The sequence below is a fragment of the Engystomops pustulosus genome, chromosome 9, assembly GCF_040894005.1.
Source record: "Engystomops pustulosus chromosome 9, aEngPut4.maternal, whole genome shotgun sequence".
Classification (NCBI taxonomy): Eukaryota; Metazoa; Chordata; class Amphibia; order Anura; family Leptodactylidae; genus Engystomops; species Engystomops pustulosus.
The window spans coordinates 67,892,539-68,337,570 of record NC_092419.1 but is presented as its reverse complement, the minus strand read 5'-3'; the positions used below and the strand labels follow the sequence as shown (position 1 = coordinate 68,337,570).

The window sequence follows — 445,032 nt, the reverse complement described above, 5'->3', positions numbered from 1 at the left end:
CAAAAAGGTCAACGGAACTTGGGATTCCCAGCCAGTCTCCCATGCTGGTACTTGCCAAGCCTTAAGCTGCATTGCTGCTGCGATCTGACGAGAGCAGGCACATTCAGCTTAGAATGGCCGTTGACAGCAACTGTTCAATTTGAACCTTCTTTTACTATCTCATAGAGAAACTAACACAATTTTCAGGTTCAAAAAGGTCAACGGAACTTGGGATTCCCAGCCAGTCTCCCATGCTGGTACTTGCCAAGCCTTAAGCTGCATTGCTGCTGCGATCTGACGAGAGCAGGCACATTCAGCTTAGAATGGCTGTTGACAGCAGCTGTTCAATTTGAACCTTCTTTTACCATCTTTGACAGAGAAACTAACAATTTTCAGGTTCAAAAAGGTCAACAGAACTTGGGATTCCCAGCCAGTCTCCCATGCTGGTACTTGCCAAGCCTTAAGCTGCATTGCTGCTGCGATCTGACGAGAGCAGGCACATTCAGCTTAGAATGGCCGTTGACAGCAGCTGTTCAGTTTGAACCTTCTTTTACTATCTCATAGAGAAACTAACACAATTTTCAGGTTCAAAAAGGTCAACGGAACTTGGGATTCGCAGCCAGTCTCCCATGCTGGTACTTGCCAAGCCTTAAGCCGCATCGCTGCTGTGATCCGACAAGAGCACGCACATTCAGCTTAGAATGGCCGTTGACAGCAGCTGTTCAATTTGAACCTTCTTTTACTATCTCATAGAGAAACTAACACAATTTTCAGGTTCAAAAAGGTCAACGGAACTTGGGATTCCCAGCCAGTCTCCCATGCTGGTACTTGCCAAGCCTTAAGCTGCATTGCTGCTGCGATCTGACGAGAGCAGGCACATTCAGCTTAGAATGGCCGTTGACAGCAGCTGTTCAATTTGAACCTTCTTTTACCATCTTTGACAGAGAAACTAACAATTTTCAGGTTCAAAAAGGTCAACAGAACTTGGGATTCGCAGCCAGTCTCCCATGCTGGTACTTGCCAAGCCTTACGCCGCATCGCTGCTGTGATCCGACAAGAGCACGCACATTCAGCTTAGAATGGCCGTTGACAGCAGCTGTTCAATTTGAACCTTCTTTTACTATCTCATAGAGAAACTAACACAATTTTCAGGTTCAAAAAGGTCAACGGAACTTGGGATTCCCAGCCAGTCTCCCATGCTGGTACTTGCCAAGCCTTAAGCTGCATTGCTGCTGCGATTTGACGAGAGCAGGCACATTCAGCTTAGAATGGCCGTTGACAGCAGCTGTTCAATTTGAACCTTCTTTTACCATCTTTGACAGAGAAACTAACAATTTTAAGGTCCAAAAAGTTCAACAGAACTTGGGATTCCCAGCCAGTCTCCCATGCTGGTACTTGCCAAGCCTTAAGCTGCATTGATGCTGCGATCTGACGAGAGCAGGCACATTCAGCTTAGAATGGCCGTTGACAGCAGCTGTTCAGTTTGAACCTTCTTTTACTATCTCATAGAGAAACTAACACAATTTTCAGGTTCAAAAAGGTCAACAGAACTTGGAATTCGCAGCCAGTCTCCCATGCTGGTACTTGCCAAGCCTTAAGCCGCATCGCTGCTGTGATCCGACAAGAGCACGCACATTCAGCTTAGAATGGCCGTTGACAGCAGCTGTTCAATTTGAACCTTCTTTTACTATCTCATAGAGAAACTAACACAATTTTCAGGTTCAAAAAGGTTAAAGGAACTTGGGATTCCCAGCCAGTCTCCCATGCTGGTACTTGCCAAGCCTTAAGCTGCATTGCTGCTGCGATCTGACGAGAGCAGGCACATTCAGCTTAGAATGGCTGTTGACAGCAGCTGTTCAATTTGAACCTTCTTTTACCATCTTTGACAGAGAAACTAACAATTTTCAGGTTCAAAAAGGTCAACAGAACTTGGGATTCCCAGCCAGTCTCCCATGCTGGTACTTGCCAAGCCTTAAGCTGCATTGCTGCTGCGATCTGACGAGAGCAGGCACATTCAGCTTAGAATGGCCGTTGACAGCAGCTGTTCAGTTTGAACCTTCTTTTACTATCTCATAGAGAAACTAACACAATTTTCAGGTTCAAAAAGGTCAACGGAACTTGGGATTCGCAGCCAGTCTCCCATGCTGGTACTTGCCAAGCCTTAAGCCGCATCGCTGCTGTGATCCGACAAGAGCACGCACATTCAGCTTAGAATGGCCGTTGACAGCAGCTGTTCAATTTGAACCTTCTTTTACTATCTCATAGAGAAACTAACACAATTTTCAGGTTCAAAAAGGTCAACGGAACTTGGGATTCCCAGCCAGTCTCCCATGCTGGTACTTGCCAAGCCTTAAGCTGCATTGCTGCTGCGATCTGACGAGAGCAGGCACATTCAGCTTAGAATGGCCGTTGACAGCAGCTGTTCAATTTGAACCTTCTTTTACCATCTTTGACAGAGAAACTAACAATTTTCAGGTTCAAAAAGGTCAACAGAACTTGGGATTCGCAGCCAGTCTCCCATGCTGGTACTTGCCAAGCCTTACGCCGCATCGCTGCTGTGATCCGACAAGAGCACGCACATTCAGCTTAGAAAGGCCGTTGACAGCAGCTGTTCAATTTGAACCTTCTTTTACTATCTCATAGAGAAACTAACACAATTTTCAGGTTCAAAAAGGTCAACGGAACTTGGGATTCCCAGCCAGTCTCCCATGCTGGTACTTGCCAAGCCTTAAGCTGCATTGCTGCTGCGATTTGACGAGAGCAGGCACATTCAGCTTAGAATGGCCGTTGACAGCAGCTGTTCAATTTGAACCTTCTTTTACCATCTTTGACAGAGAAACTAACAATTTTAAGGTCCAAAAAGTTCAACAGAACTTGGAATTCCCAGCCAGTCTCCCATGCTGGTACTTGCCAAGCCTTAAGCTGCATTGATGCTGCGATCTGACGAGAGCAGGCACATTCAGCTTAGAATGGCCGTTGACAGCAGCTGTTCAGTTTGAACCTTCTTTTACTATCTCATAGAGAAACTAACACAATTTTCAGGTTCAAAAAGGTCAACAGAACTTGGAATTCGCAGCCAGTCTCCCATGCTGGTACTTGCCAAGCCTTAAGCCGCATCGCTGCTGTGATCCGACAAGAGCACGCACATTCAGCTTAGAATGGCCGTTGACAGCAGCTGTTCAATTTGAACCTTCTTTTACTATCTCATAGAGAAACTAACACAATTTTCAGGTTCAAAAAGGTTAAAGGAACTTGGGATTCCCAGCCAGTCTCCCATGCTGGTACTTGCCAAGCCTTAAGCTGCATTGCTGCTGCGATCTGACGAGAGCAGGCACATTCAGCTTAGAATGGCCGTTGACAGCAGCTGTTCAATTTGAACCTTCTTTTACCATCTTTGACAGAGAAACTAACAATTTTCAGGTTCAAAAAGGTCAACAGAACTTGGGATTCGCAGCCAGTCTCCCATGCTGGTACTTGCCAAGCCTTACGCTGCATCGCTGCTGTGATCCGACAAGAGCATGCACATTCAGCTTAGAATGGCCGTTGACAGCAGCTGTTCAATTTGAACCTTCTTTTACTATCTCATAGAGAAACTAACACAATTTTCAGGTTCAAAAAGGTCAACGGAACTTGGGATTCGCAGCCAGTCTCCCATGCTGGTACTTGCCAAGCCTTAAGCTGCATTGCTGCTGCGATTTGACGAGAGCAGGCACATTCAGCTTAGAATGGCCGTTGACAGCAGCTGTTCAATTTGAACCTTCTTTTACCATCTTTGACAGAGAAACTAACAATTTTCAGGTTCAAAAAGGTCAACAGAACTTGGGATTCCCAGCCAGTCTCCCATGCTGGTACTTGCCAAGCCTTAAGCTGCATTGATGCTGCGATCTGACGAGAGCAGGCACATTCAGCTTAGAATGGCCGTTGACAGCAGCTGTTCAGTTTGAACCTTCTTTTACTATCTCATAGAGAAACTAACACAATTTTCAGGTTCAAAAATGTCAACGGAACTTGGAATTCGCAGCCAGTCTCCCATGCTGGTACTTGCCAAGCCTTAAGCCGCATCGCTGCTGTGATCCGACAAGAGCACGCACATTCAGCTTAGAATGGCCGTTGACAGCAGCTTTTCAATTTGAACCTTCTTTTACTATCTCATAGAGAAACTAACACAATTTTCAGGTTCAAAAAGGTCAACGGAACTTGGGATTCCCAGGCAGTCTCCCATGCTGGTACTTGCCAAGCCTTAAGCTGCATTGCTGCTGCGATCTGACGAGAGCAGGCACATTCAGCTTAGAATGGCCGTTGACAGCAGCTGTTCAATTTGAACCTTCTTTTACCATCTTTGACAGAGAAACTAACAATTTTCAGGTTCAAAAAGGTCAACAGAACTTGGGATTCGCAGCCAGTCTCCCATGCTGGTACTTGCCAAGCCTTACGCCGCATCGCTGCTGTGATCCGACAAGAGCACGCACATTCAGCTTAGAATGGCCGTTGACAGCAGCTGTTCAATTTGAACCTTCTTTTACTATCTCATAGAGAAACTAACACAATTTTCAGGTTCAAAAAGGTCAACGGAACTTGGGATTCCCAGCCAGTCTCCCATGCTGGTACTTGCCAAGCCTTAAGCTGCATTGCTGCTGCGATTTGACGAGAGCAGGCACATTCAGCTTAAAATGGCCGTTGACAGCAGCTGTTCAATTTGAACCTTCTTTTACCATCTTTGACAGAGAAACTAACAATTTTCAGATTCAAAAAGGTCAACAGAACTTGGGATTCCCAGCCAGTCTCCCATGCTGGTACTTGCCAACCCTTCGCAGCCAGTCTCCCATGCTGGTACTTGCCAAGCCTTAAGCCGCATCGCTGCTGTGATCTGACAAGAGCACGCACATTCAGCTTAGAATGGCCGTTGACAGCAGCTGTTCAATTTGAACCTTCTTTTACTATCTCATAGAGAAACTAACACAATTTTCAGGTTCAAAAAGGTCAACGGAACTTGGGATTCCCAGCCAGTCTCCCATGCTGGTACTTGCCAAGCCTTAAGCTGCATTGCTGCTGCGATCTGACGAGAGCAGGCACATTCAGCTTAGAATGGCCGTTGACAGCAGCTGTTCAATTTGAACCTTCTTTTACCATCTTTGACAGAGAAACTAACAATTTTCAGGTTCAAAAAGGTCAACAGAACTTGGGATTCGCAGCCAGTCTCCCATGCTGGTACTTGCCAAGCCTTACGCCGCATCGCTGCTGTGATCCGACAAGAGCACGCACATTCAGCTTAGAATGGCCGTTGACAGCAGCTGTTCAATTTGAACCTTCTTTTACTATCTCATTGAGAAACTAACACAATTTTCAGGTTCAAAAAGGTCAACGGAACTTGGGATTCCCAGCCAGTCTCCCATGCTGGTACTTGCCAAGCCTTAAGCTGCATTGCTGCTGCGATTTGACGAGAGCAGGCACATTCAGCTTAGAATGGCCGTTGACAGCAGCTGTTCAATTTGAACCTTCTTTTACCATCTTTGACAGAGAAACTAACAATTTTCAGGTCCAAAAAGTTCAACAGAACTTGGGATTCCCAGCCAGTCTCCCATGCTGGTACTTGCCAAGCCTTAAGCTGCATTGATGCTGCGATCTGACGAGAGCAGGCACATTCAGCTTAGAATGGCCGTTGACAGCAGCTGTTCAGTTTGAACCTTCTTTTACTATCTCATAGAGAAACTAACACAATTTTCAGGTTCAAAAAGGTCAACAGAACTTGGAATTCGCAGCCAGTCTCCCATGCTGGTACTTGCCAAGCCTTAAGCCGCATCGCTGCTGTGATCCGACAAGAGCACGCACATTAAGCTTAGAATGGCCGTTGACAGCAGCTGTTCAATTTGAACCTTCTTTTACTATCTCATAGAGAAACTAACACAATTTTCAGGTTCAAAAAGGTCAAAGGAACTTGGGATTCCCAGCCAGTCTCCCATGCTGGTACTTGCCAAGCCTTAAGCTGCATTGCTGCTGCGATCTGACGAGAGCAGGCACATTCAGCTTAGAATGGCCGTTGACAGCAGCTGTTCAATTTGAACCTTCTTTTACCATCTTTGACAGAGAAACTAACAATTTTCAGGTTCAAAAAGGTCAACAGAACTTGGGATTCGCAGCCAGTCTCCCATGCTGGTACTTGCCAAGCCTTACGCCGCATCGCTGCTGTGATCCGACAAGAGCACGCACATTCAGCTTAGAATGGCCGTTGACAGCAGCTGTTCAATTTGAACCTTCTTTTACTATCTCATAGAGAAACTAACACAATTTTCAGGTTCAAAAAGGTCAACGGAACTTGGGATTCGCAGCCAGTCTCCCATGCTGGTACTTGCCAAGCCTTAAGCTGCATTGCTGCTGCGATTTGACGAAAGCAGGCACATTCAGCTTAGAATGGCCGTTGACAGCAGCTGTTCAATTTGAACCTTCTTTTACCATCTTTGACAGAGAAACTAACAATTTTCAGGTTCAAAAAGGTCAACAGAACTTGGGATTCCCAGCCAGTCTCCCATGCTGGTACTTGCCAAGCCTTAAGCTGCATTGATGCTGCGATCTGACGAGAGCAGGCACATTCAGCTTAGAATGGCCGTTGACAGCAGCTGTTCAGTTTGAACCTTCTTTTACTATCTCATAGAGAAACTAACACAATTTTCAGGTTCAAAAATGTCAACGGAACTTGGAATTCGCAGCCAGTCTCCCATGCTGGTACTTGCCAAGCCTTAAGCCGCATCGCTGCTGTGATCAGACAAGAGCACGCACATTCAGCTTAGAATGGCCGTTGACAGCAGCTTTTCAATTTGAACCTTCTTTTACTATCTCATAGAGAAACTAACACAATTTTCAGGTTCAAAAAGGTCAACGGAACTTGGGATTCCCAGGCAGTCTCCCATGCTGGTACTTGCCAAGCCTTAAGCTGCATTGCTGCTGCGATCTGACGAGAGCAGGCACATTCAGCTTAGAATGGCCGTTGACAGCAGCTGTTCAATTTGAACCTTCTTTTACCATCTTTGACAGAGAAACTAACAATTTTCAGGTTCAAAAAGGTCAACAGAACTTGGGATTCGCAGCCAGTCTCCCATGCTGGTACTTGCCAAGCCTTACGCCGCATCGCTGCTGTGATCCGACAAGAGCAGGCACATTCAGCTTAGAATGGCCGTTGTCAGCAGCTGTTCAATTTGAACCTTCTTTTACCATCTTTGACAGAGAAACTAACAATTTTCAGGTTCAAAAAGGTCAACAGAACTTGGGATTCGCAGCCAGTCTCCCATGCTGGTACTTGCCAAGCCTTACGCCGCATCGCTGCTGTGATCCGACAAGAGCACGCACATTCAGCTTAGAATGGCCGTTGACAGCAGCTGTTCAATTTGAACCTTCTTTTACTATCTCATAGAGAAACTAACACAATTTTCAGGTTCAAAAAGGTCAACGGAACTTGGGATTCCCAGCCAGTCTCCCATGCTGGTACTTGCCAAGCCTTAAGCTGCATTGCTGCTGCGATTTGACGAGAGCAGGCACATTCAGCTTAAAATGGCCGTTGACAGCAGCTGTTCAATTTGAACCTTCTTTTACCATCTTTGACAGAGAAACTAACAATTTTCAGATTCAAAAAGGTCAACAGAACTTGGGATTCCCAGCCAGTCTCCCATGCTGGTACTTGCCAACCCTTCGCAGCCAGTCTCCCATGCTGGTACTTGCCAAGCCTTAAGCCGCATCGCTGCTGTGATCCGACAAGAGCACGCACATTCAGCTTAGAATGGCCGTTGACAGCAGCTGTTCAATTTGAACCTTCTTTTACTATCTCATAGAGAAACTAACACAATTTTCAGGTTCAAAAAGGTCAACGGAACTTGGGATTCCCAGCCAGTCTCCCATGCTGGTACTTGCCAAGCCTTAAGCTGCATTGCTGCTGCGATCTGACGAGAGCAGGCACATTCAGCTTAGAATGGCCGTTGACAGCAGCTGTTCAATTTGAACCTTCTTTTACCATCTTTGACAGAGAAACTAACAATTTTCAGGTTCAAAAAGGTCAACAGAACTTGGGATTCGCAGCCAGTCTCCCATGCTGGTACTTGCCAAGCCTTACGCCGCATCGCTGCTGTGATCCGACAAGAGCACGCACATTCAGCTTAGAAAGGCCGTTGACAGCAGCTGTTCAATTTGAACCTTCTTTTACTATCTCATAGAGAAACTAACACAATTTTCAGGTTCAAAAAGGTCAACGGAACTTGGGATTCCCAGCCAGTCTCCCATGCTGGTACTTGCCAAGCCTTAAGCTGCATTGCTGCTGCGATTTGACGAGAGCAGGCACATTCAGCTTAGAATGGCCGTTGACAGCAGCTGTTCAATTTGAACCTTCTTTTACCATCTTTGACAGAGAAACTAACAATTTTAAGGTCCAAAAAGTTCAACAGAACTTGGAATTCCCAGCCAGTCTCCCATGCTGGTACTTGCCAAGCCTTAAGCTGCATTGATGCTGCGATCTGACGAGAGCAGGCACATTCAGCTTAGAATGGCCGTTGACAGCAGCTGTTCAGTTTGAACCTTCTTTTACTATCTCATAGAGAAACTAACACAATTTTCAGGTTCAAAAAGGTCAACAGAACTTGGAATTCGCAGCCAGTCTCCCATGCTGGTACTTGCCAAGCCTTAAGCCGCATCGCTGCTGTGATCCGACAAGAGCACGCACATTCAGCTTAGAATGGCCGTTGACAGCAGCTGTTCAATTTGAACCTTCTTTTACTATCTCATAGAGAAACTAACACAATTTTCAGGTTCAAAAAGGTTAAAGGAACTTGGGATTCCCAGCCAGTCTCCCATGCTGGTACTTGCCAAGCCTTAAGCTGCATTGCTGCTGCGATCTGACGAGAGCAGGCACATTCAGCTTAGAATGGCCGTTGACAGCAGCTGTTCAATTTGAACCTTCTTTTACCATCTTTGACAGAGAAACTAACAATTTTCAGGTTCAAAAAGGTCAACAGAACTTGGGATTCGCAGCCAGTCTCCCATGCTGGTACTTGCCAAGCCTTACGCTGCATCGCTGCTGTGATCCGACAAGAGCACGCACATTCAGCTTAGAATGGCCGTTGACAGCAGCTGTTCAATTTGAACCTTCTTTTACTATCTCATAGAGAAACTAACACAATTTTCAGGTTCAAAAAGGTCAACGGAACTTGGGATTCGCAGCCAGTCTCCCATGCTGGTACTTGCCAAGCCTTAAGCTGCATTGCTGCTGCGATTTGACGAGAGCAGGCACATTCAGCTTAGAATGGCCGTTGACAGCAGCTGTTCAATTTGAACCTTCTTTTACCATCTTTGACAGAGAAACTAACAATTTTCAGGTTCAAAAAGGTCAACAGAACTTGGGATTCCCAGCCAGTCTCCCATGCTGGTACTTGCCAAGCCTTAAGCTGCATTGATGCTGCGATCTGACGAGAGCAGGCACATTCAGCTTAGAATGGCCGTTGACAGCAGCTGTTCAGTTTGAACCTTCTTTTACTATCTCATAGAGAAACTAACACAATTTTCAGGTTCAAAAATGTCAACGGAACTTGGAATTCGCAGCCAGTCTCCCATGCTGGTACTTGCCAAGCCTTAAGCCGCATCGCTGCTGTGATTCGACAAGAGCACGCACATTCAGCTTAGAATGGCCGTTGACAGCAGCTTTTCAATTTGAACCTTCTTTTACTATCTCATAGAGAAACTAACACAATTTTCAGGTTCAAAAAGGTCAACGGAACTTGGGATTCCCAGGCAGTCTCCCATGCTGGTACTTGCCAAGCCTTAAGCTGCATTGCTGCTGCGATCTGACGAGAGCAGGCACATTCAGCTTAGAATGGCCGTTGACAGCAGCTGTTCAATTTGAACCTTCTTTTACCATCTTTGACAGAGAAACTAACAATTTTCAGGTTCAAAAAGGTCAACAGAACTTGGGATTCGCAGCCAGTCTCCCATGCTGGTACTTGCCAAGCCTTACGCCGCATCGCTGCTGTGATCCGACAAGAGCACGCACATTCAGCTTAGAATGGCCGTTGACAGCAGCTGTTCAATTTGAACCTTCTTTTACTATCTCATAGAGAAACTAACACAATTTTCAGGTTCAAAAAGGTCAACGGAACTTGGGATTCCCAGCCAGTCTCCCATGCTGGTACTTGCCAAGCCTTAAGCTGCATTGCTGCTGCGATTTGACGAGAGCAGGCACATTCAGCTTAAAATGGCCGTTGACAGCAGCTGTTCAATTTGAACCTTCTTTTACCATCTTTGACAGAGAAACTAACAATTTTCAGATTCAAAAAGGTCAACAGAACTTGGGATTCCCAGCCAGTCTCCCATGCTGGTACTTGCCAACCCTTCGCAGCCAGTCTCCCATGCTGGTACTTGCCAAGCCTTAAGCCGCATCGCTGCTGTGATCTGACAAGAGCACGCACATTCAGCTTAGAATGGCCGTTGACAGCAGCTGTTCAATTTGAACCTTCTTTTACTATCTCATAGAGAAACTAACACAATTTTCAGGTTCAAAAAGGTCAACGGAACTTGGGATTCCCAGCCAGTCTCCCATGCTGGTACTTGCCAAGCCTTAAGCTGCATTGCTGCTGCGATCTGACGAGAGCAGGCACATTCAGCTTAGAATGGCCGTTGACAGCAGCTGTTCAATTTGAACCTTCTTTTACCATCTTTGACAGAGAAACTAACAATTTTCAGGTTCAAAAAGGTCAACAGAACTTGGGATTCGCAGCCAGTCTCCCATGCTGGTACTTGCCAAGCCTTACGCCGCATCGCTGCTGTGATCCGACAAGAGCACGCACATTCAGCTTAGAATGGCCGTTGACAGCAGCTGTTCAATTTGAACCTTCTTTTACTATCTCATTGAGAAACTAACACAATTTTCAGGTTCAAAAAGGTCAACGGAACTTGGGATTCCCAGCCAGTCTCCCATGCTGGTACTTGCCAAGCCTTAAGCTGCATTGCTGCTGCGATTTGACGAGAGCAGGCACATTCAGCTTAGAATGGCCGTTGACAGCAGCTGTTCAATTTGAACCTTCTTTTACCATCTTTGACAGAGAAACTAACAATTTTCAGGTCCAAAAAGTTCAACAGAACTTGGGATTCCCAGCCAGTCTCCCATGCTGGTACTTGCCAAGCCTTAAGCTGCATTGATGCTGCGATCTGACGAGAGCAGGCACATTCAGCTTAGAATGGCCGTTGACAGCAGCTGTTCAGTTTGAACCTTCTTTTACTATCTCATAGAGAAACTAACACAATTTTCAGGTTCAAAAAGGTCAACAGAACTTGGAATTCGCAGCCAGTCTCCCATGCTGGTACTTGCCAAGCCTTAAGCCGCATCGCTGCTGTGATCCGACAAGAGCACGCACATTAAGCTTAGAATGGCCGTTGACAGCAGCTGTTCAATTTGAACCTTCTTTTACTATCTCATAGAGAAACTAACACAATTTTCAGGTTCAAAAAGGTCAAAGGAACTTGGGATTCCCAGCCAGTCTCCCATGCTGGTACTTGCCAAGCCTTAAGCTGCATTGCTGCTGCGATCTGACGAGAGCAGGCACATTCAGCTTAGAATGGCCGTTGACAGCAGCTGTTCAATTTGAACCTTCTTTTACCATCTTTGACAGAGAAACTAACAATTTTCAGGTTCAAAAAGGTCAACAGAACTTGGGATTCGCAGCCAGTCTCCCATGCTGGTACTTGCCAAGCCTTACGCCGCATCGCTGCTGTGATCCGACAAGAGCACGCACATTCAGCTTAGAATGGCCGTTGACAGCAGCTGTTCAATTTGAACCTTCTTTTACTATCTCATAGAGAAACTAACACAATTTTCAGGTTCAAAAAGGTCAACGGAACTTGGGATTCGCAGCCAGTCTCCCATGCTGGTACTTGCCAAGCCTTAAGCTGCATTGCTGCTGCGATTTGACGAAAGCAGGCACATTCAGCTTAGAATGGCCGTTGACAGCAGCTGTTCAATTTGAACCTTCTTTTACCATCTTTGACAGAGAAACTAACAATTTTCAGGTTCAAAAAGGTCAACAGAACTTGGGATTCCCAGCCAGTCTCCCATGCTGGTACTTGCCAAGCCTTAAGCTGCATTGATGCTGCGATCTGACGAGAGCAGGCACATTCAGCTTAGAATGGCCGTTGACAGCAGCTGTTCAGTTTGAACCTTCTTTTACTATCTCATAGAGAAACTAACACAATTTTCAGGTTCAAAAATGTCAACGGAACTTGGAATTCGCAGCCAGTCTCCCATGCTGGTACTTGCCAAGCCTTAAGCCGCATCGCTGCTGTGATCAGACAAGAGCACGCACATTCAGCTTAGAATGGCCGTTGACAGCAGCTTTTCAATTTGAACCTTCTTTTACTATCTCATAGAGAAACTAACACAATTTTCAGGTTCAAAAAGGTCAACGGAACTTGGGATTCCCAGGCAGTCTCCCATGCTGGTACTTGCCAAGCCTTAAGCTGCATTGCTGCTGCGATCTGACGAGAGCAGGCACATTCAGCTTAGAATGGCCGTTGACAGCAGCTGTTCAATTTGAACCTTCTTTTACCATCTTTGACAGAGAAACTAACAATTTTCAGGTTCAAAAAGGTCAACAGAACTTGGGATTCGCAGCCAGTCTCCCATGCTGGTACTTGCCAAGCCTTACGCCGCATCGCTGCTGTGATCCGACAAGAGCAGGCACATTCAGCTTAGAATGGCCGTTGTCAGCAGCTGTTCAATTTGAACCTTCTTTTACCATCTTTGACAGAGAAACTAACAATTTTCAGGTTCAAAAAGGTCAACAGAACTTGGGATTCGCAGCCAGTCTCCCATGCTGGTACTTGCCAAGCCTTACGCCGCATCGCTGCTGTGATCCGACAAGAGCACGCACATTCAGCTTAGAATGGCCGTTGACAGCAGCTGTTCAATTTGAACCTTCTTTTACTATCTCATAGAGAAACTAACACAATTTTCAGGTTCAAAAAGGTCAACGGAACTTGGGATTCCCAGCCAGTCTCCCATGCTGGTACTTGCCAAGCCTTAAGCTGCATTGCTGCTGCGATTTGACGAGAGCAGGCACATTCAGCTTAAAATGGCCGTTGACAGCAGCTGTTCAATTTGAACCTTCTTTTACCATCTTTGACAGAGAAACTAACAATTTTCAGATTCAAAAAGGTCAACAGAACTTGGGATTCCCAGCCAGTCTCCCATGCTGGTACTTGCCAACCCTTCGCAGCCAGTCTCCCATGCTGGTACTTGCCAAGCCTTAAGCCGCATCGCTGCTGTGATCCGACAAGAGCACGCACATTCAGCTTAGAATGGCCGTTGACAGCAGCTGTTCAATTTGAACCTTCTTTTACTATCTCATAGAGAAACTAACACAATTTTCAGGTTCAAAAAGGTCAACGGAACTTGGGATTCCCAGCCAGTCTCCCATGCTGGTACTTGCCAAGCCTTAAGCTGCATTGCTGCTGCGATCTGACGAGAGCAGGCACATTCAGCTTAGAATGGCCGTTGACAGCAGCTGTTCAATTTGAACCTTCTTTTACCATCTTTGACAGAGAAACTAACAATTTTCAGGTTCAAAAAGGTCAACAGAACTTGGGATTCGCAGCCAGTCTCCCATGCTGGTACTTGCCAAGCCTTACGCCGCATCGCTGCTGTGATCCGACAAGAGCACGCACATTCAGCTTAGAATGGCCGTTGACAGCAGCTGTTCAATTTGAACCTTCTTTTACTATCTCATTGAGAAACTAACACAATTTTCAGGTTCAAAAAGGTCAACGGAACTTGGGATTCCCAGCCAGTCTCCCATGCTGGTACTTGCCAAGCCTTAAGCTGCATTGCTGCTGCGATTTGACGAGAGCAGGCACATTCAGCTTAGAATGGCCGTTGACAGCAGCTGTTCAATTTGAACCTTCTTTTACCATCTTTGACAGAGAAACTAACAATTTTCAGGTCCAAAAAGTTCAACAGAACTTGGGATTCCCAGCCAGTCTCCCATGCTGGTACTTGCCAAGCCTTAAGCTGCATTGATGCTGCGATCTGACGAGAGCAGGCACATTCAGCTTAGAATGGCCGTTGACAGCAGCTGTTCAGTTTGAACCTTCTTTTACTATCTCATAGAGAAACTAACACAATTTTCAGGTTCAAAAAGGTCAACAGAACTTGGAATTCGCAGCCAGTCTCCCATGCTGGTACTTGCCAAGCCTTAAGCCGCATCGCTGCTGTGATCCGACAAGAGCACGCACATTAAGCTTAGAATGGCCGTTGACAGCAGCTGTTCAATTTGAACCTTCTTTTACTATCTCATAGAGAAACTAACACAATTTTCAGGTTCAAAAAGGTCAAAGGAACTTGGGATTCCCAGCCAGTCTCCCATGCTGGTACTTGCCAAGCCTTAAGCTGCATTGCTGCTGCGATCTGACGAGAGCAGGCACATTCAGCTTAGAATGGCCGTTGACAGCAGCTGTTCAATTTGAACCTTCTTTTACCATCTTTGACAGAGAAACTAACAATTTTCAGGTTCAAAAAGGTCAACAGAACTTGGGATTCGCAGCCAGTCTCCCATGCTGGTACTTGCCAAGCCTTACGCCGCATCGCTGCTGTGATCCGACAAGAGCACGCACATTCAGCTTAGAATGGCCGTTGACAGCAGCTGTTCAATTTGAACCTTCTTTTACTATCTCATAGAGAAACTAACACAATTTTCAGGTTCAAAAAGGTCAACGGAACTTGGGATTCGCAGCCAGTCTCCCATGCTGGTACTTGCCAAGCCTTAAGCTGCATTGCTGCTGCGATTTGACGAGAGCAGGCACATTCAGCTTAGAATGGCCGTTGACAGCAGCTGTTCAATTTGAACCTTCTTTTACCATCTTTGACAGAGAAACTAACAATTTTCAGGTTCAAAAAGGTCAACAGAACTTGGGATTCCCAGCCAGTCTCCCATGCTGGTACTTGCCAAGCCTTAAGCTGCATTGATGCTGCGATCTGACGAGAGCAGGCACATTCAGCTTAGAATGGCCGTTGACAGCAGCTGTTCAGTTTGAACCTTCTTTTACTATCTCATAGAGAAACTAACACAATTTTCAGGTTCAAAAATGTCAACGGAACTTGGAATTCGCAGCCAGTCTCCCATGCTGGTACTTGCCAAGCCTTAAGCCGCATCGCTGCTGTGATCCGACAAGAGCACGCACATTCAGCTTAGAATGGCCGTTGACAGCAGCTTTTCAATTTGAACCTTCTTTTACTATCTCATAGAGAAACTAACACAATTTTCAGGTTCAAAAAGGTCAACGGAACTTGGGATTCCCAGGCAGTCTCCCATGCTGGTACTTGCCAAGCCTTAAGCTGCATTGCTGCTGCGATCTGACGAGAGCAGGCACATTCAGCTTAGAATGGCCGTTGACAGCAGCTGTTCAATTTGAACCTTCTTTTACCATCTTTGACAGAGAAACTAACAATTTTCAGGTTCAAAAAGGTCAACAGAACTTGGGATTCGCAGCCAGTCTCCCATGCTGGTACTTGCCAAGCCTTACGCCGCATCGCTGCTGTGATCCGACAAGAGCACGCACATTCAGCTTAGAATGGCCGTTGACAGCAGCTGTTCAATTTGAACCTTCTTTTACTATCTCATAGAGAAACTAACACAATTTTCAGGTTCAAAAAGGTCAACGGAACTTGGGATTCCCAGCCAGTCTCCCATGCTGGTACTTGCCAAGCCTTAAGCTGCATTGCTGCTGCGATTTGACGAGAGCAGGCACATTCAGCTTAAAATGGCCGTTGACAGCAGCTGTTCAATTTGAACCTTCTTTTACCATCTTTGACAGAGAAACTAACAATTTTCAGGTTCAAAAAGGTCAACAGAACTTGGGATTCCCAGCCAGTCTCCCATGCTGGTACTTGCCAAGCCTTAAGCTGCATTGATGCTGCGATCTGACGAGAGCAGGCACATTCAGCTTAGAATGGCCGTTGACAGCAGCTGTTCAGTTTGAACCTTCTTTTACTATCTCATAGAGAAACTAACACAATTTTCAGGTTCTAAAAGGTCAACGGAACTTGGAATTTGCAGCCAGTCTCCCATTCTGGTACTTGCCAAGCCTTAAGCCGCATCGCTGCTGTGATCCGACAAGAGCACGCACATTCAGCTTAGAATGGCCGTTGACAGCAGCTGTTCAATTTGAACCTTCTTTTACTATCTCATAGAGAAACTAACACAATTTTCAGGTTCAAAAAGGTCAACAGAACTTGGGATTCCCAGCCAGTCTCCCATGCTGGTACTTGCCAAGCCTTAAGCTGCATTGCTGCTGCGATCTGACGAGAGCAGGCACATTCAGCTTAGAATGGCCGTTGACAGCAGCTGTTCAATTTGAACCTTCTTTTACTATCTCATAGAGAAACTAACACAATTTTCAGGTTCAAAAAGGTCAACAGAACTTGGGATTCCCAGCCAGTCTCCCATGCTGGTACTTGCCAAGCCTTACGCCGCATCGCTGCTGTGATCCGACAAGAGCACGCACATTCAGCTTAGAATGGCCGTTGACAACAGCTGTTCAATTTGAACCTTCTTTTACTATCTCATAGAGAAACTAACACAATTATCAGGTTCAAAAAGGTCAACGGAACTTGGGATTCCCAGCCAGTCTCCCATGCTGGTACTTGCCAAGCCTTAAGCTGCATTGCTGCTGCGATTTGACGAGAGCAGGCACATTCAGCTTAAAATGGCCGTTGACAGCAGCTGTTCAATTTGAACCTTCTTTTACCATCTTTGACAGAGAAACTAACAATTTTCAGGTTCAAAAAGGTCAACAGAACTTGGGATTCCCAGCCAGTCTCCCATGCTGGTACTTGCCAACCCTTCGCAGCCAGTCTCCCATGCTGGTACTTGCCAAGCCTTAAGCCGCATCGCTGCTGTGATCCGACAAGAGCACGCACATTCAGCTTAGAATGGCCGTTGACAGCAGCTGTTCAATTTGAACCTTCTTTTACTATCTCATAGAGAAACTAACACAATTTTCAGGTTCAAAAAGGTCAACGGAACTTGGGATTCCCAGCCAGTCTCCCATGCTGGTACTTGCCAAGCCTTAAGCTGCATTGCTGCTGCGATCTGACGAGAGCAGGCACATTCAGCTTAGAATGGCCGTTGACAGCAGCTGTTCAATTTGAACATTCTTTTACCATCTTTGACAGAGAAACTAACAATTTTAAGGTTCAAAAAGGTCAACAGAACTTGGGATTCGCAGCCAGTCTCCCATGCTGGTACTTGCCAAGCCTTACGCCGCATCGCTGCTGTGATCCGACAAGAGCACGCACATTCAGCTTAGAATGGCCGTTGACAGCAGCTGTTCAATTTGAACCTTCTTTTACTATCTCATAGAGAAACTAACACAATTTTCAGGTTCAAAAAGGTCAACGGAACTTGGGATTCCCAGCCAGTCTCCCATGCTGGTACTTGCCAAGCCTTAAGCTGCATTGCTGCTGCGATTTGACGAGAGCAGGCACATTCAGCTTAGAATGGCCGTTGACAGCAGCTGTTCAATTTGAACCTTCTTTTACCATCTTTGACAGAGAAACTAACAATTTTCAGGTCCAAAAAGTTCAACAGAACTTGGGATTCCCAGCCAGTCTCCCATGCTGGTATTTGCCAAGCCTTAAGCTGCATTGATGCTGCGATCTGACGAGAGCAGGCACATTCAGCTTAGAATGGCCGTTGACAGCAGCTGTTCAGTTTGAACCTTCTTTTACTATCTCATAGAGAAACTAACACAATTTTCAGGTTCAAAAAGGTCAACAGAACTTGGAATTCGCAGCCAGTCTCCCATGCTGGTACTTGCCAAGCCTTAAGCCGCATCGCTGCTGTGATCCGACAAGAGCACGCACATTCAGCTTAGAATGGCCGTTGACAGCAGCTGTTCAATTTGAACCTTCTTTTACTATCTCATAGAGAAACTAACACAATTTTCAGGTTCAAAAAGGTCAAAGGAACTTGGGATTCCCAGCCAGTCTCCCATGCTGGTACTTGCCAAGCCTTAAGCTGCATTGCTGCTGCGATCTGACGAGAGCAGGAACATTCAGCTTAGAATGGCCGTTGACAGCAGCTGTTCAATTTGAACCTTCTTTTACCATCTTTGACAGAGAAACTAACAATTTTCAGGTTCAAAAAGGTCAACAGAACTTGGGATTCGCAGCCAGTCTCCCATGCTGGTACTTGCCAAGCCTTACGCCGCATCGCTGCTGTGATCCGACAAGAGCACGCACATTCAGCTTAGAATGGCCGTTGACAGCAGCTGTTCAATTTGAACCTTCTTTTACTATCTCATAGAGAAACTAACACAATTTTCAGGTTCAAAAAGGTCAACGGAACTTGGGATTCGCAGCCAGTCTCCCATGCTGGTACTTGCCAAGCCTTAAGCTGCATTGCTGCTGCGATTTGACGAGAGCAGGCACATTCAGCTTAGAATGGCCGTTGACAGCAGCTGTTCAATTTGAACCTTCTTTTACCATCTTTGACAGAGAAACTAACAATTTTCAGGTTCAAAAAGGTCAACAGAACTTGGGATTCCCAGCCAGTCTCCCATGCTGGTACTTGCCAAGCCTTAAGCTGCATTGATGCTGCGATCTGACGAGAGCAGGCACATTCAGCTTAGAATGGCCGTTGACAGCAGCTGTTCAGTTTGAACCTTCTTTTACTATCTCATAGAGAAACTAACACAATTTTCAGGTTCAAAAATGTCAACGGAACTTGGAATTCGCAGCCAGTCTCCCATGCTGGTACTTGCCAAGCCTTAAGCCGCATCGCTGCTGTGATCCGACAAGAGCACGCACATTCAGCTTAGAATGGCCGTTGACAGCAGCTTTTCAATTTGAACCTTCTTTTACTATCTCATAGAGAAACTAACACAATTTTCAGGTTCAAAAAGGTCAACGGAACTTGGTATTCCCAGGCAGTCTCCCATGCTGGTACTTGCCAAGCCTTAAGCTGCATTGCTGCTGCGATCTGACGAGAGCAGGCACATTCAGCTTAGAATGGCCGTTGACAGCAGCTGTTCAATTTGAACCTTCTTTTACCATCTTTGACAGAGAAACTAACAATTTTCAGGTTCAAAAAGGTCAACAGAACTTGGGATTCGCAGCCAGTCTCCCATGCTGGTACTTGCCAAGCCTTACGCCGCATCGCTGCTGTGATCCGACAAGAGCACGCACATTCAGCTTAGAATGGCCGTTGACAGCAGCTGTTCAATTTGAACCTTCTTTTACTATCTCATAGAGAAACTAACACAATTTTCAGGTTCAAAAAGGTCAACGGAACTTGGGATTCCCAGCCAGTCTCCCATGCTGGTACTTGCCAAGCCTTAAGCTGCATTGCTGCTGCGATTTGACGAGAGCAGGCACATTCAGCTTAAAATGGCCGTTGACAGCAGCTGTTCAATTTGAACCTTCTTTTACCATCTTTGACAGAGAAACTAACAATTTTCAGGTTCAAAAAGGTCAACAGAACTTGGGATTCCCAGCCAGTCTCCCATGCTGGTACTTGCCAAGCCTTAAGCTGCATTGATGCTGCGATCTGACGAGAGCAGGCACATTCAGCTTAGAATGGCCGTTGACAGCAGCTGTTCAGTTTGAACCTTCTTTTACTATCTCATAGAGAAACTAACACAATTTTCAGGTTCTAAAAGGTCAACGGAACTTGGAATTTGCAGCCAGTCTCCCATTCTGGTACTTGCCAAGCCTTAAGCCGCATCGCTGCTGTGATCCGACAAGAGCACGCACATTCAGCTTAGAATGGCCGTTGACAGCAGCTGTTCAATTTGAACCTTCTTTTACTATCTCATAGAGAAACTAACACAATTTTCAGGTTCAAAAAGGTCAACAGAACTTGGGATTCCCAGCCAGTCTCCCATGCTGGTACTTGCCAAGCCTTAAGCTGCATTGCTGCTGCGATCTGACGAGAGCAGGCACATTCAGCTTAGAATGGCCGTTGACAGCAGCTGTTCAATTTGAACCTTCTTTTACTATCTCATAGAGAAACTAACACAATTTTCAGGTTCAAAAAGGTCAACAGAACTTGGGATTCCCAGCCAGTCTCCCATGCTGGTAAATGCCAAGCCTTACGCCGCATCGCTGCTGTGATCCGACAAGAGCACGCACATTCAGCTTAGAATGGCCGTTGACAGCAGCTGTTCAATTTGAACCTTCTTTTACTATCTCATAGAGAAACTAACACAATTATCAGGTTCAAAAAGGTCAACGGAACTTGGGATTCCCAGCCAGTCTCCCATGCTGGTACTTGCCAAGCCTTAAGCTGCATTGCTGCTGCGATTTGACGAGAGCAGGCACATTCAGCTTAAAATGGCCGTTGACAGCAGCTGTTCAATTTGAACCTTCTTTTACCATCTTTGACAGAGAAACTAACAATTTTCAGGTTCAAAAAGGTCAACAGAACTTGGGATTCCCAGCCAGTCTCCCATGCTGGTACTTGCCAACCCTTCGCAGCCAGTCTCCCATGCTGGTACTTGCCAAGCCTTAAGCCGCATCGCTGCTGTGATCCGACAAGAGCACGCACATTCAGCTTAGAATGGCCGTTGACAGCAGCTGTTCAATTTGAACCTTCTTTTACTATCTCATAGAGAAACTAACACAATTTTCAGGTTCAAAAAGGTCAACGGAACTTGGGATTCCCAGCCAGTCTCCCATGCTGGTACTTGCCAAGCCTTAAGCTGCATTGATGCTGCGATCTGACGAGAGCAGGCACATTCAGCTTAGAATGGCCGTTGACAGCAGCTGTTCAATTTGAACCTTCTTTTACCATCTTTGACAGAGAAACTAACAATTTTAAGGTTCAAAAAGGTCAACAGAACTTGGGATTCGCAGCCAGTCTCCCATGCTGGTACTTGCCAAGCCTTACGCCGCATCGCTGCTGTGATCCGACAAGAGCACGCTCATTCAGCTTAGAATGGCCGTTGACAGCAGCTGTTCAATTTGAACCTTCTTTTACTATCTCATAGAGAAACTAACACAATTTTCAGGTTCAAAAAGGTCAACGGAACTTGGGATTCCCAGCCAGTCTCCCATGCTGGTACTTGCCAAGCCTTAAGCTGCATTGCTGCTGCGATTTGACGAGAGCAGGCACATTCAGCTTAGAATGGCCGTTGACAGCAGCTGTTCAATTTGAACCTTCTTTTACCATCTTTGACAGAGAAACTAACAATTTTCAGGTCCAAAAAGTTCAACAGAACTTGGGATTCCCAGCCAGTCTCCCATGCTGGTATTTGCCAAGCCTTAAGCTGCATTGATGCTGCGATCTGACGAGAGCAGGCACATTCAGCTTAGAATGGCCGTTGACAGCAGCTGTTCAGTTTGAACCTTCTTTTACTATCTCATAGAGAAACTAACACAATTTTCAGGTTCAAAAAGGTCAACAGAACTTGGAATTCGCAGCCAGTCTCCCATGCTGGTACTTGCCAAGCCTTAAGCCGCATCGCTGCTGTGATCCGACAAGAGCACGCACATTCAGCTTAGAATGGCCGTTGACAGCAGCTGTTCAATTTGAACCTTCTTTTACTATCTCATAGAGAAACTAACACAATTTTCAGGTTCAAAAAGGTCAAAGGAACTTGGGATTCCCAGCCAGTCTCCCATGCTGGTACTTGCCAAGCCTTAAGCTGCATTGCTGCTGCGATCTGACGAGAGCAGGAACATTCAGCTTAGAATGGCCGTTGACAGCAGCTGTTCAATTTGAACCTTCTTTTACCATCTTTGACAGAGAAACTAACAATTTTCAGGTTCAAAAAGGTCAACAGAACTTGGGATTCGCAGCCAGTCTCCCATGCTGGTACTTGCCAAGCCTTACGCCGCATCGCTGCTGTGATCCGACAAGAGCACGCACATTCAGCTTAGAATGGCCGTTGACAGCAGCTGTTCAATTTGAACCTTCTTTTACTATCTCATAGAGAAACTAACACAATTTTCAGGTTCAAAAAGGTCAACGGAACTTGGGATTCGCAGCCAGTCTCCCATGCTGGTACTTGCCAAGCCTTAAGCTGCATTGCTGCTGCGATTTGACGAGAGCAGGCACATTCAGCTTAGAATGGCCGTTGACAGCAGCTGTTCAATTTGAACCTTCTTTTACCATCTTTGACAGAGAAACTAACAATTTTCAGGTTCAAAAAGGTCAACAGAACTTGGGATTCCCAGCCAGTCTCCCATGCTGGTACTTGCCAAGCCTTAAGCTGCATTGATGCTGCGATCTGACGAGAGCAGGCACATTCAGCTTAGAATGGCCGTTGACAGCAGCTGTTCAGTTTGAACCTTCTTTTACTATCTCATAGAGAAACTAACACAATTTTCAGGTTCAAAAATGTCAACGGAACTTGGAATTCGCAGCCAGTCTCCCATGCTGGTACTTGCCAAGCCTTAAGCCGCATCGCTGCTGTGATCCGACAAGAGCACGCATATTCAGCTTAGAATGGCCGTTGACAGCAGCTTTTCAATTTGAACCTTCTTTTACTATCTCATAGAGAAACTAACACAATTTTCAGGTTCAAAAAGGTCAACGGAACTTGGGATTCCCAGGCAGTCTCCCATGCTGGTACTTGCCAAGCCTTAAGCTGCATTGCTGCTGCGATCTGACGAGAGCAGGCACATTCAGCTTAGAATGGCCGTTGACAGCAGCTGTTCAATTTGAACCTTCTTTTACCATCTTTGACAGAGAAACTAACAATTTTCAGGTTCAAAAAGGTCAACAGAACTTGGGATTCGCAGCCAGTCTCCCATGCTGGTACTTGCCAAGCCTTACGCCGCATCGCTGCTGTGATCCGACAAGAGCACGCACATTCAGCTTAGAATGGCCGTTGACAGCAGCTGTTCAATTTGAACCTTCTTTTACTATCTCATAGAGAAACTAACACAATTTTCAGGTTCAAAAAGGTCAACGGAACTTGGGATTCCCAGCCAGTCTCCCATGCTGGTACTTGCCAAGCCTTAAGCTGCATTGCTGCTGCGATTTGACGAGAGCAGGCACATTCAGCTTAAAATGGCCGTTGACAGCAGCTGTTCAATTTGAACCTTCTTTTACCATCTTTGACAGAGAAACTAACAATTTTCAGGTTCAAAAAGGTCAACAGAACTTGGGATTCCCAGCCAGTCTCCCATGCTGGTACTTGCCAAGCCTTAAGCTGCATTGATGCTGCGATCTGACGAGAGCAGGCACATTCAGCTTAGAATGGCCGTTGACAGCAGCTGTTCAGTTTGAACCTTCTTTTACTATCTCATAGAGAAACTAACACAATTTTCAGGTTCTAAAAGGTCAACGGAACTTGGAATTCGCAGCCAGTCTCCCATTCTGGTACTTGCCAAGCCTTAAGCCGCATCGCTGCTGTGATCCGACAAGAGCACGCACATTCAGCTTAGAATGGCCGTTGACAGCAGCTGTTCAATTTGAACCTTCTTTTACTATCTCATAGAGAAACTAACACAATTTTCAGGTTCAAAAAGGTCAACAGAACTTGGGATTCCCAGCCAGTCTCCCATGCTGGTACTTGCCAAGCCTTAAGCTGCATTGCTGCTGCGATCTGACGAGAGCAGGCACATTCAGCTTAGAATGGCCGTTGACAGCAGCTGTTCAATTTGAACCTTCTTTTACTATCTCATAGAGAAACTAACACAATTTTCAGGTTCAAAAAGGTCAACAGAACTTGGGATTCCCAGCCAGTCTCCCATGCTGGTACTTGCCAAGCCTTAAGCTGCATTGCTGCTGCGATCTGACGAGAGCAGGCACATTCAGCTTAGAATGGCTGTTGACAGCAGCTGTTCAATTTGAACCTTCTTTTACTATCTCATAGAGAAACTAACACAATTTTCAGGTTCAAAAAGGTCAACGGAACTTGGGATTCCCAGCCAGTCTCCCATGCTGGTACTTGCCAAGCCTTAAGCTGCATTGCTGCTGCGATCTGACGAGAGCAGGCACATTCAGCTTAGAATGGCCGTTGACAGCAGCTGTTCAGTTTGAACCTTCTTTTACTATCTCATAGAGAAACTAACACAATTTTCAGGTTCAAAAAGGTCAACGGAACTTGGGATTCCCAGCCAGTCTCCCATGCTGGTACTTGCCAAGCCTTAAGCTGCATTGCTGCTGCGATCTGACGAGAGCAGGCACATTCAGCTTAGAATGGCCGTTGACTGCAGCTGTTCAATTTGAACCTTCTTTTACCATCTTTAACAGAGAAACTAACAATTTTCAGGTTCAAAAAGGTCAACGGAACTTGGGATTCCCAGCCAGTCTCCCATGCTGGTACTTGCCAAGCCTTAAGCTGCATTGCTGCTGCGATCTGACGAGAGCAGGCACATTCAGCTTAGAATGGCCGTTGACAGCAGCTGTTCAATTTGAACCTTCTTTTACTATCTCATAGAGAAACTAACACAATTTTCAGGTTCAAAAAGGTCAACGGAACTTGGGATTCCCAGCTAGTCTCCCATGCTGGTACTTGCCAAGCCTTAAGCTGCATTGCTGCTGCCATCTGACGAGAGCAGGCACATTCAGCTTAGAATGGCCGTTGACAGCAGCTGTTCAATTTGAACCTTCTTTTACCATCTTTGACAGAGAAACTAACAATTTTCAGGTTCAAAAAGGTCAGCAGACCTTGGGATTCCCAGCCAGTCTCCCATGCTGGTACTTGCCAAGCCTTAAGCTGCATTACTGCTGCGATCTAACGAGAGCAGGCACATTCAGCTTAGAATGGCCGTTGACAGCAGCTGCCTAATTTCTACTTTCTTTTACTATCTCATAGAGAAACTAACACAATTTTCAGGTTCAAAAAGGTCAACGAAACTTGGGATTCCCAGCCAGTCTCCCATGCTGGTACTTGCCAAGCCTTAAGCTGCATTGCTGCTGCGATCTGACGAGAGCAGGCACATTCAGCTTAGAATGGCCGTTGACAGCAGCTGTTCAGTTTGAACCTTCTTTTACTATCTCATAGAGAAACTAACACAATTTTCAGGTTCAAAAAGGTCAACGGAACTTGGGATTCCCAGCCAGTCTCCCATGCTGGTACTTGCCAAGCCTTAAGCTGCATTGCTGCTGCGATCTGACGAGAGCAGGCACATTCAGCTTAGAATGGCCGTTGACAGCAGCTGTTCAGTTTGAACCTTCTTTTACTATCTCATAGAGAAACTAACACAATTTTCAGGTTCAAAAAGGTCAACGGAACTTGGGATTCCCAGCCAGTCTCCCATGCTGGTACTTGCCAAGCCTTAAGCTGCTGCGATCTGACGAGAGCAGGCACATTCAGCTTAGAATGGCCGTTGACAGCAGCTGTTCAATTTGAACCTTCTTTTACTATCTCATAGAGAAACTAACACAATTTTCAGGTTCAAAAAGGTCAACAGAACTTGGGATTCCCAGCCAGTCTCCCATGCTGGTACTTGCCAAGCCTTAAGCTGCATTGCTGCTGCGATCTGACGAGAGCAGGCACATTCAGCTTAGATTGGCTGTTGACAGCAGCTGTTCAATTTGAACCTTCTTTTACTATCTCATAGATAAACTAACACAATTTTCAGGTTCAAAAAGGTCAACGGAACTTGGGATTCCCAGCCAGTCTCCCATGCTGGTACTTGCCAAGCCTTAAGCTGCATTGCTGCTGCAATCTGACGAGAGCAGGCACATTCAGCTTAGATAGGCCGTTGACAGCAGCTGTTCAATTTGAACCTTCTTTTACTATCTCATAGAGAAACTAACACAATTTTCAGGTTCAAAAAGGTCAACGGAACTTGGGATTCCCAGCCAGTCTCCCATGCTGGTACTTGCCAAGCCTTAAGCTGCATTGCTGCTGCGATCTGACGAGAGCAGGCACATTCAGCTTAGAATGGCCGTTGACAGCAGCTGTTCAGTTTGAACCTTCTTTTACTATCTCATAGAGAAACTAACACAATTTTCAGGTTCAAAAAGGTCAACGGAACTTGGAATTCGCAGCCAGTCTCCCATGCTGGTACTTGCCAAGCCTTAAGCCGCATCGCTGCTGTGATCCGACAAGAGCACGCACATTCAGCTTAGAATGGCCGTTGACAGCAGCTGTTCAATTTGAACCTTCTTTTACTATCTCATAGAGAAACTAACACAATTTTCAGGTTCAAAAAGGTCAACAGAACTTGGGATTCCCAGCCAGTCTCCCATGCTGGTACTTGCCAAGCCTTAAGCTGCATTGCTGCTGCGATCTGACGAGAGCAGGCACATTCAGCTTAGAATGGCCGTTGACAGCAGCTGTTCAATTTGAACCTTCTTTTACTATCTCATAGAGAAACTAACACAATTTTCAGGTTCAAAAAGGTCAACAGAACTTGGGATTCCCAGCCAGTCTCCCATGCTGGTACTTGCCAAGCCTTAAGCTGCATTGCTGCTGCGATCTGACGAGAGCAGGCACATTCAGCTTAGAATGGCCGTTGACAGCAGCTGTTCAATTTGAACCTTCTTTTACTATCTCAAAGAGAAACTAACACAATTTTCAGGTTCAAAAAGGTCAACGGAACTTGGGATTCCCAGCCAGTCTCCCATGCTGGTACTTGCCAAGCCTTAAGCTGCATTGCTGCTGCCATCTGACGAGAGCAGGCACATTCAGCTTAGAATGGCCGTTGACAGCAGCTGTTCAATTTGAACCTTCTTTTACCATCTTTGACAGAGAAACTAACAATTTTCAGGTTCAAAAAGGTCAGCAGAACTTGGGATTCCCAGCCAGTCTCCCATGCTGGTACTTGCCAAGCCTTAAGCTGCATTGCTGCTGCGATCTGACGAGAGCAGGCACATTCAGCTTAGAATAGCCGTTGACAGCAGCTGCCTAATTTCTACTTTCTTTTACTATCTCATAGAGAAACTAACACAATTTACAGGTTCAAAAAGGTCAACGAAATTTGGGATTCCCAGCCAGTCTCCCATGCTGGTACTTGCCAAGCCTTAAGCTGCATTGCTGCTGCGATCTGACGAGAGCAGGCACATTCAGCTTAGAATGGCCGTTGACAGCAGCTGTTCAGTTTGAACCTTCTTTTACTATCTCATAGAGAAACTAACACAATTTTCAGGTTCAAAAAGGTCAACGGAACTTGGGATTCCCAGCCAGTCTCCCAAGCTGGTACTTGCCAAGCCTTAAGCTGCATTGCTGCTGCGATCTGACGAGAGCAGGCACATTCAGCTTAGAATGGCCGTTGACAGCAGCTGTGCAGTTTGAACCTTCTTTTACTATCTCATAGAGAAACTAACACAATTTTCAGGTTCAAAAAGGTCAACGGAACTTGGGATTCCCAGCCAGTCTCCCATGCTGGTACTTGCCAAGCCTTAAGCTGCTGCGATCTGACGAGAGCAGGCACATTCAGCTTAGAATGGCCGTTGACAGCAGCTGTTCAATTTGAACCTTCTTTTACTATCTCATAGAGAAACTAACACAATTTTCAGGTTCAAAAAGGTCAACAGAACTTGGGATTCCCAGCCAGTCTCCCATGCTGGTACTTGCCAAGCCTTAAGCTGCATTGCTGCTGCGATCTGACGAGAGCAGGCACATTCAGCTTAGATTGGCTGTTGACAGCAGCTGTTCAATTTGAACCTTCTTTTACTATCTCATAGAGAAACTAACACAATTTTCAGGTTTAAAAAGGTCAACGGAACTTGGGATTCCCAGCCAGTCTCCCATGCTGGTACTTGCCAAGCCTTAAGCTGCATTGCTGCTGCAATCTGACGAGAGCAGGCACATTCAGCTTAGAATGGCCGTTGACAGCAGCTGTTCAATTTGAACCTTCTTTTACTATCTCATAGAGAAACTAACACAATTTTCAGGTTCAAAAAGGTCAACGGAACTTGGGATTCCCAGCCAGTCTCCCATGCTGGTACTTGCCAAGCCTTAAGCTGCATTGCTGCTGCCATCTGACGAGAGCAGGCACATTCAGCTTAGAATGGCCGTTGACAGCAGCTGTTCAATTTGAACCTTCTTTTACTATCTTTGACAGAGAAACTAACAATTTTCAGGTTCAAAAAGGTCAGCAGAACTTGGGATTCCCAGCCAGTCTCCCATGCTGGTACTTGCCAAGCCTTAAGCTGCATTGCTACTGCGATCTAACGAGAGCAGGCACATTCAGCTTAGAATGGCCGTTGACAGCAGCTGCCTAATTTCTACTTTCTTTTACTATCTCATAGAGAAACTAACACAATTTTCAGGTTCAAAAAGGTCAACGAAACTTGGGATTCCCAGCCAGTCTCCCATGCTGGTACTTGCCAAGCCTTAAGCTGCATTGCTGCTGCAATCTGACGAGAGCAGGCACATTCAGCTTAGAATGGCCGTTGACAGCAGCTGTTCAGTTTGAACCTTCTTTTACTATCTCATAGAGAAACTAACACAATTTTCAGGTTCAAAAAGGTGAACGGAACTTGGGATTCCCAGCCAGTCTCCCATGCTGGTACTTGCCAAGCCTTAAGCTGCATTGATGCTGCGATCTGACGAGAGCAGGCACAATTAGCTTAGAATGGCCGTTGACAGCAGCTGTTCAGTTTGAACCTTCTTTTTCTATCTCATAGAGAAACTAACACAATTTTCAGGTTCAAAAATGTCAACGGAACTTGGGATTCCCAGCCAGTCTCCCATGCTGGTACTTGCCAAGCCTTAAGCTGCATTGCTGCTGCGATCTGACGAGAGCAGGCACATTCAGCTTAGAATGGCCGTTGACAGCAGCTGTTCAGTTTGAACCTTCTTTTACTATCTCATAGAGAAACTAACACAATTTTCAGGTTCAAAAAGGTCAACGGAACTTGGGATTCCCAGCCAGTCTCCCATGCGGGTACTTGCCAAGCCTTAAGCTGCATTGCTGCTGCGATCTGACGAGAGCAGGCACATTCAGCTTAGAATGGCCGTTGACAGCAGCTGTTCAATTTGAACCTTCTTTTACTATCTCATAGAGAAACTAACACAATTTTCAGGTTCAAAAAGGTGAACGGAACTTGGGATTCCCAGCCAGTCTCCCATGCTGGTACTTGCCAAGCCTTAAGCTGCTGCGATCTGACGAGAGCAGGCACATTCAGCTTAGAATGGCCGTTGACAGCAGCTGTTCAGTTTGAACCTTCTTTTACTATCTCATAGAGAAACTAACACAATTTTCAGGTTCAAAAAGGTCAACGGAACTTGGGATTCCCAGCCAGTCTCCCAAGCTGGTACTTGCCAAGCCTTAAGCTGCATTGCTGCTGCGATCTGACGAGAGCAGGCACATTCAGCTTAGAATGGCCGTTGACAGCAGCTGTGCAGTTTGAACCTTCTTTTACTATCTCATAGAGAAACTAACACAATTTTCAGGTTCAAAAAGGTCAACGGAACTTGGGATTCCCAGCCAGTCTCCCATGCTGGTACTTGCCAAGCCTTAAGCTGCTGCGATCTGACGAGAGCAGGCACATTCAGCTTAGAATGGCCGTTGACAGCAGCTGTTCAATTTGAACCTTCTTTTACTATCTCATAGAGAAACTAACACAATTTTCAGGTTCAAAAAGGTCAACAGAACTTGGGATTCCCAGCCAGTCTCCCATGCTGGTACTTGCCAAGCCTTAAGCTGCATTGCTGCTGCGATCTGACGAGAGCAGGCACATTCAGCTTAGATTGGCTGTTGACAGCAGCTGTTCAATTTGAACCTTCTTTTACTATCTCATAGAGAAACTAACACAATTTTCAGGTTTAAAAAGGTCAACGGAACTTGGGATTCCCAGCCAGTCTCCCATGCTGGTACTTGCCAAGCCTTAAGCTGCATTGCTGCTGCAATCTGACGAGAGCAGGCACATTCAGCTTAGAATGGCCGTTGACAGCAGATGTTCAATTTGAACCTTCTTTTACTATCTCATAGAGAAACTAACACAATTTTCAGGTTCAAAAAGGTCAACGGAACTTGGGATTCCCAGCCAGTCTCCCATGCTGGTACTTGCCAAGCCTTAAGCTGCATTGCTGCTGCCATCTGACGAGAGCAGGCACATTCAGCTTAGAATGGCCGTTGACAGCAGCTGTTCAATTTGAACCTTCTTTTACTATCTTTGACAGAGAAACTAACAATTTTCAGGTTCAAAAAGGTCAGCAGAACTTGGGATTCCCAGCCAGTCTCCCATGCTGGTACTTGCCAAGCCTTAAGCTGCATTGCTACTGCGATCTAACGAGAGCAGGCACATTCAGCTTAGAATGGCCGTTGACAGCAGCTGCCTAATTTCTACTTTCTTTTACTATCTCATAGAGAAACTAACACAATTTTCAGGTTCAAAAAGGTCAACGAAACTTGGGATTCCCAGCCAGTCTCCCATGCTGGTACTTGCCAAGCCTTAAGCTGCATTGCTGCTGCAATCTGACGAGAGCAGGCACATTCAGCTTAGAATGGCCGTTGACAGCAGCTGTTCAGTTTGAACCTTCTTTTACTATCTCATAGAGAAACTAACACAATTTTCAGGTTCAAAAAGGTGAACGGAACTTGGGATTCCCAGCCAGTCTCCCATGCTGGTACTTGCCAAGCCTTAAGCTGCATTGATGCTGCGATCTGACGAGAGCAGGCACAATTAGCTTAGAATGGCCGTTGACAGCAGCTGTTCAGTTTGAACCTTCTTTTTCTATCTCATAGAGAAACTAACACAATTTTCAGGTTCAAAAATGTCAACGGAACTTGGGATTCCCAGCCAGTCTCCCATGCTGGTACTTGCCAAGCCTTAAGCTGCATTGCTGCTGCGATCTGACGAGAGCAGGCACATTCAGCTTAGAATGGCCGTTGACAGCAGCTGTTCAGTTTGAACCTTCTTTTACTATCTCATAGAGAAACTAACACAATTTTCAGGTTCAAAAAGGTCAACGGAACTTGGGATTCCCAGCCAGTCTCCCATGCGGGTACTTGCCAAGCCTTAAGCTGCATTGCTGCTGCGATCTGACGAGAGCAGGCACATTCAGCTTAGAATGGCCGTTGACAGCAGCTGTTCAATTTGAACCTTCTTTTACTATCTCATAGAGAAACTAACACAATTTTCAGGTTCAAAAAGGTGAACGGAACTTGGGATTCCCAGCCAGTCTCCCATGCTGGTACTTGCCAAGCCTTAAGCTGCTGCGATCTGACGAGAGCAGGCACATTCAGCTTAGAATGGCCGTTGACAGCAGCTGTTCAATTTGAACCTTCTTTTACTATCTCATAGAGAAACTAACACAATTTTCAGGTTCAAAAAGGTCAACAAAACTTGGGATTCCCAGCCAGTCTCCCATGCTGGTACTTGCCAAGCCTTAAGCTGCATTGATGCTGCGATCTGACGAGAGCAGGCACATTCAGCTTAGAATGGCCGTTGACAGCAGCTGTTCAGTTTGAACCTTCTTTTACTATCTCATAGAGAAACTAACACAATTTTCAGGTTCAAAAAGGTCAACGGAACTTGGGATTCCCAGCCAGTCTCCCATGCTGGTACTTGCCAAGCCTTAAGCTGCATTGCTGCTGCGATCTGACGAGAGCAGGCACATTCAGCTTAGAATGGCCGTTGACAGCAGCTGTTCAGTTTGAACCTTCTTTTACTATCTCATAGAGAAACTAACACAATTTTCAGGTTCAAAAAGGTCAACGGAACTTGGGATTCCCAGCCAGTCTCCCATGCTGGTACTTGCCAAGCCTTAAGCTGCATTGCTGCTGCGATCTGACGAGAGCAGGCACATTCAGCTTAGAATGGCCGTTGACAGCAGCTGTTCAATTTGAACCTTCTTTTACCATCTTTGACAGAGAAACTAACAATTTTCAGGTTCAAAAAGGTCAACGGAACTTGGGATTCCCAGCTAGTCTCCCATGCTTGTACTTGCCAAGCCTTAAGCTGCATTGCTGCTGCGATCTGACGAGAGCAGGCACATTCAGCTTAGAATGGCCGTTGACAGCAGCTGTTCAATTTGAACCTTCTTTTACTATCTCATAGAGAAACTAACACAATTTTCAGGTTCAAAAAGGTCAACGGAACTTGGGATTCCCAGCCAGTCTCCCATGCTGGTACTTGCCAAGCCTTAAGCTGCATTGCTGCTGCGATCTGACGAGAGCAGGCACATTCAGCTTAGAATGGCCGTTGACAGCAGCTGTTCAATTTGAACCTTCTTTTACTATCTCATAGGGAAACTAACACAATTTTCAGGTTCAAAAAGGTCAACAGAAGTTGGGATTCCCAGCCAGTCTCCCATGCTGGTACTTGCCAAGCCTTAAGCTGCATTGCTGCTGCGATCTGACGAGAGCAGGCACATTCAGCTTAGAATGGCCGTTGACAGCAGCTGTTCAATTTGAACCTTCTTTCACTATCTCATAGAAAAACTAACACAATTTTCAGGTTCAAAAAGGTCAACAGAACTTGGGATTTCCAGCCAGTCTCCCATGCTGGTACTTGCCAAGCCTTAAGCTGCATTGCTGCTGCGATCTGACGAGAGCAGGCACATTCAGCTTAGAATGGCCGTTGACAGCAGCTGTTCAATTTGAACCTTCTTTTACTATCTCATAGAGAAACTAACACAATTTTCAGGTTCAAAAAGGTCAACGGAACTTGGGATTCCCAGCCAGTCTCCCATGCTGGTATTTGCCAAGCCTTAAGCTGCATTGCTGCTGCGATCTGACGAGAGCAGGCACATTCAGCTTAGAATGGCCGTTGACAGCAGCTGTTCAGTTTGAACCTTCTTTTACTATCTCATAGAGAAACTAACACAATTTTCAGGTTCAAAAAGGTGAACGGAACTTGGGATTCCCAGCCAGTCTCCCATGCTGGTACTTGCCAAGCCTTAAGCTGCATTGATGCTGCGATCTGACGAGAGCAGGCACATTCAGCTTAGAATGGCCGTTGACAGCAGCTGTTCAGTTTGAACCTTCTTTTTCTATCTCATAGAGAAACTAACACAATTTTCAGGTTCAAAAATGTCAACAGAACTTGGGATTCCCAGCCAGTCTCCCATGCTGGTACTTGCCAAGCCTTAAGCTGCATTGCTGCTGCGATCTGACGAGAGCAGGCACATTCAGCTTAGAATGGCCGTTGACAGCAGCTGTTCAGTTTGAACCTTCTTTTACTATCTCATAGAGAAACTAACACAATTTTCAGGTTCAAAAAGGTCAACGGAACTTGGGATTCCCAGCCAGTCTCCCATGCTGGTACTTGCCAAGACTTAAGCTGCTGCGATCTGACGAGAGCAGGCACATTCAGCTTAGAATGGCCGTTGACAGCAGCTGTTCAATTTGAACCTTCTTTTACTATCTCATAGAGAAACTAACACAATTTTCAGGTTCAAAAAGGTCAACGGAACTTGGGATTCCCAGCCAGTCTCCCATGCTGGTACTTGCCAAGCCTTAAGCTGCATTGCTGCTGCCATCTGACGAGAGCAGGCACATTCAGCTTAGAATGGCCGTTGACAGCAGCTGTTCAATTTGAACCTTCTTTTACTATCTTTGACAGAGAAACTAACAATTTTCAGGTTCAAAAAGGTCAGCAGAACTTGGGATTCCCAGCCAGTCTCCCATGCTGGTACTTGCCAAGCCTTAAGCTGCATTGCTGCTGCGATCTAACGAGAGCAGGCACATTCAGCTTAGAATGCCCGTTGACAGCAGCTGCCTAATTTCTACTTTCTTTTACTATCTCATAGAGAAACTAACACAATTTTCAGGTTCAAAAAGGTCAACGAAACTTGGGATTCCCAGCCAGTCTCCCATGCTGGTACTTGCCAAGCCTTAAGCTGCATTGCTGCTGCAATCTGACGAGAGCAGGCACATTCAGCTTAGAATGGCCGTTGACAGCAGCTGTTCAGTTTGAACCTTCTTTTACTATCTCATAGAGAAACTAACACAATTTTCAGGTTCAAAAAGGTGAACGGAACTTGGGATTCCCAGCCAGTCTCCCATGCTGGTACTTGCCAAGCCTTAAGCTGCATTGATGCTGCGATCTGACGAGAGCAGGCACAATTAGCTTAGAATGGCCGTTGACAGCAGCTGTTCAGTTTGAACCTTCTTTTTCTATCTCATAGAGAAACTAACACAATTTTCAGGTTCAAAAATGTCAACGGAACTTGGGATTCCCAGCCAGTCTCCCATGCTGGTACTTGCCAAGCCTTAAGCTGCATTGCTGCTGCGATCTGACGAGAGCAGGCACATTCAGCTTAGAATGGCCGTTGACAGCAGCTGTTCAGTTTGAACCTTCTTTTACTATCTCATAGAGAAACTAACACAATTTTCAGGTTCAAAAAGGTCAACGGAACTTGGGATTCCCAGCCAGTCTCCCATGCTGGTACTTGCCAAGCCTTAAGCTGCATTGCTGCTGCGATCTGACGAGAGCAGGCACATTCAGCTTAGAATGGCCGTTGACAGCAGCTGTTCAATTTGAACCTTCTTTTACTATCTCATAGAGAAACTAACACAATTTTCAGGTTCAAAAAGGTGAACGGAACTTGGGATTCCCAGCCAGTCTCCCATGCTGGTACTTGCCAAGCCTTAAGCTGCTGCGATCTGACGAGAGCAGGCACATTCAGCTTAGAATGGCCGTTGACAGCAGCTGTTCAATTTGAACCTTCTTTTACTATCTCATAGAGAAACTAACACAATTTTCAGGTTCAAAAAGGTCAACAGAACTTGGGATTCCCAGCCAGTCTCCCATGCTGGTACTTGCCAAGCCTTAAGCTGCATTGCTGCTGCGATCTGACGAGAGCAGGCACATTCAGCTTAGATTGGCTGTTGACAGCAGCTGTTCAATTTGAACCTTCTTTTACTATCTCATAGAGAAACTAACACAATTTTCAGGTTCAAAAAGGTCAACGGAACTTGGGATTCCCAGCCAGTCTCCCATGCTGGTACTTGCCAAGTCTTAAGCTGCATTGCTGCTGCAATCTGACGAGAGCAGGCACATTCAGCTTAGAATGGCCGTTGACAGCAGCTGTTCAATTTGAACCTTCTTTTACTATCTCATAGAGAAACTAACACAATTTTCAGGTTCAAAAAGGTCAACGGAACTTGGGATTCCCAGCCAGTCTCCCATGCTGGTACTTGCCAAGCCTTAAGCTGCATTGCTGCTGCGATCTGACGAGAGCAGGCACATTCAGCTTAGAATGGTCGTTGACAGCAGCTGTTCAATTTGAACCTTCTTTTACTATCTCATAGAGAAACTAACACAATTTTCAGGTTCAAAAAGGTCAACGGAACTTGGGATTCCCAGCCAGTCTCCCATGCTGGTACTTGCCAAGCCTTAAGCTGCATTGATGCTGCGATCTGACGAGAGCAGGCACATTCAGCTTAGAATGGCCGTTGACAGCAGCTGTTCAGTTTGAACCTTCTTTTACTATCTCATAGAGAAACTAACACAATTTTCAGGTTCAAAAAGGTCAACAGAACTTGGGATTCCCAGCCAGTCTCCCATGCTGGTACTTGCCAAGCCTTAAGCTGCATTGCTGCTGCGATCTGACGAGAGCAGGCACATTCAGCTTAGAATGGCCGTTGACAGCAGCTGTTCAATTTGAACCTTCTTTTACTATCTCATAGAGAAACTAACACAATTTTCAGGTTCAAAAAGGTCAACGGAACTTGGGATTCCCAGCCAGTCTCCCATGCTGGTACTTGCCAAGCCTTAAGCTGCATTGCTGCTGCGATCTGACGAGAGCAGGCACATTCAGCTTAGAATGGCCGTTGACAGCAGCTGTTCAATTTGACCTTCTTTTACCATCTTTGACAGAGAAACTAACAATTTTCAGGTTCAAAAAGGTCAACGGAACTTGGGATTCCCAGCCAGTCTCCCATGCTGGTACTTGCCAAGCCTTAAGCTGCATTGCTGCTGCGATCTGACAAGAGCAGGCACATTCAGCTTAGAATGGCCGTTGACAGCAGATGTTCAATTTGAACCTTCTTTTACTATCTCATAGAGAAACTAACACAATTTTCAGGTTCAAAAAGGTCAACGGAACTTGGGATTCCCAGCCAGTCTCCCATGCTGGTACTTGCCAAGCCTTAAGCTGCATTGCTGCTGCGATCTGACGAGAGCAGGCACATTCAGCTTAGAATGGCCATTGACAGCAGCTGTTCAATTTGAACCTTCTTTTACTATCTCATAGAGAAACTAACACAATTTTCAGGTTCAAAAAGGTCAACGGAACTTGGGATTCCCAGCCAGTCTCCCATGCTGGTACTTGCCAAGCCTTAAGCTGCATTGCTGCTGCGATCTGACGAGAGCAGGCACATTCAGCTTAGAATGGCCGTTGACAGCAGCTGTTCAATTTGAACCTTCTTTTACTATCTCATAGAGAAACTAACACAATTTTCAGGTTCAAAAAGGTCAACGGAACTTGGGATTCCCAGCCAGTCTCCCATGCTGGTACTTGCCAAGCCTTAAGCTGCATTGCTGCTGCGATCTGACGAGAGCAGGCACATTCAGCTTAGAATGGCCGTTGACAGCAGCTGTTCAATTTGAACCTTCTTTTACTATCTCATAGAGAAACTAACACAATTTTCAGGTTCAAAAAGGTCAACGGAACTTGGGATTCCCAGCCAGTCTCCCATGCTGGTACTTGCCAAGCCTTAAGCTGCATTGCTGCTGCGATCTGACGAGAGCAGGCACATTCAGCTTAGAATGGCCGTTGACAGCAGCTGTTCACTTTGAACCTTCTTTTACTATCTCATAGAGAAACTAACACAATTTTCAGGTTCAAAAAGGTCAACGGAACTTGGGATTCCCAGCCAGTCTCCCATGCTGGTACTTGCCAAGCCTTAAGCTGCATTGCTGCTGCGATCTGACGAGAGTAGGCACATTCAGCTTAGATTGGCTGTTGACAGCAGCTGTTCAATTTGAACCTTCTTTTACTATCTCATAGAGAAACTAACACAATTTTCAGGTTCAAAAAGGTCAACGGAACTTGGGATTCCCAGCCAGTCTCCCATGCTGGTACTTGCCAAGCCTTAAGCTGCATTGCTGCTGCGATCTGACGAGAGCAGGCACATTCAGCTTAGAATGGCCGTTGACAGCAGCTGTTCAATTTGAACCTTCTTTTACCATCTTTGACAGAGAAACTAACAATTTTCAGGTTCAAAAAGGTCAACGGAACTTGGGATTCCCAGCCAGTCTCCCATGCTGGTACTTGCCAAGCCTTAAGCTGCATTGCTGCTGCGATCTGACAAGAGCAGGCACATTCAGCTTAGAATGGCCGTTGACAGCAGCTGTTCAATTTGAACCTTCTTTTACTATCTCATAGAGAAACTAACACAATTTTCAGGTTCAAAAAGGTCAACGGAACTTGGGATTCCCAGCCAGTCTCCCATGCTGGTACTTGCCAAGCCTTAAGCTGCATTGCTGCTGCGATCTGACGAGAGCAGGCACATTCAGCTTAGAATGGCCGTTGACAGCAGCTGTTCAATTTGAACCTTCTTTTACTATCTCATAGAGAAACTAACACAATTTTCAGGTTCAAAAAGGTCAACGGAACTTGGGATTCCCAGCCAGTCTCCCATGCTGGTACTTGCCAAGCCTTAAGCTGCATTGCTGCTGCGATCTGACGAGAGCAGGCACATTCAGCTTAGAATGGCCGTTGACAGCAGCTGTTCAATTTGAACCTTCTTTTACTATCTCATAGAGAAACTAACACAATTTTCAGGTTCAAAAAGGTCAACGGAACTTGGGATTCCCAGCCAGTCTCCCATGCTGGTACTTGCCAAGCCTTAAGCTGCATTGCTGCTGCGATCTGACGAGAGCAGGCACATTCAGCTTAGAATGGCCGTTGACAGCAGCTGTTCACTTTGAACCTTCTTTTACTATCTCATAGAGAAACTAACACAATTTTCAGGTTCAAAAAGGTCAACGGAACTTGGGATTCCCAGCCAGTCTCCCATGCTGGTACTTGCCAAGCCTTAAGCTGCATTGCTGCTGCAATCTGACGAGAGTAGGCACATTCAGCTTAGATTGGCTGTTGACAGCAGCTGTTCAATTTGAACCTTCTTTTACTATCTCATAGAGAAACTAACACAATTTTCAGGTTCAAAAAGGTCAACGGAACTTGGGATTCCCAGCCAGTCTCCCATGCTGGTACTTGCCAAGCCTTAAGCTGCATTGCTGCTGCGATCTGACGAGAGCAGGCACATTCAGCTTAGAATGGCCGTTGACAGCAGCTGTTCAATTTGAACCTTCTTTTACCATCTTTGACAGAGAAACTAACAATTTTCAGGTTCAAAAAGGTCAACGGAACTTGGGATTCCCAGCCAGTCTCCCATGCTGGTACTTGCCAAGCCTTAAGCTGCATTGCTGCTGCGATCTGACAAGAGCAGGCACATTCAGCTTAGAATGGCCGTTGACAGCAGCTGTTCAATTTGAACCTTCTTTTACTATCTCATAGAGAAACTAACACAATTTTCAGGTTCAAAAAGGTCAACGGAACTTGGGATTCCCAGCCAGTCTCCCATGCTGGTACTTGCCAAGCCTTAAGCTGCATTGCTGCTGCGATCTGACGAGAGCAGGCACATTCAGCTTAGAATGGCCGTTGACAGCAGCTGTTCAATTTGAACCTTCTTTTACTATCTCATAGAGAAACTAACACAATTTTCAGGTTCAAAAAGGTCAACGGAACTTGGGATTCCCAGCCAGTCTCCCATGCTGGTACTTGCCAAGCCTTAAGCTGCATTGCTGCTGCGATCTGACGAGAGCAGGCACATTCAGCTTAGAATGGCCGTTGACAGCAGCTGTTCAATTTGAACCTTCTTTTACTATCTCATAGAGAAACTAACACAATTTTCAGGTTCAAAAAAGTCAACGGAACTTGGGATTCCCAGCCAGTCTCCCATGCTGGTACTTGCCAAGCCTTAAGCTGCATTGCTGCTGCGATCTGACGAGAGCAGGCACATTCAGCTTAGAATGGCCGTTGACAGCAACTGTTCACTTTGAACCTTCTTTTACTATCTCATAGAGAAACTAACACAATTTTCAGGTTCAAAAAGGTCAACGGAACTTGGGATTCCCAGCCAGTCTCCCATGCTGGTACTTGCCAAGCCTTAAGCTGCATTGCTGCTGCGATCTGACGAGAGTAGGCACATTCAGCTTAGATTGGCTGTTGACAGCAGCTGTTCAATTTGAACCTTCTTTTACTATCTCATAGAGAAACTAACACAATTTTCAGGTTCAAAAAGGTCAACGGAACTTGGGATTCCCAGCCAGTCTCCCATGCTGGTACTTGCCAAGCATTAAGCTGCATTGATGCTGCGATCTGACGAGAGCAGGCACATTCAGCTTAGAATGGCCGTTGACAGCAGCTGTTCAGTTTGAACCTTCTTTTACTATCTCATAGAGAAACTAACACAATTTTCAGGTTCAAAAATGTCAACGGAACTTGGGATTCCCAGCCAGTCTCCCATGCTGGTACTTGCCAAGCCTTAAGCTGCATTGCTGCTGCGATCTGACGAGAGCAGGCACATTCAGCTTAGAATGGCCGTTGACAGCAGCTGTTCAGTTTGAACCTTCTTTTACTATCTCATAGAGAAACTAACACAATTTTCAGGTTCAAAAAGGTCAACGGAACTTGGGATTCCCAGCCAGTCTCCCATGCTGGTACTTGCCAAGCCTTAAGCTGCTGCGATCTGACGAGAGCAGGCACATTCAGCTTAGAATGGCCGTTGACAGCAGCTGTTCAATTTGAACCTTCTTTTACTATCTCATAGAGAAACTAACACAATTTTCAGGTTCAAAAAGGTCAACGGAACTTGGGATTCCCAGCCAGTCTCCCATGCTGGTACTTGCCAAGTCTTACGCTGCATTGCTGCTGCAATCTGACGAGAGCAGGCACATTCAGCTTAGAATGGCCGTTGACAGCAGCTGGTCAATTTGAACCTTCTTTTACTATCTCATAGAGAAACTAACACAATTTTCAGGTTCAAAAAGGTCAACGGAACTTGGGATTCCCAGCCAGTCTCCCATGCTGGTACTTGCCAAGCCTTAAGCTGCATTGCTGCTGCGATCTCACGAGAGCAGGCACATTCAGCTTAGATTGGCTGTTGACAGCAGCTGTTCAATTTGAACCTTCTTTTACTATCTCATAGAGAAACTAACACAATTTTCAGGTTCAAAAAGGTCAACGGAACTTGGGATTCCCAGCCAGTCTCCCATGCTGGTACTTGCCAAGCCTTAAGCTGCATTGCTGCTGCGATCTGACGAGAGCAGGCACATTCAGCTTAGAATGGCCGTTGACAGCAGCTGTTCAGTTTGAACCTTCTTTTACTATCTCATAGAGAAACTAACACAATTTTCAGGTTCAAAAAGGTCAACGGAACTTGGGATTCCCAGCCAGTCTCCCATGCTGGTACTTGCCAAGCCTTAAGCTGCTGCGATCTGACGAGAGCAGGCACATTCAGCTTAGAATGGCCGTTGACAGCAGCTGTTCAATTTGTACCTTCTTTTACTATCTCATAGAGAAACTAACACAATTTTCAGGTTCAAAAAGGTCAACAAAACTTGGGATTCCCAGCCAGTCTCCCATGCTGGTACTTGCCAAGCCTTAAGCTGCATTGCTGCTGCGATCTGACGAGAGCAGGCACATTCAGCTTAGATCGGCTGTTCACAGCTGCTCTTCAATTTGAACCTTCTTTTACTATCTCATAGAGAAACTAACACAATTTTCAGGTTCAAAAAGGTCAACGGAACTTGGGATTCCCAGCCAGTCTCCCATGCTGGTACTTGCCAAGCCTTAAGCTGCATTGCTGCTGCGATCTGACGAGAGCAGGCACATTCAGCTTAGAATGGCCGTTGACAGCAGCTGTTCAATTTGAACCTTCTTTTACTATCTCATAGAGAAACTAACACAATTTTCAGGTTCAAAAAGGTCAACGGAACTTGGGATTCCCAGCCAGTCTCCCATGCTGGTACTTGCCAAGCCTTAAGCTGCATTGATGCTGCGATCTGACGAGAGCAGGCACATTCAGCTTAGAATGGCCGTTGACAGCAGTTGTTCAGTTTGAACCTTCTTTTACTATCTCATAGAGAAACTAACACAATTTTCAGGTTCAAAAAGGTCAACGGAACTTGGGATTCGCAGCCAGTCTCCCATGCTGGTACTTGCCAAGCCTTAAGCCGCATCGCTGCTGTGATCCGACAAGAGCACGCACATTCAGCTTAGAATGGCCGTTGACAGCAGCTGTTCAATTTGAACCTTCTTTTACTATCTCATAGAGAAACTAACACAATTTTCAGGTTCAAAAAGGTCAACGGAACTTGGGATTCCCAGCCAGTCTCCCATGCTGGTACTTGCCAAGCCTTAAGCTGCATTGCTGCTGCGATCTGACGAGAGCAGGCACATTCAGCTTAGAATGGCCGTTGACAGCAGCTGTTCAATTTGAACCTTCTTTTACTATCTCATAGAGAAACTAACACAATTTTCAGGTTCAAAAAGGTCAACGGAACTTGGGATTCCCAGCCAGTCTCCCATGCTGGTACTTGCCAAGCCTTAAGCTGCATTGCTGCTGCGATCTGACGAGAGCAGGCACATTCAGCTTAGAATGGCCGTTGACAGCAGCTGTTCAATTTGAACCTTCTTTTACTATCTCATAGAGAAACTAACACAATTTTCAGGTTCAAAAAGGTCAACGGAACTTGGGATTCCCAGCCAGTCTCCCATGCTGGTACTTGCCAAGCCTTAAGCTGCATTGCTGCTGCGATCTGACGAGAGCAGGCACATTCAGCTTAGAATGGCCGTTGACAGCAGCTGTTCAATTTGAACCTTCTTTTACCATCTTTGACAGAGAAACTAACAATTTTCAGGTTCAAAAAGGTCAACAGAACTTGGGATTCCCAGCCAGTCTCCCATGCTGGTACTTGCCAAGCCTTAAGCTGCATTGCTGCTGCGATCTGACGAGAGCAGGCACATTCAGCTTAGAATGGCCGTTGACAGCAGCTGCCTAATTTCTACTTTCTTTTACTATCTCATAGAGAAACTAACACAATTTTCAGGTTCAAAAAGGTCAATGAAACTTGGGATTCCCAGCCAGTCTCCCATGCTGGTACTTGCCAAGCCTTAAGCTGCATTGCTGCTGCGATCTGACGAGAGCAGGCACATTCAGCTTAGAATGGCCGTTGACAGCAGCTGTTCAGTTTGAACCTTCTTTTACTATCTCATAGAGAAACTAACACAATTTTCAGGTTCAAAAAGGTCATCGGAACTTGGGATTCCCAGCCAGTCTCCCATGCTGGTACTTGCCAAGCCTTAAGCTGCTGCGATCTGACGAGAGCAGGCACATTCAGCTTAGAATGGCCGTTGACAGCAGCTGTTCAATTTGAACCTTCTTTTACTATCTCATAGAGAAACTAACACAATTTTCAGGTTCAAAAAGGTCAACAGAACTTGGAATTCCCAGCCAGTCTCCCATGCTGGTACTTGCCAAGCCTTAAGCTGCATTGCTGCTGCGATCTGACGAGAGCAGGCACATTCAGCTTAGATTGGCTGTTGACAGCAGCTGTTCAATTTGAACCTTCTTTTACTATCTCATAGAGAAACTAACACAATTTTCAGGTTCAAAAAGGTCAACGGAACTTGGGATTCCCGGCCAGTCTCCCATGCTGGTACTTGCCAAGCCTTAAGCTGCATTGCTGCTGCAATCTGACGAGAGCAGGCACATTCAGCTTAGAATGGCCGTTGACAGCAGCTGTTCAATTTGAACCTTCTTTTACTATCTCATAGAGAAACTAACACAATTTTCAGGTTCAAAAAGGTCAACGGAACTTGGGATTCCCAGCCAGTCTCCCATGCTGGTACTTGCCAAGCCTTAAGCTGCATTGCTGCTGCGATCTGACGAGAGCAGGCACATTCAGCTTAGAATGGCCGTTGACAGCAGCTGTTCAATTTGAACCTTCTTTTACTATCTCATAGAGAAACTAACACAATTTTCAGGTTCAAAAAGGTCAACGGAACTTGGGATTCCCAGCCAGTCTCCCATGCTGGTACTTGCCAAGCCTTAAGCTGCATTGATGCTGCGATCTGACGAGAGCAGGCACATTCAGCTTAGAATGGCCGTTGACAGCAGCTGTTCAGTTTGAACCTTCTTTTACTATCTCATAGAGAAACTAACACAATTTTCAGGTTCAAAAAGGTCAACGGAACTTGGGATTCGCAGCCAGTCTCCCATGCTGGTACTTGCCAAGCCTTAAGCCGCATCGCTGCTGTGATCCGACAAGAGCACACACATTCAGCTTAGAATGGCCGTTGACAGCAGCTGTTCAATTTGAACCTTCTTTTACTATCTCATAGAGAAACTAACACAATTTTCAGGTTCAAAAAGGTCAACGGAACTTGGGATTCCCAGCCAGTCTCCCATGCTGGTACTTGCCAAGCCTTAAGCTGCATTGCTGCTGCGATCTGACGAGAGCAGGCACATTCAGCTTAGAATGGCCGTTGACAGCAGCTGTTCAATTTGAACCTTCTTTTACTATCTCATAGAGAAACTAACACAATTTTCAGGTTCAAAAAGGTCAACGGAACTTGGGATTCCCAGCCAGTCTCCCATGCTGGTACTTGCCAAGCCTTAAGCTGCATTGCTGCTGCGATCTGACGAGAGCAGGCACATTCAGCTTAGAATGGCCATTGACAGCAGCTGTTCAATTTGAACCTTCTTTTACTATCTCATAGAGAAACTAACACAATTATCAGGTTCAAAAAGGTCAACGGAACTTGGGATTCCCAGCCAGTCTCCCATGCTGGTACTTGCCAAGCCTTAAGCTGCATTGCTGCTGCCATCTGACGAGAGCAGGCACATTCAGCTTAGAATGGCCGTTGACAGCAGCTGTTCAATTTGAACCTTCTTTTATCATCTTTGACAGAGAAACTAACAATTTTCAGGTTCAAAAAGGTCAACAGAACTTGGGATTCCCAGCCAGTCTCCCATGCTGGTACTTGCCAAGCCTTAAGCTGCATTGCTGCTGCGATCTGACGAGAGCAGGCACATTCAGCTTAGAATGGCCGTTGACAGCAGCTGTTCAGTTTGAACCTTCTTTTACTATCTCATAGAGAAACTAACACAATTTTCAGGTTCAAAAAGGTCAACGGAACTTGGGATTCCCAGCCAGTCTCCCATGCTGGTACTTGCCAAGCCTTAAGCTGCTGCGATCTGACGAGAGCAGGCACATTCAGCTTAGAATGGCCGTTGACAGCAGCTGTTCAATTTGAACCTTCTTTTACTATCTCATAGAGAAACTAACACAATTTTCAGGTTCAAAAAGTTCAACAGAACTTGGGATTCCCAGCCAGTCTCCCATGCTGGTACTTGCCAAGCCTTAAGCTGCATTGCTGCTGCGATCTGACGAGAGCAGGCACATTCAGCTTAGATTGGCTGTTGACAGCAGCTGTTCAATTTGAACCTTCTTTTACTATCTCATAGAGAAACTAACACAATTTTCAGGTTCAAAAAGTTCAACAGAACTTGGGATTCCCAGCCAGTCTCCCATGCTGGTACTTGCCAAGCCTTAAGCTGCATTGCTGCTGCGATCTGACGAGAGCAGGCACATTCAGCTTAGATTGGCTGTTGACAGCAGCTGTTCAATTTGAACCTTCTTTTACTATCTCATAGAGAAACTAACACAATTTTCAGGTTCAAAAAGGTCAACGGAACTTGGGATTCCCAGCCAGTCTCCCATGCTGGTACTTGCCAAGCCTTAAGCTGCATTGCTGCTGCAATCTGACGAGAGCAGGCACATTCAGCTTAGAATGGCCGTTGACAGCAGCTGTTCAATTTGAACCTTCTTTTACTATCTCATAGAGAAACTAACACAATTTTCAGGTTCAAAAAGGTCAACGGAACTTGGGATTCCCAGCCAGTCTCCCATGCTGGTACTTGCCAAGCCTTAAGCTGCATTGCTGCTGCGATCTGACGAGAGCAGGCACATTTAGCTTAGAATGGCCGTTGACAGCAGCTGTTCAATTTGAACCTTCTTTTACTATCTCATAGAGAAACTAACACAATTTTCAGGTTCAAAAAGGTCAACGGAACTTGGGATTCCCAGCCAGTCTCCCATGCTGGTACTTGCCAAGCCTTAAGCTGCATTGATGCTGCGATCTGACGAGAGCAGGCACATTCAGCTTAGAATGGCCGTTAACAGCAGCTGTTCAGTTTGAACCTTCTTTTACTATCTCATAGAGAAACTAACACAATTTTCAGGTTCAAAAAGGTCAACGGAACTTGGGATTCGCAGCCAGTCTCCCATGCTGGTACTTTCCAAGCCTTAAGCCGCATCGCTGCTGTGATCCGACAAGAGCACGCACATTCAGCTTAGAATGGCCGTTGACAGCAGCTGTTCAATTTGAACCTTCTTTTACTATCTCATAGAGAAACTAACACAATTTTCAGGTTCAAAAAGGTCAACGGAACTTGGGATTCCCAGCCAATCTCCCATGCTGGTACTTGCCAAGCCTTAAGCTGCATTGCTGCTGCGATCTGACGAGAGCAGGCACATTCAGCTTAGAATGGCCGTTGACAGCAGCTGTTCAATTTGAACCTTCTTTTACTATCTCATAGAGAAACTAACACAATTTTCAGGTTCAAAAAGGTCAACGGAACTTGGGATTCCCAGCCAGTCTCCCATGCTGGTACTTGCCAAGCCTTAAGCTGCATTGCTGCTGCGATCTGACGAGAGCAGGCACATTCAGCTTAGAATGGCCATTGACAGCAGCTGTTCAATTTGAACCTTCTTTTACTATCTCATAGAGAAACTAACACAATTTTCAGGTTCAAAAAGGTCAACGGAACTTGGGATTCCCAGCCAGTCTCCCATGCTGGTACTTGCCAAGCCTTAAGCTGCATTGCTGCTGCCATCTGACGAGAGCAGGCACATTCAGCTTAGAATGGCCGTTGACAGCAGCTGTTCAATTTGAACCTTCTTTTACCATCTTTGACAGAGAAACTAACAATTTTCAGGTTCAAAAAGGTCAACAGAACTTGGGATTCCCAGCCAGTCTCCCATGCTGGTACTTGCCAAGCCTTAAGCTGCATTGCTGCTGCGATCTGACGAGAGCAGGCACATTCAGCTTAGAATGGCCGTTGACAGCAGCTGTTCAGTTTGAACCTTCTTTTACTATCTCATAGAGAAACTAACACAATTTTCAGGTTCAAAAAGGTCAACGGAACTTGGGATTCCCAGCCAGTCTCCCATGCTGGTACTTGCCAAGCCTTAAGCTGCTGCGATCTGACGAGAGCAGGCACATTCAGCTTAGAATGGCCGTTGACAGCAGCTGTTCAATTTGAACCTTCTTTTACTATCTCATAGAGAAACTAACACAATTTTCAGGTTCAAAAAGGTCAACAGAACTTGGAATTCCCAGCCAGTCTCCCATGCTGGTACTTGCCAAGCCTTAAGCTGCATTGCTGCTGCGATCTGACGAGAGCAGGCACATTCAGCTTAGATTGGCTGTTGACAGCAGCTGTTCAATTTGAACCTTCTTTTACTATCTCATAGAGAAACTAACACAATTTTCAGGTTCAAAAAGGTCAACGGAACTTGGGATTCCCAGCCAGTCTCCCATGCTGGTACTTGCCAAGCCTTAAGCTGCATTGCTGCTGCAATCTGACGAGAGCAGGCACATTCAGCTTAGAATGGCCGTTGACAGCAGCTGTTCAATTTGAACCTTCTTTTACTATCTCATAGAGAAACTAACACAATTTTCAGGTTCAAAAAGGTCAACGGAACTTGGGATTCCCAGCCAGTCTCCCATGCTGGTACTTGCCAAGCCTTAAGCTGCATTGCTGCTGCGATCTGACGAGAGCAGGCACATTCAGCTTAGAATGGCCGTTGACAGCAGCTGTTCAATTTGAACCTTCTTTTACTATCTCATAGAGAAACTAACACAATTTTCAGGTTCAAAAAGGTCAACGGAACTTGGGATTCCCAGCCAGTCTCCCATGCTGGTACTTGCCAAGCCTTAAGCTGCATTGATGCTGCGATCTGACGAGAGCAGGCACATTCAGCTTAGAATGGCCGTTGACAGCAGCTGTTCAGTTTGAACCTTCTTTTACTATCTCATAGAGAAACTAACACAATTTTCAGGTTCAAAAAGGTCAACGGAACTTGGGATTCGCAGCCAGTCTCCCATGCTGGTACTTGCCAAGCCTTAAGCCGCATCGCTGCTGTGATCCGACAAGAGCACGCACATTCAGCTTAGAATGGCCGTTGACAGCAGCTGTTCAATTTGAACCTTCTTTTACTATCTCATAGAGAAACTAACACAATTTTCAGGTTCAAAAAGGTCAACGGAACTTGGGATTCCCAGCCAGTCTCCCATGCTGGTACTTGCCAAGCCTTAAGCTGCATTGCTGCTGCGATCTGACGAGAGCAGGCACATTCAGCTTAGAATGGCCGTTGACAGCAGCTGTTCAATTTGAACCTTCTTTTACTATCTCATAGAGAAACTAACACAATTTTCAGGTTCAAAAAGGTCAACGGAACTTGGGATTCCCAGCCAGTCTCCCATGCTGGTACTTGCCAAGCCTTAAGCTGCATTGCTGCTGCGATCTGACGAGAGCAGGCACATTCAGCTTAGAATGGCCATTGACAGCAGCTGTTCAATTTGAACCTTCTTTTACTATCTCATAGAGAAACTAACACAATTATCAGGTTCAAAAAGGTCAACGGAACTTGGGATTCCCAGCCAGTCTCCCATGCTGGTACTTGCCAAGCCTTAAGCTGCATTGCTGCTGCCATCTGACGAGAGCAGGCACATTCAGCTTAGAATGGCCGTTGACAGCAGCTGTTCAATTTGAACCTTCTTTTATCATCTTTGACAGAGAAACTAACAATTTTCAGGTTCAAAAAGGTCAACAGAACTTGGGATTCCCAGCCAGTCTCCCATGCTGGTACTTGCCAAGCCTTAAGCTGCATTGCTGCTGCGATCTGACGAGAGCAGGCACATTCAGCTTAGAATGGCCGTTGACAGCAGCTGTTCAGTTTGAACCTTCTTTTACTATCTCATAGAGAAACTAACACAATTTTCAGGTTCAAAAAGGTCAACGGAACTTGGGATTCCCAGCCAGTCTCCCATGCTGGTACTTGCCAAGCCTTAAGCTGCTGCGATCTGACGAGAGCAGGCACATTCAGCTTAGAATGGCCGTTGACAGCAGCTGTTCAATTTGAACCTTCTTTTACTATCTCATAGAGAAACTAACACAATTTTCAGGTTCAAAAAGTTCAACAGAACTTGGGATTCCCAGCCAGTCTCCCATGCTGGTACTTGCCAAGCCTTAAGCTGCATTGCTGCTGCGATCTGACGAGAGCAGGCACATTCAGCTTAGATTGGCTGTTGACAGCAGCTGTTCAATTTGAACCTTCTTTTACTATCTCATAGAGAAACTAACACAATTTTCAGGTTCAAAAAGTTCAACAGAACTTGGGATTCCCAGCCAGTCTCCCATGCTGGTACTTGCCAAGCCTTAAGCTGCATTGCTGCTGCGATCTGACGAGAGCAGGCACATTCAGCTTAGATTGGCTGTTGACAGCAGCTGTTCAATTTGAACCTTCTTTTACTATCTCATAGAGAAACTAACACAATTTTCAGGTTCAAAAAGGTCAACGGAACTTGGGATTCCCAGCCAGTCTCCCATGCTGGTACTTGCCAAGCCTTAAGCTGCATTGCTGCTGCAATCTGACGAGAGCAGGCACATTCAGCTTAGAATGGCCGTTGACAGCAGCTGTTCAATTTGAACCTTCTTTTACTATCTCATAGAGAAACTAACACAATTTTCAGGTTCAAAAAGGTCAACGGAACTTGGGATTCCCAGCCAGTCTCCCATGCTGGTACTTGCCAAGCCTTAAGCTGCATTGCTGCTGCGATCTGACGAGAGCAGGCACATTCAGCTTAGAATGGCCGTTGACAGCAGCTGTTCAATTTGAACCTTCTTTTACTATCTCATAGAGAAACTAACACAATTTTCAGGTTCAAAAAGGTCAACGGAACTTGGGATTCCCAGCCAGTCTCCCATGCTGGTACTTGCCAAGCCTTAAGCTGCATTGATGCTGCGATCTGACGAGAGCAGGCACATTCAGCTTAGAATGGCCGTTAACAGCAGCTGTTCAGTTTGAACCTTCTTTTACTATCTCATAGAGAAACTAACACAATTTTCAGGTTCAAAAAGGTCAACGGAACTTGGGATTCGCAGCCAGTCTCCCATGCTGGTACTTTCCAAGCCTTAAGCCGCATCGCTGCTGTGATCCGACAAGAGCACGCACATTCAGCTTAGAATGGCCGTTGACAGCAGCTGTTCAATTTGAACCTTCTTTTACTATCTCATAGAGAAACTAACACAATTTTCAGGTTCAAAAAGGTCAACGGAACTTGGGATTCCCAGCCAATCTCCCATGCTGGTACTTGCCAAGCCTTAAGCTGCATTGCTGCTGCGATCTGACGAGAGCAGGCACATTCAGCTTAGAATGGCCGTTGACAGCAGCTGTTCAATTTGAACCTTCTTTTACTATCTCATAGAGAAACTAACACAATTTTCAGGTTCAAAAAGGTCAACGGAACTTGGGATTCCCAGCCAGTCTCCCATGCTGGTACTTGCCAAGCCTTAAGCTGCATTGCTGCTGCGATCTGACGAGAGCAGGCACATTCAGCTTAGAATGGCCATTGACAGCAGCTGTTCAATTTGAACCTTCTTTTACTATCTCATAGAGAAACTAACACAATTTTCAGGTTCAAAAAGGTCAACGGAACTTGGGATTCCCAGCCAGTCTCCCATGCTGGTACTTGCCAAGCCTTAAGCTGCATTGCTGCTGCCATCTGACGAGAGCAGGCACATTCAGCTTAGAATGGCCGTTGACAGCAGCTGTTCAATTTGAACCTTCTTTTACCATCTTTGACAGAGAAACTAACAATTTTCAGGTTCAAAAAGGTCAACAGAACTTGGGATTCCCAGCCAGTCTCCCATGCTGGTACTTGCCAAGCCTTAAGCTGCATTGCTGCTGCGATCTGACGAGAGCAGGCACATTCAGCTTAGAATGGCCGTTGACAGCAGCTGTTCAGTTTGAACCTTCTTTTACTATCTCATAGAGAAACTAACACAATTTTCAGGTTCAAAAAGGTCAACGGAACTTGGGATTCCCAGCCAGTCTCCCATGCTGGTACTTGCCAAGCCTTAAGCTGCTGCGATCTGACGAGAGCAGGCACATTCAGCTTAGAATGGCCGTTGACAGCAGCTGTTCAATTTGAACCTTCTTTTACTATCTCATAGAGAAACTAACACAATTTTCAGGTTCAAAAAGTTCAACAGAACTTGGGATTCCCAGCCAGTCTCCCATGCTGGTACTTGCCAAGCCTTAAGCTGCATTGCTGCTGCGATCTGACGAGAGCAGGCACATTCAGCTTAGATTGGCTGTTGACAGCAGCTGTTCAATTTGAACCTTCTTTTACTATCTCATAGAGAAACTAACACAATTTTCAGGTTCAAAAAGGTCAACGGAACTTGGGATTCCCAGCCAGTCTCCTATGCTGGTACTTGCCAAGCCTTAAGCTGCATTGCTGCTGCGATCTGACGAGAGCAGGCACATTCAGCTTAGAATGGCCGTTGACAGCAGCTGTTCAATTTGAACCTTCTTTTACTATCTCATAGAGAAACTAACACAATTTTCAGGTTCAAAAAGGTCAACGGAACTTGGGATTCCCAGCCAGTCTCCCATGCTGGTACTTGCCAAGCCTTAAGCTGCATTGCTGCTGCCATCTGACGAGAGCAGGCACATTCAGCTTAGAATGGCCGTTGACAGCAGCTGTTCAATTTGAACCTTCTTTTACCATCTTTGACAGAGAAACTAACAATTTTCAGGTTCAAAAAGGTCAACAGAACTTGGGATTCCCAGCCAGTCTCCCATGCTGGTACTTGCCAAGCCTTAAGCTGCATTGCTGCTGCGATCTGACGAGAGCAGGCACATTCAGCTTAGAATGGCCGTTGACAGCAGCTGCCTAATTTCTACTTTCTTTTACTATCTCATAGAGAAACTAACACAATCTTCAGGTTCAAAAAGGTCAACGAAACTTGGGATTCCCAGCCAGTCTCCCATGCTGGTACTTGCCAAGCCTTAAGCTGCATTGCTGCTGCGATCTGACGAGAGCAGGCACATTCAGCTTAGAATGGCCGTTGACAGCAGCTGTTCAGTTTGAACCTTCTTTTACTATCTCATAGAGAAACTAACACAATTTTCAGGTTCAAAAAGGTCAACGGAACTTGGGATTCCCAGCCAGTCTCCCATGCTGGTACTTGCCAAGCCTTAAGCTGCTGCGATCTGACGAGAGCAGGCACATTCAGCTTAGAATGGCCGTTGACAGCAGCTGTTCAATTTGAACCTTCTTTTACTATCTCATAGAGAAACTAACACAATTTTCAGGTTCAAAAAGGTCAACGGAACTTGGGATTCCCAGCTAGTCTCCCATGCTGGTACTTGCCAAGCCTTAAGCTGCATTGCTGCTGCGATCTGACGAGAGCAGGCACATTCAGCTTAGAATGGCCGTTGACAGCAGCTGTTTAGTTTGAACCTTCTTTTACTATCTCATAGAGAAACTAACACAATTTTCAGGTTCAAAAAGGTCAACGGAACTTGGAATTCGCAGCCAGTCTCCCATGCTGGTACTTGCCAAGCCTTAAGCCGCATCGATGCTGTGATCCGACAAGAGCACGCACATTCAGCTTAGAATGGCCGTTGACAGCAGCTGTTCAATTTGAACCTTCTTTTACTATCTCATAGAGAAACTAACACAATTTTCAGGTTCAAAAAGGTCAACAGAACTTGGGATTCCCAGCCAGTCTCCCATGCTGGTACTTGCCAAGCCTTAAGCTGCTGCGATCTGACGAGAGCAGGCACATTCAGCTTAGAATGGCCGTTGACAGCAGCTGTTCAATTTGAACCTTCTTTTACTATCTCATAGAGAAAATAACACAATTTTCAGGTTCAAAAAGGTCAACAGAACTTGGGATTCCCAGCCAGTCTCCCATGCTGGTACTTGCCAAGCCTTAAGCTGCATTGCTGCTGCGATCTGACGAGAGCAGGCACATTCAGCTAAGAATGGCTGTTGACAGCAGCAGTTCAATTTGAACCTTCTTTTACTATCTCATAGAGAAACTAACACAATTTTCAGGTTCAAAAAGGTCAACGGAACTTGGGATTCCCAGCCAGTCTCCCATGCTGGTACTTGCCAAGCCTTAAGCTGCATTGATGCTGCGATCTGACGAGAGCAGGCACATTCAGCTTAGAATGGCCGTTGACAGCAACTGTTCAGTTTGAACCTTCTTTTACTATCTCATAGAGAAACTAACACAATTTTCAGGTTCAAAAAGGTCAACGGAACTTGGGATTCCCAGCCAGTCTCCCATTCTGGTACTTGCCAAGCCTTAAGCTGCATTGCTGCTGCGATCTGACGAGAGCAGGCACATTCAGCTTAGAATGGCCGTTGACAGCAGCTGTTCAATTTGAACCTTCTTTTACTATCTCATAGAGAAACTAACACAATTTTCAGGTTCAAAAAGGTCAACAGAACTTGGGATTCCCAGCTAGTCTCCCATGCTGGTACTTGCCAAGCCTTAAGCTGCATTGCTGCTGCGATCTGACGAGAGCAGGCACATTCAGCTTAGAATGGCCGTTGACAGCAGCTGTTCAATTTGAACCTTCTTTTACTATCTCATTGAGAAACTAACACAATTTTCAGGTTCAAAAAGGTCAACGGAACTTGGGATTCCCAGCCAGTCTCCCATGCTGGTACTTGCCAAGCCTTAAGCTGCATTGCTGCTGCGATCTGACGAGAGCAGGCACATTCAGCTTAGAATGGCCGTTGACAGCAGCTGTTCAGTTTGAACCTTCTTTTACTATCTCATAGAGAAACTAACACAATTTTCAGGTTCAAAAAGGTCAACAGAACTTGGGATTCCCAGCCAGTCTCCCATGCTGGTACTTGCCAAGCCTTAAGCTGCATTGCTGCTGCGATCTGACGAGAGCAGGCACATTCAGCTTAGAATGGCCATTGACAGCAGCTGTTCAATTTGAACCTTCTTTTACCATCTTTGACAGAGAAACTAACAATTTTCAGGTTCAAAAAGGTCAACAGAACTTGGGATTCCCAGCCAGTCTCCCATGCTGGTACTTGCCAAGCCTTAAGCTGCATTGCTGCTGCGATCTGACGAGAGCAGGCACATTCAGCTTAGAATGGCTGTTGACAGCAGCTGTTCAATTTGAACCTTCTTTTACTATCTCATAGAGAAACTAACACAATTTTCAGGTTCAAAAAGGACAACGGAACTTGGGATTCCCAGCCAGTCTCCCATGCTGGTACTTGCCAAGCCTTAAGCTGCATTGATGCTGCGATCTGACGAGAGCAGGCACATTCAGCTTAGAATGGCCGTTGACAGCAGCTGTTCAATTTGAACCTTCTTTTACTATCTCATAGAGAAACTAACACAATTTTCAGGTTCAAAAAGGTCAACGGAACTTGGGATTCCCAGCCAGTCTCCCATGCTGGTACTTGCCAAGTCTTACGCTGCATTGCTGCTGCAATCTGACGAGAGCAGGCACATTCAGCTTAGAATGGCCGTTGACAGCAGCTGGTCAATTTGAACCTTCTTTTACTATCTCATAGAGAAACTAACACAATTTTCAGGTTCAAAAAGGTCATCGGAACTTGGGATTCCCAGCCAGTCTCCCATGCTGGTACTTGCCAAGCCTTAAGCTGCATTGCTGCTGCGATCTCACGAGAGCAGGCACATTCAGCTTAGATTGGCTGTTGACAGCAGCTGTTCAATTTGAACCTTCTTTTACTATCTCATAGAGAAACTAACACAATTTTCAGGTTCAAAAAGGTCAACGGAACTTGGGATTCCCAGCCAGTCTCCCATGCTGGTACTTGCCAAGCCTTAAGCTGCATTGCTGCTGCATTCTGACGAGAGCAGGCACATTCAGCTTAGAATGGCCGTTGACAGCAGCTGTTCAATTTGAACCTTCTTTTACTATCTCATAGAGAAACTAACACAATTTTCAGGTTCAAAAAGGTCAACGGAACTTGGGATTCCCAGCCAGTCTCCCATGCTGGTACTTGCCAAGCCTTAAGCTGCATTGCTGCTGCCATCTGACGAGAGCAGGCACATTCAGCTTAGAATGGCCGTTGACAGCAGCTGTTCAGTTTGAACCTTCTTTTACTATCTCATAGAGAAACTAACACAATTTTCAGGTTCAAAAAGGTCAACGGAACTTGGGATTCCCAGCCAGTCTCCCATGCTGGTACTTGCCAAGCCTTAAGCTGCTGCGATCTGACGAGAGCAGGCACATTCAGCTTAGAATGGCCGTTGACAGCAGCTGTTCAATTTGTACCTTCTTTTACTATCTCATAGAGAAACTAACACAATTTTCAGGTTCAAAAAGGTCAACAAAACTTGGGATTCCCAGCCAGTCTCCCATGCTGGTACTTGCCAAGCCTTAAGCTGCATTGCTGCTGCGATCTGACGAGAGCAGGCACATTCAGCTTAGATCGGCTGTTCACAGCTGCTCTTCAATTTGAACCTTCTTTTACTATCTCATAGAGAAACTAACACAATTTTCAGGTTCAAAAAGGTCAACGGAACTTGGGATTCCCAGCCAGTCTCCCATGCTGGTACTTGCCAAGCCTTAAGCTGCATTGCTGCTGCAATCTGACGAGAGCAGGCACATTCAGCTTAGAATGGCCGTTGACAGCAGCTGTTCAATTTGAACCTTCTTTTACTATCTCATAGAGAAACTAACACAATTTTCAGGTTCAAAAAGGTCAACGGAACTTGGGATTCCCAGCCAGTCTCCCATGCTGGTACTTGCCAAGCCTTAAGCTGCATTGCTGCTGCGATCTGACGAGAGCAGGCACATTCAGCTTAGAATGGCCGTTGACAGCAGCTGTTCAATTTGAACCTTCTTTTACTATCTCATAGAGAAACTAACACAATTTTCAGGTTCAAAAAGGTCAACGGAACTTGGGATTCCCAGCCAGTCTCCCATGCTGGTACTTGCCAAGCCTTAAGCTGCATTGATGCTGCGATCTGACGAGAGCAGGCACATTCAGCTTAGAATGGCCGTTGACAGCAGTTGTTCAGTTTGAACCTTCTTTTACTATCTCATAGAGAAACTAACACAATTTTCAGGTTCAAAAAGGTCAACGGAACTTGGGATTCGCAGCCAGTCTCCCATGCTGGTACTTGCCAAGCCTTAAGCCGCATCGCTGCTGTGATCCGACAAGAGCACGCACATTCAGCTTAGAATGGCCGTTGACAGCAGCTGTTCAATTTGAACCTTCTTTTACTATCTCATAGAGAAACTAACACAATTTTCAGGTTCAAAAAGGTCAACGGAACTTGGGATTCCCAGCCAGTCTCCCATGCTGGTACTTGCCAAGCCTTAAGCTGCATTGCTGCTGCGATCTGACGAGAGCAGGCACATTCAGCTTAGAATGGCCGTTGACAGCAGCTGTTCAATTTGAACCTTCTTTTACTATCTCATAGAGAAACTAACACAATTTTCAGGTTCAAAAAGGTCAACGGAACTTGGGATTCCCAGCCAGTCTCCCATGCTGGTACTTGCCAAGCCTTAAGCTGCATTGCTGCTGCGATCTGACGAGAGCAGGCACATTCAGCTTAGAATGGCCGTTGACAGCAGCTGTTCAATTTGAACCTTCTTTTACTATCTCATAGAGAAACTAACACAATTTTCAGGTTCAAAAAGGTCAACGGAACTTGGGATTCCCAGCCAGTCTCCCATGCTGGTACTTGCCAAGCCTTAAGCTGCATTGCTGCTGCGATCTGACGAGAGCAGGCACATTCAGCTTAGAATGGCCGTTGACAGCAGCTCTTCAATTTGAACCTTCTTTTACCATCTTTGACAGAGAAACTAACAATTTTCAGGTTCAAAAAGGTCAACAGAACTTGGGATTCCCAGCCAGTCTCCCATGCTGGTACTTGCCAAGCCTTAAGCTGCATTGCTGCTGCGATCTGACGAGAGCAGGCACATTCAGCTTAGAATGGCCGTTGATAGCAGCTGCCTAATTTCTACTTTCTTTTACTATCTCATAGAGAAACTAACACAATTTTCAGGTTCAAAAAGGTCAATGAAACTTGGGATTCCCAGCCAGTCTCCCATGCTGGTACTTGCCAAGCCTTAAGCTGCATTGCTGCTGCGATCTGACGAGAGCAGGCACATTCAGCTTAGAATGGCCGTTGACAGCAGCTGTTCAGTTTGAACCTTCTTTTACTATCTCATAGAGAAACTAACACAATTTTCAGGTTCAAAAAGGTCATCGGAACTTGGGATTCCCAGCCAGTCTCCCATGCTGGTACTTGCCAAGCCTTAAGCTGCTGCGATCTGACGAGAGCAGGCACATTCAGCTTAGAATGGCCGTTGACAGCAGCTGTTCAATTTGAACCTTCTTTTACTATCTCATAGAGAAACTAACACAATTTTCAGGTTCAAAAAGGTCAACAGAACTTGGGATTCCCAGCCAGTCTCCCATGCTGGTACTTGCCAAGCCTTAAGCTGCATTGCTGCTGCGATCTGACGAGAGCAGGCACATTCAGCTTAGATTGGCTGTTGACAGCAGCTGTTCAATTTGAACCTTCTTTTACTATCTCATAGAGAAACTAACACAATTTTCAGGTTCAAAAAGGTCAACGGAACTTGGGATTCCCAGCCAGTCTCCCATGCTGGTACTTGCCAAGCCTTAAGCTGCATTGCTGCTGCAATCTGACGAGAGCAGGCACATTCAGCTTAGAATGGCCGTTGACAGCAGCTGTTCAATTTGAACCTTCTTTTACAATCTCATAGAGAAACTAACACAATTTTCAGGTTCAAAAAGGTCAACGGAACTTGGGATTCCCAGCCAGTCTCCCATGCTGGTACTTGCCAAGCCTTAAGCTGCATTGCTGCTGCGATCTGACGAGAGCAGGCACATTCAGCTTAGAATGGCCGTTGACAGCAGCTGTTCAATTTGAACCTTCTTTTACTATCTCATAGAGAAACTAACACAATTTTCAGGTTCAAAAAGGTCAACGGAACTTGGGATTCCCAGCCAGTCTCCCATGCTGGTACTTGCCAAGCCTTAAGCTGCATTGATGCTGCGATCTGACGAGAGCAGGCACATTCAGCTTAGAATGGCCGTTGACAGCAGCTGTTCAGTTTGAACCTTCTTTTACTATCTCATAGAGAAACTAACACAATTTTCAGGTTCAAAAAGGTCAACGGAACTTGGGATTCACAGCCAGTCTCCCATGCTGGTACTTGCCAAGCCTTAAGCCGCATCGCTGCTGTGATCCGACAAGAGCACGCACATTCAGCTTAGAATGGCCGTTGACAGCAGCTGTTCAATTTGAACCTTCTTTTACTATCTCATAGAGAAACTAACACAATTTTCAGGTTCAAAAAGGTCAACGGAACTTGGGATTCCCAGCCAGTCTCCCATGCTGGTACTTGCCAAGCCTTAAGCTGCATTGCTGCTGCGATCTGACGAGAGCAGGCACATTCAGCTTAGAATGGCCGTTGACAGCAGCTGTTCAATTTGAACCTTCTTTTACTATCTCATAGAGAAACTAACACAATTTTCAGGTTCAAAAAGGTCAACGGAACTTGGGATTCCCAGCCAGTCTCCCATGCTGGTACTTGCCAAGCCTTAAGCTGCATTGCTGCTGCGATCTGACGAGAGCAGGCACATTCAGCTTAGAATGGCCGTTGACAGCAGCTGTTCAATTTGAACCTTCTTTTATCATCTTTGACAGAGAAACTAACAATTTTCAGGTTCAAAAAGGTCAACAGAACTTGGGATTCCCAGCCAGTCTCCCATGCTGGTACTTGCCAAGCCTTAAGCTGCATTGCTGCTGCGATCTGACGAGAGCAGGCACATTCAGCTTAGAATGGACGTTGACAGCAGCTGTTCAGTTTGAACCTTCTTTTACTATCTCATAGAGAAACTAACACAATTTTCAGGTTCAAAAAGGTCAACGGAACTTGGGATTCCCAGCCAGTCTCCCATGCTGGTACTTGCCAAGCCTTACGCCGCATCGCTGCTGTGATCCGACAAGAGCACGCACATTCAGCTTAGAATGGCCGTTGACAGCAGCTGTTCAATTTGAACCTTCTTTTACTATCTCATAGAGAAACTAACACAATTTTCAGGTTCAAAAAGGTCAACGGAACTTGGGATTCCCAGCCAGTCTCCCATGCTGGTACTTGCCAAGCCTTAAGCTGCATTGCTGCTGCGATTTGACGAGAGCAGGCACATTCAGCTTAAAATGGCCGTTGACAGCAGCTGTTCAATTTGAACCTTCTTTTACCATCTTTGACAGAGAAACTAACAATTTTCAGATTCAAAAAGGTCAACAGAACTTGGGATTCCCAGCCAGTCTCCCATGCTGGTACTTGCCAACCCTTCGCAGCCAGTCTCCCATGCTGGTACTTGCCAAGCCTTAAGCCGCATCGCTGCTGTGATCCGACAAGAGCACGCACATTCAGCTTAGAATGGCCGTTGACAGCAGCTGTTCAATTTGAACCTTCTTTTACTATCTCATAGAGAAACTAACACAATTTTCAGGTTCAAAAAGGTCAACGGAACTTGGGATTCCCAGCCAGTCTCCCATGCTGGTACTTGCCAAGCCTTAAGCTGCATTGCTGCTGCGATCTGACGAGAGCAGGCACATTCAGCTTAGAATGGCCGTTGACAGCAGCTGTTCAATTTGAACCTTCTTTTACCATCTTTGACAGAGAAACTAACAATTTTCAGGTTCAAAAAGGTCAACAGAACTTGGGATTCGCAGCCAGTCTCCCATGCTGGTACTTGCCAAGCCTTACGCCGCATCGCTGCTGTGATCCGACAAGAGCACGCACATTCAGCTTAGAATGGCCGTTGACAGCAGCTGTTCAATTTGAACCTTCTTTTACTATCTCATTGAGAAACTAACACAATTTTCAGGTTCAAAAAGGTCAACGGAACTTGGGATTCCCAGCCAGTCTCCCATGCTGGTACTTGCCAAGCCTTAAGCTGCATTGCTGCTGCGATTTGACGAGAGCAGGCACATTCAGCTTAGAATGGCCGTTGACAGCAGCTGTTCAATTTGAACCTTCTTTTACCATCTTTGACAGAGAAACTAACAATTTTCAGGTCCAAAAAGTTCAACAGAACTTGGGATTCCCAGCCAGTCTCCCATGCTGGTACTTGCCAAGCCTTAAGCTGCATTGATGCTGCGATCTGACGAGAGCAGGCACATTCAGCTTAGAATGGCCGTTGACAGCAGCTGTTCAGTTTGAACCTTCTTTTACTATCTCATAGAGAAACTAACACAATTTTCAGGTTCAAAAAGGTCAACAGAACTTGGAATTCGCAGCCAGTCTCCCATGCTGGTACTTGCCAAGCCTTAAGCCGCATCGCTGCTGTGATCCGACAAGAGCACGCACATTAAGCTTAGAATGGCCGTTGACAGCAGCTGTTCAATTTGAACCTTCTTTTACTATCTCATAGAGAAACTAACACAATTTTCAGGTTCAAAAAGGTCAAAGGAACTTGGGATTCCCAGCCAGTCTCCCATGCTGGTACTTGCCAAGCCTTAAGCTGCATTGCTGCTGCGATCTGACGAGAGCAGGCACATTCAGCTTAGAATGGCCGTTGACAGCAGCTGTTCAATTTGAACCTTCTTTTACCATCTTTGACAGAGAAACTAACAATTTTCAGGTTCAAAAAGGTCAACAGAACTTGGGATTCGCAGCCAGTCTCCCATGCTGGTACTTGCCAAGCCTTACGCCGCATCGCTGCTGTGATCCGACAAGAGCACGCACATTCAGCTTAGAATGGCCGTTGACAGCAGCTGTTCAATTTGAACCTTCTTTTACTATCTCATAGAGAAACTAACACAATTTTCAGGTTCACAAAGGTCAACGGAACTTGGGATTCGCAGCCAGTCTCCCATGCTGGTACTTGCCAAGCCTTAAGCTGCATTGCTGCTGCGATTTGACGAGAGCAGGCACATTCAGCTTAGAATGGCCGTTGACAGCAGCTGTTCAATTTGAACCTTCTTTTACCATCTTTGACAGAGAAACTAACAATTTTCAGGTTCAAAAAGGTCAACAGAACTTGGGATTCCCAGCCAGTCTCCCATGCTGGTACTTGCCAAGCCTTAAGCTGCATTGATGCTGCGATCTGACGAGAGCAGGCACATTCAGCTTAGAATGGCCGTTGACAGCAGCTGTTCAGTTTGAACCTTCTTTTACTATCTCATAGAGAAACTAACACAATTTTCAGGTTCAAAAATGTCAACGGAACTTGGAATTCGCAGCCAGTCTCCCATGCTGGTACTTGCCAAGCCTTAAGCCGCATCGCTGCTGTGATCCGACAAGAGCACGCACATTCAGCTTAGAATGGCCGTTGACAGCAGCTTTTCAATTTGAACCTTCTTTTACTATCTCATAGAGAAACTAACACAATTTTCAGGTTCAAAAAGGTCAACGGAACTTGGGATTCCCAGGCAGTCTCCCATGCTGGTACTTGCCAAGCCTTAAGCTGCATTGCTGCTGCGATCTGACGAGAGCAGGCACATTCAGCTTAGAATGGCCGTTGACAGCAGCTGTTCAATTTGAACCTTCTTTTACCATCTTTGACAGAGAAACTAACAATTTTCAGGTTCAAAAAGGTCAACAGAACTTGGGATTCGCAGCCAGTCTCCCATGCTGGTACTTGCCAAGCCTTACGCCGCATCGCTGCTGTGATCCGACAAGAGCACGCACATTCAGCTTAGAATGGCCGTTGACAGCAGCTGTTCAATTTGAACCTTCTTTTACTATCTCATAGAGAAACTAACACAATTTTCAGGTTCAAAAAGGTCAACGGAACTTGGGATTCCCAGCCAGTCTCCCATGCTGGTACTTGCCAAGCCTTAAGCTGCATTGCTGCTGCGATTTGACGAGAGCAGGCACATTCAGCTTAAAATGGCCGTTGACAGCAGCTGTTCAATTTGAACCTTCTTTTACCATCTTTGACAGAGAAACTAACAATTTTCAGGTTCAAAAAGGTCAACAGAACTTGGGATTCCCAGCCAGTCTCCCATGCTGGTACTTGCCAAGCCTTAAGCTGCATTGATGCTGCGATCTGACGAGAGCAGGCACATTCAGCTTAGAATGGCCGTTGACAGCAGCTGTTCAGTTTGAACCTTCTTTTACTATCTCATAGAGAAACTAACACAATTTTCAGGTTCTAAAAGGTCAACGGAACTTGGAATTTGCAGCCAGTCTCCCATTCTGGTACTTGCCAAGCCTTAAGCCGCATCGCTGCTGTGATCCGACAAGAGCACGCACATTCAGCTTAGAATGGCCGTTGACAGCAGCTGTTCAATTTGAACCTTCTTTTACTATCTCATAGAGAAACTAACACAATTTTCAGGTTCAAAAAGGTCAACAGAACTTGGGATTCCCAGCCAGTCTCCCATGCTGGTACTTGCCAAGCCTTAAGCTGCATTGCTGCTGCGATCTGACGAGAGCAGGCACATTCAGCTTAGAATGGCCGTTGACAGCAGCTGTTCAATTTGAACCTTCTTTTACTATCTCATAGAGAAACTAACACAATTTTCAGGTTCAAAAAGGTCAACAGAACTTGGGATTCCCAGCCAGTCTCCCATGCTGGTACTTGCCAAGCCTTACGCCGCATCGCTGCTGTGATCCGACAAGAGCACGCACATTCAGCTTAGAATGGCCGTTGACAACAGCTGTTCAATTTGAACCTTCTTTTACTATCTCATAGAGAAACTAACACAATTATCAGGTTCAAAAAGGTCAACGGAACTTGGGATTCCCAGCCAGTCTCCCATGCTGGTACTTGCCAAGCCTTAAGCTGCATTGCTGCTGCGATTTGACGAGAGCAGGCACATTCAGCTTAAAATGGCCGTTGACAGCAGCTGTTCAATTTGAACCTTCTTTTACCATCTTTGACAGAGAAACTAACAATTTTCAGGTTCAAAAAGGTCAACAGAACTTGGGATTCCCAGCCAGTCTCCCATGCTGGTACTTGCCAACCCTTCGCAGCCAGTCTCCCATGCTGGTACTTGCCAAGCCTTAAGCCGCATCGCTGCTGTGATCCGACAAGAGCACGCACATTCAGCTTAGAATGGCCGTTGACAGCAGCTGTTCAATTTGAACCTTCTTTTACTATCTCATAGAGAAACTAACACAATTTTCAGGTTCAAAAAGGTCAACGGAACTTGGGATTCCCAGCCAGTCTCCCATGCTGGTACTTGCCAAGCCTTAAGCTGCATTGCTGCTGCGATCTGACGAGAGCAGGCACATTCAGCTTAGAATGGCCGTTGACAGCAGCTGTTCAATTTGAACCTTCTTTTACTATCTCATAGAGAAACTAACACAATTTTCAGGTTCAAAAAGGTCAACGGAACTTGGGATTCCCAGCCAGTCTCCCATGCTGGTACTTGCCAAGCCTTAAGCTGCATTGCTGCTGCGATTTGACGAGAGCAGGCACATTCAGCTTAGAATGGCCGTTGACAGCAGCTGTTCAATTTGAACCTTCTTTTACCATCTTTGACAGAGAAACTAACAATTTTCAGGTCCAAAAAGTTCAACAGAACTTGGGATTCCCAGCCAGTCTCCCATGCTGGTATTTGCCAAGCCTTAAGCTGCATTGATGCTGCGATCTGACGAGAGCAGGCACATTCAGCTTAGAATGGCCGTTGACAGCAGCTGTTCAGTTTGAACCTTCTTTTACTATCTCATAGAGAAACTAACACAATTTTCAGGTTCAAAAAGGTCAACAGAACTTGGAATTCGCAGCCAGTCTCCCATGCTGGTACTTGCCAAGCCTTAAGCCGCATCGCTGCTGTGATCCAACAAGAGCACGCACATTCAGCTTAGAATGGCCGTTGACAGCAGCTGTTCAATTTGAACCTTCTTTTACTATCTCATAGAGAAACTAACACAATTTTCAGGTTCAAAAAGGTCAAAGGAACTTGGGATTCCCAGCCAGTCTCCCATGCTGGTACTTGCCAAGCCTTAAGCTGCATTGCTGCTGCGATCTGACGAGAGCAGGAACATTCAGCTTAGAATGGCCGTTGACAGCAGCTGTTCAATTTGAACCTTCTTTTACCATCTTTGACAGAGAAACTAACAATTTTCAGGTTCAAAAAGGTCAACAGAACTTGGGATTCGCAGCCAGTCTCCCATGCTGGTACTTGCCAAGCCTTACGCCGCATCGCTGCTGTGATCCGACAAGAGCACGCACATTCAGCTTAGAATGGCCGTTGACAGCAGCTGTTCAATTTGAACCTTCTTTTACTATCTCATAGAGAAACTAACACAATTTTCAGGTTCAAAAAGGTCAACGGAACTTGGGATTCGCAGCCATTCTCCCATGCTGGTACTTGCCAAGCCTTAAGCTGCATTGCTGCTGCGATTTGACGAGAGCAGGCACATTCAGCTTAGAATGGCCGTTGACAGCAGCTGTTCAATTTGAACCTTCTTTTACCATCTTTGACAGAGAAACTAACAATTTTCAGGTTCAAAAAGGTCAACAGAACTTGGGATTCCCAGCCAGTCTCCCATGCTGGTACTTGCCAAGCCTTAAGCTGCATTGATGCTGCGATCTGACGAGAGCAGGCACATTCAGCTTAGAATGGCCGTTGACAGCAGCTGTTCAGTTTGAACCTTCTTTTACTATCTCATAGAGAAACTAACACAATTTTCAGGTTCAAAAATGTCAACGGAACTTGGAATTCGCAGCCAGTCTCCCATGCTGGTACTTGCCAAGCCTTAAGCCGCATCGCTGCTGTGATCCGACAAGAGCACGCACATTCAGCTTAGAATGGCCGTTGACAGCAGCTTTTCAATTTGAACCTTCTTTTACTATCTCATAGAGAAACTAACACAATTTTCAGGTTCAAAAAGGTCAACGGAACTTGGTATTCCCAGGCAGTCTCCCATGCTGGTACTTGCCAAGCCTTAAGCTGCATTGCTGCTGCGATCTGACGAGAGCAGGCACATTCAGCTTAGAATGGCCGTTGACAGCAGCTGTTCAATTTGAACCTTCTTTTACCATCTTTGACAGAGAAACTAACAATTTTCAGGTTCAAAAAGGTCAACAGAACTTGGGATTCGCAGCCAGTCTCCCATGCTGGTACTTGCCAAGCCTTACGCCGCATCGCTGCTGTGATCCGACAAGAGCACGCACATTCAGCTTAGAATGGCCGTTGACAGCAGCTGTTCAATTTGAACCTTCTTTTACTATCTCATAGAGAAACTAACACAATTTTCAGGTTCAAAAAGGTCAACGGAACTTGGGATTCCCAGCCAGTCTCCCATGCTGGTACTTGCCAAGCCTTAAGCTGCATTGCTGCTGCGATTTGACGAGAGCAGGCACATTCAGCTTAAAATGGCCGTTGACAGCAGCTGTTCAATTTGAACCTTCTTTTACCATCTTTGACAGAGAAACTAACAATTTTCAGGTTCAAAAAGGTCAACAGAACTTGGGATTCCCAGCCAGTCTCCCATGCTGGTACTTGCCAAGCCTTAAGCTGCATTGATGCTGCGATCTGACGAGAGCAGGCACATTCAGCTTAGAATGGCCGTTGACAGCAGCTGTTCAGTTTGAACCTTCTTTTACTATCTCATAGAGAAACTAACACAATTTTCAGGTTCTAAAAGGTCAACGGAACTTGGAATTTGCAGCCAGTCTCCCATTCTGGTACTTGCCAAGCCTTAAGCCGCATCGCTGCTGTGATCCGACAAGAGCACGCACATTCAGCTTAGAATGGCCGTTGACAGCAGCTGTTCAATTTGAACCTTCTTTTACTATCTCATAGAGAAACTAACACAATTTTCAGGTTCAAAAAGGTCAACAGAACTTGGGATTCCCAGCCAGTCTCCCATGCTGGTACTTGCCAAGCCTTAAGCTGCATTGCTGCTGCGATCTGACGAGAGCAGGCACATTCAGCTTAGAATGGCCGTTGACAGCAGCTGTTCAATTTGAACCTTCTTTTACTATCTCATAGAGAAACTAACACAATTTTCAGGTTCAAAAAGGTCAACAGAACTTGGGATTCCCAGCCAGTCTCCCATGCTGGTAAATGCCAAGCCTTACGCCGCATCGCTGCTGTGATCCGACAAGAGCACGCACATTCAGCTTAGAATGGCCGTTGACAGCAGCTGTTCAATTTGAACCTTCTTTTACTATCTCATAGAGAAACTAACACAATTATCAGGTTCAAAAAGGTCAACGGAACTTGGGATTCCCAGCCAGTCTCCCATGCTGGTACTTGCCAAGCCTTTAGCTGCATTGCTGCTGCGATTTGACGAGAGCAGGCACATTCAGCTTAAAATGGCCGTTGACAGCAGCTGTTCAATTTGAACCTTCTTTTACCATCTTTGACAGAGAAACTAACAATTTTCAGGTTCAAAAAGGTCAACAGAACTTGGGATTCCCAGCCAGTCTCCCATGCTGGTACTTGCCAACCCTTCGCAGCCAGTCTCCCATGCTGGTACTTGCCAAGCCTTAAGCCGCATCGCTGCTGTGATCCGACAAGAGCACGCACATTCAGCTTAGAATGGCCGTTGACAGCAGCTGTTCAATTTGAACCTTCTTTTACTATCTCATAGAGAAACTAACACAATTTTCAGGTTCAAAAAGGTCAACGGAACTTGGGATTCCCAGCCAGTCTCCCATGCTGGTACTTGCCAAGCCTTAAGCTGCATTGCTGCTGCGATCTGACGAGAGCAGGCACATTCAGCTTAGAATGGCCGTTGACAGCAGCTGTTCAATTTGAACCTTCTTTTACCATCTTTGACAGAGAAACTAACAATTTTAAGGTTCAAAAAGGTCAACAGAACTTGGGATTCGCAGCCAGTCTCCCATGCTGGTACTTGCCAAGCCTTACGCCGCATCGCTGCTGTGATCCGACAAGAGCACGCACATTCAGCTTAGAATGGCCGTTGACAGCAGCTGTTCAATTTGAACCTTCTTTTACTATCTCATAGAGAAACTAACACAATTTTCAGGTTCAAAAAGGTCAACGGAACTTGGGATTCCCAGCCAGTCTCCCATGCTGGTACTTGCCAAGCCTTAAGCTGCATTGCTGCTGCGATTTGACGAGAGCAGGCACATTCAGCTTAGAATGGCCGTTGACAGCAGCTGTTCAATTTGAACCTTCTTTTACCATCTTTGACAGAGAAACTAACAATTTTCAGGTCCAAAAAGTTCAACAGAACTTGGGATTCCCAGCCAGTCTCCCATGCTGGTATTTGCCAAGCCTTAAGCTGCATTGATGCTGCGATCTGACGAGAGCAGGCACATTCAGCTTAGAATGGCCGTTGACAGCAGCTGTTCAGTTTGAACCTTCTTTTACTATCTCATAGAGAAACTAACACAATTTTCAGGTTCAAAAAGGTCAACAGAACTTGGAATTCGCAGCCAGTCTCCCATGCTGGTACTTGCCAAGCCTTAAGCCGCATCGCTGCTGTGATCCGACAAGAGCACGCACATTCAGCTTAGAATGGCCGTTGACAGCAGCTGTTCAATTTGAACCTTCTTTTACTATCTCATAGAGAAACTAACACAATTTTCAGGTTCAAAAAGGTCAAAGGAACTTGGGATTCCCAGCCAGTCTCCCATGCTGGTACTTGCCAAGCCTTAAGCTGCATTGCTGCTGCGATCTGACGAGAGCAGGAACATTCAGCTTAGAATGGCCGTTGACAGCAGCTGTTCAATTTGAACCTTCTTTTACCATCTTTGACAGAGAAACTAACAATTTTCAGGTTCAAAAAGGTCAACAGAACTTGGGATTCGCAGCCAGTCTCCCATGCTGGTACTTGCCAAGCCTTACGCCGCATCGCTGCTGTGATCCGACAAGAGCACGCACATTCAGCTTAGAATGGCCGTTGACAGCAGCTGTTCAATTTGAACCTTCTTTTACTATCTCATAGAGAAACTAACACAATTTTCAGGTTCAAAAAGGTCAACGGAACTTGGGATTCGCAGCCAGTCTCCCATGCTGGTACTTGCCAAGCCTTAAGCTGCATTGCTGCTGCGATTTGACGAGAGCAGGCACATTCAGCTTAGAATGGCCGTTGACAGCAGCTGTTCAATTTGAACCTTCTTTTACCATCTTTGACAGAGAAACTAACAATTTTCAGGTTCAAAAAGGTCAACAGAACTTGGGATTCCCAGCCAGTCTCCCATGCTGGTACTTGCCAAGCCTTAAGCTGCATTGATGCTGCGATCTGACGAGAGCAGGCACATTCAGCTTAGAATGGCCGTTGACAGCAGCTGTTCAGTTTGAACCTTCTTTTACTATCTCATAGAGAAACTAACACAATTTTCAGGTTCAAAAATGTCAACGGAACTTGGAATTCGCAGCCAGTCTCCCATGCTGGTACTTGCCAAGCCTTAAGCCGCATCGCTGCTGTGATCCGACAAGAGCACGCATATTCAGCTTAGAATGGCCGTTGACAGCAGCTTTTCAATTTGAACCTTCTTTTACTATCTCATAGAGAAACTAACACAATTTTCAGGTTCAAAAAGGTCAACGGAACTTGGGATTCCCAGGCAGTCTCCCATGCTGGTACTTGCCAAGCCTTAAGCTGCATTGCTGCTGCGATCTGACGAGAGCAGGCACATTCAGCTTAGAATGGCCGTTGACAGCAGCTGTTCAATTTGAACCTTCTTTTACCATCTTTGACAGAGAAACTAACAATTTTCAGGTTCAAAAAGGTCAACAGAACTTGGGATTCGCAGCCAGTCTCCCATGCTGGTACTTGCCAAGCCTTACGCCGCATCGCTGCTGTGATCCGACAAGAGCACGCACATTCAGCTTAGAATGGCCGTTGACAGCAGCTGTTCAATTTGAACCTTCTTTTACTATCTCATAGAGAAACTAACACAATTTTCAGGTTCAAAAAGGTCAACGGAACTTGGGATTCCCAGCCAGTCTCCCATGCTGGTACTTGCCAAGCCTTAAGCTGCATTGCTGCTGCGATTTGACGAGAGCAGGCACATTCAGCTTAAAATGGCCGTTGACAGCAGCTGTTCAATTTGAACCTTCTTTTACCATCTTTGACAGAGAAACTAACAATTTTCAGGTTCAAAAAGGTCAACAGAACTTGGGATTCCCAGCCAGTCTCCCATGCTGGTACTTGCCAAGCCTTAAGCTGCATTGATGCTGCGATCTGACGAGAGCAGGCACATTCAGCTTAGAATGGCCGTTGACAGCAGCTGTTCAGTTTGAACCTTCTTTTACTATCTCATAGAGAAACTAACACAATTTTCAGGTTCTAAAAGGTCAACGGAACTTGGAATTCGCAGCCAGTCTCCCATTCTGGTACTTGCCAAGCCTTAAGCCGCATCGCTGCTGTGATCCGACAAGAGCACGCACATTCAGCTTAGAATGGCCGTTGACAGCAGCTGTTCAATTTGAACCTTCTTTTACTATCTCATAGAGAAACTAACACAATTTTCAGGTTCAAAAAGGTCAACAGAACTTGGGATTCCCAGCCAGTCTCCCATGCTGGTACTTGCCAAGCCTTAAGCTGCATTGCTGCTGCGATCTGACGAGAGCAGGCACATTCAGCTTAGAATGGCCGTTGACAGCAGCTGTTCAATTTGAACCTTCTTTTACTATCTCATAGAGAAACTAACACAATTTTCAGGTTCAAAAAGGTCAACAGAACTTGGGATTCCCAGCCAGTCTCCCATGCTGGTACTTGCCAAGCCTTAAGCTGCATTGCTGCTGCGATCTGACGAGAGCAGGCACATTCAGCTTAGAATGGCTGTTGACAGCAGCTGTTCAATTTGAACCTTCTTTTACTATCTCATAGAGAAACTAACACAATTTTCAGGTTCAAAAAGGTCAACGGAACTTGGGATTCCCAGCCAGTCTCCCATGCTGGTACTTGCCAAGCCTTAAGCTGCATTGCTGCTGCGATCTGACGAGAGCAGGCACATTCAGCTTAGAATGGCCGTTGACAGCAGCTGTTCAGTTTGAACCTTCTTTTACTATCTCATAGAGAAACTAACACAATTTTCAGGTTCAAAAAGGTCAACGGAACTTGGGATTCCCAGCCAGTCTCCCATGCTGGTACTTGCCAAGCCTTAAGCTGCATTGCTGCTGCGATCTGACGAGAGCAGGCACATTCAGCTTAGAATGGCCGTTGACAGCAGCTGTTCAATTTGAACCTTCTTTTACCATCTTTAACAGAGAAACTAACAATTTTCAGGTTCAAAAAGGTCAACGGAACTTGGGATTCCCAGCCAGTCTCCCATGCTGGTACTTGCCAAGCCTTAAGCTGCATTGCTGCTGCGATCTGACGAGAGCAGGCACATTCAGCTTAGAATGGCCGTTGACAGCAGCTGTTCAATTTGAACCTTCTTTTACTATCTCATAGAGAAACTAACACAATTTTCAGGTTCAAAAAGGTCAACGGAACTTGGGATTCCCAGCTAGTCTCCCATGCTGGTACTTGCCAAGCCTTAAGCTGCATTGCTGCTGCCATCTGACGAGAGCAGGCACATTCAGCTTAGAATGGCCGTTGACAGCAGCTGTTCAATTTGAACCTTCTTTTACCATCTTTGACAGAGAAACTAACAATTTTCAGGTTCAAAAAGGTCAGCAGACCTTGGGATTCCCAGCCAGTCTCCCATGCTGGTACTTGCCAAGCCTTAAGCTGCATTACTGCTGCGATCTAACGAGAGCAGGCACATTCAGCTTAGAATGGCCGTTGACAGCAGCTGCCTAATTTCTACTTTCTTTTACTATCTCATAGAGAAACTAACACAATTTTCAGGTTCAAAAAGGTCAACGAAACTTGGGATTCCCAGCCAGTCTCCCATGCTGGTACTTGCCAAGCCTTAAGCTGCATTGCTGCTGCGATCTGACGAGAGCAGGCACATTCAGCTTAGAATGGCCGTTGACAGCAGCTGTTCAGTTTGAACCTTCTTTTACTATCTCATAGAGAAACTAACACAATTTTCAGGTTCAAAAAGGTCAACGGAACTTGGGATTCCCAGCCAGTCTCCCATGCTGGTACTTGCCAAGCCTTAAGCTGCATTGCTGCTGCGATCTGACGAGAGCAGGCACATTCAGCTTAGAATGGCCGTTGACAGCAGCTGTTCAGTTTGAACCTTCTTTTACTATCTCATAGAGAAACTAACACAATTTTCAGGTTCAAAAAGGTCAACGGAACTTGGGATTCCCAGCCAGTCTCCCATGCTGGTACTTGCCAAGCCTTAAGCTGCTGCGATCTGACGAGAGCAGGCACATTCAGCTTAGAATGGCCGTTGACAGCAGCTGTTCAATTTGAACCTTCTTTTACTATCTCATAGAGAAACTAACACAATTTTCAGGTTCAAAAAGGTCAACAGAACTTGGGATTCCCAGCCAGTCTCCCATGCTGGTACTTGCCAAGCCTTAAGCTGCATTGCTGCTGCGATCTGACGAGAGCAGGCACATTCAGCTTAGATTGGCTGTTGACAGCAGCTGTTCAATTTGAACCTTCTTTTACTATCTCATAGATAAACTAACACAATTTTCAGGTTCAAAAAGGTCAACGGAACTTGGGATTCCCAGCCAGTCTCCCATGCTGGTACTTGCCAAGCCTTAAGCTGCATTGCTGCTGCGATCTGACGAGAGCAGGCACATTCAGCTTAGAATGGCCGTTGACAGCAGCTGTTCAGTTTGAACCTTCTTTTACTATCTCATAGAGAAACTAACACAATTTTCAGGTTCAAAAAGGTCAACGGAACTTGGGATTCCCAGCCAGTCTCCCATGCTGGTACTTGCCAAGCCTTAAGCTGCATTGCTGCTGCGATCTGACGAGAGCAGGCACATTCAGCTTAGAATGGCCGTTGACAGCAGCTGTTCAATTTGAACCTTCTTTTACCATCTTTAACAGAGAAACTAACAATTTTCAGGTTCAAAAAAGTCAACGGAACTTGGGATTCCCAGCCAGTCTCCCATGCTGGTACTTGCCAAGCCTTAAGCTGCATTGCTGCTGCGATCTGACGAGAGCAGGCACATTCAGCTTAGAATGGCCGTTGACAGCAGCTGTTCAATTTGAACCTTCTTTTACTATCTCATAGAGAAACTAACACAATTTTCAGGTTCAAAAAGGTCAACGGAACTTGGGATTCCCAGCTAGTCTCCCATGCTGGTACTTGCCAAGCCTTAAGCTGCATTGCTGCTGCCATCTGACGAGAGCAGGCACATTCAGCTTAGAATGGCCGTTGACAGCAGCTGTTCAATTTGAACCTTCTTTTACCATCTTTGACAGAGAAACTAACAATTTTCAGGTTCAAAAAGGTCAGCAGACCTTGGGATTCCCAGCCAGTCTCCCATGCTGGTACTTGCCAAGCCTTAAGCTGCATTACTGCTGCGATCTAACGAGAGCAGGCACATTCAGCTTAGAATGGCCGTTGACAGCAGCTGCCTAATTTCTACTTTCTTTTACTATCTCATAGAGAAACTAACACAATTTTCAGGTTCAAAAAGGTCAACGAAACTTGGGATTCCCAGCCAGTCTCCCATGCTGGTACTTGCCAAGCCTTAAGCTGCATTGCTGCTGCGATCTGACGAGAGCAGGCACATTCAGCTTAGAATGGCCGTTGACAGCAGCTGTTCAGTTTGAACCTTCTTTTACTATCTCATAGAGAAACTAACACAATTTTCAGGTTCAAAAAGGTCAACGGAACTTGGGATTCCCAGCCAGTCTCCCATGCTGGTACTTGCCAAGCCTTAAGCTGCATTGCTGCTGCGATCTGACGAGAGCAGGCACATTCAGCTTAGAATGGCCGTTGACAGCAGCTGTTCAGTTTGAACCTTCTTTTACTATCTCATAGAGAAACTAACACAATTTTCAGGTTCAAAAAGGTCAACGGAACTTGGGATTCCCAGCCAGTCTCCCATGCTGGTACTTGCCAAGCCTTAAGCTGCTGCGATCTGACGAGAGCAGGCACATTCAGCTTAGAATGGCCGTTGACAGCAGCTGTTCAATTTGAACCTTCTTTTACTATCTCATAGAGAAACTAACACAATTTTCAGGTTCAAAAAGGTCAACAGAACTTGGGATTCCCAGCCAGTCTCCCATGCTGGTACTTGCCAAGCCTTAAGCTGCATTGCTGCTGCGATCTGACGAGAGCAGGCACATTCAGCTTAGATTGGCTGTTGACAGCAGCTGTTCAATTTGAACCTTCTTTTACTATCTCATAGATAAACTAACACAATTTTCAGGTTCAAAAAGGTCAACGGAACTTGGGATTCCCAGCCAGTCTCCCATGCTGGTACTTGCCAAGCCTTAAGCTGCATTGCTGCTGCAATCTGACGAGAGCAGGCACATTCAGCTTAGAATGGCCGTTGACAGCAGCTGTTCAATTTGAACCTTCTTTTACTATCTCATAGAGAAACTAACACAATTTTCAGGTTCAAAAAGGTCAACGGAACTTGGGATTCCCAGCCAGTCTCCCATGCTGGTACTTGCCAAGCCTTAAGCTGCATTGCTGCTGCGATCTGACGAGAGCAGGCACATTCAGCTTAGAATGGCCGTTGACAGCAGCTGTTCAGTTTGAACCTTCTTTTACTATCTCATAGAGAAACTAACACAATTTTCAGGTTCAAAAAGGTCAACGGAACTTGGAATTCGCAGCCAGTCTCCCATGCTGGTACTTGCCAAGCCTTAAGCCGCATCGCTGCTGTGATCCGACAAGAGCACGCACATTCAGCTTAGAATGGCCGTTGACAGCAGCTGTTCAATTTGAACCTTCTTTTACTATCTCATAGAGAAACTAACACAATTTTCAGGTTCACAAAGGTCAACAGAACTTGGGATTCCCAGCCAGTCTCCCATGCTGGTACTTGCCAAGCCTTAAGCTGCATTGCTGCTGCGATCTGACGAGAGCAGGCACATTCAGCTTAGAATGGCCGTTGACAGCAGCTGTTCAATTTGAACCTTCTTTTACTATCTCATAGAGAAACTAACACAATTTTCAGGTTCAAAAAGGTCAACAGAACTTGGGATTCCCAGCCAGTCTCCCATGCTGGTACTTGCCAAGCCTTAAGCTGCATTGCTGCTGCGATCTGACGAGAGCAGGCACATTCAGCTTAGAATGGCCGTTGACAGCAGCTGTTCAATTTGAACCTTCTTTTACTATCTCAAAGAGAAACTAACACAATTTTCAGGTTCAAAAAGGTCAACGGAACTTGGGATTCCCAGCCAGTCTCCCATGCTGGTACTTGCCAAGCCTTAAGCTGCATTGCTGCTGCCATCTGACGAGAGCAGGCACATTCAGCTTAGAATGGCCGTTGACAGCAGCTGTTCAATTTGAACCTTCTTTTACCATCTTTGACAGAGAAACTAACAATTTTCAGGTTCAAAAAGGTCAGCAGAACTTGGGATTCCCAGCCAGTCTCCCATGCTGGTACTTGCCAAGCCTTAAGCTGCATTGCTGCTGCGATCTGACGAGAGCAGGCACATTCAGCTTAGAATAGCCGTTGACAGCAGCTGCCTAATTTCTACTTTCTTTTACTATCTCATAGAGAAACTAACACAATTTACAGGTTCAAAAAGGTCAACGAAACTTGGGATTCCCAGCCAGTCTCCCATGCTGGTACTTGCCAAGCCTTAAGCTGCATTGCTGCTGCGATCTGACGAGAGCAGGCACATTCAGCTTAGAATGGCCGTTGACAGCAGCTGTTCAGTTTGAACCTTCTTTTACTATCTCATAGAGAAACTAACACAATTTTCAGGTTCAAAAAGGTCAACGGAACTTGGGATTCCCAGCCAGTCTCCCAAGCTGGTACTTGCCAAGCCTTAAGCTGCATTGCTGCTGCGATCTGACGAGAGCAGGCACATTCAGCTTAGAATGGCCGTTGACAGCAGCTGTGCAGTTTGAACCTTCTTTTACTATCTCATAGAGAAACTAACACAATTTTCAGGTTCAAAAAGGTCAACGGAACTTGGGATTCCCAGCCAGTCTCCCATGCTGGTACTTGCCAAGCCTTAAGCTGCTGCGATCTGACGAGAGCAGGCACATTCAGCTTAGAATGGCCGTTGACAGCAGCTGTTCAATTTGAACCTTCTTTTACTATCTCATAGAGAAACTAACACAATTTTCAGGTTCAAAAAGGTCAACAGAACTTGGGATTCCCAGCCAGTCTCCCATGCTGGTACTTGCCAAGCCTTAAGCTGCATTGCTGCTGCGATCTGACGAGAGCAGGCACATTCAGCTTAGATTGGCTGTTGACAGCAGCTGTTCAATTTGAACCTTCTTTTACTATCTCATAGAGAAACTAACACAATTTTCAGGTTTAAAAAGGTCAACGGAACTTGGGATTCCCAGCCAGTCTCCCATGCTGGTACTTGCCAAGCCTTAAGCTGCATTGCTGCTGCAATCTGACGAGAGCAGGCACATTCAGCTTAGAATGGCCGTTGACAGCAGCTGTTCAATTTGAACCTTCTTTTACTATCTCATAGAGAAACTAACACAATTTTCAGGTTCAAAAAGGTCAACGGAACTTGGGATTCCCAGCCAGTCTCCCATGCTGGTACTTGCCAAGCCTTAAGCTGCATTGCTGCTGCCATCTGACGAGAGCAGGCACATTCAGCTTAGAATGGCCGTTGACAGCAGCTGTTCAATTTGAACCTTCTTTTACTATCTTTGACAGAGAAACTAACAATTTTCAGGTTCAAAAAGGTCAGCAGAACTTGGGATTCCCAGCCAGTCTCCCATGCTGGTACTTGCCAAGCCTTAAGCTGCATTGCTGCTGCGATCTAACGAGAGCAGGCACATTCAGCTTAGAATGGCCGTTGACAGCAGCTGCCTAATTTCTACTTTCTTTTACTATCTCATAGAGAAACTAACACAATTTTCAGGTTCAAAAAGGTCAACGAAACTTGGGATTCCCAGCCAGTCTCCCATGCTGGTACTTGCCAAGCCTTAAGCTGCATTGCTGCTGCAATCTGACGAGAGCAGGCACATTCAGCTTAGAATGGCCGTTGACAGCAGCTGTTCAGTTTGAACCTTCTTTTACTATCTCATAGAGAAACTAACACAATTTTCAGGTTCAAAAAGGTGAACGGAACTTGGGATTCCCAGCCAGTCTCCCATGCTGGTACTTGCCAAGCCTTAAGCTGCATTGATGCTGCGATCTGACGAGAGCAGGCACAATTAGCTTAGAATGGCCGTTGACAGCAGCTGTTCAGTTTGAACCTTCTTTTTCTATCTCATAGAGAAACTAACACAATTTTCAGGTTCAAAAATGTCAACGGAACTTGGGATTCCCAGCCAGTCTCCCATGCTGGTACTTGCCAAGCCTTAAGCTGCATTGCTGCTGCGATCTGACGAGAGCAGGCACATTCAGCTTAGAATGGCCGTTGACAGCAGCTGTTCAGTTTGAACCTTCTTTTACTATCTCATAGAGAAACTAACACAATTTTCAGGTTCAAAAAGGTCAACGGAACTTGGGATTCCCAGCCAGTCTCCCATGCTGGTACTTGCCAAGCCTTAAGCTGCATTGCTGCTGCGATCTGACGAGAGCAGGCACATTCAGCTTAGAATGGCCGTTGACAGCAGCTGTTCAATTTGAACCTTCTTTTACTATCTCATAGAGAAACTAACACAATTTTCAGGTTCAAAAAGGTGAACGGAACTTGGGATTCCCAGCCAGTCTCCCATGCTGGTACTTGCCAAGCCTTAAGCTGCTGCGATCTGACGAGAGCAGGCACATTCAGCTTAGAATGGCTGTTGACCGCAGCTGTTCAATTTGAACCTTCTTTTACTATCTCATAGAGAAACTAACACAATTTTCAGGTTCAAAAAGGTCAACGGTACTTGGGATTCCCAGCCAGTCTCCCATGCTGGTACTTGCCAAGCCTTAAGCTGCATTGATGCTGCGATCTGACGAGAGCAGGCACATTCAGCTTAGAATGGCCGTTGACAGCAGCTGTTCAGTTTGAACCTTCTTTTACTATCTCATAGAGAAACTAACACAATTTTCAGGTTCAAAAAGGTCAACGGAACTTGGGATTCCCAGCCAGTCTCCCATGCTGGTACTTGCCAAGCCTTAAGCTGCATTGCTGCTGCGATCTGACGAGAGCAGGCACATTCAGCTTAGAATGGCCGTTGACAGCAGCTGTTCAGTTTGAACCTTCTTTTACTATCTCATAGAGAAACTAACACAATTTTCAGGTTCAAAAAGGTCAACGGAACTTGGGATTCCCAGCCAGTCTCCCATGCTGGTACTTGCCAAGCCTTAAGCTGCATTGCTGCTGCGATCTGACGAGAGCAGGCACATTCAGCTTAGAATGGCCGTTGACAGCAGCTGTTCAATTTGAACCTTCTTTTACCATCTTTGACAGAGAAACTAACAATTTTCAGGTTCAAAAAGGTCAACGGAACTTGGGATTCCCAGCTAGTCTCCCATGCTTGTACTTGCCAAGCCTTAAGCTGCATTGCTGCTGCGATCTGACGAGAGCAGGCACATTCAGCTTAGAATGGCCGTTGACAGCAGCTGTTCAATTTGAACCTTCTTTTACTATCTCATAGAGAAACTAACACAATTTTCAGGTTCAAAAAGGTCAACGGAACTTGGGATTCCCAGCCAGTCTCCCATGCTGGTACTTGCCAAGCCTTAAGCTGCATTGCTGCTGCGATCTGACGAGAGCAGGCACATTCAGCTTAGAATGGCCGTTGACAGCAGCTGTTCAATTTGAACCTTCTTTTACTATCTCATAGGGAAACTAACACAATTTTCAGGTTCAAAAAGGTCAACAGAAGTTGGGATTCCCAGCCAGTCTCCCATGCTGGTACTTGCCAAGCCTTAAGCTGCATTGCTGCTGCGATCTGACGAGAGCAGGCACATTCAGCTTAGAATGGCCGTTGACAGCAGCTGTTCAATTTGAACCTTCTTTCACTATCTCATAGAAAAACTAACACAATTTTCAGGTTCAAAAAGGTCAACAGAACTTGGGATTTCCAGCCAGTCTCCCATGCTGGTACTTGCCAAGCCTTAAGCTGCATTGCTGCTGCGATCTGACGAGAGCAGGCACATTCAGCTTAGAATGGCCGTTGACAGCAGCTGTTCAATTTGAACCTTCTTTTACTATCTCATAGAGAAACTAACACAATTTTCAGGTTCAAAAAGGTCAACGGAACTTGGGATTCCCAGCCAGTCTCCCATGCTGGTATTTGCCAAGCCTTAAGCTGCATTGCTGCTGCGATCTGACGAGAGCAGGCACATTCAGCTTAGAATGGCCGTTGACAGCAGCTGTTCAGTTTGAACCTTCTTTTACTATCTCATAGAGAAACTAACACAATTTTCAGGTTCAAAAAGGTGAACGGAACTTGGGATTCCCAGCCAGTCTCCCATGCTGGTACTTGCCAAGCCTTAAGCTGCATTGCTGCTGCGATCTGACGAGAGCAGGCACATTCAGCTTAGAATGGCCGTTGACAGCAGCTGTTCAGTTTGAACCTTCTTTTACTATCTCATAGAGAAACTAACACAATTTTCAGGTTCAAAAAGGTCAACGGAACTTGGGATTCCCAGCCAGTCTCCCATGCTGGTACTTGCCAAGACTTAAGCTGCTGCGATCTGACGAGAGCAGGCACATTCAGCTTAGAATGGCCGTTGACAGCAGCTGTTCAATTTGAACCTTCTTTTACTATCTCATAGAGAAACTAACACAATTTTCAGGTTCAAAAAGGTCAACGGAACTTGGGATTCCCAGCCAGTCTCCCATGCTGGTACTTGCCAAGCCTTAAGCTGCATTGCTGCTGCCATCTGACGAGAGCAGGCACATTCAGCTTAGAATGGCCGTTGACAGCAGCTGTTCAATTTGAACCTTCTTTTACTATCTTTGACAGAGAAACTAACAATTTTCAGGTTCAAAAAGGTCAGCAGAACTTGGGATTCCCAGCCAGTCTCCCATGCTGGTACTTGCCAAGCCTTAAGCTGCATTGCTGCTGCGATCTAACGAGAGCAGGCACATTCAGCTTAGAATGGCCGTTGACAGCAGCTGCCTAATTTCTACTTTCTTTTACTATCTCATAGAGAAACTAACACAATTTTCAGGTTCAAAAAGGTCAACGAAACTTGGGATTCCCAGCCAGTCTCCCATGCTGGTACTTGCCAAGCCTTAAGCTGCATTGCTGCTGCAATCTGACGAGAGCAGGCACATTCAGCTTAGAATGGCCGTTGACAGCAGCTGTTCAGTTTGAACCTTCTTTTACTATCTCATAGAGAAACTAACACAATTTTCAGGTTCAAAAAGGTGAACGGAACTTGGGATTCCCAGCCAGTCTCCCATGCTGGTACTTGCCAAGCCTTAAGCTGCATTGATGCTGCGATCTGACGAGAGCAGGCACAATTAGCTTAGAATGGCCGTTGACAGCAGCTGTTCAGTTTGAACCTTCTTTTTCTATCTCATAGAGAAACTAACACAATTTTCAGGTTCAAAAATGTCAACGGAACTTGGGATTCCCAGCCAGTCTCCCATGCTGGTACTTGCCAAGCCTTAAGCTGCATTGCTGCTGCGATCTGACGAGAGCAGGCACATTCAGCTTAGAATGGCCGTTGACAGCAGCTGTTCAGTTTGAACCTTCTTTTACTATCTCATAGAGAAACTAACACAATTTTCAGGTTCAAAAAGGTCAACGGAACTTGGGATTCCCAGCCAGTCTCCCATGCTGGTACTTGCCAAGCCTTAAGCTGCATTGCTGCTGCGATCTGACGAGAGCAGGCACATTCAGCTTAGAATGGCCGTTGACAGCAGCTGTTCAATTTGAACCTTCTTTTACTATCTCATAGAGAAACTAACACAATTTTCAGGTTCAAAAAGGTGAACGGAACTTGGGATTCCCAGCCAGTCTCCCATGCTGGTACTTGCCAAGCCTTAAGCTGCTGCGATCTGACGAGAGCAGGCACATTCAGCTTAGAATGGCCGTTGACAGCAGCTGTTCAATTTGAACCTTCTTTTACTATCTCATAGAGAAACTAACACAATTTTCAGGTTCAAAAAGGTCAACAAAACTTGGGATTCCCAGCCAGTCTCCCATGCTGGTACTTGCCAAGCCTTAAGCTGCATTGCTGCTGCGATCTGACGAGAGCAGGCACATTCAGCTTAGAATGGCTGTTGACCGCAGCTGTTCAATTTGAACCTTCTTTTACTATCTCATAGAGAAACTAACACAATTTTCAGGTTCAAAAAGGTCAACGGTACTTGGGATTCCCAGCCAGTCTCCCATGCTGGTACTTGCCAAGCCTTAAGCTGCATTGATGCTTCGATCTGACGAGAGCAGGCACATTCAGCTTAGAATGGCCGTTGACAGCAGCTGTTCAGTTTGAACCTTCTTTTACTATCTCATAGAGAAACTAACACAATTTTCAGGTTCAAAAAGGTCAACGGAACTTGGGATTCCCAGCCAGTCTCCCATGCTGGTACTTGCCAAGCCTTAAGCTGCATTGCTGCTGCGATCTGACGAGAGCAGGCACATTCAGCTTAGAATGGCCGTTGACAGCAGCTGTTCAGTTTGAACCTTCTTTTACTATCTCATAGAGAAACTAACACAATTTTCAGGTTCAAAAAGGTCAACGGAACTTGGGATTCCCAGCCAGTCTCCCATGCTGGTACTTGCCAAGCCTTAAGCTGCATTGCTGCTGCGATCTGACGAGAGCAGGCACATTCAGCTTAGAATGGCCGTTGACAGCAGCTGTTCAATTTGAACCTTCTTTTACCATCTTTGACAGAGAAACTAACAATTTTCAGGTTCAAAAAGGTCAACGGAACTTGGGATTCCCAGCTAGTCTCCCATGCTTGTACTTGCCAAGCCTTAAGCTGCATTGCTGCTGCGATCTGACGAGAGCAGGCACATTCAGCTTAGAATGGCCGTTGACAGCAGCTGTTCAATTTGAACCTTCTTTTACTATCTCATAGAGAAACTAACACAATTTTCAGGTTCAAAAAGGTCAACGGAACTTGGGATTCCCAGCCAGTCTCCCATGCTGGTACTTGCCAAGCCTTAAGCTGCATTGCTGCTGCGATCTGACGAGAGCAGGCACATTCAGCTTAGAATGGCCGTTGACAGCAGCTGTTCAATTTGAACCTTCTTTTACTATCTCATAGGGAAACTAACACAATTTTCAGGTTCAAAAAGGTCAACAGAACTTGGGATTCCCAGCCAGTCTCCCATGCTGGTACTTGCCAAGCCTTAAGCTGCATTGCTGCTGCGATCTGACGAGAGCAGGCACATTCAGCTTAGAATGGCCGTTGACAGCAGCTGTTCAATTTGAACCTTCTTTCACTATCTCATAGAAAAACTAACACAATTTTCAGGTTCAAAAAGGTCAACAGAACTTGGGATTTCCAGCCAGTCTCCCATGCTGGTACTTGCCAAGCCTTAAGCTGCATTGCTGCTGCGATCTGACGAGAGCAGGCACATTCAGCTTAGAATGGCCGTTGACAGCAGCTGTTCAATTTGAACCTTCTTTTACTATCTCATAGAGAAACTAACACAATTTTCAGGTTCAAAAAGGTCAACGGAACTTGGGATTCCCAGCCAGTCTCCCATGCTGGTACTTGCCAAGCCTTAAGCTGCATTGCTGCTGCGATCTGACGAGAGCAGGCACATTCAGCTTAGAATGGCCGTTGACAGCTGCTGTTCAGTTTGAACCTTCTTTTACTATCTCATAGAGAAACTAACACAATTTTCAGGTTCAAAAAGGTGAACGGAACTTGGGATTCCCAGCCAGTCTCCCATGCTGGTACTTGCCAAGCCTTAAGCTGCATTGATGCTGCGATCTGACGAGAGCAGGCACATTCAGCTTAGAATGGCCGTTGACAGCAGCTGTTCAGTTTGAACCTTCTTTTTCTATCTCATAGAGAAACTAACACAATTTTCAGGTTCAAAAATGTCAACGGAACTTGGGATTCCCAGCCAGTCTCCCATGCTGGTACTTGCCAAGCCTTAAGCTGCATTGCTGCTGCGATCTGACGAGAGCAGGCACATTCAGCTTAGAATGGCCGTTGACAGCAGCTGTTCAGTTTGAACCTTCTTTTACTATCTCATAGAGAAACTAACACAATTTTCAGGTTCAAAAAGGTCAACGGAACTTGGGATTCCCAGCCAGTCTCCCATGCTGGTACTTGCCAAGACTTAAGCTGCTGCGATCTGACGAGAGCAGGCACATTCAGCTTAGAATGGCCGTTGACAGCAGCTGTTCAATTTGAACCTTCTTTTACTATCTCATAGAGAAACTAACACAATTTTCAGGTTCAAAAAGGTCAACAGAACTTGGGATTCCCAGCCAGTCTCCCATGCTGGTACTTGCCAAGCCTTAAGCTGCATTGCTGCTGTGATCTGACGAGAGCAGGCACATTCAGCTTAGATTGGCTGTTGACAGCAGCTGTTCAATTTGAACCTTCTTTTACTATCTCATAGAGAAACTAACACAATTTTCAGGTTCAAAAAGGTCAACGGAACTTGGGATTCCCAGCCAGTCTCCCATGCTGGTACTTGCCAAGCCTTAAGCTGCATTGATGCTGCGATCTGACGAGAGCAGGCACATTCAGCTTAGAATGGCCGTTGACAGCAGCTGTTCAGTTTGAACCTTCTTTTACTATCTCATAGAGAAACTAACACAATTTTCAGGTTAAAAATATCAACGGAACTTGGGATTCCCAGCCAGTCTTCCATGCTGGTACTTGCCAAGCCTTAAGCTGCTGCGATCTGACGAGAGCAGGCACATTCAGCTTAGAATGGCCGTTGACAGCAGCTGTTCAATTTGAACCTTCTTTTACTATCTCATAGAGAAACTAACACAATTTTCAGGTTCAAAAAGGTCAACAGAACTTGGGATTCCCAGCCAGTCTCCCATGCTGGTACTTGCCAAGCCTTAAGCTGCATTGCTGCTGTGATCTGACGAGAGCAGGCACATTCAGCTTAGATTGGCTGTTGACAGCAGCTGTTCAATTTGAACCTTCTTTTACTATCTCATAGAGAAACTAACACAATTTTCAGGTTCAAAAAGGTCAACGGAACTTGGGATTCCCAGCCAGTCTCCCATGCTGGTACTTGCCAAGCCTTAAGATGCATTGATGCTGCGATCTGACGAGAGCAGGCACATTCAGCTTAGAATGGCCGTTGACAGCAGCTGTTCAGTTTGAACCTTCTTTTACTATCTCATAGAGAAACTAACACAATTTTCAGGTTAAAAATATCAACGGAACTTGGGATTCCCAGCCAGTCTCCCATGCTGGTACTTGCCAAGCCTTAAGCTGCATTGATGCTGCGATCTGACGAGAGCAGGCACATTCAGCTTAGAATGGCCGTTGACAGCAGCTGTTCAATTTGAACCTTCTTTTACTATCTCATAGAGAAACTAACACAATTTTCAGGTTCAAAAAGGTCAACGGAACTTGGGATTCCCAGCCAGTCTCCCATGCTGGTACTTGCCAAGCCTTAAGCTGCATTGCTGCTGCGATCTGACGAGAGCAGGCACATTCAGCTTAGAATGGCTGTTGAAAGCAGCTGTTCAATTTGAACCTTCTTTTACTATCTCATAGAGAAACTAACACAATTTTCAGGTTCAAAAAGGTCAACGGAACTTGGGATTCCCAGCCAGTCTCCCATGCTGGTACTTGCCAAGCCTTAAGCTGCATTGCTGCTGCGATCTGACGAGAGCAGGCACATTCAGCTTAGAATGGCCGTTGACAGCAGCTGTTCAGTTTGAACCTTCTTTTACTATCTCATAGAGAAACTAACACAATTTTCAGGTTCAAAAAGGTCAACGGAACTTGGGATTCCCAGCCAGTCTCCCATGCTGGTACTTGCCAAGCCTTAAGCTGCATTGCTGCTGCGATCTGACAAGAGCACGCACATTCAGCTTAGAATGGCCGTTGACAGCAGCTGTTCAATTTGAACCTTCTTTTACTATCTCATAGAGAAACTAACACAATTTTCAGGTTCAAAAAGGTCAACGGAACTTGGGATTCCCAGCCAGTCTCCCATGCTGGTACTTGCCAAGCCTTAAGCTGCATTGCTGCTGCGATCTGACGAGAGCAGGCACATTCAGCTTAGAATGGCTGTTGACAGCAGCTGTTCAATTTGAACCTTCTTTTACTATCTCATAGAGAAACTAACACAATTTTCAGGTTCAAAAAGGTCAACGGAACTTGGGATTCCCAGCCAGTCTCCCATGCTGGTACTTGCCAAGCCTTAAGCTGCATTGCTGCTGCAATCTGACGAGAGCAGGCACATTCAGCTTAGAATGGCCGTTGACAGCAGCTGTTCAATTTGAACCTTCTTTTACTATCTCATAGAGAAACTAACACAATTTTCAGGTTTAAAAAGGTCAACAGAACTTGGGATTCCCAGCCAGTCTCCCATGCTGGTACTTGCCAAGCCTTAAGCTGCATTGCTGCTGCGATCTGACGAGAGCAGGCACATTCAGCTTAGAATGGCCGTTGACGGCAGCTGTTCAGTTTGAACCTTCTTTTACTATCTCATAGAGAAACTAACACAATTTTCAGGTTCAAAAAGGTCAACGGAACTTGGGATTCCCAGCCAGTCTCCCATGCTGGTACTTGCCAAGCCTTAAGCTGCATTGCTGCTGCGATCTGACGAGAGCAGGCACATTCAGCTTAGAATGGCCGTTGACGGCAGCTGTTCAATTTGAACCTTCTTTTACTATCTCATAGAGAAACTAACAGAATTTTCAGGTTCAAAAAGGTCAACGGAACTTGGGATTCCCAGCCAGTCTCCCATGCTGGTACTTGCCAAGCCTTAAGCTGCATTGCTGCTGCGATCTGACGAGAGCAGGCACATTCAGCTTAGAATGGCCGTTGAAAGCAGCTGTTCAATTTGAACCTTCTTTTACTATCTCATAGAGAAACTAACACAATTTTCAGGTTCAAAAAGGTCAACAGAACTTGGGATTCCCAGCCAGTCTCCCATGCTGGTACTTGCCAAGCCTTAAGCTGCATTGCTGCTGCGATCTGACGAGAGCAGGCACATTCAGCTTAGAATGGCTGTTGACAGCAGCTGTTCAATTTGAACCTTCTTTTACTATCTCATAGAGAAACTAACACAATTTTCAGGTTCAAAAAGGTCAACGGTACTTGGGATTCCAAGCCAGTCTCCCATGCTGGTACTTGCCAAGCCTTAAGCTGCATTGCTGCTGCGATCTGACGAGAGCACGCACATTCAGCTTAGAATGGCCGTTGACAGCAGCTGTTCAATTTGAACCTTCTTTTACTATCTCATAGAGAAACTAACACAATTTTCAGGTTCAAAAAGGTCAACCGAACTTGGGATTCCCAGCCAGTCTCCCATACTGGTACTTGCCAAGCCTTAAGCTGCATTGCTGCTGCCATCTGACGAGAGCACGCACATTCAGCTTAGAATGGCCGTTGACAGCAGCTGTTCAATTTGAACCTTCTTTTACTATCTCATAGAGAAACTAACACAATTTTCAGGTTCAAAAAGGTCAACAGAACTTGGGATTCCCAGCCAGTCTCCCATACTGGTACTTGCCAAGCCTTAAGCTGCATTGCTGCTGCGATCTGACGAGAGCAGGCACATTCTGCTTAGAATGGCCGTTGACAGCAGCTGTTCAATTTGAACCTTCTTTTACTATCTCATAGAAAAACTAACACAAGTTTCAGGTTCAAAAAGGTCAACAGAACTTGGGATTCCCAGACAGTCTCCCATGCTGGTACTTGCCAAGCCTTAAGCTGCATTGCTGCTGCGATCTGACGAGAGCAGGCACATTCAGCTTAGAATGGCCGTTGACAGCAGCTGTTCAATTTGAACCTTCTTTTACTATCTCATAGAGAAACTAACACAATTTTCAGGTTCAAATAGGTCAACGGAACTTGGGATTCCCAGCCAGTCTCCCATGCTGGTACTTGCCAAGCCTTAAGCTGCATTGCTGCTGCGATCTGACGAGAGCAGGCACATTCAGCTTAGAATGGCCGTTGACAGCAGCTGTTCAGTTTGAACCTTCTTTTACTATCTCATAGAGAAACTAACACAATTTTCAGGTTCAAAAAGGTCAACGGAACTTGGGATTCCCAGCCAGTCTCCCATGCTGGTACTTGCCAAGCCTTAAGCTGCTGCGATCTGACGAGAGCAGGCACATTCAGCTTAGAATGGCCGTTGACAGCAGCTGTTCAATTTGAACCTTCTTTTACTATCTCATAGAGAAACTAACACAATTTTCAGGTTCAAAAAGGTCAACAGAACTTGGGATTCCCAGCCAGTCTCCCATGCTGGTACTTGCCAAGCCTTAAGCTGCATTGCTGCTGCGATCTGATGAGAGCAGGCACATTCAGCTTAGAATGGCCGTTGACAGCAGCTGTTCAATTTGAACCTTCTTTTACTATCTCATAGAAAAACTAACACAATTTTCAGGTTCAAAAAGGTCAACAGAACTTGGGATTTCCAGCCAGTCTCCCATGCTGGTACTTGCCAAGCCTTAAGCTGCATTGCTGCTGCAATCTGACGAGAGCAGGCACATTCAGCTTAGAATGGCCGTTGACAGCAGCTGTTCAATTTGAACCTTCTTTTACCATCTTTGACAGAGAAACTAACAATTTTCAGGTTCAAAAAGGTCAACGGAACTTGAGATTCCCAGCCAGTCTCCCATGCTGGTACTTGCCAAGCCTTAAGCTGCATTGCTGCTGCGATCTGACGAGAGCAGGCACATTCAGCTTAGAATGGCCGTTGACAGCAGCTGTTCAATTTGAACCTCCTTTTACTATCTCATAGAGAAACTAACACAATTTTCAGGTTCAAAAAGGTCAACGGAACTTGGGATTCCCAGCTAGTCTCCCATGCTGGTACTTGCCAAGCCTTAAGCTGCATTGCTGCTGCGATCTGACGAGAGCAGGCACATTCAGCTTAGAATGGCCGTTGACAGCAGCTGTTCAATTTGAACCTTCTTTTACTATCTCATAGAGAAACTAACACAATTTTCAGGTTCAAAAAGGTCAACAGAACTTGGGATTCCCAGCCAGTCTCCCATGCTGGTACTTGCCAAGCCTTAAGCTGCATTGCTGCTGCGATCTGACGAGAGCAGGCACATTCAGCTTAGAATGGCCGTTGACAGCAGCTGTTCAATTTGAACCTTCTTTTACTATCTCATAGAGAAACTAACACAATTTTCAGGTTCAAAAAGGTCAACGGAACTTGGGATTCCCAGCCAGTCTCCCATGCTGGTACTTGCCAAGCCTTAAGCTGCATTGCTGCTGCCATCTGACGAGAGCAGGCACATTCAGCTTAGAATGGCCGTTGACAGCAGCTGTTCAATTTGAACCTTCTTTTACCATCTTTGACAGAGAAACTAACAATTTTCAGGTTCAAAAAGGTCAGCAGAACTTGGGATTCCCAGCCAGTCTCCCATGCTGGTACTTGCCAAGCCTTAAGCTGCATTGCTGCTGCGATCTGACGAGAGCAGGCACATTCAGCTTAGAATGGCCGTTGACAGCAGCTGCCTAATTTCTACTTTCTTTTACTATCTCATAGAGAAACTAACACAATTTTCAGGTTCAAAAAGGTCAACGAAACTTGGGATTCCCAGCCAGTCTCCCATGCTGGTACTTGCCAAGCCTTAAGCTGCATTGCTGCTGCGATCTGACGAGAGCAGGCACATTCAGCTTAGAATGGCCGTTGACAGCAGCTGTTCAGTTTGAACCTTCTTTTACTATCTCATAGAGAAACTAACACAATTTTCAGGTTCAAAAAGGTCAACGGTACTTGGGATTCCAAGCCAGTCTCCCATGCTGGTACTTGCCAAGCCTTAAGCTGCATTGCTGCTGCGATCTGACGAGAGCACGCACATTCAGCTTAGAATGGCCGTTGACAGCAGCTGTTCAATTTGAACCTTCTTTTACTATCTCATAGAGAAACTAACACAATTTTCAGGTTCAAAAAGGTCAACCGAACTTGGGATTCCCAGCCAGTCTCCCATACTGGTACTTGCCAAGCCTTAAGCTGCATTGCTGCTGCCATCTGACGAGAGCACGCACATTCAGCTTAGAATGGCCGTTGACAGCAGCTGTTCAATTTGAACCTTCTTTTACTATCTCATAGAGAAACTAACACAATTTTCAGGTTCAAAAAGGTCAACAGAACTTGGGATTCCCAGCCAGTCTCCCATACTGGTACTTGCCAAGCCTTAAGCTGCATTGCTGCTGCGATCTGACGAGAGCAGGCACATTCTGCTTAGAATGGCCGTTGACAGCAGCTGTTCAATTTGAACCTTCTTTTACTATCTCATAGAAAAACTAACACAAGTTTCAGGTTAAAAAAGGTCAACAGAACTTGGGATTCCCAGACAGTCTCCCATGCTGGTACTTGCCAAGCCTTAAGCTGCATTGCTGCTGCGATCTGACGAGAGCAGGCACATTCAGCTTAGAATGGCCGTTGACAGCAGCTGTTCAATTTGAACCTTCTTTTACTATCTCATAGAGAAACTAACACAATTTTCAGGTTCAAATAGGTCAACGGAACTTGGGATTCCCAGCCAGTCTCCCATGCTGGTACTTGCCAAGCCTTAAGCTGCATTGCTGCTGCGATCTGACGAGAGCAGGCACATTCAGCTTAGAATGGCCGTTGACAGCAGCTGTTCAGTTTGAACCTTCTTTTACTATCTCATAGAGAAACTAACACAATTTTCAGGTTCAAAAAGGTCAACGGAACTTGGGATTCCCAGCCAGTCTCCCATGCTGGTACTTGCCAAGCCTTAAGCTGCTGCGATCTGACGAGAGCAGGCACATTCAGCTTAGAATGGCCGTTGACAGCAGCTGTTCAATTTGAACCTTCTTTTACTATCTCATAGAGAAACTAACACAATTTTCAGGTTCAAAAAGGTCAACAGAACTTGGGATTCCCAGCCAGTCTCCCATGCTGGTACTTGCCAAGCCTTAAGCTGCATTGCTGCTGCGATCTGACGAGAGCAGGCACATTCAGCTTAGAATGGCCGTTGACAGCAGCTGTTCAATTTGAACCTTCTTTTACTATCTCATAGAAAAACTAACACAATTTTCAGGTTCAAAAAGGTCAACAGAACTTGGGATTTCCAGCCAGTCTCCCATGCTGGTACTTGCCAAGCCTTAAGCTGCATTGCTGCTGCAATCTGACGAGAGCAGGCACATTCAGCTTAGAATGGCCGTTGACAGCAGCTGTTCAATTTGAACCTTCTTTTACCATCTTTGACAGAGAAACTAACAATTTTCAGGTTCAAAAAGGTCAACGGAACTTGAGATTCCCAGCCAGTCTCCCATGCTGGTACTTGCCAAGCCTTAAGCTGCATTGCTGCTGCGATCTGACGAGAGCAGGCACATTCAGCTTAGAATGGCCGTTGACAGCAGCTGTTCAATTTGAACCTCCTTTTACTATCTCATAGAGAAACTAACACAATTTTCAGGTTCAAAAAGGTCAACGGAACTTGGGATTCCCAGCCAGTCTCCCATGCTGGTACTTGCCAAGCCTTAAGCTGCATTGCTGCTGCGATCTGACGAGAGCAGGCACATTCAGCTTAGAATGGCCGTTGACAGCAGCTGTTCAATTTGAACCTTCTTTTACTATCTCATAGAGAAACTAACACAATTTTCAGGTTCAAAAAGGTCAACAGAACTTGGGATTCCCAGCCAGTCTCCCATGCTGGTACTTGCCAAGCCTTAAGCTGCATTGCTGCTGCGATCTGACGAGAGCAGGCACATTCAGCTTAGAATGGCCGTTGACAGCAGCTGTTCAATTTGAACCTTCTTTTACTATCTCATAGAGAAACTAACACAATTTTCAGGTTCAAAAAGGTCAACGGAACTTGGGATTCCCAGCCAGTCTCCCATGCTGGTACTTGCCAAGCCTTAAGCTGCATTGCTGCTGCCATCTGACGAGAGCAGGCACATTCAGCTTAGAATGGCCGTTGACAGCAGCTGTTCAATTTGAACCTTCTTTTACCATCTTTGACAGAGAAACTAACAATTTTCAGGTTCAAAAAGGTCAGCAGAACTTGGGATTCCCAGCCAGTCTCCCATGCTGGTACTTGCCAAGCCTTAAGCTGCATTGCTGCTGCGATCTGACGAGAGCAGGCACATTCAGCTTAGAATGGCCGTTGACAGCAGCTGCCTAATTTCTACTTTCTTTTACTATCTCATAGAGAAACTAACACAATTTTCAGGTTCAAAAAGGTCAACGAAACTTGGGATTCCCAGCCAGTCTCCCATGCTGGTACTTGCCAAGCCTTAAGCTGCATTGCTGCTGCGATCTGACGAGAGCAGGCACATTCAGCTTAGAATGGCCGTTGACAGCAGCTGTTCAGTTTGAACCTTCTTTTACTATCTCATAGAGAAACTAACACAATTTTCAGGTTCAAAAAGGTCAACGGAACTTGGGATTCCCAGCCAGTCTCCCATGCTGGTACTTGCCAAGCCTTAAGCTGCATTGCTGCTGCGATCTGACGAGAGCAGGCACATTCAGCTTAGAATGGCCGTTGACAGCAGCTGTTCAGTTTGAACCTTCTTTTACTATCTCATAGAGAAACTAACACAATTTTCAGGTTCAAAAAGGTCAACGGAACTTGGGATTCCCAGCCAGTCTCCCATGCTGGTACTTGCCAAGCCTTAAGCTGCTGCGATCTGACGAGAGCAGGCACATTCAGCTTAGAATGGCCGTTGACAGCAGCTGTTCAATTTGAACCTTCTTTTACTATCTCATAGAGAAACTAACACAATTTTCAGGTTTAAAAAGGTCAACAGAACTTGGGATTCCCAGCCAGACTCCCATGCTGGTACTTGCCAAGCCTTAAGCTGCATTGCTGCTGCGATCTGACGAGAGCAGGCACATTCAGCTTAGATTGGCTGTTGACAGCAGCTGTTCAATTTGAACCTTCTTTTACTATCTCATAGAGAAACTAACACAATTTTCAGGTTCAAAAAGGTCAACGGAACTTGGGATTCCCAGCCAGTCTCCCATGCTGGTACTTGCCAAGCCTTAAGCTGCATTGCTGCTGCAATCTGACGAGAGCAGGCACATTCAGCTTAGAATGGCCGTTGACAGCAGCTGTTCAATTTGAACCTTCTTTTACTATCTCATAGAGAAACTAACACAATTTTCAGGTTCAAAAAGGTCAACGGAACTTGGGATTCCCAGCCAGTCTCCCATGCTGGTACTTGCCAAGCCTTAAGCTGCATTGCTGCTGCCATCTGACGAGAGCAGGCACATTCAGCTTAGAATGGCTGTTGACAGCAGCTGTTCAATTTGAACCTTCTTTTACCATCTTTGACAGAGAAACTAACAATTTTCAGGTTCAAAAAGGTCAGCAGAACTTGGGATTCCCAGCCAGTCTCCCATGCTGGTACTTGCCAAGCCTTAAGCTGCATTGCTGCTGCGATCTAACGAGAGCAGGCACATTCAGCTTAGAATGGCCGTTGACAGCAGCTGCCTAATTTCTACTTTCTTTTACTATCTAATAGAGAAACTAACACAATTTTCAGGTTCAAAAAGGTCAACGAAACTTGGGATTCCCAGCCAGTCTCCCATGCTGGTACTTGCCAAGCCTTAAGCTGCATTGCTGCTGCGATCTGACGAGAGCAGGCACATTCAGCTTAGAATGGCCGTTGACAGCAGCTGTTCAGTTTGAACCTTCTTTTACTATCTCATAGAGAAACTAACACAATTTTCAGGTTCAAAAAGGTCAACGGAACTTGGGATTCCCAGCCAGTCTCCCATGCTGGTACTTGCCAAGCCTTAAGCTGCTGCGATCTGACGAGAGCAGGCACATTCAGCTTAGAATGGCCGTTGACAGCAGCTGTTCAATTTGAACCTTCTTTTACTATCTCATAGAGAAACTAACACAATTTTCAGGTTCAAAAAGGTCAACAGAACTTGGGATTCCCAGCCAGTCTCCCATGCTGGTACTTGCCAAGCCTTAAGCTGCATTGCTGCTGCGATCTGACAAGAGCAGGCACATTCAGCTTAGAATGGCCGTTGACAGCAGCTGTTCAATTTGAACCTTCTTTTACTATCTCATAGAGAAACTAACACAATTTTCAGGTTTAAAAAGGTCAACAGAACTTGGGATTCCCAGCCAGTCTCCCATGCTGGTACTTGCCAAGCCTTAAGCTGCATTGCTGCTGCGATCTGACGAGAGCAGGCACATTCAGCTTAGATTGGCTGTTGACAGCAGCTGTTCAATTTGAACCTTCTTTTACTATCTCATAGAGAAACTAACACAATTTTCAGGTTCAAAAAGGTCAACGGAACTTGGGATTCCCAGCCAGTCTCCCATGCTGGTACTTGCCAAGCCTTAAGCTGCATTGCTGCTGCAATCTGACGAGAGCAGGCACATTCAGCTTAGAATGGCCGTTGACAGCAGCTGTTCAATTTGAACCTTCTTTTACTATCTCATAGAGAAACTAACACAATTTTCAGGTTCAAAAAGGTCAACGGAACTTGGGATTCCCAGCCAGTCTCCCATGCTGGTACTTGCCAAGCCTTAAGCTGCATTGCTGCTGCCATCTGACGAGAGCAGGCACATTCAGCTTAGAATGGCTGTTGACAGCAGCTGTTCAATTTGAACCTTCTTTTACCATCTTTGACAGAGAAACTAACAATTTTCAGGTTCAAAAAGGTCAGCAGAACTTGGGATTCCCAGCCAGTCTCCCATGCTGGTACTTGCCAAGCCTTAAGCTGCATTGCTGCTGCGATCTAACGAGAGCAGGCACATTCAGCTTAGAATGGCCGTTGACAGCAGCTGCCTAATTTCTACTTTCTTTTACTATCTAATAGAGAAACTAACACAATTTTCAGGTTCAAAAAGGTCAACAAAACTTGGGATTCCCAGCCAGTCTCCCATGCTGGTACTTGCCAAGCCTTAAGCTGCATTGCTGCTGCGATCTGACGAGAGCAGGCACATTCAGCTTAGAATGGCCGTTGACAGCAGCTGTTCAGTTTGAACCTTCTTTTACTATCTCATAGAGAAACTAACACAATTTTCAGGTTCAAAAAGGTCAACGGAACTTGGGATTCCCAGCCAGTCTCCCATGCTGGTACTTGCCAAGCCTTAAGCTGCTGCGATCTGACGAGAGCAGGCACATTCAGCTTAGAATGGCCGTTGACAGCAGCTGTTCAATTTGAACCTTCTTTTACTATCTCATAGAGAAACTAACACAATTTTCAGGTTCAAAAAGGTCAACAGAACTTGGGATTCCCAGCCAGTCTCCCATGCTGGTACTTGCCAAGCCTTAAGCTGCATTGCTGCTGCGATCTGACAAGAGCAGGCACATTCAGCTTAGAATGGCCGTTGACAGCAGCTGTTCAATTTGAACCTTCTTTTACTATCTCATAGAGAAACTAACACAATTTTCAGGTTCAAAAAGGTCAACGGAACTTGGGATTCCCAGCCAGTCTCCCATGCTGGTACTTGCCAAGCCTTAAGCTGCATTGCTGCTGCGATCTGACGAGAGCAGGCACATTCAGCTTAGAATGGCCGTTGACAGCAGCTGTTCAATTTGAACCTTCTTTTACTATCTCATAGAGAAACTAACACAATTTTCAGGTTCAAAAAGGTCAACGGAACTTGGGATTCCCAGCCAGTCTCCCATGCTGGTACTTGCCAAGCCTTAAGCTGCATTGCTGCTGCCATCTGACGAGAGCAGGCACATTCAGCTTAGAATGGCCGTTGACAGCAGCTGTTCAATTTGAACCTTCTTTTACCATCTTTGACAGAGAAACTAACAATTTTCAGGTTCAAAAAGGTCAACAGAACTTGGGATTCCCAGCCAGTCTCCCATGCTGGTACTTGCCAAGCCTTAAGCTGCATTGCTGCTGCGATCTGACGAGAGCAGGCACATTCAGCTTAGAATGGCCGTTGACAGCAGCTGTTCAGTTTGAACCTTCTTTTACTATCTCATAGAGAAACTAACACAATTTTCAGGTTCAAAAAGGTCAACGGAACTTGGAATTCGCAGCCAGTCTCCCATGCTGGTACTTGCCAAGCCTTAAGCCGCATCGCTGCTGTGATCCGACAAGAGCACGCACATTCAGCTTAGAATGGCCATTGACAGCAGCTGTTCAATTTGAACCTTCTTTTACTATCTCATAGAGAAACTAACACAATTTTCAGGTTCAAAAAGGTCAACAGAACTTGGGATTCCCAGCCAGTCTCCCATGCTGGTACTTGCCAAGCCTTAAGCTGCATTGCTGCTGCAATCTGACGAGAGCAGGCACATTCAGCTTAGAATGGCCGTTGACAGCAGCTGTTCAATTTGAACCTTCTTTTACTATCTCATAGAGAAACTAACACAATTTTCAGGTTCAAAAAGGTCAACAGAACTTGGGATTCCCAGCCAGTCTCCCATGCTGGTACTTGCCAAGCCTTAAGCTGCATTGCTGCTGCGATCTGACGAGAGCAGGCACATTCAGCTTAGAATGGCTGTTGACAGCAGCTGTTCAATTTGAACCTTCTTTTACTATCTCATAGAGAAACTAACACAATTTTCAGGTTCAAAAAGGTCAACGGAACTTGGGATTCCCAGCCAGTCTCCCATGCTGGTACTTGCCAAGCCTTAAGTTGCATTGCTGCTGCGATCTGACGAGAGCAGGCACATTCAGCTTAGAATGGCCGTTGACAGCAGCTGTTCAATTTGAACCTTCTTTTACCATCTTTGACAGAGAAACTAACAATTTTCAGGTTCAAAAAGGTCTACGGAACTTGGGATTCCCAGCCAGTCTCCCATGCTGGTACTTGCCAAGCCTTAAGCTGCATTGCTGCTGCGATCTGACGAGAGCAGGCACATTCAGCTTAGAATGGCCGTTGACAGCAGCTGTTCAATTTGAACCTTCTTTTACTATCTCATAGAGAAACTAACACAATTTTCAGGTTCAAAAAGGTCAACGGAACTTGGGATTCCCAGCCAGTCTCCCATGCTGGTACTTGCCAAGCCTTAAGCTGCATTGCTGCTGCGATCTGACGAGAGCATGCACATTCAGCTTAGAATGGCTGTTGACAGCAGCTGTTCAATTTGAACCTTCTTTTACTATCTCATAGAGAAACTAACACAATTTTCAGGTTCAAAAAGGTCAACGGAACTTGGGATTCCCAGCCAGTCTCCCATGCTGGTACTTACCAAGCCTTAAGCTGCATTGATGCTGCGATCTGACGAGAGCAGGCACATTCAGCTTAGAATGGCCGTTGACAGCAGCTGTTCAGTTTGAACCTTCTTTTACTATCTCATAGAGAAACTAACACAATTTTCAGGTTCAAAAAGGTCAACGGAACTTGGGATTCCCAGGCAGTCTCCCATGCTGGTACTTGCCAAGCCTTAAGCTGCATTGCTGCTGCGATCTGACGAGAGCAGGCACATTCAGCTTAGAATGGCCGTTGACAGCAGCTGTTCAGTTTGAACCTTCTTTTACTATCTCATAGAGAAACTAACACAATTTTCAGGTTCAAAAAGGTCAACGGAACTTGGGATTCCCAGCCAGTCTCCCATGCTGGTACTTGCCAAGCCTTAAGCTGCTGCGATCTGACGAGAGCAGGCACATTCAGCTTAGAATGGCCGTTGACAGCAGCTGTTCAATTTGAACCTTCTTTTACTATCTCATAGAGAAACTAACACAATTTTTAGGTTCAAAAAGGTCAACAGAACTTGGGATTCCCAGCCAGTCTCCCATGCTGGTACTTGCCAAGCCTTAAGCTGCATTGCTGCTGCGATCTGACGAGAGCAGGCACATTCAGCTTAGATTGGCTGTTGACAGCAGCTGTTCAATTTGAACCTTCTTTTACTATCTCATAGAGAAACTAACACAATTTTCAGGTTCAAAAAGGTCAACGGAACTTGGGATTCCCAGCCAGTCTCCCATGCTGGTACTTGCCAAGCCTTAAGCTGCATTGCTGCCGCAATCTGACGAGAGCAGGCACATTCAGCTTAGAATGGCCGTTGACAGCAGCTGTTCAATTTGAACCTTCTTTTACTATCTCATAGAGAAACTAACACAATTTTCAGGTTCAAAAAGGTCAACGGAACTTGGGATTCCCAGCCAGTCTCCCATGCTGGTACTTGCCAAGCCTTAAGCTGCATTGCTGCTGCGATCTGACGAGAGCAGGCACATTCAGCTTAGAATGGCCGTTGACAGCAGCTGTTCAGTTTGAACCTTCTTTTACTATCTCATAGAGAAACTAACACAATTTTCAGGTTCAAAAAGGTCAACGGAACTTGGAATTCGCAGCCAGTCTCCCATGCTGGTACTTGCCAAGGCTTAAGCCGCATCGCTGCTGTGATCCGACAAGAGCACGCACATTCAGCTTAGAATGGCCGTTGACAGCAGCTGTTCAATTTGAACCTTCTTTTACTATCTCATAGAGAAACTAACACAATTTTCAGGTTCAAAAAGGTCAACAGAACTTGGGATTCCCAGCCAGTCTCCCATGCTGGTACTTGCCAAGCCTTAAGCTGCATTGCTGCTGCGATCTGACGAGAGCAGGCACATTCAGCTTAGAATGGCCGTTGACAGCAGCTGTTCAATTTGAACCTTCTTTTACTATCTCATAGAGAAACTGACACAATTTTCAGGTTCAAAAAGGTCAACAGAACTTGGGATTCCCAGCCAGTCTCCCATGCTGGTACTTGCCAAGCCTTAAGCTGCATTGCTGCTGCGATCTGACGAGAGCAGGCACATTCAGCTTAGAATGGCTGTTGACAGCAGCTGTTCAGTTTGAACCTTCTTTTACTATCTCATAGAGAAACTAACACAATTTTCAGGTTCAAAAAGGTCAACAGAACTTGGGATTCCCAGCCAGTCTCCCATGCTGGTACTTGCCAAGCCTTAAGCTGCATTGCTGCTGCGATCTGACGAGAGCAGGCACATTCAGCTTAGAATGGCCGTTGACGGCAGCTGTTCAGTTTGAACCTTCTTTTACTATCTCATAGAGAAACTAACACAATTTTCAGGTTCAAAAAGGTCAACGGAACTTGGGATTCCCAGCCAGTCTCCCATGCTGGTACTTGCCAAGCCTTAAGCTGCATTGCTGCTGCGATCTGACGAGAGCAGGCACATTCAGCTTAGAATGGCCGTTGACAGCAGCTGTTCAATTTGAACCTTCTTTTACTATCTCATAGAGAAACTAACAGAATTTTCAGGTTCAAAAAGGTCAACGGAACTTGGGATTCCCAGCCAGTCTCCCATGCTGGTACTTGCCAAGCCTTAAGCTGCATTGCTGCTGCGATCTGACGAGAGCAGGCACATTCAGCTTAGAATGGCCGTTGAAAGCAGCTGTTCAATTTGAACCTTCTTTTACTATCTCATAGAGAAACTAACACAATTTTCAGGTTCAAAAAGGTCAACAGAACTTGGGATTCCCAGCCAGTCTCCCATGCTGGTACTTGCCAAGCCTTAAGCTGCATTGCTGCTGCGATCTGACGAGAGCAGGCACATTCAGCTTAGAATGGCTGTTGACAGCAGCTGTTCAATTTGAACCTTCTTTTACTATCTCATAGAGAAACTAACACAATTTTCAGGTTCAAAAAGGTCAACGGAACTTGGGATTCCCAGCCAGTCTCCCATGCTGGTACTTGCCAAGCCTTAAGCTGCATTGCTGCTGCCATCTGACGAGAGCAGGCACATTCAGCTTAGAATGGCCGTTGACAGCAGCTGTTCAATTTGAACCTTCTTTTACCATCTTTGACAGAGAAACTAACAATTTTCAGGTTCAAAAAGGTCAACAGAACTTGGGATTCCCAGCCAGTCTCCCATGCTGGTACTTGCCAAGCCTTAAGCTGCATTGCTGCTGCGATCTGACGAGAGCAGGCACATTCAGCTTAGAATGGCCGTTGACAGCAGCTGTTCAATTTGAACCTTCTTTTACTATCTCATAGAGAAACTAACACAATTTTCAGGTTCAAAAAGGTCAACAGAACTTGGGATTCCCAGCCAGTATCCCATGCTGGTACTTGCCAAGCCTTAAGCTGCATTGCTGCTGCGATCTGACGAGAGCATGCACATTCAGCTTAGAATGGCTGTTGACAGCAGCTGTTCAATTTGAACCTTCTTTTACTATCTCATAGAGAAACTAACACAATTTTCAGGTTCAAAAAGGTCAACGGAACTTGGGATTCCCAGCCAGTCTCCCATGCTGGTACTTGCCAAGCCTTAAGCTGCATTGATGCTGCGATCTGACGAGAGCAGGCACATTCAGCTTAGAATGGCCGTTGACAGCAGCTGTTCAGTTTGAACCTTCTTTTACTATCTCATAGAGAAACTAACACAATTTTCAGGTTCAAAAAGGTCAACGGAACTTGGGATTCCCAGGCAGTCTCCCATGCTGGTACTTGCCAAGCCTTAAGCTGCATTGCTGCTGCGATCTGACGAGAGCAGGCACATTCAGCTTAGAATGGCCGTTGACAGCAGCTGTTCAGTTTGAACCTTCTTTTACTATCTCATAGAGAAACTAACACAATTTTCAGGTTCAAAAAGGTCAACGGAACTTGGGATTCCCAGCCAGTCTCCCATGCTGGTACTTGCCAAGCCTTAAGCTGCTGCGATCTGACGAGAGCAGGCACATTCAGCTTAGAATGGCCGTTGACAGCAGCTGTTCAATTTGAACCTTCTTTTACTATCTCATAGAGAAACTAACACAATTTTCAGGTTCAAAAAGGTCAACAGAACTTGGGATTCCCAGCCAGTCTCCCATGCTGGTACTTGCCAAGCCTTAAGCTGCATTGCTGCTGCGATCTGACGAGAGCAGGCACATTCAGCTTAGATTGGCTGTTGACAGCAGCTGTTCAATTTGAACCTTCTTTTACTATCTCATAGAGAAACTAACACAATTTTCAGGTTCAAAAAGGTCAACGGAACTTGGGATTCCCAGCCAGTCTCCCATGCTGGTACTTGCCAAGCCTTAAGCTGCATTGCTGCTGCGATCTGACGAGAGCAGGCACATTCAGCTTAGAATGGCCGTTGACAGCAGCTGTTCAGTTTGAACCTTCTTTTACTATCTCATAGAGAAACTAACACAATTTTCAGGTTCAAAAAGGTCAACGGAACTTGGAATTCGCAGCCAGTCTCCCATGCTGGTACTTGCCAAGGCTTAAGCCGCATCGCTGCTGTGATCCGACAAGAGCACGCACATTCAGCTTAGAATGGCCGTTGACAGCAGCTGTTCAATTTGAACCTTCTTTTACTATCTCATAGAGAAACTAACACAATTTTCAGGTTCAAAAAGGTCAACAGAACTTGGGATTCCCAGCCAGTCTCCCATGCTGGTACTTGCCAAGCCTTAAGCTGCATTGCTGCTGCGATCTGACGAGAGCAGGCACATTCAGCTTAGAATGGCCGTTGACAGCAGCTGTTCAATTTGAACCTTCTTTTACTATCTCATAGAGAAACTAACACAATTTTCAGGTTCAAAAAGGTCAACAGAACTTGGGATTCCCAGCCAGTCTCCCATGCTGGTACTTGCCAAGCCTTAAGCTGCATTGCTGCTGCGATCTGACGAGAGCAGGCACATTCAGCTTAGAATGGCCGTTGACGGCAGCTGTTCAGTTTGAACCTTCTTTTACTATCTCATAGAGAAACTAACACAATTTTCAGGTTCAAAAAGGTCAACGGAACTTGGGATTCCCAGCCAGTCTCCCATGCTGGTACTTGCCAAGCCTTAAGCTGCATTGCTGCTGCGATCTGACGAGAGCAGGCACATTCAGCTTAGAATGGCCGTTGACAGCAGCTGTTCAATTTGAACCTTCTTTTACTATCTCATAGAGAAACTAACAGAATTTTCAGGTTCAAAAAGGTCAACGGAACTTGGGATTCCCAGCCAGTCTCCCATGCTGGTACTTGCCAAGCCTTAAGCTGCATTGCTGCTGCGATCTGACGAGAGCAGGCACATTCAGCTTAGAATGGCCGTTGACAGCAGCTGTTCAATTTGAACCTTCTTTTACTATCTCATAGAGAAACTAACACAATTTTCAGGTTCAAAAAGGTCAACGGAACTTGGGATTCCCAGCCAGTCTCCCATGCTGGTACTTGCCAAGCCTTAAGCTGCATTGCTGCTGCAATCTGACGAGAGCAGGCACATTCAGCTTAGAATGGCCGTTGACAGCAGCTGTTCAATTTGAACCTTCTTTTACTATCTCATAGAGAAACTAACACAATTTTCAGGTTCAAAAAGGTCAACGGAACTTGGGATTTGCAGCCAGTCTCCCATGCTGGTACTTGCCAAGCCTTAAGCCGCATCGCTGCTGTGATCCGACAAGAGCACGCACATTCAGCTTAGAATGGCCGTTGACAGCAGCTGTTCAATTTGAACCTTCTTTTACTATCTCATAGAGAAACTAACACAATTTTCAGGTTCAAAAAGGTCAACGGAACTTGGGATTCCCAGCCAGTCTCCCATGCTGGTACTTGCCAAGCCTTAAGCTGCATTGCTGCTGCGATCTGACGAGAGCAGGCACATTCAGCTTAGAATGGCCGTTGACAGCAGCTGTTCAGTTTGAACCTTCTTTTACTATCTCATAGAGAAACTAACACAATTTTCAGGTTCAAAAAGGTCAACGGAACTTGGAATTCGCAGCCAGTCTCCCATGCTGGTACTTGCCAAGCCTTAAGCCGCATCGCTGCTGTGATCCGACAAGAGCACGCACATTCAGCTTAGAATGGCCGTTGACAGCAGCTGTTCAATTTGAACCTTCTTTTACTATCTCATAGAGAAACTAACACAATTTTCAGGTTCAAAAAGGTCAACGGAACTTGGGATTCCCAGCCAGTCTCCCATGCTGGTACTTGCCAAGCCTTAAGCTGCATTGCTGCTGCGATCTGACGAGAGCAGGCACATTCAGCTTAGAATGGCTGTTGACAGCAGCTGTTCAATTTGAACCTTCTTTTACTATCTCATAGAGAAACTAACACAATTTTCAGGTTCAAAAAGGTCAACGGAACTTGGGATTCCCAGCCAGTCTCCCATGCTGGTACTTGCCAAGCCTTAAGCTGCATTGCTGCTGCGATCTGACAAGAGCAGGCACATTCAGCTTAGAATGGCCGTTGACATCAGCTGTTCAATTTGAACCTTCTTTTACCATCTTTGACAGAGAAACTAACAATTTTCAGGTTCAAAAAGGTCTACGGAACTTGGGATTCCCAGCCAGTCTCCCATGCTGGTACTTGCCAAGCCTTAAACTGCATTGCTGCTGCGATCTGACGAGAGCAGGCACATTCAGCTTAGAATGGCCGTTGACAGCAGCTGTTCAATTTGAACCTTCTTTTACTATCTCATAGAGAAACTAACACAATTTTCAGGTTCAAAAAGGTCAACAGAACTTGGGATTCCCAGCTAGTCTCCCATGCTGGTACTTGCCAAGCCTTAAGCTGCATTGCTGCTGCGATCTGACGAGAGCAGGCACATTCAGCTTAGAATGGCCGTTGACAGCAGCTGTTCAATTTGAACCTTCTTTTACTATCTCATAGAGAAACTAACACAATTTTCAGGTTCAAAAAGGTCAACGGAACTTGGGATTCCCAGCCAGTCTCCCATGCTGGTACTTGCCAAGCCTTAAGCTGCATTGCTGCTGCGATCTGACGAGAGCAGGCACATTCAGCTTAGAATGGCCGTTGACAGCAGCTGTTCAATTTGAACCTTCTTTTACTATCTCATAGAGAAACTAACACAATTTTCAGGTTCAAAAAGGTCAACGGAACTTGGGATTACCAGCCAGTCTCCCATGCTGGTACTTGCCAAGCCTTAAGCTGCATTGCTGCTGCCATCTGACGAGAGCAGGCACATTCAGCTTAGAATGGCCGTTGACAGCAGCTGTTCAATTTGAACCTTCTTTTACCATCTTTGACAGAGAAACTAACAATTTTCAGGTTCAAAAAGGTCAACAGAACTTGGGATTCCCAGCCAGTCTCCCATGCTGGTACTTGCCAAGCCTTAAGCTGCATTGCTGCTGCGATCTGACGAGAGCAGGCACATTCAGCTTAGAATGGCCGTTGACAGCAGCTGTTCAATTTGAACCTTCTTTTACTATCTCATAGAGAAACTAACACAATTTTCAGGTTCAAAAAGGTCAACAGAACTTGGGATTCCCAGCCAGTATCCCATGCTGGTACTTGCCAAGCCTTAAGCTGCATTGCTGCTGCGATCTGACGAGAGCATGCACATTCAGCTTAGAATGGCTGTTGACAGCAGCTGTTCAATTTGAACCTTCTTTTACTATCTCATAGAGAAACTAACACAATTTTCAGGTTCAAAAAGGTCAACGGAACTTGGGATTCCCAGCCAGTCTCCCATGCTGGTACTTGCCAAGCCTTAAGCTGCATTGCTGCTGCGATCTGACGAGAGCAGGCACATTCAGCTTAGAATGGCCGTTGACAGCAGCTGTTCAGTTTGAACCTTCTTTTACTATCTCATAGAGAAACTAACACAATTTTCAGGTTCAAAAAGGTCAACGGAACTTGGGATTCCCAGGCAGTCTCCCATGCTGGTACTTGCCAAGCCTTAAGCTGCATTGCTGCTGCGATCTGACGAGAGCAGGCACATTCAGCTTAGAATGGCCGTTGACAGCAGCTGTTCAATTTGAACCTTCTTTTACTATCTCATAGAGAAACTAACACAATTTTCAGGTTCAAAAAGGTCAACGGAACTTGGGATTCCCAGCCAGTCTCCCATGCTGGTACTTGCCAAGCCTTAAGCTGTATTGCTGCTGCAATCTGACGAGAGCAGGCACATTGAGCTTAGAATGGCCGTTGACAGCAGCTGTTCAATTTGAACCTTCTTTTACTATCTCATAGAGAAACTAACACAATTTTCAGGTTCAAAAAGGTCAACGGAACTTGGGATTCCCAGCCAGTCTCCCATGCTGGTACTTGCCAAGCCTTAAGCTGCTGCGATCTGACAAGAGCACGCACATTCAGCTTAGAATGGCCGTTGACAGCAGCTGTTCAATTTGAACCTTCTTTTACTATCTCATAGAGAAACTAACACAATTTTCAGGTTCAAAAAGGTCAACGGAACTTGGGATTCCCAGCCAGTCTCCCATGCTGGTACTTGCCAAGCCTTAAGCTGCTGCGATCTGACAAGAGCAGGCACATTCAGCTTAGAATGGCCGTTGACAGCAGCTGTTCAATTTGAACCTTCTTTTACTATCTCATAGAGAAACTAACACAATTTTCAGGTTCAAAAAGGTCAACAGAACTTGGGATTCCCAGCCAGTCTCCCATGCTGGTACTTGCCAAGCCTTAAGCTGCTGCGATCTGACAAGAGCACGCACATTCAGCTTAGAATGGCCGTTGACAGCAGCTGTTCAATTTGAACCTTCTTTTACTATCTCATAGAGAAACTAACACAATTTTCAGGTTCAAAAAGGTCAACAGAACTTGGGATTCCCAGCCAGTCTCCCATGCTGGTACTTGCCAAGCCTTAAGCTGCTGCGATCTGACAAGAGCAGGCACATTCAGCTTAGAATGGCCGTTGACAGCAGCTGTTCAATTTGAACCTTCTTTTACCATCTTTGACAGAGAAACTAACAATTTTCAGGTTCAAAAAGGTCAACAGAACTTGGGATTCCCAGCCAGTCTCCCATGCTGGTACTTGCCAAGCCTTAAGCTGCTGCGATCTGACAAGAGCACGCACATTCAGCTTAGAATGGCCGTTGACAGCAGCTGTTCAATTGGAACCTTCTTTTACTAAATTATAGAGAAACTAACACAATTTTCAGGTTCAAAAAGGTCAACAGAACTTGGGATTCCCAGCCAGTCTCCCATGCTGGTACTTGCCAAGCCTTAAGCTGCATTGCTGCTGCGATCTGACGAGAGCAGGCACATTCAGCTTAGAATGGCCGTTGACAGCAGCTGTTCAATTTGAACCTTCTTTTACTATCTTATAGAGAAACTAACACAATTTTCAGGTTCAAAAAGGTCAACAGAACTTGGGATTCCCAGCCAGTCTCCCATGCTGGTACTTGCCAAGCCTTAAGCTGCATTGCTGCTGCGATCTGACGAGAGCAGGCACATTCAGCTTAGAATGGCCGTTGACGGCAGCTGTTCAGTTTGAACCTTCTTTTACTATCTCATAGAGAAACTAACAGAATTTTCAGGTTCAAAAAGGTCAACGGAACTTGGGATTCCCAGCCAGTCTCCCATGCTGGTACTTGCCAAGCCTTAAGCTGCATTGCTGCTGCGATCTGACGAGAGCAGGCACATTCAGCTTAGAATGGCCGTTGACAGCAGCTGTTCAATTTGAACCTTCTTTTACTATCTCATAGAGAAACTAACAGAATTTTCAGGTTCAAAAAGGTCAACGGAACTTGGGATTCCCAGCCAGTCTCCCATGCTGGTACTTGCCAAGCCTTAAGCTGCATTGCTGCTGCGATCTGACGAGAGCAGGCACATTCAGCTTAGAATGGCCGTTGACAGCAGCTGTTCAATTTGAACCTTCTTTTACTATCTCATAGAGAAACTAACACAATTTTCAGGTTCAAAAAGGTCAACGGAACTTGGGATTCCCAGCCAGTCTCCCATGCTGGTACTTGCCAAGCCTTAAGCTGCATTGCTGCTGCAATCTGACGAGAGCAGGCACATTCAGCTTAGAATGGCCGTTGACAGCAGCTGTTCAATTTGAACCTTCTTTTACTATCTCATAGAGAAACTAACACAATTTTCAGGTTCAAAAAGGTCAACGGAACTTGGGATTTGCAGCCAGTCTCCCATGCTGGTACTTGCCAAGCCTTAAGCCGCATCGCTGCTGTGATCCGACAAGAGCACGCACATTCAGCTTAGAATAGCCGTTGACAGCAGCTGTTCAATTTGAACCTTCTTTTACTATCTCATAGAGAAACTAACACAATTTTCAGGTTCAAAAAGGTCAACGGAACTTGGGATTCCCAGCCAGTCTCCCATGCTGGTACTTGCCAAGCCTTAAGCTGCTGCGATCTGACAAGAGCAGGCACATTCAGCTTAGAATGGCCGTTGACAGCAGCTGTTCAATTTGAACCTTCTTTTACTATCTCATAGAGAAACTAACACAATTTTCAGGTTCAAAAAGGTCAACAGAACTTGGGATTCCCAGCCAGTCTCCCATGCTGGTACTTGCCAAGCCTTAAGCTGCTGCGATCTGACAAGAGCACGCACATTCAGCTTAGAATGGCCGTTGACAGCAGCTGTTCAATTTGAACCTTCTTTTACTATCTCATAGAGAAACTAACACAATTTTCAGGTTCAAAAAGGTCAACAGAACTTGGGATTCCCAGCCAGTCTCCCATGCTGGTACTTGCCAAGCCTTAAGCTGCTGCGATCTGACAAGAGCAGGCACATTCAGCTTAGAATGGCCGTTGACAGCAGCTGTTCAATTTGAACCTTCTTTTACCATCTTTGACAGAGAAACTAACAATTTTCAGGTTCAAAAAGGTCAACAGAACTTGGGATTCCCAGCCAGTCTCCCATGCTGGTACTTGCCAAGCCTTAAGCTGCTGCGATCTGACAAGAGCACGCACATTCAGCTTAGAATGGCCGTTGACAGCAGCTGTTCAGTTTGAACCTTCTTTTACTATCTCATAGAGAAACTAACACAATTTTCAGGTTCAAAAAGGTCAACAGAACTTGGGATTCCCAGCCAGTCTCCCATGCTGGTACTTGCCAAGCCTTAAGCTGCTGCGATCTGACAAGAGCACGCACATTCAGCTTAGAATGGCCGTTGACAGCAGCTGTTCAGTTTGAACCTTCTTTTACTATCTCATAGAGAAACTAACACAATTTTCAGGTTCAAAAAGGTCAACGGAACTTGGTATTCCCAGCCAGTCTCCCATGCTGGTACTTGCCAAGCCTTAAGCTGCATTGCTGCTGCGATCTGACGAGAGCAGGCACATTCAGCTTAGAATGGCCGTTGACAGCAGCTGTTCAGTTTGAACCTTCTTTTACTATCTCATAGAGAAACTAACACAATTTTCAGGTTCAAAAAGGTCAACGGAACTTGGGATTCCCAGCCAGTCTCCCATGCTGGTACTTGCCAAGCCTTAAGCTGCATTGCTGCTGCGATCTGACGAGAGCAGGCACATTCAGCTTAGAATGGCCGTTGACAGCAGCTGTTCAATTTGAACCTTCTTTTACCATCTTTGACAGAGAAACTAACAATTTTCAGGTTCAAAAAGGTCAACGGAACTTGGGATTCCCAGCCAGTCTCCCATGCTGGTACTTGCCAAGCCTTAAGCTGCATTGCTGCTGCGATCTGACGAGAGCAGGCACATTCAGCTTAGAATGGCCGTTGACAGCAGCTGTTCAATTTGAACCTTCTTTTACTATCTCATAGAGAAACTAACACAATTTTCAGGTTCAAAAAGGTCAACGGAACTTGGGATTCCCAGCCAGTCTCCCATGCTGGTACTTGCCAAGCCTTAAGCTGCATTGCTGCTACGATCTGACGAGAGCAGGCACATTCAGCTTAGAATGGCCGTTGACAGCAGCTGTTCAATTTGAACCTTCTTTTACTATCTCATAGAGAAACTAACACAATTTTCAGGTTCAAAAAGGTCAACGGAACTTGGGATTCCCAGCCAGTCTCCCATGCTGGTACTTGCCAAGCCTTAAGCTGCTGCGATCTGACAAGAGCAGGCACATTCAGCTTAGAATGGCCGTTGACAGCAGCTGTTCAATTTGAACCTTCTTTTACTATCTCATAGAGAAACTAACACAATTTTCAGGTTCAAAAAGGTCAACAGAACTTGGGATTCCCAGCCAGTCTCCCATGCTGGTACTTGCCAAGCCTTAAGCTGCTGCGATCTGACAAGAGCACGCACATTCAGCTTAGAATGGCCGTTGACAGCAGCTGTTCAATTTGAACCTTCTTTTACTATCTCATAGAGAAACTAACACAATTTTCAGGTTCAAAAAGGTCAACAGAACTTGGGATTCCCAGCCAGTCTCCCATGCTGGTACTTGCCAAGCCTTAAGCTGCTGCGATCTGACAAGAGCAGGCACATTCAGCTTAGAATGGCCGTTGACAGCAGCTGTTCAATTTGAACCTTCTTTTACCATCTTTGACAGAGAAACTAACAATTTTCAGGTTCAAAAAGGTCAACAGAACTTGGGATTCCCAGCCAGTCTCCCATGCTGGTACTTGCCAAGCCTTAAGCTGCATTGCTGCTGCAATCTGACGAGAGCAGGCACATTCAGCTTAGAATGGCCGTTGACAGCAGCTGTTCAATTTGAACCTTCTTTTACTATCTCATAGAGAAACTAACACAATTTTCAGGTTCAAAAAGGTCAACGGAACTTAGGATTCCCAGCCAGTCTCCCATGCTGGTACTTGCCAAGCCTTAAGCTGCATTGCTGCTGCGATCTGACGAGAGCAGGCACATTCAGCTTAGAATGGCCGTTGACAGCAGCTGTTCAGTTTGAACCTTCTTTTACTATCTCATAGAGAAACTAACACAATTTTCAGGTTCAAAAAGGTCAACGGAACTTGGGATTTCCAGCCAGTCTCCCATGCTGGTACTTGCCAAGCCTTAAGCTGCATTGCTGCTGCGATCTGACGAGAGCAGGCACATTCAGCTTAGAATGGCCGTTGACAGCAGCTGTTCAGTTTGAACCTTCTTTTACTATCTCATAGAGAAACTAACACAATTTTCAGGTTCAAAAAGGTCAACGGAACTTGGGATTCCCAGCCAGTCTCCCATGCTGGTACTTGCCAAGCCTTAAGCTGCATTGCTGCTGCGATCTGACGAGAGCAGGCACATTCAGCTTAGAATGGCCGTTGACAGCAGCTGTTCAGTTTGAACCTTCTTTTACTATCTCATAGAGAAACTAACACAATTTTCAGGTTCAAAAAGGTCAACGGAACTTGGGATTCGCAGCCAGTCTCCCATGCTGGTACTTGCCAAGCCTTAAGCCGCATCGCTGCTGTGATCCGACAAGAGCACGCACATTCAGCTTAGAATGGCCGTTGACAGCAGCTGTTCAATTTGAACCTTCTTTTACTATCTCATAGAGAAACTAACACAATTTTCAGGTTCAAAAAGGTTAACGAAACTTGGGATTCCCAGCCAGTCTCCCATGCTGGTACTTGCCAAGCCTTAAGCTGCATTGCTGCTGCGATCTGACGAGAGCAGGCACATTCAGCTTAGAATGGCCGTTGACAGCAGCTGTTCAATTTGAACCTTCTTTTACCATCTTTGACAGAGAAACTAACAATTTTCAGGTTCAAAAAGGTCAACAGAACTTGGGATTCCCAGCCAGTCTCCCATGCTGGTACTTGCCAAGCCTTAAGCTGCATTGCTGCTGCGATCTGACGAGAGCAAGCACATTCAGCTTAGAATGGCCGTTGACAGCAGCTGTTCAATTTGAACCTTCTTTTACTATCTCATAGAGAAACTAACACAATTTTCAGGTTCAAAAAGGTCAACGGAACTTGGGATTCTCAGCCAGTCTCCCATGCTGGTACTTGCCAAGCCTTAAGCTGCATTGCTGCTGCGATCTGACGAGAGCAGGCACATTCAGCTTAGAATGGCCGTTGACAGCAGCTGTTCAGTTTGAACCTTCTTTTACTATCTCATAGAGAAACTAACACAATTTTCAGGTTCAAAAAGGTCAACAGAACTTGGGATTCCCAGCCAGTCTCCCATGCTGGTACTTGCCAAGCCTTAAGCTGCATTGCTACTGCGATCTGACGAGAGCAGGCACATTCAGCTTAGAATGGCCGTTGACAGCGGCTGTTCAATTTGAACCTTCTTTTACTATCTCATAGAGAAACTAACACAATTTTCAGGTTCAAAAAGGTCAACAGAACTTGGGATTCCCAGCCAGTCTCCCATGCTGGTACTTGCCAAGCCTTAAGCTGCATTGCTGCTGCAATCTGACGAGAGCAGGCACATTCAGCGTAGAATGGCCGTTGACAGCAGCTGTTCAATTTGAACCTTTTTTTACTATCTCATAGAGAAACTAACACAATTTTCAGGTTCAAAAAGGTCAACAGAACTTGGGATTCCCAGCCAGTCTCCCTTGCTGGTACTTGCCAAGCCTTAAGCTGCATCGCCGCTGTGATCTGACAAGAGCACGCACATTCAGCTTAGAATGGCCGTTGACAGCAGCTGTTCAATTTGAACCTTCTTTTACTATCTCATAGAGAAACTAACACAATTTTCAGGTTCAAAAAGGTCAACAGAACTTGGGATTCCCAGCCAGTCTCCCATGCTGGTACTTGCCAAGCCTTAAGCTGCATTGCTGCTGCGATCTGACGAGAGCAGGCACATTCAGCTTAGAATGGCCGTTGACAGCAGCTGTTCAATTTGAACCTTCTTTTACTATCTCATAGAGAAACTAACACAATTTTCAGGTTCAAAAAGGTCAACGGAACTTGGGATTCCCAGCCAGTCTCCCATGCTGGTACTTGCCAAGCCTTAAGCTGCATTGCTGCTGCGATCTGACGAGAGCAGGCACATTCAGCTTAGAATGGCCGTTGACAGCAGCTGTTCAGTTTGAACCTTCTTTTACTATCTCATAGAGAAACTAACACAATTTTCAGGTTCAAAAAGGTCAACGGAACTTGGGATTTCCAGCCAGTCTCCCATGCTGGTACTTGCCAAGCCTTAAGCTGCATTGCTGCTGCGATCTGACGAGAGCAGGCACATTCAGCTTAGAATGGCCGTTGACAGCAGCTGTTCAGTTTGAACCTTCTTTTACTATCTCATAGAGAAACTAACACAATTTTCAGGTTCAAAAAGGTCAACGGAACTTGGGATTCCCAGCCAGTCTCCCATGCTGGTACTTGCCAAGCCTTAAGCTGCATTGCTGCTGCGATCTGACGAGAGCAGGCACATTCAGCTTAGAATGGCCGTTGACAGCAGCTGTTCAGTTTGAACCTTCTTTTACTATCTCATAGAGAAACTAACACAATTTTCAGGTTCAAAAAGGTCAACGGAACTTGGGATTCGCAGCCAGTCTCCCATGCAGGTACTTGCCAAGCCTTAAGCCGCATCGCTGCTGTGATCCGACAAGAGCACGCACATTCAGCTTAGAATGGCCGTTGACAGCAGCTGTTCAATTTGAACCTTCTTTTACTATCTCATAGAGAAACTAACACAATTTTCAGGTTCAAAAAGGTTAACGAAACTTGGGATTCCCAGCCAGTCTCCCATGCTGGTACTTGCCAAGCCTTAAGCTGCATTGCTGCTGCGATCTGACGAGAGCAGGCACATTCAGCTTAGAATGGCCGTTGACAGCAGCTGTTCAATTTGAACCTTCTTTTACCATCTTTGACAGAGAAACTAACAATTTTCAGGTTCAAAAAGGTCAACAGAACTTGGGATTCCCAGCCAGTCTCCCATGCTGGTACTTGCCAAGCCTTAAGCTGCATTGCTGCTGCGATCTGACGAGAGCAAGCACATTCAGCTTAGAATGGCCGTTGACAGCAGCTGTTCAATTTGAACCTTCTTTTACTATCTCATAGAGAAACTAACACAATTTTCAGGTTCATAAAGGTCAACGGAACTTGGGATTCTCAGCCAGTCTCCCATGCTGGTACTTGCCAAGCCTTAAGCTGCATTGCTGCTGCGATCTGACGAGAGCAGGCACATTCAGCTTAGAATGGCCGTTGACAGCAGCTGTTCAGTTTGAACCTTCTTTTACTATCTCATAGAGAAACTAACACAATTTTCAGGTTCAAAAAGGTCAACGGAACTTGGTATTCCCAGCCAGTCTCCCATGCTGGTACTTGCCAAGCCTTAAGCTGCATTGCTGCTGCGATCTGACGAGAGCAGGCACATTCAGCTTAGAATGGCCGTTGACAGCAGCTGTTCAATTTGAACCTTCTTTTACCATCTTTGACAGAGAAACTAACAATTTTCAGGTTCAAAAAGGTCAACAGAACTTGGGATTCCCAGCCAGTCTCCCATGCTGGTACTTGCCAAGCCTTAAGCTTCATTGTTGCTGCGATCTGACGAGAGCAGGCACATTCAGCTTAGAATGGCCGTTGACAGCAGCTGTTCAATTTGAACCTTCTTTTACTATCTCATAGAGAAACTAACACAATTTTCAGGTTCAAAAAGGTCAACGGAACTTGGGATTCCCAGCCAGTCTCCCATGCTGGTACTTGCCAAGCCTTAAGCTGCATTGCTGCTGCGATCTGACGAGAGCAGGCACATTCAGCTTAGAATGGCCGTTGACAGCAGCTGTTCAGTTTGAACCTTCTTTTACTATCTCATAGAGAAACTAACACAATTTTCAGGTTCAAAAAGGTCAACGGAACTTAGGATTCCCAGCCAGTCTCCCATGCTGGTACTTGCCAAGCCTTAAGCTGCATTGCTGCTGCGATCTGACGAGAGCAGGCACATTCAGCTTAGAATGGCCGTTGACAACAGCTGTTCAATTTGAACCTTCTTTTACCATCTTTGACAGAGAAACTAACAATTTTCAGGTTCAAAAAGGTCAACGGAACTTGGGATTCCCAGCCAGTCTCCCATGCTGGTACTTGCCAAGCCTTAAGCTGCATTGCTGCTGCGATCTGACGAGAGCAGGCACATTCAGCTTAGAATGGCCGTTGACAGCAGCTGTTCAATTTGAACCTTCTTTTACTATCTCATAGAGAAACTAACACAATTTTCAGGTTCAAAAAGGTCAACGGAACTTGGGATTCCCAGCCAGTCTCCCATGCTGGTACTTGCCAAGCCTTAAGCTGCATTGCTGCTGCGATCTGACGAGAGCAGGCACATTCAGCTTAGAATGGCCGTTGACAGCAGCTGTTCAATTTGAACCTTCTTTTACTATCTCATAGAGAAACTAACACAATTTTCAGGTTCAAAAAGGTCAACGGAACTTGGGATTCCCAGCCAGTCTCCCATGCTGGTACTTGCCAAGCCTTAAGCTGCTGCGATCTGACAAGAGCAGGCACATTCAGCTTAGAATGGCCGTTGACAGCAGCTGTTCAGTTTGAACCTTCTTTTACTATCTCATAGAGAAACTAACACAATTTTCAGGTTCAAAAAGGTCAACGGAACTTGGGATTCACAGCCAGTCTCCCATGCTGGTACTTGCCAAGCCTTAAGCCGCATCGCTGCTGTGATCCGACAAGAGCAGGCACATTCAGCTTAGAATGGCCGTTGACAGCAGCTGTTCAATTTGAACCTTCTTTTACCATCTTTGACAGAGAAACTAACAATTTTCAGGTTCAAAAAGGTCAACGGAACTTGGGATTCCCAGCCAGTCTCCCATGCTGGTACTTGCCAAGCCTTAAGCTGCATTGCTGCTGCGATCTGACGAGAGCAGGCACATTCAGCTTAGAATGGCCGTTGACAGCAGCTGTTCAATTTGAACCTTCTTTTACTATCTCATAGAGAAACTAACACAATTTTCAGGTTCAAAAAGGTAAACGGAACTTGGGATTCCCAGCCAGACTCCCATGCTGGTACTTGCCAAGCCTTAAGCTGCATTGCTGCTGCCATCTGACGAGAGCAGGCACATTCAGCTTAGAATGGCCGTTGACAGCAGCTGTTCAATTTGAACCTTCTTTTACTATCTCATAGAGAAACTAACACAATTTTCAGGTTCAAAAAGGTCAACGGAACTTGGGATTCCCAGCCAGTCTCCCATGCTGGTACTTGCCAAGCCTTAAGCTGCTGCGATCTGACAAGAGCAGGCACATTCAGCTTAGAATGGCCGTTGACAGCAGCTGTTCAGTTTGAACCTTCTTTTACTATCTCATAGAGAAACTAACACAATTTTCAGGTTCAAAAAGGTCAACGGAACTTGGGATTCACAGCCAGTCTCCCATGCTGGTACTTGCCAAGCCTTAAGCCGCATCGCTGCTGTGATCCGACAAGAGCACGCACATTCAGCTTAGAATGGCCGTTGACAGCAGCTGTTCAATTTGAACCTTCTTTTACTATCTCATAGAGAAACTAACACAATTTTCAGGTTCAAAAAGGTCAACAGAACTTGGGATTCCCAGCCAGTCTCCCATGCTGGTACTTGCCAAGCCTTAAGCTGCTGTGATCTGACAAGAGCAGGCACATTCAGCTTAGAATGGCCGTTGACAGCAGCTGTTCAATTTGAACCTTCTTTTACCATCTTTGACAGAGAAACTAACAATTTTCAGGTTCAAAAAGGTCAACAGAACTTGGGATTCCCAGCCAGTCTCCCATGCTGGTACTTGCCAAGCCTTAAGCTGCATTGCTGCTGCAATCTGACGAGAGCAGGCACATTCAGCTTAGAATGGCCGTTGACAGCAGCTGTTCAATTTGAACCTTCTTTTACTATCTCATAGAGAAACTAACACAATTTTCAGGTTCAAAAAGGTCAACGGAACTTGGGATTCCCAGCCAGTCTCCCATGCTGGTACTTGCCAAGCCTTAAGCTGCATTGCTGCTGCGATCTGACGAGAGCAGGCACATTCAGCTTAGAATGGCCGTTGACAGCAGCTGTTCAGTTTGAACCTTCTTTTACTATCTCATAGAGAAACTAACACAATTTTCAGGTTCAAAAAGGTCAACGGAACTTGGGATTTCCAGCCAGTCTCCCATGCTGGTACTTGCCAAGCCTTAAGCTGCATTGCTGCTGCGATCTGACGAGAGCAGGCACATTCAGCTTAGAATGGCCGTTGACAGCAGCTGTTCAGTTTGAACCTTCTTTTACTATCTCATAGAGAAACTAACACAATTTTCAGGTTCAAAAAGGTCAACGGAACTTGGGATTCCCAGCCAGTCTCCCATGCTGGTACTTGCCAAGCCTTAAGCTGCATTGCTGCTGCGATCTGACGAGAGCAGGCACATTCAGCTTAGAATGGCCATTGACAGCAGCTGTTCAGTTTGAACCTTCTTTTACTATCTCATAGAGAAACTAACACAATTTTCAGGTTCAAAAAGGTCAACGGAACTTGGGATTCGCAGCCAGTCTCCCATGCTGGTACTTGCCAAGCCTTAAGCCGCATCGCTGCTGTGATCCGACAAGAGCACGCACATTCAGCTTAGAATGGCCGTTGACAGCAGCTGTTCAATTTGAACCTTCTTTTACTATCTCATAGAGAAACTAACACAATTTTCAGGTTCAAAAAGGTCAACAGAACTTGGGATTCCCAGCCAGTCTCCCATGCTGGTACTTGCCAAGCCTTAAGCTGCTGCGATCTGACAAGAGCAGGCACATTCAGCTTAGAATGGCCGTTGACAGCAGTTGTTCAATTTGAACCTTCTTTTACCATCTTTGACAGAGAAACTAACAATTTTCAGGTTCAAAAAGGTCAACAGAACTTGGGATTCCCAGCCAGTCTCCCATGCTGGTACTTGCCAAGCCTTAAGCTGCATTGCTGCTGCAATCTGACGAGAGCAGGCACATTCAGCTTAGAATGGCCGTTGACAGCAGCTGTTCAATTTGAACCTTCTTTTACTATCTCATAGAGAAACTAACACAATTTTCAGGTTCAAAAAGGTCAACGGAACTTGGGATTCCCAGCCAGTCTCCCATGCTGGTACTTGCCAAGCCTTAAGCTGCATTGCTGCTGCGATCTGACGAGAGCAGGCACATTCAGCTTAGAATGGCCGTTGACAACAGCTGTTCAATTTGAACCTTCTTTTACCATCTTTGACAGAGAAACTAACAATTTTCAGGTTCAAAAAGGTCAACGGAACTTGGGATTCCCAGCCAGTCTCCCATGCTGGTACTTGCCAAGCCTTAAGCTGCATTGCTGCTGCGATCTGACGAGAGCAGGCACATTCAGCTTAGAATGGCCGTTGACAGCAGCTGTTCAATTTGAACCTTCTTTTACTATCTCATAGAGAAACTAACACAATTTTCAGGTTCAAAAAGGTCAACGGAACTTGGGATTCCCAGCCAGTCTCCCATGCTGGTACTTGCCAAGCCTTAAGCTGCATTGCTGCTGCGATCTGACGAGAGCAGGCACATTCAGCTTAGAATGGCCGTTGACAGCAGCTGTTCAATTTGAACCTTCTTTTACTATCTCATAGAGAAACTAACACAATTTTCAGGTTCAAAAAGGTCAACGGAACTTGGGATTCCCAGCCAGTCTCCCATGCTGGTACTTGCCAAGCCTTAAGCTGCTGCGATCTGACAAGAGCAGGCACATTCAGCTTAGAATGGCCGTTGACAGCAGCTGTTCAGTTTGAACCTTCTTTTACTATCTCATAGAGAAACTAACACAATTTTCAGGTTCAAAAAGGTCAACGGAACTTGGGATTCACAGCCAGTCTCCCATGCTGGTACTTGCCAAGCCTTAAGCCGCATCGCTGCTGTGATCCGACAAGAGCAGGCACATTCAGCTTAGAATGGCCGTTGACAGCAGCTGTTCAATTTGAACCTTCTTTTACCATCTTTGACAGAGAAACTAACAATTTTCAGGTTCAAAAAGGTCAACGGAACTTGGGATTCCCAGCCAGTCTCCCATGCTGGTACTTGCCAAGCCTTAAGCTGCATTGCTGCTGCGATCTGACGAGAGCAGGCACATTCAGCTTAGAATGGCCGTTGACAGCAGCTGTTCAATTTGAACCTTCTTTTACTATCTCATAGAGAAACTAACACAATTTTCAGGTTCAAAAAGGTAAACGGAACTTGGGATTCCCAGCCAGTCTCCCATGCTGGTACTTGCCAAGCCTTAAGCTGCATTGCTGCTGCGATCTGACGAGAGCAGGCACATTCAGCTTAGAATGGCCGTTGACAGCAGCTGTTCAATTTGAACCTTCTTTTACTATCTCATAGAGAAACTAACACAATTTTCAGGTTCAAAAAGGTCAACGGAACTTGGGATTCCCAGCCAGTCTCCCATGCTGGTACTTGCCAAGCCTTAAGCTGCTGCGATCTGACAAGAGCAGGCACATTCAGCTTAGAATGGCCGTTGACAGCAGCTGTTCAGTTTGAACCTTCTTTTACTATCTCATAGAGAAACTAACACAATTTTCAGGTTCAAAAAGGTCAACGGAACTTGGGATTCACAGCCAGTCTCCCATGCTGGTACTTGCCAAGCCTTAAGCCGCATCGCTGCTGTGATCCGACAAGAGCACGCACATTCAGCTTAGAATGGCCGTTGACAGCAGCTGTTCAATTTGAACCTTCTTTTACTATCTCATAGAGAAACTAACACAATTTTCAGGTTCAAAAAGGTCAACAGAACTTGGGATTCCCAGCCAGTCTCCCATGCTGGTACTTGCCAAGCCTTAAGCTGCTGTGATCTGACAAGAGCAGGCACATTCAGCTTAGAATGGCCGTTGACAGCAGCTGTTCAATTTGAACCTTCTTTTACCATCTTTGACAGAGAAACTAACAATTTTCAGGTTCAAAAAGGTCAACAGAACTTGGGATTCCCAGCCAGTCTCCCATGCTGGTACTTGCCAAGCCTTAAGCTGCATTGCTGCTGCAATCTGACGAGAGCAGGCACATTCAGCTTAGAATGGCCGTTGACAGCAGCTGTTCAATTTGAACCTTCTTTTACTATCTCATAGAGAAACTAACACAATTTTCAGGTTCAAAAAGGTCAACGGAACTTGGGATTCCCAGCCAGTCTCCCATGCTGGTACTTGCCAAGCCTTAAGCTGCATTGCTGCTGCGATCTGACGAGAGCAGGCACATTCAGCTTAGAATGGCCGTTGACAGCAGCTGTTCAGTTTGAACCTTCTTTTACTATCTCATAGAGAAACTAACACAATTTTCAGGTTCAAAAAGGTCAACGGAACTTGGGATTTCCAGCCAGTCTCCCATGCTGGTACTTGCCAAGCCTTAAGCTGCATTGCTGCTGCGATCTGACGAGAGCAGGCACATTCAGCTTAGAATGGCCGTTGACAGCAGCTGTTCAGTTTGAACCTTCTTTTACTATCTCATAGAGAAACTAACACAATTTTCAGGTTCAAAAAGGTCAACGGAACTTGGGATTCCCAGCTAGTCTCCCATGCTGGTACTTGCCAAGCCTTAAGCTGCATTGCTGCTGCGATCTGACGAGAGCAGGCACATTCAGCTTAGAATGGCCATTGACAGCAGCTGTTCAGTTTGAACCTTCTTTTACTATCTCATAGAGAAACTAACACAATTTTCAGGTTCAAAAAGGTCAACGGAACTTGGGATTCGCAGCCAGTCTCCCATGCTGGTACTTGCCAAGCCTTAAGCCGCATCGCTGCTGTGATCCGACAAGAGCACGCACATTCAGCTTAGAATGGCCGTTGACAGCAGCTGTTCAATTTGAACCTTCTTTTACTATCTCATAGAGAAACTAACACAATTTTCAGGTTCAAAAAGGTCAACAGAACTTGGGATTCCCAGCCAGTCTCCCATGCTGGTACTTGCCAAGCCTTAAGCTGCTGCGATCTGACAAGAGCAGGCACATTCAGCTTAGAATGGCCGTTGACAGCAGTTGTTCAATTTGAACCTTCTTTTACCATCTTTGACAGAGAAACTAACAATTTTCAGGTTCAAAAAGGTCAACAGAACTTGGGATTCCCAGCCAGTCTCCCATGCTGGTACTTGCCAAGCCTTAAGCTGCATTGCTGCTGCAATCTGACGAGAGCAGGCACATTCAGCTTAGAATGGCCGTTGACAGCAGCTGTTCAATTTGAACCTTCTTTTACTATCTCATAGAGAAACTAACACAATTTTCAGGTTCAAAAAGGTCAACGGAACTTGGGATTCCCAGCCAGTCTCCCATGCTGGTACTTGCCAAGCCTTAAGCTGCATTGCTGCTGCGATCTGACGAGAGCAGGCACATTCAGCTTAGAATGGCCGTTGACAGCAGCTGTTCAGTTTGAACCTTCTTTTACTATCTCATAGAGAAACTAACACAATTTTCAGGTTCAAAAAGGTCAACGGAACTTGGGATTTCCAGCCAGTCTCCCATGCTGGTACTTGCCAAGCCTTAAGCTGCATTGCTGCTGCGATCTGACGAGAGCAGGCACATTCAGCTTAGAATGGCCGTTGACAGCAGCTGTTCAGTTTGAACCTTCTTTTACTATCTCATAGAGAAACTAACACAATTTTCAGGTTCAAAAAGGTCAACGGAACTTGGGATTCCCAGCCAGTCTCCCATGCTGGTACTTGCCAAGCCTTAAGCTGCATTGCTGCTGCGATCTGACGAGAGCAGGCACATTCAGCTTAGAATGGCCGTTGACAGCAGCTGTTCAGTTTGAACCTTCTTTTACTATCTCATAGAGAAACTAACACAATTTTCAGGTTCAAAAAGGTCAACGGAACTTGGGATTCGCAGCCAGTCTCCCATGCTGGTACTTGCCAAGCCTTAAGCCGCATCGCTGCTGTGATCCGACAAGAGCACGCACATTCAGCTTAGAATGGCCGTTGACAGCAGCTGTTCAATTTGAACCTTCTTTTACTATCTCATAGAGAAACTAACACAATTTTCAGGTTCAAAAAGGTCAACGAAACTTGGGATTCCCAGCCAGTCTCCCATGCTGGTACTTGCCAAGCCTTAAGCTGCATTGCTGCTGCGATCTGACGAGAGCAGGCACATTCAGCTTAGAATGGCCGTTGACAGCAGCTGTTCAATTTGAACCTTCTTTTACCATCTTTGACAGAGAAACTAACAATTTTCAGGTTCAAAAAGGTCAACAGAACTTGGGATTCCCAGCCAGTCTCCCATGCTGGTACTTGCCAAGCCTTAAGCTGCATTGCTGCTGCGATCTGATGAGAGCAAGCACATTCAGCTTAGAATGGCCGTTGACAGCAGCTGTTCAATTTGAACCTTCTTTTACTATCTCATAGAGAAACTAACACAATTTTCAGGTTCAAAAAGGTCAACGGAACTTGGGATTCTCAGCCAGTCTCCCATGCTGGTACTTGCCAAGCCTTAAGCTGCATTGCTGCTGCGATCTGACGAGAGCAGGCACATTCAGCTTAGAATGGCCGTTGACAGCAGCTGTTCAGTTTGAACCTTCTTTTACTATCTCATAGAGAAACTAACACAATTTTCAGGTTCAAAAAGGTCAACGGAACTTGGTATTCCCAGCCAGTCTCCCATGCTGGTACTTGCCAAGCCTTAAGCTGCATTGCTGCTGCGATCTGACGAGAGCAGGCACATTCAGCTTAGAATGGCCGTTGACAGCAGCTGTTCAATTTGAACCTTCTTTTACTATCTCATAGAGAAACTAACACAATTTTCAGGTTCAAAAAGGTCAACAGAACTTGGGATTCCCAGCCAGTCTCCCATGCTGGTACTTGCCAAGCCTTAAGCTGCATCGCTGCTGCGATCTGACAAGAGCACGCACATTCAGCTTAGAATAGCCGTTGACAGCAGCTGTTCAATTTGAACCTTCTTTTACTATCTCATAGAGAAACTAACACAATTTTCAGGTTCAAAAAGGTCAACGGAACTTGGGATTCACAGCCAGTCTCCCATGCTGGTACTTGCCAAGCCTTAAGCTGCATCGCTGCTGCGATCCGACAAGAGCACGCACATTCAGCTTAGAATGGGCGTTGACAGCAGCTGTTCAATTTGAACCTTCTTTTACTATCTCATAGAGAAAGTAACACAATTTTCAGGTTCAAAAAGGTCAACAGAACTTGGGATTCCCAGCCAGTCTCCCATGCTGGTACTTGCCAAGCCTTAAGCTGCATTGCTGCTGCGATCTGACGAGAGCAGGCACATTCAGCTTAGAATGGCCGTTGACAGCAGCTGTTCAGTTTGAACCTTCTTTTACTATCTCATAGAGAAACTAACACAATTTTCAGGTTCAAAAAGGTCAACGGAACTTGGGATTCCCAGCCAGTCTCCCATGCTGGTACTTGCCAAGCCTTAAGCTGCATTGCTGCTGCGATCTGACGAGAGCAGGCACATTCAGCTTAGAATGGCCGTTGACAGCAGCTGTTCAATTTGAACCTTCTTTTACCATCTTTGACAGAGAAACTAACAATTTTCAGGTTCAAAAAGGTCAACGGAACTTGGGATTCCCAGCCAGTCTCCCATGCTGGTACTTGCCAAGCCTTAAGCTGCATTGCTGCTGCGATCTGACGAGAGCAGGCACATTCAGCTTAGAATGGCCGTTGACAGCAGCTGTTCAATTTGAACCTTCTTTTACTATCTCATAGAGAAACTAACACAATTTTCAGGTTCAAAAAGGTCAACGGAACTTGGGATTCCCAGCCAGTCTCCCATGCTGGTACTTGCCAAGCCTTAAGCTGCATTGCTGCTGCGATCTGACGAGAGCAGGCACATTCAGCTTAGAATGGCCGTTGACAGCAGCTGTTCAATTTGAACCTTCTTTTACTATCTCATAGAGAAACTAACACAATTTTCAGGTTCAAAAAGGTCAACGGAACTTGGGATTCCCAGCCAGTCTCCCATGCTGGTACTTGCCAAGCCTTAAGCTGCATTGCTGCTGCGATCTGACGAGAGCAGGCACATTCAGCTTAGAATGGCCGTTGACAGCAGCTGTTCAGTTTGAACCTTCTTTTACTATCTCATAGAGAAACTAACACAATTTTCAGGTTCAAAAAGGTCAACGGAACTTGGGATTCGCAGCCAGTCTCCCATGCTGGTACTTGCCAAGCCTTAAGCCGCATCGCTGCTGTGATCCGACAAGAGCACGCACATTCAGCTTAGAATGGCCGTTGACAGCAGCTGTTCAATTTGAACCTTCTTTTACTATCTCATAGAGAAACTAACACAATTTTCAGGTTCAAAAAGGTCAACGAAACTTGGGATTCCCAGCCAGTCTCCCATGCTGGTACTTGCCAAGCCTTAAGCTGCATTGCTGCTGCGATCTGACAAGAGCAGGCACATTCAGCTTAGAATGGCCGTTGACAGCAGCTGTTCAATTTGAACCTTCTTTTACCATCTTTGACAGAGAAACTAACAATTTTCAGGTTCAAAAAGGTCAACAGAACTTGGGATTCCCAGCCAGTCTCCCATGCTGGTACTTGCCAAGCCTTAAGCTGCATTGCTGCTGCGATCTGACGAGAGCAAGCACATTCAGCTTAGAATGGCCGTTGACAGCAGCTGTTCAATTTGAACCTTCTTTTACTATCTCATAGAGAAACTAACACAATTTTCAGGTTCAAAAAGGTCAACGGAACTTGGGATTCTCAGCCAGTCTCCCATGCTGGTACTTGCCAAGCCTTAAGCTGCATTGCTGCTGCGATCTGACGAGAGCAGGCACATTCAGCTTAGAATGGCCGTTGACAGCAGCTGTTCAGTTTGAACCTTCTTTTACTATCTCATAGAGAAACTAACACAATTTTCAGGTTCAAAAAGGTCAACGGAACTTGGTATTCCCAGCCAGTCTCCCATGCTGGTACTTGCCAAGCCTTAAGCTGCATTGCTGCTGCGATCTGACGAGAGCAGGCACATTCAGCTTAGAATGGCCGTTGACAGCAGCTGTTCAGTTTGAACCTTCTTTTACTATCTCATAGAGAAACTAACACAATTTTCAGGTTCAAAAAGGTCAACGGAACTTGGGATTCCCAGCCAGTCTCCCATGCTGGTACTTGCCAAGCCTTAAGCTGCATTGCTGCTGCGATCTGACGAGAGCAGGCACATTCAGCTTAGAATGGCCGTTGACAGCAGCTGTTCAATTTGAACCTTCTTTTACCATCTTTGACAGAGAAACTAACAATTTTCAGGTTCAAAAAGGTCAACGGAACTTGGGATTCCCAGCCAGTCTCCCATGCTGGTACTTGCCAAGCCTTAAGCTGCATTGCTGCTGCGATCTGACGAGAGCAGGCACATTCAGCTTAGAATGGCCGTTGACAGCAGCTGTTCAATTTGAACCTTCTTTTACTATCTCATAGAGAAACTAACACAATTTTCAGGTTCAAAAAGGTCAACGGAACTTGGGATTCCCAGCCAGTCTCCCATGCTGGTACTTGCCAAGCCTTAAGCTGCATTGCTGCTACGATCTGACGAGAGCAGGCACATTCAGCTTAGAATGGCCGTTGACAGCAGCTGTTCAATTTGAACCTTCTTTTACTATCTCATAGAGAAACTAACACAATTTTCAGGTTCAAAAAGGTCAACGGAACTTGGGATTCCCAGCCAGTCTCCCATGCTGGTACTTGCCAAGCCTTAAGCTGCTGCGATCTGACAAGAGCAGGCACATTCAGCTTAGAATGGCCGTTGACAGCAGCTGTTCAATTTGAACCTTCTTTTACTATCTCATAGAGAAACTAACACAATTTTCAGGTTCAAAAAGGTCAACAGAACTTGGGATTCCCAGCCAGTCTCCCATACTGGTACTTGCCAAGCCTTAAGCTGCTGCGATCTGACAAGAGCACGCACATTCAGCTTAGAATGGCCGTTGACAGCAGCTGTTCAATTTGAACCTTCTTTTACTATCTCATAGAGAAACTAACACAATTTTCAGGTTCAAAAAGGTCAACAGAACTTGGGATTCCCAGCCAGTCTCCCATGCTGGTACTTGCCAAGCCTTAAGCTGCTGCGATCTGACAAGAGCAGGCACATTCAGCTTAGAATGGCCGTTGACAGCAGCTGTTCAATTTGAACCTTCTTTTACCATCTTTGACAGAGAAACTAACAATTTTCAGGTTCAAAAAGGTCAACAGAACTTGGGATTCCCAGCCAGTCTCCCATGCTGGTACTTGCCAAGCCTTAAGCTGCATTGCTGCTGCAATCTGACGAGAGCAGGCACATTCAGCTTAGAATGGCCGTTGACAGCAGCTGTTCAATTTGAACCTTCTTTTACTATCTCATAGAGAAACTAACACAATTTTCAGGTTCAAAAAGGTCAACGGAACTTGGGATTCCCAGCCAGTCTCCCATGCTGGTACTTGCCAAGCCTTAAGCTGCATTGCTGCTGCGATCTGACGAGAGCAGGCACATTCAGCTTAGAATGGCCGTTGACAGCAGCTGTTCAGTTTGAACCTTCTTTTACTATCTCATAGAGAAACTAACACAATTTTCAGGTTCAAAAAGGTCAACGGAACTTGGGATTTCCAGCCAGTCTCCCATGCTGGTACTTGCCAAGCCTTAAGCTGCATTGCTGCTGCGATCTGACGAGAGCAGGCACATTCAGCTTAGAATGGCCGTTGACAGCAGCTGTTCAGTTTGAACCTTCTTTTACTATCTCATAGAGAAACTAACACAATTTTCAGGTTCAAAAAGGTCAACGGAACTTGGGATTCCCAGCCAGTCTCCCATGCTGGTACTTGCCAAGCCTTAAGCTGCATTGCTGCTGCGATCTGACGAGAGCAGGCACATTCAGCTTAGAATGGCCGTTGACAGCAGCTGTTCAGTTTGAACCTTCTTTTACTATCTCATAGAGAAACTAACACAATTTTCAGGTTCAAAAAGGTCAACGGAACTTGGGATTCGCAGCCAGTCTCCCATGCTGGTACTTGCCAAGCCTTAAGCCGCATCGCTGCTGTGATCCGACAAGAGCACGCACATTCAGCTTAGAATGGCCGTTGACAGCAGCTGTTCAATTTGAACCTTCTTTTACTATCTCATAGAGAAACTAACACAATTTTCAGGTTCAAAAAGGTTAACGAAACTTGGGATTCCCAGCCAGTCTCCCATGCTGGTACTTGCCAAGCCTTAAGCTGCATTGCTGCTGCGATCTGACGAGAGCAGGCACATTCAGCTTAGAATGGCCGTTGACAGCAGCTGTTCAATTTGAACCTTCTTTTACCATCTTTGACAGAGAAACTAACAATTTTCAGGTTCAAAAAGGTCAACAGAACTTGGGATTCCCAGCCAGTCTCCCATGCTGGTACTTGCCAAGCCTTAAGCTGCATTGCTGCTGCGATCTGACGAGAGCAAGCACATTCAGCTTAGAATGGCCGTTGACAGCAGCTGTTCAATTTGAACCTTCTTTTACTATCTCATAGAGAAACTAACACAATTTTCAGGTTCAAAAAGGTCAACGGAACTTGGGATTCTCAGCCAGTCTCCCATGCTGGTACTTGCCAAGCCTTAAGCTGCATTGCTGCTGCGATCTGACGAGAGCAGGCACATTCAGCTTAGAATGGCCGTTGACAGCAGCTGTTCAGTTTGAACCTTCTTTTACTATCTCATAGAGAAACTAACACAATTTTCAGGTTCAAAAAGGTCAACGGAACTTGGTATTCCCAGCCAGTCTCCCATGCTGGTACATGCCAAGCCTTAAGCTGCATTGCTGCTGCGATCTGACGAGAGCAGGCACATTCAGCTTAGAATGGCCGTTGACAGCAGCTGTTCAATTTGAACCTTCTTTTACCATCTTTGACAGAGAAACTAACAATTTTCAGGTTCAAAAAGGTCAACAGAACTTGGGATTCCCAGCCAGTCTCCCATGCTGGTACTTGCCAAGCCTTAAGCTTCATTGTTGCTGCGATCTGACGAGAGCAGGCACATTCAGCTTAGAATGGCCGTTGACAGCAGCTGTTCAATTTGAACCTTCTTTTACTATCTCATAGAGAAACTAACACAATTTTCAGGTTCAAAAAGGTCAACGGAACTTGGGATTCCCAGCCAGTCTCCCATGCTGGTACTTGCCAAGCCTTAAGCTGCATTGCTGCTGCGATCTGACGAGAGCAGGCACATTCAGCTTAGAATGGCCGTTGACAGCAGCTGTTCAGTTTGAACCTTCTTTTACTATCTCATAGAGAAACTAACACAATTTTCAGGTTCAAAAAGGTCAACGGAACTTGGGATTCCCAGCCAGTCTCCCATGCTGGTACTTGCCAAGCCTTAAGCTGCATTGCTGCTGCGATCTGACGAGAGCAGGCACATTCAGCTTAGAATGGCCGTTGACAGCAGCTGTTCAATTTGAACCTTCTTTTACTATCTCATAGAGAAACTAACACAATTTTTAGTTTCAAAAATGTCAACAGAACTTGGGATTCCCAGCCAGTCTCCCTTGCTGGTACTTGCCAAGCCTTAAACTGCATTGCTGCTGTGATCTGACAAGAGCACGCACATTCAGCTTAGAATGGCCGTTGACAGCAGCTGTTCAATTTGAACCTTCTTTTACTATCTCATAGAGAAACTAACACAATTTTCAGGTTCAAAAAGGTCAACGGAACTTGGGATTCCCAGCCAGTCTCCCATGCTGGTACTTGCCAAGCCTTAAGCTGCATTGCTGCTGCGATCTGACGAGAGCAGGCACATTCAGCTTAGAATGGCCGTTGACAGCAGCTGTTCAATTTGAACCTTCTTTTACTATCTCATAGAGAAACTAACACAATTTTCAGGTTCAAAAATGTCAACAGAACTTGGGATTCCCAGCCAGTCTCCCATGCTGGTACTTGCCAAGCCTTAAGCTGCATCGCTGCTGCGATCTAACAAGAGCACGCACATTCAGCTTAGAATAGCCGTTGACAGCAGCTGTTCAATTTGAACCTTCTTTTACTATCTCATAGAGAAACTAACACAATTTTCAGGTTCAAAAAGGTCAACGGAACTTGGGATTCCCAGCCAGTCTCCCATGCTGGTACTTGCCAAGCCTTAAGCTGCATTGCTGCTGCAATCTGACGAGAGCAGGCACATTCAGCGTAGAATGGCCGTTGACAGCAGCTGTTCAATTTGAACCTTTTTTTACTATCTCATAGAGAAACTAACACAATTTTCAGGTTCAAAAAGGTCAACAGAACTTGGGATTCCCAGCCAGTCTCCCTTGCTGGTACTTGCCAAGCCTTAAGCTGCATCGCCGCTGTGATCTGACAAGAGCACGCACATTCAGCTTAGAATGGCCGTTGACAGCAGCTGTTCAATTTGAACCTTCTTTTACTATCTCATAGAGAAACTAACACAATTTTCAGGTTCAAAAAGGTCAACAGAACTTGGGATTCCCAGCCAGTCTCCCATGCTGGTACTTGCCAAGCCTTAAGCTGCATTGCTGCTGCGATCTGACGAGAGCAGGCACATTCAGCTTAGAATGGCCGTTGACAGCAGCTGTTCAATTTGAACCTTCTTTTACTATCTCATAGAGAAACTAACACAATTTTCAGGTTCAAAAAGGTCAACGGAACTTGGGATTCCCAGCCAGTCTCCCATGCTGGTACTTGCCAAGCCTTAAGCTGCATTGCTGCTGCTGGGATCTGACGAGAGCAGGCACATTCAGCTTAGAATGGCCGTTGACAGGAGCTGTTCAATTTGAACCTTCTTTTAAAATCTCATAGAGAAACTAACACAATTTTCAGGTTCAAAAAGGTCAACAGAACTTGGGATTCCCAGCCAGTCTCCCATGCTGGTACTTGCCAAGCCTTAAGCTGCATTGCTGCTGCGATCTGACGAGAGCAGGCACATTCAGCTTAGAATGGCCGTTGACAGCAGCTGTTCAATTTGAACCTTCTTTTACTATCTCATAGAGAAACTAACACAATTTTGAGGTTCAAAAAGGTCAACAGAACTTGGGATTCCCAGCCAGTCTCCCATGCTGGTACTTGCCAAGCCTTAAGCTGCATTGCTGCTGCGATCTGACGAGAGCAGGCACATTCAGCTTAGAATGGCCGTTGACAGCAGCTGTTCAGTTTGAACCTTCTTTTACTATCTCATAGAGAAACTAACACAATTTTCAGGTTCAAAAAGGTCAACAGAACTTGGAATTCCAAGCCAGTCTCCCATGCTGGTACTTGCCAAGCCTTAAGCTGCATTGCTGCTGCGATCTGACGAGAGCACGCACATTCAGCGTAGAATGGCCGTTGACAGCAGCTGTTCAATTTGAACCTTCTTTTACTATCTCATAGAGAAACTAACACAATTTTTTAAGTTCAAAAAGGTCAACGGAACTTGGGATTCCCAGCCAGTCTCCCATGCTGGTACTTGCCAAGCCTTAAGCTGCATTGCTGCTGCGATCTGACGAGAGCAGGCACATTCAGCTTAGAATGGCCGTTGACAGCAGCTGTTCAATTTGAACCTTCTTTTACTATCTCATAGAGAAACTAACACAATTTTCAGGTTCAAAAAGGTCAACGGAACTTGGGATTCCCAGCCAGTCTCCCATGCTGGTACTTGCCAAGCCTTAAGCTGCTGCGATCTGACGAGAGCAGGCACATTCAGCTAAGAATGGCCATTGACAGCAGCTGTTCAATTTGAACCTTCTTTTACTATCTTATAGAGAAACTAACACAATTTTCAGGTTCAAAAAGGTCAACAGAACTTGGGATTCCCAGCCAGTCTCCCTTGCTGGTACTTGCCAAGCCTTAAGCTGCATCGCTGCTGCGATCTGACAAGAGCACGCACATTCAGCTTAGAATTGCCGTTGACAGCAGCTGTTCAATTTGAACCTTCTTTTACTATCTCATAGAGAAACTAACACAATTTTAAGGTTCAAAAAGGTCAACGGAACTTGGGATTCCCAGCCAGTCTCCCATGCTGGTACTTGCCAAGCCTTAAGCTGCATTGCTGCTGCGATCTGACGAGAGCAGGCACAATCAGCTTAGAATGGCCGTTGACAGCAGCTGTTCAATTTGAACCTTCTTTTACTATCTCATAGAGAAACTAACACAATTTTCAGGTTCAAAAAGGTCAACAGAACTTGGGATTCCCAGCCAGTCTCCCATGCTGGTACTTGCCAAGCCTTAAGCTGCATTGCTGCTGCGATCTGACAAGAGCAGGCACATTCAGCTTAGAATGGCCGTTGACAGCAGATGTTCAATTTGAACCTTCTTTTACTATCTCATAGAGAAACTAACACAATTTTCAGGTTCAAAAAGGTCAACAGAACTTGGGAATCCCAGCCAGTCTCCCATGCTGGTACTTGCCAAGCCTTAAGCTGCATCGCTGCTGCGATCTGACAAGAGCAGGCACATTCAGCTTAGAATAGCCGTTGACAGCAGCTGTTCAATTTGAACCTTCTTTTACTATCTCATAGAGAAACTAACACAATTTTCAGGTTCAAAAAGGTCAACGGAACTTGGGATTCGCAGCCAGTCTCCCATGCTGGTACTTGCCAAGCCTTAAGCTGCATCGCTGCTGCGATCCGACAAGAGCACACACATTCAGCTGAGAATGGGCGTTGACAGCAGCTGTTCAATTTGAACCTTCTTTTACTATCTCATAGAGAAACTAACACAATTTTCAGGTTCAAAAAGGTCAACAGAACTTGGGATTCCCAGCCAGTCTCCCATGCTGGTACTTGCCAAGCCTTAAGCTGCATTGCTGCTGCGATCTGACGAGAGCAGGCACATTCAGCTTAGAAAGTCCGTTGACAGCAGCTGTTCAATTTGAACCTTCTTTTACTATCTCATAGAGAAACTAACACAATTTTCAGGTTCAAAAAGGTCAACAGAACTTGGGATTCCCAGCCAGTCTCCCATGCTGGTACTTGCCAAGCCTTAAGCTGCATTGCTGCTGCGATCTGACGAGAGCAGGCACATTCAGCGTAGAATGGCTGATGACAGCAGCTGTTCAATTTGAACCTTCTTTTACTATCTCATAGAGAAACTAACACAATTTTTTAAGTTCAAAAAGGTCAACGGAACTTGGGATTCCCAGCCAGTCTCCAATGCTGGTACTTGCCAAGCCTTAAGCTGCTGCGATCTGACGAGAGCAGGCACATTCAGCTTAAAATGGCCGTTGACAGCAGCTGTTCTATTTGAACCTTCTTTTACTATCTTATAGAGAAACTAACACAATTTTCAGGTTCAAAAAGGTCAACAGAACTTGGGATTCCCAGCCAGTCTCCCATGCTGGTACTTGCCAAGCCTTAAGCTGCATTGCTGCTGCGATCTGACGAGAGCAGGCACATTCAGCTTAGAATGGCCGTTGACAGCAGCTGTTCAATTTGAACCTTCTTTTACTATCTCATAGAGAAACTAACACAATTTTCAGGTTCAAAAAGGTCAACGGAACTTGGGATTCCCAGCCAGTCTCCATGCTGGTACTTGCCAAGCCTTAAGCTGCATTGCTGCTGCGATCTGACGAGAGCAGGCACATTCAGCTTAGAATGGCCGTTGACAGCAGCTGTTTAATTTGAACCTTCTTTTACTATCTCATAGAGAAACTAACACGATTTTCAGGTTCAAAAAGGTCAACGGAACTTGGGATTCCCAGCCAGTCTCCCATGCTTGTACTTGCCAAGCCTTAAGCTGCTGCGATCTGACGAGAGCAGGCACATTCAGCTTAGAATGGCCGTTGACAGCAGCTGTTCAATTTAAACCTTTTTTTACTATCTCATAGAGAAACTAACACTATTTTCAGGTTCAAAAAGGTCAACGGAACATGGGATTCACAGCCAGTCTCCCATGCTGGTACTTGCCAAGCCTTAAGCTGCATCGCTGCTGCGATCTGACAAGAGCACGCACATTCAGCTTAGAATTGCCGTTGACAGCAGCTGTTCAATTTGAACCTTCTTTTACTATCTCATAGAGAAACTAACACAATTTTCAGGTTCAAAAAGGTCAACAGAACTTGGGATTCCCAGCCAGTCTCCCATGCTGGTACTTGCCAAGCCTTAAGCTGCATTGCTGCTGCGATCTGACGAGAGCAGGCACATTCAGCTTAGAATGGCTGTTGACAGCAGCTGTTCAATTTGAACCTTCTTTTACTATCTCATAGAGAAACTAACACAATTTTCAGGTTCAAAAAGGTCAACGGAACTTGGGATTCCCAGCCAGTCTCCCATGCTGGTACTTGCCAAGCCTTAAGCTGCATTGCTGCTGCGATCTGACGAGAGCAGGCACATTCAGCTTAGAATGGCCGTTGACAGCAGCTGTTCAATTTGAACCTTCTTTTACTATCTCATAGAGAAACTAACACAATTTTCAGGTTCAAAAAAGTCAACAGAACTTGGGATTCCCAGCCAGTCTCCCATGCTGGTACTTGCCAAGCCTTAAGCTGCATTGCTGCTGCGATCTGACGAGAGCAGGCACATTCAGCTTAGAATGGCCGTTGACAGCGGCTGTTCAATTTGAACCTTCTTTTACTATCTCATAGAGAAACTAACACAATTTTCAGGTTCAAAAAGGTCAACGGAACTTGGGATTCCCAGCCAGTCTCCCATGCTGGTACTTGCCAAGCCTTAAGCTGCATTGCTGCTGCGATCTGACGAGAGCAGGCACATTCAGCTTAGAATGGCCGTTGACAGCAGCTGTTCAATTTGAACCTTCTTTTACTATCTCATAGAGAAACTAACACAATTTTCAGGTTCAAAAAGGTCAACAGAACTTGGGATTCCAAGCCAGTCTCCCATGCTGGTACTTGCCAAGCCTTAAGCTGCATTGCTGCTGCGATCTGACGAGAGCAGGCACATTCAGCTTAGAATGGCCGTTGACAGCGGCTGTTCAATTTGAACCTTCTTTTACTATCTCATAGAGAAACTAACACAATTTTCAGGTTCAAAAAGGTCAACGGAACTTGGGATTCCCAGCCAGTCTCCCATGCTGGTACTTGCCAAGCCTTAAGCTGCATTGCTGCTGCGATCTGACGAGAACAGGCACATTCAGCTTAGAATGGCCGTTGACAGCAGCTGTTCAGTTTGAACCTTCTTTTACTATCTCATAGAGAAACTAACACAATTTTCAGGTTCAAAAAGGTCAACGGAACTTGGGATTCGCAGCCAGTCTCCAATGCTGGTACTTGCCAAGCCTTAAGCTGCATCGCTGCTGCGATCCGACAAGAGCAGGCACATTCAGCTTAGAATGGCCGTTGACAGCAGCTGTTCAATTTGAACCTTCTTTTACTATCTCATAGAGAAACTAACACAATTTTCAGGTTCAAAAAGGTCAACGGAACTTGGGATTCCCAGCCAGTCTCCCATGCTGGTAGTTGCCAAGCCTTAAGCTGCATTGCTGCTGCGATCTGACGAGAGCAGGCACATTCAGCTTAGAATGGCCGTTGACAGCAGCTGTTTAATTTGAACCTTCTTTTACTATCTCATAGAGAAACTAACACAATTTTCAGGTTCAAAAAGGTCAACAAAACTTGGGATTCCCAGCCAGTCTCCCATGCTGGTACTTGCCAAGCCTTAAGCTGCATTGCTGCTGCGATCTGACGAGAGCAGGCACATTCAGCTTAGAATGGCCGTTGACAGCAGCTGTTCAATTTGAACCTTCTTTTACCATCTTTGACAGAGAAACTAATTATTTTCAGGTTCAAAAAGGTCAACGTAACTTGGGATTCCCAGCCAGTCTCCCATGCTGGTACTTGCCAAGCCTTAAGCTGCATTGCTGCTGCGATCTGACAAGAGCAGGCACATTCAGCTTAGAATGGCCGTTGACAGCGGCTGTTCAATTTGAACCTTCTTTTACTATCTCATAGAGAAACTAACACAATTTTCATTTTCAAAAAGGGCAACGTAACTTGGGATTCGCAGCCAGTCTCCCATGCTGGTACTTGCCAAGCCTTAAGCTGCATCGCTGCTGCGATCTGACGAGAGCAGGCACATTCAGCTTAGAATGGCCGTTGACAGCAGCTGTTCAATTTGAACCTTCTTTTACTATCTCATAGAGAAACTAACACAATTTTCAGGTTCAAAAAGGTCAATGGAACTTGGGATTCCCAGCCAGTCTCCCATGCTGGTACTTGCCAAGCGTTAAGCTGCTGCGATCTGACGAGAGCAGGCACATTCAGCTTAGAATGGCCGTTGACAGCAGCTGTTCAATTTGAACCTTCTTTTACTATCTCATAGAGAAACTAACACAATTTTCAGGTTCAAAAAGGTCAACAAAACTTGGGATTCCCAGCCAGTCTCCCATGCTGGTACTTGCCAAGCCTTAAGCTGCATTGCTGCTGCGATCTGACGAGAGCAGGCACATTCAGCTTAGAATGGCCGTTGACAGCAGCTGTTCAATTTGAACCTTCTTTTACTATCTCATAGAGAAACTAACACAATTTTCAGGTTCAAAAAGGTCAACAAAACTTGGGATTCCCAGCCAGTCTCCCATGCTGGTACTTGCCAAGCCTTAAGCTGCATTGCTGCTGCAATCTGACGAGAGCAGGCACATTCAGCTTAGAATGGCCGTTGACAGCAGCTGCCTAATTTCTACTTTCTTTTACTATCTCATAGAGAAACTAACACAATTTTCAGGTTCAAAAAGGTCAACAGAACTTGGGATTCCCAGCCAGTCTCCCATGCTGGTACTTGCCAAGCCTTAAGCTGCATTGCTGCTGCGATCTGACGAGAGCAGGCACATTCAGCTTAGAATGGCCGTTGACAGCAGCTGTTCAATTTGAACCTTCTTTTACTATCTCATAGAGAAACTAACATAATTTTCAGGTTCAAAAAGGTCAACGGAACTTGGGATTCGCAGCCAGTCTCCCATGCTGGTACTTGCCAAGCCTTAAGCTGCATCGCTGCTGCAATCTGACAAGAGCACGCACATTCAGCTTAGAATGGCCGTTGACAGCAGCTGTTCAATTTGAACCTTCTTTTACTATCTCATAGAAAAACTAACACAATTTTTAGGTTCAAAAAGGTCAACGGAACTTAGGATTCCCAGCCAGTCCCCCATGCTGGTACTTGCCAAGCCTTAAGCTGCATTGCTGCTGCGATCTGACGAGAGCAGGCACATTCAGCTTAGAATGGCCGTTGACAGCAGCTGTTCAATTTGAACCTTCTTTTACTATCTCATAGAGAAACTAACACAATTTTCAGGTTCAAAAAGGTCAATGGAACTTGGGATTCCCAGCCAGTCTCCCATGCTGGTACTTGCCAAGCGTTAAGCTGCTGCGATCTGACGAGAGCAGGCACATTCAGCTTAGAATGGCCGTTGACAGCAGCTGTTCAATTTGAACCTTCTTTTACTATCTCATAGAGAAACTAACACAATTTTCAGGTTTAAAAAGGTCAACAGAACTTGGGATTCCCAGCCAGTCTCCCTTGCTGGTACTTGCCAAGCCTTAAGCTGCATCACCGCTGCGATCTGACAAGAGCACGCACATTCAGCTTAGAATGGCCGTTGACAGCAGCTGTTCAATTTGAACCTTCTTTTACTATCTCATAGAGAAACTAACACAATTTTCAGGTTCAAAAAGGTCAACAAAACTTGGGATTCCCAGCCAGTCTCCCATGCTGGTACTTGCCAAGCCTTAAGCTGCATCGCTGCTGCGATCTGACAAGAGCAGGCACATTCAGCTTAGAATAGCCGTTGACAGCAGCTGTTCAATTTGAACCTTCTTTTACTATCTCATAGAGAAACTAACACGATTTTCAGGTTCAAAAAGGTCAACGGAACTTGGGATTCCCAGCCAGTCTCCCATGCTTGTACTTGCCAAGCCTTAAGCTGCTGCGATCTGACGAGAGCAGGCACATTCAGCTTAGAATGGCCGTTGACAGCAGCTGTTCAATTTAAACCTTTTTTTACTATCTCATAGAGAAACTAACACTATTTTCAGGTTCAAAAAGGTCAACGGAACATGGGATTCACAGCCAGTCTCCCATGCTGGTACTTGCCAAGCCTTAAGCTGCATCGCTGCTGCGATCTGACAAGAGCACGCACATTCAGCTTAGAATTGCCGTTGACAGCAGCTGTTCAATTTGAACCTTCTTTTACTATCTCATAGAGAAACTAACACAATTTTCAGGTTCAAAAAGGTCAACAGAACTTGGGATTCCCAGCCAGTCTCCCATGCTGGTACTTGCCAAGCCTTAAGCTGCATTGCTGCTGCGATCTGACGAGAGCAGGCACATTCAGCTTAGAATGGCTGTTGACAGCAGCTGTTCAATTTGAACCTTCTTTTACTATCTCATAGAGAAACTAACACAATTTTCAGGTTCAAAAAGGTCAACGGAACTTGGGATTCGCAGCCAGTCTCCCATGCTGGTACTTGCCAAGCCTTAAGCTGCATTGCTGCTGCGATCTGACGAGAGCAGGCACATTCAGCTTAGAATGGCCGTTGACAGCAGCTGTTCAATTTGAACCTTCTTTTACTATCTCATAGAGAAACTAACACAATTTTCAGGTTCAAAAAAGTCAACAGAACTTGGGATTCCCAGCCAGTCTCCCATGCTGGTACTTGCCAAGCCTTAAGCTGCATTGCTGCTGCGATCTGACGAGAGCAGGCACATTCAGCTTAGAATGGCCGTTGACAGTGGCTGTTCAATTTGAACCTTCTTTTACTATCTCATAGAGAAACTAACACAATTTTCAGGTTCAAAAAGGTCAACGGAACTTGGGATTCCCAGCCAGTCTCCCATGCTGGTACTTGCCAAGCCTTAAGCTGCATTGCTGCTGCGATCTGACGAGAGCAGGCACATTCAGCTTAGAATGGCCGTTGACAGCAGCTGTTCAATTTGAACCTTCTTTTACTATCTCATAGAGAAACTAACACAATTTTCAGGTTCAAAAAGGTCAACAGAACTTGGGATTCCAAGCCAGTCTCCCATGCTGGTACTTGCCAAGCCTTAAGCTGCATTGCTGCTGCGATCTGACGAGCGCAGGCACATTCAGCTTAGAATGGCCGTTGACAGCGGCTGTTCAATTTGAACCTTCTTTTACTATCTCATAGAGAAACTAACACAATTTTCAGGTTCAAAAAGGTCAACGGAACTTGGGATTCCCAGCCAGTCTCCCATGCTGGTACTTGCCAAGCCTTAAGCTGCATTGCTGCTGCGATCTGACGAGAACAGGCACATTCAGCTTAGAATGGCCGTTGACAGCAGCTGTTCAGTTTGAACCTTCTTTTACTATCTCATAGAGAAACTAACACAATTTTCAGGTTCAAAAAGGTCAACGGAACTTGGGATTCGCAGCCAGTCTCCAATGCTGGTACTTGCCAAGCCTTAAGCTGCATCGCTGCTGCGATCCGACAAGAGCAGGCACATTCAGCTTAGAATGGCCGTTGACAGCAGCTGTTCAATTTGAACCTTCTTTTACTATCTCATAGAGAAACTAACACAATTTTCAGGTTCAAAAAGGTCAACGGAACTTGGGATTCCCAGCCAGTCTCCCATGCTGGTAGTTGCCAAGCCTTAAGCTGCATTGCTGCTGCGATCTGACAAGAGCAGGCACATTCAGCTTAGAATGGCCGTTGACAGCAGCTGTTTAATTTGAACCTTCTTTTACTATCTCATAGAGAAACTAACACAATTTTCAGGTTCAAAAAGGTCAACAAAACTTGGGATTCCCAGCCAGTCTCCCATGCTGGTACTTGCCAAGCCTTAAGCTGCATTGCTGCTGCGATCTGACGAGAGCAGGCACATTCAGCTTAGAATGGCCGTTGACAGCAGCTGTTCAATTTGAACCTTCTTTTACCATCTTTGACAGAGAAACTAATTATTTTCAGGTTCAAAAAGGTCAACGTAACTTGGGATTCCCAGCCAGTCTCCCATGCTGGTACTTGCCAAGCCTTAAGCTGCATTGCTGCTGCGATCTGACGAGAGCAGGCACATTCAGCTTAGAATGGCCGTTGACAGCGGCTGTTCAATTTGAACCTTCTTTTACTATCTCATAGAGAAACTAACACAATTTTCATTTTCAAAAAGGGCAACGTAACTTGGGATTCGCAGCCAGTCTCCCATGCTGGTACTTGCCAAGCCTTAAGCTGCATCGCTGCTGCGATCTGACGAGAGCAGGCACATTCAGCTTAGAATGGCCGTTGACAGCAGCTGTTCAATTTGAACCTTCTTTTACTATCTCATAGAGAAACTAACACAATTTTCAGGTTCAAAAAGGTCAATGGAACTTGGGATTCCCAGCCAGTCTCCCATGCTGGTACTTGCCAAGCGTTAAGCTGCTGCGATCTGACGAGAGCAGGCACATTCAGCTTAGAATGGCCGTTGACAGCAGCTGTTCAATTTGAACCTTCTTTTACTATCTCATAGAGAAACTAACACAATTTTCAGGTTCAAAAAGGTCAACAAAACTTGGGATTCCCAGCCAGTCTCCCATGCTGGTACTTGCCAAGCCTTAAGCTGCATTGCTGCTGCGATCTGACGAGAGCAGGCACATTCAGCTTAGAATGGCCGTTGACAGCAGCTGTTCAATTTGAACCTTCTTTTACCATCTTTGACAGAGAAACTAACAATTTTCAGGTTCAAAAAGGTCAACGTAACTTGGGATTCCCAGCCAGTCTCCCATGCTGGTACTTGCCAAGCCTTAAGCTGCATTGCTGCTGCAATCTGACGAGAGCAGGCACATTCAGCTTAGAATGGCCGTTGACAGCAGCTGCCTAATTTCTACTTTCTTTTACTATCTCATAGAGAAACTAACACAATTTTCAGGTTCAAAAAGGTCAACAGAACTTGGGATTCCCAGCCAGTCTCCCATGCTGGTACTTGCCAAGCCTTAAGCTGCATTGCTGCTGCGATCTGACGAGAGCAGGCACATTCAGCTTAGAATGGCCGTTGACAGCAGCTCTTCAATTTGAACCTTCTTTTACTATCTCATAGAGAAACTAACATAATTTTCAGGTTCAAAAAGGTCAACGGAACTTGGGATTCGCAGCCAGTCTCCCATGCTGGTACTTGCCAAGCCTTAAGCTGCATCGCTGCTGCAATCTGACAAGAGCACGCACATTCAGCTTAGAATGGCCGTTGACAGCAGCTGTTCAATTTGAACCTTCTTTTACTATCTCATAGAAAAACTAACACAATTTTTAGGTTCAAAAAGGTCAACGGAACTTAGGATTCCCAGCCAGTCTCCCATGCTGGTACTTGCCAAGCCTTAAGCTGCATTGCTGCTGCGATCTGACGAGAGCAGGCACATTCAGCTTAGAATGGCCGTTGACAGCAGCTGTTCAATTTGAACCTTCTTTTACTATCTCATAGAGAAACTAACACAATTTTCAGGTTCAAAAAGGTCAATGGAACTTTGGATTCCCAGCCAGTCTCCCATGCTGGTACTTGCCAAGCGTTAAGCTGCTGCGATCTGACGAGAGCAGGCACATTCAGCTTAGAATGGCCGTTGACAGCAGCTGTTCAATTTGAACCTTCTTTTACTATCTCATAGAGAAACTAACACAATTTTCAGGTTCAAAAAGGTCAACAGAACTTGGGATTCCCAGCCAGTCTCCCTTGCTGGTACTTGCCAAGCCTTAAGCTGCATCACCGCTGCGATCTGACAAGAGCACGCACATTCAGCTTAGAATGGCCGTTGACAGCAGCTGTTCAATTTGAACCTTCTTTTACTATCTCATAGAGAAACTAACACAATTTTCAGGTTCAAAAAGGTCAACAAAACTTGGGATTCCCAGCCAGTCTCCCATGCTGGTACTTGCCAAGCCTTAAGCTGCATTGCTGCTGCGATCTGACGAGAGCAGGCACATTCAGCTTAGAATGGCCGTTGACAGCAGCTGTTCAATTTGAACCTTCTTTTACTATCTCATAGAGAAACTAACACAATTTTCAGGTTCAAAAAGGTCAACAAAACTTGGGATTCCCAGCCAGTCTCCCATGCTGGTACTTGCCAAGCCTTAAGCTGCATTGCTGCTGCGATCTGACGAGAGCAGGCACATTCAGCTTAGAATGGCCGTTGACAGCAGCTGTTCAATTTGAACCTTCTTTTACTATCTCATAGAGAAACTAACACAATTTTCAGGTTCAAAAAGGTCAACGGAACTTGGGATTCCCAGCCAGTCTCCCATGCTGGTACTTGCCAAGCCTTAAGCTGCATTGCTGCTGCGATCTGACGAGAGCAGGCACATTCAGCTTAGAATGGCCGTTGACAGCAGCTTTTCAATTTGAACCTTCTTTTACTATCTCATAGAGAAACTAACACAATTTTCAGGTTCAAAAAGGTCAACAGAACTTGGGATTCCCAGCCAGTCTCCCATGCTGATACTTGCCAAGCCTTAAGCTGCATTGCTGCTGCGATCTGACGAGAGCAGGCACATTCAGCTTAGAATGGCCGTTGACAGCCGCTGTTCAATTTGAACCTTCTTTTACTATCTCATAGAGAAACTAACACAATTTTCAGGTTCAAAAAGGTCAACGGAACTTGGGATTCCCAGCCAGTCTCCCATGCTGGTACTTGCCAAGCCTTAAGCTGCATTGCTGCTGCGATCTGACGAGAGCAGGCACATTCAGCTTAGAATGGCCGTTGACAGCAGCTGCTCAATTTGAACCTTCTTTTACTATCTCATAGAGAAACTAACACAATTTTCAGGTTCAAAAAGGTCAACAGAACTTGGGATTCCCAGCCAGTCTCCCATGCTGGTACTTGCCAAGCCTTAAGCTGCTGCGATCTGACGAGAGCAAGCACATTCAGCTTAGAATGGCCGTTGACAGCGGCTGTTCAATTTGAACCTTCTTTTACTATCTCATAGAGAAACTAACACAATTTTCAGGTTCAAAAAGGTCAACGGAACTTGGGATTCCCAGCCAGTCTCCCATGCTGGTACTTGCCAAGCCTTAAGCTGCATCGCTGCTGCGATCTGACAAGAGCACGCACATTCAGCTTAGAATGGCCGTTGACAGCAGCTGTTCAATTTGAACCTTCTTTTACTATGTCTTAGAGAAACTAACACAATTTTCAGGTTCAAAAAGGTCAACGGAACTTGGGATTCGCAGCCAGTCTCCCATGCTGGTACTTGCCAAGACTTAAGCTGCATCGCTGCTGCGATCCGACAAGAGCAAGCACATTCAGCTTAGAATGGCCGTTGACAGCAGCTGTTCAATTTGAACCTTCTTTTACTATCTCATAGAGAAACTAACACAATTTTCAGGTTCAAAAAGGTCAACAGAACATGGGATTCGCAGCCAGTCTCCCATGCTGGTACTTGCCAAGCCTTAAGCTGCATCGCTGCTGTGATCTGACAAGAGCACGCACATTCAGCTTAGAATTGCCGTTGACAGCAGCTGTTCAATTTGAACCTTCTTTTACTATCTCATAGAGAAACTAACACAATTTTAAGGTTCAAAAAGGTCAACGGAACTTGGGATTCCCAGCCAGTCTCCCATGCTGGTACTTGCCAAGCCTTAAGCTGCATTGCTGCTGCGATCTGACGAGAGCAGGCACATTCAGCTTAGAATGGCCGTTGACAGCAGCTGTTCAATTTGAACCTTATTTTACTATCTCATAGAGAAACTAACACAATTTTCAGGTTCAAAAAGGTCAACAGAAATTGGGATTCCCAGCCAGTCTCCCATGCTGGTACTTGCCAAGCCTTAAGCTGCATTGCTGCTGCGATCTGACGAGAGCAGGCACATTCAGCTTAGAATGGCCGTTGACAGCGGCTGTTCAATTTGAACCTTCTTTTACTATCTCATAGAGAAACTAACACAATTTTCAGGTTCAGAAAGGTCAACGGAACTTGGGATTCCCAGCCAGTCTCCCATGCTGGTACTTGCCAAGCCTTAAGCTGCTGCGATCTGACGAGAGCAGGCACATTCAGCTTAGAATGGCCGTTGACAGCAGCTGTTCAATTTGAACCTTCTTTTACTATCTCATAGAGAAACTAACACAATTTTCAGGTTCAAAAAGGTCAACAGAACTTGGGATTCCCAGCCAGTCTCCCATGCTGGTACTTGCCAAGCCTTAAGCTGCATTGCTGCTGCGATCCGACAAGAGCACGCACATTCAGCTTAGAATGGCCGTTGACAGCAGCTGTTCAATTTGAACCTTCTTTTACTATCTCATAGAGAAACTAACACAATTTTAAGGTTCAAAAAGGTCAACGGAACTTGGGATTCCCAGCCAGTCTCCCATGCTGGTACTTGCCAAGCCTTAAGCTGCATTGCTGCTGCGATCTGACGAGAGCAGGCACATTCAGCTTAGAATGGCCGTTGACAGCAGCTGTTCAATTTGAACCTTATTTTACTATCTCATAGAGAAACTAACACAATTTTCAGGTTCAAAAAGGTCAACAGAACTTGGGATTCCCAGCCAGTCTCCCATGCTGGTACTTGCCAAGCCTTAAGCTGCATTGCTGCTGCGATCTGACGAGAGCAGGCACATTCAGCTTAGAATGGCCGTTGACAGCGGCTGTTCAATTTGAACCTTCTTTTACTATCTCATAGAGAAACTAACACAATTTTAAGGTTCAGAAAGGTCAACGGAACTTGGGATTCCCAGCCAGTCTCCCATGCTGGTACTTGCCAAGCCTTAAGCTGCATTGCTGCTGTGATCTGACGAGAGCAGGCACATTCAGCTTAGAATGGCCGTTGACAGCAGCTGTTCAATTTGAACCTTCTTTTACTATCTCATAGAGAAACTAACACAATTTTCAGGTTCAAAAAGGTCAACAGAACTTGGGATTCCCAGCCAGTCTCCCATGCTGGTACTTGCCAAGCCTTAAGCTGCATTGCTGCTGCGATCCGACAAGAGCAGGCACATTCAGCTTAGAATGGCCGTTGACAGCAGCTGTTCAATTTGAACCTTCTTTTACTATCTCATAGAGAAACTAACACAATTTTCAGGTTCCAATAGGTCAACGGAACTTGAAATTCCCAGCCAGTCTCCCATGCTGGTACTTGCCAAGCCTTAAGCTGCATTGCTGCTGCGATCTGACGAGAGCAGGCACATTCAGCTTAGAATGGCCGTTGACAGCAGCTGTTCAATTTGAACCTTCTTTTACCATCTTTGACAGAGAAACTAACAATTTTCAGGTTCAAAAAGGTCAACGTAACTTGGGATTCCCAGCCAGTCTCCCATGCTGGTACTTGCCAAGCCTTAAGCTGCATTGCTGCTGCGATCTGACGAGAGCAGGCACATTCAGCTTAGAATGGCCGTTGACAGCAGCTGCCTAATTTCTACTTTCTTTTACTATCTCATAGAGAAACTAACACAATTTTCAGGTTCAAAAAGGTCAACAGAACTTGGGATTCCCAGCCAGTCTCCCATGCTGGTACTTGCCAAGCCTTAAGCTGCATTGCTGCTGCGATCTGACGAGAGCAGGCACATTCAGCTTAGAATGGCCGTTGACAGCAGCTGTTCAATTTGAACCTTCTTTTACTATCTCATAGAGAAACTAACATAATTTTCAGGTTCAAAAAGGTCAACAGAACTTGGGATTCCCAGCCAGTCTCCCATGCTGGTACTTGCCAAGCCTTAAGCTGCATCGCTGCTGCGATCTGACAAGAGCACGCACATTCAGCTTAGAATGGCCGTTGACAGCGGCTGTTCAATTTGAACCTTCTTTTACTATCTCATAGAGAAACTAACACAATTTTCATTTTCAAAAAGGGCAACGGAACTTGGTATTCGCAGCCAGTCTCCCATGCTGGTACTTGCCAAGCCTTAAGCTGCATCGCTGCTGCGATCTGACAAGAGCACGCACATTCAGCTTAGAATGGCCGTTGACAGCAGCTGTTCAATTTGAACCTTCTTTTACTATCTCATAGAAAAACTAACACAATTTTCAGGTTCAAAAAGGTCAACGGAACTTGGGATTCCCAGCCAGTCTCCCATGCTGGTACTTGCCAAGCCTTAAGCTGCATTGCTGCTGCGATCTGACGAGAGCACGCACATTCAGCTTAGAATGGCCGTTGACAGCAGCTGTTCAATTTGAACCTTCTTTTACTATCTCATAGAGAAACTAACACAATTTTCAGGTTCAAAAAGGTCAACGGAACTTGGGATTCCCAGCCAGTCTCCCATGCTGGTACTTGCCAAGCCTTAAGCTGCTGCGATCTGACGAGAGCAAGCACATTCAGCTTAGAATGGCCGTTGACAGCAGCTGTTCAATTTGAACCTTCTTTTACTATCTCATAGAGAAACTAACACAATTTTCAGGTTCAAAAAGGTCAACAAAACTTGGGATTCCCAGCCAGTCTCCCATGCTGGTACTTGCCAAGCCTTAAGCTGCATTGCTGCTGCGATCTGACGAGAGCAGGCACATTCAGCTTAGAATGGCCGTTGACAGCGGCTGTTCAAATTGAACCTTCTTTTACTATCTCATAGAGAAACTAACACAATTTTCAGGTTCAAAAAGGTCAACGGAACTTGGGATTCCCAGCCAGTCTCCCATGCTGGTACTTGCCAAGCCTTAAGCTGCATCGCTGCTGCGATCTGACAAGAGCACGCACATTCAGCTTAGAATGGCCGTTGACAGCAGCTGTTCAATTTGAACCTTCTTTTACTATGTCTTAGAGAAACTAACACAATTTTCAGGTTCAAAAAGGTCAACGGAACTTGGGATTCGCAGCCAGTCTCCCATGCTGGTACTTGCCGAGACTTAAGCTGCATCGCTGCTGCGATCCGACAAGAGCAAGCACATTCAGCTTAGAATGGCCGTTGACAGCAGCTGTTCAATTTGAACCTTCTTTTACTATCTCATAGAGAAACTAACACAATTTTCAGGTTCAAAAAGGTCAACGGAACATGGGATTCGCAGCCAGTCTCCCATGCTGGTACTTGCCAAGCCTTAAGCTGCATCGCTGCTGTGATCTGACAAGAGCACGCACATTCAGCTTAGAATTGCCGTTGACAGCAGCTGTTCAATTTGAACCTTCTTTTACTATCTCATAGAGAAACTAACACAATTTTAAGGTTCAAAAAGGTCAACGGAACTTGGGATTCCCAGCCAGTCTCCCATGCTGGTACTTGCCAAGCCTTAAGCTGCATTGCTGCTGCGATCTGACGAGAGCAGGCACATTCAGCTTAGAATGGCCGTTGACAGCAGCTGTTCAATTTGAACCTTATTTTACTATCTCATAGAGAAACTAACACAATTTTCAGGTTCAAAAAGGTCAACAGAAATTGGGATTCCCAGCCAGTCTCCCATGCTGGTACTTGCCAAGCCTTAAGCTGCATTGCTGCTGCGATCTGACGAGAGCAGGCACATTCAGCTTAGAATGGCCGTTGACAGCAGCTGTTCAATTTGAACCTTATTTTACTATCTCATAGAGAAACTAACACAATTTTCAGGTTCAAAAAGGTCAACAGAACTTGGGATTCCCAGCCAGTCTCCCATGCTGGTACTTGCCAAGCCTTAAGCTGCATTGCTGCTGCGATCTGACGAGAGCAGGCACATTCAGCTTAGAATGGCCGTTGACAGCGGCTGTTCAATTTGAACCTTCTTTTACTATCTCATAGAGAAACTAACACAATTTTCAGGTTCAGAAAGGTCAACGGAACTTGGGATTCCCAGCCAGTCTCCCATGCTGGTACTTGCCAAGCCTTAAGCTGCATTGCTGCTGTGATCTGACGAGAGCAGGCACATTCAGCTTAGAATGGCCGTTGACAGCGGCTGTTCAATTTGAACCTTCTTTTACTATCTCATAGAGAAACTAACACAATTTTCAGGTTCAAAAAGGTCAACAGAACTTGGGATTCCCAGCCAGTCTCCCATGCTGGTACTTGCCAAGCCTTAAGCTGCATTGCTGCTGCGATCTGACGAGAGCAGGCACATTCAGCTTAGAATGGCCGTTGACAACAGCTGTTCAATTTGAACCTTCTTTTACTATCTCATAGAGAAACTAACACAATTTTCAGGTTCAAAAAGGTCAACAAAACTTGGGATTCCCAGCCAGTCTCCCATGCTGGTACTTGCCAAGCCTTAAGCTGCATTGCTGCTGCGATCTGACGAGAGCAGGCACATTCAGCTTAGAATGGCCGTTGACAGCAGCTGTTCAATTTGAACCTTCTTTTACTATCTCATAGAGAAACTAACACAATTTTCAGGTTCAAAAAGGTCAACGGAACTTGGGATTCCCAGCCAGTCTCCCATGCTGGTACTTGCCAAGCCTTAAGCTGCATTGCTGCTGCGATCTGACGAGAGCAGGCACATTCAGCTTAGAATGGCCGTTGACAGCAGCTTTTCAATTTGAACCTTCTTTTACTATCTCATAGAGAAACTAACACAATTTTCAGGTTCAAAAAGGTCAACAGAACTTGGGATTCCCAGCCAGTCTCCCATGCTGATACTTGCCAAGCCTTAAGCTGCATTGCTGCTGCGATCTGACGAGAGCAGGCACATTCAGCTTAGAATGGCCGTTGACAGCCGCTGTTCAATTTGAACCTTCTTTTACTATCTCATAGAGAAACTAACACAATTTTCAGGTTCAAAAAGGTCAACGGAACTTGGGATTCCCAGCCAGTCTCCCATGCTGGTACTTGCCAAGCCTTAAGCTGCATTGCTGCTGCGATCTGACGAGAGCAGGCACATTCAGCTTAGAATGGCCGTTGACAGCGGCTGTTCAATTTGAACCTTCTTTTACTATCTCATAGAGAAACTAACACAATTTTCAGGTTCAGAAAGGTCAACGGAACTTGGGATTCCCAGCCAGTCTCCCATGCTGGTACTTGCCAAGCCTTAAGCTGCATTGCTGCTGTGATCTGACGAGAGCAGGCACATTCAGCTTAGAATGGCCGTTGACAGCAGCTGTTCAATTTGAACCTTCTTTTACTATCTCATAGAGAAACTAACACAATTTTCAGGTTCAAAAAGGTCAACAGAACTTGGGATTCCCAGCCAGTCTCCCATGCTGGTACTTGCCAAGCCTTAAGCTGCATTGCTGCTGCGATCTGACGAGAGCAGGCACATTCAGCTTAGAATGGCCGTTGACAACAGCTGTTCAATTTGAACCTTCTTTTACTATCTCATAGAGAAACTAACACAATTTTCAGGTTCAAAAAGGTCAACAAAACTTGGGATTCCCAGCCAGTCTCCCATGCTGGTACTTGCCAAGCCTTAAGCTGCATTGCTGCTGCGATCTGACAAGAGCAGGCACATTCAGCTTAGAATGGCCGTTGACAGCAGCTGTTCAATTTGAACCTTCTTTTACTATCTCATAGAGAAACTAACACAATTTTCAGGTTCAAAAAGGTCAACGGAACTTGGGATTCCCAGCCAGTCTCCCATGCTGGTACTTGCCAAGCCTTAAGCTGCATTGCTGCTGCGATCTGACGAGAGCAGGCACATTCAGCTTAGAATGGCCGTTGACAGCAGCTTTTCAATTTGAACCTTCTTTTACTATCTCATAGAGAAACTAACACAATTTTCAGGTTCAAAAAGGTCAACAGAACTTGGGATTCCCAGCCAGTCTCCCATGCTGATACTTGCCAAGCCTTAAGCTGCATTGCTGCTGCGATCTGACGAGAGCAGGCACATTCAGCTTAGAATGGCCGTTGACAGCCGCTGTTCAATTTGAACCTTCTTTTACTACCTCATAGAGAAACTAACACAATTTTCAGGTTCAAAAAGGTCAACGGAACTTGGGATTCCCAGCCAGTCTCCCATGCTGGTACTTGCCAAGCCTTAAGCTGCATTGCTGCTGCGATCTGACGAGAGCAGGCACATTCAGCTTAGAATGGCCGTTGACAGCAGCTGCTCAATTTGAACCTTCTTTTACTATCTCATAGAGAAACTAACACAATTTTCAGGTTCAAAAAGGTCAACAGAACTTGGGATTCCCAGCCAGTCTCCCATGCTGGTACTTGCCAAGCCTTAAGCTGCTGCGATCTGACGAGAGCAAGCACATTCAGCTTAGAATGGCCGTTGACAGCAGCTGTTCAATTTGAACCTTCTTTTACTATCTCATAGAGAAACTAACACAATTTTCAGGTTCAAAAAGGTCAACGGAACTTGGGATTCCCAGCCAGTCTCCCATGCTGGTACTTGCCAAGCCTTAAGCTGCATTGCTGCTGCGATCTGACGAGAGCACGCACATTCAGCTTAGAATGGCCGTTGACAGCAGCTGTTCAATTTGAACCTTCTTTTACTATCTCATAGAGAAACTAACACAATTTTCAGGTTCAAAAAGGTCAACAAAACTTGGGATTCCCAGCCAGTCTCCCATGCTGGTACTTGCCAAGCCTTAAGCTGCATTGCTGCTGCGATCTGACGAGAGCAGGCACATTCAGCTTAGAATGGCCGTTGACAGCGGCTGTTCAATTTGAACCTTCTTTTACTATCTCATAGAGAAACTAACACAATTTTCAGGTTCAAAAAGGTCAACGGAACTTGGGATTCCCAGCCAGCCTCCCATGCTGGTACTTGCCAAGCCTTAAGCTGCATCGCTGCTGCGATCTGACAAGAGCACGCACATTCAGCTTAGAATGGCCGTTGACAGCAGCTGTTCAATTTGAACCTTCTTTTACTATGTCTTAGAGAAACTAACACAATTTTCAGGTTCAAAAAGGTCAACGGAACTTGGGATTCGCAGCCAGTCTCCCATGCTGGTACTTGCCAAGACTTAAGCTGCATCGCTGCTGCGATCCGACAAGAGCAAGCACATTCAGCTTAGAATGGCCGTTGACAGCAGCTGTTCAATTTGAACCTTCTTTTACTATCTCATAGAGAAACTAACACAATTTTCATTTTCAAAAAGGGCAACGGAACTTGGCATTCGCAGCCAGTCTCCCATGCTGGTACTTGCCAAGCCTTAAGCTGCATCGCTGCTGCGATCTGACAAGAGCACGCACATTCAGCTTAGAATGGCCGTTGACAGCAGCTGTTCAATTTGAACCTTCTTTTACTATCTCATAGAAAAACTAACACAATTTTCAGGTTCAAAAAGGTCAACGGAACTTGGGATTCCCAGCCAGTCTCCCATGCTGGTACTTGCCAAGCCTTAAGCTGCATTGCTGCTGCGATCTGACGAGAGCACGCACATTCAGCTTAGAATGGCCGTTGACAGCAGCTGTTCAATTTGAACCTTCTTTTACTATCTCATAGAGAAACTAACACAATTTTCAGGTTCAAAAAGGTCAACGGAACTTGGGATTCCCAGCCAGTCTCCCATGCTGGTACTTGCCAAGCCTTAAGCTGCTGCGATCTGACGAGAGCAAGCACATTCAGCTTAGAATGGCCGTTGACAGCAGCTGTTCAATTTGAACCTTCTTTTACTATCTCATAGAGAAACTAACACAATTTTCAGGTTCAAAAAGGTCAACAAAACTTGGGATTCCCAGCCAGTCTCCCATGCTGGTACTTGCCAAGCCTTAAGCTGCATTGCTGCTGCGATCTGACGAGAGCAGGCACATTCAGCTTAGAATGGCCGTTGACAGCGGCTGTTCAAATTGAACCTTCTTTTACTATCTCATAGAGAAACTAACACAATTTTCAGGTTCAAAAAGGTCAACGGAACTTGGGATTCCCAGCCAGTCTCCCATGCTGGTACTTGCCAAGCCTTAAGCTGCATCGCTGCTGCGATCTGACAAGAGCACGCACATTCAGCTTAGAATGGCCGTTGACAGCAGCTGTTCAATTTGAACCTTCTTTTACTATGTCTTAGAGAAACTAACACAATTTTCAGGTTCAAAAAGGTCAACGGAACTTGGGATTCGCAGCCAGTCTCCCATGCTGGTACTTGCCAAGACTTAAGCTGCATCGCTGCTGCGATCCGACAAGAGCAAGCACATTCAGCTTAGAATGGCCGTTGACAGCAGCTGTTCAATTTGAACCTTCTTTTACTATCTCATAGAGAAACTAACACAATTTTCAGGTTCAAAAAGGTCAACAGAACATGGGATTCGCAGCCAGTCTCCCATGCTGGTACTTGCCAAGCCTTAAGCTGCATCGCTGCTGTGATCTGACAAGAGCACGCACATTCAGCTTAGAATTGCCGTTGACAGCAGCTGTTCAATTTGAACCTTCTTTTACTATCTCATAGAGAAACTAACACAATTTTAAGGTTCAAAAAGGTCAACGGAACTTGGGATTCCCAGCCAGTCTCCCATGCTGGTACTTGCCAAGCCTTAAGCTGCATTGCTGCTGCGATCTGACGAGAGCAGGCACATTCAGCTTAGAATGGCCGTTGACAGCGGCTGTTCAATTTGAACCTTCTTTTACTATCTCATAGAGAAACTAACACAATTTTCAGGTTCAGAAAGGTCAACGGAACTTGGGATTCCCAGCCAGTCTCCCATGCTGGTACTTGCCAAGCCTTAAGCTGCATTGCTGCTGTGATCTGACGAGAGCAGGCACATTCAGCTTAGAATGGCCGTTGACAGCAGCTGTTCAATTTGAACCTTCTTTTACTATCTCATAGAGAAACTAACACAATTTTCAGGTTCAAAAAGGTCAACAGAACTTGGGATTCCCAGCCAGTCTCCCATGCTGGTACTTGCCAAGCCTTAAGCTGCATTGCTGCTGCGATCTGACGAGAGCACGCACATTCAGCTTAGAATGGCCGTTGACAACAGCTGTTCAATTTGAACCTTCTTTTACTATCTCATAGAGAAACTAACACAATTTTCAGGTTCAAAAAGGTCAACAAAACTTGGGATTCCCAGCCAGTCTCCCATGCTGGTACTTGCCAAGCCTTAAGCTGCATTGCTGCTGCGATCTGACGAGAGCAGGCACATTCAGCTTAGAATGGCCGTTGACAGCAGCTGTTCAATTTGAACCTTCTTTTACTATCTCATAGAGAAACTAACACAATTTTCAGGTTCAAAAAGGTCAACGGAACTTGGGATTCCCAGCCAGTCTCCCATGCTGGTACTTGCCAAGCCTTAAGCTGCATTGCTGCTGCGATCTGACGAGAGCAGGCACATTCAGCTTAGAATGGCCGTTGACAGCAGCTTTTCAATTTGAACCTTCTTTTACTATCTCATAGAGAAACTAACACAATTTTCAGGTTCAAAAAGGTCAACAGAACTTGGGATTCCCAGCCAGTCTCCCATGCTGATACTTGCCAAGCCTTAAGCTGCATTGCTGCTGCGATCTGACGAGAGCAGGCACATTCAGCTTAGAATGGCCGTTGACAGCCGCTGTTCAATTTGAACCTTCTTTTACTATCTCATAGAGAAACTAACACAATTTTCAGGTTCAAAAAGGTCAACGGAACTTGGGATTCCCAGCCAGTCTCCCATGCTGGTACTTGCCAAGCCTTAAGCTGCATTGCTGCTGCGATCTGACGAGAGCAGGCACATTCAGCTTAGAATGGCCGTTGACAGCGGCTGTTCAATTTGAACCTTCTTTTACTATCTCATAGAGAAACTAACACAATTTTCAGGTTCAGAAAGGTCAACGGAACTTGGGATTCCCAGCCAGTCTCCCATGCTGGTACTTGCCAAGCCTTAAGCTGCATTGCTGCTGTGATCTGACGAGAGCAGGCACATTCAGCTTAGAATGGCCGTTGACAGCAGCTGTTCAATTTGAACCTTCTTTTACTATCTCATAGAGAAACTAACACAATTTTCAGGTTCAAAAAGGTCAACAGAACTTGGGATTCCCAGCCAGTCTCCCATGCTGGTACTTGCCAAGCCTTAAGCTGCATTGCTGCTGCGATCTGACGAGAGCAGGCACATTCAGCTTAGAATGGCCGTTGACAACAGCTGTTCAATTTGAACCTTCTTTTACTATCTCATAGAGAAACTAACACAATTTTCAGGTTCAAAAAGGTCAACAAAACTTGGGATTCCCAGCCAGTCTCCCATGCTGGTACTTGCCAAGCCTTAAGCTGCATTGCTGCTGCGATCTGACGAGAGCAGGCACATTCAGCTTAGAATGGCCGTTGACAGCAGCTGTTCAATTTGAACCTTCTTTTACTATCTCATAGAGAAACTAACACAATTTTCAGGTTCAAAAAGGTCAACGGAACTTGGGATTCCCAGCCAGTCTCCCATGCTGGTACTTGCCAAGCCTTAAGCTGCATTGCTGCTGCGATCTGACGAGAGCAGGCACATTCAGCTTAGAATGGCCGTTGACAGCAGCTTTTCAATTTGAACCTTCTTTTACTATCTCATAGAGAAACTAACACAATTTTCAGGTTCAAAAAGGTCAACAGAACTTGGGATTCCCAGCCAGTCTCCCATGCTGATACTTGCCAAGCCTTAAGCTGCATTGCTGCTGCGATCTGACGAGAGCAGGCACATTCAGCTTAGAATGGCCGTTGACAGCCGCTGTTCAATTTGAACCTTCTTTTACTATCTCATAGAGAAACTAACACAATTTTCAGGTTCAAAAAGGTCAACGGAACTTGGGATTCCCAGCCAGTCTCCCATGCTGGTACTTGCCAAGCCTTAAGCTGCATTGCTGCTGCGATCTGACGAGAGCAGGCACATTCAGCTTAGAATGGCCGTTGACAGCAGCTGCTCAATTTGAACCTTCTTTTACTATCTCATAGAGAAACTAACACAATTTTCAGGTTCAAAAAGGTCAACAGAACTTGGGATTCCCAGCCAGTCTCCCATGCTGGTACTTGCCAAGCCTTAAGCTGCTGCGATCTGACGAGAGCAAGCACATTCAGCTTAGAATGGCCGTTGACAGCAGCTGTTCAATTTGAACCTTCTTTTACTATCTCATAGAGAAACTAACACAATTTTCAGGTTCAAAAAGGTCAACGGAACTTGGGATTCCCAGCCAGTCTCCCATGCTGGTACTTGCCAAGCCTTAAGCTGCATTGCTGCTGCGATCTGACGAGAGCACGCACATTCAGCTTAGAATGGCCGTTGACAGCAGCTGTTCAATTTGAACCTTCTTTTACTATCTCATAGAGAAACTAACACAATTTTCAGGTTCAAAAAGGTCAACAAAACTTGGGATTCCCAGCCAGTCTCCCATGCTGGTACTTGCCAAGCCTTAAGCTGCATTGCTGCTGCGATCTGACGAGAGCAGGCACATTCAGCTTAGAATGGCCGTTGACAGCAGCTGTTCAATTTGAACCTTCTTTTACTATGTCTTAGAGAAACTAACACAATTTTCAGGTTCAAAAAGGTCAACGGAACTTGGGATTCGCAGCCAGTCTCCCATGCTGGTACTTGCCAAGACTTAAGCTGCATCGCTGCTGCGATCCGACAAGAGCAAGCACATTCAGCTTAGAATGGCCGTTGACAGCAGCTGTTCAATTTGAACCTTCTTTTACTATCTCATAGAGAAACTAACACAATTTTCAGGTTCAAAAAGGTCAACGGAACATGGGATTCGCAGCCAGTCTCCCATGCTGGTACTTGCCAAGCCTTAAGCTGCATCGCTGCTGTGATCTGACAAGAGCACGCACATTCAGCTTAGAATTGCCGTTGACAGCAGCTGTTCAATTTGAACCTTCTTTTACTATCTCATAGAGAAACTAACACAATTTTAAGGTTCAAAAAGGTCAACGGAACTTGGGATTCCCAGCCAGTCTCCCATGCTGGTACTTGCCAAGCCTTAAGCTGCATTGCTGCTGCGATCTGACGAGAGCAGGCACATTCAGCTTAGAATGGCCGTTGACAGCAGCTGTTCAATTTGAACCTTCTTTTACTATCTCATAGAGAAACTAACACAATTTTCAGGTTCAAAAAGGTCAACAGAAATTGGGATTCCCAGCCAGTCTCCCATGCTGGTACTTGCCAAGCCTTAAGCTGCATTGCTGCTGCGATCTGACGAGAGCAGGCACATTCAGCTTAGAATGGCCGTTGACAGCGGCTGTTCAATTTGAACCTTCTTTTACTATCTCATAGAGAAACTAACACAATTTTCAGGTTCAGAAAGGTCAACGGAACTTGGGATTCCCAGCCAGTCTCCCATGCTGGTACTTGCCAAGCCTTAAGCTGCATTGCTGCTGCGATCTGACGAGAGCAGGCACATTCAGCTTAGAATGGCCGTTGACAGCAGCTGTTCAATTTGAACCTTCTTTTACTATCTCATAGAGAAACTAACACAATTTTCAGGTTCAAAAAGGTCAACAGAACTTGGGATTCCCAGCCAGTCTCCCATGCTGGTACTTGCCAAGCCTTAAGCTGCATTGCTGCTGCGATCCGACAAGAGCACGCACATTCAGCTTAGAATGGCCGTTGACAGCAGCTGTTCAATTTGAACCTTCTTTTACTATCTCATAGAGAAACTAACACAATTTTAAGGTTCAAAAAGGTCAACGGAACTTGGGATTCCCAGCCAGTCTCCCATGCTGGTACTTGCCAAGCCTTAAGCTGCATTGCTGCTGCGATCTGACGAGAGCAGGCACATTCAGCTTAGAATGGCCGTTGACAGCAGCTGTTCAATTTGAACCTTATTTTACTATCTCATAGAGAAACTAACACAATTTTCAGGTTCAAAAAGGTCAACAGAACTTGGGATTCCCAGCCAGTCTCCCATGCTGGTACTTGCCAAGCCTTAAGCTGCATTGCTGCTGCGATCTGACGAGAGCAGGCACATTCAGCTTAGAATGGCCGTTGACAGCGGCTGTTCAATTTGAACCTTCTTTTACTATCTCATAGAGAAACTAACACAATTTTAAGGTTCAGAAAGGTCAACGGAACTTGGGATTCCCAGCCAGTCTCCCATGCTGGTACTTGCCAAGCCTTAAGCTGCATTGCTGCTGTGATCTGACGAGAGCAGGCACATTCAGCTTAGAATGGCCGTTGACAGCAGCTGTTCAATTTGAACCTTCTTTTACTATCTCATAGAGAAACTAACACAATTTTAAGGTTCAAAAAGGTCAACAGAACTTGGGATTCCCAGCCAGTCTCCCATGCTGGTACTTGCCAAGCCTTAAGCTGCATTGCTGCTGCGATCCGACAAGAGCAGGCACATTCAGCTTAGAATGGCCATTGACAGCAGCTGTTCAATTTGAACCTTCTTTTACTATCTCATAGAGAAACTAACACAATTTTCAGGTTCCAATAGGTCAACGGAACTTGAAATTCCCAGCCAGTCTCCCATGCTGGTACTTGCCAAGCCTTAAGCTGCATTGCTGCTGCAATCTGACGAGAGCAGGCACATTCAGCTTAGAATGGCCGTTGACAGCAGCTGTTCAATTTGAACCTTCTTTTACCATCTTTGACAGAGAAACTAACAATTTTCAGGTTCAAAAAGGTCAACGTAACTTGGGATTCCCAGCCAGTCTCCCATGCTGGTACTTGCCAAGCCTTAAGCTGCATTGCTGCTGCGATCTGACGAGAGCAGGCACATTCAGCTTAGAATGGCCGTTGACAGCAGCTGCCTAATTTCTACTTTCTTTTACTATCTCATAGAGAAACTAACACAATTTTCAGGTTCAAAAAGGTCAACAGAACTTGGGATTCCCAGCCAGTCTCCCATGCTGGTACTTGCCAAGCCTTAAGCTGCATTGCTGCTGTGATCTGACGAGAGCAGGCACATTCAGCTTAGAATGGCCGTTGACAGCAGCTGTTCAATTTGAACCTTCTTTTACTATCTCATAGAGAAACTAACATAATTTTCAGGTTCAAAAAGGTTAACAGAACTTGGGATTCCCAGCCAGTCTCCCATGCTGGTACTTGCCAAGCCTTAAGCTGCATCGCTGCTGCGATCTGACAAGAGCACGCACATTCAGCTTAGAATGGCCGTTGACAGCGGCTGTTCAATTTGAACCTTCTTTTACTATCTCATAGAGAAACTAACACAATTTTCATTTTCAAAAAGGGCAACGGAACTTGGTATTCGCAGCCAGTCTCCCATGCTGGTACTTGCCAAGCCTTAAGCTGCATCGCTGCTGCGATCTGACAAGAGCACGCACATTCAGCTTAGAATGGCCGTTGACAGCAGCTGTTCAATTTGAACCTTCTTTTACTATCTCATAGAAAAACTAACACAATTTTCAGGTTCAAAAAGGTCAACGGAACTTGGGATTCCCAGCCAGTCTCCCATGCTGGTACTTGCCAAGCCTTAAGCTGCATTGCTGCTGCGATCTGACGAGAGCAGGCACATTCAGCTTAGAATGGCCGTTGACAGCTGCTGTTCAATTTGAACCTTCTTTTACTATCTCATAGAGAAACTAACACAATTTTCAGGTTCAAAAAGGTCAACAAAACTTGGGATTCCCAGCCAGTCTCCCATGCTGGTACTTGCCAAGCCTTAAGCTGCATTGCTGCTGTGATCTGACAAGAGCAGGCACATTCAGCTTAGAATGGCCGTTGACAGCAGCTGTTCAATTTGAACCTTCTTTTACTATCTCATAGAGAAACTAACACAATTTTCAGGTTCAAAAAGGTCAACAAAACTTGGGATTCCCAGCCAGTCTCCCATGCTGGTACTTGCCAAGCCTTAAGCTGCATTGCTGCTGCGATCTGACGAGAGCAGGCACATTCAGCTTAGAATGGCTGTTGACAGCGGCTGTTCAATTTGAACCTTCTTTTACTATCTCATAGAGAAACTAACACAATTTTCAGGTTCAAAAATGTCAACGGAACTTGGGATTCCCAGCCAGTCTCCCATGCTGGTACTTGCCAAGCCTTAAGCTGCATTGCTGCTGCAATCTGACGAGAGCAGGCACATTCAGCTTAGAATGGCCGTTGACAGCAGCTGTTCAATTTGAACCTTCTTTTACTATCTCATAGAGAAACTAACAAAATTTTCAGGTTCAAAAAGGTCAACAAAACTTGGGATTCCCAGCCAGTCTCCCATGCTGGTACTTGCCAAGCCTTAAGCTGCATTGCTGCTGCGATCTGACGAGAGCAGGCACATTCAGCTTAGAATGGCCGTTGACAGCAGCTGCCTAATTTCTACTTTCTTTTACTATCTCATAGAGAAACTAACACAATTTTCAGGTTCAAAAAGGTCAACAGAACTTGGGATTCCCAGCCAGTCTCCCATGCTGGTACTTGCCAAGCCTTAAGCTGCATTGCTGCTGCGATCTGACGAGAGCAGGCACATTCAGCTTAGAATGGCCGTTGACAGCAGCTGTTCAATTTGAACCTTCTTTTACTATCTCATAGAGAAACTAACATAATTTTCAGGTTCAAAAAGGTCAACAGAACTTGGGATTCCCAGCCAGTCTCCCATGCTGGTACTTGCCAAGCCTTAAGCTGCATCGCTGCTGCGATCTGACAAGAGCACGCACATTCAGCTTAGAATGGCCGTTGACAGCGGCTGTTCAATTTGAACCTTCTTTTACTATCTCATAGAGAAACTAACACAATTTTCATTTTCAAAAAGGGCAACGGAACTTGGGATCCGCAGCCAGTCTCCCATGCTGGTACTTGCCAAGCCTTAAGCTGCATTGCTGCTGCGATCTGACGAGAGCAGGCACATTCAGCTTAGAATGGCCGTTGACAGCAGCTGTTCAATTTGAACCTTCTTTTACTATCTCATAGAGAAACTAACACAATTTTCAGGTTCAAAAAGGTCAATGGAACTTGGGATTCCCAGCCAGTCTCCCATGCTGGTACTTGCCAAGCGTTAAGCTGCTGCGATCTGACGAGAGCAGGCACATTCAGCTTAGAATGGCTGTTGACAGCAGCTGTTCAATTTGAACCTTCTTTTACTATCTCATAGAGAAACTAACACAATTTTCAGGTTCAAAAAGGTCAACAGAACTTGGGATTCCCAGCCAGTCTCCCTTGCTGGTACTTGCCAAGCCTTAAGCTGCATCGCCGCTGCGATCTGACAAGAGCACGCACATTCAGCTTAGAATGGCCGTTGACAGCAGCTGTTCAATTTGAACCTTCTTTTACTATCTCATAGAGAAACTAACACAATTTTCAGGTTCAAAAAGGTCAACAAAACTTGAGATTCCCAGCCAGTCTCCCATGCTGGTACTTGCCAAGCCTTAAGCTGCATTGCTGCTGCGATCTGACGAGAGCAGGCACATTCAGCTTAGAATGGCCGTTGACAGCAGCTGTTCAATTTGAACCTTCTTTTACTATCTCATAGAGAAACTAACATAATTTTCAGGTTCAAAAAGGTTAACAGAACTTGGGATTCCCAGCCAGTCTCCCATGCTGGTACTTGCCAAGCCTTAAGCTGCATCGCTGCTGCGATCTGACAAGAGCACGCACATTCAGCTTAGAATGGCCGTTGACAGCGGCTGTTCAATTTGAACCTTCTTTTACTATCTCATAGAGAAACTAACACAATTTTCATTTTCAAAAAGGGCAACGGAACTTGGTATTCGCAGCCAGTCTCCCATGCTGGTACTTGCCAAGCCTTAAGCTGCATCGCTGCTGCGATCTGACAAGAGCACGCACATTCAGCTTAGAATGGCCGTTGACAGCAGCTGTTCAATTTGAACCTTCTTTTACTATCTCATAGAAAAACTAACACAATTTTCAGGTTCAAAAAGGTCAACGGAACTTGGGATTCCCAGCCAGTCTCCCATGCTGGTACTTGCCAAGCCTTAAGCTGCATTGCTGCTGCGATCTGACGAGAGCAGGCACATTCAGCTTAGAATGGCCGTTGACAGCTGCTGTTCAATTTGAACCTTCTTTTACTATCTCATAGAGAAACTAACACAATTTTCAGGTTCAAAAAGGTCAACAAAACTTGGGATTCCCAGCCAGTCTCCCATGCTGGTACTTGCCAAGCCTTAAGCTGCATTGCTGCTGTGATCTGACAAGAGCAGGCACATTCAGCTTAGAATGGCCGTTGACAGCAGCTGTTCAATTTGAACCTTCTTTTACTATCTCATAGAGAAACTAACACAATTTTCAGGTTCAAAAAGGTCAACAAAACTTGGGATTCCCAGCCAGTCTCCCATGCTGGTACTTGCCAAGCCTTAAGCTGCATTGCTGCTGCGATCTGACGAGAGCAGGCACATTCAGCTTAGAATGGCTGTTGACAGCGGCTGTTCAATTTGAACCTTCTTTTACTATCTCATAGAGAAACTAACACAATTTTCAGGTTCAAAAATGTCAACGAAACTTGGGATTCCCAGCCAGTCTCCCATGCTGGTACTTGCCAAGCCTTAAGCTGCATTGCTGCTGCAATCTGACGAGAGCAGGCACATTCAGCTTAGAATGGCCGTTGACAGCAGCTGTTCAATTTGAACCTTCTTTTACTATCTCATAGAGAAACTAACAAAATTTTCAGGTTCAAAAAGGTCAACAAAACTTGGGATTCCCAGCCAGTCTCCCATGCTGGTACTTGCCAAGCCTTAAGCTGCATTGCTGCTGCGATCTGACGAGAGCAGGCACATTCAGCTTAGAATGGCCGTTGACAGCAGCTGCCTAATTTCTACTTTCTTTTACTATCTCATAGAGAAACTAACACAATTTTCAGGTTCAAAAAGGTCAACAGAACTTGGGATTCCCAGCCAGTCTCCCATGCTGGTACTTGCCAAGCCTTAAGCTGCATTGCTGCTGCGATCTGACGAGAGCAGGCACATTCAGCTTAGAATGGCCGTTGACAGCAGCTGTTCAATTTGAACCTTCTTTTACTATCTCATAGAGAAACTAACATAATTTTCAGGTTCAAAAAGGTCAACAGAACTTGGGATTCCCAGCCAGTCTCCCATGCTGGTACTTGCCAAGCCTTAAGCTGCATCGCTGCTGCGATCTGACAAGAGCACGCACATTCAGCTTAGAATGGCCGTTGACAGCGGCTGTTCAATTTGAACCTTCTTTTACTATCTCATAGAGAAACTAACACAATTTTCATTTTCAAAAAGGGCAACGGAACTTGGGATCCGCAGCCAGTCTCCCATGCTGGTACTTGCCAAGCCTTAAGCTGCATTGCTGCTGCGATCTGACGAGAGCAGGCACATTCAGCTTAGAATGGCCGTTGACAGCAGCTGTTCAATTTGAACCTTCTTTTACTATCTCATAGAGAAACTAACACAATTTTCAGGTTCAAAAAGGTCAATGGAACTTGGGATTCCCAGCCAGTCTCCCATGCTGGTACTTGCCAAGCGTTAAGCTGCTGCGATCTGACGAGAGCAGGCACATTCAGCTTAGAATGGCTGTTGACAGCAGCTGTTCAATTTGAACCTTCTTTTACTATCTCATAGAGAAACTAACACAATTTTCAGGTTCAAAAAGGTCAACAGAACTTGGGATTCCCAGCCAGTCTCCCTTGCTGGTACTTGCCAAGCCTTAAGCTGCATCGCCGCTGCGATCTGACAAGAGCACGCACATTCAGCTTAGAATGGCCGTTGACAGCAGCTGTTCAATTTGAACCTTCTTTTACTATCTCATAGAGAAACTAACACAATTTTCAGGTTCAAAAAGGTCAACAAAACTTGAGATTCCCAGCCAGTCTCCCATGCTGGTACTTGCCAAGCCTTAAGCTGCATTGCTGCTGCGATCTGACGAGAGCAGGCACATTCAGCTTAGAATGGCCGTTGACAGCAGCTGTTCAATTTGAACCTTCTTTTACTATCTCATAGAGAAACTAACACAATTCTCAGGTTCAAAAAGGTCAACAAAACTTGGGATTCCCAGCCAGTCTCCCATGCTGGTACTTGCCAAGCCTTAAGCTGCATTGCTGCTGCGATCTGACGAGAGCAGGCACATTCAGCTTAGAATGGCCGTTGACAGCGGCTGTTCAATTTGAACCTTCTTTTACTATCTCATAGAGAAACTAACACAATTTTCAGGTTCAAAAAGGTCAACGGAACTTGGGATTCCCAGCCAGTCTCCCATGCTGGTACTTGCCAAGCCTTAAGCTGCATTGCTGCTGCGATCTGACGAGAGCAGGCACATTCAGCTTAGAATGGCCGTTGACAGCGGCTGTTCAATTTGAACCTTCTTTTACTATCTCATAGAGAAACTAACACAATTTTCAGGTTCAAAAAGGTCAACGGAACTTGGGATTCCCAGCCAGTCTCCCATGCTGGTACTTGCCAAGCCTTAAGCTGCATTGCTGCTGCGATCTGACGAGAGCAGGCACATTCAGCTTAGAATGGCCGTTGACAGCAGCTGTTCAATTTGAACCTTCTTTTACTATCTCATAGAGAAACTAACACAATTTTCAGGTTCAAAAAGGTCAACAGAACTTGGGATTCCCAGCCAGTCTCCCATGCTGGTACTTGCCAAGCCTTAAGCTGCATCGCTGCTGCGATCCGACAAGAGCACGCACATTCAGCTTAGAATGGCCGTTGACAGCAGCTGTTCAATTTGAACCTTCTTTTACTATCTCATAGAGAAACTAACACAATTTTCAGGTTCAAAAAGGTCAACGGAACTTGGGATTCCCAGCCAGTCTCCCATGCTGGTACTTGCCAAGCCTTAAGCTGCATTGCTGCTGCGATCTGACGAGAGCAGGCACATTCAGCTTAGAATGGCCGTTGACAGCAGCTGTTCAATTTGAACCTTCTTTTACTATCTCATAGAGAAACTAACACAATTTTCAGGTTCAAAAAGGTCAACAAAACTTGGGATTCCCAGCCAGTCTCCCATGCTGGTACTTGCCAAGCCTTAAGCTGCATTGCTGCTGCGATCTGACGAGAGCAGGCACATTCAGCTTAGAATGGCCGTTGACAGCGGCTGTTCAATTTGAACCTTCTTTTACTATCTCATAGAGAAACTAACACAATTTTCATTTTCAAAAAGTGCAACGGAACTTGGGATTCGCAGCCAGTCTCCCATGCTGGTACTTGCCAAGCCTTAAGCTGCATCGCTGCTGCGATCTGACAAGAGCACGCACATTCAGCTTAGAATGGCCGTTGACAGCGGCTGTTCAATTTGAACCTTCTTTTACTATCTCATAGAGAAACTAACACAATTTTCATTTTCAAAAAGTGCAACGGAACTTGGGATTCGCAGCCAGTCTCCCATGCTGGTACTTGCCAAGCCTTAAGCTGCATCCGACAAGAGCACGCACATTCAGCTTAGAATGGCCGTTGACAGCAGCTGTTCAATTTGAACCTTCTTTTACTATCTCATAGAAAAACTAACACAATTTTTAGGTTCAAAAAGGTCAACGGAACTTAGGATTCCCAGCCAGTCTCCCATGCTGGTACTTGCCAAGGCTTAAGCTGCATTGCTGCTGCGATCTGACGAGAGCAGGCACATTCAGCTTAGAATGGCTGTTGACAGCAGCTGTTCAATTTGAACCTTCTTTTACTATCTCATAGAGAAACTAACACAATTTTCAGGTTCAAAAAGGTCAATGGAACTTGGGATTCCCAGCCAGTCTCCCATGCTGGTACTTGCCAAGCGTTAAGCTGCTGCGATCTGACGAGAGCAGGCACATTCAGCTTAGAATGGCCGTTGACAGCAGCTGTTCAATTTGAACCTTCTTTTACTATCTCATAGAGAAACTAACACAATTCTCAGGTTCAAAAAGGTCAACAGAACTTGGGATTCCCAGCCAGACTCCCTTGCTGGTACTTGCCAAGCCTTAAGCTGCATCGCCGCTGCGATCTGACAAGAGCACGCACATTCAGCTTTGAATGGCCGTTGACAGCAGCTGTTCAATTTGAACCTTCTTTTACTATCTCATAGAGAAACTAACACAATTTTCAGGTTCAAAAAGGTCAACAAAACTTGGGATTCCCAGCCAGTCTCCCATGCTGATACTTGCCAAGCCTTAAGCTGCATTGCTGCTGCGATCTGACGAGAGCAGGCACATTCAGCTTAGAACGGCCGTTGACAGCAGCTGTTCAATTTGAACCTTCTTTTACTATCTCATAGAGAAACTAACACAATTTTCAGGTTCAAAAAGGTCAACAAAACTTGGGATTCCCAGCCAGTCTCCCATGCTGGTACTTGCCAAGCCTTAAGCTGCACTGCTGCTGCGATCTGACGAGAGCAGGCACATTCAGCTTAGAATGGCCGTTGACAGCAGCTGTTCAATTTGAACCTTCTTTTACCATCTTTGACAGAGAAACTAACAATTTTCAGGTTCAAAAAGGTCAACGTAACTTGGGATTCCCAGCCAGTCTCCCATGCTGGTACTTGCCAAGCCTTAAGCTGCATTGCTGCTGCGTTCTGACGAGAGCAGGCACATTCAGCTTAGAATGGCCGTTGACCGCAGCTGCCTAATTTCTCCTTTCTTTTACTATCTCATAGAGAAACTAACACAATTTTCAGGTTCAAAAAGGTCAACAGAACTTGGGATTCCCAGCCAGTCTCCCATGCTGGTACTTGCCAAGCCTTAAGCTGCATTGCTGCTGCGATCTGACGAGAGCAGGCACATTCAGCTTAGAATGGCCGTTGACAGCAGCTGTTCAATTTGAACCTTCTTTTACTATCTCATAGAGAAACTAACACAATTTTCATTTTCAAAAAGGGCAACGGAACTTGGGATTCGCAGCCAGTCTCCCATGCTGGTACTTGCCAAGCCTTAAGCTGCATCGCTGCTGCGATCTGACAAGAGCACGCACATTCAGCTTAGAATGGCCGTTGACAGCAGCTGTTCAATTTGAACCTTCTTTTACTATCTCATAGAAAAACTAACACAATTTTTAGATTCAAAAACGTCAACGGAACTTAGGATTCCCAGCCAGTCTCCCATGCTGGTACTTGCCAAGGCTTAAGCTGCATTGCTGCTGCGATCTGACGAGAGCAGGCACATTCAGCTTAGAATGGCTGTTGACAGCAGCTGTTCAATTTGAACCTTCTTTTACTATCTCATAGAGAAACTAACACAATTTTCAGGATCAAAAAGGTCAATGGAACTTGGGATTCCCAGCCAGTCTCCCATGCTGGTACTTGTCAAGCGTTAAGCTGCTGCGATCTGACGAGAGCAGGCACATTCAGCTTAGAATGGCCGTTGACAGCAGCTGTTCAATTTGAACCTTCTTTTACTATCTCATAGAGAAACTAACACAATTTTCAGGTTCAAAAAGGTCAACAGAACTTGGGATTCCCAGCCAGACTCCCTTGCTGGTACTTGCCAAGCCTTAAGCTGCATCGCCGCTGCGATCTGACAAGAGCACGCACATTCAGCTTAGAATGGCCGTTGACAGCAGCTGTTCAATTTGAACCTTCTTTTACTATCTCATAGAGAAACTAACACAATTTTCAGGTTCAAAAAGGTCAACAAAACTTGGGATTCCCAGCCAGTCTCCCATGCTGATACTTGCCAAGCCTTAAGCTGCATTGCTGCTGCGATCTGACGAGAGCAGGCACATTCAGCTTAGAATGGCCGTTGACAGCAGCTGTTCAATTTGAACCTTCTTTTACTATCTCATAGAGAAACTAACACAATTTTCAGGTTCAAAAAGGTCAACGGAACTTGGGATTCCCAGCCAGTCTCCCATGCTGGTACTTGCCAAGCCTTAAGCTGCTGCGATCTGACGAGAGCAAGCACATTCAGCTTAGAATGGCCGTTGACAGCAGCTGTTCAATTTGAACCTTCTTTTACTATCTCATAGAGAAACTAACACAATTTTCAGGTTCAAAAAGGTCAACGGAACTTGGGATTCGCAGCCAGTCTCCCATGCTGGTACTTGCCAAGCCTTAAGCTGCATCGCTGCTGCGATCTGAAAAGAGCACACACATTCAGCTTAGAATGGCCGTTGACAGCAGCTGTTCAATTTGAACCTTCTTTTACTATCTCATAGAGAAACTAACACAATTTTCAGGTTCAAAAAGGTCAACGGAACTTGGGATTCCCAGCCAGTCTCCCATGCTGGTACTTGCCAAGCCTTAAGCTGCATTGCTGCTGCGATCTGACGAGAGCAGGCACATTCAGCTTAGAATGGCCGTTGACAGGAGCTGTTCAATTTGAACCTTCTTTTACTATCTCATAGAGAAACTAACACAACTTTCAGGTTCAAAAAGGTCAACAGAACTTGGGATTCCCAGCCAGTCTCCCATGCTGGTACTTGCCAAGCCTTAAGCTGCATTGCTGCTGCGATCTGACGAGAGCAGGCACATTCAGCTTAGAATGGCCGTTGACAGCAGCTGTTCAATTTGAACCTTCTTTTACTATCTCATAGAGAAACTAACACAATTTTCAGGTTCAAAAAGGTCAACGGAACTTGGGATTCCCAGCCAGGCTCCCATGCTGGTACTTGCTAAGCCATAAGCTTCATTGCTGCTGCGATCTGACGAGAGCAGGCACATTCAGCTTAGAATGGCCGTTAACAGCAGCTGTTCAGTTTGAACCTTCTTTTACTATCTCATAGAGAAACTAACACAATTTTCAGGTTCAAAAAGGTCAACGGAACTTGGGATTCCCAGCCAGTCTCCCATGCTGGTACTTGCCAAGCCTTAAGCTGCATTGCTGCTGCGATCTGACGAGAGCAGGCACATTCAGCTTAGAATGGCCGTTGACAGCAGCTGTTCAATTTGAACCTTCTTTTACTATGTCATAGAGAAACTAACACAATTTTCAGGTTCAAAAAGGTCAACAGAACTTGGGATTCCCAGCCAGTCTCCCATGCTGGTACTTGCCCAGCCTTAAGCTGCATCGCTGCTGCGATCTGACAAGAGCACGCACATTTAGCTTAGAATGGCCGTTGACAGCAGCTGTTCAATTTGAACCTTCTTTTACTATCTCATAGAGAAACTAACACAATTTTCAGGTTCAAAAAGGTCAACGGAACTTGGGATTCCCAGCCAGTCTCCCATGCTGGTACTTGCCAAGCCTTAAGCTGCATCGCTGCTGCGATCTGACAAGAGCACGCACATTCAGCTTAGAATGGCCGTTGACAGCAGCTGTTCAATTTGAACCTTCTTTTACTATCTCATAGAGAAACTAACACAATTTTCAGGTTCAAAAAGGTCAACGGAACTTGGGATTCCCAGCCAGTCTCCCATGCTGGTACTTGCCAAGCCTTAAGCTGCATTGCTGCTGCGATCTGACGAGAGCAGGCACATTAAGCTTAGTAGAATGGCCGTTGACAGCTGTTGTTCAATTTGAACCTTTTTTTACTATCTCATAGAGAAACTAACACAATTTTCAGGTTCAATAATGTCAACAGAACTTGGGATTCCCAGCCAGTCTCCCATGCTGGTACTTGCCAAGCCTTAAGCTGCATTGCTGCTGCGATCTGACCAGTGCAGGCACATTCAGCTTAGAATGGCTGTTGACAGCAGCTGTTCAATTTGAACCTTCTTTTACTATCTCATAGAGAAACTAACACAATTTTCAGGTTCAAAAAGGTCAACAGAACTTGGGATTCCTAGCCAGTCTCCCATGCTGGTACTTGCCAAGCTTGAAGCTGCATCGCTGCTGTGATCTGACAAGAGCACGCACATTCAGCTTAGAATGGCCGTTGACAGCAGCTGTTCAATTTGAACCTTCTTTTACTATCTCATAGAGAAACTAACACAATTTTCAGGTTCAAAAAGGTCAACGGAACTTAGGATTCCCAGCCAGTCTCCCATGCTGGTACTTGCCAAGCCTTAAGCTGCATTGCTGCTGCGATCTGACGAGAGAAGGCACATTCAGCTTAGAATGGCCGTTGACAGGAGCTGTTCAATTTGAACCTTCTTTTACTATCTCATAGAGAAACTAACACAATTTTCAGGTTCAAAAAGGTCAACGGAACTTGGGATTCCCAGCCAGTCTCCCATGCTGGTACTTGCCAAGCCTTAAGCTGCATTGCTGCTGGGATCTGAAGAGAGCAGGCACATTCAGCTTAGAATGGCCGTTGACAGCAGCTGTTCAATTTGAACCTTCTTTTACTATCTCATAGAGAAACTAACACAATTTTCAGGTTCAAAAAGGTCAACAGAACTTGGGATTCCCAGCCAGTCTCCCATGCTGGTACTTGCCAAGCCTTAAGCTGCATTGCTGCTGCGATCTGACGAGAGCAGGCACATTCAGCTTAGAATGGCCGTTGACAGCAGCTGTTCAATTTGAACCTTATTTTACTATCTCATAGAGAAACTAACACAATTTTCAGGTTCAAAAAGGTCAACGGAACTTGGTATTCCCAGACAGTCTCCCATGCTGGTACTTGCCAAGCCTTAAGCTGCATCGCTGCTGCGATCTGACAAGAGCACGCACATTCAGCTTAGAACGGCTGTTGACAGCAGCTGTTCAATTTGAACCTTCTTTTACTATCTCATAGAGAAACTAACACAATTTTCAGGTTCAAAAAGGTCAACGGAACTTGGGATTCCCAGCCAGTCTCCCATGCTGGTACTTGCCAAGCCTTAAGCTGCATTGCTGCTGCGATCTGACGAGAGCAGGCACATTCAGCTTAGAATGGCCGTTGACAGCAGCTGTTCAATTTGAACCTTCTTTTACTATCTCATAGAGAAACTAACACAATTTTCAGGTTCAAAAAGGTCAACAGAACTTGGGATTCCCAGCCAGTCTCCCATACTGGTACTTGCCAAGCCTTAAGCTGCATTGCTGCTGCGATCTGACGAGAGCAGGCACATTCAGCTTAGAATGGCCATTGACAGCAGCTGTTCAATTTGAACCTTCTTTTACTATCTCATAGAGAAACTAACACAATTTTCAGGTTCAAAAAGGTCAACAGAACTTGGGATTCCCAGCCAGTCTCCCATACTGGTACTTGCCAAGCCTTAAGCTGCATTGCTGCTGCGATCTGACGAGAGCACGCACATTCAGCTTAGAATAGCCGTTGACAGCAGCTGTTCAATTTGAACCTTCTTTTACTATCTCATAGAGAAACTAACACAATTTTCAGGTTCAAAAAGGTCAACAGAACTTGGGATTCCCAGCCAGTCTCCCATGCTGGTACTTGCCAAGCCTTAAGCTGCATTGCTGCTGCGATCTGACGAGAGCAGGCACATTCAGCTTAGAATGGCCGTTGACAGGAGCTGTTCAATTTGAACCTTCTTTTACTATCTCATAGAGAAACTAACACAATTTTTTAAGTTCAAAAAGGTCAACAGAACTTGGGATTCCCAGCCAGTCTCCCATGCTGGTATTTGCCAAGCCTTAAGCTGTAAAACTGCTGCGATCTGACGAGAGCAGGCACATTCAGCTTAGAATGGCCGTTGACAGCAGCTGTTCAATTTGAACCTTCTTTTTTTTTTTATCATTCAAGTTTATTGAGAAACATATAATATAAGTTTACAAAATCCAGTCATATAAGACACAATATATCGTACATATAACATCTCATGCACGCAGGCATGAAAACATGAAAGGCGTGATACAATGACTTACAAAACATAGGTTTGCTCCATTCAAGAGATAGAAATATTGCTATAGAAGTGCCAAGAGGAGCATCATTGTTTCAAAAATACTCTAGGGGACTTATAATTGGGTGTTGTCGTCCGGTACTTTATAGCTTGTAGCCACTTTTTGTATAGTTATCACCATATCTCTTTACATCTCGTATCCGGATTAGCCTGTGTATTCAGGTTACCCCTTCAACTATTGGGAGGTGTCTCCCATCGCTATTTGTAACAGGTTCAACCTAAGGAGGGGGGGAGGGAAGTTATGGGGAGGAAAGAACGGGGTTTAGGATCTGCAGAAACATCTTTACTCTGAAAATGCACGTATGCGTATACCCCCATGTTCATTAGAACAAGAGGAAGTCGGGGGAGCTCCTAAAATCCAACCATGGGCTCCATGTCTTTATGTGTTGTTCAGTGGTATGGTGGGCATCCGCTGTGAGCTCTTCCATTCTGTGTATTGCCTCAATTTCTGAGAGGAGATCAGAGCCTGATGGTACTCTAGTAGATTTCCACAGACGCGGTATTAGCATTCTAGCAGCTATCAGTATAAAACCCAGGAGAGATTTTTTAGCTTTTTGTATTGAGGTTGGAATGATGTTTAGCAGAAGGGTGGAAGGATCGTTATGTAATTTGACACCTGTCAGTTTTGATATCAGATTCACGACTCTGTTCCAATGAGGTGTCAATAGAGGGCATCCCCACCAAATGTGTGTCATGTTCCCTTGTGTTTGTTTACACCGCCAACACTCATCTGAGCATGAGGGGTATATTTTGCTCAGCTTCTTAGGGGTCCAATACCACCTTGATAATATCTTAAAATTAGATTCCTGAGCCCTGCCTGATATAGAGAGTTTATGGCATAGCTCGAATGATTTAGCCCATTCCTCATCTGAGAAGGACTTCCCCAGTTCCTGTTCCCATATTTTGACATATGGTAAGTCGGTCAATGCCCATTTATCAAGGAGTAGGCCGTATATGGCAGAAACTGAATGGGGAATCGGATTCTGGGATACACATAGCTGTTCAAATGGTGTTAGAGGTCTGTGTAAATTTAGAGTGTCCTTGTTGGAATTATAGAAGTGCCTTAATTGAGTGTACTCCCACCTCACTCTATTTGTGCAATGTTGGTCTTCAAGTATTTCTTCAATCGGAGCAAGCCCCTTGTCCTTTAGTAGCGTTGAAAAGGTTAAGGTTTGGTTTTTTCGCATGGGCGCTAGAAAGTGGCTGTGACATCCTGGGGGGAAGTCAGGGTTGTCGCTTACTCGTGTCAGAGGTCCGTCAGAGGAAAGTAGTCTCATGGGTTCTCCCATTCTTTTAATTAATTTAAGAACCTGAGTGGCCACATATGGTATTTTAGTCAGGTGGAAAGTTTGGTGTACATAAGTGGGTGTCCAGGGTAGGATGGTTAGTGGTGCGGGGGATAGGGTGTTTTCAAGCGTCACCCACAGTTTCCCTTTACCGGCGTGGAACCAGTCTAGTACACGTGCCATCGTTGCTGCAGTATAGTACCCCTTGAAGTCAGGTAGCCCTAAGCCACCCTGTAATTTCCGTCGTATAAGAGTCAGTCTCGAAATTCTGGGAGGTGAGGATGCCCATAGAAATTGATTTAGAATTTTTTGTAGCTTCCCAAAGAACTGCCCTGGTAAAGTCAACGGTATTGTTTGGAATAGATAAAGGAGCCGGGGGAGAACTGTCATCTTAATACAACTTAGTCTCCCCATCCATGTCAACTGTGCCGTTGCCCATTTTTTCAGGTCATTTTGGAGTTTTTGCAAGAAATGCCCGTAGTTATGGGTAAAAGTCTTGTCCAGATCTGCTGGGATCTTAATACCTAAATATACAATGTGTTCGTTGGACCACACGAAGGGGTAGTCTTTTTTCAGTGTTTGGACCGTGGTAGCGGGAAGATCTATCCCCATAGCGACACTTTTAGTGACGTTTACTTTATGATTGCTGTAAAAGCCAAAATCATTAAGAGTCTCCATCAGATGCGGAAGAGATACTTCAGGTTTGGTTATATATAGTAAAACGTCATCTGCAAATGCAGAGCATTTATACTGTCGTTCTCCTACAGTAATTCCTGTAATGGCTTCGTTTGCCCGAATTGCTATCAACAAATGTTCCATTACTAACGCATATAGTAGGGGGGATAAAGGGCAGCCCTGCCTGGTGCCGTTACCAATAGTGAAGGTAGGAGAGAGAGCCCCGTTTATCCTAATTTGTGCATGAGGATTGTCATATAATGCCTTGATACGTGCTAGTGTAGTTGGCCCCATTCCTGTTTGTGTTAGGGTCGCCTCTAGGAATCCCCAGTCCACCCTGTCGAACGCCTTTTCAGCGTCTAGCGAGAGCAGTAGCATTGGTGTAGAGGTAGATTTCGCATGGTGTAGCAAGGAGAAGGACTTCAAGGTGTTGTCTCTTGCCTCCCTTGTCGGGATAAATCCTACCTGATCAGGGTGGACTAGGGACCCCATAAGACGAGCCAGTCTGCAGGATAACAATTTGGCATAAATTTTGGCATCAACATTAATTAGTGAGATTGGTCTATAACTAGGGCAGAGTTGGGGGTCCTTCCCATCTTTAGGGATCACTGTTATGTGAGCATACAAAAAGGAGGGAGGGAACGGATTTTTGTCAGATATGGAGTTAAAAGCCTCTAGCATATTATTGGAAAGCTCTTCTGTTAGAGTTTTAAAAAACGCAGCCGTGTACCCGTCAGGTCCAGGGCTTTTGCCGGACGGCAAGAGCTTGATGACTTGTTTGAGTTCTTCGTGGGAAAATGGTAGTTCTAGTCCGTCTCTTTCCTCGCCTGTAATTGTGGGTAAGGCTGTTTTTTTCACATATTGTGATACGGTGAGGGGGGGTTGGGGCGGTTTAAACACAGTTGATGGCTGTGGAAGGTTGTATAATGATCTGTAATAGTCTGTGAACGCCTCGGCTATTTCTTCTGTTTTGTGCAGATGTCATTTTGTGACTTAATAGATGGGATATATGTAGATACTCTGGCATCGCGGAGGGCTCTTGCTAGGGCTCTGCCCGGTTTATTACCCCATTCATATAGTGATCGGGAGTATAGGTGTTTAAGCCTCCTCTGGCCTGCTTCTAGTAGAGCGTTTAGCTCTTGCCTCTTGGCAGTAAGCACTCTTAGGGTTGTCTCCAATAGGGTCCTTTTATGTTGCGCCTCCAGCGTCTGGAGCTCGGATAGCAAGGTAGCGATTTTGAATCCCTTTTCCCTTTTTAACCGTGCTCCATGCCTTATGAGAACCCCTCTAAGCTCACATTTCAGTGCTTCCCATTTAAGGGCTTCGGATGAAAAGACATGTCTCTGATCCGCGTTAAAGTCCAGTATCTTTTTTTTGAGGTCTGCTAGGCATAGTCCGTCTGTCAGTAGAGATTCATTCAGTCTCCAACTAAATGGGCGTCTTTGTTGTTGTGTTATCCCTAATGTACAAGAGATGGGGGCATGATCGGATAGGTATATTGACCCTATTTCGGAACCCTGTACTTGTGAGAGGAGATGGTGCTGGACAAAAATATAGTCTATTCGGCTATATGTATTGTGTACTAGTGAGAGAAAAGTGTAATCCCTGTCTGTGGGATGGTTAATTCTCCACACATCACAGAGTCGAACGGTATATTGACCCTATTTCGGAACCCTGTACTTGTGAGAGGAGATGGTGCTGGACAAAAATATAGTCTATTCGGCTATATGTATTGTGTACTAGTGAGAGAAAAGTGTAATCCCTGTCTGTGGGATGGTTAATTCTCCACACATCACAGAGTTGTAAGGCATGTAGGGCTTTTTTGATCTTGTTTAATTTGTTGTACGAAATTCCTGACTTCCCTAGAGAAGTATCTATTAGAGGATTCAGTGCTATGTTCAGATCTCCGCACATGATCAATGAACCTCTAGCGAATGTGCAAAGTTCATCCAAAACCTTAACCATGAATGGAGTTTGTTCAGAGTTTGGGGCATATACATTCGCTATTGTGTAGGAAGTACCCAGCATTTCGCATTTTAGGAATAGGAATCTGGCCTCTGAGTCTAATTTAGTCTCCAAAACCTTGCACTGTACAGATTTGTGAATAAATATCGATACGCCTCTTGATTTCCCATGAGGATTTGTGCAATGATAGGATTGTGGGTAGTATCGATTTTTACAGGTGGGGGTCTGGTCCGAGCTAAAATGAGTTTCCTGTATGCAGAGTATTTGGGCTCTTTGTTTATGGAAATTGTATAGGACCCGGGACCTTTTCTCAGGGATATTGAGTCCTTTGGCATTAAAAGAACATATCTTTAGAGGAGTAGCCATCATCGGACTAGATCTACAGCCAAGTTCTCTTTGTGTAGTAGCCTTTGGGGGGGTCAAGGGACAGTACAAAGGGAAGGAGAGGGAAAGGGTTCCCTAAACTATAATCGGTTTCTTCTACTTATGTAATGAACACGAACAGCTATCCAGTGGATAGCAACTGTTTAAACTGGTTAAATGTGTATTGTGTGCAGCTAGCACTGATAAACCTGGGTGCTATACCTAGGTTTCACCTATTGGGGGAGAGTGACAGCTCAATAGGGTAAATGTCACTCGAATGACCGTATCGAATAGTCTTTATGTATGTGTTAGTTAACTATCTGATGAGCACATCGTGACTGTGGGCCCATATATTCAGATAAATGTACAAGTCATAAAGGAACATATTAAACAAAATCTAAAGATAAAATACAATCTCAGGGGAGAAGTTGTAAGCAGATAGAGACACAGAAACAACCTTGAAAACAGCGTAATATTCTCAATATCACAAATGTTCCGCTCCCTAAAAAAAAAACATTTATCTCACCAGTCCTGATGATCACTTCATGTAAATTCAGTCTTCTTGGGAGTCTGCAAAAGAACGGCGCCTTCGCCTCTGCTGTCTGCGAGGCCTCGGTGAGGTTTCAGGCTGCTCTCGAGTGCTGCTCCATGAGGTGGGTTCAGGGTTGAGCCTTAACGCTGCTAGATTCGGAGCCTCCCAGTCTGGGAGCGTCATGGGTGGAATCTTCAAATCTCTCAAAAAACCCGGCAGATCCTCCATGTGTGTTAGCGTAGATTGCGTATCTCCCGAACGGGCGTAGAGGGCGAAGGGGAAGCCCCATCTGTATGAGATGCCCTTCTCTTGTAGTTGTGAGAGTAGGGGTCTTAGTATTGCTCGCTGTCGAAGTGTGCGTCTGGAAAGGTCTGGAAACAAGCTGATTTTGGCGCCATCAAAGTCCAGTTCCCCCTTGGCCCTTGCTCTTTGCATTATCTGCTCTTTGATGCCATAGAAATGTATCCTGCATATCACGTCTCTTGGTCTAGTGGGGTCAGCGCTTCTAGCTCTCAGCGCCCTATGTGCTCGATCCATTTCTATAGGGGTATCTACCGGCCGTTCAAGAAGCATATTGAATATACCTGTGAGCGTTGCTGCCAAGTCAGGTTGATGCGTGGCTTCAGGGAGGCCCCGGACCCTAATATTGTTGCGGCGATTTCTATTTTCAATATCATCCATGTGTGCCACTAGGTGGCGTTGTTGTGCAGCTTGAGCATCTAGTTGCTCTTGTAATACATTAACAGTAGAAGTCATCTCAGCTTTAAACGTTTCAAGAGCTGACACACTTTCCTGAAGTGTATTCACTTCTTCTCTCACCACTTGCAGATCCCTGTCCCAAGCTCCCTTGAGTTCACATGCTAGATTGTCCATATCCTTCTTAGAAGGGAGAAGGGCTAGAAGGGCTTGTAATTCAGGATGACCTCTAAGGGTTAATGCCGCTTCCTCTGGTGGCGGGAGATCTGAAGACATATTAGTTTGCAGCACAGCCATAGGTTGCATTATATGGTGTCTTTCCTCTATCCGTTGCTGGGGGATGAGGCTGTTGGGGGAAAATGAGCGTGCCTCAGCGTTGAGAGATTGGTTCACCTCTCCTTTGCCCCTATGAGGGCTATGTATGGTGCCAGGCTGTGTCTCGGGACCTGCCGATGGTGCTGGCATGGTCCTCAGGGAGCTCTGTGTTGGGATCCCCGGGGATGCAGTGAGCACAGTGCGGGGACGCGCTCCCAGCCCTTTTTCCTTCCCCAGTGCAGGTGATAGAGCAAGGGGAGCAGCAGCACCCGCCTTCTCTGGTGTAGGCAGCCGGAGCTGCGGCTGTACCTGTAAGGTGGCAGGCGAGGGCTCTGCGTGTGGGCTTCCACCTCTATTCTCCTTCCCTCTCCGTGAAGGCTGTCCGGTGCGCTGCTGATTCGAGCGCTGCGCCGCACGTGGGGAAGATGGCGGCGGGTCCCCTCTGGAGCGGGCAGGATCCGGAGACAGAGATCGTTGCTGGCGCGGCTTAAAGAACGTTTTTATCGGTGTAGCAGACACCGATCTGCTTTGGAGCCTCTTGGATGCTCTATTGGCCCCTGATCTCCCCATAGATCGCGCTGTGGATGTTCCTTTTGCGGCGGCCCTGCACGGAGCTCAGATCAGTCACGTCCGTTCGCCATCTTGGCTGGCTCCGCCCCCCAATTTGAACCTTCTTTTACTATCTCATAGAGAAACTAACACAATTTTCAGGTTCAAAAAGGTCAACGGAACTTGGGATTCCCAGCCAGTCGCCCATGCTGGTACTTGCCAAGCCTTAAGCTGCATCGCTGCTGCGATCTGACAAGAGCACGCACATTCAGCTTAGAACGGCTTTTGACAGCAGCTGTTCAATTTGAACCTTCTTTTACTATCTCATAGAGAAACTAACACAATTTTCAGGTTCAAAAAGGTCAACGGAACTTGGGCTTCCCAGCCAGTCTCCCATGCTGGTACTTGCCAAGCCTTAAGCTGCATTGCTGCTGCGATCTGACGAGAGCAGACACATTCAGCTTAGAATGGCCGTTGACAGCAGCTGTTCAATTTGAACCTTCTTTTACTATCTCATAGAGAAACTAACACAATTTTTTAAGTTCAAAAAGGTCAACGGAACTTGGGATTCCCAGCCAGTCTCCCATGCTGGTACTTGCCAAGCCTTAAGCTGCATCGCTGCTGCGATCTGACAAGAGCACGCACATTCAGCTTAGAATGGCCGTTGACAGCAGCTGTTCAATTTGAACCTTCTTTTACTATCTCATAGAGAAACTAACACAATTTTCAGGTTCAAAAAGGTCAACAGAACTTGGGATTCCCAGCCAGTCTCCCATGCTGGTACTTGCCAAGCCTTAAGCTGCATTGCTGCTGCGATCTGACGAGAGCAGGCACATTCAGCTTAGAATGGCCGTTGACAGCAGCTGTTCAATTTGAACCTTCTTTTACTATCTCATAGAGAAACTAACACAATTTTCAGGTTCAAAAAGGTCAACGGAACTTGGGATTCCCAGCCAGTCTCCCATGCTTGTACTTGCCAAGCCTTAAGCTGCATTGCTGCTGCGATCTGACGAGAGCAGGCACATTCAGCTTAGAATGGCCGTTGACAGCAGCTGTTCAATTTGAACCTTCTTTTACTATCTCATAGAGAAACTAACACAATTTTCAGGTTCAAAAAGGTCAACGGAACTTGGGATTCCCAGCCAGTCTCCCATGCTGGTACTTGCCAAGCCTTAAGCTGCTGCGATCTGACGAGAGCAGGCACCTTCAGCTTAGAATGGCAGTTGACAGCAGCTGTTCAATTGGAACCTTCTTTTACTAAATTATAGAGAAACTAACACAATTTTAAGGTTTAAAAAGGTCAACAGAACTTGGGATTCCCAGCCAGTCTCCCTTGCTGGTACTTGCCAAGCCTTAAGCTGCATCGCTGCTGCGATCTGACAAGAGCACGCACATTCAGCTTAGAATGGCCGTTGACAGCAGCTGTTCAATTTGAACCTTCTTTTACTATCTCATAGAGAAACTAACACAATTTTCAGGTTCAAAAAGGTCAACAGAACTTGGGATTCCCAGCCAGTCTCCCATGCTGGTACTTGCCAAGCCTTAAGCTGCATTGCTGCTGCGATCTGACGAGAGCAGGCACATTCAGCTTAGAATGGCCGTTGACAGCAGCTGTTCAATTTGAACCTTCTTTTACTATCTCATAGAGAAACTAACACAATTTTCAGGTTCAAAAAGGTCAACGGAACTTGGGATTCCCAGCCAGTCTCCCATGCTGGTACTTGCCAAGCCTTAAGCTGCATTGCTGCTGCGATCTGACGAGAATAGGCACATTCAGCTTAGAATGGCCGTTGACAGCAGCTGTTCAATTTGAACCTTCTTTTACTATCTCATAGAGAAACTAACACAATTTTCAGGTTCAAAAAGGTCAACGGAACTTGGGATTCCCAGCCAGTCTCCCATGCTTGTACTTGCCAAGCCTTAAGCTCCTGCGATCTGACGAGAGCAGGCACATTCAGCTTAGAATGGCCGTTGACAGCATCTGTTCAATTTGAACCTTCTTTTACTATCTCATAGAGAAACTAACACAATTTTTAGTTTCAAAAAGGTCAACAGAACTTGGGATTCCCAGCCAGTCTCCCTTGCTGGTACTTGCCAAGCCTTAAGCTGCATTGCTGCTGCGATCTGACAAGAGCACGCACATTCAGCTTAGAATGGCCGTTGACAGCAGCTGTTCAATTTGAACCTTCTTTTACTATCTCATAGAGAAACTAACACAATTTTCAGGTTCAAAATGGTCAACGGAACATGGGATTCGCAGCCAGTCTCCCATGCTGGTACTTGCCAAGCCTTAAGCTGCATCGCTGCTGCAATCTGACAAGAGCACGCACATTCAGCTTAGAATTGCCATTGACAGCGGCTGTACAATTTGAACCTTCTTTTACTATCTCATAGAGAAACTAACACAATTTTCAGGTTCAAAAAGGTCAACGGAACTTGGGATTCCCAGCCAGTCTCCCATGCTGGTACTTGCCAAGCCTTAAGCTGCATTGCTGCTGCGATCTGACGAGAGAAGGCACATTCAACTTAGAATGGCCATTGACAGCAGCTGTTCAATTTAAACCTTCTTTTACTATCTCATAGAGAAACTAACACAATTTTCAGGTTCAAAAAGGTCAACGGAACTTGGGATTCCCAGCCAGTCTCCCATGCTGGTACTTGCCAAGCCTTAAGCTGCATTGCTGCTGCGATCTGACGAAGCAGGCACATTCAGCTTAGAATGGCCGTTGACAGCAGCTGTTCAATTTGAACCTTCTTTTACTATCTCATAGAGAAACTAACACAATTTTTTAAGTTCAAAAAGGTCAACGGAACTTGGGATTCCCAGCCAGTCTCCCATGCTGGTACTTGCCGAGCCTTAAGCTGCATTGCTGCTGCGATCTGACGAGAGCAGGCACATTCAGCTTAGAATGGCCGTTGACAGCAGCTGTTCAATTTGAACCTTCTTTTACTATCTCATAGAGAAACTAACACAATTTTCAGGTTCAAAAAGGTCAACGGAACTTGGGATTCCCAGCCAGTCTCCCATGCTGGTACTTGCCAAGCGTTAAGCTGCTGCGATCTGACGAGAGCAGGCACATTCAGCTTAGAATGGCCGTTGACAGCAGCTGTTCAATTTGAACCTTCTTTTACTATCTCATAGAGAAACTAACACAATTTTCAGGTTCAAAAAGGTCAACGGAACTTGGGATTCCCAGCCAGTCTCCCATGCTGGTACTTGCCAAGCCTTAAGCTGCATGGCCGCTGCGATCTGGCAAGAGCACGCACATTCAGCTTAGAATGGCCGTTGACAGCAGCTGTTCAATTTGAACCTTCTTTTACTATCTCATAGAGAAACTAACACAATTTTCAGGTTCAAAAAGGTCAACAGAACTTGGGATTCCCAGCCAGTCTCCCATGCTGGTACTTGCCAAGCCTTAAGCTGCATTGCTGCTGCGATCTGACGAGAGCAGGCACATTCAGCTTTGAATGGCCGTTGACAGCAGCTGTTCAATTTGAACCTTCTTTTACTATCTCATAGAGAAACTAACACAATTTTCAGGTTCAAAAAGGTCAACGGAACTTGGGATTCCCAGCCAGTCTCCCATGCTGGTACTTGCCAAGCCTTAAGCTGCATTGCTGCTGCGATCTGACGAAGCAGGCACATTCAGCTTAGAATGGCCGTTGACAGCAGCTGTTCAATTTGAACCTTCTTTTACTATCTCATAGAGAAACTAACACAATTTTTTAAGTTCAAAAAGGTCAACGGAACTTGGGATTCCCAGCCAGTCTCCCATGCTGGTACTTGCCGAGCCTTAAGCTGCATTGCTGCTGCGATCTGACGAGAGCAGGCACATTCAGCTTAGAATGGCCGTTGACAGCAGCTGTTCAATTTGAACCTTCTTTTACTATCTCATAGAGAAACTAACACAATTTTCAGGTTCAAAAAGGTCAACGGAACTTGGGATTCCCAGCCAGTCTCCCATGCTGGTACTTGCCAAGCGTTAAGCTGCTGCGATCTGACGAGAGCAGGCACATTCAGCTTAGAATGGCCGTTGACAGCAGCTGTTCAATTTGAACCTTCTTTTACTATCTCATAGAGAAACTAACACAATTTTCAGGTTCAAAAAGGTCAACGGAACTTGGGATTCCCAGCCAGTCTCCCATGCTGGTACTTGCCAAGCCTTAAGCTGCATGGCCGCTGCGATCTGGCAAGAGCACGCACATTCAGCTTAGAATGGCCGTTGACAGCAGCTGTTCAATTTGAACCTTCTTTTACTATCTCATAGAGAAACTAACACAATTTTCAGGTTCAAAAAGGTCAACAGAACTTGGGATTCCCAGCCAGTCTCCCATGCTGGTACTTGCCAAGCCTTAAGCTGCATTGCTGCTGCGATCTGACGAGAGCAGGCACATTCAGCTTTGAATGGCCGTTGACAGCAGCTGTTCAATTTGAACCTTCTTTTACTATCTCATAGAGAAACTAACACAATTTTCAGGTTCAAAAAGGTCAACGGAACTTGGGATTCCCAGCCAGTCTCCCATGCTGGTACTTGCCAAGCCTTAAGCTGCATTGCTGCTGCGATCTGACGAGAGCAGGCACATTCAGCTTAGAATGGCCGTTGACAGCAGCTGCCTAATTTCTACTTTCTTTTACTATCTCATAGAGAAACTAACACAATTTTCAGGTTCAAAAAGGTCAACAGAACTTGGGATTCCCAGCCAGTCTCCCATGCTGGTACTTGCCAAGCCTTAAGCTGCAACGCTGCTCCGATCTGACAAGAGCATGCACATTCAGCTTAGAATGGCCGTTGACAGCAGCTGTTCAATTTGAACCTTCTTTTACTATCTCATAGAGAAACTAACACAATTTTCAGGTTCAAAAAGGTCAACGGAAGTTGGGATTCCCAGCCAGTCTCCCATGCTGGTACTTGCCAAGCCTTAAGCTGCTGCGATCTGACGAGAGCAGGCACATTCAGCTTAGAATGGCCGTTGACAGCAGCTGTTCAATTTGAACCTTCTTTTACTATCTTATAGAGAAACTAACACAATTTTCAGGTTCAAAAAGGTCAACGGAACTTGGGATTCCCAGCCAGTCTCCCATGCTGGTACTTGCCAAGCCTTAAACTGCATTGCTGCTGCGATCTGACGAGAGCAGGCACATTCAGCTTAGAATGGCCGTTGACAGCAGCTGTTCTATTTGAACCTTCTCATAGAGAAACTAACACAATTTTCTATTTGAACCTTCTCATAGAGAAACTAACACAATTTTCAGGTTCAAAAAGGTCAACGGAACTTGGGATTCCCAGCCAGTCTCCCATGCTTGTACTTGCCAAGCCTTAAGCTGCTGCGATCTGACGAGAGCAGGCACATTCAGCTTAGAATGGCCGTTGACAGCAGCTGTTCAATTTGAACCTTCTTTTACTATCTCATAGAGAAACTAACACAATTTTTAGTTTCAAAAAGGTCAACAGAACTTGGGATTCCCAGCCAGTCTCCCTTGCTGGTACTTGCCAAGCCTTAAGCTGCATTGCTGCTGCGATCTGACGAGAGCAGGCACATTAAGCTTAGAATAGCCGTTGACAGCAGCTGTTCTATTTGAACCTTCTCATAGAGAAACTAACACAATTTTCTATTTGAACCTTCTCATAGAGAAACTAACACAATTTTCAGGTTCAAAAAGGTCAACGGAACTTGGGATTCCCAGCCAGTCTCCCATGCTTGTACTTGCCAAGCCTTAAGCTGCTGCGATCTGACGAGAGCAGGCACATTCAGCTTAGAATGGCCGTTGACAGCAGCTGTTCAATTTGAACCTTCTTTTACTATCTCATAGAGAAACTAACACAATTTTTAGTTTCAAAAAGGTCAACAGAACTTGGGATTCCCAGCCAGTCTCCCTTGCTGGTACTTGCCAAGCCTTAAGCTGCATTGCTGCTGCGATCTGACGAGAGCAGGCACATTAAGCTTAGAATAGCCGTTGACAGCAGCTGTTCAATTTGAACCTTCTTTTACTATCTCATAGAGAAACTAACACAATTTTCAGGTTCAAAAAGGTCAACAGAACTTGGGACTCCCAGCCAGTCTCCCATGCTGGTACTTGCCAAGCCTTAAGCTGCATTGCTGCTGCGATCTGACAAGAGCAGGCACATTCAGCTTAGAATGGCCGTTGACAGCGGCTGTTCAATTTGAACCTTCTTTTACTATCACATATAGAGAAACTAACACAATTTTCAGGTTCAAAAAGGTCAACGGAACTTGGGATTCCCAGCCAGTCTCTCATGCCGGTACTTGCCAAGCCTTAAGCTGCATTGCTGCTGCGATCTGACGAGAGCAGGCACATTCAGCTTAGAATGGCCGTTGACAGCAGCTGTTCAATTTGAACCTTCTTTTACTATCTCATAGAGAAACTAACACAATTTTCAGGTTCAAAAAGGTCAACAGAACTTGGGATTCCCAGCCAGTCTCCCATGCCGGTACTTGCCAAGCCTTAAGCTGCATCGCTGCTACGATCTGACGAGAGCAGGCACATTAAGCTTAGAATGGCCGTTGACAGCAGCTGTTCAATTTGAACCTTCTTTTACTATCTCATAGAGAAACTAACACAATTTTCAGGTTCAAAAAGGTCAACAGAACTTGGGATTCCCAGCCAGTCTCCCATGCTGGTACTTGCCAAGCCATAAGCTGCATTGCTGCTGCGATCTGACGAGAGCAGGCACATTCAGCTTAGAATGGCCGTTGACAGCAGCTGTTCAATTTGAACCTTCTTTTACTATCTCATAGAGAAACTAACACAATTTTCAGGTTCAAAAAGGTCAACGGAACTTGGGATTCCCAGCCAGTCTCCCATGCTGGTACTTGCCAAGCCTTAAGCTGCATCGCTGCTGCGATCTGACAAGAGCACGCACATTCAGCTTAGAACGGCTGTTGACAGCAGCTGTTCAATTTGAACCTTCTTTTACTATCTCATAGAGAAACTAACACAATTTTCAGGTTCAAAAAGGTCAACAGAACTTAGGATTCCCAGCCAGTCTCCCATGCTGGTACTTGCCAAGCCTTAAGCTGCATTGCTGCTGCGATCTGACGAGAGCAGGCACATTCAGCTTAGAATGGCCGTTGACAGCAGCTGTTCAATTTGAACCTTCTTTTACTATCTCATAGAGAAACTAATACAATTTTCAGGTTCAAAAAGGTCAACGGAACTTGGGAATCCCAGCCAGTCTCCCATGCTGGTACTTGCCAAGCCTTAAGCTGCATTGCTGCTGCGATCTGACGAGAGCAGGCACATTCAGCTTAGAATGGCCGTTGACAGCAGCTCTTCAATTTGAACCTTCTTTTACTATCTCATAGAGAAACTAACACAATTTTCAGGTTCAAAAAGGTCAACGGAACTTGGGATTCCCAGCCAGTCGCCCATGCTGGTACTTGCCAAGCCTTAAGCTGCATCGCTGCTGCGATCTGACAAGAGCACGCACATTCAGCTTAGAACGGCTTTTGACAGCAGCTGTTCAATTTGAACCTTCTTTTACTATCTCATAGAGAAACTAACACAATTTTCAGGTTCAAAAAGGTCAACGGAACTTGGGCTTCCCAGCCAGTCTCCCATGCTGGTACTTGCCAAGCCTTAAGCTGCATTGCTGCTGCGATCTGACGAGAGCAGACACATTCAGCTTAGAATGGCCGTTGACAGCAGCTGTTCAATTTGAACCTTCTTTTACTATCTCATAGAGAAACTAACACAATTTTTTAAGTTCAAAAAGGTCAACGGAACTTGGGATTCCCAGCCAGTCTCCCATGCTGGTACTTGCCAAGCCTTAAGCTGCATCGCTGCTGCGATCTGACAAGAGCACGCACATTCAGCTTAGAATGGCCGTTGACAGCAGCTGTTCAATTTGAACCTTCTTTTACTATCTCATAGAGAAACTAACACAATTTTCAGGTTCAAAAAGGTCAACAGAACTTGGGATTCCCAGCCAGTCTCCCATGCTGGTACTTGCCAAGCCTTAAGCTGCATTGCTGCTGCGATCTGACGAGAGCAGGCACATTCAGCTTAGAATGGCCGTTGACAGCAGCTGTTCAATTTGAACCTTCTTTTACTATCTCATAGAGAAACTAACACAATTTTCAGGTTCAAAAAGGTCAACGGAACTTGGGATTCCCAGCCAGTCTCCCATGCTTGTACTTGCCAAGCCTTAAGCTGCATTGCTGCTGCGATCTGACGAGAGCAGGCACATTCAGCTTAGAATGGCCGTTGACAGCAGCTGTTCAATTTGAACCTTCTTTTACTATCTCATAGAGAAACTAACACAATTTTCAGGTTCAAAAAGGTCAACGGAACTTGGGATTCCCAGCCAGTCTCCCATGCTGGTACTTGCCAAGCCTTAAGCTGCTGCGATCTGACGAGAGCAGGCACCTTCAGCTTAGAATGGCAGTTGACAGCAGCTGTTCAATTGGAACCTTCTTTTACTAAATTATAGAGAAACTAACACAATTTTAAGGTTTAAAAAGGTCAACAGAACTTGGGATTCCCAGCCAGTCTCCCTTGCTGGTACTTGCCAAGCCTTAAGCTGCATCGCTGCTGCGATCTGACAAGAGCACGCACATTCAGCTTAGAATGGCCGTTGACAGCAGCTGTTCAATTTGAACCTTCTTTTACTATCTCATAGAGAAACTAACACAATTTTCAGGTTCAAAAAGGTCAACAGAACTTGGGATTCCCAGCCAGTCTCCCATGCTGGTACTTGCCAAGCCTTAAGCTGCATTGCTGCTGCGATCTGACGAGAGCAGGCACATTCAGCTTAGAATGGCCGTTGACAGCAGCTGTTCAATTTGAACCTTCTTTTACTATCTCATAGAGAAACTAACACAATTTTCAGGTTCAAAAAGGTCAACGGAACTTGGGATTCCCAGCCAGTCTCCCATGCTGGTACTTGCCAAGCCTTAAAATGCATTGCTGCTGCGATCTGACGAGAATAGGCACATTCAGCTTAGAATGGCCGTTGACAGCAGCTGTTCAATTTGAACCTTCTTTTACTATCTCATAGAGAAACTAACACAATTTTCAGGTTCAAAAAGGTCAACGGAACTTGGGATTCCCAGCCAGTCTCCCATGCTTGTACTTGCCAAGCCTTAAGCTCCTGCGATCTGACGAGAGCAGGCACATTCAGCTTAGAATGGCCGTTGACAGCATCTGTTCAATTTGAACCTTCTTTTACTATCTCATAGAGAAACTAACACAATTTTTAGTTTCAAAAAGGTCAACAGAACTTGGGATTCCCAGCCAGTCTCCCTTGCTGGTACTTGCCAAGCCTTAAGCTGCATTGCTGCTGCGATCTGACAAGAGCACGCACATTCAGCTTAGAATGGCCGTTGACAGCAGCTGTTCAATTTGAACCTTCTTTTACTATCTCATAGAGAAACTAACACAATTTTCAGGTTCAAAATGGTCAACGGAACATGGGATTCGCAGCCAGTCTCCCATGCTGGTACTTGCCAAGCCTTAAGCTGCATCGCTGCTGCAATCTGACAAGAGCACGCACATTCAGCTTAGAATTGCCATTGACAGCGGCTGTACAATTTGAACCTTCTTTTACTATCTCATAGAGAAACTAACACAATTTTCAGGTTCAAAAAGGTCAACGGAACTTGGGATTCCCAGCCAGTCTCCCATGCTGGTACTTGCCAAGCCTTAAGCTGCATTGCTGCTGCGATCTGACGAGAGAAGGCACATTCAACTTAGAATGGCCATTGACAGCAGCTGTTCAATTTAAACCTTCTTTTACTATCTCATAGAGAAACTAACACAATTTTCAGGTTCAAAAAGGTCAACGGAACTTGGGATTCCCAGCCAGTCTCCCATGCTGGTACTTGCCAAGCCTTAAGCTGCATTGCTGCTGCGATCTGACGAAGCAGGCACATTCAGCTTAGAATGGCCGTTGACAGCAGCTGTTCAATTTGAACCTTCTTTTACTATCTCATAGAGAAACTAACACAATTTTTTAAGTTCAAAAAGGTCAACGGAACTTGGGATTCCCAGCCAGTCTCCCATGCTGGTACTTGCCGAGCCTTAAGCTGCATTGCTGCTGCGATCTGACGAGAGCAGGCACATTCAGCTTAGAATGGCCGTTGACAGCAGCTGTTCAATTTGAACCTTCTTTTACTATCTCATAGAGAAACTAACACAATTTTCAGGTTCAAAAAGGTCAACGGAACTTGGGATTCCCAGCCAGTCTCCCATGCTGGTACTTGCCAAGCGTTAAGCTGCTGCGATCTGACGAGAGCAGGCACATTCAGCTTAGAATGGCCGTTGACAGCAGCTGTTCAATTTGAACCTTCTTTTACTATCTCATAGAGAAACTAACACAATTTTCAGGTTCAAAAAGGTCAACGGAACTTGGGATTCCCAGCCAGTCTCCCATGCTGGTACTTGCCAAGCCTTAAGCTGCATGGCCGCTGCGATCTGGCAAGAGCACGCACATTCAGCTTAGAATGGCCGTTGACAGCAGCTGTTCAATTTGAACCTTCTTTTACTATCTCATAGAGAAACTAACACAATTTTCAGGTTCAAAAAGGTCAACAGAACTTGGGATTCCCAGCCAGTCTCCCATGCTGGTACTTGCCAAGCCTTAAGCTGCATTGCTGCTGCGATCTGACGAGAGCAGGCACATTCAGCTTTGAATGGCCGTTGACAGCAGCTGTTCAATTTGAACCTTCTTTTACTATCTCATAGAGAAACTAACACAATTTTCAGGTTCAAAAAGGTCAACGGAACTTGGGATTCCCAGCCAGTCTCCCATGCTGGTACTTGCCAAGCCTTAAGCTGCATTGCTGCTGCGATCTGACGAGAGCAGGCACATTCAGCTTAGAATGGCCGTTGACAGCAGCTGCCTAATTTCTACTTTCTTTTACTATCTCATAGAGAAACTAACACAATTTTCAGGTTCAAAAAGGTCAACAGAACTTGGGATTCCCAGCCAGTCTCCCATGCTGGTACTTGCCAAGCCTTAAGCTGCAACGCTGCTCCGATCTGACAAGAGCATGCACATTCAGCTTAGAATGGCCGTTGACAGCAGCTGTTCAATTTGAACCTTCTTTTACTATCTCATAGAGAAACTAACACAATTTTCAGGTTCAAAAAGGTCAACGGAAGTTGGGATTCCCAGCCAGTCTCCCATGCTGGTACTTGCCAAGCCTTAAGCTGCTGCGATCTGACGAGAGCAGGCACATTCAGCTTAGAATGGCCGTTGACAGCAGCTGTTCAATTTGAACCTTCTTTTACTATCTTATAGAGAAACTAACACAATTTTCAGGTTCAAAAAGGTCAACGGAACTTGGGATTCCCAGCCAGTCTCCCATGCTGGTACTTGCCAAGCCTTAAACTGCATTGCTGCTGCGATCTGACGAGAGCAGGCACATTCAGCTTAGAATGGCCGTTGACAGCAGCTGTTCTATTTGAACCTTCTCATAGAGAAACTAACACAATTTTCTATTTGAACCTTCTCATAGAGAAACTAACACAATTTTCAGGTTCAAAAAGGTCAACGGAACTTGGGATTCCCAGCCAGTCTCCCATGCTTGTACTTGCCAAGCCTTAAGCTGCTGCGATCTGACGAGAGCAGGCACATTCAGCTTAGAATGGCCGTTGACAGCAGCTGTTCAATTTGAACCTTCTTTTACTATCTCATAGAGAAACTAACACAATTTTTAGTTTCAAAAAGGTCAACAGAACTTGGGATTCCCAGCCAGTCTCCCTTGCTGGTACTTGCCAAGCCTTAAGCTGCATTGCTGCTGCGATCTGACGAGAGCAGGCACATTAAGCTTAGAATAGCCGTTGACAGCAGCTGTTCTATTTGAACCTTCTCATAGAGAAACTAACACAATTTTCTATTTGAACCTTCTCATAGAGAAACTAACACAATTTTCAGGTTCAAAAAGGTCAACGGAACTTGGGATTCCCAGCCAGTCTCCCATGCTTGTACTTGCCAAGCCTTAAGCTGCTGCGATCTGACGAGAGCAGGCACATTCAGCTTAGAATGGCCGTTGACAGCAGCTGTTCAATTTGTACCTTCTTTTACTATCTCATAGAGAAACTAACACAATTTTTAGTTTCAAAAAGGTCAACAGAACTTGGGATTCCCAGCCAGTCTCCCTTGCTGGTACTTGCCAAGCCTTAAGCTGCATTGCTGCTGCGATCTGACGAGAGCAGGCACATTAAGCTTAGAATAGCCGTTGACAGCAGCTGTTCAATTTGAACCTTCTTTTACTATCTCATAGAGAAACTAACACAATTTTCAGGTTCAAAAAGGTCAACAGAACTTGGGACTCCCAGCCAGTCTCCCATGCTGGTACTTGCCAAGCCTTAAGCTGCATTGCTGCTGCGATCTGACAAGAGCAGGCACATTCAGCTTAGAATGGCCGTTGACAGCGGCTGTTCAATTTGAACCTTCTTTTACTATCACATATAGAGAAACTAACACAATTTTCAGGTTCAAAAAGGTCAACGGAACTTGGGATTCCCAGCCAGTCTCTCATGCCGGTACTTGCCAAGCCTTAAGCTGCATTGCTGCTGCGATCTGACGAGAGCAGGCACATTCAGCTTAGAATGGCCGTTGACAGCAGCTGTTCAATTTGAACCTTCTTTTACTATCTCATAGAGAAACTAACACAATTTTCAGGTTCAAAAAGGTCAACAGAACTTGGGATTCCCAGCCAGTCTCCCATGCCGGTACTTGCCAAGCCTTAAGCTGCATCGCTGCTACGATCTGACGAGAGCAGGCACATTAAGCTTAGAATGGCCGTTGACAGCAGCTGTTCAATTTGAACCTTCTTTTACTATCTCATAGAGAAACTAACACAATTTTCAGGTTCAAAAAGGTCAACAGAACTTGGGATTCCCAGCCAGTCTCCCATGCTGGTACTTGCCAAGCCATAAGCTGCATTGCTGCTGCGATCTGACGAGAGCAGGCACATTCAGCTTAGAATGGCCGTTGACAGCAGCTGTTCAATTTGAACCTTCTTTTACTATCTCATAGAGAAACTAACACAATTTTCAGGTTCAAAAAGGTCAACGGAACTTGGGATTCCCAGCCAGTCTCCCATGCTGGTACTTGCCAAGCCTTAAGCTGCATCGCTGCTGCGATCTGACAAGAGCACGCACATTCAGCTTAGAACGGCTGTTGACAGCAGCTGTTCAATTTGAACCTTCTTTTACTATCTCATAGAGAAACTAACACAATTTTCAGGTTCAAAAAGGTCAACAGAACTTAGGATTCCCAGCCAGTCTCCCATGCTGGTACTTGCCAAGCCTTAAGCTGCATTGCTGCTGCGATCTGACGAGAGCAGGCACATTCAGCTTAGAATGGCCGTTGAGAGCAGCTGTTCAATTTGAACCTTCTTTTACTATCTCATAGAGAAACTAACACAATTTTCAGGTTCAAAAAGGTCAACAGAACTTGGGAATCCCAGCCAGTCTCCCATGCTGGTACTTGCCAAGCCTTAAGCTGCATTGCTGCTGCGATCTGACGAGAGCAGGCACATTCAGCTTAGAATGGCCGTTGACAGCAGCTGTTCAATTTGAACCTTCTTTTACTATCTCATAGAGAAACTAATACAATTTTCAGGTTCAAAAAGGTCAACGGAACTTGGGATTCCCAGCCAGTCTCCCATGCTGGTACTTGCCAAGCCTTAAGCTGCATTGCTGCTGCGATCTGACGAGAGCAGGCACATTCAGCTTAGAATGGCCATTGACGGCAGCTGTTAAATTTGAACCTTCTTTTACTATCTCATAGAGAAACTAACACAATTTTCAGGTTCAAAAAGGTCAACGGAACTTGGGATTCCCAGCCAGTCTCCCATGCTGGTACTTGCCAAGCATTAAGCTGCTGCGATCTGACGAGAGCAGGCACATTCAGCTTAGAATGGCCGTTGACAGCAGCTGTTCTATTTGAACCTTCTTTTACTATCTCATAGAGAAACTAACACAATTTTCAGGTTCAAAAAGGTCAACGGAACTTGGGATTCCCAGCCAGTCTCCCATGCTGGTACTTGCCAAGCGTTAAGCTGCTGCGATCTGACGAGAGCAGGCACATTCAGCTTAGAATGGCCGTTGACAGCAGCTGTTCTATTTGAACCTTCTTTTACTATCTCATAGAGAAACTAACACAATTTTCAGGTTCAAAAAGGTCAACAGAACTTGGGATTCCCAGCCAGTCTCCCTTGCTGGTACTTGCCAAGCCTTAAGCTGCATCGCCGCTGCGATCTGACAAGAGCACGCACATTCAGCTTAGAATGGCCGTTGACAGCAGCTGTTCAATTTGAACCTTCTTTTACTATCTCATAGAGAAACTAACACAATTTTCAGGTTCAAAAAGGTCAACAGAACTTGGGATTCCCAGCCAGTCTCCCATGCTGGTACTTGCCAAGCCTTAAACTGCATTGCTGCTGCGATCTGACGAGAGCAGGCACATTCAGCTTAGAATGGCCGTTGACAGCAGCTGTTTAATTTGAACCTTCTTTTACTATCTCATAGAGAAACTAACACAATTTTCAGGTTCAAAAAGGTCAACAGAACTTGGGATTCCCAGCCAGTCTCCCATGGTGGTACTTGCCAAGCCTTAAGCTGCATTGCTGCTGCGATCTGACGAGAGAAGGCACATTCAGCTTAGAATGGCCGTTGACAGGAGCTGTTCAATTTGAACCTTCTTTTACTATCTCATAGAGAAACTAACACAATTTTCAGGTTCAAAAAGGTCAACAGAACTTGGGATTCCCAGCCAGTCTCCCTTGCTGGTACTTGCCAAGCCTTAAGCTGCATCGCCGCTGTGATCTGAAGAGAGCACCCACATTCAGCTTAGAATGGCCGTTGACAGCAGCTGTTCAATTTGAACCTTCTTTTACTATCTCATAGAGAAACTAACACAATTTTCAGGTTCAAAAAGGTCAACAGAACTTGGGATTCCCAGCAAGTCTCCCATGCTGGTACTTGCCAAGCCTTAAGCTGCATTGCTGCTGCGATCTGACGAGAGCAGGCACATTCAGCTTAGAATGGCCGTTGACAGCAGCTGTTCAATTTGAACCTTCTTTTACTATCTCATAGAGAAACTAACACAATTTTCAGGTTCAAAAAGGTCAACGGAACTTGGGATTCCCAGCCAGTCTCCCATGCTGGTACTTGCCAAGCCTTAAGCTGCATTGCTGCTGCGATCTGACGAGAGCAGGCACATTCAGCTTAGAATGGCCGTTGACAGCAGCTGCCTAATTTCTACTTTCTTTTACTATCTCATAGAGAAACTAACACAATTTTCAGGTTCAAAAAGGTCAACAGAACTTGGGATTCCCAGCCAGTCTCCCATGCTGGTACTTGCCAAGCCTTAAGCTGCATCGGCGCTGCGATCTGACAAGAGCGTGCACATTCAGCTTAGAATGGCCGTTGACAGCAGCTGTTCAATTTGAAACTTCTTTTACTATCTCATAGAGAAACTAACACAATTTTCAGGTTCAAAAAGGTCAACGGAACTTGGGATTCCCAGCCAGTCTCCCATGCTGGTACTTGCCAAGCCTTAAGCTGCATTGCTGCTGCGATCTGACCAGAGCAGGCACATTCAGCTTAGAATGGCCGTTGACAGCAGCTGTTCAATTTGAACCTTCTTTTACTATCTCATAGAGAAACTAACACAATTTTCAGGTTCAAAAAGGTCAACGGAACTTGGGATTCCCAGCCAGTCTCCCATGCTGGTACTTGCCAAACCTTAAGCTGCATTGCTGCTGCGATCTGACGAGAGCAGGCACATTCAGCTTAGAATGGCCGTTGACAGCAGCTGTTCAATTTGAACCTTCTTTTACTATCTCATACAGAAACTAACACAATTTTCAGGTTCAAAAAGGTCAACAGAACTTGGGATTCCCAGCCAGTCTCCCTTGCTGGTACTTGCCAAGCCTTAAGCTGCATCGCTGCTGCGATCTGACAAGAGCACGCACATTCAGCTTAGAATGGCCGTTGACAGCAGCTGTTCAATTTGAACCTTCTTTTACTATCTCATAGAGAAACTAACAAAATTTTCAGGTTCAAAAAGGTCAACGGAACTTGGGATTCGCAGACAGTCTCCCATGCTGGTACTTGCCAAGCCTTAAGCTGCATCGCTGCTGCGATCTGACAGGAGCACGCACATTCAGCATAGAAAGGCCGTTGACAGCAGCTGTTCAATTTGAACATTCTTTTACTATCTCATAGAGAAACTAACACAATTTTCAGGTTCAAAAAGGTCAACGGAACTTGGGATTCCCAGCCAGTCTCCCATGCTGGTACTTGCTAAGCCATAAGCTGCATTGCTGCTGCGATCTGACGAGAGCAGGCACATTCAGCTTAGAATGGCCGTTGACAGCAGCTGTTCAATTTGAACCTTCTTTTACTATCTCATAGAGAAACTAACAAAATTTTCAGGTTCAAAAAGGTCAACGGAACTTGGGATTCGCAGGCAGTCTCCCATGCTGGTACTTGCCAAGCCTTAAGCTGCATCGCTGCTGCGATCTGACAAGAGCACGCACATTCAGCTTAGAATGGCCGTTGACAGCAGCTGTTCAATTTGAAACTTCTTTTACTATCTCATAGAGAAACTAACACAATTTTCTGGTTCAAAAAGGTCAACGGAACTTGGGATTCCCAGCCAGTCTCCCATGCTGGTACTTGCCAAGCCTTAAGCTGCATTGGCGCTGCAATCTGACAAGAGCACGCACATTCAGCTTAGAATGGCCGTTGACAGCAGCTGTTCAATTTGAAACTTCTTTTACTATCTCATAGAGAAACTAACACAATTTTCAGGTTCAAAAAGGTCAACGGAACTTGGGATTCCCAGCCAGTCTCCCATGGTGGTACTTGCCAAGCCTTAAGCTGCATTGCTGCTGCGATCTGACCAGAGCAGGCACATTCAGCTTAGAATGGCCGTTGACAGCAGCTGTTCAATTTGAACCTTCTTTTACTATCTCATAGAGAAACTAACACAATTTTCAGGTTCAAAAAGGTCAACGGAACTTGGGATTCCCAGCCAGTCTCCCATGCTGGTACTTGCCAAACCTTAAGCTGCATTGCTGCTGCGATCTGACGAGAGCAGGCACATTCAGCTTAGAATGGCCGTTGACAGCAGCTGTTCAATTTGAACCTTCTTTTACTATCTCATACAGAAACTAACACAATTTTCAGGTTCAAAAAGGTCAACAGAACTTGGGATTCCCAGCCAGTCTCCCTTGCTGGTACTTGCCAAGCCTTAAGCTGCATCGCTGCTGCGATCTGACAAGAGCACGCACATTCAGCTTAGAATGGCCGTTGACAGCAGCTGTTCAATTTGAACCTTCTTTTACTATCTCATAGAGAAACTAACAAAATTTTCAGGTTCAAAAAGGTCAACAGAACTTGGGATTCGCAGACAGTCTCCCATGCTGGTACTTGCCAAGCCTTAAGCTGCATCGCTGCTGCGATCTGACAGGAGCACGCACATTCAGCATAGAAAGGCCGTTGACAGCAGCTGTTCAATTTGAACATTCTTTTACTATCTCATAGAGAAACTAACACAATTTTCAGGTTCAAAAAGGTCAACGGAACTTGGGATTCCCAGCCAGTCTCCCATGCTGGTACTTGCCAAACCTTAAGCTGCATTGCTGCTGCGATCTGACGAGAGCAGGCACATTCAGCTTAGAATGGCCGTTGACAGCAGCTGTTCAATTTGAACCTTCTTTTACTATCTCATACAGAAACTAACACAATTTTCAGGTTCAAAAAGGTCAACAGAACTTGGGATTCCCAGCCAGTCTCCCATGCTGGTACTTGCCAAGCCTTAATCTGCATCGCTGCTGCGATCTGACAAGAGCACGCACATTCAGCTTAGAATGGCCGTTGACAGCAGCTGTTCAATTTGAACCTTCTTTTACTATCTCATAGAGAAACTAACAAAATTTTCAGGTTCAAAAAGGTCAACGGAACTTGGGATTCGCAGACAGTCTCCCATGCTGGTACTTGCCAAGCCTTAAGCTGCTGCGATCTGACAGGAGCACGCACATTCAGCATAGAAAGGCCGTTGACAGCAGCTGTTCAATTTGAACATTCTTTTACTATCTCATAGAGAAACTAACACAATTTTCAGGTTCAAAAAGGTCAACGGAACTTGGGATTCCCAGCCAGTCTCCCATGCTGGTACTTGCTAAGCCATAAGCTGCATTGCTGCTGCGATCTGACGAGAGCAGGCACATTCAGCTTAGAATGGCCGTTAACAGCAGCTGTTCAGTTTGAACCTTCTTTTACTATCTCATAGAGAAACTAACACAATTTTCAGGTTCAAAAAGGTCAACGGAACTTGGGATTCCCAACCAGTCTCCCATGCTGGTACTTGCCAAGCCTTAAGCTGCATCGCTGCTGCGATCTGACAAGAGCACAAACATTCAGCTTAGAATGGCCGTTGACAGCAGCTGTTCAATTTGAACCTTCTTTTACTATCTCATAGAGAAACTAACAAAATTTTCAGGTTCAAAAAGGTCAACGGAACTTGGGATTCCCAGCCAGTCTCCCATGCTGGTACTTGCTAAGCCATAAGCTGCATTGCTGCTGCGATCTAACGAGAGCAGGCACATTCAGCTTAGAATGGCCGTTAACAGCAGCTGTTCAGTTTGAACCTTCTTTTACTATCTCATAGAGAAACTAACACAATTTTCAGGTTCAAAAAGGTCAACGGAACTTGGGATTCCCAGCCAGTCTCCCATGCTGGTACTTGCCAAGCCTTAAGCTGCATTGCTGCTGCGATCTGACGAGAGCAGGCACATTAATCTTAGTAGAATGGCCGTTGACAGCAGCTGTTCAATTTGAACCTTCTTTTACTATCTCATAGAGAAACTAACACAATTTTCAGGTTCAAAAATGTCAACAGAACTTGGGATTCCCAGCCAGTCTCCCATGCTGGTACTTGCCAAGCCTTAAGCTGCATTGCTGCTGCGATCTGACCAGAGCAGGCACATTCAGCTTAGAATGGCTGTTGACAGCAGCTGTTCAATTTGAACCTTCTTTTACTATCTCATAGAGAAACTAACACAATTTTAAGGTTCAAAAAGGTCAAAGGAACTTGGGATTCCCAGCTAGTCTCCCAGGATGGTACTTGCCAAGCCTTAAGCTGCATTGCTGCTGCGATCTGACGAGAGCAGGCACATTCAGCTTAGAATGGCCGTTGACAGCAGCTGTTCAATTTGAACCTTATTTTACTATCTCATAGAGAAACTAACACAATTTTCAGGTTCAAAAAGGTCAACAGAACTTGGGATTGCCAGCCAGTCTCCCATGCTGGTACTTGCCAAGCCTTAAGCTGCATTGCTGCTGCGATCTGACGAGAGCAGGCACATTCAGCTTAGGATGGCCGTTGACAGCAGCTGTTCAATTTGAACCTTCTTTTACTATCTCATAGAGAAACTAACACAATTTTCAGGTTCAAAAAGGTCAACAGAACTTGGGATTCCCAGCCAGTCTCCCATGCTGGTACTTGCCAAGCCTTAAGCTGCATTGCTGCTGCGATCTGACGAGAGCAGGCACATTCAGCTTAGAATGGCCGTTGACAGCAGCTGTTCAATTTGAACCTTCTTTTACTATCTCATAGAGAAACTAACACAATTTTCAGGTTCAAAAAGGTCAACGGAACTTGGGATTCCCAGCCAGTCTCCCATGCTGGTACTTGCCAAGCCTTAAGCTGCATTGCTGCTGCGATCTGACGAGAGCAGGCACATTCAGCCTAGAATGGCCGTTGACAGCAGCTGTTCAATTTGAACCTACTTTTACTATCTCATAGAGAAACTAACACAATTTTCAGGTTCAAAAAGGTCAACAGAACTTGGGATTCCCAGCCAGTCTCCCATGCTGGTACTTGCCAAGCCTTAAGCTGCATTGCTGCTGCGATCTGACGAGAGCAGGCACATTCAGCTTAGAATGGCCGTTGACAGCAGCTGTTCAATTTGAACCTTCTTTTACTATCTCATAGAAAAACTAACACAATTTTCAGGTTCAAAAAGGTCAACAGAACTTGGGATTCCCAGCCAGTCTCCCATGCTGGTACTTGCCAAGCCTTAAGCTGCATTGCTGCTGCGATCTGACGAGAGGAGGCACATTCAGCTTAGAATGGTCGTTGACAGCAGCTGTTCAGTTTGAACCTTCTTTTACTATCTCATAGAGAAACTAACACAATTTTCAGGTTCAAAAAGGTCAACGGAACTTGGGAATCCCAGCCAGTCTCCCATGCTGGTACTTGCCAAGCCTTAAGCTGCATTGCTGCTGCGATCTGACGAGAGCAGGCACATTCAGCTTAGAATGGCCGTTGACAGCAGCTGTTCAATTTGAACCTTATTTTACTATCTCATAGAGAAACTAACACAATTTTCAGGTTCAAAAAGGTCAACGGAACTTGGGATTCCCAGCCAGTCTCCCATGCTGGTACTTGCCAAGCCTTAAGCTGCATCGCTGCTGCGATCTGACAAGAGCACGCACATTCAGCTTAGAACGGCTGTTGACAGCAGCTGTTCAATTTGAACCTTCTTTTACTATCTCATAGAGAAACTAACACAATTTTCAGGTTCAAAAAGGTCAACAGAACTTGGGATTCCCAGCCAGTCTCCCATGCTGGTACTTGCCAAGCCTTAAGCTGCATTGCTGCTGCGATCTGACGAGAGCAGGCACATTCAGCTTAGAATGGCCGTTGACAGCAGCTGTTCAATTTGAACCTTCTTTTACTATCTCATAGAGAAACTAACACAATTTTCAGGTTCAAAAAGGTCAACAGAACTTGGGATTCCCAGCCAGTCTCCCATACTGGTACTTGCCAAGCCTTAAGCTGCATTGCTGCTGCGATCTGACGAGAGCACGCACATTCAGCTTAGAATGGCCGTTGACAGCAGCTGTTCAATTTGTACCTTCTTTTACTATCTCATAGAGAAACTAACACAATTTTCAGCTTCAAAAAGGTCAACAGAACTTGGGATTCCCAGCCAGTCTCCCATACTGCTACTTGCCAAGCCTTAAGCTGCATTGCTGCTGCGATCTGACGAGAGCAGGCACATTCAGCTTAGAATAGCCGTTGACAGCAGCTGTTCAATTTGAACCTTCTTTTACTATCTCATAGAGAAACTAACACAATTTTTAGTTTCAAAAAGGTCAACAGAACTTGGGATTCCCAGCCAGTCTCCCTTGCTGGTACTTGCCAAGCCTTAAGCTGCATTGCTGCTGCGATCTGACAAGAGCACGCACATTCAGCTTAGAATGGCCGTTGACAGCAGCTGTTCAATTTGAACCTTCTTTTACTATCTCATAGAGAAACTAACATAATTTTCAGGTTCAAAAAGGTCAACGGAACTTGGGATTCGCAGCCAGTCTCCCATGCTGGTACTTGCCAAGCCTTAAGCTGCATTGCTGCTGCGATCTGACGAGAGCAGGCACATTCAGCTTAGAATGGCCGTTGACAGCAGCTGCCTAATTTCTACTTTCTTTTACTATCTCATAGAGAAACTAACACAATTTTCAGGTTCAAAAAGGTCAACAGAACTTGGGATTCCCAGCCAGTCTCCCATGCTGGTACTTGCCAAGCCTTAAGCTACAACGCTGCTGCGATCTGACAAGAGCATGCACATTCAGCTTAGAATGGCCGTTGACAGCAGCTGTTCAATTTGAACCTTCTTTTACTATCTCTTAGAGAAACTAACACATTTTCAGGTTCAAAAAGGTCAACGGAACTTGGGATTCCCAGCCAGTCTCCCATGCTGGTACTTGCCAAGCCTTAAGCTGCATTGCTGCTGCGATCTGACGAGAGCAGGCACATTCAGCTTAGAATGGCCGTTGACAGCAGCTGTTCAATTTGAACCTTCTTTTACTATCTCATAGAGAAACTAACACAATTTTCAGGTTCAAAAAGGTCAACGGAACTTGGGATTCGCAGCCAGTCTCCCATGCTGGTACTTGCCAAGCCTTAAGCTGCATCGCTGCTGCGATCTGACAAGAGCAGGCACATTCAGCTTAGAAAGGCCGTTGACAGCAGCTGTTCAATTTGAACCTTCTTTTACTATCTCATAGAGAAACTAACACAATTTTCAGGTTCAAAAAGGTCAACGGAACTTGGGATTCCCAGCCAGTCTCCCATGCTGGTACTTGCCAAGCCTTAAGCTGCATTGCTGCTGCGATCTGACGAGAGCAGGCACATTCAGCTTAGAATGGCCGTTGACAGCAGCTGTTCAATTTGAACCTTCTTTTACTATCTCATAGAGAAACTAACACAATTTTCAGGTTCAAAAAGGTCAACGGAACTTGGGATTCCCAGCCAGTCTCCCATGCTGGTACTTGCCAAGCCTTAAGCTGGTGCGATCTGAAGAGAGCAGGCACATTCAGCTTAGAATGGCCGTTGACAGCAGCTGTTCAATTTGAACCTTCTTTTACTATCTTATAGAGAAACTAACACAATTTTCAGGTTCAAAAAGGTCAACAGAACTTGGGATTCCCAGCCAGCCTCCCTTGCTGGTACTTGCCAAGCCTTAAGCTGCATCGGCGCTGCGATCTGACAAGAGCACGCACATTCAGCTTAGAATGGCCGTTGACAGCAGCTGTTCAATTTGAACCTTCTTTTACTATCTCATAGAGAAACTAACACAATTTTCAGGTTCAAAAAGGTCAACAGAACTTGGGATTCCCAGCCAGTCTCCCATGCTGGTACTTGCAAAGCCTTAAGCTGCATTGCTGCTGCGATCTGACGAGAGCAGGCACATTCAGCTTAGAATGGCCGTTGACAGCAGCTGTTCAATTTGAACCTTCTTTTACTATCTCATAGAGAAACTAACACAATTTTCAGGTTCAAAAAGGTCAATGGAACTTGGGATTCCCAGGCAGTCTGCCATGCTGGTACTTGCCAAGCCTTAAGCTGCTGCGATCTGAAGAGAGCAGGCACATTCAGCTTAGAATGGCCGTTGACAGCAGCTGTTCAATTTGAACCTTCTTTTACTATCTTATAGAGAAACTAACACAATTTTCAGGTTCAAAAAGGTCAACAGAACTTGGGATTCCCAGCCAGTCTCCCTTGCTGGTACTTGCCAAGCCTTAAGCTGCATCGGCGCTGCGATCTGACAAGAGCACGCACATTCAGATTAGAATGGCCGTTGACAGCAGCTGTTCAATTTGAACCTTCTTTTACTATCTCATAGAGAAACTAACACAATTTTCAGGTTCAAAAAGGTCAACAGAACTTGGGATTCCCAGCCAGTCTCCCATGCTGGTACTTGCCAAGCCTTAAGCTGCATTGCTGCTGCGATCTGACGAGAGCAGGCACATTCAGCTTAGAATGGCCGTTGACTGCAGCTGTTCAATTTGAACCTTCTTTTACTATCTCATAGAGAAACTAACACAATTTTCAGGTTCAAAAAGGTCAACGGAACTTGGGATTCCCTGCCAGTCTCCCATGCTTGTACTTGCCAAGCCTTAAGCTGCTGCGATCTGACGAGAGCAGGCACATTCAGCTTAGAATGGCCGTTGACAGCAGCTGTTCAATTTGAACCTTCTTTTACTATCTCATAGAGAAACTAACACAATTTTTAGTTTCAAAAAGGTCAAGAGAACTTGGAATTCCCAGCCAGTCTCCCTTGCTGGTACTTGCCAAGCCTTAAGCTGCATTGCTGCTGCGATCTGAAAGGAGCACGCACATTCAGCTTAGAATGGCCGTTGACAGCAGCTGTTCAATTTGAACCTTCTTTTACTATCTCATAGAGAAACTAACACAATTTTCAGGTTCAAAAAGGTCAACGGAACTTGGGATTCCCAGCCAGTCTCCCATGCTGGTACTTGCCAAGCCTTAAGCTGCTGCGATCTGACGAGAGCTGGCACATTCAGCTTAGAATGGCCATTGACAGAAGCTGTTCAATTTGAACCTTCTTTTACTATCTTATAGAGAAACTAACACAATTTTCAGGTTCAAAAAGGTCAACAGAACTTGGTATTTCCCAGCCAGTCTCCCTTGCTGGTACTTGCCAAGCCTTAAGCTGCATCGCCGCTGCGATCTGACAAGAGCACGCACATTCAGCTTAGAATGGCCGTTGACAGTAGCTGTTCAATTTGAACCTTCTTTTACTATCTCATAGAGAAACTAACACAATTTTCAGGTTCAAAAAGGTCAACAGAACTTGGGATTCCCAGCCAGTCTCCCATGCTGGTACTTGCCAAGCCTTAAGCTGCATTGCAGCTGCGATCTGACGAGAGCAGGCACATTCAGCTTAGAATGGCCGTTGACAGCAGCTGTTCAATTTGAACCTTCTTTTACTATCTCATAGAGAAACTAACACAATTTTCAGGTTCAAAAAGGGCAACGGAACTTGGGATTCCCAGCCAGTCTCCCATGCTGGTACTTGCCAAGCCTTAAGCTGCATTGCTGCTGCGATCTGACGAGAGCAGGCACATTCAGCTTAGAATGGCCGTTGACAGCAGCTGTTCAATTTGAACTTTCTTTTACTATCTCATAGAGAAACTAACACAATTTTCAGGTTCAAAAAGGTCAACGGAACTTGGGATTCCCTGCCAGTCTCCCATGCTTGTACTTGCCAAGCCTTAAGCTGCTGCGATCTGACGAGAGCAGGCACACTCAGCTTAGAATGGCCGTTGACAGCAGCTGTTCAATTTGAACCTTCTTTTACTATCTCATAGAGAAACTAACACAATTTTCAGGTTCAAAAAGGTCAACGGAACTTGGGATTCCCAGCCAGTCTCCCATGCTGGTACTTGCCAAGCCTTAAGCTGCATCGGCGCTGCGATCTGACAAGAGCGTGCACATTCAGCTTAGAATGGCCGTTGACAGCAGCTGTTCAATTTGAAACTTCTTTTACTATCTCATAGAGAAACTAACACAATTTTCAGCTTCAAAAAGGTCAACAGAACTTGGGATTCCCAGCCAGTCTCCCATACTGCTACTTGCCAAGCCTTAAGCTGCATTGCTGCTGCGATCTGACGAGAGCAGGCACATTCAGCTTAGAATAGCCGTTGACAGCAGCTGTTCAATTTGAACCTTCTTTTACTATCTCATAGAGAAACTAACACAATTTTTAGTTTCAAAAAGGTCAACAGAACTTGGGATTCCCAGCCAGTCTCCCATGCTGGTACTTGCCAAGCCTTAAGCTGCATTGCTGCTGCGATCTGACGAGAGCAGGCACATTCAGCTTAGGATGGCCGTTGACAGCAGCTGTTCAATTTGAACCTTCTTTTACTATCTCATAGAGAAACTAACACAATTTTCAGGTTCAAAAAGGTAAACGGAACTTGGGATTCGCAGCCAGTCTCCCATGCTGGTACTTGCCAAGCCTTAAGCTGCATCGGCGCTGCGATCTGACAAGAGCACGCACATTCAGCTTAGAATGGCCGTTGACAGCAGCTGTTCAATTTGAAACTTCTTTTACTATCTCATAGAGAAACTAACACAATTTTCAGGTTCAAAAAGGTCAACAGAACTTGGGATTTCCAGCCAGTCTCCCATGCTGGTACTTGCCAAGCCTTAAGCTGCATTGCTGCTGCGATCTGACCAGAGCAGGCACATTCAGCTTAGAATGGCCGTTGACAGCAACTGTTCAATTTGAACCTTCTTTTACTATCTCATAGAGAAACTAACACAATTTTCAGGTTCAAAAAGGTCAACGGAACTTGGGATTCCCAGCCAGTCTCCCATGCTGGTACTTGCCAAACCTTAAGCTGCATTGCTGCTGCGATCTGACGAGAGCAGGCACATTCAGCTTAGAATGGCCGTTGACAGCAGCTGTTCAATTTGAACCTTCTTTTACTATCTCATACAGAAACTAACACAATTTTCAGGTTCAAAAAGGTCAACAGAACTTGGGATTCCCAGCCAGTCTCCCTTGCTGGTACTTGCCAAGCCTTAAGCTGCATCGCTGCTGCGATCTGACAAGAGCACGCACATTCAGCTTAGAATGGCCGTTGACAGCAGCTGTTCAATTTGAACCTTCTTTTACTATCTCATAGAGAAACTAACAAAATTTTCAGGTTCAAAAAGGTCAACGGAACTTGGGATTCGCAGACAGTCTCCCATGCTGGTACTTGCCAAGCCTTAAGCTGCATCGCTGCTGCGATCTGACAGGAGCACGCACATTCAGCATAGAAAGGCCGTTGACAGCAGCTGTTCAATTTAAACATTCTTTTACTATCTCATAGAGAAACTAACACAATTTTCAGGTTCAAAAAGGTCAACGGAACTTGGGATTCCCAGCCAGTCTCCCATGCTGGTACTTGCTAAGCCATAAGCTGCATTGCTGCTGCGATCTGACGAGAGCAGGCACATTCAGCTTAGAATGGCCGTTAACAGCAGCTGTTCAGTTTGAACCTTCTTTTACTATCTCATAGAGAAACTAACACAATTTTCAGGTTCAAAAATGTCAACGGAACTTGGGATTCCCAGCCAGTCTCCCATGCTGGTACTTGCCAAGCCTTAAGCTGCATTGCTGCTGCGATCTGACGAGAGCACGCACATTCAGCTTAGAATGGCCGTTGACAGCAGCTCTTCAATTTGAACCTTCTTTTACTATCTCATAGAGAAACTAACAAAATTTTCAGGTTCAAAAAGGTCAACGGAACTTGGGATTCGCAGCCAGTCTCCCATGCTGGTACTTGCCAAGCCTTAAGCTGCATCGCTGCTGCGATCTGACAAGAGCACGCACATTCAGCTTAGAATGGCCGTTGACAGCAGCTGTTCAATTTGAAACTTCTTTTACTATCTCATAGAGAAACTAACACAATTTTCTGGTTCAAAAAGGTCAACGGAACTTGGGATTCCCAGCCAGTCTCCCATGCTGGTACTTGCCAAGCCTTAAGCTGCATCGGTGCTGCAATCTGACAAGAGCACGCACATTCAGCTTAGAATGGCCGTTGACAGCAGCTGTTCAATTTGAAACTTCTTTTACTATCTCATAGAGAAACTAACACAATTTTCAGGTTCAAAAAGGTCAACGGAACTTGGGATTCCCAGCCAGTCTCCCATGCTGGTACTTGCCAAGCCTTAAGCTGCATTGCTGCTGCGATCTGACCAGAGCAGGCACATTCAGCTTAGAATGGCCGTTGACAGCAGCTGTTCAATTTGAACCTTCTTTTACTATCTCATAGAGAAACTAACACAATTTTCAGGTTCAAAAAGGTCAACGGAACTTGGGATTCCCAGCCAGTCTCCCATGCTGGTACTTGCCAAGCCTTAAGCTGCATTGGTGCTGCGATCTGACGAGAGCAGGCACATTCAGCTTAGAATGGCCGTTGACAGCAGCTGTTCAATTTGAACCTTCTTTTACTATCTCATACAGAAACTAACACAATTTTCAAGTTCAAAAATGTCAACAGAACTTGGGATTCCCAGCCAGTCTCCCATGCTGGTACTTGCCAAGCCTTAAGCTGCATTGCTGCTGCGATCTGATCAGAGCAGGCACATTCAGCTAAGAATGGCTGTTGACAGCAGCTGTTCAATTTGAACCTTCTTTTACTATCTCATAGAGAAACTAACACAATTTTCAGGTTCAAAAAGGTCAACGGAACTTGGGATTCCCAGCCAGTCTCCCATGCTGGTACTTGCCAAGCCTTAAGCTGCATTGCTGCTGCGATCTGACGAGAGCAGGCACATTCAGCTTAGAATGGCCGTTGACAGCAGCTGTTCAATTTGAACCTTCTTTTACTATCTCATAGAGAAACTAACACAATTTTCAGGTTCAATAAGGTCAACAGAACTTGGGATTCCCAGCCAGTCTCCCTTGCTGGTACTTGCCAAGCCTTAAGCTGCATCGCTGCTGCGATCTGACAAGAGCACGCACATTCAGCTTAGAATGGCCGTTGACAGCAGCTGTTCAATTTGAACCTTCTTTTACTATCTCATAGAGAAACTAACACAATTTTCAGGTTCAAAAAGGTCAACGGAACTTGGGATTCCCAGCCAGTCTCCCATGCTGGTACTTGCCAAGCCTTAAGCTGCATTGCTGCTGCGATCTGACAAGAGCACGCACATTCAGCTTAGAATGGCCGTTGACAGCAGCTGTTCAATTTGAACCTTCTTTTACTATCTCATAGAGAAACTAACAAAATTTTCAGGTTCAAAAAGGTCAACGGAACTTGGGATTCGCAGCCAGTCTCACATGCTGGTACTTGCCAAGCCTTAAGCTGCATCGCTGCTGCGATCTGACAGGAGCACGCACATTCAGCTTAGAAAGGCCGTTGACAGCAGCTGTTCAATTTGAACCTTCTTTTACTATCTCATAGAGAAACTAACACAATTTTCAGGTTCAAAAAGGTCAACGGAACTTGGGATTCCCAGCCAGTCTCCCATGCTGGTACTTGCTAAGCCATAAGCTGCATTGCTGCTGCGATCTAACGAGAGCAGGCACATTCAGCTTAGAATGGCCGTTGACAGCAGCTGTTCAATTTGAACCTTATTTTACTATCTCATAGAGAAACTAACACAATTTTCAGGTTCAAAAAGGTCAACAGAACTTGGGATTGCCAGCCAGTCTCCCATGCTGGTACTTGCCAAGCCTTAAGCTGCATTGCTGCTGCGATCTGACGAGAGCAGGCACAATCAGCTTAGGATGGCCGTTGACAGCAGCTGTTCAATTTGAACCTTCTTTTACTATCTCATAGAGAAACTAACACAATTTTCAGGTTCAAAAAGGTAAACAGAACTTGGGATTCGCAGCCAGTCTCCCATGCTGGTACTTGCCAAGCCTTAAGCTGCATTGCTGCTGCGATCTGACGAGAGCAGGCACATTCAGCTTAGGATGGCCGTTGACAGCAGCTGTTCAATTTGAACCTTCTTTTACTATCTCATAGAGAAACTAACACAATTTTCAGGTTCAAAAAGGTCAACAGAACTTGGGATTCCTAGCCAGTCTCCCATGCTGGTACTTGCCAAGCCTTAAGCTGCATTGCTGCTGCGATCTGACGAGAGCGGGCACATTCAGCTTAGAATGGCCGTTGACAGCAGCTGTTCAATTTGAACCTTCTTTTACTATCTCATAGAGAAACTAACACAATTTTCAGGTTCAAAAAGGTCAACAGAACTTGGGATTCCCAGCCAGTCTCCCATGCTGGTACTTGCCAAGCCTTAAGCTGCATTGCTGCTGCGATCTGACGAGAGCAGGCACATTCAGCCTAGAATGGCCGTTGACAGCAGCTGTTCAATTTGAACCTTCTTTTACTATCTCATAGAGAAACTAACACAATTTTCAGGTTCAAAAAGGTCAACAGAACTTGGGATTCCCAGCCAGTCTCCCATGCTGGTACTTGCCAAGCCTTAAGCTGCATTGCTGCTGCGATCTGACGAGAGCAGGCACATTCAGCTTAGAATGGCCGTTGACAGCAGCTGTTCAATTTGAACCTTCTTTTACTATCTCATAGAAAAACTAACACAATTTTCAGGTTCAAAAAGGTCAACAGAACTTGGGATTCCCAGCCAGTCTCCCATGCTGGTACTTGCCAAGCCTTAAGCTGAATTGCTGCTGCGATCTGACGAGAGGAGGCACATTCAGCTTAGAATGGCCGTTGACAGCAGCTGTTCAGTTTGAACCTTCTTTTACTATCTCATAGAGAAACTAACACAATTTTCAGGTTCAAAAAGGTCAACGGAACTTGGGATTCCCAGCCAGTCTCCCATGCTGGTACTTGCCAAGCCTTAAGCTGCATTGCTGCTGCGATCTGACGAGAGCAGGCACATTCAGCTTAGAATGGCCGTTGACAGCAGCTGTTCAATTTGAACCTTATTTTACTATCTCATAGAGAAACTAACACAATTTTCAGGTTCAAAAAGGTCAACGGAACTTGGTATTCCCAGCCAGTCTCCTATGCTGGTACTTGCCAAGCCTTAAGCTGCATCGCTGCTGCGATCTGACAAGAGCACGCACATTCAGCTTAGAACGGCTGTTGACAGCAGCTGTTCAATTTGAACCTTCTTTTACTATCTCATAGAGAAACTAACACAATTTTCAGGTTCAAAAAGGTCAACGGAACTTGGGATTCCCAGCCAGTCTCCCATGCTGGTACTTGCCAAGCCTTAAGCTGCATTGCTGCTGCGATCTGACGAGAGCAGGCACATTCAGCTTAGAATGGCCATTGACGGCAGCTGTTCAATTTGAACCTTCTTTTACTATCTCATAGAGAAACTAACACAATATTTTAAGTTCAAAAAGGTCAACGGAACTTGGGATTCCCAGCCAGTCTCCCATGCTGGTACTTGCCAAGCCTTAAGCTGCATTGCTGCTGCGATCTGACGAGAGCAGGCACATTCAGCTTAGAATGGCCGTTGACAGCAGCTGTTCAATTTGAACCTTCTATTACTATCTCATAGAGAAACTAACACAATTTTCAGGTTCAAATAGGTCAACGGAACTTGGGATTCCCAGCCAGTCTCCCATGCTGGTACTTGCCAAGCCTTAAGCTGCTGCAATCTGAAGAGAGCAGGCACATTCAGCTTAGAATGGCCGTTGACAGCAGCTGTTCAATTTGAACCTTCTTTTACTATCTTATAGAGAAACTAACACAATTTTCAGGTTCAAAAAGGTCAACAGAACTTGGGATTCCCAGCCAGCCTCCCTTGCTGGTACTTGCCAAGCCTTAAGCTGCATCGGCGCTGCGATCTGACAAGAGCACGCACATTCAGCTTAGAATGGCCGTTGACAGCAGCTGTTCAATTTGAACCTTCTTTTACTATCTCATAGAGAAACTAACACAATTTTCAGGTTCAAAAAGGTCAACAGAACTTGGGATTCCCAGCCAGTCTCCCATGCTGGTACTTGCCAAGCCTTAAGCTGCATTGCTGCTGCGATCTGACGAGAGCAGGCACATTCAGCTTAGAATGGCCGTTGACAGCAGCTGTTCAATTTGAACCTTCTTTTACTATCTCATAGAGAAACTAACACAATTTTCAGGTTCAAAAAGGTCAACGGAACTTGGGATTCCCAGGCAGTCTGCCATGCTGGTACTTGCCAAGCCTTAAGCTGCTGCGATCTGAAGAGAGCAGGCACATTCAGCTTAGAATGGCCGTTGACAGCAGCTGTTCAATTTGAACTTTCTTTTACTATCTTATAGAGAAACTCACACAATTTTCAGGTTCAAAAAGGTCAACGGAACTTGGGATTCCCAGCCAGTCTCCCATGCTGGTACTTGCCAAGCCTTAAGCTGCATTGCTGCTGCGATCTGACGAGAGCAGGCACATTCAGCTTAGAATGGCCGTTGACAGCAGCTGTTCAATTTGAACCTTCTTTTACTATCTCATAGAGAAACTAACACAATTTTCAGGTTCAAAAAGGTCAACGGAACTTGGGATTCCCAGCCAATCTCCCATGCTGGTACTTGCCAAGCCTTAAGCTGCATTGCTGCTGCGATCTGACGAGAGCAGGCACATTCAGCTTAGAATGGCCGTTGACAGCAGCTGTTCAATTTGAACCTTCTTTTACTATCTCATAGAGAAACTAACACAATTTTCAGGTTCAAAAAGGTCAACAGAACTTGGGATTCCAAGCCAGTCTCCCATGCTGGTACTTGCCAAGCCTTAAGCTGCATTGCTGCTGCGATCTGACGAGAGCAGGCACATTCAGCTTAGAATGGCCGTTGACAGCAGCTGTTCAATTTGAACCTTCTTTTACTATCTCATAGAGAAACTAACACAATTTTCAGGTTCAAAAAGGTCAACAGAACTTGGGATTCCCAGCCAGTCTCCCATGCTGGTACTTGCCAAGCCTTAAGCTGCATTGCTGCTGCGATCTGACGAGAGCAGGCACATTCAGCTTAGAATGGCCGTTGACAGCAGCTGTTCAATTTGAACCTTCTTTTAATATCTCATAGAGAAACTAACACAATTTTCAGGTTCAAAAAGGTCAACGGAACTTAGGATTCCCAGCCAGTCTCCCATGCTGGTACTTGCCAAGCCTTAAGCTGCATTGCTGCTGCGAACTGACGAGAGCAGGCACATTCAGCTTAGAATGGCCGTTGACAGCAGCTGTTCAATTTGAACCTTCTTTTACTATCTCATAGAGAAACTAACACAATTTTCAGGTTCAAAAAGGTCAACGGAACTTGGGATTCCCAGCCAGTCTCCCATGCTGGTACTTGCCAAGCCTTAAGCTGCTGCGATCTGACGAGAGCAGGCACATTCAGCTTAGAATGGCCGTTGACAGCAGCTGTTCAATTTGAACCTTCTTTTACTATCTCATAGAAAAACTAACACAATTTTCAGGTTCAAAAAGGTCAACAGAACTTGGGATTCCCAGCCAGTCTCCCATGCTGGCACTTGCCAAGCCTTAAGCTGCATTGCTGCTGCGATCTAACGAGAGCAGGCACATTCAGCTTAGAATGGCCGTTGACAGCAGCTGTTCAATTTGAACCTTCTTTTACCATCTTTGACAGAGAAACTAACAATTTTCAGGTTCAAAAAGGTCAACGGAACTTGGGATTCCCAGCCAGTCTCCCATGCTGGTACTTGCCAAGCCTTAAGCTGCATTGATGCTGCGATCTGACGAGAGCAGGCACATTCAGCTTAGAATGGCCGTTGACAGCAGCTGTTCAGTTTGAACCTTCTTTTACTATCTCATAGAGAAACTAACACAATTTTCAGGTTCAAAAAGGTCAACGGAACTTGGGATTCCCAGCCAGTCTCCCATGCTGTTACTTGCCAAGCCTAAAGCTGCATTGCTGCTGCGATCTGACGAGAGCAGGCACATTCAGCTTAGAATGGCCGTTGACAGCAGCTGTTCAGTTTGAACCTTCTTTTACTATCTCATAGAGAAACTAACACAATTTTCAGGTTCAAAAAGGTCAACGGAACTTGGGATTCCCTGCCAGTCTCCCATGCTGGTACTTGCCAAGCCTTAAGCTGCATTGCTGCTGCGATCTGACGAGAGCAGGCACATTCAGCTTAGAATGGCCGTTGACAGCAGCTGTTCAATTTGAACCTTCTTTTACCATCTTTGACAGAGAAACTAACAATTTTCAGGTTCAAAAAGGTCAACAGAACTTGGGATTCCCAGCCAGTCTCCCATGCTGGTGCTTGCCAAGCCTTAAGCTGCATTGTTGCTGCGATCTGACTAGAGCAGGCACATTCAGCTTAGAATGGCCGTTGACAGCAGCTGTTCAATTTGAACCTTCTTTTACTATCTCATAGAGAAACTAACACAATTTTCAGGTTCAAAAAGGTCAACGGAACTTGGGATTCCCTACCAGTCTCCCATGCTGGTACTTGCCAAGCCTTAAGCTGCATTGCTGCTGCGATCTGACGAGAGCAGGCACATTCAGCTTAGAATGGCCGTTGACAGCAGCTGTTCAGTTTGAACCTTCTTTTACTATCTCATAGAGAAACTAACACAATTTTCAGGTTCAAAAAGGTCAACGGAACTTGGGATTCCCAGCCAGTCTCCCATGCTGGTACTTGCCAAGCCTTAAGCTGCTGCGATCTGACGAGAGCAGGCACATTCAGCTTAGAATGGCCGTTGACAGCAGCTGTTCAATTTGAACCTTCTTTTACTATCTCATAGAGAAACTAACACAATTTTCAGGTTCAAAAAGGTCAACAGAACTTGGGATTCCCAGCCAGTCTCCCATGCTGGTACTTGCCAAGCCTTAAGCTGCATTGCTGCTGCGATCTGACGAGAGCAGGCACATTCAGCTTAGAATGGCCGTTGACAGCAGCTGTTCAGTTTGAACCTTCTTTTACTATCTCATAGAGAAACTAACACAATTTTCAGGTTCAAAAAGGTCAACGGAACTTGGGATTCCCAGCCAGTCTCCCATGCTGGTACTTGCAAAGCCTTAAGCTGCATTGCTGCTGCGATCTGATGAGAGCAGGCACATTCAGCTTAGAATGGCCGTTGACAGCAGCTGTTCAATTTGAACCTTCTTTTACTATCTCATAGAGAAACTAACACAATTTTCAGGTTCAAAAAGGTCAACGGAACTTGGGATTCCCAGCCAGTCTCCCATGCTGGTACTTGCCAAGCCTTAAGCTGCTGCGATCTGACGAGAGCAGGCACATTCAGCTTAGAATGGCCGTTGACAGCAGCTGTTCAATTTGAACCTTCTTTTACTATCTCATAGAGAAACTAACACAATTTTCAGGTTCAAAAAGGTCAACAGAACTTGGGATTCCCAGCCAGTCTCCCATGCTGGTACTTGCCAAGCCTTAAGCTGCATTGCTGCTGCGATCTAACGAGAGCAGGCACATTCAGCTTAGAATGGCCGTTGACAGCAGCTGTTCAATTTGAACCTTCTTTTACTATCTCATAGAAAAACTAACACAATTTTCAGGTTCAAAAAGGTCAACAGAACTTGGGATTCCCAGCCAGTCTCCCATGCTGGTACTTGTCAAGACTTAAGCTGCATTGCTGCTGCGATCTGACGAGAGCAGGCACATTCAGCTTAGAATGGCCGTTGACAGCAGCTGTTCAATTTGAACCTTCTTTTACCATCTTTGACAGAGAAACTAACAATTTTCAGGTTCAAAAAGGTCAACGGAACTTGGGATTCCCAGCCAGTCTCCCATGCTGGTACTTGCCAAGCCTTAAGCTGCATTGCTGCTGCGATCTGACGAGAGCAGGCACATTCAGCTTAGAATGGCCGTTGACAGCAGCTGTTCAATTTGAACCTTCTTTTAATATCTCATAGAGAAACTAACACAATTTTCAGGTTCAAAAAGGTCAACGGAACTTAGGATTCCCAGCCAGTCTCCCATGCTGGTACTTGCCAAGCCTTAAGCTGCATTGCTGCTGCGAACTGACGAGAGCAGGCACATTCAGCTTAGAATGGCCGTTAGCAGCAACTGTTCAATTTGAACCTTCTTTTACTATCTCATAGAGAAACTAACACAATTTTCAGGTTCAAAAAGGTCAACGGAACTTGGGATTCCCAGCCAGTCTCCCATGCTGGTACTTGCCAAGCCTTAAGCTGCTGCGATCTGACGAGAGCAGGCACATTCAGCTTAGAATGGCCGTTGACAGCAGCTGCCTAATTTCTACTTTCTTTTACTATCTCATAGAGAAACTAACACCATTTTCAGGTTCAAAAAGCTCAACGGAACTTGGGATTCCCAGCCAGTCTCCCATGCTGGTACTTGCCAAGCCTTAAGCTGCATTGCTGCTGCGATCTGACGAGAGCAGGCACATTCAGCTTAGAAGGGCCGTTGACAGCAGCTGTTCAATTTGAACCTTCTTTTACTATCTCATAGAGAAACTAACACAATTTTCAGGTTCAAAAAGGTCAACGGAACTTGGGATTCCCAGCCAGTCTCCCATGCTGGTACTTGCCAAGCCTTAAGCTGCATTGATGCTGCGATCTGACGAGAGCAGGCACATTCAGCTTAGAATGGCCGTTGACAGCAGCTGTTCAGTTTGAACCTTCTTTTACTATCTCATAGAGAAACTAACACAATTTTCAGGTTCAAAAAGGTCAACGGAACTTGGGATTCACAGCCAGTCTCCCATGCTGGTACTTGCCAAGCCTTAAGCCGCATCGCTGCTGTGATCCGACAAGAGCACGCACATTCAGCTTAGAATGGCCGTTGACAGCAGCTGTTCAATTTGAACCTTCTTTTACTATCTCATAGAGAAACTAACACAATTTTCAGGTTCAAAAAGGTCAACGGAACTTGGGATTCCCAGCCAGTCTCCCATGCTGGTACTTGCCAAGCCTTAAGCTGCATTTCTGCTGCGATCTGACGAGAGCAGGCACATTCAGCTTAGAATGGCCGTTGACAGCAGCTGTTCAATTTGAACCTTCTTTTACTATCTCATAGAGAAACTAACACAATTTTCAGGTTCAAAAAGGTCAACAGAACTTGGGATTCCCAGCCAGTCTCCCATGCTGGTACTTGCCAAGACTTAAGCTGCATTGCTGCTGCGATCTGACGAGAGCAGGCACATTCAGCTTAGAATGGCCGTTGACAGCAGCTGTTAAATTTGAACCTTCTTTTACTATCTCATAGAGAAACTAACACAATTTTCAGGTTCAAAAAGGTCAACGGAACTTGGGATTCCCAGCCAGTCTCCCATGCTGTTACTTGCCAAGCCTAAAGCTGCATTGCTGCTGCGATCTGACGAGAGCAGGCACATTCAGCTTAGAATGGCCGTTGACAGCAGCTGTTCAGTTTGAACCTTCTTTTACTATCTCATAGAGAAACTGACACAATTTTCAGGTTCAAAAAGGTCAACGGAACTTGGGATTCCCAGCCAGTGTCCCATGCTGGTACTTGCCAAGCCTTAAGCTGCATTGCTGCTGCGATCTGACGAGAGCAGGCACATTCAGCTTAGAATGGCCGTTGACAGCAGCTGTTCAATTTGAACCTTCTTTTACTATCTCATAGAGAAACTAACACAATTTTCAGGTTCAAAAAGGTCAACGGAACTTGGGATTCCCAGCCAGTCTCCCATGCTGGTACTTGCCAAGCCTTAAGCTGCTGCGATCTGACGAGAGCAGGCACATTCAGCTTAGAATGGCCGTTGACAGCAGCTGTTCAATTTGAACCTTCTTTTACTATCTCATAGAGAAACTAACACAATTTTCAGGTTCAAAAAGGTCAACAGAACTTGGGATTCCCAGCCAGTCTCCCATGCTGGTACTTGCCAAGCCTTAAGCTGCATTGCTGCTGCGATCTGACGAGAGCATGCACATTCAGCTTAGAATGGCCGTTGACAGCAGCTGTTCAATTTGAACCTTCTTTTACTATCTCATAGAGAAACTAACACAATTTTCAGGTTCAAAAAGGTCAACGGAACTTGGGATTCCCAGCCAGTCTCCCATGCTGGTACTTGCCAAGCCTTAAGCTGCATTGCTGCTGCGATCTGACGAGAGCAGGCACATTCAGCTTAGAATGGCCGTTGACAGCAGCTGTTCAATTTGAACCTTCTTTTACTATCTCATAGAGAAACTAACACAATTTTCAGGTTCAAAAAGGTCAACAGAACTTGGGATTCCCAGCCAGTCTCCCAAGCTGGTACTTGCCAAGCCTTAAGCTGCATTGCTGCTGCGATCTGACGAGAGCAGGCACATTCAGCTTAGAATGGCCGTTGACAGCAGCTGTTCAATTTGAACCTTCTTTTACTATCTCATAGAAAAACTAACACAATTTTCAGGTTCAAAAAGGTCAACAGAACTTGGGATTCCCAGCCAGTCTCCCATGCTGGTACTTGCCAAGCCTTAAGCTGCATTGCTGCTGCGATCTGACGAGAGCAGGCACATTCAGCTTAGAATGGCCGTTGACAGCAGCTGTTCAATTTGAACCTTCTTTTACCATCTTTGACAGAGAAACTAACAATTTTCAGGTTCAAAAAGGTCAACGGAACTTGGGATTCCCAGCCAGTCTCCCATGCTGGTACTTGCCAAGCCTTAAGCTGCATTGCTGCTGCGATCTGACGAGAGCAGGCACATTCAGCTTAGAATGGCCGTTGACAGCAGCTGTTCAATTTGAACCTTCTTTTAATATCTCATAGAGAAACTAACACAATTTTCAGGTTCAAAAAGGTCAACGGAACTTAGGATTCCCAGCCAGTCTCCCATGCTGGTACTTGCCAAGCCTTAAGCTGCATTGCTGCTGCGATCTGACGAGAGCAGGCACATTCAGCTTAGAATGGCCGTTGACAGCAGCTGTTCAATTTGAACCTTCTTTTACCATCTTTGACAGAGAAACTAACAATTTTCAGGTTCAAAAAGGTCAACGGAACTTGGGATTCCCAGCCAGTCTCCCATGCTGGTACTTGCCAAGCCTTAAGCTGCATTGCTGCTGCGATCTGACGAGAGCAGGCACATTCAGCTTAGAATGGCCGTTGACAGCAGCTGCCTAATTTCTACTTTCTTTTACTATCTCATAGAGAAACTAACACAATTTTCAGGTTCAAAAAGGTCAACGGAACTTGGGATTCCCAGCCAGTCTCCCATGCTGGTACTTGCCAAGCCTTAAGCTGCATTGCTGCTGCGATCTGACGAGAGCAGGCACATTCAGCTTAGAATGGCCGTTGACAGCAGCTGTTCAGTTTGAACCTTCTTTTACTATCTCATAGAGAGACTAACACAATTTTCAGGTTCAAAAAGGTCAACGGAACTTGGGATTCACAGCCAGTCTCCCATGCTGGTACTTGCCAAGCCTTAAGCCGCATCGCTGCTTTGATCCGACAAGAGCACGCACATTCAGCTTAGAATGGCCGTTGACAGCAGCTGTTCAATTTGAACCTTCTTTTACTATCTCATAGAGAAACTAACACAATTTTCAGGTTCAAAAAGGTCAACGGAACTTTGGATTCCCAGCCAGTCTCCCATGCTGGTACTTGCCAAGCCTTAAGCTGCATTGCTGCTGCGATCTGACGAGAGCAGGCACATTCAGCTTAGAATGGCCGTTGACAGCAGCTGTTCAATTTGAACCTTCTTTTACTATCTCATAGAGAAACTAACACAATTTTCAGGTTCAAAAAGGTCAACAGAACTTGGGATTCCCAGCCAGTCTCCCATGCTGGTACTTGCCAAGCCTTAAGCTGCATTGCTGCTGCGATCTGACGAGAGCAGGCACATTCAGCTTAGAATTGCCGTTGACAGCAGCTGTTCAATTTGAACCTTCTTTTACTATCTCATAGAGAAACTAACACAATTTTCAGGTTCAAAAAGGTCAACGGAACTTGGGATTCCCAGCCAGTCTCCCATGCTGTTACTTGCCAAGCCTAAAGCTGCATTGCTGCTGCGATCTGACGAGAGCAGGCACATTCAGCTTAGAATGGCCGTTGACAGCAGCTGTTCAGTTTGAACCTTCTTTTACTATCTCATAGAGAAACTAACACAATTTTCAGGTTCAAAAAGGTCAACGGAACTTGGGATTCCCAGCCAGTCTCCCATGCTGGTACTTGCCAAGCCTTAAGCTGCATTACTGCTGCTGCGATCTGACAAGAGCAGGCACATTCAGCTTAGAATGGCCGTTGACAGCAGCTGTTCAATTTGAACCTTCTTTTACTATCTCATAGAGAAACTAACACAATTTTCAGGTTCAAAAAGGTCAACGGAACTTGGGATTCCCAGCCAGTCTCCCATGCTGGTACTTGCCAAGCCTTAAGCTGCATTGCTGCTGCGATCTGACGAGAGCAGGCACATTCAGCTTAGAATGGCCGTTGACAGCAGCTGCCTAATTTCTACTTTCTTTTACTATCTCATAGAGAAACTAACACAATTTTCAGGTTCAAAAAGGTCAACGGAACTTGGGATTCCCAGCCAGTCTCCCATGCTGGTACTTGCCAAGCCTTAAGCTGCATTGCTGCTGCGATCTGACGAGAGCAGGCACATTCAGCTTAGAATGGCCGTTGACAGCAGCTGTTCAATTTGAACCTTCTTTTACTATCTCATAGAGAAACTAACACAATTTTCAGGTTCAAAAAGGTCAACGGAACTTGGGATTCCCAGCCAGTCTCCCATGCTGGTACTTGCCAAGCCTTAAGCTGCATTGCTGCTGCGATCTGACGAGAGCAGGCACATTCAGCTTAGAATAGCCGTTGACAGCAGCTGTTCAATTTGAACCTTCTTTTAATATCTCATAGAGAAACTAACACAATTTTCAGGTTCAAAAAGGTCAACGGAACTTAGGATTCCCAGCCAGTCTCCCATGCTGGTACTTGCCAAGCCTTAAGCTGCATTGCTGCTGCGAACTGACGAGAGCAGGCACATTCAGCTTAGAATGGCCGTTAGCAGCAGCTGTTCAATTTGAACCTTCTTTTACCATCTTTGACAGAGAAACTAACAATTTTCAGGTTCAAAAAGGTCAACGGAACTTGGGATTCCCAGCCAGTCTCCCATGCTGGTACTTGCCAAGCCCTAAGCTGCATTGATGCTGCGATCTGACGAGAGCAGGCACTTTCAGCTTAGAATGGCCGTTGACAGCAGCTGTTCAGTTTGAACCTTCTTTTACTATCTCATAGAGAAACTAACACAATTTTCAGGTTCAAAAAGGTCAACGGAACTTGGGATTCCCAGCCAGTCTCCCATGCTGGTACTTGCCAAGCCTTAAGCTGCATTGCTGCTGCGATCTGACGAGAGCAGGCACATTCAGCTTAGAATGGCCGTTGACAGCAGCTGTTCAATTTGAACCTTCTTTTACTATCTCATAGAAAACTAACACAATTTTCAGGTTCAAAAAGGTCAACGGAACTTTGGATTCCCAGCCAGTCTCCCATGCTGGTACTTGCCAAGCCTTAAGCTGCATTGCTGCTGCGATCTGACGAGAGCAGGCACATTCAGCTTAGAATGGCCGTTGACAGCAGCTGTTCAATTTGAACCTTCTTTTACTATCTCATAGAAAAACTAACACAATTTTCAGGTTCAAAAAGGTCAACAGAACTTGGGATTCCCAGCCAGTCTCCCATGCTGGTACTTGCCAAGCCTTAAGCTGCATTGCTGCTGCGATCTGACGAGAGCAGGCACATTCAGCTTAGAATGGCCGTTGACTGCAGCTGTTCAATTTGAACCTTCTTTTACCATCTTTGACAGAGAAACTAACAATTTTCAGGTTCAAAAAGGTCAACGGAACTTGGGATTCCCAGCCAGTCTCCCATGCTGGTACTTGCCAAGCCTTAAGCTGCATTGCTGCTGCGATCTGACGAGAGCAGGCACATTCAGCTTAGAATGGCCGTTGACAGCAGCTGCCTAATTTCTACTTTCTTTTACTATCTCATAGAGAAACTAACACAATTTTCAGGTTCAAAAAGCTCAACGGAACTTGGGATTCCCAGCCAATCTCCCATGCTGGTACTTGCCAAGCCTTAAGCTGCATTGATGCTGCGATCTGACGAGAGCAGGCACATTCAGCTTAGAATGGCCGTTGACAGCAGCTGTTCAGTTTGAACCTTCTTTTACTATCTCATAGAGAAACTAACACAATTTTCAGGTTCAAAAAGGTCAACGGAACTTGGGATTCACAGCCAGTCTCCCATGCTGGTACTTGCCAAGCCTTAAGCCGCATCGCTGCTGTGATCCGACAAGAGCACGCACATTCAGCTTAGAATGGCCGTTGACAGCAGCTGTTCAATTTGAACCTTCTTTTACTATCTCATAGAGAAACTAACACAATTTTCAGGTTCAAAAAGGGCAACGGAACTTGGGATTCCCAGCCAGTCTCCCATGCTGGTACTTGCCAAGCCTTAAGCTGCATTTCTGCTGCGATCTGACGAGAGCAGGCACATTCAGCTTAGAATGGCCGTTGACAGCAGCTGTTCAATTTGAACCTTCTTTTACTATCTCATAGAGAAACTAACACAATTTTCAGGTTCAAAAAGGTCAACAGAACTTGGGATTCCCAGCCAGTCTCCCATGCTGGTACTTGCCAAGACTTAAGCTGCATTGCTGCTGCGATCTGACGAGAGCAGGCACATTCAGCTTAGAATGGCCGTTGACAGCAGCTGTTCAATTTGAACCTTATTTTACTATCTCATAGAGAAACTAACACAATTTTCAGGTTCAAAAAGGTCAACGGAACTTGGGATTCCAAGCCAGTCTCCCATGCTGTTACTTGCCAAGCCTAAAGCTGCATTGCTGCTGCGATCTGACGAGAGCAGGCACATTCAGCTTAGAATGGCCGTTGACAGCAGCTGTTCAGTTTGAACCTTCTTTTACTATCTCATAGAGAAACTAACACAATTTTCAGGTTCAAAAAGGTCAACGGAACTTGGGATTCCCAGCCAGTCTCCCATGCTGGTACTTGCCAAGCCTTAAGCTGCATTGCTGCTGCGATCTGACGAGAGCAGGCACATTCAGCTTAGAATGGCCGTTGACAGCAGCTGTTCAATTTGAACCTTCTTTTACTATCTCATAGAGAAACTAACACAATTTTCAGGTTCAAAAAGGTCAACGGAACTTGGGATTCCCAGCCAGTCTCCCATGCTGGTACTTGCCAAGCCTTAAGCTGCATTGCTGCTGCGATCTGACGAGAGCAGGCACATTCAGCTTAGAATGGCCGTTGACAGCAGCTGTTCAATTTGAACCTTCTTTTACTATCTCATAGAGAAACTAACACAATTTTCAGGTTCAAAAAGGTCAACAGAACTTGGGATTCCCAGCCAGTCTCCCATGCTGGTACTTGCCAAGCCTTAAGCTGCATTGCTGCTGCGATCTGACGAGAGCAGGCACATTCAGCTTAGAATGGCCGTTGACAGCAGCTGTTCAATTTGAACCTTCTTTTACTATCTCATAGAGAAACTAACACAATTTTCAGGTTCAAAAAGGTCAACAGAACTTGGGATTCCCAGCCAGTCTCCCATGCTGGTACTTGCCAAGCCTTAAGCTGCATTGCTGCTGCGATCTGACGAGAGCTGGCACATTCAGCTTAGAATGGCCGTTGACAGCAGCTGTTCAGTTTGAACCTTCTTTTACTATCTCATAGAGAAACTAACACAATTTTCAGGTTCAAAAAGGTCAACGGAACTTGGGATTCACAGCCAGTCTCCCATGCTGGTACTTGCCAAGCCTTAAGCCGCATCGCTGCTGTGATCCGACAAGAGCACGCACATTCAGCTTAGAATGGCCGTTGACAGCAGCTGTTCAATTTGAACCTTCTTTTACTATCTCATAGAGAAACTAACACAATTTTCAGGTTCAAAAAGGTCAACAGAACTTGGGATTCCCAGCCAGTCTCCCATGCTGGTACTTGCCAAGACTTAAGCTGCATTGCTGCTGCGATCTGACGAGAGCAGGCACATTCAGCTTAGAATGGCCGTTGACAGCAGCTGTTCAATTTGAACCTTCTTCTACTATCTCATAGAGAAACTAACACAATTTTCAGGTTCAAAAAGGTCAACGGAACTTGGGATTCCCAGCCAGTCTCCCATGCTGTTACTTGCCAAGCCTAAAGCTGCATTGCTGCTGCGATCTGACGAGAGCAGGCACATTCAGCTTAGAATGGCCGTTGACAGCAGCTGTTCAGTTTGAACCTTCTTTTACTATCTCATAGAGAAACTAACACAATTTTCAGGTTCAAAAAGGTCAACGGAACTTGGGATTCCCAGCCAGTCTCCCATGCTGGTACTTGCCAAGCCTTAAGCTGCATTGCTGCAGCGATCTGACGAGAGCAGGCACATTCAGCTTAGAATGGCCGTTGACAGCAGCTGTTCAATTTGAACCTTCTTTTACTATCTCATAGAGAAACTAACACAATTTTCAGGTTCAAAAAGGTCAACGGAACTTGGGATTCCCAGCCAGTCTCCCATGCTGGTACTTGCCAAGCCTTAAGCTGCATTGCTGCTGCGATCTGACGAGAGCAGGCACATTCAGCTTAGAATGGCCGTTGACAGCAGCTGTTCAATTTGAACCTTCTTTTACTATCTCATAGAGAAACTAACACAATTTTCAGGTTCAAAAAGGTCAACAGAACTTGGGATTCCCAGCCAGTCTCCCATGCTGGTACTTGCCAAGCCTTAAGCTGCATTGCTGCTGCGATCTGACGAGAGCAGGCACATTCAGCTTAGAATGGCCGTTGACAGCAGCTGTTCAATTTGAACCTTCTTTTACTATCTCATAGAGAAACTAACACAATTTTCAGGTTCAAAAAGGTCAACAGAACTTGGGATTCCCAGCCAGTCTCCCATGCTGGTACTTGCCAAGCCTTAAGCTGCATTGCTGCTGCGATCTGACGAGAGCAGGCACATTCAGCTTAGAATGGCCGTTGACAGCAGCTGTTCAATTTGAACCTTCTTTTACTATCTCATAGAAAAACTAACACAATTTTCAGGTTCAAAAAGGTCAACAGAACTTGGGATTCCCAGCCAGTCTCCCATGCTGGTACTTGCCAAGCCTTAAGCTGCATTGCTGCTGCGATCTGACGAGAGCAGGCACATTCAGCTTAGAATGGCCGTTGACAGCAGCTGTTCAATTTGAACCTTCTTTTACCATCTTTGACAGAGAAACTAACAATTTTCAGGTTCAAAAAGGTCAACGGAACTTGGGATTCCCAGCCAGTCTCCCATGCTGGTACTTGCCAAGCCTTAAGCTGCATTGCTGCTGCGATCTGACGAGAGCAGGCACATTCAGCTTAGAATGGCCGTTGACAGCAGCTGTTCAATTTGAACCTTCTTTTAATATCTCATAGAGAAACTAACACAATTTTCAGGTTCAAAAAGGTCAACGGAACTTAGGATTCCCAGCCAGTCTCCCATGCTGGTACTTGCCAAGCCTTAAGCTGCATTGCTGCTGCGATCTGACGAGAGCAGGCACATTCAGCTTAGAATGGCCGTTAGCAGCAGCTGTTCAATTTGAACCTTCTTTTACTATCTCATAGAGAAACTAACACAATTTTCAGGTTCAAAAAGGTCAACGGAACTTGGGATTCCCAGCCAGTCTCCCATGCTGGTACTTGCCAAGCCTTAAGCTGCTGCGATCTGACGAGAGCAGGCACATTCAGCTTAGAATGGCCTTTGACAGCAGCTGTTCAATTTGAACCTTCTTTTACCATCTTTGACAGAGAAACTAACAATTTTCAGGTTCAAAAAGGTCAACGGAACTTGGGATTCCCAGCCAGTCTCCCATGCTGGTACTTGCCAAGCCTTAAGCTGCATTGCTGCTGCGATCTGACGAGAGCAGGCACATTCAGCTTAGAATGGCCGTTGACAGCAGCTGCTTAATTTCTACTTTCTTTTACTATCTCATAGAGAAACTAACACAATTTTCAGGTTCAAAAAGCTCAACGGAACTTGGGATTCCCAGCCAGTCTCCCATGCTGGTACTTGCCAAGCCTTAAGCTGCATTGCTGCTGCGATCTGACGAGAGCAGGCACATTCAGCTTAGAAGGGCCGTTGACAGCAGCTGTTCAATTTGAACCTTCTTTTACTATCTCATAGAGAAACTAACACAATTTTCAGGTTCAAAAAGGTCAACGGAACTTGGGATTCCCAGCCAGTCTCCCATGCTGGTACTTGCCAAGCCTTAAGCTGCATTGCTGCTGCGATCTGACGAGAGCAGGCACATTCAGCTTAGAATGGCCGTTGACCGCAGCTGTTCAATTTGAACCTTCTTTTACCATCTTTGACAGAGAAACTAACAATTTTCAGGTTCAAAAAGGTCAACGGAACTTGGGATTCCCAGCCAGTCTCCCATGCTGGTACTTGCCAAGCCTTAAGCTGCATTGCTGCTGCGATCTGACGAGAGCAGGCACATTCAGCTTAGAATGGCCGTTGACAGCAGCTGCCTAATTTCTACTTTCTTTTACTATCTCATAGAGAAACTAACACAATTTTCAGGTTCAAAAAGCTCAACGGAACTTGGGATTCCCAGCCAATCTCCCATGCTGGTACTTGCCAAGCCTTAAGCTGCATTGATGCTGCGATCTGACGAGAGCAGGCACATTCAGCTTAGAATGGCCGTTGACAGCAGCTGTTCAGTTTGAACCTTCTTTTACTATCTCATAGAGAAACTAACACAATTTTCAGGTTCAAAAAGGTCAACGGAACTTGGGATTCACAGCCAGTCTCCCATGCTGGTACTTGCCAAGCCTTAAGCCGCATCGCTGCTGTGATCCGACAAGAGCACGCACATTCAGCTTAGAATGGCCGTTGACAGCAGCTGTTCAATTTGAACCTTCTTTTACTATCTCATAGAGAAACTAACACAATTTTCAGGTTCAAAAAGGGCAACGGAACTTGGGATTCCCAGCCAGTCTCCCATGCTGGTACTTGCCAAGCCTTAAGCTGCATTTCTGCTGCGATCTGACGAGAGCAGGCACATTCAGCTTAGAATGGCCGTTGACAGCAGCTGTTCAATTTGAACCTTCTTTTACTATCTCATAGAGAAACTAACACAATTTTCAGGTTCAAAAAGGTCAACAGAACTTGGGATTCCCAGCCAGTCTCCCATGCTGGTACTTGCCAAGACTTAAGCTGCATTGCTGCTGCGATCTGACGAGAGCAGGCACATTCAGCTTAGAATGGCCGTTGACAGCAGCTGTTCAATTTGAACCTTATTTTACTATCTCATAGAGAAACTAACACAATTTTCAGGTTCAAAAAGGTCAACGGAACTTGGGATTCCAAGCCAGTCTCCCATGCTGTTACTTGCCAAGCCTAAAGCTGCATTGCTGCTGCGATCTGACGAGAGCAGGCACATTCAGCTTAGAATGGCCGTTGACAGCAGCTGTTCAGTTTGAACCTTCTTTTACTATCTCATAGAGAAACTAACACAATTTTCAGGTTCAAAAAGGTCAACGGAACTTGGGATTCCCAGCCAGTCTCCCATGCTGGTACTTGCCAAGCCTTAAGCTGCATTGCTGCTGCGATCTGACGAGAGCAGGCACATTCAGCTTAGAATGGCCGTTGACAGCAGCTGTTCAATTTGAACCTTCTTTTACTATCTCATAGAGAAACTAACACAATTTTCAGGTTCAAAAAGGTCAACGGAACTTGGGATTCCCAGCCAGTCTCCCATGCTGGTACTTGCCAAGCCTTAAGCTGCATTGCTGCTGCGATCTGACGAGAGCAGGCACATTCAGCTTAGAATGGCCGTTGACAGCAGCTGTTCAATTTGAACCTTCTTTTACTATCTCATAGAGAAACTAACACAATTTTCAGGTTCAAAAAGGTCAACAGAACTTGGGATTCCCAGCCAGTCTCCCATGCTGGTACTTGCCAAGCCTTAAGCTGCATTGCTGCTGCGATCTGACGAGAGCAGGCACATTCAGCTTAGAATGGCCGTTGACAGCAGCTGTTCAATTTGAACCTTCTTTTACTATCTCATAGAGAAACTAACACAATTTTCAGGTTCAAAAAGGTCAACAGAACTTGGGATTCCCAGCCAGTCTCCCATGCTGGTACTTGCCAAGCCTTAAGCTGCATTGCTGCTGCGATCTGACGAGAGCTGGCACATTCAGCTTAGAATGGCCGTTGACAGCAGCTGTTCAGTTTGAACCTTCTTTTACTATCTCATAGAGAAACTAACACAATTTTCAGGTTCAAAAAGGTCAACGGAACTTGGGATTCACAGCCAGTCTCCCATGCTGGTACTTGCCAAGCCTTAAGCCGCATCGCTGCTGTGATCCGACAAGAGCACGCACATTCAGCTTAGAATGGCCGTTGACAGCAGCTGTTCAATTTGAACCTTCTTTTACTATCTCATAGAGAAACTAACACAATTTTCAGGTTAAAAAAGGTCAACGGAACTTGGGATTCCCAGCCAGTCTCCCATGCTGGTACTTGCCAAGCCTTAAGCTGCATTTCTGCTGCGATCTGACGAGAGCAGGCACATTCAGCTTAGAATGGCCGTTGACAGCAGCTGTTCAATTTGAACCTTCTTTTACTATCTCATAGAGAAACTAACACAATTTTCAGGTTCAAAAAGGTCAACAGAACTTGGGATTCCCAGCCAGTCTCCCATGCTGGTACTTGCCAAGACTTAAGCTGCATTGCTGCTGCGATCTGACGAGAGCAGGCACATTCAGCTTAGAATGGCCGTTGACAGCAGCTGTTCAATTTGAACCTTCTTTTACTATCTCATAGAGAAACTAACACAATTTTCAGGTTCAAAAAGGTCAACGGAACTTGGGATTCCCAGCCAGTCTCCCATGCTGTTACTTGCCAAGCCTAAAGCTGCATTGCTGCTGCGATCTGACGAGAGCAGGCACATTCAGCTTAGAATGGCCGTTGACAGCAGCTGTTCAGTTTGAACCTTCTTTTACTATCTCATAGAGAAACTAACACAATTTTCAGGTTCAAAAAGGTCAACGGAACTTGGGATTCCCAGCCAGTCTCCCATGCTGGTACTTGCCAAGCCTTAAGCTGCATTGCTGCAGCGATCTGACGAGAGCAGGCACATTCAGCTTAGAATGGCCGTTGACAGCAGCTGTTCAATTTGAACCTTCTTTTACTATCTCATAGAGAAACTAACACAATTTTCAGGTTCAAAAAGGTCAACGGAACTTGGGATTCCCAGCCAGTCTCCCATGCTGGTACTTGCCAAGCCTTAAGCTGCATTGCTGCTGCGATCTGACGAGAGCAGGCACATTCAGCTTAGAATGGCCGTTGACAGCAGCTGTTCAATTTGAACCTTCTTTTACTATCTCATAGAGAAACTAACACAATTTTCAGGTTCAAAAAGGTCAACAGAACTTGGGATTCCCAGCCAGTCTCCCATGCTGGTACTTGCCAAGCCTTAAGCTGCATTGCTGCTGCGATCTGACGAGAGCAGGCACATTCAGCTTAGAATGGCCGTTGACAGCAGCTGTTCAATTTGAACCTTCTTTTACTATCTCATAGAGAAACTAACACAATTTTCAGGTTCAAAAAGGTCAACAGAACTTGGGATTCCCAGCCAGTCTCCCATGCTGGTACTTGCCAAGCCTTAAGCTGCATTGCTGCTGCGATCTGACGAGAGCAGGCACATTCAGCTTAGAATGGCCGTTGACAGCAGCTGTTCAATTTGAACCTTCTTTTACTATCTCATAGAAAAACTAACACAATTTTCAGGTTCAAAAAGGTCAACAGAACTTGGGATTCCCAGCCAGTCTCCCATGCTGGTACTTGCCAAGCCTTAAGCTGCATTGCTGCTGCGATCTGACGAGAGCAGGCACATTCAGCTTAGAATGGCCGTTGACAGCAGCTGTTCAATTTGAACCTTCTTTTACCATCTTTGACAGAGAAACTAACAATTTTCAGGTTCAAAAAGGTCAACGGAACTTGGGATTCCCAGCCAGTCTCCCATGCTGGTACTTGCCAAGCCTTAAGCTGCATTGCTGCTGCGATCTGACGAGAGCAGGCACATTCAGCTTAGAATGGCCGTTGACAGCAGCTGTTCAATTTGAACCTTCTTTTAATATCTCATAGAGAAACTAACACAATTTTCAGGTTCAAAAAGGTCAACGGAACTTAGGATTCCCAGCCAGTCTCCCATGCTGGTACTTGCCAAGCCTTAAGCTGCATTGCTGCTGCGATCTGACGAGAGCAGGCACATTCAGCTTAGAATGGCCGTTAGCAGCAGCTGTTCAATTTGAACCTTCTTTTACTATCTCATAGAGAAACTAACACAATTTTCAGGTTCAAAAAGGTCAACGGAACTTGGGATTCCCAGCCAGTCTCCCATGCTGGTACTTGCCAAGCCTTAAGCTGCTGCGATCTGACGAGAGCAGGCACATTCAGCTTAGAATGGCCTTTGACAGCAGCTGTTCAATTTGAACCTTCTTTTACCATCTTTGACAGAGAAACTAACAATTTTCAGGTTCAAAAAGGTCAACGGAACTTGGGATTCCCAGCCAGTCTCCCATGCTGGTACTTGCCAAGCCTTAAGCTGCATTGCTGCTGCGATCTGACGAGAGCAGGCACATTCAGCTTAGAATGGCCGTTGACAGCAGCTGCTTAATTTCTACTTTCTTTTACTATCTCATAGAGAAACTAACACAATTTTCAGGTTCAAAAAGCTCAACGGAACTTGGGATTCCCAGCCAGTCTCCCATGCTGGTGCTTGCCAAGCCTTAAGCTGCATTGCTGCTGCGATCTGACGAGAGCAGGCACATTCAGCTTAGAAGGGCCGTTGACAGCAGCTGTTCAATTTGAACCTTCTTTTACTATCTCATAGAGAAACTAACACAATTTTCAGGTTCAAAAAGGTCAACGGAACTTGGGATTCCCAGCCAGTCTCCCATGCTGGTACTTGCCAAGCCTTAAGCTGCATTGATGCTGCGATCTGACGAGAGCAGGCACATTCAGCTTAGAATGGCCGTTGACAGCAGCTGTTCAGTTTGAACCTTCTTTTACTATCTCATAGAGAAACTAACACAATTTTCAGGTTCAAAAAGGTCAACGGAACTTGGGATTCACAGCCAGTCTCCCATGCTGGTACTTGCCAAGCCTTAAGCCGCATCGCTGCTGTGATCCGACAAGAGCACACACATTCAGCTTAGAATGGCCGTTGACAGCAGCTGTTCAATTTGAACCTTCTTTTACTATCTCATAGAGAAACTAACACAATTTTCAGGTTCAAAAAGGTTAACGGAACTTGGGATTCCCAGCCAGTCTCCCATGCTGGTACTTGCCAAGCCTTAAGCTGCATTGCTGCTGCGATCTGACGAGAGCAGGCACATTCAGCTTAGAATGGCCGTTGACAGCAGCTGTTCAATTTGAACCTTCTTTTACTATCTCATAGAGAAACTAACACAATTTTCAGGTTCAAAAAGGTCAACAGAACTTGGGATTCCCAGCCAGTCTCCCATGCTGGTACTTGCCAAGACTTAAGCTGCATTGCTGCTGCGATCTGACGAGAGCAGGCACATTCAGCTTAGAATTGCCGTTGACTGCAGCTGTTCAATTTGAACCTTCTTTTACTATCTCATAGAGAAACTAACACAATTTTCAGGTTCAAAAAGGTCAACGGAACTTGGGATTCCCAGCCAGTCTCCCATGCTGTTACTTGCCAAGCCTAAAGCTGCATTGCTGCTGCGATCTGACGAGAGCAGGCACATTCAGCTTAGAATGGCCGTTGACAGCAGCTGTTCAGTTTGAACCTTCTTTTACTATCTCATAGAGAAACTAACACAATTTTCAGGTTCAAAAAGGTCAACGGAACTTGGGATTCCCAGCCAGTCTCCCATGCTGGTACTTGCCAAGCCTTAAGCTGCATTGCTGCTGCGATCTGACGAGAGCAGGCACATTCAGCTTAGAATGGCCGTTGACAGCAGCTGTTCAATTTGAACCTTCTTTTACTATCTCATAGAGAAACTAACACAATTTTCAGGTTCAAAAAGGTCAACGGAACTTGGGATTCACAGCCAGTCTCCCATGCTGGTACTTGCCAAGCCTTAAGCTGCATTGCTGCTGCGATCTGACGAGAGCAGGCACATTCAGCTTAGAATGGCCGTTGACAGCAGCTGTTCAATTTGAACCTTTTTTTACTATCTCATAGAGAAACTAACACAATTTTCAGGTTCAAAAAGGTCAACAGAACTTGGGATTCCCAGCCAGTCTCCCATGCTGGTACTTGCCAAGCCTTAAGCTGCATTGCTGCTGCGATCTGACGAGAGCAGGCACATTCAGCTTAGAATGGCCGTTGACAGCAGCTGTTCAATTTGAACCTTCTTTTACTATCTCATAGAGAAACTAACACAATTTTCAGGTTCAAAAAGGTCAACGGAACTTGGGATTCCCAGGCAGTCTGCCATGCTGGTACTTGCCAAGCCTTAAGCTGCTGCGATCTGAAGAGAGCAGGCACATTCAGCTTAGAATGGCCGTTGACAGCAGCTGTTCAATTTGAACTTTCTTTTACTATCTTATAGAGAAACTAACACAATTTTCAGGTTCAAAAAGGTCAACGGAACTTGGGATTCCCAGCCAGTCTCCCATGCTGGTACTTGCCAAGCCTTAAGCTGCATTGCTGCTGCGATCTGACGAGAGCAGGCACATTCAGCTTAGAATGGCCGTTGACAGCAGCTGTTCAATTTGAACCTTCTTTTACTATCTCATAGAGAAACTAACACAATTTTCAGGTTCAGAAAGGTCAACGGAACTTGGGATTCCCAGCCAGTCTCCCATGCTGGTACTTGCCAAGCCTTAAGCTGCATTGCTGCTGCAATCTGACGAGAGCAGGCACATTCAGCTTAGAATGGCCGTTGACAGCAGCTGTTCAATTTGAACCTTCTTTTACTATCTCATAGAGAAACTAACACAATTTTCAGGTTCAAAAAGGTCAACAGAACTTGGGATTCCCAGCCAGTCTCCCATGCTGGTACTTGCCAAGCCTTAAGCTGCATTGCTGCTGCGATCTGACGAGAGCAGGCACATTCAGCTTAGAATGGCCGTTGACAGCAGCTGTTCAATTTGAACCTTCTTTTAATATCTCATAGAGAAACTAACACAATTTTCAGGTTCAAAAAGGTCAACGGAACTTAGGATTCCCAGCCAGTCTCCCATGCTGGTACTTACCAAGCCTTAAGCTGCATTGCTGCTGCGAACTGACGAGAGCAGGCACATTCAGCTTAGAATGGCCGTTAGCAGCAGCTGTTCAATTTGAACCTTCTTTTACTATCTCATAGAGAAACTAACACAATTTTCAGGTTCAAAAAGGTCAACGGAACTTGGGATTCCCAGCCAGTCTCCCATGCTGGTACTTGCCAAGCCTTAAGCTGCTGCGATCTGACGAGAGCAGGCACATTCAGCTTAGAATGGCCGTTGACAGCAGCTGTTCAATTTGAACCTTCTTTTACTATCTCATAGAAAAACTAACACAATTTTCAGGTTCAAAAAGGTCAACAGAACTTGGGATTCCCAGCCAGTCTCCCATGCTGGTACTTGCCAAGCCTTAAGCTGCATTGCTGCTGCGATCTAACGAGAGCAGGCACATTCAGCTTAGAATGGCCGTTGACAGCAGCTGTTCAATTTGAACCTTCTTTTACCATCTTTGACAGAGAAACTAACAATTTTCAGGTTCAAAAAGGTCAACGGAACTTGGGATTCCCAGCCAGTCTCCCATGCTGGTACTTGCCAAGCCTTAAGCTGCATTGATGCTGCGATCTGACAAGAGCAGGCACATTCAGCTTAGAATGGCCGTTGACAGCAGCTGTTCAGTTTGAACCTTCTTTTACTATCTCATAGAGAAACTAACACAATTTTCAGGTTCAAAAAGGTCAACGGAACTTGGGATTCACAGCCAGTCTCCCATGCTGGTACTTGCCAAGCCTTAAGCCGCATCGCTGCTGTGATCCGACAAGAGCACGCACATTCAGCTTAGAATGGCCGTTGACAGCAGCTGTTCAATTTGAACCTTCTTTTACTATCTCATAGAGAAACTAACACAATTTTCAGGTTCAAAAAGGTCAACGGAACTTGGGATTCCCAGCCAGTCTCCCATGCTGGTACTTGCCAAGCCTTAAGCTGCATTGCTGCTGCGATCTGACGAGAGCAGGCACATTCAGCTTAGAATGGCCGTTGACAGCAGCTGTTCAATTTGAACCTTCTTTTACTATCTCATAGAGAAACTAACACAATTTTCAGGTTCAAAAAGGTCAACGGAACTTGGGATTCCCAGCCAGTCTCCCATGCTGTTACTTGCCAAGCCTAAAGCTGCATTGCTGCTGCGATCTGACGAGAGCAGGCACATTCAGCTTAGAATGGCCGTTGACAGCAGCTGTTCAGTTTGAACCTTCTTTTACTATCTCATAGAGAAACTAACACAATTTTCAGGTTCAAAAAGGTCAACGGAACTTGGGATTCCCAGCCAGTCTCCCATGCTGGTACTTGCCAAGCCTTAAGCTGCATTGCTGCTGCGATCTGACGAGAGCAGGCACATTCAGCTTAGAATGGCCATTGACAGCAGCTGTTCAATTTGAACCTTCTTTTACCATCTTTGACAGAGAAACTAACAATTTTCAGGTTCAAAAAGGTCAACAGAACTTGGGATTCCCAGCCAGTCTCCCATGCTGGTGCTTGCCAAGCCTTAAGCTGCATTGTTGCTGCGATCTGACTAGAGCAGGCACATTCAGCTTAGAATGGCCGTTGACAGCAGCTGTTCAATTTGAACCTTCTTTTACTATCTCATAGAGAAACTAACACAATTTTCAGGTTCAAAAAGGTCAACGGAACTTGGGATTCCCAGCCAGTCTCCCATGCTGGTACTTGCCAAGCCTTAAGCTGCATTGATGCTGCGATCTGACGAGAGCAGGCACATTCAGCTTAGAATGGCCGTTGACAGCAGCTGTTCAGTTTGAACCTTCTTTTACTATCTCATAGAGAAACTAACACAATTTTCAGGTTCAAAAAGGTCAACGGAACTTGGGATTCACAGCCAGTCTCCCATGCTGGTACTTGCCAAGCCTTAAGCCGCATCGCTGCTGTGATCCGACAAGAGCACACACATTCAGCTTAGAATGGCCGTTGACAGCAGCTGTTCAATTTGAACCTTCTTTTACTATCTCATAGAGAAACTAACACAATTTTCAGGTTCAAAAAGGTTAACGGAACTTGGGATTCCCAGCCAGTCTCCCATGCTGGTACTTGCCAAGCCTTAAGCTGCATTGCTGCTGCGATCTGACGAGAGCAGGCACATTCAGCTTAGAATGGCCGTTGACAGCAGCTGTTCAATTTGAACCTTCTTTTACTATCTCATAGAGAAACTAACACAATTTTCAGGTTCAAAAAGGTCAACAGAACTTGGGATTCCCAGCCAGTCTCCCATGCTGGTACTTGCCAAGACTTAAGCTGCATTGCTGCTGCGATCTGACGAGAGCAGGCACATTCAGCTTAGAATTGCCGTTGACTGCAGCTGTTCAATTTGAACCTTCTTTTACTATCTCATAGAGAAACTAACACAATTTTCAGGTTCAAAAAGGTCAACGGAACTTGGGATTCCCAGCCAGTCTCCCATGCTGTTACTTGCCAAGCCTAAAGCTGCATTGCTGCTGCGATCTGACGAGAGCAGGCACATTCAGCTTAGAATGGCCGTTGACAGCAGCTGTTCAGTTTGAACCTTCTTTTACTATCTCATAGAGAAACTAACACAATTTTCAGGTTCAAAAAGGTCAACGGAACTTGGGATTCCCAGCCAGTCTCCCATGCTGGTACTTGCCAAGCCTTAAGCTGCATTGCTGCTGCGATCTGACGAGAGCAGGCACATTCAGCTTAGAATGGCCGTTGACAGCAGCTGTTCAATTTGAACCTTCTTTTACTATCTCATAGAGAAACTAACACAATTTTCAGGTTCAAAAAGGTCAACGGAACTTGGGATTCACAGCCAGTCTCCCATGCTGGTACTTGCCAAGCCTTAAGCTGCATTGCTGCTGCGATCTGACGAGAGCAGGCACATTCAGCTTAGAATGGCCGTTGACAGCAGCTGTTCAATTTGAACCTTCTTTTACTATCTCATAGAGAAACTAACACAATTTTCAGGTTCAAAAAGGTCAACGGAACTTGGGATTCCCAGCCAGTCTCCCATGCTGGTACTTGCCAAGCCTTAAGCTGCTGCAATCTGAAGAGAGCAGGCACATTCAGCTTAGAATGGCCGTTGACAGCAGCTGTTGAATTTGAACCTTCTTTTACTATCTTATAGAGAAACTAACACAATTTTCAGGTTCAAAAAGGTCAACAGAACTTGGGATTCCCAGCCAGCCTCCCTTGCTGGTACTTGCCAAGCCTTAAGCTGCATCGGCGCTGCGATCTGACAAGAGCACGCACATTCAGCTTAGAATGGCCGTTGACAGCAGCTGTTCAATTTGAACCTTCTTTTACTATCTCATAGAGAAACTAACACAATTTTCAGGTTCAAAAAGGTCAACAGAACTTGGGATTCCCAGCCAGTCTCCCATGCTGGTACTTGCCAAGCCTTAAGCTGCATTGCTGCTGCGATCTGACGAGAGCAGGCACATTCAGCTTAGAATGGCCGTTGACAGCAGCTGTTCAATTTGAACCTTCTTTTACTATCTCATAGAGAAACTAACACAATTTTCAGGTTCAAAAAGGTCAACGGAACTTGGGATTCCCAGGCAGTCTGCCATGCTGGTACTTGCCAAGCCTTAAGCTGCTGCGATCTGAAGAGAGCAGGCACATTCAGCTTAGAATGGCCGTTGACAGCAGCTGTTCAATTTGAACTTTCTTTTACTATCTTATAGAGAAACTAACACAATTTTCAGGTTCAAAAAGGTCAACGGAACTTGGGATTCCCAGCCAGTCTCCCATGCTGGTACTTGCCAAGCCTTAAGCTGCATTGCTGCTGCGATCTGACGAGAGCAGGCACATTCAGCTTAGAATGGCCGTTGACAGCAGCTGTTCAATTTGAACCTTCTTTTACTATCTCATAGAGAAACTAACACAATTTTCAGGTTCAAAAAGGTCAACGGAACTTGGGATTCCCAGCCAGTCTCCCATGCTGGTACTTGCCAAGCCTTAAGCTGCATTGCTGCTGCGATCTGACGAGAGCAGGCACATTCAGCTTAGAATGGCCGTTGACAGCAGCTGTTCAATTTGAACCTTCTTTTACTATCTCATAGAGAAACTAACACAATTTTCAGGTTCAAAAAGGTCAACAGAACTTGGGATTCCCAGCCAGTCTCCCATGCTGGTACTTGCCAAGCCTTAAGCTGCATTGCTGCTGCGATCTGACGAGAGCAGGCACATTCAGCTTAGAATGGCCGTTGACAGCAGCTGTTCAGTTTGAACCTTCTTTTACTATCTCATAGAGAAACTAACACAATTTTCAGGTTCAAAAAGGTCAATGGAACTTGGGATTCACAGCCAGTCTCCCATGCTGGTACTTGCCAAGCCTTAAGCCGCATCGCTGCTGTGATCCGACAAGAGCACGCACATTCAGCTTAGAAGGGCCGTTGACAGCAGCTGTTCAATTTGAACCTTCTTTTACTATCTCATAGAGAAACTAACACAATTTTCAGGTTCAAAAAGGTCAACGGAACTTGGGATTCCCAGCCAGTCTCCCATGCTGGTACTTGCCAAGCCTTAAGCTGCATTGCTGCTGCGATCTGACGAGAGCAGGCACATTCAGCTTAGAATGGCCGTTGACAGCAGCTGTTCAATTTGAACCTTCTTTTACTATCTCATAGAGAAACTAACACAATTTTCAGGTTCAAAAAGGTCAACAGAACTTGGGATTCCCAGCCAGTCTCCCATGCTGGTACTTGCCAAGCCTTAAGCTGCATTGCTGCTGCGATCTGACGAGAGCAGGCACATTCAGCTTAGAATGGCCGTTGACAGCAGCTGTTCAATTTGAACCTTCTTTTACTATCTCATAGAGAAACTAACACAATTTTCAGGTTCAAAAAGGTCAACGGAACTTGGGATTCCCAGCCAGTCTCCCATGCTGTTACTTGCCAAGCCTAAAGCTGCATTGCTGCTGCGATCTGACGAGAGCAGGCACATTCAGCTTAGAATGGCCGTTGACAGCAGCTGTTCAGTTTGAACCTTCTTTTACTATCTCATAGAGAAACTAACACAATTTTCAGGTTCAAAAAGGTCAACGGAACTTGGGATTCCCAGCCAGTCTCCCATGCTGGTACTTGCCAAGCCTTAAGCTGCATTGCTGCTGCGATCTGACGAGAGCAGGCACATTCAGCTTAGAATGGCCGTTGACAGCAGCTGTTCAATTTGAACCTTCTTTTACCATCTTTGACAGAGAAACTAACAATTTTCAGGTTCAAAAAGGTCAACAGAACTTGGGATTCCCAGCCAGTCTCCCATGCTGGTGCTTGCCAAGCCTTAAGCTGCATTGTTGCTGCGATCTGACTAGAGCAGGCACATTCAGCTTAGAATGGCCGTTGACAGCAGCTGTTCAATTTGAACCTTCTTTTACTATCTCATAGAGAAACTAACACAATTTTCAGGTTCAAAAAGGTCAACGGAACTTGGGATTCCCAGCCAGTCTCCCATGCTGGTACTTGCCAAGCCTTAAGCTGCATTGCTGCTGCGATCTGACGAGAGCAGGCACATTCAGCTTAGAATGGCCGTTGACAGCAGCTGTTCAATTTGAACCTTCTTTTACTATCTCATAGAGAAACTAACACAATTTTCAGGTTCAAAAAGGTCAACGGAACTTGGGATTCCCAGCCAGTCTCCCATGCTGTTACTTGCCAAGCCTAAAGCTGCATTGCTGCTGCGATCTGACGAGAGCAGGCACATTCAGCTTAGAATGGCCGTTGACAGCAGCTGTTCAGTTTGAACCTTCTTTTACTATCTCATAGAGAAACTAACACAATTTTCAGGTTCAAAAAGGTCAACGGAACTTGGGATTCCCAGCCAGCCTCCCATGCTGGTACTTGCCAAGCCTTAAGCTGCATTGCTGCTGCGATCTGACGAGAGCAGGCACATTCAGCTTAGAATGGCCGTTGACAGCAGCTGTTCAATTTGAACCTTCTTTTACCATCTTTGACAGAGAAACTAACAATTTTCAGGTTCAAAAAGGTCAACAGAACTTGGGATTCCCAGCCAGTCTCCCATGCTGGTGCTTGCCAAGCCTTAAGCTGCATTGTTGCTGCGATCTGACTAGAGCAGGCACATTCAGCTTAGAATGGCCGTTGACAGCAGCTGTTCAATTTGAACCTTCTTTTACTATCTCATAGAGAAACTAACACAATTTTCAGGTTCAAAAAGGTCAACGGAACTTGGGATTCCCAGCCAGTCTCCCATGCTGGTACTTGCCAAGCCTTAAGCTGCATTGCTGCTGCGATCTGACGAGAGCAGGCACATTCAGCTTAGAATGGCCGTTGACAGCAGCTGTTCAATTTGAACCTTCTTTTACTATCTCATAGAGAAACTAACACAATTTTCAGGTTCAAAAAGGTCAACAGAACTTGGGATTCCCAGCCAGTCTCCCATGCTGGTACTTGCCAAGCCTTAAGCTGCATTGCTGCTGCGATCTGACGAGAGCAGGCACATTCAGCTTAGAATGGCCGTTGACAGCAGCTGTTCAGTTTGAACCTTCTTTTACTATCTCATAGAGAAACTAACACAATTTTCAGGTTCAAAAAGGTCAACGGAACTTGGGATTCCCAGCCAGTCTCCCATGCTGGTACTTGCAAAGCCTTAAGCTGCATTGCTGCTGCGATCTGATGAGAGCAGGCACATTCAGCTTAGAATGGCCGTTGACAGCAGCTGTTCAATTTGAACCTTCTTTTACTATCTCATAGAGAAACTAACACAATTTTCAGGTTCAAAAAGGTCAACGGAACTTGGGATTCCCAGCCAGTCTCCCATGCTGGTACTTGCCAAGCCTTAAGCTGCTGCGATCTGACGAGAGCAGGCACATTCAGCTTAGAATGGCCGTTGACAGCAGCTGTTCAATTTGAACCTTCTTTTACTATCTCATAGAGAAACTAACACAATTTTCAGGTTCAAAAAGGTCAACAGAACTTGGGATTCCCAGCCAGTCTCCCATGCTGGTACTTGCCAAGCCTTAAGCTGCATTGCTGCTGCGATCTAACGAGAGCAGGCACATTCAGCTTAGAATGGCCGTTGACAGCAGCTGTTCAATTTGAACCTTCTTTTACCATCTTTGACAGAGAAACTAACAATTTTCAGGTTCAAGAAGGTCAACGGAACTTGGGATTCCCAGCCAGTCTCCCATGCTGGTACTTGCCAAGCCTTAAGCTGCATTGCTGCTGCGATCTGACGAGAGCAGGCACATTCAGCTTAGAATGGCCGTTGACAGCAGCTGTTCAATTTGAACCTTCTTTTAATATCTCATAGAGAAACTAACACAATTTTCAGGTTCAAAAAGGTCAACGGAACTTAGGATTCCCAGCCAGTCTCCCATGCTGGTACTTGCCAAGCCTTAAGCTGCATTGCTGCTGCGAACTGTCGAGAGCAGGCACATTCAGCTTAGAATGGCCGTTAGCAGCAACTGTTCAATTTGAACCTTCTTTTACTATCTCATAGAGAAACTAACACAATTTTCAGGTTCAAAAAGGTCAACGGAACTTGGGATTCCCAGCCAGTCTCCCATGCTGGTACTTGCCAAGCCTTAAGCTGCTGCGATCTGACGAGAGCAGGCACATTCAGCTTAGAATGGCCGTTGACAGCAGCTGTTCAATTTGAACCTTCTTTTACTATCTCATAGAAAAACTAACACAATTTTCAGGTTCAAAAAGGTCAACAGAACTTGGGATTCCCAGCCAGTCTCCCATGCTGGTACTTGCCAAGCCTTAAGCTGCATTGCTGCTGCGATCTAACGAGAGCAGGCACATTCAGCTTAGAATGGCCGTTGACAGCAGCTGTTCAATTTGAACCTTCTTTTACCATCTTTGACAGAGAAACTAACAATTTTCAGGTTCAAAAAGGTCAACGGAACTTGGGATTCCCAGCCAGTCTCCCATGCTGGTACTTGCCAAGCCTTAAGCTGCATTGCTGCTGCGATCTGACGAGAGCAGGCACATTCAGCTTAGAATGGCCGTTGACAGCAGCTGCCTAATTTCTACTTTCTTTTACTATCTCATAGAGAAACTAACACAATTTTCAGGTTCAAAAAGCTCAACGGAACTTGGGATTCCCAGCCAGTCTCCCATGCTGGTACTTGCCAAGCCTTAAGCTGCATTGCTGCTGCGATCTGACGAGAGCAGGCACATTCAGCTTAGAAGGGCCGTTGACAGCAGCTGTTCAATTTGAACCTTCTTTTACTATCTCATAGAGAAACTAACACAATTTTCAGGTTCAAAAAGGTCAACGGAACTTGGGATTCCCAGCCAGTCTCCCATGCTGGTACTTGCCAAGCCTTAAGCTGCATTGATGCTGCGATCTGACGAGAGCAGGCACATTCAGCTTAGAATGGCCGTTGACAGCAGCTGTTCAGTTTGAACCTTCTTTTACTATCTCATAGAGAAACTAACACAATTTTCAGGTTCAAAAAGGTCAACGGAACTTGGGATTCACAGCCAGTCTCCCATGCTGGTACTTGCCAAGCCTTAAGCTGCATTTCTGCTGCGATCTGACGAGAGCAGGCACATTCAGCTTAGAATGGCCGTTGACAGCAGCTGTTCAATTTGAACCTTCTTTTACTATCTCATAGAGAAACTAACACAATTTTCAGGTTCAAAAAGGTCAACAGAACTTGGGATTCCCAGCCAGTCTCCCATGCTGGTACTTGCCAAGACTTAAGCTGCATTGCTGCTGCGATCTGACGAGAGCAGGCACATTCAGCTTAGAATGGCCGTTGACAGCAGCTGTTCAATTTGAACCTTCTTTTACTATCTCATAGAGAAACTAACACAATTTTCAGGTTCAAAAAGGTCAACGGAACTTGGGATTCCCAGCCAGTCTCCCATGCTGTTACTTGCCAAGCCTAAAGCTGCATTGCTGCTGCGATCTGACGAGAGCAGGCACATTCAGCTTAGAATGGCCGTTGACAGCAGCTGTTCAGTTTGAACCTTCTTTTACTATCTCATAGAGAAACTAACACAATTTTCAGGTTCAAAAAGGTCAACGGAACTTGGGATTCCCAGCCAGTCTCCCATGCTGGTACTTGCCAAGCCTTAAGCTGCATTGCTGCTGCGATCTGACGAGAGCAGGCACATTCAGCTTAGAATGGCCGTTGACAGCAGCTGTTCAATTTGAACCTTCTTTTACTATCTCATAGAGAAACTAACACAATTTTCAGGTTCAAAAAGGTCAACGGAACTTGGGATTCCCAGCCAGTCTCCCATGCTGGTACTTGCCAAGCCTTAAGCTGCATTGCTGCTGCGATCTGACGAAAGCAGGCACATTCAGCTTAGAATGGCCGTTGACAGCAGTTGTTCAATTTGAACCTTCTTTTACTATCTCATAGAGAAACTAACACAATTTTCAGGTTCAAAAAGGTCAACAGAACTTGGGATTCCCAGCCAGTCTCCCATGCTGGTACTTGACAAGCCTTAAGCTGCATTGCTGCTGCGATCTGACGAGAGCAGGCACATTCAGCTTAGAATGGCCGTTGACAGCAGCTGTTCAATTTGAACCTTCTTTTACTATCTCATAGAGAAACTAACACAATTTTCAGGTTCAAAAAGGTCAACGGAACTTGGGATTCCCAGCCAGTCTCCCATGCTGGTACTTGCCAAGCCTTAAGCTGCATTGCTGCTGCGATCTGACGAGAGCAGGCACATTCAGCTTAGAATGGCCGTTGACAGCAGCTGTTCAATTTGAACCTTCTTTTACTATCTCATAGAGAAACTAACACAATTTTCAGGTTCAAAAAGGTCAACAGAACTTGGGATTCCCAGCCAGTCTCCCATGCTGGTACTTGCCAAGCCTTAAGCTGCATTGCTGCTGCGATCTGACGAGAGCAGGCACATTCAGCTTAGAATGGCCGTTGACATCAGCTGTTCAATTTGAACCTTCTTTTACCATCTTTGACAGAGAAACTAACAATTTTCAGGTTCAAAAAGGTCAACGGAACTTGGGATTCCCAGCCAGTCTCCCATGCTGGTACTTGCCAAGCCTTAAGCTGCATTGCTGCTGCGATCTGACGAGAGCAGGCACATTCAGCTTAGAATGGCCGTTGACAGCAGCTGTTCAATTTGAACCTTCTTTTAATATCTCATAGAGAAACTAACACAATTTTCAGGTTCAAAAAGGTCAACAGAACTTAGGATTCCCAGCCAGTCTCCCATGCTGGTACTTGCCAAGCCTTAAGCTGCATTGCTGCTGCGATCTGACGAGAGCAGGCACATTCAGCTTAGAATGGCCGTTGACAGCAGCTGTTCAATTTGAACCTTCTTTTACCATCTTTGACAGAGAAACTAACAATTTTCAGGTTCAAAAAGGTCAACGGAACTTGGGATTCCCAGCCAGTCTCCCATGCTGGTACTTGCCAAGCCTTAAGCTGCATTGCTGCTGCGATCTGACGAGAGCAGGCACATTCAGCTTAGAATGGCCGTTGACAGCAGCTGCCTAATTTCTACTTTCTTTTACTATCTCATAGAGAAACTAACACAATTTTCAGGTTCAAAAAGGTCAACGGAACTTGGGATTCCCAGCCAGTCTCCCATGCTGGTACTTGCCAAGCCTTAAGCTGCATTGCTGCTGCGATCTGACGAGAGCAGGCACATTCAGCTTAGAATGGCCGTTGACAGAAGGTGTTCAATTTGAACCTTCTTTTACTATCTCATAGAGAAACTAACACAATTTTCAGGTTCAAAAAGGTCAACAGAACTTGGGATTCCCAGCCAGTCTCCCATGCTGGTACTTGCCAAGCCTTAAGCTGCATTGATGCTGCGATCTGACGAGAGCAGGCACATTCAGCTTAGAATGGCCGTTGACAGCAGCTGTTCAGTTTGAACCTTCTTTTACTATCTCATAGAGAAACTAACACAATTTTCAGGTTCAAAAAGGTCAACGGAACTTGGGATTCACAGCCAGTCTCCCATGCTGGTACTTGCCAAGCCTTAAGCCGCATCGCTGCTTTGATCCGACAAGAGCACGCACATTCAGCTTAGAATGGCCGTTGACAGCAGCTGTTCAATTTGAACCTTCTTTTACTATCTCATAGAGAAACTAACACAATTTTCAGGTTCAAAAAGGTCAACGGAACTTTGGATTCCCAGCCAGTTTCCCATGCTGGTACTTGCCAAGCCTTAAGCTGCATTGCTGCTGCGATCTGACGAGAGCAGGCACATTCAGCTTAGAATGGCCGTTGACAGCAGCTGTTCAATTTGAACCTTCTTTTACTATCTCATAGAGAAACTAACACAATTTTCAGGTTCAAAAAGGTCAACAGAACTTGGGATTCCCAGCCAGTCTCCCATGCTGGTACTTGCCAAGCCTTAAGCTGCATTGCTGCTGCGATCTGACGAGAGCAGGCACATTCAGCTTAGAATGGCCGTTGACAGCAGCTGTTCAGTTTGAACCTTCTTTTACTATCTCATAGAGAAACTAACACAATTTTCAGGTTCAAAAAGGTCAATGGAACTTGGGATTCACAGCCAGTCTCCCATGCTGGTACTTGCCAAGCCTTAAGCCGCATCGCTGCTGTGATCCGACAAGAGCACGCACATTCAGCTTAGAAGGGCCGTTGACAGCAGCTGTTCAATTTGAACCTTCTTTTACTATCTCATAGAGAAACTAACACAATTTTCAGGTTCAAAAAGGTCAACGGAACTTGGGATTCCCAGCCAGTCTCCCATGCTGGTACTTGCCAAGCCTTAAGCTGCATTGCTGCTGCGATCTGACGAGAGCAGGCACATTCAGCTTAGAATGGCCGTTGACAGCAGCTGTTCAATTTGAACCTTCTTTTACTATCTCATAGAGAAACTAACACAATTTTCAGGTTCAAAAAGGTCAACAGAACTTGGGATTCCCAGCCAGTCTCCCATGCTGGTACTTGCCAAGCCTTAAGCTGCATTGCTGCTGCGATCTGACGAGAGCAGGCACATTCAGCTTAGAATGGCCGTTGACAGCAGCTGTTCAATTTGAACCTTCTTTTACTATCTCATAGAGAAACTAACACAATTTTCAGGTTCAAAAAGGTCAACGGAACTTGGGATTCCCAGCCAGTCTCCCATGCTGTTACTTGCCAAGCCTAAAGCTGCATTGCTGCTGCGATCTGACGAGAGCAGGCACATTCAGCTTAGAATGGCCGTTGACAGCAGCTGTTCAGTTTGAACCTTCTTTTACTATCTCATAGAGAAACTAACACAATTTTCAGGTTCAAAAAGGTCAACGGAACTTGGGATTCCCAGCCAGTCTCCCATGCTGGTACTTGCCAAGCCTTAAGCTGCATTGCTGCTGCGATCTGACGAGAGCAGGCACATTCAGCTTAGAATGGCCGTTGACAGCAGCTGTTCAATTTGAACCTTCTTTTACCATCTTTGACAGAGAAACTAACAATTTTCAGGTTCAAAAAGGTCAACAGAACTTGGGATTCCCAGCCAGTCTCCCATGCTGGTGCTTGCCAAGCCTTAAGCTGCATTGTTGCTGCGATCTGACTAGAGCAGGCACATTCAGCTTAGAATGGCCGTTGACAGCAGCTGTTCAATTTGAACCTTCTTTTACTATCTCATAGAGAAACTAACACAATTTTCAGGTTCAAAAAGGTCAACGGAACTTGGGATTCCCAGCCAGTCTCCCATGCTGGTACTTGCCAAGCCTTAAGCTGCATTGCTGCTGCGATCTGACGAGAGCAGGCACATTCAGCTTAGAATGGCCGTTGACAGCAGCTGTTCAATTTGAACCTTCTTTTACTATCTCATAGAGAAACTAACACAATTTTCAGGTTCAAAAAGGTCAACGGAACTTGGGATTCCCAGCCAGTCTCCCATGCTGTTACTTGCCAAGCCTAAAGCTGCATTGCTGCTGCGATCTGACGAGAGCAGGCACATTCAGCTTAGAATGGCCGTTGACAGCAGCTGTTCAGTTTGAACCTTCTTTTACTATCTCATAGAGAAACTAACACAATTTTCAGGTTCAAAAAGGTCAACGGAACTTGGGATTCCCAGCCAGCCTCCCATGCTGGTACTTGCCAAGCCTTAAGCTGCATTGCTGCTGCGATCTGACGAGAGCAGGCACATTCAGCTTAGAATGGCCGTTGACAGCAGCTGTTCAATTTGAACCTTCTTTTACCATCTTTGACAGAGAAACTAACAATTTTCAGGTTCAAAAAGGTCAACAGAACTTGGGATTCCCAGCCAGTCTCCCATGCTGGTGCTTGCCAAGCCTTAAGCTGCATTGTTGCTGCGATCTGACTAGAGCAGGCACATTCAGCTTAGAATGGCCGTTGACAGCAGCTGTTCAATTTGAACCTTCTTTTACTATCTCATAGAGAAACTAACACAATTTTCAGGTTCAAAAAGGTCAACGGAACTTGGGATTCCCAGCCAGTCTCCCATGCTGGTACTTGCCAAGCCTTAAGCTGCATTGCTGCTGCGATCTGACGAGAGCAGGCACATTCAGCTTAGAATGGCCGTTGACAGCAGCTGTTCAATTTGAACCTTCTTTTACTATCTCATAGAGAAACTAACACAATTTTCAGGTTCAAAAAGGTCAACAGAACTTGGGATTCCCAGCCAGTCTCCCATGCTGGTACTTGCCAAGCCTTAAGCTGCATTGCTGCTGCGATCTGACGAGAGCAGGCACATTCAGCTTAGAATGGCCGTTGACAGCAGCTGTTCAGTTTGAACCTTCTTTTACTATCTCATAGAGAAACTAACACAATTTTCAGGTTCAAAAAGGTCAACGGAACTTGGGATTCCCAGCCAGTCTCCCATGCTGGTACTTGCAAAGCCTTAAGCTGCATTGCTGCTGCGATCTGATGAGAGCAGGCACATTCAGCTTAGAATGGCCGTTGACAGCAGCTGTTCAATTTGAACCTTCTTTTACTATCTCATAGAGAAACTAACACAATTTTCAGGTTCAAAAAGGTCAACGGAACTTGGGATTCCCAGCCAGTCTCCCATGCTGGTACTTGCCAAGCCTTAAGCTGCTGCGATCTGACGAGAGCAGGCACATTCAGCTTAGAATGGCCGTTGACAGCAGCTGTTCAATTTGAACCTTCTTTTACTATCTCATAGAGAAACTAACACAATTTTCAGGTTCAAAAAGGTCAACAGAACTTGGGATTCCCAGCCAGTCTCCCATGCTGGTACTTGCCAAGCCTTAAGCTGCATTGCTGCTGCGATCTAACGAGAGCAGGCACATTCAGCTTAGAATGGCCGTTGACAGCAGCTGTTCAATTTGAACCTTCTTTTACCATCTTTGACAGAGAAACTAACAATTTTCAGGTTCAAGAAGGTCAACGGAACTTGGGATTCCCAGCCAGTCTCCCATGCTGGTACTTGCCAAGCCTTAAGCTGCATTGCTGCTGCGATCTGACGAGAGCAGGCACATTCAGCTTAGAATGGCCGTTGACAGCAGCTGTTCAATTTGAACCTTCTTTTAATATCTCATAGAGAAACTAACACAATTTTCAGGTTCAAAAAGGTCAACGGAACTTAGGATTCCCAGCCAGTCTCCCATGCTGGTACTTGCCAAGCCTTAAGCTGCATTGCTGCTGCGAACTGTCGAGAGCAGGCACATTCAGCTTAGAATGGCCGTTAGCAGCAACTGTTCAATTTGAACCTTCTTTTACTATCTCATAGAGAAACTAACACAATTTTCAGGTTCAAAAAGGTCAACGGAACTTGGGATTCCCAGCCAGTCTCCCATGCTGGTACTTGCCAAGCCTTAAGCTGCTGCGATCTGACGAGAGCAGGCACATTCAGCTTAGAATGGCCGTTGACAGCAGCTGTTCAATTTGAACCTTCTTTTACTATCTCATAGAAAAACTAACACAATTTTCAGGTTCAAAAAGGTCAACAGAACTTGGGATTCCCAGCCAGTCTCCCATGCTGGTACTTGCCAAGCCTTAAGCTGCATTGCTGCTGCGATCTAACGAGAGCAGGCACATTCAGCTTAGAATGGCCGTTGACAGCAGCTGTTCAATTTGAACCTTCTTTTACCATCTTTGACAGAGAAACTAACAATTTTCAGGTTCAAAAAGGTCAACGGAACTTGGGATTCCCAGCCAGTCTCCCATGCTGGTACTTGCCAAGCCTTAAGCTGCATTGCTGCTGCGATCTGACGAGAGCAGGCACATTCAGCTTAGAATGGCCGTTGACAGCAGCTGCCTAATTTCTACTTTCTTTTACTATCTCATAGAGAAACTAACACAATTTTCAGGTTCAAAAAGCTCAACGGAACTTGGGATTCCCAGCCAGTCTCCCATGCTGGTACTTGCCAAGCCTTAAGCTGCATTGCTGCTGCGATCTGACGAGAGCAGGCACATTCAGCTTAGAAGGGCCGTTGACAGCAGCTGTTCAATTTGAACCTTCTTTTACTATCTCATAGAGAAACTAACACAATTTTCAGGTTCAAAAAGGTCAACGGAACTTGGGATTCCCAGCCAGTCTCCCATGCTGGTACTTGCCAAGCCTTAAGCTGCATTGATGCTGCGATCTGACGAGAGCAGGCACATTCAGCTTAGAATGGCCGTTGACAGCAGCTGTTCAGTTTGAACCTTCTTTTACTATCTCATAGAGAAACTAACACAATTTTCAGGTTCAAAAAGGTCAACGGAACTTGGGATTCACAGCCAGTCTCCCATGCTGGTACTTGCCAAGCCTTAAGCTGCATTTCTGCTGCGATCTGACGAGAGCAGGCACATTCAGCTTAGAATGGCCGTTGACAGCAGCTGTTCAATTTGAACCTTCTTTTACTATCTCATAGAGAAACTAACACAATTTTCAGGTTCAAAAAGGTCAACAGAACTTGGGATTCCCAGCCAGTCTCCCATGCTGGTACTTGCCAAGACTTAAGCTGCATTGCTGCTGCGATCTGACGAGAGCAGGCACATTCAGCTTAGAATGGCCGTTGACAGCAGCTGTTCAATTTGAACCTTCTTTTACTATCTCATAGAGAAACTAACACAATTTTCAGGTTCAAAAAGGTCAACGGAACTTGGGATTCCCAGCCAGTCTCCCATGCTGTTACTTGCCAAGCCTAAAGCTGCATTGCTGCTGCGATCTGACGAGAGCAGGCACATTCAGCTTAGAATGGCCGTTGACAGCAGCTGTTCAGTTTGAACCTTCTTTTACTATCTCATAGAGAAACTAACACAATTTTCAGGTTCAAAAAGGTCAACGGAACTTGGGATTCCCAGCCAGTCTCCCATGCTGGTACTTGCCAAGCCTTAAGCTGCATTGCTGCTGCGATCTGACGAGAGCAGGCACATTCAGCTTAGAATGGCCGTTGACAGCAGCTGTTCAATTTGAACCTTCTTTTACTATCTCATAGAGAAACTAACACAATTTTCAGGTTCAAAAAGGTCAACGGAACTTGGGATTCCCAGCCAGTCTCCCATGCTGGTACTTGCCAAGCCTTAAGCTGCATTGCTGCTGCGATCTGACGAAAGCAGGCACATTCAGCTTAGAATGGCCGTTGACAGCAGTTGTTCAATTTGAACCTTCTTTTACTATCTCATAGAGAAACTAACACAATTTTCAGGTTCAAAAAGGTCAACAGAACTTGGGATTCCCAGCCAGTCTCCCATGCTGGTACTTGACAAGCCTTAAGCTGCATTGCTGCTGCGATCTGACGAGAGCAGGCACATTCAGCTTAGAATGGCCGTTGACAGCAGCTGTTCAATTTGAACCTTCTTTTACTATCTCATAGAGAAACTAACACAATTTTCAGGTTCAAAAAGGTCAACGGAACTTGGGATTCCCAGCCAGTCTCCCATGCTGGTACTTGCCAAGCCTTAAGCTGCATTGCTGCTGCGATCTGACGAGAGCAGGCACATTCAGCTTAGAATGGCCGTTGACAGCAGCTGTTCAATTTGAACCTTCTTTTACTATCTCATAGAGAAACTAACACAATTTTCAGGTTCAAAAAGGTCAACAGAACTTGGGATTCCCAGCCAGTCTCCCATGCTGGTACTTGCCAAGCCTTAAGCTGCATTGCTGCTGCGATCTGACGAGAGCAGGCACATTCAGCTTAGAATGGCCGTTGACATCAGCTGTTCAATTTGAACCTTCTTTTACCATCTTTGACAGAGAAACTAACAATTTTCAGGTTCAAAAAGGTCAACGGAACTTGGGATTCCCAGCCAGTCTCCCATGCTGGTACTTGCCAAGCCTTAAGCTGCATTGCTGCTGCGATCTGACGAGAGCAGGCACATTCAGCTTAGAATGGCCGTTGACAGCAGCTGTTCAATTTGAACCTTCTTTTAATATCTCATAGAGAAACTAACACAATTTTCAGGTTCAAAAAGGTCAACAGAACTTAGGATTCCCAGCCAGTCTCCCATGCTGGTACTTGCCAAGCCTTAAGCTGCATTGCTGCTGCGATCTGACGAGAGCAGGCACATTCAGCTTAGAATGGCCGTTGACAGCAGCTGTTCAATTTGAACCTTCTTTTACCATCTTTGACAGAGAAACTAACAATTTTCAGGTTCAAAAAGGTCAACGGAACTTGGGATTCCCAGCCAGTCTCCCATGCTGGTACTTGCCAAGCCTTAAGCTGCATTGCTGCTGCGATCTGACGAGAGCAGGCACATTCAGCTTAGAATGGCCGTTGACAGCAGCTGCCTAATTTCTACTTTCTTTTACTATCTCATAGAGAAACTAACACAATTTTCAGGTTCAAAAAGGTCAACGGAACTTGGGATTCCCAGCCAGTCTCCCATGCTGGTACTTGCCAAGCCTTAAGCTGCATTGCTGCTGCGATCTGACGAGAGCAGGCACATTCAGCTTAGAATGGCCGTTGACAGAAGGTGTTCAATTTGAACCTTCTTTTACTATCTCATAGAGAAACTAACACAATTTTCAGGTTCAAAAAGGTCAACAGAACTTGGGATTCCCAGCCAGTCTCCCATGCTGGTACTTGCCAAGCCTTAAGCTGCATTGATGCTGCGATCTGACGAGAGCAGGCACATTCAGCTTAGAATGGCCGTTGACAGCAGCTGTTCAGTTTGAACCTTCTTTTACTATCTCATAGAGAAACTAACACAATTTTCAGGTTCAAAAAGGTCAACGGAACTTGGGATTCACAGCCAGTCTCCCATGCTGGTACTTGCCAAGCCTTAAGCCGCATCGCTGCTTTGATCCGACAAGAGCACGCACATTCAGCTTAGAATGGCCGTTGACAGCAGCTGTTCAATTTGAACCTTCTTTTACTATCTCATAGAGAAACTAACACAATTTTCAGGTTCAAAAAGGTCAACGGAACTTTGGATTCCCAGCCAGTTTCCCATGCTGGTACTTGCCAAGCCTTAAGCTGCATTGCTGCTGCGATCTGACGAGAGCAGGCACATTCAGCTTAGAATTGCCGTTGACAGCAGCTGTTCAATTTGAACCTTCTTTTACTATCTCATAGAGAAACTAACACAATTTTCAGGTTCAAAAAGGTCAACGGAACTTGGGATTCCCAGCCAGTCTCCCATGCTGTTACTTGTCAAGCCTAAAGCTGCATTGCTGCTGCGATCTGACGAGAGCAGGCACATTCAGCTTAGAATGGCCGTTGACAGCAGCTGTTCAGTTTGAACCTTCTTTTACTATCTCATAGAGAAACTAACACAATTTTCAGGTTCAAAAAGGTCAACGGAACTTGGGATTCCCAGCCAGTCTCCCATGCTGGTACTTGCCAAGCCTTAAGCTGCATTGCTGCTGCGATCTGACGAGAGCAGGCACATTCAGCTTAGAATGGCCGTTGACAGCAGCTGTTCAATTTGAACCTTCTTTTACTATCTCATAGAGAAACTAACACAATTTTCAGGTTCAAAAAGGTCAACGGAACTTGGGATTCCCAGCCAGTCTCCCATGCTGGTACTTGCCAAGCCTTAAGCTGCATTGCTGCTGCGATCTGACGAGAGCAGGCACATTCAGCTTAGAATAGCCGTTGACAGCAGCTCTTCAATTTGAACCTTCTTTTAATATCTCATAGAGAAACTAACACAATTTTCAGGTTCAAAAAGGTCAACGGAACTTAGGATTCCCAGCCAGTCTCCCATGCTGGTACTTGCCAAGCTTTAAGCTGCATTGCTGCTGCGAACTGACGAGAGCAGGCACATTCAGCTTAGAATGGCCGTTAGCAGCAGCTGTTCAATTTGAACCTTCTTTTAATATCTCATAGAGAAACTAACACAATTTTCAGGTTCAAAAAGGTCAACGGAACTTGGGATTCCCAGCCAGTCTCCCATGCTGGTACTTGCCAAGCCTTAAGCTGCTGTGATCTGACGAGAGCAGGCACATTCAGCTTAGAATGGCTGTTGACAGCAGCTGTTCAATTTGAACCTTCTTTTACTATCTCATAGAAAAACTAACACAATTTTCAGGTTCAAAAAGGTCAACAGAACTTGGGATTCCCAGCCAGTCTCCCATGCTGGTACTTGCCAAGCCTTAAGCTGCATTGCTGCTGCGATCTAACGAGAGCAGGCACATTCAGCTTAGAATGGCCGTTGACAGCAGCTGTTCAATTTGAACCTTCTTTTACCATCTTTGACAGAGAAACTAACAATTTTCAGGTTCAAAAAGGTCAACGGAACTTGGGATTCCCAGCCAGTCTCCCATGCTGGTACTTGCCAAGCCTAAAGCTGCATTGCTGCTGCGATCTGACGAGAGCAGGCACATTCAGCTTAGAATGGCCGTTGACAGCAGCTGTTCAGTTTGAAGCTTCTTTTACTATCTCATAGAGAAACTAACACAATTTTCAGGTTCAAAAAGGTCAACAGAACTTGGGATTCCCAGCCAGTCTCCCATGCTGGTACTTGCCAAGCCTTAAGCTGCATTGCTGCTGTGATCTGACGAGAGCAGGCACATTCAGCTTAGAATGGCCGTTGACAGCAGCTGTTCAATTTGAACCTTCTTTTACTATCTCATAGAAAAACTAACACAATTTTCAGGTTCAAAAAGGTCAACAGAACTTGGGATTCCCAGCCAGTCTCCCATGCTGGTACTTGCCAAGCCTTAAGCTGCATTGATGCTGCGATCTGACGAGAGCAGGCACATTCAGCTTAGAATGGCCGTTGACAGCAGCTGTTCAGTTTGAACCTTCTTTTACTATCTCATAGAGAAACTAACACAATTTTCAGGTTCAAAAAGGTCAACAGAACTTGGGATTCCCAGCCAGTCTCCCATGCTGGTACTTGCCAAGCCTTAAGCTGCATTGCTGCTGCGATCTGACGAGAGCAGGCACATTCAGCTTAGAATGGCCGTTGACATCAGCTGTTCAATTTGAACCTTCTTTTACCATCTTTGACAGAGAAACTAACAATTTTCAGGTTCAAAAAGGTCAACGGAACTTGGGATTCCCAGCCAGTCTCCCATGCTGGTACTTGCCAAGCCTTAAGCTGCATTGCTGCTGCGATCTGACGAGAGCAGGCACATTCAGCTTAGAATGGCCGTTGACAGCAGCTGTTCAATTTGAACCTTCTTTTAATATCTCATAGAGAAACTAACACAATTTTCAGGTTCAAAAAGGTCAACAGAACTTAGGATTCCCAGCCAGTCTCCCATGCTGGTACTTGCCAAGCCTTAAGCTGCATTGCTGCTGCGATCTGACGAGAGCAGGCACATTCAGCTTAGAATGGCCGTTGACAGCAGCTGTTCAATTTGAACCTTCTTTTACCATCTTTGACAGAGAAACTAACAATTTTCAGGTTCAAAAAGGTCAACGGAACTTGGGATTCCCAGCCAGTCTCCCATGCTGGTACTTGCCAAGCCTTAAGCTGCATTGCTGCTGCGATCTGACGAGAGCAGGCACATTCAGCTTAGAATGGCCGTTGACAGCAGCTGCCTAATTTCTACTTTCTTTTACTATCTCATAGAGAAACTAACACAATTTTCAGGTTCAAAAAGGTCAACGGAACTTGGGATTCCCAGCCAGTCTCCCATGCTGGTACTTGCCAAGCCTTAAGCTGCATTGCTGCTGCGATCTGACGAGAGCAGGCACATTCAGCTTAGAATGGCCGTTGACAGAAGCTGTTCAATTTGAACCTTCTTTTACTATCTCATAGAGAAACTAACACAATTTTCAGGTTCAAAAAGGTCAACAGAACTTGGGATTCCCAGCCAGTCTCCCATGCTGGTACTTGCCAAGCCTTAAGCTGCATTGATGCTGCGATCTGACGAGAGCAGGCACATTCAGCTTAGAATGGCCGTTGACAGCAGCTGTTCAGTTTGAACCTTCTTTTACTATCTCATAGAGAAACTAACACAATTTTCAGGTTCAAAAAGGTCAACGGAACTTGGGATTCACAGCCAGTCTCCCATGCTGGTACTTGCCAAGCCTTAAGCCGCATCGCTGCTTTGATCCGACAAGAGCACGCACATTCAGCTTAGAATGGCCGTTGACAGCAGCTGTTCAATTTGAACCTTCTTTTACTATCTCATAGAGAAACTAACACAATTTTCAGGTTCAAAAAGGTCAACGGAACTTTGGATTCCCAGCCAGTTTCCCATGCTGGTACTTGCCAAGCCTTAAGCTGCATTGCTGCTGCGATCTGACGAGAGCAGGCACATTCAGCTTAGAATTGCCGTTGACAGCAGCTGTTCAATTTGAACCTTCTTTTACTATCTCATAGAGAAACTAACACAATTTTCAGGTTCAAAAAGGTCAACGGAACTTGGGATTCCCAGCCAGTCTCCCATGCTGTTACTTGTCAAGCCTAAAGCTGCATTGCTGCTGCGATCTGACGAGAGCAGGCACATTCAGCTTAGAATGGCCGTTGACAGCAGCTGTTCAGTTTGAACCTTCTTTTACTATCTCATAGAGAAACTAACACAATTTTCAGGTTCAAAAAGGTCAACGGAACTTGGGATTCCCAGCCAGTCTCCCATGCTGGTACTTGCCAAGCCTTAAGCTGCATTGCTGCTGCGATCTGACGAGAGCAGGCACATTCAGCTTAGAATGGCCGTTGACAGCAGCTGTTCAATTTGAACCTTCTTTTACTATCTCATAGAGAAACTAACACAATTTTCAGGTTCAAAAAGGTCAACGGAACTTGGGATTCCCAGCCAGTCTCCCATGCTGGTACTTGCCAAGCCTTAAGCTGCATTGCTGCTGCGATCTGACGAGAGCAGGCACATTCAGCTTAGAATAGCCGTTGACAGCAGCTCTTCAATTTGAACCTTCTTTTAATATCTCATAGAGAAACTAACACAATTTTCAGGTTCAAAAAGGTCAACGGAACTTAGGATTCCCAGCCAGTCTCCCATGCTGGTACTTGCCAAGCTTTAAGCTGCATTGCTGCTGCGAACTGACGAGAGCAGGCACATTCAGCTTAGAATGGCCGTTAGCAGCAGCTGTTCAATTTGAACCTTCTTTTAATATCTCATAGAGAAACTAACACAATTTTCAGGTTCAAAAAGGTCAACGGAACTTGGGATTCCCAGCCAGTCTCCCATGCTGGTACTTGCCAAGCCTTAAGCTGCTGTGATCTGACGAGAGCAGGCACATTCAGCTTAGAATGGCTGTTGACAGCAGCTGTTCAATTTGAACCTTCTTTTACTATCTCATAGAAAAACTAACACAATTTTCAGGTTCAAAAAGGTCAACAGAACTTGGGATTCCCAGCCAGTCTCCCATGCTGGTACTTGCCAAGCCTTAAGCTGCATTGCTGCTGCGATCTAACGAGAGCAGGCACATTCAGCTTAGAATGGCCGTTGACAGCAGCTGTTCAATTTGAACCTTCTTTTACCATCTTTGACAGAGAAACTAACAATTTTCAGGTTCAAAAAGGTCAACGGAACTTGGGATTCCCAGCCAGTCTCCCATGCTGGTACTTGCCAAGCCTAAAGCTGCATTGCTGCTGCGATCTGACGAGAGCAGGCACATTCAGCTTAGAATGGCCGTTGACAGCAGCTGTTCAGTTTGAACCTTCTTTTACTATCTCATAGAGAAACTAACACAATTTTCAGGTTCAAAAAGGTCAACAGAACTTGGGATTCCCAGCCAGTCTCCCATGCTGGTACTTGCCAAGCCTTAAGCTGCATTGCTGCTGTGATCTGACGAGAGCAGGCACATTCAGCTTAGAATGGCCGTTGACAGCAGCTGTTCAATTTGAACCTTCTTTTACTATCTCATAGAAAAACTAACACAATTTTCAGGTTCAAAAAGGTCAACAGAACTTGGGATTCCCAGCCAGTCTCCCATGCTGGTACTTGCCAAGCCTTAAGCTGCATTGCTGCTGCGATCTGACGAGAGCAGGCACATTCAGCTTAGAATGGCCGTTGACAGCAGCTGTTCAATTTGAACCTTCTTTTACCATCTTTGACAGAGAAACTAACAATTTTCAGGTTCAAAAAGGTCAACGGAACTTGGGATTCCCAGCCAGTCTCCCATGCTGGTACTTGCCAAGCCTTAAGCTGCATTGCTGCTGCGATCTGACGAGAGCAGGCACATTCAGCTTAGAATGGCCGTTGACAGCAGCTGTTCAATTTGAACCTTCTTTTAATATCTCATAGAGAAACTAACACAATTTTCAGGTTCAAAAAGGTCAACGGAACTTAGGATTCCCAGCCAGTCTCCCATGCTGGTACTTGCCAAGCCTTAAGCTGCATTGTTGCTGCGATCTGACGAGAGCAGGCACATTCAGCTTAGAATGGCCGTTAGCAGCAGCTGTTCAATTTGAACCTTCTTTTACTATCTCATAGAGAAACTAACACAATTTTCAGGTTCAAAAAGGTCAACGGAACTTGGGATTCCCAGCCAGTCTCCCATGCTGGTACTTGCCAAGCCTTAAGCTGCTGCGATCTGACGAGAGCAGGCACATTCAGCTTAGAATGGCCGTTGACAGCAGCTGTTCAATTTGAACCTTCTTTTACCATCTTTGACAGAGAAACTAACAATTTTCAGGTTCACAAAGGTCAACGGAACTTGGGATTCCCAGCCAGTCTCCCATGCTGGTACTTGCCAAGCCTTAAGCTGCATTGCTGCTGCGATCTGACGAGAGCAGGCACATTCAGCTTAGAATGGCTGTTGACAGCAGCTGCTTAATTTCTACTTTCTTTTACTATCTCATAGAGAAACTAACACAATTTTCAGGTTCAAAAAGCTCAACGGAACTTGGGATTCCCAGCCAGTCTCCCATGCTGGTACTTGCCAAGCCTTAAGCTGCATTGCTGCTGCGATCTGACGAGAGCAGGCACATTCAGCTTAGAAGGGCCGTTGACAGCAGCTGTTCAATTTGAACCTTCTTTTACTATCTCATAGAGAAACTAACACAAGTTTCAGGTTCAAAAAGGTCAACGGAACTTGGGATTCCCAGCCAGTCTCCCATGCTGGTACTTGCCAAGCCTTAAGCTGCATTGATGCTGCGATCTGACGAGAGCAGGCACATTCAGCTTAGAATGGCCGTTGACAGCAGCTGTTCAGTTTGAACCTTCTTTTACTATCTCATAGAGAAAATAACACAATTTTCAGGTTCAAAAAGGTCAACGGAACTTGGGATTCCCAGCCAGTCTCCCATGCTGGTACTTGCCAAGCCTTAAGCTGCATTGCTGCTGCGATCTGACGAGAGCAGGCACATTCAGCTTAGAATGGCCGTTGACAGCAGCTGTTCAATTTGAACCTTCTTTTACCATCTTTGACAGAGAAACTAACAATTTTCAAGTTCAAAAAGGTCAACAGAACTTGGGATTCCCAGCCAGTCTCCCATGCTGGTGCTTGCCAAGCCTTAAGCTGCATTGTTGCTGCGATCTGACTAGAGCAGGCACATTCAGCTTAGAATGGCCGTTGACAGCAGCTGTTCAATTTGAACCTTCTTTTACTATCTCATAGAGAAACTAACACAATTTTCAGGTTCAAAAAGGTCAACGGAACTTGGGATTCCCAGCCAGTCTCCCATGCTGGTACTTGCCAAGCCTTAAGCTGCATTGATGCTGTGATCTGACGAGAGCAGGCACATTCAGCTTAGAATGGCCGTTGACAGCAGCTGTTCAGTTTGAACCTTCTTTTACTATCTCATAGAGAAACTAACACAATTTTCAGGTTCAAAAAGGTCAACGGAACTTGGGATTCACAGCCAGTCTCCCATGCTGGTACTTGCCAAGCCTTAAGCCGCATCGCTGCTGTGATCCGACAAGAGCACACACATTCAGCTTAGAATGGCCGTTGACAGCAGCTGTTCAATTTGAACCTTCTTTTACTATCTCATAGAGAAACTAACACAATTTTCAGGTTCAAAAAGGTTAACGGAACTTGGGATTCCCAGCCAGTCTCCCATGCTGGTACTTGCCAAGCCTTAAGCTGCATTGCTGCTGCGATCTGACGAGAGCAGGCACATTCAGCTTAGAATGGCCGTTGACAGCAGCTGTTCAATTTGAACCTTCTTTTACTATCTCATAGAGAAACTAACACAATTTTCAGGTTCAAAAAGGTCAACAGAACTTGGGATTCCCAGCCAGTCTCCCATGCTGGTACTTGCCAAGACTTAAGCTGCATTGCTGCTGCGATCTGACGAGAGCAGGCACATTCAGCTTAGAATTGCCGTTGACTGCAGCTGTTCAATTTGAACCTTCTTTTACTATCTCATAGAGAAACTAACACAATTTTCAGGTTCAAAAAGGTCAACGGAACTTGGGATTCCCAGCCAGTCTCCCATGCTGTTACTTGCCAAGCCTAAAGCTGCATTGCTGCTGCGATCTGACGAGAGCAGGCACATTCAGCTTAGAATGGCCGTTGACAGCAGCTGTTCAGTTTGAACCTTCTTTTACTATCTCATAGAGAAACTAACACAATTTTCAGGTTCAAAAAGGTCAATGGAACTTGGGATTCCCAGCCAGTCTCCCATGCTGGTACTTGCCAAGCCTTAAGCTGCATTGCTGCTGCGATCTGACGAGAGCAGGCACATTCAGCTTAGAATGGCCGTTGACAGCAGCTGTTCAATTTGAACCTTCTTTTACTATCTCATAGAGAAACTAACACAATTTTCAGGTTCAAAAAGGTCAACGGAACTTGGGATTCACAGCCAGTCTCCCATGCTGGTACTTGCCAAGCCTTAAGCTGCATTGCTGCTGCGATCTGACGAGAGCAGGCACATTCAGCTTAGAATGGCCGTTGACAGCAGCTGTTCAATTTGAACCTTTTTTTACTATCTCATAGAGAAACTAACACAATTTTCAGGTTCAAAAAGGTCAACAGAACTTGGGATTCCGAGCCAGTCTCCCATGCTGGTACTTGCCAAGCCTTAAGCTGCATTGCTGCTGCGATCTGACGAGAGCAGGCACATTCAGCTTAGAATGGCCGTTGACAGCAGCTGTTCAATTTGAACCTTCTTTTACTATCTCATAGAGAAACTAACACAATTTTCAGGTTCAAAAAGGTCAACAGAACTTGGGATTCCCAGCCAGTCTCCCATGCTGGTACTTGCCAAGCCTTAAGCTGCTGCAATCTGAAGAGAGCAGGCACATTCAGCTTAGAATGGCCGTTGACAGCAGCTGTTCAATTTGAACCTTCTTTTACTATCTTATAGAGAAACTAACACAATTTTCAGGTTCAAAAAGGTCAACAGAACTTGGGATTCCCAGCCAGCCTCCCTTGCTGGTACTTGCCAAGCCTTAAGCTGCATCGGCGCTGCGATCTGACAAGAGCACGCACATTCAGCTTAGAATGGCCGTTGACAGCAGCTGTTCAATTTGAACCTTCTTTTACTATCTCATAGAGAAACTAACACAATTTTCAGGTTCAAAAAGGTCAACAGAACTTGGGATTCCCAGCCAGTCTCCCATGCTGGTACTTGCCAAGCCTTAAGCTGCATTGCTGCTGCGATCTGACGAGAGCAGGCACATTCAGCTTAGAATGGCCGTTGACAGCAGCTGTTCAATTTGAACCTTCTTTTACTATCTCATAGAGAAACTAACACAATTTTCAGGTTCAAAAAGGTCAACGGAACTTGGGATTCCCAGGCAGTCTGCCATGCTGGTACTTGCCAAGCCTTAAGCTGCTGCGATCTGAAGAGAGCAGGCACATTCAGCTTAGAATGGCCGTTGACAGCAGCTGTTCAATTTGAACTTTCTTTTACTATCTTATAGAGAAACTAACACAATTTTCAGGTTCAAAAAGGTCAACGGAACTTGGGATTCCCAGCCAGTCTCCCATGCTGGTACTTGCCAAGCCTTAAGCTGCATTGCTGCTGCGATCTGACGAGAGCAGGCACATTCAGCTTAGAATGGCCGTTGACAGCAGCTGTTCAATTTGAACCTTCTTTTACTATCTCATAGAGAAACTAACACAATTTTCAGGTTCAAAAAGGTCAACGGAACTTGGGATTCCCAGCCAGTCTCCCATGCTGGTACTTGCCAAGCCTTAAGCTGCATTGCTGCTGCGATCTGACGAGAGCAGGCACATTCAGCTTAGAATGGCCGTTGACAGCAGCTGTTCAATTTGAACCTTCTTTTACTATCTCATAGAGAAACTAACACAATTTTCAGGTTCAAAAAGGTCAACAGAACTTGGGATTCCCAGCCAGTCTCCCATGCTGGTACTTGCCAAGCCTTAAGCTGCATTGCTGCTGCGATCTGACGAGAGCAGGCACATTCAGCTTAGAATGGCCGTTGACAGCAGCTGGTCAATTTGAACCTTCTTTTAATATCTCATAGAGAAACTAACACAATTTTCAGGTTCAAAAAGGTCAACGGAACTTAGGATTCCCAGCCAGTCTCCCATGCTGGTACTTGCCAAGCCTTAAGCTGCATTGCTGCTGCGAACTGACGAGAGCAGGCACATTCAGCTTAGAATGGCCGTTAGCAGCAGCTGTTCAATTTGAACCTTCTTTTACTATCTCATAGAGAAACTAACACAATTTTCAGGTTCAAAAAGGTCAACGGAACTTGGGATTCCCAGCCAGTCTCCCATGCTGGTACTTGCCAAGCCTTAAGCTGCTGCGACCTGACGAGAGCAGGCACATTCAGCTTAGAATGGCCGTTGACAGCAGCTGTTCAATTTGAACCTTCTTTTACTATCTCATAGAAAAACTAACACAATTTTCAGGTTCAAAAAGGTCAACAGAACTTGGGATTCCCAGCCAGTCTCCCATGCTGGTACTTGCCAAGCCTTAAGCTGCATTGCTGCTGCGATCTAACGAGAGCAGGCACATTCAGCTTAGAATGGCCGTTGACAGCAGCTGTTCAATTTGAACCTTCTTTTACCATCTTTGACAGAGAAACTAACAATTTTCAGGTTCAAAAAGGTCAACGGAACTTGGGATTCCCAGCCAGTCTCCCATGCTGGTACTTGCCAAGCCTTAAGCTGCATTGATGCTGCGATCTGACGAGAGCAGGCACATTCAGCTTAGAATGGCCGTTGACAGCAGCTGTTCAGTTTGAACCTTCTTTTACTATCTCATAGAGAAACTAACACAATTTTCAGGTTCAAAAAGGTCAATGGAACTGGGGATTCACAGCCAGTCTCCCATGCTGGTACTTGCCAAGCCTTAAGCCGCATCGCTGCTGTGATCCGACAAGAGCACGCACATTCAGCTTAGAATGGCCGTTGACAGCAGCTGTTCAATTTGAACCTTCTTTTACTATCTCATAGAGAAACTAACACAATTTTCAGGTTCAAAAAGGTCAACGGAACTTGGGATTCCCAGCCAGTCTCCCATGCTGTTACTTGCCAAGCCTAAAGCTGCATTGCTGCTGCGATCTGACGAGAGCAGGCACATTCAGCTTAGAATGGCCGTTGACAGCAGCTGTTCAGTTTGAACCTTCTTTTACTATCTCATAGAGAAACTAACACAATTTTCAGGTTCAAAAAGGTCAACGGAACGTGGGATTCCCAGCCAGTCTCCCATGCTGGTACTTGCCAAGCCTTAAGCTGCATTGCTGCTGCGATCTGACGAGAGCAGGCACATTCAGCTTAGAATGGCCGTTGACAGCAGCTGTTCAATTTGAACCTTCTTTTACCATCTTTGACAGAGAAACTAACAATTTTCAGGTTCAAAAAGGTCAACAGAACTTGGGATTCCCAGCCAGTCTCCCATGCTGGTGCTTGCCAAGCCTTAAGCTGCATTGTTGCTGCGATCTGACTAGAGCAGGCACATTCAGCTTAGAATGGCCGTTGACAGCAGCTGTTCAATTTGAACCTTCTTTTACTATCTCATAGAGAAACTAACACAATTTTCAGGTTCAAAAAGGTCAACGGAACTTGGGATTCCCAGCCAGTCTCCCATGCTGGTACTTGCCAAGCCTTAAGCTGCATTGCTGCTGCGATCTGACGAGAGCAGGCACATTCAGCTTAGAATGGCCGTTGACAGCAGCTGTTCAATTTGAACCTTCTTTTACTATCTCATAGAGAAACTAACACAATTTTCAGGTTCAAAAAGGTCAACAGAACTTGGGGTTCCCAGCCAGTCTCCCATGCTGGTACTTGCCAAGCCTTAAGCTGCATTGCTGCTGCGATCTGACGAGAGCAGGCACATTCAGCTTAGAATGGCCGTTGACAGCAGCTGTTCAATTTGAACCTTCTTTTACTATCTCATACAAAAACTAACACAATTTTCAGGTTCAAAAAGGTCAACAGAACTTGGGATTCCCAGCCAGTCTCCCATGCTGGTACTTGCCAAGCCTTAAGCTGCATTGCTGCTGCGATCTGACGAGAGCAGGCACATTCAGCTTAGAATGGCCGTTGACAGCAGCTGTTCAGTTTGAACCTTCTTTTACTATCTCATAGAGAAACTAACACAATTTTCAGGTTCAAAAAGGTCAACGGAACTTGGGATTCCCAGCCAGTCTCCCATGCTGGTACTTGCAAAGCCTTAAGCTGCATTGCTGCTGCGATCTGATGAGAGCAGGCACATTCAGCTTAGAATGGCCGTTGACAGCAGCTGTTCAATTTGAACCTTCTTTTACTATCTCATAGAGAAACTAACACAATTTTCAGGTTCAAAAAGGTCAACGGAACTTGGGATTCCCAGCCAGTCTCCCATGCTGGTACTTGCCAAGCCTTAAGCTGCTGCGATCTGACGAGAGCAGGCACATTCAGCTTAGAATGGCCGTTGACAGCAGCTGTTCAATTTGAACCTTCTTTTACTATCTCATAGAGAAACTAACACAATTTTCAGGTTCAAAAAGGTCAACAGAACTTGGGATTCCCAGCCAGTCTCCCATGCTGGTACTTGCCAAGCCTTAAGCTGCATTGCTGCTGCGATCTAACGAGAGCAGGCACATTCAGCTTAGAATGGCCGTTGACAGCAGCTGTTCAATTTGAACCTTCTTTTACCATCTTTGACAGAGAAACTAACAATTTTCAGGTTCAAGAAGGTCAACGGAACTTGGGATTCCCAGCCAGTCTCCCATGCTGGTACTTGCCAAGCCTTAAGCTGCATTGCTGCTGCGATCTGACGAGAGCAGGCACATTCAGCTTAGAATGGCCGTTGACAGCAGCTGTTCAATTTGAACCTTCTTTTAATATCTCATAGAGAAACTAACACAATTTTCAGGTTCAAAAAGGTCAACGGAACTTAGGATTCCCAGCCAGTCTCCCATGCTGGTACTTGCCAAGCCTTAAGCTGCATTGCTGCTGCGAACTGTCGAGAGCAGGCACATTCAGCTTAGAATGGCCGTTAGCAGCAACTGTTCAATTTGAACCTTCTTTTACTATCTCATAGAGAAACTAACACAATTTTCAGGTTCAAAAAGGTCAACGGAACTTGGGATTCCCAGCCAGTCTCCCATGCTGGTACTTGCCAAGCCTTAAGCTGCTGCGATCTGACGAGAGCAGGCACAATCAGCTTAGAATGGCCGTTGACAGCAGCTGTTCAATTTGAACCTTCTTTTACTATCTCATAGAAAAACTAACACAATTTTCAGGTTCAAAAAGGTCAACAGAACTTGGGATTCCCAGCCAGTCTCCCATGCTGGTACTTGCCAAGCCTTAAGCTGCATTGCTGCTGCGATCTAACGAGAGCAGGCACATTCAGCTTAGAATGGCCGTTGACAGCAGCTGTTCAATTTGAACCTTCTTTTACCATCTTTGACAGAGAAACTAACAATTTTCAGGTTCAAAAAGGTCAACGGAACTTGGGATTCCCAGCCAGTCTCCCATGCTGGTACTTGCCAAGCCTTAAGCTGCATTGCTGCTGCGATCTGACGAGAGCAGGCACATTCAGCTTAGAATGGCCGTTGACAGCAGCTGCCTAATTTCTACTTTCTTTTACTATCTCATAGAGAAACTAACACAATTTTCAGGTTCAAAAAGCTCAACGGAACTTGGGATTCCCAGCCAGTCTCCCATGCTGGTACTTGCCAAGCCTTAAGCTGCATTGCTGCTGCGATCTGACGAGAGCAGGCACATTCAGCTTAGAAGGGCCGTTGACAGCAGCTGTTCAATTTGAACCTTCTTTTACTATCTCATAGAGAAACTAACACAATTTTCAGGTTCAAAAAGGTCAACGGAACTTGGGATTCCCAGCCAGTCTCCCATGCTGGTACTTGCCAAGCCTTAAGCTGCATTGATGCTGCGATCTGACGAGAGCAGGCACATTCAGCTTAGAATGGCCGTTGACAGCAGCTGTTCAGTTTGAACCTTCTTTTACTATCTCATAGAGAAACTAACACAATTTTCAGGTTCAAAAAGGTCAACGGAACTTGGGATTCACAGCCAGTCTCCCATGCTGGTACTTGCCAAGCCTTAAGCCGCATCGCTGCTGTGATCCGACAAGAGCACGCACATTCAGCTTAGAATGGCCGTTGACAGCAGCTGTTCAATTTGAACCTTCTTTTACTATCTCATAGAGAAACTAACACAATTTTCAGGTTCAAAAAGGTCAACAGAACTTGGGATTCCCAGCCAGTCTCCCATGCTGGTACTTGCCAAGCCTTAAGCTGCATTTCTGCTGCGATCTGACGAGAGCAGGCACATTCAGCTTAGAATGGCCGTTGACAGCAGCTGTTCAATTTGAACCTTCTTTTACTATCTCATAGAGAAACTAACACAATTTTCAGGTTCAAAAAGGTCAACAGAACTTGGGATTCCCAGCCAGTCTCCCATGCTGGTACTTGCCAAGACTTAAGCTGCATTGCTGCTGCGATCTGACGAGAGCAGGCACATTCAGCTTAGAATGGCCGTTGACAGCAGCTGTTCAATTTGAACCTTCTTTTACTATCTCATAGAGAAACTAACACAATTTTCAGGTTCAAAAAGGTCAACGGAACTTGGGATTCCCAGCCAGTCTCCCATGCTGTTACTTGCCAAGCCTAAAGCTGCATTGCTGCTGCGATCTGACGAGAGCAGGCACATTCAGCTTAGAATGGCCGTTGACAGCAGCTGTTCAGTTTGAACCTTCTTTTACTATCTCATAGAGAAACTAACACAATTTTCAGGTTCAAAAAGGTCAACGGAACTTGGGATTCCCAGCCAGTCTCCCATGCTGGTACTTGCCAAGCCTTAAGCTGCATTGCTGCTGCGATCTGACGAGAGCAGGCACATTCAGCTTAGAATGGCCGTTGACAGCAGCTGTTCAATTTGAACCTTCTTTTACTATCTCATAGAGAAACTAACACAATTTTCAGGTTCAAAAAGGTCAACGGAACTTGGGATTCCCAGCCAGTCTCCCATGCTGGTACTTGCCAAGCCTTAAGCTGCATTGCTGCTGCGATCTGACGAAAGCAGGCACATTCAGCTTAGAATGGCCGTTGACAGCAGATGTTCAATTTGAACCTTCTTTTACTATCTCATAGAGAAACTAACACAATTTTCAGGTTCAAAAAGGTCAACAGAACTTGGGATTCCCAGCCAGTCTCCCATGCTGGTACTTGCCAAGCCTTAAGCTGCATTGCTGCTGCGATCTGACGAGAGCAGGCACATTCAGCTTAGAATGGCCGTTGACAGCAGCTGTTCAATTTGAACCTTCTTTTAATATCTCATAGAGAAACTAACACAATTTTCAGGTTCAAAAAGGTCAACAGAACTTAGGATTCCCAGCCAGTCTCCCATGCTGGTACTTGCCAAGCCTTAAGCTGCATTGCTGCTGCGATCTGACGAGAGCAGGCACATTCAGCTTAGAATGGCCGTTGACAGCAGCTGTTCAATTTGAACCTTCTTTTACCATCTTTGACAGAGAAACTAACAATTTTCAGGTTCAAAAAGGTCAACGGAACTTGGGATTCCCAGCCAGTCTCCCATGCTGGTACTTGCCAAGCCTTAAGCTGCATTGCTGCTGCGATCTGACGAGAGCAGGCACATTCAGCTTAGAATGGCCGTTGACAGCAGCTGCCTAATTTCTACTTTCTTTTACTATCTCTTAGAGAAACTAACACAATTTTCAGGTTCAAAAAGGTCAACGGAACTTGGGATTCCCAGCCAGTCTCCCATGCTGGTACTTGCCAAGCCTTAAGCTGCATTGCTGCTGCGATCTGACGAGAGCAGGCACATTCAGCTTAGAATGGCCGTTGACAGAAGCTGTTCAATTTGAACCTTCTTTTACTATCTCATAGAGAAACTAACACAATTTTCAGGTTCAAAAAGGTCAACGGAACTTGGGATTCCCAGCCAGTCTCCCATGCTGGTACTTGCCAAGCCTTAAGCTGCATTGATGCTGCGATCTGACGAGAGCAGGCACATTCAGCTTAGAATGGCCGTTGACAGCAGCTGTTCAGTTTGAACCTTCTTTTACTATCTCATAGAGAAACTAACACAATTTTCAGGTTCAAAAAGGTCAACGGAACTTGGGATTCACAGCCAGTCTCCCATGCTGGTACTTGCCAAGCCTTAAGCCGCATCGCTGCTTTGATCCGACAAGAGCACGCACATTCAGCTTAGAATGGCCGTTGACAGCAGCTGTTCAATTTGAACCTTCTTTTACTATCTCATAGAGAAACTAACACAATTTTCAGGTTCAAAAAAGTCAACGGAACTTTGGATTCCCAGCCAGTTTCCCATGCTGGTACTTGCCAAGCCTTAAGCTGCATTGCTGCTGCGATCTGACGAGAGCAGGCACATTCAGCTTAGAATTGCCGTTGACAGCAGCTGTTCAATTTGAACCTTCTTTTACTATCTCATAGAGAAACTAACACAATTTTCAGGTTCAAAAAGGTCAACGGAACTTGGGATTCCCAGCCAGTCTCCCATGCTGTTACTTGTCAAGCCTAAAGCTGCATTGCTGCTGCGATCTGACGAGAGCAGGCACATTCAGCTTAGAATGGCCGTTGACAGCAGCTGTTCAGTTTGAACCTTCTTTTACTATCTCATAGAGAAACTAACACAATTTTCAGGTTCAAAAAGGTCAACGGAACTTGGGATTCCCAGCCAGTCTCCCATGCTGGTACTTGCCAAGCCTTAAGCTGCATTGCTGCTGCGATCTGACGAGAGCAGGCACATTCAGCTTAGAATGGCCGTTGACAGCAGCTGTTCAATTTGAACCTTCTTTTACTATCTCATAGAGAAACTAACACAATTTTCAGGTTCAAAAAGGTCAACGGAACTTGGGATTCCCAGCCAGTCTCCCATGCTGGTACTTGCCAAGCCTTAAGCTGCATTGCTGCTGCGATCTGACGAGAGCAGGCACATTCAGCTTAGAATGGCCGTTGACAGCAGCTGTTCAATTTGAACCTTCTTTTACTATCTCATAGAGAAACTAACACAATTTTCAGGTTCAAAAAGGTCAACGGAACTTGGGATTCCCAGCCAGTCTCCCATGCTGGTACTTGCCAAGCCTTAAGCTGCATTGCTGCTGCGATCTGACGAGAGCAGGCACATTCAGCTTAGAATAGCCGTTGACAGCAGCTCTTCAATTTGAACCTTCTTTTAATATCTCATAGAGAAACTAACACAATTTTCAGGTTCAAAAAGGTCAACGGAACTTAGGATTCCCAGCCAGTCTCCCATGCTGGTACTTGCCAAGCTTTAAGCTGCATTGCTGCTGCGAACTGACGAGAGCAGGCACATTCAGCTTAGAATAGCCGTTAGCAGCAACTGTTCAATTTGAACCTTCTTTTACTATCTCATAGAGAAACTAACACAATTTTCAGGTTCAAAAAGGTCAACGGAACTTGGGATTCCCAGCCAGTCTCCCATGCTGGTACTTGCCAAGCCTTAAGCTGCTGCGATCTGACGAGAGCAGGCACATTCAGCTTAGAATGGCCGTTGACAGCAGCTGTTCAATTTGAACCTTCTTTTACTATCTCATAGAAAAACTAACACAATTTTCAGGTTCAAAAAGGTCAACAGAACTTGGGATTCCCAGCCAGTCTCCCATGCTGGTACTTGCCAAGCCTTAAGCTGCATTGCTGCTGCGATCTAACGAGAGCAGGCACATTCAGCTTAGAATGGCCGTTGACAGCAGCTGTTCAATTTGAACCTTCTTTTACCATCTTTGACAGAGAAACTAACAATTTTCAGGTTCAAAAAGGTCAACGGAACTTGGGATTCCCAGCCAGTCTCCCATGCTGGTACTTGCCAAGCCTAAAGCTGCATTGCTGCTGCGATCTGACGAGAGCAGGCACATTCAGCTTAGAATGGCCGTTGACAGCAGCTGTTCAGTTTGAACCTTCTTTTACTATCTCATAGAGAAACTAACACAATTTTCAGGTTCAAAAAGGTCAACGGAACTTGGGATTCCCAGCCAGTCTCCCATGCTGGTACTTGCCAAGCCTTAAGCTGCATTGCTGCTGTGATCTGACGAGAGCAGGCACATTCAGCTTAGAATGGCCGTTGACAGCAGCTGTTCAATTTGAACCTTCTTTTACTATCTCATAGAGAAACTAACACAATTTTCAGGTTCAAAAAGGTCAACGGAACTTGGGATTCCCAGCCAGTCTCCCATGCTGGTACTTGCCAAGCCTTAAGCTGCATTGCTGCTGCGATCTGACGAGAGCAGGCACATTCAGCTTAGAATGGCCGTTGACAGCAGCTGTTCAATTTGAACCTTCTTTTACTATCTCATAGAGAAACTAACACAATTTTCAGGTTCAAAAAGGTCAACGGAACTTGGGATTCCCAGCCAGTCTCCCATGCTGGTACTTGCCAAGCCTTAAGCTGCATTTCTGCTGCGATCTGACGAGAGCAGGCACATTCAGCTTAGAATGGCCGTTGACAGCAGCTGTTCAATTTGAACCTTCTTTTACTATCTCATAGAGAAACTAACACAATTTTCAGGTTCAAAAAGGTCAACAGAACTTGGGATTCCCAGCCAGTCTCCCATGCTGGTACTTGCCAAGACTTAAGCTGCATTGCTGCTGCGATCTGACGAGAGCAGGCACATTCAGCTTAGAATGGCCGTTGACAGCAGCTGTTCAATTTGAACCTTCTTTTACTATCTCATAGAGAAACTAACACAATTTTCAGGTTCAAAAAGGTCAACGGAACTTGGGATTCCCAGCCAGTCTCCCATGCTGTTACTTGCCAAGCCTAAAGCTGCATTGCTGCTGCGATCTGACGAGAGCAGGCACATTCAGCTTAGAATGGCCGTTGACAGCAGCTGTTCAGTTTGAACCTTCTTTTACTATCTCATAGAGAAACTAACACAATTTTCAGGTTCAAAAAGGTCAACGGAACTTGGGATTCCCAGCCAGTCTCCCATGCTGGTACTTGCCAAGCCTTAAGCTGCATTGCTGCTGTGATCTGACGAGAGCAGGCACATTCAGCTTAGAATGGCCGTTGACAGCAGCTGTTCAATTTGAACCTTCTTTTACTATCTCATAGAGAAACTAACACAATTTTCAGGTTCAAAAAGGTCAACGGAACTTGGGATTCCCAGCCAGTCTCCCATGCTGGTACTTGCCAAGACTTAAGCTGCATTGCTGCTGCGATCTGACGAGAGCAGGCACATTCAGCTTAGAATGGCCGTTGACAGCAGCTGTTCAATTTGAACCTTCTTTTACTATCTCATAGAGAAACTAACACAATTTTCAGGTTCAAAAAGGTCAACAGAACTTGGGATTCCCAGCCAGTCTCCCATGCTGGTACTTGCCAAGCCTTAAGCTGCATTGCTGCTGCGATCTGATGAGAGCAGGCACATTCAGCTTAGAATGGCCGTTGACAGCAGCTGTTCAATTTGAACCTTCTTTTACTATCTCATAGAGAAACTAACACAATTTTCAGGTTCAAAAAGGTCAACGGAACTTGGGATTCCCAGCCAGTCTCCCATGCTGGTACTTGCCAAGCCTTAAGCTGCTGCGATCTGACGAGAGCAGGCACATTCAGCTTAGAATGGCCGTTGACAGCAGCTGTTCAATTTGAACCTTCTTTTACTATCTCATAGAGAAACTAACACAATTTTCAGGTTCAAAAAGGTCAACAGAACTTGGGATTCCCAGCCAGTCTCCCATGCTGGTACTTGCCAAGCCTTAAGCTGCATTGCTGCTGCGATCTAACGAGAGCAGGCACATTCAGCTTAGAATGGCCGTTGACAGCAGCTGTTCAATTTGAACCTTCTTTTACCATCTTTGACAGAGAAACTAACAATTTTCAGGTTCAAGAAGGTCAACGGAACTTGGGATTCCCAGCCAGTCTCCCATGCTGGTACTTGCCAAGCCTTAAGCTGCATTGCTGCTGCGATCTGACGAGAGCAGGCACATTCAGCTTAGAATGGCCGTTGACAGCAGCTGTTCAATTTGAACCTTCTTTTAATATCTCATAGAGAAACTAACACAATTTTCAGGTTCAAAAAGGTCAACGGAACTTAGGATTCCCAGCCAGTCTCCCATGCTGGTACTTGCCAAGCCTTAAGCTGCATTGCTGCTGCGAACTGTCGAGAGCAGGCACATTCAGCTTAGAATGGCCGTTAGCAGCAACTGTTCAATTTGAACCTTCTTTTACTATCTCATAGAGAAACTAACACAATTTTCAGGTTCAAAAAGGTCAACGGAACTTGGGATTCCCAGCCAGTCTCCCATGCTGGTACTTGCCAAGCCTTAAGCTGCTGCGATCTGACGAGAGCAGGCACATTCAGCTTAGAATGGCCGTTGACAGCAGCTGTTCAATTTGAACCTTCTTTTACTATCTCATAGAAAAACTAACACAATTTTCAGGTTCAAAAAGGTCAACAGAACTTGGGATTCCCAGCCAGTCTCCCATGCTGGTACTTGCCAAGCCTTAAGCTGCATTGCTGCTGCGATCTAACGAGAGCAGGCACATTCAGCTTAGAATGGCCGTTGACAGCAGCTGTTCAATTTGAACCTTCTTTTACCATCTTTGACAGAGAAACTAACAATTTTCAGGTTCAAAAAGGTCAACGGAACTTGGGATTCCCAGCCAGTCTCCCATGCTGGTACTTGCCAAGCCTTAAGCTGCATTGCTGCTGCGATCTGACGAGAGCAGGCACATTCAGCTTAGAATGGCCGTTGACAGCAGCTGCCTAATTTCTACTTTCTTTTACTATCTCATAGAGAAACTAACACAATTTTCAGGTTCAAAAAGCTCAACGGAACTTGGGATTCCCAGCCAGTCTCCCATGCTGGTACTTGCCAAGCCTTAAGCTGCATTGCTGCTGCGATCTGACGAGAGCAGGCACATTCAGCTTAGAAGGGCCGTTGACAGCAGCTGTTCAATTTGAACCTTCTTTTACTATCTCATAGAGAAACTAACACAATTTTCAGGTTCAAAAAGGTCAACGGAACTTGGGATTCCCAGCCAGTCTCCCATGCTGGTACTTGCCAAGCCTTAAGCTGCATTGATGCTGCGATCTGACGAGAGCAGGCACATTCAGCTTAGAATGGCCGTTGACAGCAGCTGTTCAGTTTGAACCTTCTTTTACTATCTCATAGAGAAACTAACACAATTTTCAGGTTCAAAAAGGTCAACGGAACTTGGGATTCACAGCCAGTCTCCCATGCTGGTACTTGCCAAGCCTTAAGCCGCATCGCTGCTGTGATCCGACAAGAGCACGCACATTCAGCTTAGAATGGCCGTTGACAGCAGCTGTTCAATTTGAACCTTCTTTTACTATCTCATAGAGAAACTAACACAATTTTCAGGTTCAAAAAGGTCAACAGAACTTGGGATTCCCAGCCAGTCTCCCATGCTGGTACTTGCCAAGCCTTAAGCTGCATTTCTGCTGCGATCTGACGAGAGCAGGCACATTCAGCTTAGAATGGCCGTTGACAGCAGCTGTTCAATTTGAACCTTCTTTTACTATCTCATAGAGAAACTAACACAATTTTCAGGTTCAAAAAGGTCAACAGAACTTGGGATTCCCAGCCAGTCTCCCATGCTGGTACTTGCCAAGACTTAAGCTGCATTGCTGCTGCGATCTGACGAGAGCAGGCACATTCAGCTTAGAATGGCCGTTGACAGCAGCTGTTCAATTTGAACCTTCTTTTACTATCTCATAGAGAAACTAACACAATTTTCAGGTTCAAAAAGGTCAACGGAACTTGGGATTCCCAGCCAGTCTCCCATGCTGTTACTTGCCAAGCCTAAAGCTGCATTGCTGCTGCGATCTGACGAGAGCAGGCACATTCAGCTTAGAATGGCCGTTGACAGCAGCTGTTCAGTTTGAACCTTCTTTTACTATCTCATAGAGAAACTAACACAATTTTCAGGTTCAAAAAGGTCAACGGAACTTGGGATTCCCAGCCAGTCTCCCATGCTGGTACTTGCCAAGCCTTAAGCTGCATTGCTGCTGCGATCTGACGAGAGCAGGCACATTCAGCTTAGAATGGCCGTTGACAGCAGCTGTTCAATTTGAACCTTCTTTTACTATCTCATAGAGAAACTAACACAATTTTCAGGTTCAAAAAGGTCAACGGAACTTGGGATTCCCAGCCAGTCTCCCATGCTGGTACTTGCCAAGCCTTAAGCTGCATTGCTGCTGCGATCTGACGAAAGCAGGCACATTCAGCTTAGAATGGCCGTTGACAGCAGATGTTCAATTTGAACCTTCTTTTACTATCTCATAGAGAAACTAACACAATTTTCAGGTTCAAAAAGGTCAACAGAACTTGGGATTCCCAGCCAGTCTCCCATGCTGGTACTTGCCAAGCCTTAAGCTGCATTGCTGCTGCGATCTGACGAGAGCAGGCACATTCAGCTTAGAATGGCCGTTGACAGCAGCTGTTCAATTTGAACCTTCTTTTAATATCTCATAGAGAAACTAACACAATTTTCAGGTTCAAAAAGGTCAACAGAACTTAGGATTCCCAGCCAGTCTCCCATGCTGGTACTTGCCAAGCCTTAAGCTGCATTGCTGCTGCGATCTGACGAGAGCAGGCACATTCAGCTTAGAATGGCCGTTGACAGCAGCTGTTCAATTTGAACCTTCTTTTACCATCTTTGACAGAGAAACTAACAATTTTCAGGTTCAAAAAGGTCAACGGAACTTGGGATTCCCAGCCAGTCTCCCATGCTGGTACTTGCCAAGCCTTAAGCTGCATTGCTGCTGCGATCTGACGAGAGCAGGCACATTCAGCTTAGAATGGCCGTTGACAGCAGCTGCCTAATTTCTACTTTCTTTTACTATCTCTTAGAGAAACTAACACAATTTTCAGGTTCAAAAAGGTCAACGGAACTTGGGATTCCCAGCCAGTCTCCCATGCTGGTACTTGCCAAGCCTTAAGCTGCATTGCTGCTGCGATCTGACGAGAGCAGGCACATTCAGCTTAGAATGGCCGTTGACAGAAGCTGTTCAATTTGAACCTTCTTTTACTATCTCATAGAGAAACTAACACAATTTTCAGGTTCAAAAAGGTCAACGGAACTTGGGATTCCCAGCCAGTCTCCCATGCTGGTACTTGCCAAGCCTTAAGCTGCATTGATGCTGCGATCTGACGAGAGCAGGCACATTCAGCTTAGAATGGCCGTTGACAGCAGCTGTTCAGTTTGAACCTTCTTTTACTATCTCATAGAGAAACTAACACAATTTTCAGGTTCAAAAAGGTCAACGGAACTTGGGATTCACAGCCAGTCTCCCATGCTGGTACTTGCCAAGCCTTAAGCCGCATCGCTGCTTTGATCCGACAAGAGCACGCACATTCAGCTTAGAATGGCCGTTGACAGCAGCTGTTCAATTTGAACCTTCTTTTACTATCTCATAGAGAAACTAACACAATTTTCAGGTTCAAAAAAGTCAACGGAACTTTGGATTCCCAGCCAGTTTCCCATGCTGGTACTTGCCAAGCCTTAAGCTGCATTGCTGCTGCGATCTGACGAGAGCAGGCACATTCAGCTTAGAATTGCCGTTGACAGCAGCTGTTCAATTTGAACCTTCTTTTACTATCTCATAGAGAAACTAACACAATTTTCAGGTTCAAAAAGGTCAACGGAACTTGGGATTCCCAGCCAGTCTCCCATGCTGTTACTTGTCAAGCCTAAAGCTGCATTGCTGCTGCGATCTGACGAGAGCAGGCACATTCAGCTTAGAATGGCCGTTGACAGCAGCTGTTCAGTTTGAACCTTCTTTTACTATCTCATAGAGAAACTAACACAATTTTCAGGTTCAAAAAGGTCAACGGAACTTGGGATTCCCAGCCAGTCTCCCATGCTGGTACTTGCCAAGCCTTAAGCTGCATTGCTGCTGCGATCTGACGAGAGCAGGCACATTCAGCTTAGAATGGCCGTTGACAGCAGCTGTTCAATTTGAACCTTCTTTTACTATCTCATAGAGAAACTAACACAATTTTCAGGTTCAAAAAGGTCAACGGAACTTGGGATTCCCAGCCAGTCTCCCATGCTGGTACTTGCCAAGCCTTAAGCTGCATTGCTGCTGCGATCTGACGAGAGCAGGCACATTCAGCTTAGAATGGCCGTTGACAGCAGCTGTTCAATTTGAACCTTCTTTTACTATCTCATAGAGAAACTAACACAATTTTCAGGTTCAAAAAGGTCAACGGAACTTGGGATTCCCAGCCAGTCTCCCATGCTGGTACTTGCCAAGCCTTAAGCTGCATTGCTGCTGCGATCTGACGAGAGCAGGCACATTCAGCTTAGAATAGCCGTTGACAGCAGCTCTTCAATTTGAACCTTCTTTTAATATCTCATAGAGAAACTAACACAATTTTCAGGTTCAAAAAGGTCAACGGAACTTAGGATTCCCAGCCAGTCTCCCATGCTGGTACTTGCCAAGCTTTAAGCTGCATTGCTGCTGCGAACTGACGAGAGCAGGCACATTCAGCTTAGAATAGCCGTTAGCAGCAACTGTTCAATTTGAACCTTCTTTTACTATCTCATAGAGAAACTAACACAATTTTCAGGTTCAAAAAGGTCAACGGAACTTGGGATTCCCAGCCAGTCTCCCATGCTGGTACTTGCCAAGCCTTAAGCTGCTGCGATCTGACGAGAGCAGGCACATTCAGCTTAGAATGGCCGTTGACAGCAGCTGTTCAATTTGAACCTTCTTTTACTATCTCATAGAAAAACTAACACAATTTTCAGGTTCAAAAAGGTCAACAGAACTTGGGATTCCCAGCCAGTCTCCCATGCTGGTACTTGCCAAGCCTTAAGCTGCATTGCTGCTGCGATCTAACGAGAGCAGGCACATTCAGCTTAGAATGGCCGTTGACAGCAGCTGTTCAATTTGAACCTTCTTTTACCATCTTTGACAGAGAAACTAACAATTTTCAGGTTCAAAAAGGTCAACGGAACTTGGGATTCCCAGCCAGTCTCCCATGCTGGTACTTGCCAAGCCTAAAGCTGCATTGCTGCTGCGATCTGACGAGAGCAGGCACATTCAGCTTAGAATGGCCGTTGACAGCAGCTGTTCAGTTTGAACCTTCTTTTACTATCTCATAGAGAAACTAACACAATTTTCAGGTTCAAAAAGGTCAACGGAACTTGGGATTCCCAGCCAGTCTCCCATGCTGGTACTTGCCAAGCCTTAAGCTGCATTGCTGCTGTGATCTGACGAGAGCAGGCACATTCAGCTTAGAATGGCCGTTGACAGCAGCTGTTCAATTTGAACCTTCTTTTACTATCTCATAGAGAAACTAACACAATTTTCAGGTTCAAAAAGGTCAACGGAACTTGGGATTCCCAGCCAGTCTCCCATGCTGGTACTTGCCAAGCCTTAAGCTGCATTGCTGCTGCGATCTGACGAGAGCAGGCACATTCAGCTTAGAATGGCCGTTGACAGCAGCTGTTCAATTTGAACCTTCTTTTACTATCTCATAGAGAAACTAACACAATTTTCAGGTTCAAAAAGGTCAACGGAACTTGGGATTCCCAGCCAGTCTCCCATGCTGGTACTTGCCAAGCCTTAAGCTGCATTTCTGCTGCGATCTGACGAGAGCAGGCACATTCAGCTTAGAATGGCCGTTGACAGCAGCTGTTCAATTTGAACCTTCTTTTACTATCTCATAGAGAAACTAACACAATTTTCAGGTTCAAAAAGGTCAACAGAACTTGGGATTCCCAGCCAGTCTCCCATGCTGGTACTTGCCAAGACTTAAGCTGCATTGCTGCTGCGATCTGACGAGAGCAGGCACATTCAGCTTAGAATGGCCGTTGACAGCAGCTGTTCAATTTGAACCTTCTTTTACTATCTCATAGAGAAACTAACACAATTTTCAGGTTCAAAAAGGTCAACGGAACTTGGGATTCCCAGCCAGTCTCCCATGCTGTTACTTGCCAAGCCTAAAGCTGCATTGCTGCTGCGATCTGACGAGAGCAGGCACATTCAGCTTAGAATGGCCGTTGACAGCAGCTGTTCAGTTTGAACCTTCTTTTACTATCTCATAGAGAAACTAACACAATTTTCAGGTTCAAAAAGGTCAACGGAACTTGGGATTCCCAGCCAGTCTCCCATGCTGGTACTTGCCAAGCCTTAAGCTGCATTGCTGCTGTGATCTGACGAGAGCAGGCACATTCAGCTTAGAATGGCCGTTGACAGCAGCTGTTCAATTTGAACCTTCTTTTACTATCTCATAGAGAAACTAACACAATTTTCAGGTTCAAAAAGGTCAACGGAACTTGGGATTCCCAGCCAGTCTCCCATGCTGGTACTTGCCAAGACTTAAGCTGCATTGCTGCTGCGATCTGACGAGAGCAGGCACATTCAGCTTAGAATGGCCGTTGACAGCAGCTGTTCAATTTGAACCTTCTTTTACTATCTCATAGAGAAACTAACACAATTTTCAGGTTCAAAAAGGTCAACAGAACTTGGGATTCCCAGCCAGTCTCCCATGCTGGTACTTGCCAAGCCTTAAGCTGCATTGCTGCTGCGATCTGACGAGAGCAGGCACATTCAGCTTAGAATGGCCGTTGACAGCAGCTGTTCAATTTGAACCTTCTTTTACTATCTCATAGAGAAACTAACACAATTTTCAGGTTCAAAAAGGTCAACAGAACTTGGGATTCCCAGCCAGTCTCCCATGCTGGTACTTGCCAAGCCTTAAGCTGCATTGCTGCTGCGATCTGACGAGAGCAGGCACATTCAGCTTAGAATGGCCGTTGACAGCAGCTGTTCAATTTGAACCTTCTTTTACTATCTCATAGAGAAACTAACACAATTTTCAGGTTCAAAAAGGTCAACAGAACTTGGGATTCCCAGCCAGTCTCCCATGCTGGTACTTGCCAAGCCTTAAGCTGCATTGCTGCTGCGATCTGACGAGAGCAGGCACATTCAGCTTAGAATGGCCGATGACAGCAGCTGTTCAATTTGAACCTTCTTTTACTATCTCATAGAAAAACTAACACAATTTTCAGGTTCAAAAAGGTCAACAGAACTTGGGATTCCCAGCCAGTCTCCCATGCTGGTACTTGCCAAGCCTTAAGCTGCATTGCTGCTGCGATCTGACGAGAGCAGGCACATTCAGCTTAGAATGGCCGTTGACAGCAGCTGTTCAATTTGAACCTTCTTTTACCATCTTTGACAGAGAAACTAACAATTTTCAGGGTTCAAAAAGGTCAACGGAACTTGGGATTCCCAGCCAGTCTCCCATGCTGGTACTTGCCAAGCCTTAAGCTGCATTGCTGCTGCGATCTGACGAGAGCAGGCACATTCAGCTTAGAATGGCCGTTGACAGCAGCTGTTCAATTTGAACCTTCTTTTAATATCTCATAGAGAAACTAACACAATTTTCAGGTTCAAAAAGGTCAACGGAACTTAGGATTCCCAGCCAGTCTCCCATGCTGGTACTTGCCAAGCCTTAAGCTGCATTGTTGCTGCGATCTGACGAGAGCAGGCACATTCAGCTTAGAATGGCCGTTAGCAGCAGCTGTTCAATTTGAACCTTCTTTTACTATCTCATAGAGAAACTAACACAATTTTCAGGTTCAAAAAGGTCAACGGAACTTGGGATTCCCAGCCAGTCTCCCATGCTGGTACTTGCCAAGCCTTAAGCTGCTGCGATCTGACGAGAGCAGGCACATTCAGCTTAGAATGGCCGTTGACAGCAGCTGTTCAATTTGAACCTTCTTTTACCATCTTTGACAGAGAAACTAACAATTTTCAGGTTCAAAAAGGTCAACGGAACTTGGGATTCCCAGCCAGTCTCCCATGCTGGTACTTGCCAAGCCTTAAGCTGCATTGCTGCTGCGATCTGACAAGAGCAGGCACATTCAGCTTAGAATGGCTGTTGACAGCAGCTGCTTAATTTCTACTTTCTTTTACTATCTCATAGAGAAACTAACACAATTTTCAGGTTCAAAAAGCTCAACGGAACTTGGGATTCCCAGCCAGTCTCCCATGCTGGTACTTGCCAAGCCTTAAGCTGCATTGCTGCTGCGATCTGACGAGAGCAGGCACATTCAGCTTAGAAGGGCCGTTGACAGCAGCTGTTCAATTTGAACCTTCTTTTACTATCTCATAGAGAAACTAACACAAGTTTCAGGTTCAAAAAGGTCAACGGAACTTGGGATTCCCAGCCAGTCTCCCATGCTGGTACTTGCCAAGCCTTAAGCTGCATTGATGCTGCGATCTGACGAGAGCAGGCACATTCAGCTTAGAATGGCCGTTGACAGCAGCTGTTCAATTTGAACCTTCTTTTACCATCTTTGACAGAGAAACTAACAATTTTCAGGTTCAAAAAGGTCAACGGAACTTGGGATTCCCAGCCAGTCTCCCATGCTGGTACTTGCCAAGCCTTAAGCTGCATTGCTGCTGCGATCTGACAAGAGCAGGCACATTCAGCTTAGAATGGCTGTTGACAGCAGCTGCTTAATTTCTACTTTCTTTTACTATCTCATAGAGAAACTAACACAATTTTCAGGTTCAAAAAGCTCAACGGAACTTGGGATTCCCAGCCAGTCTCCCATGCTGGTACTTGCCAAGCCTTAAGCTGCATTGCTGCTGCGATCTGACGAGAGCAGGCACATTCAGCTTAGAAGGGCCGTTGACAGCAGCTGTTCAATTTGAACCTTCTTTTACTATCTCATAGAGAAACTAACACAAGTTTCAGGTTCAAAAAGGTCAACGGAACTTGGGATTCCCAGCCAGTCTCCCATGCTGGTACTTGCCAAGCCTTAAGCTGCATTGATGCTGCGATCTGACGAGAGCAGGCACATTCAGCTTAGAATGGCCGTTGACAGCAGCTGTTCAGTTTGAACCTTCTTTTACTATCTCATAGAGAAACTAACACAATTTTCAGGTTCAAAAAGGTCAACGGAACTTGGGATTCACAGCCAGTCTCCCATGCTGGTACTTGCCAAGCCTTAAGCCGCATCGCTGCTGTGATCCGACAAGAGCACACACATTCAGCTTAGAATGGCCGTTGACAGCAGCTGTTCAATTTGAACCTTCTTTTACTATCTCATAGAGAAACTAACACAATTTTCAGGTTCAAAAAGGTCAACGGAACTTGGGATTCCCAGCCAGTCTCCCATGCTGGTACTTGCCAAGCCTTAAGCTGCATTGCTGCTGCGATCTGACGAGAGCAGGCACATTCAGCTTAGAATGGCCGTTGACAGCAGCTGTTCAATTTGAACCTTCTTTTACTATCTCATAGAGAAACTAACACAATTTTCAGGTTCAAAAAGGTCAACAGAACTTGGGATTCCCAGCCAGTCTCCCATGCTGGTACTTGCCAAGCCTTAAGCTGCATTGCTGCTGCGATCTGACGAGAGCAGGCACATTCAGCTTAGAATTGCCGTTGACAGCAGCTGTTCAATTTGAACCTTCTTTTACTATCTCATAGAGAAACTAACACAATTTTCAGGTTCAAAAAGGTCAACGGAACTTGGGATTCCCAGCCAGTCTCCCATGCTGTTACTTGCCAAGCCTAAAGCTGCATTGCTGCTGCGATCTGACGAGAGCAGGCACATTCAGCTTAGAATGGCCGTTGACAGCAGCTGTTCAGTTTGAACCTTCTTTTACTATCTCATAGAGAAACTAACACAATTTTCAGGTTCAAAAAGGTCAACGGAACTTGGGATTCCCAGCCAGTCTCCCATGCTGGTACTTGCCAAGCCTTAAGCTGCATTGCTGCTGCGATCTGACGAGAGCAGGCACATTCAGCTTAGAATGGCCGTTGACAGCAGCTGTTCAATTTGAACCTTCTTTTACTATCTCATAGAGAAACTAACACAATTTTCAGGTTCAAAAAGGTCAACGGAACTTGGGATTCCCAGCCAGTCTCCCATGCTGGTACTTGCCAAGCCTTAAGCTGCATTGCTGCTGCGATCTGACGAGAGCAGGCACATTCAGCTTAGAATGGCCGTTGACAGCAGCTGTTCAATTTGAACCTTCTTTTACTATCTCATAGAGAAACTAACACAATTTTCAGGTTCAAAAAGGTCAACGGAACTTGGGATTCCCAGCCAGTCTCCCATGCTGGTACTTGCCAAGCCTTAAGCTGCATTGCTGCTGCGATCTGACGAGAGCAGGCACATTCAGCTTAGAATGGCCGTTGACAGCAGCTGTTCAATTTGAACCTTCTTTTACTATCTCATAGAGAAACTAACACAATTTTCAGGTTCAAAAAGGTCAACAGAACTTGGGATTCCCAGCCAGTCTCCCATGCTGGTACTTGCCAAGCCTTAAGCTGCATTGCTGCTGCGATCTGACGAGAGCAGGCACATTCAGCTTAGAATGGCCGTTGACAGCAGCTGTTCAATTTGAACCTTCTTTTACTATCTCATAGAAAAACTAACACAATTTTCAGGTTCAAAAAGGTCAACAGAACTTGGGATTCCCAGCCAGTCTCCCATGCTGGTACTTGCCAAGCCTTAAGCTGCATTGCTGCTGCGATCTGACGAGAGCAGGCACATTCAGCTTAGAATGGCCGTTGACAGCAGCTGTTCAATTTGAACCTTCTTTTACCATCTTTGACAGAGAAACTAACAATTTTCAGGTTCAAAAAGGTCAACGGAACTTGGGATTCCAAGCCAGTTTCCCATGCTGGTACTTGCCAAGCCTTAAGCTGCATTGCTGCTGCGATCTGACGAGAGCAGGCACATTCAGCTTAGAATGGCCGTTGACAGCAGCTGTTCAATTTGAACCTTCTTTTAATATCTCATAGAGAAACTAACACAATTTTCAGGTTCAAAAAGGTCAACGGAACTTAGGATTCCCAGCCAGTCTCCCATGCTGGTACTTGCCAAGCCTTAAGCTGCATTGCTGCTGCGAACTGACGAGAGCAGGCACATTCAGCTTAGAATGGCCGTTAGCAGCAGCTGTTCAATTTGAACCTTCTTTTACTATCTCATAGAGAAACTAACACAATTTTCAGGTTCAAAAAGGTCAACGGAACTTGGGATTCCCAGCCAGTCTCCCATGCTGGTACTTGCCAAGCCTTAAGCTGCTGCGATCTGACGAGAGCAGGCACATTCAGCTTAGAATGGCCGTTGACAGCAGCTGTTCAATTTGAACCTTCTTTTACTATCTCATAGAAAAACTAACACAATTTTCAGGTTCAAAAAGGTCAACAGAACTTGGGATTCCCAGCCAGTCTCCCATGCTGGTACTTGCCAAGCCTTAAGCTGCATTGCTGCTGCGATCTAACGAGAGCAGGCACATTCAGCTTAGAATGGCCGTTGACAGCAGCTGTTCAATTTGAACCTTCTTTTACCATCTTTGACAGAGAAACTAACAATTTTCAGGTTCAAAAAGGTCAACGGAACTTGGGATTCCCAGCCAGTCTCCCATGCTGGTACTTGCCAAGCCTTAAGCTGCATTGCTGCTGCGATCTGACGAGAGCAGGCACATTCAGCTTAGAATGGCCGTTGACAGCAGCTGCCTAATTTCTACTTTCTTTTACTATCTCATAGAGAAACTAACACAATTTTCAGGTTCAAAAAGCTCAACGGAACTTGGGATTCCCAGCCAGTCTCCCATGCTGGTACTTGCCAAGCCTTAAGCTGCATTGCTGCTGCGATCTGACGAGAGCAGGCACATTCAGCTTAGAAGGGCCGTTGACAGCAGCTGTTCAATTTGAACCTTCTTTTACTATCTCATAGAGAAACTAACACAATTTTCAGGTTCAAAAAGGTCAACGGAACTTGGGATTCCCAGCCAGTCTCCCATGCTGGTACTTGCCAAGCCTTAAGCTGCATTGATGCTGCGATCTGACGAGAGCAGGCACATTCAGCTTAGAATGGCCGTTGACAGCAGCTGTTCAGTTTGAACCTTCTTTTACTATCTCATAGAGAAACGAACACAATTTTCAGGTTCAAAAAGGTCAACGGAACTTGGGATTCACAGCCAGTCTCCCATGCTGGTACTTGCCAAGCCTTAAGCCGCATCGCTGCTGTGATCCGACAAGAGCACGCACATTCAGCTTAGAATGGCCGTTGACAGCAGCTGTTCAATTTGAACCTTCTTTTACTATCTCATAGAGAAACTAACACAATTTTCAGGTTCAAAAAGGTCAACGGAACTTGGGATTCCCAGCCAGTCTCCCATGCTGGTACTTGCCAAGCCTTAAGCTGCATTGCTGCTGCGATCTGACGAGAGCAGGCACATTCAGCTTAGAATGGCCGTTGACAGCAGCTGTTCAATTTGAACCTTCTTTTACTATCTCATAGAGAAACTAACACAATTTTCAGGTTCAAAAAGGTCAACAGAACTTGGGATTCCCAGCCAGTCTCCCATGCTGGTACTTGCCAAGCCTTAAGCTGCATTGCTGCTGCGATCTGACGAGAGCAGGCACATTCAGCTTAGAATGGCCGTTGACAGCAGCTGTTCAATTTGAACCTTCTTTTACTATCTCATAGAGAAACTAACACAATTTTCAGGTTCAAAAAGGTCAACGGAACTTGGGATTCCCAGCCAGTCTCCCATGCTGTTACTTGCCAAGCCTAAAGCTGCATTGCTGCTGCGATCTGACGAGAGCAGGCACATTCAGCTTAGAATGGCCGTTGACAGCAGCTGTTCAGTTTGAACCTTCTTTTACTATCTCATAGAGAAACTAACACAATTTTCAGGTTCAAAAAGGTCAACGGAACTTGGGATTCCCAGCCAGTCTCCCATGCTGGTACTTGCCAAGCCTTAAGCTGCATTGCTGCTGCGATCTGACGAGAGCAGGCACATTCAGCTTAGAATGGCCGTTGACAGCAGCTGTTCAATTTGAACCTTCTTTTACCATCTTTGACAGAGAAACTAACAATTTTCAGGTTCAAAAAGGTCAACAGAACTTGGGATTCCCAGCCAGTCTCCCATGCTGGTACTTGCCAAGCCTTAAGCTGCATTGTTGCTGCGATGTGACTAGAGCAGGCACATTCAGCTTAGAATGGCCGTTGACAGCAGCTGTTCAATTTGAACCTTCTTTTACTATCTCATAGAGAAACTAACACAATTTTCAGGTTCAAAAAGGTCAACGGAACTTGGGATTCCCAGCCAGTCTCCCATGCTGGTACTTGCCAAGCCTTAAGCTGCATTGCTGCTGCGATCTGACGAGAGCAGGCACATTCAGCTTAGAATGGCCGTTGACAGCAGCTGTTCAATGTGAACCTTCTTTTACTATCTCATAGAGAAACTAACACAATTTTAAGGTTCAAAAAGGTCAACGGAACTTGGGATTCCCAGCCAGTCTCCCATGCTGGTACTTGCCAAGCCTTAAGCTGCATTGCTGCTGCGATCTGATGAGAGCATGCACATTCAGCTTAGAATGGCCGTTGACAGCAGCTGTTCAATTTGAACCTTCTTTTACTATCTCATAGAGAAACTAACACAATTTTCAGGTTCAAAAAGGTCAACGGAACTTGGGATTCCCAGCCAGTCTCCCATGCTGGTACTTGCCAAGCCTTAAGCTGCTGCGATCTGACGAGAGCAGGCACATTCAGCTTAGAATGGCCGTTGACAGCAGCTGTTCAATTTAAACCTTCTTTTACTATCTCATAGAGAAACTAACACAATTTTCAGGTTCAAAAAGGTCAACAGAACTTGGGATTCCCAGCCAGTCTCCCATGCTGGTACTTGCCAAGCCTTAAGCTGCATTGCTGCTGCGATCTGACGAGAGCAGGCACATTCAGCTTAGAATGGCCGTTGACAGCAGCTGTTCAATTTGAACCTTCTTTTACTATCTCATAGAGAAACTAACACAATTTTCAGGTTCAAAAAGGTCAACGGAACTTGGGATTCCCAGCCAGTCTCCCATGCTGGTACTTGCCAAGCCTTAAGCTGCATTGCTGCTGCGATCTGACGAGAGCAGGCACATTCAGCTTAGAATGGCCGTTGACAGCAGCTGTTCAATTTGAACCTTCTTTTACTATCTCATAGAGAAACTAACACAATTTTCAGGTTCAAAAAGGTCAACGGAACTTGGGATTCCCAGCCAGTCTCCCATGCTGGTACTTGCCAAGCCTTAAGCTGCATTGCTGCTGCGATCTGACGAGAGCAGGCACATTCAGCTTAGAATGGCCGTTGACAGCAGCTGTTCAATTTGAACCTTCTTTTACTATCTCATAGAGAAACTAACACAATTTTCAGGTTCAAAAAGGTCAACGGAACTTGGGATTCCCAGCCAGTCTCCCATGCTGGTACTTGCCAAGCCTTAAGCTGCATTGCTGCTGCGATCTGACGAGAGCAGGCACATTCAGCTTAGAATTGCCGTTGACAGCAGCTGTTCAATTTGAACCTTCTTTTACTATCTCATAGAGAAACTAACACAATTTTCAGGTTCAAAAAGGTCAGCGGAACTAGGGATTCCCAGCCAGTCTCCCATGCTGGTACTTGCCAAGCCTTAAGCTGCTGCGATCTGACGAGAGCAGGCACATTCAGCTTAGAATGGCCGTTGACAGCAGCTGTTCAATTTGAACCTTCTTTTACTATCTCATAGAGAAACTAACACAATTTTCAGGTTCAAAAAGGTCAACAGAACTTGGGATTCCCAGCCAGTCTCCCATGCTGGTACTTGCCAAGCCTTAAGCTGCATTGATGCTGCGATCTGACGAGAGCAGGCACATTCAGCTTAGAATGGCCGTTGACAGCAGCTGTTCAGTTTGAACCTTCTTTTACTATCTCATAGAGAAACTAACACAATTTTCAGGTTCAAAAAGGTCAACAGAACTTGGGATTCCCAGCCAGTCTCCCATGCTGGTACTTGCCAAGCCTTAAGCTGCAATGCTGCTGCGATCTGACGAGAGCAGGCACATTCAGCTTAGAATGGCCGTTGACAGCAGCTGTTCAATTTGAACCTTCTTTTACCATCTTTGACAGAGAAACTAACAATTTTCAGGTTCAAAAAGGTCAACGGAACTTGGGATTCCCAGCCAGTCTCCCATGCTGGTACTTGCCAAGCCTTAAGCTGCATTGCTGCTGCGATCTGACGAGAGCAGGCACATTCAGCTTAGAATGGCCGTTGACAGCAGCTGTTCAATTTGAACCTTCTTTTACTATCTCATAGAGAAACTAACACAATTTTCAGGTTCAAAAAGGTCAACGGAACTTGGGATTCCCAGCCAGTCTCCCATGCTGGTACTTGCCAAGCCTTAAGCTGCATTGCTGCTGCGATCTGACAAGAGCAGGCACATTCAGCTTAGAATGGCCGTTGACAGCAGCTGTTCAATTTGAACCTTCTTTTACTATCTCATAGAGAAACTAACACAATTTTCAGGTTCAAAAAGGTCAACGGAACTTGGGATTCCCAGCCAGTCTCCCATGCTGGTACTTGCCAAGCCTTAAGCTGCTGCGATCTGACGAGAACAGGCACATTCAGCTTAGAATGGCCGTTGACAGCAGCTGTTCAATTTGAACCTTCTTTTACTATCTCATAGAGAAACTAACACAATTTTCAGGTTCAAAAAGGTCAACAGAACTTGGGATTCCCAGCCAGTCTCCCATGCTGGTACTTGCCAAGCCTTAAGCTGCATTTCTGCTGCGATCTGACGAGAGCAGGCACATTCAGCTTAGAATGGCTGTTGACAGCAGCTGTTCAATTTGAACCTTCTTTTACTATCTCATAGAGAAACTAACACAATTTTCAGGTTCAAAAAGGTCAACGGAACTTGGGATTCCCAGCCAGTCTCCCATGCTGGTACTTGCCAAGCCTTAAGCTGCATTGCTGCTGCGATCTGACGAGAGCAGGCACATTCAGCTTAGAATGGCCGTTGACAGCAGCTGTTCAATTTGAACCTTCTTTTACTATCTCATAGAAAAACTAACACAATTTTCAGGTTCAAAAAGGTCAACAGAACTTGGGATTCCCAGCCAGTCTCCCATGCTGGTACTTGCCAAGCCTTAAGCTGCATTGCTGCTGCGATCTGACGAGAGCAGGCTCATTCAGCTTAGAATGGCCGTTGACAGCAGCTGTTCAATTTGAACCTTCTTTTACCATCTTTGACAGAGAAACTAACAATTTTCAGGTTCAAAAAGGTCAACCGAACTTGGGATTCCCAGCCAGTCTCCCATGCTGGTACTTGCCAAGCCTTAAGCTGCATTGCTGCTGCGAACTGACGAGAGCAGGCACATTCAGCTTAGAATGGCCGTTAGCAGCAGCTGTTCAATTTGAACCTTCTTTTACTATCTCATAGAGAAACTAACACAATTTTCAGGTTCAAAAAGGTCAACGGAACTTGGGATTCCCAGCCAGTCTCCCATGCTGGTACTTGCCAAGCCTTAAGCTGCTGCGATCTGACGAGAGCAGGCACATTCAGCTTAGAATGGCCGTTGACAGCAGCTGTTCAATTTGAACCTTCTTTTACCATCTTTGACAGAGAAACTAACAATTTTCAGGTTCAAAAAGGTCAACGGAACTTGGGATTCCCAGCCAGTCTCCCATGCTGGTACTTGCCAAGCCTTAAGCTGCATTGCTGCTGCGATCTGACGAGAGCAGGCACATTCAGCTTAGAATGGCCGTTGACAGCAGCTGCCTAATTTCTACTTTCTTTTACTATCTCATAGAGAAACTAACACAATTTTCAGGTTCAAAAAGCTCAACGGAACTTGGGATTCCCAGCCAGTCTCCCATGCTGGTACTTGCCAAGCCTTAAGCTGCATTGCTGCTGCGATCTGACGAGAGCAGGCACATTCAGCTTAGAAGGGCCGCTGACAGCAGCTGTTCAATTTGAACCTTCTTTTACTATCTCATAGAGAAACTAACACAATTTTCAGGTTCAAAAAGGTCAACGGAACTTGGGATTCCCAGCCAGTCTCCCATGCTGGTACTTGCCAAGCCTTAAGCTGCATTGATGCTGCGATCTGACGAGAGCAGGCACATTCAGCTTAGAATGGCCGTTGACAGCAGCTGTTCAGTTTGAACCTTCTTTTACTATCTCATAGAGAAACTAACACAATTTTCAGGTTCAAAAAGGTCAACGGAACTTGGGATTCCCAGCCAGTCTCCCATGCTGGTACTTGCCAAGCCTTAAGCTGCATTGCTGCTGCGATCTGACGAGAGCAGGCACATTCAGCTTAGAATGGCCGTTGACAGCAGCTGCCTAATTGCTACTTTCTTTTACTATCTCATAGAGAAACTAACACAATTTTCAGGTTCAAAAAGCTCAACGGAACTTGGGATTCCCAGCCAGTCTCCCATGCTGGTACTTGCCAAGCCTTAAGCTGCATTGCTGCTGCGATCTGACGAGAGCAGGCACATTCAGCTTAGAAGGGCCGTTGACAGCAGCTGTTCAATTTGAACCTTCTTTTACTATCTCATAGAGAAACTAACACAATTTTCAGGTTCAAAAAGGTCAACGGAACTTGGGATTCCCAGCCAGTCTCCCATGCTGGTACTTGCCAAGCCTTAAGCTGCATTGATGCTGCGATCTGACGAGAGCAGGCACATTCAGCTTAGAATGGCCGTTGACAGCAGCTGTTCAGTTTGAACCTTCTTTTACTATCTCATAGAGAAACTAACACAATTTTCAGGTTCAAAAAGGTCAACGGAACTTGGGATTCACAGCCAGTCTCCCATGCTGGTACTTGCCAAGCCTTAAGCCGCATCGCTGCTGTGATCCGACAAGAGCACGCACATTCAGCTTAGAATGGCCGTTGACAGCAGCTGTTCAATTTGAACCTTCTTTTACTATCTCATAGAGAAACTAACACAATTTTCAGGTTCAAAAAGGTCAACGGAACTTGGGATTCCCAGCCAGTCTCCCATGCTGGTACTTGCCAAGCCTTAAGCTGCATTGCTGCTGCGATCTGACGAGAGCAGGCACATTCAGCTTAGAATGGCCGTTGACAGCAGCTGTTCAGTTTGAACCTTCTTTTACTATCTCATAGAGAAACTAACACAATTTTAAGGTTCAAAAAGGTCAACGGAACTTGGGATTCCCAGCCAGTCTCCCATGCTGGTACTTGCCAAGCCTTAAGCTGCATTGCTGCTGCGATCTGATGAGAGCATGCACATTCAGCTTAGAATGGCCGTTGACAGCAGCTGTTCAATTTGAACCTTCTTTTACTATCTCATAGAGAAACTAACACAATTTTCAGGTTCAAAAAGGTCAACGGAACTTGGGATTCCCAGCCAGTCTCCCATGCTGGTACTTGCCAAGCCTTAAGCTGCTGCGATCTGACGAGAGCAGGCACATTCAGCTTAGAATGGCCGTTGACAGCAGCTGTTCAATTTAAACCTTCTTTTACTATCTCATAGAGAAACTAACACAATTTTCAGGTTCAAAAAGGTCAACAGAACTTGGGATTCCCAGCCAGTCTCCCATGCTGGTACTTGCCAAGCCTTAAGCTGCATTGCTGCTGCGATCTGACGAGAGCAGGCACATTCAGCTTAGAATGGCCGTTGACAGCAGCTGTTCAATTTGAACCTTCTTTTACTATCTCATAGAGAAACTAACACAATTTTCAGGTTCAAAAAGGTCAACGGAACTTGGGATTCCCAGCCAGTCTCCCATGCTGGTACTTGCCAAGCCTTAAGCTGCATTGCTGCTGCGATCTGACGAGAGCAGGCACATTCAGCTTAGAATGGCCGTTGACAGCAGCTGTTCAATTTGAACCTTCTTTTACTATCTCATAGAGAAACTAACACAATTTTCAGGTTCAAAAAGGTCAACGGAACTTGGGATTCCCAGCCAGTCTCCCATGCTGGTACTTGCCAAGCCTTAAGCTGCATTGCTGCTGCGATCTGACGAGAGCAGGCACATTCAGCTTAGAATGGCCGTTGACAGCAGCTGTTCAATTTGAACCTTCTTTTACTATCTCATAGAGAAACTAACACAATTTTCAGGTTCAAAAAGGTCAACGGAACTTGGGATTCCCAGCCAGTCTCCCATGCTGGTACTTGCCAAGCCTTAAGCTGCATTGCTGCTGCGATCTGACGAGAGCAGGCACATTCAGCTTAGAATGGCCGTTGACAGCAGCTGTTCAATTTGAACCTTCTTTTACTATCTCATAGAGAAACTAACACAATTTTCAGGTTCAAAAAGGTCAACGGAACTTGGGATTCCCAGCCAGTCTCCCATGCTGGTACTTGCCAAGCCTTAAGCTGCATTGCTGCTGCGATCTGACGAGAGCAGGCACATTCAGCTTAGAATTGCCGTTGACAGCAGCTGTTCAATTTGAACCTTCTTTTACTATCTCATAGAGAAACTAACACAATTTTCAGGTTCAAAAAGGTCAGCGGAACTAGGGATTCCCAGCCAGTCTCCCATGCTGGTACTTGCCAAGCCTTAAGCTGCTGCGATCTGACGAGAGCAGGCACATTCAGCTTAGAATGGCCGTTGACAGCAGCTGTTCAATTTGAACCTTCTTTTACTATCTCATAGAGAAACTAACACAATTTTCAGGTTCAAAAAGGTCAACAGAACTTGGGATTCCCAGCCAGTCTCCCATGCTGGTACTTGCCAAGCCTTAAGCTGCATTGATGCTGCGATCTGACGAGAGCAGGCACATTCAGCTTAGAATGGCCGTTGACAGCAGCTGTTCAGTTTGAACCTTCTTTTACTATCTCATAGAGAAACTAACACAATTTTCAGGTTCAAAAAGGTCAACGGAACTTGGGATTCCCAGCCAGTCTCCCATGCTGGTACTTGCCAAGCCTTAAGCTGCATTGCTGCTGCGATCTGACGAGAGCAGGCACATTCAGCTTAGAATTGCCGTTGACAGCAGCTGTTCAATTTGAACCTTCTTTTACTATCTCATAGAGAAACTAACACAATTTTCAGGTTCAAAAAGGTCAGCGGAACTAGGGATTCCCAGCCAGTCTCCCATGCTGGTACTTGCCAAGCCTTAAGCTGCTGCGATCTGACGAGAGCAGGCACATTCAGCTTAGAATGGCCGTTGACAGCAGCTGTTCAATTTGAACCTTCTTTTACTATCTCATAGAGAAACTAACACAATTTTCAGGTTCAAAAAGGTCAACAGAACTTGGGATTCCCAGCCAGTCTCCCATGCTGGTACTTGCCAAGCCTTAAGCTGCATTGATGCTGCGATCTGACGAGAGCAGGCACATTCAGCTTAGAATGGCCGTTGACAGCAGCTGTTCAATTTGAACCTTCTTTTACTATCTCATAGAGAAACTAACACAATTTTCAGGTTCAAAAAGGTCAACGGAACTTGGGATTCCCAGCCAGTCTCCCATGCTGGTACTTGCCAAGCCTTAAGCTGCATTGCTGCTGCGATCTGACGAGAGCAGGCACATTCAGCTTAGAATTGCCGTTGACAGCAGCTGTTCAATTTGAACCTTCTTTTACTATCTCATAGAGAAACTAACACAATTTTCAGGTTCAAAAAGGTCAGCGGAACTAGGGATTCCCAGCCAGTCTCCCATGCTGGTACTTGCCAAGCCTTAAGCTGCTGCGATCTGACGAGAGCAGGCACATTCAGCTTAGAATGGCCGTTGACAGCAGCTGTTCAATTTGAACCTTCTTTTACTATCTCATAGAGAAACTAACACAATTTTCAGGTTCAAAAAGGTCAACAGAACTTGGGATTCCCAGCCAGTCTCCCATGCTGGTACTTGCCAAGCCTTAAGCTGCATTGATGCTGCGATCTGACGAGAGCAGGCACATTCAGCTTAGAATGGCCGTTGACAGCAGCTGTTCAGTTTGAACCTTCTTTTACTATCTCATAGAGAAACTAACACAATTTTCAGGTTCAAAAAGGTCAACAGAACTTGGGATTCCCAGCCAGTCTCCCATGCTGGTACTTGCCAAGCCTTAAGCTGCAATGCTGCTGCGATCTGACGAGAGCAGGCACATTCAGCTTAGAATGGCCGTTGACAGCAGCTGTTCAATTTGAACCTTCTTTTACCATCTTTGACAGAGAAACTAACAATTTTCAGGTTCAAAAAGGTCAACGGAACTTGGGATTCCCAGCCAGTCTCCCATGCTGGTACTTGCCAAGCCTTAAGCTGCATTGCTGCTGCGATCTGACGAGAGCAGGCACATTCAGCTTAGAATGGCCGTTGACAGCAGCTGTTCAATTTGAACCTTCTTTTACTATCTCATAGAGAAACTAACACAATTTTCAGGTTCAAAAAGGTCAACGGAACTTGGGATTCCCAGCCAGTCTCCCATGCTGGTACTTGCCAAGCCTTAAGCTGCATTGCTGCTGCGATCTGACAAGAGCAGGCACATTCAGCTTAGAATGGCCGTTGACAGCAGCTGTTCAATTTGAACCTTCTTTTACTATCTCATAGAGAAACTAACACAATTTTCAGGTTCAAAAAGGTCAACGGAACTTGGGATTCCCAGCCAGTCTCCCATGCTGGTACTTGCCAAGCCTTAAGCTGCTGCGATCTGACGAGAACAGGCACATTCAGCTTAGAATGGCCGTTGACAGCAGCTGTTCAATTTGAACCTTCTTTTACTATCTCATAGAGAAACTAACACAATTTTCAGGTTCAAAAAGGTCAACAGAACTTGGGATTCCCAGCCAGTCTCCCATGCTGGTACTTGCCAAGCCTTAAGCTGCATTGCTGCTGCGATCTGACGAGAGCAGGCACATTCAGCTTAGAATGGCTGTTGACAGCAGCTGTTCAATTTGAACCTTCTTTTACTATCTCATAGAGAAACTAACACAATTTTCAGGTTCAAAAAGGTCAACGGAACTTGGGATTCCCAGCCAGTCTCCCATGCTGGTACTTGCCAAGCCTTAAGCTGCATTGCTGCTGCGATCTGACGAGAGCAGGCACATTCAGCTTAGAATGGCCGTTGACAGCAGCTGTTCAATTTGAACCTTCTTTTACTATCTCATAGAAAAACTAACACAATTTTCAGGTTCAAAAAGGTCAACAGAACTTGGGATTCCCAGCCAGTCTCCCATGCTGGTACTTGCCAAGCCTTAAGCTGCATTGCTGCTGCGATCTGACGAGAGCAGGCTCATTCAGCTTAGAATGGCCGTTGACAGCAGCTGTTCAATTTGAACCTTCTTTTACCATCTTTGACAGAGAAACTAACAATTTTCAGGTTCAAAAAGGTCAACCGAACTTGGGATTCCCAGCCAGTCTCCCATGCTGGTACTTGCCAAGCCTTAAGCTGCATTGCTGCTGCGATCTGACGAGAGCAGGCACATTCAGCTTAGAATGGCCGTTGACAGCAGCTGTTCAATTTGAACCTTCTTTTAATATCTCATAGAGAAACTAACACAATTTTCAGGTTCAAAAAGGTCAACGGAACTTAGGATTCCCAGCCAGTCTCCCATGCTGGTACTTGCCAAGCCTTAAGCTGCATTGCTGCTGCGAACTGACGAGAGCAGGCACATTCAGCTTAGAATGGCCGTTAGCAGCAGCTGTTCAATTTTAACCTTCTTTTACTATCTCATAGAGAAACTAACACAATTTTCAGGTTCAAAAAGGTCAACGGAACTTGGGATTCCCAGCCAGTCTCCCATGCTGGTACTTGCCAAGCCTTAAGCTGCTGCGATCTGACGAGAGCAGGCACATTCAGCTTAGAATGGCCGTTGACAGCAGCTGTTCAATTTGAACCTTCTTTTACCATCTTTGACAGAGAAACTAACACAATTTTCAGGTTCAAAAAGGTCAACGGAACTTGGGATTCCCAGCCAGTCTCCCATGCTGGTACTTGCCAAGCCTTAAGCTGCATTGATGCTGCGATCTGACGAGAGCAGGCACATTCAGCTTAGAATGGCCGTTGACAGCAGCTGTTCAGTTTGAACCTTCTTTTACTATCTCATAGAGAAACTAACACAATTTTCAGGTTCAAAAAGGTCAACGGAACTTGGGATTCCCAGCCAGTCTCCCATGCTGGTACTTGCCAAGCCTTAAGCTGCATTGCTGCTGCGATCTGACGAGAGCAGGCACATTCAGCTTAGAATGGCCGTTGACAGCAGCTGCCTAATTTCTACTTTCTTTTACTATCTCATAGAGAAACTAACACAATTTTCAGGTTCAAAAAGCTCAACGGAACTTGGGATTCCCAGCCAGTCTCCCATGCTGGTACTTGCCAAGCCTTAAGCTGCATTGCTGCTGCGATCTGACGAGAGCAGGCACATTCAGCTTAGAAGGGCCGTTGACAGCAGCTGTTCAATTTGAACCTTCTTTTACTATCTCATAGAGAAACTAACACAATTTTCAGGTTCAAAAAGGTCAACGGAACTTGGGATTCCCAGCCAGTCTCCCATGCTGGTACTTGCCAAGCCTTAAGCTGCATTGATGCTGCGATCTGACGAGAGCAGGCACATTCAGCTTAGAATGGCCGTTGACAGCAGCTGTTCAGTTTGAACCTTCTTTTACTATCTCATAGAGAAACTAACACAATTTTCAGGTTCAAAAAGGTCAACAGAACTTGGGATTCCCAGCCAGTCTCCCATGCTGGTACTTGCCAAGCCTTAAGCTGCATTGCTGCTGCGATCTGACGAGAGCAGGCACATTCAGCTTAGAATTGCCGTTGACAGCAGCTGTTCAATTTGAACCTTCTTTTACTATCTCATAGAGAAACTAACACAATTTTCAGGTTCAAAAAGGTCAACGGAACTTGGGATTCCCAGCCAGTCTCCCATGCTGTTACTTGCCAAGCCTAAAGCTGCATTGCTGCTGCGATCTGACGAGAGCAGGCACATTCAGCTTAGAATGGCCGTTGACAGCAGCTGTTCAGTTTGAACCTTCTTTTACTATCTCATAGAGAAACTAACACAATTTTCAGGTTCAAAAAGGTCAACGGAACTTGGGATTCCCAGCCAGTCTCCCATGCTGGTACTTGCCAAGCCTTAAGCTGCATTGCTGCTGCGATCTGACGAGAGCAGGCACATTCAGCTTAGAATGGCCGTTGACAGCAGCTGTTCAATTTGAACCTTCTTTTACTATCTCATAGAGAAACTAACACAATTTTCAGGTTCAAAAAGGTCAACGGAACTTGGGATTCCCAGCCAGTCTCCCATGCTGGTACTTGCCAAGCCTTAAGCTGCATTGCTGCTGCGATCTGACGAGAGCAGGCACATTCAGCTTAGAATGGCCGTTGACAGCAGCTGTTCAATTTGAACCTTTTTTTACTATCTCATAGAGAAACTAACACAATTTTCAGGTTCAAAAAGGTCAACAGAACTTGGGATTCCCAGCCAGTCTCCCATGCTGGTACTTGCCAAGCCTTAAGCTGCATTGCTGCTGCGATCTGACGAGAGCAGGCACATTCAGCTTAGAATGGCCGTTGACAGCAGCTGTTCAATTTGAACCTTCTTTTACTATCTCATAGAGAAACTAACACAATTTTCAGGTTCAAAAAGGTCAACGGAACTTGGGATTCCCAGCCAGTCTCCCATGCTGGTACTTGCCAAGCCTTAAGCTGCATTGCTGCTGCGATCTGACGAGAGCAAGCACATTCAGCTTAGAATGGCCGTTGACAGCAGCTGTTCAATTTGAACCTTCTTTTACTATCTCATAGAGAAACTAACACAATTTTCAGGTTCAAAAAGGTCAACAGAACTTGGGATTCCCAGCCAGTCTCCCATGCTGGTACTTGCCAAGCCTTAAGCTGCATTGCTGCTGCGATCTGACGAGAGCAGGCACATTCAGCTTAGAATGGCCGTTGACAGCAGCTGTTCAATTTGAACCTTCTTTTACTATCTCATAGAAAAACTAACACAATTTTCAGGTTCAAAAAGGTCAACAGAACTTGGGATTCCCAGCCAGTCTCCCATGCTGGTACTTGCCAAGCCTTAAGCTGCATTGCTGCTGCGATCTGACGAGAGCAGGCACATTCAGCTTAGAATGGCCGTTGACAGCAGCTGTTCAATTTGAACCTTCTTTTACCATCTTTGACAGAGAAACTAACAATTTTCAGGTTCAAAAAGGTCAACGGAACTTGGGATTCCCAGCCAGTTTCCCATGCTGGTACTTGCCAAGCCTTAAGCTGCATTGCTGCTGCGATCTGACGAGAGCAGGCACATTCAGCTTAGAATGGCCGTTGACAGCAGCTGTTCAATTTGAACCTTCTTTTAATATCTCATAGAGAAACTAACACAATTTTCAGGTTCAAAAAGGTCAACGGAACTTAGGATTCCCAGCCAGTCTCCCATGCTGGTACTTGCCAAGCTTTAAGCTGCATTGCTGCTGCGAACTGACGAGAGCAGGCACATTCAGCTTAGAATGGCCGTTAGCAGCAGCTGATCAATTTGAACCTTCTTTTACTATCTCATAGAGAAACTAACACAATTTTCAGGTTCAAAAAGGTCAACGGAACTTGGGATTCCCAGCCAGTCTCCCATGCTGGTACTTGCCAAGCCTTAAGCTGCTGCGATCTGACGAGAGCAGGCACATTCAGCTTAGAATGGCCGTTGACAGCAGCTGTTCAATTTGAACCTTCTTTTACTATCTCATAGAAAAACTAACACAATTTTCAGGTTCAAAAAGGTCAACCGAACTTGGGATTCCCAGCCAGTCTCCCATGCTGGTACTTGCCAAGCCTTAAGCTGCATTGCTGCTGCGATCTGACGAGAGCAGGCACATTCAGCTTAGAATGGCTGTTGACAGCAGCTGTTCAATTTGAACCTTCTTTTACTATCTCATAGAGAAACTAACACAATTTTCAGGTTCAAAAAGGTCAACGGAACTTGGGATTCCCAGCCAGTCTCCCATGCTGGTACTTGCCAAGCCTTAAGCTGCATTGCTGCTGCGATCTGACGAGAGCAGGCACATTCAGCTTAGAATGGCCGTTGACAGCAGCTGTTCAATTTGAACCTTCTTTTACTATCTCATAGAAAAACTAACACAATTTTCAGGTTCAAAAAGGTCAACAGAACTTGGGATTCCCAGCCAGTCTCCCATGCTGGTACTTGCCAAGCCTTAAGCTGCATTGCTGCTGCGATCTGACGAGAGCAGGCTCATTCAGCTTAGAATGGCCGTTGACAGCAGCTGTTCAATTTGAACCTTCTTTTACCATCTTTGACAGAGAAACTAACAATTTTCAGGTTCAAAAAGGTCAACCGAACTTGGGATTCCCAGCCAGTCTCCCATGCTGGTACTTGCCAAGCCTTAAGCTGCATTGCTGCTGCGATCTGACGAGAGCAGGCACATTCAGCTTAGAATGGCCGTTGACAGCAGCTGTTCAATTTGAACCTTCTTTTAATATCTCATAGAGAAACTAACACAATTTTCAGGTTCAAAAAGGTCAACGGAACTTAGGATTCCCAGCCAGTCTCCCATGCTGGTACTTGCCAAGCCTTAAGCTGCATTGCTGCTGCGAACTGACGAGAGCAGGCACATTCAGCTTAGAATGGCCGTTAGCAGCAGCTGTTCAATTTGAACCTTCTTTTACTATCTCATAGAGAAACTAACACAATTTTCAGGTTCAAAAAGGTCAACGGAACTTGGGATTCCCAGCCAGTCTCCCATGCTGGTACTTGCCAAGCCTTAAGCTGCTGCGATCTGACGAGAGCAGGCACATTCAGCTTAGAATGGCCGTTGACAGCAGCTGTTCAATTTGAACCTTCTTTTACCATCTTTGACAGAGAAACTAACACAATTTTCAGGTTCAAAAAGGTCAACGGAACTTGGGATTCCCAGCCAGTCTCCCATGCTGGTACTTGCCAAGCCTTAAGCTGCATTGATGCTGCGATCTGACGAGAGCAGGCACATTCAGCTTAGAATGGCCGTTGACAGCAGCTGTTCAGTTTGAACCTTCTTTTACTATCTCATAGAGAAACTAACACAATTTTCAGGTTCAAAAAGGTCAACGGAACTTGGGATTCCCAGCCAGTCTCCCATGCTGGTACTTGCCAAGCCTTAAGCTGCATTGCTGCTGCGATCTGACGAGAGCAGGCACATTCAGCTTAGAATGGCCGTTGACAGCAGCTGCCTAATTTCTACTTTCTTTTACTATCTCATAGAGAAACTAACACAATTTTCAGGTTCAAAAAGCTCAACGGAACTTGGGATTCCCAGCCAGTCTCCCATGCTGGTACTTGCCAAGCCTTAAGCTGCATTGCTGCTGCGATCTGACGAGAGCAGGCACATTCAGCTTAGAAGGGCCGTTGACAGCAGCTGTTCAATTTGAACCTTCTTTTACTATCTCATAGAGAAACTAACACAATTTTCAGGTTCAAAAAGGTCAACGGAACTTGGGATTCCCAGCCAGTCTCCCATGCTGGTACTTGCCAAGCCTTAAGCTGCATTGATGCTGCGATCTGACGAGAGCAGGCACATTCAGCTTAGAATGGCCGTTGACAGCAGCTGTTCAGTTTGAACCTTCTTTTACTATCTCATAGAGAAACTAACACAATTTTCAGGTTCAAAAAGGTCAACGGAACTTGGGATTCACAGCCAGTCTCCCATGCTGGTACTTGCCAAGCCTTAAGCCGCATCGCTGCTGTGATCCGACAAGAGCACGCACATTCAGCTTAGAATGGCCGTTGACAGCAGCTGTTCAATTTGAACCTTCTTTTACTATCTCATAGAGAAACTAACACAATTTTCAGGTTCAAAAAGGTCAACGGAACTTGGGATTCCCAGCCAGTCTCCCATGCTGGTACTTGCCAAGCCTTAAGCTGCATTGCTGCTGCGATCTGACGAGAGCAGGCACATTCAGCTTAGAATGGCCGCTGACAGCAGCTGTTCAATTTGAACCTTCTTTTACTATCTCATAGAGAAACTAACACAATTTTCAGGTTCAAAAAGGTCAACAGAACTTGGGATTCCCAGCCAGTCTCCCATGCTGGTACTTGCCAAGCCTTAAGCTGCATTGCTGCTGCGATCTGACGAGAGCAGGCACATTCAGCTTAGAATTGCCGTTGACAGCAGCTGTTCAATTTGAACCTTCTTTTACTATCTCATAGAGAAACTAACACAATTTTCAGGTTCAAAAAGGTCAACGGAACTTGGGATTCCCAGCCAGTCTCCCATGCTGTTACTTGCCAAGCCTAAAGCTGCATTGCTGCTGCGATCTGACGAGAGCAGGCACATTCAGCTTAGAATGGCCGTTGACAGCAGCTGTTCAGTTTGAACCTTCTTTTACTATCTCATAGAGAAACTAACACAATTTTCAGGTTCAAAAAGGTCAACGGAACTTGGGATTCCCAGCCAGTCTCCCATGCTGGTACTTGCCAAGCCTTAAGCTGCATTGCTGCTGCGATCTGACGAGAGCAGGCACATTCAGCTTAGAATGGCCGTTGACAGCAGCTGTTCAATTTGAACCTTCTTTTACTATCTCATAGAGAAACTAACACAATTTTCAGGTTCAAAAAGGTCAACGGAACTTGGGATTCCCAGCCAGTCTCCCATGCTGGTACTTGCCAAGCCTTAAGCTGCATTGCTGCTGCGATCTGACGAGAGCAGGCACATTCAGCTTAGAATGGCCGTTGACAGCAGCTGTTCAATTTGAACCTTTTTTTACTATCTCATAGAGAAACTAACACAATTTTCAGGTTCAAAAAGGTCAACAGAACTTGGGATTCCCAGCCAGTCTCCCATGCTGGTACTTGCCAAGCCTTAAGCTGCATTGCTGCTGCGATCTGACGAGAGCAGGCACATTCAGCTTAGAATGGCCGTTGACAGCAGCTGTTCAATTTGAACCTTCTTTTACTATCTCATAGAGAAACTAACACAATTTTCAGGTTCAAAAAGGTCAACGGAACTTGGGATTCCCAGCCAGTCTCCCATGCTGGTACTTGCCAAGCCTTAAGCTGCATTGCTGCTGCGATCTGACGAGAGCAGGCACATTCAGCTTAGAATGGCCGTTGACAGCAGCTGTTCAATTTGAACCTTCTTTTACTATCTCATAGAGAAACTAACACAATTTTCAGGTTCAAAAAGGTCAACAGAACTTGGGATTCCCAGCCAGTCTCCCATGCTGGTACTTGCCAAGCCTTAAGCTGCATTGCTGCTGCGATCTGACGAGAGCAGGCACATTCAGCTTAGAATGGCCGTTGACAGCAGCTGTTCAATTTGAACCTTCTTTTACTATCTCATAGAAAAACTAACACAATTTTCAGGTTCAAAAAGGTCAACAGAACTTGGGATTCCCAGCCAGTCTCCCATGCTGGTACTTGCCAAGCCTTAAGCTGCATTGCTGCTGCGATCTGACGAGAGCAGGCACATTCAGCTTAGAATGGCCGTTGACAGCAGCTGTTCAATTTGAACCTTCTTTTACCATCTTTGACAGAGAAACTAACAATTTTCAGGTTCAAAAAGGTCAACGGAACTTGGGATTCCCAGCCAGTTTCCCATGCTGGTACTTGCCAAGCCTTAAGCTGCATTGCTGCTGCGATCTGACGAGAGCAGGCACATTCAGCTTAGAATGGCCGTTGACAGCAGCTGTTCAATTTGAACCTTCTTTTAATATCTCATAGAGAAACTAACACAATTTTCAGGTTCAAAAAGGTCAACGGAACTTAGGATTCCCAGCCAGTCTCCCATGCTGGTACTTGCCAAGCTTTAAGCTGCATTGCTGCTGCGAACTGACGAGAGCAGGCACATTCAGCTTAGAATGGCCGTTAGCAGCAGCTGTTCAATTTGAACCTTCTTTTACTATCTCATAGAGAAACTAACACAATTTTCAGGTTCAAAAAGGTCAACGGAACTTGGGATTCCCAGCCAGTCTCCCATGCTGGTACTTGCCAAGCCTTAAGCTGCTGCGATCTGACGAGAGCAGGCACATTCAGCTTAGAATGGCCGTTGACAGCAGCTGTTCAATTTGAACCTTCTTTTACTATCTCATAGAAAAACTAACACAATTTTCAGGTTCAAAAAGGTCAACAGAACTTGGGATTCCCAGCCAGTCTCCCATGCTGGTACTTGCCAAGCCTTAAGCTGCATTGCTGCTGCGATCTAACGAGAGCAGGCACATTCAGCTTAGAATGGCCGTTGACAGCAGCTGTTCAATTTGAACCTTCTTTTACCATCTTTGACAGAGAAACTAACAATTTTCAGGTTCAAAAAGGTCAACGGAACTTGGGATTCCCAGCCAGTCTCCCATGCTGGTACTTGCCAAGCCTTAAGCTGCATTGCTGCTGCGATCTGACGAGAGCAGGCACATTCAGCTTAGAATGGCCGTTGACAGCAGCTGCCTAATTTCTACTTTCTTTTACTATCTCATAGAGAAACTAACACAATTTTCAGGTTCAAAAAGGTCAACGGAACTTGGGATTCCCAGCCAGTCTCCCATGCTGGTACTTGCCAAGCCTTAAGCTGCATTGATGCTGCGATCTGACGAGAGCAGGCACATTCAGCTTAGAATGGCCGTTGACAGCAGCTGTTCAGTTTGAACCTTCTTTTACTATCTCATAGAGAAACTAACACAATTTTCAGGTTCAAAAAGGTCAACGGAACTTGGAATTCACAGCCAGTCTCCCATGCTGGTACTTGCCAAGCCTTAAGCCGCATCGCTGCTGTGATCCGACAAGAGCACGCACATTCAGCTTAGAATGGCCGTTGACAGCAGCTGTTCAATTTGAACCTTCTTTTACTATCTCATAGAGAAACTAACACAATTTTCAGGTTCAAAAAGGTCAACGGAACTTGGGATTCCCAGCCAGTCTCCCATGCTGTTACTTGCCAAGCCTAAAGCTGCATTGCTGCTGCGATCTGACGAGAGCAGGCACATTCAGCTTAGAATGGCCGTTGACAGCAGCTGTTCAGTTTGAACCTTCTTTTACTATCTCATAGAGAAACTAACACAATTTTCAGGTTCAAAAAGGTCAACGGAACTTGGGATTCCCAGCCAGTCTCCCATGCTGTTACTTGCCAAGCCTAAAGCTGCATTGCTGCTGCGATCTGACGAGAGCAGGCACATTCAGCTTAGAATGGCCGTTGACAGCAGCTGTTCAGTTTGAACCTTCTTTTACTATCTCATAGAGAAACTAACACAATTTTCAGGTTCAAAAAGGTCAACGGAACTTGGGATTCCCAGCCAGTCTCCCATGCTGGTACTTGCCAAGCCTTAAGCTGCATTGCTGCTGCGATCTGACGAGAGCAGGCACATTCAGCTTAGAATGGCCGTTGACAGCAGCTGTTCAATTTGAACCTTCTTTTACCATCTTTGACAGAGAAACTAACAATTTTCAGGTTCAAAAAGGTCAACAGAACTTGGGATTCCCAGCCAGTCTCCCATGCTGGTACTTGCCAAGCCTTAAGCTGCATTGTTGCTGCGATGTGACTAGAGCAGGCACATTCAGCTTAGAATGGCCGTTGACAGCAGCTGTTCAATTTGAACCTTCTTTTACTATCTCATAGAGAAACTAACACAATTTTCAGGTTCAAAAAGGTCAACGGAACTTGGGATTCCCAGCCAGTCTCCCATGCTGGTACTTGCCAAGCCTTAAGCTGCATTGCTGCTGCGATCTGATGAGAGCATGCACATTCAGCTTAGAAAGACCGTTCACAGCAGCTGTTCAATTTGAACCTTCTTTTACTATCTCATAGAGAAACTAACACAATTTTCAGGTTCAAAAAGGTCAACGGAACTTGGGATTCCCAGCCAGTCTCCCATGCTGGTACTTGCCAAGCCTTAAGCTGCTGCGATCTGACGAGAGCAGGCACATTCAGCTTAGAATAGCCGTTGACAGCAGCTGTTCAATTTGAACCTTCTTTTACTATCTCATAGAGAAACTAACACAATTTTCAGGTTCAAAAAGGTCAACAGAACTTGGGATTCCCAGCCAGTCTCCCATGCTGGTACTTGCCAAGCCTTAAGCTGCATTGCTGCTGCGATCTGACGAGAGCAGACACATTCAGCTTAGAATGGCCGTTGACAGCAGCTGTTCAATTTGAACCTTCTTTTACTATCTCATAGAGAAACTAACACAATTTTCAGGTTCAAAAAGGTCAACGGAACTTGGGATTCCCAGCCAGTCTCCCATGCTGGTACTTGCCAAGCCTTAAGCTGCATTGCTGCTGCGATCTGACGAGAGCAGGCACATTCAGCTTAGAATGGCCGTTGACAGCAGCTGTTCAATTTGAACCTTCTTTTACTATCTCATAGAGAAACTAACACAATTTTCAGGTTCAAAAAGGTCAACGGAACTTGGGATTCCCAGCCAGTCTCCCATGCTGGTACTTGCCAAGCCTTAAGCTGCATTGCTGCTGCGATCTGACGAGAGCAGGCACATTCAGCTTAGAATGGCCGTTGACAGCAGCTGTTCAATTTGAACCTTCTTTTACTATCTCATAGAGAAACTAACACAATTTTCAGGTTCAAAAAGGTCAACGGAACTTGGGATTCCCAGCCAGTCTCCCATGCTGGTACTTGCCAAGCCTTAAGCTGCATTGCTGCTGGGATCTGACGAGAGCAGGCACATTCAGCTTAGAATGGCCGTTGACAGCAGCTGTTCAATTTGAACCTTCTTTTACTATCTCATAGAGAAACTAACACAATTTTCAGGTTCAAAAAGGTCAACAGAACTTGGGATTCCCAGCCAGTCTCCCATGCTGGTACTTGCCAAGCCTTAAGCTGCATTGCTGCTGCGATCTGACGAGAGCAGGCACATTCAGCTTAGAATGGCCGTTGACAGCAGCTGTTCAATTTGAACCTTCTTTTACCATCTTTGACAGAGAAACTAACAATTTTCAGGTTCAAAAAGGTCAACGGAACTTGGGATTCCCAGCCAGTCTCCCATGCTGTTACTTGCCAAGCCTTAAGCTGCATTGCTGCTGCGATCTGACGAGAGCAGGCACATTCAGCTTAGAATGGCCGTTGACAGCAGCTTTTCAATTTGAACCTTCTTTTACTATCTCATAGAGAAACTAACACAATTTTCAGGTTCAAAAAGGTCAACGGAACATGGGATTCCCAGCCAGTCTCCCATGCTGGTACTTGCCAAGCCTTAAGCTGCATTGCTGCTGCGATCTGACGAGAGCAGGCACATTCAGCTTAGAATGGCCGTTGACAGCAGCTGTTCAATTTGAACCTTCTTTTACTATCTCATAGAGAAACTAACACAATTTTCAGGTTCAAAAAGGTCAACGGAACTAGGGATTCCCAGCCAGTCTCCCATGCTGGTACTTGCCAAGCCTTAAGCTGCTGCGATCTGACGAGAGCAGGCACATTCAGCTTAGAATGGCCGTTGACAGCAGCTGTTCAATTTGAACCTTCTTTTACTATCTCATAGAGAAACTAACACAATTTTCAGGTTCAAAAAGGTCAACAGAACTTGGGATTCCCAGCCAGTCTCCCATGCTGGTACTTGCCAAGCCTTAAGCTGCATTGCTGCTGCAATCTGACGAGAGCAGGCACATTCAGCTGAGAATGGCTGTTGACAGCAGCTGTTCAATTTGAACCTTCTTTTACTATCTCATAGAGAAACTAACACAATTTTCAGGTTCAAAAAGGTCAACGGAACTTGGGATTCCCAGCCAGTTCCCATGCTGGTACTTGCCAAACCTTAAGCTGCATTGATGCTGCGATCTGACGAGAGCAGGCACATTCAGCTTAGAATGGCCGTTGACAGCAGCTGTTCAGTTTGAACCTTCTTTTACTATCTCATAGAGAAACTAACACAATTTTCAGGTTCAAAAAGGTCAACGGAACTTGGGATTCCCAGCCAGTCTCCCATGCTGGTACTTGCCAAGCCTTAAGCTTCATTGCTGCTGCGATCTGACGAGAGCAGGCACATTCAGCTTAGAATGGCCGTTGACAGCAGCTGTTCAATTTGAACCTTCTTTTACTATCTCATAGAGAAACTAACACAATTTTCAGGTTCAAAAAGGTCAACAGAACTTGGGATTCCCAGCCAGTCTCCCATGCTGGTACTTGCCAAGCCTTAAGCTGCAATGCTGCTGCGATCTGACGAGAGCAGGCACATTCAGCTTAGAATGGCCGTTGACAGCAGCTGTTCAATTTGAACCTTCTTTTACCATCTTTGACAGAGAAACTAACAATTTTCAGGTTCAAAAAGGTCAACGGAACTTGGGATTCCCAGCCAGTCTCCCATGCTGGTACTTGCCAAGCCTTAAGCTGCATTGCTGCTGCGATCTGACGAGAGCAGGCACATTCAGCTTAGAATGGCCGTTGACAGCAGCTGTTCAATTTGAACCTTCTTTTACTATCTCATAGAGAAACTAACACAATTTTCAGGTTCAAAAAGGTCAACGGAACATGGGATTCCCAGCCAGTCTCCCATGCTGGTACTTGCCAAGCCTTAAGCTGCATTGCTGCTGCGATCTGACGAGAGCAGGCACATTCAGCTTAGAATGGCCGTTGACAGCAGCTGTTCAATTTGAACCTTCTTTTACTATCTCATAGAGAAACTAACACAATTTTCAGGTTCAAAAAGGTCAACGGAACTAGGGATTCCCAGCCAGTCTCCCATGCTGGTACTTGCCAAGCCTTAAGCTGCTGCGATCTGACGAGAGCAGGCACATTCAGCTTAGAATGGCCGTTGACAGCAGCTGTTCAATTTGAACCTTCTTTTACTATCTCATAGAGAAACTAACACAATTTTCAGGTTCAAAAAGGTCAACAGAACTTGGGATTCCCAGCCAGTCTCCCATGCTGGTACTTGCCAAGCCTTAAGCTGCATTGCTGCTGCAATCTGACGAGAGCAGGCACATTCAGCTGAGAATGGCTGTTGACAGCAGCTGTTCAATTTGAACCTTCTTTTACTATCTCATAGAGAAACTAACACAATTTTCAGGTTCAAAAAGGTCAACGGAACTTGGGATTCCCAGCCAGTCTCCCATGCTGGTACTTGCCAAGCCTTAAGCTTCATTGCTGCTGCGATCTGACGAGAGCAGGCACATTCAGCTTAGAATGGCCGTTGACAGCAGCTGTTCAATTTGAACCTTCTTTTACTATCTCATAGAGAAACTAACACAATTTTCAGGTTCAAAAAGGTCAACAGAACTTGGGATTCCCAGCCAGTCTCCCATGCTGGTACTTGCCAAGCCTTAAGCTGCAATGCTGCTGCGATCTGACGAGAGCAGGCACATTCAGCTTAGAATGGCCGTTGACAGCAGCTGTTCAATTTGAACCTTCTTTTACCATCTTTGACAGAGAAACTAACAATTTTCAGGTTCAAAAAGGTCAACGGAACTTGGGATTCCCAGCCAGTCTCCCATGCTGGTACTTGCCAAGCCTTAAGCTGCATTGCTGCTGCGATCTGACGAGAGCAGGCACATTCAGCTTAGAATGGCCGTTGACAGCAGCTGTTCAATTTGAACCTTCTTTTACTATCTCATAGAGAAACTAACACAATTTTCAGGTTCAAAAAGGTCAACGGAACATGGGATTCCCAGCCAGTCTCCCATGCTGGTACTTGCCAAGCCTTAAGCTGCATTGCTGCTGCGATCTGACGAGAGCAGGCACATTCAGCTTAGAATGGCCGTTGACAGCAGCTGTTCAATTTGAACCTTCTTTTACTATCTCATAGAGAAACTAACACAATTTTCAGGTTCAAAAAGGTCAACGGAACTTGGGATTCCCAGCCAGTCTCCCATGCTGGTACTTGCCAAGCCTTAAGCTGCATTGCTGCTGCGATCTGACGAGAGCAGGCACATTCAGCTTAGAATGGCCGTTGACAGCAGCTGTTCAATTTGAACCTTCTTTTACTATCTCATAGAGAAACTAACACAATTTTCAGGTTCAAAAAGGTCAACGGAACATGGGATTCCCAGCCAGTCTCCCATGCTGGTACTTGCCAAGCCTTAAGCTGCATTGCTGCTGCGATCTGACGAGAGCAGGCACATTCAGCTTAGAATGGCCGTTGACAGCAGCTGTTCAATTTGAACCTTCTTTTACTATCTCATAGAGAAACTAACACAATTTTCAGGTTCAAAAAGGTCAACGGAACTAGGGATTCCCAGCCAGTCTCCCATGCTGGTACTTGCCAAGCCTTAAGCTGCTGCGATCTGACGAGAGCAGGCACATTCAGCTTAGAATGGCCGTTGACAGCAGCTGTTCAATTTGAACCTTCTTTTACTATCTCATAGAGAAACTAACACAATTTTCAGGTTCAAAAAGGTCAACAGAACTTGGGATTCCCAGCCAGTCTCCCATGCTGGTACTTGCCAAGCCTTAAGCTGCATTGCTGCTGCAATCTGACGAGAGCAGGCACATTCAGCTGAGAATGGCTGTTGACAGCAGCTGTTCAATTTGAACCTTCTTTTACTATCTCATAGAGAAACTAACACAATTTTCAGGTTCAAAAAGGTCAACGGAACTTGGGATTCCCAGCCAGTCTCCCATGCTGGTACTTGCCAAGCCTTAAGCTGCATTGATGCTGCGATCTGACGAGAGCAGGCACATTCAGCTTAGAATGGCCGTTGACAGCAGCTGTTCAGTTTGAACCTTCTTTTACTATCTCATAGAGAAACTAACACAATTTTCAGGTTCAAAAAGGTCAACGGAACTTGGGATTCCCAGCCAGTCTCCCATGCTGGTACTTGCCAAGCCTTAAGCTTCATTGCTGCTGCGATCTGACGAGAGCAGGCACATTCAGCTTAGAATGGCCGTTGACAGCAGCTGTTCAATTTGAACCTTCTTTTACTATCTCATAGAGAAACTAACACAATTTTCAGGTTCAAAAAGGTCAACAGAACTTGGGATTCCCAGCCAGTCTCCCATGCTGGTACTTGCCAAGCCTTAAGCTGCAATGCTGCTGCGATCTGACGAGAGCAGGCACATTCAGCTTAGAATGGCCGTTGACAGCAGCTGTTCAATTTGAACCTTCTTTTACCATCTTTGACAGAGAAACTAACAATTTTCAGGTTCAAAAAGGTCAACGGAACTTGGGATTCCCAGCCAGTCTCCCATGCTGGTACTTGCCAAGCCTTAAGCTGCATTGCTGCTGCGATCTGACGAGAGCAGGCACATTCAGCTTAGAATGGCCGTTGACAGCAGCTGTTCAATTTGAACCTTCTTTTACTATCTCATAGAGAAACTAACACAATTTTCAGGTTCAAAAAGGTCAACGGAACTTGGGATTCCCAGCCAGTCTCCCATGCTGGTACTTGCCAAGCCTTAAGCTGCTGCGATCTGACGAGAGCAGGCACATTCAGCTTAGAATGGCCGTTGACAGCAGCTGTTCAATTTGAACCTTCTTTTACTATCTCATAGAGAAACTAACACAATTTTCAGGTTCAAAAAGGTCAACAGAACTTGGGATTCCCAGCCAGTCTCCCATGCTGGTACTTGCCAAGCCTTAAGCTGCATTGCTGCTGCGATCTGACGAGAGCAGGCACATTCAGCTTAGAATGGCTGTTGACAGCAGCTGTTCAATTTGAACCTTCTTTTACTATCTCATAGAGAAACTAACACAATTTTCAGGTTCAAAAAGGTCAACGGAACTTGGGATTCCCAGCCAGTCTCCCATGCTTGTACTTGCCAAGCCTTAAGCTGCATTGCTGCTGCGATCTGACGAGAGCAGGCACATTCAGCTTAGAATGGCCGTTGACAGCAGCTGTTCAATTTGAACCTTCTTTTACTATCTCATAGAAAAACTAACACAATTTTCAGGTTCAAAAAGGTCAACAGAACTTGGGATTCCCAGCCAGTCTCCCATGCTGGTACTTGCCAAGCCTTAAGCTGCATTGCTGCTGCGATCTGACGAGAGCAGGCACATTCAGCTTAGAATGGCCGTTGACAGCAGCTGTTCAATTTGAACCTTCTTTTACCATCTTTGACAGAGAAACTAACAATTTTCAGGTTCAAAAAGGTCAACGGAACTTGGGATTCCCAGCCAGTCTCCCATGCTGGTACTTGCCAAGCCTTAAGCTGCATTGCTGCTGCGATCTGACGAGAGCAGGCACATTCAGCTTAGAATGGCCGTTGACAGCAGCTGTTCAATTTGAACCTTCTTTTAATATCTCATAGAGAAACTAACACAATTTTCAGGTTCAAAAAGGTCAACGGAACTTAGGATTCCCAGCCAGTCTCCCATGCTGGTACTTGCCAAGCCTTAAGCTGCATTGCTGCTGCGAACTGACGAGAGCAGGCACATTCAGCTTAGAATGGCCGTTAGCAGCAGCTGTTCAATTTGAACCTTCTTTTATTATCTCATAGAGAAACTAACACAATTTTCAGGTTCAAAAAGGTCAACGGAACTTGGGATTCCCAGCCAGTCTCCCATGCTGGTACTTGCCAAGCCTTAAGCTGCTGCGATCTGACGAGAGCAGGCACATTCAGCTTAGAATGGCCGTTGACAGCAGCTGTTCAATTTGAACCTTCTTTTACCATCTTTGACAGAGAAACTAACAATTTTCAGGTTCAAAAAGGTCAACGGAACTTGGGATTCCCAGCCAGTCTCCCATGCTGGTACTTGCCAAGCCTTAAGCTGCATTGCTGCTGCGATCTGACGAGAGCAGGCACATTCAGCTTAGAATGGCCGTTGACAGCAGCTGCCTAATTTCTACTTTCTTTTACTATCTCATAGAGAAACTAACACAATTTTCAGGTTCAAAAAGCTCAACGGAACTTGGGATTCCCAGCCAGTCTCCCATGCTGGTACTTGCCAAGCCTTAAGCTGCATTGCTGCTGCGATCTGACGAGAGCAGGCACATTCAGCTTAGAAGGGCCGTTGACAGCAGCTGTTCAGTTTGAACCTTCTTTTACTATCTCATAGAGAAACTAACACAATTTTCAGGTTCAAAAAGGTCAACGGAACTTGGGATTCACAGCCAGTCTCCCATGCTGGTACTTGCCAAGCCTTAAGCCGCATCGCTGCTGTGATCCGACAAGAGCACGCACATTCAGCTTAGAATGGCCGTTGACAGCAGCTGTTCAATTTGAACCTTCTTTTACTATCTCATAGAGAAACTAACACAATTTTCAGGTTCAAAAAGGTCAACAGAACTTGGGATTCCCAGCCAGTCTCCCATGCTGGTACTTGCCAAGCCTTAAGCTGCATTGCTGCTGCGATCTGACGAGAGCAGGCACATTCAGCTTAGAATTGCCGTTGACAGCAGCTGTTCAATTTGAACCTTCTTTTACTATCTCATAGAGAAACTAACACAATTTTCAGGTTCAAAAAGGTCAACGGAACTTGGGATTCCCAGCCAGTCTCCCATGCTGTTACTTGCCAAGCCTAAAGCTGCATTGCTGCTGCGATCTGACGAGAGCAGGCACATTCAGCTTAGAATGGCCGTTGACAGCAGCTGTTCAGTTTGAACCTTCTTTTACTATCTCATAGAGAAACTAACACAATTTTCAGGTTCAAAAAGGTCAACGGAACTTGGGATTCCCAGCCAGTCTCCCATGCTGGTACTTGCCAAGCCTTAAGCTGCATTGCTGCTGCGATCTGACGAGAGCAGGCACATTCAGCTTAGAATGGCCGTTGACAGCAGCTGTTCAATTTGAACCTTCTTTTACTATCTCATAGAGAAACTAACACAATTTTCAGGTTCAAAAAGGTCAACGGAACTTGGGATTCCCAGCCAGTCTCCCATGCTGGTACTTGCCAAGCCTTAAGCTGCATTGCTGCTGCGATCTGACGAGAGCAGGCACATTAGGCTTAGAATGGCCGTTGACAGCAGCTGTTCAATTTGAACCTTTTTTTACTATCTCATAGAGAAACTAACACAATTTTCAGGTTCAAAAAGGTCAACAGAACTTGGGATTCCCAGCCAGTCTCCCATGCTGGTACTTGCCAAGCCTTAAGCTGCATTGCTGCTGCGATCTGACGAGAGCAGGCACATTCAGCTTAGAATGGCCGTTGACAGCAGCTGTTCAATTTGAACCTTCTTTTACTATCTCATAGAGAAACTAACACAATTTTCAGGTTCAAAAAGGTCAACGGAACTTGGGATTCCCAGCCAGTCTCCCATGCTGGTACTTGCCAAGCCTTAAGCTGCATTGCTGCTGCAATCTGACGAGAGCAGGCACATTCAGCTTAGAATGGCCGTTGACAGCAGCTGTTCAATTTGAACCTTCTTTTACTATCTCATAGAGAAACTAACACAATTTTCAGGTTCAAAAAGGTCAACAGAACTTGGGATTCCCAGCCAGTCTCCCATGCTGGTACTTGCCAAGCCTTAAGCTGCATTGCTGCTGCGATCTGACGAGAGCAGGCACATTCAGCTTAGAATGGCCGTTGACAGCAGCTGTTCAATTTGAACCTTCTTTTACTATCTCATAGAAAAACTAATACAATTTTCAGGTTCAAAAAGGTCAACAGAACTTGGGATTCCCAGCCAGTCTCCCATGCTGGTACTTGCCAAGCCTTAAGCTGCATTGCTGCTGCGATCTGACGAGAGCAGGCACATTCAGCTTAGAATGGCCGTTGACAGCAGCTGTTCAATTTGAACCTTCTTTTACCATCTTTGACAGAGAAACTAACAATTTTCAGGTTCAAAAAGGTCAACGGAACTTGGGATTCCCAGCCAGTTTCCCATGCTGGTACTTGCCAAGCCTTAAGCTGCATTGCTGCTGCGATCTGACGAGAGCAGGCACATTCAGCTTAGAATGGCCGTTGACAGCAGCTGTTCAATTTGAACCTTCTTTTAATATCTCATAGAGAAACTAACACAATTTTCAGGTTCAAAAAGGTCAACGGAACTTAGGATTCCCAGCCAGTCTCCCATGCTGGTACTTGCCAAGCCTTAAGCTGCATTGCTGCTGCGAACTGACGAGAGCAGGCACATTCAGCTTAGAATGGCCGTTAGCAGCAGCTGTTCAATTTGAACCTTCTTTTACTATCTCATAGAGAAACTAACACAATTTTCAGGTTCAAAAAGGTCAACGGAACTTGGGATTCCCAGCCAGTCTCCCATGCTGGTACTTGCCAAGCCTTAAGCTGCTGCGATCTGACGAGAGCAGGCACATTCAGCTTAGAATGGCCGTTGACAGCAGCTGTTCAATTTGAACCTTCTTTTACTATCTCATAGAAAAACTAACACAATTTTCAGGTTCAAAAAGGTCAACAGAACTTGGGATTCCCAGCCAGTCTCCCATGCTGGTACTTGCCAAGCCTTAAGCTGCATTGCTGCTGCGATCTAACGAGAGCAGGCACATTCAGCTTAGAATGGCCGTTGACAGCAGCTGTTCAATTTGAACCTTCTTTTACTATCTCATAGAAAAACTAACACAATTTTCAGGTTCAAAAAGGTCAACAGAACTTGGGATTCCCAGCCAGTCTCCCATGCTGGTACTTGCCAAGCCTTAAGCTGCATTGCTGCTGCGATCTAACGAGAGCAGGCACATTCAGCTTAGAATGGCCGTTGACAGCAGCTGTTCAATTTGAACCTTCTTTTACCATCTTTGACAGAGAAACTAACAATTTTCAGGTTCAAAAAGGTCAACGGAACTTGGGATTCCCAGCCAGTCTCCCATGCTGGTACTTGCCAAGCCTTAAGCTGCATTGCTGCTGCGATCTGACGAGAGCAGGCACATTCAGCTTAGAATGGCCGTTGACAGCAGCTGCCTAATTTCTACTTTCTTTTACTATCTCATAGAGAAACTAACACAATTTTCAGGTTCAAAAAGCTCAACGGAACTTGGGATTCCCAGCCAGTCTCCCATGCTGGTACTTGCCAAGCCTTAAGCTGCATTGCTGCTGCGATCTGACGAGAGCAGGCACATTCAGCTTAGAAGGGCCGTTGACAGCAGCTGTTCAGTTTGAACCTTCTTTTACTATCTCATAGAGAAACTAACACAATTTTCAGGTTCAAAAAGGTCAACGGAACTTGGGATTCACAGCCAGTCTCCCATGCTGGTACTTGCCAAGCCTTAAGCCGCATCGCTGCTGTGATCCGACAAGAGCACACAGATTCAGCTTAGAATGGCCGTTGACAGCAGCTGTTCAATTTGAACCTTCTTTTACTATCTCATAAAGAAACTAACACAATTTTCAGGTTCAAAAAGGTCAACGGAACTTGGGATTCCCAGCCAGTCTCCCATGCTGGTACTTGCCAAGCCTTAAGCTGCATTGCTGCTGCGATCTGACGAGAGCAGGCACATTCAGCTTAGAATGGCCGTTGACAGCAGCTGTTCAATTTGAACCTTCTTTTACTATCTCATAGAGAAACTAACACAATTTTCAGGTTCAAAAAGGTCAACAGAACTTGGGATTCCCAGCCAGTCTCCCATGCTGGTACTTGCCAAGCCTTAAGCTGCATTGCTGCTGCGATCTGACGAGAGCAGGCACATTCAGCTTAGAATGGCCGTTGACAGCAGCTGTTCAATTTGAACCTTCTTTTACTATCTCATAGAGAAACTAACACAATTTTCAGGTTCAAAAAGGTCAACGGAACTTGGGATTCCCAGCCAGTCTCCCATGCTGTTACTTGCCAAGCCTAAAGCTGCATTGCTGCTGCGATCTGACGAGAGCAGGCACATTCAGCTTAGAATGGCCGTTGACAGCAGCTGTTCAGTTTGAACCTTCTTTTACTATCTCATAGAGAAACTAACACAATTTTCAGGTTCAAAAAGGTCAACGGAACTTGGGATTCCCAGCCAGTCTCCCATGCTGGTACTTGCCAAGCCTTAAGCTGCATTGCTGCTGCGATCTGACGAGAGCAGGCACATTCAGCTTAGAATGGCCGTTGACAGCAGCTGTTCAATTTGAACCTTCTTTTACCATCTTTGACAGAGAAACTAACAATTTTCAGGTTCAAAAAGGTCAACAGAACTTGGGATTCCCAGCCAGTCTCCCATGCTGGTACTTGCCAAGCCTTAAGCTGCATTGTTGCTGCGATGTGACTAGAGCAGGCACATTCAGCTTAGAATGGCCGTTGACAGCAGCTGTTCAATTTGAACCTTCTTTTACTATCTCATAGAGAAACTAACACAATTTTCAGGTTCAAAAAGGTCAACGGAACTTGGGATTCCCAGCCAGTCTCCCATGCTGGTACTTGCCAAGCCTTAAGCTGCATTGCTGCTGCGATCTGACGAGAGCAGGCACATTCAGCTTAGAATGGCCGTTGACAGCAGCTGTTCAATTTGAACCTTCTTTTAATATCTCATAGAGAAACTAACACAATTTTAAGGTTCAAAAAGGTCAACGGAACTTGGGATTCCCAGCCAGTCTCCCATGCTGGTACTTGCCAAGCCTTAAGCTGCATTGCTGCTGCGATCTGATGAGAGCATGCACATTCAGCTTAGAATGGCTGTTGACAGCAGCTGTTCAATTTGAACCTTCTTTTACTATCTCATAGAGAAACTAACACAATTTTCAGGTTCAAAAAGGTCAACGGAACTTGGGATTCCCAGCCAGTCTCCCATGCTGGTACTTGCCAAGCCTTAAGCTGCTGCGATCTGACGAGAGCAGGCACATTCAGCTTAGAATGGCCGTTGACAGCAGCTGTTCAATTTGAACCTTCTTTTACTATCTCATAGAGAAACTAACACAATTTTCAGGTTCAAAAAGGTCAACAGAACTTGGGATTCCCAGCCAGTCTCCCATGCTGGTACTTGCCAAGCCTTAAGCTGCATTGCTGCTGCGATCTGACGAGAGCAGGCACATTCAGCTTAGAATGGCCGTTGACAGCAGCTGTTCAATTTGAACCTTCTTTTACTATCTCATAGAGAAACTAACACAATTTTCAGGTTCAAAAAGGTCAACGGAACTTGGGATTCCCAGCCAGTCTCCCATGCTGGTACTTGCCAAGCCTTAAGCTGCATTGCTGCTGCGATCTGACGAGAGCAGGCACATTCAGCTTAGAATGGCCGTTGACAGCAGCTGTTCAATTTGAACCTTCTTTTACTATCTCATAGAGAAACTAACACAATTTTCAGGTTCAAAAAGCTCAACGGAACTTGGGATTCCCAGCCAGTCTCCCATGCTGGTACTTGCCAAGCCTTAAGCTGCATTGCTGCTGCGATCTGACGAGAGCAGGCACATTCAGCTTAGAATGGCCGTTGACAGCAGCTGTTCAATTTGAACCTTCTTTTACTATCTCATAGAGAAACTAACACAATTTTCAGGTTCAAAAAGGTCAACGGAACTTGGGATTCCCAGCCAGTCTCCCATGCTGGTACTTGCCAAGCCTTAAGCTGCATTGCTGCTGCGATCTGACGAGAGCAGGCACATTCAGCTTAGAATGGCCGTTGACAGCAGCTGTTCAATTTGAACCTTCTTTTACTATCTCATAGAGAAACTAACACAATTTTCAGGTTCAAAAAGGTCAACGGAACTTGGGATTCCCAGCCAGTCTCCCATGCTGGTACTTGCCAAGCCTTAAGCTGCATTGCTGCTGCGATCTGACGAGAGCAGGCACATTCAGCTTAGAATGGCCGTTGACAGCAGCTGTTCAATTTGAACCTTCTTTTACTATCTCATAGAGAAACTAACACAATTTTCAGGTTCAAAAAGCTCAACGGAACTTGGGATTCCCAGCCAGTCTCCCATGCTGGTACTTGCCAAGCCTTAAGCTGCATTGCTGCTGCGATCTGACGAGAGCAGGCACATTCAGCTTAGAATGGCCGTTGACAGCAGCTGTTCAATTTGAACCTTCTTTTACTATCTCATAGAGAAACTAACACAATTTTCAGGTTCAAAAAGGTCAACGGAACTTGGGATTCCCAGCCAGTCTCCCATGCTGGTACTTGCCAAGCCTTAAGCTGCATTGCTGCTGCGATCTGACGAGAGCAGGCACATTCAGCTTAGAATGGCCGTTGACAGCAGCTGTTCAATTTGAACCTTCTTTTACCATCTTTGACAGAGAAACTAACAATTTTCAGGTTCAAAAAGGTCAACGGAACTTGGGATTCCCAGCCAGTCTCCCATGCTGTTACTTGCCAAGCCTTAAGCTGCATTGCTGCTGCGATCTGACGAGAGCAGGCACATTCAGCTTAGAATGGCCGTTGACAGCAGCTTTTCAATTTGAACCTTCTTTTACTATCTCATAGAGAAACTAACACAATTTTCAGGTTCAAAAAGGTCAACGGAACATGGGATTCCCAGCCAGTCTCCCATGCTGGTACTTGCCAAGCCTTAAGCTGCATTGCTGCTGCGATCTGACGAGAGCAGGCACATTCAGCTTAGAATGGCCGTTGACAGCAGCTGTTCAATTTGAACCTTCTTTTACTATCTCATAGAGAAACTAACACAATTTTCAGGTTCAAAAAGGTCAACGGAACTAGGGATTCCCAGCCAGTCTCCCATGCTGGTACTTGCCAAGCCTTAAGCTGCTGCGATCTGACGAGAGCAGGCACATTCAGCTTAGAATGGCCGTTGACAGCAGCTGTTCAATTTGAACCTTCTTTTACTATCTCATAGAGAAACTAACACAATTTTCAGGTTCAAAAAGGTCAACAGAACTTGGGATTCCCAGCCAGTCTCCCATGCTGGTACTTGCCAAGCCTTAAGCTGCATTGCTGCTGCAATCTGACGAGAGCAGGCACATTCAGCTGAGAATGGCTGTTGACAGCAGCTGTTCAATTTGAACCTTCTTTTACTATCTCATAGAGAAACTAACACAATTTTCAGGTTCAAAAAGGTCAACGGAACTTGGGATTCCCAGCCAGTTCCCATGCTGGTACTTGCCAAGCCTTAAGCTGCATTGATGCTGCGATCTGACGAGAGCAGGCACATTCAGCTTAGAATGGCCGTTGACAGCAGCTGTTCAGTTTGAACCTTCTTTTACTATCTCATAGAGAAACTAACACAATTTTCAGGTTCAAAAAGGTCAACGGAACTTGGGATTCCCAGCCAGTCTCCCATGCTGGTACTTGCCAAGCCTTAAGCTTCATTGCTGCTGCGATCTGACGAGAGCAGGCACATTCAGCTTAGAATGGCCGTTGACAGCAGCTGTTCAATTTGAACCTTCTTTTACTATCTCATAGAGAAACTAACACAATTTTCAGGTTCAAAAAGGTCAACAGAACTTGGGATTCCCAGCCAGTCTCCCATGCTGGTACTTGCCAAGCCTTAAGCTGCAATGCTGCTGCGATCTGACGAGAGCAGGCACATTCAGCTTAGAATGGCCGTTGACAGCAGCTGTTCAATTTGAACCTTCTTTTACCATCTTTGACAGAGAAACTAACAATTTTCAGGTTCAAAAAGGTCAACGGAACTTGGGATTCCCAGCCAGTCTCCCATGCTGGTACTTGCCAAGCCTTAAGCTGCATTGCTGCTGCGATCTGACGAGAGCAGGCACATTCAGCTTAGAATGGCCGTTGACAGCAGCTGTTCAATTTGAACCTTCTTTTACTATCTCATAGAGAAACTAACACAATTTTCAGGTTCAAAAAGGTCAACGGAACATGGGATTCCCAGCCAGTCTCCCATGCTGGTACTTGCCAAGCCTTAAGCTGCATTGCTGCTGCGATCTGACGAGAGCAGGCACATTCAGCTTAGAATGGCCGTTGACAGCAGCTGTTCAATTTGAACCTTCTTTTACTATCTCATAGAGAAACTAACACAATTTTCAGGTTCAAAAAGGTCAACGGAACTAGGGATTCCCAGCCAGTCTCCCATGCTGGTACTTGCCAAGCCTTAAGCTGCTGCGATCTGACGAGAGCAGGCACATTCAGCTTAGAATGGCCGTTGACAGCAGCTGTTCAATTTGAACCTTCTTTTACTATCTCATAGAGAAACTAACACAATTTTCAGGTTCAAAAAGGTCAACAGAACTTGGGATTCCCAGCCAGTCTCCCATGCTGGTACTTGCCAAGCCTTAAGCTGCATTGCTGCTGCAATCTGACGAGAGCAGGCACATTCAGCTGAGAATGGCTGTTGACAGCAGCTGTTCAATTTGAACCTTCTTTTACTATCTCATAGAGAAACTAACACAATTTTCAGGTTCAAAAAGGTCAACGGAACTTGGGATTCCCAGCCAGTTCCCATGCTGGTACTTGCCAAGCCTTAAGCTGCATTGATGCTGCGATCTGACGAGAGCAGGCACATTCAGCTTAGAATGGCCGTTGACAGCAGCTGTTCAGTTTGAACCTTCTTTTACTATCTCATAGAGAAACTAACACAATTTTCAGGTTCAAAAAGGTCAACGGAACTTGGGATTCCCAGCCAGTCTCCCATGCTGGTACTTGCCAAGCCTTAAGCTTCATTGCTGCTGCGATCTGACGAGAGCAGGCACATTCAGCTTAGAATGGCCGTTGACAGCAGCTGTTCAATTTGAACCTTCTTTTACTATCTCATAGAGAAACTAACACAATTTTCAGGTTCAAAAAGGTCAACAGAACTTGGGATTCCCAGCCAGTCTCCCATGCTGGTACTTGCCAAGCCTTAAGCTGCAATGCTGCTGCGATCTGACGAGAGCAGGCACATTCAGCTTAGAATGGCCGTTGACAGCAGCTGTTCAATTTGAACCTTCTTTTACCATCTTTGACAGAGAAACTAACAATTTTCAGGTTCAAAAAGGTCAACGGAACTTGGGATTCCCAGCCAGTCTCCCATGCTGGTACTTGCCAAGCCTTAAGCTGCATTGCTGCTGCGATCTGACGAGAGCAGGCACATTCAGCTTAGAATGGCCGTTGACAGCAGCTGTTCAATTTGAACCTTCTTTTACTATCTCATAGAGAAACTAACACAATTTTCAGGTTCAAAAAGGTCAACGGAACATGGGATTCCCAGCCAGTCTCCCATGCTGGTACTTGCCAAGCCTTAAGCTGCATTGCTGCTGCGATCTGACGAGAGCAGGCACATTCAGCTTAGAATGGCCGTTGACAGCAGCTGTTCAATTTGAACCTTCTTTTACTATCTCATAGAGAAACTAACACAATTTTCAGGTTCAAAAAGGTCAACGGAACTTGGGATTCCCAGCCAGTCTCCCATGCTGGTACTTGCCAAGCCTTAAGCTGCATTGCTGCTGCGATCTGACGAGAGCAGGCACATTCAGCTTAGAATGGCCGTTGACAGCAGCTGTTCAATTTGAACCTTCTTTTACTATCTCATAGAGAAACTAACACAATTTTCAGGTTCAAAAAGGTCAACGGAACATGGGATTCCCAGCCAGTCTCCCATGCTGGTACTTGCCAAGCCTTAAGCTGCATTGCTGCTGCGATCTGACGAGAGCAGGCACATTCAGCTTAGAATGGCCGTTGACAGCAGCTGTTCAATTTGAACCTTCTTTTACTATCTCATAGAGAAACTAACACAATTTTCAGGTTCAAAAAGGTCAACGGAACTAGGGATTCCCAGCCAGTCTCCCATGCTGGTACTTGCCAAGCCTTAAGCTGCTGCGATCTGACGAGAGCAGGCACATTCAGCTTAGAATGGCCGTTGACAGCAGCTGTTCAATTTGAACCTTCTTTTACTATCTCATAGAGAAACTAACACAATTTTCAGGTTCAAAAAGGTCAACAGAACTTGGGATTCCCAGCCAGTCTCCCATGCTGGTACTTGCCAAGCCTTAAGCTGCATTGCTGCTGCAATCTGACGAGAGCAGGCACATTCAGCTGAGAATGGCTGTTGACAGCAGCTGTTCAATTTGAACCTTCTTTTACTATCTCATAGAGAAACTAACACAATTTTCAGGTTCAAAAAGGTCAACGGAACTTGGGATTCCCAGCCAGTCTCCCATGCTGGTACTTGCCAAGCCTTAAGCTGCATTGATGCTGCGATCTGACGAGAGCAGGCACATTCAGCTTAGAATGGCCGTTGACAGCAGCTGTTCAGTTTGAACCTTCTTTTACTATCTCATAGAGAAACTAACACAATTTTCAGGTTCAAAAAGGTCAACGGAACTTGGGATTCCCAGCCAGTCTCCCATGCTGGTACTTGCCAAGCCTTAAGCTTCATTGCTGCTGCGATCTGACGAGAGCAGGCACATTCAGCTTAGAATGGCCGTTGACAGCAGCTGTTCAATTTGAACCTTCTTTTACTATCTCATAGAGAAACTAACACAATTTTCAGGTTCAAAAAGGTCAACAGAACTTGGGATTCCCAGCCAGTCTCCCATGCTGGTACTTGCCAAGCCTTAAGCTGCAATGCTGCTGCGATCTGACGAGAGCAGGCACATTCAGCTTAGAATGGCCGTTGACAGCAGCTGTTCAATTTGAACCTTCTTTTACCATCTTTGACAGAGAAACTAACAATTTTCAGGTTCAAAAAGGTCAACGGAACTTGGGATTCCCAGCCAGTCTCCCATGCTGGTACTTGCCAAGCCTTAAGCTGCATTGCTGCTGCGATCTGACGAGAGCAGGCACATTCAGCTTAGAATGGCCGTTGACAGCAGCTGTTCAATTTGAACCTTCTTTTACTATCTCATAGAGAAACTAACACAATTTTCAGGTTCAAAAAGGTCAACGGAACTTGGGATTCCCAGCCAGTCTCCCATGCTGGTACTTGCCAAGCCTTAAGCTGCTGCGATCTGACGAGAGCAGGCACATTCAGCTTAGAATGGCCGTTGACAGCAGCTGTTCAATTTGAACCTTCTTTTACTATCTCATAGAGAAACTAACACAATTTTCAGGTTCAAAAAGGTCAACAGAACTTGGGATTCCCAGCCAGTCTCCCATGCTGGTACTTGCCAAGCCTTAAGCTGCATTGCTGCTGCGATCTGACGAGAGCAGGCACATTCAGCTTAGAATGGCTGTTGACAGCAGCTGTTCAATTTGAACCTTCTTTTACTATCTCATAGAGAAACTAACACAATTTTCAGGTTCAAAAAGGTCAACGGAACTTGGGATTCCCAGCCAGTCTCCCATGCTTGTACTTGCCAAGCCTTAAGCTGCATTGCTGCTGCGATCTGACGAGAGCAGGCACATTCAGCTTAGAATGGCCGTTGACAGCAGCTGTTCAATTTGAACCTTCTTTTACCATCTTTGACAGAGAAACTAACAATTTTCAGGTTCAAAAAGGTCAACGGAACTTGGGATTCCCAGCCAGTCTCCCATGCTGGTACTTGCCAAGCCTTAAGCTGCATTGCTGCTGCGATCTGACGAGAGCAGGCACATTCAGCTTAGAATGGCCGTTGACAGCAGCTGTTCAATTTGAACCTTCTTTTAATATCTCATAGAGAAACTAACACAATTTTCAGGTTCAAAAAGGTCAACGGAACTTAGGATTCCCAGCCAGTCTCCCATGCTGGTACTTGCCAAGCCTTAAGCTGCATTGCTGCTGCGAACTGACGAGAGCAGGCACATTCAGCTTAGAATGGCCGTTAGCAGCAGCTGTTCAATTTGAACCTTCTTTTATTATCTCATAGAGAAACTAACACAATTTTCAGGTTCAAAAAGGTCAACGGAACTTGGGATTCCCAGCCAGTCTCCCATGCTGGTACTTGCCAAGCCTTAAGCTGCTGCGATCTGACGAGAGCAGGCACATTCAGCTTAGAATGGCCGTTGACAGCAGCTGTTCAATTTGAACCTTCTTTTACCATCTTTGACAGAGAAACTAACAATTTTCAGGTTCAAAAAGGTCAACGGAACTTGGGATTCCCAGCCAGTCTCCCATGCTGGTACTTGCCAAGCCTTAAGCTGCATTGCTGCTGCGATCTGACGAGAGCAGGCACATTCAGCTTAGAATGGCCGTTGACAGCAGCTGCCTAATTTCTACTTTCTTTTACTATCTCATAGAGAAACTAACACAATTTTCAGGTTCAAAAAGCTCAACGGAACTTGGGATTCCCAGCCAGTCTCCCATGCTGGTACTTGCCAAGCCTTAAGCTGCATTGCTGCTGCGATCTGACGAGAGCAGGCACATTCAGCTTAGAAGGGCCGTTGACAGCAGCTGTTCAGTTTGAACCTTCTTTTACTATCTCATAGAGAAACTAACACAATTTTCAGGTTCAAAAAGGTCAACGGAACTTGGGATTCACAGCCAGTCTCCCATGCTGGTACTTGCCAAGCCTTAAGCCGCATCGCTGCTGTGATCCGACAAGAGCACGCACATTCAGCTTAGAATGGCCGTTGACAGCAGCTGTTCAATTTGAACCTTCTTTTACTATCTCATAGAGAAACTAACACAATTTTCAGGTTCAAAAAGGTCAACAGAACTTGGGATTCCCAGCCAGTCTCCCATGCTGGTACTTGCCAAGCCTTAAGCTGCATTGCTGCTGCGATCTGACGAGAGCAGGCACATTCAGCTTAGAATTGCCGTTGACAGCAGCTGTTCAATTTGAACCTTCTTTTACTATCTCATAGAGAAACTAACACAATTTTCAGGTTCAAAAAGGTCAACGGAACTTGGGATTCCCAGCCAGTCTCCCATGCTGTTACTTGCCAAGCCTAAAGCTGCATTGCTGCTGCGATCTGACGAGAGCAGGCACATTCAGCTTAGAATGGCCGTTGACAGCAGCTGTTCAGTTTGAACCTTCTTTTACTATCTCATAGAGAAACTAACACAATTTTCAGGTTCAAAAAGGTCAACGGAACTTGGGATTCCCAGCCAGTCTCCCATGCTGGTACTTGCCAAGCCTTAAGCTGCATTGCTGCTGCGATCTGACGAGAGCAGGCACATTCAGCTTAGAATGGCCGTTGACAGCAGCTGTTCAATTTGAACCTTCTTTTACTATCTCATAGAGAAACTAACACAATTTTCAGGTTCAAAAAGGTCAACGGAACTTGGGATTCCCAGCCAGTCTCCCATGCTGGTACTTGCCAAGCCTTAAGCTGCATTGCTGCTGCGATCTGACGAGAGCAGGCACATTAGGCTTAGAATGGCCGTTGACAGCAGCTGTTCAATTTGAACCTTTTTTTACTATCTCATAGAGAAACTAACACAATTTTCAGGTTCAAAAAGGTCAACAGAACTTGGGATTCCCAGCCAGTCTCCCATGCTGGTACTTGCCAAGCCTTAAGCTGCATTGCTGCTGCGATCTGACGAGAGCAGGCACATTCAGCTTAGAATGGCCGTTGACAGCAGCTGTTCAATTTGAACCTTCTTTTACTATCTCATAGAGAAACTAACACAATTTTCAGGTTCAAAAAGGTCAACGGAACTTGGGATTCCCAGCCAGTCTCCCATGCTGGTACTTGCCAAGCCTTAAGCTGCATTGCTGCTGCAATCTGACGAGAGCAGGCACATTCAGCTTAGAATGGCCGTTGACAGCAGCTGTTCAATTTGAACCTTCTTTTACTATCTCATAGAGAAACTAACACAATTTTCAGGTTCAAAAAGGTCAACAGAACTTGGGATTCCCAGCCAGTCTCCCATGCTGGTACTTGCCAAGCCTTAAGCTGCATTGCTGCTGCGATCTGACGAGAGCAGGCACATTCAGCTTAGAATGGCCGTTGACAGCAGCTGTTCAATTTGAACCTTCTTTTACTATCTCATAGAAAAACTAATACAATTTTCAGGTTCAAAAAGGTCAACAGAACTTGGGATTCCCAGCCAGTCTCCCATGCTGGTACTTGCCAAGCCTTAAGCTGCATTGCTGCTGCGATCTGACGAGAGCAGGCACATTCAGCTTAGAATGGCCGTTGACAGCAGCTGTTCAATTTGAACCTTCTTTTACCATCTTTGACAGAGAAACTAACAATTTTCAGGTTCAAAAAGGTCAACGGAACTTGGGATTCCCAGCCAGTTTCCCATGCTGGTACTTGCCAAGCCTTAAGCTGCATTGCTGCTGCGATCTGACGAGAGCAGGCACATTCAGCTTAGAATGGCCGTTGACAGCAGCTGTTCAATTTGAACCTTCTTTTAATATCTCATAGAGAAACTAACACAATTTTCAGGTTCAAAAAGGTCAACGGAACTTAGGATTCCCAGCCAGTCTCCCATGCTGGTACTTGCCAAGCCTTAAGCTGCTGCGATCTGACGAGAGCAGGCACATTCAGCTTAGAATGGCCGTTGACAGCAGCTGTTCAATTTGAACCTTCTTTTACTATCTCATAGAAAAACTAACACAATTTTCAGGTTCAAAAAGGTCAACAGAACTTGGGATTCCCAGCCAGTCTCCCATGCTGGTACTTGCCAAGCCTTAAGCTGCATTGCTGCTGCGATCTAACGAGAGCAGGCACATTCAGCTTAGAATGGCCGTTGACAGCAGCTGTTCAATTTGAACCTTCTTTTACTATCTCATAGAAAAACTAACACAATTTTCAGGTTCAAAAAGGTCAACAGAACTTGGGATTCCCAGCCAGTCTCCCATGCTGGTACTTGCCAAGCCTTAAGCTGCATTGCTGCTGCGATCTAACGAGAGCAGGCACATTCAGCTTAGAATGGCCGTTGACAGCAGCTGTTCAATTTGAACCTTCTTTTACCATCTTTGACAGAGAAACTAACAATTTTCAGGTTCAAAAAGGTCAACGGAACTTGGGATTCCCAGCCAGTCTCCCATGCTGGTACTTGCCAAGCCTTAAGCTGCATTGCTGCTGCGATCTGACGAGAGCAGGCACATTCAGCTTAGAATGGCCGTTGACAGCAGCTGCCTAATTTCTACTTTCTTTTACTATCTCATAGAGAAACTAACACAATTTTCAGGTTCAAAAAGCTCAACGGAACTTGGGATTCCCAGCCAGTCTCCCATGCTGGTACTTGCCAAGCCTTAAGCTGCATTGCTGCTGCGATCTGACGAGAGCAGGCACATTCAGCTTAGAAGGGCCGTTGACAGCAGCTGTTCAGTTTGAACCTTCTTTTACTATCTCATAGAGAAACTAACACAATTTTCAGGTTCAAAAAGGTCAACGGAACTTGGGATTCACAGCCAGTCTCCCATGCTGGTACTTGCCAAGCCTTAAGCCGCATCGCTGCTGTGATCCGACAAGAGCACACAGATTCAGCTTAGAATGGCCGTTGACAGCAGCTGTTCAATTTGAACCTTCTTTTACTATCTCATAGAGAAACTAACACAATTTTCAGGTTCAAAAAGGTCAACGGAACTTGGGATTCCCAGCCAGTCTCCCATGCTGGTACTTGCCAAGCCTTAAGCTGCATTGCTGCTGCGATCTGACGAGAGCAGGCACATTCAGCTTAGAATGGCCGTTGACAGCAGCTGTTCAATTTGAACCTTCTTTTACTATCTCATAGAGAAACTAACACAATTTTCAGGTTCAAAAAGGTCAACAGAACTTGGGATTCCCAGCCAGTCTCCCATGCTGGTACTTGCCAAGCCTTAAGCTGCATTGCTGCTGCGATCTGACGAGAGCAGGCACATTCAGCTTAGAATGGCCGTTGACAGCAGCTGTTCAATTTGAACCTTCTTTTACTATCTCATAGAGAAACTAACACAATTTTCAGGTTCAAAAAGGTCAACGGAACTTGGGATTCCCAGCCAGTCTCCCATGCTGTTACTTGCCAAGCCTAAAGCTGCATTGCTGCTGCGATCTGACGAGAGCAGGCACATTCAGCTTAGAATGGCCGTTGACAGCAGCTGTTCAGTTTGAACCTTCTTTTACTATCTCATAGAGAAACTAACACAATTTTCAGGTTCAAAAAGGTCAACGGAACTTGGGATTCCCAGCCAGTCTCCCATGCTGGTACTTGCCAAGCCTTAAGCTGCATTGCTGCTGCGATCTGACGAGAGCAGGCACATTCAGCTTAGAATGGCCGTTGACAGCAGCTGTTCAATTTGAACCTTCTTTTACCATCTTTGACAGAGAAACTAACAATTTTCAGGTTCAAAAAGGTCAACAGAACTTGGGATTCCCAGCCAGTCTCCCATGCTGGTACTTGCCAAGCCTTAAGCTGCATTGTTGCTGCGATGTGACTAGAGCAGGCACATTCAGCTTAGAATGGCCGTTGACAGCAGCTGTTCAATTTGAACCTTCTTTTACTATCTCATAGAGAAACTAACACAATTTTCAGGTTCAAAAAGGTCAACGGAACTTGGGATTCCCAGCCAGTCTCCCATGCTGGTACTTGCCAAGCCTTAAGCTGCATTGCTGCTGCGATCTGACGAGAGCAGGCACATTCAGCTTAGAATGGCCGTTGACAGCAGCTGTTCAATTTGAACCTTCTTTTACTATCTCATAGAGAAACTAACACAATTTTAAGGTTCAAAAAGGTCAACGGAACTTGGGATTCCCAGCCAGTCTCCCATGCTGGTACTTGCCAAGCCTTAAGCTGCATTGCTGCTGCGATCTGATGAGAGCATGCACATTCAGCTTAGAATGGCTGTTGACAGCAGCTGTTCAATTTGAACCTTCTTTTACTATCTCATAGAGAAACTAACACAATTTTCAGGTTCAAAAAGGTCAACGGAACTTGGGATTCCCAGCCAGTCTCCCATGCTGGTACTTGCCAAGCCTTAAGCTGCTGCGATCTGACGAGAGCAGGCACATTCAGCTTAGAATGGCCGTTGACAGCAGCTGTTCAATTTGAACCTTCTTTTACTATCTCATAGAGAAACTAACACAATTTTCAGGTTCAAAAAGGTCAACAGAACTTGGGATTCCCAGCCAGTCTCCCATGCTGGTACTTGCCAAGCCTTAAGCTGCATTGCTGCTGCGATCTGACGAGAGCAGGCACATTCAGCTTAGAATGGCCGTTGACAGCAGCTGTTCAATTTGAACCTTCTTTTACTATCTCATAGAGAAACTAACACAATTTTCAGGTTCAAAAAGGTCAACGGAACTTGGGATTCCCAGCCAGTCTCCCATGCTGGTACTTGCCAAGCCTTAAGCTGCATTGCTGCTGCGATCTGACGAGAGCAGGCACATTCAGCTTAGAATGGCCGTTGACAGCAGCTGTTCAATTTGAACCTTCTTTTACTATCTCATAGAGAAACTAACACAATTTTCAGGTTCAAAAAGCTCAACGGAACTTGGGATTCCCAGCCAGTCTCCCATGCTGGTACTTGCCAAGCCTTAAGCTGCATTGCTGCTGCGATCTGACGAGAGCAGGCACATTCAGCTTAGAATGGCCGTTGACAGCAGCTGTTCAATTTGAACCTTCTTTTACTATCTCATAGAGAAACTAACACAATTTTCAGGTTCAAAAAGGTCAACGGAACTTGGGATTCCCAGCCAGTCTCCCATGCTGGTACTTGCCAAGCCTTAAGCTGCATTGCTGCTGCGATCTGACGAGAGCAGGCACATTCAGCTTAGAATGGCCGTTGACAGCAGCTGTTCAATTTGAACCTTCTTTTACCATCTTTGACAGAGAAACTAACAATTTTCAGGTTCAAAAAGGTCAACGGAACTTGGGATTCCCAGCCAGTCTCCCATGCTGTTACTTGCCAAGCCTTAAGCTGCATTGCTGCTGCGATCTGACGAGAGCAGGCACATTCAGCTTAGAATGGCCGTTGACAGCAGCTTTTCAATTTGAACCTTCTTTTACTATCTCATAGAGAAACTAACACAATTTTCAGGTTCAAAAAGGTCAACGGAACTTGGGAGTCCCAGCCAGTCTCCCATGCTGGTACTTGCCAAGCCTTAAGCTGCATTGCTGCTGCGATCTGACGAGAGCAGGCACATTCAGCTTAGAATGGCCGTTGACAGCAGCTGTTCAATTTGAACCTTCTTTTACTATCTCATAGAGAAACTAACACAATTTTCAGGTTCAAAAAGGTCAACGGAACTAGGGATTCCCAGCCAGTCTCCCATGCTGGTACTTGCCAAGCCTTAAGCTGCTGCGATCTGACGAGAGCAGGCACATTCAGCTTAGAATGGCCGTTGACAGCAGCTGTTCAATTTGAACCTTCTTTTACTATCTCATAGAGAAACTAACACAATTTTCAGGTTCAAAAAGGTCAACAGAACTTGGGATTCCCAGCCAATCTCCCATGCTGGTACTTGCCAAGCCTTAAGCTGCATTGCTGCTGCGATCTGACGAGAGCAGGCACATTCAGCTGAGAATGGCTGTTGACAGCAGCTGTTCAATTTGAACCTTCTTTTACTATCTCATAGAGAAACTAACACAATTTTCAGGTTCAAAAAGGTCAACGGAACTTGGGATTCCCAGCCAGTCTCCCATGCTGGTACTTGCCAAGCCTTAAGCTGCATTGATGCTGCGATCTGACGAGAGCAGGCACATTCAGCTTAGAATGGCCGTTGACAGCAGCTGTTCAGTTTGAACCTTCTTTTACTATCTCATAGAGAAACTAACACAATTTTCAGGTTCAATAAGGTCAACGGAACTTGGGATTCCCAGCCAGTCTCCCATGCTGGTACTTGCCGAGCCTTAAGCTTCATTGCTGCTGCGATCTGACGAGAGCAGGCACATTCAGCTTAGAATGGCCGTTGACAGCAGCTGTTCAATTTGAACCTTCTTTTACTATCTCATAGAGAAACTAACACAATTTTCAGGTTCAAAAAGGTCAACAGAACTTGGGATTCCCAGCCAGTCTCCCATGCTGGTACTTGCCAAGCCTTAAGCTGCAATGCTGCTGCGATCTGACGAGAGCAGGCACATTCATCTTAGAATGGCCGTTGACAGCAGCTGTTCAATTTGAACCTTCTTTTACCATCTTTGACAGAGAAACTAACAATTTTTAGGTTCAAAAAGGTCAACGGAACTTGGGATTCCCAGCCAGTCTCCCATGCTGGTACTAGCCAAGCCTTAAGCTGCATTGCTGCTGCGATCTGACGAGAGCAGGCACATTCAGCTTAGAATGGCCGTTGACAGCAGCTGTTCAATTTGAACCTTCTTTTACCATCTTTGACAGAGAAACTAACAATTTTCAGGTTCAAAAAGGTCAACGGAACTTGGGATTCCAAGCCAGTCTCCCATGCTGGTACTTGCCAAGCCTTAAGCTGCATTGCTGCTGCGATCTGACGAGAGCAGGCACATTCAGCTTAGAATGGCCATTGACAGCAGCTGTTCAATTTGAACCTTCTTTTAATATCCTATAGAGAAACTAACACAATTTTCAGGTTCAAAAAGGTCAACGGAACTTAGGATTCCCAGCCAGTCTCCCATGCTGGTACTTGCCAAGCCTTAAGCTGCATTGCTGCTGCGAACTGACGAGAGCAGGCACATTCAGCTTAGAATGGCCGTTAGCAGCAGCTGTTCAATTTGAACCTTCTTTTACTATCTCATAGAGAAACTAACACAATTTTCAGGTTCAAAAAGGTCAACGGAACTTGGGATTCCCAGCCAGTCTCCCATGCTGGTACTTGCCAAGCCTTAAGCTGCTGCGATCTGACGAGAGCAGGCACATTCAGCTTAGAATGGCCGTTGACAGCAGCTGTTCAATTTGAACCTTCTTTTACCATCTTTGACAGAGAAACTAACAATTTTCAGGTTCAAAAAGGTCAACGGAACTTGGGATTCCCAGCCAGTCTCCCATGCTGGTACTTGCCAAGCCTTAAGCTGCATTGCTGCTGCGATCTGACGAGAGCAGGCACATTCAGCTTAGAATGGCCGTTGACAGCAGCTGCCTAATTTCTACTTTCTTTTACTATCTCATAGAGAAACTAACACAATTTTCAGGTTCAAAAAGCTCAACGGAACTTGGGATTCCCAGCCAGTCTCCCATGCTGGTACTTGCCAAGCCTTAAGCTGCATTGCTGCTGCGATCTGACGAGAGCAGGCACATTCAGCTTAGAAGGGCCGTTGACAGCAGCTGTTCAATTTGAACCTTCTTTTACTATCTCATAGAGAAACTAACACAATTTTCAGGTTCAAAAAGGTCAACGGAACTTGGGATTCCCAGCCAGTCTCCCATGCTGGTACTTGCCAAGCCTTAAGCTGCATTGATGCTGCGATCTGACGAGAGCAGGCACATTCAGCTTAGAATGGCCGTTGACAGCAGCTGTTCAGTTTGAACCTTCTTTTACTATCTCATAGAGAAACTAACACAATTTTCAGGTTCAAAAAGGTCAACGGAACTTGGGATTCACAGCCAGTCTCCCATGCTGGTACTTGCCAAGCCTTAAGCCGCATCGCTGCTGTGATCCGACAAGAGCACGCACATTCAGCTTAGAATGGCCGTTGACAGCAGCTGTTCAATTTGAACCTTCTTTTACTATCTCATAGAGAAACTAACACAATTTTCAGGTTCAAAAAGGTCAACGGAACTTGGGATTCCCAGCCAGTCTCCCATGCTGGTACTTGCCAAGCCTTAAGCTGCATTGCTGCTGCGATCTGACGAGAGCAGGCACATTCAGCTTAGAATGGCCGTTGACAGCAGCTGTTCAATTTGAACCTTCTTTTACTATCTCATAGAGAAACTAACACAATTTTCAGGTTCAAAAAGGTCAACAGAACTTGGGATTCCCAGCCAGTCTCCCATGCTGGTACTTGCCAAGCCTTAAGCTGCATTGCTGCTGCGATCTGACGAGAGCAGGCACATTCAGCTTAGAATTGCCGTTGACAGCAGCTGTTCATTTTGAACCTTCTTTTACTATCTCATAGAGAAACTAACACAATTTTCAGGTTCAAAAAGGTCAACGGAACTTGGGATTCCCAGCCAGTCTCCCATGCTGTTACTTGCCAAGCCTAAAGCTGCATTGCTGCTGCGATCTGACGAGAGCAGGCACATTCAGCTTAGAATGGCCGTTGACAGCAGCTGTTCAGTTTGAACCTTCTTTTACTATCTCATAGAGAAACTAACACAATTTTCAGGTTCAAAAAGGTCAACGGAACTTGGGATTCCCAGCCAGTCTCCCATGCTGGTACTTGCCAAGCCTTAAGCTGCATTGCTGCTGCGATCTGACGAGAGCAGGCACATTCAGCTTAGAATGGCCGTTGACAGCAGCTGTTCAATTTGAACCTTCTTTTACTATCTCATAGAGAAACTAACACAATTTTCAGGTTCTAAAAGGTCAACGGAACTTGGGATTCCCAGCCAGTCTCCCATGCTGGTACTTGCCAAGCCTTAAGCTGCATTGCTGCTGCGATCTGACGAGAGCAGGCACATTCAGCTTAGAATGGCCATTGACAGCAGCTGTTCAATTTGAACCTTCTTTTACTATCTCAATGAGAAACTAACACAATTTTCAGGTTCAAAAAGGTCAACGGAACTTGGGATTCCCAGCCAGTCTCCCATGCTGGTACTTGCCAAGCCTTAAGCCGCATCGCTGCTGTGATCCGACAAGAGCACGCACATTCAGCTTAGAATGGCCGTTGACAGCAGCTGTTCAATTTGAACCTTCTTTTACTATCTCATAGAGAAACTAACACAATTTTCAGGTTCAAAAAGGTCAACGGAACTTGGGATTCCCAGCCAGTCTCCCATGCTGGTACTTGCCAAGCCTTAAGCTGCATTGCTGCTGCGATCTGACGAGAGCAGTCACATTCAGCTTAGAATGGCCGTTGACAGCAGCTGTTCAATTTGAACCTTCTTTTACTATCTCATAGAGAAACTAACACAATTTTCAGGTTCAAAAAGGTCAACAGAACATGGGATTCCTAGCCAGTCTCCCATGCTGGTACTTGCCAAGCCTTAAGCTGCATTGCTGCTGCGATCTGACGAGAGCAGGCACATTCAGCTTAGAATGGCCGTTGACAGCAGCTGTTCAATTTGAACCTTCTTTTACTATCTCATAGAGAAACTAACACAATTTTCAGGTTCAAAAAGGTCAACGGAACTTGGGATTCCCAGCCAGTCTCCCATGCTGTTACTTGCCAAGCCTAAAGCTGCATTGCTGCTGCGATCTGACGAGAGCAGGCACATTCAGCTTAGAATGGCCGTTGACAGCAGCTGTTCAGTTTGAACCTTCTTTTACTATCTCATAGAGAAACTAACACAATTTTCAGGTTCAAAAAGGTCAACGGAACTTGGGATTCCCAGCCAGTCTCCCATGCTGGTACTTGCCAAGCCTTAAGCTGCATTGCTGCTGCGATCTGACGAGAGCAGGCACATTCAGCTTAGAATGGCCGTTGACAGCAGCTGTTCAATTTGAACCTTCTTTTACCATCTTTGACAGAGAAACTAACAATTTTCAGGTTCAAAAAGGTCAACAGAACTTGGGATTCCCAGCCAGTCTCCCATGCTGGTACTTGCCAAGCCTTAAGCTGCATTGTTGCTGCGATGTGACTAGAGCAGGCACATTCAGCTTAGAATGGCCGTTGACAGCAGCTGTTCAATTTGAACCTTCTTTTACTATCTCATAGAGAAACTAACACAATTTTCAGGTTCAAAAAGGTCAACGGAACTTGGGATTCCCAGCCAGTCTCCCATGCTGGTACTTGCCAAGCCTTAAGCTGCATTGCTGCTGCGATCTGACGAGAGCAGGCACATTCAGCTTAGAATGGCCGTTGACAGCAGCTGTTCAATTTGAACCTTCTTTTACTATCTCATAGAGAAACTAACACAATTTTAAGGTTCAAAAAGGTCAACAGAACTTGGGATTCCCAGCCAGTCTCCCATGCTGGTACTTGCCAAGCCTTAAGCTGCATTGCTGCTGCGATCTGATGAGAGCATGCACATTCAGCTTAGAATGGCCGTTGACAGCAGCTGTTCAATTTGAACCTTCTTTTACTATCTCATAGAGAAACTAACACAATTTTCAGGTTCAAAAAGGTCAACGGAACTTGGGATTCCCAGCCAGTCTCCCATGCTGGTACTTGCCAAGCCTTAAGCTGCTGCGATCTGACGAGAGCAGGCACATTCAGCTTAGAATGGCCTTTGACAGCAGCTGTTCAATTTGAACCTTCTTTTACTATCTCATAGAGAAACTAACACAATTTTCAGGTTCAAAAAGGTCAACAGAACTTGGGATTCCCAGCCAGTCTCCCATGCTGGTACTTGCCAAGCCTTAAGCTGCATTGATGCTGCGATCTGACGAGAGCAGGCACATTCAGCTTAGAATGGCCGTTGACAGCAGCTGTTCAGTTTGAACCTTCTTTTACTATCTCATAGAGAAACTAACACAATTTTCAGGTTCAAAAAGTTCAACGGAACTTGGAATTCGCAGCCAGTCTCCCATGCTGGTACTTGCCAAGCCTTAAGCCGCATCGCTGCTGTGATCCGACAAGAGCACGCACATTCAGCTTAGAATGGCCGTTGACAGCAGCTGTTCAATTTGAACCTTCTTTTACTATCTCATAGAGAAACTAACACAATTTTCAGGTTCAAAAAGGTCAACAGAACTTGGGATTCCCAGCCAGTCTCCCATGCTGGTACTTGCCAAGCCTTAAGCTGCATTGCTGCTGCGATCTGACGAGAGCAGGCACATTCAGCTTAGAATGGCCGTTGACAGCAGCTGTTCAATTTGAACCTTCTTTTACTATCTCATAGAGAAACTAACACAATTTTCAGGTTCAAAAAGGTCAACAGAACTTGGGATTCCCAGCCAGTCTCCCATGCTGGTACTTGCCAAGCCTTAAGCTGCATTGCTGCTGCGATCTGACGAGAGCAGGCACATTCAGCTTAGAATGGCCGTTGACAGCAGCTGTTCAATTTGAACCTTCTTTTACCATCTTTGACAGAGAAACTAACAATTTTCAGGTTCAAAAAGGTCAACGGAACTTGGGATTCCCAGCCAGTTTCCCATGCTGGTACTTGCCAAGCCTTAAGCTGCATTGCTGCTGCGATCTGACGAGAGCAGGCACATTCAGCTTAGAATGGCCGTTGACAGCAGCTGTTCAATTTGAACCTTCTTTTAATATCTCATAGAGAAACTAACACAATTTTCAGGTTCAAAAAGGTCAACGGAACTTAGGATTCCCAGCCAGTCTCCCATGCTGGTACTTGCCAAGCCTTAAGCTGCATTGCTGCTGCGAACTGACGAGAGCAGGCACATTCAGCTTAGAAAGGCCGTTAGCAGCAGCTGTTCAATTTGAACCTTCTTTTACTATCTCATAGAGAAACTAACACAATTTTCAGGTTCAAAAAGGTCAACGGAACTTGGGATTCCCAGCCAGTCTCCCATGCTGGTACTTGCCAAGCCTTAAGCTGCTGCGATCTGACGAGAGCAGGCACATTCAGCTTAGAATGGCCGTTGACAGCAGCTGTTCAATTTGAACCTTCTTTTACTATCTCATAGAAAAACTAACACAATTTTCAGGTTCAAAAAGGTCAACAGAACTTGGGATTCCCAGCCAGTCTCCCATGCTGGTACTTGCCAAGCCTTAAGCTGCATTGCTGCTGCGATCTAACGAGAGCAGGCACATTCAGCTTAGAATGGCCGTTGACAGCAGCTATTCAATTTGAACCTTCTTTTACCATCTTTGACAGAGAAACTAACAATTTTCAGGTTCAAAAAGGTCAACGGAACTTGGGATTCCCAGCCAGTCTCCCATGCTGGTACTTGCCAAGCCTTAAGCTGCATTGCTGCTGCGATCTGACGAGAGCAGGCACATTCAGCTTAGAATGGCCGTTGACAGCAGCTGCCTAATTTCTACTTTCTTTTACTATCTCATAGAGAAACTAACACAATTTTCAGGTTCAAAAAGCTCAACGGAACTTGGGATTCCCAGCCAGTCTCCCATGCTGGTACTTGCCAAGCCTTAAGCTGCATTGCTGCTGCGATCTGACGAGAGCAGGCACATTCAGCTTAGAAGGGCCGTTGACAGCAGCTGTTCAATTTGAACCTTCTTTTACTATCTCATATAGAAACTAACACAATTTTCAGGTTCAAAAAGGTCAACGGAACTTGGGATTCCCAGCCAGTCTCCCATGCTGGTACTTGCCAAGCCTTAAGCTGCATTGCTGCTGCGATCTGACGAGAGCAGTCACATTCAGCTTAGAATGGCCGTTGACAGCAGCTGTTCAATTTGAACCTTCTTTTACTATCTCATAGAGAAACTAACACAATTTTCAGGTTCAAAAAGGTCAACAGAACATGGGATTCCTAGCCAGTCTCCCATGCTGGTACTTGCCAAGCCTTAAGCTGCATTGCTGCTGCGATCTGACGAGAGCAGGCACATTCAGCTTAGAATGGCCGTTGACAGCAGCTGTTCAATTTGAACCTTCTTTTACTATCTCATAGAGAAACTAACACAATTTTCAGGTTCAAAAAGGTCAACGGAACTTGGGATTCCCAGCCAGTCTCCCATGCTGTTACTTGCCAAGCCTAAAGCTGCATTGCTGCTGCGATCTGACGAGAGCAGGCACATTCAGCTTAGAATGGCCGTTGACAGCAGCTGTTCAGTTTGAACCTTCTTTTACTATCTCATAGAGAAACTAACACAATTTTCAGGTTCAAAAAGGTCAACGGAACTTGGGATTCCCAGCCAGTCTCCCATGCTGGTACTTGCCAAGCCTTAAGCTGCATTGCTGCTGCGATCTGACGAGAGCAGGCACATTCAGCTTAGAATGGCCGTTGACAGCAGCTGTTCAATTTGAACCTTCTTTTACCATCTTTGACAGAGAAACTAACAATTTTCAGGTTCAAAAAGGTCAACAGAACTTGGGATTCCCAGCCAGTCTCCCATGCTGGTACTTGCCAAGCCTTAAGCTGCATTGTTGCTGCGATGTGACTAGAGCAGGCACATTCAGCTTAGAATGGCCGTTGACAGCAGCTGTTCAATTTGAACCTTCTTTTACTATCTCATAGAGAAACTAACACAATTTTCAGGTTCAAAAAGGTCAACGGAACTTGGGATTCCCAGCCAGTCTCCCATGCTGGTACTTGCCAAGCCTTAAGCTGCATTGCTGCTGCGATCTGACGAGAGCAGGCACATTCAGCTTAGAATGGCCGTTGACAGCAGCTGTTCAATTTGAACCTTCTTTTACTATCTCATAGAGAAACTAACACAATTTTAAGGTTCAAAAAGGTCAACAGAACTTGGGATTCCCAGCCAGTCTCCCATGCTGGTACTTGCCAAGCCTTAAGCTGCATTGCTGCTGCGATCTGATGAGAGCATGCACATTCAGCTTAGAATGGCCGTTGACAGCAGCTGTTCAATTTGAACCTTCTTTTACTATCTCATAGAGAAACTAACACAATTTTCAGGTTCAAAAAGGTCAACGGAACTTGGGATTCCCAGCCAGTCTCCCATGCTGGTACTTGCCAAGCCTTAAGCTGCTGCGATCTGACGAGAGCAGGCACATTCAGCTTAGAATGGCCTTTGACAGCAGCTGTTCAATTTGAACCTTCTTTTACTATCTCATAGAGAAACTAACACAATTTTCAGGTTCAAAAAGGTCAACAGAACTTGGGATTCCCAGCCAGTCTCCCATGCTGGTACTTGCCAAGCCTTAAGCTGCATTGATGCTGCGATCTGACGAGAGCAGGCACATTCAGCTTAGAATGGCCGTTGACAGCAGCTGTTCAGTTTGAACCTTCTTTTACTATCTCATAGAGAAACTAACACAATTTTCAGGTTCAAAAAGTTCAACGGAACTTGGAATTCGCAGCCAGTCTCCCATGCTGGTACTTGCCAAGCCTTAAGCCGCATCGCTGCTGTGATCCGACAAGAGCACGCACATTCAGCTTAGAATGGCCGTTGACAGCAGCTGTTCAATTTGAACCTTCTTTTACTATCTCATAGAGAAACTAACACAATTTTCAGGTTCAAAAAGGTCAACAGAACTTGGGATTCCCAGCCAGTCTCCCATGCTGGTACTTGCCAAGCCTTAAGCTGCATTGCTGCTGCGATCTGACGAGAGCAGGCACATTCAGCTTAGAATGGCCGTTGACAGCAGCTGTTCAATTTGAACCTTCTTTTACTATCTCATAGAGAAACTAACACAATTTTCAGGTTCAAAAAGGTCAACAGAACTTGGGATTCCCAGCCAGTCTCCCATGCTGGTACTTGCCAAGCCTTAAGCTGCATTGCTGCTGCGATGTGACGAGAGCAGGCACATTCAGCTTAGAATGGCCGTTGACAGCAGCTGTTCAATTTGAACCTTCTTTTACCATCTTTGACAGAGAAACTAACAATTTTCAGGTTCAAAAAGGTCAACGGAACTTGGGATTCCCAGCCAGTTTCCCATGCTGGTACTTGCCAAGCCTTAAGCTGCATTGCTGCTGCGATCTGACGAGAGCAGGCACATTCAGCTTAGAATGGCCGTTGACAGCAGCTGTTCAATTTGAACCTTCTTTTAATATCTCATAGAGAAACTAACACAATTTTCAGGTTCAAAAAGGTCAACGGAACTTAGGATTCCCAGCCAGTCTCCCATGCTGGTACTTGCCAAGCCTTAAGCTGCATTGCTGCTGCGAACTGACGAGAGCAGGCACATTCAGCTTAGAAAGGCCGTTAGCAGCAGCTGTTCAATTTGAACCTTCTTTTACTATCTCATAGAGAAACTAACACAATTTTCAGGTTCAAAAAGGTCAACGGAACTTGGGATTCCCAGCCAGTCTCCCATGCTGGTACTTGCCAAGCCTTAAGCTGCTGCGATCTGACGAGAGCAGGCACATTCAGCTTAGAATGGCCGTTGACAGCAGCTGTTCAATTTGAACCTTCTTTTACTATCTCATAGAAAAACTAACACAATTTTCAGGTTCAAAAAGGTCAACGGAACTTGGGATTCCCAGCCAGTCTCCCATGCTGGTACTTGCCAAGCCTTAAGCTGCATTGATGCTGCGATCTGACGAGAGCAGGCACATTCAGCTTAGAATGGCCGTTGACAGCAGCTGTTCAGTTTGAACCTTCTTTTACTATCTCATAGAGAAACTAACACAATTTTCAGGTTCAAAAAGGTCAACGGAACTTGGGATTCACAGCCAGTCTCCCATGCTGGTACTTGCCAAGCCTTAAGCTGCATTGCTGCTGTGATCTGATGAGAGCAGGCACATTCAGCTTAGAATGGCCGTTGACAGCAGCTGGTCAATTTGAACCTTCTTTTACTATCTCATAGAGAAACTAACACAATTTTCAGGTTCAAAAAGGTCAACGGAACTTGGGATTCCCAGCCAGTCTCCCATGCTGGTACTTGCCAAGCCTTAAGCTGCTGCGATCTGACGAGAGCAGGCACATTCAGCTTAGAATGGCCGTTGACAGCAGCTGTTCAATTTGAACCTTCTTTTACTATCTCATAGAGAAATTAACACAATTTTCAGGTTCAAAAAGGTCAACAGAACTTGGGATTCCCAGCCAGTCTCCCATGCTGGTACTTGCCAAGCCTTAAGCTGCATTGCTGCTGCGATCTGACGAGAGCAGGCACATTCAGCTTAGAATGGCCGTTGACGGCAGCTGTTCAATTTGAACCTTCTTTTACTATCTCATAGAGAAACTAACACAATTTTCAGGTTCAAAAAGGTCAACGGAACTTGGGATTCCCAGCCAGTCTCCCATGCTGGTACTTGCCAAGCCTTAAGCTGCATTGCTGCTGCGATCTGACGAGAGCAGGCACATTCAGCTTAGAATGGCCGTTGACAGCAGCTGTTCAATTTGAACCTTCTTTTACTATCTCATAGAGAAACTAACACAATTTTCAGGTTCAAAAAGGTCAACGGAACTTGGGATTCCCAGCCAGTCTCCCATGCTGGTACTTGCCAAGCCTTAAGCTGCTGCGATCTGACGAGAGCAGGCACATTCAGCTTAGAATGGCCGTTGACAGCAGCTGTTCAATTTGAACCTTCTTTTACTATCTCATAGAGAAATTAACACAATTTTCAGGTTCAAAAAGGTCAACAGAACTTGGGATTCCCAGCCAGTTTCCCATGCTGGTACTTGCCAAGCCTTAAGCTGCATTGCTGCTGCAATCTGACGAGAGCAGGCACATTCAGCTTAGAATGGCCGTTGACAGCAGCTGTTCAATTTGAACCTTCTTTTACTATCTCATAGAGAAACTAACACAATTTTCAGGTTCAAAAAGGTCAACAGAACTTGGGATTCCCAGCCAGTCTCCCATGCTGGTACTTGCCAAGCCTTAAGCTGCATTGCTGCTGCGATCTGACGAGAGCAGGCACATTCAGCTTAGAATGGCCGTTGACAGCAGCTGTTCAATTTGAACCTTCTTTTACTATCTCATATAGAAACTAACACAATTTTCAGGTTCAAAAAGGTCAACGGAACTTGGGATTCCCAGCCAGTCTCCCATGCTGGTACTTGCCAAGCCTTAAGCTGCATTGATGCTGCGATCTGACGAGAGCAGGCACATTCAGCTTAGAATGGCCGTTGACAGCAGCTGTTCAGTTTGAACCTTCTTTTACTATCTCATAGAGAAACTAACACAATTTTCAGGTTCAAAAAGGTCAACGGAACTTGGGATTCACAGCCAGTCTCCCATGCTGGTACTTGCCAAGCCTTAAGCTGCATTGCTGCTGTGATCTGATGAGAGCAGGCACATTCAGCTTAGAATGGCCGTTGACAGCAGCTGGTCAATTTGAACCTTCTTTTACTATCTCATAGAGAAACTAACACAATTTTCAGGTTCAAAAAGGTCAACGGAACTTGGGATTCCCAGCCAGTCTCCCATGCTGGTACTTGCCAAGCCTTAAGCTGCTGCGATCTGACGAGAGCAGGCACATTCAGCTTAGAATGGCCGTTGACAGCAGCTGTTCAATTTGAACCTTCTTTTACTATCTCATAGAGAAATTAACACAATTTTCAGGTTCAAAAAGGTCAACAGAACTTGGGATTCCCAGCCAGTCTCCCATGCTGGTACTTGCCAAGCCTTAAGCTGCATTGCTGCTGCGATCTGACGAGAGCAGGCACATTCAGCTTAGAATGGCCGTTGACGGCAGCTGTTCAATTTGAACCTTCTTTTACTATCTCATAGAGAAACTAACACAATTTTCAGGTTCAAAAAGGTCAACGGAACTTGGGATTCCCAGCCAGTCTCCCATGCTGGTACTTGCCAAGCCTTAAGCTGCATTGCTGCTGCGATCTGACGAGAGCAGGCACATTCAGCTTAGAATGGCCGTTGACAGCAGCTGTTCAATTTGAACCTTCTTTTACTATCTCATAGAGAAACTAACACAATTTTCAGGTTCAAAAAGGTCAACGGAACTTGGGATTCCCAGCCAGTCTCCCATGCTGGTACTTGCCAAGCCTTAAGCTGCTGCGATCTGACGAGAGCAGGCACATTCAGCTTAGAATGGCCGTTGACAGCAGCTGTTCAATTTGAACCTTCTTTTACTATCTCATAGAGAAATTAACACAATTTTCAGGTTCAAAAAGGTCAACAGAACTTGGGATTCCCAGCCAGTCTCCCATGCTGGTACTTGCCAAGCCTTAAGCTGCATTGCTGCTGCAATCTGACGAGAGCAGGCACATTCAGCTTAGAATGGCCGTTGACAGCAGCTGTTCAATTTGAACCTTCTTTTACTATCTCATAGAGAAACTAACACAATTTTCAGGTTCAAAAAGGTCAACAGAACTTGGGATTCCCAGCCAGTCTCCCATGCTGGTACTTGCCAAGCCTTAAGCTGCATTGCTGCTGCGATCTGACGAGAGCAGGCACATTCAGCTTAGAATGGCCGTTGACAGCAGCTGTTCAATTTGAACCTTCTTTTACTATCTCATAGAGAAACTAACACAATTTTCAGGTTCAAAAAGGTCAACGGAACTAGGGATTCCCAGCCAGTCTCCCATGCTGGTACTTGCCAAGCCTTAAGCTGCTGCGATCTGACGAGAGCAGGCACATTCAGCTTAGAATGGCCGTTGACAGCAGCTGTTCAATTTGAACCTTCTTTTACTATCTCATAGAGAAATTAACACAATTTTCAGGTTCAAAAAGGTCAACAGAACTTGGGATTCCCAGCCAGTCTCCCATGCTGGTACTTGCCAAGCCTTAAGCTGCATTGCTGCTGCGATCTGACGAGAGCAGGCACATTCAGCTTAGAATGGCCGTTGACGGCAGCTGTTCAATTTGAACCTTCTTTTACTATCTCATAGAGAAACTAACACAATTTTCAGGTTCAAAAAGGTCAACGGAACTTGGGATTCCCAGCCAGTCTCCCATGCTGGTACTTGCCAAGCCTTAAGCTGCATTGCTGCTGCGATCTGACGAGAGCAGGCACATTCAGCTTAGAATGGCCGTTGACAGCAGCTGTTCAATTTGAACCTTCTTTTACTATCTCATAGAGAAACTAACACAATTTTCAGGTTCAAAAAGGTCAACGGAACTTGGGATTCCCAGCCAGTCTCCCATGCTGGTACTTGCCAAGCCTTAAGCTGCTGCGATCTGACGAGAGCAGGCACATTCAGCTTAGAATGGCCGTTGACAGCAGCTGTTCAATTTGAACCTTCTTTTACTATCTCATAGAGAAATTAACACAATTTTCAGGTTCAAAAAGGTCAACAGAACTTGGGATTCCCAGCCAGTCTCCCATGCTGGTACTTGCCAAGCCTTAAGCTGCATTGCTGCTGCGATCTGACGAGAGCAGGCACATTCAGCTTAGAATGGCCGTTGACAGCAGCTGTTCAATTTGAACCTTCTTTTACTATCTCATAGAGAAACTAACACAATTTTCAGGTTCAAAAAGGTCAACAGAACTTGGGATTCCCAGCCAGTCTCCCACGCTGGTACTTGCCAAGCCTTAAGCTGCATTGCTGCTGCGATCTGACGAGAGCAGGCACATTCAGCTTAGAATGGCCGTTGACAGCAGCTGTTCAATTTGAACCTTCTTTTACTATCTCATAGAGAAACTAACACAATTTTCAGGTTCAAAAAGGTCAACGGAACTTGGGATTCCCAGCCAGTCTCCCATGCTGGTACTTGCCAAGCCTTAAGCTGCTGCGATCTGACGAGAGCAGGCACATTCAGCTTAGAATGGCCGTTGACAGCAGCTGTTCAATTTGAACCTTCTTTTACTATCTCATAGAGAAACTAACACAATTTTCAGGTTCAAAAAGGTCAACAGAACTTGGGATTCCCAGCCAGTCTCCCATGCTGGTACTTGCCAAGCCTTAAGCTGCATTGCTGCTGCGATCTGACGAGAGCAGGCACATTCAGCTTAGAATGGCCGTTGACAGCAGCTGTTCAATTTGAACCTTCTTTTACTATCTCATAGAGAAACTAACACAATTTTCAGGTTCAAAAAGGTCAACAGAACTTGGGATTCCCAGCCAGTCTCCCATGCTGGTACTTGCCAAGCCTTAAGCTGCAATGCTGCTGCGATCTGACGAGAGCAGGCACATTCAGCTTAGAATGGCCGTTGACAGCAGCTGTTCAATTTGAACCTTCTTTTACCATCTTTGACAGAGAAACTAACAATTTTCAGGTTCAAAAAGGTCAACGGAACTTGGGATTCCCAGCCAGTCTCCCATGCTGGTACTTGCCAAGCCTTAAGCTGCATTGCTGCTGCGATCTGACGAGAGCAGGCACATTCAGCTTAGAATGGCCGTTGACAGCAGCTGTTCAATTTGAACCTTCTTTTACTATCTCATAGAGAAACTAACACAATTTTCAGGTTCAAAAAGGTCAACGGAACTTGGGATTCCCAGCCAGTCTCCCATGCTGGTACTTGCCAAGCCTTAAGCTGCATTGCTGCTGCGATCTGACGAGAGCAGGCACATTCAGCTTAGAATGGCCGTTGACAGCAGCTGTTCAATTTGAACCTTCTTTTACTATCTCATAGAGAAACTAACACAATTTTCAGGTTCAAAAAGGTCAACGGAACTTGGGATTCCCAGCCAGTCTCCCATGCTGGTACTTGCCAAGCCTTAAGCTGCATTGATGCTGCGATCTGACGAGAGCAGGCACATTCAGCTTAGAATGGCCGTTGACAGCAGCTGGTCAGTTTGAACCTTCTTTTACTATCTCATAGAGAAACTAACACAATTTTCAGGTTCAAAAAGGTCAACGGAACTTGGGATTCCCAGCCAGTCTCCCATGCTGGTACTTGCCAAGCCTTAAGCTGCTGCGATCTGACGAGAGCAGGCACATTCAGCTTAGAATGGCCGTTGACAGCAGCTGTTCAATTTGAACCTTCTTTTACTATCTCATAGAGAAACTAACACAATTTTCAGGTTCAAAAAGGTCAACGGAACTTGGGATTCCCAGCCAGTCTCCCATGCTGGTACTTGCCAAGCCTTAAGCTGCATTGATGCTGCGATCTGACGAGAGCAGGCACATTCAGCTTAGAATGGCCGTTGACAGCAGCTGTTCAGTTTGAACCTTCTTTTACTATCTCATAGAGAAACTAACACAATTTTCAGGTTCAAAAAGGTCAACGGAACTTGGGATTCCCAGCCAGTCTCCCATGCTGGTACTTGCCAAGCCTTAAGCTGCTGCGATCTGACGAGAGCAGGCATATTCAGCTTAGAATGGCCGTTGACAGCAGCTGTTCAATTTGAACCTTCTTTTACTATCTCATAGAGAAACTAACACAATTTTCAGGTTCAAAAAGGTCAACGGAACTTGGGATTCCCAGCCAGTCTCCCATGCTGGTACTTGCCAAGCCTTAAGCTGCATTGATGCTGCGATCTGACGAGACCAGGCACATTCAGCTTAGAATGGCCGTTGACAGCAGCTGTTCAGTTTGAACCTTCTTTTACTATCTCATAGAGAAACTAACACAATTTTCAGGTTAAAAATATCAACGGAACTTGGGATTCCCAGCCAGTCTCCCATGCTGGTACTTGCCAAGCCTTAAGCTGCATTGCTGCTGCGATCTGACGAGAGCAGGCACATTCAGCTTAGAATGGCCGTTGACAGCAACTGTTCAGTTTGAACCTTCTTTTACTATCTCATAGAGAAACTAACACAATTTTCAGGTTCAAAAAGGTCAACGGAACTTGGGATTCCCAGCCAGTCTCCCATGCTGGTACTTGCAAAGCCTTAAGCTGCATTGCTGCTGCGATCTGACGAGAGCAGGCACATTCAGCTTAGAATGGCCGTTGACAGCAGCTGTTCAATTTGAACCTTCTTTTACTATCTCATAGAGAAACTAACACAATTTTCAGGTTCAAAAAGGTCAACGGAACTTGGGATTCCCAGCCAGTCTCCCATGCTGGTACTTGCCAAGCCTTAAGCTGCATTGCTGCTGCGATCTGATGAGAGCAGGCACATTCAGCTTAGAATGGCCGTTGACAGCAGCTGGTCAATTTGAACCTTCTTTTACTATCTCATAGAGAAACTAACACAATTTTCAGGTTCAAAAAGGTCAACGGAACTTGGGATTCCCAGCCAGTCTCCCATGCTGGTACTTGCCAAGCCTTAAGCTGCTGCGATCTGACGAGAGCAGGCACATTCAGCTTAGAATGGCCGTTGACAGCAGCTGTTCAATTTGAACCTTCTTTTACTATCTCATAGAGAAATTAACACAATTTTCAGGTTCAAAAAGGTCAACAGAACTTGGGATTCCCAGCCAGTCTCCCATGCTGGTACTTGCCAAGCCTTAAGCTGCATTGCTGCTGCGATCTGACGAGAGCAGGCACATTCAGCTTAGAATGGCCGTTGACAGCAGCTGTTCAATTTGAACCTTCTTTTACTATCTCATAGAGAAACTAACACAATTTTCAGGTTCAAAAAGGTCAACGGAACTTGGGATTCCCAGCCAGTCTCCCATGCTGGTACTTGCCAAGCCTTAAGCTGCATTGCTGCTGCGATCTGACGAGAGCAGGCACATTCAGCTTAGAATGGCCGTTGACGGCAGCTGTTCAATTTGAACCTTCTTTTACTATCTCATAGAGAAACTAACACAATTTTCAGGTTCAAAAAGGTCAACAGAACTTGGGATTCCCAGCCAGTCTCCCATGCTGGTACTTGCCAAGCCTTAAGCTGCATTGCTGCTGCGATCTGACGAGAGCAGGCACATTCAGCTTAGAATGGCCGTTGACAGCAGCTGTTCAATTTGAACCTTCTTTTACTATCTCATAGAGAAACTAACACAATTTTCAGGTTCAAAAAGGTCAACAGAACTTGGGATTCCCAGCCAGTCTCCCATGCTGGTACTTGCCAAGCCTTAAGCTGCATTGCTGCTGCGATCTGACGAGAGCAGGCACATTCAGCTTAGAATGGCCGTTGACAGCAGCTGTTCAATTTGAACCTTCTTTTACTATCTCATAGAGAAACTAACACAATTTTCAGGTTCAAAAAGGTCAACGGAACTAGGGATTCCCAGCCAGTCTCCCATGCTGGTACTTGCCAAGCCTTAAGCTGCTGCGATCTGACGAGAGCAGGCACGTTCAGCTTAGAATGGCCGTTGACAGCAGCTGTTCAATTTGAACCTTCTTTTACTATCTCATAGAGAAACTAACACAATTTTCAGGTTCAAAAAGGTCAACAGAACTTGGGATTCCCAGCCAGTCTCCCATGCTGGTACTTGCCAAGCCTTAAGCTGCATTGCTGCTGCGATCTGACGAGAGCAGGCACATTCAGCTTAGAATGGCCGTTGACAGCAGCTGTTCAATTTGAACCTTCTTTTACTATCTCATAGAGAAACTAACACAATTTTCAGGTTCAAAAAGGTCAACAGAACTTGGGATTCCCAGCCAGTCTCCCATGCTGGTACTTGCCAAGCCTTAAGCTGCAATGCTGCTGCGATCTGACGAGAGCAGGCACATTCAGCTTAGAATGGCCGTTGACAGCAGCTGTTCAATTTGAACCTTCTTTTACCATCTTTGACAGAGAAACTAACAATTTTCAGGTTCAAAAAGGTCAACGGAACTTGGGATTCCCAGCCAGTCTCCCATGCTGGTACTTGCCAAGTCTTAAGCTGCATTGCTGCTGCGATCTGACGAGAGCAGGCACATTCAGCTTAGAATGGCCGTTGACAGCAGCTGTTCAATTTGAACCTTCTTTTACTATCTCATAGAGAAACTAACACAATTTTCAGGTTCAAAAAGGTCAACGGAACTTGGGATTCCCAGCCAGTCTCCCATACTGGTACTTGCCAAGCCTTAAGCTGCATTGCTGCTGCGATCTGACGAGAGCAGGCACATTCAGCTTAGAATGGCCGTTGACAGCAGCTGTTCAATTTGAACCTTCTTTTACTATCTCATAGAAAAACTAACACAATTTTCAGGTTCAAAAAGGTCAACGGAACTTGGGATTCCCAGCCAGTCTCCCATGCTGGTACTTGCCAAGCCTTAAGCTGCATTGCTGCTGCGATCTGACGAGAGCAGGCACATTCAGCTTAGAATGGCCGTTGACAGCAGCTGTTCAATTTGAACCTTCTTTTACTATCTCATAGAGAAACTAACACAATTTTCAGGTTCAAAAAGGTCAACGGAACTTGGGATTCCCAGCCAGTCTCCCATGCTGGTACTTGCCAAGCCTTAAGCTGCATTGATGCTGCGATCTGACGAGAGCAGGCACATTCAGCTTAGAATGGCCGTTGACAGCAGCTGTTCAGTTTGAACCTTCTTTTACTATCTCATAGAGAAACTAACACAATTTTCAGGTTCAAAAAGGTCAACGGAACTTGGGATTCCCAGCCAGTCTCCCATGCTGGTACTTGCCAAGCCTTAAGCTGCTGCGATCTGACGAGAGCAGGCACATTCAGCTTAGAATGGCCGTTGACAGCAGCTGTTCAATTTGAACCTTCTTTTACTATCTCATAGAGAAACTAACACAATTTTCAGGTTCAAAAAGGTCAACAGAAGTTGGGATTCGCAGCCAGTCTCCCATGCTGGTACTTGCCAAGCCTTAAGCTGCATTGCTGCTGCGATCTGACGAGAGCAGGCACATTCAGCTTAGAATGGATGTTGACAGCAGCTGTTCAATTTGAACCTTCTTTTACTATCTCATAGAGAAACTAACACAATTTTCAGGTTCAAAAAGGTCAACGGAACTTGGGATTCCCAGCCAGTCTCCCATGCTGGTACTTGCCAAGCCTTAAGCTGCATTGCTGCTGCGATCTGACGAGAGCAGGCACATTCAGCTTAGAATGGCCGTTGACAGCAGCTGTTCAATTTGAACCTTCTTTTACTATCTCATAGAGAAACTAACACAATTTTCAGGTTCAAAAAGGTCAACAGAACTTGGGATTCCCAGCCAGTCTCCCATGCTGGTACTTGCCAAGCCTTAAGCTGCATTGCTGCTGCGATCTGACGAGAGCAGGCACATTCAGCTTAGAATGGCCGTTGACAGCAGATGTTCAATTTGAACCTTCTTTTACTATCTCATAGAGAAACTAACACAATTTTCAGGTTCAAAAAGGTCAACGGAACTTGGGATCCCCAGCCAGTCTCCCATGCTGGTACTTGCCAAGCCTTAAGCTGCATTGCTGCTGCGATCTGACGAGAGCAGGCACATTCAGCTTAGAATGGCCGTTGACAGCAGCTGTTCAATTTGAACCTTCTTTTACTATCTCATAGAGAAACTAACACAATTTTCAGGTTCAAAAAGGTCAACAGAACTTGGGATTCCCAGCCAGTCTCCCATGCTGGTACTTGCCAAGCCTTAAGCTGCATTGCTGCTGCGATCTGACGAGAGCAGGCACATTCAGCTTAGAATGGCCGTTGACAGCAGCTGTTCAATTTGAACCTTCTTTTACCATCTTTGACAGAGAAACTAACAATTTTCAGGTTCAAAAAGGTCAACGGAACTTGGGATTCCCAGCCAGTTTCCCATGCTGGTACTTGCCAAGCCTTAAGCTGCATTGCTGCTGCGATCTGACGAGAGCAGGCACATTCAGCTTAGAATGGCCGTTGACAGCAGCTGTTCAATTTGAACCTTCTTTTAATATCTCATAGAGAAACTAACACAATTTTCAGGTTCAAAAAGGTCAACGGAACTTAGGATTCCCAGCCAGTCTCCCATGCTGGTACTTGCCAAGCCTTAAGCTGCATTGCTGCTGCGAACTGACGAGAGCAGGCACATTCAGCTTAGAATGGCCGTTAGCAGCAGCTGTTCAATTTGAACCTTCTTTTACTATCTCATAGAGAAACTAACACAATTTTCAGGTTCAAAAAGGTCAACGGAACTTGGGATTCCCAGCCAGTCTCCCATGCTGGTACTTGCCAAGCCTTAAGCTGCTGCGATCTGACGAGAGCAGGCACATTCAGCTTAGAATGGCCGTTGACAGCAGCTGTTCAATTTGAACCTTCTTTTACTATCTCATAGAAAAACTAACACAATTTTCAGGTTCAAAAAGGTCAACAGAACTTGGGATTCCCAGCCAGTCTCCCATGCTGGTACTTGCCAAGCCTTAAGCTGCATTGCTGCTGCGATCTAACGAGAGCAGGCACATTCAGCTTAGAATGGCCGTTGACAGCAGCTATTCAATTTGAACCTTCTTTTACCATCTTTGACAGAGAAACTAACAATTTTCAGGTTCAAAAAGGTCAACGGAACTTGGGATTCCCAGCCAGTCTCCCATGCTGGTACTTGCCAAGCCTTAAGCTGCATTGCTGCTGCGATCTGACGAGAGCAGGCACATTCAGCTTAGAATGGCCGTTGACAGCAGCTGCCTAATTTCTACTTTCTTTTACTATCTCATAGAGAAACTAACACAATTTTCAGGTTCAAAAAGCTCAACGGAACTTGGGATTCCCAGCCAGTCTCCCATGCTGGTACTTGCCAAGCCTTAAGCTGCATTGCTGCTGCGATCTGACGAGAGCAGGCACATTCAGCTTAGAAGGGCCGTTGACAGCAGCTGTTCAATTTGAACCTTCTTTTACTATCTCATATAGAAACTAACACAATTTTCAGGTTCAAAAAGGTCAACGGAACTTGGGATTCCCAGACAGTCTCCCATGCTGGTACTTGCCAAGCCTTAAGCTGCATTGATGCTGCGATCTGACGAGAGCAGGCACATTCAGCTTAGAATGGCCGTTGACAGCAGCTGTTCAGTTTGAACCTTCTTTTACTATCTCATAGAGAAACTAACACAATTTTCAGGTTCAAAAAGGTCAACGGAACTTGGGATTCACAGCCAGTCTCCCATGCTGGTACTTGCCAAGCCTTAAGCCGCATCGCTGCTGTGATCCGACAAGAGCACGCACATTCAGCTTAGAATGGCCGTTGACAGCAGCTGTTCAATTTGAACCTCCTTTTACTATCTCATAGAGAAACTAACACAATTTTCAGGTTCAAAAAGGTCAACAGAACTTGGGATTCCCAGCCAGTCTCCCATGCTGGTACTTGCCAAGCCTTAAGCTGCATTGCTGCTGCGATCTGACGAGAGCAGGCACATTCAGCTTAGAATGGCCGTTGACAGCAGCTGTTCAATTTGAACCTTCTTTTACCATCTTTGACAGAGAAACTAACAATTTTCAGGTTCAAAAAGGTCAACAGAACTTGGGATTCCCAGCCAGTCTCCCATGCTGGTACTTGCCAAGCCTTAAGCTGCATTGCTGCTGCGATCTGACGAGAGCAGGCACATTCAGCTTAGAATGGACGTTGACAGCAGCTGTTCAATTTGAACCTTCTTTTACTATCTCATAGAGAAACTAACACAATTTTCAGGTTCAAAAAGGTCAACGGAACTTGGGATTCCCAGCCAGTCTCCCATGCTGGTACTTGCCAAGCCTTAAGCTGCATTGCTGCTGCGATCTGACGAGAGCAGGCACATTCAGCTTAGAATGGCCGTTGACAGCAACTGTTCAGTTTGAACCTTCTTTTACTATCTCATAGAGAAACTAACACAATTTTCAGGTTCAAAAAGGTCAACGGAACTTGGGATTCCCAGCCAGTCTCCCATGCTGGTACTTGCAAAGCCTTAAGCTGCATTGCTGCTGCGATCTGACGAGAGCAGGCACATTCAGCTTAGAATGGCCGTTGACAGCAGCTGTTCAATTTGAACCTTCTTTTACTATCTCATAGAGAAACTAACACAATTTTCAGGTTCAAAAAGGTCAACGGAACTTGGGATTCCCAGCCAGTCTCCCATGCTGGTACTTGCCAAGCCTTAAGCTGCATTGCTGCTGCGATCTGATGAGAGCAGGCACATTCAGCTTAGAATGGCCGTTGACAGCAGCTGGTCAATTTGAACCTTCTTTTACTATCTCATAGAGAAACTAACACAATTTTCAGGTTCAAAAAGGTCAACGGAACTTGGGATTCCCAGCCAGTCTCCCATGCTGGTACTTGCCAAGCCTTAAGCTGCTGCGATCTGACGAGAGCAGGCACATTCAGCTTAGAATGGCCGTTGACAGCAGCTGTTCAATTTGAACCTTCTTTTACTATCTCATAGAGAAATTAACACAATTTTCAGGTTCAAAAAGGTCAACAGAACTTGGGATTCCCAGCCAGTCTCCCATGCTGGTACTTGCCAAGCCTTAAGCTGCATTGCTGCTGCGATCTGACGAGAGCAGGCACATTCAGCTTAGAATGGCCGTTGACAGCAGCTGTTCAATTTGAACCTTCTTTTACTATCTCATAGAGAAACTAACACAATTTTCAGGTTCAAAAAGGTCAACGGAACTTGGGATTCCCAGCCAGTCTCCCATGCTGGTACTTGCCAAGCCTTAAGCTGCATTGCTGCTGCGATCTGACGAGAGCAGGCACATTCAGCTTAGAATGGCCGTTGACAGCAGCTGTTCAATTTGAACCTTCTTTTACTATCTCATAGAGAAACTAACACAATTTTCAGGTTCAAAAAGGTCAACGGAACTTGGGATTCCCAGCCAGTCTCCCATGCTGGTACTTGCCAAGCCTTAAGCTGCATTGCTGCTGCGATCTGACGAGAGCAGGCACATTCAGCTTAGAATGGCCGTTGACGGCAGCTGTTCAATTTGAACCTTCTTTTACTATCTCATAGAGAAACTAACACAATTTTCAGGTTCAAAAAGGTCAACGGAACTTGGGATTCCCAGCCAGTCTCCCATGCTGGTACTTGCCAAGCCTTAAGCTGCATTGCTGCTGCGATCTGATGAGAGCAGGCACATTCAGCTTAGAATGGCCGTTGACAGCAGCTGGTCAATTTGAACCTTCTTTTACTATCTCATAGAGAAACTAACACAATTTTCAGGTTCAAAAAGGTCAACGGAACTTGGGATTCCCAGCCAGTCTCCCATGCTGGTACTTGCCAAGCCTTAAGCTGCTGCGATCTGACGAGAGCAGGCACATTCAGCTTAGAATGGCCGTTGACAGCAGCTGTTCAATTTGAACCTTCTTTTACTATCTCATAGAGAAATTAACACAATTTTCAGGTTCAAAAAGGTCAACAGAACTTGGGATTCCCAGCCAGTCTCCCATGCTGGTACTTGCCAAGCCTTAAGCTGCATTGCTGCTGCGATCTGACGAGAGCAGGCACATTCAGCTTAGAATGGCCGTTGACAGCAGCTGTTCAATTTGAACCTTCTTTTACTATCTCATAGAGAAACTAACACAATTTTCAGGTTCAAAAAGGTCAACGGAACTTGGGATTCCCAGCCAGTCTCCCATGCTGGTACTTGCCAAGCCTTAAGCTGCATTGCTGCTGCGATCTGACGAGAGCAGGCACATTCAGCTTAGAATGGCCGTTGACAGCAGCTGTTCAATTTGAACCTTCTTTTACTATCTCATAGAGAAACTAACACAATTTTCAGGTTCAAAAAGGTCAACGGAACTTGGGATTCCCAGCCAGTCTCCCATGCTGGTACTTGCCAAGCCTTAAGCTGCATTGCTGCTGCGATCTGACGAGAGCAGGCACATTCAGCTTAGAATGGCCGTTGACAGCAGCTGTTCAATTTGAACCTTCTTTTACTATCTCATAGAGAAACTAACACAATTTTCAGGTTCAAAAAGGTCAACAGAACTTGGGATTCCCAGCCAGTCTCCCATGCTGGTACTTGCCAAGCCTTAAGCTGCATTGCTGCTGCGATCTGACGAGAGCAGGCACATTCAGCTTAGAATGGCCGTTGACAGCAGCTGTTCAATTTGAACCTTCTTTTACTATCTCATAGAGAAACTAACACAATTTTCAGGTTCAAAAAGGTCAACGGAACTAGGGATTCCCAGCCAGTCTCCCATGCTGGTACTTGCCAAGCCTTAAGCTGCTGCGATCTGACGAGAGCAGGCACATTCAGCTTAGAATGGCCGTTGACAGCAGCTGTTCAATTTGAACCTTCTTTTACTATCTCATAGAGAAACTAACACAATTTTCAGGTTCAAAAAGGTCAACAGAACTTGGGATTCCCAGAAAGTCTCCCATGCTGGTACTTGCCAAGCCTTAAGCTGCATTGCTGCTGCGATCTGACGAGAGCAGGCACATTCAGCTTAGAATGGCCGTTGACAGCAGCTGTTCAATTTGAACCTTCTTTTACTATCTCATAGAGAAACTAACACAATTTTCAGGTTCAAAAAGGTCAACAGAACTTGGGATTCCCAGCAAGTCTCCCATGCTGGTACTTGCCAAGCCTTAAGCTGCAATGCTGCTGCGATCTGACGAGAGCAGGCACATTCAGCTTAGAATGGCCGTTGACAGCAGCTGTTCAATTTGAACCTTCTTTTACCATCTTTGACAGAGAAACTAACAATTTTCAGGTTCAAAAAGGCCAACGGAACTTGGGATTCCCAGCCAGTCTCCCATGCTGGTACTTGCCAAGCCTTAAGCTGCATTGCTGCTGCAATCTGACGAGAGCAGGCACATTCAGCTTAGAATGGCCGTTGACAGCAGCTGTTCAATTTGAACCTTCTTTTACTATCTCATAGAGAAACTAACACAATTTTCAGGTTCAAAAAGGTCAACGGAACTTGGGATTCCCAGCCAGTCTCCCATACTGGTACTTGCCAAGCCTTAAGCTGCATTGCTGCTGCGATCTGACGAGAGCAGGCACATTCAGCTTAGAATGGCCGTTGACAGCAGCTGTTCAATTTGAACCTTCTTTTACTATCTCATAGAAAAACTAACACAATTTTCAGGTTCAAAAAGGTCAACGGAACTTGGGATTCCCAGCCAGTCTCCCATGCTGGTACTTGCCAAGCCTTAAGCTGCATTGCTGCTGCGATCTGACGAGAGCAGGCACATTCAGCTTAGAATGGCCGTTGACAGCAGCTGTTCAATTTGAACCTTCTTTTACTATCTCATAGAGAAACTAACACAATTTTCAGGTTCAAAAAGGTCAACGGAACTTGGGATTCCCAGCCAGTCTCCCATGCTGGTACTTGCCAAGCCTTAAGCTGCATTGATGCTGCGATCTGACGAGAGCAGGCACATTCAGCTTAGAATGGCCGTTGACAGCAGCTGTTCAGTTTGAACCTTCTTTTACTATCTCATAGAGAAACTAACACAATTTTCAGGTTCAAAAAGGTCAACGGAACTTGGGATTCCCAGCCAGTCTCCCATGCTGGTACTTGCCGAGCCTTAAGCTGCTGCGATCTGACGAGAGCAGGCACATTCAGCTTAGAATGGCCGTTGACAGCAGCTGTTCAATTTGAACCTTCTTTTACTATCTCATAGAGAAACTAACACAATTTTCAGGTTCAAAAAGGTCAACAGAACTTGGGATTCGCAGCCAGTCTCCCATGCTGGTACTTGCCAAGCCTTAAGCTGCATTGCTGCTGCGATCTGACGAGAGCAGGCACATTCAGCTTAGAATGGATGTTGACAGCAGCTGTTCAATTTGAACCTTCTTTTACTATCTCATAGAGAAACTAACACAATTTTCAGGTTCAAAAAGGTCAACGGAACTTGGGATTCCCAGCCAGTCTCCCATGCTGGTACTTGCCAAGCCTTAAGCTGCATTGCTGCTGCGATCTGACGAGAGCAGGCACATTCAGCTTAGAATGGCCGTTGACAGCAGCTGTTCAATTTGAACCTTCTTTTACTATCTCATAGAGAAACTAACACAATTTTCAGGTTCAAAAAGGTCAACAGAACTTGGGATTCCCAGCCAGTCTCCCATGCTGGTACTTGCCAAGCCTTAAGCTGCATTGCTGCTGCGATCTGACGAGAGCAGGCACATTCAGCTTAGAATGGCCGTTGACAGCAGCTGTTCAATTTGAACCTTCTTTTACTATCTCATAGAGAAACTAACACAATTTTCAGGTTCAAAAAGGTCAACGGAACTTGGGATTCCCAGCCAGTCTCCCATGCTGGTACTTGCCAAGCCTTAAGCTGCATTGCTGCTGCGATCTGACGAGAGCAGGCACATTCAGCTTAGAATGGCCGTTGACAGCAGCTGTTCAATTTGAACCTTCTTTTACCATCTTTGACAGAGAAACTAACAATTTTCAGGTTCAAAAAGGTCAACGGAACTTGGGATTCCCAGCCAGTTTCCCATGCTGGTACTTGCCAAGCCTTAAGCTGCATTGCTGCTGCGATCTGACGAGAGCAGGCACATTCAGCTTAGAATGGCCGTTGACAGCAGCTGTTCAATTTGAACCTTCTTTTAATATCTCATAGAGAAACTAACACAATTTTCAGGTTCACAAAGGTCAACGGAACTTAGGATTCCCAGCCAGTCTCCCATGCTGGTACTTGCCAAGCCTTAAGCTGCATTGCTGCTGCGAACTGACGAGAGCAGGCACATTCAGCTTAGAATGGCCGTTAGCAGCAGCTGTTCAATTTGAACCTTCTTTTACTATCTCATAGAGAAACTAACACAATTTTCAGGTTCAAAAAGGTCAACGGAACTTGGGATTCCCAGCCAGTCTCCCATGCTGGTACTTGCCAAGCCTTAAGCTGCTGCGATCTGACGAGAGCAGGCACATTCAGCTTAGAATGGCCGTTGACAGCAGCTATTCAATTTGAACCTTCTTTTACCATCTTTGACAGAGAAACTAACAATTTTCAGGTTCAAAGAGGTCAACGGAACTTGGGATTCCCAGCCAGTCTCCCATGCTGGTACTTGCCAAGCCTTAAGCTGCATTGCTGCTGCGATCTGACGAGAGCAGGCACATTCAGCTTAGAATGGCCGTTGACAGCAGCTGCCTAATTTCTACTTTCTTTTACTATCTCATAGAGAAACTAACACAATTTTCAGGTTCAAAAAGCTCAACGGAACTTGGGATTCCCAGCCAGTCTCCCATGCTGGTACTTGCCAAGCCTTAAGCTGCATTGCTGCTGCGATCTGACGAGAGCAGGCACATTCAGCTTAGAAGGGCCGTTGACAGCAGCTGTTCAATTTGAACCTTCTTTTACTATCTCATATAGAAACTAACACAATTTTCAGGTTCAAAAAGGTCAACGGAACTTGGGATTCCCAGACAGTCTCCCATGCTGGTACTTGCCAAGCCTTAAGCTGCATTGATGCTGCGATCTGACGAGAGCAGGCACATTCAGCTTAGAATGGCCGTTGACAGCAGCTGTTCAGTTTGAACCTTCTTTTACTATCTCATAGAGAAACTAACACAATTTTCAGGTTCAAAAAGGTCAACGGAACTTGGGATTCCCAGACAGTCTCCCATGCTGGTACTTGCCAAGCCTTAAGCTGCTGCGATCTGACGAGAGCAGGCACATTCAGCTTAGAATGGCCGTTGACAGCAGCTGTTCAATTTGAACCTTCTTTTACTATCTCATAGAAAAACTAACACAATTTTCAGGTTCAAAAAGGTCAACAGAACTTGGGATTCCCAGCCAGTCTCCCATGCTGGTACTTGCCAAGCCTTAAGCTGCATTGCTGCTGCGATCTAACGAGAGCAGGCACATTCAGCTTAGAATGGCCGTTGACAGCAGCTATTCAATTTGAACCTTCTTTTACCATCTTTGACAGAGAAACTAACAATTTTCAGGTTCAAAAAGGTCAACGGAACTTGGGATTCCCAGCCAGTCTCCCATGCTGGTACTTGCCAAGCCTTAAGCTGCATTGCTGCTGCGATCTGACGAGAGCAGGCACATTCAGCTTAGAATGGCCGTTGACAGCAGCTGCCTAATTTCTACTTTCTTTTACTATCTCATATAGAAACTAACACAATTTTCAGGTTCAAAAAGCTCAACAGAACTTGGGATTCCCAGCCAGTTTCCCATGCTGGTACTTGCCAAGCCTTAAGCTGCATTGCTGCTGCGATCTGACGAGAGCAGGCACATTCAGCTTAGAAGGGCCGTTGACAGCAGCTGTTCAATTTGAACCTTCTTTTACTATCTCATATAGAAACTAACACAATTTTCAGGTTCAAAAAGGTCAACGGAACTTGGGATTCCCAGACAGTCTCCCATGCTGGTACTTGCCAAGCCTTAAGCTGCATTGATGCTGCGATCTGTCGAGAGCAGGCACATTCAGCTTAGAATGGCCGTTGACAGCAGCTGTTCAGTTTGAACCTTCTTTTACTATCTCATAGAGAAACTAACACAATTTTCAGGTTCAAAAAGGTCAACGGAACTTGGGATTCACAGCCAGTCTCCCATGCTGGTACTTGCCAAGCCTTAAGCCGCATCGCTGCTGTGATCCGACAAGAGCACGCACATTCAGCTTAGAATGGCCGTTGACAGCAGCTGTTCAATTTGAACCTTCTTTTACTATCTCATAGAGAAACTAACACAATTTTCAGGTTCAAAAAGGTCAACGGAACTTGGGATTCCCAGCCAGTCTCCCATGCTGGTACTTGCCAAGCCTTAAGCTGCATTGCTGCTGCGATCTGACGAGAGCAGGCACATTCAGCTTAGAATGGCCGTTGACAGCAGCTGTTCAATTTGAACCTTCTTTTACTATCTCATAGAGAAACTAACACAATTTTCAGGTTCAAAAAGGTCAACAGAACTTGGGATTCCCAGCCAGTCTCCCATGCTGGTACTTGCCAAGCCTTAAGCTGCATTGCTGCTGCGATCTGACGAGAGCAGGCACATTCAGCTTAGAATGGCCGTTGACAGCAGCTGTTCAATTTGAACCTTCTTTTACTATCTCATAGAGAAACTAACACAATTTTCAGGTTCAAAAAGGTCAACAGAACTTGGGATTCCCAGCCAGTCTCCCATGCTGGTACTTGCCAAGCCTTAAGCTGCAATGCTGCTGCGATCTGACGAGAGCAGGCACATTCAGCTTAGAATGGCCGTTGACAGCAGCTGTTCAATTTGAACCTTCTTTTACTATCTCATAGAGAAACTAACACAATTTTCAGGTTCAAAAAGGTCAACAGAACTTGGGATTCCCAGCCAGTCTCCCATGCTGGTACTTGCCAAGCCTTAAGCTGCATTGCTGCTGCGATCTGACGAGAGCAGGCACATTCAGCTTAGAATGGCCGTTGACAGCAGCTGTTCAATTTGAACCTTCTTTTACTATCTCATAGAAAAACTAACACAATTTTCAGGTTCAAAAAGGTCAACAGAACTTGGGATTCCCAGCCAGTCTCCCATGCTGGTACTTGCCAAGCCTTAAGCTGCATTGCTGCTGCGATCTGACGAGAGCAGGCACATTCAGCTTAGAATGGCCGTTGACAGCAGCTGTTCAATTTGAACCTTCTTTTACCATCTTTGACAGAGAAACTAACAATTTTCAGGTTCAAAAAGGTCAACGGAACTTGGGATTCCCAGCCAGTCTCCCATGCTGGTACTTGCCAAGCCTTAAGCTGCATTGCTGCTGCGATCTGACGAGAGCAGGCACATTCAGCTTAGAATGGCCGTTGACAGCAGCTGTTCAATTTGAACCTTCTTTTACTATCTCATAGAGAAACTAACACAATTTTCAGGTTCAAAAAGGTCAACAGAACTTGGGATTCCCAGCCAGTCTCCCATGCTGGTACTTGCCAAGCCTTAAGCTGCATTGCTGCTGCGATCTGACGAGAGCAGGCACATTCAGCTTAGAATGGCCGTTGACAGCAGCTGTTCAATTTGAACCTTCTTTTACCATCTTTGACAGAGAAACTAACAATTTTCAGGTTCAAAAAGGTCAACGGAACTTGGGATTCCCAGCCAGTCTCCCATGCTGGTACTTGCCAAGCCTTAAGCTGCATTGCTGCTGCGATCTGACGAGAGCAGGCACATTCAGCTTAGAATGGCCGTTGACAGCAGCTGTTCAATTTGAACCTTCTTTTACTATCTCATAGAGAAACTAACACAATTTTCAGGTTCAAAAAGGTCAACAGAACTTGGGATTCCCAGCCAGTCTCCCATGCTGGTACTTGCCAAGCCTTAAGCTGCATTGCTGCTGCGATCTGACGAGAGCAGGCACATTCAGCTTAGAATGGCCGTTGACAGCAGCTGTTCAATTTGAACCTTCTTTTACTATCTCATAGAGAAACTAACACAATTTTCAGGTTCAAAAAGGTCAACGGAACTTGGGATTCCCAGCCAGTCTCCCATGCTGGTACTTGCCAAGCCTTAAGCTGCATTGCTGCTGCGATCTGACGAGAGCAGGCACATTCAGCTTAGAATGGCCGTTGACAGCAGCTGTTCAATTTGAACCTTCTTTTACCATCTTTGACAGAGAAACTAACAATTTTCAGGTTCAAAAAGGTCAACGGAACTTGGGATTCCCAGCCAGTCTCCCATGCTGGTACTTGCCAAGCCTTAAGCTGCATTGCTGCTGCGATCTGACGAGAGCAGGCACATTCAGCTTAGAATGGCCGTTGACAGCAGCTGCCTAATTTCTACTTTCTTTTACTATCTCATAGAGAAACTAACACAATTTTCAGGTTCAAAAAGCTCAACGGAACTTGGGATTCCCAGCCAGTCTCCCATGCTGGTACTTGCCAAGCCTTAAGCTGCATTGATGCTGCGATCTGACGAGAGCAGGCACATTCAGCTTAGAATGGCCGTTGACAGCAGCTGTTCAGTTTGAACCTTCTTTTACTATCTCATAGAGAAACTAACACAATTTTCAGGTTCAAAAAGGTCAACGGAACTTGGGATTCACAGCCAGTCTCCCATGCTGGTACTTGCCAAGCCTTAAGCCGCATCGCTGCTGTGATCCGACAAGAGCACGCACATTCAGCTTAGAATGGCCGTTGACAGCAGCTGTTCAATTTGAACCTTCTTTTACTATCTCATAGAGAAACTAACACAATTTTCAGGTTCAAAAAGGTCAACGGAACTTGGGATTCCCAGCCAGTCTCCCATGCTGGTACTTGCCAAGCCTTAAGCTGCATTTCTGCTGCGATCTGACGAGAGCAGGCACATTCAGCTTAGAATGGCCGTTGACAGCAGCTGTTCAATTTGAACCTTCTTTTACTATCTCATAGAGAAACTAACACAATTTTCAGGTTCAAAAAGGTCAACAGAACTTGGGATTCCCAGCCAGTCTCCCATGCTGGTACTTGCCAAGACTTAAGCTGCATTGCTGCTGCGATCTGACGAGAGCAGGCACATTCAGCTTAGAATGGCCGTTGACAGCAGCTGTTCAATTTGAACCTTCTTTTACTATCTCATAGAGAAACTAACACAATTTTCAGGTTCAAAAAGGTCAACGGAACTTGGGATTCCCAGCCAGTCTCCCATGCTGTTACTTGCCAAGCCTAAAGCTGCATTGCTGCTGCAATCTGACGAGAGCAGGCACATTCAGCTTAGAATGGCCGTTGACAGCAGCTGTTCAGTTTGAACCTTCTTTTACTATCTCATAGAGAAACTAACACAATTTTCAGGTTCAAAAAGGTCAACGGAACTTGGGATTCCCAGCCAGTCTCCCATGCTGGTACTTGCCAAGCCTTAAGCTGCATTGCTGCTGTGATCTGACGAGAGCAGGCACATTCAGCTTAGAATGGCCGTTGACAGCAGCTGTTCAATTTGAACCTTCTTTTACTATCTCATAGAGAAACTAACACAATTTTCAGGTTCAAAAAGGTCAACGGAACTTGGGATTCCCAGCCAGTCTCCCATGCTGGTACTTGCCAAGCCTTAAGCTGCATTGCTGCTGCGATCTGACGAGAGCAGGCACATTCAGCTTAGAATGGCCGTTGACAGCAGCTGTTCAATTTGAACCTTCTTTTACTATCTCATAGAGAAACTAACACAATTTTCAGGTTCAAAAAGGTCAACAGAACTTGGGATTCCCAGCCAGTCTCCCATGCTGGTACTTGCCAAGCCTTAAGCTGCATTGCTGCTGCGATCTGACGAGAGCAGGCACATTCAGCTTAGAATGGCCGTTGACAGCAGCTGTTCAATTTGAACCTTCTTTTACTATCTCATAGAGAAACTAACACAATTTTCAGGTTCAAAAAGGTCAACAGAACTTGGGATTCCCAGCCAGTCTCCCATGCTGGTACTTGCCAAGCCTTAAGCTGCATTGCTGCTGCGATCTGACGAGAGCAGGCACATTCAGCTTAGAATGGCCGTTGACAGCAGCTGTTCAATTTGAACCTTCTTTTACTATCTCATAGAGAAACTAACACAATTTTCAGGTTCAAAAAGGTCAACAGAACTTGGGATTCCCAGCCAGTCTCCCATGCTGGTACTTGCCAAGCCTTAAGCTGCATTGCTGCTGCGATCTGACGAGAGCAGGCACATTCAGCTTAGAATGGCCGTTGACAGCAGCTGTTCAATTTGAACCTTCTTTTACTATCTCATAGAAAAACTAACACAATTTTCAGGTTCAAAAAGGTCAACAGAACTTGGGCTTCCCAGCCAGTCTCCCATGCTGGTACTTGCCAAGCCTTAAGCTGCATTGCTGCTGCGATCTGACGAGAGCAGGCACATTCAGCTTAGAATGGCCGTTGACAGCAGCTGTTCAATTTGAACCTTCTTTTACCATCTTTGACAGAGAAACTAACAATTTTCAGGTTCAAAAAGGTCAACGGAACTTGGGATTCCCAGCCAGTCTCCCATGCTGGTACTTGCCAAGCCTTAAGCTGCATTGCTGCTGCGATCTGACGAGAGCAGGCACATTCAGCTTAGAATGGCCGTTGACAGCAGCTGTTCAATTTGAACCTTCTTTTAATATCTCATAGAGAAACTAACACAATTTTCAGGTTCAAAAAGGTCAACGGAACTTAGGATTCCCAGCCAGTCTCCCATGCTGGTACTTGCCAAGCCTTAAGCTGCATTGTTGCTGCGATCTGACGAGAGCAGGCACATTCAGCTTAGAATGGCCGTTAGCAGCAGCTGTTCAATTTGAACCTTCTTTTACTATCTCATAGAGAAACTAACACAATTTTCAGGTTCAAAAAGGTCAACGGAACTTGGGATTCCCAGCCAGTCTCCCATGCTGGTACTTGCCAAGCCTTAAGCTGCTGCGATCTGACGAGAGCAGGCACATTCAGCTTAGAATGGCCGTTGACAGCAGCTGTTCAATTTGAACCTTCTTTTACCATCTTTGACAGAGAAACTAACAATTTTCAGGTTCAAAAAGGTCAACGGAACTTGGGATTCCCAGCCAGTCTCCCATGCTGGTACTTGCCAAGCCTTAAGCTGCATTGCTGCTGCGATCTGACGAGAGCAGGCACATTCAGCTTAGAATGGCTGTTGACAGCAGCTGCTTAATTTCTACTTTCTTTTACTATCTCATAGAGAAACTAACACAATTTTCAGGTTCAAAAAGCTCAACGGAACTTGGGATTCCCAGCCAGTCTCCCATGCTGGTACTTGCCAAGCCTTAAGCTGCATTGCTGCTGCGATCTGACGAGAGCAGGCACATTCAGCTTAGAAGGGCCGTTGACAGCAGCTGTTCAATTTGAACCTTCTTTTACTATCTCATAGAGAAACTAACACAAGTTTCAGGTTCAAAAAGGTCAACGGAACTTGGGATTCCCAGCCAGTCTCCCATGCTGGTACTTGCCAAGCCTTAAGCTGCATTGATGCTGCGATCTGACGAGAGCAGGCACATTCAGCTTAGAATGGCCGTTGACAGCAGCTGTTCAGTTTGAACCTTCTTTTACTATCTCATAGAGAAACTAACACAATTTTCAGGTTCAAAAAGGTCAACGGAACTTGGGATTCACAGCCAGTCTCCCATGCTGGTACTTGCCAAGCCTTAAGCCGCATCGCTGCTGTGATCCGACAAGAGCACACACATTCAGCTTAGAATGGCCATTGACAGCAGCTGTTCAATTTGAACCTTCTTTTACTATCTCATAGAGAAACTAACACAATTTTCAGGTTCAAAAAGGTCAACGGAACTTGGGATTCCCAGCCAGTCTCCCATGCTGGTACTTGCCAAGCCTTAAGCTGCATTGCTGCTGCGATCTGACGAGAGCAGGCACATTCAGCTTAGAATGGCCGTTGACAGCAGCTGTTCAGTTTGAACCTTCTTTTACTATCTCATAGAGAAACTAACACAATTTTCAGGTTCAAAAAGGTCAACGGAACTTGGGATTCCCAGCCAGTCTCCCATGCTGGTACTTGCCAAGCCTTAAGCTGCATTGCTGCTGCGATCTGACGAGAGCAGGCACATTCAGCTTAGAATGGCCGTTGACAGCAGCTGTTCAATTTGAACCTTCTTTTACTATCTCATAGAGAAACTAACACAATTTTCAGGTTCAAAAAGGTCAACGGAACTTGGGATTCACAGCCAGTCTCCCATGCTGGTACTTGCCAAGCCTTAAGCTGCATTGCTGCTGCGATCTGACGAGAGCAGGCACATTCAGCTTAGAATGGCCGTTGACAGCAGCTGTTCAATTTGAACCTTTTTTTACTATCTCATAGAGAAACTAACACAATTTTCAGGTTCAAAAAGGTCAACAGAACTTGGGATTCCGAGCCAGTCTCCCATGCTGGTACTTGCCAAGCCTTAAGCTGCATTGCTGCTGCGATCTGACGAGAGCAGGCACATTCAGCTTAGAATGGCCGTTGACAGCAGCTGTTCAATTTGAACCTTCTTTTACTATCTCATAGAGAAACTAACACAATTTTCAGGTTCAAAAAGGTCAACGGAACTTGGGATTCCCAGCCAGTCTCCCATGCTGGTACTTGCCAAGCCTTAAGCTGCATTGCTGCTGCGATCTGACGAGAGCAGGCACATTCAGCTTAGAATGGCCGTTGACAGCAGCTGTTCAATTTGAACCTTCTTTTACTATCTCATAGAGAAACTAACACAATTTTCAGGTTCAAAAAGGTCAACGGAACTTGGGATTCCCAGCCAGTCTCCCATGCTGGTACTTGCCAAGCCTTAAGCTGCATTGCTGCTGCAATCTGACGAGAGCAGGCACATTCAGCTTAGAATGGCCGTTGACAGCAGCTGTTCAATTTGAACCTTCTTTTACTATCTCATAGAGAAACTAACACAATTTTCAGGTTCAAAAAGGTCAACAGAACTTGGGATTCCCAGCCAGTCTCCCATGCTGGTACTTGCCAAGCCTTAAGCTGCATTGCTGCTGCGATCTGACGAGAGCAGGCACATTCAGCTTAGAATGGCTGTTGACAGCAGCTGTTCAATTTGAACCTTCTTTTACTATCTCATAGAAAAACTAACACAATTTTCAGGTTCAAAAAGGTCAACAGAACTTGGGATTCCCAGCCAGTCTCCCATGCTGGTACTTGCCAAGCCTTAAGCTGCATTGCTGCTGCGATCTGACGAGAGCAGGCACATTCAGCTTAGAATGGCCGTTGACAGCAGCTGTTCAATTTGAACCTTCTTTTACCATCTTTGACAGAGAAACTAACAATTTTCAGGTTCAAAAAGGTCAACGGAACTTGGGATTCCAAGCCAGTTTCCCATGCTGGTACTTGCCAAGCCTTAAGCTGCATTGCTGCTGCGATCTGACGAGAGCAGGCACATTCAGCTTAGAATGGCCGTTGACAGCAGCTGTTCAATTTGAACCTTCTTTTAATATCTCATAGAGAAACTAACACAATTTTCAGGTTCAAAAAGGTCAACGGAACTTAGGATTCCCAGCCAGTCTCCCATGCTGGTACTTGCCAAGCCTTAAGCTGCATTGCTGCTGCGAACTGACGAGAGCAGGCACATTCAGCTTAGAATGGCCGTTAGCAACAGCTGTTCAATTTGAACCTTCTTTTACTATCTCATAGAGAAACTAACACAATTTTCAGGTTCAAAAAGGTCAACGGAACTTGGGATTCCCAGCCAGTCTCCCATGCTGGTACTTGCCAAGCCTTAAGCTGCTGCGATCTGACGAGAGCAGGCACATTCAGCTTAGAATGGCCGTTGACAGCAGCTGTTCAATTTGAACCTTCTTTTACTATCTCATAGAAAAACTAACACAATTTTCAGGTTCAAAAAGGTCAACAGAACTTGGGATTCCCAGCCAGTCTCCCATGCTGGTACTTGCCAAGCCTTAAGCTGCATTGCTGCTGCGATCTAACGAGAGCAGGCACATTCAGCTTAGAATGGCCGTTGACAGCAGCTGTTCAATTTGAACCTTCTTTTACCATCTTTGACAGAGAAACTAACAATTTTCAGGTTCAAAAAGGTCAACGGAACTTGGGATTCCCAGCCAGTCTCCCATGCTGGTACTTGCCAAGCCTTAAGCTGCATTGCTGCTGCGATCTGACGAGAGCAGGCACATTCAGCTTAGAATGGCCGTTGACAGCAGCTGCCTAATTTCTACTTTCTTTTACTATCTCATAGAGAAACTAACACAATTTTCAGGTTCAAAAAGCTCAACGGAACTTGGGATTCCCAGCCAGTCTCCCATGCTGGTACTTGCCAAGCCTTAAGCTGCATTGCTGCTGCGATCTGACGAGAGCAGGCACATTCAGCTTAGAAGGGCCGTTGACAGCAGCTGTTCAATTTGAACCTTCTTTTACTATCTCATAGAGAAACTAACACAATTTTCAGGTTCAAAAAGGTCAACGGAACTTGGGATTCCCAGCCAGTCTCCCATGCTGGTACTTGCCAAGCCTTAAGCTGCATTGATGCTGCGATCTGACGAGAGCAGGCACATTCAGCTTAGAATGGCCGTTGACAGCAGCTGTTCAGTTTGAACCTTCTTTTACTATCTCATAGAGAAACGAACACAATTTTCAGGTTCAAAAAGGTCAACGGAACTTGGGATTCACAGCCAGTCTCCCATGCTGGTACTTGCCAAGCCTTAAGCTGCATTGCTGCTGCGATCTGACGAGAGCAGGCACATTCAGCTTAGAATGGCCGTTGACAGCAGCTGTTCAATTTGAACCTTCTTTTACTATCTCATAGAGAAACTAACACAATTTTCAGGTTCAAAAAGGTCAACAGAACTTGGGATTCCCAGCCAGTCTCCCATGCTGGTACTTGCCAAGCCTTAAGCTGCATTGCTGCTGCGATCTGACGAGAGCAGGCACATTCAGCTTAGAATGGCCGTTGACAGCAGCTGTTCAATTTGAACCTTCTTTTACTATCTCATAGAGAAACTAACACAATTTTCAGGTTCAAAAAGGTCAACGGAACTTGGGATTCCCAGCCAGTCTCCCATGCTGTTACTTGCCAAGCCTAAAGCTGCATTGCTGCTGCGATCTGACGAGAGCAGGCACATTCAGCTTAGAATGGCCGTTGACGGCAGCTGTTCAGTTTGAACCTTCTTTTACTATCTCATAGAGAAACTAACACAATTTTCAGGTTCAAAAAGGTCAACGGAACTTGGGATTCCCAGCCAGTCTCCCATGCTGGTACTTGCCAAGCCTTAAGCTGCATTGCTGCTGCGATCTGACGAGAGCAGGCACATTCAGCTTAGAATGGCCGTTGACAGCAGCTGTTCAATTTGAACCTTCTTTTACCATCTTTGACAGAGAAACTAACAATTTTCAGGTTCAAAAAGGTCAACAGAACTTGGGATTCCCAGCCAGTCTCCCATGCTGGTACTTGCCAAGCCTTAAGCTGCATTGTTGCTGCGATGTGACTAGAGCAGGCACATTCAGCTTAGAATGGCCGTTGACAGCAGCTGTTCAATTTGAACCTTCTTTTACTATCTCATAGAGAAACTAACACAATTTTCAGGTTCAAAAAGGTCAACGGAACTTGGGATTCCCAGCCAGTCTCCCATGCTGGTACTTGCCAAGCCTTAAGCTGCATTGCTGCTGCGATCTGACGAGAGCAGGCACATTCAGCTTAGAATGGCCGTTGACAGCAGCTGTTCAATTTGAACCTTCTTTTACTATCTCATAGAGAAACTAACACAATTTTCAGGTTCAAAAAGGTCAACGGAACTTGGGATTCCCAGCCAGTCTCCCATGCTGGTACTTGCCAAGCCTTAAGCTGCATTGCTGCTGCGATCTGACGAGAGCAGGCACATTCAGCTTAGAATGGCCGTTGACAGCAGCTGTTCAATTTGAACCTTCTTTTACTATCTCATAGAGAAACTAACACAATTTTCAGGTTCAAAAAGGTCAACGGAACTTGGGATTCCCAGCCAGTCTCCCATGCTGGTACTTGCCAAGCCTTAAGCTGCATTGCTGCTGCGATCTGACAAGAGCAGGCACATTCAGCTTAGAATGGCCGTTGACAGCAGCTGTTCAATTTGAACCTTCTTTTACTATCTCATAGAGAAACTAACACAATTTTCAGGTTCAAAAAGGTCAACAGAACTTGGGATTCCCAGCCAGTCTCCCATGCTGGTACTTGCCAAGCCTTAAGCTGCATTGCTGCTGCGATCTGACGAGAGCAGGCACATTCAGCTTAGAATGGCCGTTGACAGCAGCTGTTCAATTTGAACCTTCTTTTACTATCTCATAGAAAAACTAACACAATTTTCAGGTTCAAAAAGGTCAACAGAACTTGGGATTCCCAGCCAGTCTCCCATGCTGGTACTTGCCAAGCCTTAAGCTGCATTGCTGCTGCGATCTGACGAGAGCAGGCACATTCAGCTTAGAATGGCCGTTGACAGCAGCTGTTCAATTTGAACCTTCTTTTAATATCTCATAGAGAAACTAACACAATTTTCAGGTTCAAAAAGGTCAACGGAACTTAGGATTCCCAGCCAGTCTCCCATGCTGGTACTTGCCAAGCCTTAAGCTGCATTGCTGCTGCGAACTGACGAGAGCAGGCACATTCAGCTTAGAATGGCCGTTAGCAGCAGCTGTTCAATTTGAACCTTCTTTTACTATCTCATAGAGAAACTAACACAATTTTCAGGTTCAAAAAGGTCAACGGAACTTGGGATTCCCAGCCAGTCTCCCATGCTGGTACTTGCCAAGCCTTAAGCTGCTGCGATCTGACGAGAGCAGGCACATTCAGCTTAGAATGGCCGTTGACAGCAGCTGTTCAATTTGAACCTTCTTTTACTATCTCATAGAAAAACTAACACAATTTTCAGGTTCAAAAAGGTCAACAGAACTTGGGATTCCCAGCCAGTCTCCCATGCTGGTACTTGCCAAGCCTTAAGCTGCATTGCTGCTGCGATCTAACGAGAGCAGGCTCATTCAGCTTAGAATGGCCGTTGACAGCAGCTGTTCAATTTGAACCTTCTTTTACCATCTTTGACAGAGAAACTAACAATTTTCAGGTTCAAAAAGGTCAACGGAACTTGGGATTCCCAGCCAGTCTCCCATGCTGGTACTTGCCAAGCCTTAAGCTGCATTGCTGCTGCGATCTGACGAGAGCAGGCACATTCAGCTTAGAATGGCCGTTGACAGCAGCTGCCTAATTTCTACTTTCTTTTACTATCTCATAGAGAAACTAACACAATTTTCAGGTTCAAAAGGCTCAACGGAACTTGGGATTCCCAGCCAGTCTCCCATGCTGGTACTTGCCAAGCCTTAAGCTGCATTGCTGCTGCGATCTGACGAGAGCAGGCACATTCAGCTTAGAAGGGCCGTTGACAGCAGCTGTTCAATTTGAACCTTCTTTTACTATCTCATAGAGAAACTAACACAATTTTCAGGTTCAAAAAGGTCAACGGAACTTGGGATTCCCAGCCAGTCTCCCATGCTGGTACTTGCCAAGCCTTAAGCTGCATTGATGCTGCGATCTGACGAGAGCAGGCACATTCAGCTTAGAATGGCCGTTGACAGCAGCTGTTCAGTTTGAACCTTCTTTTACTATCTCATAGAGAAACGAACACAATTTTCAGGTTCAAAAAGGTCAACGGAACTTGGGATTCACAGCCAGTCTCCCATGCTGGTACTTGCCAAGCCTTAAGCCGCATCGCTGCTGTGATCCGACAAGAGCACGCACATTCAGCTTAGAATGGCCGTTGACAGCAGCTGTTCAATTTGAACCTTCTTTTACTATCTCATAGAGAAACTAACACAATTTTCAGGTTCAAAAAGGTCAACGGAACTTGGGATTCCCAGCCAGTCTCCCATGCTGGTACTTGCCAAGCCTTAAGCTGCATTGCTGCTGCGATCTGACGAGAGCAGGCACATTCAGCTTAGAATGGCCGTTGACAGCAGCTGTTCAATTTGAACCTTCTTTTACTATCTCATAGAGAAACTAACACAATTTTCAGGTTCAAAAAGGTCAACAGAACTTGGGATTCCCAGCCAGTCTCCCATGCTGGTACTTGCCAAGCCTTAAGCTGCATTGCTGCTGCGATCTGACGAGAGCAGGCACATTCAGCTTAGAATGGCCGTTGACAGCAGCTGTTCAATTTGAACCTTCTTTTACTATCTCATAGAGAAACTAACACAATTTTCAGGTTCAAAAAGGTCAACGGAACTTGGGATTCCCAGCCAGTCTCCCATGCTGTTACTTGCCAAGCCTAAAGCTGCATTGCTGCTGCGATCTGACGAGAGCAGGCACATTCAGCTTAGAATGGCCGTTGACGGCAGCTGTTCAGTTTGAACCTTCTTTTACTATCTCATAGAGAAACTAACACAATTTTCAGGTTCAAAAAGGTCAACAGAACTTGGGATTCCCAGCCAGTCTCTCATGCTGGTACTTGCCAAGCCTTAAGCTGCATTGCTGCTGCGATCTGACGAGAGCAGGCACATTCAGCTTAGAATGGCCGTTGACAGCAGCTGTTCAATTTGAACCTTCTTTTACCATCTTTGACAGAGAAACTAACAATTTTCAGGTTCAAAAAGGTCAACGGAACTTGGGATTCCCAGCCAGTCTCCCATGCTGTTACTTGCCAAGCCTTAAGCTGCATTGCTGCTGCGATCTGACGAGAGCAGGCACATTCAGCTTAGAATGGCCGTTGACAGCAGCTGTTCAATTTGAACCTTCTTTTACTATCTCATAGAGAAACTAACACAATTTTCAGGTTCAAAAAGGTCAACGGAACTTGGGATTCCCAGCCAGTCTCCCATGCTGGTACTTGCCAAGCCTTAAGCTGCATTGCTGCTGCGATCTGACGAGAGCAGGCACATTCAGCTTAGAATGGCCGTTGACAGCAGCTGTTCAATTTGAACCTTCTTTTATTATCTCATAGAGAAACTAACACAATTTTCAGGTTCAAAAAGGTCAACGGAACTAGGGATTCCCAGCCAGTCTCCCATGCTGGTACTTGCCAAGCCTTAAGCTGCTGCGATCTGACGAGAGCAGGCACATTCAGCTTAGAATGGCCGTTGACAGCAGCTGTTCAATTTGAACCTTCTTTTACTATCTCATAGAGAAACTAACACAATTTTCAGGTTCAAAAAGGTCAACAGAACTTGGGATTCCCAGCCAGTCTCCCATGCTGGTACTTGCCAAGCCTTAAGCTGCATTGCTGCTGCGATCTGACGAGAGCAGGCACATTCAGCTGAGAATGGCTGTTGACAGCAGCTGTTCAATTTGAACCTTCTTTTACTATCTCATAGAGAAACTAACACAATTTTCAGATTCAAAAAGGTCAACGGAACTTGGGATTCCCAGCCAGTCTCCCATGCTGGTACTTGCCAAGCCTTAAGCTGCATTGATGCTGCGATCTGACGAGAGCAGGCACATTCAGCTTAGAATGGCCGTTGACAGCAGCTGTTCAGTTTGAACCTTCTTTTACTATCTCATAGAGAAACTAACACAATTTTCAGGTTCAAAAAGGTCAACAGAACTTGGGATTCCCAGCCAGTCTCCCATGCTGGTACTTGCCAAGCCTTAAGCTGCAATGCTGCTGCGATCTGACGAGAGCAGGCACATTCAGCTTAGAATGGCCGTTGACAGCAGCTGTTCAATTTGAACCTTCTTTTACTATCTCATAGAGAAACTAACACAATTTTCAGGTTCAAAAAGGTCAACAGAACTTGGGATTCCCAGCCAGTCTCCCATGCTGGTACTTGCCAAGCCTTAAGCTGCATTGCTGCTGCGATCTGACGAGAGCAGGCACATTCAGCTTAGAATGGCCGTTGACAGCAGCTGTTCAATTTGAACCTTCTTTTACTATCTCATAGAAAAACTAACACAATTTTCAGGTTCAAAAAGGTCAACAGAACTTGGGATTCCCAGCCAGTCTCCCATGCTGGTACTTGCCAAGCCTTAAGCTGCATTGCTGCTGCGATCTGACGAGAGCAGGCACATTCAGCTTAGAATGGCCGTTGACAGCAGCTGTTCAATTTGAACCTTCTTTTACCATCTTTGACAGAGAAACTAACAATTTTCAGGTTCAAAAAGGTCAACGGAACTTGGGATTCCAAGCCAGTTTCCCATGCTGGTACTTGCCAAGCCTTAAGCTGCATTGCTGCTGCGATCTGACGAGAGCAGGCACATTCAGCTTAGAATGGCCGTTGACAGCAGCTGTTCAATTTGAACCTTCTTTTAATATCTCATAGAGAAACTAACACAATTTTCAGGTTCAAAAAGGTCAACGGAACTTAGGATTCCCAGCCAGTCTCCCATGCTGGTACTTGCCAAGCCTTAAGCTGCATTGCTGCTGCGAACTGACGAGAGCAGGCACATTCAGCTTAGAATGGCCGTTAGCAGCAGCTGTTCAATTTGAACCTTCTTTTACTATCTCATAGAGAAACTAACACAATTTTCAGGTTCAAAAAGGTCAACGGAACTTGGGATTCCCAGCCAGTCTCCCATGCTGGTACTTGCCAAGCCTTAAGCTGCTGCGATCTGACGAGAGCAGGCACATTCAGCTTAGAATGGCCGTTGACAGCAGCTGTTCAATTTGAACCTTCTTTTACTATCTCATAGAAAAACTAACACAATTTTCAGGTTCAAAAAGGTCAACAGAACTTGGGATTCCCAGCCAGTCTCCCATGCTGGTACTTGCCAAGCCTTAAGCTGCATTGCTGCTGCGATCTAACGAGAGCAGGCACATTCAGCTTAGAATGGCCGTTGACAGCAGCTGTTCAATTTGAACCTTCTTTTACCATCTTTGACAGAGAAACTAACAATTTTCAGGTTCAAAAAGGTCAACGGAACTTGGGATTCCCAGCCAGTCTCCCATGCTGGTACTTGCCAAGCCTTAAGCTGCATTGCTGCTGCGATCTGACGAGAGCAGGCACATTCAGCTTAGAATGGCCGTTGACAGCAGCTGCCTAATTTCTACTTTCTTTTACTATCTCATAGAGAAACTAACACAATTTTCAGGTTCAAAAAGCTCAACGGAACTTGGGATTCCCAGCCAGTCTCCCATGCTGGTACTTGCCAAGCCTTAAGCTGCATTGCTGCTGCGATCTGACGAGAGCAGGCACATTCAGCTTAGAAGGGCCGTTGACAGCAGCTGTTCAATTTGAACCTTCTTTTACTATCTCATAGAGAAACTAACACAATTTTCAGGTTCAAAAAGGTCAACGGAACTTGGGATTCCCAGCCAGTCTCCCATGCTGGTACTTGCCAAGCCTTAAGCTGCATTGATGCTGCGATCTGACGAGAGCAGGCACATTCAGCTTAGAATGGCCGTTGACAGCAGCTGTTCAGTTTGAACCTTCTTTTACTATCTCATAGAGAAACGAACACAATTTTCAGGTTCAAAAAGGTCAACGGAACTTGGGATTCACAGCCAGTCTCCCATGCTGGTACTTGCCAAGCCTTAAGCCGCATCGCTGCTGTGATCCGACAAGAGCACGCACATTCAGCTTAGAATGGCCGTTGACAGCAGCTGTTCAATTTGAACCTTCTTTTACTATCTCATAGAGAAACTAACACAATTTTCAGGTTCAAAAAGGTCAACTGAACTTGGGATTCCCAGCCAGTCTCCCATGCTGGTACTTGCCAAGCCTTAAGCTGCATTGCTGCTGCGATCTGACGAGAGCAGGCACATTCAGCTTAGAATGGCCGTTGACAGCAGCTGTTCAATTTGAACCTTCTTTTACTATCTCATAGAGAAACTAACACAATTTTCAGGTTCAAAAAGGTCAACAGAACTTGGGATTCCCAGCCAGTCTCCCATGCTGGTACTTGCCAAGCCTTAAGCTGCATTGCTGCTGCGATCTGACGAGAGCAGGCACATTCAGCTTAGAATGGCCGTTGACAGCAGCTGTTCAATTTGAACCTTCTTTTACTATCTCATAGAGAAACTAACACAATTTTCAGGTTCAAAAAGGTCAACGGAACTTGGGATTCCCAGCCAGTCTCCCATGCTGTTACTTGCCAAGCCTAAAGCTGCATTGCTGCTGCGATCTGACGAGAGCAGGCACATTCAGCTTAGAATGGCCGTTGACGGCAGCTGTTCAGTTTGAACCTTCTTTTACTATCTCATAGAGAAACTAACACAATTTTCAGGTTCAAAAAGGTCAACAGAACTTGGGATTCCCAGCCAGTCTCTCATGCTGGTACTTGCCAAGCCTTAAGCTGCATTGCTGCTGCGATCTGACGAGAGCAGGCACATTCAGCTTAGAATGGCCGTTGACAGCAGCTGTTCAATTTGAACCTTCTTTTACCATCTTTGACAGAGAAACTAACAATTTTCAGGTTCAAAAAGGTCAACGGAACTTGGGATTCCCAGCCAGTCTCCCATGCTGTTACTTGCCAAGCCTTAAGCTGCATTGCTGCTGCGATCTGACGAGAGCAGGCACATTCAGCTTAGAATGGCCGTTGACAGCAGCTGTTCAATTTGAACCTTCTTTTACTATCTCATAGAGAAACTAACACAATTTTCAGGTTCAAAAAGGTCAACGGAACTTGGGATTCCCAGCCAGTCTCCCATGCTGGTACTTGCCAAGCCTTAAGCTGCATTGCTGCTGCGATCTGACGAGAGCAGGCACATTCAGCTTAGAATGGCCGTTGACAGCAGCTGTTCAATTTGAACCTTCTTTTACTATCTCATAGAGAAACTAACACAATTTTCAGGTTCAAAAAGGTCAACGGAACTAGGGATTCCCAGCCAGTCTCCCATGCTGGTACTTGCCAAGCCTTAAGCTGCTGCGATCTGACGAGAGCAGGCACATTCAGCTTAGAATGGCCGTTGACAGCAGCTGTTCAATTTGAACCTTCTTTTACTATCTCATAGAGAAACTAACACAATTTTCAGGTTCAAAAAGGTCAACAGAACTTGGGATTCCCAGCCAGTCTCCCATGCTGGTACTTGCCAAGCCTTAAGCTGCATTGCTGCTGCGATCTGACGAGAGCAGGCACATTCAGCTGAGAATGGCTGTTGACAGCAGCTGTTCAATTTGAACCTTCTTTTACTATCTCATAGAGAAACTAACACAATTTTCAGGTTCAAAAAGGTCAACGGAACTTGGGATTCCCAGCCAGTCTCCCATGCTGGTACTTGCCAAGCCTTAAGCTGCATTGATGCTGCGATCTGACGAGAGCAGGCACATTCAGCTTAGAATGGCCGTTGACAGCAGCTGTTCAGTTTGAACCTTCTTTTACTATCTCATAGAGAAACTAACACAATTTTCAGGTTCAAAAAGGTCAACAGAACTTGGGATTCCCAGCCAGTCTCCCATGCTGGTACTTGCCAAGCCTTAAGCTGCAATGCTGCTGCGATCTGACGAGAGCAGGCACATTCAGCTTAGAATGGCCGTTGACAGCAGCTGTTCAATTTGAACCTTCTTTTACTATCTCATAGAGAAACTAACACAATTTTCAGGTTCAAAAAGGTCAACAGAACTTGGGATTCCCAGCCAGTCTCCCATGCTGGTACTTGCCAAGCCTTAAGCTGCATTGCTGCTGCGATCTGACGAGAGCAGGCACATTCAGCTTAGAATGGCTGTTGACAGCAGCTGTTCAATTTGAACCTTCTTTTACTATCTCATAGAGAAACTAACACAATTTTCAGGTTCAAAAAGGTCAACGGAACTTGGGATTCCCAGCCAGTCTCCCATGCTGGTACTTGCCAAGCCTTAAGCTGCATTGCTGCTGCGATCTGACGAGAGCAGGCACATTCAGCTTAGAATGGCCGTTGACAGCAGCTGTTCAATTTGAACCTTCTTTTACTATCTCATAGAAAAACTAACACAATTTTCAGGTTCAAAAAGGTCAACAGAACTTGGGATTCCCAGCCAGTCTCCCATGCTGGTACTTGCCAAGCCTTAAGCTGCATTGCTGCTGCGATCTGACGAGAGCAGGCTCATTCAGCTTAGAATGGCCGTTGACAGCAGCTGTTCAATTTGAACCTTCTTTTACCATCTTTGACAGAGAAACTAACAATTTTCAGGTTCAAAAAGGTCAACGGAACTTGGGATTCCCAGCCAGTCTCCCATGCTGGTACTTGCCAAGCCTTAAGCTGCATTGCTGCTGCGATCTGACGAGAGCAGGCACATTCAGCTTAGAATGGCCGTTGACAGCAGCTGTTCAATTTGAACCTTCTTTTAATATCTCATAGAGAAACTAACACAATTTTCAGGTTCAAAAAGGTCAACGGAACTTAGGATTCCCAGCCAGTCTCCCATGCTGGTACTTGCCAAGCCTTAAGCTGCATTGCTGCTGCGAACTGACGAGAGCAGGCACATTCAGCTTAGAATGGCCGTTAGCAGCAGCTGTTCAATTTGAACCTTCTTTTACTATCTCATAGAGAAACTAACACAATTTTCAGGTTCAAAAAGGTCAACGGAACTTGGGATTCCCAGCCAGTCTCCCATGCTGGTACTTGCCAAGCCTTAAGCTGCTGCGATCTGACGAGAGCAGGCACATTCAGCTTAGAATGGCCGTTGACAGCAGCTGTTCAATTTGAACCTTCTTTTACCATCTTTGACAGAGAAACTAACAATTTTCAGGTTCAAAAAGGTCAACGGAACTTGGGATTCCCAGCCAGTCTCCCATGCTGGTACTTGCCAAGCCTTAAGCTGCATTGATGCTGCGATCTGACGAGAGCAGGCACATTCAGCTTAGAATGGCCGTTGACAGCAGCTGTTCAGTTTGAACCTTCTTTTACTATCTCATAGAGAAACTAACACAATTTTCAGGTTCAAAAAGGTCAACAGAACTTGGGATTCCCAGCCAGTCTCCCATGCTGGTACTTGCCAAGCCTTAAGCTGCAATGCTGCTGCGATCTGACGAGAGCAGGCACATTCAGCTTAGAATGGCCGTTGACAGCAGCTGTTCAATTTGAACCTTCTTTTACTATCTCATAGAGAAACTAACACAATTTTCAGGTTCAAAAAGGTCAACAGAACTTGGGATTCCCAGCCAGTCTCCCATGCTGGTACTTGCCAAGCCTTAAGCTGCATTGCTGCTGCGATCTGACGAGAGCAGGCACATTCAGCTTAGAATGGCTGTTGACAGCAGCTGTTCAATTTGAACCTTCTTTTACTATCTCATAGAGAAACTAACACAATTTTCAGGTTCAAAAAGGTCAACGGAACTTGGGATTCCCAGCCAGTCTCCCATGCTGGTACTTGCCAAGCCTTAAGCTGCATTGCTGCTGCGATCTGACGAGAGCAGGCACATTCAGCTTAGAATGGCCGTTGACAGCAGCTGTTCAATTTGAACCTTCTTTTACTATCTCATAGAAAAACTAACACAATTTTCAGGTTCAAAAAGGTCAACAGAACTTGGGATTCCCAGCCAGTCTCCCATGCTGGTACTTGCCAAGCCTTAAGCTGCATTGCTGCTGCGATCTGACGAGAGCAGGCTCATTCAGCTTAGAATGGCCGTTGACAGCAGCTGTTCAATTTGAACCTTCTTTTACCATCTTTGACAGAGAAACTAACAATTTTCAGGTTCAAAAAGGTCAACGGAACTTGGGATTCCCAGCCAGTCTCCCATGCTGGTACTTGCCAAGCCTTAAACTGCATTGCTGCTGCGATCTGACGAGAGCAGGCACATTCAGCTTAGAATGGCCGTTGACAGCAGCTGTTCAATTTGAACCTTCTTTTAATATCTCATAGAGAAACTAACACAATTTTCAGGTTCAAAAAGGTCAACGGAACTTAGGATTCCCAGCCAGTCTCCCATGCTGGTACTTGCCAAGCCTTAAGCTGCATTGCTGCTGCGAACTGACGAGAGCAGGCACATTCAGCTTAGAATGGCCGTTAGCAGCAGCTGTTCAATTTGAACCTTCTTTTACTATCTCATAGAGAAACTAACACAATTTTCAGGTTCAAAAAGGTCAACGGAACTTGGGATTCCCAGCCAGTCTCCCATGCTGGTACTTGCCAAGCCTTAAGCTGCTGCGATCTGACGAGAGCAGGCACATTCAGCTTAGAATGGCCGTTGACAGCAGCTGTTCAATTTGAACCTTCTTTTACCATCTTTGACAGAGAAACTAACAATTTTCAGGTTCAAAAAGGTCAACGGAACTTGGGATTCCCAGCCAGTCTCCCATGCTGGTACTTGCCAAGCCTTAAGCTGCATTGCTACTGCGATCTGACGAGAGCAGGCACATTCAGCTTAGAATGGCCGTTGACAGCAGCTGCCTAATTTCTACTTTCTTTTACTATCTCATAGAGAAACTAACACAATTTTCAGGTTCAAAAAGCTCAACGGGACTTGGGATTCCCAGCCAGTCTCCCATGCTGGTACTTGCCAAGCCTTAAGCTGCATTGCTGCTGCGATCTGACGAGAGCAGGCACATTCAGCTTAGAAGGGCCGCTGACAGCAGCTGTTCAATTTGAACCTTCTTTTACTATCTCATAGAGAAACTAACACAATTTTCAGGTTCAAAAAGGTCAACGGAACTTGGGATTCCCAGCCAGTCTCCCATGCTGGTACTTGCCAAGCCTTAAGCTGCATTGATGCTGCGATCTGACGAGAGCAGGCACATTCAGCTTAGAATGGCCGTTGACAGCAGCTGTTCAGTTTGAACCTTCTTTTACTATCTCATAGAGAAACTAACACAATTTTCAGGTTCAAAAAGGTCAACGGAACTTGGGATTCCCAGCCAGTCTCCCATGCTGGTACTTGCCAAGCCTTAAGCTGCATTGCTGCTGCGATCTGACGAGAGCAGGCACATTCAGCTTAGAATGGCCGTTGACAGCAGCTGCCTAATTTCTACTTTCTTTTACTATCTCATAGAGAAACTAACACAATTTTCAGGTTCAAAAAGCTCAACGGAACTTGGGATTCCCAGCCAGTCTCCCATGCTGGTACTTGCCAAGCCTTAAGCTGCATTGCTGCTGCGATCTGACGAGAGCAGGCACATTCAGCTTAGAAGGGCCGTTGACAGCAGCTGTTCAATTTGAACCTTCTTTTACTATCTCATAGAGAAACTAACACAATTTTCAGGTTCAAAAAGGTCAACGGAACTTGGGATTCCCAGCCAGTCTCCCATGCTGGTACTTGCCAAGCCTTAAGCTGCATTGATGCTGCGATCTGACGAGAGCAGGCACATTCAGCTTAGAATGGCCGTTGACAGCAGCTGTTCAGTTTGAACCTTCTTTTACTATCTCATAGAGAAACTAACACAATTTTCAGGTTCAAAAAGGTCAACGGAACTTGGGATTCACAGCCAGTCTCCCATGCTGGTACTTGCCAAGCCTTAAGCCGCATCGCTGCTGTGATCCGACAAGAGCACGCACATTCAGCTTAGAATGGCCGTTGACAGCATCTTTTCAATTTGAACCTTCTTTTACTATCTCATAGAGAAACTAACACAATTTTCAGGTTCAAAAAGGTTAACGGAACTTGGGATTCCCAGCCAGTCTCCCATGCTGGTACTTGCCAAGCCTTAAGCTGCATTGCTGCTGCGATCTGACGAGAGCAGGCACATTCAGCTTAGAATGGCCGCTGACAGCAGCTGTTCAATTTGAACCTTCTTTTACTATCTCATAGAGAAACTAACACAATTTTCAGGTTCAAAAAGGTCAACAGAACTTGGGATTCCCAGCCAGTCTCCCATGCTGGTACTTGCCAAGCCTTAAGCTGCATTGCTGCTGCGATCTGACGAGAGCAGGCACATTCAGCTTAGAATTGCCGTTGACAGCAGCTGTTCAATTTGAACCTTCTTTTACTATCTCATAGAGAAACTAACACAATTTTCAGGTTCAAAAAGGTCAACGGAACTTGGGATTCCCAGCCAGTCTCCCATGCTGTTACTTGCCAAGCCTAAAGCTGCATTGCTGCTGCGATCTGACGAGAGCAGGCACATTCAGCTTAGAATGGCCGTTGACAGCAGCTGTTCAGTTTGAACCTTCTTTTACTATCTCATAGAGAAACTAACACAATTTTCAGGTTCAAAAAGGTCAACGGAACTTGGGATTCCCAGCCAGTCTCCCATGCTGGTACTTGCCAAGCCTTAAGCTGCATTGCTGCTGCGATCTGACGAGAGCAGGCACATTCAGCTTAGAATGGCCGTTGACAGCAGCTGTTCAATTTGAACCTTCTTTTACTATCTCATAGAGAAACTAACACAATTTTCAGGTTCAAAAAGGTCAACGGAACTTGGGATTCCCAGCCAGTCTCCCATGCTGGTACTTGCCAAGCCTTAAGCTGCATTGCTGCTGCGATCTGACGAGAGCAGGCACATTCAGCTTAGAATGGCCGTTGACAGCAGCTGTTCAATTTGAACCTTTTTTTACTATCTCATAGAGAAACTAACACAATTTTCAGGTTCAAAAAGGTCAACAGAACTTGGGATTCCCAGCCAGTCTCCCATGCTGGTACTTGCCAAGCCTTAAGCTGCATTGCTGCTGCGATCTGACGAGAGCAGGCACATTCAGCTTAGAATGGCCGTTGACAGCAGCTGTTCAATTTGAACCTTCTTTTACTATCTCATAGAGAAACTAACACAATTTTCAGGTTCAAAAAGGTCAACGGAACTTGGGATTCCCAGCCAGTCTCCCATGCTGGTACTTGCCAAGCCTTAAGCTGCATTGCTGCTGCGATCTGACGAGAGCAGGCACATTCAGCTTAGAATGGCCGTTGACAGCAGCTGTTCAATTTGAACCTTCTTTTACTATCTCATAGAAAAACTAACACAATTTTCAGGTTCAAAAAGGTCAACAGAACTTGGGATTCCCAGCCAGTCTCCCATGCTGGTACTTGCCAAGCCTTAAGCTGCATTGCTGCTGCGATCTGACGAGAGCAGGCACATTCAGCTTAGAATGGCCGTTGACAGCAGCTGTTCAATTTGAACCTTCTTTTACCATCTTTGACAGAGAAACTAACAATTTTCAGGTTCAAAAAGGTCAACGGAACTTGGGATTCCCAGCCAGTTTCCCATGCTGGTACTTGCCAAGCCTTAAGCTGCATTGCTGCTGCGATCTGACGAGAGCAGGCACATTCAGCTTAGAATGGCCGTTGACAGCAGCTGTTCAATTTGAACCTTCTTTTAATATCTCATAGAGAAACTAACACAATTTTCAGGTTCAAAAAGGTCAACGGAACTAAGGATTCCCAGCCAGTCTCCCATGCTGGTACTTGCCAAGCTTTAAGCTGCATTGCTGCTGCGAACTGACGAGAGCAGGCACATTCAGCTTAGAATGGCCGTTAGCAGCAGCTGTTCAATTTGAACCTTCTTTTACTATCTCATAGAGAAACTAACACAATTTTCAGGTTCAAAAAGGTCAACGGAACTTGGGATTCCCAGCCAGTCTCCCATGCTGGTACTTGCCAAGCCTTAAGCTGCTGCGATCTGACGAGAGCAGGCACATTCAGCTTAGAATGGCCGTTGACAGCAGCTGTTCAATTTGAACCTTCTTTTACTATCTCATAGAAAAACTAACACAATTTTCAGGTTCAAAAAGGTCAACAGAACTTGGGATTCCCAGCCAGTCTCCCATGCTGGTACTTGCCAAGCCTTAAGCTGCATTGCTGCTGCGATCTAACGAGAGCAGGCACATTCAGCTTAGAATGGCCGTTGACAGCAGATGTTCAATTTGAACCTTCTTTTACCATCTTTGACAGAGAAACTAACAATTTTCAGGTTCAAAAAGGTCAACGGAACTTGGGATTCCCAGCCAGTCTCCCATGCTGGTACTTGCCAAGCCTTAAGCTGCATTGCTGCTGCGATCTGACGAGAGCAGGCACATTCAGCTTAGAATGGCCGTTGACAGCAGCTGCCTAATTTCTACTTTCTTTTACTATCTCATAGAGAAACTAACACAATTTTCAGGTTCAAAAAGCTCAACGGAACTTGGGATTCCCAGCCAGTCTCCCATGCTGGTACTTGCCAAGCCTTAAGCTGCATTGCTGCTGCGATCTGACGAGAGCAGGCACATTCAGCTTAGAAGGGCCGTTGACAGCAGCTGTTCAATTTGAACCTTCTTTTACTATCTCATAGAGAAACTAACACAATTTTCAGGTTCAAAAAGGTCAACGGAACTTGGGATTCCCAGCCAGTCTCCCATGCTGGTACTTGCCAAGCCTTAAGCTGCATTGATGCTGCGATCTGACGAGAGCAGGCACATTCAGCTTAGAATGGCCGTTGACAGCAGCTGTTCAGTTTGAACCTTCTTTTACTATCTCATAGAGAAACTAACACAATTTTCAGGTTCAAAAAGGTCAACGGAACTTGGGATTCACAGCCAGTCTCCCATGCTGGTACTTGCCAAGCCTTAAGCCGCATCGCTGCTGTGATCCGACAAGAGCACGCACATTCAGCTTAGAATGGCCGTTGACAGCAGCTGTTCAATTTGAACCTTCTTTTACTATCTCATAGAGAAACTAACACAATTTTCAGGTTCAAAAAGGTCAACGGAACTTGGGATTCCCAGCCAGTCTCCCATGCTGGTACTTGCCAAGCCTTGAGCTGCATTGCTGCTGCGATCTGACGAGAGCAGGCACATTCAGCTTAGAATGGCCGTTGACAGCAGCTGTTCAATTTGAACCTTCTTTTACTATCTCATAGAGAAACTAACACAATTTTCAGGTTCAAAAAGGTCAACAGAACTTGGGATTCCCAGCCAGTCTCCCATGCTGGTACTTGCCAAGCCTTAAGCTGCATTGCTGCTGCGATCTGACGAGAGCAGGCACATTCAGCTTAGAATGGCCGTTGACAGCAGCTGTTCAATTTGAACCTTCTTTTACTATCTCATAGAGAAACTAACACAATTTTCAGGTTCAAAAAGGTCAACGGAACTTGGGATTCCCAGCCAGTCTCCCATTCTGTTACTTGCCAAGCCTAAAGCTGCATTGCTGCTGCGATCTGACGAGAGCAGGCACATTCAGCTTAGAATGGCCGTTGACAGCAGCTGTTCAGTTTGAACCTTCTTTTACTATCTCATAGAGAAACTAACACAATTTTCAGGTTCAAAAAGGTCAACGGAACTTGGGATTCCCAGCCAGTCTCCCATGCTGGTACTTGCCAAGCCTTAAGCTGCATTGCTGCTGCGATCTGACGAGAGCAGGCACATTCAGCTTAGAATGGCCGTTGACAGCAGCTGTTCAATTTGAACCTTCTTTTACCATCTTTGACAGAGAAACTAACAATTTTCAGGTTCAAAAAGGTCAACAGAACTTGGGATTCCCAGCCAGTCTCCCATGCTGGTACTTGCCAAGCCTTAAGCTGCATTGTTGCTGCGATGTGACTAGAGCAGGCACATTCAGCTTAGAATGGCCGTTGACAGCAGCTGTTCAATTTGAACCTTCTTTTACTATCTCATAGAGAAACTAACACAATTTTCAGGTTCAAAAAGGTCAACGGAACTTGGGATTCCCAGCCAGTCTCCCATGCTGGTACTTGCCAAGCCTTAAGCTGCATTGCTGCTGCGATCTGACGAGAGCAGGCACATTCAGCTTAGAATGGCCGTTGACAGCAGCTGTTCAATTTGAACCTTCTTTTACTATCTCATAGAGAAACTAACACAATTTTAAGGTTCAAAAAGGTCAACGGAACTTGGGATTCCCAGCCAGTCTCCCATGCTGGTACTTGCCAAGCCTTAAGCTGCATTGCTGCTGCGATCTGATGAGAGCATGCACATTCAGCTTAGAATGGCCGTTGACAGCAGCTGTTCAATTTGAACCTTCTTTTACTATCTCATAGAGAAACTAACACAATTTTCAGGTTCAAAAAGGTCAACGGAACTTGGGATTCCCAGCCAGTCTCCCATGCTGGTACTTGCCAAGCCTTAAGCTGCTGCGATCTGACGAGAGCAGGCACATTCAGCTTAGAATAGCCGTTGACAGCAGCTGTTCAATTTGAACCTTCTTTTACTATCTCATAGAGAAACTAACACAATTTTCAGGTTCAAAAAGGTCAACAGAACTTGGGATTCCCAGCCAGTCTCCCATGCTGGTACTTGCCAAGCCTTAAGCTGCATTGCTGCTGCGATCTGACGAGAGCAGACACATTCAGCTTAGAATGGCCGTTGACAGCAGCTGTTCAATTTGAACCTTCTTTTACTATCTCATAGAGAAACTAACACAATTTTCAGGTTCAAAAAGGTCAACGGAACTTGGGATTCCCAGCCAGTCTCCCATGCTGGTACTTGCCAAGCCTTAAGCTGCATTGCTGCTGCGATCTGACGAGAGCAGGCACATTCAGCTTAGAATGGCCGTTGACAGCAGCTGTTCAATTTGAACCTTCTTTTACTATCTCATAGAGAAACTAACACAATTTTCAGGTTCAAAAAGGTCAACGGAACTTGGGATTCCCAGCCAGTCTCCCATGCTGGTACTTGCCAAGCCTTAAGCTGCATTGCTGCTGCGATCTGACGAGAGCAGGCACATTCAGCTTAGAATGGCCGTTGACAGCAGCTGTTCAATTTGAACCTTCTTTTACTATCTCATAGAGAAACTAACACAATTTTCAGGTTCAAAAAGGTCAACGGAACTTGGGATTCCCAGCCAGTCTCCCATGCTGGTACTTGCCAAGCCTTAAGCTGCATTGCTGCTGCGATCTGACGAGAGCAGGCACATTCAGCTTAGAATGGCCGTTGACAGCAGCTGTTCAATTTGAACCTTCTTTTACTATCTCATAGAGAAACTAACACAATTTTCAGGTTCAAAAAGGTCAACAGAACTTGGGATTCCCAGCCAGTCTCCCATGCTGGTACTTGCCAAGCCTTAAGCTGCATTGCTGCTGCGATCTGACGAGAGCAGGCACATTCAGCTTAGAATGGCCGTTGACAGCAGCTGTTCAATTTGAACCTTCTTTTACCATCTTTGACAGAGAAACTAACAATTTTCAGGTTCAAAAAGGTCAACGGAACTTGGGATTCCCAGCCAGTCTCCCATGCTGTTACTTGCCAAGCCATAAGCTGCATTGCTGCTGCGATCTGACGAGAGCAGGCACATTCAGCTTAGAATGGCCGTTGACAGCAGCTTTTCAATTTGAACCTTCTTTTACTATCTCATAGAGAAACTAACACAATTTTCAGGTTCAAAAAGGTCAACGGAACATGGGATTCCCAGCCAGTCTCCCATGCTGGTACTTGCCAAGCCTTAAGCTGCATTGCTGCTGCGATCTGACGAGAGCAGGCACATTCAGCTTAGAATGGCCGTTGACAGCAGCTGTTCAATTTGAACCTTCTTTTACTATCTCATAGAGAAACTAACACAATTTTCAGGTTCAAAAAGGTCAACGGAACTAGGGATTCCCAGCCAGTCTCCCATGCTGGTACTTGCCAAGCCTTAAGCTGCTGCGATCTGACGAGAGCAGGCACATTCAGCTTAGAATGGCCGTTGACAGCAGCTGTTCAATTTGAACCTTCTTTTACTATCTCATAGAGAAACTAACACAATTTTCAGGTTCAAAAAGGTCAACAGAACTTGGGATTCCCAGCCAGTCTCCCATGCTGGTACTTGCCAAGCCTTAAGCTGCATTGCTGCTGCAATCTGACGAGAGCAGGCACATTCAGCTGAGAATGGCTGTTGACAGCAGCTGTTCAATTTGAACCTTCTTTTACTATCTCATAGAGAAACTAACACAATTTTCAGGTTCAAAAAGGTCAACGGAACTTGGGATTCCCAGCCAGTTCCCATGCTGGTACTTGCCAAGCCTTAAGCTGCATTGATGCTGCGATCTGACGAGAGCAGGCACATTCAGCTTAGAATGGCCGTTGACAGCAGCTGTTCAGTTTGAACCTTCTTTTACTATCTCATAGAGAAACTAACACAATTTTCAGGTTCAAAAAGGTCAACGGAACTTGGGATTCCCAGCCAGTCTCCCATGCTGGTACTTGCCAAGCCTTAAGCTTCATTGCTGCTGCGATCTGACGAGAGCAGGCACATTAAGCTTAGAATGGCCGTTGACAGCAGCTGTTCAATTTGAACCTTCTTTTACTATCTCATAGAGAAACTAACACAATTTTCAGGTTCAAAAAGGTCAACAGAACTTGGGATTCCCAGCCAGTCTCCCATGCTGGTACTTGCCAAGCCTTAAGCTGCAATGCTGCTGCGATCTGACGAGAGCAGGCACATTCAGCTTAGAATGGCCGTTGACAGCAGCTGTTCAATTTGAACCTTCTTTTACCATCTTTGACAGAGAAACTAACAATTTTCAGGTTCAAAAAGGTCAACGGAACTTGGGATTCCCAGCCAGTCTCCCATGCTGGTACTTGCCAAGCCTTAAGCTGCATTGCTGCTGCGATCTGACGAGAGCAGGCACATTCAGCTTAGAATGGCCGTTGACAGCAGCTGTTCAATTTGAACCTTCTTTTACTATCTCATAGAGAAACTAACACAATTTTAAGGTTCAAAAAGGTCAACGGAACATGGGATTCCCAGCCAGTCTCCCATGCTGGTACTTGCCAAGCCTTAAGCTGCATTGCTGCTGCGATCTGACGAGAGCAGGCACATTCAGCTTAGAATGGCCGTTGACAGGAGCTGTTCAATTTGAACCTTCTTTTACTATCTCATAGAGAAACTAACACAATTTTCAGGTTCAAAAAGGTCAACGGAACTTGGGATTCCCAGCCAGTCTCCCATGCTGGTACTTGCCAAGCCTTAAGCTGCATTGCTGCTGCGATCTGACGAGAGCAGGCACATTCAGCTTAGAATGGCCGTTGACAGCAGCTGTTCAATTTGAACCTTCTTTTACTATCTCATAGAGAAACTAACACAATTTTCAGGTTCAAAAAGGTCAACGGAACATGGGATTCCCAGCCAGTCTCCCATGCTGGTACTTGCCAAGCCTTAAGCTGCATTGCTGCTGCGATCTGACGAGAGCAGGCACATTCAGCTTAGAATGGCCGTTGACAGCAGCTGTTCAATTTGAACCTTCTTTTACTATCTCATAGAGAAACTAACACAATTTTCAGGTTCAAAAAGGTCAACGGAACTAGGGATTCCCAGCCAGTCTCCCATGCTGGTACTTGCCAAGCCTTAAGCTGCTGCGATCTGACGAGAGCAGGCACATTCAGCTTAGAATGGCCGTTGACAGCAGCTGTTCAATTTGAACCTTCTTTTACTATCTCATAGAGAAACTAACACAATTTTCAGGTTCAAAAAGGTCAACAGAACTTGGGATTCCCAGCCAGTCTCCCATGCTGGTACTTGCCAAGCCTTAAGCTGCATTGCTGCTGCAATCTGACGAGAGCAGGCACATTCAGCTGAGAATGGCTGTTGACAGCAGCTGTTCAATTTGAACCTTCTTTTACTATCTCATAGAGAAACTAACACAATTTTCAGGTTCAAAAAGGTCAACGGAACTTGGGATTCCCAGCCAGTCTCCCATGCTGGTACTTGCCAAGCCTTAAGCTGCATTGATGCTGCGATCTGACGAGAGCAGGCACATTCAGCTTAGAATGGCCGTTGACAGCAGCTGTTCAGTTTGAACCTTCTTTTACTATCTCATAGAGAAACTAACACAATTTTCAGGTTCAAAAAGGTCAACGGAACTTGGGATTCCCAGCCAGTCTCCCATGCTGGTACTTGCCAAGCCTTAAGCTTCATTGCTGCTGCGATCTGACGAGAGCAGGCACATTCAGCTTAGAATGGCCGTTGACAGCAGCTGTTCAATTTGAACCTTCTTTTACTATCTCATAGAGAAACTAACACAATTTTCAGGTTCAAAAAGGTCAACAGAACTTGGGATTCCCAGCCAGTCTCCCATGCTGGTACTTGCCAAGCCTTAAGCTGCAATGCTGCTGCGATCTGACGAGAGCAGGCACATTCAGCTTAGAATGGCCGTTGACAGCAGCTGTTCAATTTGAACCTTCTTTTACCATCTTTGACAGAGAAACTAACAATTTTCAGGTTCAAAAAGGTCAACGGAACTTGGGATTCCCAGCCAGTCTCCCATGCTGGTACTTGCCAAGCCTTAAGCTGCATTGCTGCTGCGATCTGACGAGAGCAGGCACATTCAGCTTAGAATGGCCGTTGACAGCAGCTGTTCAATTTGAACCTTCTTTTACTATCTCATAGAGAAACTAACACAATTTTCAGGTTCAAAAAGGTCAACGGAACTTGGGATTCCCAGCCAGTCTCCCATGCTGGTACTTGCCAAGCCTTAAGCTGCATTGCTGCTGCGATCTGACGAGAGCAGGCACATTCAGCTTAGAATGGCCGTTGACAGCAGCTGTTCAATTTGAACCTTCTTTTACTATCTCATAGAAAAACTAACACAATTTTCAGGTTCAAAAAGGTCAACAGAACTTGGGATTCCCAGCCAGTCTCCCATGCTGGTACTTGCCAAGCCTTAAGCTGCATTGCTGCTGCGATCTGACGAGAGCAGGCACATTCAGCTTAGAATGGCCGTTGACAGCAGCTGTTCAATTTGAACCTTCTTTTACCATCTTTGACAGAGAAACTAACAATTTTCAGGTTCAAAAAGGTCAACGGAACTTGGGATTCCCAGCCAGTCTCCCATGCTGGTACTTGCCAAGCCTTAAGCTGCATTGCTGCTGCGAACTGACGAGAGCAGGCACATTCAGCTTAGAATGGCCGTTAGCAGCAGCTGTTCAATTTGAACCTTCTTTTACTATCTCATAGAGAAACTAACACAATTTTCAGGTTCAAAAAGGTCAACGGAACTTGGGATTCCCAGCCAGTCTCCCATGCTGGTACTTGCCAAGCCTTAAGCTGCTGCGATCTGACGAGAGCAGGCACATTCAGCTTAGAATGGCCGTTGACAGCAGCTGTTCAATTTGAACCTTCTTTTACCATCTTTGACAGAGAAACTAACAATTTTCAGGTTCAAAAAGGTCAACGGAACTTGGGATTCCCAGCCAGTCTCCCATGCTGGTACTTGCCAAGCCTTAAGCTGCATTGCTGCTGCGATCTGACGAGAGCAGGCACATTCAGCTTAGAATGGCCGTTGACAGCAGCTGCCTAATTTCTACTTTCTTTTACTATCTCATAGAGAAACTAACACAATTTTCAGGTTCAAAAAGCTCAACGGAACTTGGGATTCCCAGCCAGTCTCCCATGCTGGTACTTGCCAAGCCTTAAGCTGCATTGCTGCTGCGATCTGACGAGAGCAGGCACATTCAGCTTAGAAGGGCCGTTGACAGCAGCTGTTCAGTTTGAACCTTCTTTTACTATCTCATAGAGAAACTAACACAATTTTCAGGTTCAAAAAGGTCAACGGAACTTGGGATTCACAGCCAGTCTCCCATGCTGGTACTTGCCAAGCCTTAAGCCGCATCGCTGCTGTGATCCGACAAGAGCACGCACATTCAGCTTAGAATGGCCGTTGACAGCAGCTGTTCAATTTGAACCTTCTTTTACTATCTCATAGAGAAACTAACACAATTTTCAGGTTCAAAAAGGTCAACAGAACTTGGGATTCCCAGCCAGTCTCCCATGCTGGTACTTGCCAAGCCTTAAGCTGCATTTGCGCTGCGATCTGACGAGAGCAGGCACATTCAGCTTAGAATTGCCGTTGACAGCAGCTGTTCAATTTGAACCTTCTTTTACTATCTCATAGAGAAACTAACACAATTTTCAGGTTCAAAAAGGTCAACGGAACTTGGGATTCCCAGCCAGTCTCCCATGCTGTTACTTGCCAAGCCTAAAGCTGCATTGCTGCTGCGATCTGACGAGAGCAGGCACATTCAGCTTAGAATGGCCGTTGACAGCAGCTGTTCAGTTTGAACCTTCTTTTACTATCTCATAGAGAAACTAACACAATTTTCAGGTTCAAAAAGGTCAACGGAACTTGGGATTCCCAGCCAGTCTCCCATGCTGGTACTTGCCAAGCCTTAAGCTGCATTGCTGCTGCGATCTGACGAGAGCAGGCACATTCAGCTTAGAATGGCCGTTGACAGCAGATGTTCAATTTGAACCTTCTTTTACTATCTCATAGAGAAACTAACACAATTTTCAGGTTCAAAAAGGTCAACGGAACTTGGGATTCCCAGCCAGTCTCCCATGCTGTTACTTGCCAAGCCTTAAGCTGCATTGCTGCTGCGATCTGACGAGAGCAGGCACATTAGGCTTAGAATGGCCGTTGACAGCAGCTGTTCAATTTGAACCTTCTTTTACTATCTCATAGAGAAACTAACACAATTTTCAGGTTCAAAAAGGTCAACAGAACTTGGGATTCCCAGCCAGTCTCCCATGCTGGTACTTGCCAAGCCTTAAGCTGCATTGCTGCTGCGATCTGACGAGAGCAGGCACATTCAGCTTAGAATGGCCGTTGACAGCAGCTGTTCAATTTGAACCTTCTTTTACTATCTCATAGAAAAACTAACACAATTTTCAGGTTCAAAAAGGTCAACAGAACTTGGGATTCCCAGCCAGTCTCCCATGCTGGTACTTGCCAAGCCTTAAGCTGCATTGCTGCTGCGATCTGACGAGAGCAGGCACATTCAGCTTAGAATGGCCGTTGACAGCAGCTGTTCAATTTGAACCTTCTTTTACCATCTTTGACAGAGAAACTAACAATTTTCAGGTTCAAAAAGGTCAACGGAACTTGGGATTCCCAGCCAGTTTCCCATGCTGGTACTTGCCAAGCCTTAAGCTGCATTGCTGCTGCGATCTGACGAGAGCAGGCACATTCAGCTTAGAATGGCCGTTGACAGCAGCTGTTCAATTTGAACCTTCTTTAAATATCTCATAGAGAAACTAACACAATTTTCAGGTTCAAAAAGGTCAACGGAACTTAGGATTCCCAGCCAGTCTCCCATGCTGGTACTTGCCAAGCCTTAAGCTGCATTGCTGCTGCGAACTGACGAGAGCAGGCACATTCAGCTTAGAATGGCCGTTAGCAGCAGCTGTTCAATTTGAACCTTCTTTTACTATCTCATAGAGAAACTAACACAATTTTCAGGTTCAAAAAGGTCAACGGAACTTGGGATTCCCAGCCAGTCTCCCATGCTGGTACTTGCCAAGCCTTAAGCTGCTGCGATCTGACGAGAGCAGGCACATTCAGCTTAGAATGGCCGTTGACAGCAGCTGTTCAATTTGAACCTTCTTTTACTATCTCATAGAAAAACTAACACAATTTTCAGGTTCAAAAAGGTCAACAGAACTTGGGATTCCCAGCCAGTCTCCCATGCTGGTACTTGCCAAGCCTTAAGCTGCATTGCTGCTGCGATCTAACGAGAGCAGGCACATTCAGCTTAGAATGGCCGTTGACAGCAGCTGTTCAATTTGAACCTTCTTTTACTATCTCATAGAAAAACTAACACAATTTTCAGGTTCAAAAAGGTCAACAGAACTTGGGATTCCCAGCCAGTCTCCCATGCTGGTACTTGCTAAGCCTTAAGCTGCATTGCTGCTGCGATCTAACGAGAGCAGGCACATTCAGCTTAGAATGGCCGTTGACAGCAGCTGTTCAATTTGAACCTTCTTTTACCATCTTTGACAGAGAAACTAACAATTTTCAGGTTCAAAAAGGTCAACGGAACTTGGGATTCCCAGCCAGTCTCCCATGCTGGTACTTGCCAAGCCTTAACCTGCATTGCTGCTGCGATCTGACGAGAGCAGGCACATTCAGCTTAGAATGGCCGTTGACAGCAGCTGCCTAATTTCTACTTTCTTTTACTATCTCATAGAGAAACTAACACAATTTTCAGGTTCAAAAAGCTCAACGGAACTTGGGATTCCCAGCCAGTCTCCCATGCTGGTACTTGCCAAGCCTTAAGCTGCATTGCTGCTGCGATCTGACGAGAGCAGGCACATTCAGCTTAGAAGGGCCGTTGACAGCAGCTGTTCAATTTGAACCTTCTTTTACTATCTCATAGAGAAACTAACACAATTTTCAGGTTCAAAAAGGTCAACGGAACTTGGGATTCCCAGCCAGTCTCCCATGCTGGTACTTGCCAAGCCTTAAGCTGCATTGATGCTGCGATCTGACGAGAGCAGGCACATTCAGCTCAGAATGGCCGTTGACAGCAGCTGTTCAGTTTGAACCTTCTTTTACTATCTCATAGAGAAACTAACACAATTTTCAGGTTCAAAAAGGTCAACGGAACTTGGGATTCACAGCCAGTCTCCCATGCTGGTACTTGCCAAGCCTTAAGCCGCATCGCTGCTGTGATCCGACAAGAGCACACACATTCAGCTTAGAATGGCCGTTGACAGCAGCTGTTCAATTTGAACCTTCTTTTACTATCTCATAGAGAAACTAACACAATTTTCAGGTTCAAAAAGGTCAACGGAACTTGGGATTCCCAGCCAGTCTCCCATGCTGGTACTTGCCAAGCCTTAAGCTGCATTGCTGCTGCGATCTGACGAGAGCAGGCACATTCAGCTTAGAATGGCCGTTGACAGCAGCTGTTCAATTTGAACCTTCTTTTACTATCTCATAGAGAAACTAACACAATTTTCAGGTTCAAAAAGGTCAACAGAACTTGGGATTCCCAGCCAGTCTCCCATGCTGGTACTTGCCAAGCCTTAAGCTGCATTGCTGCTGCGATCTGACGAGAGCAGGCACATTCAGCTTAGAATGGCCGTTGACAGCAGCTGTTCAATTTGAACCTTCTTTTACTATCTCATAGAGAAACTAACACAATTTTCAGGTTCAAAAAGGTCAACGGAACTTGGGATTCCCAGCCAGTCTCCCATGCTGTTACTTGCCAAGCCTAAAGCTGCATTGCTGCTGCGATCTGACGAGAGCAGGCACATTCAGCTTAGAATGGCCGTTGACAGCAGCTGTTCAGTTTGAACCTTCTTTTACTATCTCATAGAGAAACTAACACAATTTTCAGGTTCAAAAAGGTCAACGGAACTTGGGATTCCCAGCCAGTCTCCCATGCTGGTACTTGCCAAGCCTTAAGCTGCATTGCTGCTGCGATCTGACGAGAGCAGGCACATTCAGCTTAGAATGGCCGTTGACAGCAGCTGTTCAATTTGAACCTTCTTTTACCATCTTTGACAGAGAAACTAACAATTTTCAGGTTCAAAAAGGTCAACAGAACTTGGGATTCCCAGCCAGTCTCCCATGCTGGTACTTGCCAAGCCTTAAGCTGCATTGTTGCTGCGATGTGACTAGAGCAGGCACATTCAGCTTAGAATGGCCGTTGACAGCAGCTGTTCAATTTGAACCTTCTTTTACTATCTCATAGAGAAACTAACACAATTTTCAGGTTCAAAAAGGTCAACGGAACTTGGGATTCCCAGCCAGTCTCCCATGCTGGTACTTGCCAAGCCTTAAGCTGCATTGCTGCTGCGATCTGACGAGAGCAGGCACATTCAGCTTAGAATGGCCGTTGACAGCAGCTGTTCAATTTGAACCTTCTTTTACTATCTCATAGAGAAACTAACACAATTTTAAGGTTCAAAAAGGTCAACGGAACTTGGGATTCCCAGCCAGTCTCCCATGCTGGTACTTGCCAAGCCTTAAGCTGCATTGCTGCTGCGATCTGATGAGAGCATGCACATTCAGCTTAGAATGGCTGTTGACAGCAGCTGTTCAATTTGAACCTTCTTTTACTATCTCATAGAGAAACTAACACAATTTTCAGGTTCAAAAAGGTCAACGGAACTTGGGATTCCCAGCCAGTCTCCCATGCTGGTACTTGCCAAGCCTTAAGCTGCTGCGATCTGACGAGAGCAGGCACATTCAGCTTAGAATGGCCGTTGACAGCAGCTGTTCAATTTGAACCTTCTTTTACTATCTCATAGAGAAACTAACACAATTTTCAGGTTCAAAAAGGTCAACAGAACTTGGGATTCCCAGCCAGTCTCCCATGCTGGTACTTGCCAAGCCTTAAGCTGCATTGCTGCTGCGATCTGACGAGAGCAGGCACATTCAGCTTAGAATGGCCGTTGACAGCAGCTGTTCAATTTGAACCTTCTTTTACTATCTCATAGAGAAACTAACACAATTTTCAGGTTCAAAAAGGTCAACGGAACTTGGGATTCCCAGCCAGTCTCCCATGCTGGTACTTGCCAAGCCTTAAGCTGCATTGCTGCTGCGATCTGACGAGAGCAGGCACATTCAGCTTAGAATGGCCGTTGACAGCAGCTGTTCAATTTGAACCTTCTTTTACTATCTCATAGAGAAACTAACACAATTTTCAGGTTCAAAAAGGTCAACGGAACTTGGGATTCCCAGCCAGTCTCCCATGCTGGTACTTGCCAAGCCTTAAGCTGCATTGCTGCTGCGATCTGACGAGAGCAGGCACATTCAGCTTAGAATGGCCGTTGACAGCAGCTATTCAATTTGAACCTTCTTTTACCATCTTTGACAGAGAAACTAACAATTTTCAGGTTCAAAAAGGTCAACGGAACTTGGGATTCCCAGCCAGTCTCCCATGCTGTTACTTGCCAAGCCTTAAGCTGCATTGCTGCTGCGATCTGACGAGAGCAGGCACATTCAGCTTAGAATGGCCGTTGACAGCAGCTTTTCAATTTGAACCTTCTTTTACTATCTCATAGAGAAACTAACACAATTTTCAGGTTCAAAAAGGTCAACGGAACTTGGGATTCCCAGCCAGTCTCCCATGCTGGTACTTGCCAAGCCTTAAGCTGCATTGCTGCTGCGATCTGACGAGAGCAGGCACATTCAGCTTAGAATGGCCGTTGACAGCAGCTGTTCAATTTGAACCTTCTTTTACTATCTCATAGAGAAACTAACACAATTTTCAGGTTCAAAAAGGTCAACGGAACTAGGGATTCCCAGCCAGTCTCCCATGCTGGTACTTGCCAAGCCTTAAGCTGCTGCGATCTGACGAGAGCAGGCACATTCAGCTTAGAATGGCCGTTGACAGCAGCTGTTCAATTTGAACCTTCTTTTACTATCTCATAGAGAAACTAACACAATTTTCAGGTTCAAAAAGGTCAACAGAACTTGGGATTCCCAGCCAGTCTCCCATGCTGGTACTTGCCAAGCCTTAAGCTGCATTGCTGCTGCGATCTGACGAGAGCAGGCACATTCAGCTGAGAATGGCTGTTGACAGCAGCTGTTCAATTTGAACCTTCTTTTACTATCTCATAGAGAAACTAACACAATTTTCAGGTTCAAAAAGGTCGACGGAACTTGGGATTCCCAGCCAGTCTCCCATGCTGGTACTTGCCAAGCCTTAAGCTGCATTGATGCTGCAATCTGACGAGAGCAGGCACATTCAGCTTAGAATGGCCGTTGACAGCAGCTGTTCAGTTTGAACCTTCTTTTACTATCTCATAGAGAAACTAACACAATTTTCAGGTTCAAAAAGGTCAACGGAACTTGGGATTCCCAGCCAGTCTCCCATGCTGGTACTTGCCGAGCCTTAAGCTTCATTGCTGCTGCGATCTGACGAGAGCAGGCACATTCAGCTTAGAATGGCCGTTGACAGCAGCTGTTCAATTTGAACCTTCTTTTACTATCTCATAGAGAAACTAACACAATTTTCAGGTTCAAAAAGGTCAACAGAACTTGGGATTCCCAGCCAGTCTCCCATGCTGGTACTTGCCAAGCCTTAAGCTGCATTGCTGCTGCGATCTGACGAGAGCAGGCACATTCAGCTTAGAATGGCTGTTGACAGCAGCTGTTCAATTTGAACCTTCTTTTACTATCTCATAGAGAAACTAACACAATTTTCAGGTTCAAAAAGGTCAACGGAACTTGGGATTCCCAGCCAGTCTCCCATGCTGGTACTTGCCAAGCCTTAAGCTGCATTGCTGCTGCGATCTGACGAGAGCAGGCACATTCAGCTTAGAATGGCCGTTGACAGCAGCTGTTCAATTTGAACCTTCTTTTACTATCTCATAGAAAAACTAACACAATTTTCAGGTTCAAAAAGGTCAACAGAACTTGGGATTCCCAGCCAGTCTCCCATGCTGGTACTTGCCAAGCCTTAAGCTGCATTGCTGCTGCGATCTGACGAGAGCAGGCACATTCAGCTTAGAATTGCCGTTGACAGCAGCTGTTCAATTTGAACCTTCTTTTACTATCTCATAGAGAAACTAACACAATTTTCAGGTTCAAAAAGGTCAACGGAACTTGGGATTCCCAGCCAGTCTCCCATGCTGTTACTTGCCAAGCCTAAAGCTGCATTGCTGCTGCGATCTGACGAGAGCAGGCACATTCAGCTTAGAATGGCCGTTGACAGCAGCTGTTCAGTTTGAACCTTCTTTTACTATCTCATAGAGAAACTAACACAATTTTCAGGTTCAAAAAGGTCAACGGAACTTGGGATTCCCAGCCAGTCTCCCATGCTGGTACTTGCCAAGCCTTAAGCTGCATTGCTGCTGCGATCTGACGAGAGCAGGCACATTCAGCTTAGAATGGCCGTTGACAGCAGCTGTTCAATTTGAACCTTCTTTTACTATCTCATAGAGAAACTAACACAATTTTCAGGTTCAAAAAGGTCAACGGAACTTGGGATTCCCAGCCAGTCTCCCATGCTGGTACTTGCCAAGCCTTAAGCTGCATTGCTGCTGCGATCTGACGAGAGCAGGCACATTCAGCTTAGAATGGCCATTGACAGCAGCTGTTCAATTTGAACCTTCTTTTACTATCTCAATGAGAAACTAACACAATTTTCAGGTTCAAAAAGGTCAACAGAACTTGGGATTCCCAGCCAGTCTCCCATGCTGGTACTTGCCAAGCCTTAAGCTGCATTGCTGCTGCGATCTGACGAGAGCAGGCACATTCAGCTTAGAATGGCCGTTGACAGCAGCTGTTCAATTTGAACCTTCTTTTACTATCTCATAGAGAAACTAACACAATTTTCAGGTTCAAAAAGGTCAACGGAACTTGGGATTCCCAGCCAGTCTCCCATGCTGGTACTTGCCAAGCCTTAAGCCGCATCGCTGCTGTGATCCGACAAGAGCACGCACATTCAGCTTAGAATGGCCGTTGACAGCAGCTGTTCAATTTGAACCTTCTTTTACTATCTCATAGAGAAACTAACACAATTTTCAGGTTCAAAAAGGTCAACGGAACTTGGGATTCCCAGCCAGTCTCCCATGCTGGTACTTGCCAAGCCTTAAGCTGCATTGCTGCTGCGATCTGACGAGAGCAGTCACATTCAGCTTAGAATGGCCGTTGACAGCAGCTGTTCAATTTGAACCTTCTTTTACTATCTCATAGAGAAACTAACACAATTTTCAGGTTCAAAAAGGTCAACAGAACATGGGATTCCCAGCCAGTCTCCCATGCTGGTACTTGCCAAGCCTTAAGCTGCATTGCTGCTGCGATCTGACGAGAGCAGGCACATTCAGCTTAGAATGGCCGTTGACAGCAGCTGTTCAATTTGAACCTTCTTTTACTATCTCATAGAGAAACTAACACAATTTTCAGGTTCAAAAAGGTCAACGGAACTTGGGATTCCCAGCCAGTCTCCCATGCTGTTACTTGCCAAGCCTAAAGCTGCATTGCTGCTGCGATCTGACGAGAGCAGGCACATTCAGCTTAGAATGGCCGTTGACAGCAGCTGTTCAGTTTGAACCTTCTTTTACTATCTCATAGAGAAACTAACACAATTTTCAGGTTCAAAAAGGTCAACGGAACTTGGGATTCCCAGCCAGTCTCCCATGCTGGTACTTGCCAAGCCTTAAGCTGCATTGCTGCTGCGATCTGACGAGAGCAGGCACATTCAGCTTAGAATGGCCGTTGACAGCAGCTGTTCAATTTGAACCTTCTTTTACCATCTTTGACAGAGAAACTAACAATTTTCAGGTTCAAAAAGGTCAACAGAACTTGGGATTCCCAGCCAGTCTCCCATGCTGGTACTTGCCAAGCCTTAAGCTGCATTGTTGCTGCGATGTGACTAGAGCAGGCACATTCAGCTTAGAATGGCCGTTGACAGCAGCTGTTCAATTTGAACCTTCTTTTACTATCTCATAGAGAAACTAACACAATTTTCAGGTTCAAAAAGGTCAACGGAACTTGGGATTCCCAGCCAGTCTCCCATGCTGGTACTTGCCAAGCCTTAAGCTGCATTGCTGCTGCGATCTGACGAGAGCAGGCACATTCAGCTTAGAATGGCCGTTGACAGCAGCTGTTCAATTTGAACCTTCTTTTACTATCTCATAGAGAAACTAACACAATTTTAAGGTTCAAAAAGGTCAACAGAACTTGGGATTCCCAGCCAGTCTCCCATGCTGGTACTTGCCAAGCCTTAAGCTGCATTGCTGCTGCGATCTGATGAGAGCATGCACATTCAGCTTAGAATGGCCGTTGACAGCAGCTGTTCAATTTGAACCTTCTTTTACTATCTCATAGAGAAACTAACACAATTTTCAGGTTCAAAAAGGTCAACGGAACTTGGGATTCCCAGCCAGTCTCCCATGCTGGTACTTGCCAAGCCTTAAGCTGCTGCGATCTGACGAGAGCAGGCACATTCAGCTTAGAATGGCCTTTGACAGCAGCTGTTCAATTTGAACCTTCTTTTACTATCTCATAGAGAAACTAACACAATTTTCAGGTTCAAAAAGGTCAACAGAACTTGGGATTCCCAGCCAGTGTCCCATGCTGGTGCTTGCCAAGCCTTAAGCTGCATTGATGCTGCGATCTGACGAGAGCAGGCACATTCAGCTTAGAATGGCCGTTGACAGCAGCTGTTCAGTTTGAACCTTCTTTTACTATCTCATAGAGAAACTAACACAATTTTCAGGTTCAAAAAGTTCAACGGAACTTGGAATTCGCAGCCAGTCTCCCATGCTGGTACTTGCCAAGCCTTAAGCCGCATCGCTGCTGTGATCCGACAAGAGCACACACATTCAGCTTAGAATGGCCGTTGACAGCAGCTGTTCAATTTGAACCTTCTTTTACTATCTCATAGAGAAACTAACACAATTTTCAGGTTCAAAAAGGTCAACGGAACTTGGGATTCCCAGCCAGTCTCCCATGCTGGTACTTGCCAAGCCTTAAGCTGCATTGCTGCTGCGATCTGACGAGAGCAGGCACATTCAGCTTAGAATGGCCGTTGACAGCAGCTGTTCAATTTGAACCTTCTTTTACTATCTCATAGAGAAACTAACACAATTTTCAGGTTCAAAAAGGTCAACAGAACTTGGGATTCCCAGCCAGTCTCCCATGCTGGTACTTGCCAAGCCTTAAGCTGCATTGCTGCTGCGATCTGACGAGAGCAGGCACATTCAGCTTAGAATGGCCGTTGACAGCAGCTGTTCAATTTGAACCTTCTTTTACTATCTCATAGAGAAACTAACACAATTTTCAGGTTCAAAAAGGTCAACGGAACTTGGGATTCCCAGCCAGTCTCCCATGCTGTTACTTGCCAAGCCTAAAGCTGCATTGCTGCTGCGATCTGACAAGAGCAGGCACATTCAGCTTAGAATGGCCGTTGACAGCAGCTGTTCAGTTTGAACCTTCTTTTACTATCTCATAGAGAAACTAACACAATTTTCAGGTTCAAAAAGGTCAACGGAACTTGGGATTCCCAGCCAGTCTCCCATGCTGGTACTTGCCAAGCCTTAAGCTGCATTGCTGCTGCGATCTGACGAGAGCAGGCACATTCAGCTTAGAATGGCCGTTGACAGCAGCTGTTCAATTTGAACCTTCTTTTACTATCTCATAGAGAAACTAACACAATTTTCAGGTTCAAAAAGGTCAACAGAACTTGGGATTCCCAGCCAGTCTCCCATGCTGGTACTTGCCAAGCCTTAAACTGCATTGCTGCTGCGATCTGACGAGAGCAGGCACATTCAGCTTAGAATGGCCGTTGACAGCAGCTGTTCAATTTGAACCTTCTTTTACTATCTCATAGAGAAACTAACACAATTTTCAGGTTCAAAAAGGTCAACAGAACTTGGGATTCCCAGCCAGTCTCCCATGCTGGTACTTGCCAAGCCTTAAGCTGCATTGCTGCTGCGATCTGACAAGAGCAGGCACATTCAGCTTAGAATGGCCGTTGACAGCAGCTGTTCAATTTGAACCTTCTTTTACCATCTTTGACAGAGAAACTAACAATTTTCAGGTTCAAAAAGGTCAACGGAACTTGGGATTCCCAGCCAGTTTCCCATGCTGGTACTTGCCAAGCCTTAAGCTGCATTGCTGCTGCGATCTGACGAGAGCAGGCACATTCAGCTTAGAATGGCCGTTGACAGCAGCTGTTCAATTTGAACCTTCTTTTAATATCTCATAGAGAAACTAACACAATTTTCAGGTTCAAAAAGGTCAACGGAACTTAGGATTCCCAGCCAGTCTCCCATGCTGGTACTTGCCAAGCCTTAAGCTGTATTGCTGCTGCGAACTGACGAGAGCAGGCACATTCAGCTTAGAAAGGCCGTTAGCAGCAGCTGTTCAATTTGAACCTTCTTTTACTATCTCATAGAGAAACTAACACAATTTTCAGGTTCAAAAAGGTCAACGGAACTTGGGATTCCCAGCCAGTCTCCCATGCTGGTACTTGCCAAGCCTTAAGCTGCTGCGATCTGACGAGAGCAGGCACATTCAGCTTAGAATGGCCATTGACAGCAGCTGTTCAATTTGAACCTTCTTTTACTATCTCATAGAAAAACTAACACAATTTTCAGGTTCAAAAAGGTCAACAGAACTTGGGATTCCCAGCCAGTCTCCCATGCTGGTACTTGCCAAGCCTTAAGCTGCATTGCTGCTGCAATCTAACGAGAGCAGGCACATTCAGCTTAGAATGGCCGTTGACAGCAGCTATTCAATTTGAACCTTCTTTTACCATCTTTGACAGAGAAACTAACAATTTTCAGGTTCAAAAAGGTCAACGGAACTTGGGATTCCCAGCCAGTCTCCCATGCTGGTACTTGCCAAGCCTTAAGCTGCATTGCTGCTGCGATCTGACGAGAGCAGGCACATTCAGCTTAGAATGGCCGTTGACAGCAGCTGCCTAATTTCTACTTTCTTTTACTATCTCATAGAGAAACTAACACAATTTTCAGGTTCAAAAAGCTCAACGGAACTTGGGATTCCCAGCCAGTCTCCCATGCTGGTACTTGCCAAGCCTTAAGCTGCATTGCTGCTGCGATCTGACGAGAGCAGGCACATTCAGCTTAGAAGGGCCGTTGACAGCAGCTGTTCAATTTGAACCTTCTTTTACTATCTCATATAGAAACTAACACAATTTTCAGGTTCAAAAAGGTCAACGGAACTTGGGATTCCCAGACAGTCTCCCATGCTGGTACTTGCCAAGCCTTAAGCTGCATTGATGCTGCGATCTGACGAGAGCAGGCACATTCAGCTTAGAATGGCCGTTGACAGCAGCTGTTCAGTTTGAACCTTCTTTTACTATCTCATAGAGAAACTAACACAATTTTCAGGTTCAAAAAGGTCAACGGAACTTGGGATTCACAGCCAGTCTCCCATGCTGGTACTTGCCAAGCCTTAAGCCGCATCGCTGCTGTGATCCGACAAGAGCACGCACATTCAGCTTAGAATGGCCGTTGACAGCAGCTGTTCAATTTGAACCTTCTTTTACTATCTCATAGAGAAACTAACACAATTTTCAGGTTCAAAAAGGTCAACGGAACTTGGGATTCCCAGCCAGTCTCCCATGCTGGTACTTGCCAAGCCTTAAGCTGCATTGCTGCTGCGATCTGACGAGAGCAGGCACATTCAGCTTAGAATGGCCGTTGACAGCAGCTGTTCAATTTGAACCTTCTTTTACCATCTTTGACAGAGAAACTAACAATTTTCAGGTTCAAAAAGGTCAACAGAACTTGGGATTCCCAGCCAGTCTCCCATGCTGGTACTTGCCAAGCCTTAAGCTGCATTGTTGCTGCGATGTGACTAGAGCAGGCACATTCAGCTTAGAATGGCCGTTGACAGCAGCTGTTCAATTTGAACCTTCTTTTACTATCTCATAGAGAAACTAACACAATTTTCAGGTTCAAAAAGGTCAACGGAACTTGGGATTCCCAGCCAGTCTCCCATGCTGGTACTTGCCAAGCCTTAAGCTGCATTGCTGCTGCGATCTGACGAGAGCAGGCACATTCAGCTTAGAATGGCCGTTGACAGCAACTGTTCAGTTTGAACCTTCTTTTACTATCTCATAGAGAAACTAACACAATTTTCAGGTTCAAAAAGGTCAACGGAACTTGGGATTCCCAGCCAGTCTCCCATGCTGGTACTTGCAAAGCCTTAAGCTGCATTGCTGCTGCGATCTGACGAGAGCAGGCACATTCAGCTTAGAATGGCCGTTGACAGCAGCTGTTCAATTTGAACCTTCTTTTACTATCTCATAGAGAAACTAACACAATTTTCAGGTTCAAAAAGGTCAACGGAACTTGGGATTCCCAGCCAGTCTCCCATGCTGGTACTTGCCAAGCCTTAAGCTGCATTGCTGCTGCGATCTGATGAGAGCAGGCACATTCAGCTTAGAATGGCCGTTGACAGCAGCTGGTCAATTTGAACCTTCTTTTACTATCTCATAGAGAAACTAACACAATTTTCAGGTTCAAAAAGGTCAACGGAACTTGGGATTCCCAGCCAGTCTCCCATGCTGGTACTTGCCAAGCCTTAAGCTGCTGCGATCTGACGAGAGCAGGCACATTCAGCTTAGAATGGCCGTTGACAGCAGCTGTTCAATTTGAACCTTCTTTTACTATCTCATAGAGAAATTAACACAATTTTCAGGTTCAAAAAGGTCAACAGAACTTGGGATTCCCAGCCAGTCTCCCATGCTGGTACTTGCCAAGCCTTAAGCTGCATTGCTGCTGCGATCTGACGAGAGCAGGCACATTCAGCTTAGAATGGCCGTTGACGGCAGCTGTTCAATTTGAACCTTCTTTTACTATCTCATAGAGAAACTAACACAATTTTCAGGTTCAAAAAGGTCAACGGAACTTGGGATTCCCAGCCAGTCTCCCATGCTGGTACTTGCCAAGCCTTAAGCTGCATTGCTGCTGCGATCTGACGAGAGCAGGCACATTTAGCTTAGAATGGCCGTTGACAGCAGCTGTTCAATTTGAACCTTCTTTTACTATCTCATAGAGAAACTAACACAATTTTCAGGTTCAAAAAGGTCAACGGAACTTGGGATTCCCAGCCAGTCTCCCATGCTGGTACTTGCCAAGCCTTAAGCTGCTGCGATCTGACGAGAGCCGGCACATTCAGCTTAGAATGGCCGTTGACAGCAGCTGTTCAATTTGAACCTTCTTTTACTATCTCATAGAGAAATTAACACAATTTTCAGGTTCAAAAAGGTCAACAGAACTTGGGATTCCCAGCCAGTCTCCCATGCTGGTACTTGCCAAGCCTTAAGCTGCATTGCTGCTGCGATCTGACGAGAGCAGGCACATTCAGCTTAGAATGGCCGTTGACAGCAGCTGTTCAATTTGAACCTTCTTTTACTATCTCATAGAGAAACTAACACAATTTTCAGGTTCAAAAAGGTCAACAGAACTTGGGATTCCCAGCCAGTCTCCCATGCTGGTACTTGCCAAGCCTTAAGCTGCATTGCTGCTGCGATCTGACGAGAGCAGGCACATTCAGCTTAGAATGGCCGTTGACAGCAGCTGTTCAATTTGAACCTTCTTTTACTATCTCATAGAGAAACTAACACAATTTTCAGGTTCAAAAAGGTCAACGGAACTAGGGATTCCCAGCCAGTCTCCCATGCTGGTACTTGCCAAGCCTTAAGCTGCTGCGATCTGATGAGAGCAGGCACATTCAGCTTAGAATGGCCGTTGACAGCAGCTGTTCAATTTGAACCTTCTTTTACTATCTCATAGAGAAACTAACACAATTTTCAGGTTCAAAAAGGTCAACAGAACTTGGGATTCCCAGCCAGTCTCCCATGCTGGTACTTGCCAAGCCTTAAGCTGCATTGCTGCTGCGATCTGCCGAGAGCAGGCACATTCAGCTTAGAATGGCCGTTGACAGCAGCTGTTCAATTTGAACCTTCTTTTACTATCTCATAGAGAAACTAACACAATTTTCAGGTTCAAAAAGGTCAACAGAACTTGGGATTCCCAGCCAGTCTCCCATGCTGGTACTTGCCAAGCCTTAAGCTGCAATGCTGCTGCGATCTGACGAGAGCAGGCACATTCAGCTTAGAATGGCCGTTGACAGCAGCTGTTCAATTTGAACCTTCTTTTACCATCTTTGACAGAGAAACTAACAATTTTCAGGTTCAAAAAGGTCAACGGAACTTGGGATTCCCAGCCAGTCTCCCATGCTGGTACTTGCCAAGCCTTAAGCTGCATTGCTGCTGCGATCTGACGAGAGCAGGCACATTCAGCTTAGAATGGCCGTTGACAGCAGCTGTTCAATTTGAACCTTCTTTTACTATCTCATAGAGAAACTAACACAATTTTCAGGTTCAAAAAGGTCAACGGAACTTGGGATTCCCAGCCAGTCTCCCATGCTGGTACTTGCCAAGCCTTAAGCTGCATTGCTGCTGCGATCTGACGAGAGCAGGCACATTCAGCTTAGAATGGCCGTTGACAGCAGCTGTTCAATTTGAACCTTCTTTTACTATCTCATAGAGAAACTAACACAATTTTCAGGTTCAAAAAGGTCAACGGAACTTGGGATTCCCAGCCAGTCTCCCATGCTGGTACTTGCCAAGCCTTAAGCTGCATTGATGCTGCGATCTGACGAGAGCAGGCACATTCAGCTTAGAATGGCCGTTGACAGCAGCTGTTCAGTTTGAACCTTCTTTTACTATCTCATAGAGAAACTAACACAATTTTCAGGTTCAAAAAGGTCAACGGAACTTGGGATTCCCAGCCAGTCTCCCATGCTGGTACTTGCCAAGCCTTAAGCTGCTGCGATCTGACGAGAGCAGGCACATTCAGCTTAGAATGGCCGTTGACAGCAGCTGTTCAATTTGAACCTTCTTTTACTATCTCATAGAGAAACTAACACAATTTTCAGGTTCAAAAAGGTCAACGGAACTTGGGATTCCCAGCCAGTCTCCCATGCTGGTACTTGCCAAGCCTTAAGCTGCATTGATGCTGCGATCTGACGAGAGCAGGCACATTCAGCTTAGAATGGCCGTTGACAGCAGCTGTTCAGTTTGAACCTTCTTTTACTATCTCATAGAGAAACTAACACAATTTTCAGGTTCAAAAAGGTCAACGGAAGTTGGGATTCCCAGCCAGTCTCCCATGCTGGTACTTGCCAAGCCTTAAGCTGCTGCGATCTGACGAGAGCAGGCATATTCAGCTTAGAATGGCCGTTGACAGCAGCTGTTCAATTTGAACCTTCTTTTACTATCTCATAGAGAAACTAACACAATTTTCAGGTTCAAAAAGGTCAACGGAACTTGGGATTCCCAGCCAGTCTCCCATGCTGGTACTTGCCAAGCCTTAAGCTGCATTGATGCTGCGATCTGACGAGACCAGGCACATTCAGCTTAGAATGGCCGTTGACAGCAGCTGTTCAGTTTGAACCTTCTTTTACTATCTCATAGAGAAACTAACACAATTTTCAGGTTAAAAATATCAACGGAACTTGGGATTCCCAGCCAGTCTCCCATGCTGGTACTTGCCAAGCCTTAAGCTGCATTGCTGCTGCGATCTGACGAGAGCAGGCACATTCAGCTTAGAATGGCCGTTGACAGCAACTGTTCAGTTTGAACCTTCTTTTACTATCTCATAGAGAAACTAACACAATTTTCAGGTTCAAAAAGGTCAACGGAACTTGGGATTCCCAGCCAGTCTCCCATGCTGGTACTTGCAAAGCCTTAAGCTGCATTGCTGCTGCGATCTGACGAGAGCAGGCACATTCAGCTTAGAATGGCCGTTGACAGCAGCTGTTCAATTTGAACCTTCTTTTACTATCTCATAGAGAAACTAACACAATTTTCAGGTTCAAAAAGGTCAACGGAACTTGGGATTCCCAGCCAGTCTCCCATGCTGGTACTTGCCAAGCCTTAAGCTGCATTGCTGCTGCGATCTGATGAGAGCAGGCACATTCAGCTTAGAATGGCCGTTGACAGCAGCTGGTCAATTTGAACCTTCTTTTACTATCTCATAGAGAAACTAACACAATTTTCAGGTTCAAAAAGGTCAACGGAACTTGGGATTCCCAGCCAGTCTCCCATGCTGGTACTTGCCAAGCCTTAAGCTGCTGCGATCTGACGAGAGCAGGCACATTCAGCTTAGAATGGCCGTTGACAGCAGCTGTTCAATTTGAACCTTCTTTTACTATCTCATAGAGAAATTAACACAATTTTCAGGTTCAAAAAGGTCAACAGAACTTGGGATTCCCAGCCAGTCTCCCATGCTGGTACTTGCCAAGCCTTAAGCTGCATTGCTGCTGCGATCTGACGAGAGCAGGCACATTCAGCTTAGAATGGCCGTTGACGGCAGCTGTTCAATTTGAACCTTCTTTTACTATCTCATAGAGAAACTAACACAATTTTCAGGTTCAAAAAGGTCAACGGAACTTGGGATTCCCAGCCAGTCTCCCATGCTGGTACTTGCCAAGCCTTAAGCTGCATTGCTGCTGCGATCTGACGAGAGCAGGCACATTTAGCTTAGAATGGCCGTTGACAGCAGCTGTTCAATTTGAACCTTCTTTTACTATCTCATAGAGAAACTAACACAATTTTCAGGTTCAAAAAGGTCAACGGAACTTGGGATTCCCAGCCAGTCTCCCATGCAGGTACTTGCCAAGCCTTAAGCTGCTGCGATCTGACGAGAGCAGGCACATTCAGCTTAGAATGGCCGTTGACAGCAGCTGTTCAATTTGAACCTTCTTTTACTATCTCATAGAGAAATTAACACAATTTTCAGGTTCAAAAAGGTCAACAGAACTTGGGATTCCCAGCCAGTCTCCCATGCTGGTACTTGCCAAGCCTTAAGCTGCATTGCTGCTGCGATCTGACGAGAGCAGGCACATTCAGCTTAGAATGGCCGTTGACAGCAGCTGTTCAATTTGAACCTTCTTTTACTATCTCATAGAGAAACTAACACAATTTTCAGGTTCAAAAAGGTCAACAGAACTTGGGATTCCCAGCCAGTCTCCCATGCTGGTACTTGCCAAGCCTTAAGCTGCATTGCTGCTGCGATCTGACGAGAGCAGGCACATTCAGCTTAGAATGGCCGTTGACAGCAGCTGTTCAATTTGAACCTTCTTTTACTATCTCATAGAGAAACTAACACAATTTTCAGGTTCAAAAAGGTCAACGGAACTAGGGATTCCCAGCCAGTCTCCCATGCTGGTACTTGCCAAGCCTTAAGCTGCTGCGATCTGACGAGAGCAGGCACATTCAGCTTAGAATGGCCGTTGACAGCAGCTGTTCAATTTGAACCTTCTTTTACTATCTCATAGAGAAACTAACACAATTTTCAGGTTCAAAAAGGTCAACAGAACTTGGGATTCCCAGCCAGTCTCCCATGCTGGTACTTGCCAAGCCTTAAGCTGCATTGCTGCTGCGATCTGACGAGAGCAGGCACATTCAGCTTAGAATGGCCGTTGACAGCAGCTGTTCAATTTGAACCTTCTTTTACTATCTCATAGAGAAACTAACACAATTTTCAGGTTCAAAAAGGTCAACAGAACTTGGGATTCCCAGCCAGTCTCCCATGCTGGTACTTGCCAAGCCTTAAGCTGCAATGCTGCTGCGATCTGACGAGAGCAGGCACATTCAGCTTAGAATGGCCGTTGACAGCAGCTGTTCAATTTGAACCTTCTTTTACCATCTTTGACAGAGAAACTAACAATTTTCAGGTTCAAAAAGGTCAACGGAACTTGGGATTCCCAGCCAGTCTCCCATGCTGGTACTTGCCAAGCCTTAAGCTGCATTGCTGCTGCGATCTGACGAGAGCAGGCACATTCAGCTTAGAATGGCCGTTGACAGCAGCTGTTCAATTTGAACCTTCTTTTACTATCTCATAGAGAAACTAACACAATTTTCAGGTTCAAAAAGGTCAACGGAACTTGGGATTCCCAGCCAGTCTCCCATGCTGGTACTTGCCAAGCCTTAAGCTGCATTGCTGCTGCGATCTGACGAGAGCAGGCACATTCAGCTTAGAATGGCCGTTGACAGCAGCTGTTCAATTTGAACCTTCTTTTACTATCTCATAGAGAAACTAACACAATTTTCAGGTTCAAAAAGGTCAACGGAACTTGGGATTCCCAGCCAGTCTCCCATGCTGGTACTTGCCAAGCCTTAAGCTGCATTGATGCTGCGATCTGACGAGAGCAGGCACATTCAGCTTAGAATGGCCGTTGACAGCAGCTGTTCAGTTTGAACCTTCTTTTACTATCTCATAGAGAAACTAACACAATTTTCAGGTTCAAAAAGGTCAACGGAACTTGGGATTCCCAGCCAGTCTCCCATGCTGGTACTTGCCAAGCCTTAAGCTGCTGCGATCTGACGAGAGCAGGCACATTCAGCTTAGAATGGCCGTTGACAGCAGCTGTTCAATTTGAACCTTCTTTTACTATCTCATAGAGAAACTAACACAATTTTCAGGTTCAAAAAGGTCAACGGAACTTGGGATTCCCAGCCAGTCTCCCATGCTGGTACTTGCCAAGCCTTAAGCTGCTGCGATCTGACGAGAGCAGGCATATTCAGCTTAGAATGGCCGTTGACAGCAGCTGTTCAATTTGAACCTTCTTTTACTATCTCATAGAGAAACTAACACAATTTTCAGGTTCAAAAAGGTCAACGGAACTTGGGATTCCCAGCCAGTCTCCCATGCTGGTACTTGCCAAGCCTTAAGCTGCATTGATGCTGCGATCTGACGAGACCAGGCACATTCAGCTTAGAATGGCCGTTGACAGCAGCTGTTCAGTTTGAACCTTCTTTTACTATCTCATAGAGAAACTAACACAATTTTCAGGTTAAAAATATCAACGGAACTTGGGATTCCCAGCCAGTCTCCCATGCTGGTACTTGCCAAGCCTTAAGCTGCATTGCTGCTGCGATCTGACGAGAGCAGGCACATTCAGCTTAGAATGGCCGTTGACAGCAACTGTTCAGTTTGAACCTTCTTTTACTATCTCATAGAGAAACTAACACAATTTTCAGGTTCAAAAAGGTCAACGGAACTTGGGATTCCCAGCCAGTCTCCCATGCTGGTACTTGCAAAGCCTTAAGCTGCATTGCTGCTGCGATCTGACGAGAGCAGGCACATTCAGCTTAGAATGGCCGTTGACAGCAGCTGTTCAATTTGAACCTTCTTTTACTATCTCATAGAGAAACTAACACAATTTTCAGGTTCAAAAAGGTCAACGGAACTTGGGATTCCCAGCCAGTCTCCCATGCTGGTACTTGCCAAGCCTTAAGCTGCATTGCTGCTGCGATCTGATGAGAGCAGGCACATTCAGCTTAGAATGGCCGTTGACAGCAGCTGGTCAATTTGAACCTTCTTTTACTATCTCATAGAGAAACTAACACAATTTTCAGGTTCAAAAAGGTCAACGGAACTTGGGATTCCCAGCCAGTCTCCCATGCTGGTACTTGCCAAGCCTTAAGCTGCTGCGATCTGACGAGAGCAGGCACATTCAGCTTAGAATGGCCGTTGACAGCAGCTGTTCAATTTGAACCTTCTTTTACTATCTCATAGAGAAATTAACACAATTTTCAGGTTCAAAAAGGTCAACAGAACTTGGGATTCCCAGCCAGTCTCCCATGCTGGTACTTGCCAAGCCTTAAGCTGCATTGCTGCTGCGATCTGACGAGAGCAGGCACATTCAGCTTAGAATGGCCGTTGACAGCAGCTGTTCAATTTGAACCTTCTTTTACTATCTCATAGAGAAACTAACACAATTTTCAGGTTCAAAAAGGTCAACGGAACTTGGGATTCCCAGCCAGTCTCCCATGCTGGTACTTGCCAAGCCTTAAGCTGCATTGCTGCTGCGATCTGACGAGAGCAGGCACATTCAGCTTAGAATGGCCGTTGACAGCAGCTGTTCAATTTGAACCTTCTTTTACTATCTCATAGAGAAACTAACACAATTTTCAGGTTCAAAAAGGTCAACGGAACTTGGGATTCCCAGCCAGTCTCCCATGCTGGTACTTGCCAAGCCTTAAGCTGCATTGCTGCTGCGATCTGACGAGAGCAGGCACATTCAGCTTAGAATGGCCGTTGACGGCAGCTGTTCAATTTGAACCTTCTTTTACTATCTCATAGAGAAACTAACACAATTTTCAGGTTCAAAAAGGTCAACAGAACTTGGGATTCCCAGCCAGTCTCCCATGCTGGTACTTGCCAAGCCTTAAGCTGCATTGCTGCTGCGATCTGACGAGAGCAGGCACATTCAGCTTAGAATGGCCGTTGACAGCAGCTGTTCAATTTGAACCTTCTTTTACTATCTCATAGAGAAACTAACACAATTTTCAGGTTCAAAAAGGTCAACAGAACTTGGGATTCCCAGCCAGTCTCCCATGCTGGTACTTGCCAAGCCTTAAGCTGCATTGCTGCTGCGATCTGACGAGAGCAGGCACATTCAGCTTAGAATGGCCGTTGACAGCAGCTGTTCAATTTGAACCTTCTTTTACTATCTCATAGAGAAACTAACACAATTTTCAGGTTCAAAAAGGTCAACGGAACTAGGGATTCCCAGCCAGTCTCCCATGCTGGTACTTGCCAAGCCTTAAGCTGCTGCGATCTGACGAGAGCAGGCACATTCAGCTTAGAATGGCCGTTGACAGCAGCTGTTCAATTTGAACCTTCTTTTACTATCTCATAGAGAAACTAACACAATTTTCAGGTTCAAAAAGGTCAACAGAACTTGGGATTCCCAGCCAGTCTCCCATGCTGGTACTTGCCAAGCCTTAAGCTGCATTGCTGCTGCGATCTGACGAGAGCAGGCACATTCAGCTTAGAATGGCCGTTGACAGCAGCTGTTCAATTTGAACCTTCTTTTACTATCTCATAGAGAAACTAACACAATTTTCAGGTTCAAAAAGGTCAACAGAACTTGGGATTCCCAGCCAGTCTCCCATGCTGGTACTTGCCAAGCCTTAAGCTGCAATGCTGCTGCGATCTGACGAGAGCAGGCACATTCAGCTTAGAATGGCCGTTGACAGCAGCTGTTCAATTTGAACCTTCTTTTACCATCTTTGACAGAGAAACTAACAATTTTCAGGTTCAAAAAGGTCAACGGAACTTGGGATTCCCAGCCAGTCTCCCATGCTGGTACTTGCCAAGCCTTAAGCTGCATTGCTGCTGCGATCTGACGAGAGCAGGCACATTCAGCTTAGAATGGCCGTTGACAGCAGCTGTTCAATTTGAACCTTCTTTTACTATCTCATAGAGAAACTAACACAATTTTCAGGTTCAAAAAGGTCAACGGAACTTGGGATTCCCAGCCAGTCTCCCATGCTGGTACTTGCCAAGCCTTAAGCTGCATTGCTGCTGCGATCTGACGAGAGCAGGCACATTCAGCTTAGAATGGCCGTTGACAGCAGCTGTTCAATTTGAACCTTCTTTTACTATCTCATAGAGAAACTAACACAATTTTCAGGTTCAAAAAGGTCAACGGAACTTGGGATTCCCAGCCAGTCTCCCATGCTGGTACTTGCCAAGCCTTAAGCTGCATTGATGCTGCGATCTGACGAGAGCAGGCACATTCAGCTTAGAATGGCCGTTGACAGCAGCTGTTCAGTTTGAACCTTCTTTTACTATCTCATAGAGAAACTAACACAATTTTCAGGTTCAAAAAGGTCAACGGAACTTGGGATTCCCAGCCAGTCTCCCATGCTGGTACTTGCCAAGCCTTAAGCTGCTGCGATCTGACGAGAGCAGGCACATTCAGCTTAGAATGGCCGTTGACAGCAGCTGTTCAATTTGAACCTTCTTTTACTATCTCATAGAGAAACTAACACAATTTTCAGGTTCAAAAAGGTCAACGGAACTTGGGATTCCCAGCCAGTCTCCCATGCTGGTACTTGCCAAGCCTTAAGCTGCATTGATGCTGCGATCTGACGAGAGCAGGCACATTCAGCTTAGAATGGCCGTTGACAGCAGCTGTTCAGTTTGAACCTTCTTTTACTATCTCATAGAGAAACTAACACAATTTTCAGGTTCAAAAAGGTCAACGGAACTTGGGATTCCCAGCCAGTCTCCCATGCTGGTACTTGCCAAGCCTTAAGCTGCTGCGATCTGACGAGAGCAGGCATATTCAGCTTAGAATGGCCGTTGACAGCAGCTGTTCAATTTGAACCTTCTTTTACTATCTCATAGAGAAACTAACACAATTTTCAGGTTCAAAAAGGTCAACGGAACTTGGGATTCCCAGCCAGTCTCCCATGCTGGTACTTGCCAAGCCTTAAGCTGCATTGATGCTGCGATCTGACGAGACCAGGCACATTCAGCTTAGAATGGCCGTTGACAGCAGCTGTTCAGTTTGAACCTTCTTTTACTATCTCATAGAGAAACTAACACAATTTTCAGGTTAAAAATATCAACGGAACTTGGGATTCCCAGCCAGTCTCCCATGCTGGTACTTGCCAAGCCTTAAGCTGCATTGCTGCTGCGATCTGACGAGAGCAGGCACATTCAGCTTAGAATGGCCGTTGACAGCAACTGTTCAGTTTGAACCTTCTTTTACTATCTCATAGAGAAACTAACACAATTTTCAGGTTCAAAAAGGTCAACGGAACTTGGGATTCCCAGCCAGTCTCCCATGCTGGTACTTGCAAAGCCTTAAGCTGCATTGCTGCTGCGATCTGACGAGAGCAGGCACATTCAGCTTAGAATGGCCGTTGACAGCAGCTGTTCAATTTGAACCTTCTTTTACTATCTCATAGAGAAACTAACACAATTTTCAGGTTCAAAAAGGTCAACGGAACTTGGGATTCCCAGCCAGTCTCCCATGCTGGTACTTGCCAAGCCTTAAGCTGCATTGCTGCTGCGATCTGATGAGAGCAGGCACATTCAGCTTAGAATGGCCGTTGACAGCAGCTGGTCAATTTGAACCTTCTTTTACTATCTCATAGAGAAACTAACACAATTTTCAGGTTCAAAAAGGTCAACGGAACTTGGGATTCCCAGCCAGTCTCCCATGCTGGTACTTGCCAAGCCTTAAGCTGCTGCGATCTGACGAGAGCAGGCACATTCAGCTTAGAATGGCCGTTGACAGCAGCTGTTCAATTTGAACCTTCTTTTACTATCTCATAGAGAAATTAACACAATTTTCAGGTTCAAAAAGGTCAACAGAACTTGGGATTCCCAGCCAGTCTCCCATGCTGGTACTTGCCAAGCCTTAAGCTGCATTGCTGCTGCGATCTGACGAGAGCAGGCACATTCAGCTTAGAATGGCCGTTGACAGCAGCTGTTCAATTTGAACCTTCTTTTACTATCTCATAGAGAAACTAACACAATTTTCAGGTTCAAAAAGGTCAACGGAACTTGGGATTCCCAGCCAGTCTCCCATGCTGGTACTTGCCAAGCCTTAAGCTGCATTGCTGCTGCGATCTGACGAGAGCAGGCACATTCAGCTTAGAATGGCCGTTGACAGCAGCTGTTCAATTTGAACCTTCTTTTACTATCTCATAGAGAAACTAACACAATTTTCAGGTTCAAAAAGGTCAACGGAACTTGGGATTCCCAGCCAGTCTCCCATGCTGGTACTTGCCAAGCCTTAAGCTGCATTGCTGCTGCGATCTGACGAGAGCAGGCGCATTCAGCTTAGAATGGCCGTTGACGGCAGCTGTTCAATTTGAACCTTCTTTTACTATCTCATAGAGAAACTAACACAATTTTCAGGTTCAAAAAGGTCAACAGAACTTGGGATTCCCAGCCAGTCTCCCATGCTGGTACTTGCCAAGCCTTAAGCTGCATTGCTGCTGCGATCTGACGAGAGCAGGCACATTCAGCTTAGAATGGCCGTTGACAGCAGCTGTTCAATTTGAACCTTCTTTTACTATCTCATAGAGAAACTAACACAATTTTCAGGTTCAAAAAGGTCAACAGAACTTGGGATTCCCAGCCAGTCTCCCATGCTGGTACTTGCCAAGCCTTAAGCTGCTGCGATCTGACGAGAGCAGGCACATTCAGCTTAGAATGGCCGTTGACAGCAGCTGTTCAATTTGAACCTTCTTTTACTATCTCATAGAGAAACTAACACAATTTTCAGGTTCAAAAAGGTCAACAGAACTTGGGATTCCCAGCCAGTCTCCCATGCTGGTACTTGCCAAGCCTTAAGCTGCATTGCTGCTGCGATCTGACGAGAGCAGGCACATTCAGCTTAGAATGGCCGTTGACAGCAGCTGTTCAATTTGAACCTTCTTTTACTATCTCATAGAGAAACTAACACAATTTTCAGGTTCAAAAAGGTCAACAGAACTTGGGATTCCCAGCCAGTCTCCCATGCTGGTACTTGCCAAGCCTTAAGCTGCAATGCTGCTGCGATCTGACGAGAGCAGGCACATTCAGCTTAGAATGGCCGTTGACAGCAGCTGTTCAATTTGAACCTTCTTTTACCATCATTGACAGAGAAACTAACAATTTTCAGGTTCAAAAAGGTCAACGGAACTTGGGATTCCCAGCCAGTCTCCCATGCTGGTACTTGACAAGCCTTAAGCTGCATTGCTGCTGCGATCTGACGAGAGCAGGCACATTCAGCTTAGAATGGCCGTTGACAGCAGCTGTTCAATTTGAACCTTCTTTTACTATCTCATAGAGAAACTAACACAATTTTCAGGTTCAAAAAGGTCAACGGAACTTGGGATTCCCAGCCAGTCTCCCATACTGGTACTTGCCAAGCCTTAAGCTGCATTGCTGCTGCGATCTGACGAGAGCAGGCACATTCAGCTTAGAATGGCCGTTGACAGCAGCTGTTCAATTTGAACCTTCTTTTACTATCTCATAGAAAAACTAACACAATTTTCAGGTTCAAAAAGGTCAACGGAACTTGGGATTCCCAGCCAGTCTCCCATGCTGGTACTTGCCAAGCCTTAAGCTGCATTGCTGCTGCGATCTGACGAGAGCAGGCACATTCAGCTTAGAATGGCCGTTGACAGCAGCTGTTCAATTTGAACCTTCTTTTACTATCTCATAGAGAAACTAACACAATTTTCAGGTTCAAAAAGGTCAACGGAACTTGGGATTCCCAGCCAGTCTCCCATGCTGGTACTTGCCAAGCCTTAAGCTGCATTGATGCTGCGATCTGACGAGAGCAGGCACATTCAGCTTAGAATGGCCGTTGACAGCAGCTGTTCAGTTTGAACCTTCTTTTACTATCTCATAGAGAAACTAACACAATTTTCAGGTTCAAAAAGGTCAACGGAACTTGGGATTCCCAGCCAGTCTCCCATGCTGGTACTTGCCAAGCCTTAAGCTGCTGCGATCTGACGAGAGCAGGCACATTCAGCTTAGAATGGCCGTTGACAGCAGCTGTTCAATTTGAACCTTCTTTTACTATCTCATAGAGAAACTAACACAATTTTCAGGTTCAAAAAGGTCAACAGAAGTTGGGATTCGCAGCCAGTCTCCCATGCTGGTACTTGCCAAGCCTTAAGCTGCATTGCTGCTGCGATCTGACGAGAGCAGGCACATTCAGCTTAGAATGGATGTTGACAGCAGCTGTTCAATTTGAACCTTCTTTTACTATCTCATAGAGAAACTAACACAATTTTCAGGTTCAAAAAGGTCAACGGAACTTGGGATTCCCAGCCAGTCTCCCATGCTGGTACTTGCCAAGCCTTAAGCTGCATTGCTGCTGCGATCTGACGAGAGCAGGCACATTCAGCTTAGAATGGCCGTTGACAGCAGCTGTTCAATTTGAACCTTCTTTTACTATCTCATAGAGAAACTAACACAATTTTCAGGTTCAAAAAGGTCAACAGAACTTGGGATTCCCAGCCAGTCTCCCATGCTGGTACTTGCCAAGCCTTAAGCTGCATTGCTGCTGCGATCTGACGAGAGCAGGCACATTCAGCTTAGAATGGCCGTTGACAGCAGCTGTTCAATTTGAACCTTCTTTTACTATCTCATAGAGAAACTAACACAATTTTCAGGTTCAAAAAGGTCAACGGAACTTGGGATTCCCAGCCAGTCTCCCATGCTGGTACTTGCCAAGCCTTAAGCTGCATTGCTGCTGCGATCTGACGAGAGCAGGCACATTCAGCTTAGAATGGCCGTTGACAGCAGCTGTTCAATTTGAACCTTCTTTTACTATCTCATAGAGAAACTAACACAATTTTCAGGTTCAAAAAGGTCAACAGAACTTGGGATTCCCAGCCAGTCTCCCATGCTGGTACTTGCCAAGCCTTAAGCTGCATTGCTGCTGCGATCTGACGAGAGCAGGCACATTCAGCTTAGAATGGCCGTTGACAGCAGCTGTTCAATTTGAACCTTCTTTTACCATCTTTGACAGAGAAACTAACAATTTTCAGGTTCAAAAAGGTCAACGGAACTTGGGATTCCCAGCCAGTCTCCCATGCTGGTACTTGCCAAGCCTTAAGCTGCATTGCTGCTGCGATCTGACGAGAGCAGGCACATTCAGCTTAGAATGGCCGTTGACAGCAGCTGTTCAATTTGAACCTTCTTTTAATATCTCATAGAGAAACTAACACAATTTTCAGGTTCAAAAAGGTCAACGGAACTTAGGATTCCCAGCCAGTCTCCCATGCTGGTACTTGCCAAGCCTTAAGCTGCATTGCTGCTGCGAACTGACGAGAGCAGGCACATTCAGCTTAGAATGGCCGTTAGCAGCAGCTGTTCAATTTGAACCTTCTTTTACTATCTCATAGAGAAACTAACACAATTTTCAGGTTCAAAAAGGTCAACGGAACTTGGGATTCCCAGCCAGTCTCCCATGCTGGTACTTGCCAAGCCTTAAGCTGCTGCGATCTGACGAGAGCAGGCACATTCAGCTTAGAATGGCCGTTGACAGCAGCTGTTCAATTTGAACCTTCTTTTACTATCTCATAGAAAAACTAACACAATTTTCAGGTTCAAAAAGGTCAACAGAACTTGGGATTCCCAGCCAGTCTCCCATGCTGGTACTTGCCAAGCCTTAAGCTGCATTGCTGCTGCGATCTAACGAGAGCAGGCACATTCAGCTTAGAATGGCCGTTGACAGCAGCTATTCAATTTGAACCTTCTTTTACCATCTTTGACAGAGAAACTAACAATTTTCAGGTTCAAAAAGGTCAACGGAACTTGGGATTCCCAGCCAGTCTCCCATGCTGGTACTTGCCAAGCCTTAAGCTGCATTGCTGCTGCGATCTGACGAGAGCAGGCACATTCAGCTTAGAATGGCCGTTGACAGCAGCTGCCTAATTTCTACTTTCTTTTACTATCTCATAGAGAAACTAACACAATTTTCAGGTTCAAAAAGCTCAACGGAACTTGGGATTCCCAGCCAGACTCCCATGCTGGTACTTGCCAAGCCTTAAGCTGCATTGCTGCTGCGATCTGACGAGAGCAGGCACATTCAGCTTAGAAGGGCCGTTGACAGCAGCTGTTCAATTTGAACCTTCTTTTACTATCTCATATAGAAACTAACACAATTTTCAGGTTCAAAAAGGTCAACGGAACTTGGGATTCCCAGACAGTCTCCCATGCTGGTACTTGCCAAGCCTTAAGCTGCATTGATGCTGCGATCTGACGAGAGCAGGCACATTCAGCTTAGAATGGCCGTTGACAGCAGCTGTTCAGTTTGAACCTTCTTTTACTATCTCATAGAGAAACTAACACAATTTTCAGGTTCAAAAAGGTCAACGGAACTTGGGATTCACAGCCAGTCTCCCATGCTGGTACTTGCCAAGCCTTAAGCTGCATTGCTGCTGCGATCTGACGAGAGCAGGCACATTCAGCTTAGAATGGCCGTTGACAGCAGCTGTTCAATTTGAACCTTCTTTTACTATCTCATAGAGAAACTAACACAATTTTCAGGTTCAAAAAGGTCAACGGAACTTGGGATTCCCAGCCAGTCTCCCATGCTGGTACTTGCCAAGCCTTAAGCTGCATTGCTGCTGCGATCTGACGAGAGCAGGCACATTCAGCTTAGAATGGCCGTTGACAGCAGCTGTTCAATTTGAACCTTCTTTTACTATCTCATAGAGAAACTAACACAATTTTCAGGTTCAAAAATGTCAACGGAACTAGGGATTCCCAGCCAGTCTCCCATGCTGGTACTTGCCAAGCCTTAAGCTGCTGCGATCTGACGAGAGCAGGCACATTCAGCTTAGAATGGCCGTTGACAGCAGCTGTTCAATTTGAACCTTCTTTTACTATCTCATAGAGAAACTAACACAATTTTCAGGTTCAAAAAGGTCAACAGAACTTGGGATTCCCAGCCAGTCTCCCATGCTGGTACTTGCCAAGCCTTAAGCTGCATTGCTGCTGCGATCTGACGAGAGCAGGCACATTCAGCTGAGAATGGCTGTTGACAGCAGCTGTTCAATTTGAACCTTCTTTTACTATCTCATAGAGAAACTAACACAATTTTCAGGTTCAAAAAGGTCAACGGAACTTGGGATTCCCAGCCAGTCTCCCATGCTGGTACTTGCCAAGCCTTAAGCTGCATTGCTGCTGCGATCTGACGAGAGCAGGCACATTCAGCTTAGAATGGCCGTTGACAGCAGCTGTTCAGTTTGAACCTTCTTTTACTATCTCATAGAGAAACTAACACAATTTTCAGGTTAAAAATATCAACGGAACTTGGGATTCCCAGCCAGTCTCCCATGCTGGTACTTGCCAAGCCTTAAGCTGCATTGCTGCTGCGATCTGACGAGAGCAGGCACATTCAGCTTAGAATGGCCGTTGACAGCAACTGTTCAGTTTGAACCTTCTTTTACTATCTCATAGAGAAACTAACACAATTTTCAGGTTCAAAAAGGTCAACGGAACTTGGGATTCCCAGCCAGTCTCCCATGCTGGTACTTGCAAAGCCTTAAGCTGCATTGCTGCTGCGATCTGACGAGAGCAGGCACATTCAGCTTAGAATGGCCGTTGACAGCAGCTGTTCAATTTGAACCTTCTTTTACTATCTCATAGAGAAACTAACACAATTTTCAGGTTCAAAAAGGTCAACGGAACTTGGGATTCCCAGCCAGTCTCCCATGCTGGTACTTGCCAAGCCTTAAGCTGCATTGCTGCTGCGATCTGATGAGAGCAGGCACATTCAGCTTAGAATGGCCGTTGACAGCAGCTGTTCAATTTGAACCTTCTTTTACTATCTCATAGAGAAACTAACACAATTTTCAGGTTCAAAAAGGTCAACAGAACTTGGGATTCCCAGCCAGTCTCCCATGCTGGTACTTGCCAAGCCTTAAGCTGCATTGCTGCTGCGATCTGACGAGAGCAGGCACATTCAGCTGAGAATGGCTGTTGACAGCAGCTGTTCAATTTGAACCTTCTTTTACTATCTCATAGAGAAACTAACACCATTTTCAGGTTCAAAAAGGTCAACGGAACTTGGGATTCCCAGCCAGTCTCCCATGCTGGTACTTGCCAAGCCTTAAGCTGCATTGCTGCTGCGATCTGACGAGAGCAGGCACATTCAGCTTAGAATGGCCGTTGACAGCAGCTGTTCAGTTTGAACCTTCTTTTACTATCTCATAGAGAAACTAACACAATTTTCAGGTTAAAAATATCAACGGAACTTGGGATTCCCAGCCAGTCTCCCATGCTGGTACTTGCCAAGCCTTAAGCTGCATTGCTGCTGCGATCTGACGAGAGCAGGCACATTCAGCTTAGAATGGCCGTTGACAGCAACTGTTCAGTTTGAACCTTCTTTTACTATCTCATAGAGAAACTAACACAATTTTCAGGTTCAAAAAGGTCAACGGAACTTGGGATTCCCAGCCAGTCTCCCATGCTGGTACTTGCAAAGCCTTAAGCTGCATTGCTGCTGCGATCTGACGAGAGCAGGCACATTCAGCTTAGAATGGCCGTTGACAGCAGCTGTTCAATTTGAACCTTCTTTTACTATCTCATAGAGAAACTAACACAATTTTCAGGTTCAAAAAGGTCAACGGAACTTGGGATTCCCAGCCAGTCTCCCATGCTGGTACTTGCCAAGCCTTAAGCTGCATTGCTGCTGCGATCTGATGAGAGCAGGCACATTCAGCTTAGAATGGCCGTTGACAGCAGCTGTTCAATTTGAACCTTCTTTTACTATCTCATAGAGAAACTAACACAATTTTCAGGTTCAAAAAGGTCAACGGAACTTGGGATTCCCAGCCAGTCTCCCATGCTGGTACTTGCCAAGCCTTAAGCTGCTGCGATCTGACGAGAGCAGGCACATTCAGCTTAGAATGGCCGTTGACAGCAGCTGTTCAATTTGAACCTTCTTTTACTATCTCATAGAGAAATTAACACAATTTTCAGGTTCAAAAAGGTCAACAGAACTTGGGATTCCCAGCCAGTCTCCCATGCTGGTACTTGCCAAGCCTTAAGCTGCATTGCTGCTGCGATCTGACGAGAGCAGGCACATTCAGCTTAGAATGGCCGTTGACAGCAGCTGTTCAATTTGAACCTTCTTTTACTATCTCATAGAGAAACTAACACAATTTTCAGGTTCAAAAAGGTCAACGGAACTTGGGATTCCCAGCCAGTCTCCCATGCTGGTACTTGCCAAGCCTTAAGCTGCATTGCTGCTGCGATCTGACGAGAGCAGGCACATTCAGCTTAGAATGGCCGTTGACGGCAGCTGTTCAATTTGAACCTTCTTTTACTATCTCATAGAGAAACTAACACAATTTTCAGGTTCAAAAAGGTCAACAGAACTTGGGATTCCCAGCCAGTCTCCCATGCTGGTACTTGCCAAGCCTTAAGCTGCATTGCTGCTGCGATCTGACGAGAGCAGGCACATTCAGCTTAGAATGGCCGTTGACAGCAGCTGTTCAATTTGAACCTTCTTTTACTATCTCATAGAGAAACTAACACAATTTTCAGGTTCAAAAAGGTCAACAGAACTTGGGATTCCCAGCCAGTCTCCCATGCTGGTACTTGCCAAGCCTTAAGCTGCATTGCTGCTGCGATCTGACGAGAGCAGGCACATTCAGCTTAGAATGGCCGTTGACAGCAGCTGTTCAATTTGAACCTTCTTTTACTATCTCATAGAGAAACTAACACAATTTTCAGGTTCAAAAAGGTCAACAGAACTTGGGATTCCCAGCCAGTCTCCCATGCTGGTACTTGCCAAGCCTTAAGCTGCAATGCTGCTGCGATCTGACGAGAGCAGGCACATTCAGCTTAGAATGGCCGTTGACAGCAGCTGTTCAATTTGAACCTTCTTTTACCATCTTTGACAGAGAAACTAACAATTTTCAGGTTCAAAAAGGTCAACGGAACTTGGGATTCCCAGCCAGTCTCCCATGCTGGTACTTGCCAAGCCTTAAGCTGCATTGCTGCTGCGATCTGACGAGAGCAGGCACATTCAGCTTAGAATGGCCGTTGACAGCAGCTGTTCAATTTGAACCTTCTTTTACTATCTCATAGAGAAACTAACACAATTTTCAGGTTCAAAAAGGTCAACGGAACTTGGGATTCCCAGCCAGTCTCCCATGCTGGTACTTGCCAAGCCTTAAGCTGCATTGATGCTGCGATCTGACGAGAGCAGGCACATTCAGCTTAGAATGGCCGTTGACAGCAGCTGTTCAGTTTGAACCTTCTTTTACTATCTCATAGAGAAACTAACACAATTTTCAGGTTCAAAAAGGTCAACGGAACTTGGGATTCCCAGCCAGTCTCCCATGCTGGTACTTGCCAAGCCTTAAGCTGCTGCGATCTGACGAGAGCAGGCACATTCAGCTTAGAATGGCCGTTGACAGCAGCTGTTCAATTTGAACCTTCTTTTACTATCTCATAGAGAAACTAACACAATTTTCAGGTTCAAAAAGGTCAACAGAACTTGGGATTCGCAGCCAGTCTCCCATGCTGGTACTTGCCAAGCCTTAAGCTGCATTGCTGCTGCGATCTGACGAGAGCAGGCACATTCAGCTTAGAATGGATGTTGACAGCAGCTGTTCAATTTGAACCTTCTTTTACTATCTCATAGAGAAACTAACACAATTTTCAGGTTCAAAAAGGTCAACGGAACTTGGGATTCCCAGCCAGTCTCCCATGCTGGTACTTGCCAAGCCTTAAGCTGCATTGCTGCTGCGATCTGACGAGAGCAGGCACATTCAGCTTAGAATGGCCGTTGACAGCAGCTGTTCAATTTGAACCTTCTTTTACTATCTCATAGAGAAACTAACACAATTTTCAGGTTCAAAAAGGTCAACGGAACTTGGGATTCCCAGCCAGTCTCCCATGCTGGTACTTGCCAAGCCTTAAGCTGCATTGCTGCTGCGATCTGACGAGAGCAGGCACATTCAGCTTAGAATGGCCGTTGACAGCAGCTGTTCAATTTGAACCTTCTTTTACTATCTCATAGAGAAACTAACACAATTTTCAGGTTCAAAAAGGTCAACGGAACTTGGGATTCCCAGCCAGTCTCCCATGCTGGTACTTGCCAAGCCTTAAGCTGCATTGCTGCTGCGATCTGACGAGAGCAGGCACATTCAGCTTAGAATGGCCGTTGACAGCAGCTGTTCAATTTGAACCTTCTTTTACTATCTCATAGAGAAACTAACACAATTTTCAGGTTCAAAAAGGTCAACGGAACTTGGGATTCCCAGCCAGTTTCCCATGCTGGTACTTGCCAAGCCTTAAGCTGCATTGCTGCTGCGATCTGACGAGAGCAGGCACATTCAGCTTAGAATGGCCGTTGACAGCAGCTGTTCAATTTGAACCTTCTTTTAATATCTCATAGAGAAACTAACACAATTTTCAGGTTCAAAAAGGTCAACGGAACTTAGGATTCCCAGCCAGTCTCCCATGCTGGTACTTGCCAAGCCTTAAGCTGCATTGCTGCTGCGAACTGACGAGAGCAGGCACATTCAGCTTAGAATGGCCATTAGCAGCAGCTGTTCAATTTGAACCTTCTTTTACTATCTCATAGAGAAACTAACACAATTTTCAGGTTCAAAAAGGTCAACGGAACTTGGGATTCCCAGCCAGTCTCCCATGCTGGTACTTGCCAAGCCTTAAGCTGCTGCGATCTGACGAGAGCAGGCACATTCAGCTTAGAATGGCCGTTGACAGCAGCTGTTCAATTTGAACCTTCTTTTACTATCTCATAGAAAAACTAACACAATTTTCAGGTTCAAAAAGGTCAACAGAACTTGGGATTCCCAGCCAGTCTCCCATGCTGGTACTTGCCAAGCCTAAAGCTGCATTGCTGCTGCGATCTAACGAGAGCAGGCACATTCAGCTTAGAATGGCCGTTGACAGCAGCTATTCAATTTGAACCTTCTTTTACCATCTTTGACAGAGAAACTAACAATTTTCAGGTTCAAAAAGGTCAACGGAACTTGGGATTCCCAGCCAGTCTCCCATGCTGGTACTTGCCAAGCCTTAAGCTGCATTGCTGCTGCGATCTGACGAGAGCAGGCACATTCAGCTTAGAATGGCCGTTGACAGCAGCTGCCTAATTTCTACTTTCTTTTACTATCTCATAGAGAAACTAACACAATTTTCAGGTTCAAAAAGCTCAACGGAACTTGGGATTCCCAGCCAGTCTCCCATGCTGGTACTTGCCAAGCCTTAAGCTGCATTGCTGCTGCGATCTGACGAGAGCAGGCACATTCAGCTTAGAAGGGCCGTTGACAGCAGCTGTTCAATTTGAACCTTCTTTTACTATCTCATATAGAAACTAACACAATTTTCAGGTTCAAAAAGGTCAACGGAACTTGGGATTCCCAGACAGTCTCCCATGCTGGTACTTGCCAAGCCTTAAGCTGCATTGATGCTGCGATCTGACGAGAGCAGGCACATTCAGCTTAGAATGGCCGTTGACAGCAGCTGTTCAGTTTGAACCTTCTTTTACTATCTCATAGAGAAACTAACACAATTTTCAGGTTCAAAAAGGTCAACGGAACTTGGGATTCACAGCCAGTCTCCCATGCTGGTACTTGCCAAGCCTTAAGCCGCATCGCTGCTGTGATCCGACAAGAGCACGCACATTCAGCTTAGAATGGCCGTTGACAGCAGCTGTTCAATTTGAACCTTCTTTTACTATCTCATAGAGAAACTAACACAATTTTCAGGTTCAAAAAGGTCAACGGAACTTGGGATTCCCAGCCAGTCCCCCATGCTGGTACTTGCCAAGCCTTAAGCTGCTGCGATCTGACGAGAGCAGGCACATTCAGCTTAGAATGGCCGTTGACAGCAGCTGTTCAATTTGAACCTTCTTTTACTATCTCATAGAGAAACTAACACAATTTTCAGGTTCAAAAAGGTCAACAGAACTTGGGATTCGCAGCCAGTCTCCCATGCTGGTACTTGCCAAGCCTTAAGCTGCATTGCTGCTGCGATCTGACGAGAGCAGGCACATTCAGCTTAGAATGGATGTTGACAGCAGCTGTTCAATTTGAACCTTCTTTTACTATCTCAAAGAGAAACTAACACAATTTTCAGGTTCAAAAAGGTCAACGGAACTTGGGATTCCCAGCCAGTCTCCCATGCTGGTACTTGCCAAGCCTTAAGCTGCATTGCTGCTGCGATCTGACGAGAGCAGGCACATTCAGCTTAGAATGGCCGTTGACAGCAGCTGTTCAATTTGAACCTTCTTTTACTATCTCATAGAGAAACTAACACAATTTTCAGGTTCAAAAAGGTCAACAGAACTTGGGATTCCCAGCCAGTCTCCCATGCTGGTACTTGCCAAGCCTTAAGCTGCATTGCTGCTGCGATCTGACGAGAGCAGGCACATTCAGCTTAGAATGGCCGTTGACAGCAGCTGTTCAATTTGAACCTTCTTTTACTATCTCATAGAGAAACTAACACAATTTTCAGGTTCAAAAAGGTCAACGGAACTTGGGATTCCCAGCCAGTCTCCCATGCTGGTACTTGCCAAGCCTTAAGCTGCATTGCTGCTGCGATCTGACGAGAGCAGGCACATTCAGCTTAGAATGGCCGTTGACAGCAGCTGTTCAATTTGAACCTTCTTTTACCATCTTTGACAGAGAAACTAACAATTTTCAGGTTCAAAAAGGTCAACGGAACTTGGGATTCCCAGCCAGTTTCCCATGCTGGTACTTGCCAAGCCTTAAGCTGCATTGCTGCTGCGATCTGACGAGAGCAGGCACATTCAGCTTAGAATGGCCGTTGACAGCAGCTGTTCAATTTGAACCTTCTTTTAATATCTCATAGAGAAACTAACACAATTTTCAGGTTCAAAAAGGTCAACGGAACTTAGGATTCCCAGCCAGTCTCCCATGCTGGTACTTGCCAAGCCTTAAGCTGCATTGCTGCTGCGAACTGACGAGAGCAGGCACATTCAGCTTAGAATGGCCGTTAGCAGCAGCTGTTCAATTTGAACCTTCTTTTACTATCTCATAGAGAAACTAACACAATTTTCAGGTTCAAAAAGGTCAACGGAACTTGGGATTCCCAGCCAGTCTCCCATGCTGGTACTTGCCAAGCCTTAAGCTGCTGCGATCTGACGAGAGCAGGCACATTCAGCTTAGAATGGCCGTTGACAGCAGCTGTTCAATTTGAACCTTCTTTTACTATCTCATAGAAAAACTAACACAATTTTCAGGTTCAAAAAGGTCAACAGAACTTGGGATTCCCAGCCAGTCTCCCATGCTGGTACTTGCCAAGCCTAAAGCTGCATTGCTGCTGCGATCTAACGAGAGCAGGCACATTCAGCTTAGAATGGCCGTTGACAGCAGCTATTCAATTTGAACCTTCTTTTACCATCTTTGACAGAGAAACTAACAATTTTCAGGTTCAAAAAGGTCAACGGAACTTGGGATTCCCAGCCAGTCTCCCATGCTGGTACTTGCCAAGCCTTAAGCTGCATTGCTGCTGCGATCTGACGAGAGCAGGCACATTCAGCTTAGAATGGCCGTTGACAGCAGCTGCCTAATTTCTACTTTCTTTTACTATCTCATAGAGAAACTAACACAATTTTCAGGTTCAAAAAGCTCAACGGAACTTGGGATTCCCAGCCAGTCTCCCATGCTGGTACTTGCCAAGCCTTAAGCTGCATTGCTGCTGCGATCTGACGAGAGCAGGCACATTCAGCTTAGAAGGGCCGTTGACAGCAGCTGTTCAATTTGAACCTTCTTTTACTATCTCATATAGAAACTAACACAATTTTCAGGTTCAAAAAGGTCAACGGAACTTGGGATTCCCAGACAGTCTCCCATGCTGGTACTTGCCAAGCCTTAAGCTGCATTGATGCTGCGATCTGACGAGAGCAGGCACATTCAGCTTAGAATGGCCGTTGACAGCAGCTGTTCAGTTTGAACCTTCTTTTACTATCTCATAGAGAAACTAACACAATTTTCAGGTTCAAAAAGGTCAACGGAACTTGGGATTCACAGCCAGTCTCCCATGCTGGTACTTGCCAAGCCTTAAGCCGCATCGCTGCTGTGATCCGACAAGAGCACGCACATTCAGCTTAGAATGGCCGTTGACAGCAGCTGTTCAATTTGAACCTTCTTTTACTATCTCATAGAGAAACTAACACAATTTTCAGGTTCAAAAAGGTCAACGGAACTTGGGATTCCCAGCCAGTCTCCCATGCTGGTACTTGCCAAGCCTTAAGCTGCTGCGATCTGACGAGAGCAGGCACATTCAGCTTAGAATGGCCGTTGACAGCAGCTGTTCAATTTGAACCTTCTTTTACTATCTCATAGAGAAACTAACACAATTTTCAGGTTCAAAAAGGTCAACAGAACTTGGGATTCGCAGCCAGTCTCCCATGCTGGTACTTGCCAAGCCTTAAGCTGCATTGCTGCTGCGATCTGACGAGAGCAGGCACATTCAGCTTAGAATGGCCGTTGACAGCAGCTGTTCAATTTGAACCTTCTTTTACTATCTCATAGAGAAACTAACACAATTTTCAGGTTCAAAAAGGTCAACAGAACTTGGGATTCCCAGCCAGTCTCCCATGCTGGTACTTGCCAAGCCTTAAGCTGCATTGCTGCTGCGATCTGACGAGAGCAGGCACATTCAGCTTAGAATGGCCGTTGACAGCAGCTGTTCAATTTGAACCTTCTTTTACTATCTCATAGAGAAACTAACACAATTTTCAGGTTCAAAAAGGTCAACGGAACTTGGGATTCCCAGCCAGTCTCCCATGCTGGTACTTGCCAAGCCTTAAGCTGCATTGCTGCTGCGATCTGACGAGAGCAGGCACATTCAGCTTAGAATGGCCGTTGACAGCAGCTGTTCAATTTGAACCTTCTTTTACCATCTTTGACAGAGAAACTAACAATTTTCAGGTTCAAAAAGGTCAACGGAACTTGGGATTCCCAGCCAGTTTCCCATGCTGGTACTTGCCAAGCCTTAAGCTGCATTGCTGCTGCGATCTGACGAGAGCAGGCACATTCAGCTTAGAATGGCCGTTGACAGCAGCTGTTCAATTTGAACCTTCTTTTAATATCTCATAGAGAAACTAACACAATTTTCAGGTTCAAAAAGGTCAACGGAACTTAGGATTCCCAGCCAGTCTCCCATGCTGGTACTTGCCAAGCCTTAAGCTGCATTGCTGCTGCGAACTGACGAGAGCAGGCACATTCAGCTTAGAATGGCCGTTAGCAGCAGCTGTTCAATTTGAACCTTCTTTTACTATCTCATAGAGAAACTAACACAATTTTCAGGTTCAAAAAGGTCAACGGAACTTGGGATTCCCAGCCAGTCTCCCATGCTGGTACTTGCCAAGCCTTAAGCTGCTGCGATCTGACGAGAGCAGGCACATTCAGCTTAGAATGGCCGTTGACAGCAGCTGTTCAATTTGAACCTTCTTTTACTATCTCATAGAAAAACTAACACAATTTTCAGGTTCAAAAAGGTCAACAGAACTTGGGATTCCCAGCCAGTCTCCCATGCTGGTACTTGCCAAGCCTAAAGCTGCATTGCTGCTGCGATCTAACGAGAGCAGGCACATTCAGCTTAGAATGGCCGTTGACAGCAGCTATTCAATTTGAACCTTCTTTTACCATCTTTGACAGAGAAACTAACAATTTTCAGGTTCAAAAAGGTCAACGGAACTTGGGATTCCCAGCCAGTCTCCCATGCTGGTACTTGCCAAGCCTTAAGCTGCATTGCTGCTGCGATCTGACGAGAGCAGGCACATTCAGCTTAGAATGGCCGTTGACAGCAGCTGCCTAATTTCTACTTTCTTTTACTATCTCATAGAGAAACTAACACAATTTTCAGGTTCAAAAAGCTCAACGGAACTTGGGATTCCCAGCCAGTCTCCCATGCTGGTACTTGCCAAGCCTTAAGCTGCATTGCTGCTGCGATCTGACGAGAGCAGGCACATTCAGCTTAGAAGGGCCGTTGACAGCAGCTGTTCAATTTGAACCTTCTTTTACTATCTCATATAGAAACTAACACAATTTTCAGGTTCAAAAAGGTCAACGGAACTTGGGATTCCCAGACAGTCTCCCATGCTGGTACTTGCCAAGCCTTAAGCTGCATTGATGCTGCGATCTGACGAGAGCAGGCACATTCAGCTTAGAATGGCCGTTGACAGCAGCTGTTCAATTTGAACCTTCTTTTACTATCTCATAGAGAAACTAACACAATTTTCAGGTTCAAAAAGGTCAACGGAACTTGGGATTCCCAGCCAGTCTCCCATGCTGGTACTTGCCAAGCCTTAAGCTGCATTGCTGCTGCGATCTGACGAGAGCAGGCACATTCAGCTTAGAATGGCCGTTGACAGCAGCTGTTCAATTTGAACCTTCTTTTAATATCTCATAGAGAAACTAACACAATTTTCAGGTTCAAAAAGGTCAACGGAACTTAGGATTCCCAGCCAGTCTCCCATGCTGGTACTTGCCAAGCCTTAAGCTGCATTGCTGCTGCGAACTGACGAGAGCAGGCACATTCAGCTTAGAATGGCCGTTAGCAGCAGCTGTTCAATTTGAACCTTCTTTTACTATCTCATAGAGAAACTAACACAATTTTCAGGTTCAAAAAGATCAACGGAACTTGGGATTCCGAGCCAGTCTCCCATGCTGGTACTTGCCAAGCCTTAAGCTGCTGCGATCTGACGAGAGCAGGCACATTCAGCTTAGAATGGCCGTTGACAGCAGCTGTTCAATTTGAACCTTCTTTTACTATCTCATAGAAAAACTAACACAATTTTCAGGTTCAAAAAGGTCAACAGAACTTGGGATTCCCAGCCAGTCTCCCATGCTGGTACTTGCCAAGCCTTAAGCTGCATTGCTGCTGCGATCTGACGAGAGCAGGCACATTCAGCTTAGAAGGGCCGTTGACAGCAGCTGTTCAATTTGAACCTTCTTTTACTATCTCATATAGAAACTAACACAATTTTCAGGTTCAAAAAGATCAACGGAACTTGGGATTCCGAGCCAGTCTCCCATGCTGGTACTTGCCAAGCCTTAAGCTGCTGCGATCTGACGAGAGCAGGCACATTCAGCTTAGAATGGCCGTTGACAGCAGCTGTTCAATTTGAACCTTCTTTTACTATCTCATAGAAAAACTAACACAATTTTCAGGTTCAAAAAGGTCAACAGAACTTGGGATTCCCAGCCAGTCTCCCATGCTGGTACTTGCCAAGCCTTAAGCTGCATTGCTGCTGCGATCTGACGAGAGCAGGCACATTCAGCTTAGAAGGGCCGTTGACAGCAGCTGTTCAATTTGAACCTTCTTTTACTATCTCATATAGAAACTAACACAATTTTCAGGTTCAAAAAGGTCAACGGAACTTGGGATTTCCAGCCAGTCTCCCATGCTGGTACTTGCCAAGCCTTAAGCTGCATTGATGCTGCGATCTGACGAGAGCAGGCACATTCAGCTTAGAATGGCCGTTGACAGCAGCTGTTCAGTTTGAACCTTCTTTTACTATCTCATAGAGAAACTAACACAATTTTCAGGTTCAAAAAGGTCAACGGAACTTGGGATTCACAGCCAGTCTCCCATGCTGGTACTTGCCAAGCCTTAAGCCGCATCGCTGCTGTGATCCGACAAGAGCACGCACATTCAGCTTAGAATGGCCGTTGACAGCAGCTGTTCAATTTGAACCTTCTTTTACTATCTCATAGAGAAACTAACACAATTTTCAGGTTCAAAAAGGTCAACGGAACTTGGGATTCCCAGCCAGTCTCCCATGCTGGTACTTGCCAAGCCTTAAGCTGCATTGCTGCTGCGATCTGACGAGAGCAGGCACATTCAGCTTAGAATGGCCGTTGACAGCAGCTGTTCAATTTGAACCTTCTTTTACTATCTCATAGAGAAACTAACACAATTTTCAGGTTCAAAAAGGTCAACAGAACTTGGGATTCCCAGCCAGTCTCCCATGCTGGTACTTGCCAAGCCTTAAGCTGCATTGCTGCTGCGATCTGACGAGAGCAGGCACATTCAGCTTAGAATGGCCGTTGACAGCAGCTGTTCAATTTGAACCTTCTTTTACTATCTCATAGAGAAACTAACACAATTTTCAGGTTCAAAAAGGTCAACGGAACTTGGGATTCCCAGCCAGTCTCCCATGCTGTTACTTGCCAAGCCTAAAGCTGCATTGCTGCTGCGATCTGACGAGAGCAGGCACATTCAGCTTAGAATGGCCGTTGACAGCAGCTGTTCAGTTTGAACCTTCTTTTACTATCTCATAGAGAAACTAACACAATTTTCAGGTTCAAAAAGCTCAACGGAACTTGGGATTCCCAGCCAGTCTCCCATGCTGGTACTTGCCAAGCCTTAAGCTGCATTGCTGCTGCGATCTGACGAGAGCAGGCACATTCAGCTTAGAATGGCCGTTGACAGCAGCTGTTCAATTTGAACCTTCTTTTACCATCTTTGACAGAGAAACTAACAATTTTCAGGTTCAAAAAGGTCAACAGAACTTGGGATTCCCAGCCAGTCTCCCATGCTGGTACTTGCCAAGCCTTAAGCTGCATTGTTGCTGCGATGTGACTAGAGCAGGCACATTCAGCTTAGAATGGCCGTTGACAGCAGCTGTTCAATTTGAACCTTCTTTTACTATCTCATAGAGAAACTAACACAATTTTCAGGTTCAAAAAGGTCAACGGAACTTGGGATTCCCAGCCAGTCTCCCATGCTGGTACTTGCCAAGCCTTAAGCTGCATTGCTGCTGCGATCTGACGAGAGCAGGCACATTCAGCTTAGAATGGCCGTTGACAGCAACTGTTCAGTTTGAACCTTCTTTTACTATCTCATAGAGAAACTAACACAATTTTCAGGTTCAAAAAGGTCAACGGAACTTGGGATTCCCAGCCAGTCTCCCATGCTGGTACTTGCAAAGCCTTAAGCTGCATTGCTGCTGCGATCTGACGAGAGCAGGCACATTCAGCTTAGAATGGCCGTTGACAGCAGCTGTTCAATTTGAACCTTCTTTTACTATCTCATAGAGAAACTAACACAATTTTCAGGTTCAAAAAGGTCAACGGAACTTGGGATTCCCAGCCAGTCTCCCATGCTGGTACTTGCCAAGCCTTAAGCTGCATTGCTGCTGCGATCTGATGAGAGCAGGGACATTCAGCTTAGAATGGCCGTTGACAGCAGCTGTTCAATTTGAACCTTCTTTTACTATCTCATAGAGAAACTAACACAATTTTCAGGTTCAAAAAGGTCAACGGAACTTGGGATTCCCAGCCAGTCTCCCATGCTGGTACTTGCCAAGCCTTAAGCTGCTGCGATCTGACGAGAGCAGGCACATTCAGCTTAGAATGGCCGTTGACAGCAGCTGTTCAATTTGAACCTTCTTTTACTATCTCATAGAGAAATTAACACAATTTTCAGGTTCAAAAAGGTCAACAGAACTTGGGATTCCCAGCCAGTCTCCCATGCTGGTACTTGCCAAGCCTTAAGCTGCATTGCTGCTGCGATCTGACGAGAGCAGGCACATTCAGCTTAGAATGGCCGTTGACAGCAGCTGTTCAATTTGAACCTTCTTTTACTATCTCATAGAGAAACTAACACAATTTTCAGGTTCAAAAAGGTCAACGGAACTTGGGATTCCCAGCCAGTCTCCCATGCTGGTACTTGCCAAGCCTTAAGCTGCATTGCTGCTGCGATCTGACGAGAGCAGGCACATTCAGCTTAGAATGGCCGTTGACAGCAGCTGTTCAATTTGAACCTTCTTTTACTATCTCATAGAGAAACTAACACAATTTTCAGGTTCAAAAAGGTCAACGGAACTTGGGATTCCCAGCCAGTCTCCCATGCTGGTACTTGCCAAGCCTTAAGCTGCATTGCTGCTGCGATCTGACGAGAGCAGGCACATTCAGCTTAGAATGGCCGTTGACAGCAGCTGTTCAATTTGAACCTTCTTTTACTATCTCATAGAGAAACTAACACAATTTTCAGGTTCAAAAAGGTCAACAGAACTTGGGATTCCCAGCCAGTCTCCCATGCTGGTACTTGCCAAGCCTTAAGCTGCATTGCTGCTGCGATCTGACGAGAGCAGGCACATTCAGCTTAGAATGGCCGTTGACAGCAGCTGTTCAATTTGAACCTTCTTTTACCATCTTTGACAGAGAAACTAACAATTTTCAGGTTCAAAAAGGTCAACGGAACTTGGGATTCCCAGCCAGTCTCCCATGCTGTTACTTGCCAAGCCTTAAGCTGCATTGCTGCTGCGATCTGACGAGAGCAGGCACATTCAGCTTAGAATGGCCGTTGACAGCAGCTGTTCAATTTGAACCTTCTTTTACTATCTCATAGAGAAACTAACACAATTTTCAGGTTCAAAAAGGTCAACAGAACTTGGGATTCCCAGCCAGTCTCCCATGCTGGTACTTGCCAAGCCTTAAGCTGCATTGCTGCTGCGATCTGACGAGAGCAGGCACATTCAGCTTAGAATGGCCGTTGACAGCAGCTGTTCAATTTGAACCTTCTTTTACTATCTCATAGAGAAACTAACACAATTTTCAGGTTCAAAAAGGTCAACAGAACTTGGGATTCCCAGCCAGTCTCCCATGCTGGTACTTGCCAAGCCTTAAGCTGCAATGCTGCTGCGATCTGACGAGAGCAGGCACATTCAGCTTAGAATGGCCGTTGACAGCAGCTGTTCAATTTGAACCTTCTTTTACCATCTTTGACAGAGAAACTAACAATTTTCAGGTTCAAAAAGGTCAACGGAACTTGGGATTCCCAGCCAGTCTCCCATGCTGGTACTTGCCAAGCCTTAAGCTGCATTGCTGCTGCGATCTGACGAGAGCAGGCACATTCAGCTTAGAATGGCCGTTGACAGCAGCTGTTCAATTTGAACCTTCTTTTACTATCTCATAGAGAAACTAACACAATTTTCAGGTTCAAAAAGGTCAACGGAACTTGGGATTCCCAGCCAGTCTCCCATACTGGTACTTGCCAAGCCTTAAGCTGCATTGCTGCTGCGATCTGACGAGAGCAGGCACATTCAGCTTAGAATGGCCGTTGACAGCAGCTGTTCAATTTGAACCTTCTTTTACTATCTCATAGAAAAACTAACACAATTTTCAGGTTCAAAAAGGTCAACGGAACTTGGGATTCCCAGCCAGTCTCCCATGCTGGTACTTGCCAAGCCTTAAGCTGCATTGCTGCTGCGATCTGACGAGAGCAGGCACATTCAGCTTAGAATGGCCGTTGACAGCAGCTGTTCAATTTGAACCTTCTTTTACTATCTCATAGAGAAACTAACACAATTTTCAGGTTCAAAAAGGTCAACGGAACTTGGGATTCCCAACCAGTCTCCCATGCTGGTACTTGCCAAGCCTTAAGCTGCATTGATGCTGCGATCTGACGAGAGCAGGCACATTCAGCTTAGAATGGCCGTTGACAGCAGCTGTTCAGTTTGAACCTTCTTTTACTATCTCATAGAGAAACTAACACAATTTTCAGGTTCAAAAAGGTCAACGGAACTTGGGATTCCCAGCCAGTCTCCCATGCTGGTACTTGCCAAGCCTTAAGCTGCTGCGATCTGACGAGAGCAGGCACATTCAGCTTAGAATGGCCGTTGACAGCAGCTGTTCAATTTGAACCTTCTTTTACTATCTCATAGAGAAACTAACACAATTTTCAGGTTCAAAAAGGTCAACAGAACTTGGGATTCGCAGCCAGTCTCCCATGCTGGTACTTGCCAAGCCTTAAGCTGCATTGCTGCTGCGATCTGACGCGAGCAGGCACATTCAGCTTAGAATGGATGTTGACAGCAGCTGTTCAATTTGAACCTTCTTTTACTATCTCATAGAGAAACTAACACAATTTTCAGGTTCAAAAAGGTCAACGGAACTTGGGATTCCCAGCCAGTCTCCCATGCTGGTACTTGCCAAGCCTTAAGCTGCATTGCTGCTGCGATCTGACGAGAGCAGGCACATTCAGCTTAGAATGGCCGTTGACAGCAGCTGTTCAATTTGAACCTTCTTTTACTATCTCATAGAGAAACTAACACAATTTTCAGGTTCAAAAAGGTCAACGGAACTTGGGATTCCCAGCCAGTCTCCCATGCTGGTACTTGCCAAGCCTTAAGCTGCATTGCTGCTGCGATCTGACGAGAGCAGGCACATTCAGCTTAGAATGGCCGTTGACAGCAGCTGTTCAATTTGAACCTTCTTTTACTATCTCATAGAGAAACTAACACAATTTTCAGGTTCAAAAAGGTCAACAGAACTTGGGATTCCCAGCCAGTCTCCCATGCTGGTACTTGCCAAGCCTTAAGCTGCATTGCTGCTGCGATCTGACGAGAGCAGGCACATTCAGCTTAGAATGGCCGTTGACAGCAGCTGTTCAATTTGAACCTTCTTTTACCATCTTTGACAGAGAAACTAACAATTTTCAGGTTCAAAAAGGTCAACGGAACTTGGGATTCCCAGCCAGTCTCCCATGCTGTTACTTGCCAAGCCTTAAGCTGCATTGCTGCTGCGATCTGACGAGAGCAGGCACATTCAGCTTAGAATGGCCGTTGACAGCAGCTGTTCAATTTGAACCTTCTTTTACTATCTCATAGAGAAACTAACACAATTTTCAGGTTCAAAAAGGTCAACAGAACTTGGGATTCCCAGCCAGTCTCCCATGCTGGTACTTGCCAAGCCTTAAGCTGCATTGCTGCTGCGATCTGACGAGAGCAGGCACATTCAGCTTAGAATGGCCGTTGACAGCAGCTGTTCAATTTGAACCTTCTTTTACTATCTCATAGAGAAACTAACACAATTTTCAGGTTCAAAAAGGTCAACAGAACTTGGGATTCCCAGCCAGTCTCCCATGCTGGTACTTGCCAAGCCTTAAGCTGCAATGCTGCTGCGATCTGACGAGAGCAGGCACATTCAGCTTAGAATGGCCGTTGACAGCAGCTGTTCAATTTGAACCTTCTTTTACCATCTTTGACAGAGAAACTAACAATTTTCAGGTTCAAAAAGGTCAACGGAACTTGGGATTCCCAGCCAGTCTCCCATGCTGGTACTTGCCAAGCCTTAAGCTGCATTGCTGCTGCGATCTGACGAGAGCAGGCACATTCAGCTTAGAATGGCCGTTGACAGCAGCTGTTCAATTTGAACCTTCTTTTACTATCTCATAGAGAAACTAACACAATTTTCAGGTTCAAAAAGGTCAACGGAACTTGGGATTCCCAGCCAGTCTCCCATACTGGTACTTGCCAAGCCTTAAGCTGCATTGCTGCTGCGATCTGACGAGAGCAGGCACATTCAGCTTAGAATGGCCGTTGACAGCAGCTGTTCAATTTGAACCTTCTTTTACTATCTCATAGAAAAACTAACACAATTTTCAGGTTCAAAAAGGTCAACGGAACTTGGGATTCCCAGCCAGTCTCCCATGCTGGTACTTGCCAAGCCTTAAGCTGCATTGCTGCTGCGATCTGACGAGAGCAGGCACATTCAGCTTAGAATGGCCGTTGACAGCAGCTGTTCAATTTGAACCTTCTTTTACTATCTCATAGAGAAACTAACACAATTTTCAGGTTCAAAAAGGTCAACGGAACTTGGGATTCCCAGCCAGTCTCCCATGCTGGTACTTGCCAAGCCTTAAGCTGCATTGATGCTGCGATCTGACGAGAGCAGGCACATTCAGCTTAGAATGGCCGTTGACAGCAGCTGTTCAGTTTGAACCTTCTTTTACTATCTCATAGAGAAACTAACACAATTTTCAGGTTCAAAAAGGTCAACGGAACTTGGGATTCCCAGCCAGTCTCCCATGCTGGTACTTGCCAAGCCTTAAGCTGCTGCGATCTGACGAGAGCAGGCACATTCAGCTTAGAATGGCCGTTGACAGCAGCTGTTCAATTTGAACCTTCTTTTACTATCTCATAGAGAAACTAACACAATTTTCAGGTTCAAAAAGGTCAACAGAACTTGGGATTCGCAGCCAGTCTCCCATGCTGGTACTTGCCAAGCCTTAAGCTGCATTGCTGCTGCGATCTGACGCGAGCAGGCACATTCAGCTTAGAATGGATGTTGACAGCAGCTGTTCAATTTGAACCTTCTTTTACTATCTCATAGAGAAACTAACACAATTTTCAGGTTCAAAAAGGTCAACGGAACTTGGGATTCCCAGCCAGTCTCCCATGCTGGTACTTGCCAAGCCTTAAGCTGCATTGCTGCTGCGATCTGACGAGAGCAGGCACATTCAGCTTAGAATGGCCGTTGACAGCAGCTGTTCAATTTGAACCTTCTTTTACTATCTCATAGAGAAACTAACACAATTTTCAGGTTCAAAAAGGTCAACGGAACTTGGGATTCCCAGCCAGTCTCCCATGCTGGTACTTGCCAAGCCTTAAGCTGCATTGCTGCTGCGATCTGACGAGAGCAGGCACATTCAGCTTAGAATGGCCGTTGACAGCAGCTGTTCAATTTGAACCTTCTTTTACTATCTCATAGAGAAACTAACACAATTTTCAGGTTCAAAAAGGTCAACAGAACTTGGGATTCCCAGCCAGTCTCCCATGCTGGTACTTGCCAAGCCTTAAGCTGCATTGCTGCTGCGATCTGACGAGAGCAGGCACATTCAGCTTAGAATGGCCGTTGACAGCAGCTGTTCAATTTGAACCTTCTTTTACCATCTTTGACAGAGAAACTAACAATTTTCAGGTTCAAAAAGGTCAACGGAACTTGGGATTCCCAGCCAGTTTCCCATGCTGGTACTTGCCAAGCCTTAAGCTGCATTGCTGCTGCGATCTGACGAGAGCAGGCACATTCAGCTTAGAATGGCCGTTGACAGCAGCTGTTCAATTTGAACCTTCTTTTAATATCTCATAGAGAAACTAACACAATTTTCAGGTTCAAAAAGGTCAACGGAACTTAGGATTCCCAGCCAGTCTCCCATGCTGGTACTTGCCAAGCCTTAAGCTGCATTGCTGCTGCGAACTGACGAGAGCAGGCACATTCAGCTTAGAATGGCCGTTAGCAGCAGCTGTTCAATTTGAACCTTCTTTTACTATCTCATAGAGAAACTAACACAATTTTCAGGTTCAAAAAGGTCAACGGAACTTGGGATTCCCAGCCAGTCTCCCATGCTGGTACTTGCCAAGCCTTAAGCTGCTGCGATCTGACGAGAGCAGGCACATTCAGCTTAGAATGGCCGTTGACAGCAGCTGTTCAATTTGAACCTTCTTTTACTATCTCATAGAAAAACTAACACAATTTTCAGGTTCAAAAAGGTCAACAGAACTTGGGATTCCCAGCCAGTCTCCCATGCTGGTACTTGCCAAGCCTAAAGCTGCATTGCTGCTGCGATCTAACGAGAGCAGGCACATTCAGCTTAGAATGGCCGTTGACAGCAGCTATTCAATTTGAACCTTCTTTTACCATCTTTGACAGAGAAACTAACAATTTTCAGGTTCAAAAAGGTCAACGGAACTTGGGATTCCCAGCCAGTCTCCCATGCTGGTACTTGCCAAGCCTTAAGCTGCATTGCTGCTGCGATCTGACGAGAGCAGGCACATTCAGCTTAGAATGGCCGTTGACAGCAGCTGCCTAATTTCTACTTTCTTTTACTATCTCATAGAGAAACTAACACAATTTTCAGGTTCAAAAAGCTCAACGGAACTTGGGATTCCCAGCCAGTCTCCCATGCTGGTACTTGCCAAGCCTTAAGCTGCATTGCTGCTGCGATCTGACGAGAGCAGGCACATTCAGCTTAGAAGGGCCGTTGACAGCAGCTGTTCAATTTGAACCTTCTTTTACTATCTCATATAGAAACTAACACAATTTTCAGGTTCAAAAAGTTCAACGGAACTTGGGATTCCCAGACAGTCTCCCATGCTGGTACTTGCCAAGCCTTAAGCTGCATTGATGCTGCGATCTGACGAGAGCAGGCACATTCAGCTTAGAATGGCCGTTGACAGCAGCTGTTCAGTTTGAACCTTCTTTTACTATCTCATAGAGAAACTAACACAATTTTCAGGTTCAAAAAGGTCAACGGAACTTGGGATTCACAGCCAGTCTCCCATGCTGGTACTTGCCAAGCCTTAAGCCGCATCGCTGCTGTGATCCGACAAGAGCACGCACATTCAGCTTAGAATGGCCGTTGACAGCAGCTGTTCAATTTGAACCTTCTTTTACTATCTCATAGAGAAACTAACACAATTTTCAGGTTCAAAAAGGTCAACGGAACTTGGGATTCCCAGCCAGTCTCCCATGCTGGTACTTGCCAAGCCTTAAGCTGCTGCGATCTGACGAGAGCAGGCACATTCAGCTTAGAATGGCCGTTGACAGCAGCTGTTCAATTTGAACCTTCTTTTACTATCTCATAGAAAAACTAACACAATTTTCAGGTTCAAAAAGGTCAACAGAACTTGGGATTCCCAGCCAGTCTCCCATGCTGGTACTTGCCAAGCCTTAAGCTGCATTGCTGCTGCGATCTAACGAGAGCAGGCACATTCAGCTTAGAATGGCCGTTGACAGCAGCTATTCAATTTGAACCTTCTTTTACCATCTTTGACAGAGAAACTAACAATTTTCAGGTTCAAAAAGGTCAACGGAACTTGGGATTCCCAGCCAGTCTCCCATGCTGGTACTTGCCAAGCCTTAAGCTGCATTGCTGCTGCGATCTGACGAGAGCAGGCACATTCAGCTTAGAATGGCCGTTGACAGCAGCTGCCTAATTTCTACTTTCTTTTACTATCTCATAGAGAAACTAACACAATTTTCAGGTTCAAAAAGCTCAACGGAACTTGGGATTCCCAGCCAGTCTCCCATGCTGGTACTTGCCAAGCCTTAAGCTGCATTGCTGCTGCGATCTGACGAGAGCAGGCACATTCAGCTTAGAAGGGCCGTTGACAGCAGCTGTTCAATTTGAACCTTCTTTTACTATCTCATATAGAAACTAACACAATTTTCAGGTTCAAAAAGGTCAACGGAACTTGGGATTTCCAGCCAGTCTCCCATGCTGGTACTTGCCAAGCCTTAAGCTGCATTGATGCTGCGATCTGACGAGAGCAGGCACATTCAGCTTAGAATGGCCGTTGACAGCAGCTGTTCAGTTTGAACCTTCTTTTACTATCTCATAGAGAAACTAACACAATTTTCAGGTTCAAAAAGGTCAACGGAACTTGGGATTCACAGCCAGTCTCCCATGCTGGTACTTGCCAAGCCTTAAGCCGCATCGCTGCTGTGATCCGACAAGAGCACGCACATTCAGCTTAGAATGGCCGTTGACAGCAGCTGTTCAATTTGAACCTTCTTTTACTATCTCATAGAGAAACTAACACAATTTTCAGGTTCAAAAAGGTCAACGGAACTTGGGATTCCCAGCCAGTCTCCCATGCTGGTACTTGCCAAGCCTTAAGCTGCATTGCTGCTGCGATCTGACGAGAGCAGGCACATTCAGCTTAGAATGGCCGTTGACAGCAGCTGTTCAATTTGAACCTTCTTTTACTATCTCATAGAGAAACTAACACAATTTTCAGGTTCAAAAAGGTCAACAGAACTTGGGATTCCCAGCCAGTCTCCCATGCTGGTACTTGCCAAGCCTTAAGCTGCATTGCTGCTGCGATCTGACGAGAGCAGGCACATTCAGCTTAGAATGGCCGTTGACAGCAGCTGTTCAATTTGAACCTTCTTTTACTATCTCATAGAGAAACTAACACAATTTTCAGGTTCAAAAAGGTCAACGGAACTTGGGATTCCCAGCCAGTCTCCCATGCTGTTACTTGCCAAGCCTAAAGCTGCATTGCTGCTGCGATCTGACGAGAGCAGGCACATTCAGCTTAGAATGGCCGTTGACAGCAGCTGTTCAGTTTGAACCTTCTTTTACTATCTCATAGAGAAACTAACACAATTTTCAGGTTCAAAAAGGTCAACGGAACTTGGGATTCCCAGCCAGTCTCCCATGCTGGTACTTGCCAAGCCTTAAGCTGCATTGCTGCTGCGATCTGACGAGAGCAGGCACATTCAGCTTAGAATGGCCGTTGACAGCAGCTGTTCAATTTGAACCTTCTTTTACCATCTTTGACAGAGAAACTAACAATTTTCAGGTTCAAAAAGGTCAACAGAACTTGGGATTCCCAGCCAGTCTCCCATGCTGGTACTTGCCAAGCCTTAAGCTGCATTGTTGCTGCGATGTGACTAGAGCAGGCACATTCAGCTTAGAATGGCCGTTGACAGCAGCTGTTCAATTTGAACCTTCTTTTACTATCTCATAGAGAAACTAACACAATTTTCAGGTTCAAAAAGGTCAACGGAACTTGGGATTCCCAGCCAGTCTCCCATGCTGGTACTTGCCAAGCCTTAAGCTGCATTGCTGCTGCGATCTGACGAGAGCAGGCACATTCAGCTTAGAATGGCCGTTGACAGCAACTGTTCAGTTTGAACCTTCTTTTACTATCTCATAGAGAAACTAACACAATTTTCAGGTTCAAAAAGGTCAACGGAACTTGGGATTCCCAGCCAGTCTCCCATGCTGGTACTTGCAAAGCCTTAAGCTGCATTGCTGCTGCGATCTGACGAGAGCAGGCACATTCAGCTTAGAATGGCCGTTGACAGCAGCTGTTCAATTTGAACCTTCTTTTACTATCTCATAGAGAAACTAACACAATTTTCAGGTTCAAAAAGGTCAACGGAACTTGGGATTCCCAGCCAGTCTCCCATGCTGGTACTTGCCAAGCCTTAAGCTGCATTGCTGCTGCGATCTGATGAGAGCAGGGACATTCAGCTTAGAATGGCCGTTGACAGCAGCTGTTCAATTTGAACCTTCTTTTACTATCTCATAGAGAAACTAACACAATTTTCAGGTTCAAAAAGGTCAACGGAACTTGGGATTCCCAGCCAGTCTCCCATGCTGGTACTTGCCAAGCCTTAAGCTGCTGCGATCTGACGAGAGCAGGCACATTCAGCTTAGAATGGCCGTTGACAGCAGCTGTTCAATTTGAACCTTCTTTTACTATCTCATAGAGAAATTAACACAATTTTCAGGTTCAAAAAGGTCAACAGAACTTGGGATTCCCAGCCAGTCTCCCATGCTGGTACTTGCCAAGCCTTAAGCTGCATTGCTGCTGCGATCTGACGAGAGCAGGCACATTCAGCTTAGAATGGCCGTTGACAGCAGCTGTTCAATTTGAACCTTCTTTTACTATCTCATAGAGAAACTAACACAATTTTCAGGTTCAAAAAGGTCAACGGAACTTGGGATTCCCAGCCAGTCTCCCATGCTGGTACTTGCCAAGCCTTAAGCTGCATTGCTGCTGCGATCTGACGAGAGCAGGCACATTCAGCTTAGAATGGCCGTTGACAGCAGCTGTTCAATTTGAACCTTCTTTTACTATCTCATAGAGAAACTAACACAATTTTCAGGTTCAAAAAGGTCAACGGAACTTGGGATTCCCAGCCAGTCTCCCATGCTGGTACTTGCCAAGCCTTAAGCTGCATTGCTGCTGCGATCTGACGAGAGCAGGCACATTCAGCTTAGAATGGCCGTTGACAGCAGCTGTTCAATTTGAACCTTCTTTTACTATCTCATAGAGAAACTAACACAATTTTCAGGTTCAAAAAGGTCAACAGAACTTGGGATTCCCAGCCAGTCTCCCATGCTGGTACTTGCCAAGCCTTAAGCTGCATTGCTGCTGCGATCTGACGAGAGCAGGCACATTCAGCTTAGAATGGCCGTTGACAGCAGCTGTTCAATTTGAACCTTCTTTTACCATCTTTGACAGAGAAACTAACAATTTTCAGGTTCAAAAAGGTCAACGGAACTTGGGATTCCCAGCCAGTCTCCCATGCTGTTACTTGCCAAGCCTTAAGCTGCATTGCTGCTGCGATCTGACGAGAGCAGGCACATTCAGCTTAGAATGGCCGTTGACAGCAGCTGTTCAATTTGAACCTTCTTTTACTATCTCATAGAGAAACTAACACAATTTTCAGGTTCAAAAAGGTCAACGGAACTTGGGATTCCCAGCCAGTCTCCCATGCTGGTACTTGCCAAGCCTTAAGCTGCATTGCTGCTGCGATCTGACGAGAGCAGGCACATTCAGCTTAGAATGGCCGTTGACAGCAGCTGTTCAATTTGAACCTTCTTTTACTATCTCATAGAGAAACTAACACAATTTTCAGGTTCAAAAAGGTCAACGGAACTAGGGATTCCCAGCCAGTCTCCCATGCTGGTACTTGCCAAGCCTTAAGCTGCTGCGATGTGACTAGAGCAGGCACATTCAGCTTAGAATGGCCGTTGACAGCAGCTGTTCAATTTGAACCTTCTTTTACTATCTCATAGAGAAACTAACACAATTTTCAGGTTCAAAAAGGTCAACAGAACTTGGGATTCCCAGCCAGTCTCCCATGCTGGTACTTGCCAAGCCTTAAGCTGCATTGCTGCTGCGATCTGACGAGAGCAGGCACATTCAGCTTAGAATGGCCGTTGACAGCAGCTGTTCAATTTGAACCTTCTTTTACTATCTCATAGAGAAACTAACACAATTTTCAGGTTCAAAAAGGTCAACAGAACTTGGGATTCCCAGCCAGTCTCCCATGCTGGTACTTGCCAAGCCTTAAGCTGCATTGCTGCTGCGATCTGACGAGAGCAGGCACATTCAGCTTAGAATGGCCGTTGACAGCAGCTGTTCAATTTGAACCTTCTTTTACTATCTCATAGAGAAACTAACACAATTTTCAGGTTCAAAAAGGTCAACGGAACTTGGGATTCCCAGCCAGTCTCCCATGCTGGTACTTGCCAAGCCTTAAGCTGCATTGCTGCTGCGATCTGATGAGAGCAGGGACATTCAGCTTAGAATGGCCGTTGACAGCAGCTGTTCAATTTGAACCTTCTTTTACTATCTCATAGAGAAACTAACACAATTTTCAGGTTCAAAAAGGTCAACGGAACTTGGGATTCCCAGCCAGTCTCCCATGCTGGTACTTGCCAAGCCTTAAGCTGCTGCGATCTGACGAGAGCAGGCACATTCAGCTTAGAATGGCCGTTGACAGCAGCTGTTCAATTTGAACCTTCTTTTACTATCTCATAGAGAAATTAACACAATTTTCAGGTTCAAAAAGGTCAACAGAACTTGGGATTCCCAGCCAGTCTCCCATGCTGGTACTTGCCAAGCCTTAAGCTGCATTGCTGCTGCGATCTGACGAGAGCAGGCACATTCAGCTTAGAATGGCCGTTGACAGCAGCTGTTCAATTTGAACCTTCTTTTACTATCTCATAGAGAAACTAACACAATTTTCAGGTTCAAAAAGGTCAACGGAACTTGGGATTCCCAGCCAGTCTCCCATGCTGGTACTTGCCAAGCCTTAAGCTGCATTGCTGCTGCGATCTGACGAGAGCAGGCACATTCAGCTTAGAATGGCCGTTGACAGCAGCTGTTCAATTTGAACCTTCTTTTACTATCTCATAGAGAAACTAACACAATTTTCAGGTTCAAAAAGGTCAACGGAACTTGGGATTCCCAGCCAGTCTCCCATGCTGGTACTTGCCAAGCCTTAAGCTGCATTGCTGCTGCGATCTGACGAGAGCAGGCACATTCAGCTTAGAATGGCCGTTGACAGCAGCTGTTCAATTTGAACCTTCTTTTACTATCTCATAGAGAAACTAACACAATTTTCAGGTTCAAAAAGGTCAACAGAACTTGGGATTCCCAGCCAGTCTCCCATGCTGGTACTTGCCAAGCCTTAAGCTGCATTGCTGCTGCGATCTGACGAGAGCAGGCACATTCAGCTTAGAATGGCCGTTGACAGCAGCTGTTCAATTTGAACCTTCTTTTACCATCTTTGACAGAGAAACTAACAATTTTCAGGTTCAAAAAGGTCAACGGAACTTGGGATTCCCAGCCAGTCTCCCATGCTGTTACTTGCCAAGCCTTAAGCTGCATTGCTGCTGCGATCTGACGAGAGCAGGCACATTCAGCTTAGAATGGCCGTTGACAGCAGCTGTTCAATTTGAACCTTCTTTTACTATCTCATAGAGAAACTAACACAATTTTCAGGTTCAAAAAGGTCAACGGAACTTGGGATTCCCAGCCAGTCTCCCATGCTGGTACTTGCCAAGCCTTAAGCTGCATTGCTGCTGCGATCTGACGAGAGCAGGCACATTCAGCTTAGAATGGCCGTTGACAGCAGCTGTTCAATTTGAACCTTCTTTTACTATCTCATAGAGAAACTAACACAATTTTCAGGTTCAAAAAGGTCAACGGAACTAGGGATTCCCAGCCAGTCTCCCATGCTGGTACTTGCCAAGCCTTAAGCTGCTGCGATGTGACTAGAGCAGGCACATTCAGCTTAGAATGGCCGTTGACAGCAGCTGTTCAATTTGAACCTTCTTTTACTATCTCATAGAGAAACTAACACAATTTTCAGGTTCAAAAAGGTCAACAGAACTTGGGATTCCCAGCCAGTCTCCCATGCTGGTACTTGCCAAGCCTTAAGCTGCATTGCTGCTGCGATCTGACGAGAGCAGGCACATTCAGCTTAGAATGGCCGTTGACAGCAGCTGTTCAATTTGAACCTTCTTTTACTATCTCATAGAGAAACTAACACAATTTTCAGGTTCAAAAAGGTCAACAGAACTTGGGATTCCCAGCCAGTCTCCCATGCTGGTACTTGCCAAGCCTTAAGCTGCATTGCTGCTGCGATCTGACGAGAGCAGGCACATTCAGCTTAGAATGGCCGTTGACAGCAGCTGTTCAATTTGAACCTTCTTTTACTATCTCATAGAGAAACTAACACAATTTTCAGGTTCAAAAAGGTCAACGGAACTTGGGATTCCCAGCCAGTCTCCCATGCTGGTACTTGCCAAGCCTTAAGCTGCATTGCTGCTGCGATCTGACGAGAGCAGGCACATTCAGCTTAGAATGGCCGTTGACAGCAGCTGTTCAATTTGAACCTTCTTTTACCATCTTTGACAGAGAAACTAACAATTTTCAGGTTCAAAAAGGTCAACGGAACTTGGGATTCCCAGCCAGTTTCCCATGCTGGTACTTGCCAAGCCTTAAGCTGCATTGCTGCTGCGATCTGACGAGAGCAGGCACATTCAGCTTAGAATGGCCGTTGACAGCAGCTGTTCAATTTGAACCTTCTTTTAATATCTCATAGAGAAACTAACACAATTTTCAGGTTCAAAAAGGTCAACGGAACTTGGGATTCCCAGCCAGTCTCCCATGCTGGTACTTGCCAAGCCTTAAGCTGCTGCGATCTGACGAGAGCAGGCACATTCAGCTTAGAATGGCCGTTGACAGCAGCTGTTCAATTTGAACCTTCTTTTACTATCTCATAGAACAACTAACACAATTTTCAGGTTCAAAAAGGTCAACAGAACTTGGGATTCCCAGCCAGTCTCCCATGCTGGTACTTGCCAAGCCTTAAGCTGCATTGCTGCTGCGATCTAACGAGAGCAGGCACATTCAGCTTAGAATGGCCGTTGACAGCAGCTATTCAATTTGAACCTTCTTTTACCATCTTTGACAGAGAAACTAACAATTTTCAGGTTCAAAAAGGTCAACGGAACTTGGGATTCCCAGCCAGTCTCCCATGCTGGTACTTGCCAAGCCTTAAGCTGCATTGCTGCTGCGATCTGACGAGAGCAGGCACATTCAGCTTAGAATGGCCGTTGACAGCAGCTGCCTAATTTCTACTTTCTTTTACTATCTCATAGAGAAACTAACACAATTTTCAGGTTCAAAAAGCTCAACGGAACTTGGGATTCCCAGCCAGTCTCCCATGCTGGTACTTGCCAAGCCTTAAGCTGCATTGCTGCTGCGATCTGACGAGAGCAGGCACATTCAGCTTAGAAGGGCCGTTGACAGCAGCTGTTCAATTTGAACCTTCTTTTACTATCTCATATAGAAACTAACACAATTTTCAGGTTCAAAAAGGTCAACGGAACTTGGGATTCCCAGACAGTCTCCCATGCTGGTACTTGCCAAGCCTTAAGCTGCATTGATGCTGCGATCTGACGAGAGCAGGCACATTCAGCTTAGAATGGCCGTTGACAGCAGCTGTTCAGTTTGAACCTTCTTTTACTATCTCATAGAGAAACTAACACAATTTTCAGGTTCAAAAAGGTCAACGGAACTTGGGATTCACAGCCAGTCTCCCATGCTGGTACTTGCCAAGCCTTAAGCCGCATCGCTGCTGTGATCCGACAAGAGCACGCACATTCAGCTTAGAATGGCCGTTGACAGCAGCTGTTCAATTTGAACCTTCTTTTACTATCTCATAGAGAAACTAACACAATTTTCAGGTTCAAAAAGGTCAACGGAACTTGGGATTCCCAGCCAGTCTCCCATGCTGGTACTTGCCAAGCCTTAAGCTGCTGCGATCTGACGAGAGCAGGCACATTCAGCTTAGAATGGCCGTTGACAGCAGCTGTTCAATTTGAACCTTCTTTTACTATCTCATAGAGAAACTAACACAATTTTCAGGTTCAAAAAGGTCAACAGAACTTGGGATTCGCAGCCAGTCTCCCATGCTGGTACTTGCCAAGCCTTAAGCTGCATTGCTGCTGCGATCTGACGAGAGCAGGCACATTCAGCTTAGAATGGATGTTGACAGCAGCTGTTCAATTTGAACCTTCTTTTACTATCTCATAGAGAAACTAACACAATTTTCAGGTTCAAAAAGGTCAACGGAACTTGGGATTCCCAGCCAGTCTCCCATGCTGGTACTTGCCAAGCCTTAAGCTGCATTGCTGCTGCGATCTGACGAGAGCAGGCACATTCAGCTTAGAATGGCCGTTGACAGCAGCTGTTCAATTTGAACCTTCTTTTACTATCTCATAGAGAAACTAACACAATTTTCAGGTTCAAAAAGGTCAACAGAACTTGGGATTCCCAGCCAGTCTCCCATGCTGGTACTTGCCAAGCTTTAAGCTGCATTGCTGCTGCGATCTGACGAGAGCAGGCACATTCAGCTTAGAATGGCCGTTGACAGCAGCTGTTCAATTTGAACCTTCTTTTACTATCTCATAGAGAAACTAACACAATTTTCAGGTTCAAAAAGGTCAACGGAACTTGGGATTCCCAGCCAGTCTCCCATGCTGGTACTTGCCAAGCCTTAAGCTGCATTGCTGCTGCGATCTGACGAGAGCAGGCACATTCAGCTTAGAATGGCCGTTGACAGCAGCTGTTCAATTTGAACCTTCTTTTACCATCTTTGACAGAGAAACTAACAATTTTCAGGTTCAAAAAGGTCAACGGAACTTGGGATTCCCAGCCAGTTTCCCATGCTGGTACTTGCCAAGCCTTAAGCTGCATTGCTGCTGCGATCTGACGAGAGCAGGCACATTCAGCTTAGAATGGCCGTTGAAAGCAGCTGTTCAATTTGAACCTTCTTTTAATATCTCATAGAGAAACTAACACAATTTTCAGGTTCAAAAAGGTCAACGGAACTTAGGATTCCCAGCCAGTCTCCCATGCTGGTACTTGCCAAGCCTTAAGCTGCATTGCTGCTGCGAACTGACGAGAGCAGGCACATTCAGCTTAGAATGGCCGTTAGCAGCAGCTGTTCAATTTGAACCTTCTTTTACTATCTCATAGAGAAACTAACACAATTTTCAGGTTCAAAAAGGTCAACGGAACTTGGGATTCCCAGCCAGTCTCCCATGCTGGTACTTGCCAAGCCTTAAGCTGCTGCGATCTGACGAGAGCAGGCACATTCAGCTTAGAATGGCCGTTGACAGCAGCTGTTCAATTTGAACCTTCTTTTACTATCTCATAGAAAAACTAACACAATTTTCAGGTTCAAAAAGGTCAACAGAACTTGGGATTCCCAGCCAGTCTCCCATGCTGGTACTTGCCAAGCCTTAAGCTGCATTGCTGCTGCGATCTAACGAGAGCAGGCACATTCAGCTTAGAATGGCCGTTGACAGCAGCTATTCAATTTGAACCTTCTTTTACCATCTTTGACAGAGAAACTAACAATTTTCAGGTTCAAAAAGGTCAACGGAACTTGGGATTCCCAGCCAGTCTCCCATGCTGGTACTTGCCAAGCCTTAAGCTGCATTGCTGCTGCGATCTGACGAGAGCAGGCACATTCAGCTTAGAATGGCCGTTGACAGCAGCTGCCTAATTTCTACTTTCTTTTACTATCTCATAGAGAAACTAACACAATTTTCAGGTTCAAAAAGCTCAACGGAACTTGGGATTCCCAGCCAGTCTCCCATGCTGGTACTTGCCAAGCCTTAAGCTGCATTGCTGCTGCGATCTGACGAGAGCAGGCACATTCAGCTTAGAAGGGCCGTTGACAGCAGCTGTTCAATTTGAACCTTCTTTTACTATCTCATATAGAAACTAACACAATTTTCAGGTTCAAAAAGGTCAACGGAACTTGGGATTTCCAGCCAGTCTCCCATGCTGGTACTTGCCAAGCCTTAAGCTGCATTGATGCTGCGATCTGACGAGAGCAGGCACATTCAGCTTAGAATGGCCGTTGACAGCAGCTGTTCAGTTTGAACCTTCTTTTACTATCTCATAGAGAAACTAACACAATTTTCAGGTTCAAAAAGGTCAACGGAACTTGGGATTCACAGCCAGTCTCCCATGCTGGTACTTGCCAAGCCTTAAGCCGCATCGCTGCTGTGATCCGACAAGAGCACGCACATTCAGCTTAGAATGGCCGTTGACAGCAGCTGTTCAATTTGAACCTTCTTTTACTATCTCATAGAGAAACTAACACAATTTTCAGGTTCAAAAAGGTCAACGGAACTTGGGATTCCCAGCCAGTCTCCCATGCTGGTACTTGCCAAGCCTTAAGCTGCATTGCTGCTGCGATCTGACGAGAGCAGGCACATTCAGCTTAGAATGGCCGTTGACAGCAGCTGTTCAATTTGAACCTTCTTTTACTATCTCATAGAGAAACTAACACAATTTTCAGGTTCAAAAAGGTCAACAGAACTTGGGATTCCCAGCCAGTCTCCCATGCTGGTACTTGCCAAGCCTTAAGCTGCATTGCTGCTGCGATCTGACGAGAGCAGGCACATTCAGCTTAGAATGGCCGTTGACAGCAGCTGTTCAATTTGAACCTTCTTTTACTATCTCATAGAGAAACTAACACAATTTTCAGGTTCAAAAAGGTCAACGGAACTTGGGATTCACAGCCAGTCTCCCATGCTGTTACTTGCCAAGCCTAAAGCTGCATTGCTGCTGCGATCTGACGAGAGCAGGCACATTCAGCTTAGAATGGCCGTTGACAGCAGCTGTTCAGTTTGAACCTTCTTTTACTATCTCATAGAGAAACTAACACAATTTTCAGGTTCAAAAAGGTCAACGGAACTTGGGATTCCCAGCCAGTCTCCCATGCTGGTACTTGCCAAGCCTTAAGCTGCATTGCTGCTGCGATCTGACGAGAGCAGGCACATTCAGCTTAGAATGGCCGTTGACAGCAGCTGTTCAATTTGAACCTTCTTTTACCATCTTTGACAGAGAAACTAACAATTTTCAGGTTCAAAAAGGTCAACAGAACTTGGGATTCCCAGCCAGTCTCCCATGCTGGTACTTGCCAAGCCTTAAGCTGCATTGTTGCTGCGATGTGACTAGAGCAGGCACATTCAGCTTAGAATGGCCGTTGACAGCAGCTGTTCAATTTGAACCTTCTTTTACTATCTCATAGAGAAACTAACACAATTTTCAGGTTCAAAAAGGTCAACGGAACTTGGGATTCCCAGCCAGTCTCCCATGCTGGTACTTGCCAAGCCTTAAGCTGCATTGCTGCTGCGATCTGACGAGAGCAGGCACATTCAGCTTAGAATGGCCGTTGACAGCAACTGTTCAGTTTGAACCTTCTTTTACTATCTCATAGAGAAACTAACACAATTTTCAGGTTCAAAAAGGTCAACGGAACTTGGGATTCCCAGCCAGTCTCCCATGCTGGTACTTGCAAAGCCTTAAGCTGCATTGCTGCTGCGATCTGACGAGAGCAGGCACATTCAGCTTAGAATGGCCGTTGACAGCAGCTGTTCAATTTGAACCTTCTTTTACTATCTCATAGAGAAACTAACACAATTTTCAGGTTCAAAAAGGTCAACGGAACTTGGGATTCCCAGCCAGTCTCCCATGCTGGTACTTGCCAAGCCTTAAGCTGCATTGCTGCTGCGATCTGATGAGAGCAGGGACATTCAGCTTAGAATGGCCGTTGACAGCAGCTGTTCAATTTGAACCTTCTTTTACTATCTCATAGAGAAACTAACACAATTTTCAGGTTCAAAAAGGTCAACGGAACTTGGGATTCCCAGCCAGTCTCCCATGCTGGTACTTGCCAAGCCTTAAGCTGCTGCGATCTGACGAGAGCAGGCACATTCAGCTTAGAATGGCCGTTGACAGCAGCTGTTCAATTTGAACCTTCTTTTACTATCTCATAGAGAAATTAACACAATTTTCAGGTTCAAAAAGGTCAACAGAACTTGGGATTCCCAGCCAGTCTCCCAAGCTGGTACTTGCCAAGCCTTAAGCTGCATTGCTGCTGCGATCTGACGAGAGCAGGCACATTCAGCTTAGAATGGCCGTTGACAGCAGCTGTTCAATTTGAACCTTCTTTTACTATCTCATAGAGAAACTAACACAATTTTCAGGTTCAAAAAGGTCAACGGAACTTGGGATTCCCAGCCAGTCTCCCATGCTGGTACTTGCCAAGCCTTAAGCTGCATTGCTGCTGCGATCTGACGAGAGCAGGCACATTCAGCTTAGAATGGCCGTTGACAGCAGCTGTTCAATTTGAACCTTCTTTTACTATCTCATAGAGAAACTAACACAATTTTCAGGTTCAAAAAGGTCAACGGAACTTGGGATTCCCAGCCAGTCTCCCATGCTGGTACTTGCCAAGCCTTAAGCTGCATTGCTGCTGCGATCTGACGAGAGCAGGCACATTCAGCTTAGAATGGCCGTTGACAGCAGCTGTTCAATTTGAACCTTCTTTTACTATCTCATAGAGAAACTAACACAATTTTCAGGTTCAAAAAGGTCAACAGAACTTGGGATTCCCAGCCAGTCTCCCATGCTGGTACTTGCCAAGCCTTAAGCTGCATTGCTGCTGCGATCTGACGAGAGCAGGCACATTCAGCTTAGAATGGCCGTTGACAGCAGCTGTTCAATTTGAACCTTCTTTTACCATCTTTGACAGAGAAACTAACAATTTTCAGGTTCAAAAAGGTCAACGGAACTTGGGATTCCCAGCCAGTCTCCCATGCTGTTACTTGCCAAGCCTTAAGCTGCATTGCTGCTGCGATCTGACGAGAGCAGGCACATTCAGCTTAGAATGGCCGTTGACAGCAGCTGTTCAATTTGAACCTTCTTTTACTATCTCATAGAGAAACTAACACAATTTTCAGGTTCAAAAAGGTCAACAGAACTTGGGATTCCCAGCCAGTCTCCCATGCTGGTACTTGCCAAGCCTTAAGCTGCATTGCTGCTGCGATCTGACGAGAGCAGGCACATTCAGCTTAGAATGGCCGTTGACAGCAGCTGTTCAATTTGAACCTTCTTTTACTATCTCATAGAGAAACTAACACAATTTTCAGGTTCAAAAAGGTCAACGGAACTAGGGATTCCCAGCCAGTCTCCCATGCTGGTACTTGCCAAGCCTTAAGCTGCTGCGATGTGACTAGAGCAGGCACATTCAGCTTAGAATGGCCGTTGACAGCAGCTGTTCAATTTGAACCTTCTTTTACTATCTCATAGAGAAACTAACACAATTTTCAGGTTCAAAAAGGTCAACAGAACTTGGGATTCCCAGCCAGTCTCCCATGCTGGTACTTGCCAAGCCTTAAGCTGCATTGCTGCTGCGATCTGACGAGAGCAGGCACATTCAGCTTAGAATGGCCGTTGACAGCAGCTGTTCAATTTGAACCTTCTTTTACTATCTCATAGAGAAACTAACACAATTTTCAGGTTCAAAAAGGTCAACAGAACTTGGGATTCCCAGCCAGTCTCCCATGCTGGTACTTGCCAAGCCTTAAGCTGCAATGCTGCTGCGATCTGACGAGAGCAGGCACATTCAGCTTAGAATGGCCGTTGACAGCAGCTGTTCAATTTGAACCTTCTTTTACTATCTCATAGAGAAACTAACACAATTTTCAGGTTCAAAAAGGTCAACAGAACTTGGGATTCCCAGCCAGTCTCCCATGCTGGTACTTGCCAAGCCTTAAGCTGCATTGCTGCTGCGATCTGACGAGAGCAGGCACATTCAGCTTAGAATGGGCGTTGACAGCAGCTGTTCAATTTGAACCTTCTTTTACTATCTCATAGAAAAACTAACACAATTTTCAGGTTCAAAAAGGTCAACAGAACTTGGGATTCCCAGCCAGTCTCCCATGCTGGTACTTGCCAAGCCTTAAGCTGCATTGCTGCTGCGATCTGACGAGAGCAGGCACATTCAGCTTAGAATGGCCGTTGACAGCAGCTGTTCAATTTGAACCTTCTTTTACCATCTTTGACAGAGAAACTAACAATTTTCAGGTTCAAAAAGGTCAACGGAACTTGGGATTCCCAGCCAGTCTCCCATGCTGGTACTTGCCAAGCCTTAAGCTGCATTGCTGCTGCGATCTGACGAGAGCAGGCACATTCAGCTTAGAATGGCCGTTGACAGCAGCTGCCTAATTTCTACTTTCTTTTACTATCTCATAGAGAAACTAACACAATTTTCAGGTTCAAAAAGGTCAACGGAACTTGGGATTCCCAGCCAGTCTCCCATGCTGGTACTTGCCAAGCCTTAAGCTGCATTGCTGCTGCGATCTGACGAGAGCAGGCACATTCAGCTTAGAATGGCCGTTGACAGAAGCTGTTCAATTTGAACCTTCTTTTACTATCTCATAGAGAAACTAACACAATTTTCAGGTTCAAAAAGGTCAACGGAACTTGGGATTCCCAGCCAGTCTCCCATGCTGGTACTTGCCAAGCCTTAAGCTGCATTGATGCTGCGATCTGACGAGAACAGGCACATTCAGCTTAGAATGGCCGTTGACAGCAGCTGTTCAGTTTGAACCTTCTTTTACTATCTCATAGAGAAACTAACACAATTTTCAGGTTCAAAAAGGTCAACGGAACTTGGGATTCACAGCCAGTCTCCCATGCTGGTACTTGCCAAGCCTTAAGCCGCATCGCTGCTTTGATCCGACAAGAGCACGCACATTCAGCTTAGAATGGCCGTTGACAGCAGCTGTTCAATTTGAACCTTCTTTTACTATCTCATAGAGAAACTAACACAATTTTCAGGTTCAAAAAGGTCAACGGAACTTTGGATTCCCAGCCAGTTTCCCATGCTGGTACTTGCCAAGCCTTAAGCTGCATTGCTGCTGCGATCTGACGAGAGCAGGCACATTCAGCTTAGAATAGCCGTTGACAGCAGCTCTTCAATTTGAACCTTCTTTTAATATCTCATAGAGAAACTAACACAATTTTCAGGTTCAAAAAGGTCAACGGAACTTAGGATTCCCAGCCAGTCTCCCATGCTGGTACTTGCCAAGCCTTAAGCTGCATTGCTGCTGCGAACTGACGAGAGCAGGCACATTCAGCTTAGAATGGCCGTTAGCAGCAGCTGTTCAATTTGAACCTTCTTTTACTATCTCATAGAGAAACTAACACAATTTTCAGGTTCAAAAAGGTCAACGGAACTTGGGATTCCCAGCCAGTCTCCCATGCTGGTACTTGCCAAGCCTTAAGCTGCTGCGATCTGACGAGAGCAGGCACATTCAGCTTAGAATGGCCGTTGACAGCAGCTGTTCAATTTGAACCTTCTTTTACTATCTCATAGAAAAACTAACACAATTTTCAGGTTCAAAAAGGTCAACAGAACTTGGGATTCCCAGCCAGTCTCCCATGCTGGTACTTGCCAAGCCTTAAGCTGCATTGCTGCTGCGATCTAACGAGAGCAGGCACATTCAGCTTAGAATGGCCGTTGACAGCAGCTGTTCAATTTGAACCTTCTTTTACCATCTTTGACAGAGAAACTAACAATTTTCAGGTTCAAAAAGGTCAACGGAACTTGGGATTCCCAGCCAGTCTCCCATGCTGGTACTTGCCAAGCCTTAAGCTTCATTCATGCTGCGATCTGACGAGAGCAGGCACTTTCAGCTTAGAATGGCCGTTGACAGCAGCTGTTCAGTTTGAACCTTCTTTTACTATCTCATAGAGAAACTAACACAATTTTCAGGTTCAAAAAGGTCAACGGAACTTGGGATTCACAGCCAGTCTCCCATGCTGGTACTTGCCAAGCCTTAAGCCGCATCGCTGCTGTGATCCGACAAGAGCACGCACATTCAGCTTAGAATAGCCGTTGACAGCAGCTGTTCAATTTGAACCTTCTTTTACTATCTCATAGAGAAACTAACACAATTTTCAGGTTCAAAAAGGTCAACAGAACTTGGGATTCCCAGCCAGTCTCCCATGCTGGTACTTGCCAAGCCTTAAGCTGCATTGCTGCTGCGATCTGACGAGAGCAGGCACATTCAGCTTAGAATGGCCGTTGACAGCAGCTGTTCAATTTGAACCTTCTTTTACTATCTCATAGAGAAACTAACACAATTTTCAGGTTCAAAAAGGTCAACGGAACTTGGGATTCCCAGCCAGTCTCCCATGCTGTTACTTGCCAAGCCTAAAGCTGCATTGCTGCTGCGATCTGACGAGAGCAGGCACATTCAGCTTAGAATGGCCGTTGACAGCAGCTGTTCAGTTTGAACCTTCTTTTACTATCTCATAGAGAAACTAACACAATTTTCAGGTTCAAAAAGGTCAACGGAACTTGGGATTCCCAGCCAGTCTCCCATGCTGGTACTTGCCAAGCCTTAAGCTGCATTGCTGCTGCGATCTGACGAGAGCAGGCACATTCAGCTTAGAATGGCCGTTGACAGCAGCTGTTCAATTTGAACCTTCTTTTACCATCTTTGACAGAGAAACTAACAATTTTCAGGTTCAAAAAGGTCAACGGAACTTGGGATTCCCAGCCAGTCTCCCATGCTGGTACTTGCCAAGCCTTAAGCTGCATTGCTGCTGCGATCTGACGAGAGCAGGCACATTCAGCTTAGAATGGCCGTTGACAGCAGCTGCCTAATTTCTACTTTCTTTTACTATCTCATAGAGAAACTAACACAATTTTCAGGTTCAAAAAGGTCAACGGAACTTGGGATTCCCAGCCAGTCTCCCATGCTGGTACTTGCCAAGCCTTAAGCTGCATTGATGCTGCGATCTGACGAGAGCAGGCACATTCAGCTTAGAATGGCCGTTGACAGCAGCTGTTCAGTTTGAACCTTCTTTTACTATCTCATAGAGAAACTAACACAATTTTCAGGTTCAAAAAGGTCAACGGAACTTGGGATTCCCAGCCAGTCTCCCATGCTTGTACTTGCCAAGCCTTAAGCTGCATTGCTGCTGCGATCTGACGAGAGCAGGCACATTCAGCTTAGAATGGCCGTTGACAGCAGCTGCCTAATTTCTACTTTCTTTTACTATCTCATAGAGAAACTAACACAATTTTCAGGTTCAAAAAGCTCAATGGAACTTGGGATTCCCAGCCAGTCTCCCATGCTGGTACTTGCCAAGCCTTAAGCTGCATTGATGCTGCGATCTGACGAGAGCAGGCACATTCAGCTTAGAATGGCCGTTGACAGCAGCTGCCTAATTTCTACTTTCTTTTACTATCTCATAGAGAAACTAACACAATTTTCAGGTTCAAAAAGCTCAATGGAACTTGGGATTCCCAGCCAGTCTCCCATGCTGGTACTTGCCAAGCCTTAAGCTGCATTGATGCTGCGATCTGACGAGAGCAGGCACATTCAGCTTAGAATGGCCGTTGACAGCAGCTGTTCAGTTTGAACCTTCTTTTACTATCTCATAGAGAAACTAACACAATTTTCAGGTTCAAAAAGGTCAACGGAACTTGGGATTCACAGCCAGTCTCCCATGCTGGTACTTGCCAAGCCTTAAGCCGCATCGCTGCTGTGATCCGACAAGAGCACGCACATTCAGCTTAGAATGGCCGTTGACAGCAGCTGTTCAATTTGAACCTTCTTTTACTATCTCATAGAGAAACTAACACAATTTTCAGGTTCAAAAAGGTCAACGGAACTTGGGATTCCCAGCCAGTCTCCCATGCTGGTACTTGCCAAGCCTTAAGCTGCATTTCTGCTGCGATCTGACGAGAGCAGGCACATTCAGCTTAGAATGGCCGTTGACAGCAGCTGTTCAATTTGAACCTTCTTTTACTATCTCATAGAGAAACTAACACAATTTTCAGGTTCAAAAAGGTCAACAGAACTTGGGATTCCCAGCCAGTCTCCCATGCTGGTACTTGCCAAGACTTAAGCTGCATTGCTGCTGCGATCTGACGAGAGCAGGCACATTCAGCTTAGAATGGCCGTTGACAGCAGCTGTTCAATTTGAACCTTCTTTTACTATCTCATAGAGAAACTAACACAATTTTCAGGTTCAAAAAGGTCAACGGAACTTGGGATTCCCAGCCAGTCTCCCATGCTGTTACTTGCCAAGCCTAAAGCTGCATTGCTGCTGCGATCTGACGAGAGCAGGCACATTCAGCTTAGAATGGTCGTTGACAGCAGCTGTTCAGTTTGAACCTTCTTTTACTATCTCATAGAGAAACTAACACAATTTTCAGGTTCAAAAAGGTCAACGGAACTTGGGATTCCCAGCCAGTCTCCCATGCTGGTACTTGCCAAGCCTTAAGCTGCATTGCTGCTGTGATCTGACGAGAGCAGGCACATTCAGCTTAGAATGGCCGTTGACAGCAGCTGTTCAATTTGAACCTTCTTTTACTATCTCATAGAGAAACTAACACAATTTTCAGGTTCAAAAAGGTCAACGGAACTTGGGATTCCCAGCCAGTCTCCCATGCTGGTACTTGCCAAGCCTTAAGCTGCATTGCTGCTGCGATCTGACGAGAGCAGGCACATTCAGCTTAGAATGGCCGTTGACAGCAGCTGTTCAATTTGAACCTTCTTTTACTATCTCATAGAGAAACTAACACAATTTTCAGGTTCAAAAAGGTCAACAGAACTTGGGATTCCCAGCCAGTCTCCCATGCTGGTACTTGCCAAGCCTTAAGCTGCATTGCTGCTGCGATCTGACGAGAGCAGGCACATTCAGCTTAGAATGGCCGTTGACAGCAGCTGTTCAATTTGAACCTTCTTTTACTATCTCATAGAGAAACTAACACAATTTTCAGGTTCAAAAAGGTCAACAGAACTTGGGATTCCCAGCCAGTCTCCCATGCTGGTACTTGCCAAGCCTTAAGCTGCATTGCTGCTGCGATCTGACGAGAGCAGGCACATTCAGCTTAGAATGGCCGTTGACAGCAGCTGTTCAATTTGAACCTTCTTTTACTATCTCATAGAGAAACTAACACAATTTTCAGGTTCAAAAAGGTCAACGGAACTTGGGATTCACAGCCAGTCTCCCATGCTGGTACTTGCCAAGCCTTAAGCCGCATCGCTGCTGTGATCCGACAAGAGCACACACATTTAGCTTAGAATGGCCGTTGACAGCAGCTGTTCAATTTGAACCTTCTTTTACTATCTCATAGAGAAACTAACACAATTTTCAGGTTCAAAAAGGTCAACGGAACTTGGGATTCCCAGCCAGTCTCCCATGCTGGTACTTGCCAAGCCTTAAGCTGCATTGCTGCTGCAATCTGACGAGAGCAGGCACATTCAGCTTAGAATGGCCGTTGACAGCAGCTGTTCAATTTGAACCTTCTTTTACTATCTCATAGAGAAACTAACACAATTTTCAGGTTCAAAAAGGTCAACAGAACTTGGGATTCCCAGCCAGTCTCCCATGCTGGTACTTGCCAAGCCTTAAGCTGCATTGCTGCTGCGATCTGACGAGAGCAGGCACATTCAGCTTAGAATTGCCGTTGACAGCAGCTGTTCAATTTGAACCTTCTTTTACTATCTCATAGAGAAACTAACACAATTTTCAGGTTCAAAAAGGTCAACGGAACTTGGGATTCCCAGCCAGTCTCCCATGCTGTTACTTGCCAAGCCTAAAGCTGCATTGCTGCTGCGATCTGACGAGAGCAGGCACATTCAGCTTAGAATGGCCGTTGACAGCAGCTGTTCAGTTTGAACCTTCTTTTACTATCTCATAGAGAAACTAACACAATTTTCAGGTTCAAAAAGGTCAACGGAACTTGGGATTCCCAGCCAGT

At 45.6% G+C, this 445,032-nt stretch overlaps 1181 pseudogenes; all 1181 read right to left on the bottom strand.

Moving 5' to 3' along the window:
* Nucleotides 1-4,165: 4,165 nt before the first annotated feature.
* LOC140096566 (5S ribosomal RNA) lies at nt 4,166-4,283 on the bottom strand (annotated as a pseudogene).
* Nucleotides 4,284-6,469: 2,186 nt separating this feature from the next.
* On the bottom strand, nt 6,470-6,588 carry LOC140085747 (5S ribosomal RNA; annotated as a pseudogene).
* A 259-nt stretch (nt 6,589-6,847) lies between these two features.
* On the bottom strand, nt 6,848-6,966 carry LOC140100112 (5S ribosomal RNA; annotated as a pseudogene).
* A 448-nt stretch (nt 6,967-7,414) lies between these two features.
* Nucleotides 7,415-7,533, bottom strand: LOC140097063 (5S ribosomal RNA; annotated as a pseudogene).
* Nucleotides 7,534-7,829: 296 nt separating this feature from the next.
* On the bottom strand, nt 7,830-7,948 carry LOC140100834 (5S ribosomal RNA; annotated as a pseudogene).
* A 259-nt stretch (nt 7,949-8,207) lies between these two features.
* On the bottom strand, nt 8,208-8,326 carry LOC140091751 (5S ribosomal RNA; annotated as a pseudogene).
* Nucleotides 8,327-8,396: 70 nt separating this feature from the next.
* Nucleotides 8,397-8,515, bottom strand: LOC140094057 (5S ribosomal RNA; annotated as a pseudogene).
* Nucleotides 8,516-9,152: 637 nt separating this feature from the next.
* LOC140098456 (5S ribosomal RNA) lies at nt 9,153-9,271 on the bottom strand (annotated as a pseudogene).
* A 70-nt stretch (nt 9,272-9,341) lies between these two features.
* Nucleotides 9,342-9,460, bottom strand: LOC140085746 (5S ribosomal RNA; annotated as a pseudogene).
* Nucleotides 9,461-9,719: 259 nt separating this feature from the next.
* LOC140099990 (5S ribosomal RNA) lies at nt 9,720-9,838 on the bottom strand (annotated as a pseudogene).
* Nucleotides 9,839-10,097: 259 nt separating this feature from the next.
* On the bottom strand, nt 10,098-10,216 carry LOC140097062 (5S ribosomal RNA; annotated as a pseudogene).
* A 296-nt stretch (nt 10,217-10,512) lies between these two features.
* LOC140100833 (5S ribosomal RNA) lies at nt 10,513-10,631 on the bottom strand (annotated as a pseudogene).
* Nucleotides 10,632-10,890: 259 nt separating this feature from the next.
* LOC140091750 (5S ribosomal RNA) lies at nt 10,891-11,009 on the bottom strand (annotated as a pseudogene).
* A 70-nt stretch (nt 11,010-11,079) lies between these two features.
* On the bottom strand, nt 11,080-11,198 carry LOC140095041 (5S ribosomal RNA; annotated as a pseudogene).
* Nucleotides 11,199-11,835: 637 nt separating this feature from the next.
* LOC140095489 (5S ribosomal RNA) lies at nt 11,836-11,954 on the bottom strand (annotated as a pseudogene).
* Nucleotides 11,955-12,024: 70 nt separating this feature from the next.
* LOC140085745 (5S ribosomal RNA) lies at nt 12,025-12,143 on the bottom strand (annotated as a pseudogene).
* Nucleotides 12,144-12,402: 259 nt separating this feature from the next.
* Nucleotides 12,403-12,521, bottom strand: LOC140099866 (5S ribosomal RNA; annotated as a pseudogene).
* Nucleotides 12,522-12,969: 448 nt separating this feature from the next.
* Nucleotides 12,970-13,088, bottom strand: LOC140097060 (5S ribosomal RNA; annotated as a pseudogene).
* A 296-nt stretch (nt 13,089-13,384) lies between these two features.
* Nucleotides 13,385-13,503, bottom strand: LOC140100831 (5S ribosomal RNA; annotated as a pseudogene).
* Nucleotides 13,504-13,762: 259 nt separating this feature from the next.
* Nucleotides 13,763-13,881, bottom strand: LOC140091749 (5S ribosomal RNA; annotated as a pseudogene).
* A 70-nt stretch (nt 13,882-13,951) lies between these two features.
* On the bottom strand, nt 13,952-14,070 carry LOC140095040 (5S ribosomal RNA; annotated as a pseudogene).
* Nucleotides 14,071-14,707: 637 nt separating this feature from the next.
* On the bottom strand, nt 14,708-14,826 carry LOC140098455 (5S ribosomal RNA; annotated as a pseudogene).
* A 70-nt stretch (nt 14,827-14,896) lies between these two features.
* On the bottom strand, nt 14,897-15,015 carry LOC140085744 (5S ribosomal RNA; annotated as a pseudogene).
* Nucleotides 15,016-15,274: 259 nt separating this feature from the next.
* Nucleotides 15,275-15,393, bottom strand: LOC140099743 (5S ribosomal RNA; annotated as a pseudogene).
* A 259-nt stretch (nt 15,394-15,652) lies between these two features.
* On the bottom strand, nt 15,653-15,771 carry LOC140097059 (5S ribosomal RNA; annotated as a pseudogene).
* Nucleotides 15,772-15,841: 70 nt separating this feature from the next.
* Nucleotides 15,842-15,960, bottom strand: LOC140085742 (5S ribosomal RNA; annotated as a pseudogene).
* Nucleotides 15,961-16,219: 259 nt separating this feature from the next.
* Nucleotides 16,220-16,338, bottom strand: LOC140080917 (5S ribosomal RNA; annotated as a pseudogene).
* A 259-nt stretch (nt 16,339-16,597) lies between these two features.
* LOC140097058 (5S ribosomal RNA) lies at nt 16,598-16,716 on the bottom strand (annotated as a pseudogene).
* A 296-nt stretch (nt 16,717-17,012) lies between these two features.
* On the bottom strand, nt 17,013-17,131 carry LOC140100830 (5S ribosomal RNA; annotated as a pseudogene).
* Nucleotides 17,132-17,390: 259 nt separating this feature from the next.
* LOC140091747 (5S ribosomal RNA) lies at nt 17,391-17,509 on the bottom strand (annotated as a pseudogene).
* Nucleotides 17,510-18,335: 826 nt separating this feature from the next.
* LOC140098454 (5S ribosomal RNA) lies at nt 18,336-18,454 on the bottom strand (annotated as a pseudogene).
* Nucleotides 18,455-18,524: 70 nt separating this feature from the next.
* LOC140085741 (5S ribosomal RNA) lies at nt 18,525-18,643 on the bottom strand (annotated as a pseudogene).
* A 259-nt stretch (nt 18,644-18,902) lies between these two features.
* LOC140082159 (5S ribosomal RNA) lies at nt 18,903-19,021 on the bottom strand (annotated as a pseudogene).
* A 259-nt stretch (nt 19,022-19,280) lies between these two features.
* On the bottom strand, nt 19,281-19,399 carry LOC140097056 (5S ribosomal RNA; annotated as a pseudogene).
* A 70-nt stretch (nt 19,400-19,469) lies between these two features.
* Nucleotides 19,470-19,588, bottom strand: LOC140085740 (5S ribosomal RNA; annotated as a pseudogene).
* A 259-nt stretch (nt 19,589-19,847) lies between these two features.
* LOC140080916 (5S ribosomal RNA) lies at nt 19,848-19,966 on the bottom strand (annotated as a pseudogene).
* Nucleotides 19,967-20,225: 259 nt separating this feature from the next.
* LOC140097055 (5S ribosomal RNA) lies at nt 20,226-20,344 on the bottom strand (annotated as a pseudogene).
* A 296-nt stretch (nt 20,345-20,640) lies between these two features.
* On the bottom strand, nt 20,641-20,759 carry LOC140084396 (5S ribosomal RNA; annotated as a pseudogene).
* A 259-nt stretch (nt 20,760-21,018) lies between these two features.
* LOC140091746 (5S ribosomal RNA) lies at nt 21,019-21,137 on the bottom strand (annotated as a pseudogene).
* Nucleotides 21,138-21,585: 448 nt separating this feature from the next.
* On the bottom strand, nt 21,586-21,704 carry LOC140092666 (5S ribosomal RNA; annotated as a pseudogene).
* Nucleotides 21,705-21,963: 259 nt separating this feature from the next.
* Nucleotides 21,964-22,082, bottom strand: LOC140098453 (5S ribosomal RNA; annotated as a pseudogene).
* Nucleotides 22,083-22,152: 70 nt separating this feature from the next.
* LOC140085739 (5S ribosomal RNA) lies at nt 22,153-22,271 on the bottom strand (annotated as a pseudogene).
* A 259-nt stretch (nt 22,272-22,530) lies between these two features.
* Nucleotides 22,531-22,649, bottom strand: LOC140099619 (5S ribosomal RNA; annotated as a pseudogene).
* A 259-nt stretch (nt 22,650-22,908) lies between these two features.
* Nucleotides 22,909-23,027, bottom strand: LOC140097054 (5S ribosomal RNA; annotated as a pseudogene).
* Nucleotides 23,028-23,097: 70 nt separating this feature from the next.
* On the bottom strand, nt 23,098-23,216 carry LOC140085738 (5S ribosomal RNA; annotated as a pseudogene).
* A 259-nt stretch (nt 23,217-23,475) lies between these two features.
* On the bottom strand, nt 23,476-23,594 carry LOC140080915 (5S ribosomal RNA; annotated as a pseudogene).
* A 70-nt stretch (nt 23,595-23,664) lies between these two features.
* LOC140081881 (5S ribosomal RNA) lies at nt 23,665-23,783 on the bottom strand (annotated as a pseudogene).
* Nucleotides 23,784-23,853: 70 nt separating this feature from the next.
* LOC140100829 (5S ribosomal RNA) lies at nt 23,854-23,972 on the bottom strand (annotated as a pseudogene).
* A 70-nt stretch (nt 23,973-24,042) lies between these two features.
* LOC140100827 (5S ribosomal RNA) lies at nt 24,043-24,161 on the bottom strand (annotated as a pseudogene).
* A 70-nt stretch (nt 24,162-24,231) lies between these two features.
* Nucleotides 24,232-24,350, bottom strand: LOC140100826 (5S ribosomal RNA; annotated as a pseudogene).
* A 70-nt stretch (nt 24,351-24,420) lies between these two features.
* On the bottom strand, nt 24,421-24,539 carry LOC140091643 (5S ribosomal RNA; annotated as a pseudogene).
* Nucleotides 24,540-24,609: 70 nt separating this feature from the next.
* On the bottom strand, nt 24,610-24,728 carry LOC140096546 (5S ribosomal RNA; annotated as a pseudogene).
* Nucleotides 24,729-24,798: 70 nt separating this feature from the next.
* On the bottom strand, nt 24,799-24,917 carry LOC140083483 (5S ribosomal RNA; annotated as a pseudogene).
* Nucleotides 24,918-24,987: 70 nt separating this feature from the next.
* Nucleotides 24,988-25,106, bottom strand: LOC140100825 (5S ribosomal RNA; annotated as a pseudogene).
* Nucleotides 25,107-25,357: 251 nt separating this feature from the next.
* Nucleotides 25,358-25,476, bottom strand: LOC140087863 (5S ribosomal RNA; annotated as a pseudogene).
* A 70-nt stretch (nt 25,477-25,546) lies between these two features.
* On the bottom strand, nt 25,547-25,665 carry LOC140098674 (5S ribosomal RNA; annotated as a pseudogene).
* A 70-nt stretch (nt 25,666-25,735) lies between these two features.
* On the bottom strand, nt 25,736-25,854 carry LOC140100824 (5S ribosomal RNA; annotated as a pseudogene).
* Nucleotides 25,855-26,113: 259 nt separating this feature from the next.
* Nucleotides 26,114-26,232, bottom strand: LOC140080914 (5S ribosomal RNA; annotated as a pseudogene).
* A 70-nt stretch (nt 26,233-26,302) lies between these two features.
* On the bottom strand, nt 26,303-26,421 carry LOC140080912 (5S ribosomal RNA; annotated as a pseudogene).
* A 70-nt stretch (nt 26,422-26,491) lies between these two features.
* On the bottom strand, nt 26,492-26,610 carry LOC140092360 (5S ribosomal RNA; annotated as a pseudogene).
* Nucleotides 26,611-26,680: 70 nt separating this feature from the next.
* Nucleotides 26,681-26,799, bottom strand: LOC140094519 (5S ribosomal RNA; annotated as a pseudogene).
* A 70-nt stretch (nt 26,800-26,869) lies between these two features.
* On the bottom strand, nt 26,870-26,988 carry LOC140095725 (5S ribosomal RNA; annotated as a pseudogene).
* Nucleotides 26,989-27,058: 70 nt separating this feature from the next.
* On the bottom strand, nt 27,059-27,177 carry LOC140082925 (5S ribosomal RNA; annotated as a pseudogene).
* Nucleotides 27,178-27,428: 251 nt separating this feature from the next.
* On the bottom strand, nt 27,429-27,547 carry LOC140087862 (5S ribosomal RNA; annotated as a pseudogene).
* A 70-nt stretch (nt 27,548-27,617) lies between these two features.
* LOC140086938 (5S ribosomal RNA) lies at nt 27,618-27,736 on the bottom strand (annotated as a pseudogene).
* A 70-nt stretch (nt 27,737-27,806) lies between these two features.
* On the bottom strand, nt 27,807-27,925 carry LOC140092359 (5S ribosomal RNA; annotated as a pseudogene).
* A 70-nt stretch (nt 27,926-27,995) lies between these two features.
* Nucleotides 27,996-28,114, bottom strand: LOC140093695 (5S ribosomal RNA; annotated as a pseudogene).
* A 70-nt stretch (nt 28,115-28,184) lies between these two features.
* Nucleotides 28,185-28,303, bottom strand: LOC140092995 (5S ribosomal RNA; annotated as a pseudogene).
* Nucleotides 28,304-28,562: 259 nt separating this feature from the next.
* LOC140082137 (5S ribosomal RNA) lies at nt 28,563-28,681 on the bottom strand (annotated as a pseudogene).
* Nucleotides 28,682-28,751: 70 nt separating this feature from the next.
* LOC140082934 (5S ribosomal RNA) lies at nt 28,752-28,870 on the bottom strand (annotated as a pseudogene).
* A 251-nt stretch (nt 28,871-29,121) lies between these two features.
* Nucleotides 29,122-29,240, bottom strand: LOC140082924 (5S ribosomal RNA; annotated as a pseudogene).
* A 251-nt stretch (nt 29,241-29,491) lies between these two features.
* LOC140087861 (5S ribosomal RNA) lies at nt 29,492-29,610 on the bottom strand (annotated as a pseudogene).
* Nucleotides 29,611-29,680: 70 nt separating this feature from the next.
* On the bottom strand, nt 29,681-29,799 carry LOC140086937 (5S ribosomal RNA; annotated as a pseudogene).
* Nucleotides 29,800-29,869: 70 nt separating this feature from the next.
* Nucleotides 29,870-29,988, bottom strand: LOC140092358 (5S ribosomal RNA; annotated as a pseudogene).
* A 70-nt stretch (nt 29,989-30,058) lies between these two features.
* Nucleotides 30,059-30,177, bottom strand: LOC140093694 (5S ribosomal RNA; annotated as a pseudogene).
* A 70-nt stretch (nt 30,178-30,247) lies between these two features.
* Nucleotides 30,248-30,366, bottom strand: LOC140092994 (5S ribosomal RNA; annotated as a pseudogene).
* A 259-nt stretch (nt 30,367-30,625) lies between these two features.
* LOC140082136 (5S ribosomal RNA) lies at nt 30,626-30,744 on the bottom strand (annotated as a pseudogene).
* Nucleotides 30,745-30,814: 70 nt separating this feature from the next.
* LOC140082933 (5S ribosomal RNA) lies at nt 30,815-30,933 on the bottom strand (annotated as a pseudogene).
* A 251-nt stretch (nt 30,934-31,184) lies between these two features.
* Nucleotides 31,185-31,303, bottom strand: LOC140091836 (5S ribosomal RNA; annotated as a pseudogene).
* Nucleotides 31,304-31,373: 70 nt separating this feature from the next.
* Nucleotides 31,374-31,492, bottom strand: LOC140100823 (5S ribosomal RNA; annotated as a pseudogene).
* A 70-nt stretch (nt 31,493-31,562) lies between these two features.
* LOC140100822 (5S ribosomal RNA) lies at nt 31,563-31,681 on the bottom strand (annotated as a pseudogene).
* A 70-nt stretch (nt 31,682-31,751) lies between these two features.
* LOC140085221 (5S ribosomal RNA) lies at nt 31,752-31,870 on the bottom strand (annotated as a pseudogene).
* Nucleotides 31,871-31,940: 70 nt separating this feature from the next.
* Nucleotides 31,941-32,059, bottom strand: LOC140100821 (5S ribosomal RNA; annotated as a pseudogene).
* A 70-nt stretch (nt 32,060-32,129) lies between these two features.
* On the bottom strand, nt 32,130-32,248 carry LOC140095820 (5S ribosomal RNA; annotated as a pseudogene).
* Nucleotides 32,249-32,318: 70 nt separating this feature from the next.
* On the bottom strand, nt 32,319-32,437 carry LOC140090706 (5S ribosomal RNA; annotated as a pseudogene).
* A 70-nt stretch (nt 32,438-32,507) lies between these two features.
* Nucleotides 32,508-32,626, bottom strand: LOC140088565 (5S ribosomal RNA; annotated as a pseudogene).
* A 70-nt stretch (nt 32,627-32,696) lies between these two features.
* LOC140095223 (5S ribosomal RNA) lies at nt 32,697-32,815 on the bottom strand (annotated as a pseudogene).
* Nucleotides 32,816-32,885: 70 nt separating this feature from the next.
* On the bottom strand, nt 32,886-33,004 carry LOC140083342 (5S ribosomal RNA; annotated as a pseudogene).
* Nucleotides 33,005-33,255: 251 nt separating this feature from the next.
* Nucleotides 33,256-33,374, bottom strand: LOC140092357 (5S ribosomal RNA; annotated as a pseudogene).
* Nucleotides 33,375-33,444: 70 nt separating this feature from the next.
* Nucleotides 33,445-33,563, bottom strand: LOC140089096 (5S ribosomal RNA; annotated as a pseudogene).
* A 70-nt stretch (nt 33,564-33,633) lies between these two features.
* Nucleotides 33,634-33,752, bottom strand: LOC140092992 (5S ribosomal RNA; annotated as a pseudogene).
* Nucleotides 33,753-34,011: 259 nt separating this feature from the next.
* Nucleotides 34,012-34,130, bottom strand: LOC140082135 (5S ribosomal RNA; annotated as a pseudogene).
* Nucleotides 34,131-34,200: 70 nt separating this feature from the next.
* Nucleotides 34,201-34,319, bottom strand: LOC140100819 (5S ribosomal RNA; annotated as a pseudogene).
* Nucleotides 34,320-34,570: 251 nt separating this feature from the next.
* Nucleotides 34,571-34,689, bottom strand: LOC140087860 (5S ribosomal RNA; annotated as a pseudogene).
* Nucleotides 34,690-34,759: 70 nt separating this feature from the next.
* LOC140093677 (5S ribosomal RNA) lies at nt 34,760-34,878 on the bottom strand (annotated as a pseudogene).
* A 70-nt stretch (nt 34,879-34,948) lies between these two features.
* LOC140086750 (5S ribosomal RNA) lies at nt 34,949-35,067 on the bottom strand (annotated as a pseudogene).
* A 70-nt stretch (nt 35,068-35,137) lies between these two features.
* On the bottom strand, nt 35,138-35,256 carry LOC140084395 (5S ribosomal RNA; annotated as a pseudogene).
* A 70-nt stretch (nt 35,257-35,326) lies between these two features.
* Nucleotides 35,327-35,445, bottom strand: LOC140080911 (5S ribosomal RNA; annotated as a pseudogene).
* Nucleotides 35,446-35,515: 70 nt separating this feature from the next.
* Nucleotides 35,516-35,634, bottom strand: LOC140100818 (5S ribosomal RNA; annotated as a pseudogene).
* Nucleotides 35,635-35,703: 69 nt separating this feature from the next.
* Nucleotides 35,704-35,822, bottom strand: LOC140089015 (5S ribosomal RNA; annotated as a pseudogene).
* Nucleotides 35,823-35,892: 70 nt separating this feature from the next.
* On the bottom strand, nt 35,893-36,011 carry LOC140082859 (5S ribosomal RNA; annotated as a pseudogene).
* Nucleotides 36,012-36,081: 70 nt separating this feature from the next.
* On the bottom strand, nt 36,082-36,200 carry LOC140100816 (5S ribosomal RNA; annotated as a pseudogene).
* Nucleotides 36,201-36,270: 70 nt separating this feature from the next.
* On the bottom strand, nt 36,271-36,389 carry LOC140100815 (5S ribosomal RNA; annotated as a pseudogene).
* Nucleotides 36,390-36,459: 70 nt separating this feature from the next.
* LOC140100814 (5S ribosomal RNA) lies at nt 36,460-36,578 on the bottom strand (annotated as a pseudogene).
* Nucleotides 36,579-36,837: 259 nt separating this feature from the next.
* Nucleotides 36,838-36,956, bottom strand: LOC140100813 (5S ribosomal RNA; annotated as a pseudogene).
* Nucleotides 36,957-37,026: 70 nt separating this feature from the next.
* On the bottom strand, nt 37,027-37,145 carry LOC140089014 (5S ribosomal RNA; annotated as a pseudogene).
* A 70-nt stretch (nt 37,146-37,215) lies between these two features.
* LOC140100812 (5S ribosomal RNA) lies at nt 37,216-37,334 on the bottom strand (annotated as a pseudogene).
* Nucleotides 37,335-37,404: 70 nt separating this feature from the next.
* LOC140100811 (5S ribosomal RNA) lies at nt 37,405-37,523 on the bottom strand (annotated as a pseudogene).
* A 70-nt stretch (nt 37,524-37,593) lies between these two features.
* On the bottom strand, nt 37,594-37,712 carry LOC140100810 (5S ribosomal RNA; annotated as a pseudogene).
* Nucleotides 37,713-37,971: 259 nt separating this feature from the next.
* On the bottom strand, nt 37,972-38,090 carry LOC140100809 (5S ribosomal RNA; annotated as a pseudogene).
* A 70-nt stretch (nt 38,091-38,160) lies between these two features.
* Nucleotides 38,161-38,279, bottom strand: LOC140089013 (5S ribosomal RNA; annotated as a pseudogene).
* A 70-nt stretch (nt 38,280-38,349) lies between these two features.
* LOC140100807 (5S ribosomal RNA) lies at nt 38,350-38,468 on the bottom strand (annotated as a pseudogene).
* Nucleotides 38,469-38,538: 70 nt separating this feature from the next.
* LOC140100805 (5S ribosomal RNA) lies at nt 38,539-38,657 on the bottom strand (annotated as a pseudogene).
* Nucleotides 38,658-38,727: 70 nt separating this feature from the next.
* Nucleotides 38,728-38,846, bottom strand: LOC140078604 (5S ribosomal RNA; annotated as a pseudogene).
* A 259-nt stretch (nt 38,847-39,105) lies between these two features.
* Nucleotides 39,106-39,224, bottom strand: LOC140096981 (5S ribosomal RNA; annotated as a pseudogene).
* Nucleotides 39,225-39,294: 70 nt separating this feature from the next.
* On the bottom strand, nt 39,295-39,413 carry LOC140082134 (5S ribosomal RNA; annotated as a pseudogene).
* A 629-nt stretch (nt 39,414-40,042) lies between these two features.
* LOC140100804 (5S ribosomal RNA) lies at nt 40,043-40,161 on the bottom strand (annotated as a pseudogene).
* Nucleotides 40,162-40,601: 440 nt separating this feature from the next.
* Nucleotides 40,602-40,720, bottom strand: LOC140100803 (5S ribosomal RNA; annotated as a pseudogene).
* A 70-nt stretch (nt 40,721-40,790) lies between these two features.
* Nucleotides 40,791-40,909, bottom strand: LOC140084394 (5S ribosomal RNA; annotated as a pseudogene).
* Nucleotides 40,910-41,168: 259 nt separating this feature from the next.
* LOC140100802 (5S ribosomal RNA) lies at nt 41,169-41,287 on the bottom strand (annotated as a pseudogene).
* Nucleotides 41,288-41,357: 70 nt separating this feature from the next.
* Nucleotides 41,358-41,476, bottom strand: LOC140100801 (5S ribosomal RNA; annotated as a pseudogene).
* A 70-nt stretch (nt 41,477-41,546) lies between these two features.
* Nucleotides 41,547-41,665, bottom strand: LOC140100800 (5S ribosomal RNA; annotated as a pseudogene).
* Nucleotides 41,666-41,735: 70 nt separating this feature from the next.
* On the bottom strand, nt 41,736-41,854 carry LOC140080910 (5S ribosomal RNA; annotated as a pseudogene).
* Nucleotides 41,855-41,924: 70 nt separating this feature from the next.
* On the bottom strand, nt 41,925-42,043 carry LOC140093924 (5S ribosomal RNA; annotated as a pseudogene).
* A 251-nt stretch (nt 42,044-42,294) lies between these two features.
* LOC140086384 (5S ribosomal RNA) lies at nt 42,295-42,413 on the bottom strand (annotated as a pseudogene).
* Nucleotides 42,414-42,483: 70 nt separating this feature from the next.
* On the bottom strand, nt 42,484-42,602 carry LOC140091536 (5S ribosomal RNA; annotated as a pseudogene).
* A 70-nt stretch (nt 42,603-42,672) lies between these two features.
* LOC140100799 (5S ribosomal RNA) lies at nt 42,673-42,791 on the bottom strand (annotated as a pseudogene).
* A 70-nt stretch (nt 42,792-42,861) lies between these two features.
* LOC140084392 (5S ribosomal RNA) lies at nt 42,862-42,980 on the bottom strand (annotated as a pseudogene).
* A 259-nt stretch (nt 42,981-43,239) lies between these two features.
* LOC140100798 (5S ribosomal RNA) lies at nt 43,240-43,358 on the bottom strand (annotated as a pseudogene).
* Nucleotides 43,359-43,428: 70 nt separating this feature from the next.
* Nucleotides 43,429-43,547, bottom strand: LOC140082858 (5S ribosomal RNA; annotated as a pseudogene).
* A 70-nt stretch (nt 43,548-43,617) lies between these two features.
* Nucleotides 43,618-43,736, bottom strand: LOC140092356 (5S ribosomal RNA; annotated as a pseudogene).
* Nucleotides 43,737-43,806: 70 nt separating this feature from the next.
* LOC140080909 (5S ribosomal RNA) lies at nt 43,807-43,925 on the bottom strand (annotated as a pseudogene).
* Nucleotides 43,926-44,176: 251 nt separating this feature from the next.
* LOC140096100 (5S ribosomal RNA) lies at nt 44,177-44,295 on the bottom strand (annotated as a pseudogene).
* Nucleotides 44,296-44,365: 70 nt separating this feature from the next.
* Nucleotides 44,366-44,484, bottom strand: LOC140096099 (5S ribosomal RNA; annotated as a pseudogene).
* A 70-nt stretch (nt 44,485-44,554) lies between these two features.
* Nucleotides 44,555-44,673, bottom strand: LOC140086935 (5S ribosomal RNA; annotated as a pseudogene).
* Nucleotides 44,674-44,743: 70 nt separating this feature from the next.
* On the bottom strand, nt 44,744-44,862 carry LOC140087482 (5S ribosomal RNA; annotated as a pseudogene).
* Nucleotides 44,863-44,932: 70 nt separating this feature from the next.
* Nucleotides 44,933-45,051, bottom strand: LOC140088581 (5S ribosomal RNA; annotated as a pseudogene).
* A 259-nt stretch (nt 45,052-45,310) lies between these two features.
* LOC140085893 (5S ribosomal RNA) lies at nt 45,311-45,429 on the bottom strand (annotated as a pseudogene).
* Nucleotides 45,430-45,499: 70 nt separating this feature from the next.
* Nucleotides 45,500-45,618, bottom strand: LOC140082857 (5S ribosomal RNA; annotated as a pseudogene).
* Nucleotides 45,619-45,688: 70 nt separating this feature from the next.
* Nucleotides 45,689-45,807, bottom strand: LOC140092355 (5S ribosomal RNA; annotated as a pseudogene).
* Nucleotides 45,808-45,877: 70 nt separating this feature from the next.
* LOC140080907 (5S ribosomal RNA) lies at nt 45,878-45,996 on the bottom strand (annotated as a pseudogene).
* A 251-nt stretch (nt 45,997-46,247) lies between these two features.
* On the bottom strand, nt 46,248-46,366 carry LOC140086383 (5S ribosomal RNA; annotated as a pseudogene).
* Nucleotides 46,367-46,436: 70 nt separating this feature from the next.
* LOC140086934 (5S ribosomal RNA) lies at nt 46,437-46,555 on the bottom strand (annotated as a pseudogene).
* A 70-nt stretch (nt 46,556-46,625) lies between these two features.
* On the bottom strand, nt 46,626-46,744 carry LOC140100797 (5S ribosomal RNA; annotated as a pseudogene).
* Nucleotides 46,745-46,814: 70 nt separating this feature from the next.
* On the bottom strand, nt 46,815-46,933 carry LOC140084391 (5S ribosomal RNA; annotated as a pseudogene).
* Nucleotides 46,934-47,192: 259 nt separating this feature from the next.
* Nucleotides 47,193-47,311, bottom strand: LOC140100794 (5S ribosomal RNA; annotated as a pseudogene).
* Nucleotides 47,312-47,381: 70 nt separating this feature from the next.
* Nucleotides 47,382-47,500, bottom strand: LOC140082856 (5S ribosomal RNA; annotated as a pseudogene).
* Nucleotides 47,501-47,570: 70 nt separating this feature from the next.
* On the bottom strand, nt 47,571-47,689 carry LOC140092354 (5S ribosomal RNA; annotated as a pseudogene).
* Nucleotides 47,690-47,759: 70 nt separating this feature from the next.
* Nucleotides 47,760-47,878, bottom strand: LOC140080906 (5S ribosomal RNA; annotated as a pseudogene).
* Nucleotides 47,879-48,129: 251 nt separating this feature from the next.
* On the bottom strand, nt 48,130-48,248 carry LOC140096096 (5S ribosomal RNA; annotated as a pseudogene).
* Nucleotides 48,249-48,318: 70 nt separating this feature from the next.
* Nucleotides 48,319-48,437, bottom strand: LOC140096095 (5S ribosomal RNA; annotated as a pseudogene).
* Nucleotides 48,438-48,507: 70 nt separating this feature from the next.
* On the bottom strand, nt 48,508-48,626 carry LOC140086933 (5S ribosomal RNA; annotated as a pseudogene).
* A 70-nt stretch (nt 48,627-48,696) lies between these two features.
* LOC140100793 (5S ribosomal RNA) lies at nt 48,697-48,815 on the bottom strand (annotated as a pseudogene).
* A 70-nt stretch (nt 48,816-48,885) lies between these two features.
* On the bottom strand, nt 48,886-49,004 carry LOC140088580 (5S ribosomal RNA; annotated as a pseudogene).
* Nucleotides 49,005-49,263: 259 nt separating this feature from the next.
* Nucleotides 49,264-49,382, bottom strand: LOC140085892 (5S ribosomal RNA; annotated as a pseudogene).
* Nucleotides 49,383-49,452: 70 nt separating this feature from the next.
* Nucleotides 49,453-49,571, bottom strand: LOC140082855 (5S ribosomal RNA; annotated as a pseudogene).
* A 70-nt stretch (nt 49,572-49,641) lies between these two features.
* LOC140092352 (5S ribosomal RNA) lies at nt 49,642-49,760 on the bottom strand (annotated as a pseudogene).
* Nucleotides 49,761-49,830: 70 nt separating this feature from the next.
* Nucleotides 49,831-49,949, bottom strand: LOC140080905 (5S ribosomal RNA; annotated as a pseudogene).
* Nucleotides 49,950-50,200: 251 nt separating this feature from the next.
* LOC140096094 (5S ribosomal RNA) lies at nt 50,201-50,319 on the bottom strand (annotated as a pseudogene).
* A 70-nt stretch (nt 50,320-50,389) lies between these two features.
* Nucleotides 50,390-50,508, bottom strand: LOC140101797 (5S ribosomal RNA; annotated as a pseudogene).
* A 70-nt stretch (nt 50,509-50,578) lies between these two features.
* Nucleotides 50,579-50,697, bottom strand: LOC140092350 (5S ribosomal RNA; annotated as a pseudogene).
* A 70-nt stretch (nt 50,698-50,767) lies between these two features.
* On the bottom strand, nt 50,768-50,886 carry LOC140080904 (5S ribosomal RNA; annotated as a pseudogene).
* A 70-nt stretch (nt 50,887-50,956) lies between these two features.
* On the bottom strand, nt 50,957-51,075 carry LOC140083482 (5S ribosomal RNA; annotated as a pseudogene).
* Nucleotides 51,076-51,326: 251 nt separating this feature from the next.
* On the bottom strand, nt 51,327-51,445 carry LOC140085808 (5S ribosomal RNA; annotated as a pseudogene).
* Nucleotides 51,446-51,885: 440 nt separating this feature from the next.
* On the bottom strand, nt 51,886-52,004 carry LOC140083370 (5S ribosomal RNA; annotated as a pseudogene).
* A 70-nt stretch (nt 52,005-52,074) lies between these two features.
* On the bottom strand, nt 52,075-52,193 carry LOC140084390 (5S ribosomal RNA; annotated as a pseudogene).
* A 70-nt stretch (nt 52,194-52,263) lies between these two features.
* LOC140101933 (5S ribosomal RNA) lies at nt 52,264-52,382 on the bottom strand (annotated as a pseudogene).
* A 70-nt stretch (nt 52,383-52,452) lies between these two features.
* Nucleotides 52,453-52,571, bottom strand: LOC140078532 (5S ribosomal RNA; annotated as a pseudogene).
* Nucleotides 52,572-52,641: 70 nt separating this feature from the next.
* Nucleotides 52,642-52,760, bottom strand: LOC140100792 (5S ribosomal RNA; annotated as a pseudogene).
* A 70-nt stretch (nt 52,761-52,830) lies between these two features.
* LOC140083771 (5S ribosomal RNA) lies at nt 52,831-52,949 on the bottom strand (annotated as a pseudogene).
* A 70-nt stretch (nt 52,950-53,019) lies between these two features.
* Nucleotides 53,020-53,138, bottom strand: LOC140081880 (5S ribosomal RNA; annotated as a pseudogene).
* A 70-nt stretch (nt 53,139-53,208) lies between these two features.
* Nucleotides 53,209-53,327, bottom strand: LOC140089988 (5S ribosomal RNA; annotated as a pseudogene).
* A 448-nt stretch (nt 53,328-53,775) lies between these two features.
* On the bottom strand, nt 53,776-53,894 carry LOC140084062 (5S ribosomal RNA; annotated as a pseudogene).
* Nucleotides 53,895-53,964: 70 nt separating this feature from the next.
* Nucleotides 53,965-54,083, bottom strand: LOC140092349 (5S ribosomal RNA; annotated as a pseudogene).
* A 440-nt stretch (nt 54,084-54,523) lies between these two features.
* LOC140086932 (5S ribosomal RNA) lies at nt 54,524-54,642 on the bottom strand (annotated as a pseudogene).
* A 70-nt stretch (nt 54,643-54,712) lies between these two features.
* Nucleotides 54,713-54,831, bottom strand: LOC140100791 (5S ribosomal RNA; annotated as a pseudogene).
* A 70-nt stretch (nt 54,832-54,901) lies between these two features.
* Nucleotides 54,902-55,020, bottom strand: LOC140084389 (5S ribosomal RNA; annotated as a pseudogene).
* Nucleotides 55,021-55,279: 259 nt separating this feature from the next.
* LOC140100790 (5S ribosomal RNA) lies at nt 55,280-55,398 on the bottom strand (annotated as a pseudogene).
* A 70-nt stretch (nt 55,399-55,468) lies between these two features.
* On the bottom strand, nt 55,469-55,587 carry LOC140100789 (5S ribosomal RNA; annotated as a pseudogene).
* Nucleotides 55,588-55,657: 70 nt separating this feature from the next.
* Nucleotides 55,658-55,776, bottom strand: LOC140100788 (5S ribosomal RNA; annotated as a pseudogene).
* A 70-nt stretch (nt 55,777-55,846) lies between these two features.
* LOC140086738 (5S ribosomal RNA) lies at nt 55,847-55,965 on the bottom strand (annotated as a pseudogene).
* A 70-nt stretch (nt 55,966-56,035) lies between these two features.
* On the bottom strand, nt 56,036-56,154 carry LOC140093922 (5S ribosomal RNA; annotated as a pseudogene).
* A 251-nt stretch (nt 56,155-56,405) lies between these two features.
* Nucleotides 56,406-56,524, bottom strand: LOC140087858 (5S ribosomal RNA; annotated as a pseudogene).
* Nucleotides 56,525-56,594: 70 nt separating this feature from the next.
* Nucleotides 56,595-56,713, bottom strand: LOC140086931 (5S ribosomal RNA; annotated as a pseudogene).
* Nucleotides 56,714-56,783: 70 nt separating this feature from the next.
* LOC140100787 (5S ribosomal RNA) lies at nt 56,784-56,902 on the bottom strand (annotated as a pseudogene).
* Nucleotides 56,903-56,972: 70 nt separating this feature from the next.
* Nucleotides 56,973-57,091, bottom strand: LOC140084388 (5S ribosomal RNA; annotated as a pseudogene).
* Nucleotides 57,092-57,350: 259 nt separating this feature from the next.
* Nucleotides 57,351-57,469, bottom strand: LOC140100786 (5S ribosomal RNA; annotated as a pseudogene).
* A 70-nt stretch (nt 57,470-57,539) lies between these two features.
* LOC140100785 (5S ribosomal RNA) lies at nt 57,540-57,658 on the bottom strand (annotated as a pseudogene).
* Nucleotides 57,659-57,728: 70 nt separating this feature from the next.
* Nucleotides 57,729-57,847, bottom strand: LOC140091766 (5S ribosomal RNA; annotated as a pseudogene).
* A 259-nt stretch (nt 57,848-58,106) lies between these two features.
* Nucleotides 58,107-58,225, bottom strand: LOC140097053 (5S ribosomal RNA; annotated as a pseudogene).
* Nucleotides 58,226-58,521: 296 nt separating this feature from the next.
* On the bottom strand, nt 58,522-58,640 carry LOC140100782 (5S ribosomal RNA; annotated as a pseudogene).
* A 259-nt stretch (nt 58,641-58,899) lies between these two features.
* Nucleotides 58,900-59,018, bottom strand: LOC140091745 (5S ribosomal RNA; annotated as a pseudogene).
* Nucleotides 59,019-59,088: 70 nt separating this feature from the next.
* Nucleotides 59,089-59,207, bottom strand: LOC140095039 (5S ribosomal RNA; annotated as a pseudogene).
* Nucleotides 59,208-59,844: 637 nt separating this feature from the next.
* LOC140098452 (5S ribosomal RNA) lies at nt 59,845-59,963 on the bottom strand (annotated as a pseudogene).
* A 70-nt stretch (nt 59,964-60,033) lies between these two features.
* LOC140085737 (5S ribosomal RNA) lies at nt 60,034-60,152 on the bottom strand (annotated as a pseudogene).
* A 259-nt stretch (nt 60,153-60,411) lies between these two features.
* Nucleotides 60,412-60,530, bottom strand: LOC140099497 (5S ribosomal RNA; annotated as a pseudogene).
* Nucleotides 60,531-60,789: 259 nt separating this feature from the next.
* Nucleotides 60,790-60,908, bottom strand: LOC140097052 (5S ribosomal RNA; annotated as a pseudogene).
* A 70-nt stretch (nt 60,909-60,978) lies between these two features.
* On the bottom strand, nt 60,979-61,097 carry LOC140085735 (5S ribosomal RNA; annotated as a pseudogene).
* Nucleotides 61,098-61,356: 259 nt separating this feature from the next.
* On the bottom strand, nt 61,357-61,475 carry LOC140080903 (5S ribosomal RNA; annotated as a pseudogene).
* Nucleotides 61,476-61,734: 259 nt separating this feature from the next.
* Nucleotides 61,735-61,853, bottom strand: LOC140097051 (5S ribosomal RNA; annotated as a pseudogene).
* A 296-nt stretch (nt 61,854-62,149) lies between these two features.
* Nucleotides 62,150-62,268, bottom strand: LOC140100781 (5S ribosomal RNA; annotated as a pseudogene).
* Nucleotides 62,269-62,338: 70 nt separating this feature from the next.
* LOC140091744 (5S ribosomal RNA) lies at nt 62,339-62,457 on the bottom strand (annotated as a pseudogene).
* A 1,015-nt stretch (nt 62,458-63,472) lies between these two features.
* Nucleotides 63,473-63,591, bottom strand: LOC140085734 (5S ribosomal RNA; annotated as a pseudogene).
* A 259-nt stretch (nt 63,592-63,850) lies between these two features.
* LOC140081008 (5S ribosomal RNA) lies at nt 63,851-63,969 on the bottom strand (annotated as a pseudogene).
* Nucleotides 63,970-64,228: 259 nt separating this feature from the next.
* On the bottom strand, nt 64,229-64,347 carry LOC140097049 (5S ribosomal RNA; annotated as a pseudogene).
* Nucleotides 64,348-64,417: 70 nt separating this feature from the next.
* Nucleotides 64,418-64,536, bottom strand: LOC140085733 (5S ribosomal RNA; annotated as a pseudogene).
* A 259-nt stretch (nt 64,537-64,795) lies between these two features.
* Nucleotides 64,796-64,914, bottom strand: LOC140080902 (5S ribosomal RNA; annotated as a pseudogene).
* A 674-nt stretch (nt 64,915-65,588) lies between these two features.
* Nucleotides 65,589-65,707, bottom strand: LOC140100780 (5S ribosomal RNA; annotated as a pseudogene).
* A 259-nt stretch (nt 65,708-65,966) lies between these two features.
* Nucleotides 65,967-66,085, bottom strand: LOC140091743 (5S ribosomal RNA; annotated as a pseudogene).
* Nucleotides 66,086-66,911: 826 nt separating this feature from the next.
* LOC140098451 (5S ribosomal RNA) lies at nt 66,912-67,030 on the bottom strand (annotated as a pseudogene).
* A 70-nt stretch (nt 67,031-67,100) lies between these two features.
* On the bottom strand, nt 67,101-67,219 carry LOC140085731 (5S ribosomal RNA; annotated as a pseudogene).
* A 259-nt stretch (nt 67,220-67,478) lies between these two features.
* LOC140099374 (5S ribosomal RNA) lies at nt 67,479-67,597 on the bottom strand (annotated as a pseudogene).
* Nucleotides 67,598-68,045: 448 nt separating this feature from the next.
* On the bottom strand, nt 68,046-68,164 carry LOC140085730 (5S ribosomal RNA; annotated as a pseudogene).
* A 15,503-nt stretch (nt 68,165-83,667) lies between these two features.
* On the bottom strand, nt 83,668-83,785 carry LOC140098686 (5S ribosomal RNA; annotated as a pseudogene).
* A 10,426-nt stretch (nt 83,786-94,211) lies between these two features.
* LOC140096564 (5S ribosomal RNA) lies at nt 94,212-94,329 on the bottom strand (annotated as a pseudogene).
* Nucleotides 94,330-96,093: 1,764 nt separating this feature from the next.
* LOC140098685 (5S ribosomal RNA) lies at nt 96,094-96,211 on the bottom strand (annotated as a pseudogene).
* Nucleotides 96,212-97,227: 1,016 nt separating this feature from the next.
* On the bottom strand, nt 97,228-97,345 carry LOC140096562 (5S ribosomal RNA; annotated as a pseudogene).
* A 4,032-nt stretch (nt 97,346-101,377) lies between these two features.
* LOC140096561 (5S ribosomal RNA) lies at nt 101,378-101,495 on the bottom strand (annotated as a pseudogene).
* A 5,447-nt stretch (nt 101,496-106,942) lies between these two features.
* LOC140092834 (5S ribosomal RNA) lies at nt 106,943-107,061 on the bottom strand (annotated as a pseudogene).
* Nucleotides 107,062-107,131: 70 nt separating this feature from the next.
* Nucleotides 107,132-107,250, bottom strand: LOC140085310 (5S ribosomal RNA; annotated as a pseudogene).
* Nucleotides 107,251-107,320: 70 nt separating this feature from the next.
* LOC140086118 (5S ribosomal RNA) lies at nt 107,321-107,439 on the bottom strand (annotated as a pseudogene).
* Nucleotides 107,440-107,509: 70 nt separating this feature from the next.
* On the bottom strand, nt 107,510-107,628 carry LOC140081719 (5S ribosomal RNA; annotated as a pseudogene).
* A 70-nt stretch (nt 107,629-107,698) lies between these two features.
* Nucleotides 107,699-107,817, bottom strand: LOC140098332 (5S ribosomal RNA; annotated as a pseudogene).
* Nucleotides 107,818-108,076: 259 nt separating this feature from the next.
* LOC140080901 (5S ribosomal RNA) lies at nt 108,077-108,195 on the bottom strand (annotated as a pseudogene).
* Nucleotides 108,196-108,265: 70 nt separating this feature from the next.
* Nucleotides 108,266-108,384, bottom strand: LOC140100779 (5S ribosomal RNA; annotated as a pseudogene).
* A 70-nt stretch (nt 108,385-108,454) lies between these two features.
* LOC140088417 (5S ribosomal RNA) lies at nt 108,455-108,573 on the bottom strand (annotated as a pseudogene).
* A 70-nt stretch (nt 108,574-108,643) lies between these two features.
* On the bottom strand, nt 108,644-108,762 carry LOC140100778 (5S ribosomal RNA; annotated as a pseudogene).
* A 259-nt stretch (nt 108,763-109,021) lies between these two features.
* LOC140092833 (5S ribosomal RNA) lies at nt 109,022-109,140 on the bottom strand (annotated as a pseudogene).
* A 70-nt stretch (nt 109,141-109,210) lies between these two features.
* On the bottom strand, nt 109,211-109,329 carry LOC140085309 (5S ribosomal RNA; annotated as a pseudogene).
* A 70-nt stretch (nt 109,330-109,399) lies between these two features.
* Nucleotides 109,400-109,518, bottom strand: LOC140086116 (5S ribosomal RNA; annotated as a pseudogene).
* Nucleotides 109,519-109,588: 70 nt separating this feature from the next.
* LOC140078903 (5S ribosomal RNA) lies at nt 109,589-109,707 on the bottom strand (annotated as a pseudogene).
* A 70-nt stretch (nt 109,708-109,777) lies between these two features.
* Nucleotides 109,778-109,896, bottom strand: LOC140091149 (5S ribosomal RNA; annotated as a pseudogene).
* Nucleotides 109,897-109,966: 70 nt separating this feature from the next.
* LOC140100777 (5S ribosomal RNA) lies at nt 109,967-110,085 on the bottom strand (annotated as a pseudogene).
* Nucleotides 110,086-110,155: 70 nt separating this feature from the next.
* LOC140085133 (5S ribosomal RNA) lies at nt 110,156-110,274 on the bottom strand (annotated as a pseudogene).
* A 70-nt stretch (nt 110,275-110,344) lies between these two features.
* On the bottom strand, nt 110,345-110,463 carry LOC140100776 (5S ribosomal RNA; annotated as a pseudogene).
* A 70-nt stretch (nt 110,464-110,533) lies between these two features.
* LOC140100775 (5S ribosomal RNA) lies at nt 110,534-110,652 on the bottom strand (annotated as a pseudogene).
* Nucleotides 110,653-111,092: 440 nt separating this feature from the next.
* LOC140100774 (5S ribosomal RNA) lies at nt 111,093-111,211 on the bottom strand (annotated as a pseudogene).
* An 810-nt stretch (nt 111,212-112,021) lies between these two features.
* Nucleotides 112,022-112,140, bottom strand: LOC140089653 (5S ribosomal RNA; annotated as a pseudogene).
* Nucleotides 112,141-112,210: 70 nt separating this feature from the next.
* On the bottom strand, nt 112,211-112,329 carry LOC140100772 (5S ribosomal RNA; annotated as a pseudogene).
* Nucleotides 112,330-112,399: 70 nt separating this feature from the next.
* Nucleotides 112,400-112,518, bottom strand: LOC140088416 (5S ribosomal RNA; annotated as a pseudogene).
* Nucleotides 112,519-112,588: 70 nt separating this feature from the next.
* On the bottom strand, nt 112,589-112,707 carry LOC140082854 (5S ribosomal RNA; annotated as a pseudogene).
* Nucleotides 112,708-113,147: 440 nt separating this feature from the next.
* Nucleotides 113,148-113,266, bottom strand: LOC140089651 (5S ribosomal RNA; annotated as a pseudogene).
* A 70-nt stretch (nt 113,267-113,336) lies between these two features.
* LOC140100770 (5S ribosomal RNA) lies at nt 113,337-113,455 on the bottom strand (annotated as a pseudogene).
* Nucleotides 113,456-113,525: 70 nt separating this feature from the next.
* LOC140100769 (5S ribosomal RNA) lies at nt 113,526-113,644 on the bottom strand (annotated as a pseudogene).
* A 70-nt stretch (nt 113,645-113,714) lies between these two features.
* LOC140100768 (5S ribosomal RNA) lies at nt 113,715-113,833 on the bottom strand (annotated as a pseudogene).
* Nucleotides 113,834-114,273: 440 nt separating this feature from the next.
* On the bottom strand, nt 114,274-114,392 carry LOC140100767 (5S ribosomal RNA; annotated as a pseudogene).
* A 70-nt stretch (nt 114,393-114,462) lies between these two features.
* On the bottom strand, nt 114,463-114,581 carry LOC140086079 (5S ribosomal RNA; annotated as a pseudogene).
* Nucleotides 114,582-115,202: 621 nt separating this feature from the next.
* On the bottom strand, nt 115,203-115,321 carry LOC140089650 (5S ribosomal RNA; annotated as a pseudogene).
* Nucleotides 115,322-115,391: 70 nt separating this feature from the next.
* On the bottom strand, nt 115,392-115,510 carry LOC140100766 (5S ribosomal RNA; annotated as a pseudogene).
* A 70-nt stretch (nt 115,511-115,580) lies between these two features.
* Nucleotides 115,581-115,699, bottom strand: LOC140088415 (5S ribosomal RNA; annotated as a pseudogene).
* Nucleotides 115,700-115,769: 70 nt separating this feature from the next.
* On the bottom strand, nt 115,770-115,888 carry LOC140082042 (5S ribosomal RNA; annotated as a pseudogene).
* A 440-nt stretch (nt 115,889-116,328) lies between these two features.
* Nucleotides 116,329-116,447, bottom strand: LOC140089649 (5S ribosomal RNA; annotated as a pseudogene).
* Nucleotides 116,448-116,517: 70 nt separating this feature from the next.
* LOC140100765 (5S ribosomal RNA) lies at nt 116,518-116,636 on the bottom strand (annotated as a pseudogene).
* A 70-nt stretch (nt 116,637-116,706) lies between these two features.
* LOC140088414 (5S ribosomal RNA) lies at nt 116,707-116,825 on the bottom strand (annotated as a pseudogene).
* Nucleotides 116,826-116,895: 70 nt separating this feature from the next.
* On the bottom strand, nt 116,896-117,014 carry LOC140100764 (5S ribosomal RNA; annotated as a pseudogene).
* Nucleotides 117,015-117,273: 259 nt separating this feature from the next.
* On the bottom strand, nt 117,274-117,392 carry LOC140083481 (5S ribosomal RNA; annotated as a pseudogene).
* Nucleotides 117,393-117,462: 70 nt separating this feature from the next.
* LOC140082971 (5S ribosomal RNA) lies at nt 117,463-117,581 on the bottom strand (annotated as a pseudogene).
* A 70-nt stretch (nt 117,582-117,651) lies between these two features.
* Nucleotides 117,652-117,770, bottom strand: LOC140086115 (5S ribosomal RNA; annotated as a pseudogene).
* Nucleotides 117,771-117,840: 70 nt separating this feature from the next.
* LOC140078892 (5S ribosomal RNA) lies at nt 117,841-117,959 on the bottom strand (annotated as a pseudogene).
* Nucleotides 117,960-118,407: 448 nt separating this feature from the next.
* Nucleotides 118,408-118,526, bottom strand: LOC140080900 (5S ribosomal RNA; annotated as a pseudogene).
* A 70-nt stretch (nt 118,527-118,596) lies between these two features.
* On the bottom strand, nt 118,597-118,715 carry LOC140100763 (5S ribosomal RNA; annotated as a pseudogene).
* A 70-nt stretch (nt 118,716-118,785) lies between these two features.
* Nucleotides 118,786-118,904, bottom strand: LOC140100761 (5S ribosomal RNA; annotated as a pseudogene).
* Nucleotides 118,905-118,974: 70 nt separating this feature from the next.
* Nucleotides 118,975-119,093, bottom strand: LOC140100760 (5S ribosomal RNA; annotated as a pseudogene).
* Nucleotides 119,094-119,163: 70 nt separating this feature from the next.
* On the bottom strand, nt 119,164-119,282 carry LOC140100758 (5S ribosomal RNA; annotated as a pseudogene).
* A 259-nt stretch (nt 119,283-119,541) lies between these two features.
* Nucleotides 119,542-119,660, bottom strand: LOC140094139 (5S ribosomal RNA; annotated as a pseudogene).
* Nucleotides 119,661-119,730: 70 nt separating this feature from the next.
* Nucleotides 119,731-119,849, bottom strand: LOC140085308 (5S ribosomal RNA; annotated as a pseudogene).
* Nucleotides 119,850-119,919: 70 nt separating this feature from the next.
* LOC140086114 (5S ribosomal RNA) lies at nt 119,920-120,038 on the bottom strand (annotated as a pseudogene).
* A 70-nt stretch (nt 120,039-120,108) lies between these two features.
* On the bottom strand, nt 120,109-120,227 carry LOC140078881 (5S ribosomal RNA; annotated as a pseudogene).
* Nucleotides 120,228-120,297: 70 nt separating this feature from the next.
* Nucleotides 120,298-120,416, bottom strand: LOC140100757 (5S ribosomal RNA; annotated as a pseudogene).
* A 70-nt stretch (nt 120,417-120,486) lies between these two features.
* Nucleotides 120,487-120,605, bottom strand: LOC140100756 (5S ribosomal RNA; annotated as a pseudogene).
* Nucleotides 120,606-120,675: 70 nt separating this feature from the next.
* On the bottom strand, nt 120,676-120,794 carry LOC140086577 (5S ribosomal RNA; annotated as a pseudogene).
* Nucleotides 120,795-121,407: 613 nt separating this feature from the next.
* Nucleotides 121,408-121,526, bottom strand: LOC140089647 (5S ribosomal RNA; annotated as a pseudogene).
* Nucleotides 121,527-121,596: 70 nt separating this feature from the next.
* Nucleotides 121,597-121,715, bottom strand: LOC140100755 (5S ribosomal RNA; annotated as a pseudogene).
* Nucleotides 121,716-121,785: 70 nt separating this feature from the next.
* LOC140088413 (5S ribosomal RNA) lies at nt 121,786-121,904 on the bottom strand (annotated as a pseudogene).
* Nucleotides 121,905-121,974: 70 nt separating this feature from the next.
* On the bottom strand, nt 121,975-122,093 carry LOC140100754 (5S ribosomal RNA; annotated as a pseudogene).
* A 259-nt stretch (nt 122,094-122,352) lies between these two features.
* LOC140092832 (5S ribosomal RNA) lies at nt 122,353-122,471 on the bottom strand (annotated as a pseudogene).
* A 70-nt stretch (nt 122,472-122,541) lies between these two features.
* On the bottom strand, nt 122,542-122,660 carry LOC140085307 (5S ribosomal RNA; annotated as a pseudogene).
* Nucleotides 122,661-122,730: 70 nt separating this feature from the next.
* LOC140086113 (5S ribosomal RNA) lies at nt 122,731-122,849 on the bottom strand (annotated as a pseudogene).
* A 70-nt stretch (nt 122,850-122,919) lies between these two features.
* Nucleotides 122,920-123,038, bottom strand: LOC140082916 (5S ribosomal RNA; annotated as a pseudogene).
* Nucleotides 123,039-123,108: 70 nt separating this feature from the next.
* On the bottom strand, nt 123,109-123,227 carry LOC140091148 (5S ribosomal RNA; annotated as a pseudogene).
* A 70-nt stretch (nt 123,228-123,297) lies between these two features.
* LOC140100753 (5S ribosomal RNA) lies at nt 123,298-123,416 on the bottom strand (annotated as a pseudogene).
* Nucleotides 123,417-123,486: 70 nt separating this feature from the next.
* LOC140100752 (5S ribosomal RNA) lies at nt 123,487-123,605 on the bottom strand (annotated as a pseudogene).
* A 259-nt stretch (nt 123,606-123,864) lies between these two features.
* LOC140100750 (5S ribosomal RNA) lies at nt 123,865-123,983 on the bottom strand (annotated as a pseudogene).
* A 259-nt stretch (nt 123,984-124,242) lies between these two features.
* Nucleotides 124,243-124,361, bottom strand: LOC140097508 (5S ribosomal RNA; annotated as a pseudogene).
* A 259-nt stretch (nt 124,362-124,620) lies between these two features.
* On the bottom strand, nt 124,621-124,739 carry LOC140080899 (5S ribosomal RNA; annotated as a pseudogene).
* A 262-nt stretch (nt 124,740-125,001) lies between these two features.
* On the bottom strand, nt 125,002-125,120 carry LOC140080898 (5S ribosomal RNA; annotated as a pseudogene).
* A 70-nt stretch (nt 125,121-125,190) lies between these two features.
* Nucleotides 125,191-125,309, bottom strand: LOC140080895 (5S ribosomal RNA; annotated as a pseudogene).
* Nucleotides 125,310-125,569: 260 nt separating this feature from the next.
* On the bottom strand, nt 125,570-125,688 carry LOC140100749 (5S ribosomal RNA; annotated as a pseudogene).
* A 440-nt stretch (nt 125,689-126,128) lies between these two features.
* On the bottom strand, nt 126,129-126,247 carry LOC140082190 (5S ribosomal RNA; annotated as a pseudogene).
* Nucleotides 126,248-126,317: 70 nt separating this feature from the next.
* Nucleotides 126,318-126,436, bottom strand: LOC140091075 (5S ribosomal RNA; annotated as a pseudogene).
* Nucleotides 126,437-126,884: 448 nt separating this feature from the next.
* Nucleotides 126,885-127,003, bottom strand: LOC140078639 (5S ribosomal RNA; annotated as a pseudogene).
* Nucleotides 127,004-127,073: 70 nt separating this feature from the next.
* On the bottom strand, nt 127,074-127,192 carry LOC140098262 (5S ribosomal RNA; annotated as a pseudogene).
* Nucleotides 127,193-127,444: 252 nt separating this feature from the next.
* On the bottom strand, nt 127,445-127,563 carry LOC140080894 (5S ribosomal RNA; annotated as a pseudogene).
* Nucleotides 127,564-127,633: 70 nt separating this feature from the next.
* Nucleotides 127,634-127,751, bottom strand: LOC140092830 (5S ribosomal RNA; annotated as a pseudogene).
* Nucleotides 127,752-128,191: 440 nt separating this feature from the next.
* Nucleotides 128,192-128,310, bottom strand: LOC140081879 (5S ribosomal RNA; annotated as a pseudogene).
* Nucleotides 128,311-128,380: 70 nt separating this feature from the next.
* Nucleotides 128,381-128,499, bottom strand: LOC140100748 (5S ribosomal RNA; annotated as a pseudogene).
* Nucleotides 128,500-128,569: 70 nt separating this feature from the next.
* Nucleotides 128,570-128,688, bottom strand: LOC140082112 (5S ribosomal RNA; annotated as a pseudogene).
* A 70-nt stretch (nt 128,689-128,758) lies between these two features.
* Nucleotides 128,759-128,877, bottom strand: LOC140100746 (5S ribosomal RNA; annotated as a pseudogene).
* Nucleotides 128,878-128,947: 70 nt separating this feature from the next.
* On the bottom strand, nt 128,948-129,066 carry LOC140087413 (5S ribosomal RNA; annotated as a pseudogene).
* Nucleotides 129,067-129,136: 70 nt separating this feature from the next.
* Nucleotides 129,137-129,255, bottom strand: LOC140083141 (5S ribosomal RNA; annotated as a pseudogene).
* A 259-nt stretch (nt 129,256-129,514) lies between these two features.
* LOC140089676 (5S ribosomal RNA) lies at nt 129,515-129,633 on the bottom strand (annotated as a pseudogene).
* Nucleotides 129,634-129,703: 70 nt separating this feature from the next.
* Nucleotides 129,704-129,822, bottom strand: LOC140085205 (5S ribosomal RNA; annotated as a pseudogene).
* Nucleotides 129,823-129,892: 70 nt separating this feature from the next.
* LOC140097706 (5S ribosomal RNA) lies at nt 129,893-130,011 on the bottom strand (annotated as a pseudogene).
* Nucleotides 130,012-130,451: 440 nt separating this feature from the next.
* LOC140085204 (5S ribosomal RNA) lies at nt 130,452-130,570 on the bottom strand (annotated as a pseudogene).
* A 70-nt stretch (nt 130,571-130,640) lies between these two features.
* On the bottom strand, nt 130,641-130,759 carry LOC140094624 (5S ribosomal RNA; annotated as a pseudogene).
* A 70-nt stretch (nt 130,760-130,829) lies between these two features.
* LOC140080893 (5S ribosomal RNA) lies at nt 130,830-130,948 on the bottom strand (annotated as a pseudogene).
* Nucleotides 130,949-131,207: 259 nt separating this feature from the next.
* On the bottom strand, nt 131,208-131,326 carry LOC140086435 (5S ribosomal RNA; annotated as a pseudogene).
* A 440-nt stretch (nt 131,327-131,766) lies between these two features.
* On the bottom strand, nt 131,767-131,885 carry LOC140097516 (5S ribosomal RNA; annotated as a pseudogene).
* A 440-nt stretch (nt 131,886-132,325) lies between these two features.
* LOC140081878 (5S ribosomal RNA) lies at nt 132,326-132,444 on the bottom strand (annotated as a pseudogene).
* Nucleotides 132,445-132,514: 70 nt separating this feature from the next.
* Nucleotides 132,515-132,633, bottom strand: LOC140088308 (5S ribosomal RNA; annotated as a pseudogene).
* A 70-nt stretch (nt 132,634-132,703) lies between these two features.
* Nucleotides 132,704-132,822, bottom strand: LOC140082111 (5S ribosomal RNA; annotated as a pseudogene).
* A 70-nt stretch (nt 132,823-132,892) lies between these two features.
* Nucleotides 132,893-133,011, bottom strand: LOC140100745 (5S ribosomal RNA; annotated as a pseudogene).
* A 70-nt stretch (nt 133,012-133,081) lies between these two features.
* On the bottom strand, nt 133,082-133,200 carry LOC140097495 (5S ribosomal RNA; annotated as a pseudogene).
* A 70-nt stretch (nt 133,201-133,270) lies between these two features.
* Nucleotides 133,271-133,389, bottom strand: LOC140083139 (5S ribosomal RNA; annotated as a pseudogene).
* A 259-nt stretch (nt 133,390-133,648) lies between these two features.
* On the bottom strand, nt 133,649-133,767 carry LOC140097625 (5S ribosomal RNA; annotated as a pseudogene).
* A 70-nt stretch (nt 133,768-133,837) lies between these two features.
* Nucleotides 133,838-133,956, bottom strand: LOC140085203 (5S ribosomal RNA; annotated as a pseudogene).
* Nucleotides 133,957-134,026: 70 nt separating this feature from the next.
* LOC140089801 (5S ribosomal RNA) lies at nt 134,027-134,145 on the bottom strand (annotated as a pseudogene).
* Nucleotides 134,146-134,585: 440 nt separating this feature from the next.
* On the bottom strand, nt 134,586-134,704 carry LOC140085202 (5S ribosomal RNA; annotated as a pseudogene).
* A 70-nt stretch (nt 134,705-134,774) lies between these two features.
* Nucleotides 134,775-134,893, bottom strand: LOC140096743 (5S ribosomal RNA; annotated as a pseudogene).
* Nucleotides 134,894-134,963: 70 nt separating this feature from the next.
* On the bottom strand, nt 134,964-135,082 carry LOC140080892 (5S ribosomal RNA; annotated as a pseudogene).
* Nucleotides 135,083-135,341: 259 nt separating this feature from the next.
* On the bottom strand, nt 135,342-135,460 carry LOC140085131 (5S ribosomal RNA; annotated as a pseudogene).
* Nucleotides 135,461-135,900: 440 nt separating this feature from the next.
* On the bottom strand, nt 135,901-136,019 carry LOC140085201 (5S ribosomal RNA; annotated as a pseudogene).
* A 70-nt stretch (nt 136,020-136,089) lies between these two features.
* On the bottom strand, nt 136,090-136,208 carry LOC140085200 (5S ribosomal RNA; annotated as a pseudogene).
* A 70-nt stretch (nt 136,209-136,278) lies between these two features.
* On the bottom strand, nt 136,279-136,397 carry LOC140100744 (5S ribosomal RNA; annotated as a pseudogene).
* A 70-nt stretch (nt 136,398-136,467) lies between these two features.
* On the bottom strand, nt 136,468-136,586 carry LOC140088394 (5S ribosomal RNA; annotated as a pseudogene).
* A 70-nt stretch (nt 136,587-136,656) lies between these two features.
* LOC140100743 (5S ribosomal RNA) lies at nt 136,657-136,775 on the bottom strand (annotated as a pseudogene).
* A 251-nt stretch (nt 136,776-137,026) lies between these two features.
* On the bottom strand, nt 137,027-137,145 carry LOC140095945 (5S ribosomal RNA; annotated as a pseudogene).
* Nucleotides 137,146-137,593: 448 nt separating this feature from the next.
* LOC140100742 (5S ribosomal RNA) lies at nt 137,594-137,712 on the bottom strand (annotated as a pseudogene).
* Nucleotides 137,713-137,782: 70 nt separating this feature from the next.
* LOC140094368 (5S ribosomal RNA) lies at nt 137,783-137,901 on the bottom strand (annotated as a pseudogene).
* A 440-nt stretch (nt 137,902-138,341) lies between these two features.
* Nucleotides 138,342-138,460, bottom strand: LOC140100741 (5S ribosomal RNA; annotated as a pseudogene).
* A 70-nt stretch (nt 138,461-138,530) lies between these two features.
* Nucleotides 138,531-138,649, bottom strand: LOC140080891 (5S ribosomal RNA; annotated as a pseudogene).
* Nucleotides 138,650-138,719: 70 nt separating this feature from the next.
* On the bottom strand, nt 138,720-138,838 carry LOC140088008 (5S ribosomal RNA; annotated as a pseudogene).
* A 70-nt stretch (nt 138,839-138,908) lies between these two features.
* Nucleotides 138,909-139,027, bottom strand: LOC140095053 (5S ribosomal RNA; annotated as a pseudogene).
* A 70-nt stretch (nt 139,028-139,097) lies between these two features.
* Nucleotides 139,098-139,216, bottom strand: LOC140082020 (5S ribosomal RNA; annotated as a pseudogene).
* A 70-nt stretch (nt 139,217-139,286) lies between these two features.
* LOC140089800 (5S ribosomal RNA) lies at nt 139,287-139,405 on the bottom strand (annotated as a pseudogene).
* A 70-nt stretch (nt 139,406-139,475) lies between these two features.
* On the bottom strand, nt 139,476-139,594 carry LOC140080890 (5S ribosomal RNA; annotated as a pseudogene).
* Nucleotides 139,595-139,664: 70 nt separating this feature from the next.
* Nucleotides 139,665-139,783, bottom strand: LOC140097253 (5S ribosomal RNA; annotated as a pseudogene).
* Nucleotides 139,784-140,042: 259 nt separating this feature from the next.
* On the bottom strand, nt 140,043-140,161 carry LOC140087363 (5S ribosomal RNA; annotated as a pseudogene).
* Nucleotides 140,162-140,412: 251 nt separating this feature from the next.
* On the bottom strand, nt 140,413-140,531 carry LOC140085186 (5S ribosomal RNA; annotated as a pseudogene).
* Nucleotides 140,532-140,601: 70 nt separating this feature from the next.
* On the bottom strand, nt 140,602-140,720 carry LOC140095944 (5S ribosomal RNA; annotated as a pseudogene).
* Nucleotides 140,721-141,168: 448 nt separating this feature from the next.
* LOC140100739 (5S ribosomal RNA) lies at nt 141,169-141,287 on the bottom strand (annotated as a pseudogene).
* Nucleotides 141,288-141,357: 70 nt separating this feature from the next.
* LOC140094367 (5S ribosomal RNA) lies at nt 141,358-141,476 on the bottom strand (annotated as a pseudogene).
* Nucleotides 141,477-141,546: 70 nt separating this feature from the next.
* LOC140080889 (5S ribosomal RNA) lies at nt 141,547-141,665 on the bottom strand (annotated as a pseudogene).
* Nucleotides 141,666-141,735: 70 nt separating this feature from the next.
* On the bottom strand, nt 141,736-141,854 carry LOC140088007 (5S ribosomal RNA; annotated as a pseudogene).
* Nucleotides 141,855-141,924: 70 nt separating this feature from the next.
* On the bottom strand, nt 141,925-142,043 carry LOC140080888 (5S ribosomal RNA; annotated as a pseudogene).
* A 70-nt stretch (nt 142,044-142,113) lies between these two features.
* Nucleotides 142,114-142,232, bottom strand: LOC140085183 (5S ribosomal RNA; annotated as a pseudogene).
* Nucleotides 142,233-142,302: 70 nt separating this feature from the next.
* Nucleotides 142,303-142,421, bottom strand: LOC140100738 (5S ribosomal RNA; annotated as a pseudogene).
* A 70-nt stretch (nt 142,422-142,491) lies between these two features.
* Nucleotides 142,492-142,610, bottom strand: LOC140088392 (5S ribosomal RNA; annotated as a pseudogene).
* A 70-nt stretch (nt 142,611-142,680) lies between these two features.
* Nucleotides 142,681-142,799, bottom strand: LOC140100737 (5S ribosomal RNA; annotated as a pseudogene).
* Nucleotides 142,800-142,869: 70 nt separating this feature from the next.
* Nucleotides 142,870-142,988, bottom strand: LOC140088006 (5S ribosomal RNA; annotated as a pseudogene).
* A 70-nt stretch (nt 142,989-143,058) lies between these two features.
* On the bottom strand, nt 143,059-143,177 carry LOC140080887 (5S ribosomal RNA; annotated as a pseudogene).
* Nucleotides 143,178-143,247: 70 nt separating this feature from the next.
* Nucleotides 143,248-143,366, bottom strand: LOC140095340 (5S ribosomal RNA; annotated as a pseudogene).
* A 70-nt stretch (nt 143,367-143,436) lies between these two features.
* Nucleotides 143,437-143,555, bottom strand: LOC140100736 (5S ribosomal RNA; annotated as a pseudogene).
* A 70-nt stretch (nt 143,556-143,625) lies between these two features.
* Nucleotides 143,626-143,744, bottom strand: LOC140088391 (5S ribosomal RNA; annotated as a pseudogene).
* Nucleotides 143,745-143,814: 70 nt separating this feature from the next.
* LOC140100734 (5S ribosomal RNA) lies at nt 143,815-143,933 on the bottom strand (annotated as a pseudogene).
* A 251-nt stretch (nt 143,934-144,184) lies between these two features.
* Nucleotides 144,185-144,303, bottom strand: LOC140087362 (5S ribosomal RNA; annotated as a pseudogene).
* Nucleotides 144,304-144,373: 70 nt separating this feature from the next.
* Nucleotides 144,374-144,492, bottom strand: LOC140085199 (5S ribosomal RNA; annotated as a pseudogene).
* A 637-nt stretch (nt 144,493-145,129) lies between these two features.
* Nucleotides 145,130-145,248, bottom strand: LOC140087310 (5S ribosomal RNA; annotated as a pseudogene).
* Nucleotides 145,249-145,499: 251 nt separating this feature from the next.
* On the bottom strand, nt 145,500-145,618 carry LOC140085198 (5S ribosomal RNA; annotated as a pseudogene).
* Nucleotides 145,619-145,688: 70 nt separating this feature from the next.
* LOC140095941 (5S ribosomal RNA) lies at nt 145,689-145,807 on the bottom strand (annotated as a pseudogene).
* A 448-nt stretch (nt 145,808-146,255) lies between these two features.
* LOC140100733 (5S ribosomal RNA) lies at nt 146,256-146,374 on the bottom strand (annotated as a pseudogene).
* A 70-nt stretch (nt 146,375-146,444) lies between these two features.
* Nucleotides 146,445-146,563, bottom strand: LOC140088005 (5S ribosomal RNA; annotated as a pseudogene).
* Nucleotides 146,564-146,633: 70 nt separating this feature from the next.
* LOC140089891 (5S ribosomal RNA) lies at nt 146,634-146,752 on the bottom strand (annotated as a pseudogene).
* A 70-nt stretch (nt 146,753-146,822) lies between these two features.
* On the bottom strand, nt 146,823-146,941 carry LOC140085197 (5S ribosomal RNA; annotated as a pseudogene).
* Nucleotides 146,942-147,011: 70 nt separating this feature from the next.
* Nucleotides 147,012-147,130, bottom strand: LOC140100732 (5S ribosomal RNA; annotated as a pseudogene).
* Nucleotides 147,131-147,200: 70 nt separating this feature from the next.
* On the bottom strand, nt 147,201-147,319 carry LOC140088389 (5S ribosomal RNA; annotated as a pseudogene).
* Nucleotides 147,320-147,389: 70 nt separating this feature from the next.
* Nucleotides 147,390-147,508, bottom strand: LOC140100731 (5S ribosomal RNA; annotated as a pseudogene).
* A 70-nt stretch (nt 147,509-147,578) lies between these two features.
* On the bottom strand, nt 147,579-147,697 carry LOC140088004 (5S ribosomal RNA; annotated as a pseudogene).
* A 70-nt stretch (nt 147,698-147,767) lies between these two features.
* On the bottom strand, nt 147,768-147,886 carry LOC140080886 (5S ribosomal RNA; annotated as a pseudogene).
* Nucleotides 147,887-147,956: 70 nt separating this feature from the next.
* LOC140085195 (5S ribosomal RNA) lies at nt 147,957-148,075 on the bottom strand (annotated as a pseudogene).
* Nucleotides 148,076-148,145: 70 nt separating this feature from the next.
* LOC140100730 (5S ribosomal RNA) lies at nt 148,146-148,264 on the bottom strand (annotated as a pseudogene).
* Nucleotides 148,265-148,334: 70 nt separating this feature from the next.
* LOC140088388 (5S ribosomal RNA) lies at nt 148,335-148,453 on the bottom strand (annotated as a pseudogene).
* A 70-nt stretch (nt 148,454-148,523) lies between these two features.
* LOC140100727 (5S ribosomal RNA) lies at nt 148,524-148,642 on the bottom strand (annotated as a pseudogene).
* A 251-nt stretch (nt 148,643-148,893) lies between these two features.
* LOC140087359 (5S ribosomal RNA) lies at nt 148,894-149,012 on the bottom strand (annotated as a pseudogene).
* A 70-nt stretch (nt 149,013-149,082) lies between these two features.
* On the bottom strand, nt 149,083-149,201 carry LOC140085194 (5S ribosomal RNA; annotated as a pseudogene).
* Nucleotides 149,202-149,649: 448 nt separating this feature from the next.
* On the bottom strand, nt 149,650-149,768 carry LOC140100726 (5S ribosomal RNA; annotated as a pseudogene).
* A 70-nt stretch (nt 149,769-149,838) lies between these two features.
* On the bottom strand, nt 149,839-149,957 carry LOC140094366 (5S ribosomal RNA; annotated as a pseudogene).
* Nucleotides 149,958-150,027: 70 nt separating this feature from the next.
* On the bottom strand, nt 150,028-150,146 carry LOC140100725 (5S ribosomal RNA; annotated as a pseudogene).
* Nucleotides 150,147-150,405: 259 nt separating this feature from the next.
* Nucleotides 150,406-150,524, bottom strand: LOC140100724 (5S ribosomal RNA; annotated as a pseudogene).
* Nucleotides 150,525-150,594: 70 nt separating this feature from the next.
* LOC140080884 (5S ribosomal RNA) lies at nt 150,595-150,713 on the bottom strand (annotated as a pseudogene).
* A 70-nt stretch (nt 150,714-150,783) lies between these two features.
* Nucleotides 150,784-150,902, bottom strand: LOC140088003 (5S ribosomal RNA; annotated as a pseudogene).
* A 70-nt stretch (nt 150,903-150,972) lies between these two features.
* Nucleotides 150,973-151,091, bottom strand: LOC140097478 (5S ribosomal RNA; annotated as a pseudogene).
* A 70-nt stretch (nt 151,092-151,161) lies between these two features.
* Nucleotides 151,162-151,280, bottom strand: LOC140090847 (5S ribosomal RNA; annotated as a pseudogene).
* Nucleotides 151,281-151,350: 70 nt separating this feature from the next.
* On the bottom strand, nt 151,351-151,469 carry LOC140089797 (5S ribosomal RNA; annotated as a pseudogene).
* Nucleotides 151,470-151,539: 70 nt separating this feature from the next.
* On the bottom strand, nt 151,540-151,658 carry LOC140090498 (5S ribosomal RNA; annotated as a pseudogene).
* Nucleotides 151,659-152,106: 448 nt separating this feature from the next.
* Nucleotides 152,107-152,225, bottom strand: LOC140100723 (5S ribosomal RNA; annotated as a pseudogene).
* A 259-nt stretch (nt 152,226-152,484) lies between these two features.
* Nucleotides 152,485-152,603, bottom strand: LOC140086231 (5S ribosomal RNA; annotated as a pseudogene).
* A 70-nt stretch (nt 152,604-152,673) lies between these two features.
* LOC140091233 (5S ribosomal RNA) lies at nt 152,674-152,792 on the bottom strand (annotated as a pseudogene).
* A 70-nt stretch (nt 152,793-152,862) lies between these two features.
* Nucleotides 152,863-152,981, bottom strand: LOC140085193 (5S ribosomal RNA; annotated as a pseudogene).
* Nucleotides 152,982-153,051: 70 nt separating this feature from the next.
* Nucleotides 153,052-153,170, bottom strand: LOC140080883 (5S ribosomal RNA; annotated as a pseudogene).
* Nucleotides 153,171-153,240: 70 nt separating this feature from the next.
* On the bottom strand, nt 153,241-153,359 carry LOC140097252 (5S ribosomal RNA; annotated as a pseudogene).
* A 629-nt stretch (nt 153,360-153,988) lies between these two features.
* Nucleotides 153,989-154,107, bottom strand: LOC140090362 (5S ribosomal RNA; annotated as a pseudogene).
* Nucleotides 154,108-154,555: 448 nt separating this feature from the next.
* Nucleotides 154,556-154,674, bottom strand: LOC140100721 (5S ribosomal RNA; annotated as a pseudogene).
* Nucleotides 154,675-154,933: 259 nt separating this feature from the next.
* LOC140086229 (5S ribosomal RNA) lies at nt 154,934-155,052 on the bottom strand (annotated as a pseudogene).
* Nucleotides 155,053-155,122: 70 nt separating this feature from the next.
* On the bottom strand, nt 155,123-155,241 carry LOC140095405 (5S ribosomal RNA; annotated as a pseudogene).
* A 70-nt stretch (nt 155,242-155,311) lies between these two features.
* On the bottom strand, nt 155,312-155,430 carry LOC140085192 (5S ribosomal RNA; annotated as a pseudogene).
* A 70-nt stretch (nt 155,431-155,500) lies between these two features.
* LOC140080882 (5S ribosomal RNA) lies at nt 155,501-155,619 on the bottom strand (annotated as a pseudogene).
* Nucleotides 155,620-155,689: 70 nt separating this feature from the next.
* LOC140097251 (5S ribosomal RNA) lies at nt 155,690-155,808 on the bottom strand (annotated as a pseudogene).
* A 629-nt stretch (nt 155,809-156,437) lies between these two features.
* LOC140090358 (5S ribosomal RNA) lies at nt 156,438-156,556 on the bottom strand (annotated as a pseudogene).
* A 70-nt stretch (nt 156,557-156,626) lies between these two features.
* Nucleotides 156,627-156,745, bottom strand: LOC140085191 (5S ribosomal RNA; annotated as a pseudogene).
* A 70-nt stretch (nt 156,746-156,815) lies between these two features.
* LOC140100720 (5S ribosomal RNA) lies at nt 156,816-156,934 on the bottom strand (annotated as a pseudogene).
* Nucleotides 156,935-157,004: 70 nt separating this feature from the next.
* Nucleotides 157,005-157,123, bottom strand: LOC140100719 (5S ribosomal RNA; annotated as a pseudogene).
* Nucleotides 157,124-157,382: 259 nt separating this feature from the next.
* LOC140100717 (5S ribosomal RNA) lies at nt 157,383-157,501 on the bottom strand (annotated as a pseudogene).
* A 70-nt stretch (nt 157,502-157,571) lies between these two features.
* Nucleotides 157,572-157,690, bottom strand: LOC140085190 (5S ribosomal RNA; annotated as a pseudogene).
* Nucleotides 157,691-158,685: 995 nt separating this feature from the next.
* Nucleotides 158,686-158,804, bottom strand: LOC140098483 (5S ribosomal RNA; annotated as a pseudogene).
* Nucleotides 158,805-158,874: 70 nt separating this feature from the next.
* LOC140096631 (5S ribosomal RNA) lies at nt 158,875-158,993 on the bottom strand (annotated as a pseudogene).
* A 70-nt stretch (nt 158,994-159,063) lies between these two features.
* LOC140085974 (5S ribosomal RNA) lies at nt 159,064-159,182 on the bottom strand (annotated as a pseudogene).
* Nucleotides 159,183-159,252: 70 nt separating this feature from the next.
* On the bottom strand, nt 159,253-159,371 carry LOC140080880 (5S ribosomal RNA; annotated as a pseudogene).
* An 818-nt stretch (nt 159,372-160,189) lies between these two features.
* Nucleotides 160,190-160,308, bottom strand: LOC140094030 (5S ribosomal RNA; annotated as a pseudogene).
* A 440-nt stretch (nt 160,309-160,748) lies between these two features.
* On the bottom strand, nt 160,749-160,867 carry LOC140100716 (5S ribosomal RNA; annotated as a pseudogene).
* A 70-nt stretch (nt 160,868-160,937) lies between these two features.
* Nucleotides 160,938-161,056, bottom strand: LOC140080879 (5S ribosomal RNA; annotated as a pseudogene).
* A 259-nt stretch (nt 161,057-161,315) lies between these two features.
* On the bottom strand, nt 161,316-161,434 carry LOC140100715 (5S ribosomal RNA; annotated as a pseudogene).
* Nucleotides 161,435-161,693: 259 nt separating this feature from the next.
* On the bottom strand, nt 161,694-161,812 carry LOC140095940 (5S ribosomal RNA; annotated as a pseudogene).
* A 70-nt stretch (nt 161,813-161,882) lies between these two features.
* Nucleotides 161,883-162,004, bottom strand: LOC140098071 (5S ribosomal RNA; annotated as a pseudogene).
* A 637-nt stretch (nt 162,005-162,641) lies between these two features.
* Nucleotides 162,642-162,760, bottom strand: LOC140094202 (5S ribosomal RNA; annotated as a pseudogene).
* Nucleotides 162,761-162,830: 70 nt separating this feature from the next.
* Nucleotides 162,831-162,949, bottom strand: LOC140080878 (5S ribosomal RNA; annotated as a pseudogene).
* A 259-nt stretch (nt 162,950-163,208) lies between these two features.
* LOC140100714 (5S ribosomal RNA) lies at nt 163,209-163,327 on the bottom strand (annotated as a pseudogene).
* A 70-nt stretch (nt 163,328-163,397) lies between these two features.
* LOC140083653 (5S ribosomal RNA) lies at nt 163,398-163,516 on the bottom strand (annotated as a pseudogene).
* A 70-nt stretch (nt 163,517-163,586) lies between these two features.
* LOC140094021 (5S ribosomal RNA) lies at nt 163,587-163,705 on the bottom strand (annotated as a pseudogene).
* Nucleotides 163,706-163,775: 70 nt separating this feature from the next.
* LOC140080877 (5S ribosomal RNA) lies at nt 163,776-163,894 on the bottom strand (annotated as a pseudogene).
* Nucleotides 163,895-163,965: 71 nt separating this feature from the next.
* On the bottom strand, nt 163,966-164,084 carry LOC140097262 (5S ribosomal RNA; annotated as a pseudogene).
* Nucleotides 164,085-171,027: 6,943 nt separating this feature from the next.
* On the bottom strand, nt 171,028-171,146 carry LOC140085971 (5S ribosomal RNA; annotated as a pseudogene).
* A 71-nt stretch (nt 171,147-171,217) lies between these two features.
* Nucleotides 171,218-171,336, bottom strand: LOC140095939 (5S ribosomal RNA; annotated as a pseudogene).
* Nucleotides 171,337-171,406: 70 nt separating this feature from the next.
* Nucleotides 171,407-171,525, bottom strand: LOC140080876 (5S ribosomal RNA; annotated as a pseudogene).
* A 70-nt stretch (nt 171,526-171,595) lies between these two features.
* Nucleotides 171,596-171,714, bottom strand: LOC140086224 (5S ribosomal RNA; annotated as a pseudogene).
* Nucleotides 171,715-172,154: 440 nt separating this feature from the next.
* LOC140080875 (5S ribosomal RNA) lies at nt 172,155-172,273 on the bottom strand (annotated as a pseudogene).
* Nucleotides 172,274-172,343: 70 nt separating this feature from the next.
* Nucleotides 172,344-172,462, bottom strand: LOC140095500 (5S ribosomal RNA; annotated as a pseudogene).
* Nucleotides 172,463-173,469: 1,007 nt separating this feature from the next.
* Nucleotides 173,470-173,588, bottom strand: LOC140078690 (5S ribosomal RNA; annotated as a pseudogene).
* Nucleotides 173,589-174,028: 440 nt separating this feature from the next.
* Nucleotides 174,029-174,147, bottom strand: LOC140091350 (5S ribosomal RNA; annotated as a pseudogene).
* A 259-nt stretch (nt 174,148-174,406) lies between these two features.
* LOC140078688 (5S ribosomal RNA) lies at nt 174,407-174,525 on the bottom strand (annotated as a pseudogene).
* Nucleotides 174,526-174,965: 440 nt separating this feature from the next.
* Nucleotides 174,966-175,084, bottom strand: LOC140091349 (5S ribosomal RNA; annotated as a pseudogene).
* Nucleotides 175,085-175,154: 70 nt separating this feature from the next.
* On the bottom strand, nt 175,155-175,273 carry LOC140100713 (5S ribosomal RNA; annotated as a pseudogene).
* Nucleotides 175,274-175,713: 440 nt separating this feature from the next.
* On the bottom strand, nt 175,714-175,832 carry LOC140083244 (5S ribosomal RNA; annotated as a pseudogene).
* Nucleotides 175,833-176,111: 279 nt separating this feature from the next.
* Nucleotides 176,112-176,230, bottom strand: LOC140096362 (5S ribosomal RNA; annotated as a pseudogene).
* Nucleotides 176,231-176,509: 279 nt separating this feature from the next.
* On the bottom strand, nt 176,510-176,628 carry LOC140096361 (5S ribosomal RNA; annotated as a pseudogene).
* Nucleotides 176,629-176,698: 70 nt separating this feature from the next.
* Nucleotides 176,699-176,817, bottom strand: LOC140094327 (5S ribosomal RNA; annotated as a pseudogene).
* Nucleotides 176,818-176,889: 72 nt separating this feature from the next.
* On the bottom strand, nt 176,890-177,008 carry LOC140092448 (5S ribosomal RNA; annotated as a pseudogene).
* Nucleotides 177,009-177,078: 70 nt separating this feature from the next.
* On the bottom strand, nt 177,079-177,197 carry LOC140094187 (5S ribosomal RNA; annotated as a pseudogene).
* Nucleotides 177,198-177,267: 70 nt separating this feature from the next.
* On the bottom strand, nt 177,268-177,386 carry LOC140089160 (5S ribosomal RNA; annotated as a pseudogene).
* A 259-nt stretch (nt 177,387-177,645) lies between these two features.
* LOC140086834 (5S ribosomal RNA) lies at nt 177,646-177,764 on the bottom strand (annotated as a pseudogene).
* Nucleotides 177,765-177,834: 70 nt separating this feature from the next.
* Nucleotides 177,835-177,953, bottom strand: LOC140092540 (5S ribosomal RNA; annotated as a pseudogene).
* A 259-nt stretch (nt 177,954-178,212) lies between these two features.
* Nucleotides 178,213-178,331, bottom strand: LOC140085969 (5S ribosomal RNA; annotated as a pseudogene).
* Nucleotides 178,332-178,402: 71 nt separating this feature from the next.
* LOC140095938 (5S ribosomal RNA) lies at nt 178,403-178,521 on the bottom strand (annotated as a pseudogene).
* Nucleotides 178,522-178,591: 70 nt separating this feature from the next.
* Nucleotides 178,592-178,710, bottom strand: LOC140080874 (5S ribosomal RNA; annotated as a pseudogene).
* Nucleotides 178,711-178,780: 70 nt separating this feature from the next.
* On the bottom strand, nt 178,781-178,899 carry LOC140086223 (5S ribosomal RNA; annotated as a pseudogene).
* A 440-nt stretch (nt 178,900-179,339) lies between these two features.
* LOC140080872 (5S ribosomal RNA) lies at nt 179,340-179,458 on the bottom strand (annotated as a pseudogene).
* Nucleotides 179,459-180,654: 1,196 nt separating this feature from the next.
* On the bottom strand, nt 180,655-180,773 carry LOC140078687 (5S ribosomal RNA; annotated as a pseudogene).
* Nucleotides 180,774-181,213: 440 nt separating this feature from the next.
* On the bottom strand, nt 181,214-181,332 carry LOC140091348 (5S ribosomal RNA; annotated as a pseudogene).
* Nucleotides 181,333-181,402: 70 nt separating this feature from the next.
* LOC140100712 (5S ribosomal RNA) lies at nt 181,403-181,521 on the bottom strand (annotated as a pseudogene).
* A 440-nt stretch (nt 181,522-181,961) lies between these two features.
* On the bottom strand, nt 181,962-182,080 carry LOC140083243 (5S ribosomal RNA; annotated as a pseudogene).
* Nucleotides 182,081-182,359: 279 nt separating this feature from the next.
* On the bottom strand, nt 182,360-182,478 carry LOC140096360 (5S ribosomal RNA; annotated as a pseudogene).
* A 279-nt stretch (nt 182,479-182,757) lies between these two features.
* Nucleotides 182,758-182,876, bottom strand: LOC140096359 (5S ribosomal RNA; annotated as a pseudogene).
* Nucleotides 182,877-182,946: 70 nt separating this feature from the next.
* On the bottom strand, nt 182,947-183,065 carry LOC140094326 (5S ribosomal RNA; annotated as a pseudogene).
* Nucleotides 183,066-183,137: 72 nt separating this feature from the next.
* LOC140092447 (5S ribosomal RNA) lies at nt 183,138-183,256 on the bottom strand (annotated as a pseudogene).
* A 70-nt stretch (nt 183,257-183,326) lies between these two features.
* LOC140094186 (5S ribosomal RNA) lies at nt 183,327-183,445 on the bottom strand (annotated as a pseudogene).
* A 70-nt stretch (nt 183,446-183,515) lies between these two features.
* LOC140089159 (5S ribosomal RNA) lies at nt 183,516-183,634 on the bottom strand (annotated as a pseudogene).
* A 259-nt stretch (nt 183,635-183,893) lies between these two features.
* Nucleotides 183,894-184,012, bottom strand: LOC140096235 (5S ribosomal RNA; annotated as a pseudogene).
* Nucleotides 184,013-184,082: 70 nt separating this feature from the next.
* Nucleotides 184,083-184,201, bottom strand: LOC140094224 (5S ribosomal RNA; annotated as a pseudogene).
* A 70-nt stretch (nt 184,202-184,271) lies between these two features.
* LOC140082853 (5S ribosomal RNA) lies at nt 184,272-184,390 on the bottom strand (annotated as a pseudogene).
* A 621-nt stretch (nt 184,391-185,011) lies between these two features.
* LOC140084815 (5S ribosomal RNA) lies at nt 185,012-185,130 on the bottom strand (annotated as a pseudogene).
* Nucleotides 185,131-185,200: 70 nt separating this feature from the next.
* Nucleotides 185,201-185,319, bottom strand: LOC140097722 (5S ribosomal RNA; annotated as a pseudogene).
* Nucleotides 185,320-185,578: 259 nt separating this feature from the next.
* On the bottom strand, nt 185,579-185,697 carry LOC140078330 (5S ribosomal RNA; annotated as a pseudogene).
* Nucleotides 185,698-185,767: 70 nt separating this feature from the next.
* LOC140100711 (5S ribosomal RNA) lies at nt 185,768-185,886 on the bottom strand (annotated as a pseudogene).
* A 259-nt stretch (nt 185,887-186,145) lies between these two features.
* LOC140091297 (5S ribosomal RNA) lies at nt 186,146-186,264 on the bottom strand (annotated as a pseudogene).
* A 70-nt stretch (nt 186,265-186,334) lies between these two features.
* LOC140086339 (5S ribosomal RNA) lies at nt 186,335-186,453 on the bottom strand (annotated as a pseudogene).
* A 448-nt stretch (nt 186,454-186,901) lies between these two features.
* On the bottom strand, nt 186,902-187,020 carry LOC140096060 (5S ribosomal RNA; annotated as a pseudogene).
* Nucleotides 187,021-187,090: 70 nt separating this feature from the next.
* Nucleotides 187,091-187,209, bottom strand: LOC140097851 (5S ribosomal RNA; annotated as a pseudogene).
* A 259-nt stretch (nt 187,210-187,468) lies between these two features.
* LOC140093751 (5S ribosomal RNA) lies at nt 187,469-187,587 on the bottom strand (annotated as a pseudogene).
* A 70-nt stretch (nt 187,588-187,657) lies between these two features.
* On the bottom strand, nt 187,658-187,776 carry LOC140086337 (5S ribosomal RNA; annotated as a pseudogene).
* A 448-nt stretch (nt 187,777-188,224) lies between these two features.
* LOC140086336 (5S ribosomal RNA) lies at nt 188,225-188,343 on the bottom strand (annotated as a pseudogene).
* Nucleotides 188,344-188,783: 440 nt separating this feature from the next.
* LOC140098432 (5S ribosomal RNA) lies at nt 188,784-188,902 on the bottom strand (annotated as a pseudogene).
* Nucleotides 188,903-189,542: 640 nt separating this feature from the next.
* On the bottom strand, nt 189,543-189,661 carry LOC140095715 (5S ribosomal RNA; annotated as a pseudogene).
* Nucleotides 189,662-189,731: 70 nt separating this feature from the next.
* LOC140096551 (5S ribosomal RNA) lies at nt 189,732-189,850 on the bottom strand (annotated as a pseudogene).
* Nucleotides 189,851-189,920: 70 nt separating this feature from the next.
* Nucleotides 189,921-190,039, bottom strand: LOC140096535 (5S ribosomal RNA; annotated as a pseudogene).
* Nucleotides 190,040-190,109: 70 nt separating this feature from the next.
* LOC140080871 (5S ribosomal RNA) lies at nt 190,110-190,228 on the bottom strand (annotated as a pseudogene).
* Nucleotides 190,229-190,298: 70 nt separating this feature from the next.
* LOC140082914 (5S ribosomal RNA) lies at nt 190,299-190,417 on the bottom strand (annotated as a pseudogene).
* Nucleotides 190,418-190,487: 70 nt separating this feature from the next.
* LOC140080870 (5S ribosomal RNA) lies at nt 190,488-190,606 on the bottom strand (annotated as a pseudogene).
* Nucleotides 190,607-190,865: 259 nt separating this feature from the next.
* On the bottom strand, nt 190,866-190,984 carry LOC140092538 (5S ribosomal RNA; annotated as a pseudogene).
* A 259-nt stretch (nt 190,985-191,243) lies between these two features.
* LOC140080869 (5S ribosomal RNA) lies at nt 191,244-191,362 on the bottom strand (annotated as a pseudogene).
* A 70-nt stretch (nt 191,363-191,432) lies between these two features.
* On the bottom strand, nt 191,433-191,551 carry LOC140089826 (5S ribosomal RNA; annotated as a pseudogene).
* A 70-nt stretch (nt 191,552-191,621) lies between these two features.
* LOC140092857 (5S ribosomal RNA) lies at nt 191,622-191,740 on the bottom strand (annotated as a pseudogene).
* Nucleotides 191,741-191,999: 259 nt separating this feature from the next.
* LOC140088306 (5S ribosomal RNA) lies at nt 192,000-192,118 on the bottom strand (annotated as a pseudogene).
* A 258-nt stretch (nt 192,119-192,376) lies between these two features.
* On the bottom strand, nt 192,377-192,495 carry LOC140100709 (5S ribosomal RNA; annotated as a pseudogene).
* Nucleotides 192,496-192,754: 259 nt separating this feature from the next.
* LOC140100708 (5S ribosomal RNA) lies at nt 192,755-192,873 on the bottom strand (annotated as a pseudogene).
* Nucleotides 192,874-193,313: 440 nt separating this feature from the next.
* On the bottom strand, nt 193,314-193,432 carry LOC140094302 (5S ribosomal RNA; annotated as a pseudogene).
* A 440-nt stretch (nt 193,433-193,872) lies between these two features.
* LOC140080868 (5S ribosomal RNA) lies at nt 193,873-193,991 on the bottom strand (annotated as a pseudogene).
* An 811-nt stretch (nt 193,992-194,802) lies between these two features.
* Nucleotides 194,803-194,921, bottom strand: LOC140089291 (5S ribosomal RNA; annotated as a pseudogene).
* A 70-nt stretch (nt 194,922-194,991) lies between these two features.
* On the bottom strand, nt 194,992-195,110 carry LOC140084759 (5S ribosomal RNA; annotated as a pseudogene).
* Nucleotides 195,111-195,550: 440 nt separating this feature from the next.
* LOC140092855 (5S ribosomal RNA) lies at nt 195,551-195,669 on the bottom strand (annotated as a pseudogene).
* A 70-nt stretch (nt 195,670-195,739) lies between these two features.
* LOC140082247 (5S ribosomal RNA) lies at nt 195,740-195,858 on the bottom strand (annotated as a pseudogene).
* A 448-nt stretch (nt 195,859-196,306) lies between these two features.
* Nucleotides 196,307-196,425, bottom strand: LOC140086335 (5S ribosomal RNA; annotated as a pseudogene).
* A 448-nt stretch (nt 196,426-196,873) lies between these two features.
* On the bottom strand, nt 196,874-196,992 carry LOC140098431 (5S ribosomal RNA; annotated as a pseudogene).
* Nucleotides 196,993-197,062: 70 nt separating this feature from the next.
* LOC140091360 (5S ribosomal RNA) lies at nt 197,063-197,181 on the bottom strand (annotated as a pseudogene).
* A 448-nt stretch (nt 197,182-197,629) lies between these two features.
* On the bottom strand, nt 197,630-197,748 carry LOC140091296 (5S ribosomal RNA; annotated as a pseudogene).
* Nucleotides 197,749-197,818: 70 nt separating this feature from the next.
* On the bottom strand, nt 197,819-197,937 carry LOC140086415 (5S ribosomal RNA; annotated as a pseudogene).
* Nucleotides 197,938-198,007: 70 nt separating this feature from the next.
* LOC140095335 (5S ribosomal RNA) lies at nt 198,008-198,126 on the bottom strand (annotated as a pseudogene).
* Nucleotides 198,127-198,196: 70 nt separating this feature from the next.
* On the bottom strand, nt 198,197-198,315 carry LOC140100706 (5S ribosomal RNA; annotated as a pseudogene).
* A 259-nt stretch (nt 198,316-198,574) lies between these two features.
* LOC140096451 (5S ribosomal RNA) lies at nt 198,575-198,693 on the bottom strand (annotated as a pseudogene).
* A 259-nt stretch (nt 198,694-198,952) lies between these two features.
* On the bottom strand, nt 198,953-199,071 carry LOC140097718 (5S ribosomal RNA; annotated as a pseudogene).
* Nucleotides 199,072-199,141: 70 nt separating this feature from the next.
* Nucleotides 199,142-199,260, bottom strand: LOC140098533 (5S ribosomal RNA; annotated as a pseudogene).
* Nucleotides 199,261-199,330: 70 nt separating this feature from the next.
* On the bottom strand, nt 199,331-199,449 carry LOC140097888 (5S ribosomal RNA; annotated as a pseudogene).
* A 70-nt stretch (nt 199,450-199,519) lies between these two features.
* Nucleotides 199,520-199,638, bottom strand: LOC140095517 (5S ribosomal RNA; annotated as a pseudogene).
* Nucleotides 199,639-199,708: 70 nt separating this feature from the next.
* Nucleotides 199,709-199,827, bottom strand: LOC140084056 (5S ribosomal RNA; annotated as a pseudogene).
* A 70-nt stretch (nt 199,828-199,897) lies between these two features.
* Nucleotides 199,898-200,016, bottom strand: LOC140080867 (5S ribosomal RNA; annotated as a pseudogene).
* Nucleotides 200,017-200,275: 259 nt separating this feature from the next.
* LOC140100705 (5S ribosomal RNA) lies at nt 200,276-200,394 on the bottom strand (annotated as a pseudogene).
* Nucleotides 200,395-200,653: 259 nt separating this feature from the next.
* On the bottom strand, nt 200,654-200,772 carry LOC140082852 (5S ribosomal RNA; annotated as a pseudogene).
* A 71-nt stretch (nt 200,773-200,843) lies between these two features.
* Nucleotides 200,844-200,962, bottom strand: LOC140100704 (5S ribosomal RNA; annotated as a pseudogene).
* Nucleotides 200,963-201,402: 440 nt separating this feature from the next.
* On the bottom strand, nt 201,403-201,521 carry LOC140080866 (5S ribosomal RNA; annotated as a pseudogene).
* A 251-nt stretch (nt 201,522-201,772) lies between these two features.
* On the bottom strand, nt 201,773-201,891 carry LOC140100703 (5S ribosomal RNA; annotated as a pseudogene).
* Nucleotides 201,892-201,961: 70 nt separating this feature from the next.
* On the bottom strand, nt 201,962-202,080 carry LOC140085891 (5S ribosomal RNA; annotated as a pseudogene).
* Nucleotides 202,081-202,150: 70 nt separating this feature from the next.
* Nucleotides 202,151-202,269, bottom strand: LOC140087412 (5S ribosomal RNA; annotated as a pseudogene).
* A 70-nt stretch (nt 202,270-202,339) lies between these two features.
* On the bottom strand, nt 202,340-202,458 carry LOC140080865 (5S ribosomal RNA; annotated as a pseudogene).
* Nucleotides 202,459-202,528: 70 nt separating this feature from the next.
* Nucleotides 202,529-202,647, bottom strand: LOC140094756 (5S ribosomal RNA; annotated as a pseudogene).
* Nucleotides 202,648-202,898: 251 nt separating this feature from the next.
* On the bottom strand, nt 202,899-203,017 carry LOC140094470 (5S ribosomal RNA; annotated as a pseudogene).
* Nucleotides 203,018-203,087: 70 nt separating this feature from the next.
* Nucleotides 203,088-203,206, bottom strand: LOC140084386 (5S ribosomal RNA; annotated as a pseudogene).
* Nucleotides 203,207-203,276: 70 nt separating this feature from the next.
* Nucleotides 203,277-203,395, bottom strand: LOC140090777 (5S ribosomal RNA; annotated as a pseudogene).
* Nucleotides 203,396-203,465: 70 nt separating this feature from the next.
* Nucleotides 203,466-203,584, bottom strand: LOC140083994 (5S ribosomal RNA; annotated as a pseudogene).
* Nucleotides 203,585-203,843: 259 nt separating this feature from the next.
* Nucleotides 203,844-203,962, bottom strand: LOC140085949 (5S ribosomal RNA; annotated as a pseudogene).
* Nucleotides 203,963-204,213: 251 nt separating this feature from the next.
* On the bottom strand, nt 204,214-204,332 carry LOC140080864 (5S ribosomal RNA; annotated as a pseudogene).
* Nucleotides 204,333-204,402: 70 nt separating this feature from the next.
* Nucleotides 204,403-204,521, bottom strand: LOC140089699 (5S ribosomal RNA; annotated as a pseudogene).
* A 251-nt stretch (nt 204,522-204,772) lies between these two features.
* On the bottom strand, nt 204,773-204,891 carry LOC140083103 (5S ribosomal RNA; annotated as a pseudogene).
* A 70-nt stretch (nt 204,892-204,961) lies between these two features.
* Nucleotides 204,962-205,080, bottom strand: LOC140092460 (5S ribosomal RNA; annotated as a pseudogene).
* Nucleotides 205,081-205,150: 70 nt separating this feature from the next.
* LOC140100702 (5S ribosomal RNA) lies at nt 205,151-205,269 on the bottom strand (annotated as a pseudogene).
* A 440-nt stretch (nt 205,270-205,709) lies between these two features.
* On the bottom strand, nt 205,710-205,828 carry LOC140096058 (5S ribosomal RNA; annotated as a pseudogene).
* Nucleotides 205,829-205,898: 70 nt separating this feature from the next.
* LOC140084385 (5S ribosomal RNA) lies at nt 205,899-206,017 on the bottom strand (annotated as a pseudogene).
* Nucleotides 206,018-206,276: 259 nt separating this feature from the next.
* On the bottom strand, nt 206,277-206,395 carry LOC140083557 (5S ribosomal RNA; annotated as a pseudogene).
* A 70-nt stretch (nt 206,396-206,465) lies between these two features.
* On the bottom strand, nt 206,466-206,584 carry LOC140090344 (5S ribosomal RNA; annotated as a pseudogene).
* Nucleotides 206,585-206,654: 70 nt separating this feature from the next.
* Nucleotides 206,655-206,773, bottom strand: LOC140090776 (5S ribosomal RNA; annotated as a pseudogene).
* A 70-nt stretch (nt 206,774-206,843) lies between these two features.
* Nucleotides 206,844-206,962, bottom strand: LOC140084859 (5S ribosomal RNA; annotated as a pseudogene).
* A 251-nt stretch (nt 206,963-207,213) lies between these two features.
* On the bottom strand, nt 207,214-207,332 carry LOC140091660 (5S ribosomal RNA; annotated as a pseudogene).
* A 70-nt stretch (nt 207,333-207,402) lies between these two features.
* Nucleotides 207,403-207,521, bottom strand: LOC140100701 (5S ribosomal RNA; annotated as a pseudogene).
* A 70-nt stretch (nt 207,522-207,591) lies between these two features.
* On the bottom strand, nt 207,592-207,710 carry LOC140084087 (5S ribosomal RNA; annotated as a pseudogene).
* Nucleotides 207,711-207,780: 70 nt separating this feature from the next.
* LOC140080863 (5S ribosomal RNA) lies at nt 207,781-207,899 on the bottom strand (annotated as a pseudogene).
* Nucleotides 207,900-207,969: 70 nt separating this feature from the next.
* Nucleotides 207,970-208,088, bottom strand: LOC140100700 (5S ribosomal RNA; annotated as a pseudogene).
* Nucleotides 208,089-208,158: 70 nt separating this feature from the next.
* LOC140085130 (5S ribosomal RNA) lies at nt 208,159-208,277 on the bottom strand (annotated as a pseudogene).
* A 70-nt stretch (nt 208,278-208,347) lies between these two features.
* On the bottom strand, nt 208,348-208,466 carry LOC140100699 (5S ribosomal RNA; annotated as a pseudogene).
* Nucleotides 208,467-208,536: 70 nt separating this feature from the next.
* LOC140100697 (5S ribosomal RNA) lies at nt 208,537-208,655 on the bottom strand (annotated as a pseudogene).
* Nucleotides 208,656-208,914: 259 nt separating this feature from the next.
* Nucleotides 208,915-209,033, bottom strand: LOC140091408 (5S ribosomal RNA; annotated as a pseudogene).
* Nucleotides 209,034-209,103: 70 nt separating this feature from the next.
* LOC140085524 (5S ribosomal RNA) lies at nt 209,104-209,222 on the bottom strand (annotated as a pseudogene).
* Nucleotides 209,223-209,292: 70 nt separating this feature from the next.
* Nucleotides 209,293-209,411, bottom strand: LOC140090775 (5S ribosomal RNA; annotated as a pseudogene).
* Nucleotides 209,412-209,673: 262 nt separating this feature from the next.
* Nucleotides 209,674-209,792, bottom strand: LOC140100695 (5S ribosomal RNA; annotated as a pseudogene).
* Nucleotides 209,793-209,862: 70 nt separating this feature from the next.
* On the bottom strand, nt 209,863-209,981 carry LOC140100694 (5S ribosomal RNA; annotated as a pseudogene).
* A 70-nt stretch (nt 209,982-210,051) lies between these two features.
* LOC140083053 (5S ribosomal RNA) lies at nt 210,052-210,170 on the bottom strand (annotated as a pseudogene).
* Nucleotides 210,171-210,429: 259 nt separating this feature from the next.
* On the bottom strand, nt 210,430-210,548 carry LOC140084794 (5S ribosomal RNA; annotated as a pseudogene).
* A 70-nt stretch (nt 210,549-210,618) lies between these two features.
* On the bottom strand, nt 210,619-210,737 carry LOC140100693 (5S ribosomal RNA; annotated as a pseudogene).
* A 69-nt stretch (nt 210,738-210,806) lies between these two features.
* On the bottom strand, nt 210,807-210,925 carry LOC140091407 (5S ribosomal RNA; annotated as a pseudogene).
* Nucleotides 210,926-210,995: 70 nt separating this feature from the next.
* On the bottom strand, nt 210,996-211,114 carry LOC140080861 (5S ribosomal RNA; annotated as a pseudogene).
* Nucleotides 211,115-211,184: 70 nt separating this feature from the next.
* Nucleotides 211,185-211,303, bottom strand: LOC140100692 (5S ribosomal RNA; annotated as a pseudogene).
* A 70-nt stretch (nt 211,304-211,373) lies between these two features.
* Nucleotides 211,374-211,492, bottom strand: LOC140098760 (5S ribosomal RNA; annotated as a pseudogene).
* A 259-nt stretch (nt 211,493-211,751) lies between these two features.
* Nucleotides 211,752-211,870, bottom strand: LOC140090802 (5S ribosomal RNA; annotated as a pseudogene).
* A 70-nt stretch (nt 211,871-211,940) lies between these two features.
* Nucleotides 211,941-212,059, bottom strand: LOC140090343 (5S ribosomal RNA; annotated as a pseudogene).
* Nucleotides 212,060-212,129: 70 nt separating this feature from the next.
* LOC140096374 (5S ribosomal RNA) lies at nt 212,130-212,248 on the bottom strand (annotated as a pseudogene).
* A 70-nt stretch (nt 212,249-212,318) lies between these two features.
* LOC140100691 (5S ribosomal RNA) lies at nt 212,319-212,437 on the bottom strand (annotated as a pseudogene).
* A 70-nt stretch (nt 212,438-212,507) lies between these two features.
* Nucleotides 212,508-212,626, bottom strand: LOC140100690 (5S ribosomal RNA; annotated as a pseudogene).
* Nucleotides 212,627-212,696: 70 nt separating this feature from the next.
* LOC140080860 (5S ribosomal RNA) lies at nt 212,697-212,815 on the bottom strand (annotated as a pseudogene).
* Nucleotides 212,816-212,885: 70 nt separating this feature from the next.
* On the bottom strand, nt 212,886-213,004 carry LOC140090540 (5S ribosomal RNA; annotated as a pseudogene).
* Nucleotides 213,005-213,263: 259 nt separating this feature from the next.
* LOC140090342 (5S ribosomal RNA) lies at nt 213,264-213,382 on the bottom strand (annotated as a pseudogene).
* Nucleotides 213,383-213,452: 70 nt separating this feature from the next.
* On the bottom strand, nt 213,453-213,571 carry LOC140090774 (5S ribosomal RNA; annotated as a pseudogene).
* A 70-nt stretch (nt 213,572-213,641) lies between these two features.
* Nucleotides 213,642-213,760, bottom strand: LOC140086158 (5S ribosomal RNA; annotated as a pseudogene).
* A 70-nt stretch (nt 213,761-213,830) lies between these two features.
* On the bottom strand, nt 213,831-213,949 carry LOC140100689 (5S ribosomal RNA; annotated as a pseudogene).
* Nucleotides 213,950-214,019: 70 nt separating this feature from the next.
* LOC140080859 (5S ribosomal RNA) lies at nt 214,020-214,138 on the bottom strand (annotated as a pseudogene).
* A 70-nt stretch (nt 214,139-214,208) lies between these two features.
* LOC140080858 (5S ribosomal RNA) lies at nt 214,209-214,327 on the bottom strand (annotated as a pseudogene).
* A 70-nt stretch (nt 214,328-214,397) lies between these two features.
* Nucleotides 214,398-214,516, bottom strand: LOC140080857 (5S ribosomal RNA; annotated as a pseudogene).
* A 70-nt stretch (nt 214,517-214,586) lies between these two features.
* LOC140100688 (5S ribosomal RNA) lies at nt 214,587-214,705 on the bottom strand (annotated as a pseudogene).
* Nucleotides 214,706-214,775: 70 nt separating this feature from the next.
* Nucleotides 214,776-214,894, bottom strand: LOC140095947 (5S ribosomal RNA; annotated as a pseudogene).
* A 251-nt stretch (nt 214,895-215,145) lies between these two features.
* LOC140100687 (5S ribosomal RNA) lies at nt 215,146-215,264 on the bottom strand (annotated as a pseudogene).
* A 70-nt stretch (nt 215,265-215,334) lies between these two features.
* Nucleotides 215,335-215,453, bottom strand: LOC140096057 (5S ribosomal RNA; annotated as a pseudogene).
* A 70-nt stretch (nt 215,454-215,523) lies between these two features.
* Nucleotides 215,524-215,642, bottom strand: LOC140100684 (5S ribosomal RNA; annotated as a pseudogene).
* A 70-nt stretch (nt 215,643-215,712) lies between these two features.
* On the bottom strand, nt 215,713-215,831 carry LOC140100683 (5S ribosomal RNA; annotated as a pseudogene).
* A 70-nt stretch (nt 215,832-215,901) lies between these two features.
* On the bottom strand, nt 215,902-216,020 carry LOC140098759 (5S ribosomal RNA; annotated as a pseudogene).
* Nucleotides 216,021-216,279: 259 nt separating this feature from the next.
* On the bottom strand, nt 216,280-216,398 carry LOC140090800 (5S ribosomal RNA; annotated as a pseudogene).
* A 70-nt stretch (nt 216,399-216,468) lies between these two features.
* LOC140090341 (5S ribosomal RNA) lies at nt 216,469-216,587 on the bottom strand (annotated as a pseudogene).
* A 70-nt stretch (nt 216,588-216,657) lies between these two features.
* LOC140096373 (5S ribosomal RNA) lies at nt 216,658-216,776 on the bottom strand (annotated as a pseudogene).
* A 70-nt stretch (nt 216,777-216,846) lies between these two features.
* LOC140100682 (5S ribosomal RNA) lies at nt 216,847-216,965 on the bottom strand (annotated as a pseudogene).
* Nucleotides 216,966-217,035: 70 nt separating this feature from the next.
* LOC140100681 (5S ribosomal RNA) lies at nt 217,036-217,154 on the bottom strand (annotated as a pseudogene).
* A 70-nt stretch (nt 217,155-217,224) lies between these two features.
* LOC140080856 (5S ribosomal RNA) lies at nt 217,225-217,343 on the bottom strand (annotated as a pseudogene).
* Nucleotides 217,344-217,413: 70 nt separating this feature from the next.
* LOC140090539 (5S ribosomal RNA) lies at nt 217,414-217,532 on the bottom strand (annotated as a pseudogene).
* A 259-nt stretch (nt 217,533-217,791) lies between these two features.
* Nucleotides 217,792-217,910, bottom strand: LOC140083556 (5S ribosomal RNA; annotated as a pseudogene).
* A 70-nt stretch (nt 217,911-217,980) lies between these two features.
* On the bottom strand, nt 217,981-218,099 carry LOC140090340 (5S ribosomal RNA; annotated as a pseudogene).
* Nucleotides 218,100-218,169: 70 nt separating this feature from the next.
* LOC140090773 (5S ribosomal RNA) lies at nt 218,170-218,288 on the bottom strand (annotated as a pseudogene).
* A 70-nt stretch (nt 218,289-218,358) lies between these two features.
* LOC140086157 (5S ribosomal RNA) lies at nt 218,359-218,477 on the bottom strand (annotated as a pseudogene).
* Nucleotides 218,478-218,547: 70 nt separating this feature from the next.
* Nucleotides 218,548-218,666, bottom strand: LOC140100680 (5S ribosomal RNA; annotated as a pseudogene).
* Nucleotides 218,667-218,736: 70 nt separating this feature from the next.
* LOC140080854 (5S ribosomal RNA) lies at nt 218,737-218,855 on the bottom strand (annotated as a pseudogene).
* A 70-nt stretch (nt 218,856-218,925) lies between these two features.
* Nucleotides 218,926-219,044, bottom strand: LOC140080853 (5S ribosomal RNA; annotated as a pseudogene).
* Nucleotides 219,045-219,114: 70 nt separating this feature from the next.
* LOC140080852 (5S ribosomal RNA) lies at nt 219,115-219,233 on the bottom strand (annotated as a pseudogene).
* A 70-nt stretch (nt 219,234-219,303) lies between these two features.
* Nucleotides 219,304-219,422, bottom strand: LOC140100679 (5S ribosomal RNA; annotated as a pseudogene).
* Nucleotides 219,423-219,492: 70 nt separating this feature from the next.
* On the bottom strand, nt 219,493-219,611 carry LOC140095946 (5S ribosomal RNA; annotated as a pseudogene).
* Nucleotides 219,612-219,862: 251 nt separating this feature from the next.
* On the bottom strand, nt 219,863-219,981 carry LOC140100678 (5S ribosomal RNA; annotated as a pseudogene).
* A 259-nt stretch (nt 219,982-220,240) lies between these two features.
* LOC140084384 (5S ribosomal RNA) lies at nt 220,241-220,359 on the bottom strand (annotated as a pseudogene).
* A 259-nt stretch (nt 220,360-220,618) lies between these two features.
* Nucleotides 220,619-220,737, bottom strand: LOC140086662 (5S ribosomal RNA; annotated as a pseudogene).
* Nucleotides 220,738-220,807: 70 nt separating this feature from the next.
* Nucleotides 220,808-220,926, bottom strand: LOC140095290 (5S ribosomal RNA; annotated as a pseudogene).
* Nucleotides 220,927-220,996: 70 nt separating this feature from the next.
* Nucleotides 220,997-221,115, bottom strand: LOC140090772 (5S ribosomal RNA; annotated as a pseudogene).
* A 70-nt stretch (nt 221,116-221,185) lies between these two features.
* On the bottom strand, nt 221,186-221,304 carry LOC140100677 (5S ribosomal RNA; annotated as a pseudogene).
* A 70-nt stretch (nt 221,305-221,374) lies between these two features.
* On the bottom strand, nt 221,375-221,493 carry LOC140086540 (5S ribosomal RNA; annotated as a pseudogene).
* Nucleotides 221,494-221,563: 70 nt separating this feature from the next.
* LOC140080851 (5S ribosomal RNA) lies at nt 221,564-221,682 on the bottom strand (annotated as a pseudogene).
* Nucleotides 221,683-221,933: 251 nt separating this feature from the next.
* On the bottom strand, nt 221,934-222,052 carry LOC140100676 (5S ribosomal RNA; annotated as a pseudogene).
* A 70-nt stretch (nt 222,053-222,122) lies between these two features.
* Nucleotides 222,123-222,241, bottom strand: LOC140086928 (5S ribosomal RNA; annotated as a pseudogene).
* Nucleotides 222,242-222,311: 70 nt separating this feature from the next.
* Nucleotides 222,312-222,430, bottom strand: LOC140080849 (5S ribosomal RNA; annotated as a pseudogene).
* A 440-nt stretch (nt 222,431-222,870) lies between these two features.
* LOC140083102 (5S ribosomal RNA) lies at nt 222,871-222,989 on the bottom strand (annotated as a pseudogene).
* Nucleotides 222,990-223,059: 70 nt separating this feature from the next.
* On the bottom strand, nt 223,060-223,178 carry LOC140094532 (5S ribosomal RNA; annotated as a pseudogene).
* Nucleotides 223,179-223,437: 259 nt separating this feature from the next.
* Nucleotides 223,438-223,556, bottom strand: LOC140100675 (5S ribosomal RNA; annotated as a pseudogene).
* A 70-nt stretch (nt 223,557-223,626) lies between these two features.
* On the bottom strand, nt 223,627-223,745 carry LOC140090771 (5S ribosomal RNA; annotated as a pseudogene).
* Nucleotides 223,746-223,815: 70 nt separating this feature from the next.
* Nucleotides 223,816-223,934, bottom strand: LOC140082850 (5S ribosomal RNA; annotated as a pseudogene).
* Nucleotides 223,935-224,193: 259 nt separating this feature from the next.
* Nucleotides 224,194-224,312, bottom strand: LOC140084383 (5S ribosomal RNA; annotated as a pseudogene).
* A 259-nt stretch (nt 224,313-224,571) lies between these two features.
* On the bottom strand, nt 224,572-224,690 carry LOC140086661 (5S ribosomal RNA; annotated as a pseudogene).
* A 70-nt stretch (nt 224,691-224,760) lies between these two features.
* LOC140095289 (5S ribosomal RNA) lies at nt 224,761-224,879 on the bottom strand (annotated as a pseudogene).
* Nucleotides 224,880-224,949: 70 nt separating this feature from the next.
* On the bottom strand, nt 224,950-225,068 carry LOC140090770 (5S ribosomal RNA; annotated as a pseudogene).
* Nucleotides 225,069-225,138: 70 nt separating this feature from the next.
* On the bottom strand, nt 225,139-225,257 carry LOC140100672 (5S ribosomal RNA; annotated as a pseudogene).
* Nucleotides 225,258-225,327: 70 nt separating this feature from the next.
* On the bottom strand, nt 225,328-225,446 carry LOC140086539 (5S ribosomal RNA; annotated as a pseudogene).
* A 440-nt stretch (nt 225,447-225,886) lies between these two features.
* Nucleotides 225,887-226,005, bottom strand: LOC140080848 (5S ribosomal RNA; annotated as a pseudogene).
* A 251-nt stretch (nt 226,006-226,256) lies between these two features.
* Nucleotides 226,257-226,375, bottom strand: LOC140100671 (5S ribosomal RNA; annotated as a pseudogene).
* A 70-nt stretch (nt 226,376-226,445) lies between these two features.
* Nucleotides 226,446-226,564, bottom strand: LOC140100670 (5S ribosomal RNA; annotated as a pseudogene).
* A 70-nt stretch (nt 226,565-226,634) lies between these two features.
* LOC140080847 (5S ribosomal RNA) lies at nt 226,635-226,753 on the bottom strand (annotated as a pseudogene).
* Nucleotides 226,754-227,012: 259 nt separating this feature from the next.
* On the bottom strand, nt 227,013-227,131 carry LOC140100669 (5S ribosomal RNA; annotated as a pseudogene).
* A 70-nt stretch (nt 227,132-227,201) lies between these two features.
* On the bottom strand, nt 227,202-227,320 carry LOC140080846 (5S ribosomal RNA; annotated as a pseudogene).
* Nucleotides 227,321-227,390: 70 nt separating this feature from the next.
* On the bottom strand, nt 227,391-227,509 carry LOC140090769 (5S ribosomal RNA; annotated as a pseudogene).
* Nucleotides 227,510-227,579: 70 nt separating this feature from the next.
* LOC140100668 (5S ribosomal RNA) lies at nt 227,580-227,698 on the bottom strand (annotated as a pseudogene).
* Nucleotides 227,699-227,957: 259 nt separating this feature from the next.
* LOC140100667 (5S ribosomal RNA) lies at nt 227,958-228,076 on the bottom strand (annotated as a pseudogene).
* Nucleotides 228,077-228,146: 70 nt separating this feature from the next.
* On the bottom strand, nt 228,147-228,265 carry LOC140090767 (5S ribosomal RNA; annotated as a pseudogene).
* A 70-nt stretch (nt 228,266-228,335) lies between these two features.
* Nucleotides 228,336-228,454, bottom strand: LOC140084847 (5S ribosomal RNA; annotated as a pseudogene).
* Nucleotides 228,455-228,713: 259 nt separating this feature from the next.
* Nucleotides 228,714-228,832, bottom strand: LOC140100666 (5S ribosomal RNA; annotated as a pseudogene).
* A 70-nt stretch (nt 228,833-228,902) lies between these two features.
* LOC140080845 (5S ribosomal RNA) lies at nt 228,903-229,021 on the bottom strand (annotated as a pseudogene).
* A 70-nt stretch (nt 229,022-229,091) lies between these two features.
* LOC140089698 (5S ribosomal RNA) lies at nt 229,092-229,210 on the bottom strand (annotated as a pseudogene).
* Nucleotides 229,211-229,461: 251 nt separating this feature from the next.
* Nucleotides 229,462-229,580, bottom strand: LOC140083101 (5S ribosomal RNA; annotated as a pseudogene).
* Nucleotides 229,581-229,650: 70 nt separating this feature from the next.
* LOC140100665 (5S ribosomal RNA) lies at nt 229,651-229,769 on the bottom strand (annotated as a pseudogene).
* Nucleotides 229,770-230,209: 440 nt separating this feature from the next.
* LOC140083100 (5S ribosomal RNA) lies at nt 230,210-230,328 on the bottom strand (annotated as a pseudogene).
* A 70-nt stretch (nt 230,329-230,398) lies between these two features.
* LOC140100664 (5S ribosomal RNA) lies at nt 230,399-230,517 on the bottom strand (annotated as a pseudogene).
* A 70-nt stretch (nt 230,518-230,587) lies between these two features.
* Nucleotides 230,588-230,706, bottom strand: LOC140096056 (5S ribosomal RNA; annotated as a pseudogene).
* A 70-nt stretch (nt 230,707-230,776) lies between these two features.
* On the bottom strand, nt 230,777-230,895 carry LOC140084382 (5S ribosomal RNA; annotated as a pseudogene).
* A 70-nt stretch (nt 230,896-230,965) lies between these two features.
* On the bottom strand, nt 230,966-231,084 carry LOC140092652 (5S ribosomal RNA; annotated as a pseudogene).
* A 70-nt stretch (nt 231,085-231,154) lies between these two features.
* Nucleotides 231,155-231,273, bottom strand: LOC140090339 (5S ribosomal RNA; annotated as a pseudogene).
* Nucleotides 231,274-231,343: 70 nt separating this feature from the next.
* LOC140090765 (5S ribosomal RNA) lies at nt 231,344-231,462 on the bottom strand (annotated as a pseudogene).
* A 70-nt stretch (nt 231,463-231,532) lies between these two features.
* Nucleotides 231,533-231,651, bottom strand: LOC140100662 (5S ribosomal RNA; annotated as a pseudogene).
* Nucleotides 231,652-231,721: 70 nt separating this feature from the next.
* LOC140085176 (5S ribosomal RNA) lies at nt 231,722-231,840 on the bottom strand (annotated as a pseudogene).
* Nucleotides 231,841-231,910: 70 nt separating this feature from the next.
* On the bottom strand, nt 231,911-232,029 carry LOC140086189 (5S ribosomal RNA; annotated as a pseudogene).
* A 70-nt stretch (nt 232,030-232,099) lies between these two features.
* On the bottom strand, nt 232,100-232,218 carry LOC140100660 (5S ribosomal RNA; annotated as a pseudogene).
* A 70-nt stretch (nt 232,219-232,288) lies between these two features.
* LOC140080844 (5S ribosomal RNA) lies at nt 232,289-232,407 on the bottom strand (annotated as a pseudogene).
* Nucleotides 232,408-232,477: 70 nt separating this feature from the next.
* LOC140100659 (5S ribosomal RNA) lies at nt 232,478-232,596 on the bottom strand (annotated as a pseudogene).
* Nucleotides 232,597-232,666: 70 nt separating this feature from the next.
* Nucleotides 232,667-232,785, bottom strand: LOC140086833 (5S ribosomal RNA; annotated as a pseudogene).
* A 70-nt stretch (nt 232,786-232,855) lies between these two features.
* Nucleotides 232,856-232,974, bottom strand: LOC140100658 (5S ribosomal RNA; annotated as a pseudogene).
* A 70-nt stretch (nt 232,975-233,044) lies between these two features.
* LOC140100657 (5S ribosomal RNA) lies at nt 233,045-233,163 on the bottom strand (annotated as a pseudogene).
* A 70-nt stretch (nt 233,164-233,233) lies between these two features.
* On the bottom strand, nt 233,234-233,352 carry LOC140085729 (5S ribosomal RNA; annotated as a pseudogene).
* A 259-nt stretch (nt 233,353-233,611) lies between these two features.
* LOC140095364 (5S ribosomal RNA) lies at nt 233,612-233,730 on the bottom strand (annotated as a pseudogene).
* Nucleotides 233,731-233,800: 70 nt separating this feature from the next.
* On the bottom strand, nt 233,801-233,919 carry LOC140080843 (5S ribosomal RNA; annotated as a pseudogene).
* Nucleotides 233,920-234,178: 259 nt separating this feature from the next.
* On the bottom strand, nt 234,179-234,297 carry LOC140100656 (5S ribosomal RNA; annotated as a pseudogene).
* A 70-nt stretch (nt 234,298-234,367) lies between these two features.
* On the bottom strand, nt 234,368-234,486 carry LOC140080842 (5S ribosomal RNA; annotated as a pseudogene).
* A 70-nt stretch (nt 234,487-234,556) lies between these two features.
* Nucleotides 234,557-234,675, bottom strand: LOC140090764 (5S ribosomal RNA; annotated as a pseudogene).
* A 70-nt stretch (nt 234,676-234,745) lies between these two features.
* Nucleotides 234,746-234,864, bottom strand: LOC140100655 (5S ribosomal RNA; annotated as a pseudogene).
* Nucleotides 234,865-235,123: 259 nt separating this feature from the next.
* Nucleotides 235,124-235,242, bottom strand: LOC140100654 (5S ribosomal RNA; annotated as a pseudogene).
* A 70-nt stretch (nt 235,243-235,312) lies between these two features.
* On the bottom strand, nt 235,313-235,431 carry LOC140090763 (5S ribosomal RNA; annotated as a pseudogene).
* Nucleotides 235,432-235,501: 70 nt separating this feature from the next.
* Nucleotides 235,502-235,620, bottom strand: LOC140084844 (5S ribosomal RNA; annotated as a pseudogene).
* A 259-nt stretch (nt 235,621-235,879) lies between these two features.
* Nucleotides 235,880-235,998, bottom strand: LOC140100653 (5S ribosomal RNA; annotated as a pseudogene).
* A 70-nt stretch (nt 235,999-236,068) lies between these two features.
* LOC140080841 (5S ribosomal RNA) lies at nt 236,069-236,187 on the bottom strand (annotated as a pseudogene).
* A 70-nt stretch (nt 236,188-236,257) lies between these two features.
* LOC140089695 (5S ribosomal RNA) lies at nt 236,258-236,376 on the bottom strand (annotated as a pseudogene).
* Nucleotides 236,377-236,627: 251 nt separating this feature from the next.
* On the bottom strand, nt 236,628-236,746 carry LOC140083099 (5S ribosomal RNA; annotated as a pseudogene).
* A 70-nt stretch (nt 236,747-236,816) lies between these two features.
* LOC140100651 (5S ribosomal RNA) lies at nt 236,817-236,935 on the bottom strand (annotated as a pseudogene).
* Nucleotides 236,936-237,375: 440 nt separating this feature from the next.
* LOC140083098 (5S ribosomal RNA) lies at nt 237,376-237,494 on the bottom strand (annotated as a pseudogene).
* A 70-nt stretch (nt 237,495-237,564) lies between these two features.
* On the bottom strand, nt 237,565-237,683 carry LOC140100650 (5S ribosomal RNA; annotated as a pseudogene).
* Nucleotides 237,684-237,753: 70 nt separating this feature from the next.
* On the bottom strand, nt 237,754-237,872 carry LOC140096055 (5S ribosomal RNA; annotated as a pseudogene).
* Nucleotides 237,873-237,942: 70 nt separating this feature from the next.
* LOC140084381 (5S ribosomal RNA) lies at nt 237,943-238,061 on the bottom strand (annotated as a pseudogene).
* A 70-nt stretch (nt 238,062-238,131) lies between these two features.
* On the bottom strand, nt 238,132-238,250 carry LOC140092651 (5S ribosomal RNA; annotated as a pseudogene).
* Nucleotides 238,251-238,320: 70 nt separating this feature from the next.
* On the bottom strand, nt 238,321-238,439 carry LOC140090338 (5S ribosomal RNA; annotated as a pseudogene).
* A 70-nt stretch (nt 238,440-238,509) lies between these two features.
* On the bottom strand, nt 238,510-238,628 carry LOC140090762 (5S ribosomal RNA; annotated as a pseudogene).
* Nucleotides 238,629-238,698: 70 nt separating this feature from the next.
* Nucleotides 238,699-238,817, bottom strand: LOC140100648 (5S ribosomal RNA; annotated as a pseudogene).
* A 70-nt stretch (nt 238,818-238,887) lies between these two features.
* Nucleotides 238,888-239,006, bottom strand: LOC140085175 (5S ribosomal RNA; annotated as a pseudogene).
* Nucleotides 239,007-239,076: 70 nt separating this feature from the next.
* Nucleotides 239,077-239,195, bottom strand: LOC140086188 (5S ribosomal RNA; annotated as a pseudogene).
* A 70-nt stretch (nt 239,196-239,265) lies between these two features.
* On the bottom strand, nt 239,266-239,384 carry LOC140100647 (5S ribosomal RNA; annotated as a pseudogene).
* A 70-nt stretch (nt 239,385-239,454) lies between these two features.
* LOC140080840 (5S ribosomal RNA) lies at nt 239,455-239,573 on the bottom strand (annotated as a pseudogene).
* Nucleotides 239,574-239,643: 70 nt separating this feature from the next.
* LOC140100646 (5S ribosomal RNA) lies at nt 239,644-239,762 on the bottom strand (annotated as a pseudogene).
* Nucleotides 239,763-239,832: 70 nt separating this feature from the next.
* Nucleotides 239,833-239,951, bottom strand: LOC140086832 (5S ribosomal RNA; annotated as a pseudogene).
* Nucleotides 239,952-240,021: 70 nt separating this feature from the next.
* LOC140100645 (5S ribosomal RNA) lies at nt 240,022-240,140 on the bottom strand (annotated as a pseudogene).
* Nucleotides 240,141-240,210: 70 nt separating this feature from the next.
* On the bottom strand, nt 240,211-240,329 carry LOC140100644 (5S ribosomal RNA; annotated as a pseudogene).
* Nucleotides 240,330-240,399: 70 nt separating this feature from the next.
* Nucleotides 240,400-240,518, bottom strand: LOC140085728 (5S ribosomal RNA; annotated as a pseudogene).
* Nucleotides 240,519-240,777: 259 nt separating this feature from the next.
* On the bottom strand, nt 240,778-240,896 carry LOC140098555 (5S ribosomal RNA; annotated as a pseudogene).
* Nucleotides 240,897-240,966: 70 nt separating this feature from the next.
* On the bottom strand, nt 240,967-241,085 carry LOC140092645 (5S ribosomal RNA; annotated as a pseudogene).
* Nucleotides 241,086-241,155: 70 nt separating this feature from the next.
* Nucleotides 241,156-241,274, bottom strand: LOC140100643 (5S ribosomal RNA; annotated as a pseudogene).
* Nucleotides 241,275-241,344: 70 nt separating this feature from the next.
* Nucleotides 241,345-241,463, bottom strand: LOC140083052 (5S ribosomal RNA; annotated as a pseudogene).
* A 440-nt stretch (nt 241,464-241,903) lies between these two features.
* On the bottom strand, nt 241,904-242,022 carry LOC140083097 (5S ribosomal RNA; annotated as a pseudogene).
* A 70-nt stretch (nt 242,023-242,092) lies between these two features.
* Nucleotides 242,093-242,211, bottom strand: LOC140086313 (5S ribosomal RNA; annotated as a pseudogene).
* A 70-nt stretch (nt 242,212-242,281) lies between these two features.
* LOC140090497 (5S ribosomal RNA) lies at nt 242,282-242,400 on the bottom strand (annotated as a pseudogene).
* A 70-nt stretch (nt 242,401-242,470) lies between these two features.
* On the bottom strand, nt 242,471-242,589 carry LOC140085727 (5S ribosomal RNA; annotated as a pseudogene).
* A 70-nt stretch (nt 242,590-242,659) lies between these two features.
* Nucleotides 242,660-242,778, bottom strand: LOC140080838 (5S ribosomal RNA; annotated as a pseudogene).
* Nucleotides 242,779-242,848: 70 nt separating this feature from the next.
* LOC140100642 (5S ribosomal RNA) lies at nt 242,849-242,967 on the bottom strand (annotated as a pseudogene).
* Nucleotides 242,968-243,037: 70 nt separating this feature from the next.
* Nucleotides 243,038-243,156, bottom strand: LOC140086830 (5S ribosomal RNA; annotated as a pseudogene).
* Nucleotides 243,157-243,226: 70 nt separating this feature from the next.
* Nucleotides 243,227-243,345, bottom strand: LOC140100640 (5S ribosomal RNA; annotated as a pseudogene).
* Nucleotides 243,346-243,415: 70 nt separating this feature from the next.
* Nucleotides 243,416-243,534, bottom strand: LOC140100639 (5S ribosomal RNA; annotated as a pseudogene).
* A 70-nt stretch (nt 243,535-243,604) lies between these two features.
* LOC140085726 (5S ribosomal RNA) lies at nt 243,605-243,723 on the bottom strand (annotated as a pseudogene).
* A 259-nt stretch (nt 243,724-243,982) lies between these two features.
* Nucleotides 243,983-244,101, bottom strand: LOC140098554 (5S ribosomal RNA; annotated as a pseudogene).
* A 70-nt stretch (nt 244,102-244,171) lies between these two features.
* Nucleotides 244,172-244,290, bottom strand: LOC140092644 (5S ribosomal RNA; annotated as a pseudogene).
* Nucleotides 244,291-244,360: 70 nt separating this feature from the next.
* Nucleotides 244,361-244,479, bottom strand: LOC140100638 (5S ribosomal RNA; annotated as a pseudogene).
* A 70-nt stretch (nt 244,480-244,549) lies between these two features.
* Nucleotides 244,550-244,668, bottom strand: LOC140083051 (5S ribosomal RNA; annotated as a pseudogene).
* Nucleotides 244,669-245,108: 440 nt separating this feature from the next.
* LOC140083096 (5S ribosomal RNA) lies at nt 245,109-245,227 on the bottom strand (annotated as a pseudogene).
* A 70-nt stretch (nt 245,228-245,297) lies between these two features.
* On the bottom strand, nt 245,298-245,416 carry LOC140086301 (5S ribosomal RNA; annotated as a pseudogene).
* Nucleotides 245,417-245,486: 70 nt separating this feature from the next.
* LOC140090496 (5S ribosomal RNA) lies at nt 245,487-245,605 on the bottom strand (annotated as a pseudogene).
* Nucleotides 245,606-245,675: 70 nt separating this feature from the next.
* LOC140080837 (5S ribosomal RNA) lies at nt 245,676-245,794 on the bottom strand (annotated as a pseudogene).
* A 70-nt stretch (nt 245,795-245,864) lies between these two features.
* LOC140100636 (5S ribosomal RNA) lies at nt 245,865-245,983 on the bottom strand (annotated as a pseudogene).
* A 70-nt stretch (nt 245,984-246,053) lies between these two features.
* LOC140095419 (5S ribosomal RNA) lies at nt 246,054-246,172 on the bottom strand (annotated as a pseudogene).
* A 251-nt stretch (nt 246,173-246,423) lies between these two features.
* LOC140090142 (5S ribosomal RNA) lies at nt 246,424-246,542 on the bottom strand (annotated as a pseudogene).
* Nucleotides 246,543-246,612: 70 nt separating this feature from the next.
* LOC140096052 (5S ribosomal RNA) lies at nt 246,613-246,731 on the bottom strand (annotated as a pseudogene).
* Nucleotides 246,732-246,801: 70 nt separating this feature from the next.
* Nucleotides 246,802-246,920, bottom strand: LOC140084380 (5S ribosomal RNA; annotated as a pseudogene).
* Nucleotides 246,921-246,990: 70 nt separating this feature from the next.
* LOC140100635 (5S ribosomal RNA) lies at nt 246,991-247,109 on the bottom strand (annotated as a pseudogene).
* Nucleotides 247,110-247,368: 259 nt separating this feature from the next.
* Nucleotides 247,369-247,487, bottom strand: LOC140094190 (5S ribosomal RNA; annotated as a pseudogene).
* Nucleotides 247,488-247,746: 259 nt separating this feature from the next.
* Nucleotides 247,747-247,865, bottom strand: LOC140086660 (5S ribosomal RNA; annotated as a pseudogene).
* Nucleotides 247,866-247,935: 70 nt separating this feature from the next.
* LOC140095288 (5S ribosomal RNA) lies at nt 247,936-248,054 on the bottom strand (annotated as a pseudogene).
* A 70-nt stretch (nt 248,055-248,124) lies between these two features.
* On the bottom strand, nt 248,125-248,243 carry LOC140090761 (5S ribosomal RNA; annotated as a pseudogene).
* Nucleotides 248,244-248,313: 70 nt separating this feature from the next.
* Nucleotides 248,314-248,432, bottom strand: LOC140087952 (5S ribosomal RNA; annotated as a pseudogene).
* A 70-nt stretch (nt 248,433-248,502) lies between these two features.
* On the bottom strand, nt 248,503-248,621 carry LOC140086538 (5S ribosomal RNA; annotated as a pseudogene).
* A 70-nt stretch (nt 248,622-248,691) lies between these two features.
* Nucleotides 248,692-248,810, bottom strand: LOC140088396 (5S ribosomal RNA; annotated as a pseudogene).
* Nucleotides 248,811-249,250: 440 nt separating this feature from the next.
* On the bottom strand, nt 249,251-249,369 carry LOC140080836 (5S ribosomal RNA; annotated as a pseudogene).
* A 251-nt stretch (nt 249,370-249,620) lies between these two features.
* On the bottom strand, nt 249,621-249,739 carry LOC140100634 (5S ribosomal RNA; annotated as a pseudogene).
* A 70-nt stretch (nt 249,740-249,809) lies between these two features.
* Nucleotides 249,810-249,928, bottom strand: LOC140100633 (5S ribosomal RNA; annotated as a pseudogene).
* Nucleotides 249,929-249,998: 70 nt separating this feature from the next.
* LOC140080835 (5S ribosomal RNA) lies at nt 249,999-250,117 on the bottom strand (annotated as a pseudogene).
* A 440-nt stretch (nt 250,118-250,557) lies between these two features.
* Nucleotides 250,558-250,676, bottom strand: LOC140083094 (5S ribosomal RNA; annotated as a pseudogene).
* A 70-nt stretch (nt 250,677-250,746) lies between these two features.
* On the bottom strand, nt 250,747-250,865 carry LOC140084379 (5S ribosomal RNA; annotated as a pseudogene).
* A 259-nt stretch (nt 250,866-251,124) lies between these two features.
* On the bottom strand, nt 251,125-251,243 carry LOC140090760 (5S ribosomal RNA; annotated as a pseudogene).
* A 70-nt stretch (nt 251,244-251,313) lies between these two features.
* On the bottom strand, nt 251,314-251,432 carry LOC140088718 (5S ribosomal RNA; annotated as a pseudogene).
* A 259-nt stretch (nt 251,433-251,691) lies between these two features.
* On the bottom strand, nt 251,692-251,810 carry LOC140100632 (5S ribosomal RNA; annotated as a pseudogene).
* A 70-nt stretch (nt 251,811-251,880) lies between these two features.
* LOC140082173 (5S ribosomal RNA) lies at nt 251,881-251,999 on the bottom strand (annotated as a pseudogene).
* Nucleotides 252,000-252,069: 70 nt separating this feature from the next.
* LOC140080834 (5S ribosomal RNA) lies at nt 252,070-252,188 on the bottom strand (annotated as a pseudogene).
* A 70-nt stretch (nt 252,189-252,258) lies between these two features.
* Nucleotides 252,259-252,377, bottom strand: LOC140089694 (5S ribosomal RNA; annotated as a pseudogene).
* A 251-nt stretch (nt 252,378-252,628) lies between these two features.
* LOC140083093 (5S ribosomal RNA) lies at nt 252,629-252,747 on the bottom strand (annotated as a pseudogene).
* Nucleotides 252,748-252,817: 70 nt separating this feature from the next.
* Nucleotides 252,818-252,936, bottom strand: LOC140100631 (5S ribosomal RNA; annotated as a pseudogene).
* A 440-nt stretch (nt 252,937-253,376) lies between these two features.
* Nucleotides 253,377-253,495, bottom strand: LOC140083092 (5S ribosomal RNA; annotated as a pseudogene).
* Nucleotides 253,496-253,565: 70 nt separating this feature from the next.
* Nucleotides 253,566-253,684, bottom strand: LOC140100629 (5S ribosomal RNA; annotated as a pseudogene).
* Nucleotides 253,685-253,754: 70 nt separating this feature from the next.
* LOC140096051 (5S ribosomal RNA) lies at nt 253,755-253,873 on the bottom strand (annotated as a pseudogene).
* Nucleotides 253,874-253,943: 70 nt separating this feature from the next.
* LOC140084378 (5S ribosomal RNA) lies at nt 253,944-254,062 on the bottom strand (annotated as a pseudogene).
* Nucleotides 254,063-254,321: 259 nt separating this feature from the next.
* Nucleotides 254,322-254,440, bottom strand: LOC140085288 (5S ribosomal RNA; annotated as a pseudogene).
* Nucleotides 254,441-254,510: 70 nt separating this feature from the next.
* Nucleotides 254,511-254,629, bottom strand: LOC140090336 (5S ribosomal RNA; annotated as a pseudogene).
* A 70-nt stretch (nt 254,630-254,699) lies between these two features.
* On the bottom strand, nt 254,700-254,818 carry LOC140090759 (5S ribosomal RNA; annotated as a pseudogene).
* A 70-nt stretch (nt 254,819-254,888) lies between these two features.
* Nucleotides 254,889-255,007, bottom strand: LOC140100628 (5S ribosomal RNA; annotated as a pseudogene).
* Nucleotides 255,008-255,077: 70 nt separating this feature from the next.
* On the bottom strand, nt 255,078-255,196 carry LOC140085172 (5S ribosomal RNA; annotated as a pseudogene).
* A 70-nt stretch (nt 255,197-255,266) lies between these two features.
* On the bottom strand, nt 255,267-255,385 carry LOC140080832 (5S ribosomal RNA; annotated as a pseudogene).
* A 70-nt stretch (nt 255,386-255,455) lies between these two features.
* On the bottom strand, nt 255,456-255,574 carry LOC140086828 (5S ribosomal RNA; annotated as a pseudogene).
* Nucleotides 255,575-255,644: 70 nt separating this feature from the next.
* On the bottom strand, nt 255,645-255,763 carry LOC140100627 (5S ribosomal RNA; annotated as a pseudogene).
* Nucleotides 255,764-255,833: 70 nt separating this feature from the next.
* Nucleotides 255,834-255,952, bottom strand: LOC140100626 (5S ribosomal RNA; annotated as a pseudogene).
* A 70-nt stretch (nt 255,953-256,022) lies between these two features.
* LOC140084376 (5S ribosomal RNA) lies at nt 256,023-256,141 on the bottom strand (annotated as a pseudogene).
* A 448-nt stretch (nt 256,142-256,589) lies between these two features.
* LOC140092643 (5S ribosomal RNA) lies at nt 256,590-256,708 on the bottom strand (annotated as a pseudogene).
* Nucleotides 256,709-256,778: 70 nt separating this feature from the next.
* Nucleotides 256,779-256,897, bottom strand: LOC140100624 (5S ribosomal RNA; annotated as a pseudogene).
* Nucleotides 256,898-256,967: 70 nt separating this feature from the next.
* Nucleotides 256,968-257,086, bottom strand: LOC140100623 (5S ribosomal RNA; annotated as a pseudogene).
* A 70-nt stretch (nt 257,087-257,156) lies between these two features.
* On the bottom strand, nt 257,157-257,275 carry LOC140083050 (5S ribosomal RNA; annotated as a pseudogene).
* A 440-nt stretch (nt 257,276-257,715) lies between these two features.
* On the bottom strand, nt 257,716-257,834 carry LOC140083091 (5S ribosomal RNA; annotated as a pseudogene).
* A 70-nt stretch (nt 257,835-257,904) lies between these two features.
* On the bottom strand, nt 257,905-258,023 carry LOC140086289 (5S ribosomal RNA; annotated as a pseudogene).
* Nucleotides 258,024-258,093: 70 nt separating this feature from the next.
* Nucleotides 258,094-258,212, bottom strand: LOC140088001 (5S ribosomal RNA; annotated as a pseudogene).
* A 70-nt stretch (nt 258,213-258,282) lies between these two features.
* LOC140100622 (5S ribosomal RNA) lies at nt 258,283-258,401 on the bottom strand (annotated as a pseudogene).
* A 70-nt stretch (nt 258,402-258,471) lies between these two features.
* Nucleotides 258,472-258,590, bottom strand: LOC140083555 (5S ribosomal RNA; annotated as a pseudogene).
* Nucleotides 258,591-258,660: 70 nt separating this feature from the next.
* LOC140090334 (5S ribosomal RNA) lies at nt 258,661-258,779 on the bottom strand (annotated as a pseudogene).
* Nucleotides 258,780-258,849: 70 nt separating this feature from the next.
* LOC140090758 (5S ribosomal RNA) lies at nt 258,850-258,968 on the bottom strand (annotated as a pseudogene).
* Nucleotides 258,969-259,038: 70 nt separating this feature from the next.
* Nucleotides 259,039-259,157, bottom strand: LOC140088000 (5S ribosomal RNA; annotated as a pseudogene).
* A 70-nt stretch (nt 259,158-259,227) lies between these two features.
* On the bottom strand, nt 259,228-259,346 carry LOC140087910 (5S ribosomal RNA; annotated as a pseudogene).
* A 70-nt stretch (nt 259,347-259,416) lies between these two features.
* LOC140080355 (5S ribosomal RNA) lies at nt 259,417-259,535 on the bottom strand (annotated as a pseudogene).
* A 251-nt stretch (nt 259,536-259,786) lies between these two features.
* Nucleotides 259,787-259,905, bottom strand: LOC140083090 (5S ribosomal RNA; annotated as a pseudogene).
* Nucleotides 259,906-259,975: 70 nt separating this feature from the next.
* On the bottom strand, nt 259,976-260,094 carry LOC140100621 (5S ribosomal RNA; annotated as a pseudogene).
* A 440-nt stretch (nt 260,095-260,534) lies between these two features.
* LOC140083089 (5S ribosomal RNA) lies at nt 260,535-260,653 on the bottom strand (annotated as a pseudogene).
* Nucleotides 260,654-260,723: 70 nt separating this feature from the next.
* LOC140100620 (5S ribosomal RNA) lies at nt 260,724-260,842 on the bottom strand (annotated as a pseudogene).
* A 70-nt stretch (nt 260,843-260,912) lies between these two features.
* Nucleotides 260,913-261,031, bottom strand: LOC140096050 (5S ribosomal RNA; annotated as a pseudogene).
* Nucleotides 261,032-261,101: 70 nt separating this feature from the next.
* On the bottom strand, nt 261,102-261,220 carry LOC140084374 (5S ribosomal RNA; annotated as a pseudogene).
* A 259-nt stretch (nt 261,221-261,479) lies between these two features.
* Nucleotides 261,480-261,598, bottom strand: LOC140085286 (5S ribosomal RNA; annotated as a pseudogene).
* Nucleotides 261,599-261,668: 70 nt separating this feature from the next.
* Nucleotides 261,669-261,787, bottom strand: LOC140090333 (5S ribosomal RNA; annotated as a pseudogene).
* Nucleotides 261,788-261,857: 70 nt separating this feature from the next.
* On the bottom strand, nt 261,858-261,976 carry LOC140090756 (5S ribosomal RNA; annotated as a pseudogene).
* Nucleotides 261,977-262,046: 70 nt separating this feature from the next.
* Nucleotides 262,047-262,165, bottom strand: LOC140100618 (5S ribosomal RNA; annotated as a pseudogene).
* Nucleotides 262,166-262,235: 70 nt separating this feature from the next.
* Nucleotides 262,236-262,354, bottom strand: LOC140085171 (5S ribosomal RNA; annotated as a pseudogene).
* Nucleotides 262,355-262,424: 70 nt separating this feature from the next.
* On the bottom strand, nt 262,425-262,543 carry LOC140080831 (5S ribosomal RNA; annotated as a pseudogene).
* Nucleotides 262,544-262,613: 70 nt separating this feature from the next.
* On the bottom strand, nt 262,614-262,732 carry LOC140086827 (5S ribosomal RNA; annotated as a pseudogene).
* Nucleotides 262,733-262,802: 70 nt separating this feature from the next.
* LOC140100617 (5S ribosomal RNA) lies at nt 262,803-262,921 on the bottom strand (annotated as a pseudogene).
* Nucleotides 262,922-262,991: 70 nt separating this feature from the next.
* Nucleotides 262,992-263,110, bottom strand: LOC140100616 (5S ribosomal RNA; annotated as a pseudogene).
* Nucleotides 263,111-263,180: 70 nt separating this feature from the next.
* On the bottom strand, nt 263,181-263,299 carry LOC140084373 (5S ribosomal RNA; annotated as a pseudogene).
* A 448-nt stretch (nt 263,300-263,747) lies between these two features.
* On the bottom strand, nt 263,748-263,866 carry LOC140092642 (5S ribosomal RNA; annotated as a pseudogene).
* Nucleotides 263,867-263,936: 70 nt separating this feature from the next.
* LOC140100615 (5S ribosomal RNA) lies at nt 263,937-264,055 on the bottom strand (annotated as a pseudogene).
* A 70-nt stretch (nt 264,056-264,125) lies between these two features.
* LOC140100614 (5S ribosomal RNA) lies at nt 264,126-264,244 on the bottom strand (annotated as a pseudogene).
* A 70-nt stretch (nt 264,245-264,314) lies between these two features.
* On the bottom strand, nt 264,315-264,433 carry LOC140083048 (5S ribosomal RNA; annotated as a pseudogene).
* Nucleotides 264,434-264,873: 440 nt separating this feature from the next.
* On the bottom strand, nt 264,874-264,992 carry LOC140083087 (5S ribosomal RNA; annotated as a pseudogene).
* A 70-nt stretch (nt 264,993-265,062) lies between these two features.
* LOC140086277 (5S ribosomal RNA) lies at nt 265,063-265,181 on the bottom strand (annotated as a pseudogene).
* A 70-nt stretch (nt 265,182-265,251) lies between these two features.
* LOC140087999 (5S ribosomal RNA) lies at nt 265,252-265,370 on the bottom strand (annotated as a pseudogene).
* Nucleotides 265,371-265,440: 70 nt separating this feature from the next.
* On the bottom strand, nt 265,441-265,559 carry LOC140100612 (5S ribosomal RNA; annotated as a pseudogene).
* Nucleotides 265,560-265,629: 70 nt separating this feature from the next.
* LOC140083554 (5S ribosomal RNA) lies at nt 265,630-265,748 on the bottom strand (annotated as a pseudogene).
* Nucleotides 265,749-265,818: 70 nt separating this feature from the next.
* Nucleotides 265,819-265,937, bottom strand: LOC140090332 (5S ribosomal RNA; annotated as a pseudogene).
* Nucleotides 265,938-266,007: 70 nt separating this feature from the next.
* On the bottom strand, nt 266,008-266,126 carry LOC140090755 (5S ribosomal RNA; annotated as a pseudogene).
* A 70-nt stretch (nt 266,127-266,196) lies between these two features.
* Nucleotides 266,197-266,315, bottom strand: LOC140087997 (5S ribosomal RNA; annotated as a pseudogene).
* Nucleotides 266,316-266,385: 70 nt separating this feature from the next.
* LOC140087909 (5S ribosomal RNA) lies at nt 266,386-266,504 on the bottom strand (annotated as a pseudogene).
* Nucleotides 266,505-266,574: 70 nt separating this feature from the next.
* On the bottom strand, nt 266,575-266,693 carry LOC140080830 (5S ribosomal RNA; annotated as a pseudogene).
* Nucleotides 266,694-266,763: 70 nt separating this feature from the next.
* LOC140080829 (5S ribosomal RNA) lies at nt 266,764-266,882 on the bottom strand (annotated as a pseudogene).
* Nucleotides 266,883-308,326: 41,444 nt separating this feature from the next.
* LOC140094582 (5S ribosomal RNA) lies at nt 308,327-308,445 on the bottom strand (annotated as a pseudogene).
* Nucleotides 308,446-308,515: 70 nt separating this feature from the next.
* On the bottom strand, nt 308,516-308,634 carry LOC140084372 (5S ribosomal RNA; annotated as a pseudogene).
* A 70-nt stretch (nt 308,635-308,704) lies between these two features.
* On the bottom strand, nt 308,705-308,823 carry LOC140089848 (5S ribosomal RNA; annotated as a pseudogene).
* A 70-nt stretch (nt 308,824-308,893) lies between these two features.
* Nucleotides 308,894-309,012, bottom strand: LOC140093265 (5S ribosomal RNA; annotated as a pseudogene).
* Nucleotides 309,013-309,082: 70 nt separating this feature from the next.
* On the bottom strand, nt 309,083-309,201 carry LOC140100611 (5S ribosomal RNA; annotated as a pseudogene).
* A 251-nt stretch (nt 309,202-309,452) lies between these two features.
* Nucleotides 309,453-309,571, bottom strand: LOC140081875 (5S ribosomal RNA; annotated as a pseudogene).
* A 70-nt stretch (nt 309,572-309,641) lies between these two features.
* On the bottom strand, nt 309,642-309,760 carry LOC140086222 (5S ribosomal RNA; annotated as a pseudogene).
* A 70-nt stretch (nt 309,761-309,830) lies between these two features.
* LOC140100610 (5S ribosomal RNA) lies at nt 309,831-309,949 on the bottom strand (annotated as a pseudogene).
* Nucleotides 309,950-310,389: 440 nt separating this feature from the next.
* LOC140100609 (5S ribosomal RNA) lies at nt 310,390-310,508 on the bottom strand (annotated as a pseudogene).
* Nucleotides 310,509-310,578: 70 nt separating this feature from the next.
* On the bottom strand, nt 310,579-310,697 carry LOC140096049 (5S ribosomal RNA; annotated as a pseudogene).
* A 259-nt stretch (nt 310,698-310,956) lies between these two features.
* LOC140085523 (5S ribosomal RNA) lies at nt 310,957-311,075 on the bottom strand (annotated as a pseudogene).
* Nucleotides 311,076-311,145: 70 nt separating this feature from the next.
* Nucleotides 311,146-311,264, bottom strand: LOC140090753 (5S ribosomal RNA; annotated as a pseudogene).
* Nucleotides 311,265-311,334: 70 nt separating this feature from the next.
* LOC140100607 (5S ribosomal RNA) lies at nt 311,335-311,453 on the bottom strand (annotated as a pseudogene).
* A 70-nt stretch (nt 311,454-311,523) lies between these two features.
* On the bottom strand, nt 311,524-311,642 carry LOC140092259 (5S ribosomal RNA; annotated as a pseudogene).
* Nucleotides 311,643-311,712: 70 nt separating this feature from the next.
* On the bottom strand, nt 311,713-311,831 carry LOC140080828 (5S ribosomal RNA; annotated as a pseudogene).
* Nucleotides 311,832-311,901: 70 nt separating this feature from the next.
* LOC140086927 (5S ribosomal RNA) lies at nt 311,902-312,020 on the bottom strand (annotated as a pseudogene).
* Nucleotides 312,021-312,090: 70 nt separating this feature from the next.
* Nucleotides 312,091-312,209, bottom strand: LOC140080826 (5S ribosomal RNA; annotated as a pseudogene).
* Nucleotides 312,210-312,279: 70 nt separating this feature from the next.
* Nucleotides 312,280-312,398, bottom strand: LOC140080825 (5S ribosomal RNA; annotated as a pseudogene).
* Nucleotides 312,399-312,468: 70 nt separating this feature from the next.
* On the bottom strand, nt 312,469-312,587 carry LOC140083280 (5S ribosomal RNA; annotated as a pseudogene).
* A 251-nt stretch (nt 312,588-312,838) lies between these two features.
* LOC140083086 (5S ribosomal RNA) lies at nt 312,839-312,957 on the bottom strand (annotated as a pseudogene).
* A 70-nt stretch (nt 312,958-313,027) lies between these two features.
* Nucleotides 313,028-313,146, bottom strand: LOC140083085 (5S ribosomal RNA; annotated as a pseudogene).
* Nucleotides 313,147-313,216: 70 nt separating this feature from the next.
* Nucleotides 313,217-313,335, bottom strand: LOC140100605 (5S ribosomal RNA; annotated as a pseudogene).
* Nucleotides 313,336-313,405: 70 nt separating this feature from the next.
* LOC140096047 (5S ribosomal RNA) lies at nt 313,406-313,524 on the bottom strand (annotated as a pseudogene).
* A 259-nt stretch (nt 313,525-313,783) lies between these two features.
* LOC140100604 (5S ribosomal RNA) lies at nt 313,784-313,902 on the bottom strand (annotated as a pseudogene).
* Nucleotides 313,903-313,972: 70 nt separating this feature from the next.
* LOC140080823 (5S ribosomal RNA) lies at nt 313,973-314,091 on the bottom strand (annotated as a pseudogene).
* Nucleotides 314,092-314,161: 70 nt separating this feature from the next.
* On the bottom strand, nt 314,162-314,280 carry LOC140090752 (5S ribosomal RNA; annotated as a pseudogene).
* Nucleotides 314,281-314,350: 70 nt separating this feature from the next.
* LOC140100603 (5S ribosomal RNA) lies at nt 314,351-314,469 on the bottom strand (annotated as a pseudogene).
* A 259-nt stretch (nt 314,470-314,728) lies between these two features.
* Nucleotides 314,729-314,847, bottom strand: LOC140100602 (5S ribosomal RNA; annotated as a pseudogene).
* Nucleotides 314,848-314,917: 70 nt separating this feature from the next.
* Nucleotides 314,918-315,036, bottom strand: LOC140096346 (5S ribosomal RNA; annotated as a pseudogene).
* Nucleotides 315,037-315,287: 251 nt separating this feature from the next.
* Nucleotides 315,288-315,406, bottom strand: LOC140080822 (5S ribosomal RNA; annotated as a pseudogene).
* A 70-nt stretch (nt 315,407-315,476) lies between these two features.
* Nucleotides 315,477-315,595, bottom strand: LOC140100601 (5S ribosomal RNA; annotated as a pseudogene).
* Nucleotides 315,596-315,665: 70 nt separating this feature from the next.
* Nucleotides 315,666-315,784, bottom strand: LOC140088324 (5S ribosomal RNA; annotated as a pseudogene).
* A 70-nt stretch (nt 315,785-315,854) lies between these two features.
* LOC140100599 (5S ribosomal RNA) lies at nt 315,855-315,973 on the bottom strand (annotated as a pseudogene).
* Nucleotides 315,974-316,043: 70 nt separating this feature from the next.
* Nucleotides 316,044-316,162, bottom strand: LOC140091476 (5S ribosomal RNA; annotated as a pseudogene).
* A 70-nt stretch (nt 316,163-316,232) lies between these two features.
* On the bottom strand, nt 316,233-316,351 carry LOC140093284 (5S ribosomal RNA; annotated as a pseudogene).
* A 251-nt stretch (nt 316,352-316,602) lies between these two features.
* Nucleotides 316,603-316,721, bottom strand: LOC140093756 (5S ribosomal RNA; annotated as a pseudogene).
* A 70-nt stretch (nt 316,722-316,791) lies between these two features.
* On the bottom strand, nt 316,792-316,910 carry LOC140084371 (5S ribosomal RNA; annotated as a pseudogene).
* A 70-nt stretch (nt 316,911-316,980) lies between these two features.
* On the bottom strand, nt 316,981-317,099 carry LOC140091590 (5S ribosomal RNA; annotated as a pseudogene).
* A 259-nt stretch (nt 317,100-317,358) lies between these two features.
* On the bottom strand, nt 317,359-317,477 carry LOC140091855 (5S ribosomal RNA; annotated as a pseudogene).
* Nucleotides 317,478-317,547: 70 nt separating this feature from the next.
* LOC140090208 (5S ribosomal RNA) lies at nt 317,548-317,666 on the bottom strand (annotated as a pseudogene).
* A 440-nt stretch (nt 317,667-318,106) lies between these two features.
* On the bottom strand, nt 318,107-318,225 carry LOC140100598 (5S ribosomal RNA; annotated as a pseudogene).
* A 70-nt stretch (nt 318,226-318,295) lies between these two features.
* Nucleotides 318,296-318,414, bottom strand: LOC140096046 (5S ribosomal RNA; annotated as a pseudogene).
* Nucleotides 318,415-318,484: 70 nt separating this feature from the next.
* Nucleotides 318,485-318,603, bottom strand: LOC140084370 (5S ribosomal RNA; annotated as a pseudogene).
* Nucleotides 318,604-318,862: 259 nt separating this feature from the next.
* LOC140100595 (5S ribosomal RNA) lies at nt 318,863-318,981 on the bottom strand (annotated as a pseudogene).
* Nucleotides 318,982-319,051: 70 nt separating this feature from the next.
* On the bottom strand, nt 319,052-319,170 carry LOC140085521 (5S ribosomal RNA; annotated as a pseudogene).
* A 70-nt stretch (nt 319,171-319,240) lies between these two features.
* Nucleotides 319,241-319,359, bottom strand: LOC140090751 (5S ribosomal RNA; annotated as a pseudogene).
* Nucleotides 319,360-319,429: 70 nt separating this feature from the next.
* On the bottom strand, nt 319,430-319,548 carry LOC140100594 (5S ribosomal RNA; annotated as a pseudogene).
* Nucleotides 319,549-319,618: 70 nt separating this feature from the next.
* Nucleotides 319,619-319,737, bottom strand: LOC140082849 (5S ribosomal RNA; annotated as a pseudogene).
* A 259-nt stretch (nt 319,738-319,996) lies between these two features.
* On the bottom strand, nt 319,997-320,115 carry LOC140089416 (5S ribosomal RNA; annotated as a pseudogene).
* Nucleotides 320,116-320,185: 70 nt separating this feature from the next.
* LOC140094236 (5S ribosomal RNA) lies at nt 320,186-320,304 on the bottom strand (annotated as a pseudogene).
* A 70-nt stretch (nt 320,305-320,374) lies between these two features.
* On the bottom strand, nt 320,375-320,493 carry LOC140090750 (5S ribosomal RNA; annotated as a pseudogene).
* A 70-nt stretch (nt 320,494-320,563) lies between these two features.
* Nucleotides 320,564-320,682, bottom strand: LOC140100593 (5S ribosomal RNA; annotated as a pseudogene).
* Nucleotides 320,683-320,941: 259 nt separating this feature from the next.
* On the bottom strand, nt 320,942-321,060 carry LOC140100592 (5S ribosomal RNA; annotated as a pseudogene).
* Nucleotides 321,061-321,130: 70 nt separating this feature from the next.
* Nucleotides 321,131-321,249, bottom strand: LOC140087920 (5S ribosomal RNA; annotated as a pseudogene).
* A 251-nt stretch (nt 321,250-321,500) lies between these two features.
* On the bottom strand, nt 321,501-321,619 carry LOC140085725 (5S ribosomal RNA; annotated as a pseudogene).
* A 259-nt stretch (nt 321,620-321,878) lies between these two features.
* LOC140080821 (5S ribosomal RNA) lies at nt 321,879-321,997 on the bottom strand (annotated as a pseudogene).
* A 70-nt stretch (nt 321,998-322,067) lies between these two features.
* On the bottom strand, nt 322,068-322,186 carry LOC140080820 (5S ribosomal RNA; annotated as a pseudogene).
* Nucleotides 322,187-322,256: 70 nt separating this feature from the next.
* LOC140083279 (5S ribosomal RNA) lies at nt 322,257-322,375 on the bottom strand (annotated as a pseudogene).
* A 440-nt stretch (nt 322,376-322,815) lies between these two features.
* LOC140083084 (5S ribosomal RNA) lies at nt 322,816-322,934 on the bottom strand (annotated as a pseudogene).
* A 70-nt stretch (nt 322,935-323,004) lies between these two features.
* LOC140100591 (5S ribosomal RNA) lies at nt 323,005-323,123 on the bottom strand (annotated as a pseudogene).
* A 70-nt stretch (nt 323,124-323,193) lies between these two features.
* Nucleotides 323,194-323,312, bottom strand: LOC140096045 (5S ribosomal RNA; annotated as a pseudogene).
* Nucleotides 323,313-323,382: 70 nt separating this feature from the next.
* On the bottom strand, nt 323,383-323,501 carry LOC140089415 (5S ribosomal RNA; annotated as a pseudogene).
* Nucleotides 323,502-323,571: 70 nt separating this feature from the next.
* Nucleotides 323,572-323,690, bottom strand: LOC140094235 (5S ribosomal RNA; annotated as a pseudogene).
* A 70-nt stretch (nt 323,691-323,760) lies between these two features.
* On the bottom strand, nt 323,761-323,879 carry LOC140090749 (5S ribosomal RNA; annotated as a pseudogene).
* Nucleotides 323,880-323,949: 70 nt separating this feature from the next.
* Nucleotides 323,950-324,068, bottom strand: LOC140100590 (5S ribosomal RNA; annotated as a pseudogene).
* A 259-nt stretch (nt 324,069-324,327) lies between these two features.
* Nucleotides 324,328-324,446, bottom strand: LOC140100589 (5S ribosomal RNA; annotated as a pseudogene).
* A 70-nt stretch (nt 324,447-324,516) lies between these two features.
* On the bottom strand, nt 324,517-324,635 carry LOC140087918 (5S ribosomal RNA; annotated as a pseudogene).
* Nucleotides 324,636-324,886: 251 nt separating this feature from the next.
* On the bottom strand, nt 324,887-325,005 carry LOC140085723 (5S ribosomal RNA; annotated as a pseudogene).
* Nucleotides 325,006-325,264: 259 nt separating this feature from the next.
* On the bottom strand, nt 325,265-325,383 carry LOC140080819 (5S ribosomal RNA; annotated as a pseudogene).
* A 70-nt stretch (nt 325,384-325,453) lies between these two features.
* Nucleotides 325,454-325,572, bottom strand: LOC140098383 (5S ribosomal RNA; annotated as a pseudogene).
* A 70-nt stretch (nt 325,573-325,642) lies between these two features.
* LOC140083277 (5S ribosomal RNA) lies at nt 325,643-325,761 on the bottom strand (annotated as a pseudogene).
* A 440-nt stretch (nt 325,762-326,201) lies between these two features.
* Nucleotides 326,202-326,320, bottom strand: LOC140084369 (5S ribosomal RNA; annotated as a pseudogene).
* A 70-nt stretch (nt 326,321-326,390) lies between these two features.
* Nucleotides 326,391-326,509, bottom strand: LOC140093921 (5S ribosomal RNA; annotated as a pseudogene).
* Nucleotides 326,510-326,760: 251 nt separating this feature from the next.
* On the bottom strand, nt 326,761-326,879 carry LOC140080818 (5S ribosomal RNA; annotated as a pseudogene).
* Nucleotides 326,880-326,949: 70 nt separating this feature from the next.
* On the bottom strand, nt 326,950-327,068 carry LOC140100588 (5S ribosomal RNA; annotated as a pseudogene).
* Nucleotides 327,069-327,319: 251 nt separating this feature from the next.
* Nucleotides 327,320-327,438, bottom strand: LOC140094214 (5S ribosomal RNA; annotated as a pseudogene).
* Nucleotides 327,439-327,508: 70 nt separating this feature from the next.
* On the bottom strand, nt 327,509-327,627 carry LOC140080817 (5S ribosomal RNA; annotated as a pseudogene).
* Nucleotides 327,628-327,697: 70 nt separating this feature from the next.
* Nucleotides 327,698-327,816, bottom strand: LOC140084368 (5S ribosomal RNA; annotated as a pseudogene).
* A 70-nt stretch (nt 327,817-327,886) lies between these two features.
* LOC140093920 (5S ribosomal RNA) lies at nt 327,887-328,005 on the bottom strand (annotated as a pseudogene).
* Nucleotides 328,006-328,256: 251 nt separating this feature from the next.
* On the bottom strand, nt 328,257-328,375 carry LOC140080816 (5S ribosomal RNA; annotated as a pseudogene).
* Nucleotides 328,376-328,445: 70 nt separating this feature from the next.
* Nucleotides 328,446-328,564, bottom strand: LOC140100586 (5S ribosomal RNA; annotated as a pseudogene).
* Nucleotides 328,565-328,815: 251 nt separating this feature from the next.
* Nucleotides 328,816-328,934, bottom strand: LOC140089646 (5S ribosomal RNA; annotated as a pseudogene).
* A 70-nt stretch (nt 328,935-329,004) lies between these two features.
* On the bottom strand, nt 329,005-329,123 carry LOC140080814 (5S ribosomal RNA; annotated as a pseudogene).
* A 251-nt stretch (nt 329,124-329,374) lies between these two features.
* LOC140080813 (5S ribosomal RNA) lies at nt 329,375-329,493 on the bottom strand (annotated as a pseudogene).
* A 70-nt stretch (nt 329,494-329,563) lies between these two features.
* LOC140100584 (5S ribosomal RNA) lies at nt 329,564-329,682 on the bottom strand (annotated as a pseudogene).
* Nucleotides 329,683-329,933: 251 nt separating this feature from the next.
* Nucleotides 329,934-330,052, bottom strand: LOC140080812 (5S ribosomal RNA; annotated as a pseudogene).
* Nucleotides 330,053-330,122: 70 nt separating this feature from the next.
* On the bottom strand, nt 330,123-330,241 carry LOC140082180 (5S ribosomal RNA; annotated as a pseudogene).
* Nucleotides 330,242-330,492: 251 nt separating this feature from the next.
* LOC140080811 (5S ribosomal RNA) lies at nt 330,493-330,611 on the bottom strand (annotated as a pseudogene).
* Nucleotides 330,612-330,681: 70 nt separating this feature from the next.
* Nucleotides 330,682-330,800, bottom strand: LOC140093264 (5S ribosomal RNA; annotated as a pseudogene).
* Nucleotides 330,801-330,870: 70 nt separating this feature from the next.
* LOC140100583 (5S ribosomal RNA) lies at nt 330,871-330,989 on the bottom strand (annotated as a pseudogene).
* A 70-nt stretch (nt 330,990-331,059) lies between these two features.
* Nucleotides 331,060-331,178, bottom strand: LOC140100582 (5S ribosomal RNA; annotated as a pseudogene).
* A 70-nt stretch (nt 331,179-331,248) lies between these two features.
* On the bottom strand, nt 331,249-331,367 carry LOC140084367 (5S ribosomal RNA; annotated as a pseudogene).
* A 251-nt stretch (nt 331,368-331,618) lies between these two features.
* Nucleotides 331,619-331,737, bottom strand: LOC140084366 (5S ribosomal RNA; annotated as a pseudogene).
* Nucleotides 331,738-331,988: 251 nt separating this feature from the next.
* Nucleotides 331,989-332,107, bottom strand: LOC140095097 (5S ribosomal RNA; annotated as a pseudogene).
* A 69-nt stretch (nt 332,108-332,176) lies between these two features.
* LOC140086428 (5S ribosomal RNA) lies at nt 332,177-332,295 on the bottom strand (annotated as a pseudogene).
* Nucleotides 332,296-332,365: 70 nt separating this feature from the next.
* LOC140092608 (5S ribosomal RNA) lies at nt 332,366-332,484 on the bottom strand (annotated as a pseudogene).
* Nucleotides 332,485-332,554: 70 nt separating this feature from the next.
* LOC140101164 (5S ribosomal RNA) lies at nt 332,555-332,673 on the bottom strand (annotated as a pseudogene).
* Nucleotides 332,674-332,924: 251 nt separating this feature from the next.
* LOC140080810 (5S ribosomal RNA) lies at nt 332,925-333,043 on the bottom strand (annotated as a pseudogene).
* Nucleotides 333,044-333,113: 70 nt separating this feature from the next.
* LOC140100581 (5S ribosomal RNA) lies at nt 333,114-333,232 on the bottom strand (annotated as a pseudogene).
* A 70-nt stretch (nt 333,233-333,302) lies between these two features.
* LOC140080809 (5S ribosomal RNA) lies at nt 333,303-333,421 on the bottom strand (annotated as a pseudogene).
* A 70-nt stretch (nt 333,422-333,491) lies between these two features.
* On the bottom strand, nt 333,492-333,610 carry LOC140080807 (5S ribosomal RNA; annotated as a pseudogene).
* A 251-nt stretch (nt 333,611-333,861) lies between these two features.
* LOC140080806 (5S ribosomal RNA) lies at nt 333,862-333,980 on the bottom strand (annotated as a pseudogene).
* A 70-nt stretch (nt 333,981-334,050) lies between these two features.
* LOC140093262 (5S ribosomal RNA) lies at nt 334,051-334,169 on the bottom strand (annotated as a pseudogene).
* Nucleotides 334,170-334,239: 70 nt separating this feature from the next.
* LOC140084051 (5S ribosomal RNA) lies at nt 334,240-334,358 on the bottom strand (annotated as a pseudogene).
* A 70-nt stretch (nt 334,359-334,428) lies between these two features.
* Nucleotides 334,429-334,547, bottom strand: LOC140086805 (5S ribosomal RNA; annotated as a pseudogene).
* A 70-nt stretch (nt 334,548-334,617) lies between these two features.
* On the bottom strand, nt 334,618-334,736 carry LOC140100580 (5S ribosomal RNA; annotated as a pseudogene).
* Nucleotides 334,737-334,806: 70 nt separating this feature from the next.
* Nucleotides 334,807-334,925, bottom strand: LOC140084365 (5S ribosomal RNA; annotated as a pseudogene).
* Nucleotides 334,926-335,365: 440 nt separating this feature from the next.
* Nucleotides 335,366-335,484, bottom strand: LOC140100579 (5S ribosomal RNA; annotated as a pseudogene).
* Nucleotides 335,485-335,554: 70 nt separating this feature from the next.
* Nucleotides 335,555-335,673, bottom strand: LOC140080805 (5S ribosomal RNA; annotated as a pseudogene).
* A 70-nt stretch (nt 335,674-335,743) lies between these two features.
* Nucleotides 335,744-335,862, bottom strand: LOC140090581 (5S ribosomal RNA; annotated as a pseudogene).
* Nucleotides 335,863-335,932: 70 nt separating this feature from the next.
* Nucleotides 335,933-336,051, bottom strand: LOC140080804 (5S ribosomal RNA; annotated as a pseudogene).
* Nucleotides 336,052-336,121: 70 nt separating this feature from the next.
* Nucleotides 336,122-336,240, bottom strand: LOC140083276 (5S ribosomal RNA; annotated as a pseudogene).
* A 440-nt stretch (nt 336,241-336,680) lies between these two features.
* Nucleotides 336,681-336,799, bottom strand: LOC140083081 (5S ribosomal RNA; annotated as a pseudogene).
* A 70-nt stretch (nt 336,800-336,869) lies between these two features.
* Nucleotides 336,870-336,988, bottom strand: LOC140100578 (5S ribosomal RNA; annotated as a pseudogene).
* Nucleotides 336,989-337,058: 70 nt separating this feature from the next.
* Nucleotides 337,059-337,177, bottom strand: LOC140096044 (5S ribosomal RNA; annotated as a pseudogene).
* Nucleotides 337,178-337,247: 70 nt separating this feature from the next.
* Nucleotides 337,248-337,366, bottom strand: LOC140081617 (5S ribosomal RNA; annotated as a pseudogene).
* Nucleotides 337,367-337,625: 259 nt separating this feature from the next.
* Nucleotides 337,626-337,744, bottom strand: LOC140080802 (5S ribosomal RNA; annotated as a pseudogene).
* Nucleotides 337,745-337,814: 70 nt separating this feature from the next.
* Nucleotides 337,815-337,933, bottom strand: LOC140091765 (5S ribosomal RNA; annotated as a pseudogene).
* Nucleotides 337,934-338,003: 70 nt separating this feature from the next.
* LOC140100577 (5S ribosomal RNA) lies at nt 338,004-338,122 on the bottom strand (annotated as a pseudogene).
* A 70-nt stretch (nt 338,123-338,192) lies between these two features.
* On the bottom strand, nt 338,193-338,311 carry LOC140092607 (5S ribosomal RNA; annotated as a pseudogene).
* Nucleotides 338,312-338,381: 70 nt separating this feature from the next.
* On the bottom strand, nt 338,382-338,500 carry LOC140101152 (5S ribosomal RNA; annotated as a pseudogene).
* A 251-nt stretch (nt 338,501-338,751) lies between these two features.
* LOC140080801 (5S ribosomal RNA) lies at nt 338,752-338,870 on the bottom strand (annotated as a pseudogene).
* A 70-nt stretch (nt 338,871-338,940) lies between these two features.
* On the bottom strand, nt 338,941-339,059 carry LOC140100576 (5S ribosomal RNA; annotated as a pseudogene).
* Nucleotides 339,060-339,129: 70 nt separating this feature from the next.
* On the bottom strand, nt 339,130-339,248 carry LOC140100573 (5S ribosomal RNA; annotated as a pseudogene).
* A 70-nt stretch (nt 339,249-339,318) lies between these two features.
* On the bottom strand, nt 339,319-339,437 carry LOC140101140 (5S ribosomal RNA; annotated as a pseudogene).
* Nucleotides 339,438-339,688: 251 nt separating this feature from the next.
* Nucleotides 339,689-339,807, bottom strand: LOC140080800 (5S ribosomal RNA; annotated as a pseudogene).
* Nucleotides 339,808-339,877: 70 nt separating this feature from the next.
* Nucleotides 339,878-339,996, bottom strand: LOC140100572 (5S ribosomal RNA; annotated as a pseudogene).
* A 70-nt stretch (nt 339,997-340,066) lies between these two features.
* On the bottom strand, nt 340,067-340,185 carry LOC140100571 (5S ribosomal RNA; annotated as a pseudogene).
* Nucleotides 340,186-340,255: 70 nt separating this feature from the next.
* LOC140080799 (5S ribosomal RNA) lies at nt 340,256-340,374 on the bottom strand (annotated as a pseudogene).
* Nucleotides 340,375-340,625: 251 nt separating this feature from the next.
* Nucleotides 340,626-340,744, bottom strand: LOC140089271 (5S ribosomal RNA; annotated as a pseudogene).
* A 70-nt stretch (nt 340,745-340,814) lies between these two features.
* Nucleotides 340,815-340,933, bottom strand: LOC140091757 (5S ribosomal RNA; annotated as a pseudogene).
* Nucleotides 340,934-341,003: 70 nt separating this feature from the next.
* On the bottom strand, nt 341,004-341,122 carry LOC140090813 (5S ribosomal RNA; annotated as a pseudogene).
* A 70-nt stretch (nt 341,123-341,192) lies between these two features.
* LOC140086793 (5S ribosomal RNA) lies at nt 341,193-341,311 on the bottom strand (annotated as a pseudogene).
* A 70-nt stretch (nt 341,312-341,381) lies between these two features.
* Nucleotides 341,382-341,500, bottom strand: LOC140100570 (5S ribosomal RNA; annotated as a pseudogene).
* Nucleotides 341,501-341,570: 70 nt separating this feature from the next.
* LOC140084363 (5S ribosomal RNA) lies at nt 341,571-341,689 on the bottom strand (annotated as a pseudogene).
* A 440-nt stretch (nt 341,690-342,129) lies between these two features.
* On the bottom strand, nt 342,130-342,248 carry LOC140100569 (5S ribosomal RNA; annotated as a pseudogene).
* Nucleotides 342,249-342,318: 70 nt separating this feature from the next.
* LOC140080798 (5S ribosomal RNA) lies at nt 342,319-342,437 on the bottom strand (annotated as a pseudogene).
* Nucleotides 342,438-342,507: 70 nt separating this feature from the next.
* Nucleotides 342,508-342,626, bottom strand: LOC140100568 (5S ribosomal RNA; annotated as a pseudogene).
* Nucleotides 342,627-342,696: 70 nt separating this feature from the next.
* Nucleotides 342,697-342,815, bottom strand: LOC140083275 (5S ribosomal RNA; annotated as a pseudogene).
* Nucleotides 342,816-343,255: 440 nt separating this feature from the next.
* LOC140100567 (5S ribosomal RNA) lies at nt 343,256-343,374 on the bottom strand (annotated as a pseudogene).
* Nucleotides 343,375-343,444: 70 nt separating this feature from the next.
* On the bottom strand, nt 343,445-343,563 carry LOC140096043 (5S ribosomal RNA; annotated as a pseudogene).
* Nucleotides 343,564-343,633: 70 nt separating this feature from the next.
* Nucleotides 343,634-343,752, bottom strand: LOC140081616 (5S ribosomal RNA; annotated as a pseudogene).
* A 251-nt stretch (nt 343,753-344,003) lies between these two features.
* Nucleotides 344,004-344,122, bottom strand: LOC140083080 (5S ribosomal RNA; annotated as a pseudogene).
* A 70-nt stretch (nt 344,123-344,192) lies between these two features.
* On the bottom strand, nt 344,193-344,311 carry LOC140100566 (5S ribosomal RNA; annotated as a pseudogene).
* Nucleotides 344,312-344,570: 259 nt separating this feature from the next.
* LOC140090309 (5S ribosomal RNA) lies at nt 344,571-344,689 on the bottom strand (annotated as a pseudogene).
* A 259-nt stretch (nt 344,690-344,948) lies between these two features.
* LOC140100565 (5S ribosomal RNA) lies at nt 344,949-345,067 on the bottom strand (annotated as a pseudogene).
* A 70-nt stretch (nt 345,068-345,137) lies between these two features.
* Nucleotides 345,138-345,256, bottom strand: LOC140080797 (5S ribosomal RNA; annotated as a pseudogene).
* Nucleotides 345,257-345,326: 70 nt separating this feature from the next.
* LOC140093261 (5S ribosomal RNA) lies at nt 345,327-345,445 on the bottom strand (annotated as a pseudogene).
* Nucleotides 345,446-345,515: 70 nt separating this feature from the next.
* LOC140080796 (5S ribosomal RNA) lies at nt 345,516-345,634 on the bottom strand (annotated as a pseudogene).
* A 70-nt stretch (nt 345,635-345,704) lies between these two features.
* Nucleotides 345,705-345,823, bottom strand: LOC140080795 (5S ribosomal RNA; annotated as a pseudogene).
* A 70-nt stretch (nt 345,824-345,893) lies between these two features.
* On the bottom strand, nt 345,894-346,012 carry LOC140100564 (5S ribosomal RNA; annotated as a pseudogene).
* Nucleotides 346,013-346,082: 70 nt separating this feature from the next.
* LOC140080794 (5S ribosomal RNA) lies at nt 346,083-346,201 on the bottom strand (annotated as a pseudogene).
* A 70-nt stretch (nt 346,202-346,271) lies between these two features.
* Nucleotides 346,272-346,390, bottom strand: LOC140100561 (5S ribosomal RNA; annotated as a pseudogene).
* A 70-nt stretch (nt 346,391-346,460) lies between these two features.
* On the bottom strand, nt 346,461-346,579 carry LOC140080793 (5S ribosomal RNA; annotated as a pseudogene).
* Nucleotides 346,580-346,649: 70 nt separating this feature from the next.
* LOC140100560 (5S ribosomal RNA) lies at nt 346,650-346,768 on the bottom strand (annotated as a pseudogene).
* A 70-nt stretch (nt 346,769-346,838) lies between these two features.
* LOC140100559 (5S ribosomal RNA) lies at nt 346,839-346,957 on the bottom strand (annotated as a pseudogene).
* A 70-nt stretch (nt 346,958-347,027) lies between these two features.
* On the bottom strand, nt 347,028-347,146 carry LOC140094342 (5S ribosomal RNA; annotated as a pseudogene).
* Nucleotides 347,147-347,405: 259 nt separating this feature from the next.
* LOC140083553 (5S ribosomal RNA) lies at nt 347,406-347,524 on the bottom strand (annotated as a pseudogene).
* A 70-nt stretch (nt 347,525-347,594) lies between these two features.
* Nucleotides 347,595-347,713, bottom strand: LOC140090331 (5S ribosomal RNA; annotated as a pseudogene).
* Nucleotides 347,714-347,783: 70 nt separating this feature from the next.
* LOC140097517 (5S ribosomal RNA) lies at nt 347,784-347,902 on the bottom strand (annotated as a pseudogene).
* Nucleotides 347,903-347,972: 70 nt separating this feature from the next.
* Nucleotides 347,973-348,091, bottom strand: LOC140087996 (5S ribosomal RNA; annotated as a pseudogene).
* Nucleotides 348,092-348,161: 70 nt separating this feature from the next.
* LOC140100558 (5S ribosomal RNA) lies at nt 348,162-348,280 on the bottom strand (annotated as a pseudogene).
* Nucleotides 348,281-348,350: 70 nt separating this feature from the next.
* On the bottom strand, nt 348,351-348,469 carry LOC140080790 (5S ribosomal RNA; annotated as a pseudogene).
* A 70-nt stretch (nt 348,470-348,539) lies between these two features.
* LOC140080789 (5S ribosomal RNA) lies at nt 348,540-348,658 on the bottom strand (annotated as a pseudogene).
* A 70-nt stretch (nt 348,659-348,728) lies between these two features.
* Nucleotides 348,729-348,847, bottom strand: LOC140080788 (5S ribosomal RNA; annotated as a pseudogene).
* A 70-nt stretch (nt 348,848-348,917) lies between these two features.
* LOC140078587 (5S ribosomal RNA) lies at nt 348,918-349,036 on the bottom strand (annotated as a pseudogene).
* A 70-nt stretch (nt 349,037-349,106) lies between these two features.
* Nucleotides 349,107-349,225, bottom strand: LOC140100557 (5S ribosomal RNA; annotated as a pseudogene).
* Nucleotides 349,226-349,295: 70 nt separating this feature from the next.
* On the bottom strand, nt 349,296-349,414 carry LOC140095418 (5S ribosomal RNA; annotated as a pseudogene).
* Nucleotides 349,415-349,665: 251 nt separating this feature from the next.
* On the bottom strand, nt 349,666-349,784 carry LOC140090141 (5S ribosomal RNA; annotated as a pseudogene).
* Nucleotides 349,785-349,854: 70 nt separating this feature from the next.
* Nucleotides 349,855-349,973, bottom strand: LOC140096041 (5S ribosomal RNA; annotated as a pseudogene).
* A 70-nt stretch (nt 349,974-350,043) lies between these two features.
* LOC140084362 (5S ribosomal RNA) lies at nt 350,044-350,162 on the bottom strand (annotated as a pseudogene).
* Nucleotides 350,163-350,421: 259 nt separating this feature from the next.
* LOC140100556 (5S ribosomal RNA) lies at nt 350,422-350,540 on the bottom strand (annotated as a pseudogene).
* Nucleotides 350,541-350,610: 70 nt separating this feature from the next.
* Nucleotides 350,611-350,729, bottom strand: LOC140100555 (5S ribosomal RNA; annotated as a pseudogene).
* A 70-nt stretch (nt 350,730-350,799) lies between these two features.
* LOC140086537 (5S ribosomal RNA) lies at nt 350,800-350,918 on the bottom strand (annotated as a pseudogene).
* A 70-nt stretch (nt 350,919-350,988) lies between these two features.
* Nucleotides 350,989-351,107, bottom strand: LOC140088395 (5S ribosomal RNA; annotated as a pseudogene).
* A 70-nt stretch (nt 351,108-351,177) lies between these two features.
* LOC140100554 (5S ribosomal RNA) lies at nt 351,178-351,296 on the bottom strand (annotated as a pseudogene).
* A 70-nt stretch (nt 351,297-351,366) lies between these two features.
* Nucleotides 351,367-351,485, bottom strand: LOC140086926 (5S ribosomal RNA; annotated as a pseudogene).
* A 70-nt stretch (nt 351,486-351,555) lies between these two features.
* Nucleotides 351,556-351,674, bottom strand: LOC140081874 (5S ribosomal RNA; annotated as a pseudogene).
* Nucleotides 351,675-351,744: 70 nt separating this feature from the next.
* Nucleotides 351,745-351,863, bottom strand: LOC140080787 (5S ribosomal RNA; annotated as a pseudogene).
* A 70-nt stretch (nt 351,864-351,933) lies between these two features.
* LOC140091345 (5S ribosomal RNA) lies at nt 351,934-352,052 on the bottom strand (annotated as a pseudogene).
* A 440-nt stretch (nt 352,053-352,492) lies between these two features.
* On the bottom strand, nt 352,493-352,611 carry LOC140083079 (5S ribosomal RNA; annotated as a pseudogene).
* A 70-nt stretch (nt 352,612-352,681) lies between these two features.
* Nucleotides 352,682-352,800, bottom strand: LOC140100553 (5S ribosomal RNA; annotated as a pseudogene).
* Nucleotides 352,801-352,870: 70 nt separating this feature from the next.
* Nucleotides 352,871-352,989, bottom strand: LOC140096040 (5S ribosomal RNA; annotated as a pseudogene).
* A 70-nt stretch (nt 352,990-353,059) lies between these two features.
* LOC140084361 (5S ribosomal RNA) lies at nt 353,060-353,178 on the bottom strand (annotated as a pseudogene).
* Nucleotides 353,179-353,248: 70 nt separating this feature from the next.
* On the bottom strand, nt 353,249-353,367 carry LOC140086536 (5S ribosomal RNA; annotated as a pseudogene).
* A 70-nt stretch (nt 353,368-353,437) lies between these two features.
* Nucleotides 353,438-353,556, bottom strand: LOC140080786 (5S ribosomal RNA; annotated as a pseudogene).
* Nucleotides 353,557-353,626: 70 nt separating this feature from the next.
* On the bottom strand, nt 353,627-353,745 carry LOC140090747 (5S ribosomal RNA; annotated as a pseudogene).
* A 70-nt stretch (nt 353,746-353,815) lies between these two features.
* Nucleotides 353,816-353,934, bottom strand: LOC140100551 (5S ribosomal RNA; annotated as a pseudogene).
* A 259-nt stretch (nt 353,935-354,193) lies between these two features.
* Nucleotides 354,194-354,312, bottom strand: LOC140100549 (5S ribosomal RNA; annotated as a pseudogene).
* Nucleotides 354,313-354,382: 70 nt separating this feature from the next.
* LOC140100548 (5S ribosomal RNA) lies at nt 354,383-354,501 on the bottom strand (annotated as a pseudogene).
* Nucleotides 354,502-354,571: 70 nt separating this feature from the next.
* Nucleotides 354,572-354,690, bottom strand: LOC140089012 (5S ribosomal RNA; annotated as a pseudogene).
* A 70-nt stretch (nt 354,691-354,760) lies between these two features.
* LOC140080785 (5S ribosomal RNA) lies at nt 354,761-354,879 on the bottom strand (annotated as a pseudogene).
* A 70-nt stretch (nt 354,880-354,949) lies between these two features.
* Nucleotides 354,950-355,068, bottom strand: LOC140080784 (5S ribosomal RNA; annotated as a pseudogene).
* Nucleotides 355,069-355,508: 440 nt separating this feature from the next.
* LOC140088126 (5S ribosomal RNA) lies at nt 355,509-355,627 on the bottom strand (annotated as a pseudogene).
* Nucleotides 355,628-355,697: 70 nt separating this feature from the next.
* On the bottom strand, nt 355,698-355,816 carry LOC140100547 (5S ribosomal RNA; annotated as a pseudogene).
* Nucleotides 355,817-355,886: 70 nt separating this feature from the next.
* LOC140096039 (5S ribosomal RNA) lies at nt 355,887-356,005 on the bottom strand (annotated as a pseudogene).
* A 70-nt stretch (nt 356,006-356,075) lies between these two features.
* LOC140084360 (5S ribosomal RNA) lies at nt 356,076-356,194 on the bottom strand (annotated as a pseudogene).
* A 259-nt stretch (nt 356,195-356,453) lies between these two features.
* On the bottom strand, nt 356,454-356,572 carry LOC140100546 (5S ribosomal RNA; annotated as a pseudogene).
* A 70-nt stretch (nt 356,573-356,642) lies between these two features.
* Nucleotides 356,643-356,761, bottom strand: LOC140080783 (5S ribosomal RNA; annotated as a pseudogene).
* A 70-nt stretch (nt 356,762-356,831) lies between these two features.
* On the bottom strand, nt 356,832-356,950 carry LOC140090744 (5S ribosomal RNA; annotated as a pseudogene).
* Nucleotides 356,951-357,020: 70 nt separating this feature from the next.
* On the bottom strand, nt 357,021-357,139 carry LOC140093360 (5S ribosomal RNA; annotated as a pseudogene).
* Nucleotides 357,140-357,209: 70 nt separating this feature from the next.
* LOC140091474 (5S ribosomal RNA) lies at nt 357,210-357,328 on the bottom strand (annotated as a pseudogene).
* Nucleotides 357,329-357,398: 70 nt separating this feature from the next.
* On the bottom strand, nt 357,399-357,517 carry LOC140100545 (5S ribosomal RNA; annotated as a pseudogene).
* Nucleotides 357,518-357,768: 251 nt separating this feature from the next.
* Nucleotides 357,769-357,887, bottom strand: LOC140085157 (5S ribosomal RNA; annotated as a pseudogene).
* A 70-nt stretch (nt 357,888-357,957) lies between these two features.
* LOC140084359 (5S ribosomal RNA) lies at nt 357,958-358,076 on the bottom strand (annotated as a pseudogene).
* Nucleotides 358,077-358,146: 70 nt separating this feature from the next.
* On the bottom strand, nt 358,147-358,265 carry LOC140093260 (5S ribosomal RNA; annotated as a pseudogene).
* Nucleotides 358,266-358,335: 70 nt separating this feature from the next.
* On the bottom strand, nt 358,336-358,454 carry LOC140080782 (5S ribosomal RNA; annotated as a pseudogene).
* Nucleotides 358,455-358,524: 70 nt separating this feature from the next.
* Nucleotides 358,525-358,643, bottom strand: LOC140080781 (5S ribosomal RNA; annotated as a pseudogene).
* Nucleotides 358,644-358,713: 70 nt separating this feature from the next.
* LOC140091344 (5S ribosomal RNA) lies at nt 358,714-358,832 on the bottom strand (annotated as a pseudogene).
* A 440-nt stretch (nt 358,833-359,272) lies between these two features.
* Nucleotides 359,273-359,391, bottom strand: LOC140083078 (5S ribosomal RNA; annotated as a pseudogene).
* Nucleotides 359,392-359,461: 70 nt separating this feature from the next.
* On the bottom strand, nt 359,462-359,580 carry LOC140100544 (5S ribosomal RNA; annotated as a pseudogene).
* A 70-nt stretch (nt 359,581-359,650) lies between these two features.
* On the bottom strand, nt 359,651-359,769 carry LOC140096038 (5S ribosomal RNA; annotated as a pseudogene).
* A 70-nt stretch (nt 359,770-359,839) lies between these two features.
* Nucleotides 359,840-359,958, bottom strand: LOC140084358 (5S ribosomal RNA; annotated as a pseudogene).
* Nucleotides 359,959-360,217: 259 nt separating this feature from the next.
* LOC140091336 (5S ribosomal RNA) lies at nt 360,218-360,336 on the bottom strand (annotated as a pseudogene).
* A 70-nt stretch (nt 360,337-360,406) lies between these two features.
* LOC140080779 (5S ribosomal RNA) lies at nt 360,407-360,525 on the bottom strand (annotated as a pseudogene).
* A 70-nt stretch (nt 360,526-360,595) lies between these two features.
* Nucleotides 360,596-360,714, bottom strand: LOC140090743 (5S ribosomal RNA; annotated as a pseudogene).
* Nucleotides 360,715-360,784: 70 nt separating this feature from the next.
* On the bottom strand, nt 360,785-360,903 carry LOC140093359 (5S ribosomal RNA; annotated as a pseudogene).
* A 70-nt stretch (nt 360,904-360,973) lies between these two features.
* On the bottom strand, nt 360,974-361,092 carry LOC140091473 (5S ribosomal RNA; annotated as a pseudogene).
* Nucleotides 361,093-361,162: 70 nt separating this feature from the next.
* On the bottom strand, nt 361,163-361,281 carry LOC140100543 (5S ribosomal RNA; annotated as a pseudogene).
* A 251-nt stretch (nt 361,282-361,532) lies between these two features.
* On the bottom strand, nt 361,533-361,651 carry LOC140085156 (5S ribosomal RNA; annotated as a pseudogene).
* A 70-nt stretch (nt 361,652-361,721) lies between these two features.
* Nucleotides 361,722-361,840, bottom strand: LOC140084357 (5S ribosomal RNA; annotated as a pseudogene).
* A 70-nt stretch (nt 361,841-361,910) lies between these two features.
* On the bottom strand, nt 361,911-362,029 carry LOC140093258 (5S ribosomal RNA; annotated as a pseudogene).
* Nucleotides 362,030-362,099: 70 nt separating this feature from the next.
* Nucleotides 362,100-362,218, bottom strand: LOC140081873 (5S ribosomal RNA; annotated as a pseudogene).
* A 70-nt stretch (nt 362,219-362,288) lies between these two features.
* LOC140100542 (5S ribosomal RNA) lies at nt 362,289-362,407 on the bottom strand (annotated as a pseudogene).
* A 70-nt stretch (nt 362,408-362,477) lies between these two features.
* Nucleotides 362,478-362,596, bottom strand: LOC140085163 (5S ribosomal RNA; annotated as a pseudogene).
* Nucleotides 362,597-362,666: 70 nt separating this feature from the next.
* LOC140100540 (5S ribosomal RNA) lies at nt 362,667-362,785 on the bottom strand (annotated as a pseudogene).
* Nucleotides 362,786-363,225: 440 nt separating this feature from the next.
* Nucleotides 363,226-363,344, bottom strand: LOC140084356 (5S ribosomal RNA; annotated as a pseudogene).
* A 70-nt stretch (nt 363,345-363,414) lies between these two features.
* On the bottom strand, nt 363,415-363,533 carry LOC140093257 (5S ribosomal RNA; annotated as a pseudogene).
* A 70-nt stretch (nt 363,534-363,603) lies between these two features.
* LOC140081872 (5S ribosomal RNA) lies at nt 363,604-363,722 on the bottom strand (annotated as a pseudogene).
* Nucleotides 363,723-363,792: 70 nt separating this feature from the next.
* Nucleotides 363,793-363,911, bottom strand: LOC140100539 (5S ribosomal RNA; annotated as a pseudogene).
* Nucleotides 363,912-363,981: 70 nt separating this feature from the next.
* Nucleotides 363,982-364,100, bottom strand: LOC140085161 (5S ribosomal RNA; annotated as a pseudogene).
* A 70-nt stretch (nt 364,101-364,170) lies between these two features.
* On the bottom strand, nt 364,171-364,289 carry LOC140083242 (5S ribosomal RNA; annotated as a pseudogene).
* Nucleotides 364,290-364,729: 440 nt separating this feature from the next.
* LOC140078436 (5S ribosomal RNA) lies at nt 364,730-364,848 on the bottom strand (annotated as a pseudogene).
* A 259-nt stretch (nt 364,849-365,107) lies between these two features.
* Nucleotides 365,108-365,226, bottom strand: LOC140084355 (5S ribosomal RNA; annotated as a pseudogene).
* A 70-nt stretch (nt 365,227-365,296) lies between these two features.
* Nucleotides 365,297-365,415, bottom strand: LOC140100537 (5S ribosomal RNA; annotated as a pseudogene).
* Nucleotides 365,416-365,485: 70 nt separating this feature from the next.
* LOC140096037 (5S ribosomal RNA) lies at nt 365,486-365,604 on the bottom strand (annotated as a pseudogene).
* A 70-nt stretch (nt 365,605-365,674) lies between these two features.
* On the bottom strand, nt 365,675-365,793 carry LOC140084354 (5S ribosomal RNA; annotated as a pseudogene).
* A 259-nt stretch (nt 365,794-366,052) lies between these two features.
* LOC140092187 (5S ribosomal RNA) lies at nt 366,053-366,171 on the bottom strand (annotated as a pseudogene).
* A 70-nt stretch (nt 366,172-366,241) lies between these two features.
* Nucleotides 366,242-366,360, bottom strand: LOC140085520 (5S ribosomal RNA; annotated as a pseudogene).
* A 70-nt stretch (nt 366,361-366,430) lies between these two features.
* On the bottom strand, nt 366,431-366,549 carry LOC140090742 (5S ribosomal RNA; annotated as a pseudogene).
* Nucleotides 366,550-366,619: 70 nt separating this feature from the next.
* On the bottom strand, nt 366,620-366,738 carry LOC140100536 (5S ribosomal RNA; annotated as a pseudogene).
* Nucleotides 366,739-366,997: 259 nt separating this feature from the next.
* On the bottom strand, nt 366,998-367,116 carry LOC140080778 (5S ribosomal RNA; annotated as a pseudogene).
* A 21,725-nt stretch (nt 367,117-388,841) lies between these two features.
* Nucleotides 388,842-388,959, bottom strand: LOC140098653 (5S ribosomal RNA; annotated as a pseudogene).
* A 3,432-nt stretch (nt 388,960-392,391) lies between these two features.
* On the bottom strand, nt 392,392-392,509 carry LOC140098652 (5S ribosomal RNA; annotated as a pseudogene).
* A 3,243-nt stretch (nt 392,510-395,752) lies between these two features.
* LOC140098651 (5S ribosomal RNA) lies at nt 395,753-395,870 on the bottom strand (annotated as a pseudogene).
* Nucleotides 395,871-399,310: 3,440 nt separating this feature from the next.
* LOC140098650 (5S ribosomal RNA) lies at nt 399,311-399,428 on the bottom strand (annotated as a pseudogene).
* Nucleotides 399,429-400,058: 630 nt separating this feature from the next.
* LOC140097690 (5S ribosomal RNA) lies at nt 400,059-400,176 on the bottom strand (annotated as a pseudogene).
* A 5,330-nt stretch (nt 400,177-405,506) lies between these two features.
* Nucleotides 405,507-405,624, bottom strand: LOC140098649 (5S ribosomal RNA; annotated as a pseudogene).
* Nucleotides 405,625-406,450: 826 nt separating this feature from the next.
* LOC140098648 (5S ribosomal RNA) lies at nt 406,451-406,568 on the bottom strand (annotated as a pseudogene).
* Nucleotides 406,569-407,197: 629 nt separating this feature from the next.
* LOC140080777 (5S ribosomal RNA) lies at nt 407,198-407,316 on the bottom strand (annotated as a pseudogene).
* Nucleotides 407,317-407,386: 70 nt separating this feature from the next.
* LOC140080776 (5S ribosomal RNA) lies at nt 407,387-407,505 on the bottom strand (annotated as a pseudogene).
* Nucleotides 407,506-407,575: 70 nt separating this feature from the next.
* On the bottom strand, nt 407,576-407,694 carry LOC140093256 (5S ribosomal RNA; annotated as a pseudogene).
* A 70-nt stretch (nt 407,695-407,764) lies between these two features.
* Nucleotides 407,765-407,883, bottom strand: LOC140100535 (5S ribosomal RNA; annotated as a pseudogene).
* A 70-nt stretch (nt 407,884-407,953) lies between these two features.
* On the bottom strand, nt 407,954-408,072 carry LOC140084352 (5S ribosomal RNA; annotated as a pseudogene).
* Nucleotides 408,073-408,512: 440 nt separating this feature from the next.
* Nucleotides 408,513-408,631, bottom strand: LOC140100534 (5S ribosomal RNA; annotated as a pseudogene).
* A 70-nt stretch (nt 408,632-408,701) lies between these two features.
* On the bottom strand, nt 408,702-408,820 carry LOC140100533 (5S ribosomal RNA; annotated as a pseudogene).
* Nucleotides 408,821-408,890: 70 nt separating this feature from the next.
* LOC140100532 (5S ribosomal RNA) lies at nt 408,891-409,009 on the bottom strand (annotated as a pseudogene).
* Nucleotides 409,010-409,079: 70 nt separating this feature from the next.
* LOC140083274 (5S ribosomal RNA) lies at nt 409,080-409,198 on the bottom strand (annotated as a pseudogene).
* A 440-nt stretch (nt 409,199-409,638) lies between these two features.
* LOC140082251 (5S ribosomal RNA) lies at nt 409,639-409,757 on the bottom strand (annotated as a pseudogene).
* Nucleotides 409,758-409,827: 70 nt separating this feature from the next.
* Nucleotides 409,828-409,946, bottom strand: LOC140100531 (5S ribosomal RNA; annotated as a pseudogene).
* A 70-nt stretch (nt 409,947-410,016) lies between these two features.
* Nucleotides 410,017-410,135, bottom strand: LOC140096035 (5S ribosomal RNA; annotated as a pseudogene).
* Nucleotides 410,136-410,205: 70 nt separating this feature from the next.
* On the bottom strand, nt 410,206-410,324 carry LOC140081615 (5S ribosomal RNA; annotated as a pseudogene).
* Nucleotides 410,325-410,953: 629 nt separating this feature from the next.
* LOC140100529 (5S ribosomal RNA) lies at nt 410,954-411,072 on the bottom strand (annotated as a pseudogene).
* A 70-nt stretch (nt 411,073-411,142) lies between these two features.
* LOC140080775 (5S ribosomal RNA) lies at nt 411,143-411,261 on the bottom strand (annotated as a pseudogene).
* Nucleotides 411,262-411,331: 70 nt separating this feature from the next.
* LOC140100528 (5S ribosomal RNA) lies at nt 411,332-411,450 on the bottom strand (annotated as a pseudogene).
* A 70-nt stretch (nt 411,451-411,520) lies between these two features.
* LOC140083273 (5S ribosomal RNA) lies at nt 411,521-411,639 on the bottom strand (annotated as a pseudogene).
* Nucleotides 411,640-412,079: 440 nt separating this feature from the next.
* LOC140082250 (5S ribosomal RNA) lies at nt 412,080-412,198 on the bottom strand (annotated as a pseudogene).
* Nucleotides 412,199-412,268: 70 nt separating this feature from the next.
* LOC140100527 (5S ribosomal RNA) lies at nt 412,269-412,387 on the bottom strand (annotated as a pseudogene).
* Nucleotides 412,388-412,457: 70 nt separating this feature from the next.
* Nucleotides 412,458-412,576, bottom strand: LOC140096034 (5S ribosomal RNA; annotated as a pseudogene).
* Nucleotides 412,577-412,646: 70 nt separating this feature from the next.
* On the bottom strand, nt 412,647-412,765 carry LOC140081614 (5S ribosomal RNA; annotated as a pseudogene).
* Nucleotides 412,766-413,205: 440 nt separating this feature from the next.
* Nucleotides 413,206-413,324, bottom strand: LOC140090605 (5S ribosomal RNA; annotated as a pseudogene).
* A 70-nt stretch (nt 413,325-413,394) lies between these two features.
* LOC140080774 (5S ribosomal RNA) lies at nt 413,395-413,513 on the bottom strand (annotated as a pseudogene).
* Nucleotides 413,514-413,583: 70 nt separating this feature from the next.
* Nucleotides 413,584-413,702, bottom strand: LOC140100525 (5S ribosomal RNA; annotated as a pseudogene).
* Nucleotides 413,703-413,772: 70 nt separating this feature from the next.
* LOC140083272 (5S ribosomal RNA) lies at nt 413,773-413,891 on the bottom strand (annotated as a pseudogene).
* Nucleotides 413,892-414,331: 440 nt separating this feature from the next.
* On the bottom strand, nt 414,332-414,450 carry LOC140082249 (5S ribosomal RNA; annotated as a pseudogene).
* A 70-nt stretch (nt 414,451-414,520) lies between these two features.
* LOC140100524 (5S ribosomal RNA) lies at nt 414,521-414,639 on the bottom strand (annotated as a pseudogene).
* Nucleotides 414,640-414,709: 70 nt separating this feature from the next.
* Nucleotides 414,710-414,828, bottom strand: LOC140096033 (5S ribosomal RNA; annotated as a pseudogene).
* Nucleotides 414,829-414,898: 70 nt separating this feature from the next.
* On the bottom strand, nt 414,899-415,017 carry LOC140081613 (5S ribosomal RNA; annotated as a pseudogene).
* A 70-nt stretch (nt 415,018-415,087) lies between these two features.
* LOC140100523 (5S ribosomal RNA) lies at nt 415,088-415,206 on the bottom strand (annotated as a pseudogene).
* Nucleotides 415,207-415,646: 440 nt separating this feature from the next.
* Nucleotides 415,647-415,765, bottom strand: LOC140089179 (5S ribosomal RNA; annotated as a pseudogene).
* A 251-nt stretch (nt 415,766-416,016) lies between these two features.
* On the bottom strand, nt 416,017-416,135 carry LOC140089178 (5S ribosomal RNA; annotated as a pseudogene).
* A 70-nt stretch (nt 416,136-416,205) lies between these two features.
* On the bottom strand, nt 416,206-416,324 carry LOC140094351 (5S ribosomal RNA; annotated as a pseudogene).
* A 259-nt stretch (nt 416,325-416,583) lies between these two features.
* LOC140100522 (5S ribosomal RNA) lies at nt 416,584-416,702 on the bottom strand (annotated as a pseudogene).
* Nucleotides 416,703-416,772: 70 nt separating this feature from the next.
* On the bottom strand, nt 416,773-416,891 carry LOC140080773 (5S ribosomal RNA; annotated as a pseudogene).
* A 70-nt stretch (nt 416,892-416,961) lies between these two features.
* LOC140090741 (5S ribosomal RNA) lies at nt 416,962-417,080 on the bottom strand (annotated as a pseudogene).
* Nucleotides 417,081-417,150: 70 nt separating this feature from the next.
* LOC140088322 (5S ribosomal RNA) lies at nt 417,151-417,269 on the bottom strand (annotated as a pseudogene).
* Nucleotides 417,270-417,528: 259 nt separating this feature from the next.
* Nucleotides 417,529-417,647, bottom strand: LOC140100521 (5S ribosomal RNA; annotated as a pseudogene).
* Nucleotides 417,648-417,717: 70 nt separating this feature from the next.
* On the bottom strand, nt 417,718-417,836 carry LOC140092605 (5S ribosomal RNA; annotated as a pseudogene).
* A 70-nt stretch (nt 417,837-417,906) lies between these two features.
* LOC140086930 (5S ribosomal RNA) lies at nt 417,907-418,025 on the bottom strand (annotated as a pseudogene).
* A 251-nt stretch (nt 418,026-418,276) lies between these two features.
* LOC140080772 (5S ribosomal RNA) lies at nt 418,277-418,395 on the bottom strand (annotated as a pseudogene).
* Nucleotides 418,396-418,465: 70 nt separating this feature from the next.
* LOC140100520 (5S ribosomal RNA) lies at nt 418,466-418,584 on the bottom strand (annotated as a pseudogene).
* Nucleotides 418,585-418,654: 70 nt separating this feature from the next.
* On the bottom strand, nt 418,655-418,773 carry LOC140100518 (5S ribosomal RNA; annotated as a pseudogene).
* A 70-nt stretch (nt 418,774-418,843) lies between these two features.
* LOC140080771 (5S ribosomal RNA) lies at nt 418,844-418,962 on the bottom strand (annotated as a pseudogene).
* Nucleotides 418,963-419,032: 70 nt separating this feature from the next.
* On the bottom strand, nt 419,033-419,151 carry LOC140091472 (5S ribosomal RNA; annotated as a pseudogene).
* Nucleotides 419,152-419,221: 70 nt separating this feature from the next.
* LOC140080770 (5S ribosomal RNA) lies at nt 419,222-419,340 on the bottom strand (annotated as a pseudogene).
* A 70-nt stretch (nt 419,341-419,410) lies between these two features.
* LOC140093255 (5S ribosomal RNA) lies at nt 419,411-419,529 on the bottom strand (annotated as a pseudogene).
* Nucleotides 419,530-419,599: 70 nt separating this feature from the next.
* On the bottom strand, nt 419,600-419,718 carry LOC140100517 (5S ribosomal RNA; annotated as a pseudogene).
* Nucleotides 419,719-419,788: 70 nt separating this feature from the next.
* On the bottom strand, nt 419,789-419,907 carry LOC140086781 (5S ribosomal RNA; annotated as a pseudogene).
* A 70-nt stretch (nt 419,908-419,977) lies between these two features.
* LOC140100516 (5S ribosomal RNA) lies at nt 419,978-420,096 on the bottom strand (annotated as a pseudogene).
* A 70-nt stretch (nt 420,097-420,166) lies between these two features.
* Nucleotides 420,167-420,285, bottom strand: LOC140085991 (5S ribosomal RNA; annotated as a pseudogene).
* Nucleotides 420,286-420,725: 440 nt separating this feature from the next.
* LOC140100515 (5S ribosomal RNA) lies at nt 420,726-420,844 on the bottom strand (annotated as a pseudogene).
* Nucleotides 420,845-420,914: 70 nt separating this feature from the next.
* Nucleotides 420,915-421,033, bottom strand: LOC140100513 (5S ribosomal RNA; annotated as a pseudogene).
* Nucleotides 421,034-421,103: 70 nt separating this feature from the next.
* LOC140080768 (5S ribosomal RNA) lies at nt 421,104-421,222 on the bottom strand (annotated as a pseudogene).
* A 70-nt stretch (nt 421,223-421,292) lies between these two features.
* On the bottom strand, nt 421,293-421,411 carry LOC140091471 (5S ribosomal RNA; annotated as a pseudogene).
* A 70-nt stretch (nt 421,412-421,481) lies between these two features.
* Nucleotides 421,482-421,600, bottom strand: LOC140080767 (5S ribosomal RNA; annotated as a pseudogene).
* A 70-nt stretch (nt 421,601-421,670) lies between these two features.
* Nucleotides 421,671-421,789, bottom strand: LOC140093254 (5S ribosomal RNA; annotated as a pseudogene).
* A 70-nt stretch (nt 421,790-421,859) lies between these two features.
* LOC140100512 (5S ribosomal RNA) lies at nt 421,860-421,978 on the bottom strand (annotated as a pseudogene).
* Nucleotides 421,979-422,048: 70 nt separating this feature from the next.
* LOC140086769 (5S ribosomal RNA) lies at nt 422,049-422,167 on the bottom strand (annotated as a pseudogene).
* A 70-nt stretch (nt 422,168-422,237) lies between these two features.
* LOC140100511 (5S ribosomal RNA) lies at nt 422,238-422,356 on the bottom strand (annotated as a pseudogene).
* Nucleotides 422,357-422,426: 70 nt separating this feature from the next.
* LOC140084351 (5S ribosomal RNA) lies at nt 422,427-422,545 on the bottom strand (annotated as a pseudogene).
* Nucleotides 422,546-422,985: 440 nt separating this feature from the next.
* Nucleotides 422,986-423,104, bottom strand: LOC140100510 (5S ribosomal RNA; annotated as a pseudogene).
* Nucleotides 423,105-423,174: 70 nt separating this feature from the next.
* On the bottom strand, nt 423,175-423,293 carry LOC140100509 (5S ribosomal RNA; annotated as a pseudogene).
* A 70-nt stretch (nt 423,294-423,363) lies between these two features.
* On the bottom strand, nt 423,364-423,482 carry LOC140080766 (5S ribosomal RNA; annotated as a pseudogene).
* Nucleotides 423,483-423,552: 70 nt separating this feature from the next.
* LOC140083270 (5S ribosomal RNA) lies at nt 423,553-423,671 on the bottom strand (annotated as a pseudogene).
* A 440-nt stretch (nt 423,672-424,111) lies between these two features.
* On the bottom strand, nt 424,112-424,230 carry LOC140082248 (5S ribosomal RNA; annotated as a pseudogene).
* Nucleotides 424,231-424,300: 70 nt separating this feature from the next.
* On the bottom strand, nt 424,301-424,419 carry LOC140100507 (5S ribosomal RNA; annotated as a pseudogene).
* A 70-nt stretch (nt 424,420-424,489) lies between these two features.
* Nucleotides 424,490-424,608, bottom strand: LOC140096032 (5S ribosomal RNA; annotated as a pseudogene).
* Nucleotides 424,609-424,678: 70 nt separating this feature from the next.
* LOC140089867 (5S ribosomal RNA) lies at nt 424,679-424,797 on the bottom strand (annotated as a pseudogene).
* Nucleotides 424,798-425,237: 440 nt separating this feature from the next.
* LOC140083077 (5S ribosomal RNA) lies at nt 425,238-425,356 on the bottom strand (annotated as a pseudogene).
* Nucleotides 425,357-425,426: 70 nt separating this feature from the next.
* LOC140100506 (5S ribosomal RNA) lies at nt 425,427-425,545 on the bottom strand (annotated as a pseudogene).
* A 70-nt stretch (nt 425,546-425,615) lies between these two features.
* Nucleotides 425,616-425,734, bottom strand: LOC140096030 (5S ribosomal RNA; annotated as a pseudogene).
* Nucleotides 425,735-425,804: 70 nt separating this feature from the next.
* Nucleotides 425,805-425,923, bottom strand: LOC140094350 (5S ribosomal RNA; annotated as a pseudogene).
* A 259-nt stretch (nt 425,924-426,182) lies between these two features.
* Nucleotides 426,183-426,301, bottom strand: LOC140100505 (5S ribosomal RNA; annotated as a pseudogene).
* Nucleotides 426,302-426,371: 70 nt separating this feature from the next.
* LOC140080765 (5S ribosomal RNA) lies at nt 426,372-426,490 on the bottom strand (annotated as a pseudogene).
* Nucleotides 426,491-426,560: 70 nt separating this feature from the next.
* Nucleotides 426,561-426,679, bottom strand: LOC140090739 (5S ribosomal RNA; annotated as a pseudogene).
* Nucleotides 426,680-426,749: 70 nt separating this feature from the next.
* On the bottom strand, nt 426,750-426,868 carry LOC140100504 (5S ribosomal RNA; annotated as a pseudogene).
* Nucleotides 426,869-427,127: 259 nt separating this feature from the next.
* Nucleotides 427,128-427,246, bottom strand: LOC140100503 (5S ribosomal RNA; annotated as a pseudogene).
* Nucleotides 427,247-427,316: 70 nt separating this feature from the next.
* Nucleotides 427,317-427,435, bottom strand: LOC140092604 (5S ribosomal RNA; annotated as a pseudogene).
* A 70-nt stretch (nt 427,436-427,505) lies between these two features.
* LOC140086917 (5S ribosomal RNA) lies at nt 427,506-427,624 on the bottom strand (annotated as a pseudogene).
* A 251-nt stretch (nt 427,625-427,875) lies between these two features.
* LOC140080764 (5S ribosomal RNA) lies at nt 427,876-427,994 on the bottom strand (annotated as a pseudogene).
* Nucleotides 427,995-428,064: 70 nt separating this feature from the next.
* Nucleotides 428,065-428,183, bottom strand: LOC140100501 (5S ribosomal RNA; annotated as a pseudogene).
* Nucleotides 428,184-428,253: 70 nt separating this feature from the next.
* Nucleotides 428,254-428,372, bottom strand: LOC140100500 (5S ribosomal RNA; annotated as a pseudogene).
* A 70-nt stretch (nt 428,373-428,442) lies between these two features.
* LOC140080763 (5S ribosomal RNA) lies at nt 428,443-428,561 on the bottom strand (annotated as a pseudogene).
* A 70-nt stretch (nt 428,562-428,631) lies between these two features.
* LOC140091470 (5S ribosomal RNA) lies at nt 428,632-428,750 on the bottom strand (annotated as a pseudogene).
* Nucleotides 428,751-428,820: 70 nt separating this feature from the next.
* Nucleotides 428,821-428,939, bottom strand: LOC140100499 (5S ribosomal RNA; annotated as a pseudogene).
* A 251-nt stretch (nt 428,940-429,190) lies between these two features.
* LOC140080762 (5S ribosomal RNA) lies at nt 429,191-429,309 on the bottom strand (annotated as a pseudogene).
* Nucleotides 429,310-429,379: 70 nt separating this feature from the next.
* On the bottom strand, nt 429,380-429,498 carry LOC140080761 (5S ribosomal RNA; annotated as a pseudogene).
* A 70-nt stretch (nt 429,499-429,568) lies between these two features.
* LOC140086905 (5S ribosomal RNA) lies at nt 429,569-429,687 on the bottom strand (annotated as a pseudogene).
* Nucleotides 429,688-429,938: 251 nt separating this feature from the next.
* LOC140080760 (5S ribosomal RNA) lies at nt 429,939-430,057 on the bottom strand (annotated as a pseudogene).
* Nucleotides 430,058-430,127: 70 nt separating this feature from the next.
* On the bottom strand, nt 430,128-430,246 carry LOC140100498 (5S ribosomal RNA; annotated as a pseudogene).
* Nucleotides 430,247-430,316: 70 nt separating this feature from the next.
* Nucleotides 430,317-430,435, bottom strand: LOC140100496 (5S ribosomal RNA; annotated as a pseudogene).
* A 70-nt stretch (nt 430,436-430,505) lies between these two features.
* On the bottom strand, nt 430,506-430,624 carry LOC140080759 (5S ribosomal RNA; annotated as a pseudogene).
* Nucleotides 430,625-430,694: 70 nt separating this feature from the next.
* LOC140091469 (5S ribosomal RNA) lies at nt 430,695-430,813 on the bottom strand (annotated as a pseudogene).
* Nucleotides 430,814-430,883: 70 nt separating this feature from the next.
* On the bottom strand, nt 430,884-431,002 carry LOC140100495 (5S ribosomal RNA; annotated as a pseudogene).
* A 251-nt stretch (nt 431,003-431,253) lies between these two features.
* On the bottom strand, nt 431,254-431,372 carry LOC140080757 (5S ribosomal RNA; annotated as a pseudogene).
* A 70-nt stretch (nt 431,373-431,442) lies between these two features.
* On the bottom strand, nt 431,443-431,561 carry LOC140080755 (5S ribosomal RNA; annotated as a pseudogene).
* A 70-nt stretch (nt 431,562-431,631) lies between these two features.
* On the bottom strand, nt 431,632-431,750 carry LOC140100494 (5S ribosomal RNA; annotated as a pseudogene).
* Nucleotides 431,751-431,820: 70 nt separating this feature from the next.
* LOC140083269 (5S ribosomal RNA) lies at nt 431,821-431,939 on the bottom strand (annotated as a pseudogene).
* A 251-nt stretch (nt 431,940-432,190) lies between these two features.
* LOC140083076 (5S ribosomal RNA) lies at nt 432,191-432,309 on the bottom strand (annotated as a pseudogene).
* A 70-nt stretch (nt 432,310-432,379) lies between these two features.
* On the bottom strand, nt 432,380-432,498 carry LOC140100493 (5S ribosomal RNA; annotated as a pseudogene).
* Nucleotides 432,499-432,568: 70 nt separating this feature from the next.
* LOC140096028 (5S ribosomal RNA) lies at nt 432,569-432,687 on the bottom strand (annotated as a pseudogene).
* A 70-nt stretch (nt 432,688-432,757) lies between these two features.
* On the bottom strand, nt 432,758-432,876 carry LOC140081612 (5S ribosomal RNA; annotated as a pseudogene).
* A 629-nt stretch (nt 432,877-433,505) lies between these two features.
* LOC140100492 (5S ribosomal RNA) lies at nt 433,506-433,624 on the bottom strand (annotated as a pseudogene).
* A 70-nt stretch (nt 433,625-433,694) lies between these two features.
* On the bottom strand, nt 433,695-433,813 carry LOC140092664 (5S ribosomal RNA; annotated as a pseudogene).
* A 70-nt stretch (nt 433,814-433,883) lies between these two features.
* LOC140100491 (5S ribosomal RNA) lies at nt 433,884-434,002 on the bottom strand (annotated as a pseudogene).
* A 70-nt stretch (nt 434,003-434,072) lies between these two features.
* On the bottom strand, nt 434,073-434,191 carry LOC140090310 (5S ribosomal RNA; annotated as a pseudogene).
* Nucleotides 434,192-434,631: 440 nt separating this feature from the next.
* Nucleotides 434,632-434,750, bottom strand: LOC140083075 (5S ribosomal RNA; annotated as a pseudogene).
* Nucleotides 434,751-434,820: 70 nt separating this feature from the next.
* Nucleotides 434,821-434,939, bottom strand: LOC140100489 (5S ribosomal RNA; annotated as a pseudogene).
* Nucleotides 434,940-435,009: 70 nt separating this feature from the next.
* Nucleotides 435,010-435,128, bottom strand: LOC140096027 (5S ribosomal RNA; annotated as a pseudogene).
* Nucleotides 435,129-435,198: 70 nt separating this feature from the next.
* LOC140094349 (5S ribosomal RNA) lies at nt 435,199-435,317 on the bottom strand (annotated as a pseudogene).
* A 259-nt stretch (nt 435,318-435,576) lies between these two features.
* LOC140100488 (5S ribosomal RNA) lies at nt 435,577-435,695 on the bottom strand (annotated as a pseudogene).
* Nucleotides 435,696-435,765: 70 nt separating this feature from the next.
* LOC140080754 (5S ribosomal RNA) lies at nt 435,766-435,884 on the bottom strand (annotated as a pseudogene).
* A 70-nt stretch (nt 435,885-435,954) lies between these two features.
* Nucleotides 435,955-436,073, bottom strand: LOC140097286 (5S ribosomal RNA; annotated as a pseudogene).
* A 70-nt stretch (nt 436,074-436,143) lies between these two features.
* Nucleotides 436,144-436,262, bottom strand: LOC140100487 (5S ribosomal RNA; annotated as a pseudogene).
* A 259-nt stretch (nt 436,263-436,521) lies between these two features.
* Nucleotides 436,522-436,640, bottom strand: LOC140100484 (5S ribosomal RNA; annotated as a pseudogene).
* A 70-nt stretch (nt 436,641-436,710) lies between these two features.
* On the bottom strand, nt 436,711-436,829 carry LOC140092603 (5S ribosomal RNA; annotated as a pseudogene).
* Nucleotides 436,830-436,899: 70 nt separating this feature from the next.
* On the bottom strand, nt 436,900-437,018 carry LOC140086893 (5S ribosomal RNA; annotated as a pseudogene).
* Nucleotides 437,019-437,269: 251 nt separating this feature from the next.
* On the bottom strand, nt 437,270-437,388 carry LOC140084086 (5S ribosomal RNA; annotated as a pseudogene).
* Nucleotides 437,389-437,458: 70 nt separating this feature from the next.
* On the bottom strand, nt 437,459-437,577 carry LOC140100483 (5S ribosomal RNA; annotated as a pseudogene).
* A 70-nt stretch (nt 437,578-437,647) lies between these two features.
* On the bottom strand, nt 437,648-437,766 carry LOC140100481 (5S ribosomal RNA; annotated as a pseudogene).
* Nucleotides 437,767-437,836: 70 nt separating this feature from the next.
* Nucleotides 437,837-437,955, bottom strand: LOC140080753 (5S ribosomal RNA; annotated as a pseudogene).
* Nucleotides 437,956-438,025: 70 nt separating this feature from the next.
* LOC140091468 (5S ribosomal RNA) lies at nt 438,026-438,144 on the bottom strand (annotated as a pseudogene).
* A 70-nt stretch (nt 438,145-438,214) lies between these two features.
* Nucleotides 438,215-438,333, bottom strand: LOC140080752 (5S ribosomal RNA; annotated as a pseudogene).
* A 251-nt stretch (nt 438,334-438,584) lies between these two features.
* On the bottom strand, nt 438,585-438,703 carry LOC140080751 (5S ribosomal RNA; annotated as a pseudogene).
* Nucleotides 438,704-438,773: 70 nt separating this feature from the next.
* On the bottom strand, nt 438,774-438,892 carry LOC140093253 (5S ribosomal RNA; annotated as a pseudogene).
* Nucleotides 438,893-438,962: 70 nt separating this feature from the next.
* Nucleotides 438,963-439,081, bottom strand: LOC140093191 (5S ribosomal RNA; annotated as a pseudogene).
* Nucleotides 439,082-439,151: 70 nt separating this feature from the next.
* Nucleotides 439,152-439,270, bottom strand: LOC140080749 (5S ribosomal RNA; annotated as a pseudogene).
* Nucleotides 439,271-439,340: 70 nt separating this feature from the next.
* LOC140100480 (5S ribosomal RNA) lies at nt 439,341-439,459 on the bottom strand (annotated as a pseudogene).
* Nucleotides 439,460-439,529: 70 nt separating this feature from the next.
* On the bottom strand, nt 439,530-439,648 carry LOC140100479 (5S ribosomal RNA; annotated as a pseudogene).
* Nucleotides 439,649-439,718: 70 nt separating this feature from the next.
* Nucleotides 439,719-439,837, bottom strand: LOC140089162 (5S ribosomal RNA; annotated as a pseudogene).
* Nucleotides 439,838-440,096: 259 nt separating this feature from the next.
* LOC140098035 (5S ribosomal RNA) lies at nt 440,097-440,215 on the bottom strand (annotated as a pseudogene).
* A 440-nt stretch (nt 440,216-440,655) lies between these two features.
* On the bottom strand, nt 440,656-440,774 carry LOC140083074 (5S ribosomal RNA; annotated as a pseudogene).
* Nucleotides 440,775-440,844: 70 nt separating this feature from the next.
* LOC140097398 (5S ribosomal RNA) lies at nt 440,845-440,963 on the bottom strand (annotated as a pseudogene).
* A 259-nt stretch (nt 440,964-441,222) lies between these two features.
* On the bottom strand, nt 441,223-441,341 carry LOC140080748 (5S ribosomal RNA; annotated as a pseudogene).
* A 70-nt stretch (nt 441,342-441,411) lies between these two features.
* LOC140090738 (5S ribosomal RNA) lies at nt 441,412-441,530 on the bottom strand (annotated as a pseudogene).
* A 70-nt stretch (nt 441,531-441,600) lies between these two features.
* On the bottom strand, nt 441,601-441,719 carry LOC140100478 (5S ribosomal RNA; annotated as a pseudogene).
* Nucleotides 441,720-441,789: 70 nt separating this feature from the next.
* Nucleotides 441,790-441,908, bottom strand: LOC140100477 (5S ribosomal RNA; annotated as a pseudogene).
* Nucleotides 441,909-441,978: 70 nt separating this feature from the next.
* On the bottom strand, nt 441,979-442,097 carry LOC140084350 (5S ribosomal RNA; annotated as a pseudogene).
* Nucleotides 442,098-442,167: 70 nt separating this feature from the next.
* Nucleotides 442,168-442,286, bottom strand: LOC140086221 (5S ribosomal RNA; annotated as a pseudogene).
* A 637-nt stretch (nt 442,287-442,923) lies between these two features.
* On the bottom strand, nt 442,924-443,042 carry LOC140083552 (5S ribosomal RNA; annotated as a pseudogene).
* A 70-nt stretch (nt 443,043-443,112) lies between these two features.
* LOC140090330 (5S ribosomal RNA) lies at nt 443,113-443,231 on the bottom strand (annotated as a pseudogene).
* Nucleotides 443,232-443,301: 70 nt separating this feature from the next.
* LOC140097510 (5S ribosomal RNA) lies at nt 443,302-443,420 on the bottom strand (annotated as a pseudogene).
* A 70-nt stretch (nt 443,421-443,490) lies between these two features.
* LOC140087995 (5S ribosomal RNA) lies at nt 443,491-443,609 on the bottom strand (annotated as a pseudogene).
* A 70-nt stretch (nt 443,610-443,679) lies between these two features.
* On the bottom strand, nt 443,680-443,798 carry LOC140100475 (5S ribosomal RNA; annotated as a pseudogene).
* A 70-nt stretch (nt 443,799-443,868) lies between these two features.
* LOC140080747 (5S ribosomal RNA) lies at nt 443,869-443,987 on the bottom strand (annotated as a pseudogene).
* A 70-nt stretch (nt 443,988-444,057) lies between these two features.
* Nucleotides 444,058-444,176, bottom strand: LOC140080746 (5S ribosomal RNA; annotated as a pseudogene).
* A 259-nt stretch (nt 444,177-444,435) lies between these two features.
* On the bottom strand, nt 444,436-444,554 carry LOC140086925 (5S ribosomal RNA; annotated as a pseudogene).
* A 70-nt stretch (nt 444,555-444,624) lies between these two features.
* Nucleotides 444,625-444,743, bottom strand: LOC140085519 (5S ribosomal RNA; annotated as a pseudogene).
* Nucleotides 444,744-444,813: 70 nt separating this feature from the next.
* LOC140090737 (5S ribosomal RNA) lies at nt 444,814-444,932 on the bottom strand (annotated as a pseudogene).
* A 70-nt stretch (nt 444,933-445,002) lies between these two features.
* The window catches only part of LOC140100473 (5S ribosomal RNA), a 119-nt pseudogene continuing 89 nt past the window's right edge, over nt 445,003-445,032 (bottom strand).